At 57.7% G+C, this 563,459-nt stretch overlaps 6 protein-coding genes across 7 annotated transcripts in view; 2 read left to right on the top strand and 4 right to left on the bottom strand.

The window, feature by feature from the left end:
- Nucleotides 1–12,935, bottom strand: part of PIWIL1 (piwi like RNA-mediated gene silencing 1) — a 14,719-nt gene extending 1,784 nt beyond the window's left edge. Inside the window, exons 1-17 of the mRNA XM_040987146.1 lie at nucleotides 12,867–12,935; nucleotides 12,647–12,758; nucleotides 10,411–10,536; nucleotides 9,801–10,015; nucleotides 9,567–9,688; nucleotides 5,875–5,955; nucleotides 5,423–5,620; nucleotides 5,221–5,332; nucleotides 4,353–4,479; nucleotides 4,063–4,180; nucleotides 3,768–3,882; nucleotides 3,006–3,193; nucleotides 2,653–2,725; nucleotides 2,372–2,572; nucleotides 2,181–2,284; nucleotides 1,582–1,652; nucleotides 1,349–1,502 (exon numbers count right to left, since the gene is read on the bottom strand). Coding sequence (XP_040843080.1) covers nucleotides 1,349–1,502; nucleotides 1,582–1,652; nucleotides 2,181–2,284; nucleotides 2,372–2,572; nucleotides 2,653–2,725; nucleotides 3,006–3,193; nucleotides 3,768–3,882; nucleotides 4,063–4,180; nucleotides 4,353–4,479; nucleotides 5,221–5,332; nucleotides 5,423–5,620; nucleotides 5,875–5,955; nucleotides 9,567–9,688; nucleotides 9,801–10,015; nucleotides 10,411–10,536; nucleotides 12,647–12,758; nucleotides 12,867–12,935 — 2,186 coding nt within the window. The remainder of the gene's footprint in view (nucleotides 1–1,348; nucleotides 1,503–1,581; nucleotides 1,653–2,180; nucleotides 2,285–2,371; nucleotides 2,573–2,652; nucleotides 2,726–3,005; nucleotides 3,194–3,767; nucleotides 3,883–4,062; nucleotides 4,181–4,352; nucleotides 4,480–5,220; nucleotides 5,333–5,422; nucleotides 5,621–5,874; nucleotides 5,956–9,566; nucleotides 9,689–9,800; nucleotides 10,016–10,410; nucleotides 10,537–12,646; nucleotides 12,759–12,866) is intronic.
- Nucleotides 12,936–59,697: 46,762 nt separating this feature from the next.
- On the bottom strand, nucleotides 59,698–62,299 carry FZD10 (frizzled class receptor 10). The gene has a single exon (XM_040987148.1). The coding sequence runs from the start codon at nucleotides 62,271–62,273 to the stop codon at nucleotides 60,531–60,533; it is 1,743 nt and encodes a 580-aa protein (XP_040843082.1). The 5' UTR covers nucleotides 62,274–62,299; the 3' UTR covers nucleotides 59,698–60,530.
- A 64,768-nt stretch (nucleotides 62,300–127,067) lies between these two features.
- On the top strand, nucleotides 127,068–387,048 carry TMEM132D (transmembrane protein 132D). Its single transcript, XM_040986864.1, has 9 exons — nucleotides 127,068–127,146; nucleotides 193,157–194,045; nucleotides 249,009–249,155; nucleotides 305,683–305,866; nucleotides 354,502–354,645; nucleotides 381,840–382,045; nucleotides 383,222–383,495; nucleotides 384,914–385,105; nucleotides 385,870–387,048. Exons 1-9 carry the CDS (start codon nucleotides 127,068–127,070, stop codon nucleotides 387,046–387,048), a joined length of 3,294 nt encoding a protein of 1,097 aa, XP_040842798.1.
- Nucleotides 387,049–394,945: 7,897 nt separating this feature from the next.
- GLT1D1 (glycosyltransferase 1 domain containing 1) lies at nucleotides 394,946–416,642 on the bottom strand. Of its 2 annotated transcripts, XM_040986898.1 has the most exons (12): nucleotides 416,575–416,642; nucleotides 413,356–413,504; nucleotides 412,630–412,735; nucleotides 409,657–409,708; nucleotides 408,347–408,383; nucleotides 407,041–407,097; nucleotides 403,459–403,554; nucleotides 402,989–403,038; nucleotides 400,336–400,379; nucleotides 399,668–399,788; nucleotides 397,573–397,671; nucleotides 394,946–395,107 (listed from the first exon to the last, which is right to left on the bottom strand). In XM_040986898.1, the coding sequence occupies exons 1-12, from the start codon at nucleotides 416,640–416,642 to the stop codon at nucleotides 394,946–394,948; spliced, it is 1,041 nt and encodes a 346-aa protein (XP_040842832.1). The 2 variants fall into 2 exon arrangements, with proteins under 2 accessions (XP_040842832.1, XP_040842833.1); XM_040986899.1 differs by lacking the exons at nucleotides 402,989–403,038; nucleotides 403,459–403,554; nucleotides 407,041–407,097; nucleotides 408,347–408,383.
- Nucleotides 416,643–421,889: 5,247 nt separating this feature from the next.
- On the top strand, nucleotides 421,890–438,244 carry SLC15A4 (solute carrier family 15 member 4). The gene is made up of 8 exons (XM_040986863.1): nucleotides 421,890–422,444; nucleotides 425,243–425,538; nucleotides 427,192–427,360; nucleotides 427,639–427,716; nucleotides 428,187–428,355; nucleotides 433,316–433,471; nucleotides 434,151–434,309; nucleotides 436,610–438,244. The coding sequence occupies exons 1-8, from the start codon at nucleotides 421,890–421,892 to the stop codon at nucleotides 436,756–436,758; spliced, it is 1,731 nt and encodes a 576-aa protein (XP_040842797.1). The 3' UTR covers nucleotides 436,759–438,244.
- Nucleotides 438,245–438,533: 289 nt separating this feature from the next.
- TMEM132C (transmembrane protein 132C) lies at nucleotides 438,534–540,616 on the bottom strand. The gene is made up of 10 exons (XM_040986862.1): nucleotides 540,532–540,616; nucleotides 540,044–540,400; nucleotides 505,581–506,478; nucleotides 474,489–474,635; nucleotides 457,590–457,770; nucleotides 452,547–452,690; nucleotides 445,979–446,184; nucleotides 444,389–444,662; nucleotides 443,386–443,577; nucleotides 438,534–439,697 (listed from the first exon to the last, which is right to left on the bottom strand). Exons 1-10 carry the CDS (start codon nucleotides 540,614–540,616, stop codon nucleotides 438,534–438,536), a joined length of 3,648 nt encoding a protein of 1,215 aa, XP_040842796.1.
- Between the last annotated feature and the right edge of the window lie 22,843 nt (nucleotides 540,617–563,459).

Raw genomic sequence — 563,459 nt, 5'->3', positions numbered from 1 at the left:
CTCAACTGCGGCCACACGGTTCCAGCTCAGCCTCACTGCACCACTGGCACTGCCGTGGCCAGCACATGCACACCTGCCCACACAGGTGGCAACAGTCCCCAGGACGACACTGCACACCCACGGCTGGGGTGGTGGCAGTCAGAGGAGCAGGCCAACAGCACACTCCAGGCCTTGCCCCGTCTCGCTGTCGTGGCTTCCCTTGGGTGCAGTGCTGAGGGAGCAGGGTCAGACCTCAGGAGGTGGCACTAGGGGACTCCATCCATTCTTTCCACGAGAGATTAACTAGGGCTGACCACACACATATGAAAGCTGCACGCGATGCCACACCTCTCAATTCGGAACGCTTGTCGGGTGCTGGGCTCCCTGGAGGGAAGCAGCCACGCTTCCCGGGGTGCTGGGTCGTGTCCAGCCTTTCACTGAAGATGTGGGGTCCCACGGAGGGACAGACAGGCCTGTCAGCGCTCCGCTTGCAGCTGAGGCCTGCTTCTCCCACCCTCTCAGCAGTCTGGCTTGGCACTGGGACAAAGCACTGAACCGATGCAGAGTTGGCACCCGAGGCTCCCCAGGGGCCTCCGTCCTGCTGGGGCTGCATCCCACGGGGGCTGCATCCCACGGGGGCTGCCTCCGGCCTGGCCTGCCCACCCTGCCCTGCCTCTTGGAGTCACTCCTGAACTAGAAGGCTAGAAAGTGCTGGCATCCCCAGAGTGGCCAGCCCCAGAGCACACACGGGCAAACAGTGGCAAACGCCAGATCAAAACACGGGCTGAGCCAGGAAAGGACCGTCTTTGTCCACACATGACAGTGCATCCGACGTGGCCGGCAGCGTGAGGGGGAGGCATCCCCAACCCCGTGTGCATGGCACAGGCCCCCACACCCAGAAGCCTGCTTCCGCAGGGAACCCACTTGTACCCTGACCCGCAGGGGCGTGCCCCAAACCCTGTCACATGCTCCAAGTGCCCAGTCACAGGTCCAAGTGTGACATGCCTACATCCCAGGCCACCTCCAGCCGCTGCAACAGACAACTCAGTCCATCAGAATCTGCCTTCTGGGGACGGCTGTGTTGGCGGTCAGGGGCCCCAACTGCTGTGCCAGCTGGGCCCAAGGCAGGTCACCTGGACGGCAGCAGCACAGCCCTGGTCACTCACACCATGGAACAGAGGTCGAACCAGCTGCTCCTAGGAACTCAACCTCTGTGGCTGCAGCGTCACAGGGGAGTGGAAGCGAGGGGCACCACCTCCCCGCGTGCTCCCGTGGGTACAGCGTACAGCGAGGACAGGGACAGGCCCAGGCCCGGGAGGCGCCGTCAGCGGCGTGTCCTCTGCCACGCCTGCAGCAACAACATGCTTACTTGTAGCCTCTGCCGACAGACTTGAGGCAGTCGAGGAACTGTGGCACCTCGTAGTTCACGAGGGTCTTGAGCTGGCCGTCGCCCACGCCGTCCCGGTACACGATAATCCGGCTGGGCATGTACTCGTTACAGCTGTTCCAGGCCCTCAGGGCAGCTGCGAGCGCCAGGCCGTCAGCCAGCCGGGCCTGCCCCGAGCCCGCCCACCCCGCACCCCGGGGCCGCGCCACACCCACCTTGCAGACAGACCTTCAGCCCGTCCACAAGTTCCTGTCCCCTGTCCTGAAACACACAGCGCGAGAACCAGCTATTCAGGAAAAAACACAGAGGTGAGAAGGCGCAGGCCTGGGGCTCGCGGACCGCATCCACCACGCTGGCGCCACCCTCCTCCACCCCTCAGGCCGCCCGCTGCGCCTCACGCTGCTGCAGGAGTGGCGGGAGCCGTCAGCCGCACCATGTCCCAAGCTCACACTCCTCAGCCAGTGACTGGGGTGGGACAGCACCCATACCCCTAGGCCCACAGGGAACGGTCCCCCCCAGGCCACCCCCTCAGCACACAGGGAACGTCCCCCGGCCCAGCAGTCAATGCTCGCTCTGCACTGCCCGTTCCTGCAGGGAGCAGTTTCGCCAGGCCGTAACCTCAGAAGAGCCGGCAGGCAGCTGCAGGGCGGGGGCAGCCCTGGACGCAGCTGAGCCTCACACAGGTAGGATCGGGAGCCATTGCCCTCCTTCCTCAGACTGTTGGACAGAAGAGCCAGCACAGTCACCATCCTTCACAGGTCCTGGGGTGCCAGCCCTGGCCTGGCAGCCCCCCACCTCACCCTGCCGCACTCACCGTGTCATCCCCTCATTTATGCTGGCGACAAATCCCGCGATGGATCTCCGGCCTGCCGTGGTGTCATGGTAGCAATCGATGCCAACAATCATGGCCAGCTTCAGCTGTGACGAGAGCGCTGTCCCATCACAGCCCGCCCTCGGCTGCGCCCAGCCCAGCCAGACCTCAGCAGCCCTGCCTCACGCACTTACAGGCATGTCCACTCGCCACAGCTCGCCGCCCATCTTGCAGTTCATCTGCAGGGCGATCTTGGTGGCGATGGCCATGACCGTCTGCTGCTTGCCCAGGGTCCGGGCTACCACGCACTGGCTCGGGGTCGGGCAGTCTGTGCAGAGGTACTTCTTGATGGCGTCGTACTTGTCCTTGCGGTTACTGGACAGCAGACAGACCACCTGCACACAGACAGCACGGCCCGGTCACCGGTGGACACCTGGCGCCGAGCTCTCGGCAAACGGCCGCGGCAGCTACTCACTATCTGTGTATCTGAGGTGACCTTCTGCTGCAAGACTCTCAGGTAGGCTTCCGTCCTATCGTCCACTTCAATCCTGGGACAGGGCAACGGACGCAGCATCAGCAGAGGGCCCAGAAGGGACCCGAGAGGGGAGGCCAGGAAGGCCCTTTGGGGAGACGACGTGGCCCACGGCACGCCTGCTCTCCTCTGCTTCCCATTCCCCATCAACCACATGGCCTGCTTCCACATGTGGCAGCCACGGTGACAGCCCATGTCCAGTGAGCTCTGCGTGCCACTGCTCCCGTACTTGGGAGACCCCATGCCTTCCAGGCACGAGCAATCGTGCGCAGAGCGGAACAACTGGACGTGCTCACATGATTGCCTTTTTCATCTGTATGCCCATGGCCGGCGTGACTTTGAACAGGTTCTGGATCAGTGAATTGGCTGCTTCGTAATTCCGTCGAGTATAGATCAACAGCCAGTTATCCAGCGGCTTCACACTGATTAATGGTGCTCCCCGGGTTTCCTTGGACCAATCTGCAAACTGCGGGTTGTAATCAAACTGGAAGAAAGGTGACAGCAAGTCAGATCCACGTGGCTTTCTGTGACAAAGCCCCAGTGTCTGCAGATCTACCTGGGCAGGTACAGAGCACACACGCCCGAGGAGCCTCACGTGGTGGTCAGCAGGTGCCAGGTGCTCAGGCCGGGGCACACGCTGCTGCTCCTCCCTCTCTCAGGGCCATCCCATGTCCTCCCTCTCACAGCACCGTCCTCCCTCCGTCTCACAGCGCCGTGCTCCCTCCCTCTCACAGCACCGTCCTCCCTCCCTCTCAGCACAAGACAGGGTGAGCAGCTGCTGCTGGGAGGCACTTGGCCTCCTTCCACCAGAGGTCCTCCCGTGCAAGCAGGGGGGTCAGCAGTAGCAGCTGCAGAGGGATCCCGTGGGGACAGTCCTCTGCACGGCCCAGGCACAAGGAAAGCCCACCAGCTGGGGAGTGTCACTCGGCGACCACAGTGCGGGGCAGCCCCGTCTGGCCGCGAGCACAGGGCCAGGAGGGAGTGGGCAGAGCGGCAGTGGTCACACTGTGCGCTCCTGCCTGCCCCTGGCCCTCGCGGCCCTTCCAGCAGCACCGTACCGTCTTCCCGCCTTGGTGGATCTTCTCGGCCTGCAGGATCCGTCCCGAGAAGGACAGCAGGTTGGAGTCAAAGCTCAGGCCCCAGTCCCGCAGCTCCCGCTGCACGTTGTCGTCTCTGCAAGGCAGCACGCCGGGGCCTGAGCGCAGGCCAGCCCCACGAGGCCCAGCAGCACAGGGCTCAGGTGGCCAGCACAGGCCCTTCCTGCCCCACGGCTCGTCCTTCCCCACCCCGCCCTGCCCTGCCCGAGGCGAGCTGGGCACGCACAGGAGGTGCCACGCAGCCAGCCGCCCTCACTTGTGGATGTAGTCAATGAGCCGTCCCACTTCCCGCTGCCTCTGCTCGGGGGTCAGCCTCGTGTGCACCGCCAGGTCTTTCATCACATTGAAGTCATTCCGCATTTTGTCGGTCAGACCTTTGAGCACAGCATACAAACGGCTAAGGCCACAGGACTCACAACCATGTCTACACTGCGTGAACCACGTCTGAATGGCCTGAGGCATGTGGGTGCTGCCATGTGGAAGCAGAGGGCCTTCCCGAGGTGCCCCCTGGGAGGGCAGCGTCCAGGTGCGGGTGCACAGCCGTACCTGTGAGGTAGCAGAGCTCAGGGATGAGCATGGCGGGTCCTGGCAGCGTGCCCCCGGGGCCGCGCCTCCTCTTGGGCTGGCTGACCAGCACCGGTTGCTTCAGGTCCGTGATTTCCTGGTTGTATTGCTGCAGAGACACAAGTGTCGGGTCCCAAGTTCACAGCACGGCAGGGCTTGTGGCTGAGGCTCGCTTCTGGGGCAGCAAGGGTGGGGCGCTGCCAGCCACCTCTGCCCAGTGCAGCTGCCCTTCGCATGCTCCCAGTAGGCAGGCACTTGGGCACACAACTTTCCCAGCCCCTCCTCCCACTCACTGGGTGTAGCCCTGAACGCCAGGACCACTGGACCGTCCTCGGGTCCTACCAGCCAGGGACAGTGCACGGACCTGTCATGGGGAGGTGCCATGCTGTGACTTCCAGGGCTCTGTCCCAGAATCACGGTGGAATTCCCAGAGCAGGGGAGGCAGACATGGCCACATGGCTCAGGCAAGTTCTCCCATGTGGCCCAGTCCAGGAGCAAGGGGGCAAGTTGGGGGAAAAGGCAGCCAGCAGAGGCAGGTGCCGCAGTGCCCGAAATAGGACGGGACCAAGGGCATGCTGCCTTGGTGCTGCCTGCTCTGGGCCGAGACCCCTTCTCAGGAGGCCATCAACCTTGTCCTATCAGGCAGCCATCGCCCCTAGAGCCAATGCCCCCGGCAGAAGAGGGGCCATCCGGACTGAGTCTGCATGAAGCTGATGGCAGGAAATGCCAGGAGTGCACAGCATGGCACCCACGAGGTTGCATTCTGCTGCCCCAGGCCTGGCCTGTCTTTCCCGCATGTCCGCGAAGCCTCGGTCTTGGCCAAAAGCCCCCCGGATGGACCTGCCCTCACCTTCTGGTAGTACTCCAGGAAGCTGACCTCGGAGCCGTCAGCCTTCTTAAAGGTGCTCTTGGGGCTCTGGTCCCAGTCGATGTCGTCCACGCGGTACGTCTTGTTGTTGTACCTAAGGAAGGGTCCAGTTTGGCCCGTGCTCCGGGACACCTCCCAGACACACCGCCCCGGCCCCGGGGGCTCGCTTCAGCTGCAGGCTCACTTGGTGAGGACGATCAACCCAATCAGTTCCTTGGAAACTTGTTCTTGGAACTTGTGCTCCTCCGTCTGGTGGTACAGGTTGAACATGAAGTCCAGGACTGTCTCGCTGCGCAGCACCTTGTGGCTGACGTCAGTGCACAGCATGATGTTGTTCTCGTACTGTAGGATGGAGGTGGTGAAGCCGGGCCAGATCACCAACCTGCCGGCGAGCGGTCACGGTCAGGGCAGCGTGGACACTCACGGACACTGCGAGTGGGGCCGGGGGCTACAGCCATGCTGGGGCTGACAGCACCGCCTGGCCTGCACTCGCTGAAGCTCCACCGGAGGGCGCTGTCCCCTCAGCGTGAGCCCCCGTGCTGGGCTGAGCTGGGCTGGGCCAGGTGCGTTCTAGTCCCCCCAGCTCTGATGGGGACACAGCTCTCCCTGGACCGGGAACCTTCCACTTATACAAACCTGTGATTGGGAATATCTATTGGGTCACTTGGGTTGTAATAGTTGCGTCCAATTTGTTGCAAATTCATGATTTTCAAAAGCCTGGAAGGTGGAAGGTCAGCACAGTTAGAGGGCAGAGGAGCAATAAGCACCATGACCCTCACCCAGGGGTTGCTGTCCCACGCGGCACGGGCTGCACGCCCGGGCACCACAGCCCTCACCCAGGGGCCGCTGTCCAAAGCAGGCTGCACAGTCAATCCTTGGAGCCCAGGTTTTCATAGGTGGGAAAAACCAAGATTCAGAGACACACCGATTCCATGAATCCCAACCTCAGAGCATAGCTGCTCACTTAGTGGGCAGACGGCCATGCCGACACCCCTCAGGACCAGCGGTCACCTCTCATGGGCACACGGCCATGCCTACACCCCTCAGGACCAGCGGTCACCTCTCATGGGCACACGGCCATGCCGACACCCCTCAGGACCAGCGGTCACCTCTCATGGGCACACGGCCATGCCTACACCCCTCAGGACCAGCGGTCACCTCTCATGGGTACACAGCCACACCCCTCAGGACCAGCGGTCACCTCTCATGGGTACACAGCCACACCCCTCAGGACCAGTGGTCACTGCTCATGGGCACACGGCCACATCCACACCCATCAGGACCAGCGGTCACCCCTCATGGGCACACGGCCACATCCACACACCTCAGGACCAGTGGTCACTGCTCATGGGCACATGGCCTACACCCCTCAGGACCAGCGGTCACCTCTCATGGGCACACGGCCACACCCCTCAGGACCAGGAGTCACCCCTCATGGGCACACGGCCACACCTCTCAGAACCAGTGGTCACTGCTCATGGGCACACGGCCACTCCCCTCAGGACCAGCAGTCACCCCTCATGGGCACAAGGCCACATCCACACCCCTCAGGACCAGTGGTCACCTCCCATGGGCACAAGGCCACATCCCTCAGGACCAGTGGTCACCCCTCATGGGCACACGGCCACACCACTGAGAACCAGTGGTCACTGCTCATGGGCACATGGCCACATCCACACCCCTCAGGACCAGCGGTCACCCCTCATGGGCACACGGCCACATCCCTCAGGACCAGCGGTCACCTCTCATGGGCACACGGCCATGCCTACACCCCTCAGGACCAGTGGTCACTGCTCATGGGCACACGGCAACATCCACACCCCTCAGGACCAGCGGTCACCCCTCATGGGCACACGGCCACACCCCTCAGGACCAGTGGTCACTGCTCATGGGGACACGGCCACACCCCTCAGGACCAGCGGTCACTGCTCATGGGCACACGGCCATACCTCTCAGAACCAGTGGTCACTGTTCATGGGCACACGGCCACATCCACACCACTGAGGACCAGTGGTCACTGCTCATGGGCACACGGCCATGCCTACACCCCTCAGGACCAGTGGTCACTGCTCAGGGGCACACGGCCACACCCCTCAGGACCAGCAGTCACGGTTCATGGGCACACGGCCATGCCTACACCCCTCAGGACCAGCGGTCACTGCTCATGGGCACACATCCACACCCCTCAGGACCAGTGGTCACTGCTCATGGGTACACGGCCACATCCACATCCCTCAGGACCAGCGGTCACCCTTCATGGGCACACATCCACACCCCTCAGGACCAGTGGTCACCCCTCATGGGTACACGGCCACATCCACACCCCTCAGGACCAGCGGTCACTGCTCATGGGCACATGGCCATGCCGACACCCCTCAGGACCAGTGGTCACTGCTCATGGGCACATGGCCTACACCCCTCAGGACCAGCGGTCACCCCTCATGGGCACACGGCCACACCCCTCAGGACCAGGAGTCACCCCTCATGGGCACACGGCCACACCACTGAGAACCAGTGGTCACTGCTCATGGGCACACGGCCACATCCACACCCCTCAGGACCAGTGGTCACCCCTCATGGGCACACGGCCACATCCACACCCCTCAGGACCAGCGGTCACTGCTCATGGGCACATGGCCACATCCACACCCCTCAGGACCAGTGGTCACCCTCCATTGGCACACGGCCACACCCCTCAGGACCAGTGGTCACCCCTCATGGGCACACGGCCACATCCACACCCCTCAGGACCAGTGGTCACCTCTCATGGGCACACAGCCACACCCCTCAGGACCAGTGGTCACCCTGTATGGCCACATGGCCACACCCCTCAGGACCAGTGGTCACCCTTCATGGGCACACGGCCACATCCACACCCCTCAGGACCAGCGGTCACTGCTCATGGGCACACGGCCACATCCCTCAGGACCAGTGGTCACTGCTCATGGGCACACATCCACACCCCTCAGGACCAGCGGTCACTGCTCATGGGCACAAGGCCATGCCTACACCCCTCAGAACCAGTGGTCACTGCTCATGGGCACACGGCCACACTCCTCAGGACCAGCGGTCACCCCTCATGGGCACATGGCCATGCCTACACCCCTCAGGACCAGTGGTCACCCTCCATTGGCACACGGCCACACCCCTCAGGACCAGTGGTCACCCCTCATGGGCACACGGCCACATCCACACCCCTCAGACCAGTGGTCACCTCTCATGGGCACACAGCCACACCCCTCAGGACCAGTGGTCACCCTTCATGGGCACACAGCCACATCCACACCCCTCAGGACCAGCGGTCACTGCTCATGGGCACACGGCCATGCCTACACCCCTCAGGACCAGTGGTCACTGCTCATGGGCACACGGCCACATCCACTCCCCTCAGGACCAGTGGTCACTGCTCATGGGCACACGGCCACATCCACACCCCTCAGGACCAGCGGTCACCTCTCATGGGCACACGGCCATGCCTACACCCCTCAGGACCAGCGGTCACCCCTCATGGGCACAAGGCCATGCCTACACCCCTCAGGTCCAGTGGTCACTGCTCATGGGCACACGGCCACACCCCTCAGGACCAGTGGTCACTGCTCATGGGCACACGGCCACACCCCTCAGGACCAGTGGTCACTGCTCATGGGCACACGGCCACACCCCTCAGGACCAGTGGTCACTGCTCATGGGCACACGGCCACACCCCTCAGGACCAGCCATCAGCCCTCATGGGCACATGGCCCTCCTCCCACCATCCCATAGGGCTAGTGGTCACCCTGTATGGGCACACATGACTGCAGCACTGCTATGCCAGCTGGCCAAGGCTGGAGCAGGCACCGTCACGCCTCACACCCGCATGTGGCTCCCAGCTTCTCCACACGCCCCCCCCGGAGGCAGATGGCAGCCCAGATCCTGGGGTTTCTGCCACCCCACGGGAGACCCAACCCTGCAGTGGGGACAGACATCTGGGGAGTGAGCCAGGGGCTGGAAGGTCAGTGGAAAGCCAAGCGCTGTGCCCCTGGCTTCTCACACAGTTCTGTCCTGTCCTGCCTGCTTCTCACCCAGAGAAGAGGAAGTTGCAGCGATGGCCCGGAGGCAGGCAGCATGCCCGGTAGGACCACCACCCAGGCGAGCCCATCCGTGGGGGAACGCACGAGCTGGGTCAACTCTGGGGACATCCGTGAGTCACAGAGCACTACAGTGCGCCAACACCAAGCTCCGGCCTCAAGCAAGGCGGGGGGCTCTGTGTCAGGCAACTGCACCCCAAAACAGCCCGTCAGAGCCAGCCAGCAGTCCCACCAACGGCGCACCGCCCTGCGTGCCCCCACCTCCTGAAGATGATGTTGTAGAACTGCAGGCAGGTGGGCGACGTCGGCGGGAGCTCATTGGTCAGGGTGATGGTGATCCTTACACGCTCCCCGTTCCGGGTTTGGCTGAAGACTTCTGTGACCTGAGGACAGAGCGGCAGGAGGCAGGGCTCAGAGGGAGGCGCCTGGGGCTGGGGAGCCGCAGCTCCGGCCTTGGTGGGGTGCCTCCCTCCCCTGACCCACAGCTGCACTAACCTTGTGCTGAAGTCTTTTGGGTAAAAACAGGATTGTCCCATCGAAGGCGTGACACCTTCCAATGAGGTCTTCGTGCTGGAAGAGCAGGGCAGAGCGCAGCCTCCTGGCCTCCATCAGCGGGTTGTAGTCGATGTGGTACTGGTACAGGGCCCACTGGGGCCGGGACGTCAGCCGGAAGTGGTTAGTACTCAGCCTGACAATGATGCCAGAGGAACCTGGGAAAGGCGGCCACCAGTGTCGGCTCACCCACAGCGCCGGCTCACACGTGCTCGCCCACGGAATCCGTGCTGCGCAGGGCGGCAGCATGGCACTACCGACACAGGGCCAGCTGCAGCCACCCACATGGCAGAGTGCTCACACCTCCAACTCTGGGGACCCCAGCGGCACCCACATAACAAACAACAAAATCTGTTCTCGGCTGGGAGTTCCCAGCGATCCACGCTATTTTCAATACAGCAGCCCTGAAAAGCAGGTAGCTCCAAACCCCCTGCACCCAGGCCGAGGGGGGAAGCAAGGAGACACAAACGGCGGCAGGGCCCTGGCCACACTGCAAGTCGAAGCCAAGCCCGCGGCTCAGGGCTGGTCCCGGAGCTGTGCCCGTGGGGCCCACCTGTCTTTGATTCTTTGACATGGTCCAGGTTCTGCCTTGTATTCACACCAAGATCATGGAAGTCTCTGCGCCGACCCCCTCTCTCTGCTAATGACAAATCCTGAAATCCAGCAGATATTTGCATTTCTTAAAGAGAGAGAGAGAAATTATGTGTGGCCACCGTGGAGACAGGACATGCAGCAACTGTCACGGATTGCAACAGCCACAGCACGCTGACAAGCCGCACCAGTGCTCTTGGGCCAAGAGGGCAATTTTAGTTAAATGTCGCCCAGGTCTTTCTTGCCATGCCCCGGACCCTCTGCTGCCTCAGACATGCACCCTGCAAACATCCCTAGAGCAGGTGCCCATGTGGACTTGGCACACCTACACCACCGATTCTCTGCGCATCTGGACTCTTGTGGCCCCTCACGCGCACTCCCAGGAGCACCTGCCACAGTCTGGCAGCGCGCAGTTTAAGTCCATGCACACATCCTAGCCTGGCACCTAGTCTGTGACCCACCGCCTCGCCTCTGGATCCTTTAAGAACGAGCAGCAGACAGCAGTGACACAGCAGGCTAATCCTCTGGCTGCAGTGCCGGGAGCAGCAGGCATGAACTGACACAGGCAGCCCATGCTCAGACCCTCGGCTGTGGGCCGAGAGCCTCAACGACCGAGCCACTCCATCTTGAATACTTCCCTTGGTCAAGGGCTGTGCTGCACTCATGAACACGGGCCTTCGGCAAGGCCTGCCGTGGCCGTCACGCACAGGTCGATCTCTCTTCAAACACATTTCTTTTGGGAGCCACCTGCCCAGCAGACTCGCCAGGGACAGCCTTGAGAGCGTCTGCAGCCTAAGCTGGCTGCGGCCTGCCGCGCGGTCACACCCCTGCCCCGCCGGCCGTGCCCAGAATCTGCCTGTGAGGATGCGGTGGTTCTCAGCCGCCCTGAGCCACGTGCCACCTCTGTGAAGGAGTGGGGGACTCAGGGCACAGCTCTCTGCTGGCCAGGAATGCTGGCCCAGCACTGCGCCTACCAGAACACAACAAAGCATCCTCGAGGCACGGCTGGCCTTTTCCTTGAAAAACGCAGTTCTGGATACAAAAGCCAACCTCACAGCTGTCCACTGTGACAACTTTGACCCCCACGCTCACGGCAGCGCTTCCCTGGGTGAGCGGCCAGCTGCAGAGGCAGCAGACCTCCGCACGGGCACCAGGAGACCCTGCTCAACCTGTCCTGCAGAGTGCCAGCGTCCAGCAGGGTGACTCATGCAACCTGAGATGCCTGCCTGGTTTCTGAGCCCAGGACACCCGGTGGCGTTTACTGTGGCACGCAAACCTCACAGGAGGGAAGAATGGGCACATGGGGTCCAGGTCTGCCAACTTGCCAAGTCCCTCCTCACACAACCTGCCGTTTAGAGAACAGCCGAGTGGCCCAGAATCCAAGGCCGCTAGGAACTGTTGCTTCTCTAAACTCGTTGCCAGCGAATGTATCTTCAGGCCATAGGCCACAGCCAGCTTGAGCAGCCTTAGCAAGTCCTTCGTAACTGCCCAGTGAAATCCTGCTAGGGGTGCTGAACAGACACGCCTAGCCTTCCCCAAGCGTCAGGGTTACAGGGGAAAGGAACCCATTAAAAGCCTGACATGCCAAAGTGGTGGTGGCACCCCATCCGGGCCCTGAGCGCTTCAAGCCTCAGCCGCTCCCTGCTTCTGAGCACCCACAGAGGAACCCGGCCCTGGCTTCTGCCTGCTGTGGCCGTCGGGGCAGGGCACCAGGGGGTGGAAGACCTCTGGGCTCTGCTCCCATGCCAGCTTCCTAATGCAGACCTGGGGGGGACAGCCACAAGCAGGCACACCCAGTTATCTCCTGTTCCCTTACTCTTCTTGCCCCCGGACCACTCAGCATCGACGTCGGAGACCCTCACACCAGCGACCTAGACTTGGTATTTGCAACAATTCAGAGAACAGGTGCAGTACTGGCAGCTGGAACCGGCTGAATCCACCAGCTGCTGGCCTTGTCCTGTCAGCTGACCTGGGGACACGGCTACATGACAGTTGCTCAGGCTCTGGGTCAACTACTGCAAAACTCAAGCTGCTGGGAGAACAACCTGCTGAGCTCCTGAGAGGGAGCAGAGCCCGGGCCTGGCTCCCAGCGAGCCCAAGGACAGGGAGAGGCTGGGACTGCCTGCCGCAGGGCCCAGCAGTGACCACTCACTCCGTGGCCACGCTCCACGCGCCTGCAGGCCGCTCGCTCCCTTCACCTTGCGCCTTGGAGGCTGGTCCCGGTGCTCCTCTCTGCCGTCCGCGGCCCACCAGCTCACTCTCTGCCAGGGGCTGTTGAGGTCGTGGCGGGGCATACCCGGGAGGCTGGCTCTGCGGGCAACACAATCAGCCCTTCTTACTGGCTGCAAGAGCCAGTCCCACCGGAGCTCCGGACCCAGGCTCACGCAGCCCCCTCCCCTCGGGCCAGGGAGCACTCACCATGACAAGCTGTGCCGTCTCCTGCCCACGGGCCCGTCCACGGGCCCGAGCCCGGGCCCGACCAGTCATCGTGTTCTTTCTCCAGAGGAAACCTGTGTGAAGGAGACAGGCGACATGCACAATCCACAGACCAAGGGTTTTCATCACTGGAAGCGGCACCTTCTTTCTCACCCGGGGTTTCCTGGGCTGCTTGTGCCGGCTGTCGTGGAACAAGGTGCTTTTCAGCAGAATTCTCTAGAGCAGCAGTGGGAGGAAGACACTGGCGCCTGGCCCACACTCCCCACAGGCCTGGGGACTTTGCCCCATGCCGCCCGGTCCCACATGCCACCCACAGGGAATTCCCCTCCGTCGTGTGCCCACAGGAGGCGGCACCAAGGCGCAGTCACCCACCTCCCGTCTGCCTGAGGTCTCAGGGCTGTCACCTGCCCACCACCCTCACCAGGGAAGAGACCCCAGTGTCACCCTGTCACTAAGGGGCCAGGCACCCAACCCTGACTTCCCCATTTCAGACAAGCGACCCTGGACGCTGGCTGAGTGCAGGTGGAACCACCTTGCCACAGGCCCTGGCCAGGACTGTATGGGAGACGCACACGTGGACCCGCCAGGTCCTGCGCTGGCCCAGCACATGGACACACCTGATCCTGTGCTGGCCCAGCACATGGACACACCGGATCCTGCGCTGGCCCAAAAACACGCACAGACAACAGTCGCCGCCTCCACGCTCAGCTTCTCGCTACACCCAATCCCACCCTCACCTTCGCTCTCGGGTCCAGGCTTGTACAAGCACCAGCCTTCCCCGGCCAGGGAACGGCCTCCCCAACCGTGAATGTAAAGCACACAGGGACGTCCTCTCAGAGACAGTGGTCACCAGGCCACAGGGACGTCCTGAGACAGGGCGGTCACCAGGCCACAGGGGGCATGTCTGGCCTTTTGGAGGATAGCCAGCACACTACAGCAAGTCCTTGCTGGGTGACATCTCCCCCACACCCAGCCACAGGTAAGAAACGAGGCTGGCCAAGGAGCTGGAGGCGCTCTGTGGGCCAGGGGAGCAGCTGCTGCCGAGCCACAGCTGGCTCTCGGCATGCAAACGGGGCGGGGGTGGCGCGGGAAGGCCGGCTGCAGCTGAGCCACTCCCGGCCGGGCGCTGGCCATCGTGCGTCCGCCAGAGTGGGCCCTGGGAGGCAGCCGAGACCCTCAGGGTCGGGTCACCGCACCGGGCGCAGTCTGCTCCACGTGAGGGAGTTCGGGAGCGAAACGGTGCCGACGGGAAGGGCGGCCTCCGCCCCGCTTCTCCCGCTCAGCGAGCAAGCAGGCGGGCCAGCGGCACCCGCAAGCCGGGAAGCCCCGGGGAGCCCACCTGCTCAGCAACCTGCCCTCCACCCACGCAGGCGCCGGTGTTAACACCCGGACCAGCCGCCTGCTGGGCGGACTTCAGCCCCGCGCGCACCCCATTCCGCCCTCACCCCAGCCACAGCCAGAGGCCTCCTCCGGCCTTTGTGTCCGGGCGACAGAGCGGCCCGGGCGCGCGTGGGACAGCTACCCGCCCGGGCACCACCCGGGTGCGGGGACAGGCAGGAGCCGGCGCGGGTCTGCGCGTGTTCGAGGCCGCGGCCCGGCTGAGTGCTCGTACCTCCTCCCGAGGGGCCTGTCGGGGACCAGGGTCCCACCCGGCAGCCCGCACCTTACCGCCTGGGCGCGGAGCGAAGCACGGCGCCGCCGCGGAGGAGCGAGCCGCCGCCTGCCGCCCGCGCGCCCGGGCGCCAACAGCCGCAACGGCCGCGGATTCCTCCGCGCGCGGCCCGCGCGCGCCCGCGGCCTGGTGGGCGCCGCCCGCGGCCTCGTTTCTGGGCGGACGGACCCCGGGCCCGTGAAGAGGCCGGCCTCGAGCGCCACGAGGGCCCAACGGCGCGCCGCGCGCCCTGATTGGCCTCCGCGAGGACGGCCGTTGTGCAGGGCCCGGCCCCGCCCGGGCTGCGCCCACGGGCCGCGTGTTCCTGCGCGGGGCCGGCCTCGAGGGCCGCGGGCGCCGGGCCCACGCCCCCCGGGAAGGGGCAGGCCGGGTCGGCCGCCGGGAAGCTGGACGCCGTGGCTGCCTGCTGGGGCGCTCGGGCCCCGCGCTCGGGCCCCGCGCCGCCCTGGGTGGATGGTGCAGCTTGATGCCGCTCCGGCCTGGGTGCGCTCCGCTGTGAGGCGAAAGCAGCACGGACGGGGCAAGCGCACACACCGTGACACACAGTAGCCTGGAGGCTGGTGCTGGCTACACGGTAGCTGAACGTTGCAGCCAGCGGGGCGTCTCTTGGCTGACAGGCCTGGACCAGGAGCACAGTTCCCCGGGGACAGGATTTGGGTGTGGACAGGAGAGGGCTGCCCCAGCCACTCCCATGCCTGAGCATTGCCTGCAGACAGTGGGCTTTTCCACTTGGGGCCTGGAGCAGAGCTCAGAGGTTGGGGCTTTGGGAGCACTTTAGTTCTCGGGTTTTCAGCTGAGCGGCGTTCAGCCTGTGCAAATGTTTCCTAGGTGGCAGTTCCATGAACGCTGTCTCAGGCGCACACTCGAGCGAGCGTGGGGAGCTGCCGGCTGCTTCCACAGCACTCACACCGCCCTCTTCCTCCCTGACGAGCTGTGTGGAGAAGGTTAGCCGCCTCCGCATCTAGTCTCAGCCAGGCAACCCTGCCTGACCTGGGCGTCCGCCCCACACGAGCCCGACTCAGTGAATTAGGGCTGGGGGCAGGGACCTAGGGGAAAATGGCTGCTCAACCAGGAGAAGTCTGAGATACGTGGGCTGAGGGCAGTGAGTCCCTGGGCGGCAGGAGCTGTGGAAGGGCGCGCTCCCGCTGAGTCCCTGCCTCTCCAAGGTGGTTTGAGATGCTGGTGGGAAAGTGGGTCCCTGGATTGCCAGCAGATGGGGCAAGACAACCAGAAATACTTGGAGCCTTAGCTTGGCCATGCTTGCCCAGACTCCAGCACCTGCTGAGGGCTTGGTTCCCCTGGGAGCCATCCCTGCGGAGTCTTGCCGTGTGGAATGGCTCCTTCCAAGCACACCAGGTTCCGTGCTGCTGGAAGGAAGGACCGCGCCTCCGATTCTGGTGGTGCCGACCCGACCCCACCTCTTTTAGCCTCATGAGGAGCCTCTTAAACAGAAGAGGACACAGATGGGGGAGCTCTGTTGGAAGTTTCCCTCGGTGCCAGCACAGGGTGGGGTAGATGGCACACGGATGCAGATCCGAGTGCGAAGGTGTGGACCGGGAGGTGGTATGATGCTGACCGCCCGCTGCAGGAAGGGGCAGCCGGGAGCTGCCGGGGTCCCTGCATGGCCTAACGTGGTGGCTGTGGGTATGGGGCACAGGTGACGGGGAAGGGCCAGACCAGGCACTACAGGGCGACTTTAGCAGCAGGCATGCTGTGGGCCAGGGTTTCCCCCTGGGCCTCTGACCTCTGTGATGACCCAGGAGGGGTCAGGGCCTACTCACCCTCCTGCTGGGACCTGAGGGCAGGGGCTCTCTGAGTCTAATGTCCTTGGGGGAGCTGTTTGCGATTTAAGGTGGAGAAATGAGTGATTTCTGCATCTTTCCCCTGCACCCCTGCCTGCCCATCAGACCCCTCGCTCTCCCCTGCACCCCTGCCTGCCTCTCCGGCCTCTGCTGGCCAGTCTCCCTCTGTCCTTCTCTACTGCGGCTTCCTCCTTGCCGCGCTCACATCTAGCCTCCCTTGGAGCCTGCTGGGAATGCAGATGCGTGAAGTCCCCAGTGAGGGTGACCACGGCACTGGTTCCAGCTGGGTGACACACCCTGGAGAGCCCTGGGTTAAGAGGATAAGCACAGCCCAGGAGCTTCCCACACCTGTGGGTCTGGGAGCCCAGACCAGAGGGAGCCCACAGAGCCTGGGCCCAGCCTTGGCAACACTGTGTCCTGGAGCAGAGACACGTTGCAGTTTGGATTGGCTGAAGGAATGGCACTGTAGACATGTCTGGGAGTGTGAGCAGGTCTCAGCTCCCTAAACCCGATTCCCTATCACTGCATCAATTGGCTAATCCCCCCGTAAGCACTGGGATCCCGCGTGGATGCCAGTTGCTGTCCAGGCAGCCCGCTTCCCGTCCAGCTCCCTCCCTGTGGCCTGGGAAAGCTGAGGACAGCCCAAAGCCTTGGGACCCTGCACCTAGGTGGGAGACCCAGGAGAAGTACCTGGCTTCTGGCTTCAGATCAGCTCAGCTCTGGCTGTTGTGGCCACTTGGGGAGTGAACCAGCAGACGGAAGACCTGTGTGTCTTTCCTTCTCTCTGTAGATCTGCCTTTCCAATAAACTGAAATAGATCCTTAAAAAAAACACCTGAAAACCCCCACCTTTGTAGGGCCATCATGAAAAGCAGATGCGTGGTGTAACAGGCCTTCAGTGCCCCCGCCGAGGTGCAGGTGTAAATCGTGTTTCGCTGAGGTGGGGCTGGGAACCTGTTAGCATGGGCAGTCGTAGTTACTTTGCATTTGTTTATTTTAATGAATGCAGGCTCTTGCTCATTTGAAAATAAGTGATGAGACATGGGGAATTTTCACTATGCTAAATTTTGTTAATGAGAAAAGGGATAATGGAGCCTTAATTGGGTTGAAGTTAGTCTTTGTACTTGAAGGAGGCTCAGGTGCCGGGGAGCAGCTGAACGCCGTCACACGGCAGAGCCAGCCGGCGGAGGCGCACCTGCGCCCTGCAGGCGCAGCGCACACGCAGCACCTGCGTCTCCTGAAGCGCCACTCCGGGGACGCAGTGCGCGGCTGTACTAGTCCCTGCCTTCCAGAGGAAACACTGCAGGAATTAAGCCAGTTGCCATTCCTTTTAATCCTCACTGGGAACACTTTCTTTGTGTGTGTGTGTGTGTGTGTGTTTTAAGATGTATTTATCTGAAAGGCAAATCGTGGGGGTAGGTGTGGGGGCAGGTGAGAGCCGTAGAGGATTTCCATGTGCTAGTTCATTCTCCAAGTGGCTGCAGTGGCGACGGCTGGGGCCGGGGCACGCCAAAGACTGGAGCTTCCTGCAGGTTTCCCCCGAGGTGCGGGGGCCCAAGCTTGGGCCGTCAGCTGCTGTGTGGAGCTGGGTGAGAGCGGAGCAGTGGCCCTGCCCTGGGCATGCTGACCTCTCAGCCCGCTGCTGACCCCGAGGGCCACAGTACCAGTCTCTTGGTCACATTCTACTTGCTGACTTGCGAAAGTGGCTAACTACACAATGACACTGCAGAAAGTTTGGGAACGCTGACTCATGACTCGGGGAGCCGGCAGTGTCTGCCTGGACCTGTATTTTTATATATTTTCAGTTTATGTATTTAATTGTATATCCCACTTCACTCTTATCAGACAGTAATTGTGTCCTATTTCAGTAATGTTGCTACTAAGTGGATTTACACTAGGTTGAAAATCTGTTTTAGTTGGTTTTTCATGTGATTCTCCGTTTCCAATACTACAAATAATCCTCTCCTGCTTGTGTCATCTTGGGCAACAGCTGGAGGATGAGCTCCCTGAAGCATGGGTGTCTGTGCACGTGTGTGTTAACAGCTTTTCCGTGCCTTGTAAAATGACCTTTCAGAAAGAACCGGAGAGTTCACACTGCCGCCAGCCAGGCCCATGTGGCCCATCCCACTATTTCTGTCTAGCTCTGGGTACTGTCCTTTGGCAAAGGTACAAGGCTCGTGCCAGACCCTGGGCACTCCCGGCGGAGGGTGTGGGCGCCCTGCACAGATGGAAGCAGATGCTCTGGGCTGTAGGACAGCTGGGCTAGCGCCGCTGCTCCATCCTCCGTCCCGCCGCGCGAGGCCTCACCATGCGAGCGTCTGACGATGAACGGGTGCCACCAGCATGAGTTCGGCCTTTGCAGTGGGGCCGCAAGCCAAAGGAAGTGCTAGTCTTTGTCAGTTTTGAAAAATTGTCATTTCTTCTAAACGAATTTTGTAAGTTACCACTGTGTCAGATGAGTTTTGTATTAGGGAAATGTCAATACCCTCTTAGGACTGTTGAAGAGGCTGTCCTGTAACAGGCAGAGGCGGGAGGCCAGCAGGCAGTGTCCGTCCCACGCGCACGGACTGGGGCGTGCCTGCCTGCCCCGGCTGCCTGCTCCGGCGGTCAGGGAGGTGATGGCTGCTGCCGCTGGGCTCCTGCCGAGCAGGTGTGGGGCCTGGATTGCCTGCTGGCTCAGGCCCTGGTCCGGCGGTAGCTATTGTAGTGTTAGTGTTTTTGAGGGGCAAACGTAGGGATAGAAGCTCTTTCTTGAAGGAATCTGTAAAAATTTAAAGAAGAAATTCATGACAAGCCACTTGCCTTCTTACACAGGAACACGACGTGGAGCAGTATGTTATGAGGCTGGCATCACGACGCCGTGGGTGAAGCTGCTGTCTGAACGGGGATGCCCCGCTCAGCTGCTTCAGGCCCGGGCTGCTCCGCTTGCGATGCAGCTCCCTGCTGATGTGCCTGGGAAACCAGTAGAAGACAGGCCAGCTGCTTGGGCACCGCTACTCCCGTGGGAGGCCTGGCTGGAGCTCCTAGATGTGGCTGGGGACAGCCCCAACCAGCGCCCATTCAGGGAGTGAGCCAGCTCTTTGAGTAATATTGCCTTCCAGATAAACTTCTTCAAAAGTGAAACAAATGCTGAGTTTGTCACCAGAGCATAGATATCACAGAAATCAACACTGAATGAAAGGCAAATGGTGAAGGGACAGACTCGGGGCAAGGCTGTCATTGGCCATGCAGCTTCAGGGTGGGGTGCAAAAACGAGCCCTCAAGTATGCTTGGCCCTGGAGAAACGGAAAGTGGGTCCTCAGTAGGAGAATAGCACCAACGTTAGCAACAAGTCCGTGATCACCAACGCCACATGACTCAGCAGGAACTGTGCAGCCATCACTGAGGCCCCACGACTCGGCAGAAGCCCGTGACGGTCACCAAGGGCCCACGACTCGGACACTTCTGCACGTGACTGTAGGCACAGCTCAGGCTGTCAGCCACAGTCAGCGTCAGTGAGTTGAAAGGTGGTGGCTGAGACTGGGCAGGCCCGAAAGCACGCCCTTCTGGCTCACACTGTGTGAAATTACTCATTGTTGATGTCAGCAAAATGGATTCCGCAGAGCCACCCCACGGTCCTGGCACCCACAGCCGGAAGAGACAGAGGAAGCTGTGAAGGTGGTAGCACCTCTATGAAGAAAAATGGCTGGAATTTGAAGCTGTTGGCATTCGTGCCAATGTCTGTTTGGAACAGGGACACCGTGCTGGAGGAGCCCAGTGCTGCTCTGCCTTGTTCAAGGGAGCCAAAGGGACCCACAAAGATGGCCACATGGCTGCAAGTGCTGGGTGCTCCTTCTCCCAGCTGGTCCAAGCTCACAAGAGCTCTGCTCACTCAGTGGGAGGGGTCCTGCCAAGGCCCAGCAGAGCCTGCTATTCTCACAGCTGGCATGGTGGCCACCTTCTTCCAGTCCTGGCACCTCTGGAGTTCCTGGGGATCGAGCCTGCAGCTTTGAGTGTCTGTCAAAGATGTTCATCCTGGCAAAAACGATCCACCGCTGCAGGCAGCTGGCAACGTTGCTCAGGTGATCGGCCAGCTTAGGGGCTTCTGCCCTGCCCCGCTGACCCAGGAGAAAAGGCTGATGGTTGTGGAGGTGTGCAGCTGGAAGGGGTGGCTCCTGGCAGGCCCACGTGCGCAGGACGCTTCTCCTGTGGCCCTCCTGTGGCTTCCGTAGTCTAAGACAAACCAACAGCTGCCGTGGGAATGACTGGAGCAGTGGCCTGGAAGACTGCTGAAGCCAGCCGAGTCCCAGGATCTCCCGAGTGAGCTCAGTGGGCTGTGTCCCCCCTAACACCGGCCAGCCCCGGCTTGGCCAGTGGGCTGTGAGCGTCGCCCCTAACACCGGCCAGCCCCGGCTTAGCCAGTGGTGGACGCTGCATCTCCATGGACCGTCTCAGTTCACTGGTGATAGACTGACTAAAACATGACTTCCTGTGATCTTGAGAAGGAGAGATGAATGCTGTGTGGACCAGTCAAGCCTTCGTGGGCCAGCCTTAACTCATTGTTTTTGTTTGTTTTAAATCATTACTTTTAAATGGAAAACCACAGCATTTTTGAGACCCATTAAAACACATTTTAATGAGGAAAAAAGTCTGCTATGGTATTGATATTGGGGCAGAGAAAAGGACAGTGGAAGCAGGCAGGAGACGAGACACAGCCCCCGACGGCGACGGGGAGTTGATAAACTAAAGGCGTTTTTTTTTTTTTTTTTTCGATTCAGGGAGTTGAAGACAAACTCTTTAAGCAGCTGGTATGCCTAACACAGAATCTGTAGAGAAATTACATTCTATTTCCAATTCCCACTATAAATAAAATCCAAGAAAGTGTTTGGGTTATAGAATTTAAAAATATAAACATTTAAGGAATATCAACAACGTAGACATACGAAGCACCTGGAGGAAAGCTAAGAGACTGAATTGCAGCCTAGAAATGAAGGAAGTTTTTGTAAGTTAGACAATCTAGAAGCTCAAAGATAAATAGACTTGGGCACAGCAAAGGGTATCATAAATAAACTGTGAAAGTGAATATTTGCAAGAGATAGATCAAAGGGCTCACACCCATGGTAAGCAGAATCAACGGAGAAGCCAGCACGGACAGGACAGACATTCCAGAAGGGAGAGAGCCCACTGGGACACACCCTCTCAAGCCGTCAGCAAGCTGCGGAGGCAGGGGCACCGGGGCTGGCCAGGCAGGACAGGTCAGCTGTGTGGCTCCACGCTGAGAGCCAAAGCTGGGGGCGGGGGCGGGGGCTGGGGGCGAAGATGGGTCCACTTCTTCAGCCACGCACTTCTCCCCACCCACCGAGGGCAGGGGTGCCGACGTGGAGATGTGCAGGCAGCTTCTCACCTACCTCCCTTTCTCAGGACGCCAGCGTGGGAGCTGATCACATGCCAGGGAAGGTACAAGGGAGAGAGTGCCACGTGACGGCAGGTCAGGGACGTCCAGTGAAGTGCTGACTGTGTCGTTGGTCTCGGGCGGAAGCCCCCGGCCACAGGGCCACTGACCTTAGCGGTGCTGCCACACTTCCCACCAGAGGTGATGAACCTGAGCCTTGCGCAGGTCACTGGTCAAGGCCATGGTCTCCAAAGCTGGTCTCTCCTGTACCTGAGGGGACACTGCCATGTGCCAAGTGATTCAATCATCTACACATGTGTTTTTAGGTAAATATTTCAACGCGCAGCAGGTCCGTGCATTGCAACATGTTGGCACGATTCTCAACGTCATAGCTGACGGGAACCAAGCTCTGTTGGAGCCAGCTAACACACACACGTGCACCGTGTAACCACCAACGTCGTGAGCGCTGTGGGGGTGCGCGCTCCGGTCCCCGAGGCAAGCACCTGGACTCTGGGTCTGGCTGCCACTCGGGATGTGCCGAATGCTACAGCAAGGACACGTCGCTGGCTGACACGCCACGTTATGAACTATGCGGAAGGTGCTGCCCGTCCAGGCACGGTTCAGCTTCCCCACACCTGCTCTGTTTACGTTAGGCTGCTTGCTCCTGTACGCCAATCATCCTCACTCCTCAGAGAGATTTGGTTACGTTGACAGCAGATCAGAACTGAAGCACTTGAGAACTCACAACACCACTCCAATTTTACCTTCATTAACTCGTCCCCCGTCAGCCTCCGACGCTGTGAGAGCAGAGCCGGTCCTCGGCGGGAGTCACTGATGGTATGTGCCGGCACTCGCCCTGCGCCAGTCGGAAGGTAGGCGCAGGCGCACGTGCGCGAACACCCGGCGAGCAGCATGATTCGCTGCCACTGGCCGGCTTGCTAACAGAGTCCCTGGGCCCCTCTGCGGCCTTCTTCTCTCATGTCTCTTTTGCCCTGGGTGGGTGCGTGCTCACGTGTGTGTGTTGCACATGCGTGTCTGGACTCTGTGAAGAGTACCTGTAAATGCCTTTGGAAAATCCAGCCTGTTCCCACCTGCAGCCCCCTGGCTGTCCCACGCAGTGCCAGCCTTCACAGTGGGAGAGTGCCTGTGGTGCCAAGGGCAGGAGCCCGCCCCTGCAGTCAGCCTCAGCTGTGCTTGAGCATGTTGAGGTCGAGCTCATGGGGAGGTCACGGAACCTTCGCATCGTGACTGTTACATCAAAAGGGAGCCCAATTGGGCAAAGCTTGCTTCTGCTGAGCGCACTGGGCTTGCCCTGTTCCTCCTCCCCAGTGGGGAATTTTACTGTGTGGTAGCCTGCTGAGCCCTCCTGTGGGGCTGGGGGTTAGAGCTACAGGACAATTTGGGAATCATCTGAGCTCAGCTTTGCCGGAAAGACAAAGGATCATCAGAGCCTTTGTATGTTCCCTAACACCCTGGGACGGGAGGGGTGGGGAGAGAGGAGCAGGCAGGACGCACTCCAAGCAAAGCTGTGGGTACCAGGGGCCGAGTCAGCTGGGCCCCGCCACTCCCGCGCTCCGGCCACAGAGTGGAGCAGTCCTGGCTGTCCTCCTGGCCTGGCCCGTGTCCACGGTAAGAACTGCCCAGCACAGCTGTTCTAGGGTACCCCAGGAGGGCCTTGGGGAGACCTCTGTGAACACAAGCAGCCCTGTTACCTTAGCTTGCCATCTACCTGAGGTAATGCTGAGGGGCCCCGGCCTCCACCCCGAGCACCACGCCCTCCACCCTCCCCCAGCCATCTGTGGGCTGTCAACACGTCTCTGGAGGGAATGGTGTGGGTGCGTGTATCAGAGCCTGCCCAGGAGCAGACGCTATCACCTCCCTCGCGATAAGGAGTCATTTCCTGTTGTGTTATCTGCAAACCAAAGGAGAACAAAGAATCCAGGATAAAAGAAGCATGGAGTCTTCCAAGGGCGCATCTGGTGTGGAAGGTACAAACAGGAAGTAGGTGCCTGGGGAGACAGGAAGTGCTCTGCACAGCTGTGGCCTGAGCTGGCTGGTGCCGGGGAGAGGGCCGCCACAAACTCCTAAGGAAGACTGTGCCGGAAAGCAGAGGGCGTGAGAAAGGACGACCCTTTGTCGCCATTTCCAGCGGCATTTGTACAGGCAGAAAGCACAGGTGTCTGCATGCCTCACGCCCACGAGGGGCTCGAGGGGCCAGGTCCTGCCACCAGCAGCAGGCACGGGAGGAGACGTGTCTAGTGGTGTGGAGAAGGTTGTGCCCGAATCCAGCACTGTTAGGCACATCCCAGTCCTAGCGAGGAAACGCTGACGCATGGCCCAGGATCAGGTCGTGTCAGGCGCTGACGCATGGCCCAGGACCAGGTCGTGTCAGGGGCCCGACGCATGGCCCAGGACCAGGTCGTGTCAGGGGCCCGACGCATGGCCCAGGACCAGGTCGTGTCAGGGGCCCGAGGCTGTTACAGGCAGCCACAATTCTATTATGTAGTTGGTTTTTTTTGGGATTCTGCAGTGTCTCCAGGATGGCATCAAGGATGTTCTAGAAGATCTGGAGCAGGAGACAGATGTTTGCAGTGAGAGCAAACGGCACCAAAAGAGAAGGGAAAAGAAAGAGGGATGGGACAGTCTCATGGCAACCTTGAACTTGAACTTCCTGCAGCTGTTGTGATTGACACTGCTGCCTCCCTCCTCCCTAAAACAGGGGTGGACTTCTGTGTGTGGAACAAGGGAGTTCAGGTTGTCACTGCCAGGGTCCCGTCCCCTAAGGAATGTTCTAGGACACCTTTGCAGGGAGGCCCAGCATGAGGAGAGATGGAACAGGGCCTGTGTGTCAGACTCAGACTCAGGAGCTTGGTACCTCCCCCAGCGGCCTGCGGGGTGCAGGGCCGGGCGCGGGGCTGGGTGCTGGCTCGCAGAGGGTCACCAGCGAGTCGGTGGCTCTGGATGCTGCTCAGTGCCACACGCTGGAGCTGTCATTCGGATCCGTGTGTCTTGGTGGAGATGGTCGGGGGGGCCCGGAGACAGCAAGGCGTGCAGGGAGAAATGGCTTCCGTCCGGGGGCTGGGGAGGGGTGCCCTGTGTGGAAAGCCTGCTTGTGAGGTCAACGGCTGCCAAGGCTGGGAAATGCCACTTGTCGCCTAAGATGTTTTATCAGACAGGAAGGTGTCATTTAGCTATGTATTCTTCAAGCATCAGACTTCAAACTGCCACAGCATCACCTTAATAGCACGTTAGGACTTGGCCCCCAGTTGGCTAAGTTCTTTTTCTTTGTGTGTGTGTGTGTGTGTGTGTCCTTTTTTGTTCTCCAGCAGCTGCAGGCCTGGAGCCCGTCTCATAAAGGGCAGGAAGTCCCGAAGCCGCAGGCAGGATTAAAGCGCTGATCTAAACCTCAGATCTCGGCTTGAAAGTCCTAATGTACAGTGAATTTGGTTACATGGAGAAGGAAACAGTAATTGCTGAAGTATGTTTGCTTAAGCTGCAAAGCTGTCGGTGCAGTGCCTGTCTGGCCTGCAGACGAGCCCATGGTGCAGGGGACTGATGCTGTCCTGTCCCCAAGCCCCGTTCGCAAGCCACACTTGGTCATCTTTCATACAACAAAATGACAGGACAAGGCCGAGAAGGCTGCCTGTTCTTGCTGCAAGGTTCCTGGACTGTTGGGGCAATCCCATTCCAGATTAAAATGTGAAGTAAGGTAAGAGCAACAGGCCTGTAGCCCGGCGGGACACGGGAGACTTCTCTGTACCCGCTGTGCACTGAGGAGGGGGCCTGGCGAGAGGCCAGACATGCCCAGAGGTCCAGGAAGGCTCTGTGGAAGAGACGGTCAGACGGGGGCAGGCCGTAAATGAAAAGACCCCAGCAGGGGACGGACAGCCGGGTCCTGGGAGGGAGTGGCAGGCACAGGATGGGTCTGCAGCAGGTCAGATGTCTTTGACCCTGGGCAACATTCAAACCTCCAGGAGCTCAAACTGTCCACCGGCTCTCACACCGTCATGCTGGGCCATGCTTGCAGCACACAGCCCACAGCCCCCGCTGTGCCAAGGTGCCCATGGGGACCTGCTACAGGGACCCAGGGCTGCAGACCGAGGGGCTGAAGCCCACGCGGAAAGGCAAACACGTCTTGTTTAATAAAGTGTGTGCGTGTGTAGCTGCAGCTCTGCGTGTATGCGCGCACGTGTGTGTTATGGCTCGGTGCACGTGTGCATTGCACACGCGTGTGCAGCTTTGTGTGTGTGCGTGCACACGTGTGTGCGTGCAGGCCCGTGTGTACAGAGCTCTAGGGGCTGGAAGCATGCTCTTCTAGTCTCAGATTTGAGTAACAAAGTGTATAACAAAAAGCCAACTGTGCTCCTTCCCTTCCAGATTGAGAGCAAAGTGCCTCTGGAGAGGGTGTCTCTGACCCTGGCAGGAGAGAACCTTCTGGAAGGGAACTGCCTCACAGTCCTTGAGTAACAAGGACCCTGCGCCCGCTGGCTTTCTGCGCCTGCCGACATGAAGTGAGTCATTGCACCCTCACTCGGGCTGCTGGGGTCCAGCTGTGGCCGCAGCACATCGGGGCGGCGTGGAAATGTGTCCTCCACAGCCACAGCTGGCTCAGGGGGTCCCTGGGCCGGGCCCTGCCGCCACATGGCCAGCCTTTCCACAGCGGAAATGTGAGGCGGGCAGAGTGCAGCAGCCGCAAGGAGCTCCTGCAGCCTCCAGGCGCTCAGCCGGCCCGCACCTCAGCCTCCGACCGCCACGCAGTGAGGAGAGAGGTTTCTGTGGTTGAAGCTTTTGAGCTTGTAGCCCAGGAAGCCACACAGGAGCTCCGCGGTGGTTAGCCGCTGACCCAGAGGAAGCAGACACAGAGCGGCTGTGTGACTTGACAGTGGTCATACAGCAGGGGCTGGAGGAACTCAGGCAGGCACTGCAGAAACCAAGCAGTGTGGTGCAGGCTGCGGCTGGAGCGCAGGGCCCAGGCCACACGGCAGCCTGAACAAACCCTGCCTTGCGTGGGACCATCAGCCAGGGCTCAGCTGACAGGGCAGGCACGGCACTGATGGTGAGCTCATGGGGCTCTGGTGGCTTGACCCTGGGGTGCAGCCGTGGAGGGCCACAGAGGAGACACCGCCATGCCCGCTTGTTCCGCAAAGCCAGCTCCGTCCTCTTCCCAAATCAGCAGTTCCAGAAACACACTGTCTCCTTCACAATTCAAGCCGACGCAACAAGGGCGAGTGCAGCACTCCGCTGAGACAGTCACGCCCCGTGGCCGAGGAGGGCCTGCAATGCGTCATGTGGACCGGGAGGGAAGGGCTAGCGCCCTCCGCTTGGCCAAGTCCATGGGAGTGCGGAGACGCAGGCGGCTCTGCCCCGGCCCTGGGAGTGGGCGCCGCTCAGAAGGAAGCAGAATTGCTCCTGGAGCCACAGCCAGGCTCCCATGCCGATGTCCCTACTCGACACCCAGGAGTCACGGACAGAAGGCCCAGGAAGAAAGCCTGACCCTGTGGACCGCGATGAAGACAAGCGGACGGGAGACTTCAGGACAGGCATGCCGAGTATGCAAGAACATCTCATTGACTCCAATAGTATATATTTTAAAACCAGAGAAAACGGCCTGCACACAGGAGATTCTCCTGCACATTGAACAGGTGCGCCACGCGTCAGGCGCTTGGTCAGGACCCTCAGTGACCTTCAGCCCAGGCGGCCTTGCCTACACCTGAAGGGGCGGAAGTTGAGGAGGAGGACGGGCCCTGGGAACTTCCCCTCTTCCTCTGTCTCCTCTTCCCCTTATTTTTTTTAAAGGGCCAGATATGTGGTAGGTTATTATCTTGAGTTATTGCTACAAAGAATTTCAAAATTAAAACATAAGAGCGCTGAAGAAGCTCAGTCATTTTCATAAAAGGGGACTTAAAACAGATGTGCCCTCTTTCATCGTCGCTGGCTTGAAAAAATAGGACCGCATTTTTCACATAGCAGACAGAGACATGGCCGGGGCCTGGGCCCGCGAGTGCTGCTGTGGGACTGTGCATATGCGTGTAAGACTTGCGTGTTAGCTGGGGACACGCATGTGCTGAACCTGCGATTGCCTTTCTGGCTCTGGACCAAGTACCTGCTCTGCATGCCTTTGGTTCTTAGACCATTGCCCGGTGAGCCCTGCTGAGCGCTCGGGGGTGCCCCAGTGTCCCTGCTGAGCACTCGGAGGTGCCCCAGTGTCCAGTGAGCCTGGCTGAGTGCCCAAGGGTGTCCCAGTGTCCCGGCTGAGCTCTTGGGGGTGCCCAGTGTCCCTGCTGAGCGCTCGGGGGTGCCCCAGTGTCCAGTGAGCCCGGCTGAGCGCTCGGGGGTGCCGCAGTGTCCAGTGAGCCCGGCTGAGCGCTCGGGGGTGCCCCAGTGTCCCTGCTGAGCACTCGGAGGTGCCCCAGTGTCCAGTGAGCCTGGCTGAGTGCCCAAGGGTGTCCCAGTGTCCCGGCTGAGCTCTTGGGGGTGCCCAGTGTCCCTGCTGAGCGCTCGGGGGTGCCGCAGTGTCCAGTGAGCCCAGCTGAGCACTCGGGGGTGCCCCAGGGTCCCTGCTGAGCGCTCAGGGGTGCCACAGTGTCCAGTGAGTCCGGCTGAGCGCTCAGGGGTGCCCCCGTGTCCCTGCTGCAGCACAGGACCCGCGAACTGGCTGTGCACACCCACCTGCTTTGCTCCCCTTTGCAGCAGCTGCTTTTGTCCGTTTTTCTGTATTGGGCATAAGACACATTTGCCTTTTACTGTTCGTCGTTTGTTTCAGATTGTCAAAGCTTAGCCTCATTCATTCCCTTTTTTAAGAAAAGATTTGACTTGTTCAAAAGTCAGTCATAGAGACAGAGTGTTCGTCCACCCGCTGGGTCACTCTGCATGGCTACACAGCAGGGCTGGACCAAACGGAAGCCAGGCCCCAGAAGCTTCATCTGGGTTGCCCACATGGGTGCAGGCTTCAAGGATCTGGGCCATCTTTTGCTGTTTTTTCCCAGGTGCAGTAGCAGGGAACTGGATAGACAGCGGAGCAGCCAGGACTTGAACTGGCACTCATATGGTATGCCAGCACTGCAGACAGCAGCTTGGGAGGCTGTACCACACCCTAAACTGGCCCTGGTTTGCTGCCTATTCTGAACCAAACCAAGAACTTTCCCTCATTTTCTGCATTCCTGAGAGAAGTGGACGTAGACAGGAAGAGAATGAAGATCCTCAGACCAGGCCGCTGCTCCTGCCATCTCCAAAGTGCTCATGTTCAGAGCGTCACAGCTGACCGCGCCTGCTACAGCTCGTGGCACTCACCTAGCGCAGTAACCTGTGCTGTGGTGCTCATGCGTCCTGCAGGTTACACACAGTGAACGAGCAGCCGTCATCACCGCCACCCCAAGCAGGCCAGCTGACACGCCGAGAGCTCATCAACACAGCCAGATGTCCTGGATGGGCGCGCTTCCAACCTGGGTTACTACTGGTCAATGGACCCTGTGCGACAGCCCAGTGGCTGAATCCTCACTTTGCAAACATCAGGATCCCATATGGGTGCCGGTTTGTATCCTGGCAGCTCTCCCATCCAGCTCCCTGCCTGTGGCCTGGGAAAGCAGTCGAGGACGGTCCAAAGCCTTGGGACCCTGCACCTGGTGGGAGACCCAGAAGAGCTCCTGGCTCCTGGCTTCAGATTGGCTGAGTTCTGGTCATTGTGGCCTCTCAGGGAGTGAACCAGAGGATGGAAGATTTTTCTGTCTCCTTTTCTCTGTAGATCTTCCTTTCCAAGAAAATAAAAATAAATCTTAAAAGAAAGAAGCCAGACGGAGTTGCTCTGACTCGCCTGCTCCCCGTTTAAACCATCTGACAAACTGTCTTGCTAAACTTGAATGATTGCTGTGCTCCTGAAGGAAGATGTTAAAAAAGAGTGTGCTGGTGTTTCTGTTGTTTTCATCTGAAGTCAAAGCGATGGGGAGAAAGGTAAAGGCGGAAAGAGACGGAGATCTCCGTCCACCAAGCGACGGCAGCGGCCGAGGCCGGACCTCTCCGGCTGGACAGGGAGCGGGGCGGCCAGGACTCGCGGCCTCCGTGACATGCTGCGGTCGTGAGGACCAGGGCCAGCTTTGACGAATGCGTTAGATAATTTTTAAACTTTACGTACGAATTTTTTTTATTTGTTCTCTGGTCTATCTGAGGCCTTGAAAGCAGTGTGAGGATTTAGCTACCCCGCTGTCACTGGAATTATGAAGGTATTAGCCGTGCGTTAATTAAGATCGACACATCCTTGGTGTGAGATCTGCAGACAGCTCTGAGAGGCAGCACCGCGATAGCCGGCCCCGTCATCCTCTCCGGAAATACAGTTCTTACCGAATCTCGTAAGGATTTCAAATTATGTCCGTGAGTGATCATTAAAAACAACAGTGCTTTCTGGAGCTTACAGCCCTGGGACTTCATGGTCCATTTCATATCAAGCCACATTATTCAGAAGATTAAATGCCTTTTGATACTGCTTATCTACTGCAGATTGCCCGAGAGCTGTGAAGCAGGGCAGCTGTCTAAGGGGCGACCAGTGCTGGCTTCCGGCGCCTAGTGGGCACCTAGCGGGCACCTGGCCGCGGGCAGGGCGATTTCTATTTCAGGTACGAATGTGTAAATATTGGACTTTTTTTTTCTCCTAATTTCTGTGACTCTGAGGTTAAAACAAAATAATATCAACAAATCCCTCCATGGCTTAAGAGCGCTTTGTGCAGGTGAAGTATCGTATAATCACAACGGTTATGCTCAGAGGAACGCAGGGGAGTCAACCCAAGTCATTTGCCACCCCAGGTCCCCGCCCGGTGTCTCGTTGCCCCTTCCGGCACTGGGATGAAGACAGTGAGACAGGCACCCGTGGGCAAGGCTCGTCGGAACCTCAGGCAGTCATTCCCACTGGGTCTTCCCCTGCCACCAGCATGGCACATGCAGGGCGGTGCAGGGTCTGTTGGCAAGCAGATAGGACGCTGCCCCTGAGTGCCCGGGAACGCACCCAGCTGGCCCAGCCAGGTGGCCATGCCGCGGACAGCAGACACCTACTGTACTCAGTAAGCCGGTTGCAGTCACATGCCTGATGGTGTGTGCTGTACCATCAAGGACGCAGGCACTGCCAGCTCTGTACACAGTAACACAGTGAAACTGGCTGAACTTCCCGAGTCAAGAAGAAAGTGGGGCCTGGTGCAATAGCCTAGTTGCTAAATTTTAGCCTTGCATGTTCTGGGTATCCATACAGAAGTAGGTGTCTGTCTTGGCTGCTCCACTTCTCATCCAGCTCCCTGCTTGTGGCCTGGAAAAGAAGTAGCGGACAGCTCAAAGCCTTGGGCCTCTGCACCCATGTGGGAGACCCAGATCAGCAAGGCTCCAGCTGTTGCAGTCACTTGGGGACTAAATCAATAGGCAGAAGATTTTTCTGTCTCTCCTCTCCACGAATCTGACTTTTTAATAAAATAAATAAAATCTTTTTTTAAAAAAAATGAAGCAAGCTCTAAATAAGGGCCAGGCCTTCCTCTTTGGAGAAATGATTTTTAAAGCTGTCAAAGTTGTATTGATGTGTAAATTCCTGGTGAGTATTATACATTTATAGTCGGAGACCACGCCTGCGTTATCTGTAAACCTCTTCCCGTTTGTGGACTTGTCCAGGTGGAGTGAGCCAAGGGTGCCTTTCTGTTTTGATGATTCTGAATGTTGGGAATTTAAAGCATGGGGTAGACTCAGGCACTGTTTGTGGTCCTGAAGCTTTTACTTTAGAATCTAAAAATTCAGTGCTGAAGGATTGTGCTTAGCTGGTTAGCTGGTGGATGAATCAAATAGCCATAGGTGAGTTGGGTAGTTTGTATTTGGTGAGCGAGTCAGTGTGTTGGCGGTGCTTGGCTGGTTAGTAAATGCCTGAGTCAGGTGGTCGGTGGGCAACGTGAGTGGATGACTTGGAATATTGACGTGAGAGCTGTGCAGTTAGCAGCTAAGGCAGCAGAGTATTGGCTGGGCGAGTTGGATAGTCAGCAGGTGAGTTGGGTAGTTGGATGGGTTGCTGGGTTGTTGGAAGGGTGGTTTAAGTAGTTAGTAGGTGAGTTGGGTACTTAGCTGGGTAAGCTGAGTAGTTGGTGATTGAGTTGAGGAAGTTAGCAGGTTACTCAAGTCGGTGGGTCAGGTCGGGTTGTCGATGTGAGTCAGGTAGCTGGGTTCAGAAGGGTTTGAGCTTGTCCACCCAGCAGACCAACGCTGTTCCCAGTTCTCACAGCTAATGACAAGCTTTGGCAGACTGTGTAGCAGTGTGACCATCCAATAAAGGGTGTGTGTGGAGGGGTAGGTGTGGGTGTTTGTGTGTGTGTGGCCATGTGTGTGTTTGTACGTGTGTGCATGTGTTTGTATGTGTGTGTCAATGGAATCTACTCTGAGCTTCCATTTCAAACCAGGAGGTACAAAATGGCTCTTTCGCAATGTGGCAGATGATCTGTCTGCCCTAACAAAGGGGCTCTCGTTAGGAACCTGGCGCATGAAGGTGAGGTTGACTGTGAGAAGAAATGAAACCTCCCAATCCAATTAAGTGTTTTATTATTCGTGGGCAGCGCGTGCTGGCAGAGGGATTAGGGGTGCCACGTGCATGGGATGTTCGTGGACCTTTGCATGTCCAGTTTCCCTTCCGGTGTGACGGCAGGCATGAAAAAGCTGGACCCTTACTGAGCGGCAGCCAGGAAGGAGGACCTGTGCCAGGTTACGCCAATAATTGCCAGGCCCCAGGACTCCAGCTCAGAAATTTTTGTATGTTCTCAGGAGACAAAAATGAGTGATCATCAAAGGGGCTGGCGCTCAGCAGGACTGTCATGAGCCTGGAGTTACAGCTCAGACGTGCAGTGGAGGATACGACCACAGCCTCTCCAGCGCAGCGCCTGTAGTAATTAAAAACTTGATCCCCGCTGTTTTATCATCTCATTAGCAATGGGGGCACAGACTTTTATCCTTGTTTGTCAGGAATCAAACATACCAGAGGAACTCTGATTATAAATGGATGAAAGTCAAGTTAAACTTTTAAATAAGAGAAGTGACTGTTCACCATGTTTTTTTTTAAAGCTGATTAAAGAGATCCATTTTTTTTTTTCTATAAAAGTAATCTCTGTCCAGCACGCAGTTGCAGAGGTCATCCGCAGGCGCGCTGCCTGTGACGCGCTCGCTTTGTGAGCCCTTCCGATGGCAAATAAACATTAACCCTGAAAGCGCAGACGCAAAGCGCACCGCCCTTTGCAAGGCTTTTGATGGGCAAAGCACCTTCTACCCGTCTCCGCGGTGCGGCTGGCGACGCCTTCCACTCGGAGGGGGACGGGCCGCCCTGCTCGCTTAAATCCACACGCTGGTGTGCGCTGCTCTAAGGTCCTGCCCTGATCGGGGGGCACGGGAATGGCCTCTCGGACACAGCTCCCTTCTCCAACATTTCATTTTTAGAATGAGAATTTCCCCTTGGGGCCTGCAGTATTCTCTTTGAGTCCAATTACTCCCAAGGCTGGGCCATTTTGGGGGTGTCCTAGGCACGCAGCAGAATCAGTGGGGCGCCCGGCTGTGCTGCAGGGCTCCGGGTCTGTATGCTGCTGACACGCCCAGAAGCAGGGGTGAACTTGGCTTGCCAGCAGCCTGGAAGTGTCCCTGGAAATTTGTGGCTTCGTTGTTCACAGAGTAGGCATCCAAACAGCACACTTTTTTTTTTTTAAGAGTTATTTATTTTCTTTGGAAAGTCAGATATACAGAGAAGAGGAAGAGCTTCTGTCCCATGATTCACTCCGTAAGTGGCCACAATGGCCGGAGCCGAGCTGATCCGAAGCCAGGAGCCAGGAACTTCCTCCAGGTCTCCCACATGGGTGCAGGGTCCCAAGGCTTTGGGCCGTCCTCGACTGCTTTCCCAGGCCACAAGCAGGGAGCTGGATGCAAAGTGGGGCTGCCGGGATTAGAATTGGCGCCCATATGGGATTCTGGTGTGTGCAAGTTGAGGACTTTAGCCACTAGGCTACCATGCCAGGTCCCAAACAGCATACATTTTTAAAGCTAGCTACTGTTAGTCTCAGCATCGTTAACCTCTTGGGTCAGTAGCCCTTGGTGGGGGGTGCCAGGGATGTCCTGTGGCGGCCCTGGTCTCTGTTCACCGGTTGCCCATAGCATCCTTCAGCTGTTCAAGCTCTGAAAAAAAAAAAAGAGTATTTCATGAAATTATTAGATGTGGATTAGAACATGCTTCAGCACTCAAATTTATGTTTTAGCATGCTTGAATTCTGCATTTGTATGAGCTGTCCCTCTAACACACACCCAGGTTTAGGACTGCACGGGGCAGGGGGCCAGCGGCTCGCTCATCACAGTGGGCTTTGCACCAGGATAAACATCTTGGACTTTCCCTTTTCCCACGCACTCTGCGAAGTCCTCCCAGCTGAGTCGTTTCCGACAGTCGGCGAGAGGCCTCCGGGGTCTTGGAAGCCTTGGTGTCGTCTGTCCCCAGTTCAGAGGGCAGTGAGGGAGAGGCATGTGGGCAGGAGAGGGGGCCGGGCTGCTCCGGGCACAGCTGCAGGGGCACACAGCTGTGCAGCATCCAGCCACGCATGAGCCAGCCCGCACGGGAGCAGGAAAGCCACTCCTCCAGCTGCTGGCAGCAGGCCGTGCAGGACTGGGCCGCCTGCTTTGCCGCTGGCCCGGGGAAGGGAACGGGAAGTGGGGCTTGACCTTCTGGAGCTACACTGGAAACAAGCTCATGGAATCGGGGGACGATCCAGAGCTCCCCATTTTGCCGGAAGCAGTTCTTCTGCAAGGCTCACCTCCCACGCACACCTTCCCTCCTGCAGGCTTTCTGAGCGCTTGTTGCTGAGCCTTCGTCAGGTCTGTGGGCTCCGGGGCAGCTGTTGAGGCAGCGCAGGGGCTGCTTGGCTGCACATCCCGTATCAGGGAGCGTGGCTTTGAGTCCCAGCTCTGTTCCCGACTCCAGTTTCCCACAGATGCACACCTTGGGGGCAGTGCTGCCGGCTGAAGTTTGAGGGTCCCTCCGCTGCCGGGGAGCTCCTGGCTCCAGCCTGGCCCAGCACTGCGTGCCACAGGTATTTTCAGAGAGAAACGACAGGTGATCTGTGTGTGTGTGTGTCTCACTCGCTCTCACTCCATCTCTGTCTTTCTCTTTCATATAAATGAGGGGAAAGTCAAATATCACGAAGGAGAGAATCAGCGTCAAACATCCCGAGACTGAGAGAACTCGGCAGACATCGTCATGTTCAATTCTGCTCTAACGCGACCCGTGTGCTACCCGAAGCTGCCACGGAGCGTAGACCACGAGTCTGGCTTCACAGCTCCTGGCCAGTCCACAGGGAGAGTCCAGGACAGCACCTGTCTGATGCCCCGGGAGCCATGGCCGTGGGCTGGCACGGTCAGGTGACTGTGCTGGTGTGCCAGCCCTGGCTGCGGCTCGGCCCAGTCAGCTCGCTCTTCTGCATCTTCTTCCCTCAAATGGTCCCACGTCTCTGATTATTGCTTCCAAAATGACAGCTCCCATGGACCAGGGCTCAGCTACCTCTACACACCAATATCTACTCGCTCACTCATTCTGTCACCCAGCATGTCCTGGCCAGGACAAGGGGGCCACGGGCAGGTGGCAGACACTCACTAATGCATAGCAGGTGCCTGGAACCATGTGAGAAGAGAGTGAGGGGCCGGAGCCCCCATCGGGAACTCATGTCCTGACTCTGAAGCCATGCTCTCGTAGGGGCGCAGGGCTGGACCAACGGTAGCCGGGGAGCAAGCGAGGGCCTCGGGAGGAGGCTACCGGCCTCGTGGGGAGCATGTGGAGGCTGGAGCCAGGCTGGAGTCTGGGTGCCTGGAGGATGAGTGGCTAGGTTCTGAGCAGAAGAGGTGACCCTGAGCGTCCTAGCGGTGACTAGAAAGATGAGGTCTCCGTCATCTGAGAGCCTCAGTGGCTGGGGACAAGGACTGGGGGTTTGGCACTGAGTATGTTGAACTGTGACACCACACAGGGGTCGGTGTTCAGAGGACAGCTGCGCTGGCGTCACAGCTCCAGGCACGGGATGGGCAGTCGTCAGCCAGCCCCTGGGCGTGCTGGACACACTCTCAGTGAGTCATCCCTGCAGCCTCAGAGGTGATTATGGTCTCGGGGGAGCAGGTGGCCACTGAGACCCTTGGGCCATAAGCTGTGGGCCCAGAGCCTCCAAGGGACTGCAACGGAGCCAGGATCCCACATGGTTTATGCCAACCCCAAACTGCAAGAAAGCTTGTAATGAGTGAGTGGTTGTTGGCAGCTGGTGACCTTCAGAGTCTCTGCTGCGTGGGCACTGCTGCTGGACGTCGCCACTGGCCTCCACTGCAGGACACCCGCTGCTGGGCACTGCTGCTCAGCCTGAAAGACTCGGGCCTCCCTTGCTGTGGCCCCGGGGAGCAAGACCGAAGCAGCTCCCCAGGATCGTCAAGTCCAGCAGCCGCTGCTGTCTTCCCTCCCCTCCTGCCTTCTTGAGAGGAAACGGGAACAGAAGGACTTGGCTGCAGGGTGGTGGAGCAGGGGGCTCCCGGTCCCCCGGGAGGTCAGAGCACCTCCTATCCAGGCCCTGCTCCCGAGCCTGGGCTCCTAGGGCAGCAGCGGACAGCTGAAACACTGGGGTTCTTAGCACCCATCGTGGGGGCACCCCAGATGGGGTTCTAGGATCTGGGCTTCAGCCTGGCCCGACCGTGACCCGCAAGGTGGGGAGCATGCCTGGGTTCTCTCTGTCTTTCCAGTAAATATGTTTTGGAAGCCAAGGGCCCAGTACAGCAGGACATGAGTGATGTTACCCCAGCGTCAGAGGTGACCCCTGCCAGGCCTGGCTCTGGCCTCCCAGCCGGCTCACCCAGTGCTCCCAGCAAGCACAGCCCCCTGCAGCCAGCCTCACTGAGCCCTCCTGCCTGAACCACACAGCCCTGTGGCTCTCCCCTCCGGACACCAACAGCACCTCCCAAGCCGGTGGCAGAGGGGTGGGGGTCTCACTGCGCCGGCTCCCACCTTCCGCCCCGCATCCTCCCGCGAGGTGCAGCGGCTGGGCACAATGGCCCACTTTCCACGCTCCCTGGGGCTCGCGCCTTTTCTTCGTCTGCAGCCGCCAAGGGGGCGCGATGAGCCGGCCGCACACAAAGACACCCTGTGCCTGCGCCTCCCGGCAGTGGGTGCCCGACCCGCGTGCTTTCTTTGTTGAAAAGGGAGAAAGGCTCCCACTTCAGCAAAAGCAAACGGCGGCCTGATACTGTGCCAACAATATTAACCAAGTGCTCCGCCGGGCCTTTGAAGTTGGCAGGGGGCAACACGCTTGTGGTGCCAGGAAGAATGACACTTTAAGCGATTCCTTTTCATCCCTTTAACTTAATGAAAGATTAATGGCCTTGTTATTTTTGTTTCTGTTCCTTCTTTCCCCTTTAATTTCCACCCCCTCCCGCTGAAATTGAAAATCCTTCCCTCCGATGCTTTTCCGGATCAGCAGGTTTGTTGGATGAGGCTCCCTGACCCGAGCCTCGGCTGCAAGCCCGGCAGACGGCTCTATGGCCCAAGCGTGCCCGTGCCTTTGGGAGTTGCCCAGTGGGCAGGGGGCTCTGGTGGCAGCCAAGAGAGCCAGGCTCTGGCCCCGCCCCCCATGCTGCTTTCTCCCTGTGTACACGCGTGTGCAGGAGCTGAGCTCTGGGCTGAGAAGGTGGCTGCCTGTCGGGGGCAGAGAGGTGAACTCACTTGGGGGCTGAGGGTCTCCTCGTGCACCTGCCGCCCCCTTCCCTGAGCTTGCTCATCTCTCCATCTTCCTCTCACTGCCCGACGGCCACCGCTTCCACCAGCGTGTGGTGCCATTCTTGATGCTGGCCTACCTCACCCCCCTGTAGCCAATCAGCATGCCCTCCAAAGACACACACCAGAGTGACATCCCCCACGCTCAGATCGGTGCCTGCTGGACAACTGGCACTCGATGTCACTCGGCCCTGTGCCCTCCCTCACCCTGTACCCGGTGGCACCTTCTCATCATCTACTGTACGACTGAAAACCCACAGTGTGCCTGCGGGACGGCCAGCACCACGCCAGCATCCCTGTGGGACGGCCCGCACCACGCCACTGTCCCCGCAGACAGCACCATGCCGTTGTCCCATGGCTCTTTGCTGAAGGCTCATGCTATGCAGGTGTGGGGCAGCAGCGGCCAGCAGGATCTCTTCCCAGGAGAGGACGGTATTTATGCTCCAGTGACCCTGATGGTACAAAGTGCCAGCTGTCACATGAACTTCCTGGACGATGCCAGCCATGGGCTTAGCTGGAAGACCACGACACTGCCATGGGAGACAGAGCACGGTTATGGCTCGCGAGTGCATTACTGAGGTCATCGCACGCTGGATCTTCTGCCCCAGCTTCCCACACTTAGGTCTTGGCTGTAACTCAGCCCCCGCAAAATGATTTGGAAAGCAAAGCCACCTACAAGTTTGCTCCAGGTTGGGCTAACTGAGGGACTGGTGTGGCGCTGCCTGGTGGCTAAAGGCAACAAGCCGCCATCTTTCTTCATGATTCCTGTTTGAGATAATTCCCGGGCACGCCTGAAGGTTTTGCGCCCATGCCACGTGGTACGAGGCCCTCCTGCCTCTGGCCACTGGCCACGGCTGGCATCCCGTGAACTGCCAGCGCCCTGAGGCCGAAGCACAGAGCCTGCTGGTGTAGAGAGCTGAGGGAGGAGCCGTGCGACGGGCGCCAGGCTGGTGAGCGGACGTGTGTGACGGGCAAGTGGGAGCAGTCCCGTGCAGGGCCAAGCCCAGGTTGCACATGCTGGCGCCATCCTGGACTGTGCTGGGCCTCCCCCACTTCGACGCCCTCAGCAAGTCTCCCATTTTGGTCAATTATTTTCCATTAAAAACAAATCAACTGCAGTGCCAAAGTGTGTTCTGGAATTCTGGAGACCCCAGATTGCTCGGCTTAGTCAGAAGGCATGCTTGCAATGTCGTGGGGCTGGCAGACTTGCCAGTGACTGTCCAAAGAGTGCTGGGCCGTGGGCGGCATGGGCTGTGCTCCGTGAGGGGCTGTTGCCAGGCTTCCCACCAGCGGTGGTGCTACGTGGACAGGCTCCATCCTTGGGAGAATTAGCGAAGACAGACCTAGCACATGATGTTAAATACATTCTCTTGTTTTGATAACTCGAAATGGCTTTGCATTGGGAGTCGCAGTCATCTAATACTATGAAAATTAAACAGAAATTTTCTACCATTAAACCAAGCAGCCTGCTAAATAGATCAGTAATGAAAAAGAATAATTTATTACGGCTTGTGAATTCTGACAGCTCTAAAGAGATGTCCTTCCTCTTCCCCCAAAGGGAAGATGGAAGCGCTGGCGTTGAGCATAATTCCTCTGTCTGTAGAGCTTTGCCATTGATCAGGAGACAGGATTAGATCTTTACATCACAGCCTATTTGGAGCAATTATAATCCATGAGTAATCTCTCCCCCACTCCCCTTCCCCGGGGGAGGGGGCTGTGACAGCCTGGGCCCCGGTGGAGACCAGTGTGCACGCTCCTGCTGGCTGCGTCGGCTGCAATCCTGAGACAGAGCCCGTCGATGTGGCAGGAACGTGGTCCCGGACGGCAAGGGCAGGTTTCATCTGCCTCTGATGCAGTCAGCAGGCACAGCGGCCCCCTTTCGGAGGGGACACGGGTTTCCGTCCCGTCGCTGGCCTCCACGTGCCAGGGAGAGAGGAACTTCCCAGTTCTGCTCAAGCCCAGTGGACGTCGTTTCCAGTCTTGCTCAACCCACACAAGTTTCCTAGTGCTGCTCAGTGACACACGTCCACTGGGCAATGCCCTCCTGTGAGAGTGTCAGTGGCACGCCTCCACTGGGCAATGCCCTCCTGTGAGAGTGTCAGTGGCACGCCTCCACTGGCAGCGCCCTCCTGTGAGAGTGTCAGTGGCACGCTTCCACTGGCAGTGCCCTCCTGTGAGAGTGTCAGTGGCACGCCTCCACTGGGCAATGCCCTCCTGTGAGAATGTCAGTGGCACGCCTCCACTGGCAGCGTCCTCCTGTGAGAGTGTCAGTGGCACGCCTCCACTGGCAGCGCCCTCCTGTGAGAGTGTCAGTGGCACGCCTCCACTGGGCAATGCCCTCCTGTGAGAGTGTCAGTGGCACGCCTCCACTGGCAATGCCCTCCTGTGAGAGTGTCAGTGGCACGCCTCCACTGGGCAATGCCCTCCTGTGAGAGTGTCAGTGGCACGCCTCCACTGGGCAATGCCCTCCTGTGAGAGTGTCAGTGGCACGCCTCCACTGGGCAATGCCCTCCTGTGAGAGTGTCAGTGGCACCCCTCCACTGGGCAGCGCCCTCCTGTGAGAGTGTCAGTGGCACGCCTCCACTGGCAGCGCCCTCCTGTGAGAGTGTCAGTGGCACCCCTCCACTGGGCAATGCCCTCCTGTGAGAGTGTCAGTGGCACGCCTCCACTGGGCAGCGCCCTCCTGTGAGAGTGTCAGTGGCACGCCTCCATTGGCAGCGCCCTCCTGTGAGAGTGTCAGTGGCACGCCTCCACTGGCAGCGCCCTCCTGTGAGAGTGTCAGTGGCACGCCTCCACTGGCAGCGCCCTCCTGTGAGAGTGGGGCTTCTTGGTGTTTCTGGAACATGTTCTTGCACTAGTGCTACCATTGTCGTTTTCCACAACTCTAGCTGCATTTTCCTGGAGTGAGGGGATGGAGGTAAGCATCCCGAACATCCACGCTCTTGGCCGGTGTTGTAACTGTCGCAAGTCTCTGCTTGGTTCTCATCTGTAGCTTTAGAGTAACTCTGGTGGCTGTTGTGAAGATAAAGAAATCAGGGTGCAGACACTGTGACTAACTTGTGCCCCTTGGCGCCTCTCCCCTCGGTGAGGAGCAAAGCTGGGGCTAAAGCTCAAATCCACCCACTCAAGCTCCCGCTTCTGCTCTGACACGTGGGGCGGCTGCCCTTTCCACTGTCCCTGCTCTTCACCATCATTGCCGCTGCCACCATCCTCATCACCCTCCCATCACCGTCAGCATAGCACCACCACCGTGGCCACCGCCATCCTCCTATCACCAAAATAAGCACCACCTCCATCATCACCTCCATCGTCTCCACCACCTCCATCGTCACCTCCATCATCACCACCACCTCCATCATCATTACCACCACCATTATCACCTCCATCACCACCTCCGTCATCACCTCCATCGTCTCCACCACCTCCATCGTCACCTCCATCATCTCCACCACCTCCATCGTCATTACCACCACCATTATCACCTCCATCACCACCTCCATCGTCACCTCCATCATCACCTCCATCATCACTACCACCATTATCACCTCCATCATCATCACCTCCATCATCACCACCTCCATCATCACCTCCATCATCACCTCCATCGTCTCCACCACCTCCATCGTCACCTCCATCATCACCACCACCTCCATCATCATCACCACCACCATTATCACCTCCATCACCACCTCCATCGTCACCTCCATCGTCTCCACCACCTCCATCGTCACCTCCATCATCACCACCCCACCTCCATCATCATCACCACCACCATTATCACCTCCATCACCACCTCCATCGTCACCTCCATCGTCTCCACCACCTCCATCGTCACCTCCATCATCACCACCACCTCCATCATCATCACCACCACCATTATCACCTCCATCACCACCTCCATTGTCACCTCCATCATCACCACCACCTCCATCATCATCACCACCACCATTATCACCTCCATCACCACCTCCATCATCACCTCCATCGTCTCCACCACCTCCATCATCTCCACCACATCCATGGTCACCTCCATCATCTCCACCACATCCATGGTCACCTCCATCACCTCCATCACCATCCTTGTAAGTCCCTGGACAGCAGTGATGTGCTCTCACTTCTCACGGTGGCCTCTTCTATATCCACAGCACAGCTGGATGCCCGTCTGAGGGAGTGGCCCGCGTGTGATGCCTGCCTGCTCCCTTCGGATGGCTGGGCCTTGCTGACCGGTGCTGCCCTTCATGTCCAGCGTACATGGGGACGTGGTGCTGTGAGACCGAGGACCGGATCCTGGGGCCCAGTGCCCGGGAAATATAGCCGTGCCCGTGTTGAAGGGTTGCTGTGGGCCAAGGCTGCACAGGGACCAGAGAATGCGGGCTTCGGCTGGGATGTCAGTGGGCCCCGGGGACTGAGAGTGGCCGCTCTGTAAAGCCGGGCTGAGGGTCCCACTGGCTGAAGCTCTCCATCTTTGGCGTCTCCGTGGGCACTTAAAGGAAAGAGCTTCTTCATTCTTTGCCCAGGGTCACAGTCTCTGGGAGGTGCCCAACTTTCTAACTCCTCAGCACGAGGGGTGCCCGGTCCTGGGGCTGGCCTGGGAATGCCCCGCCCGTAGACACAGCACATGTTCCTGCTGGCTTATTTACAGCACAAGCTGTGTGATATCCCCAATGCTGTTTACATATTGGTTTAAATAAAGGATTCTTCCCTCCATATGTGGAGCTGCTTGCATTTTTACATTTGTATTTGCTATTAGCAGCTCTTTCTCCCTGCCCCAGGGAGCCAGCCTTATCGGATCCACTCATGTAAGAACACTTCTGATCAGGACAAAGCACCTCAACTGACTAAACTGCCTGGAGAGCAGGATGTGTGTCACATGGCAGTTCCTTGTTCTCTTCCTCTACGAGCCTCGGCCTGAGCAATTACTGACAGAAGATGTGTACACACACACACACGTGTACACACCTCACACTGCAGGCATGCACACCCATGCAGATTCATGTGTCCATACAGCTACAATTCCCGGTACACAGCCTAGCGCACAGCCCACAGCCGTGAGCAGGGGCGCCCGTGCACACGCCCTCTGCTTTCCGCGCACGGCGGCGGCCGCGGCTCTGCGCTCCCCTGCAGCTTCTCAGCCGTCACTGGCAAAGCTGTGTACTTTTGAATGGAATGCGTTCTGAGGGCACCAGCTAATGATGCGCAGGAGGGAATCAGGATTTTTTTTTTAAGCACAGCTCTGAAGTTTGCGGAGGAAATTTGAATGTGCTTGCTGGCTATGTGGGATTTTTTTCTTTGAAAGATATACTTTCAAACTCTTTATTGTCTGTATCACAATGCAGAGTTGAAAAGCTGCCATGGGCGGGGTGAGGGCTGGCCCAGTGGTCGCACGCTGCTTGAAGCATCTGCCTGAGATGCCTACACGTGGGCCCCCCAGGCCCAGCCTCATCCTGCCTTCCATCGAGCCCGGCTGCGCGGCCTCCTGCCGCCCCGTGCCCAGCCCGGCTGCGCGGCCTCCTGCCGCCCCGTGCCCAGCCCGGCTGCGCGGCCCCTGCCACCCCGTGCTCAGCCCGGCTGCTCGGCCCCTGCCGCCCTGTGCAGACCCGGGTCAGCCTGACCAGCCCGGCTGCTCTCTGGGTGTCTGGAGAGTGAGCCGGGGGGATGCATTCCCCTCTCTGCTTCTTCTCTCTCTGTATGTTTGTGCTCTGTCTCTTCCTTTTAAGCAAAGTGAAATAAATAAATCCTCAACTGAAAAAAAAGCTTCCCAGGGGCCTAGCACAATGGCTCGCTGACTAAATCCTCACCTTGCACACACTGGGATCCCATATGGGCACCGGTTCTAATCCCAGCAGCCCCACTTCCCATCCAGCTCCCTGCTTGTGGCTTAGGAAGGCAGTAGAGGACTCCCCAAAGCGTTGGGACCCTGCACCCAGCTGGGAGACCTGGAGGAAGCTCCTGGCTCCTGGCTTCAGATCGGCACAGCCTGGGCCTGGGACCTCTGCACAGCCCGTTTCCAGGAGGCTGCTCCTGGCCCAGCATGCTGGGCAGCTGTGGTGCCAGACGCAGTGCCAGTGTCCCGCACGTGGCCACCTGTCCTGCCTCATGAGATCTGGGACCTCCCAGGCCGGGGTGATAGGGCACCTCAGGACCTCCTGTCCCCGGCCTGCTGCTATGAGTAAGGCTGACATGCAGGCCACTGTGGCTGGGGTCTCTGTGGTGTTGCTGTGGGGGTTGGAGGCTCCTCTCTGCCCCTGCGGCAGGAATGGGACAGGTGCCTGTCGGGGCGCTGTGTGGTGTCATGCCCTGTGCCTGGCTGGGATGCCAGCCTGGAGACATGTACTGGCAGGGCGTTTTTCAGACCTTCCCGCCAGAAGAGCAAGGGGAGAATTAATAGTGTCCCCGAAGCTGGGACTTGAAAGGGCAGAGGCAGAGCAACCCAACACCCTGCTGTTGCTGTTTCTTTCTTTGTGTTAAAAAAAAAAAGTGCCTCTCCTGACTGTGAAAGTAGCTACTGCTTTTTTTAAAGGAAAAAAAAAAAAATCAAAGCTCTCCCAAGCATTTCTCTTTGACAATGGGGAGCGCATCCCTTACCCCCCGCTGCCAGCCGGTCCCCAGCTCATTCTGAATACAGGTCGGCTTTGCCAGACCAGCACGCACCGCTTCCGTGACTGCTAAGCCAGTGGGCCACGTCGGGCCGGCTGGAGACAGGGACGACTTGGCCACACGGTCCCCCCAGGCTAGAGCGTACCCTTCACGCCTCAGTGAGACCTTGACAGAACCCCCAACCCTAGCATGTGTGGCACAGCCTGCTGTTGAGGCGTTCCAAAGGAAGCAGTAACATAAGTGGGCCCTGGGGTCCCTGCCAGCCCCTGCACATTGCCCGCTTTGCTTCCTTTGGCCGGGGTCTCAGGGGGCCAGGGACCTGTGGCCTGCCTGGCACCCGCCTGCCCTTTGCTTCCTGTCCCTGATGGCCACATGCCTGTTGTCATTCATGTGTGTTGGTAACTGACCAGCTCGTTTAGTTCTCAATGAGATGGGACAGAGCAGGGCAGTGCATGGCTCTGAAGAACTGTGGACCATGGGATGGGGGGACCGCGGGAGCGGGTGCAGGCTGGGATCCTCACACAGGACATGGTCCCTTGTGGGAGCCCCTTCTCCCATCCTGGAGACGTGACCAGGACTCTCGCCAACTCATGCGCACACTCACACACACACACGCCTGCACACATCACTTGCACACATGTGGCCCGTGACGGCCCCACACAGGGCTTCCGGCTCTGATTCTGGGGTCCCATGGTGTGAGTCGGGACAGACCGGCAGGACTGCACGGCTGCGGCTGGGACAAACTCATGCATCGGAGCTGCAGTTAGAAGGCGGCCGGACGCTCCTGCCTGCCTGTTGCGCTCACATGTCTCACACATGTTTTCACGGAGCACCACAGCTGGCTGTTGTGAAGAACTGCCCAGTCCATTCCGAAGGGACTTCCGGAAGGCCCTGCTACTGCAGCGGCCTCCTCCTCAGCCAGTGTTGTCCCCGAGTCTCAGGAGAGTTTTGTGTTTCCTCTGCCCTGACCAGTCCGTGGCTTCCTGTGAGAGGTGGTCGGCATGGACTCCGGAGCTGGGGTGAGCCCTTCTGTCCGTCCAGTGCGTCAGGGCTGCCGGCCTCGCCCCGAGCTCCCCGCTGCTTCTCTCTGACTTCCCTCTGAAGGGAGAGCCAGCCCTTGGTCAGCAGTGTGCAGGCTCTCCCAGCAAAGCCCAGGGCATCACACCGCTTCTGTGACCAGTGTCAGCCTCGCCGTCCTCCGCGGGCCTGTACTCCAGCCTCAGGCCTGTGTCCTCCGCGAGTGAGTCTCCTGTTAGGAATTGAAGAGTAGGGGGACGGGGGCTGGCAGTGTCATCCAGCCCAGGGGGACACCAAGTCACCAGCCTCCCCAAATCATCCTCTCGGGTGCCTGAGGAGGTCATGGGGCTGTGGGGACTGCAAGCCACCAGGCCGGATGCAGGACCATGGAGGACACGGATCCAGCCAGCTAATGGGCCCAGACATAGACGCACTGTCAGGTGAACAGAGGCCCGAGGCCTCGGCTGGCTCCCCTGGGGGACAGAGGCCTGGCTGGCTCCCCTGGGGAACAGAGGCCTGGCTGGCTCCCCTGGTGGACAGAGGGCCCTGGCTGGCTCCCCTGGGGGACAGAGGCCTGGCTGGCTCCCCTGGGGGACAGAGGCCCGTGGCCCCGGCTGGCTCCCCTGGAGGACTGAGGCCCGTGGCCCTGGCGGGCTCCCATGTGGGCTGCAGTACCCCTTTCCGCTGGAGAATGGGATCTTAGAGTCATGTGCTGAGGAGGGACCCCCGGCTACAGCTGCTGGTGACCCAAGACGTTCCCTCTGGAATGTTTTGCTGGGCAGCTTGCTGGACTGGCCCTGCTGGGGCCTTTCAGAGTGACAGCCCAGCAGCTGCTTGGCAGATGTGGTGTCTCCCTTGGGTGTCCTTCCACTTTTGCTACTTTACCAGGGGCTACAGAAACCTCCTGGGAGTGGAACGTGAAGGTGAGCTTCCTTGGGTGTGGAAACCTTGAAACCCAGCCCCTGGAGAGGCCTGCGCAAGTCCAGGACGCTGTGTCTCAGGTTGGGCCTTCAAAGCGCCTCACTGGAACCAGCTCCCGTCCCTCCAGGGCAGGACGTGAACGTGGCTGTGACCGGGAGACCCACGTCTCAGCCCTGCCTGTCTGGAAGACACCCGCTTGGGCCCTGGACTGTCTACACTGGCGCGGGCTCGGAGTCGCGGTGAAGTGAATGGCGTGCGGGCTCTGCAGGCGTGCCCGCTGCAGTCCGTGGCCTGTGCGTGGTGCCAGGGAGACCTGCTGTTTCTTCCCTCTGATTTCTGGTACTGCCACGGGCACTGTTAGAATTGGAGCACTGATAAGGGGAAAAACTGGGCCAGGATTTAAATTAATGCTTTTAGACAAATATCCGCTCCATCTCCAATTCTAATGCTAATTACATTTGTGGATCAAAGACCAGCCGTTTGCATCTTACTTTTGAAAAACGGGGAGACTTTGCCCTCCTGTTTGATAGTCTGTCGGACTTGACGGGGGTCAGTTTGGGGCCGGGGGAGAGGAAGCAGGCCCCCTCCAGTGGGGACCTGAGGGACAGCAGAAGCTCCCCTCCGGAGGTCCAGAGCTGCAGTTCTCAGCTCCTGCACCTTGCTTGCCTCTGCCATGTGCCTGGCCCGGCAACGTGAGACACAGTGACGTGGCCAGAAGCTGGAGTGGGGAAGCCGCAGGACCCGCCCATGTGACCCCTGCCCCGGGAAGGAGGGGTGAGCGTGGGGCAGACAGGCCCCGACACAGGGAGGGTGTGGGGCTGTGGGGACAGGAACTGCAGTGCACACCCTGCATACACACGTGTGCTCCCTGCCCACTGCCTTGGCCAAGCTCTCATCTCATGGCATGGTGGCTCCCAGCCTCAGTCACAAGGTGAGGTCTCCCCACGGGGCTCTCAGAGCAGCCCCGGACCCGCAGGGGCCACCTGGCTCCTCAGCCACCCCAGCCCACCAGCAGCAGCTGGGAGACCTCACGAGCTGACCCAGCTCGGTGTGTGGCACAGTGACTGAGCTGCCCTTGGCGTGCCCCAGCCCACACCCCAGCGCCTGGATGAGTCCTGGCTCTGCCCTCCCCACCGACTTCCGGGAGGCGGCAGAGTGTGGCACAGCTGGCTGGGCTTCCGCCCTCCCCTTGGGAGACCTACAGTGAGTCCCTGGCTCCTGTCCCAGCACCCGCTACAGTGGGCACCTGGGCAGTGACACAGCAGTAAAATCCCTTGCTTGCTCTCTCGCTCAAACCAGTAAAGCCTGCTGGCCGGCCCGGGCCCGCAGCTAGCGGCTTCCAGGTCTGCATTTGGTGCAACAGCACAAACTTACCTGAGACAAAATCAGGATTACACGAAAATCAGAACCGCTCCACACTGCAGGAAGCCAGTGTGACGTGGGAACGGACACCTGCAAACCGCAGAGCTGACAGCGTCCACTGTCCAGAATGTAAACAACTCCTACAGCTAAACGACAACAAACCAGCGTGATCAGACCTGGGCAGAGAATGAGGCTGGCACTGTGGCATTGCGTGTAAATCTGCCACCTGCGGAGCTGGCAGCCCTCAGGGCTCCACGCCCAACCCAGCTCCCTGCTGCTGCTGGATTGGCCCACATGGGAGACCTGCAGGAAGCTCCTGGCTCCTGGCTTCAGCTTTTCCGGCCGTCTGGGGGAGTGAACCACCACCCAGAGCTCTGCTTCTCCCTCTCTGTGACCCTGCCTTTCAAATATGTAAGTAAAGCTGTTAAAAACTGGACAAAGGCTTGGGTAGACATCTAGGATGGACAGTGGCCAGGAAATGTGAAAAACATCCAAGGTCAAACTCTGTAAGGAAACAAACACTAAAAAATCGCAATTACAGTGAGACACCCAGCTCTACCCAGAAAACAACAGACAACGCAGAAACTGCAAGGCCTTGACAGGGCTGTGCAGAAAGTGCAGCCTCTGTGTCCACTGCGGGGACAGCACGCATCCAGCTGCGGGGAAGGGATTCCCGGGGCCGCCCTGCAGCCCAGCGTGCCCGCTTCTGGGGCAGCGCCAGGGAGAGCTCTCTGTGTGGGCCACAGGCACCATATGGAGGGCCAACAGCCCAGTGCCTGTCGGTTGGGAACATGTGGCCACGTCCAGGCCATGCCGCCAGCCCACCCCAAGTTGCCTGCTTGGCTGTGGAGACCAGGGGTTCAGGGCTCCCCTCGGTTCTGTGGGGCTCAGCCTGAGGCAGGTCTGAAGGTTGAGCCCCAGTCTCCACCTGTTCCCGGCATCCGGAGGGTGCTGACCACCAGGGTCTTCCAGCTTCTGGGGCATTCTGAGCATCTTGGGCCATGGTCATGGCTGCCTGGTCCACAGCTGACTAGGACTGGCCTCACCCTGTCACAATGCCTGGCCCTTCCCTCCTGCCCCGCCTCCTTGTGCCCACTCCAGGGCTTTGGGTCACACGGGGTCCAGCTGGGGGGGTCAGCGACTCACCACCTGTAGTCGCTGAGCCACATGGGCTCACAGGCTCACAGCCCTGGCACACACGGGGCCATCGTCTCGCAGTCCTGCTGGCCTCGCACACCCCCGGGAGCTCTAACAGAATGCACACTGCGCCATGCATGGTCCTCAAACGCCTGCCACGGCTTGCTCTTTCCCACACGGTTTATCCAACCGATGCCGCTGTTGCTTGCTGGCTTTGAGCTGGAGGACTGCGTCCACCCGGTGCCTACCTGGCCTGCTGACCACGTCTCCGACTGGCAGGCACAGAGCTGTGGCCGCAGGAGCTCATGTCATCCCCCCGCGGTTACCGGCAGGCTCACTGCTCTGGCCGGTGCTGCGGGATTGGCCGCTGCTCCCTGCCCGTTCCGGACCCCAGCTCTGGCTTGCGTGTGAAATCTCATCCTGCTTTCATGTTAGCGTTCTCTCCCAGGGCTGTACGTGTGCTGGAGGCTCTGCCTAGCACACACCAAGCCAGATCTGTGTCCAGGCACGGCTGGAGCAGGGATCAAGGACTGGTCAGGAGCCCCATGCCCCACGGGGTGGACGGAGGGACACAAGGAAGGCAGCAGAGCCGGCAGGGTCACCGAGGGGCACAGTGTCTGGCCACCCCGTTTCCAGCTCTGCTGTCTTCCTCCTGTCCTCGCCCTGATGGTCAGGGAGCAGCCCGGCAGCCCTGGGAGGCCGGCTTGCTCTTCCATCCTCACCCTGTCACAGCCTTGGGGAGCTGACGTCACGGGGCTCCCGCTGACCAGCACAGCCTGAGGACCTCTGCCCTTGGGCCTGCGCTCCCCACACTGCAGCAGGCACCCCCTTGCCACGCAGCCCTCCTCCGGCTTCCACCGGGACCCTGGTGCTTGGGGGCTTGCTGAGCAGCCCGTGTACTCCCCGACTCAGGACGTGGCAGAGGACTCGTGGCATCCCCACGCCAGGGCTCTGACATGGTGCTCGTGTGTGTTTTCTCACATGCAGAGACAAGACAGGAAATGCCCAACACTCCAGGCAAACTCCGTGGGCACATGTGTGACAAATGGCCTCGTGCCACAAACCCAGAATCACATTTGTCTTCCTTGGAAAGTGAGATAATGCGGCTGTTGGGGACACTGGGTCTTCGTGGAGGGACGTGCCCACACACTGTGCCTTCTCAGCAGCGGCCCCGGGATCATTCTGAGCGTCCATGGTGCTGGCAGGGCCCCTCAGCAGGGACACGCTCCCCGCCGCCCATGCTGCAGGCCTTCGGTCCCTCTGGGTGCTCAGGCCCAGCTCCCCGCGTCCTCTGGTGTCGTAACACCACATAATGACCGGCTCTTCCAGTTTGGGCACCGCCACGTCCCTGGTGCCCATGTCACGACTCTGTCCGCTGCTGTCACCCTTGCCAGAATGGGCTGCTTGGGACAGCAGGCTGAGGTTGCGGCTCAGGGCCGCCCCGACATAGGGCTCCTTGCTGAGGGAGTCCCCTCCTCGCGCTTCTTGCTGCCCTGTGACTCAGCCAGAGCAGCACCCACCCCGACTGCAGCCCGCCTGGGCCGGGCCTCCCCTGGGACGCTCCCACAAGGCCCTGCAGTACTTCCACCCCCAGGACCTGCTGCTGTAACTGCCTGTGCTTGCCATGGAACACGCTGAGCCACTCTGGGTGGAGCCCGCCGGGATGCTGCTTGCAGGAGGTGGCCCCCTCATGCTCTGCACCCCAAGGACCCCAGTGCTCAGCTGCTCCAGTGGAAGGAAGGAGAGAGCCGCCTGGTGCTCCCCCCGCCCTCCCCGCACAAGCTCTGGAGACGCCCGGCCCGGCTCATACGAATGGGGCTGAATCTGCTCTCCCAAAGTGTGCCTAATTCCATGGCACGGTGGCCCCCTCCCCAACACCTGAATCCATCAAAAGGCATCCATCGTCTCTGCGGCTTTGAAACTCCTCGTGGGCTGTGAATGAACACTGCAAGAGCGCATTACAAATTCAGACTTGTCCACTGGCTTTCAAGTACCGCAGCGGGAACCGCGTGCCGAGCAACCTGGGGGGAAAAGGCTGCCCGCCTTCCAAAGGGGCCCCTCCCACAACATTTTCGCAGCCCGGAGTTGAAAAGCAGAAGGAGGGGAAGGGGAAGCGCTGGGCGAGGCCCGCCCAGGCCTGATGGCTCTGTGCTTTGGCAGATCACCTGCCTGAGTCCTCAGCTGACGTGCTCGCCGCTCGCAGTTACCTTTGGGTGGACGCAGTGCGGAGTGGGCACTGCGAACGGGAGAGTGGGACGGGGGGCAGCCAGTGCTGCTGTGCTGTGTGCTCCAGCAGCTGACCCCACTTGGAAGTGAAGTTGGAAGTGAACCCCCACTTCTGTGGGCGCTTTGCCAGCAAGAAACGGGAAACCCCAACTATGCTGGAAGCTGCCTGCCTGTACCTGCAACCGTCAGAAGCCGGCAGTTCTCAGAATGAGACCCCCTGGGCTCTTGTTGACAGGTGTGTGGTGCCTGAGTGGCTGCTTGGGACACCCGCACGCCGTGCTGCCATGTCCAGTCTGAGTCCCATCTTGTTTCCTCCCTGTCTTTGAGCCTGGGAGGCAGCAGGGTCCCAAGGACTCAGACCTGCAGGAGACTGTGCTCCGGCCCCTGGCGTTGCCCTGGCCCAGTGCTGCCTTCTGCAGGAGGCTGGGGCGTGAGCCAGAGAGGGGAAACCAACTCCCCTCCCTCTGCGTCTGTCACCCTGCCTTTAAAATAAAGTCGATTCTTCCTACAGTTCAAAAACAAAGAATGGCGTGCTGGGGTCCATTGCCGATCTGCTGACCCAGATGCTGAGGGGGTGTTGCTCAGCACCCAGGGTTGGACAGGCTCCTGGGGGGCCTCTGCGGCCCACACAAGCTCAGGAACCCCCAGAAGCAGGTACCAGGCACAGGCATGTCTCAGGCCAGTGCTGTCACATGTACGGGGGTAACCCCGCTCTGCCCCACAGTAACCAGAGTTCCACTCCCACCCACGAGCTGTCAGCCATGCACCGCACGTCCGAGAGGCTGTGTGCTGCTGTGTGTCCAGGCCCAGCCTGTCCCCTGGCGTTGTGCTGCCACGGTCATGGGTCCCATGTGGCCAGGCCCTGGGGCAGCCCTGGCACGGTCATGGGCCACAGGGAGCTGCGTGGCCAGGCTGGGAGCAGCCCTGCTGAGGTCTCCGCGCATGTCCTCCCACTCTGGGCATCCGCTGGGTTGGCAAGCAGACCCCTTTGCCCGCACGAGTGCAGCCACGCTTCCCACACCCTCCTGTTCCTGTGTTTGCTCTGTGGGGCTCAGGGATTCTCTGCCAGAAGAAACTTGGCCCTGGCTGTGGCTGTTGTGTCCGGCATCTGTCCGGCTGCCTGGGCAGCCCCTGTGGACAGCAGCCTCAGCCTGCTGCTCTCAGCACAGACGGCGCAGCGAGCTTCTCACTGCACACAGCTCAGAAGCCGCTGCCGTGGCTGCAGTGGTCCTGGGGAAGACACTGGAGGGGTAAGTGAGCCAAGAGGCCCTGCTGCCACAGAGGACCTGCAGCAAGGAAGCCTCCACGTGGAGGAACTTTCCAACAAAGCCGGTGCGTGTGGCAGGCTGTCGCCATCTGCAACCCAGGCAAGCCGTCTGTCAGCGCTGGTTTGAGTCCCGGCTGCTCTGCTGTCCGTTCCAGCTGCCTTCGGATACGCCTGCGGGAAAGGCAGCAGGGGCTGGCCCAAGAGCTGCTGCGCCAGCCGCCTGCGGAGGAGGCCTTGGCCATCTGGGGAATGCGGCAGCCCGAGGAAGAGCATTCTCTCTCCGACTTGGAAATCAAGAAATAGAGCTTTAAGAAGAGGCTGCATTTAAGAAAAAGCGCTGACCTACCAGTCAGTGCTGGCTCTGCCCTGTAAGCATGTCACAGTGTGGGGGTGGGCAGGGACACTGCTGCCACCTGCCACACCTCACGGTGGCACGGCCATGGGGACACTCCCAGAGGCGAAGCGTCAGGGCCGACCCGAGGGCCTCCTGGCTCCCTGCACGCAGGGGGCTCCACCAGCAAATGGAAAATTCTTTCTCTCTCCTTCTCTCTTTGTTGTAACTCTACCTTTCAAGTAAAAATAAATCCTTTTTTTAAAAAGCGTGGCTTCTGCTGTGAGTTCCCTGCCAGTGAGCTGCCGGAGCTCTGCAGGAGAGGGCCCAGCTGCCGTGAGTGTGGAGGGCAGGACCGGCCACCGCGGGAGCACTTGTAGTGAGCTAGCTGTACCCCGGTGTGCAGTGCACCCCAGCATGGGCAGGGGGGGGATGTCGGTCCCGAGTGGGCAGGGCCCTGGCGGGGGACACCAGGAGGACCATGGCCCCTCCTCAGGGGCCTTGGGCCTGAAGGTGCAGGAAGCTCAGTTCGGGTTCAGTTTAAGAGGCGACTGCCGGGTCCACACCGGCACCTGCACCTGTGGCCCGTTCTCTCTCCACTCGCTGCGAGAACCACTGCTGCCCGTTGCTTCAACCGGACACTGCTGTCTGCCAGCACACTGACCCCTTCTGGGCTGATCTGCTTTGCTGCTAGCCGCTCACCTGGGCCTTAGAAGTATCTGTTCTCTGCCCTCAGTTTTCCTGGAGCCTCCTGGCTGCCTAATCCCGACAAAGTAAGGCACTCTGCAGGGCTGTGCAGGCTCCTGTGTGCCCAGTGCTGGGCGAACCCTGATGCCCTCCGCCATTTGTCCCTTGAACTCTTACTCCGTTTCTAGGCCTGGTGGCAGAGTCTGATGCAATTTCTGAACTAAGCCGCTTTCGCCAGGGTCCCAGCAGGAAGCAGGTGGCAGACTGGGGTCTCCCACAGCTGTGTGGCAGCCCTGAGCCCCGGTGGGTGGGATGGAACGGGAACAGCACCAGTCAGGCATCTGAAAAAGGGCCTGGGCTTAGGTGACTGGAGCAAGCTAGTGAGGACACAACCCGGGGGCGACCAGGGGCTGAACAGGAGCGGAACGGCTGCCCGCCTCCTGTGTGAGTGGGCAGGGTGCCTGTCACTGTTGGCCCACCCTCCAGACCTCCCGCAGGTGCACCTGGCCCAGAGCCGAAGGGGAGGGGCTCCTAGAGACACGGCCTCAGGGTCAGCCTCATGATGGGGAGAGGCAGATCTGAAGAATCAAGTGGAGCAGGCCCAGCACAGCGGCCCTGGGGGACCTGCCCATCCTGGCTGCTACAGCAATCACCACCCTCATGAACCGACTGTGCTGTGAGAGTGAAGGAACCCAGAAATATACAGGGGGGAAATGGAATTGAAAGATGCTGATTTGGGGGTGAAAATTAGGAATGCAGGTATAAGGGCTGGCATGTTGGCCCTGCTTGTGGCCTGGGAAAGCAGGGGAGGACGGCCCAAAGTCTCGGGACCCTGCACCCGCGCGGGAGACCTGCCTGGAAGAAGCTCCTGGCTCCTGGCTTCGGATCGGCTCAGCTCCTGCTGCTTGAGAGTGAACCAGAGATGAAAGATCTGCCTCTGCGTTTCTCCATGTCTCTGTAAATCTGCAAAAAAACAAAGGAAAAAGAAATGTCGGCCTGGTTTCTGTGAACGTGGTGGAGAGCCCTGGAGTTCAAGTACAATGCTCTGGAGCACCACGTTTTCCTGCGCAGTTTAAGTTTGTCTAAGCGAAAATCACGGAAAAGCTACTGCGCCGCTCTCATGGTTCCAGGCGGGCGAAGGCTTCCCCGGAAAGGCGTGTCCGTCAGCCAGAGTCCCACCTCTCTGCTCTTGCTCCTCAACATAAAAAGATTGCAATTTCTGCTGCTGCACCTGGGCCGTCACAGAGAGGGGATGTGTCAACCCGAAGCTGCACCCGGAGACCACCACAGGAGAGACGGGCCCAGGCCACGTGGTCAGAAGCACACGGGGGAAGGGGGCCATGGGAGCGCTGGCCTGTCCCCACCGCCCGCAGGCGTCCGGGGGTGACTCAGGGCAGGAGGGCAGGATGAGCCCTGCCTCAGCCACCGGCCCGGCCGGCCTTTCTGGCCGCGCGCCAGAGCGTGTTTCAGCACGACTCTCCCCCTTAATTTATAACCTCTGTGTATGTGCAAGGAAATGCAATCCTTATGTTGCTGAACTCATCGGACACGGCTCTCCCCGAGCCATTTGATGTCAGGGCCCTGGGAGCCCTGGTTTATGTCTAAGCCTGCTCCCCCTTAGAAGTGGGAAGCCAGGTTTTCTCCCAAGCAAGCACACCCTGCCCACGGAACGTGTCCCCCGTGGGCCCAGGGCCCACACCGGGGCTCTGAGGGACACGGCTGGCAGCCTCCAGGAGCTGCGGAGCCATGGCTGCGGGGGGGGAGTCCATCTGCTCCCAGGACCACTTCGGAGGCTTTTCACCCGAAAACAAAAGATGGAAGGCGTCAGGCAGGCAGGCAGCTGATGAGAGGAAGCCCCTGTCCCTTTTCTCCTGGGTCCTCTGCCCAGTGCAGAGGGCGGCCACGGGGGCTTCGCCGCTCCTGCAGGGGCCGGCCTCAGCCTGAGCTCCCTGCCCAAGCCTTGACGTGAAGGATCCCTCCTGGGCAGGGGTGGGGGGCTCTGGCAGCCTCAGTTCCAGCCTCTTGGGGCAGTGGCCCCTGAAAACTCACTATGGGCTAGGCAGAGCTGCTGGCTGCATACAGGTACACACGACACAGCACAGGGGCCCGGAGGGTGGCACGCCGCACGCGTGCGTGTATGACACTGCGTGTGGGGAAAGCTGCATGGGACTGTGTGTGAGCGTGTGCCGCCATATTGTGTGTATGTGGCTGGGGGGCAGGATATGCAGCCCCTAAATGTGCAGGGGGTGAAGAACCGCAGCAGAGACCCCAGGCCAGTTGCAACAGAGGCCCCAGGATGCGGCCAGGGTCAGCAGATCACATGCCCTCGTGGGTCGCAGCAGGCCACGTGTATCTGCCATCCACCTCTTCAGCTTCTCTGGCCATCTCTGCATTTTCTGCCAGTTTTCCATCTCTCTTCATCTGGCACCTGCGGCCTGCTTGCCGTCCATCCACACAGGACGCACTTATTGTCAGAAACAAACAGGTGGGGGTGACCTGGCGACTCCCTGACAGCTGATGGCCCGTGAGCGGCTTGTCCTTCCAAGGATATATGTGCATTTTCTGAGTCAGGCTGGTGTCGCACCATCTGGGCTGTGTAGCTGGTACCAGGAACAACACTGTGATGTCCCGAGTGCCCAACAGCTGCCATGCTGGCAAAGAGGGCACCTGCCTCCTGCGCGAGCCCCCCAGCCTCATGCTGCACGCTGTCCTGGTTAAAGGGAGCAATCACCTGCTTACTGGCTCCGGGGAGGCTGCCCCACTTTTCAAGACGCTTTGGGGGAGTGGACTTACTGGATGGACAATGAGTGCTAGAGGCTGCACTTGCCCCCTAGCTGGAAGACCCACCTGGCATTCCTGCTTTTGCCACCTAGGGCTGGCTCTCAGCCGCTGGGGCCCACCTAGGTGTTTCTGGGTTTTGAAGACAAAGCACCCACGTGGAAGACGGGGCTATTGTGCCCTGGCACATGCACTCTTGGGCTGTGCTGGGGGAGCCGTGTTAGGGTTAGGGTTAGGGTGGGGGAGCCGTGCAGGCCTTCCAATGTATCTCCTAATGATTGCATATTCACAGACCCAGATAAGGAACCAGCATATTCAATTTTTAATTTTGTTTATAATGAGTTTGTATTTCTTTTTAAAAATATGTTTGCTTCCCAGCACTTGACACTCTCACGTATGCAATCACGCGTTTTAAGGATGGCTTTGATGTCACCTTCAGATGACTTTTGCCCACAAATGAACAATCCTCAGTCACTGAGGCAGAGTCCCAGCACTCATTTCCCCCAGTGGCAGCACTGTTTCCCATGGACATGTTTAGTTTGGATCAAGGATGTGAGGAAGGGATCTGGCGGAACTTCCCGCACACTGCCAAGTACTCTCCATGGAGCTCATGGCCCGTATTTGTTTGAACTGAAGCCCCAAGTGCATTTGCGTTTTACATTTTGCTCCGGTCATTGGTCTGTTTTAGTTATTGCTCTTTTATACTCGAGGTTACTACCTGACAGATGACATTCCTTCCTAATCATGGTTGCAGCAATTTCATCTTATTGTGTGGGATTCCAAAAAAGCAAAACTTTTCAAAAAACAGAATTCACTACAGCAAATATTCTTGAATTTGCAATTTGAACACACACACACAGACACACAGAATTCCCATCCACTGCTTCAGGCCCCAGTTGCCTGTGTCAGGGCCGTAACTCCTTACAATGACGGCAGGAGCAACTGAGGAGTGAGCATCCTCATGGGAGGCAGGCCACTCCATCGCTGCTGGCGCGAGCGGGGTCGGACCAAAGCTTCGACCTCACCTGCGGAGTGTGACTGCGTGGGGCCCAGTGCTTCCTCACAGCCAGGGGTGCTGTTTATGTGTGGAGCTCGTGGAGCCCCGGGCCAGCCCGTGGCTGTATCAGGTGCGGCCCAGCTTGCTGACACTAAGGCAGTGCAGGCAGCCGATGGCCTCCTTGGGCAGCTGGACGTGCCCGGCATCCCCGAGTTGAGTTTTGGCCTTTGCCTCAGGATCACAAAACGATTGCAAGAGCTCCAGATGACAACTTCCACCCACCGCACCTCATCACAGGCAGAGGACAGGCTGTTTTTCATCTGCCTACAAATCCTCTCCTGGAAGCTGCCTGGGGACTTCGCAGGGGAAGAACCGAGCCTTTCTAAGGCAGACTGCGCTGCGGAGACCTTCCCCCACTAAGTCTTCCTTTTATCTGTCTGGACCGGGGTCTTCAGAACCACGATTTAGAACCTCGCGCTGAGCTCACCTTTCCTGCATGCTGAGAAAGTCCTTAAGTAAGAGCAGTCCTTAAGTAAGGCTGCCCCTGCTTCTGCATTTAGCTCTGGGGCGAGTCTCCGCTCCCAGCCTGGAGGGACACTTCTTCCAACCCACCCACGAGGGACACTGACCTGGCCGCCCACCGACTCCTTCAGAGACCCCAAAGCCCAGTGTTGCAGCAGCTGGAACAGCTGGGAGCCGCAGAGGGGGAGTGACAGTGGGGGTAAGTTGAGCTGCTGCCCCCAGGGCCGGGGGAGGCTGGCAGGCAGAAGGCAGCTGGGGACGGGAGACGGGACGGGAGAGGCGCTCCCAGGCGCTGGGCAAGCTCATCAAAGGCAGCACCTGTGCCCGGGGCGCCTCACCCTCACTCCAATTCATCATCTGACAGCCTTGATAACTTTGTAGTTCTGCCCAAAATACTTAAAACAGTGTTGGGAGCAGCTCTCAGAATTTTTTTTTAAGTGCAAATATTCGCTAAAAATGCCACAAAGGGCCCCTTGGTGCACACCTGTTGAGGGCCTCGCCGTAAGCCAGTGGGTCCTTTCCCTTTGGAGCAGGAAAGGAGGGGGTCGTGTTGCTGAGGTCACAACTGAGGTTCTTTCTAGAGAAACCAAAGGTTCCTAGAGGAGACCCTGGATCCTTTTTTTTTTTTTTTTTTTTTAATTGACAAAGTCTTAGAGTCTCCCAAAGCAGATCTTGGTGACTTCTGAGCAGTGTGGTGAGGCAGCGGCTGGTGCTGGCTCCTGCCGGGCTGTTTTCTGGGATGTTCCTTAATTAGCAGCACTCACTCTGGCAGCAACATTCCTGCCCTCCTCCCCTCAGCTTGGCCTCCACACTCCCTGTGCAACATGCAAAAGCAGCTAGCACGCTGGCCAAGCTGGCGTGTGCTGTCTGTGCTCCGGCCGGGCTGAGATGCTCAGGACGCTATCAGGATGCCCAGGACACCACTGGGATGCCCAGGACGCTGCTGGGATACTCAGGATGTCCCTGGGATACCCAGGCCGGGCTGGGATGCCCAGGACGCCGCTGAGATGCCCAGGATGCCGCTGGGATGCCCAGGACGCTATCAGGATGCCCAGGACACTGCTGGGATGCCCAGGACTCTGCTGGGATGCTCAGGATGTCCCTGGAATACCCAGGCCGGGCTGGGATGCCCAGGACGCCATCGGGATGCCCAGGACACCACTGGGATGCCCAGGACGCTATCAGGATGCCCAGGACGCTGCTGGGATGCTCAGGATGTCCCTGGAATACCCAGGTCGGCCTGGGATGCCCAGGACGCCATCGGGATGCCCAGGACACCACTGGGATGCCCAGGACGCTATCAGGATGCCCAGGACACTGCTGGGATGCCCAGGACTCTGCTGGGATGCCCAGGACGCCGCTGAGATGCCCAGGATGCCGCTGGGATGCTCAGGCCGGGCTGGGATGCCCAGGACACTGCTGGGATGCTATTGTCACTGCACACGCTGTCCCTCACAGCTCAGGAGCCAACAGCAGCTCCCCCCCGTGTCACTGCACACGCTGCCCACTCAGCTCAGGTGCCAACAGCCTGGCCCTGCAGGGCCCTAGGGGCTGGGTTGGAAAGCCTGCCCCGTGCTGTGCGAGTCCCAAGTTTTAGACCCCACAGTGCTGCCACCCCACACAGCCCCCACAGCCCCCCCATGCTGGCATTTCGGAAGCTCTCAGACTCACACACTGAGTGGCAGGGAGGGTGACACACACAGACTGTGCTGTGCGGCATGTGTGAGAGCCCGCTGGGGACGGGCAGCTGACCGAGTCTCACCTAGGGACATCTCAAACCCATGCCTTTGTCGTCTCAATGCATGAAAGTTGCATTCCTCTTTGCACTCCTAGCTAGCTTGTCTCCCGAACTTTGTGCCAAACCACCTAGCCATTCCGCTCCTGGATGCTGCGAGCCTGCACCCCCACTCTCGTGAGGGGGTCTCACGCTCCCATGCACTCTGCCATGGGCATACAGCCCTGGCTTCAGGCTCTGCCCCTCTCTGAATGGCAACAGCTGCTTGCAGTGTGGGAGCTGAGCCTGGAGAGCACGGGCTGCTGCAGGGCCCAGCTTGCTCCTGGGGGGTTCCCAGCCTCAGAGAGTCCCGACCACGCGCTGGGCCCCTTTTGGTCTGAACTGGCTGCTGAGTGGAGACTGCTCAGCGGGAGCTGCGCCTCCTCCTGTCCTCTGCCAACTGATGGCCGATACCCGGGAAGGTCGGCCCCGTGAAGCACCCATGCGGCCTCCTCCCACGACCCACTCACACCGCCCTGGGCCACATGGGCCCGTCTGCCGAGGAGGGACGGACAAGGCCACCGGCGGCCGCGGGACTTCCCTCCACACCCAGAGAAGGCTCACAGCAAAGGACTACGGGAAACTAAAGAACATCTTTTATTTTTAATAAAATAGTGGAGCCTGAAGAACACCGTCTCTTGCAGACACGAGCAGCCAGTGGCTTCTCCGTTCACGACAACAGAGTCAGCGAGCCCCTCTCCCGGCCTTTCCACATGTCAGTCCGAGGCATAGTGGGCTTGGCTTCCATTTAAAAAGCCACAAAATGTGACAGTAGAGGGCCGCCCGGGGCCAGGCCTCAGTTCTGGCGCGAGGAGGCCTCTTGCTGTCTTTATGTGCAGCAAAATACTTGCTTCTCTTCTCATTTTTGTGGAGGGGAATGTATTGCACATGGTCTCATTTCGCCAACGTTCGGCATGGGAAGGCGTGTGCTTCTAGGGCTGCAGACCGGCGAGGAGGCCGCGAACCCCCAGACGGCCGCGGTGGCCGGGACCCCCTTCCCTCCACGCACACAAGTGGCTGTCCGGCTGGCAGCCTCCCTGGGGGCTGCCAGGGAAGGGGCGGGTCACTGGCCAAGTGGGGCGGGGGTCTTCACTTTGCAGAGAAGTCATCTGACTCTTTAAGTGGGGGGCTCCTGCACTCATAGTTGAGGGGTTCTGGCCAGAAGCTCGCTTCAGAGTGGCTCCATCGCCAGAAACGAACCACACCAGGGCTCGCTGGGGGCGTGCCTTCCCCCAGCAAACACAGAGCGAAAGCTTCCACAGTTCCTTTACACACATTCAGCGCGTCACAGCAGCCGGGATCCCACGATGGACGCTTCTCATCTCTTCCTTAACGTCCACGTCAAAAGAGCAAAACACATCGCGACGGGTGCGTGGAGCGCGTGGAGCGCGTGGAGCGCCTGCCGGCCCCCAGCTCACACGCAGGTCGGAGGGGCGGGGAGCCCCTGGGGGTGGGCCTTTTTGTACATGCCCCCGGCGGCGGCGATGACGCTGGCCGGCTTCCTGCGGCTCTTCCTCCTCAGCCGGCGGCCGCACACGCTCTGCCAGGACTGCAGGGTCTTGGCGGTCCAGACCCACATGCCGCTGGTGATGCCCATGATCAGCAGCATGGACACCTTCACCAGGAAGATCTCCACGGCCGGGATGGAGGCCGCCATGACGCAGTCCAGGTGCTTCGTCTGGTTGTTGACCTTGCACTTGTGCTGCGTGGCCAGGGCCTTCCAGTAGTCCACGTTGAGGCGCTCGTAGAAGTAGCAGGCGATGACGCAGGTGGCGGGCACCGTGTAGAGCACGGAGAAGACCCCGATGCGCACCATCAGCCTCTCCAGCTTGTCCGTGTTCTCCCCGCCCGTCTTCATGACCCGGCGGATGTGGAAGAGGGCCACGAAGCCCGACAGCAGGAAGGAGGTGCCCACCACCAGGTAGCAGGCCAGCGGGACCAGCACGAAGCCCGTGAGGGCACTGACGTCCATGCTGCCCACGTAGCAGACGCCGGTGAGCTCGTCCCCGGCCACCCGGCGCGTGACCAGCACCACGATGGTCTTGACGGCGGGGATGGCCCAAGCGGCCAGGTGGAAGTAACTGCTGTTGGCCTCGATGGCCTCGTGGCCCCACTTCTTGCCGGCGGCCAGGAACCAGGTGAGCGTGAGCACCACCCACCACAGCGAGCTGGCCATGCCGAAGTAGTAGAGCACCAGAAACACGAGCGTGCAGCCCGTGCTCTCCAGGCCCTCCTGGATCACGTAGCGCTGGCCGCTGTCGCGGTCGCAGGCGATGCTCTCGGCGCCGGCGAAGAGGCGGATGATGTAGCCCACGGAGTAGACGCAGTAGCACATGGAGAGGAAGATGATGGGGCGCTCGGGGTAGCGGAAGCGCGCGGGGTCGATGAGGAAGGTGAGCACGGTGAAGGCGCTGGACAGGAAGCACAGCACGGACCACACGGCGAGCCAGACCACGGCGAAGCGCTTGTCGGCGCGGCTCCAGTACACGTCCACGTTGGGCGCGCACAGCGGCGCGCACGCCGCGCTCTTCTGCACGTGGTGGAACTTGCCCGGGTTATCGCAGCCCGCAGCATTGGCGGCAGCTGCGGCGGCGGAGCGCCCGGGGCCGCCCTCCGGGGGCGCGTGCTCGTGCGGCCGCGGCGGCCTGTAGAGCGGCGGGGAGAGGCCCGGGCCACCGCGGCTGGGCTCGTCCGAGCCGTTGCTGGGCGCCTCCATGCACAGGTAGTTGGGGTCGTTCTTGTTGGGCAGCTTGCCGCAGTCCAGGGAGTCGGGCCACCGGAAGTGGAACTGCTCCATGATCGGGGAGCACTTGAGCCGGGCCTGCTCGCACATGACGCGGCAGGCGGGGATGGGCGTGGAGACCTGCTCGGTGCACATGGGCGCGTACAGCGAGCACAGGAAGAAGCGGAGGTGGCTATGGCAGCCGTACTCCACGAGCGGCGCGAACTCGTGCAGCTGGATGGCCGCCTCGCGCTGGTTCTCGTGGCCCATCAGGTTGGGCATGCGGGTCATGTTGTAGCCGATGTCTTTGCACATGGGGATCTCGATGAGCTGGCACCTGCCGTCGCCTGGTCGTTCCCGGTCCATGGAGCTGATGGCGGCGCACGAGCCCACCACCTGCAGGACCAGCCACAGGCGGGGGCCCGGGCACCGCATGCTGGCGTCGGAGGGGCCCGGAGCCGCGAGCTCCCCGCGCGCGCCTCACAGCCGCCGTGCCCGGACGCGAGCTGCGGCCGCCGGCTGCCCGCCCCGGCCCGGGCCCCCGCCCATGCCCGCCCGGCGCGCCCGGGGCGCCCTCCACCGAGCAGGCGGCCGCGGCGCGGGGAAGGCAGGGGGAAGCGGAGAGCAGCGAAGTGTGCGCACGGTACCGGGCGGCGAGAGGGGGCGGCCCCGGGGCCCTCGGCGCGGCGGGCGCGGGCTTCCGCTGCGGGGCCGCGGCCAACTTTGGCCTCCGCTGCCGGGGGAGGGGGGCGCCGGTGCGCGGGGCGTCCGGAGCGGGCGATCGGCGCGCCGCGGCCGCTCCTCCCTCCCCCTGCGCCGGCCTCGGCCGGGCCCCGCCGCCAGCTGCTCCGCGCCTGGCGTCCCGGGAGGAGAAGACTCGCCAAAAAGAGGGCGCGGGGGAAGGAGAAGCGGGGCGCGGGCAGGCCCCGCCTCCAGCGCGCCCCGCCCCGGCCCGCCCCGCCGCTGCTTTGCATGAGAAAAGCCCGGCGGCCGGGGGAGCCCGCTCCGGGCGTCGCGGGGCCGAGCCCCCCGCCGGCAGCCCGGCCCCCTTCCCGGGGACCTGCCCTGCACCCCCCGGCCCTGCAAGCCCCTGGACGCCGAGTGGGCGGGGGCCTGGGGGCGCAGCGCCCTTACTTTTATGGAGGGTCTCGGGCGGAGGAGTGGGATTTGCGTTTTACGGCCCGGGCCATAAAGTGGGCTCTCGGCTCGTAAACCGCCGCATCTCCGCGGCCCGGGGGGCTTCGGCTCCGGGGAGGGGATTTCTTTGAAATTTCAAAGCGGCGAGGGAGGGGGAGGGGCAGGAGGCAGAGTTTAGGGCGGCCGGGAGGTTGGAGAGGCGGCGCGGGGTGGGGGTGGGGAGGGGAGCAGCTTGCTGGGGCTTGGGGAGGAGGGGGCCGGACTCCCAGCCGGAGACCCCCGCCGTGGCAGTTTATTTATTATAGGAAGTCGTTGGCTCGCTGGGTGTTTCTAGGATTTGGCGACCCGCCCGGAGCTGGGTGCTGGGCCGAGGGGCGCACGGGCCGTGGCGCGCCAGGCGGTGCGCGCTGCCGGGCTGGGGCCCCTCGGCGGCCGAGCCCCCTCAGCACAGCGCCCTGGACCCCGCTTCCCGACGCGGCGCGTGCCGGCGGCATCACCTGCCCTGGCACCGGGTGGACGCCGCGGGATCGGGCTCCGCGGCGGGGAAGCGCCAGGAGGCCCGGCGGGCAGCGGGGTCTCGGTCTCTAAGCTGGCGGGAACGCAGTGGCTTCCTGGGACGCGCACCGAGGAAGCCGCCTGGCCGCTGTCCTCCCGTGCGCTCTTGGCTGGCGCCTGGCGCCCGGGGCTCCTGGGCCTCCCTGGCGCGGGACCAGAAGGAGAGGTGGGCGGAGAGCGAGCCGCGCCCCTGCCCCGCCAAGCGCCGCTGAGGTCGCCCAAGAGTAACTTCACTTCTTTACCGCGACAGCTGCTGGCTGGCTGGCTTTTTTTTTTTTTTTTTCCCCTTGCTCTAGAGTTATTTTCAAAAACTTTACGTGAACGATTCGGCAGACTTGGCTGGGCTGTTCTAGAACCTTCCTTGCTGGGCACCCCTTCTACTTCCTGACCCTCCCCCCTCCGTGGAAGGGAGCCGGCGTGAGGCTGGAGCCGACGCGAGCTCTTGGGGAAAGTGCCCCTAATTGGTCTTTTATGTGCCATTTCAATTCCGCCATGTTCAGACCTATTATTTTAGCCATGGCCACTTCAGTTTCCTTTTTTTTTTTTTATTTTTTAAATAAAAATGTGTGCAGAAGAGCTTGGCTCTGCCCGGCTGTGTCGGAAGCCACCGGTCCTGGCTATCCTGGGGAAGGGAGCGAGCCCCTGGAAGATAGCTCTGGAACTAATAAATGAAAAGGGCCTTTTGATGGCTGCAGCTGAAAAGATATTTTATTTTATTTTCTTTGCTGTGTGGGATTGGAGCGGCGTGATTCGGAGCGGCGGCCGGTCCCCTGCTGCTCGGCCGGGCTGGCAATCGGCCCCCCTCCGGCAAATGTTATGGAGAATGGGGAGGAATTTTATGGCTGTCTTTCTCCTCAGCTCTTTTTTCTTTTGTCTTCTTTGAAGAATGACTTTAGACATTTTATTTACATATTTAACCATGGATGAAAGCGGGCAAAGAAAGCATGGGGGCCGTGGTGGGAATAGCGATATGTTTAAATTAATGGAAATCTTGTTAGGCCTCTAAAATTTTGAGCAAAGGTTCTTAATGAAACTTTATAATTAAACATGATTCCAAATAATGGAGGAATGAGGGATAAATATAAATATATACGTTAACCCCGGCCACCTTTCAAACCTAGACAGAGAGAGGTGTCCACAGTACCCCCCAACGCGGCTCGCTCTTGCAAACGTGCCAGGGAGAGCAGGGCTCTGGCGAGGTAGCCTTTCTGCAGGGGTCGCGCCGGGAAGGGGCTCCCGGCCGTCCGTCCTCTTGGACTTGGGGACGGGGAACCAGAGGCGCAGCCCTTTCCGCGTAAGCTAGCAGAGTCGGAAAGACACGGGCAGTGCTGCGAGTCAAAGTTCTATCTTCTCGTATTATGTAATACTCAATGGAAATTGTAAGCACCGTGCGCCTGGCTTTCTGAAACGGGATTAGAGAAAACCCGAATAATGTCTTTAAGATGAAAAGTGCGGAGGCTCACAGCAATAAAAGAAATTAAACCGCACGCTTAGCGTGTTACAAGCTAATGGGAAGAGTAACCGTGCGGAATAGGAGTGAAGCTTAGGGGGGAAAAATCCACGCAGGAGAGGCCTGTTGGTAAATTCTGAGCTGAAAAGCTTAAGGTTTTTCGGGAGCCCTGGGCTTGGCGGGTCCTGCTGCCGTCCTGGCCTCTCCGGCTTCGGGTGCCAGCGGGACCTGCTGGGCACCGTCGGCTTTCCAGGCTACCTTGGAGTCAGATTAGAATGTGATATTTTTACCCACAGCTGCCCACACCCCCCTCCCCGTCCTGTGCTGAACCCCAAAGAACCTCAGGATGAGAGACAAAATTCGGGGGTGGGGGAGATGGCTGCTCCCTGCCCCACCTCACCCCACACTTTCCCCCAGGGGTCTCTGGGGCGGGGGGGAGCAGCCCAGCAGTGAGGCCACCGCGCGTCTGTGGCCCATCCGACAGGCAGGGGACATTAATGACACCTGCGTGTGAGGGGCGGGTGTGTGGGGTGGGGCAAGCCCACGGTGGCTCACCCACACCTCGCAGCGGGCGGCCACTGGGCCTCTGGGGCCGTGGAGGCAGCTATGTTAAGGCCACTTCCCTTGAAAAGGGGTTTGAAATATTACCAAGGGTTCCGTGGGGGGCATCGGCGTGAATTGCAAATGAGACCATTTCTCTAATCCCCTTTCAAGGCCTGGCTTTGGATCACTGGCGTCCACCAGGCTCCCCACTGCTCCTGGCGCAGAGGGCCCATTCAACTGGGCCTCCCCTCTCCGCTATTCCCACACTCCGAAAAACAACACTGCACACAGACGCCCTCCAACTAAATTAGATTAAACTCCTTCTCCAGAACAGGCATCAGCCTTTTTACTGCCCCGCTGCCCGTGCTGCGCTGGCTCCTTAAAGACGTACTGTTGCCTTTCATCTGCACCCAAGGCAGCCACAACAAACTCGATGGGGTGGGGGCCGGGGAGGGAGGTCCTGCCTCCCGGCTAAGCTCCTCCCTGTTGCAGGACAGGGTCTGTGGTTGAAAACAAGGCCCCAGGTGCACAATGCTGTGAAATGGGGACACTTTACATGGCCCCAGGCTGCCCAGAGCTGGTCCTGTGGAAGGATCTGGACCCGGCCCTGTTCCCAGGCATCACGTGAAAGAGTGAGGAGAGAGTGGGGGGGGGGGGTGTGTGTGTGTGTGTGCAGGCACACGTGTGTTATGTGCACGTGTATACACGTGTGTGTACTGCTGTGTGCGTGTCCGTGTGTGCACTGTGTGTGCATGTGCCGTGTGTGAGCATGTGTGTGGTATGGTGTGCAGTATGAACAAGCATGTGTGTTGTGTGCCCGTGTGTCATGTGCACATATGTGTGCGTATATGTGTGCACGTTGTGCGTGTGTGCAGTGCAGAATCATGTGTCCATGTGTGTGCACTGTGAGTATGTGTGATTGGTGTGTGCGCCTGCCCCTCACAGCCCTCAAGGACCTGTTGGAGAGACAGGTGCTGGACTGGAGCCGGAGCGGCTGTTTCTGTTCTGAATCCTGCCTCCCCTTGCTGTTGGGAGCAGGTGGCTGCAGCCGACTTCCCTCCTGAGTGGCACCGGGGCCCTTACCCTGCTGCCAGTGTGTGAGGTGTTACAGAAGTCGCTGGGCCATGGGGCTGGGACCTCGAAGCTAACCTCTGTGTCTATCCTAGCTGCTTGTGAATTCTGTGCCTCTGTTTTCTCATCTGAGACATGGAACTTTTCGGATTGGCCTCTCACGAGACGCTGTGTGAAAGGCCAGCTGGAGCTAGTGCCCGCTGGCAGGCTCTGACAGGTGCCATGGAGGTGCAGGGGAGGGCACACCTCAGTGATGGACAGCAGACCTTTGGGGGTCCAGGGCAGTGGCTGAGGATACTTCCTGTACTCCCTGCCTCAGTTCCCTGGCCTGGGCAGCATGCGCGGCCCTTTCCTGGCCCTCCTCGATGCACCATCATCCATTTGACCCCCAGCTTTCTCCCTTTGAGAGGATTCTCGGGGGTGACGGAGGGTGGGGAGATAGGGAGACCCCCAGTGCTGGGGCTTCATGCACTCAGGGCAGCATGCATCTTGGCTCAGGGCAGCTGAGCGTGCGTGGGCAGAGCTGGGCTGCCTAGCAGGGTCCCAAGGGAGGGGGTAGTGCATAGGTGAAGGTGAGTTCTTGGTGCGGTGGCCGAGAGCTATCTGGAAGGGCTTCCCAGATGTGGCACTTTGCGTGGGCCGTCTGCTGGCTGAGTCAGGCAGGAAGCTGTGCACGTGGGAGGGGGTCTGCAGGTGGCAAAGGCCCCCTGGGATGCAGGTCTGTGTGGACGGCCACCAGGGGCCTCCTCTGGCAGTCCTGTGAAGGCTGGGCGAGGTAGGAGGCAGAAGGATGGGGGTGTCGGGGCCAGGGAGGGCACAGGCCGTGACATGAGAAGTGACGGGAGGCAAAGAGGATGTGTCAGGCACTGTGGTTACAGTCTCCCACGGGACAAGGACACAGGCTTTCGTGGGGGTGTGTGCTTCCAGTGCTGGGGCAGAGTGTGGGAGACGTGATGGTGGCTTCCCTGGCTGGAGCCCTGGGCCCACTGGGCTCCCGTGCTGAGCCTGGGCCACATGGGGCAGCACTGGGCTTGGCGGTCTCCTCGCGGCCGCCCCGGGATGGCCCGCTGGTGACGCCTGGGCTGTCAGTAGCTGTGTTCTTCTGATTATCTCCAAAGTCAAAGCTGCAGACTGTGAAGGTGTGTGTGCGACCGCCCCACCGAGACAGGGCCTGATCTGCACCGTGGATGCTGGCAGCACAGGCAGCAGTTGAACCGGCTACACCACATTGCCCACCCCGCGCAGTCAACTCTAATGCAGCCACATAGTTCATAGGAAGAGTGGGGCTCTCGGCTTCTCAGGGAGCAAACCTCAGGGTCTGGCCACAGGAGGGGCTGCCCTGTGGTGAGGTCTCAGTGAGCAGTTCTGTGCCCACTGAGCACTGCTGCCCCATGCCTCCCACGTGGGCACAGTGGGCAGCACCCTGGTTGGCAGAAGCCTTCCGCTTGCATGGATGGCCGACAGCACGGCTGGGGCAATGGGTGACTACAAGGCTGGGCAAGGCTGGGTCTGCTGGTCTGTTCCCCGTGCATGATGAGGTGTGCGTAATTACACGTACAGGACAGGATCAGCAAGCACAGTGCCTGGCAGCAAAGTCCTGGCAGGAGGCTGCTCTGCCAACGCACACACCTCCACCGGGCGCCTGTCTTGCTGCCTGAGCCGTGCAGCCCGTGTTGGCGGGCCAGGATGGTCATGAGGAGGGGGCTTCACGCTCCGCCTCCCACTCGCCCTGCCCCCTCCTCAGGCACTGTGGGAAGGTGAGGCTTTCTGACCTCCCTGGGGAACTGGGCCAGGCCCGGTCCCACCCTCGGCCGTCTCAGACTTGCTCCGCCGCCAGCATTTCCTCCAAATTGCACTAATTAATACCCCCACTTCAAACACCCCCTCCTCCCAGGGCCCCATTCATCTGCAGGCTGGCTACTGTCCCTCAGGGGAGCTGCTGCGTCTGAGGTGGTGTCGGCTGCCCGGGCTGGGCCTGGTGTGAGCCAAGCCCTTGCCATCTTGCAGGTCCTGTCCGACTGCTGCCCCGATGAGCCAGGCTGTGAGGCCAGCAGCGGGTGGACAGGTGGCCTCATGGGTCCCCGGTGTCCCGAGGTCAGACGCTCCTTCTTCGAGGGCTGTGGGCAGGCAGAGCTGCGGAGGAAGGACGAGGCACCCTGGGGTTGCAGCAGGTGGGGGTGGAGGCAGGACAGCACTTGTCCCCACCTCAGCCCCCACCCTAGTACTGAGCTTAAAGTCAGAAACCAAAAAGCAGGACTCACGGACCTTCGGCAGGCTTGGCAGGGCAGCTGCTGCCGGAGGCCACTGCTGGGTACAGGGTCGGTGCCCTGCCTGGAGCAGGGCTGGAGCGCCATGCCGCCAACACCAATAAAAAGGCAGCTCAGGACACCAGGCAAAACGGGGGCCCGGCCTCCCTCCCCACCAGTCCTAGTGGTGGCTGACCCAGGCCAGGGCCCTGCAGCCCTCGCCATGTGCCATCCTGGGGACCCCGCAGTTGTGTGTGACCCTTGTCTGATGGACACAAGAAGACTCTTGGCTTTTGTTCCTTCTGTGAGGGGTGTTTTCCTGTGCGGGGACTGTGGGTGGACGGGCCAGTGGACAGGGTGTGTGGGATGCCAGCCGGTTCCGCTCATAAATCATCCCCCTCAAGAGGACGCCGGCACACCTAGAGCCTCCCTTGTTCTTGGCACCACGTGACCCTGCCAACTCCACACCATCATTAGTGTCCCCATTTCCCAGGCAGGAAGCCTGAGGCCAGATAGGTTAGGCAGGGCAGACGGGCCAGGAGCAGCCTGGCTGTTGGCACAGGAGGAAGCCCTGGGCGGAATAGCTGGGGCTGGCTCTGGAGCTGTGGCTCTGCCTGGGGACCTGCCCCACCCCTGCCGCCCACACTGGCCCTGTCTTGTCCTTGGCACACCTGCCCAGTGGAGCTGAGGAGCTGCTCGTGTTGGCTGGAGTCTGGCCCTGGGGAGCCTGCGCAGGGCCTGCTGGTGGAGGGAGATGCAGTGAGACCTCAAGAAACATCCGTCCCCCGGGAGCTCCACCAGTGGCCCACGTCCGCCACTCAGGGACACCTGGCCCAACCTGTCTTCCCAGAGTCCCCTGAGATGTGAATGCCAACCCGTGAGCCATCTCCGTTCGCTCCCAACCATGATCCGTCCTCGTGGCCGTTCCTCTGGGGATCCCTGCCTGTGCAGAGCCCCGTGTCCAGGCACAGAAGGGGCCTGGGTGATGGCAGGGGAGGGTGCCTGCCCCAATTCTTGCTCCAAGTTCAGATGTCAGGCACAGCCCCAGCTGAGTCCCCCAGAGGCCGGCATGGTAGGCACCTCCCCATTTGCCCGTTGTGGACAGCAGCAGGGTCCACCTGCCTGTGGCAAGCCCGTGAGTGCGTGGTGCCGAGTCCGTGTCTCTGGGACGGCTGAGTTGAACCGGGCCTGGAGGTTCCGGCAGATGCTCAGCCTCCTGCCGGGATGTCCTGGTCTTGCTAGATGCTGGGAACCCCGAGAGGAGTGCGTAACAGTCCTTGGGGCCTGCTCCCTTTCTGTCTTGTTCACCCTCACCCCAGCCAGGTGGTGTCCCTGCAGAGCCTAGTTCCCTCTGAGCGGGACACGGGGTCCTGTTGTCACCTTCCTGGCCTGCTCTATGACATCCCACTTCCCACAGCCCCCCCAGCACGCGGGCTCCAGGCCTTTGGAGCCTCCTTACCGGCCCCTCCCACAGGAGCCCCGGGCTGATTGGACCCTCCCTTCTCCCACGTGCCCCGGACTGGCCGGTCCTGGCTGGTTTTTCAGAGTGGGTGTGCCGGAGAGACTTTTGGACATGGCTGTGTATCTGGGGCAGGCTGAGCTGAAAAAACAAGCATGCCACGTTTCTGATCAGCCTAAACACACATCTGGAGACACCAGCACTGCCCAGTCTGGTCTAATTGTCTTTGCTCAGCTGGTGTGGCCAGCAGGAGGTCAGAGGCCGTTCTCGGCGCCCGTGGGCATCTCACTGCACTGAGCCTGCACGTGGTGACACGGAGCAGCACCTGTGGGAGTGAGGGGTTCCTGGGCCACTGGCGTGGGGGCCCCCAGCTGGAGTGGTGCTGTGACACTGGGAGTCTGGCCATGTCCAGAGCCGGGCACCACCCTGTGCCCACCTCCCGCCAGTCTCCACCTCCGTCTGCCTGGCCCCCATCCTCCTCTCCTGATGAGCCCAGTCACTGTGGAGACGCGTGACCTCGTTACTAACGGCTCGCACCTGCCGTGGCCTTACTCCAGTCAAGTTGCCTGCCTAGGGCCTGCGTCTTCAGGCCATCTTTCATTTTGTGGTTTTAAAAAATCAGGTTCTGTTGGCCTGCATGTGAGCTGGGTTATAGGGAAAGCCAGACTGGGTTAACCAACTGTACCCATTGGTGCATGCGTGAGCCAGGTAAGTGCAGGCTGGTTGGGCTTTGCCGCAGCATCAGCTGGCAAGTGCTGAGATCGGGGCGGATCCTGTCAAGCCAAACTGTAGAACCACCTGGAGAGTGAAAATCCAGCACTGAGAGTGGGTCTGCAGGGAAGCTGGGCAGCCCCTGATGGTTGCAAGCACTGAGAGTGGGTCTGCAGGGAAGCTGGGCAGCCGCCTGATGGCTGCAACTCCCACTGGTGAGCATGAGAACCAGGGCTGAGGGAGGGCCTGGCTAGACAGGCGGTGGCACCCACTGGCATGAGTGTGGGCTGGATAGTGGGGTTGGTTGGGTTGAGCTAGGCTTTAACGCTCATTGCCTGGCCTCCTCAGTGGCTCAGATGGAGCAGTGGGTGGCATACCCGGCTGCACATGGAGGACGTGACAGTCCACTGGGGCCTGCAGAGGACATCTGGTATGGTAACTGAGGGTACTGAGGGTACCCAGGGTACTGAGGTGGTTGGGAGGCTGGGTGCGGTGTCTCCCCTTATCTCCCCCCGCCCCCAAATTCAGGAAAGAGAAAAAGAATGTGAAAACAATGGTGTCATCCGCTTTCCCTTAGCCCTTGGCCCTTCCCGCCTTAATCAACTGTGTAACCGTCACCAAAAACAAACCAAAAAATCAGGTTCCTCACTGCAAACGAGTTGACCAGCATGGAGCCAACATCCAGAAGGACCACAGTACAGTGTGGGACCTAGCACTGCACCACATGTGACCAAGTGGCTGCTGTCACAGCGCCCGCCTCCCACACCCCGCCCATCGTGCCAGCAGGCCCGTGACCCTAGACCAGGAGATGCTGTGGCTCCTGAGGATGAGGCTGAGCCAGGGGAGAGGCCAGTCCTGGGGTCCCCTGATGGAAAGGCCAGTGAACCGGCCGAGTCTGCAGCCCCCAGGGAGCCGGCATCCCACACGGGAGCGTGTCTTCTCAACTAGAACTGGAGGGCGAGGAAGGGGCTCAGTCCAGAGCTTCCGTTGAGCGGGACCCAGGCTAACGTGGCAGAGTCAGACACGTCCGTCCCGGCCGGCACGTGAGATGTGCCATCACTAGGGCTCTGCCTCTCCTCGTGCCAGGGTTTGTTTTTGTTTCATTTATTTTATTTTTAAAAGAGGAGGGAACTTGGACTGGAGCCTCTCTCGGCTTTGATGCTCCTGCCAAAGGAATTAGCCAGAAGTATTTTGGTCGGTGGTGCCAACTCGCTGCAACCCGTGTGGAATTAGCCTGAGTCATGCCCAGCTGCCTGCGAGGGCCTGGTGGGGCGCCCGCTCCTGCTAGGCCGTCAGCCCTGCAGCCACACCTTCGGAGCCACATCTGAGCATGGGGCACTGTCCCTGAGGGGAGGAGGGTGCCACTGTGGGGGGCGAGGAGGGGGTGAGCCCAGGGGCCACTGGGCAAGTCCTAGCCCCGGCGTTCCTAGGGCCCCTGTGCCAGCTGGGGGACGCAGTGGGCAGATGGAAAAAGAGAATTATTTCCTGGTCGAAGGCCAGGCCTCCAGTTTGCAAAGTCTGCACGAGCAAACACGTGAGTGCGCGCTCCCGGAAAGCTATGGGAGGGACTGGAGGATGGAGGTGGGCTGCCTGTGCCCTCCATGCGCAAAGGACACTGACCCTGGGAGCCCTGGCACTCCCGGTGGCCAGCCCTGCCCTCTGTGCCCACAGTTCCCTGGTCCCGGGAGCGCTGGCTGAGGCCTGGCCTGGCTCTGGCCGACCCTGTGTGCCACAGCCACAAGCTCCATGCCAGACAGGAAGGGCAGGCTCTGGTGTCATGGGCAGCCTGGGTCCTGCGGCAGAGGCGCGAGGAGGCTGCTCAGCAAACAGCAGTTTTCCCACGGGAAAATCTTCAAGTCAAACGACCCTTGTGATCACGCATGGGTGTCCCCTCTGGATCTGAGAGCCCCACGTGGCAGCCCAGCCTCCCTCAGCAATGCAGGTCTTGAGGTGTCCACTGGGCCTATGCTGAGCCACTCAGAGGCCTGTGGTGCAGCCTTGAGCAGGCCTCTGCATGGGGCACATGGACCCTCTAGAACATTCTCTGGAGTCATGGTGAGCAGGGCTGGCCTGCCTGAGTACAGAGCCTCTGCCTAATAATAATAATAATAATAATAATAAGCCTCTGCCTCTTCCTGACCCCACCCAGCTTCACGTCCAGAAAAGACCTCAGGGACAGCTCATCTCCAGCTGAGTTTGTCCCTGTCGCCCAAACGTGTTGACAGGATCACAACCAAAGCGTGCTGCCGGCGTGATCCCAAGAACTTGCGAGAGAAGCCTGCGGGCTGGCTGTGGTGTAGTGGGTCCAGCTGCTGCCCGCAGTGGCAGCATCCCCTGCAGGTGCACCCCACTTCCGATCCAGCTCCCTACTCAGCTCCCTGCCAGGTTCCTCGGAAAGCAGAGGAGTCAAGGGCAGGCCCTGGCTCCTGGCTTCAGCCCAGCGCAGCCCTGGCTGTGGCAGCCATCTGGAGAGTGTCAGCAGGTAGACAAGCTCTCTGATTCTGCCTTTTAAATAGCAACATATTAAAAGAAAAGAAAAAGTCCTGGGCAGCACCTATGTGGGAGACGCCAGGAGGGAGTCCTGGCTGCCAGCTCAGCCCGAGCCCAGCCGGGAGGGAGCCAGCGGACACAAGCTGTGGGTCTGTCCTCCCACAGTCATGCACTTCCTGAAACAATCCCACTTCCGCAAAGTGGCCAAAGCAGGTCGGCCCTACAGCTTCTGAGTTCACGGCAGCGTGAGCCCCGTGGGCCGCTTCCTTGGGGAACTTGAGAAATGCAGTTGCTAGGCCCCCTGACCCCTGCCCGAGGACGGCAGACCCCAGCTGGCCCTGCCTGGGACCCCAGAGCAGTTGCCAAGGAGCAGAGACCGGGCCCAGAGCTGGCTGGCCTGCGGGGCCTCTGCTCCAGGGTCAGCAGCTGCCTAGGGCAACAGGGGCCCGTCCTGCTGTGTGGGCCGGCTCAGCAGGCCGTGGGCTCGGCAGGCCAGCCTGCCGCTCTTTGAAGCCACAAGCTGCCGGCCGCCACCAGCCCTGCTGCTCGTGGGAAAGCTGTGGCAGGGCTAGGGAGGGGGCGGGAGCCAGGCCTCCCTCTGGGTTGGTGGGAGACCACAGCCCGCAGGCCCGCGTTGCCACCTGCGGGAGCCAAGGGGCAGCGGGGGCAGCAGGTATTTTTCCAGAAGGGGTGTTGGCTCCTGGGCTGTGGCACCAGGCTGGGGAGCAGGGGCCTGTGACCTCTCACACGTGGGTCCATGTGTGTCCTGGGCTTGCACTCAGCACAGTGTCTTAGAGCTGAACCCCCCAGAGCAATGGGCAGCACCCCTCACCCCTGGGGGAGGTGGTGGAGGTCCCTAGGGGACATCAGATATCTCCTGATGGAGTACTCTGTCGTGCAGGCGGCTCCAGCGTGGGTGCCAGCCAGTCGTGCCCGTTGGCTCTGCAGCACCTGTACCACGAGTGCGGATGAGGCTGTGTGCTCCTTGGCCTCCCCTGCTGGAGCACGTGGCCGGCTGCATACGTGTGCCCAGGGAACAGCACGATGCCAATCCCGCACACGCGACGGCCTCCTCCACGCTGACCCTCGCTCGGGTGTCCAGTTGAGCCCCCCTTGCGCTTGTGCAGGCAGGGGAACCTCAGGACACCCAGAGGTGTCAGGTCAGCTGACACAGCAGGGTGCCGTGTGCTGGGCCCGTGCCTAAGTGGACCTTCTCTGCTCCTTTCCTGCGCAGAGTCGGGCCTGTCTCTCAGCGTTTTCATGAAGAGGCCTACACCTGAGGTTGTGCACGCAGCAGAAGATCTGTCCGTCAGCGGGGTGCTCCCTGCTGAGCCCCAGTCCTGCCGCGGATGCTGGCTGCTTTCCGTGTGCCTCCGCTGACGCGCTAATGGCTCAGACGTGAGCGACGGTGCCCTGTGCTGGCGTGGGGTCCACATTGCCAGTGCCCACAGACTCCAGGCATGTCTACACCGAGTTCTCCATTCTGGGCTCTAGACTCAGCACTTCTGGGGTCTTCTGGGCATAGCTGACCCCCAACGCGTGCCAAACGACTCCTGCAGCTGCTGCCCATTCGTGTCTGTCAGCTGTGGGTTCTGACACCCGCTGGGAGGAGGAAGAGGCGGGCCACGAGGAGCGTTCTCACAGACACGTGTTTCATGTTAGAACTGCTCTCGAATGGAAGTGCTCCTTAGCTCGGAAGGGGGCTGAGTGGGCAGCATAGTTGCTAGGTTGCCTAGATGACACGTGGTTTCTGAAACACAAGCTCAGTGTGAGTCACAGGTACTTAGCGTCCCATGCCAGCAGAGAACCAAGCTGGGTCCTGCAGCTGGCAGGTGGGACATGCAGCTGGCAGGTGGCAAGCCATGCAGGCGTTGGTCACAAAATGGCAAGTCCTGATCCCGCTTCAAGGTCTACCTTCCCTTTCTCCCTCCATCCTCCTTCCCTCCCTGCCTTTCTAAGATTTATTTTTTTTTTATTGGAAAGGCAGATAATACAGACATAAGGAGATACAGGGAGAAAGATCTTCCATCTGATGGTTTACTCCCCAAGTGGCTGCAATGGCCGGAGCTGAGCTGATCCAAAGCCAGGAGCTAAGGAGCTGGCTTAGCCCATTGCACTCATTGCCCGTGGCACCCTTCCTGCTCCTTTCCGACGACAGGCAGCAGCGAGCTGGCGAGTGCACGCCTGGTGCCTGGATTACACAGACAGTGGACAAAGGTGAGCCTGGCGGGTGCTGAAGTTGGCAGCTGGTTGGCCAGGGAGGGATTTGTGACAAATGAAATCAGGAAAACCTAAGGGGCAGAAGAAGGCAGCTGATGTGTGGATGTTTGCTGTGCAAATCTGCTGTTGACACAGCTTCAAGTGCTGAAGAGAAGCTCACATCCTTAGAGAGCAATTGCCATCCGATGCTCTGGTCGACTGACCCCAGGTGGCTCGACCCATGACAGCCTTCAGCAATGCCAGGATGCGACCCCAGTCACCCGCAGGCACAGAGGGCTCTCCATGTATGAGCCCCATGCAGCATGGATGTGGCTGCAGCTCTCGAGCTAACCTACGCATTTGATATTTAAAAACAAAATGCCATGATGTCAGGAAGTGGCTTCAGACCCACCGCAGGGAGGAGCAGAGACCTCGGAACCCGCCATGGCTTGGTGACCCTCGAGCCCTGGTAGTGGCCAGACCCTCGCGGAGCGGATCTTGCCCCCTTGCGCATGCGTGGCAGATCTTCCTCATCACAGGATTCCCAGGATCCAGGTCAAGCACAGGCACTCGGGCTGTCACCTGCTCTGCCAGCCCCTGCACAGCAGTGGGAGACGCAGAGGGCGCAGGCCGCCGCTCCCCTCACGCCACGCCCTTTTCATCTCCTGAAGACAGAATTCCCCGGAAAGTCTCCTGACAGCCTCCAGCTGCCGCGAGTCGGCTGTGAGACGTCCCAAGCTCTCAGCGGCTCCGTGCCCTATGGAAGTCAGATAAACTGTGTACAAATCGTTCAGCGAGCCTGGGTGGGGGAGCGTGCAAGGCGCGTGTCACGCACAGCACCTTCAGGCGGCAGATCAAAGCGCCTGTCCTTGTTGGTGTTTCACAGAGGCCCTTCTGTTTGATCCTTAATAGTGGCACTTAGCGCTTTCTGGGGGCTGGCTGCCGATGCCCGCTGCTGCCACGTAGCAGCCAGTCATGAGAAGGCCTCTTCCAGGGTGGGCAGGGCTTGGAAGCCTTGCTTGGCCATGGTGGAGGTGACCGTGGGAGCTAAGAGATTCTGCCAAGGTCACCCAGGGGACAGAGGTCCCTGCTGGGGTCCCAGCTAACGGGCGTCTGGGTTCTTGCGGGCTCCACACCAGGAGGAGCTAGGGGTAGCAGCTTGGCCTCCTGTGCCCAGCTTAGGCCTTCCGAGGACAGTCCTGGGCCGCTGCGTCTCCCGCGCCATTCCTGGAAGTGGGCACTGCTTCCCTCCTTTTCCACGGAGCACACTCTGCTCTCTGAGAACCCACCCCTGCCCCCAGGTTTCATTCAGTGGTGTGCCTGTTCCTGGCCCCCATGGGGTCTGGGGCAGAAGGCTGCCCCATGGGCCTAGGGGCCCCGTGGGGTGTGGGACAGCAGGTACCCTGTGGGCTGATGGAGTCTGCTGACGGCTGTGTGCCAGCTCTGGTTTCCCGTGTCTGGTGCCAGGGATGGCTCAGGGCGCTCCTTTCCAAAGGGGTAGCCAAAGGGTCGCTTTCCCTAGCCCATCGCTGTGGCAGCGTGTCTGGCTGCGAGTCCAGGAGTGCCGAAGGCCAGCAGGCATGGTCAGAGCAGTCCACAGTGGCTCGCTGGGCAGGGCACTTTGAAGAATGAGCCGTTTCAGAAGGGCAAATCGGAGTGGGGAGCAGAGGTCAGTTCTGGGTCGTTCCTTCGGCATGCGTGACCTTGCCTGCGAGCAGACTGGGGACACGGCCTTCCCTGGGTGAGCAGACATCCAGGGACACCGTGGCAGCCCTGACCCGGGCCACGTCCCCCTGAAACGCTGGCTCTGCCTCCTTGCCTGTCACCCCCGCCTAGACACCAAGTCGGACCACAGCCAGTCCTGCTCAGGTGAGGAGGGTCCTCGGTGAGCCAGTCGCGGTCTGGGCTTCACTCCAATCCTATGTCTGGAACATCTCTCCAGAACACTCTCACACGCACGCCGCTCTCTTCTCACTAAAGACCACCTGGGTGACTTTCCCCTTGGACCTGGGCTCCAGGACTCAGTGTTCAGCAGTGCGGCTCCAGGAGCTGACTCCTGGCTGGTCCCTCCTGCTGCTGAAGCCAAGCAGTGTGGTGCCAGTGGGCCCTGCGGGTGCCAGCTGCTCAGGTCAGTCCTTGGCCAACTCCAAACCCCTCTTTTGGGGTGGAAAGACTTTCTGGGGCTCCAAGGAGCAGCTGAAGGGCTGCCGTGTGGACACGGTCCAGGGAAGCTCCCTTGGGTGCCCAGGCCCTCTGGGGGCAGGTAGTCCAGCTCCTGGCTACTGGAGCCTCACAGGAACAGGAAGCTGGAACCTGGAGCAGGGCAAGCCCAGAACCCCTGATCCTGCACAGGGACCACCTCCCCGCCTCCCACGGCACCAGCCCGACCTTCCTCTGCCTTTAGCGCACACACAGATGCACACACCGTTATGCTCTCATATACAGCAGTGTACACACACATTCTTACACCATACTCACACTCACATATTAGCATATGCACTTACACTTTCACACATTCACAGGCTCTTACATGTGCACGGTCACAAACTCACAATCCGCGTGTTCACACACATGCATACGCTCGAAGCTGTCAGGGATGGCGGGGCACGGTGGCTGCCCTGGGCCGCACGACCCTGGCGGCAGGAGCCAGAGGCTCCCTTCCTCCGTCGCGCAGGGCCACCTGAGCCCAGTATCCGGGGAACCAGAGCCACAGGGCACTCCTGCCATGTAGCCTGCATGGGCGTGCTTTCCCAGGGCCAAAGCTCCCTGCCCTGGTGCAGGTGCGCACCTCCGGATCCTGCTGAGTCCAAGCAAGAGGGAAGTGGCCCTGCCCCTTGGCCCCAGTGCACCTTCCGCAGCCCATGGCCAATACGCAACCCTGGCCCGGCAGTGTGCCCCTGCGGCAGGCGCCCTGATGGCTTTCCCCAGGCCTGGCAGCGTGGGGATGTTTGCTTTGCCAGAAGGAGACGCAGGAGGCCTCCCGCGGGGCCTTTGATCTCGGCTCGCAAGGCGGTTAAGTTCCGGCCCCTGTGCGCCTGCGGGCGGACATGAAAGGCAAGCAGTGGAAAGCAGGGAAATGGGGGTAGGGGCGCTCAGGAAACGCGCAGCCGGACACGAGGCCTGTGGGATCCAGTCGGGCCAGTTGGGGCTTCATGCGCCTGGACTCGTTTCCTGTGCTGGCGTGTAGCAGGAGGGAGCAGCGCCAAGCTGGGGCTCTGGCAGAGGAAACAGAGGCACCCCACCCCACGGTACACCACCGTGGCGGCCTGGGCTCCCTAGCAACCGCCAGGCTCGGGCAGGGTCAGCCCACCTGCCTCCTCCCCGCCCACCACGTGTATGGGGGCGTGCAGGGAGCCGGAAGGGTCTGGAGTAGAGGCACCTTATGGGTGAGGTGTGCTGCTCACCTATACTTCCGTTTCTCTGCAGGGGTCTCTGGTCAAGGAGGGTACCCTCCTCTGGCAGCCCTGGGCCCGAGCATCTACCCCTCTCCACCCCCAGGGTGCTGGCACTCCAGGCTTGAGTCCTGGGGTCTTCCCACCTTCCCCTGGGCTTCCAGCAGCTTCCGGAGGGGTGTCATGGGTGCAGCTCAGGGTCCTGCAGAGGCTTGCACCCACCTGGGTGCTTGGGCGGGAGGGAGGGAGAGAAGGAGGAGGAGGAGGAGGACGGAGGAGAGGAGGACGCCTCCCTTCTGGAACCTGCTTTTCCCTTGTCCTCTCCCCTCTCTGCCCCCTCTGTCTGACAGTGATTGACAGCTGTCACTACAGTGCTGTGCCCTGCTCTGTCCTACCTCGACATGCTCTGCCAGTACCCACAGGACAGAGACACCCCAGCTGTTCCACTGTTGAGATCATCAGGGTTCACACGTTGGTGTGAGGATAAAGGAGCAGGGCGGGCAGCCCGTCTCAGCCCCGGCTGCTCCGCTTCCCCTGCAGCTCCCTGCTGGGGAGAGCAGTGGAGGACGGGCCAAGTGGCTGAGCCTCTGCATCCACGTGGGAGGCTCAGAAGTAGCTCCTGTCTGGCCTGGCCCAGCCTTGGTTGTTGAGGGAGTAAACCAGCAGATAGAACAGCTCACGAACGCAGTTTGTCTTTGCTTCTTAGTGTGTGTAACTCTGCCTTCCAAATAAATGAGTGGGTCCTCAGAGGAAATGAGCCTCTCTGCCTCACTCCAGCAGGGATCTGCAGAACAGCAGCTGTCGGACCCCGGGGCTCTGACGGGCAGAGCCTTCCTCCGGGAGCAGGGATGAAGTAAGCCCCGGGCCCAGCTGTCACTGGGCTCCTAGGGCGCTGGGGCCCCGGGGTCAGACCCAGGCCTGAGGGGCAGGTGTCTGGATGGTGCTGGCCTGGGAATGGCTCCAGCACCTGGGCTGCTCCCTGAGCTGTGTGATGGCCATGCTTTCCAAGTAAAGGTGACCCCGCAGGAGTCCCTGTAGGGAGCTGTGAAGGGCACGTGTGTGTGGTGGCTATGCACCTGTCTGGCGGGGCACCTGCTTGCCTGTGGGAGGTGCTTTGGTAACACCCACCACGGTGGAGCCATCCACAGCACTGGAACAAGCCAGCCAGGCTCTAAGACACAAGGCCTGGGGTTCAGGAGCAGGCAAGGCTTCCCCTGTGTTTGAGGATCACTCAACAGTGAGAGTGATGCTAGTGCCCCTGGTCAGTGGGAACAACTCCTGTCCAGCTGGCACCCCTCCCCCACCAATGAAAAGAAACGTGGGAGAAATGAGCCAACCGCCAAGGGCTGCGCCTATGAGACCGCGTCCCTCCCTCCCTCTGCACGCTGTCTCCATCCCTCCGCTCCCCACCAGGATCCCGCTGCTGCCCCAGGAGCCCTCCTCCTCCCAAGCATTGCTTCTCTGGGTCGCTCACTTTGCAGCTTGATCAGCCAGTCAGTCCTACGGCCCAGAGGAAGGACCGCATGTGGCCAGTGCCCCTCAGGGCCACCACCCCCACACGTGTCCTCGTGGCTTCAGGTCGCACTGGGCCACCACAGTGGTCTTTTGAAGCACAAGGGTGGTGGTGCCTGTTCTCTGTGCATCCCCACAGCAGGTGCTCAGGCCTTCCCACCACTGCTCCCACATCCTCTACAGCTCAGGTCAAGAAAACTCCAGCACCGAGCTATTCGGGGCCAGTGTTAGAGTGGGTGAGAGGCCGAGGGCCCACAGCGGTTGAGTCACCCCCCACTCGCCTGTAACGCCTGCGCTGCTAGGCTGGGAGTGGGGGGGACACTGTTTCTTGCATGGATCTGCTGAAGGGGACGGCCGTGGGAGCCGTCCTGTCCCACACCCTGGCTGGGACTCACCCTGGGGATGGGCCCCTGAGTCCATCCTGGCCTTGTTTTGCTAGTGGGCTATCGGTTAGCACCCTGCCGGTCCCCAGTGGCAATGGGCACGTGGCCTTGGCCTGTGTTACTTGGTATACACGCTGGGTACCATTAGAGTCCTCTTATCCACAAGCGTAACACCTAAACATGTTTTACAAGAAAGCCAGCTCTCCAACGTCCACAAAGGTGTGGAAGTGTACAAATCAGTTATTCCACTGCAAGGGGAACCAGAGAGAAGTCGTGCTCCGTGGCTTACAGCGAGAGGAAATGGATGAGGACGACCTAAGGCGATGACCCTCAGCTGCTGCAGGATCTTTCTCCAGGACGTTCTCAGGCGTTTTCTAAAAGCAAAGGGAGTTCCCGCGGGCCAGGGCCTCTGAGCTGTCTGTGCTGCAGGCCAGGCCCAGCCAGGGGGCACTTTGGCTGGATGGCTGTGCACCCCTGGCAGAACCCAGTGGGCCTTCAGCTCAACTCCAGAGCTGCAGGAGGGCAGGTGGCTTTTCTTTTTCCTAAGCTAGGTTTTTGGAGGTGATATTATTACCACTCTGCTTGCCGCTCAGATTCTTGAAAAGGAAGGATGGAAGCGTTCACTCTGTCGTTCTGATTGACGGCATTGCCAGAGCTTCCTGCCACACCTGGTGGAGTGCCAGCATCCTGCACCTGACCCCCGGGGCTGGGCAGCCGGACAGCCGGGCCGCTGGGCGCAGCCTCTGACTGCTTCCAGCCTCTGACATGCTGGCCCCTGCTTTGTTCCATGCCCCTACCTCTGTTCCCAGGCCGGGCCTCCCTGGGGGGCAGAGGTGGCAAGGGTGCTCTGGGGAATCCTGGGCCTTGGGGGAGTGGGCTGCCTCCCCCATGGCATGCTGGGATTCTGTCTGGCAGGGAAGATTAAGTGGACTATGCCCCCGACGGAGGCTTTAATTGGCAACAGAATCCGAAGCCACTGATGTGTGCAAGATTCATTATTGCGCTGGCCTGGAATGCCTGCTCAGGCAGCCGGTTTGCTTTCTGATTTTTCCCACCCGTTTTCAAAAAGATCTTGTGTCTTTTGTCAGAGCGTCAGCTCCCCTGCGGGGAGGCATTTCCTGAGTTATGTTTTGGTGGTAACCCCGAGGGCAAGGGAAAAGGTGTGTGAATCCCCCGTAGCTCTGTAGCTCTGTTATCGCTGGCTTAGGAAGCCAGAGGCTTAGCTGCCCTAACAGCCTGTGGCCCCGGGGGAGCGGGAAGCCCCGCCCGCCTGGTGCTCTCTGAGGGTCACCAGCCGACCCTCCTCTGCTGCAGGGGCTCCTGGAGGACCTGGGAGAAGTCCTAGTTGTCCTGAGGCGTCCTGGGACCTTGCATCAAAAGAGGTGGCCGTTGTGAGGCCAGGTGTGCCCCTGCTCACTCCTAATCTGGTGCCGGCTGTATTGATCAGCACGCCTCTGTTCCAGGTGATGGCTCCATGCAGCTCTTGCCCCCACGGGAAGGGAGGAGTGGTGAACAAAGGGGTGAGGTGAAATGAGGTGGGGCAGCTGTCATGATGGGTGTGGAGAGAATGCACTTGACAGGCTGGGTGGGTGGCACAGTACAGCACTGAGCTGACCAGCTAATGAGCACATGGGGTGCAGGACTGCCACCCTCTGTGCCTCTTCCCACTCTGCTCCCAGAGGGTTTGCTGGGTGGGAAGGGGGTGAGACCAAGGTCCTCTTACCCAGTGCCAGGCTGAGCAGCCCTCCTGGTGCTGGGCAGAGGGTCGAGGTCCTCTTACCTCCTGGTGCTGGGCCACTTTTCCTGCGACCACCTACAGTTAGCTGGGGCAGCACCTGAGGGCGCTGTCCTGGTCTCTCCGTGCGAGCTTCCCTTGCTGCCCGTGCGGTCCTCTCCAGGGCAGCCTCCCGTTCCTCCCGTTCCTCCCGTTCCTTCCGCACTCATGTGCTCATTTCTGTCTTCTGCCTAACCCATCGAGCTGAGGCACCAAGCAAACCCTGGAGGCACCCCCAGATGCTCCTGACAGACTGAGGCCGTAGGCAGTGGGCACTCTGGGGTGTTTCCCAGGCTGGGCTGGGCGGGCCTCTCCTCGCTGTGGCATGTCACTTCCACGGTCAGCCGGGCAGTCATCTTGCCAGAGCAGGGCGGGAGTTGCACAGGCCAGGCCAGCTTGCTTTTACGCACATTCTCTAGGTAGGGCTCAGGAACAGAGGCATGGCAGGTGGGGGTGCAGACCAGCTGTCTGCCAGCAGAGAGGAGGGCACGGCAGTCGCGCAGTGGTTGGTCTCCACGGCCCGCTCGCCGCGTGTGACCAGGCACAGGCTCGGTCCCCCCTGACATCCAGGTTTGACTGGAATCTGTCAGGATTCCAAGAGAAATGTTTATCAGCAAGCCCACTGCTCTTGGTGGGTGCGGGGCAGGACGTGGGGGCCCACAGCTGGCCAGAACCTCATCCCAAGGGCAGAGGAACCAGGGACAGCTGGACTCATGCTGACATCGTGACTTCCCCGGGGGCCAGTTCCAGGCCACACTGTCCCGCGGCCGCTCGCTGCCCCGCGTCCTGTGCCCTCGGTAACAGCCAGCAGCCACCGCTGCCCTCTCTTGTCTGGTGTCTGGGCCTGCCTGGGCACGAGGACAAATGGCCACATCTGTCCCTCCCACTGCTTCTGCAGGCGGGGAAGCAGGGAGCTGGACACAAACCAGTGCCCTGTGGGATGCTGGCATTGCAACCGGTGGCTTAGCCACAGTGCCGCAGCACAGGGCAGACGTCCACTCTCTGGGCAGTGCCCATGCCCTCTCGTGGTGAGGGACCCTGCACTGGCCAATGTCCCTGACACCTGCACAGGCCCACAGCGGCTCCCTTGGCTGGAATCAGACTCGCCCTCACAGCCGTCACCTCCAGGCTGCATTCCCACGGAAGGCTCCCATCTTCTGACCGAGCTTCCCTAAAGCCCTCGAGGACACGAACCGGTTTTGGAATCTGACTGGTTCTTGGACGTGCTGGGACACATGTGGCCTCCCACGCAGGCTCCTGTGGGGGACACTGTCCACTGTCTAGGTAGGTGGGGAGCTGTGCTAGGGGCCAGGGAGGGCAGGGCTCCTGCAAGCATTCAAGTGGTGGAGGCCTAGGATCCAGCGCTGCTCTCTTGGCCTGTGTGGCCAGGGGTGGGGGGACGCGGGGAGGGACAGCCAGGCATCTCCCACGTGCGGCCTGTGTGGCCGGGGGAGACGCGGGGAGGGACTGTCACGTGTCTCCTCCATGTGCCACTTCCAGCACCAAGCTGGGGTTTCCCGAGTCTCGTTATCCAACTCCACTCAGCGCCCTTCCTGCCTCCGACCCACCATGGTGCAATGGGCGCCGGTGCGGCCTGCAGCACGGCGTTGGGGGCAGGCGTCTCGTGCTTGGCTGAAGCACTTGTCTCAAGGACTTGGGCCGTGAGCCTCACCTGGGAGACCCAGCATGGAGCAGTTGGCTCAGCCGTGTGGCGAGTGAGCCGCTGATGGGAGATGAGATCTCTCTCTGGACTCCATCTTTCAAGTGAAATTAACTAAATAATTAGTCTTGAGAACGGCTAGCATAGTGTTTGTCACCGTCACCTCGTCGCTGGTTCACCGCTCCTTTACCTGGGTTCTCAGGCTGCAGTCTGCGATGGCCGGGCCCCAGAGATAGCTAGAACGGACACAGTGCAGTGAGCTGCAAGCCTGGGTTGTAACTCGTGTTATTTTTTTTAGTATTTTATTTACTTCCATTTTTATTTGAAAGGCAGGAAGACTAAATAGCAGATATGCCGAGATCTGTCATCTGCTGGTTTACAACCCTCACGCCTACAGCAGAAGGGGGCCCACGTCACCGGGCCCCTGCCACCCCCCAGGTGCTGGCAGGGAGCTGAGGGGGTGTGGAACAGACCTGGGGCGCCGGGAGGTTAGTCAGTTTCTCTGAAGTGACTCACGGCTCGGCTTAGGATACGGGAGGGGTTAACACGCCTGCTGTCCTGTGGCTGTCCAAGGAAGCGCCATTAGCTGTGGGATGCAGGTGTGAACTGCACACTGGGCTTCAGGCTCCACGTGGGAGGCCTCCCTGCGGCCTCTGTAAGCCCCTCCGCGGGGACAGGAGGAGCCACCAGGCAGGACGGGCTGTGAGAGACCACAGGGAAATGGCAGGCCTGTGCGGGGAGCACCAAGGGCTGGGGTGGGGGCCACCCAGCGGGGCCTCCTTCTGGCTGCAGACCCTGTGGGCTCAAGATGGAGCTCCTGCATCGTCTGAGCATCTGTGTTGGCAGGTTTGGTGCAGGAAGTCCAGCAGTCACGGGCTGCTCGGCTGATGCAGCTACAGGAGCGGCGGGACTCCCGTCGGAGGAGGTTCTGTGCTCCGGTCCTCAGCCCTGACTGACGCCTCCCTGTGCCAGGCAACTGCCCAGCAGGCACCTGTGTGGCTTCGGGCCCGATGCCTTGAAGCCCGTGAGGAATTCCAAGGTCTCTGGGCAGTGAACCTGAGCCCAGAGTCTTCTGTACATTCTGTGATTTATTGCTCACATATTTCACTTGTCTGGCCTGCATTTACTTTGACGGAGACTTTTTTTTTTCAGCCTGCTTTTATTAAGTCTCAGCAAAGTATTCCAAGCATTCTTCCTAGAGATGCTCCTTGCACCCGCTCTGTCAGCGGTCGAGGTGCTGTTTTATTAGGTCAAGCCCCTGACAGCTCTCGGAGCAGGAGGTGCCCGCGTCAGCAGCCTGGCTCCTTCACGCTGTGCCCGGTCACTTCCCTGCCCTGGTGGCTGTGTGCCTCGTCCACGCGTCTCCCTCTCTGTCTGCTCCTGGGCTGCTGCCCGGGGCCTGGGTCTCGCCCCGCAGCCGCTGGAGTCTGATCCCTGGGCACAGGGCCGACTCTGAGTCCCGGGTGATCTCATCTTGACATCTTCATTACTTCTGCAAAGCCCCCGTTGCTTTTCTCTCTTCCTTACTTTCTTTTTTCTTTTAAATAAAGTTGTATTTCTTTATTTGAAAGGCAGAGTTCCAGAGAGAGAGAAAGGGAGAGTGACTCTTTCCTCGTTCACTCCCCAGATGGTCCCAAAAGCCAGAGTTGGGCCAGGAGCTTCTTCTGGGTCTCCCATGTGGGTGGCAGGTCCCAAACCATCAGGCTACTTTATGCTGCTTTCCTAGGCAAGTTAACAGGGAGCTGGACCAGAACTGGAGAGGCCGGGACTTGAACCTGTGCCTGTATGGGACACTGGCATCCCAGCCAGAGGCTTAATCGGGTCCACCACAACGCAGGCCCAAAGCCCTCTGTTTCTGCAGAAGTCATCTCTCTGGCTGCTGTCTGACCTCTGACCCTGTGGGGTGCATCGTGCCAGGCGTGGGAGCTGGTGAGAGAGAACGATGGACAAGACCGACAAAGGTGGGACCTGCCAGGGCGCTCAGTGGGGTGGTGGGGAAGGCTCAAGCGGAACTTCCTGGTTCTTAACACCACGTTCAGGGTGCTATGTGACCCCTTGGTGACCGCAGGACCGCCGGCCTCAGGTGCACTGGAGACCCTAGAGCTGCAGGCTTGTGGCCCCCGGCCACCAGGGGCAGCTTCTGGCGTGGTAACCTGCAGGGGCGATGAGTTCTTGAGGGGGGTGGGTTTCAATTTTTCGCTTATTTTTTTCTGGCCCCACCTGTTATCTGCTCCCTCTAGGTCCACAGAAAAGCCCGTTGTGGCTTCCACTCGGGTGGCAGGCAGAGAGCATGCTGGCCAAGGGCAGAAGCCGCTCCCCAGAGCCCGGGAGTGCGGGTGGACTCCCTTGGGTGTGCCGGGCTGCCCTGGGCACTCCCCGTCACCCCCCTGCCACGCAGCAGCCACCCCGGCGCCTCCCTCCCTTGGGCTCCACAGCCTCAGACTCAGGGATTTGTGCCAATCTGATGAGTTAAAATTTTTTTTCCTTTTTTTTGAATGGCACCGGTTGAAAAGGTTGGTAGACTTCACCTACCGGTTGGGGAGATCTCGGAGATCAGTCGCAGAGGCGGCAGTCCTGCCGTCGGCGCTGGCTGCAAAGCAGCGAAGACGCCGGGCCACCCACCCCCGTGTCCCTGGTCACGCACACCCACGGTGCCAGTGAGGCAGGAGGGGTGTCGGCGGGGCACAGAGGGGCTAGCTGGGAGGAGGTGCGGGCAAGGGGCCTATTACCCCTGTCTGCAATGGTCTAAAGCTTTTTACAAGAACGGGCTTAATTATATCATTAGAGGATTAAGTTTTAAAATGCCAGAGGGAAAAACATCTGAGAAGGCTTGTGTGAGAGTGTGTTTGTGTGTGAGACAGAAAGTGCGTGCGAGAGTGTGAGAGAATGTGTGTGAGGGTGTGAGGTGTGAGGGTGTGAGTGTGTGTGTGTGAGGGTGTGTGTGAGGGTGTGAATGTGTGTGTGAGGGTGTGAATGTGTGTGTGAGGGTGTGAGTGTGAGGGTGTGAGTGTGTGAGGGTGTGAATGTGTGAGAGTGTGTGTGAGGGTGTGAATGTGTGAGAGTGTGTGTGAGGGTGTGAGTGTGAGGGTGTGTGAGGGTGTGAGTGTGAGGGTGTGAGTGTGTGAGGGTGTGAATGTGTGAGAGTGTGTGTGAGGGTGTGAATGTGTGAGAGTATGAGTGTGTGAAAGTGTGTGTGAGGGTGTGAATGTGTGTGTGTGAGAGTGTGAGAGAATGTGTGTGAGGATGTGAGTGTGTGAGGGTGTGAATGTGTGAGAGTGTGTGTGAGGGTGTGTGAGGTGTGAATGTGTGAGTGTGTGAGGGTGTGAGAGAGTGAGAGTGTGTGAGAGTGTGTGAGGGTGTGAGTGTGTGAGGGTGTGAGAGTGTGTGAGGGTGTGAGTGTGTGTGTGTGAGGGTGTGAGTGTGTGAGTGTGTGAGGGTGTGAGGGTGTGAGAGTGTGTGAGGGTGTGAGAGTGTGAGGGTGTGAGAGTGTGTGAGGGTGTGAGTGTGTGAGGGTGTGAGTGTGTGTGAGAGTGTGTATGTGTGAGAGTGTGAGTGTGTGTGAGGGTGTGAATGTGTGAGTGTGTGAGGGTGTGAGGGTGTGAGAGTGTGTGAGTGTGTGAGGGTGTGAGTGTGTGTGAGGTGTGAATGTGTGAGTGTGTGAGGGTGTGAGAGAGTGAGAGTGTGTGAGAGTGTGTGAGGGTGTGAGTGTGTGAGGGTGTGAGAGTGTGAGGGTGTGAGAGTGTGTGAGGGTGTGAGGGTGTGAGGGTGTGAGTGTGTGAGTGTGTGTGAGAGTGTGTATGTGTGAGAGTGTGAGTGTGTGTGAGTGTGTGTGTGTGAGTGTGTGAGGGTGTGAGGGTGTGAGAGTGTGTGAGGGTGTGTATGTGAGAGTGTGTGTGAGGGTGTGAGTTGACAACACGTGTGTGACTGTGACACGAAGTGTATATGAAAGTGTGTGACAGTATGAGAGTGTGTGTATGTGAGAGGACGCGTGACAGCGTGTCGTGTGTGCCTGTGTTTGTGAGGGTGTGAGAGGCTGTGGGTGGGGTGTGTGAGAGAGGGGTGCCCCAGCTTGGGGCGCACGTGCTGGGCACACAGCAGTTCTCTGCAGTGTTCTTGCAACTTTTCTATAGATCTGAAGCTGGCAGAATAGAACCTTACAGAAATGACTTAAAGGCGCGAAGCAGGGCCGTGGCAGCTGCCGGGCTCGGGGTCAGCTCCTGCCTCGGGCCCCAGGCAGAGGGGACGGGTGGAGGCGCCGCACTGCAGCCACACGGGGCCGCGCTCGCCGCTGCCCACAGCGGACACCAGCAGTTCCTCTTCAAAGACCGTCCTGCTTAAGCCCAGATGCCTCCTGGGACCGGAGTTCAAAGCGATTCTGCAGGGCTCTGCCTGGGGTCCCTGTTTGGCCTGGGGATTTGGAAGGATTAACAAAGCCCCGAGTGGCAGGCAGGGACGGGCCTCAGGTGTGGGCCTTTCATACAAGGTTGCTCTGAGAGCCCCAGACAAACTGGGGACAAAGCAGCTGGGCTGCCCAGGAGGGGGCCCAGCTGGGGCTTCAGTCTGCCCAGGCGTAGGAAAACAAATACTTGATATTCCCAAGGCTGAGTAAACTCATGAAGAGGAGTCTACCTTTGCAGGCAGCTCTCCGAAGCTTCTGGGCCAGCCCAGCTCAGGGGACAGGAGGGGAACTGAGGCGTCCCCAGGCACGCCAGGGCCACCTGTTCCTTCCCAACAGGCCCTTGGTGCTGGTCCTTTCCTCCTGGTGCCTTGGCCAGGCAATGGGACTCTTTCTAGGGGGCTGAGCCTTGAGAACAGTGGGGCAAGGCAGGCAGCCATGCATGTAGAGAAATGCATGATTTTATTCTAAAAATGCTGTTCTTAAATGCATTGTCCACTGATTACTCCCCAGTGTCCACAGTAGCTAGGGCGGCTCAGACCAGGAGCCCAGGCCCAGCCCAGGCCCGCCGGGGGTTGGTTCAGACCAGGAGCCCAGGTCCCCGTGGGTTGGTTCAGACCGGGAGCCCAGGTCCCAGTGGGTTGGTTCAGACCGGGAGCCCAGGTCCCCGTGGGTTGGTTCAGACCAGGAGCCCAGATCCCTGTGGGCTCCAGGCGCCCAGGACTTGAGCTGTAACTGCTGCTCTGAGTGTCAGCCAGCAGGAGCTGGAATCGGAGAGCTGAGACTCGAACCCAGGCCGCTCTGGTGTGGGAGGCCCCGCCTGTGCCGTGCCCAGCACCGCTGTGCCTCTCCCCCGAGCTGCTTCTTGCTGATTTCCGAGGGCACTGGTCTGTTTGCTTTTTCTGCTGAACACTGAATTCCTTCACCTTCAGTCACACAGTTTGTGGAGCCGACACAGCCGAAGTTCACTTTCCACACTTCTGGGGCACTGAGGTGCTGGCAGGGCTGGGTCTCCCATGGCCTGTCCTGGGCTGGCAGACAGTGTCTCCCCCCATCACTCCCAGGGATGCCTCCTGCCCCCATTCCGATAAGCACAGGGACACCAGGAGGGGGTCTTTTTGGCCCCCATTTCAGCCCCGTCACCCGTTAAAGGCCTGTCCCCAAACAGTTCCCCGAGGTGCCAGGCTTGGGGCTCCTGTGACACATTTGGGGGACACAGCTCAGCCCACACCAGGTGGCCTGGACAGCAGCAGGGCCAGGCTGAGCGCAGGCCATGCCCTGAGCCCTCCCCGGACACTGTGCCATGGCCCACAGCAGCTACTCTGCTCCACCACTCTGCCTGGAGCCAGACCCTCTGCACCTGCCTCCATGTGCCTTGGGTCAGGACGCCCTTCTCAGCTCAGTGGACGCTCAGCTTGGGTCTGTGTGGTGAGGCCTCCTGCGGTCACTCAGCACGTCCAGCGGTCCTCGAGCACCTGCCATGAGCCCAGACTGAGGGGGCGGCAGGGCAGAGACATGCTGAGACCCCCAGTGTGGGTGGGAAGAAAAGCAGCCCCAGATCTGGCCCAGAGAGATGGGGGGCAGTGAGGAGAGGCTCCCTCCCGAGGGGGCGGGCGTAGGGGCTTCCTGGAAGAGGAGGCCAGACAAAGTCAGGGCTGAGGATGCACTGGCCTCCGGCTGTGAGCAGGCAGATGCCCAAGTGGACGGCTCATCTGCTGACCTGGGAGGGCGGCAGCAGCCCAGCCTCTGTCGGTCACTGCGCTGTGCCATTCCAGGGCCCAGAAAGGGATGGAGCGTGAACTCTGCTTTTAAATGTTGATAACTGGAGTTGCTGTGAATGGTCACAGAGCTGTAGGGTCACAGGTGGAATGCACGGGATTCAGTTAAGGCATTCTGCAGGAGGAGCCTCGGGGGCGGGCCCTGGGGGGACATGGAGTCCCCTCTGGTCTTCCTGCTGCCCTCTGCAGTCGATTCCTCACCAGCCACTGCTGAGGAGGCCGTGTGTGCCTGCAAGCGCCGGCTCTGTGTCCCTACCCTGAGGACTCAGCTGGCTGTGAGTGACAGGAGCCCTTTGAGGCTGGGGACACAGAGCGGGCGCTTGCAGGCTTGCAGGGCTCCTGGCCCAGGCGCCGAGACCCTGGCGGTTGCCTGGGCAGCAGCCCGGCTCCTCCTAGCGCAGGCCTCCCTCTGGTGGCGGCACGCGGCTCTGCGATGCTCCGGAGAGGAGGCTGTCTGATGGGGGAATCCGCGGCTCTGCACCTGCCGCTGCCTCGGCGCTGGGGCCTGCAGCTGGCCAGCGGCGCAGGAGGAGGAAGGCCGAGACCTGTTTTGAAGAGCCAGCAACACAGGGCATCGAGAAGCTTGGGCTAGGGCCATGCTGTTGGTGACCGGCACGGGACTGCTCTGTGGCCCACAGATCGGCAGGACGCTGGACAGGCTCCAGCTTCCCGGTCTCCCCGCACTGTCATCTTCCTCCTGTGAGGCTGAGGTCATGCTTCCGGTGCCTTGGGTCCCTCCTGAGGTCTGCCTTGTGTCCCCTGGTCACACTCCCTGGCTTGCTGGCTAGTTGTGCGTCTTAAGGGGTGGCAGAAATGCTGGCTGAGGTCAGGGTCTGGTTGCCTTTTGGGGCTGCTACAAGTGAGCCACCCTGAGTGGGGGGGCTGTCTCCCCACAAGGGCAGTGTTGACTTCCAGGTCTTGGAGCTCTTCCGGGAGGTTGGCCCAAGGCTCCCAGCAGCCTTGGCGGCTGTGCCCTCCCACTGCCCGCCTCTGCAAGCAGCTGCATGTCCAGTGCTGCCGTCTCCCTCATTGTCATTACAGTGGCTGGTTCCCAGATGCGGCCCTGATAAGGGGTCCTCCGCCTTGCGGCGACACTGCCCAGGCGGCCCCGTCTCTCGGTGCTCCCAGAGCCCAGCTGAAAGGCAGCCCGTGTGGCAGGTGGCCATGGCTGGGCTGTTACTCCGAGGCACCTGGCGTGGCTGCCACAACAAGATGCCTCTGCAGCCCCAGCTGTGGGCGAGCCTGTGCTGTGAGCGGGACCTGCGGGTCCGGGCGCTGGCCGGCTGTGAGCGGGACCTGCGGATCCGGGCGCTGGCCGGCTGTGAGCGGGACCTGCGGGTCCGGGCACTGGCCGGCTGTGAGCGGGACCTGCGGGTCCGGGCGCTGGCCGGCTGTGAGCGGGACCTGCGGGTCCGGGCGCTGGCCGGCTGTGAGCGGGACCTGCGGGTCCGGGCGCTGGCCGGCTGTGAGCGGGACCTGCGGGTCTGGGCACTGGCTGGCTGTTCCCCTCAGGGCCTCTGATTTCCTGTCATCCTACTTGGGGTTTGAATTACCGTGGAACAATTGCACTCATCTAGGGGTGTGTGGGATCACATGGGGCAGTCGGCATGTCCACCTCCTCGGCGCGTCTCTATGCTTGCAGACTTCAGTTCTCTGTCAAATGTCCGAGAGGTCACTGCAAGCACCCTCCTCCTGCCCCGGGGTCTGGGGCCTGTCAGGCCTGTCTCCACCCCTGGAATCCACCCAGATGCACGTCCGTGGGTGACCTGCACCGAAGGATACTACTCAGCTGTGGAAAACAATGTGAGGCCAGGCCTGACACGCTGGCCTGCATGTGCTGGCATCCCATATGGGCACTGGTTCGTGTCCCGGCTTCTCCACTTCCCATCCAGCTCCCTGCTTGTGGCCTGGGAAAGCAGTGGAGGATGGCCCAAAGCCTTGGGACCCTGTGCCCATGTGGAAGACCCTGCAAAGCTTCTGGTGCTTGGCTTCAAATAGGCTCAGCTCTGGCCACCGTGACCACTTGGGGAGTGAACCCCTCCCTCCTGGGCACTCACCCCTCCCTCCTGGGCACTCACCCCTCCCTCCTGGGCAATGTACCCCACCACACACCACACACACACACACACACACACACTTGTACAGACACAATGTACCCAGCACACACACTCACATATACTCTAGCACTGTGAGAAGGATCAGGGCCTGCGGGGAGTCTGGCTCTAGGAGGGCAGTGGGGCAGGGACGCAGGTCCTGCCTGGCCGGTAAGGCCACGTCTGGAGTTCACCAAGGCGGCCTGGAGATTCCCAGCAATGCATTGCTGCAGAGCCCACCCAAGGTGCATGCTTAGACCTGCAGCCCGGAGCATTGCATGGCCACGCCTCCCAGGGCAGCATCGCCCCGCCCACAGCCCCGCCCACGGGCCTCTCCCACAGGCCCCGCCCACAGGCTTCTCCCACAGGCTCCACCCGCAGCCCCACGGCCCCGCCCCCAGCCCGGCCACGCCCCTCGACCTGCTCTCGCTCCTCCCACGGTTCGGCCCCGCCCCGCCCCGCCCCGGCCCGGCCCCGGCCCCGCCCCACGCCTGTTCCCGCCCGGGCCCGCGCACAGGCCCCGCTCCACCTCCCGCCCAGCGCGCAGCCCAGCCCCGCCCAGCCCCGCCCCAGCCCGCCCCAGCCCCGCCCCCGGCCCGCCCCCGGCCCGCGCCTCTTCCCGCCCTTGGCACAGCAGCTCCCCCTAGAGGCTCCCCGCGCCCACAGGCGCTTTCTGTGTGTTCTGAGTTCTGAAAGGTTCTACTCGGCCCAGTCACCGGGACCCAGTCAGGGGCCCACTCGGTCAGCGCCCGCGGAGACTCCGGGTGAGTGCATGGGCAGGCGGCACTGGTGTGCTCGCTGGGCCGGAAGGCAAGGCCTGCAGGTGGGGGAGCAGCCAAGGCTGTGGGGTGCACAGGCCGTGGACGCTGAGTGGGCCGGGCGTGGAGTGGGGAACGGGGCCGTGGTCGCTGTGGACGCCGAGTGGGCCCAGGTGTGGAGTGGGGAACGGGGCCGTGGACGCTGAGTGGGCCCAGGTGTGGAGTGGGGAACGGGGCCGTGGACGCTGAGTGGGCCCAGGTGTGGAGTGGGGAACGGGGCCGTGGACGCCGAGTGGGCCCAGGTGTGGAGTGGGGAACGGGGCCGTGGACGCCGAGTGGGCCCAGGTGTGGAGTGGGGAACGGGGCCGTGGACGCCGAGTGGGCCCAGGTGTGGAGTGGGGAACGGGGCCGTGGACGCCGAGTGGGCCCAGGTGTGGAGTGGGGAACGGGGCCGTGGACGCCGTGGACGCCGAGTGGGCCAGGTGTGGAGTGGGGAACGGGGCCGTGGTCGCCGTGGATGCTGAGGGGCCCAGGTGTGGAGTGGGGAACGGGGCCGTGGACGCCGTGGATGCTGAGGGGGCCCAGGCGTGGAGTGGGGAACCGGGCCGTGGACGCTGAGTGGGCCAGGTGTGGAGTGGGGAACGGGGCTGTGGACGCCGAGTGGGCCAGGTGTGGAGTGGAGAACGGGGCCGTGGTCGCCGTGGACGCTGTGGATGCTGAGGGGGCCCAGGCGTGGAGTGGAGTGCACCGGCCGTGGCAGCAGAGGCCGAGGCCATCAGAGCAAGCATGTTCACCTGCGGAGTTTCCTAAGCCTTTTCTGTTTCATTTCATTTTATTTCATTTTTTAAAAAAGATTTATTTTTGTTGTAAAGTCAGATTTACAGAAAGGAGAGACAAAGATCTTCCATCCGATGATTCACTTCCTAAGTGACCGCAACGGCTGGAGCTGTGCGGATCTGAAGCCAGGAGCCAGGAGTCTCCTCTGGGTCTCCCACGCAGGTGCAGGGTCCCAAGGCTTTGGGTCGTCCTAGACTGCTCTGCCAGGCCACAAGCAGGAAGCTGGGTGGAAAGTGGAGTGATTGAAAGGCAAGGATTTAGCTACTGAGCTGTCACACTGGGCCCATTCATTGTTAGCATTTATTTGAATGTGGCCTGTGTGGCCCGAGTTGTCTCGCCTGGACCCAGGGGCTGCATGGCCCCCGTTGCCGAGTGCTGAGGGTGCTATCATGAAGCCGCATCATGGAACATTCTAGATGCTGAGTGTTTTCCTCGACGCTGGCCTCGCATGTGTTCCTCTGACCGCTTGGCATTGTACGGGAAGGTTGAGGTCATCATTTAAGGGTTGGTGGACACAGTTTGGGGAAACCAGTTGGAGTGTTAGGAAAAGCATTCCGCTGTGCTTAACAATCGATCCAGCTTTGTCCAGCGCGGCCACTGCATGCGGCATCGCCTGGGAGGAGACGCCCAGCTGTCACACACGCCCTGCTGTCCACGGGACGGACACTGGAGCAAGCACAGCAGGTGGCACCCCCGGGAGGAGACGCCCAGCTGTCACACACGCCCTGCTGTCCACGGGACGGACACTGGAGCAAGCACAGCAGGTGGCACCCCCGGGAGGAGACGCCCAGCTGTCACACACGCCCTGCTGTCCACGGGGCAGACACTGGGAGAAGCACGCAAGCCTGGGGTGTGCAGCATGCCCGGCTGTGGGTGAGGCCCGCATAGCTGTGCCCAGTCCTGAGGCGAGCACAGCACCCGTGGTGCCCAGCACGCCTTCACAGCTCGGCCCTCCTCCCAGGGTGGCATGGGGTGCTTCTCAGCGACCCACCGGAGGAAGATGGCATATTCTGGTGTGCAGGTCACCAATGCTGTAAATGTTGATAACCTGCTTTGCAGCTTTTCAATATGCTTAACTACTGTGACATTCTGGGAAAAAGAACCACTAAGCCATATGCGTGGGATTGCATTTCCTGCTGCCTGGGCCGGACTCGGCTGTGTGCCTCCCGACGCGAGGCTGGGGCTTTGAGGAGTGGCTGCACGAGGTCTTTGTGCACACCCAGCTTTCTGTTCACGCCCAGCCCCCATGTCTTTATATTGAAGGTTAGCTGACATGCTTCCAGCACCCGTGTCTGCCAGAGTGACTGGTGACCTGTGGCTGAGAGCTGGATCAGGGCGAGAGCCCAGGACTTGGGGTGTTGAGTTCTGCGGGTTCATGCAGGAAACTGCCTTCACTGCCCTGGGTCGTCCCGAGAACCGCCACTGGAGGGCAGCATCAACAAGGCTTTGCCCGACTGTGCTTGTCAGTGGCACCGATGCCCTGGGCTGGGCACAGCTATGCGGGCAGGGCCGGAGAGGCCGGGCTCGTGGGTGGAGTGGCCTGTGATGGACACCCTGATACTCTGCACCTGCTAGGCTGCAGGTGCGCTTATAATCACTGTGGCAGCACCACCCTGGGGCTTGTGGCACAGGGGTGTCTCTGTTGGGGTTGTGAGCCGACTCTAGTCCTGGCTGGCTGTGTCTGCTTGTCCCTTCTGCCTGGAGAAACATGAGAAGGAAGTGGCGCCTGCCCTGTGCTGTTAGAGTCACATGGGAGTCGTGGCCCGTCTCTGTCCTCCCTGCCTGACCTCCATTGCAGTGTGGACATGGAGCAGCTCTGGGCCCTGTGGTGGGGACCCGGCAGTGCGGTGTGGACATGCAGCAGCTCTGGGCCCTGTGGTGGGGATACGATGGTCTTGAGTCTGCCAGGGCTCGGTGGTTTTCCTTCGGACGCCCTGGGATGCGGTCTTGCTGCCCGTGTCCAGCGTGCCTTCCAGAGGAGCTTGGATCCCTCCTCTTCAGGCCCCTGCTTTGAAGGCTCAGCCCTCACCCCCAACCTGTGCCACCTTTGCTCAGGCCCCGCTCCCATCCGTGGGCACCTGCCTGGTCCCTGGCTCCTGTGTCTGGGCTCCTGATGGGCTCAGGCCTCGCTCCCATCCGTGGGCACCTGCCTGGTCCTTGGCTCCTGTGTCTGGCCTCCTGATGGGCTCAGGCCCCGCTCCCATCCATGGGCACCTGCCTGGTCCCTGGCTCCTGCGTCTGTTCCAGATGGGCCTGAAGAGTCTCCAGCTCCTTGAGCAAGTGTTAGGAGAGAGCCCTGGGAGGAAATGGGGCAGCCCTGTCACCCCTTGCACCTGCCCTACCCCGTGCCCAGAGCTTCCCACGTGCCAACAGGAAGGGCAACAGATTATCTGCAGGACTCTGGGGGGCAGCTGTGGGGAACTAGGCGGCTGCAGCCCCCACACAGTCAGCCCAGCCCCTCCCCACAGAGGCTCCGAGCTGTGCTGAGGTGCATCTGCCCCAATGCCTCCATGAGATGCCCTCAGGAGCTGAGACGCAGTGCCCACGGGTGGGAGCAGGGCCTGAGCCCATCAGGAGCTGAGACACAGGAGTCAGGGATCAGGCAGGTGTCCACGGGTGGGAGTGAGGCCTGGGCCCCTCCGGAACAGACACAGGCGCCAAGGAATTTGAATCTCCCAAGGCTGTTCACTTCTTAAGGGAATGCTGTAGAAGAGTCTGCATTATCCGACTCGCTTTTCACGGCGCTGGGGCTGGGGGCAGGTGCTCCCCTCGCCTGCCCTGGGGAGTTTGTTTTCAGCGTGTGCCCATTGCTGTGACGGGAGTTGTGCTGCTCCGCCAGGAGGTGGCTATGGACTCGCTCTGCCCCACTTTCCTTCTTTGCTTTAGAAACGAAGCCACGGCCCGCGTGCCTGGGCTGCCGAGGCCTGCTTATCTGCACAGATGCAGGAAATTGGCGTTTGCTGATGAGCTCAGCTGTGAGGGAGGGCACACGAGCTCTCCACCGCGCAGAAAGGGAGAAAATGAGGCATTATTCCACAAGAAAGGGACCTGATTGGGCTGTCTGTGGAAGTCAAGTGTGGCTGCCAAGTTCCCCAAAGCTTGGTATGCAGGCTGGGGACTGGAGGATGCACTGCCAGAGGAGCCGTGTGGTGGCTCTGCCCCATCCGCCTCCTGCCAAGGCTAGCTGGTTCACGTGTGTGGGTGCAGGGCAGAGCTGGGCCTTTGCCAGTGCAGTGGTACCGCCCGGGCCCCTGCAGCCTGGGGGCCCCAGGGCCATATCTGAATGCTTCTCAAGTTGACCGTAATGGCTTCAGTTTCATCGTGGGCAGACGGGCAGGGCATGAGGCTGGCCACCACGTAGTCACAGGGCCTCATCTGCAAGATGGCAGCGGGATGGAGCAAGTGCCCAGCGGCCACGGGTGGAGTTCTGAGCCTGCGCCGGGCCGGGGTGACTGGTCGTCCAGGCCCCCGCCTGGGTAGGATTCTCAGGCAAGCTGCTTCTGGCCGTGAGGCGGATACACAGAACCAGGGCTGGAGCTTGCAGCTGCGTGTTTCAACCATGAGTGCAGACCTGGCTGACTAAGAGGAGCCGTGCCGCTGAGTGAGTCCAAGATCAACAGCAAACAAAGGCAGCGAGTCCTGGGACGGCACTCCACGACTTCACAGAGCCTGCGCTAACCAGTGAGCTTCGGGGGAATCAGGGACATGCTGTTATCAGTGGAGAAAGAAAGGGTCCTAGCTTATACGATGGGCTGTCCACGGTGCAGGGAGAGCTGTGAGTGGACACGGGGCTGCCCACGGTGCAGGGAGAGCTGTGAGTGGACACGGGGCTGTCCACGGTGCAGGGAGAGCTGTGAGTGGACACGGGGCTGTCCACGTGCAGGGAGAGCTGTGAGTGGACACGGGGCTGCCCACAGTGCAGGGAGAGCTGTGAGTGGACACGGGGCTATCCACGTGCAGGGAGAGACGTGAGTGGACACGGGGCTGCCCACAGTGCAGGGAGAGACGTGAGTGGACACGGGGCTGCCCACAGTGCAGGGAGAGCTGTGAGTGGACACGGGGCTGCCCACAGTGCAGGGAGAGACGTGAGTGGACACGGGGCTGTCTGCGTGCAGGGAGAGCTGTGAGTGGACACGGGGCTGTCCACGGTGCAGGGAGAGCTGTGAGTGGACACGGGGCTGCCCACGTGCAGGGAGAGACGTGAGTGGACACGGGGCTGTCTGCGTGCAGGGAGAGCTGTGAGTGGACACGGGGCTGTCCACGGTGCAGGGAGAGCTGTGAGTGGACACGGGGCTGTCTGCGTGCAGGGAGAGCTGTGAGTGGACATGGGGCTGCCCACGGTGCAGGGAGAGCTGTGAGTGGACATCTGCCCGTGCACGGCATCCTTGCTGGGTTGTGAGTGGACATCTGCCCGCGCATGGCGCCCTTGCTGGGCTGTGAGTGGACATCTGGCCACGCACGGTGTCCTTACTGGGCTGTGAGTGGACATCTGCCCGCGCACGGCGTCCTTGCTGGGCTGTGGTCTCTCTGCTGGCTGAGCTGTGGGTCAGTTATTTTTGGTTCTTCCTGCAAACCCAATTTCTCTGCTTTGATATCAACAATTTCCTCAGTCCTTCCAAGACAAACGAACCAAGTTTTCTCCTGTTAAAGAAGATTCTGTTGGAGGAGATTGATGGTGTCGTTATGTCCAGCTCTCACAGGGCCAGGCAAAAACCCTGACGCCCCTGGAAGCCAGGGAGGGCCAGCCAGCTTCCAGAAGGAAGTGGTCACTGCCACATCAAACAGGAAGGACAGGCCTGCAGTGAGATGCCGAGGCACCTGACGCTCCTTGCCCTGCCGCCTGTGGTTCCCCTCTGTGCCCCTCCTGCCTGCCCCTGGCATAGCACAGCCTGCAGGCTGCGGTCAGAGCTGGCCCTGGATCACCTGAACTGGAGCCAGGGATGCCGTCAGCACTGTGTCCTCCATGTGCTGTCTGGGGGCAGCCAGGGAAGAGAGATCTTGCCTTTCTCTTCCTGTCACGCAGTGCCTCCATCTCTACATTGGCAGAGCCCGAGCGTAGGTGGCTGGCAGGGAGGCCTGGCGGTTTTCAGGTCCCCCATGGTGCTGTAGACACAGAGCAGGAAGGGAGCTGACCAGCCCATATCCTCCCTGCTTGTCCCCGTGGCACTGTCCTTGCTGACGCGTCTCGTCCTGTGGCTCTGAGCTGTGGTGTCCAGAGCCCGGGGCCTGGACAGGCCTCTGATTCAGTGGCCCTGTGTCCACCTATGCTTCCCCCTCAGCCTCCTCATCTCTCCGGTTTTGCTTTTTGGCCATTTTTAGTCATTGAAGTTTTAACAAAAGTTTTAAGAGAAGAAAGGAAGTTCTTTCAGGTCAGCTTAAAAGCTCTGTTTTCTCTGTTTTAACACAACCGGCTGGTCAGTTTTAATCTACCGATTCCAGTTACATTTAGGAACCTGGGCATAGTGCAGAAGGTCTCCATGTGTTTTATGGCGCGAGACCTTGTTGGCATTCAGTATTTCAGATGCAGAGGGCTGGGTGCTTGTTGATGGCAGTGTAGGCTGTTCACGGGCGTTTGGGGCATCACTGCAGGTGGAACAGGGGATCTGATTTTCCAGCTAGAGTGCTGGTGCTGAGGCCTGAAACAGGGCAAAACATTAAAACCAGGAAGAGGTCAAGAGAATGGTCGTTAGAGGAACGTGGTGGCCACGCTTGGCAAGGACGCAGCACCCCGTGTCCTCCCTCTGGGGGCCTCTGGGTGGGAGCCGCCTCTGAGCCTCCTGTAGGCGAAGGAGAATATCAGAATGACAGAACTGAAGGGAGGGGCAGCGTTTGGAAACCAGCGCTGGTTCTCAGCTCTAGCCGTGCCCAGGTAGGCCTGGGGCAAGACTGAAGCAGATGCAAGGGCCTCCGTGATGATTCGAGTCTCTGCTGCTGCTGCAGCCTGTCTGGCACTCGCTGCTGTTGGGTGCCACGTGGCACTGGTCAGGAAGTGAGCCCACGGTACTGCAGCTGCGGGGGGTGCGGGGCTGCTTGGTGAGCATCTCCAGGGAACAGATATATGTTTAATGGTCTCTTTGCCCAAATTGATGGCATTTATCTTCTTTTTTTATTGGAAATTCAGATATACGGACACCGTTGGCACACAGCCCACCCAAACCCATCTTGTAGCATTAGTGGGGACCCTATAGAAGAGCGTGTGAGAGGGGACTTGTGGCTGTGTGGGAAGCCATGCGTGCATGCTTAGCACATGAGACTCAAGGGTGCTTTGGGGATCTGACTATTCAGTACTCTCTGCTGTTAGTTTGTTACCTTCCCTGAAAGGACCAGTTTCTTCATTCCTGTCCCAGTCTCCTGTCCCATCTCTGTGCACTCCCGCCCCTTTCCAGAAGGCTGTGCACAGCCCGGGGGTCCCCTGCTCAGCGTCTCTGTGCTCCGCCCCTTTCCAGAAGGCTGTGCACAGCCCGGGGGTCCCCTGCACAGTGTCTCTGTGCTCCCATCTCTTTCCAGAAGGCTGTGCACAGCCCGGGGGTCCCCTGCAAAGTGTCTCTTTGCTCCCATCTCTTTCCAGAAGGCTGTGCACAGCCTGGGGGTCCCCTGCACAGTGTCTCTGTGCTCCCATCTCTTTCCAGAAGGCTGTGCACAGCCCGGGGGTCCCCTGCAAAGTGTCTCTTTGCTCCCATCTCTTTCCAGAAGGCTGTGCACAGCCCGGGGGTCCCCTGCACAGTGTCTCTGTGCTCCCATCTCTTTCCAGAAGGCTGTGCACAGCCTGGGGGTCCCCTGCTCAGCGTCTCTGTGCTCCGCCCCTTTCCAGAAGGCTGTGCACAGCCCGGGGGTCCCCTGCACAGTGTCTCTTTGCTCCCATCTCTTTCCAGAAGGCTGTGCACAGCCCGGGGGTCCCCTGCACAGTGTCTCTGTGCTCCCATCTCTTTCCAGAAGGCTGTGCACAGCCCGGGGGTCCCCTGCAAAGTGTCTCTTTGCTCCCATCTCTTTCCAGAAGGCTGTGCACAGCCCGGGGGTCCCCTGCACAGTGTCTCTGTACTCCTATCTCTTTCCAGAAGGCTGTGCACAGCCCGGGGGTCCCCTGCTCAGCGTCTCTGTGCTCCCGCCCCTTTCCAGAAGGCTGTGCACAGCCCGGGGGTCCCCTGCAAAGTGTCTCTTTGCTCCCATCTCTTTCCAGAAGGCTGTGCACAGCCCGGGGGTCCCCTGCACAGTGTCTCTGTGCTCCCATCTCTTTCCAGAAGGCTGTGCACAGCCCGGGGGTCCCCTGCAAAGTGTCTCTTTGCTCCCATCTCTTTCCAGAAGGCTGTGCACAGCCCGGGGGTCCCCTGCACAGTGTCTCTGTACTCCTATCTCTTTCCAGAAGGCTGTGCACAGCCCGGGGGTCCCCTGCTCAGCGTCTCTGTGCTCCCGCCCCTTTCCAGAAGGCTGTGCACAGCCCGGGGGTCCCCTGCAAAGTGTCTCTTTGCTCCCATCTCTTTCCAGAAGGCTGTGCACAGCCCGGGGGTCCCCTGCACAGTGTCTCTGTGCTCCCATCTCTTTCCAGAAGGCTGTGCACAGCCTGGGGGTCCCCTGCTCAGCGTCTCTGTGCTCCTATCTCTTTCCAGAAGGCTGTGCACAGCCCGGGGGTCCCCTGCTCAGCATCTCTGTTCTCCCATCTCTTTTCACAAGGTGGTGTTCTGCATGATTGGCAATCACAGGACTTAATATCACCATTAGTCAATTTGGTGTTTGCTGTTCACAAGTTTTGCTGTGGGCAGAGTTCCTAATAGTTTTCAAGACTTTGGATGTAAACACATTAACAAGCTACAAGCACTGGGTGAATGTCTCCCGTGGGTGATTAATAAAGAGCTTGTGTTCTGGCACAGACAGCACAGCCTCCAGGATCCGGGAGAGCAGGGTGCTGCCGGATGTGTGCCTCAGTTGAGCATGTGGTTCATGTGCTTGGCTGCCTTCCTGACTTAAGCCCCACAGAGCCCCTGGTCTGCAAGCTTCAGCATGAAATGTTCCACTAGGGTCCCGTACATCGTGGGGAAGCAGATGGAGCTCTTGGTCTTGTCCAAAGGAGAGGAATTTCAGTGACCCCACCAGAAGTATTCAGGAACGCTCTTGTGTGGCGAGAATCACCAGTTAAAAATCTCAGAAGGACTGTGTCTTGGTGGTGCATAAAGATCACTCCAGTGAGAGTCCTCTCAAAGGAAGGCCAGGTGGGTCTTGCAGGCAACCAGGCAGAGACTGTGGCACAAGTAGAGTATGCTGATGTAGCAAAACCGAGGTTAACCTGAAAGCAAAAGATGAGAGTAATGTGTAGGTAGGCTGTATGTTTTCCTTTAAATTGATTCAGTCTTTAATTCACTGGGGGAAGGCGGGTGAGACTTTGCAGCCTGTTGCAGTCGGCAGAAGCTAGCTGGCCATGGAGCTCGGCCACATGTCTGCTGCGGCCACTAGAAAGTCTACAGAGAGGTGCCATCCCGTTATAGCTGTGTTTGGATGACCACACCCTCCGTACAAGAAAAAAAACGTGTTCACACTCAGATTCTGGTTCTGAAATTGTCTTTGGAGCGTGACTTCTTTAAAAGCACAAAGGAAAAAGCAGCAAAACCAGCATGAGAGAAGTTCATTGCCCCAGCACACTGTCAGGTCAAAGTCATTTAGAATGTCTTCCTGCTGCCCTCCAACTCTTAAGCGGCATTCATGGGAGATCTTTGTGACTGAAGCTGTGCACTGCATATGCTGGGATTGCACCAAAGGTCCCAGGCCCCTTTTCTGAATTGTTCAGGGTCTGAGAGAATGTGCTGGGAGAATTAGCTGCTGCAGCTTAGAGTTGACATTTAGAGCCAGTTGGGTGTCTTCCCTGGGAGACCTTGGACTTTGCCCATCTCCTGCGGGGCTGTGGGCCTGCTTAGGGATTCAGGCCTCCATCTGCTCTGGCCAAGGAGCAGCTGTGGTCCAGCCCGTTCCTGGGTTTCCGGAGCTGCTGTGAAGTAGGCTCTTGCTGCCCCTGCTTCATTTCAGCATGCCTTCTGTCCCGTGCAGTGGCTTCTGGGATTCCAGCTATTATGGGCTACAGATGCTTAGATCCAGGTGTTGCTTGGATTCAAATTCCTGAAACGTCAGCCTCACCTACTTCACACATTTTTGCAATTTTCAGGATGCTTGGAGAGGGAGAGACAAAGTGTTTTGTTCTCTCTGCTCCCGTTTTAATTCCTGTCACTTGATTTCTTAAATTGGCTGAGCTGGAGCATGTGTGCAGGGCCCGGGTTTGGCGGCATTACAAAGCAGGCCCACTCCACTGAGCAGATGACCGAGGTGGTGATTTGCAGAGTTGCTAAGAGGTTGGAGCTATTGGCAGGGGCAGAACGGGGCTGGGACCTGCGGAAGTCCTCAGACCCACACAACAGGCAGCTGTCCACCCCCAGAACACCCACGCAGCTCAGTAGCCATTTTGCTCAGCAGCTGAGAGTTGCCCTAATTGGCCTGTTGTGTTCAAGCTGGCCTCAATTTCAGCTCACCTGAGAAGATGAATGGGCCCTCACACGCTCCTCTGATGAGTCAACACAACCTTTGCACACACGATGGACCATGCTGGAAGCAGAGGCCAAGCTATAGGACAAGACCGGCCAGGCATGGGAGGGCCAGAGAGGCAGCCCCCCTTTCACAACTGGCAGAGACAAAATCACTTTGGCTCTGCCTGTCTTCCCCGAGCCTAAATCCAGTGGAAAGCAGTGCCTTTTGCTAATTGAGGGATTAGCTCAACAGGGACAAAGGAGCCGTATGAGCAGTGAGGCCTGGCCAGGCCAGGAAGCTGCCAAGCTCATTTTGGATTTCCATGGGGTTGAAGCCAGTGTGCAATTGTTTTCTGAACCAAACGCCGATAGAGCTGTCAGGAGATTGCTGGGACCAAGTACAGCAGCAGGAATCTTTGTTCTGTAGGCTTGCAGGTGGGAAAGCTGTAAAAGGAGAGATTGGGATGTTAAAAAATCCGGCTGAGAAGTGCCTTCCATATTAGCAATGCTTGTGTGTCTGTGATTACTGATCAGGGTGTTCATTCAGAACATTGAAGAAACTGTTGTTTGGTTCCGGGACTGCAGCAGGGGCAGGGCATCCTCCTAGAACCCGAACTGAGAGGACTCTGTTCAGAGAAGAGCAAATGGAGGCCAGGAACGTGCACACTACTGCGTACCTGCCTCTCCCCGACGTGTCTGTCTTCAGCTGCAGCTTTGTGCTGTTCTGACTTGGGCTCCACCTTAACTCACACCATTGAGAACAGGCCTTCCGTTTGACAGGTTGGCAGAACAATCACCCAGGACCTGTAAGAATGCCACCATATTATAAACCTCCTCTGGAAATAAGACAACTCTGTGGTGTTTCTCTTCCCTGCTTGTCTTACAGCCACCAACAGTGTAAGTTGTTGACGCACACTAAGTCACTGTTTGCAACTAGCCAAGGTATTGGATTTTTCCACCTCCCACTCAGTGTTTGGGTTGCTCCAGTAAAGCCCGTACATCGGAGGATCACCAAAGTCTTATGTCAGTGCTTAATGGGTTAATAATAATTATCAATGAATTAAGGCAGAGAATTGATGCAATTGTGGTATCTGGGAGAAGTGCCAGTTGGAGGCCATTAGCTCCGTGGGGGCTTGCATTTGGAAGGCAGTTCTTGACAGGGGTTGATTTGATCAGCCCGATACCCTCTGTTTCCTGTTCTTCCTCCCCTGCCCTGCCATGGCCAACTTTCCCCATGATGCAAAGCCAGAGTGCTGGGGACACCGTCTTAGACTGAGGACGTCGGAGAGCAGCCACCAAAACAAACCTTGTTTCTTTCTACTCTGCTACTGTCAGGTGTGGGTTAGGGTGACAGCCGGCAGGTGAGGGCCGGCAGGTGACAGCCGACAGGTCCTGCAGGTGACGGCTGACAGGTGAGGGCCAACAGGTGACGGCCGGCAGGTGACAGCCAGCAGGTGACAGCCGGCAGGTGACGGCCGACAGGTCCTGCAGGTGATGGCTGACAGGTGAGGGCCAGCAGGTGACGGCCGACAGGTGAGGGCCGACAGGTGACAGCCTGCAGGTAAGGGCCGACAGGGATATCTGACTAACAATTCCCAACACAAGACCACAGAAACTAAGGAAGAGTTAACCCTCCAAAAAAGAACTAGAATGGTGCAAGAAAGAAATGACAGGGATTCCGGGTGGCAGAGCAGGCTGCCCACCAAATCCAGATGCTCGTGATTGTGACCGGTGTGTCGTGATGTGAGTGTCCCAGCAGGTCTGCCGGCTGTCTCATCAACTTTTTTTTTGCATTTTATTAGTAAAAGTTCTTTGTTGTCAAGAGGATTCTGCTATTCTTTTCCTGTACGTCAGAAAGCAAATTTCTAGCAAGTCGTGCAGACTTTGTCTCAGAATATGACCTAAGCTGCCCAGTTCCACCTGTCCTGCTCTAAGATGTTGGCTGTCTCCTGGGAGATGAACCAGGCTGCTGCGTGGGCTGTATTCCACAGGGTCCGGTCTCCACACGCGCCTGGGCAGCTTTGGGCCTTGAGAAGCGCACCCTGCCCTGGCAGCCCTTCTCAGTGCACGATGTTCCAGCTGTTGAGAGTGAGCTGTTGTTCCTGAACACATCTGGCTTCTCTCCACGCCTCACACCCAATCTCTGTTACTCTTCAGTCTGGACACCAAAGTCTTCTTATCTGAGCTGCCTCCCAGGATGGCCCTTTCTTTGTGTCCTTCCTGCCTTCCGCTCTGTCCTGGGTGCCATGGTGAACAGAATGGACATGTTTCTGTCCCGGGGGGGTTAACCTCATCAGCTTACAGTGAGAGAGGCCGTATCCACACATGCCTACCTCAACACCAGAGTGAGTAGTAGGCAGAAAGGTGCCAGTACGTGCCAGTGCCCGTGGCCAGGGCAGCGAGTCCGCTGCCCGAGGGAGGAGTGTGGCGTGATGAGACAAAGAGGAGATCTGCTTCTGCCGAGAGGAGCAAGGAGCGCACAGGCCCCACCAGGAGGGTCAGGGAAGCTGAGTCACGGCTTGACTGGTGCCAATCTGCTGGCAGCGGACGTTAGTGCTTGGGGAATAAGCAGAGAACGGACGGGATCCGAAAGTAACGGGGTGATAGACCCACACTTGAGGAGGTGAATCGCCAATGATTTGTTGGTCTAAGTGCCGGAAGACCCCGTAGCTGCCAGTTCATTTCACCGACAGCAGCGCTGTGCCAAAGCGAGGGCGCTCGGAGAGTCCTACACAAGGTGGTGTTGCAGCAACATCTTGATCACCCAGGACTGGGCAGAAGGGAAATGTAGTCGGCACAACGATGACAGTGCCCTGCTGACCCCACGCTGACATCGGGGACACATCACAGAGCGGTGTCCATCCGCTTTGTCCCCAGGAGCTCCCTGACACTTCTGGTGTTATCTCCTCCAGCTCTGATATTTCATTTAGTTCTTTGTAGCTTCTGCTTCTTTGCTGAGGTTTCAGTATTTCGTTTGTTTTGAGGGTGCTTGTCATTACGGAAGCGCTTTGAGATGGGTATCTGCAAGGCCTCCCGGAAACGCCGCCTGCATTTTGGCATTGCGATAGTATTCCTCAGTTGTTATGGTCTTGGTTCTTCGTGTGATCAAACCTGTTTCAGAAACTGAAGCCTGCTCATTCTCAGCATTTTGCTGGGAGATTTGAGTCTCATTTGTCTTGCTCCCGTGGGCTTCCTCAGAGGCCAGTGCACGCTGGGGTGGAGGGTGGCACGGCCTTGCCACCACCGTGAGCTTCCTCAGGCTGTCTGCTGTGACCCTCCCGTGGTGGGTGCCGGGAGAAGCTGGCGGGTCTCCCGGGAGCTGTTCCCTGGGTCAGCATGGGCTCAGTGGGGAGGCTGGCCTTGCTGTCTCTGAGTGGTGATGAGAACCAACCCTGACTCCTGGCTTGGCCTTCTCAGATCTCGCCCCGCAGTGCGGCTGCGAGGTGTATGTCAGCTGGGTGGAGGTTGCAGTCTAAGCACCCCACCCAGCTGTGGCTGGCACGTGTAAGAGCCAGGTCAGCTGTGGAATGTCGTCGGGGCAGGACAGTGGTCATGTGTGAGCTGGGGCTGCTCCTTGCCCTGGCCTTGGGCTCCTGGGGGAGCAAGCTTTTCTTTTTCTCTGCACCCGTTCGTGTCTCCAGCACCAGCCTAGATGTCTGAAGCAAGAATAAAGTCCAGGAATCTCAGGGTCCTGCTGCTTCATCCTGGACAGCACCTGGCCCCTGCCCTGCTCCCTCCCCCGGCACCTGGCCCCTGCCCTGCTCCCTCCCCCAGCACCTGGCCCCTGCCTTGCTCCCTCCCCTTTCAGAGCCTGCTTATAGTTCCTTTGTTCTTAATGCTAACTGTGCTTATCAGAACTAGGAAAATGCATCTCTCTCTTTCCAGTCATGTTGTTCTAGAAAACCCCAGGAGGATTTTCTTACACTGAGGAGTCCCTACACTCTGTAGTGTCCACATCTCCCTGGCTCAGCATTGCTGGTGTCACCATGCATTCTAGTGAAGAAGCAACGACCGTGTGGACTCGGCTTTAGTACATGTTAGCACGTTCGATTGTTCCCCAAACCTTTGCTGTCTGCTGTGTGAGGTCACTGGCATGCTGGCATGCTGCCGCTGGTGCCTTGGCCCCGAGTGGGACACCCCACCCGCCCCCATCCTGTCGCCAGCCTCTGTCTGAGTGTGGAGTCAGCAGACTGGAGAAACAGCTGTCGTGTTCCTGCTGCTTATAAATATGGTGGAAGGCCTCCAGCTACAAAGTGTGTTTGAAGCCTTTTTGTTTAACACGGTTTATTTTAAAAGCCAAATGTGTTCCTTTGTTGTGTGTTTTTTTGACTTCTTTGGGACACATCTGAAATCTGAGGTATGCAGCCGGGAAGGAGCTAGAAACCACATCTCCGCCACTAGACCCACTGTGGAAAGTCGCTCAGAGTCCTGGGGGAAGCAGGATGCAGCATGACTGTGGACTGTTGCTGCTGCTGCCTGGCCCGGTACGGATGGCTGCGGTGAGGCCTCCTGGCAGGCGATGGCGTTTACTAGAGGGCAGACCCGTGGTGACCAGCAGGGAAGCCAGCGGCCATGCGAGCCATGGGTGGAATTGATGGCCGTTCAGACCAGGTGCAGAGCAGGAGCGAGGCCCTTGAGGGGCAGAGGGGACCCCGACCTTTGGTCCCTAAAGCACACTCCCGACAGGGGTGGCTGCCTCACGGAAATGCCCTGGGCCCCCTGTGTTCCACCCTGTGCTGTCGCTGGCAGCATCAGCCGTGTGCCCGTGTGCTCCACCCCGTGCTGTCGCTGGCAGCATCAGCCGTGTGCCCGTGTGCTCGACCCCGTGCTGTCGCTGGCAGCATCAGCCGTGTGCCCGTGTGCTCGACCCCGTGCTGTCGCTGGCAGCATCAGGCGTGTTTCTGACCAGTGCCTTCTCAGCCTCTGCTACTTTTTGGCTGTTGGTTCTTCCTTGTTTGAATCTGCTTACAAAGGCTTAACGCTGCACTAAGCAAAGGTTTCAACAGGTCAGAGTAGAGTTCAGCAGGGACACAGGCAAGGGCAGTGAGCAGCCATGAAATAGACAGATGTCATTTGACTCAGACGCAGTAAATCATCCATGCCACAGAGCAGTGGTAGGCTTCTCAACAATCAGCCATGGGTCCCCAGGGCACTTTACAGCGTGGCCTGGTACTCTGGTGACAATGGGGGACAGCTGCTGTAGGTATTGAGTAGCTGGAAGCGGGGTACTGCTTGGTCACAGCACACCGTCTCCCTGTGGAAGTTGGGGTTACTTTTTGGAGTCCACGCCGTGTTACAGGTTTCTCGAGGTGTCTGCAGCTTTGTGCCCGAGCAAGCGGTTTTCCTCGAACGTCTCCTTCTAGACCCTCCTTGAGGCCACCCTCGTCCCAGCACTTCCTGTCTCCTCTCCGTGTGACCGTCACCGCTTTGATCACAGTGTGGCCTCTGTCCAGCATGCTTTGTGTGTGGCCCTGGGCATTTGTCACCATGCACACTGAGGCGTCCTTCTGTCAGCATCAGGAGGTAAGCTTCTGTCCACTTCTGTGCACTGCTGTCCCTGCTGTCCACTTCCGTCCACTCTCATCCGCTGCTGTCCACCTCTGCCCTGCCATCTTCCTCGAGTGTTCGGAGGCGCACTTAGCACTTGTGCACGGCGGGCATTTTCTTGGTTAGGGAAAAACCAGCTTTCCCACCACGTGGTCTGCCGCCTCCTGCCCCAGGGCTTGTTTCTAGAAGGAAATCTGTGCGTCACTTTTGTTGTCCAGAATCCCCAGACAGGTAGAGGAAGGATGGAGCAGGCGTGCCTCCTGCCACGTCCCCAGAACCAGGTGCACCTGTTCCCTTTGGTGAGCACTGGCATTCGTATCTTCACTTGTTCAGAAAACGGAAAGAAATGGCAGCGTCTGCACGGCCTTTCCCAGAGGCCAGGTTTGCCACGTTTGGCCCTTTTGGGGCCGACGTGGCTCCACGGCGTGTCCGTGAAGAGCCCAGCACGGCGCTGGCCCGTCGAGGTGGTGCTTCTCAGGCCAGGACACGGTTTTTCTCTTTCATTTGGAGTCTGATGATTCCTCGTCCTGTTCTGTCTGGCTCACCTGCACGCTGGCCATCGTCTCTGGAGAACATAGAGCAGTGTCAGTGACGCTTGTCCCACTGCTGTAGCTCTCTCTTCTTCCCATTTTTAGAAAATCACACACAAGAAAATGCTCCCAAGCTGTTGGAATTCCATTGACATCTAGCTCATCCATTATTGGCACAATCTATATTTCAAAAAGTAATTTATTATTCCTCTAAAGGAGTTCAGTATCTGAAATCAGTTATCTCATGATGAATAAATTAAAGGTAAAAGCCGGTTTAACCTTTCTGGTTCCTGCAGTGCAGCCAAGGCAATTAGGGAGCTTCTTTCAGATTAAAATTGAAGCACAGAGTAATGGAACGGGTTTGGTTCCGAGCTTGCCTCACCAGGACATGGCCTTCCTGCTTGCTCTCCCGTTGTCAGGGGTGGGCCCTAGCCTGCTCTCCTCCCGGACCAGGTGGTGCAGGCGTGAAAGCACGATGCACTGTGCTTTGAGAAGGAAATCGCGTCACAGCTCTGTGTTACTGTGTGACGGGAACCATGGAGAGAATGAGAGCCAGTTAGTGCTGCCCTTAACACCAGTGTCTACCCCAGCCTCCTGTCCACCACGGCCATCTTCCTGGTGACACACTCGGAGAGCATGTGAACAAGACTGATGAATGATCAATGTTTACTCAAAATGGCCCTTTTTGGAAGTGAAAACCACAGGTTTGATGGCAAAGACAGCTTGGCTCTAGCTCTGGCTCTGGCTCCGGCTCCAGCTCCAGCTGTGGCTCCGCTCCGGCTCCGGCTCTGGCTCTGGTACCAGCTTCAGCTCTGGCTCTGGCTCCAGCTCTGGCTCTGACTCTGGCTCCAGCTCTGGCTCCAGCTCCGGCTCCAGCTCCGGCTCCGGCTCCGGCTCCAGCTCAGGCTCCGGTTCCAGCTCTGGCTCAGGCTCTGGCTCCAGCTCTGGCTCCAGCTCCGGCTCCAGCTCTGGCTCCAGCTCTGGCTCTGACTCTGGCTCCGGCTCCAGCTCTGGCTCAGGCTCTGGCTCCGGCTCTGGCTCCAGCTCCGGCTCCAGCTCCGGCTCCGGCTCCGGCTCTGGCACTGACTCTGGCTCCAGCTCTCTTTCTGACTCTGCTTTTGGCGCTGGCTCTGACTCTGGCTCTGACACTAGCTCTGTCTCCTTCTCTGTCTCTGTCTCCAACTCTGGCTCCAGCTCCAGCTGCAAGGAACTTTAAAGAGCTGGTAAAACAGAACTTGGGAGTTCTTTGTTATTAAGATCTTTTCGTAGCGGACTGTTCAATTTTGTTTTCTCTTAAAAACAAAACATTCCTGGGCTAGTGCGGTGGTATCCCAGGCTAACCCTTTGCCTGAGGTGCCAGAATCCCATGTAGGTATTGCTTTGAGTCCCAGCTACCGCAGTTTCACATTAGTTCCCTGCTTATGTCCTGGGAAAGCAATAGAGGATGGCCCAAGTCCATGGTGCCCTGCACCCACATGGGAGACCCGGAAGAAGCCCCTGGCTCCTGGCTTCAGACCAGCTCAGCTCCAGCTGTTGTGGTCACTTGGGGAGTGAACCATTGGGTGGAAGATCCCTCTGTGTCTCTCCTTTTTCTGTAATAGTGCCTTTTCAATAAAAATAAAACAATTTTAGAGTCTCCAGACATTGGCTGTGATTAGCCCACTGGGTTAAAGGGAAATGTTCACTCCCGTGTAAGTTTGTCACAGGTCTTGACATTTAGTTGGAAGCTCTTAATTATCCCTTCATGCAAACAGATGTCTTATGCTTTTCCTATTCAGACTGCTAGGTGGGCGTGCTCTGGGGGCTGCGTCCAGAGGGGCTCTGAAGGCTGACAGGTGGGCGTGCTCTAGGGGTGTGTCCAGAGGGGTTCTGAAGGCTGACCTGGGGGCTGCGTCCAGAGGGGCTCTGAAGGCTGACCTGGGGGCTGCGTCCAGAGGGGCTCTGAAGGCTGACCTGGGGGTGTGTCCAGAGGGGCTCTGAAGGCTGACCTGGAGGCTGCGTCCAGAGGGGCTCTGAAGGCTGACCTGGGATTGGAGCTACTGTAGGACAGAGCCTCAGCCTCTCACTCACTGGGCACCAAAGGCAGTTCCAGTGGCTGGACAGTCCAGCCTTTCTCCTCGGAGACACTTCTCACTCATTAGCATGAAAAACATCTTGTTGCAGATCAAATCTTGGGTTTGGAGTCAGTCCCAGACCTCCCAGCGAGTTCTCAGCCCTGGCTTCAGAAGCTCCTGATTTAATTTTGTGCCTGTAAACTTCGTTGGGCCGTATCTTGTTTTTCTGAGCCTAAGCCTTCGTTTTCACACAAAAACGAGCGCAGCAGTTCACAGGTAATGGGTCCAAGGTGGAGAAAAGGGAGCGTGGCCGCACAGCAGGACGAGCACGGGGACCAGGGTCGGTCCTGCTCTCTGTGCTGCTCTGCTTTCATAGCCAGTTCAAGAGTGTTGAACTTACTGCCATGTGGGCATCGCTGAAAATCAGTGAAATCGGCGTTGGCATTGCGGTTTAGTGGGTTAAGCATTGCCTGTAATGCAGGTACCATGCCTGCACGCTGGTTCAAATCCCGGCTGCTCCACTTCTGGTCCAGCACCCTGCTAATGGCCTGGGAAAGCAGTGGAGGGTGGCTCAAGCACTGGGGTCTGCCACCTGCGTGTGAGAGCAACATAAAGCTCCTGGCTGGCCTTTAGCCTGGCCAGCCCTCGTCACCGTGGCCACTGGGGGAGTGAACCAGAGCATGGTAGACCTCTTTTACTCTCTGCAACATTGTTTTTCAAATAAATAAAATAACAAAAAGAAAAATATATCAATAATGTGATAAAAATTTGTGATATGACATGACATAGGCATAACATCCTTTAGTGTAGGGTGGGGAACGGTTTAGGCAGGAAATGCCATGGGTACTGCACACAGGGAGTGTGCCTAGGGATGAGCTGTCACACACGGGGAGTGTGAAAGGGGCCTGCTGTCTGCTGGAGAAGCTGCCACTGTGTGTGTACGTGTGTGTTCTGCTTAGCAGTGTCAGCTACACTTTGTGCTGTCACTGCACTCAGGAGCTGGAAGGCCTTGGCGCCAGTGAAATGCCATGAAGAAGAAAGGCATCCCAGGGCTCTTTACCCAGCTGCGACCCAGTCAAAGCTGCCTGGAGCAGAGCCCGTTGGCAGCGGCACTGCTGTGGGTGTGGACTTGTTGAGCAGACTGCATGGCCAGCAGGCTGGTATGTGCTGCATGGGCATGGCGCCTGTCTCAGCAAATGAAGGTAAATGGAGATCCTGTCCACCCAGCCTCAGAGGTGGAAGGATCAAAGAGGATGCAGTGGGCAGCGCCTGGGGTGCAGGCAGCCTGGCGGTTGATGCCAGAGGGAGTACCTGCTCAGCTCTACTCTGCAGACCCAAGTCCCTGGGGTTGGGGCCGTGAGGGAGGGTCCAGCTGCACTGGTCTGCCTATCCCCGGGTGTGGTTCTGAGGGAGGCCCCTGGAGGGTGTCTTTCTGCTCCCCTTGCCCTTTTTTCTGAGGCCGTCTGTCTTCAAGATCTTGTTCCTTTTCTTCCCTGTGAGTTACTAGGGTGGCAGCCTGGTGTTCATGGGCAGGGACCTGTCACAGACCACCCACGGGCCTGGCCGAACTGTCCAGCTGAGACGCTATTCACGTGGGTAGTACTCGAGTGGACACTGCAGAGCAAACACCACTCAGCTCCCTCACTCACTGCCTCCACTCAAGTGTAATCTAAAACCAAATCCCAAGCATAATGCAATGTTACAGCCAATATTTAATTTTTCCCTTTCATTAGATAAATAGTATTAAATTGGATCCTTGAGAAAATTGTACCGACGGTACCATACTTGAGTGTATTTTGAGCTCAAGATTCACTCAGGCAAATTTTCGTCATATGCAAATCACCATCATTATGCAAACACAAGCGTTCTCGCTGCTGTGCGAGTGTAAAGCGGTGTTTGTTTTCCTGATGATGAATTATCGCTCCAGTCACAGGCTGCCGTGTGCAGTTCAGGAATCTGTGGGGGCTCGTGTCTGTCTCCCAGACAGGCCTGTGGCTGCAGCAGAAATCGCTCACCAACCTGGGCAGGGTGAGGGCCCGTCTCTTTCTGGAAGGTCTTAGGGTTCTTGTGGTGAGTCAGTGTGTGTGCCTGCCGGGTTCTTTCCACAGATGGCCCCCTAGGCTCTTCCCTGGAAGCCACATAGCGCTGGGACTCCCCTGTGGGAGCGGTGGGGTACTTCTGGGTACTCTGGGGTGGCGAAGCCTCCAGGTGCCCTGAGTGGGCCTTGTGCTTCCAGGAGATTGCTGTTCCCAACCCCGTCCCGTGGGCGACAAGTCCAGGATTAGAGAAACTGGACGGATTGAGCGAGTTCACACGGATCGTAGATGGCAGATTCGCGTTTGCTACGAAGCATGAGCTCTCAGCCACCATGCCTGTCAGGGTGACTTGAGTACCCAGTGTCGGAGCCAGGCAGCTGGCACAGTGGGGCAGCTGAAGGGAGAAGCTGAGACTCGAGTCCAGAGGCCCTGGTCTGGGGAAGGAGGACATGTCCAGGGGCCTGGGGTCCATGCACAAAGCGCGGCACCTTCCTCCCCCTCCGAGTGAAGACGGGCCTGTGATTAGGATGCAGGATTCGGTGTGAGGGACGAGGGAGGCGGCGGCGGCCAGCCCCAGCCGTGGGGACTCTGCCCTCAGCCTGAAGCTGCAGATTGGAGTAACGCAGGCGAGTAGAAGGCGAGGCTTGCCCTGTCCACCTTGTCTCAGGGTAACGTGCCCCCTTCACGTCCTCCCCTCTCCACATCCACCCCCACCGCTGGGGGTTCCAGGTTCCCATGAACTCACTCGTGCTCGGAAGGGGTAGGACCCTGGGTGAGAAGGCCAGCCACCTGGGACCCCACGGCTCCGGAAGCTTCTCGTTCAGGTCTCATCGCAATGGGACTTCTCATTCTTGCCTGTCTGGCGTCTCCTCTTCTTGGGGGAACAGCCAGTTTGCTCCGGACGCTCAGACAACGTGCTCTAAGTGCACGGGGCGACCCGTGTGCCACCCGGCACGGAGCTCTCCCCCAGGAGGGCTGGCATTCACCAGTGTGTCCACTTGAGGCTCGTCCCCCGAGCCCCCTGGGTGCTGCTGCACGACCTGCAGGAGCAGGCAGCAGCTGGGTGAGCAGGCTTGGAGGAAGCTTCTCCTGACGTGGCTCTTGTCACACTTCCAGGCACCGTGAACATCCCCAGGGAGGTGAGCCTTTATCCCTGCACGGAGACAACCAGGAGGAGGCAAAGGAGAAGGCGGGGGTCCTCCCTGTGGCACTTTCTGCATAGACCTACGGGTAGTGAAGCTCCGCAGGTCAGCCAAGGCGTCTGTAAGAGGGAGGAGGGAGAGGCGTGGAGAGGGAGTAGGCCAAGGTGGGGACCTTGGTAAAGGGGTCTCCGGGGGCAGCCTCCTGACCGGGGTGGGGAGCAGCGCTCCAGCATGGCTGCACTCCAAGCCCTACAGAAGCCTGTGGGACCATGTGCAGGGGTGTGGGTGTCCTCCTGTCTCATGCCGAGAAGGTCCTCGTGGTCGCCAGGACAGCACACCAGAGAGGGGTGCCCACTGGCTGCCCCTGATGCCATGCTTCTCACAGGGACCCTTCCTGTCTGCCTGGCCCCACTGTGGAATGCAGGGAGGAGGCTCTGTGGCTGGGCCCTGGGGTGGACATACACATGTGTGGGGTGGACATACACATGTGTGGGCTGTACTCTCCTAGCTCATGTTCCAGATCATCGTGGGGCCGGCAGTGTGCCCGGGGGGCACTGTGAGCTCTCCCTCCTGAGGCAGGGTTGGCAGTGTGCCTGGGGGGCACTGTGAGCTCTCCCTCCTGAGGCAGGGCCGGCAGTGTGCCCGGGAGCACTGTGCGCTCTCCCTCCTGAGGCAGGGTTGGCAGTGTGCCTGGGGGGCACTGTGAGCTCCCCCTCCTGAGGCAGGGTTGGCAGTGTGCCCGGGGGCACTGTGGCAGGGTTGGCAGTGTGCCTGGGGGGGAACTGTGGCAGGGTTGGCAGTGTGCCCGGGGGGCACTGTAAGCGCATCCTGGCGCGGTGATGGGAACAGAGGTGGGGAAGGCTGAACCTGTTCTCAGTGGGCCTGGTAGATGGTCGTGAAGGTCACTGTCGGGCCAGGTCCATTCAGGGTGGGCCAAGGCAGGACATTCAGTCCCCAGAGAGAGGCAGACTTCTCACAGGCAGGGCTGGGAACCAGCACTGCCCTGGACCCCAGGGAGGAGGGAGTAAGTGCCTGTGGGAAAGAAGGGCAGTCCTGGGCTCATGTGGATCTGCCCGGACATGGGGTCCACCGTGCCCCTCCCCGAGACCCTCCTGGCTCACTCTGCCCCTCCCCCAGGGGACCCTCTTGCAGGCACTGGCCCACCTTGTCCCTTCCACCAGGGGACCCTCTTGCAGGCACTGGCTCACCCTGTCCCTCCACCAGGGACCCTCTTGCAGGCACTGGTCACAATCTTTATCAGGAGTTTAAATGACTGAGCCAGGATGCTGGGAGCCCTAGAGGAGCGGTGGCCAACGTGGTCGCAGGGCCAAGACCACGGGAGGGGGTACACCCTTGCTACCAGGGAGCCAAGGGAGGGGGTACACCTTTGCTGCCAGGAAGCCTTGCACAGCATGCTGCCTCCTGTCCTCGCTCCTGAGCCCTCTGAGGGCCGAGGGGCCGCAGTGCTGGGTCTCGCTGATCCAGGCCTGGGTGTGGAGGTGCACTGAGGATGGCGAGGGGAAGTGGCTGTCCCACAGGCTTGGCTGTACTTCCGCTCGGGAACCAGGAGCGTAGCCGGAGTGGGTGCAGGTCGTGCGGTGCTGAAGACGCTCTGCTATAGCTAAGAATCAAATGAAAAAGAAAATACAGTGTTTATGGTCATACATTATTAAAATGGAAACCGTGCCCCTCAGAATCCAAATTTCCTTCTTTTCTAAGCTGAGGGTCTCTAAGCTTTTGGGATGCAAATCCTATTGATTCAACGCATTAGGCACTGCAATTCAAATTATTTATTAATGGTGCTTATTTAATTTGATACCTTGGGAGCTTTATGTGCGTGCCTGATGTCGTTTGGGAACGAGACCTTTGTTTTCCAGTTTTTGCTTCTGTAAGTCAGCTTTGGGGGTGAATTATTCATGGGATGGTTTAATTCGGTGGGGGGGTGATTATGTTGAGGCCGTGTGTCATTTTCTCCTCGTTCATTGGAGTGCCAGGAGTCAATTAGCTGGCCTCAAATTAAATACAGCAAATATCTCATTGCTCTGTGGCTTAATTAGTTTTTCTAGATTCTTTTCATTTGTGGTAACGGTTTCTGAGACAACGAGAGGGGGTTGAGAGAGGTGCTGGCAGCGCTGGCTGGACCTCACACCTTTGGCGGCAAGGGACTGGACTTGAGCCTTCTGAGTTCCCTGTCTATGCTCAGGACCCCGTGTGCCGGGAATCACAAAAACCACCCGCTTCCACCCTCCCCACGAGATGGTGCTTCAGGTTAAGGGAGAGGGCCTAGCAAGTATCAGGAGAGAGAGCCTGAGAAACGTGCGCTTCGGTGGCGCCAGTGTCCTGTGGAGGCCCTCCGAGAGGGCGCATTGCCAGCTGGTGCTCCTGCGTCGAGGTCGAGCTGGCTCTTCAGGCGCTTGGTGGGTCGGCATGTGGACGTGCTTGCTCGCAGTGACAGGACGCGGCTCGCAGCACCGTGACCCTATGGGAACACGGGCTCCGGGCTGGTGTCGGAGCCCCTGGAGCTCCAAGGGCCTTCTTCTGGATTGTCTCCTTCCGCACACGGCGGCTGCTCTCAATGCTGAGACGCACACTGTGGCTCAGAGCTGCCGCCTCGGCTCCTGGGAGCTCCAGCAGACAGGTGCTCTGAGCGGGTCAGGTGCCCCGAGCGCGTCATGTGCTCCGAGCGCGTCACGTGCTCCGAGCGCGTCATGTGCTCCGAGCGGGTCACGTGCTCCGAGCGCGTCAGGTGCTCCGAGCGGGTCAGGTGCTCCGAGCAGGTCATGTGCTCCGAGTGGGTCACGTGCTCCGAGCGGGTCATGTGCTCCGAGCGGGTCATGTGCCCGGATCGCGCACGTGCCCGAGCAGGTCATGTGCTCCAAGCAGGTCACGTGCTCCAAGTGGGTCACGTGCTCCGAGCGGGTCATGTACTCCAAGCAGGTCACGTGCCCCGAGCGGGTCATGTGCATGTGCTCTGAGTGTGTCACGAGCTCCGAACGGGTCACGTGCTCAGCCTTCAGCCAGTCCCTTGGCAGAGGAAGTTGATGGGCTGTCCCTGCACCATGTGTCCATCCAGGGACTGGGGCAGTTGGGTGCCCAGACTGCTGGGATGCCGAGGGCCTCGGTGGGAGGATGGGTCCTGGTTCAGTGCTGGGAATGTGTCTGTTTACATGCTATGCTCTTGGCATTTGGGTCACCATTCCAGAAGGTTCTGGAGCTCTGCGCGGTCTGTGTGGGGTGCCGCTGAGCACACTGGTGTGTAGGTGGGGAGTCTTGTGTCTCCTCCCGAGGACTGGGCTGACTCAGCTGACCCCAGGTCTCTGGTGAGATGAGGTTGGCAGTGCCCACCCCCACTTCCTTTCTGTGTCTGGCATGGCTGGACCAGTGCCAAAGCTGGCCACAGCCTCACCTTATGGTTTTTCTTAATTGACCTTTTAACATTCTGTTTTAATCTATCCAGTGTTTAGACTTAATGTTTTAAAAAATATTTTATCTATTTGAAAGCAGAATGACAGAAAGAGAGAAGGAGAGAGAGGTTGATTCTGAATGTTTGATCTCCAATGGGCTGCAACAACAAAATGAGTGGGGCCGCAGCCAGAACTTAATCAGGTCACCCGTGGGGCAGAGTGGACCCTGGGCACCCGTGGGGCGGAGTGGACCCCGGTCACCCGTGGGGCGGAGTGGACCCCGGTCACCTGTGGGGCGGAGTGGACCCCGGGCACGCGTGGGGCGGAGTGGACCCCGGTCACCTGTGGGGCGGAGTGGACCCCGGGCACGCGTGGGGCGGAGTGGACCCCGGTCACCCGTGGGGCGGAGTGGACCCCAGTAACCCGTGGGGCGGAGTGGACCCCGGGCACCTGTAGGGCAGAGTGGACCCGGCCCGTGGGGCGGAGTGGACCCCGGTCACCCGTGGGGCGGAGTGGACCCGGCCCGGGGGTTGTCTGTTGTGTTCTCAGCTGAATCAGCAGGAAGCTGCACTGCAGGTGGAGCAGCACAGGTCAGGCACTGTGACGTGGCGTGAGGCTGTCATGTGACGGCGTGACCCTCCGTGGCACAGTGCCGACACTTGACCCTTTGGTTTCCTCTCTCGGCCTCCTGTGCTGTGACGTTTCCAAGGACAGTAAAATAAACAGGAACTGGCAGTGGCTCATTCTTCCTGATGATACTCCCTGCAAATCGGAAGCCAAAATGGCAATTTCACTACAACATCACTGTTTGGACGTTAAGTACGTTTATTTAAAGCTTCCAAATGAGTTATTTGTAGGCGACATATGGGTTAGTGTTGACTTCTCTGTGGTTGGCCATGCAGAGTGCGACAGGGAGGAAGGGCTGGCCTGGGCTGGCCTGCAGCCTGGGCACCTCGCGGCGTGCCGTGTTCCTCTGACACCTATGTGTCGTCTCTCTGCGGGCACCACAGGCGCTGGTCACTGGCAGGGGCTTCCTTTGTACACAGCTGTGGGGACCTTCTCTGGGCTCAGTGCAGCTGAATGCTACAGAGCCTTGTATTGCCAACATCCCTGACCTGGTCATTTCCTTCAGAGCTGCCTAGGCTGTGTGAATAGCTGTGACTCGCCCCAGGATGATGTGTAGGGCACAGTCCTGGGCGCACCAGGTCTGGCTCATGGTTTGTGGGACACATGGCCTGCCTCACAGTCTGACCCCAGTCCCCTGGGTCCAGCGGTCCCCTCAGCACCGACCCAGGAGTCTCGGGACAGTCTGTGTACGTGTGACTGCGGGACTCGGCTTGGCAGCAGCGTGGAGGATCCTTACTCAGGGTCTGTACGTGGCAGCAGTGTAGGGTCCTGCCTACCCGCACTGAGCCCTGCAGCCGGGCAGGGTCCTGACTGCCGCGCTCAGCCCTGCAGCTGGGCAGGGTCCTGACTGCCGCGCTCAGCCCTGCAGCTGGGCAGGGTCCGCCTACCCGCACTGAGCCCTGCAGCTGGGCAGGGTCCTGACTGCCATGCTCAGTCCTGCAGCTGGGCAGGGTCCTGGCTACCTGCACTGAGCCATGCAGCCGGGCAGGGTCCTGACTGCCATGCTCAGCCCTGCAGCCGGGCAGGGTGCTTTGCACCTGTGTTGCTTCCTTGTGGTGTTCTCTAGAGCTTCCTGGGAGGGACAAGCAGGATCAAGGGGATGACAGAAGAAGGGGAGCCGAAATGGGGCCAGAGGAAATGCAGCAGAGCGTGTTTGGGACTTGGTTTCAGGACAGCGTTTTGTGCTCAGCTGATGGGCAGCAGCACGGGAACCTGCTGTGTCCATTAGCAGTGGGGTGAGAGCTGTATTGCTGCCCGCATTATGCAGGGAATCCAAAATGCCCATTACTCTCCCAACCCGCCTTCTCCACAAGGCCATTTCCAAACGGATTAGGAACTCCCAGGGCGAGTGGCCACTTTCCTCTGAGGCAAACGTGGCTTCGGTCCTGTTTCCAGGGAATAAAGACTTGGAAGCACAGATGCATAATAAATAAATACAAGTGGCACTCGGACTGTGTGTACCTGTGTGTGACCTCTGCACTTGAGTGAGAGCCACTTTTCTGCACAGTCCCCAGCCCCGTGTCCCATCAGTGCAGGCCCTTGAACAGTGCAGCCCGGCCTCACTCCCCATCCCCGTGTCCCATTGGTGCAGGCCCTTGAACAGTGCAGCACGGCCTCAGTCCCCAGCCCCGTGTCCCATCATTGCAGGCCCTTGAACAGTGAAGCACGGCCTCACAGTGCTCAGGTGACATTGCCAATGGGTGAGTGGGGTTGTGCAGATCACCATTTGTTAAGTTTGGAGTAAACATGGTTATTAGCGTTCTCCAGGACAAGCTTTGCTCTGTCATTGCACATGAGATGGCTCTGATGAAACGCATTGGCACGGTTTGTTATGATGCCTCGGCAGTAAGATGAGCTTCATGTACAATGGGAATCGTGGCTTATCGCCTCAGAATGCCCATGATCTGATCAGTGCACTGTGAAGTCTTGAGAAGCTGCATTCACTGTCCACAGCCCAGCTCACAGGGAGGAAGCTGCTCGGCCTTTCGGAGAGCTGGTCACATCCTTGCCTCACACTGTACAGCAAAAGGCAAACGAGAGCTGGGCAAGTAGGAGAAAAAGATGCAAGCCCGGGCCTGTGACCTCCACACCAGGGCCAGCCGTCCTGAGCCTGCAAGCCAAGGGCATCCCCACAGGACGGACTGCTGAAATGGACTCCACGGAGAACAAGAACCCAAGCACGTCTCTGGGTCCCAAACGCAGTGGCAAAGCCTTAGCCTTCCACGTGTGATGAGATGGCCGAAGAAACAGGCAGAAATGATGCATGGTCAGTTGGCAAAGCAGGGCTAAAAGCTGCGTGAGAAGGCTTTCATACTCTGATGGCATGAACACCCAGAAAGTAAACGCAGAAGTAATTTAAAACAGTTCTGAGGTGTGACTTTTCACTCATCAGTGGTCCTGGAATCAATGCTGTGTCTCACAGGGGATGTCTGTCTCGTGACCTGCTGCTGACAAAGAAGCTCTGGAAGCGTCCTTCATTGCCACATGTCGTTGAACTTCTCAGCAGGGTCTGGGGTGTCTCCGGGTGCTTCTGAGCATCTGAACAGGATCTGGGGTGTCTCCGGGTGCCTCTGAGCATCTGAACAGGGTCTGGGGTGTCTCCGGGTGCCTCCGAACATCTGAGCAGGGTCTGGGGTGTCTCTGGGTCCCTCTGAGCAGGGTATCTGTCTCAGGATTTCCCAGGGTGTGGTCAGCATGGCTGCTGTGGCTGCTGTGGCTGCTGGCTCATCTGGCTGCCTCAGTCACTGGCAGCCCTGGGAAGGGCAGGAAGCAAAGCTGGGCCGGTGGGATGGGCTGAGTGTGCTGGAAGGTCACACGCACTCAGGTTTGAGACTGGGACTGGCAGCAGCGGAGCCAGGTGGTGTGGCCTGGCCTGCCCATGGCACCAGATGCCTGCTCCGTTTGGTACCCGTCTTGGGAGAAAGTGGCACCTCCCCATGAGCTCTGGGATGGGCCGGGGCCGTGCTCGCCGGGAAGCGGGCCGCCTCCCAGCCCCAGGGCCTCTGCGTCTTACCAGAGCGGCAGAAACGCCCGCAATATCACTTCAGGTGGGAAGTCTGACACTCAGACCTGAGCTTAGAGGTGTAGCGACTCGAGTACAGAACCCAAAATGGGACACGGCAGCGGTTGACGCCGCAGTCAGCATTTTCCCCAACAAGCAGAAACAGCCCTGCAGGCTCCTCGGCAGGAAGTGTCTGCAGGGACTGCAGGTGCTCTTCCTCCCCGTCCCGTCCCGTCCCTGGTGATGCAGAGCAGAGACATGGGTGAAGAAGAGCAGCCGTCAGCTCAGGGTTTTACTCCTGACTTGGCGCTGACTGCCCCACTGGGAGCTCAACCCCAACACGGCTCTTGCTTAGAAGCTGACTCCCGTGGAGACAATTTAACATCACGCTAAGAAAATCTGCTCCTGGTCCCAACCCTGCAGAAGCCCAGTGAACGATGCCAGTGAGCGAGTGCCCCCCACGGCTGTTGGCACTGCAGACCGGGGGTTAGCTGGCTAAGCCACAGTGCCAGCTCCTTGGGTCACTTAGCAGTATGACAGTCAAGGTGAAGACCCGTGGACAGCCACCGCTCTCACTGGGTTCACCCAACCCTTGCTGAAGTCCAAGGCCTTGCTCATTTTCTTTGTTAAAATGAAACAATGAGAGAGATTTCCAAATTTTACAGACGTGATTGGACAAATGAAAACATCACAGAACACTGTAGCACTGACTAGAAAGGAGGTGTCCTTCGCTGCCGCCGACAGGGCACTAGGGGGCGCTGCAGGCCCACTGTTGGGCGACGGCTGCCCCCTGGGCCGGGCACCTGCTCTTAGCCGTGCAGAAGGACAGGCTGGAGAGGGCTGGTCACCCAGGTACCCCTCCTGACTCTTACAACCCGTTATGATATGAAAGCAACACCGATGGCATGTCACTTGGCCTGTCTTTTTCCAGCACCCCCTGCCCCCTGCCCTCCTCGGAGCCTCCCGTTGATGAGGGGCAGGGAGTGGAGGCATTGGTAGTCATTGGTCTCAGCAAATGGGGCAAGTCGCGCCCAATGCCTTTGCTGTCCTGGCTGCCCAATCCCTCCGGTCTGTAAATGCTTGCTTTGACACGGGGAGGGGTGTTGCCTGCTTCCTCAGCGACAAGGGCCACGTGCAGCCCCGGGAAGGACCATATGAGGCGAGGCATCCCTGGGGAAGCCCTGCGAGTGCACTAGGAACATAGATTTTAAGAGAACAAAACCCAAAAGCATCTGGGTGCCGTCGGCGCTGATGGGCCACAGCCAGGCTAGCGTTCCCCTGGTGTGGGGGCTCAGGTGGGGGCTCCGCTGTCCTGGGAAGGCCGCCTCCTCAGTACCGAGCCCCCACAAGGACGGCTGGTCTGCTGCCTGGCTGTGGCTGGGATGGATGGGGCGCTGGGGCAGGGCGCGGTCCCTGGGCAGGGTCACAGGGGTTTCCCGTCCTGCCTGGTCCTCCACCTCATTTCCCCTTTCTGACGATGGGCTGGCAGCCGGTGCCTGCTGGAGGAGCACGAGGGTGCGGCTGCCCTGGCTGCCTGAGCTTTCGCTGCACTGGTCTGGGTGGCTTGCCTGCGGGATCAGACCCCAAGACCTCCACGCTGGCTGCCGTCCCCACCCGGCCAGGTCAGGGCTTGCTCCTCAGCCAGGCCTCTGCCGGAGGCCCCGTGCCTGCGACTGGGCAGGGTCATGTTGCTTGCCCCTAATCAGGGCACACTGGTGGTTGTCCTCACCTGGGGACCCCTGTTGTTTGGCGGTCTGGGTGCCTTGGGCTTCTCCCTTGGACTTTGTCTGGAGAGGTGGGGAAGTCGAATTGAAGCAAGGGCTCCTCCCCGAGCTCTGTCCATCCCTCAGCATGTGACCGAGTCTGTCTCCGACAGGGACATGACATGGTGGCCTCTGCCCCCTGAAGGTGCCGGTTGTCTTCCCGACTGACCAGTGCTCCGAGACGGATGACTCAAGCTCCGGCCGTCCTTCCGGGCTGTCCGGCTGCTGAGCCAGGAATTCGTGCTGGCCGCAGGCGATGGACTTGGCCACCTGGGGGCAGCTGGCCACTGGGTTCCTGGCTGGGCAGGTGCGCAGTGGGGAGCCACAGGTGGCCTTCAGCCTGCCGACCCTGCTGGTGACTTTCACACTCTTGCCCTCCTTCATTCCATCCATGGCAAGGGGTCGAGAAGCTGGGGAGGCGTGAAGGGCAGATCTCGGCGGCCTCCAGTCGTGGCAGGGCACTAGGGTGATGGCGAGGGCCCCAGAGGGCCTTGGTCTCCCCCGTCTGTGCCCAACAGCCTCAGGGCTCTCCAAGCCAGAAGGTGCAAGCCAGCCAGCAGGTTGTAAGGCCCTTCCCGCTGGGTGCTCATCCGGCTGAGCCGATGGGGAGACGAGCGATAGTGCCACGTGGGAGGGGCTCGAGAGGTAGCATTCTGTATTACACACACGCTGGGCTCAGTTCAAGCGGGGCCTCGTCACCGGGAACGTGCACGCGTCGTTGGCAAGCGAAGAGCGGCCGGTTAGTGCTGTGGGGCCCCGCACTGTGTCTGCTCAGCTTCCCAGGAAGGTGTAGGGACAACCAGTGCGTGGAGCCAACAATTAGTGCTATGTAATTACCAGCAAAATTAGCCTTACACATTGATTTATGGCCTGCAGAAGAAACCTATGCTCTCGGGGGACCGGGATTCCTCACAGTTGGTGGCTCGGACAGGAAGTCCTTCCTGAGGCCTGGGCCACTGCTGGGGGCCTGGTGGCCTCCGCAGCTGCTTGCCGCGTGGTTACTTGTGCTAAGGACCCAGAGGCCATCGGATGCTGCGGCTGGGACAGCATCGTCGGGAGGGGAGAGGGCAGGAGGCTGTGGTTGCGTTTGATTTGAGCTGAGGCAGTGTCCAGATTTGCGGCTCCTCCAGCAGAGAGGGCAAGATGTCTGCGCAGCCGCCTGCGTGTGCACAGGGCATCTGTCGGGCACCTTTGCTTGTGAGGGCACAGAGGGATCCTGCAGGGACCGAAGCAGGGCCATCTGATGACCTCAGGGCTGCCGGGGGACGGGAGTGCTTTTTGACAATCAGGCTGTTTGGTTTTTGTTCATCGGTTTCAGAATTTTTGAAGAGGAAGCCCGCTCTGTGGCAAAAGGGACCCAGCCCTGAAGGAGTGAGAAGGGCAGGTGTGTGCGCTGAGGCCGGGGAGGCGTGCGTGGGAAGGGCCGCTGTCCTGACCTGCGGCTGAGTGGAGGGGACAGGTGGCCCCAGTGTGGGCCTCAGACCGCAGCCTTGGCGCTGGGCCTGCACTCCAGGTTATGCCCTGGCCTCCCAGGGGTGCCACAGTCTCAGAAACTGGGAAGGAGGCCACTCGCAGCGGTCTGCAGCATCTTCAAGTTTCATGGGCAAAAGCTATCGAGGGGAAGGCTGAAAGGCGAAAGGAGAAGCGGGAGCAAACACAGAGGGATGCCTGAAGGCACCTGCAGAGCCGAGGAGATGGGAAACGGACAGCCTGGGCTCCCTCAAGCGCGCAACTTCGCTGCGTGTACAGCACGCACGCGCCTCATGGCCACGACCCATTTTCACCAGCAGAGGTAAATCTGGCTCCTTTGGCGTGGTGGTTGCGGGTTTGTCTTCAGCCGTTCAGGATGCTGTCCCTGCCGCTCGCTGGGTTCTGATCTATGAAAGCAAAGGCTGCTGTGGAGCCGAGCTGTCTTTGGGGGCTTTTCTGGGGACATATTACTTAGGGATTCAGGATGGTGTTTGCCGAGAACCGTGTCTCTTCCCAAGACGACTCTCTTGCCTGAGGGTCTCATCCCGTGTTCCGGAGGCGGGCGATCCAGCCAGGGACACCCACTCGGGGGCCCCTGGCCGAGGTTTTTTGAAGAGAACAGAACAACACACCTGTTGTGGGCGTGTGTAGCGCCCTCCTCCGGCTGCTGCAGCGGGCGGAGTGATTACCGCCCACCGGCAGCCCCCTCCCGCTCGCCCGCCAAAGGGCGGTGGCAGCTGTGCCGGGTGCCGAGCCCACTCGGGAAAGGGATAGGTGGGATTCAGTTTGCGGATTGGGGCGCACGGCTGCCACTCCGGAAGGGTGGGGCTTTTTAAAAAAAGACAAATCTTTGAGGCAAAGCCCCGAACGCGCGCTTGGCACTGTGGCCATCTCCGGCGCTCTGGATGCGGTGGCGGGGGGACCGGGCCACTGAGCCGGCTGGCGGGGCGGCAGCTGCGTCCCCGCGCCGGCCGGGCCTCCCCCGCGCACAGCTGGCCCGCCTCCCGCGGGCGCCGGGGGGAGCCCGACGTCTCGAGGCCGGCAGTGCGCTCTGCGCGCCTAGAGCCCGGCGGACCCGAGCTTGAGCCCGAGCGCGGCCGGGGCTGGGTGGGCGGCCGGGCCGAGGCGGCGGCACGCAGAGGTGCTGCGCCCCATCAAACTTTGGGCGCTCGAGCGCGCGCGTGGGCGCAGCGGCTGGCCCGGGATGGGGGCCGCGTGCCAGGACACCCCAGGCCGCCCCACGTTCCGGCCCAGCTGCCCTGGAGCCTCCGCGCCGCCTCTGCCGGAGTCCCGGGCGCCGCAGCTCCGCCGCCCGGCTGTCGCTCGCGCCCGCGCTCGCTAGCCAGCCCTGGAGCCGGCAGCCGCGGCCACGGCGGGCCCAGCGTTCTCTGGCGGCTCCCTCCCGGGACCACCTGGGACACTCTTGGGCTAACAGGACAGGAAAACCCCTTGTGGATATATATTTTTAAAATCGTGGCTGGGAGCGCGGGCTGGGGGTGGGGCTTGCCTGCAAGCATTCGGACTCAGAAGTCCGAGCCCGCTGGGCCAGGAGCTGCCCGGCGGAGGGCGCAGGGCCACGGGGCTGCTCGGGCTGCTAGCCGGGCACTCCTGCGCCACCCAGCCCGGCTCTGGCCTTCTGAGAGCTCAGCCAGGTCTCCTCGCTTGGACGGCGCCGGGGAGCCGAGAATCTACGCTTGGGTTCTCCGGGATGTGCCCGTCTGACATGGGGCCGCTGTGGCACCATTGGTCCCCCGTGCTCATCAGCCTGGCCGCCTTGTTCTCCAAAGGTGAGATGCTGCCGCCTCGGTCTGGGGCCGGGACTAACTTTGCTGGGAGTGATTGTGTGGGGGTTTGTGAGTGGCAGGGGCGGCTGGAGGGGGGAGGCTCATGGGGAGTGTGTGTGTGTGTGTGTGTGTGCGCGCGCGCAGGCACGGGTCCTGCGGCACAGGTGCTGGCTGCAGGTGCCTCCCCCAGAGGACAGGGTGTGGAGGCCCTGGTGAGGCTGCCAAGGGGTGGGAGGGAACATTGATGCTGTCACCAGGAGGCACTCTCAGGCAGGGGAGAGCAGCTGGGCCCCTCGGGAGCACAGGTCGCGGGCAGAGCTGAGTGAGCTGACTCGGGGCGTTCCGGGAACTGGGGCCTGACCTGTCCAGCTGGCACCGAGCTGTCTGGAAATGATTTCAGAGCAGCCTTGGTTGGATGGGAGTGCTGTCGATAATATCCCCACTTGCGAGAAATGCTGCCTGGGTGAGCCCGGAGGACTGCCCCTGTCTCTACTGAGGGGCTCCTGTGCAGGTTTCTGTGCGGGGTCTCACCCTGGCTGCCGCGGGGCCCAGCTGCAGACCGCTGAGAGCGGTGTTCCTGAGCTGGGCTCTGGGTTGGAGCTGTCTCTGGCCGTCGCCCTGGGAGCAGCGCTGGAGGCCAGGCAGCACTCCCTGTGGCGTAGTGGGTGGATCTGTTTGGCCATTGCAGAAAGCAGCGGCACCTCCTTCTCATGGTGGTCCGGGGCCCACCGGGTACTGCTTCACAGAGTGTGCTGGGGACGCCCACCAAGACTGGGAGGGGTCAGCGTGTGCTGGGGACGCCCACCAAGACTTTTCAGGTGAGAAAGTTGAGAGCCAGTGGCCAGGCACGGGCTGATGACAGGCAGTGTACGTTCTCTGGTTCTGCACCGCTGAGGCTCTGCCTTCGGATCCGCTCCTAGGTCTGGAACACTGGCCCGTGGGGTGTCCGTGCCGGACGGTGGGGGTGGTTCCTGCCGTGTCCCTGACTTGACGAGGCCACGTCTCCTAACTGGGTTAGAGCGACTCCGAGGAGCAGACCTCGCAGGATCTGGGATGCGCCGAGGAAACGGAAGGCAGGGCTGAGGCATGGGCTGCGTGAACTCAGCACAGCAGAGGATGCGAGCCACACAAACCCACGGCAAAGCCTGGCCGACGGGAACACAGCCGTGGGGCGGGCAGTTTATTGGCTGTCACTGTGTTTCATAGTTAGAGCAGGCCTTCTCTGTTTTTATATTGCAATAACAAGGTTTTATTAAAGGTGCGGAGAGGCTGTGTTTTCTCATTTGTGGACGTAGCTTGCTGACAGATTTCCCGATGTGACTAAGCAGTGTGCAGGAGAGCTCTGATTCTTCTGGTGCCTGAGAACTTCTTCCCGGGGCTCCGTGGTCAGGTCCTGCAGTGAGGGGCTGCGGAAGGAGGCCAGAGCCTCTCCTGTGGGCGGCTGGAGTCGGGGAACGGCAGCGTGAGGAGCATGTGACATAACAGCAGGCTGTGACAGGGCAGTGTGAGCCCACATGTGATGTTAACAGGGCAGCGTGAGCCCAGCATGCGACAGGGCAAGCATGCGACAGGGCAGTGTGAGCCCAGCATGCGACAGGGCAAGCCCAGCATGTGTCAGGGCAGTGTGAGCCCAGCATGCGACAGGGTAAGCCCAGCATGCGACAGGGTAAGCCCAGCATGCGACAGGGCAGCGTGAGCCCAGCATGCGACAAGGTAAGCCCAGCATGCGACAGGGCAGTGTGAGCCCAGCATGTGACAGGGCAAGCCCAGCATGCAACACAGGATAAGCCCAGCATGTGACAGGGTAAGCCCAGCATGCGACAGGGCAGTGTGAGCCCAACATGCGACAGGGCAAGCCCAGCATGTGACAGGATAAGTCCAGCATGTGACAGGGCAAGCCCAGCATGAGACAGGGCAGTGTATGTTTGCTAAAAATGTGGGCTTTCGCATTATTGCACGGGGCTGGTACTTCTGTGTATCCGTTCACAGGGCTTCCCTCCAAGCAGCTGCCCGGGCCGGGTGGTCCTGCTGCTGTTGGGATGTGCTGTGTCCCTGCCCTTGGACTGGCATGACTGTGTTGGGTGTAAGAAGTGGCTCTCTACTTGGCACTGTTGCACAGGTGGGAGTGTCCCATGTGTGTGGACTCCGAGTGGCTTCCCCTTTGCTGCTGACTCCCAGATCTGGGCATTCTTCTGTAACCTGCTCCTCTTTGAGGAGTTGGGGCGGCTCATGCTTTGTTCTCATGTTTCCTGTGTACTGGCAGGTGCCTTTTAGACCAGCAGCAGTAGGGTGGGGGTGGCAAGGTATAGCGCTCCTAGGGCATGCCAACAGGAGACTCAGTTTAAAAATACTTATTTATTTATTCGAAATGGAGAGAGAGTGAGCAAGCAAGTAGGAACAAGAGTTTCTATCTGCTGGTTCACTCCCCAAATAGTTGCAATAGTCAGGTCTGGGCCAAGAGCTAGGACCTCCATCTGGGTCTCCCACATGGGTGATGGGGACCCAGGCGCTGGGAAACAGCCAAGACTTCCTCAGCACTTGGATGTGGGCGGCTGACACCATACGCAGTGGCCTGACTGTGCGTGGCTGACACCATAAGCAGTGGACTGACTGTGTGGCTGACATCCTGAGCAGTGGCCTGACTGTGCGTGGCTGACACCATAAGCAGTGGACTGACTGTGTGGCTGACATCCTGAGCAGTGGACTGACTATGCCAAGTCCCATGATTAGATCTTTAAAATCACTGCCCGAGTACTCAACTTTGGTGTGTCTCCCCTTACCTTGTTATGTGGTTAGCTGTCACCTCTTCCCTTCCCTGCTCCTCATTCTGCCCCCCGCCCCCGTGACCTTCCAGTATAAGACAATTTTCACATAGCTCCCCCTGGGAGCACAATACACAACACTGTTCCACAAGGAACTCTGGCTTAACTGGGGTGTATTTACAATTAAAAGGGGCTTTTATTTTAAAAGACACTTTAAAGCATCTAATTTGTTTTTGTTGTCTTGATTCATAGTGCTCCAATTGTGGTAATGTCAACCTCAATTTTCGGCTACTCATGATTTTACAGTGAGAAGAAACTTTAAAAGTTTAAGTTTCGTGTGTAAACACACCTGGTTTATTGTAAGAATATATAATAGGGCCATGACCACATTTTCTTCAAGGTTAAAACTATATTATGATAAGGTACAGTACTGCCAGGGAACCAGAGGGAAGTGCCAGCACAGGAACAATGTAACATTTCGGATTGCTCCTGAAGAGTTTCGTGGGATCTTGTAAATGGAGGATGGTGGGTGTCAAGCCGTTCTGTTATTTATATCCCAATAGATACATTTAACAGAGCGATGCAACCATTTGAATTTGATTTTGAAATGTCAAGCTTTACAATGCAGTGGAAACATCCTCCTTAGCAACTATTGGAACTCAGAGAAAAAATATTAGCTTCCACCTTTTGCGCATGCAGGCGGCTTTGTAGCTTTTGGAGTTTTCTTCCCGCGGTCCTTGGGACAGCAATGTTGGAGGCCACTGTGGGTGGCACAGGACACTGCAGGCACACGATGGCAGCTTCTCAACACGTTCTTGGCACCGTGAGAAACTATGATGAAGGAGCTCTCCACCTGTGATGGAATGGCTGTCGCTGAATCAGCAACTGCTGTACAGCTGTCTGGAAACACGCCCAGTACCCACAAACACACACACCAGGGAAGCTGTGGGACACCCTCGTGGGCTGTAAAAGTAAATGAAGATCACTCAGAATGTCCAGTACCCAAACCAGTTGCAGTATCCCCTAAGCCAGACATCGGCATCACAGGCTTTGAAAACTCCATAGCCCGAGAGCCACAGCTGCCAGGCGAAGCTGTAAGTCTTTGTGTGGAGGACTCACACAGGGGCCCTGAACTCTGGCTGCACATTGAAGCTGCAAAAGGCTTTTTTGGGGGAGCATCAGACTCATTGCTGTGTGATTTGCATTTGAGTTCTGACAAATGCAGTCTTAAAACCATTGCCGTGTGATTTGCATTTGAGTTCTGACAAATGCAGTCTTAAAACCATTGCCACAATCCAGATCCAGACCCGTGTATCCCTTGAACTTTTGAGGGGTCCCTGGGGAACCATGGCTCTCTCTCCCCATCTCCCTCTCTCCCTCTCTCTCTCCCCATCTCCCTCGCTCCCTCTCTCCCCATCTCCCTCTCTCCCTCCCCATCTCCCCTCCCTCTTTTCCACCACATACCCTCTCCCTCTCCTTTCCCTCCTTGCGTCTCTCTTCCCTTCCCTCTTGACCCCAGGGTGCTCCGTGCACAGTGCTGTCTACCATGTGGGCTTTAGGTGGAACTTTGGCTTTCTTAGCTGAATGCCTGTGATGCAACGCACACAGTGTCACCTTTTTCTTGCTGACATGCCATGTGTGGTGAAGCTGGTTCTTCCTCTGTTCAGCCAGGCGTAAACACTGGCATGCCATGTGTGGTGAAGCTGGTTCTTCCTCTGCTCAGCCAGGCGTAAACACTGGAGTGGAGGGTGGTGTGGGTTGTTGCGGCTGAGCTGCAGGTATTTGTCAGTGGGTTGGTGTGAACACATGTTTTAATTTTGGTGAACACCTAGTGATATAGTGTTTAACACTGGAGCCTGGAGGGAACTGCCAGGCTGTCTTGCAGAGTGGTTGAGCCCCGTGCCTCCCACTGTCCCAATGCGTGTGTCATGACACTCACCATGGTTCCACACACGAGCACCTAATTATCCTTGATGTTGAGCAGCTTTCTCTAGGCTTGTTTGCCATCTGAAGGTCTTCAGAAATGAGCGACTAATTTGAGTTGTGTTACTCTTCAGATTTGAGCATTGCTTGTATGTTTTATATAAGTCTTCCATTGTCTATGCGTTTTATAGTGTTTTCTTGTGCCCATAGCATATCCTTTTAACTCCTGGCTGGGTGCTGTTGATGAGCGGATCTCTTCTGCTTTGTCTTCGGTGTCTTTGTCAAACTACCCTCACAGGAGTTCTTACAGCAGCACCTTGCACTCTCCGACCCGTTGTTGGGGGGCACTATTGTGTGTGGCGCAATGTGGATCGAAATCCATGTGTTTTTGTGTGAGGACCAATTGTTACAGCGTAATTGATTGTAAGGAATGTCACGCCTCTGCGGCTTTGTCACATTGATCTCTGTCCCCCCGGCTCCTGCCTGTCCTTTCACCAGTTCCACACTGTGCTGATTGCAGCTTTTCATAGTAAACTTTGCAATCAGAAAATGGGAACCTTCTAGCTTTGTACTTTTCCTAAATTGTTTGTGCCATTCTAGTTCCTTTGATTTGTGACTTGTGGTTGGAAACAGCTCGCCACTTTCTTTATAAAAGGTTGTATATGGATTTTGGTTGAAATTGTTGGGTTGAATGTAAGAAAATCCTTCCAAGATGCAGTGAGAATCCCATCCAAGCAGCGATGGATTCTCTAGTCCATGAACATGGTATGTCTGACAGTCGGTTTGAGATGCTTTTACTTCCATTATCAAAATTTTATTGTGCTCACCGTACAGATGTTTCATATATATCTTAGATGTTTGGGCATTCCTAAGAGTAATACTCTTTTCAAAATTTGAGTTTATAATGCCTTGATGAAACCATATAGAAATATAATTGATTTTTTATATGTTGACTTTGTAGCTTATTCTCATTTTTAGTAGTTTTTTTTTTTGCTGCAGATTTGGGAATATTTTGCATGCATCAGCAAGTCAATTTGTTACTCAGTTTTTGCTCTTTATGATTTTGCTTTGAAAATCAATTTACTGATAAAAAGGCATGTTTATAGAGAGAAGGAGAGATATTGAGCATGATCATTAATCCACTGGTTCTCACCTCCCATGGCCATCTGAAGCCAGGAGCCAGGGCTTCTTGGTCTCCCATGTGGGCACAGGGTTATCTGAAGTGCCGAGTAGATGGCCGTGGTGTTGAGCAAGTTCAGCCCTGTGTCCCTGCGTCCCTGTGGAGATGTCCTGTCTCACCCTTGTCAGCCCTGCGTCCCTGTGTCTCTGTGTCCCCGTGTCCCTGTGTCCCCGTGTCCCTGTGGAGATGTCCCGTCTCACCATTGTCAGCCCTGCGTCCCTGTGTCCCCGTGTCCCTGTGGAGATGTCCTGTCTCACCCTGGTCAGCCCTGTGTCCCTGCGACCCTGTGTCCCCGTGTCCCTGTGGAGATGTTCCGTCTCACCCTGGTCAGCACTGCGTCCCTGTGTCCCTGTGTCCCTGTGTCCCTGTGGAGATGTCCTGTCTCACCCTGGTCAGCCCTGCGTCCCTGCGACCCTGTGTCCCCGTGTCCCTGTGGAGATGTTCCGTCTCACCCTGGTCAGCACTGCGTCCCTGTGTCCCTGTGGAGGGTCCCTCTGTCTCACCCTGGTCAGCCCTGCATCCCTGCGACCCTGTGTCCCTGTGTCCCTGTGGAGATGTCCCGTCTCACCCTTGTAAGCCCTGTGTCCCTGTGTCCCTGTGTCCCCGTGTCCCTGTGTCCCTGTGTCCCTGTGTTCCTGTGTCCCCGTGTCTCTGTGTCCCTGTGTCCCTGTGTCCCTGTGTCCCCGTGTCTCTGTGTCTCTGTGTCCCCGTGTCCCTGTGTCCCTGTGTCCCTGTGTCCCCGTGTCCCTGTGTCCCCGTGTCTCTGTGTCTCTGTGTCCCCGTGTCCCTGTGTCCCTGTGTCCCCGTGTCTCTGTGTCTCTGTGTCCCTGTGTCTCTGTGTCCCTGCGTCCCTGTGTCCCCGTGTCTCTGTGTCCCCGTGTCCCTGTGTCCCTGTGTCCCCGTGTCTCTGTGTCTCTGTGTCCCCGTGTCCCTGTGTCCCCGTGTCTCTGTGTCCCCGTGTCCCTGTGTCCTGATGTCTCTGTGTCCCTGAGTCCCTGTGTCCCCGTGTCCCTGTGTCCCTGTGTCCCCGTGTCTCTGTGTCTCTGTGTCCCCGTGTCCCCGTGTCTCTGTGTCCCTGTGTCCCTGTGTCCCCGTGTCCCTGTGTCCCCGTGTCCCCGTGTCTCTGTGTCTCTGTGTCCCCGTGTCCCTGTGTCCCCGTGTCTCTGTGTCCCCGTGTCCCTGTGTCCCCGTGTCCCTGTGTCCCTGTGTCCCCGTGTCTCTGTGTCCCTGTGTCTCTGTGTCCCTGCGTCCCTGTGTCCCCGTGTCTCTGTGTCCCTGTGTCCCCGTGTCCCTGTGTCCCCGTGTCCCTGTGTCCCTGTGTCCCCGTGTCTCTGTGTCCCTGTGTCCCTGTGTCCCCGTGTCCCTGTGTCCCTGTGTCCCCGTGTCTCTGTGTCCCCGTGTCCCTGTGTCCCCGTGTCCCTGTGTCCCTGTGTCCCCGTGTCCCTGTGTCCCCGTGTCCCTGTGTCCCTGTGTCCCTGTGTCCCTGTGTCCCTGTGTCCCCGTGTCCCTGTGTCCCTGTGTCCCTGTGTCCCTGTGTCCCTGTGTCCCCGTGTCTCTGTGTCCCTGTGTCCCCGTGTCCCTGTGTCCCCATGTCTCTGTGTCCCCGTGTCCCTGTGTCCCCGTGTCCCCGTGTCTCTGTGTCCCCGTGTCCCTGTGTCCCTGTGTCCCTGCGTCCCTGCGTTCCTGCGTCCCTGCGTCCCCGTGTCCCCGTGTCCCTGTGTCCCTGTGTCCCCGTGTCCCCGTGTCCCTGTGTCTCTGTGTCCCCGTGTCCCTGTGTCCCTGTGTCCCCGTGTCCCTGTGTCCCTGTGTCCCCGTGTCCCCGTGTCCCTGTGTCCCTGCGTCCCTGTGTCCCCGTGTCCCTGTGTCCCTGTGTCCCCGTGTCCCCGTGTCTCTGTGTCCCCGTGTCCCTGCGTCCCTGCGTCCCTGTGTCCCTGCGTCCCTGTGTCCACGTGTCCCTGTGTCCCCGTGTCCCCGTGTCCCCGTGTCTCTGTGTCCCTGTGTCCCTGTGTCCCCGTGTCCCTGTGTCCCTGTGTCCCCGTGTGGAGGCTCCCTCTGTCTCACCCTGGCTGTTAGTGAGCTGTGCTTCTGTTCCCCTTCTGTTCATCTGACCCCAAGTTTATGACTCTTATCTATCTTCTTAGAGAACCATCTTTTTCTTTTCATTGATTTTTACTTAGTGCTTTTCCTTTATATATTTTTTTATTGTTTTCTCTTTCTAATATTTATTTCTGTCTGTGACCTTGGTTTAATTTTCTCCTTTTAATCTAGTTTCTGCATTTGGAAGCTTAGGTCATTTTTTTTGTGACTTCTCTTCTTCGCCCTAATGTGATCCTCAAATCCAGTAAATTTTTCTCTGGGCACTGTTATAGCTATGTTCCTCCAGCTTTTATGTTATACGTTCATTGCTTGAAATTTATATACGTGTATTTCCTAATGTTCCTGCAACTTCCTCCTTGACCTAAATGGTATTTAGGTTTCCATTTACTTTGAGATGTTTGGAGATTTCCCAGGTACTTTAATAGCAATTTGTAAGTTAATTTCACATGAACCAACAAACATATTTTGTAGAATGTTAGTGCATTTATTTTACTGTTTTGTAGGTATTTTTAATATCCTGGGACATGGTTTATTTGGCTAGCTGCTCATTGTGCCCTAGAGAAGAATAGTTATTCCTGGTGAAGCACACCCCAGTGTTGCCCATGGGAGCTGGTTGGTTGTGTTGCCCACATCTGCTGTGCCCATGTTCCTCCTCACGGAGAAGCCTGTTGAGCTTTTTAAATATAGTTAGATTGTTTGCTTCTCTTTGCTGTTTTTGAGGTTTATATTTTGTTTATTTTAAGAGAAACAGATAAAGAGACTCCATCCTTGGGCTAACTCTGCCAGTACTCTCACTCGGATTGCGGGGACCCAAGACCTTGAACCATCGCTGCTGTCCCACGGGCGTGTGTCCTCAGGGCAGTGGGCGGACAGCAGGAACCTTGAGCCATTCCTGCTGTCCCACGGGCGTGTGTCCTCAGGGCAGTGGGCAGTGGGCGGAGAGCAGGAGTGCTGGGGTGTGGGCCAGGAATGCTGCTACAAGATGTTTTCAAAAGACTAAATGTTTTAAAAATATTTTGTAAAAGATTTATTTATTTTGAAAGAGTTAGATAAAGAGAAGGAGAGGCAAAGAAAGAAGAGATAGAGAAGAGGGAGAGAAAAAGAGAAAGAGATGGAGAGAAAGGTAGAGTGAGAAGGAGAGAGGATGTATGTGACACTGGTTCCCTCCCCAGGTGGCCTGCAGCAGCCAGGGCTGGGCCACAGGCCAAGAGCCTCGTGTGTCTGCCCTGTGTGTGGCGGGGCCCAGGCCCTGGAGCCTCCTTCTCTTGCTTGCCCAGACCATTAGCAGGGAGCTGCAATTCCTGTAGGAGATGCCGGAATCGCAGGGGTGGCTTTTCCCAGGATGCCCCAAAGCCCACACCTTTGCCTCATAGGTGGAAGTTCTGTTAGTCGCTCCTGTTCTATGGAAGCTGCTGGAAGGTGTGTGCACCCGCTCGCTGGCCTCAGTGCTTCTTTGAAAGTCTGTTTCGTGTGAAGTGTTTTCTGGCTCTGCTGATGTTTTTCATGCCTGCATGGCGCAATTCCTCCTCCTCTCCTGCTGAAGCAGCTGCTGTCTTTATAGTGTGTTCCTCGTGGACAGTGGGCAGCTGTTGCTTTTGCCCTCCTACAAACCATGATGTGTGTTGGTGTCCGTGGGTAATCTGCAGGGTGTGGACTCATGTGCAGTACTGGGCTTGGATGATGGTCCCTCACGTCCATCCCATTTTGCTTGTTTTGTCTCTTCTGCATGTCCCTCTAGCAGATGCAAGCTTTGTAGTTACTGGAATACAATTTATAATCCCATTTTATCTCTGTGACCTGGCTGCTTTAATAATTCACCATGCTGGCTGCCCTAGGGCGTTCAGGGTAGGCCCCTAAGTCTGTCATGGTGCCTGCCCTAGGGCGTTCAGGGTAGGTCCATGGTCTGTCATGGTGGTTGCTCTAGGGCATTCAGGGAAGGTCCCTAGTCTGTCATGGTGGTTGCCCTAGGGCGTTCAGGGTAGGTCCCTAAGTCTGTCATGGTGGCTGCCCTAGGGCGTTCAGGGTAGGCCCCTAAGTCTGTCATGGTGGTTGCCCTAGGGCGTTCAGGGCAGGCCCTTAGGCTACCATGGTCCAGTCTCCAGCCACACTAGTTCTATCATACCACGTGTGTTGTCTGAACCTTCCCACTCTCTGTTTTCAACCCTGCCTTCCATCTCTAGTTTTATTAATGCCATGTATTTTAGTTTTGTGCATGCTACAAACCCATCATATTGTTGTTATTTTTGCTTTATACATATAGCCAATTATTTTTAGAGCAATTGAATATAAGATGAAATGGATTTTGTATCTACTTACACTCTCTGGAAGTCTTCAGTGCTGCTAGAGCTTTCTTGAACCTAGGTCTGGTAGAAATGCATTCCTAGCTTTCACTTTGCTAAAAATGATTTAACTTCATCTTAATTTTTAAAAAAGGGTTTATGTACTTGAAGATAAAATAAGAAAGAGAGAGAGGGGATCTTCCATCTTCTGGTTTAAAGCAGTGTTCTGGTCAGGGCTGGACCAGGCTGAAATTGGGGGCCACGTGGGTGCAGTTGTCAGGTCCCTGGGCTGTCTTGGGCCATCTTCCTCCTGCAGAGAGCTCCTCCCCCTGCCTGCCCCGGGGCGTGCCCCACAGCCTCCCGGCGTCCCTCAGTCTTGCCAGCTGTCCTGTTCGCTCTTTTTCTCGTGGTGTATCTGTTTCCCACTTGAGGCTACCGAGATGCCCATGAAGGCAGCGGTCTCTCAGTGCACTGTCCCTGTGACCGCATCGCTCCTGCTGTCTTGTCATGGCATCATGCACCTGTGTCGCTCCTGCCTCACTCCTGCTCAGCTTCCCGTGGTCTGCCTCTTGACCAGCTCTGTAGGAGGCTGTTTCCCAGGTCTCACAGGCGAGTTCACACTCACTGGAGTTCACACTGGCTGACGGGGCAGCCTTGGCATATGCGGGCTCTGCGTGGCTTTCCCCAGCAGCATCCCTTGCCCTCCTGAGTGCATAGAGTGAGGGTGGGCCCAGCCTGTACCCAGGGCTGCAGATGGCGAGGCAGCCGCTTCCTGACTGTGTTGACTGTCTTCCTGTCTTCCTGACTGCGCTGACTGGATCAGGGGCTTGTCTCTCACCCACTTCCCTCTGAGAGGAGTGTGTCCCTTGGAAGAGCCCCTGTGGTGGAGACTCACAGCCGTGTGGAGAGGGATGTCACCCAGGGTTGCTGGAAGCCAGCAAGAGCGTGAGAATGCTGCCAGTGCTGGCAGAGAAGGCGGCCAGGCTGGCACCGTCCGCCCAGCCTTCCCTGAAACCATGCTATTTGTTCCAGGGCCAGGAAGTCCTTTCTTTTTATATTTTAAGATTTATTTATTTTTTATTGCAAAGTCAGATATACAGAGAGGAGGAGAGACAGAGAGGAAGATCTTCAGTCTGCTGATTCTCTCCCCAAGTGGCCACAACGGCTGGTGCTGAACCAATCCGGAGTCAGGGACCAGCAACCTCCAGGTCTCCCATGTGGGTGCAGGGTCCCAGGGCTTTGGACCATCCTCGACTGCTTTCCCAGGCCACAAGCAGGGAGCTGGATGGGAAGCAGGGCAGCTGGGACATGAACCAGCGCCCGTATGGGATCCTGGCACATGCAAGGCTAGGCTACGGTGCTGGGCCCAGTAAGTTCTTTCTCGAGGAACATCATTCACTTAGGTTTGTATCATTTGCTACTGAAAGAATCCTAACGTACTCGTAAGGGGAGTTGAGTGACAGCTGGGCTGGAGTGACAGCCAGCTGCAGGATCCCCGGTCATTATTTCAAGCCCTTCTCAGAACAACCTTCCGAAGAGATGCTTGCTGCTGCAAATAATGATTGGTTTGCTGCTCCATTTGGACTGCTGGGAGCACTAAGACGTGGTGAGGGGGATGCCGAGGGCTGTGTTAGATCCCAAATCACTGGATTTGGGGCAGACTGAGCACTGCCTGGCTCAGGGTTGCTTCTTTAGTAGCAAGAATTCACACACAAGCTGAGGGCCTCTCTTCTGACTTGCATGTGTGTTTTGTGTGGCTTGCTGCTTGAGGCCAGGGATGTGTTTGGGCCTCTGGCAGCAGTCCCTGTGTCTTAATGATGTGGGGACTGTGGGCTGCGAACCCTGTGGAACGGCTGTCAGTAACGGATGGATGGGTGGATGACTGCTGCATAGAAGAGATGAGATTGGAACGCTGGCAGCTGGTGGGCCAGACCTTGCCCGCGGACACGCCGTTTGGGCTCAGTAGCTGCTGTTTTTGCTGCTTTTCTAATTGAGTTGTTAACACTCCCCACCAGGAGGAAGAGTATGCCTCTAGATGTCAGGTGTCTGTGAAACTCTGAACCCTGGTGTGACTGTGGTCCCCACAGGCCCTCACCACGGGGGCTGAGATCTGCTCACGTAGATTAGATACCTGCTACTCTGTCTACGCCGACCCCACCCACTCCCAATGCCAGATACACTCGGCTTGCCTGCCTGACCCCGACCCGCGGCACTGGGGCAGACTCTCCTCTCAGCCATGTCTGCCACATGCCCGTGGTCTTCCCGTCATGCCGTTTGACCTAGAAGGCCTTTGTCAGTCACGGTCAGGACATCACTGATGCTGTTGCGTTTTGGGTCTCATGATGTTAAAAAGAAGATGTGAGGGGAAGAGAAGCAGCAGGAGTAATGTCCAAATGAACTGGCGTGCACATCCATGCTCATGCACATGTCCTCTCTGAGCTCGCATCTCACTTGGAGACAGCACACGTGTCGTTTTCCTGTACGGCCCTTTTGGAAGAGTCATCTTCACCATAAATTCACCCGCTCAAATGCTTCCCACCCAGCCTCGTCTCAGATGCCCCGATTCTAGCTGCTGTTGTTAGATGTTACCCGGCCAGTGGCTGTGAGTCATACCAGGCAAGTTTGACCATGGCAAAACCTGAGGCATTTGGGAGGCGATCTGAGATGGAACTTTCCAGAGAAAGCACGAGGGCCTGGAGACTAGGTGAGCTTCCTGTTCTAACTGTGTACCACACGCCCCACCAACCAGGTGGGCTTCCTGCTTTAACAGTGCACAGTGTGGGCACCACTGACCACGTGGGCTTCCTGCTTTAACAGTGCACCACGGGCACCACCGACCAGGTGGGCTTCCTGCTTTAACAGTGCACCACGGGCACCCACGTGGCTGGTGCAGCCACTGCCAGGCTAAGTCCTCCAGACCGTGAGCACTGCCAGGGCCTTAGTTCCAGTAAAGCTTTATTCATAAACATTGTCACGAAGGCTTCATATACTTCTCACATGCTTAATTTCCGTCACCTCACTTCGGATCCCTTTTTGGTTGCAAGAACACTCCAACTCTATCCCCAGCAAATGTCAAGTATTGGATGTCACCCCTTTGTGCGCTGGACCCCAGAACTCATCCTCTGTAACTGCAGTCACCCCGTTGTGCGCTGGACCCCAGAACTCATGCTCTGTAACTGCAGTCACCCCGTTGTGCGCTGGACCCCAGAACTCATGCTCTGTAACTGCAGTCACCCCGTTGTGCGCTGGACCCCAGAACTCATCCTCTGTAACTGCAGTCACCCCGTTGTGCGCTGGACCCCCTGTAACTGCAGCTTGCTGCTACGGCTCCGACCCTGGGGAAAGCAGTTCACACACAGGGTTCAGGTGCTTGGGGTGGACATTTGGCCTAGCAGTTAAGCTGCCCTTTGGGATGTCCATATCCCATGTCGGTGGATCAGTCCTGGCTCTGCTGCCAAACCTAGCTTCCTGCTCATGCAAGCCCTCCCTGCCAGCCTTGGGAGACCCGGGTTGGAGTCCTTGCTCTCGTTTTTGGCTTTAGTCCAGTTCTGGTTATGGTGAGCATTTAGGGAGAGGGCCAGCAAATGGCAGATCTCTCTCTGTGCGTGAATGTTCTATACCTCAAGAATAAACAAATCTATGTACCATCTCATTAATTCTCAACTCAACCCTGGATAATTTTCCCTTGTAAATAATGGTATTTATTCTCCCAAAGAGCTGCTGTTCCTGTCCATAAAAATGCAAAGCTGTCCTCAGCTGTGTTTGCCCCTTGATCCTCTGCACCCGCAGCCCCCTTGATCCTCTGCACCCGCAGCCCCCTCGATCCCTCGATCCCTCGATCTTCTGCACCCACAGCCCCCCTGCCCGGACCTTTTGCCCTATGTCTTGGCCACTTTTGCAGAGCCAGCCCCGCCTTCTGGCACTGGCAGCCACCCAGCGATGAGCGGTGCTGTTGTGGTCTTCCACCTGGCCTCATCTTGGAAGTTTCCATTTGTCTATGTATCTGTTGATTTTCTGGATGCAGCTCCTTGCATTGGCAGGCAAGGTCAGCCTGCAGAGGCTGCCTGGTGAGTGGCACTGTGGGAGGCAGCCTCCAGCTTGGCTGCTGGAGATTGGCTGTGGCTCCCGACAGTGAGCCCAGTGCCCAAGGCCAGGGCCAGCTCAGGACACTTGGGCGGCACAGCGGCCACAGTCTCAGCACAGCTTGGGACAGACGTCTGGTCCTGAGTGATGGCTGCAGGTGAGAATACAGGCGGTGAGAGGATTCAATGGCTTCAGCAATGGAAGCTTCCAGAGGTAGCTCAATCTGGGAGCTTAAACAATGCTTCTCTTCCTGCTATCCTCATGTGCTGTGGTCGCTGTCAGCCCCAGAGCATTGTCTCTGAGTCCCGAGTGTGTACAGAATGTTTGTGTTTACTGTCATTGCTGTACCTTAGACTGACACACAGCGGGGACTGGCACTTAGGGCAGCTGGTGTTTCGAGGTTTCTGCAGGGTGAGGTCTCTGGATCCTACCGTCCAGGGCCTCTGCTGAGTCTCAGAGACTCAAATCCAGGAGTGTCTGCCAGCTCAGATAGCGGGCCAACCTGTGTGGGTCATGGGGTTATGCCAGCTCGGACAGTGACCAGCCTGTGTGGGCATGTCAGCTGGGTCACGTGACAGGCCCACTGGAGTGTCCTGCTAGGACAGTACTGGTTCCACAGAGAGTAGGATGGGGGCAGGGATGCCTGCCCCAATTCCAGCCGGAGTCATATGCCTCGGCCTCAATACCAGCATTCCTTGGGAGTGAGCAGGCAGCGTGGCTCACATTGGCAGCAATCATTATTGAAGTTATTTATCTGAAAGGCAGACAGATGAGAAACAGGGAGGCAGACAGAAAGAGCTTCAATCCACGGGTCGCTCCCCCAGATGCCCGCGACAGTTAGTGGAGCCAGACTGAGCACAGGAGCCAGAGCCTGGGACCCCTTTGCAGCTGACAGACTTGCTTGCTGCCACTCAGGCTGTGTGTCAACAGGAAGTGCAGCCAGGCGTGCTGACGTGGGCTGTGGGCATCTCAGGCAGTGTCCCAGCGGCTGTACCACACGCCTGCCCGAGGGCTCGCACTTTGAACGGTCTCAGAGACTTGTTTAATGCCCTGCCCCCAGCCCTAAGCCGATTGGTGTGGGCGGTCAGCCCCAGGTCCTTGTTGGTCCACACTGGCAGAGAAAGGGCGTGTTCCAGCTCCTCCTCTTGGCTCTGCCTCAAACTGAAACAGGTGAGAAACACCCAGATGTCCCTGCAGCAGCACTGTACATAGAAATACCTGGGGCTCTAAGACCCACTGCGAGGACCGCCATGTCACCCTTCCCAGCCATGTGTTGAGAGAGGAGAGAGAGAGAGAGAGACAGACAGACACACAGAGCGAGCGAGCTTGCCTGCTGCTTCATCCCTCCACATGGCTTCAGTGGCCAGGGCTGGGTCAGACCAGAGTCAGGAACCAGGAGCGTCCTTCAGGTGCTGGGTCACAGGTGCAGGAGCCAGGACGCCAGGGCACGGTGACCTGGGATGCCCCAGGGCATGGTGACCTGGGATGTGGCATCCCAGGAGTTGCCCTAACCTGCTAGGACACACATCAGACCCACAGATTCCTGTGTGCTGTCAGCTGTTAGAAACATTATAGCAGAGGGATTCCGGCAAGACCTGCTGACCAATTGCTTGAATGGGTATTGAACTTTGATCCCCAGCCTTCCCTGGGATTTGGTGGGCACGGACTGGCAGTGCTGAGGGATCTCGGATGCCTTGGTTCCCTGAAGGACCAGAGCCTTAGTTTTCTCAGGAGGACCGCAGTGGGAGCTGTCCTGCAGTGCTGTCACGTCCAGCCAGGTGGGACCACACCTGCCCGTCACCCATCCATCTGAGGCAGACCTGGAGTGATGGGAGCTTGTCCACTGCACCTCCCCTCTGCCGGGCTCATTTTGCTGCTTCTCCAGCATCTGGCCTTCCAGGGTGTTGTTATCTTGTTACAATGGGACAGATTTCTTCAGCACGGGCGTAAATGGCTCTGCTAAGTGGTTTTGAGTCACAGATCCATTCTCTGATTAGGCTTGTGTCGCCTCGGGATGGAATTCGGATAAACAGGCCTCTGGCCTGAAAAGCCCTCTATTAGATTGATTCCTACATTGTGTGAAGGATGGTAGCCCCTGGTGAGCGAGGCAGGCATCTCATCTACCTCTGCCTGGTCTGGCTGGGCCTCCTGGAGACCAGATGTCCAGGGGCACAGGCGGTAGGGACTGGGGCTGGAGGCTCCATGGGGGTGAGGGCAGCCACCTCCACCAGTTAGGCCATATACCCACCCCTGTTTTAATTTTTGGTGGCTAGACTCAGGATTCTGATTCAGGATCTGAGAAGTTTGGAGAGAATTCAGAATGAGGAAGCAAGATTCGTCTCTTGTGGACTATTGCAATTCTCTCTATTGCCAGATGCTTTTCAGTGTGTGCAATGTCAATCCTTGTCAGGGAGTTGCTGCCAAGCTGTCCCTGTGCGGCCACCCTGCAGCACCGTTGGAGGGACCTTGTCCTCAGTCCTTGCATGCTTCTGGTGCCCAGTGCCCTCCTGCAGTCCAGCTCTGGAGTAACCTCGGCCAGACTGCAGGAGTCATTGCCTCGCAGGCCAGCCTCATTTCATGTTCATAGAATTCGCTGTGCATGGCTGTTGAGAAAATGTTCACACCCAGGAAATAAAAGAGCATGCACACCTCTCCTCAACACCCTCCCTGTCCAATTCCGTGGGTGACGGCCACCCATGGCTGGTGCAACCAGGTGTCCTTGGGGGTGACAGCCACCCACAGCTGATGCAACCAGGTGTCCTTGGGGGTGACAGTCATCTACAGCTGGTGCAACGAGGTATCCCTGGGGCGGCGACCCCTAGCTGGTACAACCAGGTGTCCTTGGGGGCGATAGCCACCCAAAGCTGGTGCAACCAGGTGTCCTTGGGGGTGACGGCCACCCATGGCTGGGAACTATGACAGGTGTTCCTGGACAGCTGGGCTGATGGCACACAGCAGTCATGTTCGTAGCTGGTGATGTTCAGTACAGACCAGAGGCCAGCAGGCTGCAGCTGGGGCTTCAGTTCCCACTGTCCACTCTGGCCTCAGACAGATGGCCGGAGTCACCCAGCAGGACACAGCCACACCTTTCCAGGAAGGCACAGGAGGCGTTCAGGATGCCCGGATGTCTCCTGTCACTGCTGCTATCCATGCGTGTGCTCAGCACAAACCAAGGCCAGCTCCTCTGAAGACACAGAATGAACCGTGAGAGGTGAAAGCTTGCAGGGCAGGCGGTAGCCAGCAGGACCCTGACCACCCTGGCTGCACCGTGGACCACGACGGCCAGGCACGAGGCGGTGACCAGAGCCTGCACTGCAGGGACCTGAACCCAAAAGAGGTGACATCTCCCCATTTGGGCAGGTGTGAAGGTGCCTGTGTTTGGACGCTGTGTCCCCAAGAGGCAGCCACTGCTCCCCACAGGAAGGACAACACAGGAAAAGCTGCCTTGTCGCCAGGCTGCTCAGCTTTACGGTCACGTGGGAAATCAGCTGCCTGCATTTCGCACTGATCATTTCAGCCCCGCCCAGCCCGATTCAGCACACTCCTTTGAAGCAGTCGGAATGGATTTTCTCCTCCTGGTCATTTTCCACAAGCGGCGACATTGGTTAAATTGTACACACGCCAGCATTAACACTGCTCTCGGCTGGAGATCATCGCAATGCTAGGAAAGCAGACACGTTGGCTGACACAGCCAGAACGTCAGCCGTAGTGAGAGGAATTCCGTCTTCAAAGCACACATGGCCACAAGCCGCTGGGCTCCCCCACAGCCGTCTCTGTTGAGGATTCCTGAAAAGGGCCTGGAGGATGACCGTTGTGGGCTTAGCGAACCACAGGTGCTCTGGCACAGGTAGTCTCGTCTGCCGCTGCAGCCACTGCAGTCAGAGCCCAGATACATGCTCACGGTCATGTTGTGGTAAGCCGCATGTGTCTTGGGACTGAAGTCCACGTAACTTTCACATCATGAAGTACTCTTCTTTTGAGCTGCTTCTAGCCATTTGAACATGTAAACACGGATATTTCTTCCAGCTTTTTTTTTTATCTCAGAAGAATTTTAATTTTACAAAATAAAAATTTTTGAGCAGCGTGAAGTTCCCAGCATCCTCTATTGTAAACAGTTTAGTGTGGTAGAGACTGTCGCAATCCTTAACCCATCCTCAGCCCCTCCTATTAACATCTCAGCTAGAGAGAAGACAAGTTTCTAACCTACAGGCCATGCCACAGTGAGTGTTCACCTACAGCAGCCGGAATGGCCCTGGTCACATCCCCTACCACCTTGCATTCTTGCCCGGTGGGTTTTCCCATGAGCTTGACAAGAGCGAATGGTGCGGTGGTCTCTCAGTGGCACAGGTGGGCAGCTCACTGAGCTGGAAGCTCACAGGTGGCCTTGTCCTCGAGGCAGCTAGTTTCAGAGCTGCACCTGCTGCTCCTCGGCACCTCGTGTCCCATCCCTAGGGACGGACTCATGCTCCCAGGACTGGGGACTGTGTGTCTCCGTGAAGGTGCTGGTCAAGCAGGAAGGAGGTTGTGGCTGCAGCGTGGGCATTGTGGCTGCAGCGAGGGCATTGTGGCTGCAGTGTGGGCATTGCTTGCCTGCTCTTGAGTTCTCTTGCCAGTGCTCCAGAGTGGTGAACAGATCAGAGGTGCAGGGGACTCCTTGCCCTCACATTGGCACCTACAGTGCCCAGGTGTCTGCTGTTCAAGGTGACCATTCTCTGGCCAGGTGCCTGATAGATGACGGGCAGATCGGACCATGAGAGGTGGCACCAAAGCCCTCATCTCACGGGCTGAGACTCCAGGGAGGTCATGTGTGTCCTGCCCGGCATGGCCTGGTCCCCAAAGCTCAGGGCCTCCTCAGCTCTCAGTGCCCCAGCTCCTGCTGTCAGAGACGTCCCCATGGCAAAGCCACGTCCTGTCTTGCCTCCCCACTGTTATAATTCAGTTGTATCTACATATATACACACATTCATCTTGTACAGCTGTGTTCACGTAATTCCAGCGGATTCAGATCCAATTATTACATAAATAAGGAAATTGGCTCACATGGAGCCAGACTGAGTTGCATCCCCGAGGCATTTGATTTTCGTCTTGGATTGTTGCCTCAAGCCCGGGGGTGGGGAGGATTGTATTTTTACCCCAGAAAACTGTGAGTGTGGTTCTATGCTTGTGCATCTTTTGATATTTAGTTCTACATTTTAGAAGAGCTTATTCATATTCAAATGTTCTGAAAAACTGTATATTTGTAGAGAAACAGATCAAAACAGAACACAGCTTGGGCCAAGGAAATGGCAATTGGTCAAGCTTGGAGAGATGGCTGGGGAGTCAGGGAAATGTGCCCTAGTGAGCAGGAACCTGCAGACAGAGCCGCCTGCAGTTCACGCAGCCCTGCTGTCAGCTGCTGCCCACCTGTCCTCTATCGCCTCCTGTGTACCTGTCCGCTACAGTACCCTGCCCACCTGTCACTGGCTGCCGCCCACCTGCCCTGTACCAGCTCCTGTCCACCTGTCCTGTTGGCTGCTGCCCATCTGTCCCGTACCAGCTCCCGTCCACCTGTCGGGATGTCAGCTCCTGACCTGTCTGTTGCCCCAGCCGCATCCAAGACCGCACAGAATGTGTCCCTCTGTGATGTCTCCCCTCTCGGTTGCTACACCTGTGTTCAAGTCTGGTGAGTGAAAGAGCACACTGCCTTAGCAGAGTGACTGGCAGCTCTGGAGACAGGGTTGGGAGGGTGTTCACTCCCAGGAGGTTCTGAGAGAAGCCAGAGGAAGAGGAGCAGTTGAGGCCCATCGCCTCGCTGTGGCTTTCCTGCTCCGGAACATGCTGGCTCCCAGGTAGGGAAGGACGCTGGGCCGTGTGAACACCAGGCCCTCCCCTGAGCCCTGGGTACCTGGAGTTCTGCTTGCAGTGGTTTCTCAGGACCGCATCTCACTTCATGAATCGTCCAGCTGAAGTAGCTGGCCCAAGGACACAGAGCCAGTGGAGAGATCAGAGGCCACAGCTTTCCTAACAAAGAGCTGACTTTACAGACGGGCACTCTGTCCTCCTCCAGTGCCAGAGCTTCCTGGCCTGTGCCCTTCCCCGGGGAGTTTCTATTCTTCCTGTATTGGAAGCTAAGTGACGGCATCCGCTCTCTCACAGGCAGTGGTTCCTCATGGAAGCAGAGGGAATAGGTGGGCAGCTGTGTGTGCTCTGGCTCTTGTGATCAGTGACCTGCCTGGTCACTCCCTTCTCATTGGTCAAAACAAAGCACGTGTCCATGTAGGAATGGGGAACATGGATTCCTAACACGGCCAGATGTTGTAGAGAACTCAAGGTTGGTTGTGGCAGCCCTGTGGAAACTTGCTTATGGAGAGAAGTGCAGGGACATGACATCAAGTTGTGACAAACTCAGAGTGCCGGGGGAGCATGAGCAGAGGTGAGGCCCGACCAGCCACGAGGTCTCCTCCCTGTTACTCGGCCCCTGTGGCAGTTGCTGCTGGCTTTTAGGGGCTGAAGGAATGATTTGCGTTGCTGGTGGAGGTGACTTCTGCCTCTCGCCGTGATCAACTATCATAAAACAGACGGTGTGTGAGGTCAGGAGGAAGCGTGGGTGAGATGCCACGCCTGCTGGAGGAGTATGTTAGAGCAGTCGCTTGTGGCTGCCCTTCATGGCTCTTGGGGTGGGTGAGTCCAGCGATGGCATTCGTCCTTGGGGCTCCCTGATGCTGACTGTGGCTGGAGGCACCTGAAGGCTTCCACCCTCTCCTGGCTGTGTCCAGCCTGGAAGCAGTTCACAACCTCATGCGTGGGCTGCTGTGAGTCCCCCCGCCCCAGCACAGTGGGATTGGAGTAGTCTGACCTTCTGCATGTCTTGTTCCTGGGATTTTTCAGGGGGTGCTGAGTCTGAGTGTCCGGTGTGTGAGAGCAGAGCAGTCACTCTCAAGCCGCAGCCTGTGGGACGGGCCAGGGCAGGCGTAAGGAAGCCTGAGCCTGGGGATTAGACCCCAGTCAGTGGGATGCAGACAGCACCGAAGGCAGATGAACTGGCTGCTTTGTAGTTGGCGCTGTCCTTAAAGCCCAGGGCACCTGCCGGTTTTAAGCTGTGGCTAAATGGGAACAGAGCAGATCAGAGTGGTTGGCTGTCAGTCCGACTGGAGTCCAAGGTTACAAAGGCAGCCCAGGCTGCCAGAGGGGTGGAAAAAGCCTAGAGGTGAGTTGAGACTTCTGAGTTCCTGTCGGAAGTCTTTGCCGGTCAGTAGCAGTTAAGGGGGCTGGTGTTGTGGCCCCATGGCTGACTCTGTCACAGTGAGCAGCGATTAAGGCTGGCGCTCCCCTTCCGATCCAGCGCCACTAATGTGCCTGGGAAAGCAGGGAGGACGGCCTGGGTGCTCGGGCCCTGCGTCCTTGGGAGACCGGGATGGAGTTCCAGACTCTGGGCTTCCATCTGCCCTGCCCTGACCCTTTCGGGTTTCTGGGAAGTGAACTTGTGGATAGGTAATCTTTTTCTGACTTCATCTAAGTAAATCATAAAATCTCAAGTTAAAAGGCAGAGGACCTGGACCCAGCACAGCAGCTTAGTGGCTGAAGTCCTGACCTTGCACACACTGGGATCCCGAATGGATGCTGGTTCATGTCCCAGCTGCCCCACTTCCCAGCTAGCTCCCTGCTTGTGCCCTGGGAAAGCAGTCAAGGATGGCCCAAAGCCTTGGGACGCTGTGCCCACGTGGGAGACCTGGAAGAAACTCCTGGCTCCTGGCTTCCAATTGGCTCAGCTCTGGCCTTTGCGGTCACTTGGGGGATGAATCATCGGACAGAAGATCTTCCTCTCTGTCTCTCCTCCTCTCTGTATATCTGACTTTAAAAAGAAGACAGAGGAACTGAGCAGTAAGAGTTGGAAGGGACGTTGGGAAGCTGGGCACGCTCCCCAGAGCAGGAAGATGGCCAGCGGAGCCTGGGAAGGTGTGGCAGGAGGGGGCAGGAGGAGGCCCTGGCCCGGGTACCATGGATGGGTGAATGCTCCACAGCATGGAAGGGACGCTGTGGTTGTGGGGACTCACCTGCATCCCCGAGGACGCCCTCGGGACATCGCGCAGTGCAGTGATGCAGCTCTGGGGATCGTGGCTGCTCGGATGAACCTTCACCTGAAACGGATGCAGCTGTCACCAGTGGGCGGGACTGGCTTCTGATGGACTGCCACTGCTGGAGCTTAAATGTGGGAGACGAAGAGCAGGTACAGGGACCATCAGCATGGGCAGGGCAGGGGGAGGTGGCTGCAGGGACAACGGGTAGGGCAGGGACCATGGACAGGGCAGGGCAGGGCAGGGGGAGGTGGCTGCAGGGACCACGGGCAGGGCAGGGGGAGGTGGCTGCAGGGACCACGGGTAGGGCAGGGGGAGGTGGCTGCAGGGACCACGGGCAGGGCAGGGGGAGGTGGCTGCAGGGACCACGGGCAGGGCAGGGGGAGGTGGCTGCAGGGACCACGGACAGGGCACAGCGAGGTGGTTGCAGGGACCATGGGCAGGGCAGGGGGAGGTGGCTGCAGGGACCATGGGTAGGGCAGGGGGAGGTGGCTGCAGGGACCATGGGCAGGGCACAGCGAGGTGGCTGCAGGGACCACGGGCAGGGCAGGGGGAGGTGGCTGCAGGGACCACGGGTAGGGCAGGGGGAGGTGGCTGCAGGGACCACGGGTAGGGCAGGGGGAGGTGGCTGCAGGGACCACGGGCAGGGCAGGGGGAGGTGGTTGCAGGGACGACGGGCAGGGCAGGGGGAGGTGGCTGCAGGGACCACGGGTAGGGCAGGGGGAGGTGGCTGCAGGGACCACGGGTAGGGCAGGGGGAGGTGGCTGCAGGGACCACAGGCAGGGCAGGGGGAGGTGGCTGCAGGGACCACGGGCAGGGCAGGGCAGGAGGTGGTTGCAGGGACCGTGGGTGGGACTCCCTCCTCTCACGTTTCCTCGTGCCCAAGAAGCTTAGAGGCGGCTTTGCCAGGAATCAGCTGGGAGCCACGTAGGGTTGGCTGGTCTCCAAGCTCCTAAACAGGGAGTTCATATTTCACATGTGCTGTCACCTGTAAAGTGCTGTATCTGCATGTGAACACACACACACACACATGCTCATTTATAATCTGCACCTGTTTGCCTTGGAGGAAGAGAGTCCATTTGCTCTGTACTGTTCTGTGGTCTCCCCTGAGCAGACAGTGTTAACTCATGATGACTCTTCATGACAGCAAATCCAAGGAGTATTTATTTTACAAATTATTTTATTTGAGAGGCATAGACAGAGAAGAGGGAGAGAGAAAGTGGGAAAGAATGGGAGTGAGAGTGAGGGGGGGAAGAAGGGGGGAGGGGGAGCGAGGGGGGAGGGGGAGTGAGGGGGGAGGGGGAGAGAGTAGGGCAGAGGGAGAGATTCTCACGGATGCCTGCTACTGCCGAGGCTGGACCAGACTGAAGCCTGAAGCCTGTGACCCTGGAGTCCCCTGGACTGCCACCTGTATGTCAAGGCTGTATGGACTTGTTTGTCCCTGCTGGCTCCCCACCAGGGTGTGCAGCCGCAGGAAGCTGGATCAGAAGTGGCAGTGGGGCTTGAACCAGGCGCTGAATCTGGGTGTCCGAATGGCACCAACCCTCCCCCTATGCCCAGGTTTTTTAAAAAGGCATATTCATGGAGGGGGCTTCTGGAGCCAAGAGTTTTAAAGCCAAGAGCTTTTAAAAGTACGTTTAAATTTGGAAAATCACAGCTAAATTTTCCTCCAAAGAATGTACCCTGCTAGTGGCAGCAGCACTGTGGCATTGCCAAGAGTGGCTGCTTTGATGAAAGAGAGGCAGCGCTGTGTTAATTTGTGTGTCTCTGATTACCGTGAGGCTGGACGGATCTCTCACTTGTCGGCCACCTGCAGCTTTCCTTGGAAGAATCATGCTTTCCATGCATTTCCTCAGACTGGGTCTGTCTTCAAATACTTGGGTGTTCTACCTTCTTATTAATGTCTAACTTTTTGTAAAAATGTATTTTTACATATTTATACAGCACAGTTACACACAGAGAGCTCTCCGTTAACCTCAGGTCACTCCTTACATGAACACGATGGCCCAGGGCTGGACAAAGCTGAAGCTAGGAGTCTGGAACTCCTGTGGGTTTCCGGTTTGGGTGACAGGGCTCAAGTACTTGGGCCGTCTTGGGCTTCTTTCCAATGAGCGTTGGCATGGGTCCCCAAAGCGCAGTGCAGCAGCCGGGACGTGAACCAGAACTCCGATGGGCTGAGGGTGCTGCAGTCCACCGTGCTGGGCCTACAGTTGTTTCATGCGGAAGGTCACGGCTTAGCCAACAATTACAGAAGCCCACATAGTCGAGGCAGGCCTCCGTATGCCACTGGCTTTGAATTCAGTAAGAGATGGAGGGGTTGGGATGAGGGCTAGGAGGGGTGAGCCAGACAGATGGATGGGCAACACCTGTGGGCACAGTGCTGCTGCCCTCCCGGGGCCTGCTGGAGTTGTCTCGGTGGCACCTGGCTGTGGCCTGAGATCCTGGGGAAGGTTATCAAAGGAGCTTCCTCCTGCAGAGCTGCCTCGCGTTGCCAGGTTTCCGGACTCATGAGTGATTTAGGAACGACAGCATTGACGTCTGGCATTAATAGCAGCTCACGCGTGGCTTTTAATCCTGATTTGTGGCCCTGGTTTAAGGCCGGGATTCCAGGGCAGCAATTTCTGTGATGGGGTGAGCACCTGTTCCTGGGATGTGGGCTGCATGATCGGATTTTATGGGCACGTAAATGCATCTGGGGTTAATAGCTCTGGTGGGACATCTGTGGAAATCTGGGCGGTTGCTTTATTTTATTATTATTATTTTTTTTTCTGAAGAGAAAGAGGAGAACTAGCTGTTTGGGACTATGTTGTATTATTGGACACGACAGATGCGTCTCTTCAGCCTCCCAGGGCCTTGCAGTGCTGCCTGCGACGGGTAGACCTTCCTGGGCTTGTTGATGTGCAGGTGGCACTGCTTCAGGCACATGTCGCGGGCTCCGAGGAGGGTGTGAGTTGGAGGGCGCCGTGGTGTTGCAGCTTTCACCCCGCGCGAGACCGGCTCAGGCCGGCAGGGAGAGTGTCTGCTTAGACCGGCTCAGGCCGGCAGGGAGAGTGTCTGCTTATGCTTTCAGTGAAAAATATTAGCAGCAAATCGGAAACACCGGGGCTTTACGGCTGAATCACAGGGTCTTGAGTGGCGATAAACTTCTCTCTGGGGAACGTGGCTCATTGAGGAAGATAAACTAAAGGCAGCTCCCAGCGCAAGAACCTTTAAGGGGCATTCTACGTATATATACACTAAGCAGCTTCGCCAGTTCGTTTGCACGGGTACATCTTGTACTACGATTTTCCATATACGATTCTCTGCCTTGTAAAAACACCCAGAACCTGCCTTTAGCTTGGGTGTTTTCAGGTTTATTTCTCATTAAAAACTAATATCCTTGAGATTCAGTTCTTTGGGGGAGACATGGCCAGTGGTCACCAAGTGTTTGCCGCCAACAGTAGCGTCCACTAGCTGTCATGGTAGGGGTCAGGCTGGGCACCGCATGGCCGTCCACTGTGTCATCGCCTCACAGCTGTGCCGCCGGGGGCTGTGTGTTAGCGCTTAAACACCGAATCGCAGCTTCTGAGTTCCTACTGGGTATCTTTGAGCTAAGCTCCTTTCTCCTGTGGGTCAAGAATAGATTTTCTTTCTCCCCTTCATCTGCTTTTTCTTCTTTGCGCTACGAGATCTGTAATCAGTCAGTGTTTCTTTCCTCTGCTCCTCACTGCAGCTGCGTTCTCAAGTTGCCCCCGTGGTTAACTTCCTAAGCCTGTGATAATCATTTTAGCGGCAGCGTGTGAAAGCCCTGTTGATGGCTGGGAGTCGTCACTGGGGGAGGGGGAGGCACGGGGACCCATTCACAGGAAAGGTCTGGAAAGCAGCGTCCTCACATGGCTGTGCTGCCTGGGCTTTACTGGGACCTGCCAGCTCGGCTGGGTTAGCTGGTCTGCTGCTGCTTCAACACGCTGATGCCAGCCCTTGGATTTGGGTCTGTTGCTGCTTGCACATGCTCACCCAGCCCTTGGATTTGGGTCTGGTGCTGCTGCTTGCACATGCTCACCCAGCCCTTGGGTTTGGGTCTGTTGCTGCTTGCACATGCTCACCCAGCCCTTGGATTTGGGTCTGTTGCTGCTTGCACATGCTCACCCAGCCCTTGGATTTGGGTCTGTTGCTGCTTGAACATGCTCACCCAGCCCTTGGATTTGGGTCTGGTTTGAGGTGGAAGGATGTGGCAGCTTCATCGTTTCAGCCTCTGGCAAGGTCTGCTTGGCTGAGTGCAGAATGGCGGGGGGCAATGTCACAGGGTGACACCGAGCCCCAGCCTTGGCCTTCTCGGCAGCTCATCCCATGAGAACCAGCTTGCTCCGAGAGCCCATGGCACCATCCCGTGGGCGGAGACAGCCAGCTAGGGGATCTGTGGGGGCCAACCATGCCCTGACCACAGTTCACCTGTGCTCCATGCATTCTCACAGGTGCTCCCACGCCCCCTGCAGGGGTGGTCGAACTGCAGACTGGCCATTAGCCAGACATGGAGCAGCTGGGCTCTGTGGAGGACCTTGTAAGATGCAAGCATCCCTGTGCTTAGAGTGTCTGGCACAGACAGTCATGTGGCACGGGTTAGGGACCCATCATTGACCACGAGGGGCAGGTCCCCTGACTCATTGTCACAGCTGTACAGCTTGTAACTGGGCACTGGGACTCCCTTGGCACTCCAGCTCAGGGAGGTGCTGCGCTGCCTGGTGTTCAGGGACCCAAACAGATGCTAACACCATCTTGGCATCTGTGTCCTCTGGCTTGAGGTGCTTTCTGCTCCCTGACATGGGGGCCAGAAGACCTGGAGGGTCGCTGCATGCTGAAAGGCCCCCGCCTCCAGAGGCCTGGCCGTTTCTGCTTTGAGTCAGTGGATGCCCTTGACCCTGGGCAGTTCCTGGTCCCGTCTCCAGCAGAGATGACAGCCCCACTGCAAAAACTGCCTTTCCGTCCAACCTAATTCTCTCGTGTAGTCTCTTCTCTTGTCATTTGTGAAAACCTCCTTCGCAGAAAATCGAGTTAACCCACCAGTTGGAGGACTCTGCACGGCTTATTCATCGCTTCATCTCCTCTTCTCCCTGTGCTAAGCCGGGGGGTCCATGCTTGCCCTCTCTGGGCTCCCGTTTGGATGTCTCTGATACCCAGCCCCACACAGGCTGTGAACCGCCGCTTCATGGCTGTGCCGCCTGGCCTCTGGCCCTCAGCAGAACGTGTGTTCTCAGGCCTGGGGCTCCTGTCCGCTTCCTCAGGGTGCCCTCACGGGGTCTTCAGCAGCAGGAGGTTGAGGTGCTTGCTCTCTGCCTGCGGCACCCTGCATTCCTGACAAACACCACAGCGCATGTGCCGCTCTCACCCACAATGGCTGGGGCCAATCATAGCCCCCGGTAGATGGCACCTGTGTGGCCATCTCTGACCTGACAGAGAACAGGGCTTCTGTCCACCTGACAGCCCCAAGGGCACCCCGGGCTCCTCCTGCAGGCTGCTCGCAGCTGGGCTCAGCCTTCCCATGTGCAGACAACTGAGACCTCAGCCCTTGATATTTCACTGCTGGACTTCCCATGGGCTGGGCTGTGGACACTGAAGCACAAATTCACGTTATAAACCCAGTAAGGGAGAAATGTTTTCTGATGGAGAAGATGCTTGGGGTGGGGAGAGGGACTGGCTTATATGTGTATGAGTGGGAGCTGCTTGGTGTCTGTGATGGATACCACACGTAAAAGCGGAGGCAGCTTGCCCGGGGCCATAGCCACGTAGCCCAGGGTCTGTGAGTGTCAAGTTGAACACTGTGTCGTGGACCCGCCTCTGAAGCAGCGGTACAGGCTTCAGGCATGGTGGGAGCTGGAGCCGTCAACAGGCAGGGTGGTCTTCTTCTGCCGCCAGCCTGTGTGGGGGGTGCGGACAGTGACCGTCCTTGAGAGGCAGTGAAGGGTGGAGACTGACTGGAGAGAAGCTCTTGGCAGGTGCACATGGGTCTCACGACCTCCCAGGACTCAGAGGTCACAGTTGGGTCCAGAGCCTTCCTCCTAGAACCCTGCAGGACCTGGGGCCATGGTGATGGACACAGTTGACCAGGGCACTGCCACATCCCCTACCACCTCCCGAGCTGAGCCTGCCACACAGGGCCTCCCCCGCAGAGCCGGGCTGAGTCTGGAAGAGGCAGGGGAGATGCCACCTTGCAGCGGAAGCTCTTTGGGGAATACTGTGTGGATGTGCGCCCCGTTGTGTCGGTGAGCCAGCTCCCTGTGGTTCCCGCAGGGATCAGAAGCTCGGGGCAAAGGACCAGAGAGAAGCCGTAAGAGACTAACACCAAGTTTGTATTTTTTCCGAATCCCATCATCTGTTCCATATCCTCTAATCCTCCCTACTACTGCCCCCTCCCCTCTTTCTCTCTTTCCTCCTCCTGCTCCCCACCCATTAGAAGCCCAGCAGCTGCCCTTGACACGAGGTGCCCCGAGAGCCCAGAGTCAGGGCTGGAATCTGCGACCTGCAGTTGCCTGCATTAATGACCGTTGCATTATTAGCAGTCAGCAACGACCTCAAAACTGAAGTCAGATCTCTTGGCTCCAAATGCCGTGTTTTCCACCGAAGCTGTCAACAGGAAGCTAATAATTGGGAATTTTAAACTGGGTGGCCCTAACAGTGCAGAAGAGAGGCAAGAAAGCTGCTGGGCCAGGTTCTGATAGCATCCGTGTGTCCTGTCCCACTCAGCCCAGGTTCTGATAGCATTCCTGTGTCCTGTCCCACTCGGGCCAGGTTCTGATACCATCCGTGTGTCCTGTCTCACGTGGAGCCAGTTCTACAGGGCTTTCTATAGGTGTGGCGGGCGAGGGCTCCCTGTCCCATTCCACAGTCAGATAGCTGTGGGCAGATGGCAGAGCCTCCCACCCTCCCCCTCGCTGGGCTCCACCAGGCCTGGTCCTTCCCCCCGGAGCTCCCTGGGTTGTGGGTTTGCTGGTTCAGGGCCCATGGAGCATCAAGGCCAGACACAGCTGGTTGCACACAAGCTGTACCTACCTTGGGCGTCCCCTCCATGCCAGCCTCAGATGCCACTGTGGGGTGCATTTGTGGCCTTGAGTCCCAACCACAGTGACACCATCTTGCAGGGGCCATGCTGCAGCCATGGCACACACAGGTTGTGTTGCATGCAGGCATGGGGGGGTACACAAGAGACACAGTGAGACCCCCCATGCGTGTGTCCTCAGGAGGTCGGTTGGCTGGCCTGTGCAGCCCTGCTCTCCCGTCCCCAGGACCAGCCTCTGCAGTTCCTGTTCAGGAATGTACAGTTGATGCAGTTCCTCTTCAGGAGTGAAAGGGGTCCGACCTCCAGTTGAGTGGTCCTGGTTCCTGGCTGCTGGCACCTCCTGGTCTCTGCTCCTGTCCACGCCAGGTGGTGGAAGGCCAGGCGGAGTCCCCAGTCCATCCGTGTGTGAATTCTTTCTCTCCACCTCCTTCCCGCTCTCTCTTCCCTGTCCTCCGTCCTTGTTTCCACTTGACCCTGAGCATGACGGACTCTGGGAAGGGAGCCAGTCGTGTCTGCTCTGAGCAAGCCCTGGGTCTGGTCTGGACGCGTTGCGGTGGCTGTGGGATGGCCGTGAGTCCCTGGGTGTGGTCTGGTCTGGACGCGTTGCGGTGGCTGTGGGATGGCCGTGAGTCCCTGGGTGTGGTCTGGTCTGGACGCGTTGCGGTGGCTGTGGGATGGCCGTGAGTTCCCATTGACACGTGCTGTCTGCATGGAGAATGAGAATGTTTATCAGCTATAATTACATCATGTCTGCACTCACAGAAATCATTTGTTCTGATCACATGTAAACGCTCATAACACAGCATTAGGCAGCTCTGCCTCATTCCTTCCGTGTGAAGGGACCGAGACCAAGTGTCTGAGAAGAGGCCATGGGGACCTGTGTTGGAGGATTTCTGAGTTGCAGCAAAGTGGGCGGGCTCTTGTGCAGCACCCGTCCAATGGGCTTGGGTCCCCAGGTCCCCCTTGGCCTTCCCTGCTCCTGGACGCATGTAATTTGCATAGTTCCATTGTTAGGCAGTGAAAAAAAAACTGTTTATTCATGCCCTGCTGCCAAGACGGACCAACACGAGCTTTCATTTCAAGTCTCTCTTTAGGGCACACTTCACTTCACTTGGAATTAATTATCATGCGTTTATCATTAGTTGGCAAGTTATTAACATTAATATAAACAAATACGTAGCCCATTTTTTCAGGAAGATTGTGGTTTTCATCATGAGCGCGTGTCGCGGGCGGACAGCTCAGCCGTCTGCGCTCCTGACGGGTGTGCCTTCTGCGTCTCACGCTCAGGGACTTGGCACCGCCTGGCTGAGGGTGCTGTTGATGGAGGGCACGGGCCTGAGCGGAGTGTCCCTCTGCCAGACTGGGATCCTCTGGAGGCCGTCTCCGTGTCTGACAAGGATTGTTCTAGAATGTCCCAGGAGGAGCTCAGGCAAGGGTTCCAACAACCGAGGATTAGGGAGAGCAGTGCCGACTGTGGGCCCAGCTTGCTAAACCCTCAGGCATTTGGCAGACTCTGTGCTTCTGCCCGGTGCCTGCCGGCAGGGAGAAAGGCCCTGGAGGGCGCAGCTGTCCCCGTGTGCAGTGGTTAATCCGGAGTGCTCACAGCCGCAGGCCACCGGTGGATGCCACTGGTGGTTTGTGCAGTCTCTGGGCTTTGCGCTCTGGAATGCAAGTGTGCCACTGAGCGAGTCACAGGTTCTCCAAGCCCGGAGCTGCACCTGCAGCATGGCCTCCTCACTGTCCTAGTCTCATAGCCTCGCCAAGCAGGCCCAGAACTCAGAAAGAAGTGCTCAGTTCAGGATGGCTGACTAGCGTGAAAATTGCCTTCCAGCCACCAAGCAGTCAGCTTAGTAGGCACTCACATATACTCATAATGTTTTACATTCTTCATTATAGTTTCATCTTGAGAAGAAAACTAGGAGTGCAGTCTATTTTTTATCACGGTCCATGACACAACTTGTTTATTCTGAGGAAGGACGTCCCAGCTTTGCATTCTCTGCTTTCCCTGCTTGGGATCCTGAGGTCCTCCCCTCCACACTGCTGGCTCATTCCGTTCTGGGGGTGGCCCTTCTCGGGCCCCCTGCCCTTCTCTCCCCCCATGCCCACCCCAGGTTCAATGTCCCCATGTTTGAGAGGCTCAGACTGGTCCCTGCACGTTGGCAGTTCTGGGGGGTGGCCCTTCTCGGGGCCCCTGCCCTTCTCTCCCCCCATGCCCACCCCAGGTTCAATGTCCTCATGTTTGAGAGGCTCAGGCTGGTCCCTACACGTTGGCAGTTCTGGGGGTGGCCCTTCTCGGGGCCCCTGCCCTTCTCTCTCCCCATGCCTGCCCCAGGCTCCATATCTCTCCATGTTTTAGGAGCCCCAGGCTGGTCTCTGCACCTTGGCTTAAGTAACATGCCCATGTGTGCACTAGGATAATTTTCCTGGCACATTCGTTGTCCCAGGTCAGGGACTTTAGGCCTGAGGGGGTCTACCAAGCTGAGTTCCAAGAAGGATCCTCTGTGCTTGCAGTGTCCAGCAGATTCAGACTCTGGTCATTTGGCCAGTGAGGAAGGAGAGGAGGAACAGCAGGTGGGCAGCAGGGTGATGTGTGGGTCCGTGACATAGCCGGCCCTCCCTGGCTCAGCTGTGGCATAGCCGGCCCTCCCTGGCTCAGCTGTGGCATAGCCGGCCCTCACTGGCTTAGGTGGGGACATGGCTCAGCTGTGTGAGCCAAGCAGGTTCCTCGGTGCTTATGTGGGTGACCACTTTTCACCCGGGCTTGAGCCCAGGTTTGGTCAGCAGGGTGGGTCCCTTCTCTTTGTGGTCAGTTCTGGCTCTGACCCTTGGAGGCTCCATGGTGTCACCTGCTCCCATGGTCCCTGGGAACACCTGATTTCACGTGGATGAGGCTGAGTCAGGCTCCAGTAGAAATGGTAAGAGCTGTCATGTGTTCTGTGCCTTTCACACGGCCAGGCTCTGTCTGGGACTGCACAGGCAGCCTCCAGAGCAGCTGTGGCCAGGCTGGAGGTGATGGACAGCTGTGGCCAGGCTGGAGGTGATGGACAGCTGTGGCCAGGCCGGAGGTGATGGATAGCTGTGGCCAGGTTGGAGGAGAAGGACAGCTGTGGCCAGGCTGATCCCTCACTGGGAGCTGAGGACCTGGACTTGCTCTGAGATCCACCTGCAGACCTGGCCCTGCTTCCTCAGCCTGCCCACGGCCTCTGCACGCAGCGTCTATGGTTGCAGTTCACATATGCAGGAAGCGAATGAGACTGCAGGCCTGAGCTGTGCCCCCAAGAAAGGCTGCCCACAGGCCTGCATGGCCTGGAGTCTTGGGCACCATAAGTATCCACCTTGGAGAACGGACTTCCTGCACAGTGGATGGGCAGCATGAGTGCTCATGCCTTCTCCAGGACACTTAGCCGGCAGCTCTGTGATGGCTGAAGGCCTGTTTCCTCAGAAAGCCGACCTGTCTTCCAACAGGCATGGCTCTCCACACGCGTGTCCCCGACTCTGTGCGTTGCCCTGAGGTTCTGTGTGGCTCACTGCCTCGGAGAGCTGCAGGCTCCCACGGCGTCGGGCAGGGCTTTGCGAGGCTCAGCACTCTGGGGAGCCCAGCGTCCAGGCGTGGTTCTCACTGGAATTGCAGAAGGACAGAGCAGAAGCGGCTTGAGGGGACTGTGCCAGGGAGCTGTGTCTGTATCCGGCCAGGGAGGCGGAAGTCAGCTTTTCTGCTCGTCAGATTGATGAGCGCTTGGCCCGAGCCGCTCTTGGGTCGCTTTGGGCTTATTAATTAAAACGTGAAGGACACGTAGTTCTGCTTTGCTTTTCCCCTGGCTTTCACGTGTATGTTAATCATATCTTTACACCCAGAGCATCAGCCCCTTCCTGCGGATCCATTACTGGTGCTTCTCAGTGGGCGTCCCAGAGCCATCCTGGAGGCTTTGGGCGTCAAACTTGCATGGCAGGGTGTGAATTAAATGGGCTTCTTGTCTACTTCCAACTAAGTAAGAGCCCTGAACTAATGCTAAGGTGTGGGAAAGGCACAGATACGAAGAGATGGAGTGGAGGGAGAGAGAGATTCCTTTTGCTGGTTCACTCTGTTTAACAGCCAGAGCTGGATGAACCCGAAGCCAGAAGCCTGGTGCTTCCTCTGGATCTCCCCTGCGACTCCAAGCACGTGGACCTGCTCTTTTCTGGCAGGCACCTGAGTCGGAAGTGGAGCAGCTGGCACTCCAGATGGCGCTGACGTGGGTCACTGTGAATTTCAGCAGCTCCTTGTGCTGCGGGAGCCTCTGGGGCCAGCTTGCTTTGAGCACATCCTCTTCGCTCGACTAGGCTCCGTGCATGCTTCTGGCTGTTGGAGTTTAGCTTTGTGGGTGGAGGGTCCCTGGGGGTGCACAGCCAGATGGAGGCGCAGGCCCTGATCCTGCGGCAGCACGCTGGGCTCCCTGCCGCCTGCGCCCTGACCTCGTGGCCGGTTCCTGTCCCTTAGAGAGGGAGGCCCCACAGCACCCTCCGGCCTCACAGACACACGAGAACGGGAAAGATGAGCTCGTAGCGTGCAGTGCAGGTTTTACTGCTGAGCAGCTCTGACTGCGGCCGTTGCATATTTATAAGAAGTGAACTTCTGATCGCTCCAGTTTCATGTGCTGTGCCCGTTTTAACCATCCTTTTGCAGTCGCAAACAGTTTTTCATACAATCCATTTCTATTCTCATGAATGTCAGCTAATTATTAAACTGACTCCTGTCTAATTAGCCAAGTGCTATTCTTGGATAAAATTGGATGGCTGTGATAAAAGCTGACTCATTATTCGAACAGGAAAATATGGTGCCTGTTTATGTTCCTGTTTATGATGGTATTCTAGAATTCTTCTCTCCCATCAAATGATCTCAGTGCTTTAGAAATATCCCCTCACCCCCAGGAACATTGTCTGCGTGCCTCTCCACGTGGTCAGAGGCCTCGTGTCGGAGGGGAAGTGGGTAGGGCTGCAGGATGAGCGGTCTGGGCGCCAGCGCACAGTGAGCCTGCACACAGGGCCTTCCTACAACTCACGGGAACTGGAGACGGCAAAGCCGATATTCCTCCCATTTCATGTTAACTGTGAATTTGTCATCTTTATCGTGCAGTTATAGCCCCAAAGATAGCATTTGCTTCTCTTTTACTTTGGCTTGCCTCTTTACATGTGTTTTATTTCATGTCTGTCTTCCTGTTGCAAGCAGGGTGGGAAGTGAAAGCCCCTTGTGGCTATGCAGGGCCCTGGGAGAGCCCAGCAAAGCAGTGTGGAGCACTGGATGGGCTGGTGCACCCCCCACCCCTCCACAGAAATCCACAGTGCAAGCAGTGCAGAGCACTGGATGGGCTGGTGCACCCCCACACCGCTCTGCAGAAATCCACAGTGCAAATTGTCAGCTGTTGTGGTGCCTGATAAAGGAAGATCAGCTGAAATGCTGGCGTCTTTATTTGCAATTACCTGCGCTCATGCGCAAACACACGGTCTGAGGCAGCAGTTTCTACACTCCTACAAACACGGAAGCAGCTCTGGGGAATTGAAAGGAAGTGAAGGCCATGAAAAGAATCTGACCACAGCCCCCTGCATGGCAGGTCTCATGGCTGGAGCAGGTGACAGTAGGTACAAACCCTACGCAGAACTCCCATCCTGATCCTGCCAGAGCCAGCTGCTCTCACCAAGGGGTGGGGGAAGAGCAGGGAGAGCCCAGCCAAGGCCCTGGACACCTGACCACATGGTCACCTGGCCCACATGGCCACCTGGGCTCTCCCTGCATGGCCAGATGGACACCTGTCCTGCAAAGCCACATGGACACCTGGCCCATTGGCCACTTGATCTTTCCTTGCATTGAGGGCATGCAACCATCTGTTCATTGTGTTTTTCTGTATTTTGTGGGAGACAGGTATCCCGAGCTTCTAATTATAAAAAAAAGAATACAAAATCATTCCAGAAACTTTAAACCAAATCCAAAAACATATGGTTCTCAGAATCCCCAAAGAAGATAAGAGGAGTTTGAGGGAACTTTCTTTTCAGACGCCGTGCCTACCTTCCTAAGCAGGAAGTGAGGTCTAACACTCACTGGGGTGAGGCCGGCTGCTGCCCACTCCACAGTTCCCTTCCTGCACAGGGCAGCTGTGGCCTGGGTGGCACTGTGCTGCTGGTGCCCTCTGCAGTGCTCTGTGGGTGACACACAACGACCCGGAGCAGGGGCTTACTGACTCAAGTTGCCTGGGAAGATCCTCCGTGGCTTGTTTCGGTGGACCCAGTCACTGCCCTGCCGGCTGCCTGCTGGGCCAACTTGGAATGCACTTTTACCTAGGAGGTGGCCTTAGGTTAGCTGCTATGCCTCAACGGGCATCCTGGTCTGTGATTTGTGGTGTCTCCGTGACATGATGCGTTGGGCATCACTACCTTCTGAAAGGCTCTGATACTGTCGGGGGAGCTGGATGATTCACAGATTGATAAGTGAGCAGAAATCAAAGCGAATGAAGAGCATCTGATAGACCACTGCTTGCATTGGTTGGTGGGCGTTTGAGTTGAGAGGAGCAGGACGGAAGCCGCCACGCTGGTCAGGTGAGCCAGCAGACAGGGAGCAGGGAACGGGCAGCAGTGTCTGCGCCAGACCCGTCCCCGTGCCAGTGTGCTCGCGAGACCCTGTCCGTGTCTGCGCGAGACCCCGTCCCCAGTGTCTGCGCCAGACCCTGTCCCCAGTGTCTGCGCCAGACCCCGTCCCCGTGCCAGACCCCGTCCCCAGTGTCTGCGCGAGACCCCGTCCCCGTGCCAGACCCCGTCCCCAGTGTCTGCGCGAGACCCCGTCCCTGTGCCAGACCCCGTCCCCAGTGTCTGCGCGAGACCCCGTCCCCAGTGTCCGCGCGAGACCCCGTCCCCAGTGTCTGCGCGAGACCCCGTCCCAGTGTCCGCGCGAGACTCCGTCCCAGTGTCCGCGCCAGACCCCGTCCCCAGTGTCCGCGCCAGACCCCGTCCCAGTGTCCGCGCGAGACCCCGTCCCCGTGCCAGACCCCGTCCCCAGTGTCTGCGCGAGACCCCGTCCCCAGTGTCTGTGAGAGCTGTGCAGCCTCATTTAAATGGTTGCTTTTGTTGGCTTCTGCTCAGCCCACACTGTGCGGTTACATCAGTGAGAGCTAAATGGGTTGATGATGTGTGTCCATTTACTCTGCTAGTTCTAGTCCCTCTGCAGAGTTGGCTTTTCCGGATGCCTGTCAACATGTGTCCATGTGAGCATTCCAGAGTCTGCTGGTCTGCTGGCAGGGCAGGTTCCCTGCTGACCCACTGGTGAGCCTGGACTCTGCTCTCTGCTTATACACAAGTGTTAGTTACCTGTGAGCTCTGTCGGCCCCTGTGCTCACTGGCTGCCCGGGGTCTGTTGGCAAGGGTTTGAGGATGCGTCAAGCAGCATGGCTCACTGCTTCCTGGGCGAACAATCTTGTTAAAGAATCAAAGTGGACTCTAAGGCAACGGTGGCCCAGTGGAATTCAGCGAATGCCTGCTCCTGGGCCACACAAGTTTCTAAAGCAAGCTCACCTTCAAGCCAAGGAGGAGAGGGAGCCACGTGCTTTCCATCTCTCAGGCTGGGTGCAGGTTTACTGATACTTGGAAATGGAGAGTGGCTTTGTGTACCGGAAGGGGGCTTCGGGGTCGTGGATTTTGGGAGTGAAGGTTGCTGTTATAACTGTTAGGAGATGGAGGCACACTGGAACGTAAGAGCCATGGTGACGAGGCAGCAGAATCAGCCAGCTGTGCGAGATGCGGGCTGTGACGGCTGGCGTGGGCGCCGACAGTGGGCATGGAGATGGCAGTGTGAGAAGCAGCCTAGGTTACAGATTAACCAGCCACACGAATTGGGACAAGGGGACGTGCAGAAACCTGGAGCCAGTGCTCTGCCCACTGCTTGGATGGCCTGGGCTCCGAGTCTGTGTGCTAGACACTGCGTGTGGACGGGCAGGTGTGACCTGCTGCTGGGGCGCCTGGAGGCGTCTGCAGGGGTTACATCTGGCTTGTTCGAGATCCACCATAGCAGAAACAGCAATCCTGCTTTCGGGCTGTGTCACAGCTCTCTTGGCGCTGTTTTGAGGAATGCGATGTATTGTCACATCTTACTTGCTGGAGAGCCCTGGAGTTGACTGTGCCCGTGAGGCTGGCATTTGGCAGACGCTATCCTTTCTCACCATGTTCTGTTTGACATCCAGCTCGTTTGCTGTCCTCTGTTCTCCAAGTGGATATTTCCACTCACTGCCGTCAGAAACACAGAACATTGAACAAGATTTCAGTGTATTTTATGAGGTCAACACAACCCTGACCCCAAAATCTACAAAAGAAAGTAAAAGACAATTTTAAAAACTCCGTAAACTCTCAATCCTGATCAAGGCAGGGGAGTATGATAGGCACCATCTGCCACGTGCTGTTTTTCTCAGGTGTGTGAGAGAGGAGCGGGGAGGCACATGCAGAGGCCTGCAAGGCGACCAGCAGCTCTGTGCTGAGATCCGACAGAGCTTGATTGAAGGGAACAGAGTGGCCCTTGCAGCATCACCCACAGCGCGTGTCTCACCCAGCAGCCAGCCTCTTGTGCGGTGGAGAAATGCACCCTCATCAGATGAAGCAAGGGCAGTCCTGCCTTTGACTGAGTCACCTGTGACGAGCTGCCTGTGACGGAGGTTAGCACTAAGTTCTTCTGGGAGGCTGTGTGTGTCTCAGTGTCCATGGATGACACAGGCAGCTTCAGTCCTACTGGTGTGGAGATGTGGTTCCCAGAGAAGTGTGCATTGCTGTGGAGGTAAGGGCAAACCTGGGGTCCCCAGGTGAGTGTGCACTCCCCTCAGTGGGGCCATCTGGGGTTCAGGGTGAGTGTGCTCTCCCCTCAGCTGGGGCCATCTGGGTTCAGGGTGAGTGTGCTCTCCCCTCAGCTGGGGCCATCTGGGTTCAGGGTGAGTGTGTGCTCCCCTCAGCTGGGGCCATGTGGGGTTCAGGGTGAGTGTGCACTCCCCTCAGCTGGGGCCATCTGGGTTCAGGGTGAGTGTGTGCTCCCCTCAGCTGGGGCTATGTGGGGATCAGGGTGAGTGTGCACTCCCCTCAGCTGGGGCCATCTGGGTTCAGGGTGAGTGTACAGGTAACTCAGGGGGCATGGGAGAATCAAGGCTACTGGGAAGAGAGGAAAATGAAAACATCTAATTGAGATGGATTATAATGTTAAGTAGTTACTAATGCCTTTACTAAAAGGAGGGTTTATTTTAAGAAGAGCATTAGAAAGGAGCAGTTCACTGATTCTTGATAAAAATCTTGGATGGTAAATAACAAATGTAGTGTCTACACAGATGAGAATACACAAGCTTGCGTGGAGACTGTGTCAGGTGGGAAGTCAGGATTTTGGGGTGGCCTGCCCGCTCACAGGTCCTGTCTTCATGCCATGTAAATCCCATCAGAAATGCATACGCTTCTGAGGTCTTCATTGACACGGGAGGAAAATTATTATTGAGAGCTGTTCTGATTCTTTGTGGAAAATAATAAAAAATCAACCCCCTGCGATCACGCCTCAGTGATGGTTTCCCAGTAATGGTGACAATTATTTTACTAAGAATATTGGGAAAAAAGATCCCATTTCCAAATACCAGAAATCAAATGGATAGGAAATAATGTTACAGCAATGCACAAAATAGAAAGATCTTCTGGTCAAAAAGGCTAAAATCTTGGATTTCAGTGAAGGTAGCAGTGACCTGAGTGAAGGCAGAGGTGAGCTGAGTGAAGGCTGAGGTGAGCTGAGTGAAGGTGGAGGTGAGCTGAGTGAAGGTGGAGGTGAGCTGAGTGAAGGCAGAGGTGAGCTGAGTGAAGGCAGTGACCTGAGTGAAGGCGGAGGTGAGCTGAGTGAAGGCGGAGGTGAGCTGAGTGAAGGCGGAGGTGAGCTGAGTGAAGGCGGAGGTGAGCTGAGTGAAGGCAGAGGTGAGCTGAGTGAAGGTAGAGGTGAGCTGAGTGAAGGCAGAGGTGAGCTGAGTGAAGGCGGAGGTGAGCTGAGTGAAGGCAGAGGTGAGCTGAGTGAAGGCGGAGGTGAGCTGAGTGAAGGCAGAGGTGAGCTGAGTGAAGGCAGAGGTGAGCTGAGTGAAGGCGGAGGTGAGCTGAGTGAAGGTAGAGGTGAGCTGAGTGAAGGTAGCAGTGAGCTGAGTGAAGGCGGAGGTGAGCTGAGTGAAGGCGGAGGTGAGCTGAGTGAAGGCAGTGACCTGAGTGAAGGCGGAGGTGAGGTGAGTGAAGGCAGAGGTGACCTGAGTGAAGGTGGAGGTGAGCTGAGTGAAGGCAGTGACCTGAGTGAAGGCAGTGACCTGAGTGAAGGCGGAGGTGAGCTGAGTGAAGGCGGAGGTGAGCTGAGTGAAGGCGGAGCTGAGCTGAGTGACACCCAAGTGGAAGGCTCAGTGAAGATCTCAGTTCTTTTGACACTGACAGTGGCTAGCCTCATGCTTCTTTTTTTAATTTTAATTTTTATATTTTGCATTATAACAAAATTGGGATTTTGTAACTGGAGATGAAATGAATGTTTGGGAAGTTGTTAAAATGTGGTGTGGCCGTAGCTCTGAGCTGTAGCTCTGTGGCAGACACTTAGCTGTGGATGAGTTGCAGGATAAACAGAACCGTGACGAGGATGCCACAGGGCTGGGGAGGGACGGCTGTGTCCTGATTCATGGAGCTTCCTGGTACAGCACTCCATAACAGACAGACTAATTCACTTCTTAGTAGAAGGTCATAGGGTGATATCCATAAGTAAAAGATTGTGTGGTTGTCAGGTACCAAGTGTAGGAAACCCAATCGTTTTTCTCACAGTTGCCAGTCCACTGACTTCTCTCTGCTGCATTCGGCCCAGCACACACTCGGGTTGCCTAGCCTGGCTTCTGCCGCCCACCAGCCTCTCCACTCTGGCCTTCGTCCCCCCAGTCTCTCTCTGGTTGGCATTTCACAGTGTGCAAATCAAAGGATTGCTGATTTTGAATGAGACCTAGCTGTGGTTTGCAAATGTATTTAGAGTAAGACCTGCAGTCCTTATGGCAGCTTTCTAACTTCTCACCAAGGCTGTTTGCCGTTGCTATAACAACATACCTCAGGGAAGGTGGTCTGTAAATGTGTTTGGCTTGTGGTCCTGGGGCCTGGGAAGACAAGTGCAAGTCCTTGGCATCTGTGTGGCCTGGGATGAGACTCAGTGGGGGGGGGGGGGCACTGGCACTGCCACTCTCCATCACGCATGTTCAGTGGGGTGGCACTGCCACTCTCCATCACGCATGCACTGGCGTCACTGCCTTTGCGTCAAGTCCATCTGTCTTTGCTCTGGGGAAGTTCTTGCCTAGGCCCTTCTACACCTTGGCTCTTGCCACTGGCCAGAGAGGCAGCTCTGTGGGAGTGGGGAGCTGGGTGCTGTCCCTCGGTCAGTTGAGGCAGGGTCCTAGCACACGGTCTGCTGTGAGGTGTGCGTTCATTGTGTGTGTCGGAGGCTGACGGGCCAGGCGCGTTCACGCTCTTTGCTCTGAATCGTGGTCGTGTGTGGCAGACTAGACCGAACACGCAGGGCGTCTGCACTTTCTGCTACCTTCAGTTGGGTGGTATGTATCTAGTTCTTAGCTTGTCCTCCTGAAAAATGGTATCTCCTCGGAAAACAGAGCCAAATGTTAGAGGCTCGCACAGTCATTATCTTATACCTGTGCACGGTCTGGTGTTTTTAAGATACAGTTTTAATCAAAGATAAAATTCCCACTCTCACATGTGCCACCCTCACATACGGCGTTGATCCAGGGCACGTTCATTGGAACACGGGAAACGCAGGAGGTTGTCCCTTGCAGGGCTGCCACCGGGGATGCAGGGCTCCAGGTAGATGGCACATCTTTCTCTGCTGCTTTCCTGTGCGTTAGCAGGAAGCTGGATTGGAAGTAGAGCAGCTGAAATAGCGTCTCATATAGGATGCCCGTGTGGGATGCTGACACTGCTACATGGAAGTGCTGGTGAGGTCACTGGCACCACATTTAAAAAGATTTATGGATTTGAAGGGCAGAAGGAGAGAGAGAGAGAGAGAGAGAGAGAGAGAGAGAGAGAGAGAGAGAGAGAGAGAGAATGAGAATATCTTCCCGCTGCTCTTTGTGGATTCCTGGGCCTCAGGGGTCAAACACTCATAGTGCAGCCCTGACCTGGCACAGCACTGTGTGGGGTGCCTCCGCGAGGGTGTGAGTTCGTGGGGGCATGGGTGTTCCCCTCGCACAGCTCTGTGTGGGGTGCCTCAGTGAGGGTGTGAGTTCATGGGGGCATGGGTGCTCTCCTCGCACAGCTCTGTGTGGGGTGCCTCTGTGAGGGTGTGAGTTCATGGGGGCATGGGTGCTCCCCTCACACAGCACTGTGTGGGGTGCCTCAGTGAGGGTGTGAGTTTGTGGGGGCGTGGGTGCTCCCCTCGCACAGCTCTGTGTGGGGTGTCTCTGTGAGGGTGTGAGTTCGTGGGGGCATGGGTGCTCTCCATGGTTTTCAGGGTTCACTGACAGCCATGAGTGACCCCTGAGTTACAGCAGCCACCTCCTACAGGCATCGGCTGCTTTGTTGCAGGCACACAGGGACGGCTGTGGCCCGGTCGGGTGTGTGCCCAGCGTGGGGCATCATCCCTGGGGGAGTGAGATGTGGCGTGCACAGGAGGACTGCTGGCATTTAAAGACGTGATTTCTGGTAATTTTGTGGTTATCTGGGGAAGCAAAACTATGCTCTTCTTTTTTTAGAATTAAAATTCAGCCCCCCCACCTTTTTTTTTGGCTTAGTTATATGAGTGTAATGTGGTGGCTTTTAACTGTTCTTAAATTTTAAAAATTAGATCAAATTTAAATGCACTTGTGTCAGATTTGCGTTCAGTATTTGGGGTGCTGTTGGCAGTGATTGACACTCATGTTGTGGAACAGGTGATGAGCGATTGACAAGAACCCAGGGGGCCACGACAGTGGGGAAAGGCAGCAGCCGTCTGTGGCAGCTGGGGGGATGTGGGAAGATCCAGCCGTTCGAGGGGGACGCCAGGACCCCACTGGCTGGCGGTCACAGAATCTGTCTGCCCCACAAAGGAATTTTGAAGTGTTGTGTTAAATGTTTAAGTTTTTTAAAGATTTATTTGAAACATGTTTGTGATGATGGGGAAGAGCAGCAGAAGAGGCAGCCTCCTTGGCTTATTCAGTGCCAGATGTAGTCAGCAGCTGGGCTGGGTTGCGCCCGGGCGCCTAGAGCCCCTGCCAAGTCTCCCACATGGCAGGGACAGACTCCTGGACCTAAGCAGCAACTGTTGCCTCCCAGGCACGTTAGCAGGGAGCTGGGACATAAGCGGAGCTGCTTAGCCTGGAACCAGCATCAGATGGGGATGTGGGGGCCCCAGAAGGGGCTTGACCCGCTGCTTGCTGCCCTGAGTCCATTGCTGATTTTGGAAAGCTAGACCGAATCTGATGGGGAAAAGAAAGTCTGTTTACTCAGTAGGGGTTGGGCCACGTGCTGACTTCCCGAGTTCCTCACAACTCCCGCTGCTTCCCTCTTCTCATTGAGGTGTGGATGGTGGCCCTGGGCTGTGCTTGTGCCAGGGTCTGTGTGCCTGCTGCCACCAGGGCCTCCCGGGTCACCCTGGGCAGCCCCGCTGTGGATGGTGGCCCTGGGCTGTGCAGGGGCTTGGGTCTGTGTGCCCACTGCCACCAGTGCCTCCTGGGTCACCCTGGGCGGCCCTGCTGTGGATGGTGGCCCTGGGCTGTGCAGGGGCTTGGGTCTGTGTGCCCACTGCCACCAGTGCCTCCTGGGTCACCCTGGGCTTCCTGCTGCGGTCTCTGTCCTGGGGCAATACAGGCCTAGCTGAGGGCCACACCCAGCCGGTGCCCAGGGCTTTCTCCAGTGCCTTGTGGAGTGGACGCTTCACTCCTCTGTGAGTGAGGAAGCCTTGACATTGCCGGAGGGGAAGCAGAGCTGTGTCTTCCTTCTGTGGGCTGCAGTGAGGAGCGCTCCCTGGAAGGAGGCTGTTCTTCCAGCCTGCGACTTCAGGCCTGAGCAGGCATTTCCACCACTTTACTGCTAGGTAAGAAGCAACACTTAGAAAAAGTATGAAGGTATCCTTTTGCGTCTTAAGTATCCAATTTAAAGCATGGCTATCGCTGAGCATGCTGCTGTCTGGGGGAAGCCCCGGTAACTCCTATGGTCAGAGGCAGACCAGCCACTGGCCAAGCAGGATGGCTCCTCCCTTCTGGGGCCTGAGGAGAGCAGTGGACATTTCTTCGTGTGGAACAAACAGCTTTATTTTCCCAGGAAGGGTGGGGTTGACCACACTCAGGCCTGGCCATGTTGCCTCCTCACTCATAGATAGGAGCATTATATTTTCCTGCAGGAAATGGGATGTTGACTGCTCAGATTCTTGCCCGTATGCCTGTAATCCGTGTGTGTCCAATAGAGAGCGGCTGGCTGGAGAAGCCTAGCATTTGCACAAACATTCTAGAATTGTCTTCCTGGTGTGCTGGAGTTATGCTCTTCCGCCTGTCTCGACCCTGTTTGGGTCTGGAGCAGAGACGCAGAAGGAGCGGGGGCCCCTGTTGCCACGTGCTTCTCCTGTTAGACTGGGGAGCTGGCACAGCGACATCAACACTGGTGTGGCTTCCATTCGGTGCGTTTTGATAACTTCCCGGATGGAAACAGTTCCAGTGTCTCGAAATCGCCACTCGGAGGTTGGGATTGCAGCCATGATGCAGCCGATCAAGTGCTGCTGTGGCAGCGTGCACCCTCTTAAATGTCAGCTGGAGTCGTGCCTGGGCGCTCCACTGTCCTCCCAGCTCTCTTCTAATGCTGCTGGGAAGCCTGAGGGAGACGACCGAGGCACTTTGTCTCTGCACCCGCAAGGGAGACCCAGACGAAGCTTCTGGCTTCAATCTGGAACAGCCTTGACTGTTCAGGGCATTTGGGGAGTGAACCAGCGTTCCAAGATTCCTCCTCCCATTTCTCCTTTCCCCTCTCTCCTTCGCTGTCTGTAGTTCTGCCTTTCAAATAAATGCATCTTTAGAGAACTAAACACAATACTGACGATTCCAGTAGGATGTGCTTTCAAGAGATGGTTGCCGACTATGACAGCAGGTGCCCGTTAGCCCTTTGTGGGGAGCACGTGGGCGTGAGACCATGCGGAGAAGTGGGGCTTGCTACAGAAGGGCGGGCAATTATTGGCATCCAAGATTTCACACCTAAAGCTGCTCATGTTGGTATTGCAGAAGAAAATCCAGAAATTGAGATTCTTTGTCAAAGTTTGACCAGGCGTAAAAGCAGAATTCTGGTGCTGTTCAAAATGAGGAGGAGAATGTACATGGTGAGAAAACCACACATACGCTTCAACAGTTTAGCACTTTCCTTCCATTTCCTTGAGCCTGTTCAGCTGTCAGACGTGGGTCAGATGTGGCCCCGGAGTGTGTGTCAGCTCCAGACGTGGGTCAGGCGTGGCCCTGGAGTGTGTGTCAGCTCCAGACGTGGGTCAGGCGTGGCCCTGGAGTGTGTGTCAGCTCCAGACGTGGGTCAGGCGTGGCCCTGGAGTGTGTGTCAGCTCCAGACGTGGGTCAGGCGTGGCCCTGGAGTGTGTGTCAGCTCCAGACGTGGGTCAGGCGTGGCCCCGGAGTGTGTGTCAGCTCCAGACGTGGGTCAGGCGTGGCCCCGGAGTGTGTGTCAGCTCCAGACGTGGGTCAGGCGTGGCCCTGGAGTGTGTTTCAGCTCCAGACGTGGGTCAGATGTGGCCCCGTAGTGCAGTTTTTCAACAAGTGCTGGCTGTGGGAGATGCTTGTCCTTTGCACACTGCTGTTACAGATGTGCTGTGGGGTTGCGGGCAGCTCATTGCAAAGATGCCGCATTTCAGGCAGAGCATGGCAAGGACCAGCACAGTGTTCAGCAGATGTGGCCCTCCCACCCAGAGTGTTTGCTGGGGAGGCATGAGGCACCTTAGAAAGCTTCATCAACTACCTGATGCGTGGGCCCTGGGGGAGTGGCCACAACTGCCTTCCCGCCATCTCCCCAAGCAGGGATAAACAGCTGGCTTGCACAGTGAGTGCTGAGGCTCCAGGAGTTGACTGCCCAGCTCCGGTCACAGGGGCAGGCTCCAAGCTTGGAGATGCTGGGCCTCTTGGAGCCCTCGGGCACAGCTTGGGCACAGCTCGGGCACAGCTGAGGCTGTTAGTATTGTCTGTTTACTTGCTAGCTCATGCGGGCAGAATGTTAATGCTGAACTCAGAAAGAGCACAGCTGTCTGAGACTTCAGAAGGGGAAACAGGCAAAATACCTGCCTGGGCAGCCAGCACAGTCCCCACGGAGGGACGGTCCCTGTGCTGCAGCCTGGGCAGCCAGCCCAGTCCCCACGGAGGGACGGTCCCTGTGCTGCAGCCTGGGCACCCAGCCCAGTCCCCACGGAGGGACGGTCCCTGTGCTGCAGCCTGGGCAGCCAGCACAGTCCCCACGGAGGGATGGTCCCTGTGCTGCAGCCTGGGCAGCCAGTACAGTCCCCACGGAGGGATGGTCCCTGTGCTGCAGCCTGGGCAGCCAGCACAGTCCCCACGGAGGGACGGTCCCTGTGCTGCAGCCTGGGCAGCCAGTACAGTCCCCTCACATTCCTCACGGTGCTTGTTTCCCCAGCTGCCCAGCATCGTGTCTACTCCTGCGTGAGGCTCTGGGCGTGGGGAAGTCCGAGATCGGGATGTGTGCAGTGTTTGAAAACAGTTTGTGACTGGATCCCACAACCCCAGGCTGCGTGAGTAGGTAGGGTCAGCAGCCGGCCCCGGAAGCCCAGGGTGCCAGGGAGCTATTGTGTAGGCAGCAACTTTCACGGGCCTGGAGCTCCGTGGCAGAATTTTGGCTGGGAACATGGGTTTCTGAGTCATTGGCATATAGATGGTATTTAAACCACAAATACGGAGTTGGAACAAACTAAATTGGAGACCTTTAAGCAATGACCCCCAGCAACAGCACAAGCTTAAAAGAAGAAAAAATGTCTCCCAATGGCTCATCCTATGACAGCAGCATGGGCGTCCCGCGGACACTTCATCTGGGAACAGAGACAGGTGTGTGTGTGTGTGTGTGCATAAACCTGGGCTGCAGTTGAAGCTCTTCGCCGAGTCAGGCTCAGAGATGCAGCTGGGAGCCACAGACTGCTCATGGCACTGGGGAGGGCTCCGGTCCCACCCCTCGGTGCAGCCGCACCCCTTTCTGGGGAGATCCAGGCCCAGCTTGTATCTGCTCTCACATGTCTGCTGTCCCTCAGTGAAGGCCATCTGGGGCTGGGGGACAGCTGCTTCCTGAAGAAGCACAGGGGAGGGAGGCGCAGCAGGGAGAGAGACCAGAGCAAGGAGGGAAGCGGGGAGAGGACAGAGGGAGGAGAGCAGGGGTGGGGCGGAGCGAGAACAGCAGAGTCAGGATGGATGCACTCTGGTTATGCTGGAGCTGAGGAGAGCTTTGAGCAACAAGTGTCCTCATTGTCCAGAACATTCTGGTTCATTTGTGCTTATCCCATCTGCCATAAATGGCAGTCTTGGTGCTTGGGGCACCTCCTTTCCATCCCACCCTTGGCAGCCTGGGTGAGTTTCCTCTGCAAACCGGAGACCCGTGCTCTCGTTGCCCCACACTGCTTCTTGTCTGTGAATTTGCTCTGTCAGCAGAATGGCTCAGCCCTGTTCCCACATGAGTCGCTGGGATGTGACATCCTCTAGATCTTTGGTGGTGGCCTGCGGTCCGTCCACGCGCACCCCCAGAGTCTGTTTCCCTGCTTTTGATTGGAGTCAGGATACTCGACACAAGCACCCACCACTGGTGGTTCCAGGCGCCCGGTCCAGTGGCTACCTCTGTCAAGTGTGGCAGGACAGACCCACAGGGCTGCTTTATCACACAGAACTGGGATTTGTTGCCCAGTCCCACCTGCCGTCTGCTGTGCAGGCCTGGCAGAGTGGAGTCCGGTGTTGCTGTTGGCTCTTGGTAGTAAAGGTCATGGCCCCAGCAAGTGCCACCTGCTGTCTGCTGTACAAGCCTGGCAGAGTGGAGTCCGGTGTTGCTCCTTCATGTGGTATGGAGGGAGATCAGCCCTCATGGCAGAACACACAAGCCAGATGAGCTCCTGGACTGATGGGTCATCTGTAGGCTGTAGCTGGGGAGGGTGGACAGGAGGGCAGAGGGGCACTGGTCAGGCTACAGAAAGGAGTGTTGGTGAAGGAGAAGCTGGCATGCCCAGGCTGGCCTGGTTAACACAGACAAGCTGCCATTGGTGGCACTGGCTGAGTCCCGGCTGCTGTGCTTGAACCCAGCTCCCTGCTAGAACAGTGGGTGTTGGCTCAAGGATCTGGGCTCCTGCCACCACGGCAGAGACCTCACTCCTGCCACGCTCCTGACACAGCAGTTATGGATGTTCTCTCTCGTTTATCACAGGGGGGTGAGGGGCCCTGCCAAGACGTGCCTGCAGGACCCCTGGGGAATCCAAGGGCATGCCCGTTTGCTGCTCTGCAGCCTCCCGGGACAGCTGCCATGGTTGTTCTTCCCCTTGGCCCAGGCTTCCCCTGCAGGGGCTGTGAGTGGCCTGGTCATGTAGTCTTCTCAGAAGATTGCTGCGTCCGCTTCTCCTGGCAGCTCTTCCTATCTCACAGGACCCCTCGGGTCTGGGGGAACAGCAGGATCCTGGGTGCTTGAGGCCATTCTCAGGAGAGTGCTGTCTGCACAGAACCTGCACCAACGCCTCCGTGGAGCTGCCGTGGGACCGGCTGCACGGTGCACGCGTCAGGCGTGGAGGGAGCAGGTTTCAGTGGGGCAGTGGGAGTGACGCCAGCACAATGCCTGGTGTACAGCAAATCTGAGCTTTATTTTCTGGAAAATCTTTGCATATTTGGAGTATTTCCCCCAGGTGCTGTCTCTCTGGGGCCTGTTGGGTGTGCAGGTGCAGGGTCTGCTCGTCCTGCAAGTCTGCTGGATGTGGCAGGTGGACCTCCAAGGAGCCACAGGGAGGCTTGAGTCCTGGGGACACAGGTGTAGTTGAAGGAGAGGGGGCTGGAGCTGAAATGAGAAGGCAAGTGAGGGGGAGGCAGGCACTCCATGTCGGAGGGCCTGGCTTCAAGGTGGCCTTCACTTCGGGTCCAGCTTCCTGTAAATGTGTACCCTGGAGGCAGCAGGTGCTGGGTTTGGTCTCAGTCCTAGCTTCATTCGGAGTGTGAGCCAGTAAAGGAAGATCTGTCTATTGCTATGCCTTTCAAATAAAGGAGCATAAATAAACTTTAAGTATATTGAGGACAATTGAAAGATCTTAAAAATACTGTCCCAGCACAGTTAGCTCAGAGCATAGAAGTTCATGTGTCATGGGTGAGGGGACAGATCCAACTCATCTAACAGCAAATGCAGAGGAAATGTGCGGTGTTAATTTTCTCTTGTTGAAATTGATGGATTTTAAGTGTTTCCTTTCTGGTCCTTGCTGAATATCGTGTGATTGTATATGGGCGTGTATGTCTCTTTTCAATTAACTTGTCAGTCTACACTTATTTTTCATGGGATTTAAAAAACATTTTAAATTATTCCAAATTGTTTAAGTAAATGCACTTACTGATTTGTGAAAGTCCAGGATTTGGCCTGCAGTGTTTTTACTGGAATCTCTTTGTGGTCTGGAGACCATTTGGAAGCCCTGCACAAAACAATTCTTACTTTAATCAATTGGATTAAGTTCAGGGACAAAGACTCTTCATGATTTCTTTCAGATTTGAATAATGCAGGAGCTATACTTGCTTTAAACAGCCCTGCACATCAGGCTGCAGGCAACGAGTGATCCAACGCCAGCCTCTTGGGTGCTGCTGGAGGGGGCATAGACAATGCAGCCGCTTGCCCAAAGGGTTAGGGTTAGGGTTAGGGTTCAGGCCTGCAGGGTTAGGGTTAGGGCTCAGGCCAGGAGATCCTGATGTGCTAGACGCACAGCTCAGAGAAATGCGTGTGGTGTGTCATGCCGAGCAGGGCTGCACTGACACTGGCCCTGGTAGTGGTCTCCCTGAGAGCAGTGGTGAGTCCCCTGGCTTTACAGCAAGGAGAGCAGGCGCCTCACTGTGGGAGCTCGGGCGGTGTTCTCACAGGGACAAGGCATCTGTGGCTATTGCTGCCTGCTGTCCATCTTCTTCTGTTCCGGTGGCTTGAATATCACCTCCTTCGTTGTGTGTTGTCTCAGCTGAAACATGATGACAAAGCCTGCAGGCTCCTAGCCAGGAAGTGAGTAGTCCCTCAAGCCACTGCTACTTCCAGAGGACAGAAGGGGTGAGAGTTGCTTTAAAGAAGTCAGATTTTGTGATGCAAATGGCATAGTTTGACACTGCTCACAGTAACATTGTGTGAACTGGCCTTGGATAGAGAGAGGAAGGGTTGAGCAGGAGGATGCGAGTAGACAGGAGACAAGTTGGCTGCAGAAGGCTTGATTTTCAGCAGTGTGGCTGAGAGGCGTCCTTAAGCCTCTTCGGAGCACTCTTCAGGAGACAGTCAGACTGCTATTCGGAGTGAAGTGCAAGTAGTGGGCGGGAGGCAGGGACACTCTTGTTGACCAGTCTGTGTCCAACAGCGAAGACCTAAGCAGTTCTGTGCAGCTCATCATGGGCTTACCACGAAACTGTGTGACTTCAGGTCAGTGGATCCAAGAACAAATGCCTTCCCCTCTACATCCCAGCCTATGCTTTTCTCCCAGTTTTATACATTAGGAGATTGGACTCTCTTCCACGTTAGTAATAGAAAATCCTGAAGATCAGGGCGCCATCTTACTTGACGAGGCACCTATCATTAACAAGAGCTGGGAAGGTTGCAGCTGTCTGCTGGTGATCGCTGAACAGGGAACGTGTGACCGAGGGCATTGGACCTGCAGAGGTGCAGTGGCCAGGTTGGAGCTCTGGGTCAGTACTGTGAAACTTCACTTAAAGTTGGACTTCAAATCCATAAGAGAGAAAGACAGAGAGAGAGAGAGAGAGGAAGAGAGAGAGAGAGAGAGAGAATGAATATGTTTTATGCATGCAGCACATGGCCTATTAAGTTCGGTGTTACATCCTTAGGAATAAAATCAGTAATGACAACAATAATGAGAGTGACAACATCAGAACCATGGACAGCACCGTGCCCGTCCCTTTTCCAGCCTCATAGTGATGTTACAGACAGGCAGTTCCTTGGCCATTGTCTTCATTACCTGCTGTCTGTTGTTGGACAGCACAGGCAAGTGATGTCACCACCATTTAGAAATGCAGGTTCAAGAAATCATAGACTTGCCGAGGGTGACAAAATGAGCCCCGAGGGACCTGCTTTCCTAACAAAACACCCACTTTTACTTCTTAGTCTCGTGGACAGACGCCTGTTCAGATCCAAAACTTTGGACAGTGCTTAAGGAGAAAGTGCTCACCACTCGGCATTTCTCCATTATCATCTCTTGCTGTTTTCCATCAGCGAGTCTGAGTTCCAGAACTTTCCTTCTGGAATACAGAATTGGACTTTTCAATGGGAATATCGTCCAGGATTAGCTTGTCACATTTTCCCATGACCCCTGTTTCTCTTCCTCAGTCCCTGTAGCATGAGTGACATACTTAGACCCCACTAGTCAGGGTCATGGAGTTACAGATCCCATGTGTGCTGCCATCAACTTCAAGAGCCACTTCTTTGTCCCTTTGTTCTCATTCCCAGGTTAGATCAGAAGCTGGTCCCTGACTGCGTGTGAAGGATTTCCCATTGAGCTCTGCTGAGAACCACGCTTCCTGCTCTACCTCACAAACCTTTATTCCCCCTCCAGGACCCAGTGCCCTCTGTACCATCTTGGATGCCAAGAGGCAGATGGAGACACTGCTGCCCCGGGGTTCTTTTACAAGCCCGCCAGCACCAACTTTCACAATAGGTGTCCAATTATTGACAGAGTATCCATGGGCACACATACCATGTGTGAATGTGGATTCTTGCCCTCTCACGGAGGTTTTGTCCTGGTAAGATGGGGTGCAGATGAGGAGCAAGTGTGTCAGATGGTGCCAAGTGTGTCAGATGGTGCCAAGAGCAAGTGTGTCAGATGGTGCCAAGCGGAAGGGAGCCCAGCTGGGGGGCCCCTGTGTGAGGTGCTGCAGCTCTGTGGTGGAAGAAGCCGTCACATTTAGAGACCTTGTCAAATGAAGCCAGTAGGACTGGATCCCCACTGGACTAGGAGGAGGTCAGTGGTGGTCCCTGAGCAGCTGGAAGGGCAAGGTTGCTGCTACTGTGATGGTGTAGCTAGACTCAAGCATAGGTTTGCATGTTGCTCCAACACTGGCTTCCTGGCCCGATAAGACAGGAGTCCTCAGGCTCTGGGAGGCCCTTGTGAAGGTTGCAACCTGAGGAACTACCTTTCCTCCCACCACAGATGGGTCACATTTACTGAGAGAGAAAGTAGGAGTCACTTTGTCCAGTACCATGAGCCAAGCAGCCCACTGCTCACCTCCCCCTCATGCTGTGATTCTGCTCAAACCCCAAGCTCTCCTGGGTGTTTGATCTGATGGCACATTCTAACCACCCCCCTGGGACAATGCCCTCTTGTTTCCTTCTCAGAGCTCTGCTGTGGGCTCCAATTGCACCTCTGGCAAAACCTTGTCACAGCCGTAAGGGTGACCTCAGAGGCAGGCAACAGCAAACCGCTCCCTGGCCTCTAAACTGTGAGGCTGTGAAGACAGGATGCAGGTGGCTCATGGTGGCTTCCTCTCAGGCAGGCCTGGGTCTCCAGGAATGACTGAGGGATAAAGACTGACTCAGCGACCTTAAACACATTCCTGGCACCGTCTACATAATCCCCTCTCTTTGGAAGGTGGGGCCTCAAGTTCACGAGTTTGCTCCTTGGTTTTATTTATTTAGCAAATGTCATGGTGAGTGTATTCTGTGCTCGGTATCCCGAGGGACCTCCAGGCAGCAGAAAACCAGTGATGTTCTCTGGGGTGATGCTCATTGCTCGTGTTTGTAAGTCAGAGCTTGTCCTAAGCCCTGCACCCAGACGTTACCTCATGTGACCGTAAGAGCCCTGTGAGGTGCTGTCCTGTTGCGATGTCCACCCTGCAGAGCAGGACGTGAGGGTCAGAGGCAGTGATAAGAAGTGGAGGGGGGCTTGGACTGAGAATCGGGGTGCCTTGTCCTTCAGATTTGAGAAGTGGGGCTAGAGGCTGGAGAAGGGTGTCCAGGCAGCAATGGGTTTGGAAGGCCCCCCGCCCCTGGGTTTGGATCTCTCAGAGGTCTTGGCAGCAACAGCCCTTGCTGTGTTGGTGCTGATTCAGAAAGGCCACAAGGAAACATTTCAGAAATAACAAATGTGGTGAAGTAGGACTCAGCCTACATAGTGCTTCCAGCCAGCTTCTCCAGGCTGGCTGTGAAGGGGGTGTCATGGAATTTCCTGTCTCGGTGTCCTTACATCTCTGCCCCAGGAGACTGTGAATCTGTGGCTGTGTTTGCTTCACTGTGTCTGCTTAGCACCCAGCCTGAGGGGTTCCGGAGAGGCCTTACTGTCCGGAGTCCAGAGTCAGCTCTCAAGAGCCGGCTTCGTGCTCTAAGCCCGTGGTGCCTTGGGCACTGCTGGGAGCCGAGCTTTTTGCAGGACTGCTCAATATAAAAAGTGTTTGGGAAGATGGGTATTAAGGACCATAGTGCAAAAGGACTTCCGGGCACAGGGCACCATACAGACTTGTTTGCTCAGCCCATGTCTGGTGGACCCTCCCAAGCACTGTTCTGTGTCATCTCTGCCTCTTAGTACCACAGGGCTGTCATGGGCCGTGAAGATGACACCCAGCTTAGCTGGTCACTCAGCTGACTCATACGTAGCTCAGGCAGAGTCCGTTGGGCTGCCCGCAGTCACATGGTACACAGTATCTTCCTACCCAGGCCTTCCTCTGTGTTGTGCAGTATTACGCGAGGGATGCCCATGGGTGCTTTAGCACCTTCCAGGTTGTTGGTGGCTAGGTGTCAGTGGGACGAGCTTGTCCATGGGCAGGGGAGGCACGTGCTCCTGCTCCTGGAGCACCAACAGGAAGGCTGGTTGGCAGGACGTGGCAGGACAGGGCGAGAGCCTCCTGCAAGTCAGTGTGAGTGGTCACAGCACCCTGCTTGAATGCTGTCACCAAGGGCGGCTCCAGCTTGGCTTCTCGGGCACCTCTGTGGCTGGACCACAGTGTGTCCACCTTGTAGGTGTAGGAGCTGCACTTCGGTTGAGAACCTGAGGCAGGCACGTGCCACCTTCTCAAGCAGGTTGCCTCCTCGGTCCTTCTGCCCTGTGTCCATCCTGGACATATGGTGGTTCATCCAGAGCTGCCACCTTCAGTGCAAATGTGCACATGGGGGATACTGATTCTCTCTGAAAAGTCACTCAGGAACACAGCAGCGTGGGGCAGAACATAGGAGCACTCACCCCGCATCTAAGGGTGAGCTGGCACCTCTTCCCCCTCTTAGCTTTGGAACCTGTCCTTCTTGGGAGTAGGTGCCCATGGTTTGGAAAACTCGGAACTCTGGTTCTCAGCTGTAGAATTCCTGCCTTCTTCCCATGGAGATGGGAGTGTCTTGTGACACAAGAACAGGCCCAGCTCGGAGGCAGTCCCGGTCTTCTTTGGGGGCTGCACCTGCTCTGGCCCAGAGGTCCCGGGGCGGGGGAGGGCGTGGCTGAAGCACGGGGGCTGGTGGTGCTGAAGACGCCCTCCTCACAGGGCAGCCTGTCCCGCTTGGCAGCGTTGGCTCACCTTACAACACGGGGCTGGGGTTCTTCCATCCCGGGGGGCTTCAGTGGAGCACTCGGGTGAATCTGTCAGCAGGCCTCCTTCCTCTAAGCTGTCTCTTCTCCCTCCCGACTCCTGTTTCTCCTCTTCCCCCCGCCTTCCTCCCGCGAAGGAGGTCGCCCTGCCTGTGTCTGCTGGCAGCGGTGCACTGTGGAAGTACATGACGCTGGTTGTAATTCTGTTGATTACGCAGCAGGACTCACAGGGCCCCTGTGAGTTTAGCAGCAAGATTTCTAATCCCATTGATTTGTTTTCCTGGCATTTGGTGGGATAGTAGAGCTGAGACAATTTAAATAAGATTTTGAGAAATGAATGGAGGAGTCCTTTAATCTACTTGGCTTGTTCAGCCGTAGCAGATCGATACAGCACTCTCCTGGCTGCAGAAATGCGGAGGGCGTGGCCTGCTGGGCAACCTTTCTGGGTGATCAGGCCACTTTGTATCTTACATTTCGGTCTCACTGATTTCAGAGAGTCTTTGTGAGGCTGTCATGGTGGCTGCAAACCCCAAGAAGCTTCGGAGAGTGCCGGTGCTGTTTTCAGTAGAAGCCCCGGACGAAGCCCCGGGCCTCCCGGACACCAGGATGGGTGTTTTCAGTTTTGTTGGTTAGCTGATTTTCTTTACTGCGCTTGGTATTGTATTTGCCCAAACCATCCTGCCTGTTGAAGAAACGCCAAGGTCCTTAGCACTGGGAATAGCTTCTGCCGACTCACGTCTCCCAGGGCTGGGCTGTTTTATGTACACACACGTTAACACACATGCACGTGATCACACACATAGGTGCTCAGAAACAAGCCACATGCACCTCAAACACTTGGTCATGAAAAAACGGAATTCAAACATGACATTGTTGGTGGAAGAGCCTTGGGCACTTCCTTCCCGAGTTCTTGGTGGTACCCTCGTGCGTCATGCTGAGGCAGATGTCAGGGGTGTGTGAGGCAGTGGGCACCACCCATGCGTGTGACCGGAAGCTGTGGCTGGCCCCCTCAGCAGGGGCTGCTTGCTCTGATGGTGGGTAAGCATGGAGAGTCCTTGTCCTGGTGTCTGGGGAGGATGAGGGATGTGGGCTTCAGCATGTCTGGCTCCCGTGGCATTGCTTAGTTAGGGGATAACCCAGCGCCCTCAGGCTGAGCTGTACGTCCTCTGGGTCTATGTTGGCCAGTGCAGGTACTCGTTGTCACAGCTGGCTGGAGGGATGTGGCAGGGGTGACACAGGCCCCCGCAGGCAGCAATGTCCCGGCCCTCCGGCTGAGTTAGGGAGGCACAGCTCAGGAAGGCAGTGACAGTTTTCTAAACATTTAAGCCGAGCGCTTGCTCTCTTTTAAGATGCAAAAACTCATTTCTCTATGAAGCCAGTGCTTTTTGTGTCTCCTAAAACGTGCTTATCTTGAATTTTGTGTGCAAAGTGACTCCGGCCTATGGTCTGCTGACTTAGGGACTCCTAGGAAGCTGCTCCCATGGGGCAGTGGATCCTGGGGCACACAGTGCCCCCGTCCTGTGACCTTCCTGTCACCCGGGATACCACGAGTGTGTCTGTGTGAGAACTAGCCCATGCTTTATGTCATGTCTAAGCTGCTTAGGAAACTGCTTGGGTAGAGCAATATTTCAGATGCAAAATACAATTTTCTCTGTGTGAGTTGTATTTCTGTAGCCAGTAAAATAATGTTTATTTCTACTTCTGTGAAGTCAATAGCACAGGGAGACAGTTCCCACGCACTGTGGAAAGAGGCAACATCCCAGTGTTGTGAAGGAGAACTGTAGGCAGAGGCGGCTCCTGGAGGGCACACTGTCCTCAGAGCAGCAGCAGCGTTGCGTGTTGTTAGGCTGCTCTGTTACCTGGAAGGCAGTTGTACAGGAAGTCAGGAAGGCAGAGCTGTAGGGGGAATGTGGTGAGAACGGCCAGGTAGCCAGGTGCATCCCAAGATCAGGGAGCGAGTGGGAAGCAGGGTGTGTGTGTGAGGTTTATGGGATTGTGTGTATGGGGTACAGGGTTGTATGTAATGGGTTTATGGGGCTGTGATTATGGGGTATGGGCTGTGTAGGGGGTACGGGGTTGTGTACATGAGATACGGAGTTGTATGTAATGGGCTTATGGGGCTGTGTGTGTGGGGCACAGGGTTTTGTGTATGGGGTTTTGGGGGTGTATGTTTGGGATGGCCCAAGCTTCCTGGGTTGAAAACATGAGGTCGGGGGCACTGGGATGGGCACTATACCTTCCTTTTCACCTTCACCCTGTCCGTGACCTGCGTGGGGCCGTAGCAGAGAACTTTTGCCAGTTCTCCAGGGAACTGGATGAGACTCCCCTCAGGTGCTCAGCATAGACCCAGAGAGATTTCTGGCAGAGTTTGCCACCTCAGCTTCCACAGCCACCTGTTCTAAGGGCTCTGTGATGTTTCTGACACACAAACCCTTGCGTTTTCAATATTGGTCTCAGTTACTCTGCTACAAATATGTTTTTATGCAAAATATGTTAGAAAAGTAACACTTGGCCATTCCACAAATAGAAAATAGAAATGAGCAAAAATCAGAAAACTGGTATTGACTCATAAGTTCTAGAGCTGGTGGAAACCCAGCATTTGCAGATAGATGTAACTGAGGTGGTATGGCACAGGGGAAGAAGATGGGTGGGATGGGTGGTTAGAGTAACCTGTCCATGGAGAGGGGGACGCCAGTTCATCCCTCCACACCAGCACTCCCGCCACTGCCCATCGTGGCAACCCCTGACTAGCCATCAGCGAGCTTTGCCAGTGCTGAATTTGTTCCTGCCCGGCCTTCGGCAAGCACTGCCAGTGTTGAGTTCGTGCTAGTACCTTCTCCCCTGCAGTCTGCATGGGGCTCTCTCTCTCTCCCAGTTGGTGGGGCTCTCTCTCTCTCTCTCTCTGTCTCTCTGTCTCTCTGTCTCTCTCCCAGTCTGTGGGGCTCTCTCTCTTTCTCTCCCCCAAGTCTGTGGGACTCTCTGTCTCTCTGTCTCTCTGTCTCTCTCTCTCTCCCCCAAGTCTGTGGGGCTCTCTCTCTCTCTCTCTCCCAGTCTGTGGGGCTCTCTCTCTCTCCCCCCAGTCTGTGGGACTCTCTCTCTCCCAGTCTATACGGGGCTCTGCCATTCCTGTGTTCTTGGGTTTTGTCCACACTCTTCAGCTCATGCCACCTGAGCTTCTGGTGTGTTATGCGCATGCATGCTTGTTCTTAATGGCATCATCGTTTACTTGTACATTCATGTGCATTGAAAATACCCCCATGTCACTACATGGCTTTATTTAATGTATTATTTTAGTGGCTTTCTGATTTATGTAATGATTATGTCTTATTCAATGATTACATATTACGTAAGGACCTCCTAAATGCCAGGCAGGCACTGGCTATGTGGCCTAGATGGGGACTAGTATAGATAATGTCTTTGCCCTTTCCGTGCCCGAGTCCCAGCTGATTAGGTAAATAATGCAAAATGTGGTGCAGGGTGTGAGAGAGAATGTAGCCGGCCACTGTTAGTCGGCTCCTGTTTGCTGTGGAATTAGCTCATGTCCTGCCAGTTGCTATGAATTTTGTCCATTTTTTTTCCCTGAATTTTATTGTTGCTTTGAATCTTGAGGTTTACCTTTCAAATCCTTCTAGCCTTTAACTGTTAATTATTTTTGCTGTGATGTCATAAAATGGGCTGTTGATTTTTATCCTCTAATCTGATGTCTTAGGGCTGTCGGGTAACACTGGGTCTTGGTTTTGCGTATGTTGGTTGGGTGGCCTGCTGGTCCTGGCATGTAGTCGTGCTGGGAGATGGGGTCCTTGTTTCCATGCAGACATTCCAATTGGTGCCCCAGGACAAGGTGGCCTTCCTGTGCGTAACGTGGACTCTCCCCTCCCTTCTGCTGCCTTTCCTTCCCTGTGGTGAACTGGATGGATTGGGAATGAATCCTACATGCAAGTCGATGGTTTCAAGTATTTAGAGACACAGAGGAAGATCTTCCATCCAATGGTTCACTCCCCAAGTGACCACAACGGTTGGACCTGAGCCAGTCCGACACAAGGAGCCCAGAGCTGCTTCTGGGTCTCCCACGTGGGTGCAGGGTCCCAAGGCTTTGGGCCTTCCTTGACTGCTATCCCAGGTTACTAGCAGGGAGCTGGATGGGAAGCAGGGTGGTGGGATTAGAACTGACGGCCATGTGGGGTCTCAGCATGTTGAGGATGGGGGCTTGAGCTGCTAGGCTATTGTGCTGGACCTGATTTCAAGTTTTTGGTGAGTGTGTGAACGTATTTTTCTTTGTGAACAGCTTGCATGTCTAAAGTCAGATCTCACTGTGGCAAACCTGAATTTCCCTTGAGTTCCAAGGGCTGTGGGTTTGGGGCACTGGTTTGGAATATAGCTCTGTAGGAATGGCAGGATCCAAGTGGGAATCTGTGGCTGACCGCAGCACTGGGCGCCGGGAGTAAAGCTTCCCTGAGGAGTCGGGCCCTGGCTGGACCTGACAAGTGGGGAGGATGTTGTCCAGTGGTGTTTGGTGTCTGGAGCACAAGGAAGACCCTCCCTTTTATCCACAGAATTTTAGGGCTGTGGGACAGGATGAGTGAGGCAGTTACTTAAGGGTCATTGGAAACCACTTTTCTGTTTGCCCAGTGGGGCTGGTCCCCACTGCCTCTGGCCAGGACTGTGCTTTTCCTGTCTTGAGTGACCCAGATTCTTAGTTCTTAATTCTTCTCTTTTGTTAAGTCTTATTATTAGAGAGGGAAGAGAAGAGGGTGAGATGAGCTGGAGACAGAACTCCAATCTGCTGGTTTCCCGTCCCTGTGATGCCAGGGCTGGAGCCAGGTCCCTGGAATGCCCTGCGCGTTTCCCATGAGAGAGGCAGGTCCCTGGAATGCCCTGTGTGTTCCCCATGAGAGAGGCAGGTCCCTGGAATGCCCTGTGTGTTTCCATGAGAGGGGCAGGTCCCTGGAATGTCCTGTGTGTTCCCCATGAGAGAGGCAGGTCCCTGGAATGCCCTGTGTGTTCCCCATGAGAGGGGCAGGTCCCTGGAATGCCCTGTGTATTCCCCATGAGAGGGGCAGGTCCCTGGAATGCCCTGTGTGTTTCCATGAGAGAGGCAGGTCCCTGGAATGCCCTGTGTGTTCCCCATGAGAGGGGCAGGTCCCTGGAATGCCCTGTGTGTTTCCCATGAGAGAGGCAGGTCCCTGGAATGCCCTGTGTGTTTCCATGAGAGAGGCAGGTCCCTGGAATGCCCTGTGTGTTTCCCATGAGAGAGGCAGGTCCCTGGAATGCCCTGTGTGTTCCCCATGAGAGGGGCAGGTCCCTGGAATGCCCTGCGCGTTTCCCATGAGAGAGGCAGGTCCCTGGAATGCCCTGTGTGTTTCCATGAGAGGGGCAGGTCCCTGGAATGCCCTGTGTATTCCCCATGAGAGGGGCAGGTCCCTGGAATGCCCTGCGCGTTTCCCATGAGAGAGGCAGGTCCCTGGAATGCCCTGTGTGTTCCCCATGAGAGAGGCAGGTCCCTGGAATGCCCTGCGCGTTTCCCATGAGAGAGGCAGGTCCCTGGAATGCCCTGCGCGTTTCCCATGAGAGAGGCAGGTCCCTGGAATGCCCTGTGTGTTCCCCATGAGAGGGGCAGGTCCCTGGAATGCCCTGCGCGTTTCCCATGAGAGGGGCAGGTCCCTGGAATGCCCTGTGTGTTTCCATGAGAGGGGCAGGTCCCTGGAATGCCCTGTGTGTTTCCATGAGAGGGGCAGGTCCCTGGAATGCCCTGTGTGTTTCCATGAGAGGGGCAGGTCCCTGGAATGCCCTGTGTGTTTCCATGAGAGGGGCAGGTCCCCGGAATGCCCTGTGTGTTTCCATGAGAGGGGCAGGTCCCCGGAATGCCCTGTGTGTTTCCCATGAGAAGGGCAGGTCCCTGGAATGCCCTGTGTGTTTCCATGAGAGGGGCAGGTCCCTGGAATGCCCTGTGTGTTTCCATGAGAGGGGCAGGTCCCTGGAATGCCCTGTGTGTTTCCATGAGAGGGGCAGGTCCCTGGAATGTCCTGTGTATTCCCCATGAGAGAGGCAGGTCCCTGGAATGCCCTGTGTGTTTCCCATGAGAGGGGCAGGTCCCTGGAATGCCCTGTGCGTTTCCATGAGAGGGGCAGGTCCCTGGAATGCCCTGTGTGTTTCCACGAGAGAGGCAGGTCCCTGGAATGCCCTGTGTATTCCCCATGAGAGGGGCAGGTCCCTGGAATGCCCTGTGTGTTTCCATGAGAGGGGCAGGTCCCTGGAATGCCCTGTGCGTTTCCCATGAGAGAGGCAGGTCCCTGGAATACCCTGTGTGTTTCCATGAGAGGGGCAGGTCCCTGGAATGCCCTGTGTGTTTCCATGAGAGGGGCAGGTCCCTGGAATGCCCTGTGCGTTTCCCATGAGAGTCAGCATCACTCCTGCCTCCTGTGGTCTACGTTAGGATGTTGGGTCGGGGGTGCAGCTGGGAGTTGAGGCCAGGTCCTCTGGTGTGGGACCCAGGGTTCTCACCTACCAGGTGAGGAGATGCAGACCGGATTCAGCCTCATGGCAGAGCATAAACACTGTCCTTCATCTTTCCCAACACCGGCTGTGTGGGCAAGGAGGAAAGCTGGCTGCCACCTCCTCCTCAGCTTTCCCACAGGTTCTCAATTAGAACTTGGTGAGTTTCTGAGCTGGAAGGGAGCACAGACCAGGTTAGTCAGTGTGGGTGCAGCAGTGTGGGAACCACGGAGACCAGCAACCCGGGGGCTGCCCCACCTGCACACACAGCGCCAAGTTGAGGACTGCAAACAGACTGACGTCTAGCTTGCACTCACATATGCAGTTAAATGTCACTGATGGATTCAGAAAGCTGAGTGAGTGACGTGAGTTGGGTCGCTCATGCCTGGGAGGGCCTTGCTGGAGAGGCAGGCCCCGGAGTGGACTGGTGTTTCCTGATGGGTGTTCTCTTGGGAGAGACCCTCCGTGTTCCCACTTGGACTCTGTCCTGGGTGCGATCCAGACAGGACATAGCCTGGATACAGCTGCTTCTCCCCTGGACCATGCGGGGCCTGGATTCTCAGAGGTCAGCTGGCCTCCTGGGCGAGAACAGGCTAGACAAGCACTTGTCTGAGCACCAGCAATATGTGCTGGCTGACCATACCCCTCACAAGTAGGCCCTGCTGGTCCTAGGGACCTGCCAGAAATGAGCAGAGTCCTGTTCTGGGCACGACGCTAGGTTCTTGTTTTAAGTCACAGCAACAATGGCATTTCTGGGCACCATGAGAAAAGGTACCTCAGCATCCTTTTGCGTGCATTCAATTTTTGTTGGGATGCATATCTGGATTAACCCTCTGTGGTCTGTCCTCTGATGGGTGGGTGTGCCCCTGAAAGCTGGACGTGACAGGAGACTGAGGAGTACAGCTTGCTGTTTAGCTGGACCCGTGAGATCATAGGGAGGCGGCCCTTGGAGGGGCCCAGGAGGAATGGGGGGGGTCAGCGAGGAGTGGTCTTGGAGTGGCCCAGGAGGATGAGGGGGTCAGGGTCAGCGAGGAGTGGTGCTATTCCCTTCCTTTTCAGACAGGGAAATGAGGTCACAGAGCTGTGCAGCTTGTCGAGGTCACCCCATGAGTAAGGCCCTGGGAGAGACTGTGACACACCGTTCAGAGGGGCACACTGCACTGGGGGTGCAGAGCTGGGTGGCACAGACCTGAGAACTATGTGGCATAGTGCCTGCATCCAGAGGGGCACACTGCAGCTGGCTCTGCCCACAAACCCGCTGTCGCTCTTCCTACCACTATATGTGTTAACTTACTTGGAGGCCTTTAGCTCTCCACAGACTCCCAGGTAAGAACTATGCCTTCTACACAGCCTGAGCCCCTCCCGCATGGACGCTGCCTTCTGGGCCCGGCCACAGGCCCCGGCCGCTCCCACGTTGCACCTCTTCTCCCTCTGCGCAGCTCTCCGTCCTCTCCACCATGCCCCTCCAGCAGCACAACGGGAGCCTGCTCCAGAGGCTGGCGTCCTACAGCTGCTGTGCCCCACCGCAGGCCCGAGGGCGGCTCCACATGACTCTCCTTCTCTCCTTGTGAATGTAGCCAGCGATGCTTGTGTCGGATCTCAGGGAGTTTACTTCTACCATCCAGGGATCCCACATTCACAGTTTATTCAGATACTGCTCTGCACAGCCTGTCAAATTGAGTGAACTTGATCCCAACACAGCCCGCAGTGAGCCAAGGGCACACAGGTGCAGGTGAGAGAGGCCAGATTCAAGCCCAGAGGTCTCTGTCATTGACCACGAAGCAACGGGACCCTCGATGAGCCACATAAGGCCCAGCTCGCTCTTGTGATCCCATCCACGTTAAATTGTATGCTCCCGAAATTGGTGTGAAAATCGGCAAGTAATTCCCAGTGACTCGCGGGAGAATGTAACACCTTGAAGGTGTGATCAGCCAGACACCTCTCCTTGACCTTGGAAGAAATGCAATTCTCGATCAGAGCCCGAGACACTCAGATGTGCCTGTAGGCCTGAAGGTCTAGCGACAGGCAGGAGCAATCCATCGACACTGGCTGCAGGTGACTGCGGGCTCTGGGTCTGGGGGCAAGGACACGGGACCCAGCAGAGGCAAGGGCGCTGCAGACCTGTTCTAGTGTACTGTCAGAGCAATGAGCTCCCCCGGCAAACACAGGGCCACTTTTCAATGATCCTCTCCAACATCACGAGGTGTGAGCAGCTTGCCCTGCCCTGTGCTACCATGCCCTGCCCTGCCCTGTGCTACCATGCCCTGCCCATGCCCTGCCCTGCCCAGCTTTGCAGTGCCCTGCCCTGCCCTGTGCTACCGTGCCCTGCCCTGCCCTGCCCTGTGCTACTGTGCCCTGCCCCTGCCCTGTCCTGTCCTGCCCATGCCCTGCTCTGCCCTGCCCTGCCCTGCCCTGCCCCTGCCCTGCTCTGCCCCTGCCCATGCCCTGCTCTGCCCTGTCCTGCCCATGCCCTGCCCTGTGCTACTGTGCCCTGCCCTGTGCTACCGTGCCCTGCCCTGCTCTGCCCTGCCCTGTGCTACCGTGCCCTGCCCTGCCGTGCCATGCCATGCCCTGTCCTGCCCTGCCCTGCTCTGTCCTGCCCATGCCCTGACCATGCCCTGTCCTGCCCTGCCCTGTGCTACCGTGCCCTGCCCTGCCCTGTGCTACCATGCCCTGCCCTGCCCTGTCCTGCCCTGCCCTGCCCCTGCCTGGAGCTGACTCCCAGGAAAGCCACATGTTTGCTTGTCACTCTGGGATCCTCACTTAAAACATGCTCAATCTCATCGCTCATGGCCTGTACGAGCTGATCTGTGTAGCCAAATGCCAGTTCCTCTGACAGGTGCATACGAAGCAGCACGCAGACACAGCAAGCCCAAATGCTCAACCAATGGGGCAGTAAGATCCTAAACAGTAGAGTCTGTCCTCCAAGAACTCAGAGAAGGAAACTTCCTCCAGTTTGTCTGTGTGGGGTGTGGATTCCGGGGTGAGAGAGCTGGCCAGGTGACTTGGGCAAGGGGCATGTGTCTTCATGGTTTTGCTTGCAGGTACCTGGGTGGCACCGCCCGGCTACCTCCGGTTTGTTTTCTGTGACTCACACTGAGGGATGCTGGGTTTGCAGGTGGTGAGTGGGGCCAGGTTGCATCGGAGCTTCAGGGAAACCTCTCCTGTATCGACCGCTGTGCTGTGAGGCTGCCCGTGGTGTGTGTCTGCTCACTGGGCCTGGGCTGTCGGGCGCTCCGTCCTGCACCCCAGCTGAGGCCGGGTCCTTTCATTGCATGGCCTGCGATCAGCAGGATGCAGAATCCATTTTAATCTGCTTTGGTGTTCTTTCAGTCGTGCTTTTGGGTCACACAGGGTCAGAGTCCTGTGTATCCACTGCTGTCTTTCTCCTATTAAAATATTACTGAGAAAGTATTTTAGAAAACGTTAACAATCATTGAAAACCTCCCCAAGGCCAATGAGTTGCCGTGTCTTTTCAAATGAGAGCTTGCTTCCAAGGCAGCAGAGCAAATACGGTTTTCCAAGTGGCTGTGAACTGGGGAGTGCGTGCTTTCTGTGACACTCAGCTCCTCCGAGTGTGGAGTGAAGTGGGGTCCTGGGGTCGCAGCGGAGCTCGGTGGGGCCAAGGGGCGACGTTGCCTTCATTGTCTGTGGCATGGAACGTGGCTGCGTTGGTTGCAGTTTCTTCACGAGTAAAAGAAGTAGCCTTGGCTTCTGCTCAGCGTGTGGAGCATTTTGATTTCAGTGAATTTTGTGTGAGAAGCAGATATATATATAAAATAGAGAGAGAGATCCTGTGCTCTGTGTCTGCTCGCCTGATGCCCATGTGGGCGGCCTTTGACCATCCCCACTGTCTCCCAGGATGTGCCCCAGCAGCGGCAGAGAGACTTCAGCAGAAGCAGAGCAGCCAGGACTGGCCCTGGGCACTCCATCAGAGGTTAGGTAGGCCCTGGCTCTGTGCCTACACGGTGCGGGGCATTCTAGAGCAGTGGACATCTGAGCCAAATACCAAGCAGCAAGAGGGACGGCCTGTGAAGTAGGGCTAGGAAACCTCTGGGCTGCAGCTCATGGTGTGGGTGACTTTGGGATGCCCTTGCAAGGATTCCCCGAGTGAAGCCGGCACCAGGCTGTGAGCCGAGGATCTCCATTTGCTGCACAGTTAAGTGTGCGTTCTCGAGCAGGGGGACTTGAGTTCAGCAGGGACATCCGGGGCCTTGGGATGCTGCTCACATTCAACTGCCCATCATCCGGCTCTGTGGCACTGGCCACTTCTGCAATGATTGACAAGTTGGTGTCAGGGTGATAATGAGACAGGTCTTACTCCCCCGGACACAGCATAGCCAGCCTTGCTCTGAGGCCCCTCCGGGCCGACAGAGGCCATGCAGCCTTTGGTGGACAGAGGACACTGTCCTCAGGGGCGGTGGGGAGAGGGGAGCCAAGGAAATGGCTTGCAGCAGAGCCACTCTTCATTCTGCACATACCCCATCTGTGTGTTGACTCGCTCCTGCCTTTGTCAGTTTAACAGTTATTGAGTCTCTGGTCTTGGGAGTAGAAAGCTAGAGAGCAGCCAGCTCCAGGCCTGCACCCCTGGCTGCTCTGCCCAGGCCTGCACCCCTGGCTGGTCTGCCCCAGGCCTGCACCCCTGGCTGGTCTGTCCCAGGCCTGCACCCCTGGCTGCTCTGCCCCAGGCCTGCACCCCTGGCTGCTCTGCCCCAGGCCTGCACCCCTGGCTGCTCTGCCCCAGGCCTGCACCCCTGGCTGGTCTGTCCCAGGCCTGCACCCCTGGCTGCTCTGCCCCAGGCCTGCACCCCTGGCTGGTCTGTCCCAGGCCTGCACCCCTGGCTGCTCTGCCCCAGGCCTGCACCCCTGGCTGCTCTGCCCCAGGCCTGCACCCCTGGCTGCTCTGCCCCAGGCCTGCACCCCTGGCTGGTCTGGAGCCTACTGGGTTGTGTGGGCGTTGGAGTGGAGCCCAGCTTCTGTGATTAGGGGTGTGGGGACAATGGCAGGATGTGGTGGGAAACAGAACTCAGGGTGAGGCAGTGGATGTGGGTGCAGGGGTGGCGGCAGATGGTTGGGCCCACAGGGCAGGGTGTGGGTCACCCAGGGGGAGAATCCACAGCCACCTTGTCCCTCAGAGGAAGTGTCGCGTGTACAGAGAAAACAGATCCGTAGCTTCAAGGAGGTTGAACCGTGGAGACTTAGGGACAGGGCTTCTTGTTACAGCTCTGTCATCTGGGTTTGTGCAAGGAGTGCATGTCTGGTGGGCCCCGAGGGGCAGGGCCCGGTGGGCCAGGCAGCTGGTTCACTCACCAACACCACGTGTACCCCTGCTGCTCACACTGGGGCTGGGCTGTGGGCACTAACCTGAGCTCCGATTCCCTCCCGACAGTGACCCAGAGCCGGGGCCTCCTGGAGAGCATCCAGAGGTTCTCACTGCTGCCCACCTACCTGCCTGTGACCTACCGTGTGGACAGCGCCAACATCTCCTTCTTCCTGAAGGAGGCCAACCAGGACCTCATGCGCAACTCCAGCCTGCAGTCCCGCGTGGAGTCCTTCCTCATCTACAAGTCCCAGAGGCTACCAGTGCTCACGGCCAGCTACGGGCCCTTCTCCGTGCAGCGCACGGTGCCCCAGGACCTGCTGCTGCCCTCCAGCCCCTTTGGCCTCACCGACACCTTCTCCCTGAACTGGAAGCTCAATACATACGTCCTGCACGATCGCGTTTTCCCAAGTCAGCCCCGGCTCCAGGTCCTGTTCCACGTGGCGGGCCGGGCCTGGGGCGAGCCCCACGTGGGGGAATGGCTGCCTTGCCTGCGGCTCTGGGCCTTCCGAGAGACCCGCGAGGTGCGGGGCGGCTGCCGGCTATCGGGGCCGCTGGGGCTGTGCGTGGCGCGGTTGGAGCTGCCAGCAGACTGGTTTGGGCCCCCCAGCGTGGTGGCAGGCAGGAGGCGGCCCGTGGACCCTGCCGAAGGCAGTCCTGTGGAGCTCTACTACACCGTGGAACCCGCGGATGGGTCAGGCGGCTGCACCGGGCAGGAGCTGCGGAAAAACAGCGGGCTGCGGTCAGGCCCAGGCGAGGTGGAGGAGTCCGGGCCGCCCCCACACAGGATCGGGAGCGTCTTTCTCTACCAGACGCCCAGCCGGCCCTCCCTGCGGGAGCTGCGCCTGGACAGCAACGTGGCCATTCATTACGTGCCCAGGAGCGTCAGGCAGGGCGACGTGCTCACGTTCCCTGTGTCTGTCTCCAGGAACACCACCCAGGGTGTCTTCACGCTGAGGTGAGTGAGCCCGCGCACGTCTGGGGGGCCCATGGCCGATGCCGCCACACAGAAGAGCTGTCCACCCCCACAGCAGGGCTCGTCTGCAGATGGCTGCCAAGTCTGCTGCTGTGTGTTTGCTAAAGTGCAGAGAGCAGTTGGATCCTCACTGGCTGCCCATTTGCTGGGGAAATCTCCTTTTGATCAGGTTTTCAGACTTAGGGAGGGCTGAGGTGGCACCTCATGCTCCAGGAGGGCCGTGCTCGGAGCTGGGACGCGAGCTGGGCGACAGCAGCCGCTTCTGAGTTGGACCGTTGACGACTCACAGTTGAGACCGCAGTTGTTACGGAGGATAGAGGACTCGGTTTTGCCAACTCGGATTCTATTCCGAACGTGTAAGATCTAAGTATAGTGTGAGACCAACCTCGAAGTTACCATTTCGCTTCTCCCTGGAATTAGAACCTCATGTTCAGAGCACGATGTGTGAGGAGTGTACAGTAGCATTTGTTGAGTGTCTTACGTAAGGGTGCACGGAGACGAGCCATGGAGGTGAGTGCCACGTGCCTTCGGCATGGGTGGCCCTGCTGGCCCTGCTGGCGGTGGCTGACAGCCGGTACAGGCGGTTTCGGTGGTGCACAGTCCAGTGTCCGTGTCACTGCCTGGCTGCACGTGTCGGGGCAGTGCTGTGCAGTTCTACCAAGTGGTGAGCTCTGAGTCTGGCCATGGGAACAGCTACTTTCCCGCGGTAGCTGAAGAGCCAGTGACCTACTGACTGAACTTGGTTGAGTCCTCGGGCTTGCTTTCCTGAGGGAAGGGTGGGCCGGAGTTGGCTGGACCGGTCACAGCATCTCAGGGACGCAGGCAAGTCTGTGGAAGCAGGCTTCAGCCGTGCCTCCGTGGTCCCTCTTTGGGCATCAGAACTGTTTTTGGCTGGTCTGAGACCCTCGGGCTTGGTCTCCAGGCTCATTAGTTTCACACACTGTCCTCTGTGGACACGGCCACCTGTGCAGCGTTTGGCTGACGGAAATGGAAAGTTCTGAGTAAGGGAAGCTCTGCTTCCCCGTGGTCTCTGTGTCGTGGCTTGGGTTTTCCTTGTCCAGGGTTGGAGTCCAACATTGCCTGGAGAGGCCACCAGCTTCCAGTCCTGCATGGAAGCTACGCACACAGCTGTGCTGAGTCTCCCAATTGTTGGTCCTGACTGTTGCACGATAGTCCACTGGCTGACGAGGCAGCTTTGTCCTTGGGAAACATCTAGATTTGGTCAGTCAAGTTGGAAGACGCTGGGTGTGTAGCAAGGTCCATTCCTCCAATTAGACCGGTCTTCCAGGTGGGAGGGTGGTGAAGTGAGGGTTTTGTGGATGCGTGTGTAACACGGCAAGGTGCTGTGTCCTCGGCCTCATCAGGAGCTCGCCTTGGTGGTGCACCTGCAGCTTGCTTCAAGCTCTCCTTATGAATGAGTCTGTTTGCAGAAACAGCTGGGGGTGCACTTGAACCTGGTGCTGCTGTTGGCCTTTCGTTCGCATTCCCATAATTAGAAAATAATTCAACCGTCCATCTTTCTAAATGAAGTCAGTTTGACACTAATTTAGCATCGACTCCAAATATTTAGCACGGGCGCAGTCTGCTCTGACCATCTGCTATAAATAACTGGCGCCTTCAGCCGCCTGTCCCCGAGTGCCTTCCTCAAAGCTTGCAGGCTCCTGTGCTCACAGTGCTAACGCGGCACGTGGGTGGGCAGCAGGGACTCCCCCACTGCTGAGGGATGGCCGGGGTGGGGAAGGGCCCGATGAGCTGCCACTCTGCTCTCGGACTGGCCGTCCGCGGACACTTGAGTGCCCGTGGTCCCGCGAGTGGCACGGCCCGCACCTCAGACGTCAGATTCTGTTCTGAGGACCCGTTTTGTGGCACAGATGATAGCAAAGGAAGTTCTTGCAAAAAGATCTCTGTGTATATGTGTGTGCACACGTGTGTGCGTTTGTGAATATATGTATGTGTGCACGAGTGTGTGCATGTGTGTGCCCTTGTGAGCATTTGTGTGTGTGAGCACACACGTGCCCTTGTGAGCATGTGTGTGTGTGTGCACTCTTGTAAGCATATTGTCTTATCCTGTGAGAACAAGAACACCTGGATGGGGCCCTCTGTGCTGAGCGTGTGCTGTCCAGCTGCTCCGTCCTGCGCTCCCCACGCCCTCTGTGCTGAGCGTGTGCTGTCCAGCTGCTCCGTCTTGCGCTCCCCACGCCCTCTGTGCTGTGCGTGTGCTGTCCAGCTGCTCCGTCTTGCGCTCCCCACGCCCTCTGTGCTGAGCGTGTGCTGTCCAGCTGCTCCGTCATGCGCTCCCCACGCCCTCTGTGGCAGAGAAGCCGCGTGCTTTCATCCCTCAGCATCTGACGGTCCCTTTCAACTTGAGCAGGGTTTCCCTTCAGGAGAACATCAGAAGCACCTGCCACATGAGGACCCTCTCTTCTGTGTCCTTCCTCCATTGTGGCTCTGTGCAGGTTCCTCCCCACAGACAGGGGAGTTGCCCTTCTTGTCCTGGTCGGCAGGTCTGTGGGTAGGGCTGGCTTGGGCTGCCTCCTCCGCCATGGGGCCAGCTTCGAGTTCTCCTCTGCTGTGGGGCCAGACTCGGGGTTTCTGCTTGTAGTGCTGGGGCCAGGCAGGAGACAGTTGCTGCACAGCATCCTCAGGGATGTCTAAAAGCTCAGAGAGCTGGAAGGGGCAGAGCTGGAGCGTGGAACGGGGGTCAAGAGAGCGGGGCTTTCCTTACAGGGTTACCGTTCCCAGGTCGGCCGAGGGAGGACCAGGTGAGGTGCTGATGAGCATGGAGCCGTACGCTTGCCAGGTCTCTGGGGTGGTGGGTGCCCAGTGCCCTCTGCCAGGCCTCTGAGGTGGTGGGTGCCAGGCACCCTGGACCCTGCTGAGCACCTCATGTCTACCATGTCTTCCGCCAGGTCTTCAATGTGGTGGGTATCTGGGAGCTCTTGGCAGACGAGGTGCGAGTCCAGCTGAGTGAGGTCAGGGCCGCCTTCCACCATGGCTGTTGTCCTCAGAGGAGTTTAGTGTGGCCTCTGCCTGCTCTGTGATGCTGTTGTCTTAGGCACAGGTGGACCCTGGCTGGTTTGGGACCTGCCTTTCTTTGCCGTCTGCTTTGACCCGTCCTGGCTCCCGCTGTGGGCGTCCAGGCTCCGTCTCCATGTCTCACCTTCGTCACCCTGCACTGTTGGCCTCTGTGGTTGGGAGATATGGAAGATTCTGGAAGGCTGGGCATGGAGGAAGGGAGTTGGCAAAGATTGCCCCCAGGCTGCAAGGACCCCTTCGGGTTCTGGCCCCAGCATGGGCGTGTTTGGCTTCTCCGTGTGCCACGCCGGGCTGCTGCCAGGGAGGCAGCTGTGATGTGCGCCTGAGGTGGAGAGTGCAGTAACGTTGACAGCTGTCTTGGCCTGACATCCGTGCTGAGCACTGCTCTCAGTGCCGAATTGTTAAACACATTCTCATCCTCAGGTTAATTCTAGTATGTGGATAGTGTTTCAGAAGAGGAATTTGAAATATACAGAGGTCAAGCAATTGACCAGAGGCCCCGTAGCTTGTAATAGCTTGTAATTTACAATCATAGAACCCAGGGCACAATGCTAGAAAATTCGTCTCTAGACACTTGCGATGCAGGTGCAGCAGCTCCAGAGTCCCTGAAAGTGAGTTCCGTGACATGCTGCCATTGCTCTGGTGTTGGGTGCTGAGCGTGCTGAGCAGGTGTGGTCTGCCACGTGTGCTGGCCAGGCCCTCACTAGTCCCAGAGCCGCGAGACAGAGCGAGGCCTCTGCATCAGAAAGCAGAGTTAGAGAAAGGCAGAGAAATGTTCCATCTGCTCGGTCACTCTCTCTGGGGCTGGTTCAGGTGGAAGCCAGGAGCCCGGAACGCCACACAGGAACCCACAAGGAGACGGGGCTCCCAACAGCTGGCCGTCCTCTGTTGCTTCCCAAGCCATTAGCAGGGAGCTGGACCAGAAGCAGAGCAGTTGCGATGGGAAGCTACAGCCGCATGAGATGCCTGTGCAGCAAGTGGTGGCTTCACCCTCGCGCCACAACACTGGCTTCTGCAGTCTGTGTCTCTGAGAGGGGATTGCTTGAGTCAGACACACTGACCCAGGTCTTTAGCAGGTGCCTGGAGCCTTGTGGACATGCGTGTGGCAACTGTATTTTAAATGAGGTCTGCACTTTTGAGGGTGAATCAGGGGTTTCCACAATTGCCCAAATCTGCCAGCCTTGCTTCAGCTGGTCTAGCTCTGCCAAGGGCAGGGGTCTCTCCCCGACACAGGAGTGCGAGTCACGGGGAGTGCCGTTTCCAGGCGCACAGAGCACACAGGGCAGTCTACCTCTTAGGGACCACACGGTGACATAGAGCACAGCGCGTGGGGCCAGGAGCTCTGGGCACCTCTCTGGCTGTGCCAGGCTCCCGAGCCCTGCGAGCTACTGTTTCTGGCCCCTGCTGGTCTGAGTGCCTCAGGGAGGCCCTGGAGGCAGCACAGTGCAGACATCATGACAGGGAAGATGTGGCCCAGCTTCTGACCCCCGACCTGCACCACCAGCTGGAACTGGGCAGTGACGCAGGCCTGGCCCCTCGCCTCCTCCGTTGGCAGGAAACAGTCTCGAAGCAGCCCCTTTACCACCTGTCAAAGGCATTTTGTACTGAGAGAAAACCCTGAAGGCCACTGTTCTGGAAGGTAGCTACCCCTTCAAAGCGGTAATGCCTGTGGTCCTCACAACTGCTGGGTAAGCCAGCACTAACACAATTGGTCATTTGCCTCTTGTGTTGCGAAAGCCGCTGGCTACCTGTCAGGGACAGCAACACTCCGCAGGAAAACAGGTGCGGCAAAGGAAGGAAACCACAGCAACTGGACCGTGGGTGTCGTAAACAAGAGCGATGAACGCTCGGCATGTCGCACGTGGAAGAGGCAGTTTCATCTTACTCTGCCCCACATGCTCAACTGTACACTCAGAACATAACCATGAAACCAGCGCTCTGCACCAAGCACGCCTGGGCCTGAGGGGAGCAAATCAGTTCCCCTGGTGGAGGTGGCCTTCCAGCAATGTGAAAGTCCCCTTCGGAACGCAGCACCACACCTGAGTAACACTTCAGATGGTGACCAGCACTGGTGAGGAAAAGTGACTTTAGGAGGCAACACCCAGAAGGAGAGCTGTTCCTGAAGCAGGCAGAGACAATGGGAAGGCAGAGATGACCAACACAATGGGCAGAGGTTTTCCAGGAAAAGGAAACAGCATTCATAATCCAGGAACCACTGTGGTTCGGATAGCTTGGACAAAAACAGTTGCAGATAACGTAAAGTGGTCAGAAATGTGCTTGAATTTCTTATTTGCTTTCTCCAACTCCTTTGGTCAAATGGAAGACTCATCACTTGTCACTGCAGAACAACTGTGGCTCACCTCTGCCTGGCTTGCCCTGAACACATCCCTCGGTTCCTAGCCTTTGCATCTGGAACCAGTGTTCCCAGACGGCAGGAGGTTGCATCAGCAAACACCACATGTTAGATTGTTTGACTCTCCCATCGTCGCAGCAACACATGGAGTTGACCCTGAGGTCTGGGCTGACCTGAGCACACAGCCTGACACGCAGAACACAGTGGAAGTGGCTGACATTTTTGGATGTACAAGACCAGATCCTAGGGAACCCTAAAGCTTGGCCCGATTCTCTGGAATAATCATGTCTGGAAGCCATCCGTGGTGTGAGACGACTCCAAGCCCACTGGGTCAGACTCTGCTGTTGCGTTGGTCCATCCAGCTCTACCCTCCGTGTGGCATAGCCAGAGCCTGCAAGCGCCTTCTTGACTTACTCCTCTTCTCCCATACTCTCTGCTCTTAAGTCCGCCCCTCTTAGGTAACCATGCCAGGTAAATCTCATCGTATTATCATGTCTATTTGGGAAATCTGGGTTACTGGTCTTGAGATGTGCGAGGTGGTCAGGGCAGTGGTGGGATTATGGATGGAGAACCTGTTGCTTGAGATAAAATGAGTTTGATGAGGACGACTTCGATTACTGCAGTCTCTTGAGAGAAGCTGAAGGGGAAGTTTGGTCCCTAAGATTGTGTCTCCATGGCGACCACTTCTTCTGCACCCAGGGAGGTTGAGGATGCAATTCTCCTCCCCTCGTGTCTGCATCCCGTCCATCACACTGCCAGTCAGAGCCGCTCTATCTGCCTCTTCCCAGGCAATGCCATTTTCTGGCCCCTGGTGGCAGCTTGTTTGCAGCTCGTTGGCAGACCATGGAGCAGATGAGGGGCTGCTGCAATGGCTGGGAGCAAGAAAGCACCCCCAAGGACCACGCCTGCTGCTGGCTCAGTCTGTTACCAAAGTCTCCAAACAAAGAGGATTGGAAGAATCTGGACAAGAGGAAATAGGGGGAAGACGCTTTTGGATGAAAGGGGTTTTAAAATGATCTTAGCTTCTAAAAGGCAGAGAGACAAGACAGAGGTGTATCCACTGGTTCATGCTCCAGGTGTCCATGGTAGCTGGCTGATCTGCGACCACGGAGCTGCATCTTGGTGACCCTGTGGGTGACAGGTGTCCATGGTAGCTGGTCCATGAGGTTGGAGCTGCATCTTGGTGACCCTGTGGGTGACAGGTGTCCATAGTATCTGGGCTGGTCCATGAGCGTGGTGCTTCATCTTGGTGACCCTGTGGGTGACAGGTGTCCATGGTAGCTGGTCCATGAGGTTGGAGCTGCATCTTGTTGACCCTGTGGGTGACAGGTGTCCATGGTATCTGGGCTGGTCCATGAGCGTGGTGCTTCATCTTGGTGACCCTGTGGGTGACAGGTGTCCATGGTATCTGGGCTGGTCCATGAGTGTGGTGCTTCATCTTGGTGGCCCTGTGAGTGGCAGGTGACCATAGTAGCTGATCTGGTCCGTGAGGTTGGAGCTCCATCTTGGTGCCACTGTGGGTGGCTGTCATCTGCTCTCCCAGGTTCTGTCCTACATGAAGCTGGCATCAGGTAGAACCAGGGCCTTCAGGAGGTGCTCCTCTGTGGGATGTACAGAACTGCAGTGCCCAATGCGGTGCTTGGACAGAAGAGGTTGTGACTGGATCTGATCATTACACATGATGTGCACATTATCAGCCTGTATCCTATAAATGTGCAATAATGGCCAATCTAAAATGTCATAAATAAACATCTTACAAGTGTCATAACTTCTACAACTGACCAGTGTGCTCAGAGGGTGTCATCTGCTAGTTAAGTGGGCCAAACATGTTGGAGGTATTTGTTTTTTCCTAACTTATTCCTTTGGTATCGCATCTGAAATAAAAGTCTGACAACCTGAAAAGGAAAAACCAGTGTAATTAAAGACCTTGTGGGAATCACTAGGGGAGTTAGCAAAAGACACAGGTCTTACCTGGGAAGAGGAAGTACCCAGGCTGAGAGCAGGGTATGCAGTTGATGTCTCCAGGAACTGGGGACCAGCATGCAGCCCCACGCTCATCTGTTGTCTTGGTGGACGGGGAGGCTGGGTGTGTGTGAGACTTGGTCTCGTGCTTTCTGCTCCCGGGGTCTGTGTGACAGCATCCGGGGAAGCAGGAGACATACTCCCAAATGGCCTAGCTGCCTGTGGAGTGCGTACGCCAGGACTCTCACCTGGGCACACTGTCATGGGGGAGATGGCAAGACCGCCCCACACACACAAGATGGCAAGGTCTTGTGTGTGTGAGTGGAGCAGCACCTGGGAGCATAGACCCCGAGAGCTACGTGCACACAGCTGGGCAGGACAGCACAGGGTGGGACACACGTGGGAGCACTCTGAAAGCTTGTCTGCTTTGCAGCGTGTTGAACATCTGTTCTTCATGTGATATATGTCCGCAAGGAAATGTATATGCTGATGGATATTTACAATACACAGCTCAGACCCACAGTTTGTACATGCATACACAGGAGACATACATGTTATTTGTGTATATAGATATAAACATGCATCTGTGTGAGAGGGATGTGCATATGTGTGCATGTATGTATTATACACATCCACATATGAGGATCCCTCAGCAGGTCCGTGCAAACTGGAGCTGGAAGATAGATTTAGGTTGCTGTAAGAGCTTCCTAAAGTCTGTGCCTACCAGAAAACTTGTGCATAGGTTTCTATTTTTTCTGCGCCAGAATAAACTTCTCTCTTTACCTCCTTCTTCCAAATTTTAAAGAGAGTGGCTTGGTGCCTGATGAGGCTGACAAATGCAGAGTCAGCACTGCAGTTACAGGGGGACTGGGAGGGCCTGCAAGAGTTCATGTCCTAGGCTGGTGCCTGCCAAGCCCTGTGCACTTCTGGACTGTAGCGGGCCCCTGTGCACCTCTGGACTGTCCCCTGAGCCCTGTGCACTTCTGGACTGTCCCCCAGCCCCTGTGCACCTCTGGACTGTCCCCTGAGCCCCTGTGACTTCTGGACTGTCCCCCAGTCCCTGTGCACCTCTGGACTGTCCCCTGAGCCCCTGTGACTTCTGGACTGTCCCCCAGCCCCTGTGTACTTCTGGACTGACCCCAGCCTCTGTGCACTTCTGGACTGTGCCCTAGCCCCTGTGCACTTCTGGACTGTCCCCCAGCCTCTGTGCACTTCTGGACTGTGCCCCAGCCCCTGTGCACTTCTGGACTGTCCCCTGAGCCCCTGTGCACTTCTGGACTGTCCCCCAGCCCCTGTGCACCTCTGGACTGTCCCCTGAGCCCCTGTGACTTCTGGACTGTCCCCCAGCCTCTGTGCACTTCTGGACTGTGCCCCAGCCCCTGTGCACTTCTGTACTGCCCCCTGAGCCCCTGTGCACTCTGGACTGTCCCCCTCGCCCCTCGCCCCTCGCCCCTGTGCACTTCTGGACTGTCCCCTGACCCAGCCACTGCCTGTACTGACTCTGACCCCCTGTTTTGAGAGCATGCAGAAGGCCTGTGCCTGCAGACACAGTCACTGGGAACAAGTGGGCGTCCAGGCACCGCCTGTGCCTACCAGTTTCCCCAGGTGGAATCGTGTCCATTGAGACTTACAGCGTGTCCCTGTGCAAACTCACAGGTGCTGGTACAGATGAATACAGAAACATCATGAGCGCCACATGTATGATCCTGTGCAGCTCACAGCACACCAAGATGCCACGTGCCCCCTTGGCACAGCTGTCTAAATTATCTCAGCACAGGTTCCTGTTCATGACACGAGGTTCTGTGAGCCCCACAAGTGGCTGGTACTCTCAGGACCTGTCCTTGAATAGCCATCCTTCCACGCCGAGGCCACAGGTGGCCCATGTCACTGCGTTAGAGAGCATGCCATGGAGAGCCACGACAATCACTCATCATTCGAAGGGCTCTAATCATGGAATGGAAGGGGAAATCAGCGGGACTGAAATACATTGCTTAATTGATGATTTATTCCCAGGATGTGTCTTGAGTGTGACAGAGTGCATCTGGCGGCCTGTGCAGGCTCTCTCAGTGTCCATCTGCAGGCCTGTGCAGGCTCTCCCAGTGTTCATCTGGCGGCCTGTGCAGGCTCTCTCAGTGTCCATCTGCAGGCCTGTGCAGGCTCTCTCAGTGTCCATTTGCAGGCCTGTGCAGGCTCTCTCAGTGTCCCTCTGGCGGCCTGTGCAGGCTCTCCCAGTGTCCATCTGCAGGCCTGTGCAGGCTCTCCCAGTGTTCATCTGGCGGCCTGTGCAGGCTCTCAGTGTCCATCTGCAGGCCTGTGCAGGCTCTCTCAGTGTCCATTTGCAGGCCTGTGCAGGCTCTCTCAGTGTCCCTCTGGCGGCCTGTGCAGGCTCTCCCAGTGTCCATCTGGTGGCCTGTGCAGGCTCTCCCAGTGTCCATCTGGCGGCCTGTGCAGGCTCTCAGTGTCCATCTGGCGGCCTGTGCAGGCTCTCCCAGTGTCCATCTGGCGGCCTATGCAGGCTCTCCCAGTGTCCATCTGGCGGCCTGTGCAGGCTTTCTGAGTGTCCATCTGGCGGCCTGTGCAGGCTCTCAGTGTCCATCTGGTGGCCTGTGCAGGCTCTCTCTGTGTCCATCTGCAGGCCTGTGCAGGCTCCCAGTGTCCATCTGGCGGCCTGTGCAGGCTCTACCAGTGTCCATCTGGCGGCCTGTGCAGGCTCTCTCAGTGTCCATCTGGCGGCCTGTGCAGGCTTTCTGAGTGTCCATCTGGCGGCCTGTGCAGGCTCTCAGTGTCCATCTGGCGGCCTGTGCAGGCTCTCTCAGTGTCCATCTGCAGGCCTGTGCAGGCTCCCAGTGTGCATCTGGCGGCCTGTGCAGGCTCTCAGTGTCCATCTGGCGGCCTGTGCAGGCTCTACCAGTGTCCATCTGCAGGCCTGTGCAGGCTCCCAGTGTCCATCTGGCAGCCTGTGCAGGCTCTCCCAGTGTCCATCTGGCGGCCTGTGCAGGCTTTCTGAGTGTCCATCTGGTGGCCTGTGCAGGTTCTCTCAGTGTCCATCTGCAGGCCTGTGCAGGCTCTCCCAGTGTCCATCTGGCGGCCTGTGTAGGCTCTCTCAGTGTCCATCTGGCGGCCTGTGCAGGCTCTCAGTGTCCATCTGGCGGCCTGTGCAGGCTCTCCCAGTGTCCATCTGGCGGCCTGTGCAGGCTCTCTCAGTGTCATGGGATGCTGCAGGGGGTGCCACCACTCCTCTTCACTGGGCTGGCAGACGTTCCTCTCTAGGGTGGGCACAGCAGCCCTGTTCAGGGGTTCATGGTGCCGTGGTGGGTGCAGGGGCAGAGGTGTGAGGGGTGCCGGCAAACAGCACTGTATCTGCAGAGGCCAATCCACGCTGTTACTGTGAAGACACCCCCCGAGGGGCAGGGCACAGTGTTTGGGGCAGCGCTGGACATTGGCACCTCGCTCCTGTGACCACAGGGTTCAGTGACGAGGAGCACTGATGCTTTGGCTTGATCCAGTCACTCCCACAGATTCTGCCGCAAACATGAGACTTGGCGTAAGTTCACTCCCTCTTCCTGCCTCACGGGAAGGATTTCATTTCCACCCAGGCACCCCCTGGGGCCCCCAGATCACCTCCTGAGTGCAGTGGGATGGTTGGGAATGGTTTGGACTCTGGGGGTCATGCAGTCTCCATGTTGCTGTGTAGAAAATGAAGGGTGAAGTTCCATGAGCCAGCCAGACGGCTATGTCCCGGCAGTGCCTGATGGGGGAAGCAAGGCGTGGGCTTTGTTCTGCAGAGCCTTGTGTGATGTGTCCAGCAACTTTGGTGGCAAGTGATCCTGTGGCCCATGCTGGGAAAGCATGTCCAGTAAATGGTCCTGGAGCCCACACTGGGAAAGCTTGTCCAGTAAGCGATCCTGGAGCCCACACTGGGAAAGCATGTCCAGTAAGCGATCCTAGGGTCCACGCTGGGAAAGCGTGTCCAGTAAATGGTCCTGGAGCCCACACTGAGAACGCGTGTCCACTAAGTGATCCTGGGGCCCACACTGGGAAAGCGTGTCCAGTAAATGGTCCTGGAGCCCACACTGGGAAAGCATGTCCAGTAAGTGATCCTGGGGCCCACGCTGGGAAAGCATATCCAGTAAGCAATCCTGGAGCCCACGCTGGGAACGCGTGTCCACTAAGTGATCCTGGGGCCCACACTGGGAAAGCGTGTCCAGTAAATGGTCCTGGAGCCCACACTGGGAAAGCGTGTCCAGTAAGTGATCCTGGGGCCCACGCTGGGAAAGCGTGTCCAGTAAGCAATCCTGGGGCCCATGTTGGGAAAGCATGTCCAGTAAGCGATCCTAGAGCCCACAATGGGAAAGCGTGTCCAGTAAATGGTCCTGGAGCCCACACTGGGAAAGCATGTCCAGTAAGTGATCCTGGGGCCCATGCTGGGAAAGCATATCCAGTAAGCAATCCTGGAGCCCACGCTGGGAACGCGTGTCCAGTTTTATTTTAAGTTCTTTTGGTTGCTCCTCAGAGATGTTCTTCGTTATTGTCAGAATGTGTACACTGAGTGGTTTTGTTGGTGATAATTTGCTCAGAAGGCAAACAGAAAAAGAGGGAAGAGAACATGAAAGCTCTTCTGTGTGTTGGCTTATTCCCTAAATAGCCACATCCACCAGGGCTGGGTCAGGCTGAAGCCAGGACATCCATCAGGTTGTCCAGTTGGGTTGCAGTTGCCCACGCACTGGGGTGCTCACCTGCTTTTCTAGGTTCACTAGCAGGAAAAGCAAGTGGGACTTGACCCAGGACCCAAGAGGGAATGCAGGCACCAATGCCGCTCAGCCCGCAGTGCCACCAGGCAGTGTGATCACTTCTGATTTCGGCAGAGGTTGTCATTCAGGGCACGCTGAGTGCCCAGGAAGACGTTTCTCGGTGGCTATTGGGTTCCAGTGCCTAGAAACAGGTGAGGCTTCTCAAACAGACCCAGAAAGTGTGAAGCGACACTTCCCTTGGGCTGTGAGGGCTGGACAACACACTGTGACCGTTTCCCATGCTGAAGGTCGTTGAGGAGTGAGTAGCTGGGGACAGTCTGCCAGACACAGCTGGGCTCCAGGCTGGGCTGCAGGCTTGGCCTGAGGTTGAGCCAGGGGAGGAATGGATGCAGAGAGCTGCGGGGCAGGGCAGTGGTGAGAGTGGGTGTGGCCGAGCCCTGTGGCTTTGCCCTCTGTGGGGCTGAGCTCCACCAGTGCCCCTCCCCTGTCTTCTCTCTCTCTGTCTCTAGCTTGTATGGGGCTGATGCCTATTACAGCTGCCCATGTCGGCCGGGCCCTTTGCCCTCTATTTGATGAGGTCATTTCCAGCATCCTCAGAAAATGGGACTTTGGATCATTTGTCTGGTTTGAGAAATTCATGTATCTGCTCGTGTCGCTGTTGACAGCCTGTAATGAAATCTGTCCTCTGTGCCCCCAGAGCAGGTGCATTCACCAGGCATGTGGGATTAGTGGTCCTTCTGTGGTGTGGCCCCGCAAACCCAATGTCCGCACCATTCACTTCTGGTTCTGCCCACCCAGTGTTCCAACCTCTACCTGTTGTAGTCCCACCTCTCTCTGCTGTGGCCCTGCCCACCCAGCATTCCAACCCTCACCTGCTGTGGTCCTGTCCACCCAGCATCTCCACCCCTACCTGCTGTGGCCCTAGCCACCCACCATCCTCACCCCCACATGCTGTGGCCCTGCCCACCCAGCATCCTCACCCCCACCTGCATTGGCCCCACCCACCTAGCGTCTCCACCCCAATCTGGGCCTGCCCTCAGGACCACTGAACTCTTGCTCCAGAGCCTCTGGCTGTCCTGTGGTTAAGGGCAGTTTGAGACAGCTGCAGCTGTCCTGAGTCACATTCAGGAGTTCCTGGGAGCAGCATGCAAGTTCCACTAGCACCCATGGCCTCTCTGGTGCAATGCCTGTGAGGCCACCATTAGTCACTGTGAGGTCACTGAGTCATTGTGTGGTCACCGTTAGTCACTGTGAGGTCACTGCGATGTCACTGTCAGTGTGAGGTCCAGCATCTGTCGCTGTCAGATCCACATTTGCCCTACATCCTGATGTGTCCTTCACTTGTCAAGAAATGGAAGAAAACATCTTTGTGTGACATGGGGGCCACATCAGACTCCCCACGTGGAGAGGTGTCCAGTTGTGACCAGCTCACAGGAGTTAGAGCCGACTCCAGCACCCCATGTTGCCCTGCCTTAGTAGAGACTTGCTTGGCATCTCAGCCTTGGGAGAGCATTCCCGCTTGGCGAGAACATCCCAGCCTGGGGTGGTGCCTCCTGGCTGTGCCCAGTGGCTTCCTCCTTGGCTCCGCTGGTGAAGCCACAGTGCAGGGAGCTGGTCTCTGCTGGTGTTCAGAGCACACCCATTCCCCTCTTGGGAACACTGCATCCTCTGTGTGTTTCTGCAGGTTGAGGGATTAACATTATGGAGCTATGAAAAGAGAAAGGGGGAGAGGATGAGTTTGCAGCCTGCTTGCTGAAGGCGTAGGCAGGAGAGCAGCCTTTTCGGAGGCCCCGCTCACAGCGTGCAGAGCGGCTAGGGCAGCGAGGGAGGGCAGGGCTTGGGCCAGTGGCCAAGGTCACCATCAGTGACCTGCGCAGTGCTGTCCTGTGATCTGTGTGCCTGTGAGCGATCAGCAGGGATGCTCTGGGCAGTTTGATTGGAGTCGCTGAGTTTGGGGAGCAGCTCAAACACTCCCTCAGAGTGGCAGGGCGCGCCCGAAGCTGAGATTCCCGCATAAATGTGCCTCGAGTCCCCAGTGCAGCAGCACATTTCTAAATAAGAGAATTGCAAAGCAGAGATGAGTGGGTTCAATTATTTATTTTTGTAATCTCATAGGTGCTAATGAAACTATAAAGCACGTTTTAGCAGAGGCAAAACCCTTTTGAAAACGCTAATGTAGAGCCCCGAGAATACTAAAAAGGCAAAAATGATCTCGCTTTTACCTAAAAGAAAAGGCTTTACCATAAATTTAAATAAAGTACGGAAGCTCTGAAGTGCCCAGATTTGATTTTTCCTGTCTCTGAAATTTTAATTTAGACACAAAATGATTGACGACGTGAATATCTCAGTAGAGCCTAAAAAGGCAATAAACATCGCATTTACTCACAGGATGGAAGGCTCCACAGGTGATTCTGTAAATCACATCTCTGAAAAAATGCGACTCCGTTCTGGCCAATTTTCTAAGTGCCTACTATGAACCTGTGTGGACGAGTGTGGGGAGGGCTAGGCTGGCGTTCCGTGGCAGAGATGCAGGGGTCTCACAGCCGTCCCTGGCTTCCTCGGATCTCAGATGCTGGGGAGGGTGGTTAGTTTTGATATTGCTCAGGAGTGCAGGCCTGGGCTCAGCTGCTCTGGGCTGAGTGGCTCTCAGTGTCAGCACAAAGCTCGCGTGCTTTGCTGATGCTGGAGCCTGTGGAGGGAGGAGCAGTGGTCCTCCAGCACAGACACAGTGGAGCCGCAGGGGGGCAGGGGGACGGGTGGGGGTGGCCATGCTGGTGTAGAGGCTGGCGCAGTGGAGGTTCCCCACCCGTCCATCGGGCTCTCCCCAGGAATGCACTCAGATGCACTCCACCTCCCAAAGAGACGATTCAGTGAATCCAACTTGGGGAGATGTGCGTTGTGAATCGGGGTCCTTTTGGCGCCGGAGGGTGTCACTGCAGGTGCGGAGTTAAAGCCCAGTGGAGTTGGTCATTGCCAAGTTCCGAGTAGACTGCTTCCTTTGAACGTCAGCTCCGACTGCATGTCCGTCTGTCCCCAGGTCTGGGCATTCTGCCTGCCAGGGCTGGCAGATCCCTCCAGCCTGCACATCTCCAGTGTGGTTGTGATCTGGACAGACTGCATTGGCCTCTGAGTGTGAGCACAGGGCAGTTCTCTAGGAAGCAGAGACCTCAGAGCCAGGAACTTTGTGCTTGAGGGCATTCACCATGTGCGTGCCAGGCTAGCCACTCACCTACACCAGTTAGGAAGCATTGGACATGCCTGTGTGGCTCGTCCCTCACACACACACACACACACACGGTAGGACAGGACATCTGCAGCCATCCCGCCCCCCACACACACACCAGTTAGGAAGCATTGGACATGCCTGCATGACTCGTCCCTCACACACACACACACACACACACACACACACACACGAGTTAGGAAGCATTGGGCATGCCTGCGTGGCTCGTCCCACACACACACACACACACACACACACACACACACACACCCCAGTTAGGAAGCATTGGACATGCCTGCATGGCTCGTCCCTCACACACACACACACACACACTCACACACACACACAAGTTAGGAAGCATTGGGCATGCCTGCGTGGCTCGTCCCTCACACACACCGCTTAGGAACGTGAGGGGAATCCTGGAGGACCCGCGCAGTTCCTGGTCCACAGTCATCATGAGCAACAGGGAAGCAGCTCCTGACACTGAGGGGAAGCGCCCTTGCATGTGGCTCCAGGGTGCACATGGCACTCATGGTAAACACTCCCCATTGCACTTCCTAAGCACTGTCTCATTCCCCAGCTGCTTCCACTGAGCCCCACAGACTCAGGTCAGTGCCCACAAGTCACACTTCTCTCCTGAGATTTCCTCCTTTCATCCGAAACGCTTTGATGTCAATCACTTGTATTTCTATGGAAGAATGAGTTTCCTTGTTTCTGCTCTTGGTGCGGAGCCCAGGACAGGGGCAGTGTGCGTGTCCTGTGGGTTGAGTGAACTCTCTCACTGAGTTCTGCCTGTGCCTGGAGGAGGCAGGGGCCTTCATTCTGCTTGTGGAGATCGCAGCTCGCTCGCCAGTCACCCAGACAGATGCCTCCCGTCCGAATCCCATGTGGCCATCTTTCTGGGCTTGTGGATGGAAGACTAGCAGACTAGAGCAGCAGCTGGGATCTCCGTCACACGCCTGGCCCCACATCAAGCCTGTCTTCCACGTCTAGAATAGTAGTATTCCTAACAAAAGCTATTAAAACGTGACATGACGTTAGCCGATTCTGTTGTTCTGCAACACAGACAAGGCATGTGTAAGTTGTGTGTGAATACTCACAATGTGCTAAATGCTGCTTTTCTTCCACAATGGCCTGAAGTGCAGCTAGCACGAAATGGCTAAAATCTGGGATGATCGGGCGTCATTTCCTTAATCGTGCCACCGCAGAAGTCAAGAGGTTATGAAGAGCAGGGCAGAGCGTGGAGCTGCTGAGAGCTGCAGCTTCCTGTTGGGTGTGCCTAGGCTGAAGGCCCAGGGAGGCCCGGGCCCTGCGCGAAGCCAGGAGCCTCGCTCTCTTTAGCCGGTTTGTTTTGAACACCAATCGGCCATGAAGCTTTTTAATGTTTGGCTTCACCCTGATTACAATTCCATTAGGAACTAGTGTTCCAGGAGACGTGATTAGAAAACAACCGCTAACTGGATGAGTTGCTAACAGCCAGATTCTGTGTCCACCACCATGAGTTCTAGACTTTCCAAGCTCGGTTTAATGGGAGTTCTGCCACTCAGGTGGTTTACAGTTGGAATCATGCTCGCCGTTCCCAGCAGCGGCACCACCCAGCCTCAATGTCCCGCTCTGAGTGGGCCGCTTCCTGGGCAGCGAGGCTGTGACCCCACGCATGGTGCTGGGCAGTGAGTCCTGCCTGGGCGTGGTACAGCACTGTCGCTGTGGATCTCACCCACGCTGACGGTGGCAAGCGCCATGGGTTCTTTGCTGGTGCGTGCCCTGTGGCAGCTGTGCAGATGACCCCTGGAATGGAGCTGTGTCTGGTGGGACCCAAGGCCCATGAACCTGCCACCTGGAGATGGAACTCTGGTTGGCAAATTGTGTTTTGGCTTTACCATCTCCCCGGGCGTCAGGATCATAAGCTCTTTGGAGTAGAGGTGCCGAGAGTAGGGGAACTGGAATGGTTTGTAAAGAAGGAAAGAAGGCTAAAAAAGCATAATGCCATTTGATGTGGGGAACATGCCTTTGCGCTTTTCTCAAAACTTAGAGAAATGTTAGGTGCCAGTGTGACAAGTTGGTGACCTTGAAAAGAATGCCCATGTCGTGTCGGGAAGTTTTAAAGGGAAGTGAGTCCCTTGCTGGTCAGCCACCTAGTTGACTTTCTGACCGTGAGCCAGGTGCACTCCTCACTGAAGCAGTGGCCGAACGCACTGTGGCTGGAGCCAGGCGCGGGCAGTGACACCGGGGCGGGCAGTGACGCCAGGCATGGGCAGTGACGCCGGGGCGGGCAGTGACGCCAGGGCGGGCAGTGACGCCAGGCATGGGCAGTGACGCCAGGCATGGGCAGTGACACCGGGGTGGGCAGTGACGCCGGGGCGGGCAGTGACGCCAGGCATGGTCAGTGACGCCGGGGCGGGCAGTGACGCCAGGCATTTACTGCCTCCTTGATGTGCTTGAGCCAGTCACGCCAGCATTGCTGTCCACATGCCAGCCTGCCCTTACACTCCAGCTGGCTGTGGGGTTTCCCTTGGAGTCCTGCGACTGTGTTCTCTGATTAGGAATGGGGAGGGATGCCTTGTCATGCCCTGGGTCTTGGGCATGTGGGATTCGTGTGCCTCCTGCCATGCCATCTTCCCCAGCACTGGGGCAGGCGTGGTGAGGGGCAGTGCCTGCTGCCTATTTGCATGTGGAGGGGCAGTGCCTTGAGACAGAGAGAGACACTAGCTGCTCCACCAACTCATCAGGCATTCTTATTTGCTAAGATTCTGAAATTGGGGGTTTTGTTGCTTACAGCACTGAGGTGAAATTGCCTGGACTAATCAGAAATTGGTAATCAAAATTGTTTGCTGTCAGAGGGAAACCTTACACCATGGGGTGTGAGTCCAGCAGCAGGTGGACATGAAACTGTTTAAGAAGTTGGAGATGGTCTGTTAGGCAGTGGGGAAATGGAGGGTTTGCCGAGGTTGGGATGTGGATTTAAACATCCTCTGGCTCTGAGTGGGAGAATCATCAGAAGTGATTAGTGAGCCCAGGAAAGAACTGTTTGCAAAATAAATGGGGCAATTCCTGAAGTTTAGTTCCTTGCAAAGCTGAAAAAGCTGATCTCTCGCTGACGTATTCAGCTGTTGGACACAGATGGCCTTTTGCCAACAGAGGCCATGGTGATTGGGGCACAGCCAGGGTTGTGGGGAGGGTCCCTGGCTGAAAGGCCCGCAGCAGGGGCCATGCCAAGGTCCTACTTGGAGAGAGCTGTGGGGCCAGGAAGGACTGCACTGGCTCAGGCTGACGTGGACAGTGGGCTGGGCTGGAAGAAAGTACTGTGTTAGCTCGCTGAGATGTAAGCCCGCAGAGTTGATAAGAATGTCCCTGCATAAAACAGCTGCAGGTGTAAGAAAGGCTTTAGTCCGTTTGGGGTGTGCCCTAGACCCCAAGGGTCGGGGTCCTCACTCTCCATTCTAGAAGTGGGGAACAGGAAAAGGGGGAGGCTGGGAGCAGGGTGGTGAAGCAGCACAGACATGGCCTGTGCTGCCGAGGGAGTCAGGAAACAGAACGCCAGCTGCACTCAGTGTTGGGGAATGTCATTGCACCTGCTCTGAAATGCATCACCCACCTGGCTCGGCATCACCCGCCTGGCTTGGCGTCGCCCACCTGGCTTGGTGTCGCCCACCTGGCTCGGCATCACCCGCCTGGCTCGGTGTCGCCCACCTGGCTTGGTGTCACCCATCTAGCTCGGTGTCACCCGCCTGGCTCGGTGTCACCCGCCTGGCTTGGCGTCGCCCACCTGGCTCGGTGTCACCCACCTGGCTCGGCGTCACCCACCTGGCTTGACATCACCCACCTGGCTTGACATCACCCACCTGGCTCAGTGTCACCCACCTGGCTCGGCGTCACTCACTGGGCTCAGCTGTAAATCCCTGGCTTCGTCTGCTGTCCCCAGGGCACTGCTGCCTGCTGGGTCCATCCAGTGGGCAAGAGAGCTGTATGCGTTAGTTGTGGGCCATTGGTTCATGTTTGGATTTGATCACCACAGAGCTGCCCTCACCCGGATCTCTATGTTGGGGCAGTGGGTGAGATTGGGGGCACATCTCAGGTGGGAATGGATGGCGTCATAAAGTCCACTTGATGCCCACTGTTGGGTTAAGTGTCACAGGGAAGATCTTTGCTGTCTGTTAGTGGAAGCGCTGTGCATTGCTGTGTGTCTCTCACATGCCCTCGCACTGGGTTGGTAACACAGCACCGAGCTCCATCGCATGTGATGACACCTGTGGCTGATGGCCTCTAGTCAGGGAACTTCAGTTCTCTTCCCTCCTCTTCCCAGTGTGGACGGTGGTGTCACTAACAAGAGGGAGGCTGGATGGAGCAGTGTGCCATGTGGTGAATGCAAGACTTTTCTCAGGGAGTTGGGCTGTGCTGAGCCACTCAAAATAAGACCATCCTCCGGACTCCCGGGAGTCAAGCCCCGTGCACATGAGAAGGGTGGTAGTGAAGGGAGAGCCTGGGCCCGAGAGCAGGCAGCTGGCACCAAGTCCCTGAGCACGTGCGGCAGTGTGTGGGCACGTAAGGCCATCACTCCGTCTGTGTCTGGGAGACCTGACTAGAGGCAGTCATGGCGTCTGTTTCACAGGGTGGAGTTAGGGTTCAGTCAAGTGCGCGCAAAAGGCAATGGGAGCTGTGCAGTGTGCTCCAGGGGAGGGGACCACAGAGCCCCTGGTGTGCAGCCCCAGCATGGGTGTGGCTTGTGGGGCGCAACTGAAATCAGGAACCTGGTGCAACTGGAGGTACAGTTCCTGTGAGGCAGGAATGTGCAGCCCTCCCCGGGGAGTAGTTTGGCCCAGTGCCTGATCTGTCTGTCATCCGAATACTGGTGCCGTGTCAGGCTGATGCACTCTGGTCAGTACTTAACCTAATTGCCCTGTAAAACCCTCCGATTATATGCTGTTTACTTGCTCATATGTCCTCGAAACAAGTCTGTAATTCACTTACGCGAGGACCGAGCAGTCCTCGGCATTCTCTTTGCTGCTGACAGCTCGCCTGGCTGTGTTCTCAGCCCTGCAGCCCACAAGCCCGTGGGTCTGGAAGTGCAGGTGTGGCCAGCCTGGCCTCGGGGGCACTGTGTAGGAACACTGCACACCCTCTCCAATGGCCTCCCAGGATACTGGGCACCTCGAGAGAGGTGGGTCATTTTAATGTTATTTTGGGTCATTTTGATGTTTTGGAATCAGGTGATAAAACAAAAGCAGCTACACTGTGCTGTGGTTGGAATGGGAAATGGAAGCATGAGTGTACCGGGTGTCATTCTGAAAGATGCTCAGGGTTACTGTGGGGCAGAAGGAGCTGGTGAAGAGTGCCTGGGCCCTGTACCTTCCTGGGCACCTGGACGACGCTCCTGGAAGAGTGCCTGGGCCCTGTACCTTCCTGGGCACCCGGGCGATGCTCCTTTGAACCTTGCAACATTGTGCTTCCCACCCCAGGGGGTCTGGACTTGTTGTTTCTCACACAGGCACCCGCTTGGTGGCAGGGCATGCCCAGGGCCTTTCATTTGTCTGCTCACCCTGGTGTTTTCTTTCACAAACAAACAAAATGGAAAGGAGAAACTTGAAGAAAACCAATTGATTTCCCATTTGTCGAGCAAGCGATCTCTTGTTAGCAGACTTGTTAATTTGTCCCACGGGAGCTCGTGGGCGAAGATCTGTCTTCTGTCCCAGCCTCCTTCCCATTCCCTCCACCTCCACATTGCATCTGAGCCTGGGCTTGGGGGGTGGGCCACTTGGTCTGGGCTGTGGCTGCGCTCCCAGGAGGGTGGGCCACTTGGTCTGGGCTGTGGCTGCGCTCCCAGGAGGGTGGGCCACTTGGTCTGGGCTGTGGCTGCGCTCCCAGGAGAGAAACTGGAGTGTCCCTCACTGAGAAAGGTGTCCATTTGAAGCAGAGTTGACAGCTGAGCTCGTCCGGCTCATGCAGTGACGTTCATTTCAAAGCCAGGTTTTGTGCAGCGTCACTCCTTACAGTGCACTATCTCCTTTTCTCCCTATGGCGATCCATGTTTTACAGACTCCACTGGGACATGGCTGTCTCCTGGCTCCTCCCACGTGGTGCCACGTTCACGGGGCTGGGAGTCCTTGTACTTGAGCAGTGACTCTGGGCTTGAAAAGCATGCCCCGAGTTGAGGGCTAGACTCCTGTGTGTGACCTCCACGTCTTGGAGGCCACTGGGGAAGGCATGTGTGAAGTGCGCAGATGCTGATGCCCCTGGAAGAGGACGTTGCAGTGCCTGCCTCGGTGGGAGCTGGTTCCATTCACTCCCTCAGCCTCCTGTACATTCAGAAAGCAAGGGTTGGCCCTGCTGGAAGAACACCAAAGTTCGCCTTTACCCCTGACTCCGGGGGCTGCTGAGCCAGTGGTCTGTGCTGACGCCTCAGTTCACACAGTACCTACTAAGTGGCTGGTGGCATGCAGGTGGTCGCCGTGTTAGTCTCATCAAGTGCTGCGGAACCAAGCTTTGGAGAGCACCCAGCCGAGAGTGCTCTGGCTGTAGGGGTGGTGAGTGAAGTCAGTCGGGCCCACTGGGAGAGGCGCCAAGGGAGTCTGGCTTTCTGCACTTTTTCCCACTGCCTTCTAATTCTTTCTCTGCTGGGCATGTCGGCTTTGTTGAACTTGGGTTTCTTCCCACACATGGGGCATCTCGGTTCTCTTTAGCTGCCAGGTGCTCAGAATGGACCTTCAAGCGGGAGACAGACAAAGGCACTTGCGCTGTGGACATGTCTCATGGATGTGCACAGGAAAGCAAAGGGCCTGCGAGGGTCCTTGGGCCACCTCTCTGGAGACCAGTGTGTCCTCTGGCATGAGGGTGTATTCTGAGAGTCCTACGTAGGCAGAGCATTGCAGCAGAGTGCTCGAATCAGCTAATACACCCAGTGTGTGAGAAAGGTGTCTTATTCCCCTATCTGAATGAGATTTCTGCCTCACCTCCCTCTTTGTACACACATGGCAGAATATTCCAGTCACAGGAAAGTCAGTTGATCTTGTTGGCCAATGTGCATTTCCCTCGCCCTTTCCCAATGTTGCTGCTCAGTTAGGGGCATTGGTTGGTGCCTGCTTGGGACCAGGGCAGCAGAGGACTCTGCAACGGTGGCTCTGACTTGCTCAGCCTCATCCTCAGCTGTCCATCCATTCACATCTACGTTTTGGGTTATCATCTGTTGCAGGGAGGTGGGGGAATTGGAGCTGCTTTCCCCTGTGGCTCTGGACCTGGGGCCTCTGTCCCCTGGTGTGAGAGATGTATGAATACACCCTGAACCATGTCCCGGCCTTCTCCAAGCCCAGCTCAGTAGAGTCCACAGATGTGTCTAGATCAACTCGGTTGACACCCATCCAAACCCCTTCTAATCTGCTTGCCTTTTTAAACATTATTGATCGACTTCCATTTTATTTGAGAGGCAGGGAGACAGAGATCCTTCATCCTCTGGCTCACTTCCCAAGCGTTCGTCAGAGCAGGGTTCGGGCCAGGATGAAGCAAGTGCCCAGGCTTAGTTTGGTTCTCTGATATGGTTGCAGGAAACCAGGTTGAGCCATCACCAGGTTGTTCCCTTGGTCTACATTTGTAGCAGGAAGTTGGATCAGAAGAGGAGGAGCTGGGACTGAAACCCAGGTCTTCAGTGGGGACCTTGTGGCTCTGAGGTGTGTCTTAACTATGGTGTTGGAACTCAGCCCTTCCAGTGGGAAATGTGGGCCTGCCAGGAGTGCCTTAACCACAGTGCTGGAACTCAGCACTTTCATTGGGAATGTGGGCCTCCCAGGAGTGCCTTAACCATGGTGCTAGATGCATGCTCCCCCCACCCCCAAGAGTGCGTTGTAATACAGAAGGTCAGAACTACAAGGGCCTGGTCCACCCAACAATGCTGTTGCCAGGTCATTGTCTGTGCTCTGCCTGCAGACACCTCCCAGACCAGGGATGACTGAGCACCATCCCAGTGTTTGGACACACTGGGTCACGTCCTGGGCCCTGGCCACCCCACCCCTGGAGGCTTGGTCTCCTGCTCCTTTGCAGCCAACAGCAGCCGTGTCTGCTGCCCAGTGCATCTCGTCTGCCCGCACAGGAGGCCAGCTGCAGCTGTCTCTGATTCCAATGCCGAGCCCAGCTCCAGGCTGTGCTTTCTGGCTTGAGGGCAGCTGGGCTTGTTTATTCTCCTCCCAGGTTCGGTGTGGCTTCCGCTGGCTCCGACAAGAGCTTTGCCCCGTCAACACTGGTCCGTTCACAGCCCCATTGCCAACGCGCTCATTCGCAGTGGGAAGTGTGCCGATGAAGGCTTTGGGGTGTTTGCCAGTCTGCACATTTTCTCCTATTTCCAGATGTCAGTGAAATCCTAGGTCCTCGTCTGCTTTGGATGCCTGCCCGAGAGGCACAAGGTTATTACAAGGGCAGCTATCAGTTGTGGACCTGTCGCTGAGTGGCAGGGCCTGACAGTCCTGTCTTTTCCTTGGATGTAAGAGAGATGATGGTACCTCCAAATAATGTTGGACATGTAAGGTCAAGCGTGGGGTGGCCTCCAGGGAGTAAGCAACTCTTCAGAGATGGGTGAGGTTAACCAGCTCCAGTGCTATGATGGAAGGCACTGGAGGGCATTGTTTACCATGCTAACCCTCAAGCCCTTTGTGCTCCAAGGTGGGGAGCCCCATGTTGCACAAGGCCCAGGGAGTCATCTGGTCTGTCTGCCAACCCGCCGCAGGCTAGATTAGAACTCTGAATCTGTAGCAGGCTGTTTTTAAGTTGACAATTTTGTAAGGCCACGAGTGATGTCATAGTATCCACGTTGCCCTTGAGCGAGTGAGGGGTCCCGCCCTTCTGTAGTTTGAGCAACAGATGTGTCCATGCTTGGGAGCCACATGCAGAGCTCGCAGAGCCGGAACGGGATCTGGAGTGAAGGATGCTGAGAGCCACATCCAGGCCGCCTCAGACTCCAGCATGAAAATATATTTTAAGGGTAAATGATTCATTTTTATAAATACCTACATCATGAAGAGAAAAACACTGAAGTTAACAGGCTGCTAGGTTACTAAAGTGGGAGAAATGTTTGTTCTAAATTAACGTCTCACGTCTCTTGTTTACCACCCAAGGCCAAGGCTGTTTTAATTAGGACTGCTTTCTGAGGAAGGTTAGCGTTAGTATTGGCTAATATTAAATTTGCTAAGAGCATCTTAATTCTGTGTGTTGGTTGGGTACCTGGCACTTGGAATTCATTTGCTGCTCGTCAAGCTTAGATAACGATAATGATAATTAAATCTCATGCTTCGGCATCTCGTTATGATAACGCCACAGGCCTGGGGGAGGCTGTCTTCCTCCGTCACTGCTATTTTCCAATTGGTTAGATGCATTATGGTGATTTGAATGCATCTTTTCTTTCGTAATTCAACTAAAAATAACTACCAGACACCAGACAGCTGGGTTAGTTCTGCAGTTAATGGCATCCATGGGTTGCAGTGGGAAGCGAGTGGTCCAGCAGTCCTGCTCCTCAGGGTAGACATGAGGCAGTAGTCATGGCTGAAAACAAAGCAGCCATGTAGCTGGGAAAGATCTCGAGGGCCCATTGGTGCCTGTCCTCATGTGGAATGCCAGCCTGGGCAGGCTCTGTGAGGTGTCCCAAGGTCTTCTGGGACAAGCAGAGCATGGCCCCCTGGGCTGGTTGGTGCTGCCCCATGGCCTTCTGGGATGAGCAGAGGTGGGGCTGCCATGAGGTGATTGGCAGTCGGGAGCTGGCATGGGATTTCACGGGGCTGCTGCATTGAAGGACACACTTCCTGTCTCCCTGTGCACCCACAGAATGCCCAGCACTTAGACCGGACCTGCTGTCCCCTGTGGGCATTGGGTGGCATCACGCGTCATTGTGCGTCAGTTAGTTGCAGCGCTTGAACCCTCTGATGGGAAGTGCTGTGGTGGGCACAAAGAACCTGGGCTAGCTCTGCCCACCTTCTACTTAGTTCGACTGTGACCCCATGCAACCATGTGATCAAAGCAATAGCAAGCTGGAGTAATCGTAGTCATTAGGCCGACAGTTATTCACAAGTGGAGATTTGAGCTCAAGTCTGTTGTTTTGCTCCCTTCCCTCCCCCCTCTGGTCTCCTCTGCTCTTTGCTCTCCCTTCCTGTAACTGCAGAAATCAATGAAATCCCAGGCGTGTATTCTGTCTGCTCCTGGGAGCAAGTTGAGCAAGCTGATTGATCGGCACATTGCCGTTCCTCCCTCATCATGTCAGCACTCAGTTTTCTGGAAAGTACTTTGGAGAGGGGCACTGCAGACTTATGGTGCATGGTCACACGCTCCTTACCCTTGACCCAGGGTCCCCTGTGTGGTCAGGCCCTCGGCCGGTAGCCATCCAGTGGGCCGAGCGCCTCTTTGCAGGCCACTGGTCTGTGGCCAGAGGGGAGGAGCGAGTGGCCTCAATGGGGAACATGCCAGTCCAATCCCATTCACTCAGCTGACAAAGCTGCACAAGGCAGAGGCGTCCCGCCTAACACATAGGAATCAGAAAATGCGTGAATCCTGACAATGAATGATTTAATAGTTCTAAGGTTATGTCTAATATGCACCAACTTCATAGCAGTTACAATTCTAACTGATGAAACAAACTGTGTGATGTCAGTGGTGATATTTGAGCTTAAATTCATTTTCACTAGAGTGGAATGGCATTTCCTTGCCGGCAGAGTATGTATTCACTGACAGGAAGGCTGGTGAATCCCAAGTCACATATTTGTTTCTTCTTCTGCCTTAGATTATAAACAACAAATTTCCAAAATGCATTCAGTGTGAACTTGCTAATTGGGTGTGACAGAAGCCCTACTCCAGCTTGATTAAACAAAATGGAGAGTTTATCGGTTCATAAACTGGGGACTCTGAGGGGGCTCTGCTCTCAGGCATGGCTGCCTGTGGCTTGGAATCTGTGTCATGGCTGTAAGTCCTGTTCTGCCTCTAGGCTCTGCTTGTTTCTGTCTACCCTAAGTGTGGTCTCATTTGTGGGGGAAAAATGGCTGCCAGACACTGACACGGTTCTAGGGCGGAGCCCCGTCCCGCCCTCCCTCAGAAGTTCAGGGGTCTTCTATGATTGGATCGGTTGCACCGAGTGCCCATCTCTGAGCCAGTGCTCTTGCAGAGCCATGGAGTGATTTTGTTGACCAGGGCTCAGTCAGGTCTCTCCCCTCAAGCTTGGGCCGGGCTCTTCCTGCTAATCCACATGGACCGTGGGAAGGAAGGGGTGGAATTGAAGGCTGTGGCTCCGAGAAGCAAGCGGAGTTGCTGGTGCCACCGCTGCCCTAGGCCAGTGCCGCTCTGCTGCGAGGCCTGCTCTTCCAGACCTGTTCTGGCTTGGATTCCTGTTGCTGGCAGCGTCTGGCCCATCATGCTCTTGATGATAGCAGTTTTTGCTTATTTTCTGCTGTTATTGTCAATAACAGCTTCCCGTGGTGGCCACAATAGGAAAGAGGAGCTCACAGCATCTCTAGTCCCGCACTTGAGACTAGAGGCGAGGAGCGACGCCTCTCTTTGGGGAAGCACCTGACAGCCAGGTCCTGGAGTGCCTGCCTGGCTGCCGCCCTCGTCGGTCAGCTTGGTGACGGCTGAGCTTGGTGTGGACGTGGCTGGGCGCCCTCCTGCAGCCCTCTCACAGGCGTCCCCCCAGGGCGTCCCACAGCACGCCCTGTTGTCCTCGCAGATGAAATGTGTGTACGTGCTGCTCGGAGTCTGCTTGGCTTGGGATGTGCTGCTGTGTTCGAGTCTCGCTTGTGTTCCACTTCCTTTATCAGTAGATTCCGTTTCCTTGCGCACGGCTCCTATGTTTTAAGTTTATCCTCGTGCTCCATTCTCTCTACGCTGCATGTTGTTCCAGCACCATTTCAAGCTCATTTTGGACCTACCCCAGGTGCTCGCAAAGCTCCCATAATCATAGGACTCCCGTTTGTGCCCCGTGGTCTCCCCAGAAGGGCCGCACAGCCAGGAGAGGACGCGATCCACCACAATCTGCTATTTTAAGAACAAATAGAAAACTGCAGCTCCCTGGTAGCAGAAAGCAGCGGTGTCAAGGAAAGGGCGACACAGGGCTTGGATTTGATCGGTGCATGTGTCCAAATGCTGCCCTGTCACCATGAATAAGTACAATAGTTGCTCATGCAATTTTCTAGAAAACGGAGCTCGTGGCCATTGATGATGGCCTTTGCAACACCGGTGACCCATAGGGGCTGGCTCAGCCGTGTGCCCGCACTCTGAGGGCTGTCACAGGTAGAGGCAGGCAGGTGTTAGGTGGAGGGGGGCTTTGGAACAGCTTCTTGTTTTTGAAGAGTTCTGTGTTGCGCTTAGGGAGATGGCATCTCTGAGCAGAGGGGTGTGAGGGTTGCAGGTCAAGCTCCCTTTCGGCGCTCCCGGGCTTGTACTCCGGGCGTGGCATTTGCTGCTAGGGAATCCTGACATAATGTTTCTCTTGGTAACCGTTTGCTTGCCACGCCATCAGAACTGAGTCAGCGCCGTCCTTGCCCCCTCCAGGAATGAGGGTGTATTGTGTGGGCTGAATTCACAGTCGAGGGAGACCCAGCTTGTGGGTGCTGGGTGGGCGGGGCAAGGAACATTCTCCCACACTGCCTCCTTCTGATCGCTCATCTGAGACTCCTGGTCCTGATGCAGCATCCCAGCAAGCTCACGCTGCGTCACTGTTTTATTCCTCAGGTTACCTTGCTTTCGTCTGTCTCCCTGGAATATGCGACCCACCGGTCTCCCCCAGGCTCTGAGAGCGCGTGGGCAGACAGGCACTCTGCGCAGTGCTGGCGCTGGGCTCAGAGGTGGGCCTCTGTCCCCGCGTGTTCTTGCGTATTATCTGATTTTACCGAGAATCAATTAGGAGATGAGGCAGGATCTGCTTGGAGCATTTTCTGTGTCTTGGAGCGAGTGAGTTGATTTAACCCTCATTTCTTCCTCTATAAAAGCGCATTAGGTGACACGGATGGCTGCCCTGCTCTCAGCCCGGCCTGCTTGTGACGGCAAAGAGGAGTCGATTGAGCAGGTCAATGTGTGCTGCCTTCATGACGGAGCACCACGCGTATACCCTGAGCAGCAAGCCTGTTCAGCAGGCGACCGGCAGGGGTCTTCTGTGTGCTCAGAGCAGGGCAAAGATGGGGGCTCTGGGGCCTGCTGTAAGAACAGGGACCAGACGCCAAGTACGTAGCACTGGGAATGAACTTTTCCCAGGATTTGGGGGTTCCCCAAACGTGTCAGCATGGTGCTAGATGAGCTCGCTGCACTGCTTTCTGAGTCCATCTGTGTCACCTCTCAGCCCGTTTGCACATGCAGGCTCCAGTCCTGACGGAAACTCGTGCTGGCTGTGCTGCGGCTGGAGTCCGTGCCCGAAGCCCCTGTGTGCTGGCTGTGCCGCGGCTGGAGTCCGTGCCCGAAGCCCCCTGTGTGCTGGCTGTGCCGCGGCTGGAGTCCGTGCCCGAAGCCCCCTGTGTGCTCTGGCTTCATGCGGCCTCTGTCTTGGGAGTCCTGGAGCTAACTGCTGCGATGGCCAGGGATGCCCAAGGACTCTCCCTCCTGGCAGCCATGACGGTCACTCATTCACTTCCCTGCATGCCAGCATCATGCCCTGCTTACCCAGTGTGTCATCTGAGAGAAATGTCAAGAAAATCTCTTGAGAAACTATACAAGTACAATCCTATAGAAGCAAGATATTCTCTTAGTGAGGGCATGTTGATTTTAAAAGCTTTGCAACCTTTTCTGAACATTGAAAGTATAAGGATTGTGCTGTGTGTCACATTGAGCCAATCCTGTTTCGTCTTCGTGGGCTAGCAGTGTGAGCCCCAGGGGCGCCTGTGCCCCTGGCTCACCCATGAGTCGTGAGGACAAAGGGGAACCCGTGGCTTCCATTAGGGTCCCTGGGACTCTGCGCTCAGGGCCTCTAAGGACTTGGCTTGGCATGCTGGACTTTAGGGTCAGGAAGGCAGGTGCAGGGGGTGAGGGCAGGATCGGAGTGGAAAGCAGACACATCCTGTTAACTGTGACAGTGCTGAAGGACTTAGCGTTTTAGAACGTGTGTCATCGGGTCCCTGGGTCGTTCAAGCTTCATGTGTGGCAGGCTCGGCTCCAGGACCCGAGGAACTAGCTCCTTTTGTGAGCGGTGCGGTACTCGCACAGAAGTCAGGGATCCTCAGCAGGTTCACTCAGTGCAGCATGACTGCTGGGAGCAAGCTTGCTGTGCTGGGTGCGGCCTAGGGACACACCTGCGCAGTGCTGGCGAGTAGCTGTGATCCACAGGTGGCCAACTACACAGACCCAAAGCCCATAACTACCGAGGGGACCAGCTTCACCCACCCCCCGCCCCGTGCTTATGGGCTGCCTTCCACTTCCGTGCTGTGATCCATGGGTGGCCACTGCACCGACCCAGAGCCCATGACTACCGAGGGGACCAGCTTCACCCCCGTGCTTGTGGGTACTGTCATGTTTATGCTGATATTTACTGTCTTAATTTTTATGTGATTTTTAAAAACTTTTCTTTTGGCAGTAGAAACTGACAGATGGGCAGGAAGGGAGAGCTCGCAGTTGCTGGTTCATTCCCTAAATGTGCATATTGGTGGAGACTGTACAGAGCGGAGACCAGGAACTCAATCCTGTCTCCCACGTTGGTGGCAGCAGCTCACCGCTTCCTCTTAGGCCTGCATTGGCCAGAGGGCATTGGAACAGGGCATCAAGCCTGGGCACTTCCATGTGGGATGCAACTGGACCGAATGCTGGCCCGCTTGGCCCATGTTACTGCTGTCTGTTGAGGTTGATGTGTGCCTTGGGAACCCTACCACCACCACTGTCTCAGAGGGGGCACATGCGTGGATGTGTGAGGGTCAGCTGGCAACTTTAGAAAGCTGCAGTGAGGGTGCCACACTTGCTGCCCTGTTGCTTTCCAGGGCCTCCACCCCTCCTCTTTCTGTGGTTTGGCCTTGACCTCTCCCTGCCCTCTTCCCTCTGCTCTCTGGGAGTTTTTGAGACACAAAGATGCCCTTCTTGCCCTTTCCCTTCTCTGTCGCCATGATACATCCGTCTGGTCCCTTACTTGCTGTGACTTTTTCCAGTTCCTTTTTGCCTGGGTGATGTCAGCTGGGTAGAGTTCTGTTGTGTGCGGGTTGACTGACCCAGTAAGGGCAGTTCAGGTTGCACGGCGGTCAACAGGGCTGCTAGACATGGTGCTGCTCTCAGCTGCATGGATGGTGGGGTGGGAATAAGCCACCCGGGACAACGCAGCTGGGATAGGCGACCAGGGACATATGCCTGAATGCTCACGGAGCCGCCCCGTGAGCTCTGGGCTGCTGGCCCCACGCAGCCTCAGGAGCGAGAAGCTGAAGTCTTAGGAAAGCCGCAGTGTCTTTGGTACCCGATCCCAAGAGTCGTTTACACAACCAGGGAGGAGCCAGAGGAACAAGACCCTGCATCCCATATTTGGCCTGTGGCCAAACTCTTCCTAAGATTTAGGAGGAAGCAAAGCTAAGGCTGCCCCAGCGTTTGCAGGGATAGGAAGCCGCCAGCGCACTTGTGGAAACAGTGATAGCACAAATGGATAATTGGTGGGAAGAGGGATCGTCCTGGTGATTGAACTGAAAGAGGCAGAGGGGTGGCAGTGTGCTGAACAGACCTGCATCAATCGTGGTGTTGGAGTGCAGCCGCGGCCGAGAGGTGCGGATAATGGTTGGCTCCTCTGAGCTCACAAATGAGACGATCCCCGCAGAAATACATTTCATCCCAGACACCTCATTACCAGAAAGACACGGACAGATTGGAATGGGCTTGGATAGAAAAAAAAATGCCAAAATTAAAAACAGCAACACATTAAGCAAGGTATTGAAGAGATTGATTTATGGGGAGAGATTAAAGGAACTAAACATGGATCCCTTGGCTAAGTGGTAACTAAAAGGGAACAAAATATAGCGTATTTGAAAGGGGTGAAGCAAGACAGATGGAAAGGAGCATGTAATCTCGAAGGAATGACAGAACAACGGAATGCCGGCAAGAGGAGTGTGTGCTGGGTACCTGCCCAGGCAGCCTGCAGGAACTGGAGTCTGTGTGCACGCTGCTGTTGCCATTGCAGGGCCACGGCTTGGGGTCCCCAGACCTGCAGGCCAAGGCAAGGCTTTCAGGCAGCACCTTCTACCCGCTGCCAGGTGATGGCCACAGGTTTACCGATGTAGCTATGGGGAACAGTGTTGGCTCAGGGACCAAAGAGGCCAGGCTGTCAGTCAGGGCAGCCAGGGTTCTTCCTCCGCAGGGTTACTGACTGCTGAAACTGTGCGTTGGGGCGAGGTGGGCCAGGATTACAGAAGAGCATCAGGTGAGGAGAGTGCAAAAGGAGAGCTGGAAGACAATGTTTACATGTGCACACGGGACAGCTGGTAGACCCCAACTATGGGGAGAGAGTGTTCCTCCAAGTGTGTGCTTGAGATGAGTGAGCACAGGCTGAGGGAGGTCATGGGCTTGGTCTTCGTCTTGTCATTATTCTGCCAGGAACAGACGGCCTTCAAGGTGTCCACGTCAGAGCAGTGAAGGCTGCAGGACAAAAAGAGGGCATGGCTTTAAAGGCCAGGTTGCATGACATTCAGTAGGCAGCTTTTAGCCTGGAGTCCCTGGTCCAGGTGTAAGAAGTGCTGGGAGTGCTGGCTGTCATGTGTACCTGGAGGATGAGGAGCTGTAATGAGCAGAGAACAGCCTCGCTGCCCTGGTACACCAACCTGCCAGTTCATTCTTGAAGCATTATTTGTTCTTGGTCCAGCACAATTCTCTTTTAATTACTATGATTATAATTTTACATTTTGACATATAGTAGGGCACATCTTGCTCTGTTATGTCTTTGCTCCTAAATATTCTTGACTTTCCTCATGTAAAACACATTTATTCACTTTTAATGACTAAACTACACCCTTTGCAAGCACAGAGAGTGTCTGTACCCCATTGGCACTTCGGTTATAAATGCACTAAAACAACATGTGTAATATTCTTCATTTCTACGACACTGCTCTGCTTTTACAACGAAGAGAATATTCACAATGTTCATTTGAAGTCCTTTTGAACTAACGCCAGGGACATTACCACGTGATAACCATTACTCAGTGACTTGAACGCGAGTCAGCCTCGGAGAACCGTGCCGTCCCTGCAGAACTCACCACTGACCTCTGACCATGAGGCAGCATCTGAGAGAGCTGCTGTGATGCCAGGGGTCACTGCATGCCCAGTCACAGTGGGCAGTGCCCGGAGACACACGGGTCAGCTTGTGGCCAGTAACAAAGTGCAGCTTGCTGACCTCCACGTGGATGTTCTAGAAAAATCACCAATGTTTTTGCAGGTTCCTGATTTGTCCCCAAACAGGCTGGTTGTTGGAGCACAATGGTAAAACCTACTCCCTGCTTTGTGTGCCACGGACGTGGCGGTGTTTATGGAGCACGCCTGGACCTGTCTGGAGTAGACCTTTGTTCAACTGTGCCACACACAGTAGGTGAGAACAGACCTTGTCCTGCGTTTTTTTCCAATGCTGCATTTAAAATTTGGCACCATAGGGCCCAACACGGTAGCCAAGGAGCTAAAGTCCTCCCCTGGTATGTGCTGCGATCCCATATAGGGGCTGATTTGTATCCTGGCTGCTCCATTTCCCATTCAGCTCTCTGCTTGTGGCGTGGGAAAGCAGTAGAGGATGACACATAGCCTTGGAACCCTGCACCCGCGTGGGAGACCTGGAAGAGGCTCCTGGCTCCTGGCTTTGGATTAGCTCAGCTCCAGCCATTGAGACCACTTAGAGAGTGAACCCATGAATGGAAGGTCTTTCTCTCCATCTCTCCTTCTCTGTGTATCTGACTTTCCAATAAAAATAAATAAATCTTTAAAAGAAAATTGACATCACATGGACCAGTGCAGTGGCCTAACTCACTTGTCCTGATCGTCTGAAATGATGCAGTGTCCCCATGGAACCCAGACTGCAACTGGCTCATCCACTCCCTGGGACCAGGGTACTGGTCCAGATGTGTTCTCCACTGTGGTGGGGGAAATCCAATGGTGCTCATCTGCTTTAGGATGGCTCGCTTCACACATGCTAACCTCCTGTGGGCCACAGCAAACCGCATGTCTGAGCAGCAGGGAACTAACGCCTCATGAGGTGAGGGCATCTTAGGGCCGTGCTCAGAGGCCACCAAGCTGCAGAGCAAACCTGCTTGGAGCACGGATGCGAGGACATGCTGTTGGACAGTAGGCCGTACGAGTCAGTTGATCTGGGCCCATGTCTCAGATACAAGTCTCAGATTGAGAAAGTTATCATTTATGTTCAGCACAAATGAGCGACAGAAGCTGTAACTGGGAATGAGAAACCAATGTTGCATGGACAGAAAGAGATTTCTCTTTCTTCTTTGAAACTTTTGACAAGTTATATTTTCATCTTGTGCTTCTTTATTAGAAACTACAGCAGTCAGAAGTTTTCAACAGGTGCAGTGTTAAAGTTAGACAGCAGCAACAAGTTCTGGTTTCTATTGCACAGGGGGATGACGGGAGTTAATAAAAATGTCTTGGAACTTTCCAGATGGTTTGAGGAGAGGCGTTTGAATGCTCTTACCACAGAGAAACGATGGATGCTACAGGTGATGGATATGCTAATTACCCTGCTTTGCTCATTACACAATACGTGGTTGCATTGAAACGTCACAGCTCATTCCAAACACACAAGAAATTATTATGTGTCAATCAAACATAAACTAAAAGTTCCAGAGTTAGGATGAGTTGCTGCCAGCTCTTTGTTCAGCCCACTATAACGTGGTTTCAGATTTCTCAGCTCTGAGCTGCATTTAACTCAAGCTATAATCAGAAAATTGAGTGCTTCACAGCAAGCTAGCCAGTTTCCCAAAGAGAAGCTCTTGCTTATGAGACAACATGTGCGAGATCGAAGAGGAAGACCCGAAACGCAGGCTTACAACCTGTGGCCTGTTGAATGGGGTGGCAAAATGCAAATCCCCCACTGTGTGGGGAAGTGAGAGAAGCTGCCAGCTTTCTTCCCTGTGCGGCACAGGGCTGTCTCTTTGTAGCTGCTCTGCAGCGACCCTTGGCTGCCCACTCTGAGGCCACCTCTCACTGCACTTGGCGCATCTGTGCTGCCCTCCTTTCTTTCCCCTCATGGCCTGTGTTTGTCTGAAGTCTGCCCCCACTGGAGTGCAGCTCTGTGTGAATGTGGCTTGGCCTTTATTTTCAAATACCTGGTGACCACTGCCCACGGCAACAGCCATGGCCACTCTTGAGCTTAGATTTCAGTGTACAAGCAGGCAACATCAATCTTCCTGAAAACAAGTTTGGCTGATGCCTGAGGGTCTTTAGCGTGTGGGTGTTTTGTGGTTGATGCCATGGTGTGTACAGTGAGGCATGGTGTGTGGCGTGGGACTGTTTTGTGGTTGATGGGTGGTATGCAGGCTGTGGGAAGTGCGTATTGTCTCCTCTTGGCCCTGTAGCATTAAAGAAGCTGCTGGTAGAATTTCATGTGAGACTCTGGTCAGTGAGCAGCCTGGTCGGTGAGCAGATCTGACTGGGCAGAGAGCTCTTGGGGATCCTGAGTAGAAAGGGGGTGTCCGACACGCGTCATTCTTTAGGGTGCCTGTTGTTCCCGTCTGCCACCCCAAGATCCGCACCCCTCCAGCCTTTGCAGATCTGACTTAGCGGAGCTTTGGTAACTTGCAACCAACTAGGCCATCTGGCCCTGTGGACCCTGGAGCATTGCATGTGCAGGTGGGCACGTCCTTCAGGGTCAGTGCTCATGCTGCCTGTCCTGACACCAGATCTGAGGCCATGGCCTTGGAGTGGGCATCATGTGCCCTGTTACTCTGCCATCCTGGCTGCACGCCCCGTGGAGCAGGAACAGTGCAAAGCTGGGTGAAATGTGCACCCATTGAACTAAGCAAACAATATAACTAGAGCTTTTGTAGATTCTAGAGCCGTCTATGATGAACTGGGGATTCAATGAGGTAAAAGAAAATGGCAAAAAGTGAGAGCTGATATTGTTCATATGTTCCCAGAGATTTGGGTGTTGAAGCTAACTTTTTAGGAAATGATTTGTCATTCCATTGATTAGTCCAGAAGTGCTTCTTAGGAAAGAAATTTCATTTACGTTTAAAAAAAAAAAGGTGCAGTAATAGACTTGTTTGTATAATGATCCGATAGTTCAAGGCAGACACTACGGAGTCGAAGCAGCGATGTCCGGACAAGGGCGATGAGTGTCTCAGAAACAATCAGAGGGAACTCCACCCTAAAACGTGGCTCCTGGGTCCTGCAGAAGTAACAGCCTCTGGATGGCGGAGTGACAGGACATGAGCCACGGCTGCTGTAAGGGCTGCTGTGTCTGGTGTAAACGGCAAACATTCCCAGACCGCCGAGGAACCGGAGGCCTCACACAGCCTTGTCTCGCTGTGCTGGGTGGCGCAGGGACTTGGGTCTTCGTCTCAAGTCGTGTCCTTAGAATTCTGCCGTTCTACCCCACCGGGGCCTGGTTGCACCCTTGGGGTTCCGATGTTAGAAGCGTTGTCAAGGCTCTAATAGAGAAGAAATCGTGCATTTCTGTGAGACAGCCCAGAGCAGTCTTCCTGCCTGTCGAGCTAGTCTGTGTGCAGACCTGTCCCTCAGCCGCTTGCTGTGGCCAGAGGTGGACACACACTGACGGTGGGAAGCCGGTGCTTCCTGCACTCCTCCATCTCTTCACGAACCACCGTGGACTCAGCAGCACAAAACCCGCCGGTGGTTAGGTAGCTTCCACCTGCCGACTGTAGCCATGTTACAAATAGAAACTGATCATTTAAAATATATCTATGGGGCCCGGCGCGGTGGCGCAAGTGGTTAAAGGTCCTCGCCTTGCACGCCCGGGATCCCATATGGGCGCCGGTTCTAATCCCGGCAGCCCCGCTTCCCTTCCAGCTCCCTGCCTGTGGCCTGGGAAAGCAGTCGAGGACGGCCCAAAGCTTTGGGACCCTGCACCCGCGTGGGAGACCCAGAAGAGGCTCCTGGCTTCGGATCGGCATAGTATTGGCCCGTTGCGGCTCACTTGGGGAGTGAATCATCGGATGGAAGATCTTCCTCTCTGTCTCTCCTCTCTGTATACCCGCCTTTCCAATAAAAAAATAATAAAAATAAATCTTAAAAAAATATATATCTATGAATGTGTGATAAAATGCAATTGTAAACCATTGCTCACCAACGCAAATGAGTCCATCTTAACCAAAAACGAGAATTAATGATAAATAGGGAGCAGTGTACAGTTTTGCAAATATCTGCCGTGTCTGACTCGGCTCGCTCCTGCTGAGTTCTCTCCTGAGTATGTGTCTGTGGAGTTGCCATTGTTCCCCTGACATATAGAGACAGCATTTGGCTGTTCCCGGAGTAGGCACACATGGATATACATGTGTACACGTGTATATCAGAGTACAAGCATGTACATGTGTGCGCATCAGCGTACATGTGTGTAGATGCATGTGTGCATGTGTCAGAGTGCATGTGTATGTGTGTGTCCAGGCCCAGGGGCTCTGGTGTGGGGGACAGGAGCACCTACGGCTGACTTCATGCTGCCTCGTTCAGACTCGGCCACTCAGAGTCCTCTCTGAACCACGGTCACTGTTGTCTGGCCCTGGGGTCTCTGGTGTGGGTGAGAGGATGTTCTTGGGAGAAATGAGTGTGAATGGCTCTGATAGGGACAAGAGTGGCAGTCTTATCACAGCCGCTGTGCACAGCAGTGTGGGCTGCTGGGTCTGTGGGAGCGTGATGAGGGTGTGAATGTAGGTTTTGTCGTTGGACTGGGAGGCCTGGGATGCAGCTGCTGTGCCCTGTGCTGGGCCAGGTCTCACAGATCTCTGGCCACACTGTGATACTCTCCTGGGAGTTCACAGGAACAGAGCCCCTCGACGCAGCCGCACAAGGAGTGTGTTTATGTTAACGAATTCAAGGAGACCAAGTATCCCAGGGCCAGAGCTGCTGCTAATGAGTGCTTAGCTTTGGGCCTGTCATCGGAATCCATCTATAAAGGGAGATGGCTTATTAGAGAATCACTAACGTTGAGAGAAGTGAGTGAAAAATGCATGAGGTGCTCGGGCTGTACCTGAGATGTGGCCAGTGTGTGAGAGGAGCTGCTGCAGTGTGCTTTGGCTTCATTTGCTTTCCTGGTCACTGCCCACCGTCTCTGGACTGTGCCACCCGGTCTGTTCCCGTAGCTGACCCGATAGATTCCTGTGACAGACACAGGAAAGTCTCTGCTGGGCATGAGAGCCTGTCTCAGGGTTCCCCCGAGGCAGGGCGGGGGGACTTAGTCTCCTGTCTGGATCCGTATCTGGATTGCCAAAGCAACTGTCCCGAAGGAATAGTCCCAACACAGTGACTGCACGCTGAGTGTCAGAGGAAGCAGGGGATCATCCAGGTGGGAAAGGGCTTGATGAGCGTTTTATGCAGGGACGTGGCAGGAGCACAGCCACCTTGCTGAGCGTGTGGGAGCAGCAGAGAAAGGAAAATGTTCGTGAACACATGGCGTTGGTGGGTCCATGTGGGGACCCTGGGGATTGGAGGATCGTGTTTTCCCACCTCTTGTGTCTGCAAACGCTGGGTCAGAGACGCTGTGGTCTGCCATGGAGGACCAGGGAACACTGGGTCAGAGACGCTGTGGTCTGCCATGGAGGATCAGGGAACACTGGGTCAGAGACGCTGTGGTCTGCCATGGAGGATCAGGGAACACTGGGTCAGAGACGCTGTGGTCTGCCATGGAGGACCAGGGAACACTGGGTCAGAGACGCTGTGGTCTGCCATGGGGGACCAGGGGACACTGGGTCAGAGACGCTGTGGTCTGGGATGGAGGACCAGGGAACACTGGGTCAGAGACGCTGTGGTCTGGGATGGAGGACCAGGGGACACTGGGTCAGAGACGCTGTGGTCTGGGATGGAGGACCAGGGGACACTGGGTCAGAGACGCTGTGGTCTGCCATGGGGGACCAGGGAACACTGGGTCAGAGACGCTGTGGTCTGCCATGGAGGACCATGGAACACTGGGTCAGAGACGCTGTGGTCTGCCATGGAGGACCATGGGACACTGGGTCAGAGACGCTGTGGTCTGGGGCCATGGCAGAGACGCATGGGAAGGACACTGGGTCAGAGACGCTGTGGTCTGCCATGGAGGACCATGGGACACTGAGTCAGAGACGCTGTGGTCTGGGATGGAGGACCAGGGGACACTGGGTCAGAGACGCTGTGGTCTGCCATGGAGGACCAGACAGCTCCAGGGCTTGTTCCGCACCCCAGGTGGAGACAGGTCTGCTCCCCTGTGAGCTGCCCTCTTGTTGAGAAATTGCAACCTCACAGCTTGCTCACAGCCTCCTGCTCTAATCGCTTCTCTGTTGTTGTCACCTCCCTTATGTGATTTGCTTAATAATTTGCTGCAAAGAGAGGCCCTTTGCTGGCAGGGAAGCTCCTTGAACTCTGGTTAATTGGCCCCCAGATGCCTTCTCCTCCTCTCAGGAGTCGAGTGCCCCAATTTCCCTCACTCTCCGGTAGAACAGTTGGTAGACCCAGTGTCCCCTGGTCCCGCATGGCAGACCACAGCGTCTCTGACCCAGTGTTCCCTGGTCCTCCATCCCAGACCACAGCGTCTCTGACCCAGTGTTCCTTGGTCCTCCATCCCAGACCACAGCGTCTTGAACACCTCTTTCCACTCACATGGTGGTGGAACTCAAGTATGCCTGGGCCTGCAGGTCCTATTGGTGACCGACGTGTGCCTTGGGTGCAGGTACGTGAGATGCTGGGCAATGCTTGGGTAGGTGACGCCTGGGCCCTACTTGCATGGTGTGATTTTGTTAAAATGCAATGTATTCAATATTTTAAGGACTTTCCCAAGAAGATTTAAAAAATACATATGTATATAAAAGAACTCTAAAGATAACATGGCATTTCTGTATCTGGAGAGAGATCCACTGGTGCTCGGAATTAATTCACATGGAAGCTTTGCTCCTTCTTCCGGTTCAGGAGGACAGTGTTTGAAAGCCTGGCCCCTGCTCATGGCACGGCAGCACGTAAGCTGAGTCCCAACTGGTCTGCTGCCCTGTGGTAATTAAATTTATGGCACACGCCTCCTGAGATTTATGTATTTAATATTTCTGTTTGAATGAGGGTCATCCTTATACCTGGACAGCTGGCTTGTCTTTCTGAAATGTTAATTGGGCAGTGAACCTGGAGATAAACAAATTGATTTAATTTTAATCTGCTTTCATGGTGATGCATAATGATAACTGTCTCATAGCCGTGAGGCCCACAGCCCTTAATAGGAGTTTGTGGGTATATTATGCAGCTCTAAATAGCTTATGTTGTGTTAGGTGGCTCTCCATCAATTACCCACCTCCGCCAGCATCTCCAGGACTCCAGTACTTGTCTGCTGCGGACTGTCCATCAGTGAAACCATTACTGTGACATGAAATGCTCGGCACCGAGTCCCTGCCTAGTGTTCCGTCAGTGAAAGCACTTCCGGAGAAATGAGCCGCTCCCGTCTCTAGTTTCCCCTGAGCCTGAGTGAGAGGGACATGTGCTTTCCAGCTGGACCTGAGCAGAGCTGGCGTAGGACTGTGTCTCTTCCTGCCCGAAGGGGATGCGTGACCACACTGCAGGTGCCTCCCCCGGGGCTGCGGCCACTGCCCTTTCCTGGGCATGTACCTGAGGGGAGCTGTGGCTGGGAAATTTGCAGGTGACGTTTGTCATTCAGCATGGGTGATGCTGCCTGGACTGATCACGCCGCCCGGGAACATGAGTTCCACGAGAGTGTGAACTAGGTCCTCGTGCTCTTTGCCGTATCGCTGGCAGTTGGCAAGTACCAGCCCATGGAAGTCACACACCGGCCGTGCTTCTGCTGGCTGAGTAATACTTTTGGACTTCCTGCAAGGTGGTCAGAGTCGAGCCATCTTCGCGTGTCTCCATGTTGGATGTAGCTTTACCTGCCGGACAGAGACCTCCGTCTACCTTATGTTGCTCTGGTCTCTGACTCGCCTGTACCGTCCACTCTTCCTTGAAGCCAGCACTGCTGTTCCACCCAGAGGCCATACTGTATTACCTCACTGGGTCTAAATCAGGTTCATGTCTCACAGAGTATGCCTGTTTTGTCATCACAGACACTGTGAGGAGATTGTGGTTGAAGGACTGTAGTTGAGCTCCATGTCAAAGAGTGCATGCTTGGCCTGTTGGAGGGTCACTGCGGGCGCCTGGTCCATGGGATTGTGTGTTGCGTCATGACATCCAGGTCAGAGGAAGAGGAGGGATGTGAGGATGTGCCTTCTGTGTTCTGGGGGCTGACGTATGCAACTCCCCAAGCACAAGTAGTTCCCTACGCAGGGCATGTGTGATCTGTGTGTCTGCTGGGCCAGTGGAGCTGTGTCCCCAGGGCTGTACAGCGACGGCCCCCCTGCTCAGCCCCCCCGCTCAGCCCCCCCTGCTCAGCCCCCCTGCTCAGCCTCTTGTCGCCTTTTCGACCCCCTAGGAGTTGTCAGATGTACAGGTCTCCACACTGGAGCGTATGCAAGCCTGGCTACGCACAGCCAGCAGGGCCGTACAGACATCTAAGAGGTTATGCTTTCTGGGTTCACTGCCTCTGTATCTTCTTGTCCTGAAGCGGATGGCCTGCAAGGACACTTCCCAGGGCTCAGCTTCCTGCTTGCCTTGCTTTTTACCTCATGGATGACCTGGTAGCCTCCTGGAGCTTCCCCATCAGGGGTCTTTCTGTGAATTGGCTTGGACTGCAAACCTGCACGGGCTGAGACCGTAACCAGCTGTTCCATGACGCTGATGCCTTCGAGAAGGCAGAAGAGCCTTTGCAAAGTGCCGTTCTAATTCTTGCTTTCAGTGCAGGTAGGAGGACGGCACAGTCAGGTGGTCAGGTCATTAAACAGCCTCGGGGATGATGGATTCCAGTGTGATTTTTGTCATGTAAGGAGGTCCCAGAATTGAGGCATTGCTCCAGAAACGAGCACTCTGTTCAGTACTCCTTGGCACTCTATCTACGAACTGAAATGCAGGGGCTGGATTGCTGCTGGCCTGTCTCATTCTTGCAGTAAATGATGTGCGACTGACCCACTGATAGAGTCCTCATCAGGAGAAAGGTCCCAAGCGAGGATACTGGCTGTGGACCCGCTGTGAGTGGCACCTGCCTGTACGTGTCTCCTGTGACTCAGAGCCTGCCCGCCCCTTTCCCATGGGGTCCAGGATTGGGATCTGCCAAGGAAAGGCAGGAAAATGCCAGTGCCCTGGGATCTGCAGAGGCAGCAGGGTGGGTGCTGTGATGGGACCCTCAAGGAGGCCTCCGGAGCCCATGTCCAGCTTGTCCATGGCCCTCATGCTGTCTGTGCTTTGCTTGAGTCGTCCTGGAGCTGCTCATGCCTGCTTCTCCGCAGGTGGATGACCCCAGGCGGCGAGCGCGCTGTGGCCCCGTGAGGAGAGCCGCTTCTGTGCAGAGGCAGCTCAGGGCCACGGGTGCATCTCCTGGCTCTCCACTTGGCTGGCGCATGGTGGAACTGCTGTGAGGGGAGCCGTCGGCTGGTGCCTCCCTGTCCCCATGGCTCAAGTGCAGGCAAGAGAAGAGCTCAGACCACCATAAGGCATCCTGTCTGATACCGGCTTTAATTCATACATTCTTACAATAGTCGAGTATTTTATATTGAGAAGTTAAGCTCTAAAACATAATGTAATTCTTTTTGCCTAAGTGTGGACTGGACAGAATTAGAATGAACTGATAAAGAATTTTACCTTTTAAAAATGCATGTTTGGAAGGCAGAGTTGCAGGGAGAGAGGGTGAGACAGAGAGATCTTCCAGTCTCTGGTTTTCCGTCAGATGACCACAATGGCAGGGGCTGGGGCTAGCTGCACCAGGGGCTCCATCAGGGTTCCGACGTGGGTGCAGCGGCCTGGGAACTTGGTGCCTCTTCAGGAACTTTCCTAGACACATTAGCAGAACTGGGACAGTTGGGACTTGAATATACAATTACACGGGATGTCGACATGACCGACAGCAGCTGAATCCGCAATACCACAATGGCAACCCCAGAATTTTAATTTTTATGCTTAAAATATTCAATGACAGAGCTGTATAATCAACGTAGGCAGTGAGAGTATCTGCTGTGTGTGCGTTTTGTGGTGGTTATCAGTAGCAAGTTAGCTAACGGACCCATCAGCACCTGTGCGGTGGGTCCCAGCTGTTCGTCTGACACCTGAGCTTGTGCACGCGGGCCACATTTTTCCATGTGTCTCACCGTGTCACCTTGGACGCCCCTTCCTCTCCACGGCTGTCAGCATGCAGGACCTGTGGGCACACAGAAAAGTATATTCAAATCCGTCAACGTATTTTTCTTGCACCAAAACATGGAACATGCTAGAGTAAGATTCTGTGGGGGACAGACGGGAGATGGAGGCTCAAGGAGGGAGTAACCGATGCTTTCTTCAGGCCACAGACAGTTAGCTGTGCTGTTTGTTACAGTGAACAAATGATGGCTGCCAGGTCGGCCTTGTAGTTCTATTCAATAAGCAGTTTTAAAGGTAGGCTGTAACAGTTTAGTTTTTAAATGTCAGTAGTTACAACATACTGAACAGCTCAGCCTTTATAGCTTAAGAGGAAAAGTGTTAAATGTCAACCTTAATGTGTTCCTGGGATGTCTAGTTTGGGCCAGGATATTCTAGGGTGCCATTCACCTGTAGAATTTTCCATAATGATGGAAATGGCCTTTAAAGGGACTGTCCACCATGCTGGCCCCTGCCCACACATGGTCATGCATTCTTGATTCAAGGATCGACATTTGTTTTAAGTTTAGGAATTTACACGTCAGAAGATCCCACAGCGAGGGCCTGCTGTGTTACAGGCTACTCCGCAGGGCACACAGGTGAAGGAACTGGTAGGAAAGAGGTCAGAGGAAGATTGCAAATTTGTTTCTACTTATTACTTACAAGAAGAGCCAACCGCTAGGGCAGTCTGTTTATCTCTGCAGCCTTCAGCCACAGCCCAGACTGCCCAATTGTTCTCCTCTAGAGGACCTTTGGGGAACCAAGCTGGACCTCACATCAGGAGGATGGTGAGAGAGGCTCTCTTGCCAACATGAAGGTCGTGTCTGCATCTGGGTCAAGCTTGACCTGACAGAGCAGAGTCTTGAAGACCTAGCTGACCTAGGGGCCAGGGTTGGCAGGAGAAGTGGCTGAGGTCCAAAGGGCACATTAGCTATGTCCTGGGAGGCATGAAAGTCCACAGCGCGGGCGGGTAAAAGGGTGGACCCCAGAGAGAGAGTGACCTTCTTGCTGTGCCATGCACACCCCGCCAGTACCCTAGGTGGGCACCTGGATACCTGGGCACGAAGGACAGGGAGGAAGTGAGGCCACATGGCACACATGCAGCACAGGAGTGGTGCTCCAGAAAGAGGGGTCTCTGGGACCTACTCACCAAGACTCAGCTGGCGCATTGGAGGGGTGTGTGTGTGTGTGTGTGTGTGTGTGCAAGGCTCAGCTGGTCCATTGGAGGTGTGTGTGTGTGTGTGTGTGTGTGTGTGTGTCTGACAAGGCTCAGCTGGTCCATTGGCGACATCTGTGTGTGTGTGTGTGTGTGTGTGTGTGTGTGTGTGTGTGTGCAAGGCTCAGCTGGTCCATTGGAGGCGTGTGTGTGTGTGTGTGTGTGTGTGTGTGTGTCTGACAAGGCTCAGCTGGTCCATTGGAGGCATCTGTGTGTGTGTGTGTGTGTGTGCAAGACTCAGCTGGTCCATTGGAGGCATCTGTGTGTGTGTGTGTGTGTCTGACAAGGCTCAGCTGGTCCATTGGCGGCATCTGTGTGTGTGTGTGTGTGTCCTAGGCTCAGCTGGTCCATTGGAGGCATCTGTGTGTGTGTGTGTGTGTCTGACAAGGCTCAGCTGGTCCATTGGCGGCATCTGTGTGTGTGTGTGTGTCCTAGGCTCAGCTGGTCCATTGGAGGCATCTGTGTGTGTGTGTGTGTCTGACAAGGCTCAGCTGGTCCATTGGCGGCATCTGTGTGTGTGTGTGTGTGTGTGTGTGTCCTAGGCTCAGCTGGTCCATTGGAGGTGTGTGTGTGTGTGTGTCTGTCAAGACTCAGCTGGTCCATTGGAGGTGTGTGTGTGTGTGTGTCTGTCAAGACTCAGCTGGTCCATTGGAGGCATCTGTGTGTGTGTGTGTGTGTGTGTGTGTGTGTGTGTGTGTGCAAGACTCAGCTGGTCCATTGGAGGCATCTGTGTGTGTGTGTGTGTCTGACAAGGCTCAGCTGGTCCATTGGCGGCATCTGTGTGTGTGTGTGTGTCCTAGGCTCAGCTGGTCCATTGGAGGCATCTGTGTGTGTGTGTGTGTGTGTGTGTGTGTGTCCTAGGCTCAGCTGGTCCATTGGAGGCATCTGTGTGTGTGTGTGTGTGTGTCCTAGGCTCAGCTGGTCCATTGGAGGCGTGTGTGTGTGTGTGTGTGTGTCTGACAAGGCTCAGCTGGTCCATTGGCGGCATCTGTGTGTGTGTGTGTGTGTGTGTGTGTGTCCTAGGCTCAGCTGGTCCATTGGAGGCGTGTGTGTGTGTGTGTTTCCTGTCATCTACAGAGAAGCACCAACATTAAGCCTAGAACGTCATTTACATAGATCGTGTCATAAAGGAGTCTCCTTTACACTGACTCTGTTTCTTGGTTCATGCGGTTCCTGGGGATGGGGCCCTGGGGAGACTAGTGGAGCTGCTTGGAGAATTTGAAAAGGCCTGGTTGCTCATGCACTCCCAGCACCCCCAATTCTCTTCGAATGAGTCTAAAGCAGGAGCATTGAGTTTTGAGATCCCATAAGCCTCATGCATTTCATTTCAATTGATGGAAGCTTTGATGTTCCGTGCCGCTGCCGTGGCTGTTTCACTGTCACAGGTGTCCGGCAGATGAGCACTACGGCCACCTCGTTACCAAGAGGCCTCGTCCCCCTGCAGGTCTGCTCTCTGCTAGGCCGGCCTGGAGGCAACCTGCCTTTTCGTGAGGAGTGCAGGCAGTAAGCGGCTGGCAGTTCCCAGCTCCAGCCTGGCCCAGGCCAGATCGGGTGGGCATTTGTGGAGGGAACTGAATCTGGGAGCTCTCTCTGTCTCTGATGATGAAAATATAAAAGGTTTAAAAATGTGAAATGTGTCCATATAGAATAGCAGTTGTATCTAACAGATGTAGGGTGGGCTCCCCATCAGAGAGGGACCTCTCAGACAGCATGGTCTCGGCTCTGCCGTGGTGGCCAGCGGTCAGGGCCTCCACATCCTGAGGCCCACTTCACAGTCCGTCTCGTTGCTGCACGCGTCCCAGGGACAGCACATGCCTGGTGTCTTGGGGAGAACCGTGCATGAGCCGACACCGCTAGGACAGACTGGCGGGCACCACGTTTGGATTTGGGGAGGGGCTACGACCCCACAGCTGCAGGGCCTCTGTGTGGGTTCCGTGTGCTGCCTGAGTTTCCTTTCTTGTTCTTTTAGAACCGAGGGCCCGTCTTTGAAGCTCTGTTTTCAGAAATGGGTCTTGCTAAAATAGCAGGCTCTGAGATATTCTTAAAACAACAAAAACAAGAAAACAAGCCACCAGAAGACAGACGCCCTGCCAGGCATCAAAGTAGGCCAGCGGTTGCTGCGTCCCCAGCATTCAGGTGCTGGTGAAAACAACCAGATTAAAAAGAGAATGAAGGGAGGCACGAAAGCCAAGCAAGTTCCCCCATCAGCGAGGGCACTTTGAATCAGAAAGCTCTGAGTGAATCATCTGATAAATGGCTGGATAAAAATCACATGAGGGAAATCGCTGCTGCATCCCCATTTTACTTCTTAAACGGAAGCAAATTCCAGAAGGATCAATGGATTAACTTCTTTACAAATCATTTTCCCAATAACAATGAAAACAATATCAACAGAACAGCGTAGAAATGGACAAAACATGTGAGCAGGCGTTTAGTGCCAAAAGGATATCTAATCCCGTGAGAGGTGCTCAGCACCACTCATCCTTAATGAAATTCTGCTTTCAGTGGAGGTGCAGGGGCCATGAGGGTGCAGCACTGTCGGGATGTGGGGTGTGGGTCCCTGCCAGGATACCCAGGTCATTCCAGAGAGGCTCCTCATGAGAGATTACATTAATGCCAGGTTTGTTCTCTTTTTCTTGGCATCGTAATGACTTTTAGTTCTCTCTTTCCAAGAACTTTCAGCAACCCCTTGCGTGTTTACCAAGTTCCAGACCAAGTGAATGCACTTTTGACTCGGGGGTCTCCTTTGCTCTGGTGGGGGCCTCCTTTGCTCTGGTGGGGGCCTCCTTTGCTCTGGTAGGGGTCTCCTTTGCTCTGGTGGGGGTCTCCTTTACTCTGGTAGGGGCCTCCTTTGCTCTGGTGGGGGCCTCCTTTGCTCTGGTGGGGGCCTCCTTTGCTCTGGTAGGGGTCTCCTTTGCTCTGGTGGGGGTCTCCTTTGCTCTGGTAGGGGTCTCCTTTGCTCTGGTAGGGGTCTCCTTTGCTCTGGTAGGGGCCTCCTTTGCTCTGGTAGGGGTCTCCTTTGCTCTGGTAGGGGTCTCCTTTGCTCTGGTGGGGGTCTCCTTTGCTCTGGTGGGGGCCTCCTTTGCTCTGGTAGGGGTCTCCTTTGCTCTGGTGGGGGCCTCCTTTGCTCTGGTAGGGGCCTCCTTTGCTCTGGTGGGGGCCTCCTTTGCTCTCCGGGAGGTGCTTGTTGGGGTGTTGCATGTCACGTGTGGATGGAGAGACCCAAGGACTTTTTGCAGCACGTGCTATTGGAGCCACACACAGGTCAGGCCGCATCTGTGGCCACTTCCCAACAGCCCCAAGTGCATCCTTGATGCCTGCACCCACATGGCTGTGGAGAGGGGTTGCCCTTGTGTGTGTACGCATGTGTATACATGTATGTCTCTGTGTATGGACGCTGGTGTGCATGTGCGTTATGTAACAGTACTTGTGTGTATGCACGTGTGTGTACGCGCTCGCTGGTGTTTTAACTAAACTGGCAGGAGGTTGGGCGTAGAAGTCTAGAGAGAGAAGCATTTCCTGTGTTCCTTTCTGGAATGTTTACCACATCCTCTTTGATGAAGAGCTGTTGAAAACAATGAGCAGCTCTCTAGGAGACGTCCTTGAGGGTGGGGGTTTGAGTCAGTCCTTGCCTGCGAAGGAGTGTGTGCTGGCGGTTCCTGCATGGCTCCGGCACCGCAGGGCGGGGAGCAGTGCTGCAGCTCCATCCTGTGCTGCAGCTCAGCAGAAAAGTGTGGGTCTAATCCAAGGTCCTGAACCCAGACATGCCTAGCAGTTAGTCATAGCTGTCTGGAGGCAGAGCTGTACTGCTCTGTCTGCGGTGGCCAGATTGGCACTGTGAGGCAGTGGTGCCACTGAGGCCTTGTCTGGCATCTCAGACTGCAGCGATTGTGGTTTCAATGCAGTCAGGAGCCAGGAGCATCTTCAGTGTCTCCTACATGAGTGTAAGGCCCAAGGACATGGGCCAGCTCAGCTGCGCTCACAGGCCACAAGCAGGGAGCTGGATTGGAAGTGGAACAGCCAGGGTACAAATTGCCACCTACATGGCATGGTGGCACCATAGTCGGGGCATTAGCCTGTAGTACTCCATGCCAGCCCCTGTCTGCTCTGTTTTCTTCTAGAAGGACCAGGGCTTCAGCGGGCAACCATTGTGCACTGAGATGCAGAAGGGGTGAATCGTTGACTCTGCAAACAAAAATGAGGTGTCTAGGAGTCGCCTGCTATGTCTGCGGCTAATCTCTGCAAACCCTCAATTTCTAGATGGTATAGGATAAAGAATATGATTAAAGATGGTGGGTTTTGACCATTCCATGATGGATCTGGTCTCCCCCCAGTGGCGGCTCCTGCTATGAGTCCTGGGATGCAACAACAAGAGCAGTGCACCTGTATTTCTGTGGCTAGCGGAGGGATACGCGATGCTTTATGAACACGAGTAGCAAGCCTGTGCGTCCAGGATTCTAGAAGGCAAGGAGAGAGAGAGACTTCTAGATCGCATATGAAGGCTTGGGCCTGTCACGCAGCAATGAATAGAACTCTTTCCAACACGCTTTGTTTGCACGTCAGGTGGAGCTAAGGTGGCCCCACTTAACTGAGGGGTGCTGCAGGCAGTTCAGAGTCTGCTGGCTTGGTGTCAGTGAGGTGAGTCATCTGACATGGCTCTGTAGAGAGGGCGGTCAGCTCGTGTGTCTTCCGCTGCCCTCTCGCCCTCCCTCTGTCCAACCATCTGTTTTTGGATGACTGTGTTGACAGGTGCAATCGTGTCCCTGTGGTTTCCACTGATGACTAAGCTGCCACGAGTTTCTTGATTGCCTCATACCCTGTGAAACGTGTAGTCGCCACCCTGGGCTGTTACCGGTGGCCTGTACTCAGGGGCAGCAGGAGAGTTGCCTCGTCATTGACATATAGACACAGAGTACAGCAGCCTGAGCTGGGCAGGGACGCATGTCTGCTCGATGGCGCCCGCTCACTGGGAGGTGAGGAGGGTAAGTGGGCGAGAGGGTGGATCTTTCTACCACGGCACTTCCCACACTGGCCCACTCTCCTCTTGCTGAGAGCAGGGAGGAAATCCAGGTGCTTGGAAAGATGGCAGGTTTCATGCTGAAGCTCGAGGAGGCTTTGCAAAGTCTGCGCTGGCAGAGGGGCCACAGACAAAACGATGAGATGGTGAGGACACAGTCATCTGTATCCAGGGTGGCACAAGGATCCCCACGCCAGCGGCTGCACGGCCGGGGTGTGACCCTGCACAGAAGATGCCCCACGCCAGCGGCTGCACGGCCGGGGTGTGACCCTGCACAGAAGATGCCCCCCACCAGCGGCTGCATGGCCATCGGCCAGGGTGCACTCAGAGCTGAGCGCAGGCGCAGTACTGGGCCGTCATTCAGGGTGCACTCTGAGCTGGGCACAGGGGCAGTACTGGGCTGTCTTGGTCTCCATGGAAGAGACGCGGAGCTGACTCCCCTCAGGACTTGGGGATGCTCAGGCTCTGGCGACATTGTCCTCGCGTTCCCTGCACGAGCCACACCTGAATGCATGGTTAGCTCCTGCCGGGGTTAGCCTGCCGCGCTGCGAACACGTTGCCAGCCAGGACTGGGCAGCATCCTTTGCAGACTCACCTGCACTGAGGCGTCACTTCCGAGTTCCTCGGCCCTGCAGCCAAAGCGAGCTGCTCTTCCTCTCATCTCCGGCAGAAGACACACGGAGATGGATATTGTGCACAAATGAATGGATTTCAATATTTTTGTACCAACATAAATGTGTCATTTAATTCTACTTTCCACAAATGTTTTGAATCGTGATAAGTTACACATGAAGTAAATCCTGCAAGGAGGAAAAACACTGAATATCCTCATTTTTTATTGGAAATTCAGATATACAGAGAGAAAGAGAAACAGAGAGGAAGATCTTCCGTCTGATGGTTCACTCCCCAAGTGACCACAACAGCTGGAGCTGAGCTGATCCGAAGCCAGGAGCCAGGAGCCTCTTCCAGGTCTCCCACACGGGTGCAGGGTCCCAAGGCTTTGGACCGTCCTCACTGCTTTCCCAGGCCACAAGCAGGGAGCTGGATGGAAAGTGGGGCTGCTGGGTTTAGAACTGGTGCCCATATGGGATCCAGGCACATTCAAGGTGAGGACTTTAGCCACTAGGTTACTGCGCCGGGCCCTATCTCCTCACTTTTAATTTCTGTTTTTATCCAAGTTATACACCAAGTGTGTATCAGCTCAGTATCCCAAGTATAAAATTAATGTGCTCGTAGTAAGGTGGTGTGCTAACAATATTCACTGCATGGAGAAGCCAGAGGGAGGTTGTTGGTAGCCTAAGTGCATGGTGTATAAGTGCATGGTGATGGAGCGTGAGCTCAGCTGTGGACTCTGGGAAGTTTCTGCTCTGTCCTCTGGAGTCCTGTGCTAGTGCAGGGGGATGCACATCGCCCACTGGAGCCCCCCATCCTGCCTTGCTGAAGGAATGGGTATCAGGGATACAGCTGCAGCTGTGGGACTGTCCGTGGAACTGCAGTGGATATGCGCGTGATCTGCTCTCCAGTTTGCTTAGCAAGAGGCCCCTGGTCTTGGCCGGCTCAATGAGCAGAGACGCTGAAGGCTGCAGACTGGGAGTGACAGAGTCACTGCTAGCCCTGGCCCTGCATCACCAAGTGGGGCTGGGCCTTGGCACCCGGGGCGCTAGCTGGCAGTGTGTGCATTGAGAAGAGGACCCTGGCACCAGGGATGCCGGCAGTGTGTGCACAGAGGAGAGACACACGTCTGTTGTTAAGAGGGCATTGCCCTGGCCACTTAGCCTGCCCTTGTTACAAGCTTGCTCTGTAACCCGGGCAAATTAAATGGGAACTGGGTGGCAACACAGGTGTGTCTGGTGGGAGCAGTGGTATGTTTCATTGGCTCTCCAGGCCTGCCCCCTGCTCTCCAGGCCCTGCCCGCTGCTCTCAGGCCTGCCCCCTGCTCTCCAGGCCCTGCCCGCTGCTCTCCAGGCCTGCCCCCTGCTCTCCAGGCCCTGCCCACTGCTCTCAGGCCTGCCCCCTGCTCTCCAGGCCTGCCCCCTGCTCTCCAGGCCCTGACCCCTGCTCTCCAGGTCTGCCCCCTGCTCTCCAGGCCTGCTGCTCTCAGGCCTGCTGCTCCAGCTGCCCTGCTCCAGCCTGCCCTGCTCCAGGCCTGCCCCTGCTCTCCAGGCCCTGCCCCCTGCTCTCCAGGCCTGCCCGCTGCTCTCCAGGCCTGCCCCCTGCTCTCCAGGCCTGCCCCCTGCTCTCCAGGCCCTGACCCCTGCTCTCCAGGTCTGCCCCCTGCTCTCCAGGCCTGCTCGCTGCTCTCAGGCCTGCCTGCTGCTCTCCAGGCCTGCCCGCTGCTCTCCAGGCCTGCGCCCTGCTCTCCAGGCCTGCCCCCTGCTCTCCAGGCCTGCCCGCTGCTCTCAGGCCCTGCCCACCTGCTGCTCTCAGGCCTGCTGCTCAGCCTGCCCTGCTCTCCAGGCCTGCGCCCTGCTCTCCAGGCCTGCCCCCTGCTCTCCAGGCCTGCCCCCTGCTCTCCAGGCCTGCCCCCTGCTCTCCAGGCCTGCCCGCTGCTCTCCAGGCCTGCGCCCTGCTCTCCAGGCCTGCCCGCTGCTCTCCAGGCCTGCGCCCTGCTCTCCAGGTCTGCCCCCTGCTCTCCAGGCCTGCCCCCTGCTCTCCAGGCCCTGCCCCCTGCTCTCCAGGCCTGCCTGCTGCTCTCCAGGCCTGCCCGCTGCTCTCAGGCCTGCCCGCTGCTCACGTACACCTGAGCAGGACAAGGTGTTGGACGGAGCGTGTGGTTTCTCACCACGCACACAGGAGGCCCACGTGGGATTTTCTGCCTGGTGTTGGCTTGCCCCAGCCCTGCCTGTCGTGTGGATTTGGGTGACATACACATACAAAGAATGTAAATAAAATTTGAGAAAATATGTATTTTAGAAGTATTTAAAATGTGTATTATAGAAAAATTTCTGTGGGTTTTCAAATAGTCTATACCAATATAAACTTTGAATCCCGTTTTCGTGACTGTGAAAGCGCCTTCGCTGCATGTGCGTGTGCAATGCGAACGTGTTACACACACATCACATGGCGCCCAGTACATCCTTTTGTATCCGTGCGTAGTGAGTGCACATGCTTCAGGGGGGGTTGTGGCTTCTCCCCCATCACCATGTCACGTATAAATCCATAGCCAAGTGTCTTTGGAAGTCCAGGGCTGTGTTTATGTCTGTGTAATGAGGCTGTCAGTGGAACCTCAACTCGGTTATAAAACTTCCACTAAGGAATGTAAGTAACTGGCTTGCTATAAACAGAGGAAAGCATTACCGTTCAGTTCAGGCCCCGTGGAACCAATCAACATGCGTTTTAAGGACTACCTTAATTTTTCCTAAATGCTGCAGCTTGCAGCTCTGTGATAATGATGTTTTGGTGTTTGGTGAACACTGCGGCTGCCTCTCTGAGCAGCAGTTCCGTTTCCTGGAGGCATTCGTGTTGGGCCAAGGCTCGCCACACGGGCTTGCTGCCGACTGGGGCCCCTTTCTCCACTTCAGCCATCTGAACACACGTAGGACTGTGGAAAGAAAACCCCCCGCATCCTGTGCCAAATCTCACAAGTTTTTCTAAGAAATAAGGTTGTGAATTACAGCTTCATATAGCTAACAGAATTATTAGCAAGAAATGATGGGTATTTCATGGGTTAAATTAGCCGGTATGTCCTTTCTTAAGAATTTGAAAACAATTCATTGCAGAAACATTATCTGAATTCCAAATGACCTACTTATGAATACAATTTAAGGAAAACATAAGCCCATTATATGTCACAAAAGGCCTGGGTACTGACGCCTCCTGTGTAATAGAAAGATTGCCAAAGTCAAGTTGGCGACCTATTTATTTAAAGCCAATTTGATTCAATGAAATTCCAGTGCGTGGTAATTGGAGCAGCCTCTGGGATTCATCTTAATATAACAGTGTCTGCCTTCAGTGAATCAGACTTCGGTGTCATCTGCGGATGAGTATCTGCTAGGCTGGGGCCACAGCAAGCGGACGTTGGGGCCAGGTGGCCTCGCGGCCTAAGCATACACTTCTTGGTTGACACGTGATCTGTGCAAGTGTTGGGTGATCCTGTCATTACTTAAACACAAGGTGTGTTTCCCATGGAGAGGTGGTGTGTGGGACGGCCACCTCCTGAAAATGGACACGCAGGAAGAGAGCCAGCTGTCCCGGACCACCCAGACCTTAAGGACACCACAAGCAAGGCCCAGGACACAGCACGTGCTCAGAATCACTGCTGAGATGTGTCATGGCCAGGACCATGTGAGAGTGAGAGTGTGGGGGTGCAAGGCCCGGACACCTGTGCCCTCTCCTGGTGCCAAAACAGCCCGTTGACATGAGCAGTGGACACGAACAGGCAGTTTCCAAAGGCCGAGATGCAAACGACCGGCACACGAAGAGAAGGCTCGGAATCGTGTGAGAGAGAGTGGCCGTCATTCAATGTGAGAAATACCAGATGTCGCTGCGGGGCTAGGGAAGTACCATGCAGTGCTGGTGGGAGCAAAGACTGGCACATCGTTATGGAAAACGGAGACTCCTCAGAGAAGTACAGAGATGTACCGTATGACCTGGCCGTTTCACTCCTGGGAATCTACCCAAAGCAGAGTTACCTGCACTTCCAAGTAGACGCTCCATTTATGGAGGAGAAGATATGGAATCAACCCACAAGTCCATCAAGGGATGACTGGAGAAAGACGATGTTCACTCGTGTGTGGTTCGTGCTTTGAATGCCCCATCTCAATAAAATGTTTAAAAATTGTTGGCAAAGACAGCTTGGCCAGCAAGGAAGCGTGGCAGGGCTCAGCAGGGGTGTTGGCTCAGCATGCTCACCCGAGCCAGGAAGTCCTGGGTGCTCCTGGGGGCTGCTCGGGAATGGGAGCCCTGCCAAGGTCACGCTCCACGACCTTGGCCCAGAACCACCTGCGGCTGCCTTTGTCGGGAACAGCCCCCTCACTGCTGTGCGCTCTCCTGGCGATGCTGAGGCCTCCTGCTGTGAACCACAGCTCCCTCTGCCTGGAGTGCTGTTACCTTCCCTGTGGCTGAAGGAAGACGTGAGTGGGGGTCCCAACAGTGAACAGTCTGGGGTGCAGAGCCCACTTACTGGGAATGCTGTGCCTTTCCCTTCAAAGAGTTGGCATGAATTAAACAGACTTGATCATAAACTCCCACACATATCTGAAATGCCTGCCAAAATATAATGACCCAACTGCAGCTTCAGAGAGCAAACGTCACTGACATCTGACCAACCGCATTCACTTGAAAGTCCATGATGAGGTGCAGATGGAAGCTGGTGGGTTGCACCTGTGTGGTGGCGAGGAGCTGTTCATGTCCAGGCGTCCCATCTGCTCTGGGAAAACTGGAGCGGGTGGACCCCAGGGGGCCTTGTGAGGATGACAGGAGGTCAAACGACAGTGGACGAGTGGTCAGAGTCCTGCTGATGTGGAGGGAGAATGTGCATGGCTGGATGGAAGGTGGAGCAGCCGGGAGGCAGCCCTTAGGGGGTCCTGGTACTTGGAGGTGAAAGAATAGCTAGTTGAGCCACCACATGGGCCCATGTGAATAGATTTTAACCATTTTAACATCAGGGACAGCAACTAGCCTGAGAATACTGTTTCTTTGTGGAGCTCATGCCTGCTTGTTGCTGGTGGACTGCCACCAGCTCCTGCATGAATTCGGAGGCTTATAGAAGGCTTACGATTCTGTTCGGCTTTAGACTCTCTTGCTAAGCTCTAACTCGCATCTTCTTGGGTGTGGAGGAAGCAGTGTTGACCTTCTCAAGGACAGCTCCTCCTAACTTTGTAGGAGCAACTGAGAAAAAACTAGGACAGGTGGACCAGAGGGTGGTGGCAGTTCTGCCTGAATCCTGTTGTGAGCCGTGCAGCCCAGTCCACTGTGACCCAAGAGCTAACACGGTCCTGGGGAGTCCCCAGAGCTGCAGCCCAGTCCACTGTGACCCCAGAGCACAGTCCTGGGGAGTCCCCAGAGCCATGCAACCCAGTCCACTGTGACCCCAGAGCACAGTCCTGGGGAGTCCCCAGAGCTGACTTGGCCCTGTGCTTACTGTCCCAACAGGGCAAAGGTGAAGAAAGGGGTTCGCATCATTGGGGTGAGAGCCAGCAGCCCTTCTGTGTGGGACGTCCAGCGGAGTGTGGAGTCCACTGCCAAGTACGCACCAGCTGTCATCGTTTGTCGGAAGAAGCTGGCTGGCTCAGACAACAGGTGAGTCTCACCTGGCCCCGCTGTGCCCAGCTCGGTGGCCGCAGCTTCCTATGTTTGCTGACTGTCTTCTCCCTGTGGTTGGCATTGGCTGCGGTCCTGGGGGTTGTGGTGCTGCGGGTGAGGTGGGCAGAGGCTTGGCTGGGGAGGCACATCTGTTCTCTGCGTGTGCCTCGTTATCTGGAAGTCCTGGGAACGACCTTGGGGATGTTGTCGCTTGGCTGACCATTGGTTCTTCAGAATGGAGGTTCTCAGTGGCTCCGCGTCCCTGGGCAGACGGAGCCACACCTGCTCTCCCACCTCCACATGGCATCTTTTAACCCATCACATCAGGTGCACCCTTTGTTTCAGATGCCCACTTGGCAAATGTCAGAAAGAAAGCAAGAGCGTGGTACAGCTCCAAGACCGAGAGTGCATCCCACGCTTGCTCTGAATTTCCGTGTCGTGTGTGTGACTGCATCTGTGTGCAGGCTGTGTGACAGTGCGCGTTCCGTGTCGTGTGTGTGACTGAGTCTGTGTACAGGCTGTCTGACGGTGCGCGTTCCGTGTCGTGTGTGACTGCATCTGTGTGCAGGCTGTGTGCCAGTGCGTGTTCCGTGTCATGCGTGTGACTGTGTGCAGGCTGTCTGACAGTGCGTGAATTCTGCTGTGGAATTAGCCAGAATGACCGGTCTCTTCAGGGAGAGCTGAAACCCAAGTCTCTCTGTGTCTGCCAAATTAGAAACGTTAGCTGGCCGCTGGACAGAGAGGGCCAGGGACTCAGCTGCTCCTGGTCTGTCCCCCTCTTCTGTGTGAACGCCCGGCAGCGTTCTGAGTGTGACCACACACCTGCATTGCATTGTGGTTGCGTTTTGTTCTTCCTAGTACAGAAAACGTGATCAGTGATGTAAGGGCAAATCTGGTAGGGAGCTTAGACTTTCCGAGCGCGTCAGTACGCATCATGGCGCTGTGTCCACAGGGCAAGCATGGAGTGGTGTGTTGCAGAGGGCAGCCATCTGCTGCCCTGGGAGAGTGCGTTGTCACCGCGGAGCAGTGCAAGGCGTGAGGAGGCTTTGTGAGGCTCCCCGGGGGCTCCTTGGTGCTGTGTGGGCTTCTCCTGTGTGACCAAGGTTTGAAGATGAATTTTATTTCTCAGTGATTTTAAGAGGAAAAAGGTGAACTTTTGCCTGGGGCCAGCCAGTGTTCTTTCTCACCGCACTGGCAGCTTAACACACGCTCAGGCAGCCGGGCGGGACGCGAGCTGGGAAGTGAAGAGCTGATGTCCCCCGGCCACATGCTGGAGGAGTGGAAGGAAGAGGCTAAAAGTAAATGGTTCTTCAGGGTAAACTGTTGGACTGTTAGGTTATGGATACACAGAATAATGGCAACTTAATATACATGTGGAAATAAGTATTGTAAATTCAGAGTATTCATTAGCATGTTCAACAGTTGTGCTCGATTCACTCTGTTTCACTTTACTCCTATCTTTAGAGACTTAAATAAGGGGACTCAGGCTCAGTATGTCAGGGCATGTCTGCAGAGCTAAATAAGGGGACTCGGGCTCAGTATGTCAGGGCATGTCTGCAGAGCTAAATAAGGGGACTCGGGCTCAGTATGTCAGGGCATGTCTGCAGAGTTAAATAAGGGGACTCGGGCTCAGTATGTCAGGTCATGTCTGCAGAGTTAAATAAGGGGACTCGGGCTCAGTATGTCAGGTCAAGTCTGCAGAGTTAAATAAGGGGACTCGGGCTCAGTATGTCAGGTCATGTCTGCAGAGTTAAGGGGATTCAGGCTCAGTATTTTGGGTAATGGTGAGTTCGGATGAGATCTGTTTCTTCAAAGGATAATTGAATAACACCTTATAGAGAGGATGTTTTAATAACATTAGGTCTTGCTTGGAAACGATTTTGCTTCATGTCTTCTTCCCATTCTCCTCGCACGTTTTTCAGTAATGCTTGCAAGTCGAGACTGATCATTGGCATGCAGGAGAGGCAGTGTTCGTTAGTTCGAGAGGCATGGCTGCGGCCTGCCGGTGATGTGCCACGGATCAGGAAGTTGTGCTAATGAAGCTCAGTCACTGTGACAGGTGTGACTTTGTGGATGAAGGAGCCCTGTGCCAGTGACGAGTTCAACAGGAGTGAGACAAGATCTCTTATCTGAGGTGGAACGTGCTGCTCTTGTCTGAGGATCCGGCGACAATGTGAGCGTCTGCACGTGACCAGGGCCGCGAGCTCTGCTGACTGAATGTCGAGGCATACATCACAGGATGGAATTAGCATAACTAATCATGCTGTGTCAGAGCTGTCTGCTTTGCTAACCTCGCTCACCCTAGCGCTGTGTCGGCTTGGTCTGCTCGCTCCACAGCTCTGGGCGCCAGTACACAGGTGTTCAGTTTTCAGGGGCTCAGGGGCTCAGATCCGCAGGGTGGAATCCATCGCCAGGACGGGCATCTGTCTTCCCTTCACTCTCCAGCGTGGCTCCGGCTCAAGGGAAGCCCCCTGCCTGGAGGGTCTTCTGTCCGAGGCCCACGACCCCTGCTCGTCGGCGCTGGCAGCACACAGCTGGAATTTGCCCTCTTCCCAGGTTGGCCTCTCCTCAGTCTGCTATGCTCAGGTGCTGTTGTTCAAGACACTGTGTTTTCACTTGAAGACACATTTTTAAAGAAGCAGCAGGGACTCCCGTACATGAAGGATGATTAAAACCCCAGATGTAGACGGTGGAGCACAGAGCATGTGCAAGCGCTGAGGCGTTCAGACCACAGCATGAGCATTAGCGTAAGGTTAAGTTTCAAAGCAAGTTAGAATGGCTTAAACCACCTGGAGGAAACTGTGAAGCAGGCAGCCCCCAGAACTGTGAGGATCCGTGGACCTGTCAGCCTTCGGCACTGGCAGTGCCTGACTCCCACCTGGTCAGTGACTGCAAGGGTACCAGCCATCGCATCAGCATTCCAGGCCAAGGAACATGACAGCAAGGCACCACGCCAATAGAGATTCCCAACATCCACTTTTCCCTCTTTGATCTCATTGGCTGCAATTTAATCACAAGATCACACCAGACTTCAAACAGGCAAATAGAGCGGTAAACATGCTTTATTACAGGCCATGTTCCCAATACAATCATGTTCTGCTCCAAAGAAGGAAGAGGGGACTGGACGGAGCTCCACACAGTGGCAAAGCAGGCTAACTCTGTGCCCTGCAATGCCAACATCCCTGCTAACTTGCCTGGGATTACAGCAAAGGACGCCCTAGTGCCCGGGCCCTGCGCCCTGGGGGAGCAGCAGAGGATGCCCTAGTGCCTGGGCCCTGCGCCCTGGGGGAGCAGCAGAGGACGCCCTAGTGCCCGGGCCCTGTGCCCTGGGGGAGCAGCAGAGGACGGCCCTGCACCCATGAGAGACAGCGGAAGAAGCTCCTGGCTCCAGCTTTAGCCCAGCTCCGCTGCAACCCTTGTGGCCATTTGGGGAGTGAGACTTCTTCCTATCTTTCACATAAAAATAAAAAGCTCCTTGGAAAACAACTTACAAAAGGTCCGACTGCACAGGATGGAACCCCAAGCACACTCGGTTTGAGTGACTTGCCGGAAACGCCAGAGGATTTCTCCCAGGATGGAGAAAAGCAGTGTGCCTGCTGCCCTCTGTCACGCTCCCAGGTTCCCACGGAAACCCGCAGAGCCCCACACTGCAGGAGGTGTCCTGAACTGCCAGACGCCAGCTGCAGCCAAGTCCGGAACTCGAGAAGGGTGTATGGAGTAGGCGTAAAGAGAAAACGGATGGACCACTGCAATTCCAGGATCATAATGGACCGTGCACGAAAGCTGTGCCTTTATTTATGCAGAAGGCGTCACAAGCTCTGGCACAGGCTTCTTACGTCATGGTGAGTGGGTGTTTCCAAGGAGAATTCTGCTGTTGGTTTCACCTTAAAGCCCTCAATGGACGACACACAAGAATCAGTAACACATTCCTACTACAATCCTCATTCTACAGCTTCGTCTTGAATCAGTTAAGGGAGGAAATGCACCGCACACGAAGGAGGAACCTAAAGATCAGGGAAGAATGGAAGAGGCTCCTGGCTCCTGGCTTCACATCGGCGCAGCTCCAGCCGGCGCGCCCGCTTGGGGAGTGAACCATCAGGCGGAAGATCTTCCTCTCTGTCTCTCCTCCTTTCTGTAAATCTGACTTTCCAATAAAAATAAATAAATCTTTACAAAAAAATAACCCTCACAGAGGACCTGGGTGTGCACAGAGAACTTGGATGAAAGATCCAGGCCTGCACCTCAGTGCACACGTGCAAGAAGCTCGCAGAGCCTGCGCGGACTCCCTTCTGGCCAGGGAGCTGCAGTGACAGTGAGTCATGGGCGAAGAGGGACTCGGGGAAGGCAGAGAAATATACAGGCTTTTAGAAAGTAAGGATGGGGGATGGGAAGCCTTGGAAATGAGAGTTCCTGCATGACACTTAAGTGATATTGAAATCTGGAGAACATTCTTGAGTGAACAAAGTAAGCGTCATGAAGAGAGAGCAAGCGCTGTGGGAAGAGGCCACTGCGGAAGTGGGAAGGAGTTGACAAGCACAACGGCCACGAGGCTGGCCTGGCCAAGGCAGGAAGAATGGACACGTTCAATGGCCTTGGGGCTGGACACGGGGAAAGGAAACGCAGGAAAGGAGGCAACCAGTGAGAACAAAGAGAAACTTCAAGAGGCTGAACTAGAAAGTGAAACTGAGAGTGAAATCCCTGAAGATGCGTCTGAGCGGATCATGAGAAGGAGAAGTGACAGAGGTGCAGGTGGCCATGGCGGTTCTGTACTGGGCATGCACACAAGAGGACTGGAGCAGAGGGTGCACACAGCCCACTGTGGGGTTCGTGAATGTAACCAGAAGGTGGCAAGGACCCCAAAGTCAAACCCTGGCAGGTCCAGCAGAGGTAGCTTATCCAGTTGGGAAAGCTATCAGCAGTTCAGGCGGAGCAGCATGGGTGAGTCTTGAGGCTTCGTGCCGCGTAAAGTCCATCGGAAGACGGGCTGTGTGTGTACAACGCAACTTGTGTGAAATGTCCACAGTCGGCAAATGCAGAGCAAGAAAGATGAGCTGCCAGTCTCAGGATGGGGGACGGAAAGTGACTGCCAGTGGGTTGGGGCTTCTCACGGGCTAGCATTTGAAAATCAGATGGTACAAGCCAAGACCGCTGACTTGTCGTGAGAACAGAGTTCTGTAGGATGTGAAATGTTTGCTAACAAGGCTGTTGCAAGAGTCATCGTGTTCTGTGACAGTGTGACTCAACGGCAGCTTTGCGCACGAGCCAGCAGCTCAGTCGGGGTGCCGACCGTCCCTGCCCGGAGGCAGGCTTCGGGGTGCTGACTGCCCGGGTGCAGGCGTCGGGGTGCCGACCGTCCCTGCCCGGGTGCAGGCTTCGGGGTGCTGACTGCCTGGGTGCAGGCGTTGGGGTGCCGACCGTCCCTGCCCAGAGGCAGGCTTCGTCGCTCCCACTTGCACTGTCCCAGATCCCTGCAGGAAGCTCTGGTCACGGAATCGTGATGAGACACAGGAAATGAACAGAAGCCTCAGTGCCTGTGACTAGCAGGCGTCAGCAGCGGCATGCTGGGTACCATCCTGGCTGTGCCATTTGGAGGATCAGCTCTGCTCTGGACATTTGTTCTGTCTGATGTCTGTTTGCCTGAATTAGAAGTTAAACAAATGAGACCTTTTACTACTTTGGAAAAATGACTTGTCCTAGAGAGCCTTATATTGTTTAAAAATGTTCCCTTTGCTGGAAAAAGTGTGAAGTCTTAACTGCGACACTCCTTTTCTGCTTGACTGTGCACATGACAGAGCAAGAACTCGATATTTTTCCCCTTTTGCTTTATTTGCTGAGAGATCCAGAAACCTCTTGTCAGCCTGAAAATTCACTTCTTTTAACATCTGGAACCGGGGCATCACTGAGCCAGACATAAACCTGAAATTAGGCTGTGCAATCACCACAGCACGAGGGCCTCCCTGCGTGGGCAGGGGTGAGGAGGGCAGGGGTGAGGAGGGCCTCCCCGTGCGGGCAGGGGTGAGGAGGGCAGGGGTGAGGAGGGCAGGGGTGAGGAGGGCCTCTCCCTGCGGGCAGGGCTGACGAGGGCAGGGGTGAGGAGGGCAGGGGTGATGAGGGCCTCCCTGTGCGGGCAGGGCTGAGGAGGGCAGGGGTGACGAGGGCAGGCAGGGGTGAGGAGGGCCTCCCCGCGCGGGCAGGGGTGACCCTGTTTAGTTTGTGTTGTTTTGTTTTGGTGGCTCAGGAGTTTCACTTTCCGCAGATGGTCACAGACGTTGAGTGACGTTGGTCGTATACGAACCGCATGTTGTGTATGGAGAGAGCGTTCCCATTGTGTTACAACGTAGTCTGTCAAAAGTGGTTCCATTGAAGCTGGCTTTAATAACGTCTGCATCAGAGATGCAATGAGCCAGGGTTTGCCTCCTGTGTCCCTGATGTAATTTCTCCTAATTCTACCGGCAAAAATTGAGATGAAAGTAAAACGTTTTCTTGTGCGGATGAGGTGGAGCCAGGCTTCCCGAGTGCTGGAGCGGCTGTAAAACGGGTCATCCAATTTGGAGATTCATTTGTCAGCGTCTAGCTCACGACAGATAAACATGGCTCTCTGGCCCTGAAGTTACGCTTCTGGATAAATCTACAGATCAAAGCTTGGCCTCGGGCGCCAGGAGACTGTGCAAAGCTGTTCGCTGCAACACTTCTTAAAGTGTTTACTTATCTTCATCTGCGTGGAAAGCAGAGCAACGGAGTGAGAAGTAAAGGTTGGAGAGCTTCCATTCGCTGGTTTGCTCAAGTCCCTGCAACGCTGGGCCGAGCCACGAGGCCGGACTCAGCCTGGGGCTTCCGGTGAGTGGCAGGTGTCCCTGCAGCACTGGGACAAGCCACGAGGCCGGACTCAGTCTGGGGCTTCCGGTGAGTGGCAGGTGTCTGTGGCGCTGGGCCAAGCCACGAGGCCGGACTCAGCCTGGGGCTTCTGGTGAGTGGCAGGTGTCCGTGACGCTGGGCCAAGCCACGAGGCCGGACTCAGCCTGGGGCTTCTGGTGAGTGGCAGGTGTCTGTGGCACTGGGCCGAGCCACGAGGCCCGACTCAGCCTGGGGCTTCCGGTGAGTGGCAGGTGTCCGTGGCACTGGGCCGAGCCACGAGGCCGGACTCAGCCTGGGGCTTCCGGTGAGTGGCAGGTGTCCCTGCAGCACTGGGCCGAGCCACGAGGCCGGACTCAGCCTGGGGCTTCTGGTGAGTGGCAGGTGTCTGTGGCGGAGCTTCTGCGTGTGCTGCCCCTCGAGCATGTTAGCAGGCAGCTCAGTCCAGAGCGCCCAGGACTCAAGGTGACATGCCAATGTAGGATGCGGGCGTTCACCCAGGACTCGTGGGTGATTGGAAAAGATCTAAATATCTGGTCAAAGATGACTTTTTTGAAACAAATGCTGCCTTGATGAAGCAGTCTACCGCAGCAGCCTCCACCATCCCCTGTGTGTGATTGTTAGATGGACGTGCAAGTAAGATTGTGTGTGTGCATTGATGTGTGTGGGGTGTGAATGTGTGCGTATGTGGGCATGGGTCTGTATGGGCATGAGTGTAAGTGAGTGTGTGGGTATGGGGTGTGAGTGTGCATGTGGGTGTGAGTGAGTGTGGGTGTGAGTGTGCATGTGGGTGAGTGTGCATGTGGGAGTGAGTGAGTGTGGGAGTGAGTGAGTGTGGGTGTGAGTGTGCATGTCGGTGAGTGTGCATGTCGGTGAGTGTGCATGTGGGTGAGTGTGCATGTGGGTGTGAGTGAGTGTGGGTGTGAGTGAGTGTGGGTGTGAGTGTGCATGTCGGTGAGTGTGCATGTGGGTGAGTGTGCGTGTGGGTGTGAGTGAGTGTGGGTGTGAGTGAGTGTGGGTGTGAGTGTGCATGTGGGTGAGTGTGCATGTGGGAGTGAGTGAGTGAGTGAGTGTGGGTGTGAGTGTGCATGTCGGTGAGTGTGCATGTGGGAGTGAGTGAGTGTGGGTGTGAGTGTGCATGTCGGTGAGTGTGCATGTGGGAGTGAGTGAGTGTGGGTGTGAGTGTGCATGTCGGTGAGTGTGCATGTGGGTGTTGTGGAGGTTGAATGACAGGATCTGCCATGTTACCACTCGCGTGTCACAGGAATCTGTGTTGAAGAGCAATTCCGAGGTACTGTGACTTTAAGGAGCAAGGGCACAGCTGTGTGGGGAAGAGTCTCAGACAGAGACACTGTGGGGCAGCCGGGGCAGACAGCAATGCTGAGCTTTGCCCCAGGATGCACTGTCCTGTCTTCTCACCTCTGTTGGGAACGGTGATGCCGAGCACGAAAGCCATTGTTCAGTCAAGCTTCCAGCATGAACAGGCTGCAGGAATTACGGGCCCAGTTCTCTGTGGAATGAGACCTCAGGCACCTCACCGACGTCTCCTGGAATCAGATTATGCAACAGCACGAGGGAGTGTGTGGTCTGCCTGAATTCACCCTCATGCGGTGGGACTTTTATTACATCCATTTATTTGGTGTTTAATCTCTCCCACTTCCAAGTGAAGCAAAAAATGCAGAATTATGAAATACCCATTTCGGGGGGCACCAGCCGCAACTGCTAACTGTCTCTCTCACATCTCGGGCACCTACATTGCTTTTGATGGTGTCTCCTGGATGCTTAATCCTAAAATAACAATTTATTTATTTATTTATTTTGCTAGAACTCTACAAGTGTCAAATGCAGCACAGATCAGGTCCTCAAAGCAAGGGTCATTGTCTTGGGCCGCATGCTGTGTCCATGAGAAGGCTCTGGCGGACGATGTGGAGGTTGGGCTGTGGAGGGTTCCTGCTTTCGCAGAGCACCACCCACCTGCTGTGTGAGCAGCGAGTCTAGGGAGGATAGCACCCTGGGTTGGAACTGCTGACAGCGTCTGTGGTTGCAGCAGCTCCCACTGCGACAGCCCAGCCACGTGCCCCTGGTCGTCCCACACATTGCCCAGCTTGCAGCTGCAAGGAATGCATGTGTGTGACGTAGCTGGCATTGGTCCTGGGCATATGCATCTCAGTGCCGCATAAAGGAAGGTGAATGACGATGCCTGGATTCAGATGTTCTCGCCCAAACAAGCTCATGTTTTAAATCCTTTGTCCGTGAGTGTTCTGAAGGCCCTCATGTGGCTAGGCTTGCATCTTCGTTAACAGCTGTGCATTTATTTTCGTAGCTTAGATCCATTCATGTATCCAGACATGTAGGTCAGGGCCCAAGGGCCTTCACTTCCTGGAGTGACCGTACAGGTTCTGTTCATCAATTCCAAGGCACACCAACACCTGCCTTTATCCTAAGTAGCTCCATTGCACGTTCATTCAGTTACACGGAGAAGGGGGGACAGAAGAGAGAGGAATCTTTCCTCTCTTCACTCACTCTGCACGTGGGTGCCACAGCTAGCGTGGGGCCAGCCCGGGGCCAGGACCATGGAGCTTCTTCCCCTCTGTCGTGTGGACCATCTTCTGCTGCTTTCCCATCGGCTGCGCAGGGGGTTGGACTGAAACGAGAGCCCTTGTGGGTGGCTTATGTACTCGGCCACAGTGCCCGCCCTGCCCTCGTGCTCCTGGGGACGAGAGGTCAGTGCCCGCCCTGCCCTTGTGCTCCTGGGGACGAGAGGTCAGTGCCCACCCTGCCCTCATGCTCTTGGGGACGAGAGGTCAGTGCCCGCCCTGCCCTCGTGCTCCTGGGGACGAGAGGTCAGTGCCCACCCTGCCCTCATGCTCTTGGGGACGGGAGGTCAGTGCCCACCCTGCCCTTGTGCTCCTGGGGACGAGAGGTCAGTGCCCACCCTGCTCTCGTGCTCCTGGGGACAGGGGAGGCGTTCTTTCCACTCTCCTGGACAAGCCAGCATGGCCTGGAGCTCTGTGCCCTGATTCCCCGTGACGAGCCTGGGTGGGAGCGTCCTGGTTTCACACAGCACGACATCTCCGGATGCCCCTGGGGTGGTGAGCCTGATGCACACAGGCTGAGCGTGGACAGTCTGGGAGCAGAGAGGCCGGGGAGCTTCTTGGAGGGCAGTTCACAGAACACGAAACAGAGAAACAAAAGCCGAAGCAGCAGATCCTTCTGAGGAAGCCTTGCTTGCCGTCTGGCTGCGGCGTGCTGGGAATTCAGTCTGATACCCTAGTTTGTTTAAACAGCAGGCCAGAGTGGCATTTCCCCTCACTTCTGAAAGCAGCTTCTTTCTGACATTTTTCAGCTTCGGCAGTGTGTGCTAATTAGCTCAAGAAATTTCACTGGTGACTTCTTTGTCTTTTAACCCTGCTGACTGATTGTGACTTTAGTTAGCAAAATTAGCAGTAAGGGCACTGCAGCCTATTTTTCAGCCCTTGATTATAAAGTGCACACGTCAGGTTAACCCATTGGAAGCAGACAGCGAATGGCGCTTGATGATGCATTTGGTCTACAGGCCATCAGCACGTCATCCACTCCAGCGGAGCTGCAGAGCCTTTGGTCCCCTTGCCCGTGTGTGGGACTCCCTCCCTCAGCCCAGCATCAGGCTCCCTGTGCACAGGGCTCCCTCCTGCGGCCCAGCACCAGGCTCCTCGTGCGTGGGGCTCCCTCCCTCAAACACGAGCGGCCCGCGTCAGGTGCTGTGTGCAAGGACCGTATGACATTGCCCTTGAGTGACTCCTGTGGCCCCTACCAGCCGCTGCTGGGGAGGTGCTCCGTGGACGGGGAGCGTGCGAGTGGGCAGTGGGCGCTGACGGTGGTAGATCCGAGCCCAGAAAGCACGTGTGGCTCTTGAAGAGCAGCGGCTCCCTGTGGCTCTCCAAGGGCCTGTGTGGAGAGAAGGCCCGGACTTGGTGCTGGACGTCGGGGATGGTGACAGCTGCAGCAGACCCAGCTGGATGGCTAGCGGGGTCTCGTGTGGACAGGTTGTGTTTCCCCTGACTGTTCTGTCGCCGACTCGGAACCCAGGGCTCTGGCCTGTCTGTGCTGCTTGGGCTACCTGTGAAGAATCTCCCACAACGTTTTCAATTCCACAAGATCCTCAGGGAGATTGAGCAGATGCAATTACTGTGAAATGCGGTTTTCAAAATGGCGATGCAATGCTCCGTGTGCTTCCTTCTAAAACCCTGTAACAAAACTGTCACACATCTCACAGCCTCTGTGGTCTCACACGGACATTCTGGCAGGTGCATCTGACATCCCTCTGGCAAATGCAGCACAACAAAGCCATGGCTGCAGCTTGTCTGCTCACGCTGTGGGTGCCACTTCTGCCAGCAAAGGAGACGCTCCATGGGTGCCACGCCCCCCACCAAAGGAGACGCTCCATGGGTGCCACGTCCCCCACCAAAGGAGACGGCTCTGTGGGTGCCACGCCCCCCACCAAAGGAGACGCTCCATGGGTGCCACGTCCCCCACCAAAGGAGATGCTCCATGGGTGCCACGCCCCCCACCAAAGGAGACGGCTCTGTGGGTGCCACGCCCCCCACCAAAGGAGACGCTCCATGGGTGCCACGTCCCCCAGCAAAGGAGACGCTCCATGGGTGCCACGCCCCCCACCAAAGGAGACGTTCCTTGTCTGCTGGAGACTGGAAATGAGGACGCACCCCTCCCACCCCAGGGCCCGACCTCAGAACTCCAGCTGCATACACACCAGATGTCTTCTTAGATGTCTTTAGAGGAATGGTGGAGGAACACAGAATATCCTGTGTGCAGGTTCCCTCCCCAGATGGCTCCATGACCAGAGCCAAAGCCAGGATCCAGAAATTCCACCCAGGGCTCCCATGTGCAGGGACCCAAGCACTTGGCCCACTTTCTGCTGCCTTTCCAGGCTGCTAGCAGGGAGACGGATGGGAAGTGGCGCATTTACTTGGAAGCACAACTCATCCGGGATGCCAACACTACGGCCGGAGGTGTAACCCTGTGAGCCACCAGGCAGGCTCCTTGTCCCTCCGGGCCTCAGGTTTCTCAGAGTGGGATGAGGCTTAGTCAGAGGACAGACTGGGAATGTTTTGTTGCGTAAGCACGAGCTCGCCTGTGACCGAGGCAGGACACTTTGCAGAGTCAGTCCTTGGTCCTGTGCTCCAGGAACTGACCCCGAGTCATCAGATACGGTCTTCACAGTGTCACAGGTAGAACTTTGGATTCCCTTTAAACTGGTTGATTTATTAAAGGGAACGGCTGTGGCCATGACAGCATCACGCTCCGCCCCTCCCTGCATCTCCCTCCCCCAGGCTCCCTCTTCTTCCTTTCTCAGTTTTCTTTTAATTTTTGCAGTGACATACCTTGAATTTACTTCCTTAATGTAAGTTTAATCCTCCACTAAATAAGGAATTCAGCAAGAAATGAAGTGGAGAAGGCACTTGTCCTCCGCAGTTTGGACAAGGGCTGGGAACAATATCAGGTCTCGAGATGTCGGCTTCATGCATATGCATGACTTTTTTGGTATTTTATATTTTAGTGGCCACAAATCAGACAAAGCAGGCTATTTGTCTTTGGGTGTTTGGGGAAAGAGCCAATGGCTGTGGCGGATCCCCTGTGCTGCTTTAAAGGGCTTATTGGCATCAGAAAATGCTGCCAGCCTGCCAGTGTGGTAAAAGGGTGTGAAGCAAGGGGGCTGCAGAAGCCACGTGGCTTTGTTGATGTTGACAGTTTCTTTATATACAGGTGGCTGTGCTGTGTCGATGGTGAAGAAGTGAAAGTAAATGATGAGCTTTAGGGTGGTAAAAAAAAAACCCAACTTTGAAATCATGTGCACACACAATCAGAAGGCTAAATATGACGTTTAACAGCATTTTAATAATCATGAGATTATGGGTGACATTTATTTTCTCCTGAATTCAACCCAAAAACTATTTTGAGATCTTCCCACCTGTGCTGGAGGGGCTTTGTGTGAAATAAAACAGATCACGGTATTGGTATTTCATTTGTTGACTTCTGGTAATCCTTTGAGAGGCGTGCCTTGGTGTCACTAGTACAAGCACTTGGACACAGGGCTAATTCTTGCACAGCCAGGACAGGTGCTCCTCAGAGAGATGTATGCCAGCTGCGAGTGTGGGATTGGGGCTGCACGAGACTGGCGAGGCGGGAGATGCTCAAGACCGCGTCCTGGCGAGCTTGTGTTCTTTATGTTAGGGCCCCTTCGTGTTGGCTTTTAAGGACGCTGTGCTGTATTCTCTTTGGACTGGAGCAATAGAAACCTCCAGACTGCTTGTGGTGTGATGCAGAGTGACTGATTTTTGCAGATGAATTAGAATGGCTGTACAGTTATCCAAGGTTATATATTTCAAAGTCATACCAAAAAAAAAAAGAAAGAAATCATGGCCTTCTGAAGCAGGTGAAGGTGTTGGGAGGGATTGCTTACTTGGGAACCATAAATATCACCCAGGAGCATTCAAACGTCAGTTCACCCATTCCCGTACTCATGCCTGTAGGGAGTGAACTTCAGCCCGATTTCCACGTGGCCTTGGATGGGGTTCCGAGCCCAGGCGGCCCTGTTGGAAGATGTGACTTGCATTCTGCATGGGGAGGAACGAGTTCATTTGTTGCCGAGTGCTGCTTGGACCTAGGAGCAGTGTGGTGCCTTGGCATGTCAAGATGCCCCTCAGGCACTGCCCAGCCCCGGTCACTGCTCGCTCTCCCAGGGAACAAATCCTCAACTGCTTCTCCCTGTGCTGCCCTTAGGCACTGCAGCAACTTCTGGCCAGCCCTGGCCAGCTCTCCTCTGACCCGTCAGCACTCTGAACTCAGTCGCTCTGATCTTCTGTCATGAAACGCCTGTGCAGATCATGAAACAGGCCCAGAAGCATCGAGGCACCTTCTGGTCCGAACAGGCTCACTAGTGCCGCCCCTGCTACTGCAGCCCCCAACCCCCACCCTCACTCCTGCAGCCCGAGAGTCTGCTTCTAGGCATGATCAGAGACACGCTGGGCTCAGGGATCTCGGGACACAGATGACGACACGCTGAGCTCAAGGATCTCAGGACACAGGTGATGACACACCGGGCTCAAGGACCTTGGGATGCAGATGACGACACACCGGGTTCAAGGGTCTTGGGACGCGGATGACAACACACCGGGCTCAAGGGTCTTGGGACGCGGATGACAACACACTGGGCTCAAGGACCTCGGGAAGTGGATGACGACATACCAGGCTCAAGGATCTCAGGACGCGGATGATGACACACCAGGCTCAAGGATCTCAGGACACGGATGATGACATGCTGGGCTCAAGGACCTTGGGACGCAGATGACCACACGCCGGGCTCAAGGATCTCAGGACGCAGATGACTCTGGGGGCCTGCTCTTGTGACTGTGGTTCTTACTGGAAGAGTGTCCAGAGAGACATGACCGCAGAAGTGATGAGCCAGTGGACTCAGAGGTCTGATGGATTCAGGGCAGGCACGGAGAGCTGAGGCAAGTGGCCAGCGTGTCATGGCTGTTCCTGTGACATCTCCACTGGGACCCAGTCCTGCCGCTGTCTGGATGTCAGACTCCTACAGCCTCATCCGTGAGGGATGCAGCAGCCACTGCGCACGAGATGACTTCTCCAGTCTGCCCTGAGAACTCTGAGAATGACAGCTAAGAAAGGAGGAGGGGATAGCGGAGTGATTCCTTTTTTGTTGTGCATTACCTTAGCTCTCCTCACTACAGACCACATCTAAGCTGTGCAGCTGTGAAGGCAGGAGGCTTGTTTGAGCTCACAAGTCTGGTGTCTGATGAGAGCAGTGGACAGTGGAGCCTGTGTGGCCGCAGACACTCTGGTGAGCCTAACACAGAGAGGGACATGGAGCACTCTCACCCCGTGCCTGTGTGGTCCCTCCTCATCGGCTGTCACAAATCCATCATGGGACACCACCCTGACAACCTGGCCCAAGCCAGTCCTTCCCCGGGGCTCCACCTTCAGGCCCCATCACTGGCCAGAGCCACAGCCCTCTGCAGTAGTCCCAGGAGGAATGCGGGGCCATTGTTCCATCAGTCTTCAGGAAGGTTCTGGTCTTCATCTCTCTGTTCTGACTTGGACCATGGGCTCCCTCCTGAGCCCTGGAGTATGGACAGCTCCACTTGCTCTCATTCGTCCACAAGTAAATCTGTATGATATGAGGGTCCAGCCATCTCATGTGAACGTGAAAAGTGGGGGGAAAGTAGCCTAAATGTTTAGAGGGGCCTGGCAACACCAACAGAAAAGGAACGTTCTGTTGCCAGATGAAGTAGCAGATATCAAAAGGCCATCATTTCCTGTCCCTCCCCTAGACACTTTCTCAAGAGCAAAATAGCGAAGCTGGAATTGTTATTGGGCAGTGCGCTCGGTGGCGTGTGTAGCACGTGGGCTGCTCAGTGGCGTGTGCAGCGCGTGGCTGTGTGCCGTGGTCTGTGCCCAGTTGTCATTCCCTCACTGGGTAGCTAATGATAGTAGGCATACTTGGATGTTTCCTGTCATATATTTAAGTGTGCTTACGTTCCATCACTTTATAGGCAAATTTATTTCTTGATTTCCTTGCTTTGTGCTGAAAAGCTCTCTAATGTTTCCCCAAAATAAAAATTAATTGCTTTCCAGTGAACTCTGTGAGCAAGGCGATGTGTCTCCCAGGAAGCATTTCATGATCAGTCTGTTCCCTGGGACTGCCTTTATAATCAGAGACATTCGTAATTGGCTTGAAACCGACATTTGCTAATTTCCCTTACTGATTTTAATAGATAAAAAAGCAAAAGACTCAAATCAAATACTGGAATTTCTCAACTTGGCACTCTTTGAGACATTACAAATTCGTGGCTTATTTGGAAGTACTGCCTGCATCCTAAGTGATAATGGTGCTTTCTAAGTCATGTTAAACCAAAATCGATATTGCCTGTCAGTTGCTTTCCACCAAAATTGAGAAATCAGGATTTTTGTCAAAACTTGACTCCATCGTATCTGAGTTCCCAAAGTTCCCAAAGCTGTCTGCATCAAACATGGGACCGTGAGGAGGGCAGCGAGAAGCATGCGCTTGTTAGTACAAGCAGAGTGGTGAAACACAGCATTGGTCCTGTTTACATCCCATTGGCTGAGCTGTGTCATGTGGGCACCTCTGCTGCAAGGCAGTCTGGGAAATGTAGCCATGTGCTGTGAAGATATAGAAATTATTTTGGCGAGAAGAGGATCGTTGACATTTTAGGGTTGTCAGCATTGTTCTTTCATGAGAAAGAAGAAATGCAGATGGCTCTGGTGGAACCCTGAAGTGCTTAAAATTTCAGGGCCAATCAAAATATATCTATGGGACTGCAGTCTATAGTTTATATAAACTCTGTGTGTGTGTGTGTAAATGATAGTCTATCATTTGAAGGGTGGATTTTTACAGCGTTAGACATCCAGGTGGCAGCATGGAGATCAATACCAAGTGGCCAGGCAAATGATTAGTGCACTGACACAGGCATTGAAGGTTGTTTTGATTTTTACAATGTATTTAGAACTTAGTTTTATGTGAAGGAGAGAGAAAGAAATCTTGCATCTGTTGGTTCACTCTCCACATGCTTGCAATAGCTAGGGATGGTCCAGGTTGATGCCAAGAGCCGAGAACTCAGTCCTGATCTGTGGGTGGCATCACTGCCACCCAAGGTGCCCATGGCGGGAAGCTGGACCTTGAGGCAGAGCTGAGCTTTGAACCTGGCCCTCTGGTATGGGATGTGGGCATCCCAGGCACTGCCACCCAAGGTGCCCATGGCGGGAAGCTGGACCTTGCAGCAGAGCTGAGCTTTGAACCTGGCCCTCTGGTAAGGGATGTGGGCATCCCAGGCACTGCCACCCAAGGTGCCCATGGCGGGAAGCTGGACCTTGAGGCAGAGCTGAGCTTTGAACCTGGCACTCTGGTACGGGATGTGGGCATCCCAGAGGTCCCAGTGCCGGCCCAGTATTAGGTGTGGTAGCTCATACTGAAAAGCCTCACAGATAGTAGTCAGGCATGGGTAGAATAAACCAGAGGAGCCACGTCTGACAGCCGAGCATGTGGCCTGAGTGCTGGATTTACATGGCTGACCGTGAGGCACTTTAAAGGAGCTGCACGTTGCAGTCCCACGAGAGGCGTGCATTTAGTCTCTGAACATGAGGTGGTGGGTCAGCCAGTTGTCTGGGAAACTATTGTGTTATACCTCGCAAGGACTTGAGAGGCTCTGCCCCCGAATGCTGCTGGGATTGTGTAACGGTGATCTGTGCAGTCCACTTGCTCTGTGTAATTATGAGCTCATCTATTGTTTAGGAGCACTATTCATCTATTTTAGAAAAATAATAAAAGCTTTAAGAGAGACGATTATATTCTACAGCGAAGATTTCCACTTCCCTCGGTGGTCTCCCAGGAATCAAATACATAAAATTGGCCATTATTTTAAAGGCCAAGGTCAGTTAACACAGCTGCAATTGCGATACCCTAGGGTCCAGTGAATGTGGGTCCTTCAGCATATGCTACTATTCTTGAGCACTTTCTTTTAAACAGACATCATATCTCCAAGCTAGCATTTACATGAAGTATATAATGTCAGGGACTGTCGTTCTGTCCCAGTGTCCAGCCCGAATCCCGGCACTGCTCCATTAAGGACGGTGACATGTACTTCCCAGTCTTGTAGATGCCTCGGAACTGGGAATGCCAACGTCTGAGCGTCCCTGGTTCCAATGTGCCGTGTCCTTGCCTTGATTTAGAACAATGGCCCTTTCTCTGTAGCCTTGACTTTGATAGAGAATTAAGAATGTGAGAGCCCAGCAGTCGGTCCCTGGTCCCCTGGTGTTGCATTTAGCTTTTCCTTTTATCTTTCTGTGTCCGTATCTCTGGTGATGCCCACTGACTCGCCCACTTCCTTATCTTCAGTCCTGGGCTCCAATGTCCTCTCTGACATTGGTTGGTAACAAAGGGGTTTTATTGTGCATGTGTGTGTGTGTGCGCATGTATGCCTCACTTGCCGGGGCATGTAGTCTGTCAATGCAAGGGCTGTGTGTCTGGGTCCCTGCTGCAACCCTGTCCCCTGTGTGGGTCCCACTGAGAGTCGGGCGGCTGCACTCGGGTGAGGCCAAGGAATTGGAGAGCGTCTGTCCAACTGTTCAGAAGTCATGTAAGCTGCATCCCTGCAGCTCAGGGACCTTTGGGACGTCCTTGGTGCCCGGTAGAAGCTGCCACCGCAGGTCCTGCCTGATGCTGATCCACCTCTTCCCCCTCGGCTGCTCACGGGCTGCATGGGGTGCGCATCTGTGTCTGCAGGGGTCTTCCCTGGACCCCACATACAAGGGCACTCCTGCAGACAGCGGCCCTTGGCCTAGCCTGGGGCCAGTATGAGCAGCTGAACTTTAATGGCTTATGCTCAGCAGACTGGACCCGGCAGAGAGGCAAGTGTAGCCCTACAGATGGCCTGCGCCCACTCGGGCAACGCTTGCACAGCCCACGTAGCCCGGCCTGAGGGCTCTGATGTAGATGTCCCTTGTGGTGGCCCTCTCTGGTCACTGCTTCTAGCAGCCACCCTCACCCTGACGCTGAGTCCGTGGGTTAAGACTCCAGCCCTACCCTCTTCCTGACTCTGGCACTCAGAGGTGATCACTTCTTGACACAATGTCTCTCCTCTCTTGGCACTTCCACACCCTCTGGTGTCGTGGAGGCCATGATGGGCTTCAGGCTGAGGGCACGACACAGGGTGGGCTCTTGGGAACTGTGGGACCTGGCCCAGGATGGCGTACCTGCCTCTTAGAACAATCGCAGTTAGCGGAGCTTGGCTGGTCGTCTACACTAAAGAGAAGAGCTTTTGTGTTCTCTTCCGTTGTTCTTTCTGATCTGTGCGGACTGTTCCCAACACAGAGAAGACAGCTGTGTTTAGTTGTGGCTGGCGGACGGACTTCCCAGGAGTTTCTATGGAGGGCAGTCATTAATGAAGCTGAGAAGAGGTACTCACTTTCCCACGAAGTAAGACAGAGAGAATGGAACGGAAGAGAAGGGTTTCCGTTCTCTGTCCGTGCTGGAGGTTGGACAGCTGGGAAACTGGGAACTTCCCTCGACTTCCTGAGGCCTCCGGTGGTCCATGCAAACGTTCTCCCAAGGGAGCGGGCACTGGATCATCCTGTCGTGTGCCCAGCCCGTGGGAAGGCCACAGTCCAGGTCGGGGTTGGGGAACAGCTGCTGCTTAAACATGGGGGACGAGGTCAGGGAGTGAGTAATGGTCGACTCGGAGCAAGGTCGTGTTTGATATGGTTTCACACACATGGGCGTGCAGACGTGTTCATTCCGGCCCACCGACAGAGGGAACTGTCTGAAGGTCACACTGCAGGGCTGCCGGCGTACCCACTGAGGGCACCCACTGAGGGCACCCGGTTCTGGGCTGTACCTATGTAAACAGCAGGGGCATGGCGGCCTGGGCAGCTGGGCAGGAACCGTGCATGGCAGCCTTACCTTCTGGGTGGGTGCTCAATCAGGATGAGGTTCCTGACTGACTCAGTATGGAGATCAAATGATACCAGTTTGTTTTTAATCAATTTTCAAATGACTCAACTTGAGTATAGTGCAGTTAATATTAAAGTATGTGAAATACAATCCAATTTGTGATTGTTTCAAGAGAATGAGATTAGAATGGCTTCAGCGTTCAAAGAGGACATTTGTCACTCATTCTCTTAGACCCCTGGCTGTCAACCTTGGGGGTCTGTTAGATCCTAGTTTCCAGGCTCCGTCACGGTTAAGGGGGGGCTGGTGTGGTATAACTGATGAAGGTGCCGCCTGCAGTTGCAACCCCGGCATCCCACGTCAGTGCCAGTTTGAGTCCTAGCTGCTAAGCTTCTGATTTAGCTTCCTGCTTGTGTACCTGGGGCAATCAGCGGAAATGGCCCAAGTCCTTGGGCCCCTGCACCCACATGGGAGACTGGGTGAAGCTCCTGGTGTCTGTCTGGCCATGCCCCTGTTGTTGTGGACATTTGGGAGTTGAACCTGCAGGTCAAAGATCTCTTTCTCTAGTTCTCTAACTCTGCCTTTCCAAATAATAAAATAAATCTAAAATAATGATAAATTTCTAGGGCATTACCTTGGCAACATGTTTAAAAGTCTTCTGGAAGCGTCTAGGGGGAAGGCCCAGTTGAGAACCGCAGAAAAATAGAAAAATGTAAGTGTGCTAGCCTGACTTTGGGCTGTGCTGTCCACACAGACGGTTGCTTCAGGAAAGACGCACCGTGACAGATATCTGACGGCGTACTTTGTCATTTGTGTAATGAGAACGATAATTAGAAAGCAAAAGCCTCTTTATCTTACGCTTTCGGGTCGTTTGAATTCCTGAATAATGAGAGTTTTTGCAGGTTTGTCATGTGGCGTCCCCCTGCGCATGTACACATCACAGGAATGTACACACGATCCACGGCAAACGAGTCCTTAGGCATAAAACCAGACCTTCTCCCTTTTCAGTTGGAATGTACTGGGCAAAGAGCCAATTAACCATAGTAAGGGAGCTTGGAAATCCAGGTGGAAAAACGCTGTTGGAATTTTCACAGAATTAATATACATCTTAGGTTGGAAAAAAAAAAGATATTGCTATTGAAAATTAGTAAGGGGCTTTGCAGATCCAATCTGATTTATTTTCAATGCTGGCCTGAAATTGGTAGGTGCATTAATCGAAGCTTAGCTGGTGCAGGCCGTGGGAGGCGCTGAGCACTGAGTGTACCAGATAGGACACCTGTGTCCCACACTGGAGAGCCCGGTGTCCTCCCTGGCCAGCTCCCTGCTCCAGCTCCCTGCTCATGCTTACCCCGGGCAGCAGCAGGGGTTGGCACATGTACTTGAGTCCTCCTGCGAGACCTGGATCGAGTGCCTGGATCCTAGAAGCAGCCTGACCCAGTCCAGGTGGGAATGAAGCAGTAGATGCTTGTGTTCTCTCTCTGCCGTTCACTGCTGTCAACATCCTGATGTGGCCTCCCACTTTTCCCACAATCCTATAAGCATCTATTCTGTACAGATTTGCATATTTAAGTGTGTTTAAACCTGAAGCTTCCAGGACCCTGCAGGAGGCTTGTTCACCTGACATCCCAGGGTGTGCCTTCACATTGCTAAAGAGAAGCCTTCTTGCAGGGGCTAATGTTGCACCATTAATTCAGCTGCCTCCAGTGGGCCGGCGTTGTGACCATGTCCAGCTGCTGCCACAGCACTCATGAGAACGGTCCCTGCAGACACAGAGGAGGTGGCTCGAGAGCTCTACTGCCCAGTGGTGTTTGGGCCAGTAACGAGCAGGCTCATGAGTCACGGCGTTGCGTGAATGTGATCTGCACGCTGCTTTCCTCGGCACCTGTGGAAGTTCATGTCATCACTGTGACGTGTGAGAGTGTGGGGGACACGTCATCGCTGTGACCCGTGAGAGTGTGGGGGACACGTCATCGCTGTGACCCGTGAGAGTGTGTGGGACACGTCATTGCTGTGATGTGTGAGTTGTCAGTATCTCCCCACGTAGAGATCTGGGCCTGAGTCACACACTGCCCATCGCTCTTCCAACTGTGCCGTCCGTAGCCTTGCTGCTCAGCACCTCCTGCCAGGGCTCTGGGGGGCCGGCATCTCGGGGTACACGCTGGAGGAGCAGCAGATGCCTGGAAGTTCCCAGTGCATCCCGTAGAAACCTCACAAGGGTCCCAGGCGTCTGAGCGCAGCCTGCGGTGCTGCCACTGAGGCAGCAAGTGACAAAATCAAAAGGATACAAAGGCACAAGCAGCAATGCGTTTGTATTGCCTTCTAAAACCCTGCTTGCCTCTCCACATTGCTTGCCCCAGCAGGAAGCCCCATGAACTCCTGGTAAGCAAAGGTTTTGGATGAGATTTCAGAAGCACCTGGGGCTGTGGTGCCTCCCAGGACACGACCCCTCCCTCCCTGTGCCCCGGGAGGGAGGGGTGTCCCTGCTGTGTGTCCTAGACCCAGCAGGTGCTCACACATTCTGTTTTCTTATTGGGTAATTCTCACCATTGCACTTTCAGTTAGCCTATAGGATTCATTCTCAAAATTTCACATTTGCAAAGTCACCAAAAGGTCTTTGTTAGGGCAGACTGTGGCCCAGCCCAGGATGTTTGATTCAGCAGCTATGGAGAGGGGCTGCCGCTGTGAGATGCCGGGGTCCCGTCATGGTGCTGCCTTGAGTGCCAGCTGCTCCACTTCTGATCCAGCTCCCTCTTCTTGTAACCTAGGAAGTCAACAAAGATGGCCCAAGTGCTTGAGTTGATGAAGTTTTAGGCTTCTGGCTCCAGGTTTCTGCGTGGCCCAGGCCTTGTGGCCATCTGGGCAGTGGCCTAGTGGACAGAATTGCTCTGAGAATCAGAATCTTGGGTTTGGGGTGAAGAGTAAGCGGTCTCCCAGGCCTGCTGCCAGCCATGCGGCCCCGACTGGCCTGAGGCCCAGACCCCGCTGTCTGCCCCCAGTCCAGGGCCCCGTGTGTGGGGGCCAGCTGTCCTCACTAATGGCAGCAGAGGAGGCTTGGTCGGGCTCCTGGGGTGGATAGGGTGACAGGTGGGCTGGGGGCTGAGGGCAGGGCACAGTGTGTTTGGGGCACCTGTCCCCAGTGCTCGGGCTGCCACTGGAAACAAGCCCCGAGAAGGCACCGCATCTGTCTCCATCTGGAGGAATCCAGATCTTCAAGGCGTGACATTAAAATTGATTTATTTAAACATAATGATGAAGCAAAATAAAATGCAGCAAGCAGCCTCAGCTTGGAGTAATTAGAAATATATGGTTGTCAGGGGGAGAATGGTTTGCCAAGCGTTTTGTGTAAAGTGCTTGTTTTATGGAGTGTGGAGGCCCAGGAGGCAGCTGGGTGGGGTTACAGAGAAGGGTGGCCACCAAGACAGAGCTGGGTGGCCATGGTCCACACTGAGCTATGAATTAGCGTCCTGTGAGATTTCCCCTGAAAACAGAAAGGGGTGAATAAGGAACAGAAAACCCTGCTGGGGGGCATTCTCCGGGGCCATCTGTTGCGGGGGCACAGAGCTGACGTGTGGGTGGGGTGTACTAGGTCTGCCAGGCGTGTGTAGCTCTAAACACTGAGGGTGCACCCGGAGGTGGGCAGCACCTGGTCTGACCCAGAGCTCTGGTTCCAGGCTGAGAACACAGCTTTGTGTAATGGCGGGACGGTGGCCTGTGAGCGTGGCCAGGGACGGTGGCCTGTGAGCGTGGCCAGGGATGGTGGCCTGTGAGCGTGGCCGGCTTTCCTCCTCCATGACAGGCCAGGTGTGAAGTGTTGACAACAAGGAGGCTGGTGCGGAAAGATCTGACAAGGGTGAGCTGTGCCCCACCCTCCAGCCGGCAGGGGTGTCCCCTCAGCATTTTCAGGCCTGTATAAGCTTGCTCTGTGCTCATTCAGGACCTTCAACATGCAGCTGTCCAAACACAATTTCCAAAGCATGGCTCAGCCCCAGCTCCTTCCAAGCCAAATCCAGATGTACAGCTCAGAAGCCAGTGTCCACAGGGAGCTGACCAAAGCCTGTTATCCTGCTGCTTAGCCCGTGGTGACTGCGAGGCAAGACTGGCCTCACCGCCTTGACCTGTCCTCACCTCCATAGGCTGTCCTCACCCTGGACTGGCCTCATCTCCATGGACTGTCCTTACTTTGCCCTGGCCTCACCTTGGACTGGCCTCACCTCCTTGGCCTGTCCTCACCTCCATGGACTGTCCTCACCTTGCCCTGGCCTCACCCTGGACTGTCCTCACCTCCATGGACTGTCCTCACCTCCTCGTCAGGGGAGGGGAGCAAAGCCAAGCCCATGGCACGTCCTGACGATGGGGTAACCCAGCTCCATCAGTAACAGTCATGCAGAGCTAACCACTGAGTGTGTATTACTGCATACAGGGGATTATGCTGTCACTTCTGTGTTCCACTCATCACTGCTGACACGGCCTGTGGCTTTCCCGGTGTTTGAATGGGGGAGGAAGTGGGAACAAGGCTACGTGTCCTGTAACCTTGCCACATTTATGCATCTGGAAGCTCACACATCCGTGTAGTTGAATCTAGATTTGGGCGCCATGCAGGACTGTGTGTCTCCCGTAGCTTCATCTTAGGAACAAGCTGGCAGCACCCAGCTTTGTGGTCCTCGAATTAGGCTCTTTTAGGAGTCAAGTGCCCAGATGTTGGGAGATGCAGTGGGTGCTGAGAGCTCCCGTGCTCCTGTCAGCTGTGAGGCCTCTCACTGCCTCCTCGCACCATGGGGGAGACCCAAGGCTGCATACCACGGCCTGCTTCTCTGTTGCTTGAACTTCTCTCAGTCATGTTTGCAATCAATTTGAAATCACTAATTGGACAAAATAATTCTTTATTACCATATCCCATGGGTAGCCACAGTTTAATTGCCAGAGCCTTAAAGTTTCTGTTTAACAGAGAGGAGTGTGTAATTGGGTGTGTTGTAAAATTAATTGGGTGTGTTGCGCGCCAGCCCATGTGGTCGGCAGAGGGCCATGAGCTTGGCCATGCACGTGGTGGGTATTCACCCAGGGAATTTAATACTCATTGCTTTGGAGAGGGCACCATTGAGTCCTGGTTCCTGTGTGGCTTCCCGCTTGAGAATGGAAAGCTGCAGGTGCCCCATCACCCTGTTCGCCCTCTGTGGGGAGGGGACGGGTAGAAAGGGCACAAAGGGCTGGTCCAATCTCACCGGATGCTACTGCCACCTATTCTGCAGGCAAGGGTTGCCATCGGAAAGCACTAGGCCACCATTACCTTGCCAGGAACTGGATTTCTGTATAATCCTGACAGGCAATAGACACAGAGCTCAAACAAATGAAGAGATACATTAAAGCCTGTCAGTCAAGCCTGTACCTTAAAAACAACGAACAGCGTTTAGTCTAATTAAGATAGATGATTGACGATTCATGTAATCAGCACAGATCATTGATCAAAATATCAGACCCAAAAAACTTGAGGTTAGCAAAGCTAAAAGCAGTGGACAGATTTACAGCCTAAAAGCAGGTGCAGTGTAGTTTGTTGAGCAACAAAGTTTCAAAGTTACAGGTCAGATTGTCACACTGTGTTTCAAAGTATAATCCAAAAACAACCTTTATTCTTTCTTAACTCTTCCCCACTATAAAACACATTAATTTTGCAAAATACTCCCTCCTCTCTCCTATCCCAGGACATTTTTGAAAAGGAAAAAGAAAAAAAGAAATCAGGATGAGGGAAGCCCCCTGCGTCTCCAAACTCCTCATTCCAGTGGGGCCTCCAGAACGTTGCTGAGTGGGAGAGATCACACGAGACCCAAGTGTAGACATTAGGAGGAGTCTTTATTTTCCAAGCTTGGTGACAGCAGCTCCTGCCACGCTCCAGGAGTCACTGTGCCATGGGGCAGAAGTCAGGGGGTGTTGAGCTCTCATCCTCTAATCAGATTGAGAGCCTTATAGAATAGAGTTTCCATATGTTCAATGACTAGTTGCAGCGGGCAGGGAGAGAGCTGCTGGAGCCCAAATTTTTCCTGTAGTTAACTGACCTAAGCTGGCAGAGCAGGAAGCAGGAAGGGCCAGGCTTGTGGAGCTGGAACAGCCATTTCTGTACCGTCAATGAACATGAATGGCATGCGAAGCAGGAGGGATCGGGCGCACGTGAGGAAGCTGTGGAGCCGGCTTTGCACATTCCGTTAACTTGAATGGCACCAAGGAGTGTGGAAACTCCGTTTCCATGCTGTCTGATGTCAGTTAACCTGCTGGGCGAGTCTAGCCATCAGCTGGCTGCACCCCATCACACACGGGATCTCTTCCCACAGAGGCTCCAGCCCCGTCACCCCAGCCATCACCAGCATGTCACTAGAAGCTGATGTTTGTGCAAAGCCTCACTTGGTGTGTTGGCGTCCTCTCTTCCCTCAGAGGGTGGCAGAACGGGCCTGGTCTTCATGTCTTTCAGAAGTAGATCCTGCTCTGGCTGACACCAGGGCCTCAGCCCCCACGGTGAGGCAGCAGCACCCTCTGCTCCTTCAGTCTTCTCCGGAGGCCATGCAGGCTTCCCCTGAGACTCTTGGGGCATTCCTGGGATTCTCCTTTCCTTAGTTTCCCCAAACGTACCTGTATTTGTTAAGGAAGTGCATGAGTGCGTGTGTGCCCGTGGCTGGGTTGGCATCTGTCTCTCGGCCAGTTACCTGTCTGGCAGTGATCTGTCTAGGCGTGTGTCTGTCTCCTTCGCCCACCCACTCAGCCAGCTCCTCCCTGCTGCCTCCAGTCAGCTGTCACCTCTGCTCCCTTTCATCCTTTTCCCGTGGCCTCTGGCTCACCAGGCTCTCCAAGGAGGGTCCAGAGGAAGGTGAAGAATGGTCCAGGAGGAGGGTTATGTTTCATGTCAGTGTCTTCACGCGCCATAAGGGAAGTCATTGATCCATTGCCTTGGGCTCGCTCTGCTGTCTTCACCAGTCCGTCTAAAGCTGCCTACGAGTTGCAGACTCCTGACAAATGCAGAGGGCCCGGGTTGCTCCACTCACATGGCCATTCCTGCCGTGTGGTCTCAGATCTTGATTCCGGCTTCTGCCAACACAGATACTGGGATGAGGCAGGTGGGGGCTCATGTGACTGGATTCTTGCCTTCCATCTGGGACACCTGGATTGAGGGCTAGGTCTAAGCTGCCCCATCCTAGCTGTTGTAGGCATTTGGGGAGTGAACCCATGGATGCCAGCTGTTTCATTCCTTCTCTGTTTCTCAAATACATTTCTTAAATTTAAATTGTTGCCAGAGCCATGGTGTTATAGACCAATCGTCTGCTTTTGGTGCCAGCATCCCCTATGGGAACTAATTTGAATCCTGGCTGCTCCACTTCTGATCCAGATGGCCCAAGTGCCTGGGCACACATACAAACGGCCTTTGTACATGATAGACCCCAAGGGCGCTCCTGGGTCCAAGCTTCGGACTGACTCAGCTCCAGCCTTTGTGACCATTTAAACAGTGAACCAGTGGATGGACGATCTCTCTCTCTCTCTCTCTCTCTCTCTCACCCTGGTTTTCAAGTGAAATGAAATAAGTATTTTAATAAGTTTAATTTAAAATATACTGCAATCTTACAGCTCCTTCCCTGCTCATTTGTATGTGGAATTCAGCCTTTCTGAACACAATCTCTTTAACAGCTACTGTCTGCATGCCGAATGCTGCTAAGTGTGACTTCCCTGTTAGCAGATTTAATTTCATTCAGTCCCATGCCCAGAGTGCCAGTGTGATGGAGCAGACTCACACAGAGGTCAGGCAACTCAAGACCGTGAAGCTAGTCCCTGCCAGCAAGCAGTAACTTACCCAAGATCCCAGAAGCAATACATGACAGCAAATGACAGCTTACCCGGGATAGCACAGCTGGCACACTTCAGGATGGGCATGGGTGCCCTTCAGCACCAACAGCGTGAGTGGGTGACCCCAGACGCCAAATCTTTCCCAGCACACCAGTGAACTTCCCAAACCTTTGCAAGTTATCCAGCCCTGAGAACATCTTGAGAGCGATTGGAGGGAATATTGCTGTTCCCGTGTGAGAACTGAAGTGTCAGTCCAGAGAGGGATGCTCTTGGTCCTGAAAAACCAAAAAATCCAAGTACCAAGAAACCACAGCTGTAGGAACAGGAGCTTGTAGAGCCCTCTGGCCTGCAGCACTGGCTGTGCTGGGCTGCGTCGGCCCGCCCCTCTGCTGCCGACCCAGGGTTAGCTCACCTGTGGGTTCAGCATCTCTTACCGGCCTGGGGGTGGTGTGTTAGAGAGCGCAGGATTGGGAAGCCCAGAAGGCAATGCACTGCCCTCCTTAGCACCCTTGGCCGTGGCTGCTAGTCTCGCTGTAAAATCCTAAAGCAGCATGGTGCAGCACAGCCCGGTCCATGCGTGGTGGGGTCTATTGGGATCTGAATGTCTGCCCTAAGCCACAGTTATTTGGAACTGCACATCAGTGTGGGAGCCTGATGGACAGTAATCAGCGACACAGATGACCTGTCCCTGGGGCACCCCAGGGACCCGATCTGAGCACGTCCTTCTCTCTTGCCTAAAGCGGTTCCAAACAACCCTGGCAGCCAAGAAAACCAAGGTGCCCTCCGAACCCCGAGCCTTTTTCTCATCCACTTCTCCCACATGCGGCTTGATGCATTTTTCTCACTGTTTAAGACTGTGTCCAGATCCGACATGGAAGTCCTGTCCTGCTCACTGCAATGAAGAGGAAAATGTTCTTGCTTTTTGTCACCCAGCTGATCGACGCCCAGGACGGCTCCTGGCAGATCGGCCGCAGCTCCACACCTGTGTGAGCTCGTAGGACTGGCTGTTCAGAGTTGGTCAAAGAAAGCCTTGAGGGAGAGAAGGCAGCGCTGACACTGGCAGCGGTAGTGCCACCTCGATGTGGACGACAGCAAGCTGAGCGGTGGGCTGAGGATGGGCAGACCCGCGGGGCCTCGTTGCCAAGCGTGCTGAGCGGCCCGAGCTGTTCACCGGGCTGGGTGTCCCCCTGAGCCAAGGTGAAGGAAAAGTCACGGAGACCTTTAGGGAGCACAGGAGAAGCGTTGCCAAGGCCACTGCAGCCCGCTGAGCACGGAGCCCTGTTGTGTTAATTCCGAAGCATGTCATGTTCTCAGCCCCGGACAGCGAGTGCTTGCCGCAGGACTTGCCTTGTAATTGAGGAAAATGTCTTTTCCTCTTCTGCGCTCTGTGGCGTCTGAGATGCCTCCTGGCCCCCATGTTCCTGATTCTCTAGGTCTTTGATGCCATCCCCTGGGCAGAAGCTCAGCTCTGCCGGTTGCTGTGGGGTGAGAGCTGGTATGTGTGTCTCCCCCGTCTTCGCACAGCCGGACAGAGCAGAGCCTGCGCAGGGGACTAATTTAGCACCTGCAAGGGCTTTCTCGGCACCATTGCTCGGCCCCCACCTGTTCCTGGAACATCTAACTGTGGTTGGGAGGTTGTGAGTTCAAATTCCCTCTGGAGCAAGTTCCATTAGCAGTTCCTGTAGATCTGTTTTTCTCTCTGTGTGATGCCTAAAGTCTCACTGTGTAATTATCCTTATCAGACAGAGCTGATTGAGCTGCTTCAGAGGTCTTTCAGTGGAAAAGCAGCAACATGTAATGAATTTAGCCTGGGTCTCATTGTATCATGACAGAGGAGTCAAGCCTCATCTGAGAAACCAAAGCGGCTGCCCACTCTGAATCAGGCGGCTGCTGGCTTGGGAAGCGGCTGCCCACTCTGAAGCCGGCGGCTGCTGGCCTGGGAAGCGGCTGCCCACTCTGAATCAGGTGGCTGCTGGCTTGGGAAGCGGCTGCCCACTCTGAATCAGGTGGCTGCTGGCCTGGGAAGCGGCTGCCCACTCTGAATCAGGTGGCTGCTGGCCTGGGAAGCAGCTGCCCACTCTGAATCAGGGGACTGCTGGCCTGGGAAGAAGCGGTGGCCCACTCTGAAGCCGGCGGCTGCTGGCCTGGGAAGTGTCGACCCCATTGTTTCATCACTTTTCTTGGTTTCTACCTTCGGAAAGGAGCTGGGATTTCTACCAACAGATCAGCCAGCCTAGCCAAGGTTTTGTCCCACGTACTGTGGCGGCACTGGGGGACTCGGCATAGATGGCGACACTGTTGGCTGAGGTGTGGGCACAGACGTTGAGGCTGCTGGAGCTTCTGCCAGGCTCTGGGCAGTTGGAGGAGAGAGACCAGGGGAGAGAACAGTGGGACAGAGCCCCGCTGGAGCTGGGTGCTTGGAGGAGGGCAGGGACACAGGCACTGCCACAGACCAGGCAAGCTGGCAGGGAGGAGGGGATGCGTGCACGCCCTTACCCTCTCGTCTCTACCCTGGAGTGTCCTGCTGGGTCTTTCCTCTGCCCCGAATCATCCCAAGCCAGCAAACAGGACGCCCTCGGGGATGCAGTTGCTGGAGTGGAGAAGGGAAGTGGTGTGCTTGGGTGGGTGGACGGTGAGCAGAGAAGCAGCCCATCGGCTGTGTGTTGGCGAGGTCACGGTTGTGAAGCGATCGAGTGCCTGTGGTGGTTCAGCCACTTGGTGGTCGGGACAGCCTCACTCCCAGTCCCCTGGACAGCTCCTACTTGCACAGTGGGAGAAGCCGGACGGGAAGCCTGGGCAGTGCCATCCACACCACGGAGCATCTGGCAGGCTCTTGGAGCTGGTGATGGGGAGTTGGGGCGGACGGGGAGGGCTGCTTTGGGCAGCCATGCGACAGACCAGCCGTCACAGGCACGAGTGGCTCCCGCCTGCTTCCCTCTGGTCATTGACACCATCTCAGTTGCAGTAAAATGAGCAGGTAACGTTTCCTGAACGGTTCTCCAGTGTCTAGCACCTGTCCCTGAGTTTCTAATAGATTATTTAATTCTCATGATGATCCTAAGAAAGAGCCTCCAATTTAGAGATAATGAGAAAATGGTATTTGGGCTTGATGATGTGTTATGGAGTTATCAAGTGACACAGTCGAGGTGGAAAGCAGGTTATTTTTACTGCAAAGGTTTTAACTTTCCTGGTATCCTTTCTTCCTGCCTACCACTGCAACACTCTTCAATCATTCCTGCCTGTGTTGTTCACACGTAGTTATCCTTGAAGAGAAAGCTTGCAATCTGCTACTCAGAATATCTGGCTTGACAGGCACTGGGCACAGTGGTTAAGACACCTTTTAGGTGGGAGTGCCGGAGAGGCCCCTAAGCTTCTACTGGGGCCCGACTATCTGCTCCAGGCTCCGTCTGACAGGTGATGGTACACACAGGGCCGGGCTGCCTGCTCTGTGCTCCGTCCAGCTGCTCCGCACTCCGTTCAGCAGGTGATGGCTCAAATGCTGAAGTCTTCCTGCATATTCCTTCAGATGACTGTGCATGGGTAGAATTCCATCTTTATAAACACATACAAGGTCCTGTAAAAGTTGTATCAGGCCCTGTGTGGCTGTCGCCTGCCGACAGCCTGCTGCTTCCATCGGCATGGTGTCATACACGGTGACTTCATTTCTGCAGATAAATTCCCAAGTGCCATCAATGGTTCCAAGAATAAGTAAGATTTTGATGTTGACAGACAAGTTTCCAGAGAGAGCTGCCTATGTGCCCGGGAGGTTCACATACACTGACCTAGACCATAAAAAATACACCTCAGCACGCCTGTTACCACAGCACAGAGCAGACACACGACACGCCTGTAACCACACAGAGAGCAGACACACAACACGCCTGTAACCACAGCACAGAGCAGACACGCGACACGCCTGTAACCACAGCACAGAGCAGACACGCGACACGCCTGTAACCACAGCACAGAGCAGACATATGACACGCCTGTAACCACACCGAGGACAACACGCACAGCACACCTGTGACCACAGCACAGAGCAGACACGCGACACGCCTGTAACCACACCGAGGACAACACGCACAGCACACCTGTGACCACAGCACAGAGCAGACACGCAACACGCCAGTAACCACACCGAGGACAACACGCACAGCACACCTGTGACCACAGCACAGAGCAGACACGTGACACGCCTGTAACCACACCGAGGACAACACGCACAGCACACCTGTAACCACAGCAGATACAAGTTATACAATCCCTCTGTAGGCACAGCAGGCCCGTGGTGCTGGCATGAGCAGCAATGGACATCATTGACAGTGACAATTCACCCCCAGAGAGACTGAAACTTTTGAGATTCATTGTATGACAAAGGCAGCATCCTCTGCTGTGGAGAAGAGATGGGCTCCTGAGGGCATGCTGGCACTCCTGCTGGAGACGGGGAATGGTTCCTGCTCCCAGATCCAGGCTTGCCCCACCCTGGCACTCCTGTTGGAGACGGGGAATGGTTCCTGCTCCCAGATTCAGGCTTGCCCCACGCTGGCACTCCTGTTGGAAACAGGGAATGGTTCCTGCTCCTGGCTTCAGGCTTGCCCCATCCTGGTTGTCACAGCATTGAAAGAGCAGACCAGTGCCTAGAAGGTCTCTGCTCTCTATCTCTCTGGTTCTCAAATTTAAATTAATATAAAAATCTGTGCTCTAGCAAAGAATCAGGGATTTAAATTACACAGAAATGCATGGACACCAGACAGGAGTGCTGGCCGACGGCGAGGGCTCCCCCTCTGCCTCAGGGTCCGCAGAGGAAGACAGGCCAGCAACAGAGAGACAGCAGGCAGTAGGCAGCGCCACGCTGCAGAACGCGCCCACCTGTCCTCAAGTCGGACCCCGGGCTCCCCACTAGGGGCTCTGCACAAGCCAGAAGGGGAGACGGATCCACAGCCTGGGGACGTCTGACACTTTTGCAGCAAGTGGACTTTGTTCCACCTATGCAGACAACGGCAGGAAACAGCTTAAGGAAGTAAGCATGACTTCTGCTGGACAACAAGATTAGGTCTGGGGAAAGGTGGTGTCTTTCCACTGTTTGACTTTTAAATATTTCTTATGGTCTTACCCGGGCGCCTGCAATACCTTGATATAAATGCAAATTAAATAGCTTAAAAATTTCCAATACAATTTCTTTTGATAATTGAGAAATACATTAAATTCTCACTATGCCTTCAGCTCATCACGTACAAAATTATTTCTAACATATACTGCTAAAAAATGATGAAACGGGCTAGTTAGTAAAATCTACAAGACATTCATATAGAAATAGATATGCAATATGAAATAATACATGGTGAAGCTTTACATTTTGTGAGAATATGTCCTTGTGCTTCCAAAATCTGGAAGTTCATTCCATTTCACTAGTTTATATCTATTTCTGGAGGTGTATTTATGTACACACACACATACACACTTACAATGGACTTTCACTTAATTATTAGCACCTAACATTCAGTTTAAAAAATTATATAAAGGAATATTTTCACAATAATTGCATATTACTGTGTAAGTAGGAATCAGCAGTGTGGAACCCCTGTTGTTTACTGCGCAATGAACTGGCCTCTCTTACAATTCAGTTGGATTGTCCCATCGCAGCGTTTGCTAGCCAAGCCTGAGTGCAATGAGCTCATGAAAGCACAGATGTCAACACGGGACTAGCCAGATGTCACCAGGGACTCCGTCTCAGCCTGGCCTTGCCTGCAGGCGCAGAGTCAGAGCAACTGCCCTGGGCGGTGTTGGGCCGTGCCACCCTGACTGCAGTTCCACGCAGGAAACACACTTGAGGAGGCTGGTGCGAAGGCATGGCTGTCCTGCAGTGTTCACGTGTGCGTACACAGGTCCCGCATGCATGGGGTGACAGGCTGTCCTGCAGTGTTCACGTGTGCGTACACAGGTCCCGCATGCATGGGGTGACAGGCTGTCCTGCAGTGTTCACGTGTGCGTACACAGGTCCCACATGCATGGGGTGACAGGCTGTCCTGCAGTGTTCACGTGTGTGTACACAGGTCCCACATGCATGGGGTGACAGGCTGTCCTGCAGTGTTCACGTGTGTGTACACAGGTCCCACATGCATGGGGTGACAGGCTGCATGTAGTATTCATGAGTGTGTACACAGGTCCCGCATGCATGGGGTAACAGGCTGCGTGCAGTCTTCTGCCTGTGCTTTTATAAACATGTCCTAGTTTCTGGATGGTCCAGCAACAGCCGTGTCTACACGGACATCTCCTAACTGCGTGAGGGCTGCCGGCTGGTTTCTACGTGTTGTTAAACAGCTTGATGTGAGCTGCGTCACGCGCGAGCACAGAGACGCCACGGGTTCCGTCGTGGGTTTCACGGAGGAGCACGTTCCCCCAGGCCATGTCAGAGCCGCCTTGCTTCCTTCCTGGGGTTAGAGCAGCGTGGGAGTGCTTCCCCTGTCGGTGGCAGATCAGCGTCCCACGTCGCTAAGTAGGAATCCCTCCTCCTGCTCCTGGTTCCCTGACGGCCCGAGCAGGCACAGCATGCACGCTTCTTCTCAGCATGCATCTTGGTGCTGGAAACAAATTACTAATAACCGCAGAAGCTTTGACGTGTTTTTCCAGGTTTTTTTCTGAGGATCCCCAGGATGTGGCTCTGTCACCTGCTCCTGTGTGTGTGTGTGTGTGTGTGTGTGTGTGTGTGTGTGTACGCGCGCAGTGCCCTGTCACCTGCTCCTGTGTGTGTGTGTGCGTGTGCGCAGTGCCCTGTCACCTGCTCCTCTGTGTGTGTGCAGTGCTCTGTCACCTGCTCCCATGGCCCATCCTCATTTATGTGTGAGTGCAGTGATGGGGCAGGCAGCCATCTTTTTCTAAGATTAACATGAGGAGGAATACAGGCAGGTTGTATAAGGGCCACTTAAAATAGAAGAGCATTTATCTGGGAATTTGTCCCCGCCTGTGTGCTTCAACAGAATTGTAGCATGGTTAGGCCTTTAGCCTTGGGTTGAGCTGCCAGCTGAGCCTTCTCCTCCCATCTCAGAGAGCCTGTGTTCAGTGTCCGACTCCAGGTCCCTGCTAGTGCCAGTCCCAGAAGGTGGCAGTGATGACACGTGTGGTTGCCGGCCCTAGGAGGTGGCAGTTTTGTCCTATGCTGTGTCTGTGTGGGAAGCTTGCATTAAGCACCTGGCCCACGCAGTCACTGTGGGCACTGAGGGCGTGATCCGGCAGGTGGGAGCCCTTTGTCTCTGTCTCTCTAATAGGTACAAACTTTATTTTAGCCAGTGTTGCAGCAGGCGTGCCTCGCGTGTGGCCCGTGAGTAGGGATGCAAGCGCCGTGCACGCGTGTAAGAACAAACACACCATGGGCACACACAGGCAGACGATGTGAGAGAGTCTATAAGTGTCCTAAGTCGTCACGTTCCCAAGGAAGCTCAGGTTCTTGGAAGACGGAGGCCCCTGACTTGGCTCACACTGGGGTTCTGTGGCACACGTGTGCTGCCTGTTCAGTGGGCAGCACCTGTTAAACTCGAAACCATGAAGCCAACGTGCCAACATAGCCAAGGGGTAAGCAGAGGGCTGCTTCCAGTGGGGTGTGCTGCCAGAGCTGAGGGCAGCCATGGCTGTCTCAGCAAGACGAGGTCACTCCACCAGGGTGGACAATATCCTGTAAGTCTGTCACACGAGGGATCCCCTGGGTTCTGGAAGCTTCCTGGGTGGGACCAACCCAGAGTGTATCTTAACATAATCTTACGGTGATCACACCTGGAGACACTGTTCTGGCTACTAGGGATTAAATGGAAACACCTGTGGAAAAAAACTACATGGCTGATTCAATGTGTGAATTATATTATAAGCATTATATTAAGTCAAGCCCTAACAGAAAATGTTCTTACTATGGTTATTAAAAAGTCTAGTGGTATTCAGAAAAAGGGAATGCTACTAAAATGTATTGTAAAATATATCTAGCAGAAGAAATACTTAAGGTGGCCAAAACAGTGGATGGAGCAGGCAGAAGTCACGCAGAGACACATCTCATACCAGCGAGTCATGGAGTTCTCTGCCCAACACAGCACGCTGCTGACGGGAGGGCGGACGTGGCCACTCAGTCAGCGTGTCCCTGAAAGCCCAGTCTCTCACAGGCTGCCCTGCTCCCTGCCTCTGAGGAAGCAAGGCAACACCCCTAATGTGCTAACTTGGGGAGACACAGGGATACAAGCATGTGGGAGAGATGCTGCCCCCCAAGGGCCGCAGGCGTGTGACTCAGTGACAGGGTCCTGGCTTTGGGGGAACCCTGTCCTGGCCCTGCAGGCCTTTGCAGAGTGAACTGGCTGTCTGCCCCTGGCTGGCTGCCTCCTGAACTGCAGCTATGACAACAAACACATGTTCAAGTGCTACATGTTTGTCAAATATTTTAAACACAATAAATCTAGGAACAGCTGCATGCATTTTAATGAATGGTGAGCAACAGCGATGGTGGTATTCCAGAGCATCCCAACGAGGTTTCTTAGACATTTTTATTTTGGTTTCAGGTAAAATGTAAGAAGCCAAGCTTGGTCTTATGCCTTCTGCTCTGAGCTTCTCAGATAAGAATGAGGCAGCTTCCCATTTGTAAGAACCCCAGGATTCTTCCAGAGACCTCCCAGCACCCACCAGAGATGGGCTGTGTTCTGAGGGCTTGCACTTCACAAATTAGCTTGTGAAGCTGGGTATTAATTGCATCAATTAGACATGGAGCTGGGCTTCATTCTTGCATGTTTTCTAAGAATCAGTTTATAATTGAAATTACAACCTGGGCACTGCTGAAGTGCCATGAAGAAATCTAATTTACTTATTTTAGCATCACAGTCCAAGTCAAACCTTCATAGATTCCATCCCACGTGGACTTGGAAATGATAATTCCTTCATTGTCCTGTCGCAGTTTTTCTTTGATCAAGTACCTTCTGCTTCATCTACCAGGACCACTGTGAGATGAAAATGGATCTGCAGTCCATGCACAGGGTGGGTTGGGACAGACACCTGAAAGACAAGGAAGGAAGCTAAGAAGATGGAGACAGACCTGTAGCTGGTGTGTTCCCGGGAGTGCCAGGTGCACACACTGCTTATGCACCTGCCTGGCTCAGGGCGGGCGGGGCTCAGAGCTGCCACCCATGCTGCGCCGAGATAGGCAGTGCACCACACCATCTTCTTGGTGGAAGCCGGCATGTGTGCCCGGGGTGTGGTGTGTGCTCCCCGATACACAGACACACACACACACATTTCTTCTTGCAAAGGCAGGTTTGTGCACATTTTTAGGAAATGATGTTGTGAAGCCTGCTTGGCGTTCACTCATTTTCTGTTGAGGTGTATAAAGCAGACGCTGCTTCTGGAGATGAGATTGAATTATTCTAAAGTACGGATGCCTGACCGTGTGCGAGTGAAATGTCATTTTATAGAAGCATTGTGGAGATTGGTGTTTATTCATGAAGGAAGGACACTTCCGTTGTTATAATATTTCTTGGTGAAAGAAGAAATGGAGCTACACAGAAGCTGGAGGCTTTCATTTGCGTAATACACGCTCACCTAAAAGGTCAGTGAGGATCTGCGATGCTTTCCCCTGCAGATAATTACTCACAAAAGCACCTGCTGTCTTTCTGCCTCTCATTTTGGGGTTCCAAGGGGCGGCTTGTCAGCACCAGGGCACAACTACCCTAGTCAGCTTTGCATGTCAGTGAGGGGGCCCTCAGAGGGGCTGCCCAGGGCAGGCCCCATGGCAACGCCCTCTGCAGTGGAGCCCCTGTCGGTGCCAGCCTGACCTGCGCCCTGGTCCTTGCCCCGTTCCCAGCCCTGCATCCTGACCAACACCCAGCAGCCAGGAGAGAGGTGCAGCTCATGTGCCTTTGTGCGCCCCGGGATGGCTGTGGACTGACAGGCTCTGTGCCGACCATGCGTGCGTTGCCACCCAGATCCTGGTGCTGATGGCGTTTGGAGACAGGAGGTCCTCTAACAGGAAGAGTGCCTCGGCAGAAGCACCCCAAGGCCTCATCTGTGCTCCCCCACTTCCAACCCAGCTTCCTGCTAACGCTCCTGAGAAAGCTGGAGAAGGGCTCAAGTGCTGTCCCTGTGGGAGCCCCAGTGTTCTGCCGTCCGCCTGGCCCAACCCAAGCCATTGTGGCCATTTGGAGGGAACCCATAGTTGGAAGATCCTTGTGTCTGTCTCTCCCTTTCTCTCTGTCTCTCTGCTTTGCAGATAAGTGAAAAATAATCTTTAAGTATTTTTTAATTACTTCTCATTGGAAACACGGAGAAAGATTCCGTCTTCTGGTTCACTCCCAAATAGGGAAAACAACCTGCTTGGGCCAGGAGGTCAAGCACCTGGGGTTCCATCCAGTTCTCCCATGTGGGTGGCAGGACTCATGTCCTTGGCCATTATCCTTGGTCCCCCAGGTGCATAGCAGGGAGCTGGGTCAGAAGCGGGGATGCTATAACTAGAATGGACACTCAGGTGTGGCCTGTGGCGTCTCACGTGGCCTCTGAGCCACTAAGCCCCAGCCCGGCCCTGGGCTTCTCCCCGATGCCCATGGCTGGCCCTTTGGCTCACTCAGGCCTTGCTCAGACATCAGCTCTCAGGGACTCTTTCCCATCCAGCCTTCTGCTCCTTTTCCCTCCACATGAACTAGGGTTTCCTTTCAGTGATGTGCCAGTTTTTTAATGTCACATCTCTTAGTAGAACACATGCAGCAGGGCTGTCCCTTCACTTTGGGCCCGTATCCTTACCTGGCACGCAGTGAACGCCCAGTGAGTGCCAGCTGTTCACACCGTGCACACCGCCACCCTGCAGCAGGTGGCCCGTATCCTTACCTGGCACGCAGTGAACGCCCAGTGAGTGCCAGCTGTTCACACCGTGCACACCGCCACCCTGCAGCAGGTGGCCCGTATCCTTACCTGGCACGCAGTGAGTGGCAGCTGTTCACACCATGCACACCGCCACCCTGCACCAGGCGGCTGCCTGACTCACTCCGTCCTCCCCACAGCAGCTGCGTTCCTCACGGTCGCCTGGGAGCTCATGGTTCCTGCAGAAGATTGGTTTTAGGCGTGCAGTGTGTCCATCTGGCACTCCGTCCTCTGAGACTGACAGCCTGTGAACACGGCCAGCAAAGAGTGTGGGTGGACCTGCGCACACTGTCCTGGGTGGGCCCATTCATGTGTGTACACTTGATCAAATCCAGAGCTGGATCCTGACCCCAGGGTGGACCCGTTCGTGTCTGTACCCAGAAAGCCTCCCCTCCTGACTTGTTACCTGGTGATCTTAGAAGAATGGTGTAACCTCACTGTACCCGCACGTCCTTGTTTGTAGAGAAGGTAGTGGCCAGCAGGACCCCATGTGAGGCATGTGAGGGCTGCCTGAGTTCACTTCCTGAAACCATTCTGTCCTGCTGCTGGCAGAGGGGATGGCCCTGTGGCCACCACCTTAGAGTCTGCATCCTGTGATCTCAGCACAGCCTCCAGCCCCGTCACCATTTTTCCTAGTAGATTGTGGAGTGGTGACAAGATGCAAACAACTCGGCATTGCATGAAGCGCCAGCATGGCCAGATGTGGTGCCAACCAAGGCAGCTGGCCGCGGGCTCACTGTGGGTCATGGGGCCTCTGGGATACAGCATGAATTCTTCTCAGACTCCCCACATGAGGAGGAGCGTGAGCCTTGCTCACCTGCAGGGCGGCTGCCTGCACCTTTGTTGGGGTCACACTCAGAGTAGAGGTGCCCTTGATTCGTTCTCCAGTTTGCACTTACTGTCATGCTCCTGGCTCATTCTCTTCTTCGTCTCAGAGCTCACCTGCGCTCTGGGAGTACACACCCCAGCCCAGGGCTCTTCACTCCTCTTGACCTGCGTGTTCTGAGACAGTTGAGTGGAGCATCTGTTTCCCTGTCAGGAGCTGATTTTGTGTAAAGTGTGTTTTCTCATCGCAAGGCTAGTTACCGAGGAAACCACCCTCCCCCCACCGGCTCTAGTGCGGCCCTCTGTGCTGAGGTCTGCATCCACACGCATACAACTGCTTCACCCTGGTCACCAGTCTCCAGCCATTGCACAGGCCACACGGGGTTACTGTCACAACTTTGCCATTACATTCATTCTTCCCTCTTCGTTCTTCCCTTTAAAAATAATAGTTTGGAAACTTTTCTTTTACATACACTTTTTATAACCATTTTTTTCAATTAAAAAAAAAAAGACATTTATTTCCAAGGCAGAGAGAGACCCACCCAATGGTTAGAGCTGGGCCAGGCTAAAGCCGGGAGTCCATCTACCTCGCCCACCTGGGTGGAGGGGCCCAAGGACCTGGGTCACCCTGTCTCTTTTTAAGGCACATTGGCAGGGAACTCGATCAATATTAGAATAGCTAAGGCCGGAAGCAGTGTTCTGAAATGGGATGCTGGTGTCACAGGCAGTGACGCAACCCACTGTACCATGGTGCCAGCCCCGGGGTGCCTTTCTAATCACGGAGCTCAAGGTGTCAGTGGACATGTGGTGGTTCTCCTAAGTGGTCACTTCAGTGACAACGGAGGCCATAGGGATGGCCTAGCAACATGTCATGGCAGAGAGCGCCCAAGGCTCCCGAGGCCAAGGGGATCTTGTCCAAGGCCAAGGGGATCCTCATAAAAACTCTATGAACAGCCGAGTCACAGAGCACCCAGGAACCATGTCAGCCCAGGAGGTGCGACCAGAAGTCCGGGGAAGCTTCTCCAAGCTAATGCCAGTACCATGCTTGCCTTTGCTGCCATCCTTGAAGAACAGTAGTTCTGCCTGCTTACATTAGGGGAGCACAATGGGGTGCTGGGTGGGTGAGTTCTTGTGGATGGCTCACCGCCATGCAGGGCTTTTCACCTGTGGTGTGTGTCTGGGAGCTGGCAGGAGCAGGAGTGTGGGACATGGAGGCTATTTGACCTAGAGTTTATTTAAAAAATAATAAGAAGAAATGTATTTGTTTGAAAGTCAGATTTACAGAGAGAAGGAGAGAAAGATCTTCTGCTTGCTGGTCCACTTCCCTAGTGGCCGCAACCGCTGGAGCTGAGCCAATCCAAAGCCAGGAGCCTCTTCCAGGTCTCTCACGCGGGTGCAGGGTCCCAAGGCTTTGGACCATCCTTTACTGCTTTCCCAGATCACAAACAGGGAGCTGGATGGGAAGTGGTGCAGCCAGGACACAAACCAGTGCCTACCTGGGATCTCAGCTCTTGCAAGGTGAGGACTTTAGCTGCCACGCTGAGCCTGAGACAGTAGCTTCATGCACCAGCGGGGTCAAGAGCCTGGACTTCAGGGTAGCGCTGCAGTCCTGGCAGGGGCTGGGACCTGGCTGCATTCCTGCCCCGAGCTTGCTCCAACAGGAGTTATGGGAAAGCAGCGGAGGCTGGGATGAGCTCTCCCTGTGACTCCAGGCGGAAGCTGTCATTGACAGCAGCAGCCGCAGCCCCAGCTCAGTGGCCGTCTTTTATACACATCACTCTGAGAACTACTGTTTGATCAGCAGTTGAGCGTTCTCAGCTTGGTGCAGAAAAACGTGCCACGCTCCAAAGACACGGGGAGAAGCAGGTCGTTTAATTCAATTTGTAGTTTTGCCTTGTGAAACGACAAGTAGTGATTGTGAAATATAGTGTTGCCTTTTTTTAAATACTAATTTTAAATGAGAATCCTGTCAGGAGAAAGCATTTCTGCCTGGAATGGGCCCGTTGCTGCTTCGATAATTGAGAGCAGAGAAGGGGAGCCGGGGGCCACGGGACCTGGGGGAGGTCCGGCCAGGAGCCTGCTCTGGGCATGTCTGCGCCGGGCCAGCACAAACAGAGCAGAGTCAGCAGACCCAGCGCACTTGGCTGGCTGCAGCAGGGGAGCCTAGCTTCAGAACAAGCCTGTGCAAGCTGTTCAGGGTGAGTGAAAGAGACTGGTGCCCAATTGAGCTGCCCAAGGCGGTGGACAGGGCTGTCCTTGCCAAGAGAGCCATCCTGACGCTGGGCCGGACCGAGCGTGTCCAGGTCACTAGTTCTGCCCAGCAAAGGCCTCCAGACACCGTGCTGTCCTGGACACACCCTGGGGAAGGCCGCCGAGAACACACTGCGCTGCTCCCATCAGTGGAGCAAGCCGCCTGTCGGGGGTGATTGACATTTGACAGGCAGCCCGGAGCATGCGGCACTCCAGGAGCACAAGTGGAGCGGTGTGGAGGAGCAGTGCTTGGCGCTGGCCTTCCAGGAGGTCAAACACTGGCAGCCAGGGTTTGGGTCTGAGGGGCAGGTAGCCCTTTGATGTAAAGTGTGGTTTGAAATTTGGTTAAAATAGCATCAATTATACAAAGGTGAAAAATTAACGAGCTTTCACCCAAAGCTCTGAGCTTCTGGCATCTTAAGCAATCTGAGTAGGATGACCTCTCCTCCCACTGTGGGGCAGCCTGGTCCAAGTCCCAGCTGCACACCCCAGATGCCTGCCGTGGCGAGCCCTGTGAGGCTGCCTGCGGCCGACCCCATGAGGCTGCCTGCCGCGGACCCCATGAGGCTGCCTGCCGCGGATCCCATGAGGCTGCCTGCGGCCGACCCCCTGAACCAGCAGTGGTGGCTCAGGCACTTGAGCCCTGCCACCCACACGGGGAGGCAGAGCGAGTTCCAGGCTCCTGGCTGCGGCCTGGCCCAGCTCTAGCTTCCTCTGTTTCTCTGCCTTTTGGGTGAACAAACCAGTGTCCTCATTTGTCAGTGGCGGATGTGATAGCCTCTACTTCAAAGACTTGCTGGAGAAACTCAATCAATACTTGAAGCTCTCAGAACATGCGCTCGGTGCTGGTCTTACGTGAGCCTCTTTTTGTGCCATAGCGTGATGTGCTGCTAACAGACTCAGTGTTAGTGCTGTGTCAGGGCTGAGGAGGGGTCAGGGCTGAGGAGGGGTCTGCATCAGGGCTGAGGAGGGGTCTGCGTCAGGGCTGAGGAGCGGTCTGCATCAGGGCTGAGGAGGGGTCTGCGTCAGGGCTGAGGATGGGTCTGTGTCAGGGCTGAGGAAGGGTCTGTCTCAGGGCTGAGGATGGGTCAGGGCTGAGGAGGGGTCTGCATCAGGGCTGAGGAGGGGTCTGCGTCAGGGCTGAGGAGGGGTCAGGGCTGAGGAAGGGTCTGTGTCAGGGCTGAGGAGCGGTCTGCATCAGGGCTGAGGAGGGGTCTGTGTCAGGGCTGAGGAGGGGTCTGCGTCAGGGCTGAGGAGGGGTCTGTGTCAGGGCTGAGGAGGGGTCAGGGCTGAGGAAGGGTCTGTGTCAGGGCTGAAGAGCAGTCTGCATCAGGGCTGAGGAGGGGTCTGCGTCAGGGCTGTAGGAGGGGCTTGAGCTCGGTGTCCATGCTGAGTCAGGACTGAGGAGGGGTCCTCAGGAATTCCCAAGTCCATGGAAAATGCCCAGTGTGAACTGCAGTGCTCTGTCCTCCCACCAGAGCCTCCTGGTCTGTTTGCGTCCCCCATGTCCACTTACTAGTGCTTTAACACTGACCCAGCAATTGCAACCACCAGCATGTGCAAAAGCTGATTGGGGCAACAGACTGTGCTGAACCGTGTATAGGCGTGCACACACAAGAGTCAGGTATGGGATCACCTCAGACGATGTTTCTTTGGGGATCCCCCCAACTGAACTGCTGACCCCAGAACCCCAGCCATGGAGAGAAGTACAGGTTCCATGGTCTGACCATGGAGTGCATGTGTCAGAGCCGAGCCTCCTCAGTGGCTCAGACGGAGCAGTGGACTGCACATCCAGGTGCACATGGAGGATGTGGCAGGCCATTGGAACCTGCAGAGGACAGAACAAATCTATCAACTACCCCAGCCATGTGTGGGCAAACGGACACTCTAAGGTGGCCTGTCAGCCAGTGGAGTCTGGAGAGATTTCATCGTGCTTGGAATGGCGAGAACGGCAGCAATTGAGAACTGTTGAACTATCAAAGCCACTTGAGCAGGACCCTTGGAGCATGTCCCACGTCGGGGACCCTGGGATGAGTAGGAGACTGGGTGGGGCTTCTCCCTGTATCTCACCCATTCCGCCAGATACAGAGAGAGAGAGAGAGAGAATGTGGGAACAATGATCTCACCCACTTTCCTGTAGCCCTTGACCCTTTGTGCCCTAATCAACTATGTAAAGATTATCAAAATAAAATAAGACTTTTTGGAAAAAGAAGTGCTTTAACACTGGGAGTGTTGGCGCGCTCCCAGGCCTGGGATGCTGATGGTCATCGTATTGTCACAGCGTGGCCCTGTGGCAGTAAGAGCAGCGTCCAGTGTCCTGGGTCCTCATTGGCCAGGACTGTGTGTGTTGCACTGGCCGGAAGTCCCTTAGGACGGTGCTGTGTCTGTCGTTTGGCCAGTCTGTGCAGAGAAGCTTGAGGACAGGAAGTGGCGGGAATTTCCTGGGAGACGTGAGTGACAGGTGAATCCCCAGTGTAAACTCCTACCCGTGGATCCAGAAGTCCCACACGTCAGAGTGCATCCCCGCCTCTTGCCCACGTGGAGCTCTCGGGAGAGTTGGCTGCTGGGAGCACGCAGTCACAGAGGATGCAGAGGAAGATAGAGCTTGCCTCCTGAGCAAACAAGGCGAGCGCTAGGTTACTAACCCTGAAGAAGAAATGGAGAAAGATGCTTTGGGCAGTTAATCTTGTGTCCTTACTTCGTTGTCAGAACCCACAGGATTTCATTTGTGTTTCCAGCTCATTCCTGCCACATTGCAGGCTTGTTCTCATAGAAGTCAGCCAGGAAGCACAGCTCAGACGAGGTGTGCAGGTGGTGGAAGATCAGAGAGCAGGCTGTTGACTTGCAGGTCTCTGGGAACAGGGGAGGCACAAAACGCCTTCTCCTTAAGTGGCCCTGTGAATGTGTCATTCTCTTGCTTAAAGACCATCCCAACCCTTTATAGAAGTGCCTATTGCATGCTGGAACAATGCAGACGCGGCTTCCGAAGAGGTTCCTGAGTGACAGGCAGTTTGAGATGGACGCAGCTATTTCAGTTTGCACAGGCGAGATGGACTTGGCTGCGTCTGTCCTCAGGAGGGGAGGCGTCGTGCGCCTTGCTCTAGGGGGACATGGAATGGAGCGTGCTTGTGTGTGGCTTCTTGTAAGTGCACTGGAGACTGCGGGAAGCTGCAGCCCTTGGTCAGGAGGGTGGGGAAGCAGCACCTGCCTGCCCAGCCCACCCTTGGCCACGCTGGTCCCAGGGCCACACATTCAGTCACCGCACGGTACGCGCTTGAGAAAGACAGAAATAGTGGGAGCTCAGTGGTAACACCGCAGCTCCGCTGCCCCGCACATAGAGCCCCAGGCTACCCGCTGCACCTGTTCGCTTTCGCACGGGCCACAGAGCACCGAGTTGGGAGGCTGTTTGTTTTTTGTTTTTGTTTTTGTTTTCTGGAGAGAAGACAAAAATGTGGTCTGAGTCCCAGGAGTCCTCTGTTGTGCTGGTCCCCTGGCGGCGGAGCGCCAGCTGCGCGACAGAGCCGTCCTGTAGTGCCGCGGTTTGCTGCTGGCTGCCTTTTATTTCCACTCGTTTTGTTCCATTCACTCTCCAAGTCTCAGTAAGCTCTTTTACACGTTGCGCCGTCGACTTGGCAGCTGAACGCTGTGTTCTCGTTTCCTACGCGCAAGGTCTTGGTAATTAAAGCGCCTTTCAAGCGTGCTCCGTGCAGCCCTTTGCTGCGGCTCCTCCCTGCGCGTGGGTGTGGGCTGCAGGCGCCGGGCAGTGTCGTCCTGAGCTCACTGAGTCTCCAGCACAGTGTGTGGGATCCGTGAAGCTGTGGATCCCAGGGGACTGCTGCAGGGTCTGACCCAGGGCCACCGTGCCTGAAAGCTGCCCACTCCTTGCACTACGTAGCTGGTGACTACATTTCCCAGGGTCCCATGCAGCACAGGCTTCTGGGTGTGATTCAGGTTTCTCCAATCGGATCCACACATGCAAATTTAGGCCTGAAACTGGGTCACATGGGCAGGGAGGCTGTTGTGGGTGCAGACTGGGGCTGGCAGCTCACATCTGCAGGGCAGGGTGGGTGGCCTGCTGCACTCCCAGCTCCGACACTGCGGGGACACTGGCCTCCAGCTGGTCATTTCTCTGGCGATTATTTCTGGGAACAGGAAACTCAGTTCCGCATCTGCGTCTTAGCTCTTGGGATGCTGCCACAGGACATCAGTGCCCAAGGACAGGGAGGAGGCTCTGCCCTCTGCAGCCAGCGGGAACAGGGAAGACACAGGTTAAGGACAACCCTGCCTGAGACAGAGGGAAAGCGGGAAACCAGGGCTTCTGTGTTTCAGAAGGGTCTGGGGTCCGTGCACATCTTCTCCCCAGCTTGTCACTTACAAACAAAACCCAGAGCTTTGTGCTGTGTCTGCTCTAATGACCAGACTAGCACCAAAGTGGGATCCCACTTCACAGAGAGCCCCTCCCAGGACACCTGCTGAGGGAGAGAGACAGGCCTCTCCCATCTCGGTCTAGCCCCTCCTCCTGGTGTGATGGGCAGCTCACCATGGCTGTCTTTGTGGAGCCAGTGTCTTGGCATGACTGTCGCCTGGGAATGCAGTCTCTGTGTGCGATGGTCGCAGTTGGAAATGGGCCGCCTCTTATCAACCTAATGGACTGCTCAGAAAGCTATGATGAGATGTTCTGATCTTGATGAAACCAACTACAATCTAGAAGATGGTGTGTTCCTGAGAGCCTTGAAAGCCAGCTTGTCCCTTTGTCTAATGGCCAGACAGGAGTGGAAGGGTTTGCTGTTTGAATCAGCCACTGAATTCAAGTTCTTCATGTGTCCCTGATGGGCTTCCACAAAGCCTGCACCAGCAACAGAAACCTGTGGGTGCACTCCTGTTCACACTGCGCTCCTGTTCACATTCCTGTTCACGCTCACTCCTGCTCACACTCACTCCTGTTCACACTGCGCTCCAGTTCACACTCCTGTTCACACTCACTCCTGCTCACACTCACTCCTGTTCACACTGCGCTCCTGTTCACACTCCTGTTCACACTCACTCCTGCTCACACTCACTCCTGTTTACACTGCGCTCCTGTTCACACTCCTGTTCACACTCACTCCTGCTCACACTCACTCCTGTTTACACTGCGCTCCTGTTCTCACTCCTGTTCACACTGCACTACTGTTCACACTCACTCCTGTTCACACTGCACTACTGTTCACACTCACTCCTGTTCACACTCCTGTTCACACTGCGCACCTCTTCACACTCACTCCTGTTCACACTGCACTCCTGTTCATACAGAGGCCGGAGATGCACGTTTGTCACCGAGCCGCACTGACCTCACAGTACTCTTTTCCTTACACACCTCTTCTCCCCAAGCACTCACAATAGATGCTGTGGAGGTGTTGGTCCATGGCAACAGGAAGGAGGTCCCAAGCCAGAGTGCCGTGGGTGGCACAGCTGCAGTTGGCTCAGGTGTGTGAGCAGAGGCAGGACCCACAGAGCTGCACATGTCCGCTGCTCATTTGCTTGGTTGTCACTGGCAGGTGCAGCGTGGCTAACCCGTATCCGTGCAGTCTGCGTTCCCACAAGGGTTGAGAAAGCTACTACCACCTGCCAAAATGTGTCACCCCATATTTCCTCTCTGTTTGTATCAGAGAGGGTGGTTAGGCCTTGACTGTTAGTTTATTCATTTTCATTGATTTACTTGAAAGGTAGAAAAAGACATGGCTTCCCCATTGCTGCTTCACTCCCCAAAGGCAATGTAGTGACCAGGACGGGACCAGGCCAAACCTAGGAATGAAAACTCAGCCCAGGCCCCCGTGCGGACAGCAAGGATCCAGCTGCTTGAGCCACCCCTGCTGCCCACCAGGGTGCCCTTCGGCAGGAGCTGGGTCCCCCGTGGAGCACGGGACTCAGGCAGCACTGTGGTGTGGGAAGTGGGCATCCCACCACAGCCTCGTTGCAGCACCGAGCAGCTGCCTCGTCTGCTGTAGCTTTTAACTGCAGAGGAAACCACAGGGCTCTCCGTGTATGTCATACTGAGAAACGTTTAGTTGTCAAAAGAAAGTGGAGACCTTGCTAATAATTTTAAAATCACTTCCTGTAGGAAATAAGAATGAATTTTTTGGATTCTGTGTTTATCTGCTGAGTGATTCCTAGAGATAGTTAGACACTAACCACATGTTTATGTCCTCTTTCCAGGATAGTTTATTCATTGTAGCCTCATTAGCATATTCCATTAGCTCTAAATGCCATAGCTGTGAGAACACCCTGCTAGCTGGCTACCAGTTGGAAAATAAATGATGTGATTTGTACTCGACGAGAGATCTGTCCCAGATACACTTACCTGAGGTTTTTGCCGCAGGCCCCATCAGAACCAACGCAAGCCAGACTGGCTCCTTAACTTCCTCAGTGTGACAGTTGCTCTCTGAGTGGTTCGGATCCTTTTTCCCAAATGTTCTTTCTCTGTTCGGGAGACCAGAGTTTCAGAAATGGCTTGCCCTCCGAGTCATCACCAGCCCCACGGGGAGCAAGGTCCAGGCAGGTGATGTCGGTGGGCGGTTTCCGGAAGAGTACCTGATGACAAGCACGTGGGAGGTCGCGTCCACCCGGCTCCACTGCCAGGGGACAGGCAAGCTCACACACTCACAGGGACAGGATGGGCAGCCAGTGTCCCGAGTGCAAGGGTTAGGGTCTCTTTCCAAGGAGCCATACGATTCTTAAGGAAGACAGAAGAGCCCTAATGGGCAGTATGTGTTTGCTGCCTGCAGGTGGGCAGGTGGGCAGTGTGCCTAGGCAGGGACTGTGGACACCCAGAATTCCTGACAACTAACTGCCAAGTAAGTGGCATTAGGAGGCGGGGACTTTGGGGTCTTGTGGGCCCCAGGGAGCTGCCTGCGGTCTCTGCCCTGTGAGCCGGCAGCTGTGTCCTCACTAGACATGCAGTCACTGGGCCTCAGGAAGGGATTTGGCCTTCACGTCCGACAAGTGAGTTTGTGATGTCCAGGACTTGGGCTGTGTGTAACTCGCCACACCCTCCTAACCAACCTGAGATGGGATTGTGGCTGCGGGCGCAGGGCCTCGCCTGACCCCTGAACTCACCCATAGGCCCCATGTCCTGCCAGCTCCCCTAAAGCTTCCTTTTCCAACTTGTGTCTTCTGTGGACTCAGCTGTGCTGGGGTGGGTTGCTGCAGGGCGGGGCACTGCAAGGTGGGCACAGCAGAGTGGGGGCACTGCAAGGTGGGCACAGCAGAGTGGGGGCCCTGCAAGGTGGGGCAGGGCAGGGCGGGCACTGCAAGGTGGGACCCGGTAGGGTGGGGGCGCTGCAGCCAGGCAGGCACACGGGGCCACGCCAGCCTCACAGAGGCATCTCAGCACTCGGAAGGGCCATTTCCTGCTCTTCAACAGGAGACATCTGTCCCACCAACTCATTCATGCATTCATCTCTCATTCATTCCTAATGCTTCCAGGGTTGCTGCAAGCTGGAAGCAGTAGCATTTGACCACTCCCAGCTTTGTATTTGTGCCCAGTACAAACTGCCAAGCTTGTAATTTATGTGTGCGCGCGCGTCTGTGTAGCTGACAGCAGAGTTCCAGCTCGATTCAGATCTGGAATAAACAGGAGTAGAAGGGCTGACTCATGTGGCCAGATCCCCGGGAAAAGCACACGCCTGTCGCTCACTGCCGTAATTGGGCGCATTAGATGCAGCGACCTGAGGGTCAGATTCCCAGCTGACTGTCATGGCGATTGCCTGGAGCAGTGGTCAGAAGACCTCGGGGAGGAGGATGGCACGCAGGCGGGAGCCTGTGAGCCACGGCACGTTTCCTTCTGCACCCACTGCATCCCCTGGCCGTTCGTCCTCCACACCCTTACGTGGTTTTAGCCTCTGCATCTGCGGGCTTGGCCAGTGAGGACTAAGGCTGTGTTGGTCCTAATCCTTCCCAGGCACTTCCTGAGGCTGCTTGCTCCCCAGGTGGGGCTCAGCTCTTCACATCCACTGGGGGTGCAGAGTTGAGGAAGGGGTGTGTGTAGGTGATGTGCCTGCACCCTGTCATGGGGGCCTGGAGTACCTGTAGGGTTTGGAAGGAGGCTTGTTCCATGGACCCTCACACCACCTGTTCCCGGCAACTCTGCCCCCCACCTCTCACCCCTGAGCTCACTTCTGCCCAAGGCATCTGCTGTGCCCTGGATTGTTCCTACCAAGTTGTGGGCCAAAGTCCTGCTCCTTGTGTGGCTGGACTTGCGGTCAGGGTCTTTGCGAGGTGGCTGAGAGTAAATGAAAGCAGAGAGGGCTCCCATCTCACAGGACTGGAGTCAGTACGACAGAAGGCATCACTCTTTGCTGCGTGAGCACGCAGTGCTGGGTGCCATTTGCATGCTGGGAAGATGCCCACGTCAGCCCCCCCGCCCCCAGTCTCAGATCTCAGTGGATGGAAGATCTCTACCTGTCTCATCTCTGTGTAACTATTTCAAAATAAGTCAGAGAGAAAGAGAGAGAGAGTGCGAGAGAGGACCCGGCTGGTCCCTGGTGGTCAGAGAGAGAGAGAGAGACAGAGGACCCAGCTGCATCCTGGTCCCTGCTGGCCAGCCCCAGCTTCCTGCGAGCATCGTGAACAGACGGCAGCCTATGGGGTCCCAGGCAGCTTACTCCTTGGGCCTTGAGGAGAATGAGTTGCTCTTGCTCCTGCAGCAGCCAGGGTGGAGCAGTGTACCCCAGCGGGGTCTGGAGCCTGTCCTGCCTCCACCAGTCTTTTGGCTGGCCTGGGTGTCTCACAAGTGGAAAGGTCACTGTGGGATTGGCCGCATGCTCAAGTCACCTGGATTGGAGTGCAGGGAAGGACGCTCCCGAGAGAGAAGGCTCCATGAACACAAATGCAGGACAGCAGGAGGGCTTCGGGTCTCATGCCAGCTCCGAAGCTTGCAGTTTGCTCCCAGCCACCAGCACGGAGCAGTGCTGACCTAGGCTAAACTTCAGATGCACGGTTGCTGAATAGTGGACAGTGGCATGTGGACAACATGGTGTGTAGTGGATGAGAACTAAGTGACTGCCCGGGCAGTGCGCACTGTGCACACCTCACAGGGAACGCTCCAGCCTACCCTGGTGCGTGCTGATCCCGGCTGTGGGTCCTCTGTAAGCCACAGCATGCTGCGGGCCTGAGCCCCCAGAGCTCAGAGGCATTGCTGCTGGAAGTGAGAATACTGACTCGCTTGGCAGTCACCATTGCTGTCTTCTTGGCCCCACGGGTTCAGCTGCAGATCACACTGCTCGCCCTTGCCCTCCGCAAGCTTCCTGAATCTGGTCAGGGAGGACCTCATGGTGTCGTCCCTACACGCACACAGGCCATGAGCTGTACAATTTAAAGACAGGCCTTGGGGCCCGAGGGAGCAGCCCCAGGGTGCAGAGTGTCCAAGCACCTCTCTCAGAGGCCTGGCTGTCACCCGGAGAGACGGCTGCAGCATACAGCCCAAGAGCCGGAGGCTTAAGCGCTTACATAACCAATGCCACAATCGGGATTCTATTCTGGGTGCAATTGAGAGCAAGTCCGCTCTCAGAAGCGTTGTCTCAGCCCTTGTGCTGCATCTCACCCAGTGTTCACGAGGAGCGGACGACCTTCCGCTCTGTAGCAATTCCCGATGAGTGACAGGAACCGACAAGGTTAACAGAGGCGTGTCTGACGCCGAGGTACAGCAACAGCAAATGACAACAGACAGTCCTTGCTGCTCGTGTGATAAAAGCAACTGTTCCGGCAAATTCCCTTTCCTTGTAGCTTTGTGAGATTTTTGTAAATCACCATCCACACCCAGAACCAAAGAGGCAACACTGACTTAAAGTTTACCCTTAATTATATTTAAATCACAAGGCTTAACTGAATGTATTGACATTTACACCAAGAAATTAATTGACATTCTATTAACCTCAAGCAGCAAATTAATTCTTCAACCTCAGGCCGTTAGCTGCAGCACAATCATGCATCGATTGGGATGTCCCCTGTCTCTTGCACTACAAAGCCTCGCAGCTAAGCCCAAGCAGGCAGACTCACTCCCCTGCCATGCAAAAGCCAGCAGGTACAGAGGTGAACTATTTATATCACCAAAGAAGAAAACCTCCGAGGCTCTCTGTACTTCAACTTATCCCAGCAGGTAGGAGTTGAGAAGATCATTAGCACACTTAGCTACGTTTATCACCGTCAGCTGACAGTGCTGGCTGCATCCCCGAGCCACTGTGTATGGTCCTCCCTGCTGGATCAGTTCCGCTGTGTGCTAAGGAGATCGCAGCCGACCAGCGGTCCCCCTCCCGCTGCCCGGATCTCAGCCTGCAGCGGATGGCCAGCCGCCGGGCCTGTTATCTGCGGCTGCAGCTGTGGCTTCCTGCTCGTAATCGCCGGGCTACCGTAGTGGGCGAGCTCGGATGATGCTGCGCTGCTCTCATGGGAGCAAACAGCAGACCCTTCGCTCCGCAGGTCGCCTTCTGACTGGGCTGATGTGCAGTGTAGAAAATGCCCTCTGTGTGTTTTTTTGCCCAAAGGAAATTGGAGTGGAGGAGGGGGTGGTGTAAGAAGTGCTGAGCTGCCTGGTACAACTGAGGAAATGTTTTTAATGGAAAGTAGTTGCAAGCCCAGCCCAGGGGCAAATGTGGCCATGTTCACCTGTCAGTTCCAGGCAGAAGGCAGAGGGAGTCAGGGTGCGGAGGGGTCTCTGGCCTGCACCTCTTCTTCTGAGCCTTGAGAAAGGGGGTTACAGACTCAGACTCCCGGTCCTCAACCAGGTCCTCAGCTGCAGCTATACAGGAAAAAAAAAAAATCTCCCAGCAAGAAGAAATGGAAGTAAGTAGTTTCTCCATGCCCCAGTGTATGTGCCTAAGCAAATGCTGTCAAGTGCAGGGGGCTCAGCTGTGTCTCGCTGTTTGTCGCTAGCCGCAATCCCAGCTAATGTCAGAGCCCATTTCCAGTGAAAGATGGCTGGAGGATCTCCGACTTTAATGAAGCCTTCCTTTCTGAGCCCCTGCTCTTCCATCGCTGGCCTCGGCAGCCCCGGAGCTCCTTCCCCGTGAAACGCGGGAAGCTGCTGCTGAGCACAGCGTGGACTTCCAGGTGATTTGGTCAGCGTCGGCAGCAGACGGGGTGAACCGGGCCAGTGACAGGAAGGGCAGGGCTCAGCGGGCACTCTTACAAATGAAGCTGGCAGCCCAGCAGGTGTGGCTCTTCCGTGTGATGTGTGCAGAGGTGGTGAACGTCGTGGCCTGTCGTCCCGCACGGGCTGGGAGAGGACCCTCCCCTTGGAGCGGGGTTCCATCTCCGTCAGCTTCTCCCCGAGTCTTCTCCCGAGCTCGCGTCCTTCACAGCGCCTGCTTGGAGGGGCCTGACTTGTTACCGTACTTGTTGATGTTCTTCTTTCTAGACAGTAACAGACAGTGTCTTGACTGTCACATTCTTGTTTGTCAGTCAGCTCAGGTGTGACTCAAGTAGCACCAGCGGCTTTCCTTGAGATTTCGCTGCACTGATGTTATTAACTGCGACATCTTCTAGGCGTCCCATGTCCCTGTGTGATTGCGAGTGCGGTTTCTGCATGTTGCTGCATTGGACAGACATCACAGTCGCCAGCACCATTGGCAGCAGGGGCCGAGAGGCGAGAGGGCATTGGAGGAGGCTGGCTTAGTGTTGGTGGCCTGAGATGTAGCTCTTAGCCGGCTGCAAGGGCTCTCCCTGTCCCCAGCAGCAGCCCACCTGCCCTCCCTTGCGGGAGGTTGGACAGTCGGGCACAGCAGTGACCCTGCCTGGCCTGCGCAACCCTGGGCGTCTCAGTAGGTGACTGGTGGACGGCAGCCAGTAGGAGAGAAGCACTGGGTGAGAAGAGGTGGCAAGCCTGTCAGAAGGAGCTGAAGTCAAGGGAGTCTGCACTGATGCGCCTGTGCGTGTGTTACAGCAGCATCTTCCCATGGGGCGGCGCAGGCCAGCAGGTGCATCCCTGTAGCCTCCCTGCCATTGGGGCTGGCTCAGCTGGGCTCCTTCCATGCACCTGTTTCTGCTGAGCCTCCAGCCTGGTCCGCCCATGTTCCTGTGTCTTCCCTTGGGTCTTTCTTGGTGTTGCAGCCCACAGGGACACCGCAGAACCATCATCCCTTGTGGAGAGCCACTGGAATGTGGAGAGAGCGGGCCAGCTCCCTCCTGTGCTCAGATCCGTCCTAACCTGATCACTCAATCTGTGCCCATCACCCAGATCCGCCACCACCAAGTAATGCGAATTCCAGAAAATATCTAAGAGATTCTCCGTGGACTAACCGATCGGGCAGGGAAGGGAGCAGTGCCAGTGGACGCAGCGCGAGCTGCCCCTCGCTGTGGGTACAGGGTGAGGCTGGAGTCGGATGGTGAAAGAGCCTCTGGGGGCACAAGGAGGCTCACGTGAGAAGATTCTAGAGAAATGAGAGAAACTATCTGGATCGAGGAGCTATCGTTTCTGTCTCTAGAAAGGACCAGCCGGGGAAGAGAGGGCTCCAGTCCCACAAGAGGGCGTCAGCAGGTCCCTGAGGTGCCTGTGAAAGCAAGTCCCCCGCGTGGGCGGCCACTGGGGACACTGAGCAGGACAGCGTTCCAGGGTCAAACCACAGTGTGTGTTGGGAGAGTCCCAGCAGACCGTGCACTTGGAAATCTGCCAGACGGGGCTCGGTGGCTGCTGCTCTGTGAGGTTCCAAAGGCAGTGCCAAGGCAGGGCCATGTTGGCAACCCCTGCTCCAGCCGGACTTGATGCATAAACTGCTGCACCTACAGTGCTTGTGCCCTGCTGGAGGATGCCAGGAACAGTGCTCCACGGAGAGTACCCTCTGACCAGGACAGGCCTGACCAAGCAGAGTGGTCAGCGTTGCCAAGCGTGCACGTGGTCTGGAGGCTCTTGGGAGCCAGCTACAAAAGGCACTGAAATCCAAGTTGCCACCAGTTTGCCACAAGGCCACATGTGAGCAGCTGCTCCAAGGAACGAAGGACATGGCCACAGATTTAGTTCACAGCAAGATTACCAAGAGCCCCAGGCCGAAAAAGGACGCTTTCAAGACAGAGCAGAGCCATGCCTGCTTGGACACAGCTTTGAGGTTTGCAGCTTGAAAGTGCGCACCACCACACCAAGGGTGCAGTCGTCAGAAGAGATCTGGCTGCCTTACAGCTCGACCAGGAAAGAGATCGGGGAGGAAAGGAATGAAAGTTTAGCTTTGAAGAAGAAAACACATCAGAATATAGAAAGAGTGAGGTGAGGGGAGCAGATAGCGCTGGGGAGAACCTGGGGAGGTTGAGCAGATAGCGCTGGGGAGAACCTGGGGGGTTGAGCAGATAGCGCTGGGGAGAACCTGGGGAGGTTGAGCAGATAGCCAGCTGTGACCGAGTTCTGACCCGTGACTCCTCCTTGGGATGGAGAATACAATACAGCCATGAGAGCCTGCCCCATTTTGCCAATGGGTGAACCATGCCAGCCTTCTTGTGAAGCCATGTGTGTGTGACAGCATCTGGGTATTGCTTCCCCGGCTTGGGAAGAAGGTGCCAGCTTGAGGCTTCAGGCAGACAGCTGCACGTGGCTTCTGTGCAAAGACAAGCAGGGCAGCCTGTGGAAGCTTACTCACTGCCACAGAGCAGGGTTAACAGTCACACCAGGCACAGCAGGAGAGGCCCGAGGGTGGCTCCCAGGAGTGGTGAGGGAAGCAGGCCAGGGTGCAGAGCAGCCCATTTGCAACAGAGAAGAGCTGAGTGAGTGGGCAGAGTGGCAGGCGTGCAGGCCTCCTCACGGAACGCAGTAGTGGCATTTCACTCAAGTCACAGTTACTGCTAAGCGAGTAGGCTGTAGCTACTCCTGCCAGAAAAACAGAGCAATGGGCAGCAGCGAGTGATGGGTGCGTGCGTCGGCTTCATGGCAAGCACCACTTGGCTGTGCGTAGGTATCCCGCAACACCTGGTTGCACCTGTGGAGGCCAGCACCGTGGCCTAGCAGGTGCGCCGTTGCCCACAACCTCCACATTGCGTATGAGCGCAGCTTTGACCAGCTAGGAAAGCAGGTAAAAAGCAGAGAAAAAATGGTGCTGGTGTGTGAACCCTTGCATCCATGTGGGAGACCTGGAAGAAAATCCTGGCTTCTGGCTTCAGACTAGCCTAGCCACAGCCTAACAGTCATGTGGTGGAATGAACCGGAAGATGAAAGATTTCTCTCTTCCTTTCTCTCTGTAATTCTAACAGGTAAATAAGTATTTTTTTGTTTTTTAAAGGATAAACTGTGGTTGAATCTACACGCACCCTTGAAGAGGAGGGAGGCAGAGGAGGGCACTGCCTGGTGGCCCAGAGGCTGATTTGCAATTCTCATGGCTGATGTTGCTCAGAGTTCAACATCTGTCATGTGCCAAGCGCATCGTGCGGATTGAACAAGCAGGTGTCCTCATTGCTCCGTCCGTTGTTCCCGGTCTGCCATTCCCTGGAGTCTGTTGTGGCTGCACATGGGAGGTGTTGCCTGGGCTGGAGATCATGTCTGCAGGCAGGGCTTTCTCTGGGCAGGCGTGTCACCTTCCTCCTCCCTTCCTCTCATCCTCTTCTGAATTCCACACATGTTCCCCTGGCTCCCCCCGCCTGCCCCTGTAGACCCCCACCGAAGCTCAACCCACATCCACGGCAGTAGCCTTTAAGTACATGTCAGCCAGAGTGCAGCGTGGAGTGTGAATGTGAGTGCAGTGTGGAGTGTGAGTGCAGTGTGGAGTGTGAGTGCAGTGTGAGTGCAGAGTGCAGTGTGAGTGTGAGTGCAGTGTGAGTGCAATGTGGAGTGCAGTGTGAGTGCAGTGTGAGTGTGAGTGCAGAGTGAGTGTGAGTGCAGTGTGAGTGTGAGTGCAGTGTGAGTGTGAGTGCAGTGTGAGTGTGAGTGCAGTGTGAGTGTGAGTGCAGTGTGGAGCTCTGCTGGACCCCACAACCACAGCACCTGCTGAGATAGTTCCACATGATCAGACTGCTTACTTCCAGATGCACGCCGTAAGGCTCGTCCCAGTGAGCCCACGCGAGCTCCAGGTAGCATATGGCGATTCTGATTGTGGGCGCGGTTTGCTCAGTGTTACACCTGCTTAGTTCCTGCAGCACATTGGACAGTGATGCCCCATCTGCCTAAAAGTCAGGTCCCCTTCTTGGACTGAATGCAGCTTTGGAATGGCCCAGGAACGGCTTGCACAGCACTGCAAGGAAGCAAGGAGCCCTCCCAGGGCGCAGTGGCAGAGGAGAGTGTTTGAAAACCACTTTCTCCCCAAACATCTGCCCCTGGGACCAGAGCCGCCCTTTGAAGGAGGGGGCTGGGCCTCGAGCGACAGCCTCTGAGCCCAGCAGTTGTGTCTGAAACACAGGGGTGTCAGAGCACGCGGACACGCGTGCAGGTGTGGGGCTGCGTGCAGGCCTCACTGCTGTTCTCTGCTTCCTCCCCAGTGCGGACGGCCCCACCTACGAGGTCATGCAGATCGACATTGAGATCGAGGTGCCCAGCGACCCCCCGACCACGCAGTTCGTCACGTGGCAGGTGGAGTACCCCGGGGAGGTCACTTCAGATCTGGGGGTGTCCAAGATCTACGTGAGCCCACGGGAGCTGAGCGGGGTCGTCCCCCTGGCCATGGTAAGGGAGCCCCCCGCCGCTGGCTGCCAGCTTGGGGTGGGGAAGCAGCTGAGAGATGAGAGCTTGAAGTTAGCTGTCGGTCACCAGGTCCAAAAGGTGTGTTTTCCTGAATGTGGTGGAGGTACTGTTGGTGGTTTAGCAGTGCCATATAGAAGACAAGTCAAATTCCAGGCGTTCGATGTGCATCTGCTGGTGTGTGAATCCGCGTGTGGTATGGGAAATATTCATGCCACGGACACCGGTCAGGGATGTCAGCACGCAGAGCAGCCCCACATGCAGGGCTCCGGGGCCCAGCAGACCCTGCCCGTCCCAGCAGCACAGGTGTGACTGCCACGCTAACACGCCCAGCAGGGGCACCTGATGTTTCTGCGGTGACTGGCTTCTCAAGAGAAGCCAGAAGAAATGGAATGAGAGGTGGAGCTCGTGTTGACTGCTGCTGCTTTGTTTCAAGCTGAGGAGGAGAGCGCCAAGTGCGGGCCCTCCTGTCTCAGGTTCTTCCAACCCCTAACCTTGGGCCGGGGCCTCTGTCCATGTGTTCTGGGACATGCGGGAATGGACCCGACCCCGGTTTGCCCCAAGCCTGCTGTGGACGGGAGCCCTACTCCCCAGGCCAGCACACTGCAGTCCCAGTGATTTCATTAAATGTGGCTTTGCCACCTGAAACCCCTGGGAATGTTCTGCCCAGAACAAGATCGCAAGCTGCATGTCATGTTGACTGGAGCCCGTCTTAGCGGAGGTGAGCTGGAGTGTAAGCTCGTCTTGGCGGAGGTGAACTGGAGTGTGAGCGTGTCTTGGCAGAGGTGAGCTGGACTGTGAGAGCGTCTTGGCGGAGGTGAGCTGGAGTGTGAGCGTGTCTTGGCGGAAGTGAGCTGGACTGTGAGAGCGTCTTGGCAGAGGTGAGCTGGACTGTGAGCGCGTCTTGGCGGAGATGATGAAGCTAACTGCAAGCGTGTCTTGGGGGAGGGTGTGCGACCTTTTGATGTGAAAGACAAGTGTCGAGACTGACTCTTGGTTTTAGGCCCTGCTGGAAACTTCTCTGTACACCCCTGTGATTCCATCAAAGAAACCCTCGATGTTTGACACTTTCTCCCCTAAAATGTCCTCCGGCTTACACCGTAGTGGAGATCTCTGCCCGCACGCATGATTGGCTCCTTGATGTAAACTTCTGAAGTACATTTGCGGCCCTGGGTTGAGGGACGCGGGCTGAACTGTGTCCTCCCATTTGCAAAGTTTACTCAGCTTGCAATCCCACCTGCTGTGTGCAGTGACACCCCTCCCTGAGTTCACTAATACCGAATATTAACATTCAAAAGTGACACAATTTATGAAGCAAAAAATATTGAGTTTTAGAGTTACCTTAATTTGCCTTTCTTACATTGTTTTTATTTCTTACACATTTCTTCTTCACCCTGTTGCTTTTCCCACTGGGGAAGCAGCTTATTGCTCAGTTATACATATTTGACGGGGCTGAAAAGCACTCAGCCTCGTGCGCGCACCTGAGTGGTGTTGCCTTCACCTGGGTCGCAGTGGCTCTCTAGAAGGTCTTCTCCTTGTGACACCAAAGCTTTCCACTCGTCACAGACTCTGCCTCGTGCACGCGTTCACAGAGCATGCGCTCCAATCAGCAGAGCCGTGGCCTCGAAAAATGGGACTGAAGGCAAATGCAATTTGGCATTCTGAGACAGTGGGCATGTGGGATGGGTGCGGGGCAAAGCTCGGGGCCTCACTGCTCCGTGTGCCAAGAAGGCTCCTGCCCCTCGTGCAGCTCGGCAGGCCCTTGCAAAGCTCCTTCACCAGCGGCTGCTCGTAGCCCCGGGTTCTGGCCTTGAAAGCATCCCTACTGTCTTAACCTAGTCATGCATTTCTGTGAGTTCCAGTCCATTATTTTTCTTCTGTTTAGGAAAGCATACCTCACTGAATCATGGGTAAACACGCTTTTATCCCTAGGGAGAAAATTCTGAGAAGTGTCATCAAATGTGCATTAGTGCTTGGCTAGTCAGCGAATGCCCGTGGCTGCACGCGCCCTGGCTGCAGGAGCTGGGACTGCGTTTCTACCCTGACGGGACCCTCTTTATGATGGTGCAGGCTTCTGAGGAGGTTCCCAGCTTTTCAGGTCCACTCAGCACCTTCCTGGGCCTGGCTCTGAATTTAGACTCAAGCAAGTGCTTGGGCTCAGGCAGCGCTCATGGTAGCAGATGCCGTGTGATGGCAGCTGCGGTCCCAGGCGGTGCTGACGTGTGCTGTGCAGTCAGGCAGAGAGTACAGGTTGTCACTCCTGTTCGGTACCAGCTATTTGGTGGCAGGGGCAGCTGATTGGTGGTGCTTGTTGAGCCTGTGGGCGATGTAAGCGTATCATATGCCTTCCCTGCGAGGTTTTGAGCTCAGCAGCTTCCCAAGTTGGACACGTGAGCCTCGGCTATGACTGACATTGCTGTGGGGAGAGCTGCTGTGGGCCCCAGGGGCAGGTGACATCACAGGCACCCCCCGTAAGGTGCGTTACACATTTGTTGTCACTACTGTGAACGGCCTGTGGCCATCTGAAAGGCAAGAGGTGGATTCGAGCTGGTGGTCTGGACCGGTGATGGCAGCTTGCCAGCCGCTGAGGGAGGGCAGACCCCAAGTGATGGGGCGTGTGCAGCTCGGTGTCTATGTGTGGCCACCATCTCTTCCTACAGCTGCAAGATGCACCCACAGGGCCCACCCTGGGGAGGTAAACCAGAGCTGTCACCTCCACACGGGGTCCTGCCCAGAGCTGTCACCTCCACACGGGGTCCTGCCCAGAGCTGTCTCCTCCACACAGGGTCCTGCCCAGTACAGTCACCTCCACACGGGGTCCTGCCCAATACAGTCACCTCCACACGGGGTCCTGCCCAATACAGTCACCTCCACACGGGGTCCTGCCCAGTACAGTCACCTCCCACCGGGTCCTGCCCAGTACTGTCACCTCCACATGGGGTCCTGCCCAGTGCTGTCTTCTCCACACGGGGTCCTGCCCAGTGCTGTTGCCTCCACACATGAGCACATTTACACGCTTTGGTGTTTTGGTGTTAGCCTTGGGATGGGACTGCAGGGAGGGTTTCGACGCTCAGATTGGCCGCACTCAATCCTGAAGGTCCCTGGTACAGCACAGGGCCTAGCCACACAACCTGAGACATGAGGTGGTGTCTTTCTTGCAGAATGACACCAGATGAGTTTGCGGTTTCTCTGCACCCCTGGCATGATGCCCGTGCTTGTATGCCCACCCTCAGCACCCCTGACCCGCATCCTTGCTTGACGCTCATGGCCAGGTAGGTGCCTCACCGACCAGCCCCTACGTGTCCGGTGACACCCCGGCCTCTCTGAGCTCAGGGGGCCTCTGCTGGATGAGCTGCAGCATCTGGGACCCGGCCCCGGCAGCAGCCTGCCACAGTGCCCGAGGGTACACTGCTTCACGTGGCTATTCAGCTCATTCCTGAACTCCCCGAAACTGGCCCCCCAATAGCTGAGCCCTCTTCAGAGTGGAGGCAGCCGACCGCCAGCAGATGCCTGCGTGCCACGTCCCGCGTTCAGTGCTTCCTCTGTCAGCACAGCTCAGTTGTGGCCCTAGTGGTCACCGCCTTCAACAGCAGCTCAGCTTGGGGGGCTCTTCCCTTGCCTGGCTCAACACTGAGGCCTGAAGCTCTGTGACTCTTGGGGTAAGAAAGTAATCCATTTTCGAAAGGTTTCTTTATGCATTTAGCTAGATAGCTGGCACAAAAGAATAGAAATCTTCCACCTGGTGAATCACTCCCCAAATGGCCACAGTGCCAGGGCCGGGCCGAGCTGCAGCCGGAAGCCAGGAGTTCCCATCCTGCCTCCCACTGGATGGCAGGAGTCCTTGTGTTTCGCCATCCTCTGCTGCCTTCCTGGGGACACTGCCAGGGAACCGGGCCTGAAGGAGAGCACCTGGGACTTGAACCTGCACTCCAACATGGGGTACCATGTCACAGGGATAAGCTGAAACACTGAGCCAGGATGCCGTCCCCAAGAGGGCAGTCATTTAGCAGACTAAATCTTCAGTCTTCCGGGTCTGTGCTTTGATGCCAAGATCCCACTTCTGGAAGGCCGGCAGACCACACTGGTATCTTTAGAAGCACGCGGCTTGACTGTGCTGGGCCTTACGATGCAGTGCCTGCGCCATGTACGCGTTCGACCGTGGCACGCTTCTCCCCTTGGTGGCAAGAGCCTCCTTCTTGGGCACAGCCTGTGCCCCGTCAGCACCTGGAGGACTCGGGGCCTGCGCATGTCGGCCTTGTCTGTGAGATCACCCTGGAGCCACGCTTCCTTCCTGTGAGCACTGGGCGAACAGCCAGGGCTGACCCCCAGGGGTGCGCAGTGAGCAGCTGTGAAGGAACAGTGTTGGTGCCTTGGGAATCGACTGGGTTGGGGCAAGAGGGTGCCATGGGGTCAGCCAGCTCCCCACAGGTATGAGTTTGCTCGGTTGGAATAAATGCACCAGGACAGGTGGCGGCGAAGACCCAAGTCACAGGATGAGGCTTGCTGTCCTGCAAGTCTCCTTTGCTTTTGGCATAAAAGGAGCCTCCTGGCTCCGGCTGCCTGACTTGCGTGTCAGCGTGTTCATTAATATGCAGATGCCTCTGTTGTTTTCTTAAGACATTTTGAGAATTCAGTCACACTGTGGAGCACATCACCACTTTCGTTTTTATACTTTCTCAACCAAGTGCAAATTAAGGCACTGCGACAGCCCGAGAAAAATCTTGGTCCACCTAGAGTCCCAGCCCTGTGCGTTTCCTGCGACGCCATCGCAGCCCCAGCCGGCACCAGGGTTGCCCCTTCCTGGCAGGTGTGTCCTCCCCATCACCCTGTGGCCAGCTCAAGGCCCTGGTCTGCACTCAAGGTGAGCGTTGCAGGCGAGAGACGGCAAGGTGTGGTAACCAAGCTGAAGAAAAAGAACATGCTGGAAAGACCAGGCGGGCATCTCAGGGAAGACCCGAGCACCCCGTCTGTGATCAGGCTGGGGCTTTTCGCGGGTGTGGACATGGCCCACTGCTTCTCCTCCCCTCCCTCGTCTTCTGGGACATTTCCCCCAGGACGTCCTGGGCACAGCCTGCTGCACCTGAAAGCCCTGGGTGCAGGAAGGGAGGACCAGGTGGTCCTCGGGAGAAGCTAAGCCTCAGAGAAGGCCGGCCCAGCCCCCAGGGGGCGGAGAGAGGTGAGGCTTGATGCCCAGATGCAGGTACACTGCAAGGCTTGCTTTTAGAGTCCCATTCTCTTTGCAAACCTCCGCCCTGGCCCTTTGCACACATTGGCCAATGCCTGCCTCGCCACCCATCAAGCCACTCTTCAGCACAATGAGCAGTGAAATGGACCTATTCTTGCCCCCATTGCACAGAAAGATGAGGGCAGACGACCTTGCCACGTGACCTCAGGCTGCCACTAAGAGGCCATACTCTGCCCACCTCTGTGGAGACGGGAGTGTCGTCTGGGATTGGCTCAGTATGCCAAAGGGTCTTTGGAGAACATGAATCCGAGGGAACAAGGAGCATAAAAAAAAGTGAGTCTTATTGAAACAGGAAAGTCATCGGAGAATGAATTATTTATCACGCACAAAGCCACTGCCGCTCCTTTCCAGCAACGCTGGGGCCTTTGATGCTCCCTAATGAGCCACCCTCTTGGAGGTGACTGGTAATGAGGCGGGGGTGGCGGCGGTCGGGCTTGCCGCTTGGAAAGGTGCACAGCAGAAACCACACGTGGGATGGCTATGGCAGGCGGCTCCCCCAGCCCCGGGCGTGTGTGAGCAGACCCTCAGGAAGTCACCCATTGTAGGCACCTCAGAGACACAAGACACACTCGGCAGCCTCCAAGCCCTACTGTGTGCCTGGCCAGGCCTCCTGTTCACTCAGGAGGTGGCAGGTCAACCAGTCAGAAATGACCGACAGGGGCCAGCATTGCAGCATACCAAGTAAAGCCATGGCCTTGTGACAGTTGGCATCCCATCACAGCACCAGTTCGAGTCCCTTCTGCTCCACTGGATCCTTCCAGTCCAGCTCCCTGTTAAAGACCTGGGAGAGGGAGCAGAAAATGGCCCGAGTGCTTATAGCCCTGCCGCCCATATGGAAGATCCTGATGGGGAGTGAATCAGTGGATAGATGATCTCTCTCTCTCTCTCTCTCTAACTCTGACTTTCAAAGTAAGTGAATGAACTGGGGGAAATAGAAGAGAAACCCAGGATTCCACAGCACAGGCAGCTGCCCACTGTGAGGGGCGTTGCAGAGAGCCCTGGTGCCAGCTGCCAGGGAGTGCCTCCTCAGAGGGGAGCCTGAGGAGAGCTGGCTTCCCGTGGAAGGAGGCATGAGCACCATGGCCCCAGGTAGGGGCTGTCTTGCTTCTTGTCTTGTCTTGTATGACCTCCTGGGAAAGGGAGGACCTAAAACAGGGAAGTCAGGGAGGAAAGAGTGGAACTGGATCTCCCGCCATGTTCCCCACCAAGGACATCCCCCCAGGAAGTCAGGTAGACCAAGGCAGGGTCTCCCTTGTCCCTCGGTCGGGTCTGGAAACCTTAGGTTGGAGAACCCAGCCGGAACAAGCTCTCCCTCTTGACCCTGAAGGTCAGACAAGCGCTTCTGTCTGTCCAGAGTCCCAGAGTGTCCCCAGCTCAGGATGTCTGTGCAGCTGTCCATCCCACGCCTGCCCTCGTGACCCTCACATCCCTGGGTCACCTTCATCATCTTCTGCTGGTTCTATGCCTGGAGCTCCAACCACCCACAGAGGCCACAATGCAGACATGTAAGACAGTGTTCTTGACATTGACCAGTGGCCAGGCCCTGAGCCATGCTGGAGCCTGCAGCCAGGAGCATCTTCCAGGTCTCCTATATGGGTGCTGAGGCCCAACACAAGGGCCACACTCCAGCTTTTACCAGGTGTGTTCGTTAGGAGCTGAATGGGAAGTGGAACAGCTGGGACATGTCAGGTACCCCAACACTGGCTTCCAGCTTGGCAGGCAGTGGCTTCCCCGGTGGTACCAGGACACGGGTCCTGAGAACTCTTGACTTGCAGAGACACGTGTGGTAGTGGAGCAGCCCAGCCCGTGGGAGTCCATGCGAGCTTTTTCTCCTTTCCTTTGCCATTGGTGACTGCACGCTCAGTGAGTTGCAGCCGTCCTGGGTCGTAGCAGGACGTGAAGCGCCTCACACACTGTGAGTCACAGCTGCTCCCTGAAGAGAAGTCAGTGACTTCAAACTATTTGGAAATGAGTGTATTAGAAGATCTTTTTTCACAAGGTGGTGGCTTTCACATTGGGGACCTAAATTGTTGTTTCCAATCTAGAAGTTGACACACCACAGTGCTGTTTCCTTGGCAGACGAGGAGAGTACTAGAAATGTCAACATAGAGATTTGTGCAGAGTTCAGGAGAGCCCCTGACAGCAAGCACTTCTACAGACTGCTCTTCCTTGCTTGGGGATGATGCTTGGTCATCTTCTAAGACGGACAAATCAGAGAAAGCAGAAGCTGTGTTCGGCTCAGCTTGTGCCGGCCATCTTTTCAGTGTGAGCCTAAGTGACCATTAAACTCCTCCTTAACTTCCGTTTCTGCTTGCTTTGGTGAGCTCTCACATGTAAATCCAGAAACTGTCTCTCCTGGAGCCACCCTTGCTGGTCGAGCCTGGCCTTCCTGGCAGCCTCCTGCTGGTGCCCTCGGCCCTGCCCTCTTACCTGCATCCTCTCTTGCTGCTGTCTCCGGCAGCACCAATCCTGGGGGTCCTGGGCTTGACCAGGTGCCAGTGGGTCACCACATGGACACCCAGCACCCTGTTTCCATGGTGCTTACCCGTGAGCCAGCCTCCCAGCTCCCACAGGAGCGTGCCCATGGGGCACAGCCTCAGGGGTATCCAGTCTTGTTGTCACTGCTCTTGGCTGCTCTGCTCCTCCACATGGTCCTCCATGGTCACCAGCAACAACTGAAGAATTATGGCATCTGTTTCATGCTGGCCTCCAACCATCAAGCCATCCCTTGGCCCTGAACAGGTGACAGTCACAGGCACTTGGGTTGTGTCCCACAGGCTTCCCAGTCCCATCACTGTCAGGTAGTGGCATCACTATGACTGCTGAGGACAAGAAAGGCGTCGGCAGTCTCAGATTCCCTGGGCTGCGGGGAGGGCAGGTGCCCAAGGATAAGCAGGAGCTGGCAGGAGGGACTGGAGGCTGCTCGGAGATGTTACCGTCAGGAAATCAAGGGGCCAGCGTGGTCACCCAGGCTGCTGGCTGCAGAAAATAGGACTTCTTTATTTTATTTAGAAAGCAAATATTAAAACTTTCTAATAAAGAAAAGTGCAGTTCCCACACAAAAGGGGTCTACTCACTGCTACCCACTGGGTCAACATGTGTAGCAGACGACAAATGACTGCTACCACCAGGGGCTGCGCCTGATGCTGCAGCGCGCAGTGGAGGCCAGCGTCATGGACAGGGGGTGGCCAGTTGTTGGGCCCTGGTAGGAGTTCTGGTTGGTGACCAGTTGAAGATTAAAGCCTGACACTGGTATAGCAGGTGGAACCACCATTTGTGATGTCAGTGTCCCATATGAGTTCAAGTCCAGGCTGGTCCATTTCCCATCCAGCTCCCTGCTGATGATCTGTGAAAAGCAGCAGAGGATGGCTCAAGTGCTTGGGCCCCTGCACCCACGTGCAAGACCCAGCAGAAACTCCTGGCTCGTGGCTTTGGGCCGCCCCAGCCCTGTCTGCTGGTAACATTTGAGGTATGAACCAGTAAGAAAGATCGCTTTCTCTGTCTCTGCTTCTGTCTGTCTAACTCCACCTTTCAAGCAAATAAGCTTTGTTAAAAACAAAAATAAAATAAAATATAAGATAATATAAAATAAGATTGGGCTCCAACCGGCATTCAAAGCATCAAAATGTATTTATTTATAACCTGTGACCTTCCCATCACAGAGAATTTAGCAAACATGGGCTAGGATAATTTGGCTATTGTGGGCTCAAGTCCAAAGTACGTCTCTAATCATATTTTGCTAAAGAATGGGCAATCTTCCGCAGAATCAGTCTCATTTTCTGTGGCTTGCTGGCCGTGATCGTCTGCGTTGCTATTCTGGGTCTTGTCTACCTCTCGGCTCGAAATGTGTTATCAGAGCTCAGTGCTAATCCCCAGGCCACGGCGAGCCTTGCGTGTCGGAACAAAGTGCGTGAGCCGGCAGTGCAGGCAGACGGGAAGCCCGAGACAGCTGCCACTAAGCTTCCTTAATCGCGGCATTGCGAGCAGCAGAGCTAGCAACAGGAGGAAGGCTCCTGCTCATGCCAAGAGGGCAACCGTGTCATAAAACGCCATGACGATGGCCCTCGGGTGGGAATTCTCAAAATGCCACCTACAGAATGTGGTCACGACAGAGCGGAGCGACTTGGCGCAGGACATGCTGTCCTCAAGCTGTCAGACTCGAATCAGCTAGGGTGTGTTTTTCTGGACACTCTTAGATGGAAATGGGGGCCGTCATTCCTTCGGGACTGGAAAAAGTGGCAGGATGACTTTAAAAAAGAAGGGATTTTGCAAAGCATGCTCGCAAAGACCTCAGAGTTCTCCCAATAAATATCTCCTTCACATTGGGAATTTTGTGTGAGTCTCTGGCTCGCTGTCCTATTTTGTGGAAAGGTGTTAGGAATCCCACAGCACTGTGGCAGGTAGCAGGGTCCCCTCCGGGGCGTGGCAGAGCCTGATGTCTAGGTAGCTGGGGAGAGTGAAGGGCTGAGCCCTGTGATTCCCTGGAGGCAGCCAACCTTGACTCACGGAAGTCTTTTGTGGCTACCACATTGCAGAGCAATGCCAAGAAAGGTTTACAATAGAGGGGAAGCGCCCTTCATGGTGCCCCAGTGCCCACAGTGTCGCCCAGCTCACTGCACATGCTCGTTACTATGCAAGCAGCGCGACGAGACTATTAGAGGTTCACGGCCATTTTACAGATGGGAAGACTCGGGTTCATGCGGGCAGGAATGTGCAGAGAGCGAATTGCGGTGAGGGTTCAGTTCCTGCTGCTGCCCTAGGAACAAGCTCTTCCAGAAGGAAGGCTGAGGGGCCGGGCTGCCAGGGGAGCAGGAGGCAGATGTGGGAGCTACTGCAGCGAGGCCAGCCGGCTTCTGTCACTGCTCCTGGGAACCATGGCAACTTCCTATGGGGCGCCCCACCGCCCCTTCCGGGAGTGCAGGCATTGCCACTTCCGTGGCAAGATCAGTGGGACTTGTGTCCTGAAGCAATCTTGACTCCTGTGTATCACACAGTTCCCTCTCCAACGCTCCCGCTAGGGAACTGTCCAGCCTCTTGGCGACGTCTTCTCTGCTGGAGAACACTCTCCTGTGTGCGCTCGGACATGATGAGAAATACGCAGACAGGAGGCACATCCTGCTGCAGGTGATGGGCGGGCAAGCCAGCTTGCTGGATGCAGGGACACAGCTCCTAATGCGTTCCTTGGTGCTGCTGCACAGAAGAGTCAGCAGGTCAAAGCTGTGCTGGGTGGTGTGGCCTGGCCACCTGTGGAGGCTTGCCAGCCCCTCACTAACTACTCCTTACATCTGCCACCCTGCTTGGTGCCTGTTTCAGATTCACTCGTCTGCAGTTCTTGTAGCCTCTCTCTTTCTTGTCCATTTCCGTTCGTGAGGATTGTTCTAGAACCTTCCCTTCCTCCTGTGGTCCCTCACAGGGTTAGAAGAAAAGATGAAATTGGTTTGTGTCCCAAGGAATGGCCTTTGAACTGGGAAGTTGATCTGTTAGAAATGCCAGGCCGTGGCTTGCCAGCTGCTTGGCAAAGCTGGATCCGTCTGTCCTCCACCCTGGCTTTGTGACAAGGGACCACCTCCCACAGGTGTGGAGAAGGGCAGCTGTCAGTGACTTCCTTACCGAGTCTAGTTTTAACTCCTCCCTAAGATTCCTTGATGACCTGTTAGCATTCAGAGAGTTTAAAATGCACTGAACTGCCTTTTCCAATGTAAGCTTAATTCAACACGTTTTCGCTGTCCAGTCTGGGAGCACTGTGCGCTCCTAATGTTTGCAGGAAAATTAGAGAGCCCGGTGACAAGGGAAGGGTCACACTTCACTGGCTTACACGGTCAGGATGGGGCAGCCTGGCAGCTGGATGCTCCTGCACGGAATCGGGCAATGACGAGTCCCTCAGTCAGCACCTACGCCATCGTCCTTGCTAAGGGGTCCTCCGTTCTCGGCGTGTTAACACGAGAAGAGGCACTGTGAAGAGGTGACTCGACAGGACTGAGTCCTGTGCTTGCTTGGCACCTGAGCTAGTAATGAGCTAGTAATGGACAGTCTCACCTTCCTGTGTTTAAAGACAACTGCTAGGGCTGGTGCTGTGGTGCAGCAGGCAAAGCTGACGTGTGCAGTCTGGCATCCCAGGCAGGCAAAGCTGACGTGCGCAGTCTGGCATCCCAGGCAGGCACCAGCGTGTTTTCCACCTGCTGCCCCACAATCCAGCTCCTTCCCAATGGCCTGGCAAAGAAGCAGAAAAGGACCTGAATATGTGTGCCCCTGTACCCATGTGGGAGACCTGCAGAAACTCCCCACTCCTGGCTTCACTCTGGCCCAGGACTGGCCATTGCACTCATTGTGGGTGTAAGCTAGTAGATGGGAGATATCTCTCTCTCTCTCTCTCTCTCTCTCTCTCTCTCTCTCTCTCTCTCCCTTCCAAATAAGCAAGCCTTTAAAATATTAAACAATTTCTCTGACATCTAAGTGGTGCCTGATTTTGTTGTCCTCATCTTCCTGGGCCACCACATTCAGCTGCTGATTTCCAAGCACACAAGGTCATGGAGCATTTTAAAGGCCAGTGCAAGGAAGCGAGCGTGGTTGGTATTTTGATCTGTCGGCCAAAGTGTCTTTGTGGGAAAGAAATGGGAAGGAATTAATGAATAAATTGTCCTTTCACGGATGCTATGCACTTGATTTATGTAGTGTCCCATAAATTCAAATTATATTGCCTTCTTACAAAAAATGCTCGGTGGAGTTTGCTTCATCCATTCATGCACATATTCTACAAATACATTTAGCATGTCCGTAAGTGATAAAGGGTAAAGTTCTAAATAAAGCAGGCAGAGTTGACTGGGGGCGGGGTAGTGCCAGGGCACAGGAGGCACAGGAGGGACCGAGGAAGCAGCTAAGTCAACAGTGAACAGGCTAGAGAGGCACCACGCCAAGTGTGATGGAGGACCGAGGCTTGGGGAAGGCACGAACCCTATGTTGGGAAGGTGAGGGGAGGCTGCTGGACTTAGGAGCTGAAGAGGGACCTCGGCATGGCTGGAGGAAGGCTCCTTTGCTGTCAGCTCCCAGTGCAGCATGAGCTCAGCACTGGCCAGGTGTCCAGGGCGGGGCCTGGGGAGGTGTCTGCAGGAGGACGCCGGCTCTGCCTCTGCTGCTCCAGCAGGACACCTGAGCCCAGGCAGCCAACGCAGAGCAGAGGCTGGTGAGGGTGGCTGCCAATGGTGCCTCCTTGCTGGTTGTCAGGTGGCACAGAGTGTCACACGATGAGACAGGTGGCTCACATCTCACTTCTCCCCACCCTATGACTTCATCCAGCACTGACTGCCTCCCGACACTGTGAGCTTGGGACCCGGCCCCGTCAGTCTCCCGGGAAGCCCCGGAAGCACACAAGCTCGAGGACAGTTGTGTATATTATTCCAAATGTCATGGACAGAATGAGGGGAGCATCAAGTACAGGACAAGACAGGATGTGTGCGCACGTGTGTGAGGCAGTTTGTACAAGACCAAAAATGGAGCTTGTACTGGAGAGCAGAACAGGTGCAGTGAGGGTCGGGAGGGCAGGGCAGCCTGAGAATCAAGGAGGGGACAGGGGCTGCATGGGCGCTCAGAGGGGCTGTGTGGGCACAGGGAGCACGAACACAGGGGAGTGTGTGGGTGGGCAGAGGGCTGGCGCAGGGCCTGCGTGGGCACACGAAGAGCAGTCATAGGGGCTAACATAGTGGGTGTGTGGGTGCACAGAGGGCAGAGGGTAGTCACGGGGGGTGCATGGGCATGCAGAGGGCTGACACGGGGGCTGTGTGAGTGCGCAGAGGGCAGATCCCGGTGCTGTGCTGTGTGGCATGGCGAGCAGCCCTGAGCCTGGCTCCTGGGATTGGGAGGGGAGGAGTGGGGGTGAGTGGGGGTGGGGAGCAGTGCTGGTGCCTCCCCCGTCTGATCCTAAGCATGCAGAGGAGCAGTGGCCTTGAGGAGGACACAAGTGCTTAGGCTTTAGTACCACGTCTGGAGAGACCTGGGAACTAGAGAAGGCAGGATGAGAGCTGGCAGTGTCATTGCTTGTCCCCAGGTCTGTGCAGGCAGGGCACCAGTGTCCCCTGTTTCCAAGCCTCCTGAAGCCAACACCCCGCTGGCTGCTCCTGTGTGTGGGAGTCTAAGCTCCACCTACAAATGAGAGCTCGGAGTGTCTGACTTTCCGACCCCAGTAATCCATGCTGCAGGGTGTCTTCCAGTTCCATCTGTGATGTTGCAAAAGACCCAATTTTCTCTTGGACACCATTTATGTCACAAGGCCACAGCCGCGGGCCACCCTGTGGGGTTGACGCAGCCTCCGAGCTGGGCCCTGTACACCAACCTTGCTGTTGCCAAGGCGGTGGCCAGAGCAGAGAGACACCATGGCGACAGGCGGCCAGCGACCACTCTTGGTCAGCAGTCTTGCAGCCACTGCTGCTGACACAGACTCCCCGCTTTACGGTGTGCACCAGATTCCCACTGACTCTGCTGAAAACTTCCAGAAATTCTTCTGCATTAACATGCACAACCATTTTGAAAATAGTAGTACTAATTTTAAGGCAACCTTAAATAGTACCTCTAAGATTGTCACCAATTAAATTTGGAGTCGCTAACTTTGCTCAGGCAAGAGGAGTGGTCTTTTGCTCATTGTCCCGTGTTGCTTGAGAGCTGCTTCCACCTGCTGTGCCGGTGGCTGACGAGCAGGCCCTGCCACCACATTACCCTTGCCTCGTCCTCTCCCAGGAGACACCCCACACACACCTGTGTGCGGGGCTTGGCTTTCATCTCCACTATTGTCCTCACGGTTCTGCACTGTTGTTGCTTCAAGTCAGAGGTCTCCGAATGGATGAGCATAGGGACCGTGAAAATGGGCAACATTGGATCCAGAAGTGCTCAGCCCTGGAGTTGAGTCCTGGCTACTGACCCAGGACCACAGGTCCTGGAACTGAGTCCTGGCTGCTGACCCAGGACCACAGGCCCAGGAGCTGAGTCCTGGCTACTGACGCGGGACCACAGGCCCAGGAGCTGAGTCCTGGCTGCTGACCCGGGACCACAGACCCTGGAGCTGGCTGCTGACCCAGGACCACAGGCCTTGGAGCTGGCTGCTGACCCAGGACCACAGGCCCAGGAGCTGAGTCCTGGCTGCTGACCCGGGACCACAGGCCCTGGAGCTGGCTGCTGACCCAGGACCACAGGCCCAGGAGCTGAGTCCTGGCTGCTGACCCGGGACCACAGGCCCTGGAGCTGGCTGCTGACCCGGGATCACAGGCCCTGGAGCTGGCTGCTGACCCAGGATCACAGGCCCTGGAGCTGAGTCCCAATTCCTGCTTCCTGTTATGTGTGCCCTGGGAAGCAACAGGTGATGGCTCGAGGACCTGAGTCCTGCCACCCGTTGGGGTGCCCTAGGTTAAGATCCTAGAATCCGGCTCTGCCTTGGCCCAGCCCTGGCTGTTGGCAGGCACTTGGGGAAGAATGCTCTGCATGTCTCTCTGCCTTCTAAATTGATCACAATGGCAATAATAGTAACAGCAGTATTTCAAACATTGCACATGTCTGCTTTCTAGAAGATGGGCACGAGTCGGCAATGCTGGCCAAGTTAGTGAGCATGGCTGGCATCCCCTGCCTTTCTGCATTGCTGAGCCCAGGGGTGTCCACTAACGTCCTTTCAGGCTCGTCCTCTGCACGTGGAGATGCCAGGCCAGGCTCTCTGGCTGTGCAAGGGCTGTGCAAAGAGACGCAACCACAGCACTAGAATGAGCTTTCCTGATCTCAAACCCCAGCACTTGGTGAGGCTGAGGCTGGGAGAAGCAGTGGCTGGCCCTGGGACATCCTGGAATTCAGTGATCCATGTGCAGCCCATCCCAGCAGCTGGCTGGGTGTATGGCTGAGTTCTGAGAACCAGGGCCTGGAGGAAGGAGGTGATGGCTCCACCCATGTGGAAGAGGCAGTGGTGCTGAGCAGCTGGATTCATGAGGTGGGCAGAGTGCTGACACGTGTGTGATCGCAGTGGCCGTTGGCCATTATCCTCATGGCCGTCACTGGTTGAGGGTGGGGGAGTGTGACTGTCACCCAGCTGTGCCATCACTGGTTGAGGGTGGGGGAGTGTGACTGTCACCCAGCTGTGCCGTCACTGGTTGAGGGTGGGGGAGTCTGACTGTCATCCAGCTGTGCCGTCACTGGTTGAGGGTGGGGGAGTGTGACTGTCATCCAGCTGTGCCGTCACTGGTTGAGGGTGGGGGAGTCTGTCACCCAGCTGTGCCGTCACTGGTTGAGGGTGGGGGAGTCTGACTGTCACCCAGCTGTGCTGTCACTGGTTGAAGGTGGGGGAGTCTGTCACCCAGCTGTGCCGTCACTGGTTGAGGGTGGGGGAGTCTGTCACCCAGCTGTGCCGTCACTGGTTGAGGGTGGGGGAGTCTGACTGTCACCCAGCTGTGCCGTCACTGGTTGAGGGTGGGGGAGTCTGTCACCCAGCTGTGCCGTCACTGGTTGAGGGTGGGGGAGTGTGACTGTCACCCAGCTGTGCCGTCACTGGTTGAGGGTGGGGGAGTCTGACTGTCACCCAGCTGTGCTGTCACTGGTTGAGGGTGGGGGAGTCTGACTGTCACCCAGCTGTGCTGTCACTGGTTGAGGGTGGGGGAGTCTGTCACCCAGCTGTGCTGTCACTGGTTGAGGGTGGGGGAGTCTGTCACCCAGCTGTGCTGTCACTGGTTGAGGGTGGGGGAGTCTGACTGTCACCCAGCTGTGCTGTCACTGGTTGAGGGTGGGGGAGTCTGTCACCCAGCTGTGCTGTCACCCCATCTGGATGAACATGAAATGATTTCTGTGTTGTTGAAGGAGTCTGATGAGGAAGTAATTAGCATGGGCACTGCACATTTCTATTTGGGTCTGTTCTCTGTAAATATTGCCACCAGGGTCTCTGCTCAACATTTACTAAGCAAAGGTTAGGCAAGGCAGGCAGGAAGGAGGCAGGAGAGGGCAGTACTGCAGGAGCGTACTGAGCACAGACACCTGCAGGAGCTCCCGGATGGAGGCAGGTGAGGGCTGGGAGAGACCCAGTTCTGGGAGGAGCCAGCAGGTGAGGATGCTCTGCTTCTGGAAAGGACGTCCCCAGTGCAAGAAACCTTGCTGTCTTGCCTTCAGGCCTTAATCTGAGTTACAAAGAGAGAGAGCGCCACCCACTTGTCCACTCCCTTGGTGGCCTCAGTGGCCAGAGCTGGGACACGCACAAACCAGGACCTTCTTGGCCTCCCACATGAACAACAGGGGTCCAAACACGCGTTCCATCATCCACTGCTTTCCCAGGTGCGTTAGCAGGGAGCTAGATGGGAAGTCCTCCCCCTTCCCCTTCTCCCTCCCCCTTCCCCCTCCCCCTTCCCCCTTCCCCTTCTCCCTCCCCCTTCCCCTCCCCTTCCCCCTTCCCCTTCTCCCTCCCCCTTCTCCCTCCCCCTTCTCCCTCCTCCGCCCCCTTCTCCCTCCCCCTTCTCCTGCTCACCTTCCTGGCTTAGCTCTCTTACAAAGACCAGGCAGTACTTGTCTTCCTGTGTCTTTTTTGTTGCAATCAACATGATGTCCCCTAGGTCCACCTGCTTTCCTGAAAACAGTAGAATTTCATTCACCTTAACAGTTGAGTAATATTCCGGTGTGTGTGCGCATAACACCACATTTTCTTGACTCATTCATGTCTTGATGGACACCTTGGTTTACATGAAGTTTCATTTCATTCCATTGTCCATGAACTTTCTGCGCCCCCTTTAACAGGTGGGCTGTGCAGCCCCGTGGTTGTCCAGCCCTGACTGCTCAGCAGACAGCGATGCGCTCTTAGCCTCGTGGCCGTGACCGTCTCCTTGCTCTGGAGCTAGGCAGCTTCCATGCTGTGGCCAGCCCTGGGAGTGGTGGCTTCTGTCCACACCTTGCGGCCTCCATGCCGAGCAGCCGAGTCACTGAGAAGACGCTTGCTGTCTCATCCAGGGCGGAGAGCTTCCCCAGGGCGTGTGCAAAGGCCTGCCAGCTCACCCATCAGCCCGTGCATCTTCCACGTCCAAAACCCCTGACGTGCAGAGGCTTCTGGAAGAAGAGGTGTGAGCTTTTATTTCTTTTTCACTTTGCACCTTTTCTTTTTTTTCTGATCATCCTCTCAAGACCTCGAGGTAGCTCTGTGTAGTTGACTAATTTCAGGTTTTAAAAGCACAGGGAAGTGCTCATGTTTGAAGTTGGCCTATGAGAATTATGCAGCGCAGGGGAAGGCAGTCCGTCTGAGACTTTCATTGATGAAGCCCTTTTCACTTCGCATAAAGGCCGCATGGAAACCCTCGCTTTTTCTTCTTCGCCCGCCCGGGGATGCTGAAGGACAGCTGGAATGCTGCAGAGCCTGGTTCCCTTTTGTCAAGGCCTTGATTTAAAGCCGATACCGATCAAGAAGTGAAAATGAGATTTTATCAGGAAAAGTGTCAGTGCATCCCCGGAGCGGAGAGAGCTGACTGCTGAGCACATCTGGGTGGGTGAGGGGTAGTGACTCGTCAGGCCCTGTCCCTTCCTCCTTGCCAGCTCTCTGACCTGCGGCTGGGAAAGCTCGACCGTCTTGTTTTCCTGAGGAAGTACAGAAAGGGCATCAGACACGTGGCGATTACATCCGCGTGCCCTGCGTTACACCTCCACCTTGCATGCTTTGGAACAATCCCACAGTATAATTCCAGTTGCCAGCAGAGTCAGGCTTGTCCCCAGCAGAGCAAACAGCAGCTGGGCCGTGTGGAGCTGCAGAGCGCTGCATGGGACAGTAGGGACAGTTGCTGAATGGCGTTAGTGTCTTCCACCAGACACCAGTGCCCACAGGCCTTTGGGTTCCACTCTTCCAGGTTTGCCGCTGGCTATTTTCCCATATAATGATCTACAGTGGATTGTGGCAAGCTGCTGTGTCTGAAACTCAAATTCCAGATGTTTTATTTTTAGGCCAACTTCCTTCCTAATGAACCTAACACTAGAAATACTTTCTGTCTAGAATTGGACCCTAAGGAGGCAGGTTTGCACAGACATCTATAAACTGTTCGTATAAAATAAAGCTTCCTTGTTAGCCAGAGGAGAAGCTGGGCTTTAAATGCGTGCTTTTCTTTTACAAAAGCCTCTCGTCGGAGGCGACAGAAACACGAGGCTGTAAGAAGCAGTGTGCTCAGACCATTGCTACCGACTGCGGTTACGTGCAAGTCGGGATTGGAGGTCTCCCGTCTGAGAGGTTCCGATGGACTCACCGTGGAGGCAAGGGGACTTCTGCTGGATCAGAGGGCAGGAGTGATACGTGCTGAAATTACATTTTTATAGTGATGGAGAAAGTTACTTCCATTTTTACAACTTGAACAGCTTGATTGAAATGTAAATGGTTGCACCATATCAACACAGAAGCTCATTGAGAAAATAACGATAAAGACGCCTTGCAGGCCCCTTTGCCCGGTATTTTTCTCCAGTGGAGCGTGCACCTGCACTGGCTAGTGGGAGTGGGCCTCCTGTTTCTGAAGGCAGGGGCGACTCTCTCAGCATAGCGGTGTTGAGGTTCAGCCGTGCTGTGGTGTGTGTTCACGCCTCTCTCTGTGGAAGCAATTCCTCATCAAGCATGTATCTAGAGTCTGTTGAGCCGTGTGTCTGGGCTGTTTTCATCTCTGCTTTGCCAGCAGTGCTGCAATGGAGACAAGTACTACAGTGCACACGCATGAATGAATATCCGTGTGAATACCCGTTTTCCGTTGTTTGGAGTAGAACTATGGGCCAGATGATAATTTTATGTCCTGCTCATCCTAAACCAAAGCGGAGGAGTGGCACCACGGCTGCCTGTTCAGAAATGGACTTTGAAATTACAGTTATTTAGCGGTCTATGGCTGCGTGGCTGAGCCCCTCAACCCTCTGTTCTCTCATCATTTGTAGGGTCAGCGGAGACGAAGTGGACATGTATGTGTCTCAGATACACTGCAAGAGGTGGTTGAGCTCGAGTGGGTTCAACCGTGGCCTTGAGGCCTCATGCACATGTCGGACACGCACTGCCCGCTTTGCGCTCAGCCACAGCTGCGTGGTTCTCCTCCCTGGCAAGGCCTGAGATGCCTTTTGCAGAGGAAGAGTGAGAGAGCTGCCAGTGTGTGCAGGGCCTCCGGCGTCACTCCCAGGGCTTCCCACGCTGTAGGTCAGACTGTCAGAGAGCAAGCTCAAGGAGTGGGTGCACAGAGCGGTGCTGGGCTGTGTCTGCAGCTCCTAAGGGCCAGGGGCATGGTGGTGATGCGACGGAGCCGTGCTGGGCAGGGTGGTGATGCCACGGAGCTGTGCTGGGCGTGGGGGTGATGCCACGGAGCCGTGTTGGGCATGGGGGTGATGCCACAGAGCCGTGTTGGGCATGGGGGTGATGCCACGGAGCCGTGCTGGGTGTGGGGGTGATGCCACGGAGCCGTGCTGGGCTGTGTCTGCAGCTCCTGGCGGCCAGGGGCGCAGGGTGATGCATGGGAGAGCACAGCCTGCCTGCACACATCCGTCTTCGTTGTGTGGCGACTGGCACTTCCCTTGTAGAGCAGCCTGCGTCTGTGGAGTGTGGCAGTGAGCATTAATCCTCTGTGCTCATTTGCCTGGTTTGTCTCATCAACTGAAAAAGGAGGCAGAGTCCTTCTGGAAATCATGCAGGACGACAGGGGAAGACTTCTTTTGCCTACGATACTGTGTAGTATTTAGGGGAGCATGAGCCATGATTAAGAAGCGTAGCAAACAGATGCTGTGCTTTGGAAGTGTTGCTGCCGCACATCAGGAAAATCCAGAGTAAACGAGCTGCATGCTTCTTGGAGTCAAATCAGAGAGCTGTGTGATCCCAAGTCACATTCTAGAAGCCAAGGGAAGAGTTGCTGCCATCTGTGGGAGGCCTGGCTTCGTCTCTGAGACTCCCACAAACAGCTTGGAAATGCTGGTACCTGGAAGACAGGCCGCCCTGAAAGCTCTCTTCATCCTTTCACTCGGATGGATCCCAATGCAGTCCCACTTCAGGACTTGTGCCTGCTCTCCTGGCCCCTTGCTCTCCCTGGCTTCCTTCCTTGTCTTACCCAGGTGGAAGACCACCTCCTGAGAGGGACTTCCCTCAAACATCCTAAGAATCCCCCCTGGGGGACACCAACATTTAGCCACTTGTCATTTGGTGTTGGTAGCCTTACAGCGCAGCAGGTGCAGCCTGGCCACACGTGAGGGCAGCCCGCAGCCGTGTGCTGTGGTCGCACGTGATGGCAGCCTGCAGCCATGTGCCATGGCCGCACGTGATGGCAGCCCGCAGCCGTGTGCCATGTGCCGGGCTGCACGTGATGGCAGCCGTGTGCCGTGGTCACACGTGATAGCAGCCCGCAGCCGTGTGCCGGGCCACACGTGATGGCAGCCGTGTGCCGTGGTCACACGTGATAGCAGCCCGCAGCCGTGTGCCGTGGTCACATGGGCCCTGAACTTGAGCTCTGGGGCCCTGGGCATGCCTGTCAGCTCTGTCCTTCAGTCGACCTCCTCTGTAACAGGAATAGTGTGCACACGCCTCCTCCTTGGAGTTGCCATGATGACTCAGGGAGTGTGAGTTCGTACTGAGGAGAGAGTGTGGCGTTTAGCAGATGCTGTTTGCCGTTTTCAGAGCACTCATCACTCTCTGAAATCATTGGAATCGTGTATTTCATGATCTCTGCTCCACTGTGAGCTCACTCACACTGACGCTTCCCCTTCTGTCATCACTGCCAGCCCAGCATCAGGGGGAGTAAGCAAGCGCCTGGGCACAGGGAGAGCAGGTGCCTGGGATGCAGGGAGAGCGGGCACCTGGGGCACAGGGAGAGCAGGTGCCTGGGGCACAGGGAGAGCAGGTGCCCGGGATGCAGGGAGAGCGGGCACCTGGGGCACAGGGAGAGCAGGTGCCTGGGGCACAGGGAGAGCAGGTGCCTGGGATGCAGGGAGAGCGGGCACCTGGGACGCAGGGAGAGCGGGCACCTGGGGCACGGGGTGAGCGGGCACCTGGGACGCAGGGAGAGCGGGCACCTGGGGCATGGGGTGAGCGGGCACCTGGGACGCGGGGAGAGCGGGCACCTGGGACGCAGAAACAGCTCACTAAAGGGTCCTTGGATCCTGGATTCCTGAATGAATCAGTGGGTGAATGAACCGACAGATGAGTGACAGATGTGTGACTGTCAGCTCCTACCTGGAAATTCACCTCTGGTGCTTCTAGACGGAGTCCCCAAACAGGCATGGGGATCAGGAAAGTTGCCCACCTGGCACACGTGATTAGAAATGCAGACACGATGCCCACGTGACTGACCGAGGCAGGGCCACCTGATGTCACGTGTGCAGCCACCTGCGGATTAGCGACTGCCTTCCACGCCCTGTGCGCCTGATCTTGGGGTCCCTTGTATCATCACCACCACTGGTCGCCACCACCTCCAGTGCAGCTCCTGGCAGCGCCCTGCAGCACTGTGTGTGGGCACCTCCTTCCCTCCGGTGCAGCTCCTGGCAGCGCCCTGCAGCACTGTGTGTGGGCACCTCCTTCCCTCTGGCGCAGCTCCTGGCAGCGCCCTGCAGCACTGTGTGTGGGCACCTCCTTCCCTCCGGTGCAGCTCCTGGCAGCGCCCTGCAGCACTGTGTGTGGGCACCTCCTTCCCTCTGGTGCAGCTCCTGGCAGCGCCCTGCAGCACTGTGTGTGGGCACCTCCTTCCCTCCGGTGCAGCTCCTGGCAGCGCCCTGCAGCACTGTGTGTGGGCACCTCCTTCCCTCCGGTGCAGCTCCTGGCAGCGCCCTGCAGCACTGTGTGTGGGCACCTCCTTCCCTCCGGTGCAGCTCGGAGCAGTGCCCTGCGGCACTGTGTGTGGGCACCTCCTTCCCTCTGGCGCAGCCTCCCTGCTGGCCCTTGCAGAAGGCATGGAGTGCTGCAGTCTCCCTGTATCGCCAGCTGTGAAATGAATGCTCCAATCACCCCTACTAATGGCTGAAGTGGAATTAGCGTTGTCTCAAGGCTCATTTTCATTCAGACCGCTGTTCCTCGTAAGTTAGACATTGTTCTCTGGAAAAGTCACTTTTATTAGCCCGGTTTGTGTTTTAACACCAACAAAATTAATTCAGACTACGGGAACACGCCTAACTTCAGATACGGTGGAACCTTCCGCCTCTGCCACTCAGAGGTGAGCTGTTCCTCAGTCACAAGGCAGTGCTGGGGAGACCCAACGTCCCACATGTGGGGTGCAGGTCTCCCCCAGGCTTGAGACAGTGCCCATCACCCCTCAGGAGGAACCCATTTCCTAACTGTCCTCACGGGACAGGAATGTGGCCGGGCTCACTGCCCCCACACACTGGGAAGTGCAGACCGGGTCCCTGAGCCAGAAATCTTGGATTTGGACTTCACCAATCTGGGTGTTGTTCTCCAGCGTTTTCCTTAAGCTGCATTGCTTAGTGTAGCATCAAAAACTTTAAGCTTCTGGGCTGCTGGGTTATCCTGTGAAGCTGGATACAGGGCGCAGGTCGGAGTCCTGCTTGTCCACAGACAACGAGGCCCCACCCAGTTCATCTCGCGTCCACCCAGTCCACTCTGGCCCCACACAGGTGTCAACCTCTGCTCCAGACCTCACCAGCCAACACGTGATGGCTCTGTCAGCATGTCAGACTGAGCTCCTGGAGACCCCACACCGCGTTGCCTGTCTCTTTCCCTTTTCCTCTGCCCTCTGGCACCTGAGAGCCTGGGCTGCTGACCCCTCTCCTCTGGCACCTGAGAGCCTGGGCTGCTGGCCCCTCTCCTCTGGCACCTGAGAGCCTGGGCTGCTGGCCCCTCTCCTCTGGTACCTGAGAGCCTGGGCTGCTGGCCCCTCTCCTCTGGTACCTGAGAGCCTGGGCTGCTGGCCCCTCTCCTCTGGCACCTGAGAGCCTGGGCTGCTTGCCCCTCTCCTTTGCCCTCTGGTACCTGAGAGCCTGGGCTGCTGGCCCCTCTCCTCTGGTACCTGAGAGCCTGGGCTGCTGACCCCTCTCCTCTGGTACCTGAGAGCCTGGGCTGCTGGCCCCTCTCCTTTGCCCTCTGGCACCTGAGAGCCTGGGCTGCTGGCCCCTCTCCTCTGGCACCTGAGAGCCTGGGCTGCTGGCCCCTCTCCTCTGGCACCTGAGAGCCTGGGCTGCTGGCCCCTCTCCTCTGGCACCTGAGAGCCTGGGCTGCTGACCCCTCTCCTCTGGCACCTGAGAGCCTGGGCTGCTTGCCCCTCTCCTTTGCCCTCTGGTACCTGAGAGCCTGGGCTGCTGGCCCCTCTCCTCTGGCACCTGAGAGCCTGGGCTGCTGACCCCTCTCCTCTGGCACCTGAGAGCCTGGGCTGCTGGCCCCTCTCCTCTGGCACCTGAGAGCCTGGGCGGACGGTCCCTCCTCGGCTGCTTGGAAGGAAAGCCTCGTCCTCTCACAGTCCCCTTGTCCTTCTTCCTCCTGGTGCCGAGGCCCACAGAAAGGCGTAGAGCCGGAGGGACTTGGCTCAAGCAGCTGTGGTGAGATTGGCTCTGGGTCAGGTCACCGCTGTTGCTCCCTAACCAGGCCGCGCCCCTCTATGCTGAGTCTCTCCCCAGAGCTGCCCAGCAGTTACAGGGCATCAGGATCTAGGCAGCTCAAGGCTGTCACTGGGTCATCCTCAGCCACCCTTGCCCGATGTGGCTGTGTTGCTGCATTCCCAGAGGCCCACACGGGTATCAGCAAAGGGTACTTGGCAGGTGTCCTTGCGAGTAGAGGTCAGAAGGGGCAGGATGGGAACGTAGAGACTCGGCCTGGGCTGGCTGAGGGCAGGCTTGTCTTCAGGAGGAACCATCCTTTACCTGCCCTGGCTTGCCATTCCGTCTACCCCCACCTCCCTCAACTCTGTTCCAGCTTGGATGATCTCCCTGCAAAGAAAAGGTGGATGACCAGAGAAGCCAATTATTCGGGCCAGAGCGCGGCCTGCATACATTGAGGCTGGACTTTCCAGAGCCTCTGCGCGATAACGCAGGGCGATCCGGACCCTCAGCGCTCCTTCTCTGAGCCAGGCCTTCCCCACATGTCAAGTAGGAGCCTCCCAGCATGGGGAGCCTGTGTCGAGAGACCCACCAGCTCAGGGGCAAAGGGCTGGGGATTGAGCTTATGATTTCCAAGCACAATCTCTTTTTAAAAGTTATTAAGAGAAATTCTAGCTTGCATGCATGAACTTTTTTCAATATCTGTTTTTATTCTGAAAACAATTTCTTCAGATCTTTTTAAAACGATCCTTTCAAATTCGTGATAGCATCGATGAGTAAGTGATAAAGGATTTTAAAGTCAGCTTTGCAAGTTCTCAAAAAAGTACAACAGTTGGAACTGTATGCTTTTCTTTGCCTGACAGATTTACTGCTGAAATCCTCGTGATCATAGGAGCTGATCTCTAACTGAATAGAACTTTTCCATAGCAAACATTTCAAAAAACGACGAAGCCATAATTCAACACAAATAGCTCAGAGCCTGGGTCTTGGGTTGGAGGAGGATAAATCTCTCTAAACAGACTCAGAGACATGCAAGAACAAATCTCTCTAGCAAGGGAAAAACGAATTAAACTAAGAGGAAGAAAGCCCAGCTTGCTTGCAAAGTTTTTGTTCTGCTCCAGCCTGCTGTTCTGGCTCCCGCCTCTGTTCTAAGACCTGGACTTCACCTTTTTATTGTGAAATCTCCCCGTGCAGATCCACTCTGGGCAGCTTTTGGTCCAAATTAGCCTCCCTTGCCTCAACTGGTGCCGTTTCTGGTGTTGGAGTCCTTGACAGCGGAGCACCCAGGGCACAGGGGCCAACAGTGTGGGCTCAGCCAGGTGAACGCAGTGGCTTTTATTTTGCATAACAAGGCGTGATCTACCCAGAGTATTTTGCATAATGTAAGAGCAATAAATCACTGGCCTTTCCCCAACTCCCAGGAGTGTGCATTAGGTAAACGAACTGCATGTCATTGCACTGTGAACGTTCTCAGGGCAGCGGGAATTCTGTTACAGCATTTTGAAACAATAAGCACTTAGTGCTTTGAAGGCCATGCTGGTGGGCTGTGTTCTGTTCGTGTTCTCTGCCTGGTGCTGAGCTGTGCCACCTTCCACAGCGTGGCGTCGTGCCCGACGCTGGGACTATCAGGACTGTATCTGGAAGCAGATTTCGATAGCTGCTGTGACTTAGGTCAGTGGATAGTTCCACCCAAACAGCAAAGCTTAACACCATTGACAAGAGAACTGGAAGATTCCGTAAATCCCGGGTTGAGAGTGCCTGTCTTTTCAGACTTACCGCTGGTGTCCTTGAACGCCGTCGGGGTGGGGGAGGAGGCATCTGCATGCGCTCCACAGTGGACAACAAGCTTGCACAGCGGTGCTACCTGGGGCAGCCAGTCTATGTCTGGGCAACGAAAAGAAGTTTCACAAGAAGGCTCCGTGGGGCACCTAGAGAGTGGAAATTGCTCTGGGCTGCCATGCACTGACCATGGGTGAGCTGTCTTGGCTCTGCTGTGTCCTCTAAGGGAGCACCCCCAGGAGCACCAGTCTCCCAAGGGCAGCCTGGGTCCTTAACTCCTCCCTGACAGCATCCCTCGACTCCAGCCAAATCACGGTCAGGCACTCTCTGTGCCTCACACCCTCAGCCTCCACCCCACACCATCCGAGTGTGTCTGTGTGTTGTCTGTGAAGACCCGTCTCTTCACGTGCTCTGTGTGTGATATATCTCTACGCTAGTGTGTCTGTATGTGACTACATCTGTGTGTAGCTCTGCGTCTATATCCATGTGTACCGTGTGTGTGTCAGTGTGTGTCAGTGTGCGTGTCTGTGACTCACCCTCGTCCTGTCCTCACAGCAAGGCCCCGGAGTGTGTCGGTGTGTTATCTGTGTGCGTGTCTGTGACTCACCCTCGTCTTCACAGCAAGGCCCCGGAGTGTGTCGGTGTGTTACCAGTGTGCGTGTCTGTGACTCACCCTCGTCCTCACAGCAAGGCCCCGGAGGCAGCATCTCAAAGCCACCAGTGAGGGCAGCGCACAGTGCCCACCAGGGAGCAGAACCCGCTGCATCCATCGTGCACTCCCCAGCAATGAAACATCCTTCACCGTGATTGTGTGTGATGAGTTCCCGAAGGGTAACACGTCTCACATGTGACCAAATTTGAGCACGAATTTGAATTTGAAAGTCCCCGGCCTCTTGTCGTTGCATGTTTTCCCACCGTTATCCAAACTGCAATAGCCATGCATGGACACCCACGCATGGACACCCACGCATGGACACCTGTGATGGCAAGCCTGTGGGAGGGCTTGGCGCGTGCCCAGAGGCCAATGAGGCCCTCTGGACGAGCTTGGAGGCACAGTGGACATCTGGACTTGATCCTAATGGCATTCAAGCCTGTGGAAATGTGTGATGAAATGACAGAACATGCTGATGCCAACCTGCCTAATGAGGCCATCAGTGCCCCACTTAGCTGTCCAAGGACCCTGATTTCCCACACACTGTCTGCAACTCCAACACAGTGGAACCCTGTGTGAAGGGTTTCCATGGCAACCAGGCCCGGCCCCTGGTTTCTGGGCCCAGCACAGTTACTTGGTCCTGCCAAGAGGACAATGCTTACCCTTTCAGGTGAGCGCAAAGTGGTGGTGATGGCAGGGTGGAAGTGACCGCAGCAGCCAGCTCTGCCTGCAGACACCGGCAGTATCCAGTATCCAGACACCCTGCCTGCTGCTCTCCTGGCTCCTTCTCCCCACCTTCTTCCGGTCACATGCGGGTGCCACTGACTGGCTTGGTGTCCCCTGCACACAGCGCCCTCAAAGTGCCCTCCACTGCTCGCTCCCCCTGCCCTTGGCCTCCTTCCCTCCCTCCATCCAACCCTCCTCCCTCCCTCCCTCCTTGTAGGTGCATTTCAGATCTTCTCTCCTTCTTGAAAGCTCTCTGGGTCGTGGTGGCCCTACATTCCCTGGGGCTGGGTGACAGGAGTGTGGAACCTGGAGCCAGATTCAAATCCCAACTCGAGCCTTTCCATGTGTGACCTTGGGCAAGCCCCCTGACTTCTCGGTACTTCAGCCAAGTGCGTTAATCAGTTAGAATGTTGTCAGCCGCAGCGCAGCACCTTCTGACTCCCTGGGAAACAATGCCTGGCTTTGGGCCATTTGGACAGAGAACGATAAAGCTGTTTAGGGAAGCAGCGAGGTGCAGTGGGACACAGGATCTGTAGCAGGGACCTGCTCCCAATGAGACAGCTGTGTGGAGTGACAAAGGGCACAACCAGCCCCTGGTACCCCAGACAAGGGTAGGGACCCAGAGGGACAGAAAACCAAGTCCTGAAACATTACTCTCCAGTGATCAACCCCAGCTGGGCAGAGAAGCCAAGGGAAACACTGTTAGTCCAGGCTGGCCGCTGGCCATGGGGCACGGCGGGGGCTGGGGTGGCCTGGAGGGCGAGCTGCCCAGCACACGTGCCAGCAGGTGTTCTCCGCCGACACTGCGCTGAGCTTGTCGGCAGCATCCATGCAGGACCTTGGCAACCACACTTCCTTCCCAAGGAAGAGGCGGCCCACGACAGGCGGCAGGGCTAACCAGGTGCTCATGTCTGCCCCTGCCAGGTTGCCTTTTTATTCTTGCTTCTGTGTTTTTAAAGGTTTTTGAAAGGCTCTTCCTTCTGCTGGTTCCCTCCCCGGGTGCCCGTGTTGGCTGGCATTGGGCCAGCCAGAAGCGACATGGGGGCAGAGTCCCCAGCACTGGGGCCGCGTTCTCCTGCCTTCCCGCATGTTTTGGCAGGGAGCTGGATTAGAAGTGAGGTGGCCAGGACTCAAACCAGCACTCACAGGAGGCTGGTACTGCAGTTGGTGGCTTAACTTCCTTCACCTCGCAGTGAGCTGAGACCCTGCAGTGTTTGAAAGCTTGAGTTGTCCATATTCGACATTTGGGGATCACATTGAGAAGTGTGGATGCATGGTGTTTTCTGAGACTGACAGCCCCAGCCAGCCGCCTCCTCACAGTGGCTGCACTGAGCTCTCAAAACGCCAGCACATCACCTTCCCAGCTCAGGCAATCGAGCATTGGTGACACCTGCCTTGACCTCTGAGACGCCTGGGACTCGGTAGGCACCCAGGAAGCTAATGAGGTGCCCAAGAGGGATAGAGTGTTGTTACTGAGGAACAAACAGCTGATGATTCTGGCAGGGAAGAACAATTAGTAATTTATTTGTTACGCTTTCATGTGCATTAGTATTTCCAAAGTTAATTGCTTATTCAATTAGTATCCTTGGCCTTGCTCGAAGATGCTACCACAGGAATTGAGCTAATACTCTGCTTTATTGCTGCATTTGTTCAGCAGGTGTTACGTGGGTGCCATGACAGGCAGGGCTTCGGAAGGACGGGATCCTGACACAGCAAGAGCCTCACACACCCATTCGCTGTGAAGCCCGTGGCTGAAGCCCAGAGAGCAGGGCCTGGATGGGCCTGGATGCGAGTGTGTGCACACGTGTGGGCATACGATGTCAGTGTGACCTTGCCGGTCTGTCAGGGTGAAGCTGCTGCCTGGGAGCTTTGCTAGCGCTGGGCGGCTCTCATTGAATTCTGGTTTAATATTGAAGTTTTACACGGAGTGCACTGCTCATGAATGGTGGCTCAACTCCTCGCCCCCTGACGCCCTAGGGAAAGCCATAGCACAGCGTTCCTGGGGTCAGGCTTCCCTGAGAACAAAGGGTCATCCTGTCCTCAGATGGCAGTGCCCGCACCAGGCAGATCTTGAGTGTTTACCATGTGTGGGCATTCAAGCGCTGGAAAGCATCCTTCAATCACTGCACTCAGAGCAAGTCCTGCTGTTTGCCAAGGTAGAGAGAACGGCGCACGCTGCCGGCTCCAGACGGCTAGGAGGCCAGAGCTGGGCACTGGGCGCAGCCGACTGCTACACACGTCAGCACTGAGAAATAGATCCTGGCACGTGCCAGCTGGAAGCCTGCAGCCAGTCGCTCCCACTCACACTCCCAGAAACAGAAGCCCCCGATGACTAACCCCAGACCTGAAGAGTTAGCAAGATATAAATTGATAGCAATTTGTTCACTACCCGGAGAAGCTATGTACATTAAGTTCCAGATTTTCAGCCTCAGCAATTTCCTGATACATATTTTTAGAAAAAAAAATAATAAAATGAGCTACTTAGGATGCTTTAGAAACACCTTTTCGATTAAGGGAAAGGGAGACATAACAAGAAAATCTTTATTACACCTTGTATGGTTTTCATACCCTTGATACCAGCTTAATGAGCAGGAAAAAAGTGGTTGGATGAGGCTGTAATTTATTCTGTACCTTAAAAGGCCCTTCCATTCCAGTGAGTGTCCATGACAAGCCTGCTACTAAATGAAGATATTACCTGGACGTAGGATGTTGGGCACAGTGTTCAAGATGCCCTAGGAAGCATCTGAATCGGACTGCCCACGCCCCATGTCAGACTGCCCAGGCCCAGTGTCGGACTGCCCACGCCCCGTGTCAGACTGCCCAGGCCCAGTGTCGCACTGTCCATGTCCCATGTCAGACCACACCCCGTGTCGGACCGCACCCCGTGTCGGACTGCACCCCGTGTCGGACTGACCACAACCCATGTCGGACCACACCTGTGTCAGACCGCACCCCGTGTCAGACCGCACCCCGTGTCGCACTGTCCATGTCCCATGTCAGACCACACCTGTGTCAGACCGCACCCCGTGTCGGACTGTCCATGTCCCATGTCAGACCACACCCCGTGTCGGACTGCCCACGCCCCGTGTCAGACTGCCCAGGCCCAGTGTCGGACCACACCTGTGTCAGACCGCACCCCGTGTCGGACTGCACCCCGTGTCGCACTGTCCATGTCCCATGTCAGACCACACCCCGTGTCAGACCGCACCCCGTGTCGGACTGACCACAACCCATGTCGGACCACACCTGTGTCAGACCGCACCCCGTGTCGGACTGCACCCCGTGTCGGACTGACCACAACCCATGTCGGACCACACCTGTGTCAGACCGCACCCCGTGTCGGACTGCACCCCGTGTCGGACTGACCACAACCCATGTCGGACCACACCTGTGTCAGACCGCACCCCGTGTCAGACCGCACCCCGTGTCAGACCGCACCCCGTGTCGGACTGACCACAACCCATGTCGGACCACACCTGTGTCACACCGCACCCCGTGTCAGACCGCACCCCGTGTCAGACCGCACCCCGTGTCGGACCGCACCCCGTGTCGGACTGACCACAACCCATGTCGGACCACACCTGTGTCAGACCGCACCCCGTGTCAGACCGCACCCCGTGTCGGACTGCACCCCGTGTCGGACTGACCACAACCCATGTCGGACCACACCTGTGTCAGACCGCACCCCGTGTCGCACTGTCCATGTCCCATGTCAGACCACACCCCGTGTCAGACCGCACCCCGTGTCGGACTGACCACAACCCATGTCGGACCACACCTGTGTCAGACTACCCACACTCCTATGTCGGACTGCCCATGCCTACTGTCTGACCACACCCCGTGTTGGACTGCCTGGGTTGCTGGTGCATTTTCACGGAGGGTGGAGAGCCCAGAGGCTGGATCCTGTCCTCCTGGCTGCTGTCTGGCTTTGGCCCAGGCTCGCTTTGGTGGGGATTTGGGTAGTGGACGAAGAGATGGAACCTGTTTGTGTGTGTGTGTCCTTCCTAGTCTGCTGTTCAAGTAAAATTTGAACATGAATTTGGGAAGCATTAGCAGCTCTGGCAACCTTGCACTGGCCCGACGGCCTAGCAGCCAAAGGTCAGCTTCACCGTGGTCGCGTTGGCCCCATCCTCTTTGTCTGTACAGCTTCAGCTTCTCTTTGCCAGCAGGCCAGGCTTCTTAAAGGAGCAGCAGCCACTGGCTCAGGGTGCCACTGGCCATGGCGCACCAGTCAGACACGCAGTCCTGCGCCCCAGTGCCTCTCCTCGGGAAGGCTCATGTTGTTTCTGCTTCTTGGTTTCTTCTCCTAGTCTCCTATAAAAACATTCTCAGTAATTCAGGTGTACCTTTCAAGCCCACTACTTCTTTGTCCAAATAATTTAGACAATTTGTACATTCCAGTCTCTGGAAGCCTGAACTGCACGGTGAATGGCCCCGCCCGCTCGTCATTCTAGGCACACACAGGCAGGTGCACGGAGGCCAGAGCTGCGTACCACATGGTCGGGCGGAAGCCCCACACCAGCCCTTCAGGAGCGGGTCCCCTTCCCCAGCGCACCTCAGGAAAGATGATAACTCAGCGTTCCCTTGCTGTGTTTACGTTTTCATTAACAAGCGATTCTCGTGCGTGTTGGTGGGGTACGCTGTGCTGTTTCATCGCGGGTAAAGGCCGCGCACTGATCAGATCCGGGAGTTGGCACTTTTGTCTCCTCTGTTTTTCAAGCCTCTTTGTGTTTGTCTTCCAGTCCAGGCCCAGGGCTTAATGAGACATTACTGGGAATCGTGGCCACTCCACCGTGCCATGGGACACTAGACCCGTCCCGTCTCCTTCACTGCACACACACACACACATATGCACACGCGTGCCACGTTGGGTCTTGGACAGACAGCTCTGCCCGACACCTCCCCCTGACCGCAGTGCTGACTGAGCTATCTGAAGTCAGGGGAGTAGGCCGTGCCTCCCTGTCGGGGCTAGCTCAGCTCCCCATGGGCAGGCTGCATGACTCTGAGATGAGAGGGGCTCGTGGGGTTCATGGACCCAGGTCAGAGAGGGAGAGTGGCCAGCAGGCAGATCCAGCCTCCAGCCCGCAGGCAGCTGTTGCTCAGCCTGGACAGGTGCTGCCTGCCACGCCAGCACTGCTCCCGAGCCAGCAGGTGCCCCGTGCTGTGGTGGAAGCCATACTGTGTTTTCCTGTGAAATGTCTTGATTCTGAGAGGCTGGCAGATAAATCTATTTTTAAAAAACACACCAGGCAGGCTAAACAAAAGGCAAGTGCTGGGCAGAGCTGGCTCCCGGGCTGCCAGCTCCCCGCTCTGTTCTGTGTTGTGCCTGCCAGCTTCAACCCCCATGTCTCACCACCCCGTTAGTTTGTGGCCATGGCAGCGTTGTCCTCGCCTTCCACCCTCGCTGCCCTCCCCCGAGAATTGGGGTAGCATGTGCTGCCATCACGAGTCCTCCGGGGGAGAGACCTGCTTCCCCTGGCACTTCCCAAGCATATTGGACAGTACACAGATATTAAAGACGCATTAATCGTCGTTGCCAAAACTTGGCGGCAACCAAGATGGCCCTTGGTGACCAAGGGACAATTAAAAAAGATTGTGTCCACAGAGTGGCAAAGAAATGAGCCGTTGGGTCACAGTGCAGGGAAGAGGCACCCCCATAGGGAGAGTGGAGAGGCCCATGGCTGCAGGGGCCATGAGCCTCAGGGAGTCCGTGGCTGTGGGGTGTGGGCTCAGGGGGTCCGTGGCTGTGGGGTGTGGGCTCAGGGGGTCCGTGGCCGTGGGGTGTGAGCTCAGGGGGTCCGTGGCTGTGGGGTGTGGGCTCAGGGGGTCCGTGGCCGTGGGGTATGGGCTCAGGGGGTCCGTGGCTGTGGGGTGTGGGCTCAGGGGGTCCGTGGCTGGGTTGTGGGCCTTAGGGAGTCCGTGGCTGTGGGGTGTGGGCTCAGGGGGTCAGTGGCTGTGGGTTGTGAGTTCAGGGGGTCCGTGGCTGTGGGTTGTAAGCTCAGGGGATCCGTGGCTGTGGGTTGTGGGTTCAGGGGGTCCGTGGCTGTGGGTTGTGAGTTCAGGGGGTCCGTGGCTGTGGGTTGTGAGCTCAGGGGGTCCGTGGCTGTGGGTTGTGAGTTCAGGGGTCCGTGGCTGTGGGGTGTGGGCTCAGGGGGTCCGTGGCTGTGGGTTGTGGGTTCAGGGGGTCCGTGGCTGCAGGGGCATGGGCCTCAGGAGGCTGAGGGAGATCAGAGCAGTGTTTCCAGAGAAAAGTATTCTCGAAGTCGCCATGCGGGTAGGGACAGCATAGCATGCATTTGTCTCATGGTGTGCACCTGGGCAGTCTTGGCGTGCAGTGTAAACTTCCACTGGTAGTTATGGGTCGCATACAGTTTCTCTAAACCCCAAATGGCTCTAAAATAAAGTACCAAGTCAGGGCACAGGGGCATTGTGCCCTAGTAGATAAAGCTATGGGTGTCAGTTTGTGTTCTCGGCTGCTCCACTTCCAACCCAGCTGCCTGCTCCTGGCCTGGGAAGGCAGCAGAAGACAACCCAGGGCTCGGGTCCCTGCATGCACGTGGGAGACCCAGAGGGATCTCCTGGCTTTGGGTCAGCCCGGCCCTGGCTCCTGGCTCCTGGCTCCTGGCTCCTGGCTCCTAGCTTTGGGTCAGCTCAGCCCTGGCTCCTGGCTCCTGGCTTTGGGTCAGCTCAGCCCTGGCTCCTGGCTCCTGGCTTTGGGTCAGCTCATCTCTGGCTCCTGGCTCCTAGCTTTGGGTCAGCCCAGCCCTGGCTCCTGGCTCCTGGCTTCTGTTGTGGCTTTTTGGGGAAGTGAACCAGCAGATAGAAGATCTCTCTCTGTCTCTCTATGGATTCTGTCTTTCAAATAGTTAAACAGTATTGATCTTAAGAAAGGGAATCTAGGCTGAGCACTTGAACATTGTGTGTGCTACCCGGGGGTTCTGAGTACTAAATACATGAGGCTCTACAAAAGTTTACTTTGTCTGAAAAGCTGAATGACAGAAGGACAGAGAAAGGTCTTGGTCTACTACTTCTCTCTAGCCCTCTCAGCCAGAGGTCAACAGGCCAGAGCCCAGAGCTCTAGCTGGGTCCCCCAGGGAGTGGCCAGAGCCCAGAGCTCTAGCTGGGTCCCCCAGGGAATGGCCAGGGCCTGAGCTGCTGCCCCCCAGGCACACTGACGGGCAGCTCAACAGCAAGCAGAAGCCAGGGCTTATGCTTGCTAAGGAATGGAAGCAGAAGGCTAGCCCGCCGTGCCACAGCCTTCGGACGATGCTGAGCCGTCTGCTGTGACCTGTCACCAAGGCACCACACACAGGCTCAGGAGCAGTTGGCTGGATGAGCCTGGCGTAGGTATGTGCGACCCTGCTCTCCTACCAGGCACCTCGTGTTGGGGTTTTGTAGCATAACACGCCTACCCGCCTCAGGTTCACCCCTTCTGTTCTTTAGCAGTTCATCTGCTGGTGTCTTCCCCTGTGACTCTGAGCCTGAGAAGGCCAGGACGTGCACTGGGAATAGCTGACAGCCCACCATCCCCTGGAGGCTGCTAACATACGGAGCACCCCTAAGTACCTGTACCCAGAGGGCAGACCTATGCCAGGGCAGACCTACGCCAGGTAGCCACTTCCTTCTCTCAGAAGGAGAACATTTAACAGTTCATTAAAATTCCAAGATGTGGCATTGGCGGAAGTAATTATCTAAGATGTATTCAATCAGTTGTTAGCTAAACCCATAAAATTAATCAAGAATAATTTGTATTTGATATTGACATTTTATATTTCTCATTCATGATCAAGAAAATCCCATTAAAGAATTTAATTTATGTTGCCTTAACCTCACCTTTGCAAGAATTGAAATCAATTCTTGGCAGGTGATAGTAGTGCCTTGTTGGGAAGCGGGGACAGCCAAGGCCCAGCTCCTTCCGGCTGCGAGCTCTGGCCGGCAGACCTGGACTTGCTTCACTCTGTGCCCGTGCCACGTGGTGGGCAAGGCTCATGTCCCCCGCCACCCGGCAGTCCTGCTGCCAGGCCCTCGGCACGCAGAGGACACCTCGGTCTGCTGCTCTGCTCGCAAAGTTTGCCAGCGCGGCTGCCCTCTCGCTGTGCTGTGGCAGGCACACCGCCTCTTGAGCGGGGATCCCAGGCCCAGTTCCAGCAGCGCAGTCCTGAACGTGCTCTGGAGAAGCGGAACTGGGAGCCGCTGCTGCAAACGGAGGGTGCCAGGGTGGGAGGGCCACAGCTGACAGCACTGGCTGAGTGAGAACGTTGCGTCACAATGGAAGGCTCCATTGCTGACATTTCAATGGCTCCGCACTTACCTTGGCCAATGTGTGTGTGTGTGTGTGTGTGTGTGTGTGTGTGTGTGTGCGCGCGCGCTCACTGTGCCTGCTGTGACGGAGGGCTGACTCCAGCCGTCGTGTGTGTGTGTGTGTGTGTGTGTGTGTGTGTGCGCGCGCTCACTGTGCCTGCTGTGACGGAGGGCTGACTCCAGCCGTCGTGTGAACACATTGTGGAATCTAAGCCTTGTTTTGCACCGCAGCCAGCATGCCTTGTGCCGGCAGAGCTGAGGGCGGGCAGGTGCAGGCAGGTGCAGGCTGCTCACGGACGGGCCCAGGAGCACCAGCCCTCTGCTCGGCACGCGGCCGGGCTCATTTGCGTATCTTAGTCACTAGCTCTCCTGACAGCTCAGTGACAGTCGCCAGGTCAGCTCTGTGGGCTTCACTGGAAATGAAAGCTGGGATAATCACTCAGGATGGGGTGGGAGGGGTGGCGCACAACCTCCAAAAACAAAGAGGAAGCAAAATTGAAAGGAGAAAATCTAATTTAAGAAATGCAAGGAAGAGAATAAATAAAATCAACTTTCAAGGCCTGGGAAAACAGAAAGCCAAAAATACAATAAAGCACAAAAGGAATGTATTGAAATATACAAGTGATGACAGCGGGTGGAAATGAATTAGATTCTGCAGTTAAGACCGGTGTGGCCAGAAAAAAGGAGAAAAGTCTAAAACCAAACAGAGACATAAAAAACCTGAAGCTGAGAGATTAGAAAATTATATGGTATTCAAATCCTAAGCAAAGGAGGCGGTCTGGATCCGTGAGTGCTGCGAGTGTGGCCACTTGCTGGCTGTTGCGTTGTGTGTGTGTGTGCACGCACTGCACGCCGCTGTGTGCACTCCACGCCGCTGTGTGTGCAGGAAAGGTGAGCTGAACCTGCTGCCACTTGAAGCTTTCCTCCTCGCTGCATGAGATAGCAGGAGGCCTTCGCATGGTGGTGACTGCGTGTGGAGCTGACCGGTAGCTGACACCAGAAGTCCCCATGTCCGACATCTGGAACATCTGGAGTGGATGCAGCTAAGACCCCTCAGCCCAGTGCTCATCGCCAGGGGCGTTTTCGAGGGAGGTCTTTCTCGTGAGGGTCTTAAGAAGAGTGACGTAGAAGGAGAGATCGGATATTCTGAAACTTGATTGTGATAAAAATTGAACAGCTACATAAAACTGAATAAAATTCACTGAACTGTTTGTTTAAATGGGTAAATTGGGATGGGTGTTAGAACAGCGGGTAAGCTGCCTCCTGAGACCCCACGTCTCACACCTGATTCCTGGGCCCAGCTCCCAGCTCTGCCGACGTGCACCCAAGGCGAGAACACAGAATGGCACAGGTGGCCGGTCCTTGCACCCTTATGGGAGACTGGTAATGAACTCTTGGCTCCTGGCTTCAGTCTGCCCGGTGCGTAGGAGGCCTCTCTGAGTCCTTCTCTGGGTCTCCAGCTCTCTGTCTTTCAATTACAACAAACAAATAAGCATTTATGGGGGTGGGGTTTATTTCACGTAAATAACATGGAAGTTATCAAATACAGAAGTTATCAAATTCATGACAAGACATGGATCTCTTAGAAAAAATTTTAGGGCCCAGTACGATGTCGCAGTGGCTAAATCCTCAACTTGCATGTGCCAGGATCCCATCTGGCATGTGCCAGTTCATGTCCCAGCTGCTCCACTCCCCTTCCAGCTCCCTGCTTGTGGTCTGGAAACACAGTCAAGGACGGCCCAAAGCCTTGGGACCCCATACGCATGTGGCAGGCCCGGAAGAAGCTGCTGGCTCCTGGCTTCAGATCAGCTCAGCTCCAGCCATTGTGGCCACTTGTGGAGTGAACCAGAAGATGGAAGATCTTCCTCTCTGTTTCTCTTCCTCTCTCTATATATCTAACTTTCCAATGAAAATTTAAAGAAAAATTAATATTGTAGTGGTCTGTTTTCAAAGATAAGATTAAAGGGACATAAGTTATGCAGTAAAGCTTACCATGTCACTCCTAATGAAGTGTCTCAAATATGGTTTAAATGCACATTTAATGTACTCCTAATGAGATTCTTTGGCCAGCTAATTATTAAGCACGTTTAATGAGGTTTAACAATTGGCTGTGATCTGCATAGCCCTCTCTCTGTAGCTTCATCCTTATCAAAGTCCTATTAAGATCCGGGATTTCACCACACAAAATGCCGTGTGCGTCAAAGTCATTATCTTCCCCCAGTGAGTTCTGGTGTTTCTATCAGTTATCAAAAACCGATCCAATTAGCACACCTAGTCCTTGCTATCGGCGTTCTTCAGGGCTTGTGAATCCACCTGCCTGTAATATTCTAAAGAAATGTAGACAAAGTGGGAACTTTCTTGAAACGGACTTCATTTTTGAAAAGAAGGAAGGAGAAGCTGCTGGGTCGTGAGGGGTCGGGTGAGAACAGGGCTGATGTCAACGTGAATCAGACCTGGGAGAGACGGAGCTTTTCCCCGGGCCAAGCTTCGGAAACCCGTCAAGCTCCTGAGCGCTCAGAGGGGGTGTCAGCATAAATTCTCCTGGCCCATCCAGAAAGCCGTGCTGCCTACCGCGGCTGCAGCGCCCTCCACGGCAAAGGGTGGCGGTCCCTGACTCGCCTGCCGCTCCCAAGGACGCCATCATAGCAGCTCCCCACATTCCACCCGGCCTGACTCCCTGCACCTGGGGTCCTCCCCACCTGACTCCCTGCACCTGGGGTCGCCCGCAGCCGCAGCCTCGTAGTGGCTCCCCAGGTTCCACACGGCCTGACTCCCTGCACTGCATCTGCACAGCATTCCCGCACCCCAGCCTGCACAGCTGGCTGTAAAGAAGCTACAAAGTGTGTGTCCTGTTAATGCCGTCACTTGTTTGAGGGTTTTTTTTTTTTCTGTATAACCAAACTCCTAGTCACATTTTGCCTGAAGTCAAGGAGAATTTACACTTCAAAACCTTTGTTTGTGCACTTTTCAATCTCTGGGAGACAGTAAACAAAATATCCCCACAGCTCATTAAGACGTTTGACTTGAAAGTCACGAAGCTCCTTTACATTTTGCATAATTTTCCTTTGGTTTTGCTCAGAACACCCTTTGCAAGAATTGATCAGGTTGTAATTTCTCAGATGTAAACTTTTTAAAATTGGAATCCACTGATCCTTGCGAATGTGAAGCCCCGTAGTGGAGAACTTAATTAATACCAGACTCTGACTTCAGACTCCGTTCCCTTGGGACACGCATTTATCATCTCGCTCCTTTTAGTTTCTCCAACAAACCAGGAAGCATATTTTACACTTAATCCTGTCCTCCCCAAAAATACACCCTGCTTGGCAGTGGCCCCTGGCAGCTCCCCAGCCTCCATAGGAGAACATTAAAAGCCAACGGGGACTAGAATATAGGGAAGAGGGTTAAGTCAGGAAATAAAGTGGTTGTTTTTAGTTAAAGATTATATCTTATTTATTTGAAAAGCTGTATTACAGAGAGAGGGGAGGGAGCAAGGGAGCTTCTATCTATCTGCTCATCAAATGACTGCAATGGCCAGGGCTGTGCTAGGCTGAATCTAAGAGCCGGGAGCTTCCCCCAGGTCTCCCTCGGGGGTGCAGGGCCCAAGCTCTCATGCCATCTTTCCCGGGCACATTAGCAGGCAGTCGAGCCTGCAGCAGAGCAGCACCTGTTCGGGGTACCCGTGTTGCAGACAGCAGCCCGAACTTTTCTGCTACAACGTGTGTCTTTAGAACTTTTTTGCTGATACCTGTGGCAACGCTGACTGTTGAGAGCCTCTTGGGGGCCAAGTGTGCTTCTGGTGCGATGGACTTAGCGGTGTTCAGACACGCAGGGCTGCCTCCCTCGGCCCTCTTGTGGGCATTTGAACAGATAACCAAATGAACAGAGAAATAAGGAGAGCTAGGAGGCATTGTAACAGGGAGTGGATGGAGCGGTGGGGAGCTGCAGGTGCTGAGACCGTTCGTAGCTGCTGAGGTCTCGGGAGACTGGGAGACGACAATAGCTGTGGGCGCGTGGGGGACGATGCACTGCAATGATGAGCTCAAGGCTCCTCTGAGCATCCAGTCTGCCGGAGCGCATGACGGGACTCGGGACCAGGCGCTCTGGGACCACAGATCGGAGCCTTGTGTGTTCCCTGTGTTTAGCTCTGGCAGCATTCCCTTTTCTGTGTGTGTGCCACCAGCCCCACTCCTGGTGTTCCTTCAACGTGGAGCAGGGAACCTTCTCTCTCTCCCATCTGCAGGCCACCCTCCCCATGCGGTCATCTGCCTGGGTCGTGGGTGGGTGCGAGCGTGCCTGTGGTGGCTGCGACCCCATCGGGACGGCCACCCTGGCATTGCTGATGAGAGGGACTGTCACTTGAAGACAGATCACGCTCCGCAGTCCTCACACTGCCAGGAGCTGCACCCAGGAGGAGACTCAGTCCCCGGTGAGCGAGTTCCAGTCCTGGACAGTTCATCCAGAATCTGAGCGGGGGACACAGCTCCAACACTGTGAGTTCCTGGGCAGTGCCCACGCTCGGCCAAGTCCCTTGGGCAGACACAAAGAGAAATCCTGATGAATGGGTCCTGTTCCCTGGACGTCTGAACTCCCGGGATAGTGGGTGCCAGCCACTGCTGCATTGTCAGAGCAGGTGGCCTTGACTGGGCATCACGGCTTTGCGTCCGGCCTCACAGGCCCCTCAACCCCAGCAAGTCAAGACAGCTGGGCCATAGTAGGTGTATCTATTCTCATTTTCTCTGTTAGGAAGTTGCTGGCTGACCTCAGGGTCATCAGCTCAGTCTTTAATTTTGCACAGACCTGCAGCCTGATGGGAATTGAACCCTTGACCTTGGACTCACTAACACCACACTCCAGCCGGCTGAGCTGATCAGCAGCAGATGCTTGCTTGGCCGCACACGGCTGTGTGGCTCCTGCCAAAGCCCAGATTAATTAAATCAGGACACGGTGATGAGTGCCCAGGCGATGATGCCGGGGACCGCCCGGGGGGAGAACAGCGGCCTCAGTGGGTCTGCTGAACTAAAGTCTGGGGAGTTTGGGCTGCCATGAATCTGCCATGAGCTTTGTGTGTGGCCAAGCTTCCCAGTTCCAGCTGGGAAATGTGGAGACCTGCAGGCCTTTGCAAGGATCCATCCATGGTGTTTCGAGTCCTACGTGGAGCGGAGTGTGGGAGGGAGCACAGCTATATGCAAACCTGCTGGAGATGGGGCTGGAGGAGGAGTCTTCAGCGCTGCTTGGACGAATGCCCAGTGAGCTGCATGTTAAGTACAAGCTCATGCTTGAGTGGAGCCAACGAGCCAGTGTGCCCAGTGGCCCCTGGACCATGCTGCAGTCAGCAGGGGGCACCATGAGCCGCTCTGTTCACCCGTGCAGTAAATTCAAAGATGGTTTCTGGGAGCTACAGTAACAAAGGCTGGGTGCCCACAAGGGCCTGAGTCGGGCAGAGGACCAGTCAGGGACAGCAGCAAAGGACCACAAGTATGTTCCCCCAGAGGGGGCAGGAATGCAGTCACTGGCCAGTGCTCCGCAGTGCCAGGCCAGCGCGTGACTAACCGTGACTAGACCCCCAGACTGATTCCTCTGCCCCTTAGAACCTTCTCCAGAGCAGCCACCCTGGTCCTAATTAATGTGGGCTGTAGGCATGCAAATTAGTGTTTATTTTAGACTAAGAAAAATGTAATAAGGGAGTTTGTCTGGTGCAGGAAAGAAAGGCACATAATATATTCTGGGCCAATTGCAAATGCTTTCGGGGTTCTCGAGGGTGGGGCCAGCCACACCCCCGCCTGCTCATTAGCAGACATCAGGAGGCTTGGCTGACCACCTGGACAACAGGCCTCGCTGTAATCCCTGGGGTGGCAGGTTGGAAGGGACGTGTGACCTCACAGGGCCCTGTGGAGCCGCGAGACCCACCACGTGGCTCCCTAAAGTCTCGGAGCAGGCTTTGATGTCTGTTAATTGTTTGTCCTCTCCATATGAATCGAATTTGTTCCCTAGTTTCATGGATGTAAAGCTGGTAGGCTCCTCACAGCCTGCAGGGAGTTCTGTGGCCTTTGAAAATTGGACATGCATCTCCCTGCTGCCCTGGAGGAGAGGATCAGAGCCCATTTAGCTACGGACAAAAGGCACACCCCCATCCCACCCCACCGTTTGAAAAAGCAAACACGCCATGCTGTCGCCAGGCAGAAGCTGACCTCTGCCAGGCAGCTGTAAATGAAGTATCCGCTTGTTAGCCTCTGGTGCCGATCCCAGAGCACTTGAACTTGGCGTGCTCAGCGGCGCTTTGGCCGTGGCCGGACTTGGGCTGTCACTGGACGTAGTGTTTCTGACACCGAGAGTCATTTGGTTAAGGAGGTGTCCCGAGCGACCTCCAGTCCGACCCTCCCCCTCTGTGCAGACTGGGGGCTGAGCTGCTGCAGGGGACTGGGTGTGCACCGATGCGTCGCACGCCTGCCGGTCTAGAACTGTCGAAGCAAACGGCGCAGAGCTCAGCTGTCCTGGGCAATGAACGCTCCCTCTCCTTGCTCCAGGACACGGAGTTCGCTGCAGTGCGAAGGCCACTGTCTCACCCCACCTGATTGCGCCCCCAGAGCTGTCTCACCTCACTCAGCAAGACAAAACAGAAATCTACACTTTCATATATTTTACAGTCTTAATTTATTATAATTCATTGAAAAATTATTAAACCTCGAAAGTGCAATCAAAATGTATCCATGGCTCAGCTCATGGAAGCCTGATAAAATGTAATTAATCTAAATAAAAGTTATTTTGATGAATTTGCAAGGCAGAGTTACAGAGAGGGGGGGAGGAAAGAGAAAGATGTCCCAACCACTGATGTACTCCCAAAGTGGTCACAGGTTCCTGGCCTGCTTGAAGCCCACATGGGTGGCAGGGGCCCCAAGCACTTGAGCCATCTTCTGTTGATTTTCCAAGACCATCAGCAGGGAGCTGGATCAGAATGCGAGAGTAGGAACAGGGACTGGTGCCCCTGCTATGCCGCCACACCAGGCCACACGCCATGATCTCAACAGCGTCTGAAGCACAGCATCTCCCGTGGCACTTAAAGGCATGAATAAAGGCCGTTGTGGAGTGGGAGGTGTTAAAGCTAGCTGCCTTGGCACCTGTGATTGGCAGGAGAGGACTGGCACCCTGGTAGGCACCGCGGCGTGGCCATCCCTATCCTTACTCGAATGTTCTAGGAGACACACGCGAGCTGTCTTTGAGATGGCTTCATTTCACCAGCATGGCTTCTGGCTGCATCCATCTTGCTTCAGGACCCCCTGCTTTTATGGCTGAGTAGTGTCGTGTCGTGACAGTCGTCTGCCGATTCCGTATCCCAGCTGGTGTGAACCGAGCTGCCCGAAGCGTGGTGGTACCAGTAGCTCTCTCATGCTGATATCCATCGTTGTAAAAGGCAGCGCTCAGCCGGCCTGAGAATCACCCACTTTGTATCAGGCACAGGAGTCCAGCTGCCACGTCGCCCTCACCTCCACACCCAGCGCCAACCCGGGACACATGTCTGAGCCCAGGTGGGAGCCAGCGCAGTATGAGGCTGGGCTGAGCTCTGCACACGCCCGCCTGGGGTCCTGCAGCCCGTGCTCCCTCCAGAGGTGAGCCTGATGCAGAAGGTGTGTGAGGTGAAGGTGGCCAAGAACTCGTGGCTGATTTCCTCTCCCCATTTTTATTGGGCGTTTCCAGTAACACCATACATGACCACGGAGACCAACTGCCTGAGAGTCTAGCTTCTAGAATAAACAAATAGTACACAGTGAACATCACCCTTGAAAACCCTTCAAACGACCCATGACAAAGCTCCGTCAGACCCTGACCTCCACCTTTCCCTCAGCATCGGAGCGCTGTTGCCCCTCGGTGGAACAACCCGAGTGTTGTGCCCAAGGGTTCTGTGGGTGAACCTCCGGCCAACACAACAGCTCCTACGGGCAGTGTGGGCTCAGTGGCGTGGGCCCTGAGAGCCACTGGGACAGCAGGTCCCTGCCTCCCATCCCAGGCCCCCACCAGGACTGAACCTGAGGGAGCTGCCTCGTGAAGCAGCCGCCTCCTTCACCCCTGCCTCCCCCGCCTCCATCCCTCCTCCAAGTCCTTTTCTCTCAAGTGCCTTTTCCATTTGCCAAGAACATATTGAATCGATATAAGTCATTGAAAGTATTATGATACTACTAATAATAACCTTATTGAGAAATTAATTATGCAAGCCCTGTGTTAATGTGTCCGCGCATTAGCTCGCAAGGACTTCCTGAGATCAGTGCTGCTTGGGATTCTGCTTCCCAGATGAGAAGTGCCGAGCACTTCCGGGACTCACAAAGTCAAGCTGCTCGGAAGTGGCAGTGTCTGGATTTGAACACGAGGACCTGAGTGTACCTAACACCTGTGTGTCTCCTTGCCCCCTCCTGCACTGTGCACTCCAGGGGACTCGGCACCGGCTGAGGATGATTCCCAGTGATGATAACTAAAGCAGCCATGCACCTGCACTTCTGAGAGACATCAGAGCACTAAGCAGCTTCCCGGACACATTCCCTACAGCACCACCGTGGCGTGCGACCCTGGTGATCCCCGTTGAACTGACCTGCCGAGTTGCAGAGCAAGCAGGTTCTGGTTGCCTGGCCCCAGAGTCAGACCCTTTGCTCTCTCCATGCCGCCCTGTCCCATGGCTATTTTATATAACGTCTCAGAAACTACAAGCAATGTGCATGCTGTCTCCCCCGAAGGAGACGTGGAGGGTCAAAGTGTTTGAGCTGGGGCTTGAATTATTTCAGGATAGTTGTTTAACAGCAAGCTCCTCTGGCACAGTAAAATATGGTTTTAATATGTACATTTTTATTTCCAAGGCCCATTCTGGTTGTACAAGGCTATGTACACAGTGGCTCCATACTTTTAGTCTGAAGAAAAACCAAGACTTTCCATCTCCTCTTGCAACAACAGTCAGGAAAACTCCCCCAATCACATCCAGACAGTTGGCCTGCAGAATCGATCAGTTGAAAACAACGGAACATGGAAGTTTCTGATGAGTCAGTCGCCTGAAAACCTCAAGGTCAGCAAAAACTTGACAAAGGTTGTGCTAGAGGTGAACTGTGGTGGGAGCAAGAGAAAGGCGACTAATAACTCCAGGATATACAAACAATCGTAAAGGAACCAAATCCTACTCCTGAGTCCCACCACCATGTCCCTCCCGCCCCAGGGACACGCGGCATGATGTGCAGGTGGTGAGAGGGTGTGCTGCTGGCCTCGACTGGCCAGGGATATTGTAACGCAGCTGCTGCCGTCACAGAACCTTGTGCTGACAGAGCGGCCAGCCTCAAATACTGAGCATGTTGAGGCTGGAAATCCCTGCCGCACAGCAAAGAGCATTTGAAAATAACAGGGACAGCGTTTATAGTCAACCTTTGCACAAAGCATGGGTGAGTTTGTTGCATCTCGGCCTCAGGCCTCTCTGAGTCCACCCTCTGTAAATCACACGGACACACGAGATGCCGGGGTCTGCCCTTCTGAGGGACATCATCCTTTGATCAGGGACACATTTCCTTGAAAGTATAAATATAGTGAATAGAAAACCCACACTGGGAAACTGCACTGACAGAGGCACGAGAGGAAAGAGGATGTAGAGGGAACCTCATCTACCACCAATCAGCAGGTAAAGTCTGAAGCTGCTATTCAAAAAAGTGCCATCTAGTGTGTTCACTAAATAAACGGGGACAAACGTCTTCAAAACACAGGCGGGTTGCAAATGATGGCAGGAAGGAGGCAAGATGGGAGTGGAGAGAGGGAGTCACTTCCTGCGGCGTCTTATGTCTGCAACGAGCACGGATAAACTGGAGAAGAATTTTTTTTTAATTAATGTAGAAAGGGGGAGGGGAAAGCAGGGTGCGTGCCCTGAGTTTCCGTGGCTTCCAGAAGGCAGCCTAAGCCGGAAAAGGTGAGACGGAGCGCCAGCCCCACACGGGCTCTGCAGCACGAAGCCCGGCGCTGCCCCATGTGACGGCTAAAACACCATTATTCTCCGTGCTGCGCTGCAGCCCACGTTCTTGGGGGACCGGTGGACTGTGCTTGCTGTGTGCAGTGCGGGTACCAGCACGATGGATGATGCTGCCCGCTTGTTAAAAGCAGCACATGGGTTATTTATAAAGACAGGGCATCATTGCTAATTAGCTACAGGCTTGCCATGGCCATCCAACAGCTCTCCCATTTAACGCAGCATGGATGAAAAACGCATTCCCATCTTTGGCAGGGCGTGCTGGAGGACGGGGGATGCGTGGCTGAAGAAACCATCTAGGTGGACACGCAGAAGACCAGAGCGGGCCAAGAGTCATCGCTCTTCTTGTTACACCGCCAGCCTTTGCTGGGAAATGACAGGATTTCAGAAGTCAGTCTCCGTCAAGGCTACCTAAACTCGCGACAGGCAGTCGTGAGGGTAGCAGATGGGGCCAGCGAGGCAGGGAGGACGGTGTGGTGCAGCCTGGGGGTAGCCACAGCCTTGCAAAAGTTGGAAAGCACTGTGTGTGATTTAGAATGGCTGGTGTTACAGTGACATTCCAAGTAGCTCCAAAGTTGCCTTAAGAAACTGGTTCATATTCCGCACTGCTGCTGCCCGGCCCTCACAGGTCAGGAGCACAGAAACACAGATCACAGGGCTAATGGACACTGTGTTGCCATCAGGAGCACCTAAGGTCCCTGGTGCCGTGCAGGTGTAAGAGGACGCATAGCTGAACATAGATGCTCCTTCACACCGGCCCTGCAGTCACAAACAACCTGGACCTCACATCCGGTGGCTGGGAGCATTGACGGGACCTGCGAGGGGAGCACCCCGGGGCCTGCTTTGTTCCCCGGGAACTGGAAGTCGCCTGCCTGTTGTTCCCTCAGCAGCCAGCCACGTGGACCAGGCATCTCTACTGGTTGGTCAGGATGCATGCCTTACCAGGTGTAGTTTTTGCATTTCTTCACTTTGAAAAGAATCTTTATTTGAAAGGCAGAGTGACAAAGAAAGGGAGGGGAGAGGGGGCTAGGGAGGAGAAGGGAGGGTGAGGAGCTTTCACCTGGGATTCACTGCCCGGAGACCCACGATAACCAGGCCTGGCCCAGGCCAAAGTTGGAGCCTCGAACTCCACCTGGGTGTCCGGCCTGAATGGCAAGGACCCAAGCCTCGGCTTCATGTGTTGCCTCCCAGGCACATTAATAGAGAACTGGGCTTGCAACAGAATAGCTAGGACTCAAACCAGCAATATTGTAATTTGTTGTACCACAAGGCTCCCGGCCTCCCAGTCCCATCCTTCCATTCTTAAGTATCGCCTTTGAATGGACTCTCAAGACAAGAGAAAAATAATGTCACGGCTGATGTGGGCATGCTTCTTGGACCAGTGCTTTGTTTTGCCGTGAAATATGAATTCTCACAGTTGTATCCCTTCAGCATCTGAGGGCCTGGGATTCGGTCTGCTGTGGACACTTCTATAAGATGCAGTCAGGGGTGACTCGTGTGAGAGAGCAGACCTGGAAGAGCAGCCTGCAGCACGACACACAGGTGGAAGCTGTTGGCAGCATCCCCAAAGCCGTCCGCTGTGCATGGTGCTAGCTCCTTGTCGGGTGCAGCTCATCTTTCCTAGTGAATTCCCCAAACCTCCTTGCTCAGCCTTCCTTGTAAGGGACAGCACGTACATGAGGGTGCAGGCTGTGGCCTAGTCTCTGCCAGATGGATACACCATGAGCTAGTTTGTGTCTGATGTGGGGACAAGGAAGAGTTTAGGCACCCTTGTGGGCCAGTCTGTGGGACAGGCATGGAGGTTCTGGAACATTCTTCCTGACCAGTGGGCTTTTAATCATGAGAGTCAGTGGAGCATGTCAGGTGCTCTGGGGTCAAGGCTGCTGGTGGGATGTTGGCCAGAAACTTTCCTTTAATCCTTTTCTGCTGTGGGGCTACAGTGGATTTTATGTCTGTAAGGTCCCTCAGCTTAGTTCTTAAAACTGAACAATATTCCCAAGAAAATTTCAAATATAGAGTGATGCTGTGAGAAAGAGCGAATGTCTTGGTGTAAATAAATGCATTAGCAATGCAGAAAGTTGCTCAGTCGTCGGAGTAGAATCCTAGATCTAAACCGTGCCCCCAGCAGGGGCAGAGCCAGCTCCCCGCTGCCTCAGGCCTGTTGGTGGGAGACTGGCCCGCAAAGGAGCATTCAACATGGCCCTCTAGGCTGGACAAAAAGGCGAGCAAGTGTCTCCGCTGACACCCGGACGCTGGACACTCACTCCACGCAAACGAGAGTGCTCAGGTGCTCGTCAGCCCTTAACGCTGCCCTGAGAGTGCAGAAGCACGCGTGGCGGGGTGTGTGTGGCCACAGGAGGCTCTGCCCTGCCCACGCGTGTGCAGGCTCCGGAGGCCTGTGGTCAGGATGAAGAGGCGGCCCCCACCCGTGTCTTTCCTTTGCCACCAGCCAATGGGGCTGGAGAGCTGGAGCGCTCCTGTCCACTCGTTTCCAGAGTCGTCTGCCCTCTCGCAGGGCGGGCTCGGAGCAGCTGGCCGTGTGCGATGGCCCACAGCGGACGCAGCTCTGACTTGGCCGCCTTCCTTTCCCACAATGTTGGCTGTCTGGGCTGAGACCGCGCCTGGAGCCCTATACGTATTCAGACAGTTTAAAGTAGAGTCCTAAATTCAAGAGCATTCCAAACTGGAGTCTTGTCTTTTAGAATCCAAATAATGAAAAAAATATCTAGACATTACCATATGCAAAGACTAAACCGAATGAGCTGTCACACTAATTTCGCTCTGTAACGGAAAAACCAGAGCTTACGTAAGAAGCACTGGGGAGTTAGCGTAAGGAAGAGGGAGAGGTCATTGGCGGGTGACAAACGCGTGTACCTGCTGCCGGCTTCGGAAGACCCTAAAACTCCATGTGAAAACCGACGCCCAGGCGGCCTTCAGTGCTGGCCACGAGGGGAGCACCGGGCACTGTGCAGCAGCAGCGTCCTGGGAGCTCTCCCACAGGCGTCCTGACTCCGCTATGGTTTTGTCAGGGAAAGGGCCAGATGCGATCAGATTTCACTGGAGAGGTGGGGCATGACGGGACAGAACTCATTGTAGCAGTGCAGAGGCCTGGGGCGAGCTGGAGCTGAGCAGATGTGTGGGCTGCTGGGGCCTTGACCTTCACTGGACAGGGACAACAGCAATGCAGGGAGGAATCATGGTTCCTGGAGCTGAATCTTCTCCAGGGGAAACATGGGCTCATGTGACTTCACCAGAAAGCACGCACTGGAGCTGGTGTGTGCTGCAGGCCCAACCCACAGGGGAGGGCTGAGGGCAGGCATGGCGCGCTGCGCAGAGATGCGCCCGGCCGCTCCCAGGCAGGGCGCGCTGCCCAGAGATGCGCCGGCCCGCTCCCAGGCAGGGCGCGCTGCCCAGAGATGCGGCCATGCGCCCAGGTGTGTGACTGACAGGCGTGTCTGGTCTTGCAGGAGGCGGAGATCCTGAACACGGCCATCCTCACGGGGAAGACGGTGGCGGTGCCGGTGAAGCTGGTGTCAGTGGCAGAGGACGGCGCGGTGGCCGAGCTGCGGGAGTCGGTGGAGTGCAGCTCCTCGCACGAGGATGTGCTGAAGGCAAGTGGACAGCGGGCGCCCCTGCCTGCGCCCCGCCGCATCTCCGGGGCCTCGCGGCAGCGGCGGGCTGCACTGGGCTTCCTGCGGCCTCCTGACGCGCACGTGCCGGCCAGCGGGGCAGGCGTGCTGGGCATGGGGCCGGCTCAGGGCTGGTGTCAGGCTCCAGGCGTGCATGGCCATGGGGCCCTGGTGTCAGCCTCCGTCCCTCCCTCACACTGCGTGAGCCCCGCCTCGCTCCGGCAGCAGTCTCAGGGCAGACAGGGGACGCCAGAGGAGCAGAGTCTTGCCTTGCCAGGGAGTGGAGCTAACTAAATCCAGCCTGGAGTCGCCAGGCGCCACAGCCTAACCCCAGGACCAGCGCTGTGGGGACGCGGCCTCCCTCCCGCCCCCGGGCCGCACGGGCGGTGGGGACAGCCTTTTCTCTGTTGCTGCCAGGAAGGGGGGAGGAGCCTCCCCAGCTCTTCTTGTCCTCAGTCGCCTCCTCCCCAGGACCTCTCCCAGCCTGACCCCATCCGGGTGTCATTTTGATCCACTCACCTATGCGGGAACTTCAAGAGCTGCGGGCAGAAGGTCCTTCTGTCTCTCATTCTCTCTGTAAACTTGACTATCCAAAAAAAAAAAAAAAAAAAAGCTTCAAATCTCACATTTAGATCCTTAATGCATTTTAAGTTCATTTCTGAGGATGGTAAGAGCTAGAAGGGTCTGGCCTCATCCCTCAGGTGGTCTCCAATTTTGCCAGTGCTGTTTAAGAAGACCCTTTGTCTCCCACTGATTGTAACATGTGGATTCACTCCCAGTGCCTCCATTCTGCCCTGCTGTGCTCCCAGGGCCTCCGCTCTGCCCTGCTGTGCTCCCAGGGCCTCCATTCTGCCCTATTGTGCTCCCAGGGCCTCCGTTGTGTTCCCAGGGCCTCCGCTCTGCCCTGCTGTGCTCCCAGGGCCTCCGCTCTGCCCTGCTGTGCTCCCAGGGCCTCCGCTCTGCCCTGCTGTGCTCCCAGGGCCTCCGCTCTGCCCTGCTGTGCTCCCAGGGCCTCCGTTCTGCCCTATTGTGCTCCCAGGGCCTCCGCTCTGCCCTGCTGTGCTCCCAGGGCCTCCATTCTGCCCTGCTGTGCTCCCAGGGCCTCCGCTCTGCCCTGCTGTGCTCCCAGGGCCTCCGCTCTGCCCTGCTGTGCTCCCAGGGCCTCCGCTCTGCCCTGCTGTGCTCCCAGGGCCTCCGCTCTGCCCTGCTGTGCTCCCAGGGCCTCCATTCTGCCCTGCTGTGCTCCCAGGGCCTCCATTCTGCCCTATTGTGCTCCCAGGGCCTCCGTTCTGCCCTATTGTGCTCCCAGGGCCTCCGTTCTGCCCCGTTGTGCTCCCAGGGCCTCTGTTCTGCCCTGCTGTGCTCCCAGGGCCTCTGTTCTGCCCTATTGTGCTCCCAGGGCCTCCGTTCTGCCCCGTTGTGCTCCCAGGGCCTCTGTTCTGCCCTATTGTGCTCCCAGGGCCTCCGCTCTGCCCTGCTGTGCTCCCAGGGCCTCCATTCTGCCCTATTGTGCTCCCAGGGCCTCCGTTCTGCCTGCTGCACTATGCTAGTTCTTGCAGAAACACTTCTCCTTAGTTGCTCCAGTTGCAACCTGGCTGTGATTCTACAACAAATGTTTATAATGTGTCGTGTTGGCAAGCTAACCTGAGTCACTCCGTCACTTGCACATTAACTTCTAAGAAGAAGCACGCCTTTAGCTATGTTCTCCAGCTCAGGAATGGCTGCTCAAACCCTCCCCAGGTGTAATCATTTCCAACTGGGTAAGCGAGCCAAGGTTGGAAGGCAACATGAATTTTCCATGAGTGTCTCCCTAGCACTGTTGGCTTTGGACCTTTTTCCTCACTGCAGAATCTATTCTCCACCCAGGAGTCAGCGTGAGCCTTTTCAAATGTGGGTCACATCACATCGCTGCTCTCCTCCGCATCCCCTGTGGCTTTCCTCTTCCCTCCAAGTGAAAGCTAAATTCTCTAAATTGTCCCTCAGGCCCATCCCATCTCCCCACCCTCCTCCTTAGCTTCTCACCCACCTGACCTCATTCCTATTGCTCTGCTTGTGGCCACCCAGCAGCCCTTCCCGGCACTTCCCTGGCACTCCGGTCCGTTCTGTCTCCTGCAGACTGCACAGGCAGACCCGGGTCTCCAGTTTCACAGCGACAGCACCTCGGACAGTCCCCTCCGGGCTTGGTCATGAAGCTCGCTGGTGGACCCATCCTGTGTTCCTGGCCATCTGTGGGCCACCCACCTCATGGGGCAACTGCGTGATCAACTTTGCTTGGTGAGGGAAGGGGTCTTGGGGCAGGCATTTGGCACAGCAGTTAGCTCACGGCTTAGGATGTCCATGTTCACGTCCCAGTGCCAGGTTCGAGTCCTGGCTGTTGTGCTTCTGGTCCAACCTCATGCCAGCATACATCCTGGGTGACAGCAGGTGGCAGCTCAACGCTCGGGTCCCTGCCAGCCTTGTTAGGGGCGCAGACACAGTTCCTGGCTTCAGCCCAGCCCAGACGTCTCCTGCTTTCCAGTAAAATGAAAACAAATGTGTTAAAGGGAGCTTGCTAAGTAGTCACAGTGAGCGGGAATGAAGAGCGCTGTTTGTCTTGACTGTCTCTGCAGTGACCACCGCGTGTCGCCACTCAGAGCGACAGCTTCCTCGCTCAGGGAGCAGGCCCTGGGCCGCAGCGTAGGGAGGGGACCGACCCTTCAGGCGAAGAAAAAACCCTTCCCTGCACAGGGAGAGGCACTCCCTCTGGAATGGAGAGTGCGGGTGGGCACTTCTGGAGCCGAGTGCACGGTGGGGGCACAGGGGATATGTGGGCAAGGGTCCCTGGTTGTGAAAGGGTCGCAGTAGGTTAATCTGCCACCTGAGATGCTGCCATGCCCAACTGGTACCACTTCCTGTTGTAGCTGCTCCACTTCAGACCCAGCTCCCTGCCAATGTGCCTGACAATGCGGTGGAAGATGGCCCAAGTGCTTGGGCAGCCGTCACCCGTGTGTGAGGCCTGGACGGAGTTCCTATCTCCCAGGCTTCAGCCCAGCTCAGCCTCTCTCTCTCCAATAAATAAATAAATGAATAAACAAATCCTGTTTGAAAAGGAGAGAAGAGTCAGCAGCTGTGAAAAGGGTCACAAAAGCAAGGGAGCAGGGAACGGGATGAGGTGAGCAATCAGCTCCGCCCCAACTGTGAGCAGGGTGTGGAAAGGCAGCCTTCTCGGGTGTTGAAACAACAGCAAGGAGCTGCAGGTGGACTGCCCACCCACGGGTGCCTGGAGCAGGAGGAGGGAAGCTGCAGGTGGACTGTTCTCCCACGGGTGCCTGGAGCAGGAGGAGGGAAGCTGCAGGTGGACTGTTCTCCCACAGGTGCCTGGAGCAGGAGGGAGGGAAGCCGTGGCCTCTTCTCACCCACTTTCTGCGATTCAGAACAACCAGGGCAAGCTTTAGGACCCACCGACAGACTGTGAGTGCCTTCTCTGTAGATCTGGCTCTTGGGTTTTCTGCCATTAGCTGTTACTGTGGCGGGCTGCTCGGAGCATGGCAGGCTGTCGTTACTCACACGCGGCGGCCTCTGGTACGTCTGGAGGCGTTGTAGACTGGAGATGTGCTTTACTTTCTGCTGTATCCCTGTACCTAACAGATAGTGCAAAGCAGTTGCTGACGTGCCCCATTTGTAGGCTGTGCCAATGACGAGACCAGCTTTCTGTTTTTGTTTGTTTGTTTGTTTGTTTTTAAGGCAGACGTCTGTCTAATGAGGTATCAAGTGTCAGATCTTTCATTTCATTCCTGAAGTGTCCCGGGTTAAGCTGACTTTGTGTGTTTGGTGGGCTGCTGTAGAGAAAGATTCGCATGGATGAATTGCTCAGGGCTGCGATGCCCCCTGTGGCAGCAGTGCAAATTGCAGGCACAGAGCCCTTGCGTCTCTAATAAGCCTGCTGTGTCTGGCTCATTTTCTCCTCCGTTTAAGGGATAGAAATTATGCATTTGACATAGAGCTCTGTGACTACGAAACGGAACGAAACAAAAACCACTGCTACGCAGGGAGGGGAAACACTGCCAGCAGGTGCATTAGGGCCCGAATTATGTGCTGCAAGCCTCTGAAAGCTCCCACCTAGACACCCAGCAGCTAACAACGTGGATCATGTACAGAAGGCACGCTGCTGGTCCGAGGCTGCTGTGCCTTTAAGTGCAGCGTTAGAATGGCGGAGTTTGGGATGAAGATTTAGGAGTCAGATCTCCGCTGGTTCTAAAATGAGGATTGCAGCCTCCCCTTTTGCACATCACACACAAAACGTATGTGTATAAACCTGCTGTGATCCAAACCCCACTCACATCAGAAAATCTCATTAATGAAGACAGGGAACGTAATTAGCACCCAGCCAACACCACGTCCCTGGCCTCCATCAAGAAAGTGTTGAAATGAACAGGCAGAGAACGTGTGTGTCGGCTTCCACGGGAAGCTGTGGACGTGCAGCGCTGCGCGAGCCATCAGACCATCCCGAGGGAGTGGCTTTCTTCATTGGTCTCAAGGCCTGGAGATCTCTGTCCGAGGGCACCTGGCCCTTGAGTCGCCCTGACTTGAGTTCTAGAAGTGCCTAGCGTCTATTCTTTAGGGAAGGTCCTTGGTCAGAGGAGAAAGAAGCTGTCCCGGGAGCTGTGAATGTGTTGTGACCAAGACAATAACCAGAGTTAGTCCCTTCCAGGTAAGCTGGGGGAGCCACAGTCCTCCCCGCCTCATGCTCCCAGAGCAGGTCTCCCTCCAGGGTACTGTGTCAAACCCACACCTTTCCCGTGAACTCACTGTGCAGAGGACCCAGGAAGAAGTGCTGTGACAACCCAGGCCAGCACTTGGAGCCACGGCCACCACGCAGGGCAGCACCCCTCTCCCCCCGGGTGGTGGTCGGGAGTACACAGGGTACACAGGTCATTGCTCAAGTATCCGTGAGTGTCCCAGTTCAGAGGGAGGTCCAGGTCCCGGGGCAGAGGAGGGGCAGGTCCCGGGGCAGAGGGAAGTCCAGGTCCCAGGGCAGAGGAGGGGCAGGAGACAGGAGGGATGCCCAGGTGGAGAAGGTCTATGGGGAGGGTGGAAGCAAGGAAGGAAGAAAGGAAAGACTGATACAGAGAGATACAGGTAACTAGAAAGAGAGAAATTGATCAATAATATATAGAAGCTGAGTAGATGTGAGAAGTCATTTTGGAATATTCCATGTTTCAGATATCCACTGTTGATAGCTTAAGAAAGAACTGGATAGATTCATCAAGCATTTGATATCCGTTAACTTGTCCTTACTGGTTTGTGTTTGTTTTGGCGTCTTTGAGTTGGAAATGTGACTCTTCATGAATAGTCTCACCTTTACTCTTGGGGACGTGGGGAGGGCGCAGACAGGCGGGTGTCTTGGCGAGCCTGGAAGTGGTTCACAGAGGCCTTCCGCTGTCCTGTGCCTGTGCTCCCGCGGGGCGGAGCTGCAGTTCTACCCTCCACGTTCGGCTTCCACTTCAACTCAGAGAACCATGTGCAATTTTAGAACATCAACAGGCTCAGCCCAGCTCATGTGAATTGCTTTAACTTAGTGAAATAATTTCCACTTGGGTTTAGTTTGCTAGGCAGGTTGGGTTCATCTGTGTTCATGTGGGCTCAGCTCTGGTTAGCTCCCATCGCTGCGTGATTCTCAAGAAACACGCATTCCTTCAGCCAGTGCTACCCAGATGGTTCAGTCCAGGGCAGGCTCCATGCGCATCGCATCCCTCCCAGGCTGGCCCGTGTGACTATGGCAGTGGCTGTGGTCTCAACCACAACACCACAGCAGCCTGTGATCCGGCAGCTGGGAAGAGGCTCCGTGTGGGCTAGCTGACTTTATGCTCTCTGTCCCCCAGAGAGGAGGAGGCCGTGGGTCAGATGTTAGCTGGGTGTCCCTGTGAGGGCTCATATGAGTTAGATGAGCTGAACATGAAATCAGGAGACTTTGGGTAAACCGGATTATCCTCCGAAATGAGGGTTTGCTTCGTCCAGTGGCTCAAAAGCCTGAAGAATATAAGACTGACTTCCCAAAGGAAGGTGGGATTTGGCAAATGTGGGTGGGTTTGGACCTGCCCACACTGTGGTGGAAGGAGGAACCATTCTGCTGGAAGATTCGTCGTGCTGGGCTCCACGACTTGCTTGTGCTGCTTGCAGGTGAGTCCTTCGAGCCTTGGCTGCCGCCTGCAGCCACCGTGGCTCTCCTGTCGGATGCCTTGCTCAGAGAGGGGCAGCAGGTGAATGCGGCACACTGGAGACAGAGAAATTCATCTTCTCCGAAGGGACCAGTGCCTCGAGCGTCACACGGAAGGTGGGATGGGACTGTCACGTCTCTGTTCTGTTGGGGAAGAGAATGATCAAGACATCAAAGAAAAGATGACCCTGGAAGTGGATTTGCAGACTCAACAGTTTGAGATCTGACATCAGCCCAGGGAGAGTACCCAGGTTTTGAAAAACAGACGGGAAAACGGAGAACTCCAAACCTGGCCCGATCTCCTAGCGCGGGGTGGGAGGAGGCTCCCTGCACAGACCACGGTGCACGGCAGCGTTTGAGCTAAGTCCCGTGAAGACTGGGTGGCCACTGAGTGACTTGAGGCAGTAGCATCACAGCCTTGGCCTTCACATCTCAGCTCTCTGATCTTCGGATACAGATCAACGTAGGAGAGATGTGAGGCCGGAGACAGGCTGGCACGTGCTTGTAGCCGTCTGCTCGCGGGAGCTGGCGCGGCAGAGGTGCTGAGAGAGCTCAGGATGGAGCCTCTTGTGGCTGCCAGAATTCCATTCTCAGCTCTTTGAAGGCTCTTGTGTGTTAGGTCCTTAGGCAGGCAGGCACCGCAATCCACCTGTCAGCTTTGATGATGAGTTAGATGCTAGGGTTGAAAAGGAGAAGGGATTTCAGATGCCTTCCTGAATTCAGGCGTAGGAGGTGGTAGAAGAGCCCAATCTGAAAAGGAAAATGGAACTCCATTTAGTTCAGGGTGAGGTGTCCACAGCATCGCCTGCACCTGTCCCCCGGCCCCATCTCTGTTGAACTTTGGTCCACGCACCATCATCTTCACTGGTCGTCACTGGTCTTCACATTTCTCTCAACTCCATAGTCGCCATCAAATTGTGCCCTCCTTATGTGGAGACCTCTGAAATCTTCTCATTCCATCACGAAAAAGCAACCAAGGCCCAGGGTCACTGGCAGCTACCTGTGGAAGGAACGTCTGGCCCCTGAGAAGTGTCACCGAGCTGCAGGTGCAGCGACAGCGAAGCAGGAAGCCCTCGCACCGTCAGGCTCCACTCGTGTCGTACTTGCTAATGGCCAGCCTGACCCTCTCCAGGACCGAGGGTGGAGATGGGTACCCCACTTTCTTGTGGGAGATTGCACCCCCATCCAGAGCATGTTTGTATGCACTGGACGGGAGAACGTGTGGTTTTCCCAAACACTCCATGCATGCTGGAAGTTTTATAAAAGCCATCTAAGGGATTTTCAACTGGAATTACAATTGCACTCATCTTTTGTCGTCTTCAAGTCTTTGTTTGAACATTGCATCAAGGAGACGTGAAAATCAACCAATTTCCTAACAGCCACTGGGCGCCCTGACCTGCTCTGTTCCTCATGACTTCTGGGACCAAGCTAGCTAGGGGTGAGCAACTGACTTGTCCCTTGTGTCCTGGGAGAAACCACGCCTCAGTGAAAGTGGACTGGTTTGTCCTGTTGGCTGGATTGCCCAAACTGGGATAAAGCATGCTAGGCACTCAGTAGGCCCTTTATGGATAAAAGGAGTGTGTGCATGGACTTTAGAAACTGAGGCAGCAGTGACATGCCCTTGCTTGTGTGTCTCACTGTCGTTTTCTTTCTGTCCCCCAACCCCACGTTCCCTGACTCTCACCAGCTGTGGCTTTGCCAGTCTGAACTTGTCAGGACTCTGCAGGGAAGGAGTCCACCCCCTAGGCACAACATGATGGGAAGACTCCAGACACCAAGGGCAGCCCAAGCGTGGGCATTCCTGGCTCATTGAGGGGGCAGCCCAAACAGCGGGGGCCATGCCCAGCTCACTGAGGGAGCAGCCCAAGTGGGGGCCATGCCTGGCTCACCGAGGGGCAGCCCGGCGTGTTCAAGGCGAGGACCTTCACCATTAGGCTACTGCGTCACCCCAGAATTCAGGCAGTCTGGAGACAGTTTTGCTTTTTCTTTCTTCTTTCTTCTTTCTTTCTTTCTTTCTTTCTCTCTCTCTCTTTCTTTCTTCCTTCCTTCCTTCCTTCCTTCCTTCCTTCTTTTGCTCTTTTGCTCTTTCTTTTTCTTTCATCTGAAAATCCCCAAAAAGGAATTCTGAGTGTCCATTGCTTCTTCAGCACATGTGACTTGTTAGGGAGGAAGGGAGGGAGGGAGGGAGGGAGGGGGAGGGCAAGCGCTGAGCCCTGGGGCAGGCAGTCCATTAGGCAGAAGGCGAAGTTTCTTTCTCCAGCTCCAATCGTGCATTAGTCATCACGGACATTCATAAAATAAAGTAATCATGTGCATTTATGTCTCAGCTCCTGAACGGGAAGTGACAGCCTACGAGTTAGCTACAAAAATGGTATCATCAGGACGAGCAGAATGGGAGGGGAAATTGAGAATGGGAAGGAGCTGATAGGATTGAACTTGAGCATAAATATAAATCACAAAAGAAGATTGCCCTAATGCAGTAGCAGAGGTGTTAAAAAGATCAGTGGCTCATCAGAAGAAGAGTCCCCAGGCTGGAGGCTCCAGGCGGGTGTTGGGACAGGCGGGCTGTGAGCAATAGGAGCCAGCGAGGAAAGAGCTGCGGGTGCACCTGGGAGGAGCAAGCCTTCCTCAGGGCCCCCACGGCTCGGTGTAGGCGCAATGCAGGGATTGTGGGAGCACAGCAGAACCCAGCCATCAGTGCAGCCCAAGCCTGGGGACAGCCTGGGCTTCTGATTCCAGCACCTGGAGACCAGGTGTGCACCCAGCCCGCCCTGCGGCCCACCCTGAGTCTGGGTGTTCGCTCACCCCAAACCGAGTCTGCTCCTGAACCAGGGGTGCTTGCTCACCCCCACCCTGCGGCCACCCCCACCCTGCGGCCCACTCTGAGTCTGCTACAGAGCTCCTTTCTGCTACAGCCAGCCTTGCTGGCCGCCTAGGGTCTCGCCATCCTGGGCTGATTCGCAGTTTGCGTAGGGTAAGCACAGCTGGGAAGCAGGCTCCCCTCTCTGCCTCGCCCTTGACTTGGGGGTGGCTGTTGTAGATGAGAGAGGCAGAGAGGCCTCCTGATTATTCATGAAAACATCAGCCGTGCTGGGCCCAATTACAGGCTGGCTGTAGTCCAGTGCCAGGTCCCAGTCTGCAGACGTGCCAACCCACAGCGAGCCCGAGGGCCGCAGGAGACAGGTCATTGAAAAGTCTAATGTCTGTATTTTATCAAGTGTTAGAACTGAGATTACAAATAGTTTACCTAAAGGAAGGTTAAAGGCAATTATGGCCTTGTAAAAGGAAATAAAATGATAGAACAGTGGAATTTATAAATGCAAATGACTAACTTGAGAAGGCCTGAGACAGTCAATCATTCATTCCAGAAGTAAATGCTTTGGGAACCCTTCTCTGTGTAGTGCTACCTCTAAAAGGAGCAAAGCCACTTCTCATGGCGGCTCATTCTCAGAGCAGAAAGGTGCAACTCTGCCGATGAAGGAGCTTCTTTTCAGAAGGAAGCGGAGCTGGGACTCGAACCCTTGCATTCTGCTCTGGGGGCAGGTGTCCCAAGCAGCTTCCTGATCACTAGGCCAGACACCTGCCACTTCTTGCACAGCCAGTCTCCTTGTGCATTCTGGATAAACGCAGAACGCAGGGGTTGGCTGCCTCCTGGTTCACCCTCTGCCGTGTGGGTTCTGGACCTCAGAAACCACAGCACTGCTGAAGACAGTGGCAAGCAGAGCCCAGGAAAGGCCTACATGGACAGTAGGCTTCTGGGGAACCATGTCTTCACCCCAGCGAGAGGGTCTGCAACCTCCCTCTGCCCCAAGTTGCAAGCTTCCCAGACAACTGCCTGGCAGCTCTTGGTCCCCATGGAGGAGGCTCTGCACCTGCCCACACAAAACACTCCCTGTCTCAGGGCTCAGGCCTCTGCAGCCTCAGGTCCCAGCCCAGCCCTTTATACAACAAGTAAGGAAACTTAGTCTTGCTGCATTCTCACTCGTCACTTCCCTGCAAAAGCCCTTTACCCTGTCCCATGATACTGTACAATAGCAGGCATGACTCAGGACACAGGATGTCTCTCTAAGGTCAGATTCATCTAATTCTGAAATCAAGTCCCAGTTCTGCTTCTTCCATGCACTGGTTCACTCCCCAAATGGCTGCAACGGACGCAGCTGAGCCAATCCAAAGGCAAGAGCCAGGAACTCCTTCTATGTCTCCCACACAGGTGCAGGGTCCCAAAGCAAGCCCGGAGCTTTACCCAGGCTGCCCACATGTCAGGGCCACCATGTCCCATGCAGGATCCATGTCATGTGGGCCATCTTCTGCTGCTTTTCCAGGTGCATCAGCAGGGAGCTGCGTCAGAAGTGGAACAGCCAGCACTTGACCCAGCTTTCATTCAGAATTCCAGCATTGCAGGAGGCTGCTTAATCCCGTGTGCCACCATGCCAGCCTCGGCGTTAGGCATCTGACCTCCAGTACAGGTCTCATGTAAGCTCCCAGTCACCTGGTATTCTGCAGGGAGAGCTTGACGTGACTGTAGCACCCACCGGTGATGGGAATATAAAGTCTCACCTGTGGGTACATGGAGCTGTCTCATTCTGTTAGAATCCTCGGCCACCATTGAAACGGCAGCCACCACTGCTGCTGCTTCAGTGTGTTGGAAGCTGGGTTTGGGAGTGGAGGGCAGCTGCCAATTCCACGGCAATCCCAAGGGGAGCTGCTTGCTTAGGGCTTGCAGTGAGGGGCCTGCACAGCTCCTGCAGGCCCAACCTGAAGGGTGGGTTTGTCACCTGAGGGCCACATGTGTTCGAGCAGAACACAGACCCTCCGTTGGGGAGCTCCACAGACTGCCAGGCCATCCCAGGACTGGGCTGATGGCCCGGGGAGAGGTTTGCAGCTGCCAATTACAGACACACGGTACTGCGGGGACACAAACCAGCATTGACATATGGGTGCTGGTTCATGTCCTGGCTGCTCCATTTCCCATCCAGCTTCCTGCCTGTAGCCTGGGAAAGCAATCAGGGACAGCCCAAAGCCTTGGGACCCTGCACCCGCGTGGGAGACTCAGAAGAAGCTCCTGGCTTTGAATTTGCTCAGCTCCAACTATTGCAGCAATTTGAGGAGTGAATCAGTGGATAGAAGATCTTTTTCCCTGTATATCCTTCTCTCTATCAATCTGCCTTTCCAATAAAAATAAATAAATCTTTTTAAAAATTAAATAAGTAGTTTGTGATGCAGTTTAGGATGCAATGATTGTGTTTAAGGGGAATGACCAGGCAGGGTGTCCCATATCCCCATGTGTTATTGGAACTTGTGGTCTCTTCTCCCTGGATTGTCTGGAGGTTGTGGGCCATGGTGGTGCCGTCATGTGCGCGGCTGGCATGGGAACCCATTCCCACCCAGCTGTCACCTGTGTCTGTCCTGCGGCTGCTGATGTAGTCTTTGGGCACCACGTGGCCCGCTGCACACCACTTTCTATGCAGTGGGCTTTGCCTTGCACGCACACCTCACCCACTGCCCTCCAGGTCCATGCTCTGTCTTTGCTTCTGACCAGTCCTACCTAAATCTACTCCCCTGCCCAGTTCCACTTCCCCTGCCAAGCTGAGCCATGCTGGCCCCCCTAGCGTGGGCATGCCTTGATACCCTCCACCCCACCCCAGCACTGTCAAGCAACCTAGCAAATAATTTAACAGCTGTGTAGAAAAAAAGCAATGAAACTAGATATGTCATAACTTATAAGATTAATTACGATTATCAAAGAAACCACATTATGTTCCTAATAATCATTACGAGTTTAAAATGGTACAGTCGTTACATACACCAGATGGTCCGGGGTTTTAGTTTCTGCTAACATTCAGCTATCAGCATAGAATTAATACCATTTAATGTATTTTTATAAAACTTGCATATTTAATTTGCATGTGTTAAGTTTGCCGTGTGTTGATATCGTATTCCCAATTCATAAAAGTACGTCAGCAGCTCAACACAGGTGAGCTAGAGTGTAAAACCTCATGGCTAAGATGGTGACATCAGGCCCACAGCTAGACAGGTGGTGTCAGCATGAGGAGTGAGCACCCCCCCAGGCCTGGCAGCATCATGGGGCCAGGGAGCCAGCACATCCCAGGCCCAACGGCATGAGCCAGCACACCACGGGGCCCAGTGGCATCGCGGGGGCCAGGGAGCCAGCACATCCCAGGCCCAGCGGCATCAGCCAGCACATCACGGGACCCAGTGGCATCGTGGGGACCAGGGAGCCAGCACATCCCAGGCCCAGTGGCATCAGCCAGCACACCCCTAGGCCCGGTGGCATCAGCCAGTACACCCCCAGGCCTGGCAGCATCATGGGGCCAGGGAGCCAGCACATCCCAGGCCCAACGTCATGAGCCAGCACATCATAGGGCCCAGTGGCATCACGGGGCCAGGGGACCAGCCAATGTGTCCGTCCTATGTGAAAAAGGAGAAGGGCAGTTGATCCCTGAGACCCGGACTGCATTAACCTGACCGAAAGTGAAATCATCTGAGACATTTCAGAGAATAAACCATGGGGAGCCGAGTCATGACTGTTCGAGCAAGGGCTGTGGTTAAAGGTGAAGAAGGCAGAACTACGTAGTCACCCTCCATGGTAAGTGTGCCCCTTCCTGTAGCAGGGACAAGTGTGGACTGTGCCCACAGGAACAAGCTTGCCAGGGGCACAGCAGCGCATGGCATGCCAGAGCGCGGGTGCGGCCGCGGCCCTGGATCATGGCGTTCTGTATGCAGGGCAGTTGCGTGCACCATGCATCCTTGCACACTCCTGGTTCTGCAGCGGTAAGGCGTTGGAGGTGTGTGTACGCTCTCATCAGGACTGTCACACAGGCATGAGGGAGTGATGCCTGGTGGCTTTGGACTCGGCTCCCTCTTTGTGGCCGCAGCCTCGCCTCCCGTGGTGACTCTGATGCCAGACGGGTGTCTAAAGGATCAAAGGCAGACAGAGCCTGTGTCTTTCTGGCAGGTGTGCGGAGTGGGCACAGGCACAGTTCTCGGAGAGGAGCTGGCATCCCGACGCGCAGGATCTGAAAACAGCTCAGAACTCCAGAGCTGCTGGGCCGGCCAATGCCAACTCCATCTCCAACAAGGCAGGAAGTTCCGGTTTCAAAGGAAAGGAAGTGCAGGAAGGATGAGACGGCTCAGGGTGCTGGCCATCTGTTTTTGAGACAGATATAGACGTAGCAGGCCGCTCTCACACACAGCAGGTCCTTGGTAGTAATAGCATCAGCATTGCTGTATTTTCAGCTGCGCTAGGAACGCATGCTTGGGCACACTCCAGAGACACCCACTAAGAACCCTGGGGTGCCAGATGAGTGGGATCGGTCCACTGCACAGCCCGGGTGTCTTGCTCACATCGCGGTGGGAGACGATGAGACAGTATTGATTAAATTAATGAGGGAATCAGTGTCACCTCACCCTCCTTCCCAGATATGAATCGTGCTGCTTCGAAAACTTAAGTGCATTTTTGCTGGTTTCTGAAACTGTGGACGGTGGCAGCTGACTTCACAGCAAGCAGCACCCAAGTGGCCTTGGCTTCCGGTTCCCTGGTGGCCCCCGCATCCATCGTGCCCCATCTTCCTGTCAAGCTCATCCCCACCGAGCACCTCCCCTCCCCCTCATCAGACTGCACTTCACAACGCAGCCTGTGCGCCATCACTGACCCTTCCTGCTCATATCCGTGAAGACCTTGACAATGAGAGTGGCCAGGAACCGAATGCATGTTCTGAATGCCCTAGCCTGGCCCGGACTGGTCAGAGGCCTGGGCTCTGCTGCCTCCTGAAGGCTCCGCCTCCCTCCGTTGACTGCATTTCCAAGGTCACCGATACACAACCGGGGCGTGAATTCTGGTTGATGTGAAAGCTGCGGTCAGCAGGACCCAGAAACGGGTGGAGGCCACACCCAGAGCCGTGCTGGCAAAGGCCACCTGAGACCCCTGCCTCTGGCCTGGCCTCTCCCTCCACCACCTCCGACTTGGGCCCCTGCAAAGTGCTTGCGTGCTTCTTGGGGCAATGTTGTCTGTGACCCAGGAGCACAGCGCACCCCTGGTAACCAGCGGTGAGACCTTCAGGAGGGCTCGGAGCGCCGCAGGCAGAAATAATGAGTGGGTGCAGCTCGGCCTCCACTTTGAAAGCACGGCCCTGGCTGCTCTGACGCTTCACGCCGACCCAACCTCACGATGCACGTGGCCGAACCCAGGGAGCACTCACTTCCTAGGCAGCATCTCTGATGGAATTCACAAGATCGCGTTTAAGCTCTGGGCTTGGTGAGCAGCGGCTGCACCTGCACCGTGCCTCCCCCTTCTGACCTACACCTGCTGCACCTGTGGGCTCCTTCCCTCCCAGCACAGGGCCGCATCCCAAGCAGGTGCCCTAGGCCAGGGCCAAGTCAGCAAGGCGCTCAGCAGGAGGGTTTTCCTGTGGGGCACCCACTTGGAAGAGCGGACAGGGCAGAAGGAGCTGCTGGCGGCCACCCTGAGTGTGGGCATGCCTGCAAGTAGCTGCAAACACAAATGGAAGAGGACGTAGTATTGCCAGGGCCCAGGGAAGTGCCAGCCAGATGGAAGAGGGCAGGCAGCACGGAAAGGACCCAGTCCCATTGAGACACTGCCAGAAACACTGAAAAGAGGAGAAAAGCTGGCAGCTCCTGCTCTCACCCAAGCTGCCATGCTTGGACCTGCCTGGAGGCCAGCACAAGGAGGTGGCAGGGTAGTCTGCCCAGTCCCGATGCAGAGTATGGTGGAGAAAGAGAAGACGGAGGGGAGGCAAGCGCCAGCCTGCCGGGCATTAGCAGAGAGAGGAGGGAGCCACATCCGGGAACATAGTTCATTCCCCAGGGTGCTCCCGGGTCCCTGACCAGCAACCCTAGACCCTATCCTCCTGGGATGGTCACTGTGCTGTCCACACTCCCCCATGCTCTGCCCTCTGCTCCCCCACTGTTCTGCCCTCCGTTCGGCCCCTGCTCTGCCATCCACAGACCACAGCGCTCTGCCACCCACAGGCCCCTACGCTCCACTGTCCACACGCCCCCACGCTCTGCCAGCCCGCTCTGCTGCCCCCACGCTCTGCCCTCCACACTCTCTGCCAGCCCGCTCTGCTGCCCTCACACTCTGCCCTCCACACACTCTGCCAGCCCGCTCTGCTGTCCCCACACTCTGCCCTCCACAGAGCCCCCCCGCTCTGCCCTCCACAGAGCCCCCCCGCTCTGCCCTCCACATGTCCCTGTGTTTTACCGCCCACAAACCCCACGCTCTGCCAGCCTGCTCTGCTGCCCCCACGCTCTGCCCTCCACATGCTCTGCCAGCCCGCTCTGCTGCCCCCACGCTCTGCCCTCCCACTCTCTGCCAGCCCGCTCTGCTGCCCCCACGCTCTGCCCTCCCACACTCTGCCAGCCCGCTCTGCTGCCCCCACGCTCTGCCCTCCCCATGTCACCTGCAGCCCTAAAGCATCAAGTGGGAAGTTCTGGGCAGAATGTGCTGTGGCGGTTCCCTTTGATTGTCTCGGCTGTTACAGTCTCAACGTGCTTACCCGTGGGCCGGACCCGTCTCACAGTGTTAGTGCGAGCCAGTCCCATGCTAAGTGTGCTCCAGACCAAGCCATTTGCTCCCACTCTCGTTCCACACAGCACGAGTCAAGAGCTTCCGGGTCATCAGGTAGTATATAGCACCAGAACCAAGCCTGAATGCCAAGCCTGTGACACGGATTCCTCATGTGGACAACAGCCTGGTGCGTCCAGGGTCTGGAACCCCACCTACCCAGGGACACCGCTGCTGCCTAGAGCCCACCCCACACAGCCTCACATCCATACCAGGGGGTGTGATCCAGGGACACCGCTGCCGCCTAGAGCCCACCCCACACAGCCTCACATCCATACCAGGGGGTGTGACCCAGGGACACCGCTGCTGCCTAGAGCCCACCCCACACAGCCTCACACCCATACCAGGGGTGTGACCCAGGGACACTGCTGCCGCCTAGAGCCCACCCCACACAGCCTCACATCCATACCAGGGGTGTGTGGCAGCAGTTCCTAGCCTCACTCAGTTACCACATGTACAGGCACCTGCATTTGCTGTGGCTGGATCCCACCATCCGTGAGTGATATCCTGATAAACAGACAAGAAGGCCAGCACACCTTGAAAATGCACATTTATCTCCGACACTAAACGCTGCTAAGAGAGCTGTGTCAGCTAGAGTGAATATCAAGAATGGATATTTTTTAATTTCTGCAGGAGTGAATTTTAAATGCTCCCAACAGACAGAGAAAGGGAGAGAGACAGGTGAGATAATGAATGTTAATTATCTGGTTTAATCATTCCTAAATGCACACATTTATCAAAACATTGCATTGTATCTGTAAATATATACAATTACCTTATATTTCAAAATTGCCAAAAGACAAGGTTTTAAATTTTGTCAACACAAAGAAATGATAATTATGTGAGGTGATGGATTTGTTAATTTGCTTGATTCAATCATTGCATGATGTGAATACAGACCACAACATCATATTTTACTGAGTGCTCAGCATAGTGCATGCAATTATTTATTAATTGAAATTCTAGAGAAGAAAAAATTACAAATAATATGATACAGGTGTGTGGAGAAGGCCGCAAGCCACCGGGAACTCGCTCAGCCAGGCAGGGACTGCGGGGGGTGACCTGACCGCTGGAGAACGCAGTGGGTCAGGGACAGAAGCCTGCCTCCCCGGCGGGCAGCACGGCACTCGGCAGCCCTGTCCCCTGGAGCCTGGCCCAGCTGTGCGTGGCCACTGTCCACACAGTAAAGTCACCACGCACGGCAGTGACTGAGGCCACTGACACCTCCCATTGTACACACACGTATGCCTGCACACAGCCTCGCACAGTGCACACACACACACACAGCCTCGCACAGTGCACACACACACACCTGCACACAGCCTCGCACAGTGCCCACACACACGCCTGCACACAGCCCCACGCAGTGCACACACACACACACCTGCACACAGCCCCACGCAGTGCACACACACACGCCTGCACACAGCCTCGCACAGTGCACACACACACGTCTGCACACAGCCTCGCACAGTGCACACACACACGCCTGCACACAGCCTCGCACAGTGCACACACACACGCCTGCACACAGCCTCGCACAGTGCCCACACACACATACACACGCCTGCACACAGCCTCGCACAGTGCACACACACACGTCTGCACACAGCCTCGCACAGTGCCCACACACACATACACACGCCTGCACACAGCCTCGCACAGTGCACACACACACGCCTGCACACAGCCTCGCACAGTGCACACACACACGCCTGCACACAGCCTCGCACAGTGCACACACACACACCTGCACACAGCCCCACGCAGTGCACACACACACGCCTGCACACAGCCCCACGCAGTGCACACACACACACGCCTGCACACAGCCTCGCACAGTGCCCACACACACATACACACGCCTGCACACAGCCCCATGCAGTGCACACACACGCCTGCACACAGCCCCACGCAGTGCACACACACACACACACCTGCACACAGCCCCACGCAGTGCACACACACGCCTGCACACAGCCCCACGCAGTGCACACACACACACCTGCACACAGCCTCGCACAGTGCACACACACACGCCTGCACACAGCCCCACGCAGTGCACACACACACACACACACACACGCCTGCACACAGCCCCACGCAGTGCACACACACACACACCTGCACACAGCCCCACGCAGTGCACACACACACACACACGCCTGCACACAGCCCCACGCAGTGCACACACACACACACACACACCTGCACACAGCCCCACGCAGTGCACACACACGCCTGCACACAGCCCCACGCAGTGCACACACACACACCTGCACACAGCCCCATGCAGTGGCCACACACACGCCTGCACACAGCCCCACGCAGTGCACACACACACACACACACACACGCCTGCACACAGCCCCACGCAGTGCACACACACACACACACACCTGCACACAGCCCCACGCAGTGCACACACACACACACACACACACCTGCACACAGCCTCGTGCAGGGCACACTCATGCTCACATACTCATACACACATCCCTTCTCAGCAGTCTGCAGTTCTGCACGGACCCAGGGCACCAGGCAGAGCCTCGCTCTCCCCCACCCCCAGCCTCGCTCTCCCACCCCCAGCCTCGCTCTCCCACCCCCAGCCTCGCTCTCCCCCAACCCCCAGCCTGCTGCTCTCAGCCTCCTCTGTCCATTGAGGTGCAGTGTCCCCACTCCCGCAAGCCTCCTGCAACCTTTTCCCGGCTGGGGACTCAAAGGGGTGACCGGGGGCTTGCACAGAGGAAGTTGGGCAGCGTGGAGGTAGAACAGGGAGTCGGGGTGACAGCCAAGTCTGCGAGTAGCCGCTTGTTCTAGAAAGAAGGGAGGACTGGATGCATGGCAGAGGTCCACCAGCCTCCAGGTGAGGGATGGCGGCTGTGTGAGGAGAGCCCATTTGTCAGGTTATTTTGCTGGTGCTTTTATTACCAGGTCAACAGCCAGGAAGCTGCAGTTTTCTTGCTGTGCCCCTTTCCCTCTAACTGTAAAACAAGTAAATATGCTGGAGTCTGCTTTGTATGCCGAGTCAGGGGCGACAGTCGGAGGTCCTTGGGGCATCATTAGCCAAAGTACATGTTGCTTTTGGCCTGTAAAGATTTTGGGTCGTGGCCAGCACTTACGATCTGATGCTGCGACACTCACATTTGCATTAAAATGGGATTTGTAACTTCTTGGGGCAAATAGGATGTCTGGCAGCACGAGGCGATGATTCAACAGTCCCTTCTGTGCTGAGCGTCAGAGGGCACCTCCTCAAGCTCGGCTGCTTCATGTCCTTGGGCCGTGTGTGACCCCCAAAACAGAAGTAAACTTATAAGGGAAATTTAGGAGCTGTCATACCGTTAGCCAAAGGGTGTTTCGTCTGTGCTTAGGGCTCAGTTTCATCCTCTGTGACTCAGTGACCAAATGCTTGCAGTAAAATCTAGCTATGGCAACAGACGCCAAAACAAGGTCACTGCTGGTGACAGATGTTGGTGATGGCGGGGAAAGGGAAGCTAATGATGTCATGACAGTAACAATGATGGTGGTGGCGGTAGTGATGTCATAAAAGGTGATGATGTCATAAAGGTGATGGTGTCATAAGGGTGGTGATGTCATCGAGGTGATGAGGGGGGAGTGGTGACATCATAAGGGTGATGATGTCATGAAGGAGTTGGTGTCATACAGGTGGTGATGATGGTGATGCTGATGGTGTTTGTGACTGTGGTATCGGTGCTGGGGCTGGTGATCACAGTGACGGCCTTTGAGACTTGCAAAGCAAATACAGCGTGTGCTGTCTGTTGGAATCTGTGCCCTTCACCGGGACTGAAGGATTACGGTGAGTCCCTGGGGCCTGACACTTCTGCTCGCGGTGTGGGACTGAGCACACGGGGGTGCTCACCTGGAGTCTTCTGCTCGCGGTGTGGGACTGAGCACACGGGGTGCTCACCTGGAGTCTTTTGCTCGCGGTGTGGGACTGAGCACACGGGGTGCTCACCTGGAGTCTTGCTCATGCGCTGCTGGCCCCTCTGCTTGGGCTGGGCAAGCCTGCAGCCCGTGGTCCCTGTTGAGCCCTGGCTCGTTGCCCTCACGGGTGCCCCTCCTGCACCTTGTCTGAAGGGAAGACCCCTCACTGCTCTCCTGTCCGGCAGGGCCTGCCCAACCCCCTGAATTATAGGGCACTGACTGAGCATTGGTGAAAGTGGGGCAGGTGCCTCCTGAGACACCTACACCCCCGATCAAAACTGCGTTCAAATCCCAGCCCCACTTGTGCTCCAACTTCCTGCTGGCGTGCGTTCTGGGAGGTGGGAGGTGCTGCTGCAGGCCCTGCCACTCACCGCTAACACTTGGATTCGGTTCTCAGACCCTGTTTGGCTTCAGCTAGACTGAGCCCTGGGTGAGGCAGGCTTTCGAGAGTAAACCAGCAGACAGGAGATTTTTCATCCTGGCCCAAAATGTCTTTGTTCCCTTGAAATAAAGCTAGTTAAAAATTAGGGTAGGTTTTGTGGTGCAAAAAGTTAATCCGCTGCTTAAACAATATCTGCATCTTTATTGAGTAACAATTCGAGTCCTGACTGCCATGCCTCAAAGCCAGCTTCTTGCAAATATCCCTTGGGAGGCAGCAGAGGCTGATCCAGGCGCCTGGATGCCCGCTCACACGTGGGAGCCCCGGCTGCGACAGGCAGTGGGAGGTGAGCAATGGAGGAAGATCAGTTAGTCGATCTGAAGCTATCTATCTATTATCTATCTCGCCATCCTCCCACTTCTCCGGTATATGAAAGCTAGAATAAATGCTTAAAAAGATGTTTAAAGTTGATACAAAGGTGAAATTAAAAGACAAGTTCATTTTGTACAAAAATGCTGAAGCCACATGTGTAAAGTTCATGGCGCATTTCCCACGGGCACTTGCAAGGTCTGGCTGTTTCAATGGCTCCTGCTGGAGGGTCCCAGAAGCCACAGGAGGAGCAGGTGGAGGTCTGGCTTCTGTGAGCTTGACGCTGCTGCTGCTGGCTGGGGCCCTGGTCTGGGAAAAACAACCTGGATATCTGTAAAGATGAATGCCCAGCGAAGACAGATGACAGATGGGCAGGCGCCCAGGTGCCTGGGAGCCTGCACCAAGCCCTGACCAGAGGGCCAAGGTTTATACCGCAGCGCTGCTGCCTCAGGGCCCTTCACGCTGGGAGGTGGCAGATGATAGCCCAGGGCCCTGGGTCCCTGCCACCCGCACAGGAAGCACAGATTCATTTCCTGACTCTTGGTTTGGCCTGGCCTGTTGTGAGCTCCTGAGCTGTCAAAGCCTTGAGGGAGTGGGCCAGCAAACAGGAGCCATCTCTCTCCCTCATAAAATAGACATGTAACACGAAAGGAAATCAACTAAAGCAGCAGGCTGTAAAGATCTGGAAAACACTGCCCACATCACATGCACCCCATCTCCCTCAGCAGGGGCCTGACCCACGTCACATGCACCCCGTCTCCCTCAGCAGGGGCCTGACCCACGTCACACACCCCATCTCCCTCAGCAGGGGCCTGACCCACGTCACATGCACCCCGTCTCCCTCAGCAGGGGCCTGACCCACGTCACATGCACCCCGTCTCCCTCAGCAGGGGCCTGACCCACGTCACATGCACCCCGTCTCCCTCAGCAGGGGCCTGACCCACGTCACATGCACCCCGTCTCCCTCAGCAGGGGCCTGACCCACCTTCTTGCGCCCTGAAAGGCCATGCCTTCTTTGATAATCATGACAGAGATCTCATTCGGCGTTATTGCTGTGAGCGTCGAGTCACTGCAGCCTTTATTTGAGCGTAGAGAATCCCCATTTATTTTCCATTACTGGGCGTTGAGGGAAGTTGGGGCCTCATTATCCCTGGAGCCATGTGTCGTGGTTCTGAAATCCAGGAGAAAACCCACAGTATTCCTCACACCATCCAGGCGCCTCCAGCGTCTTGAACAGCTCCTAATGTTTTTTTAAAGATTGATTTTTTTATTTACAAGTAATAATTACAGAGAGAAGAGAGAGAGAGAACTCTCCCATCCACTGGTTCATTCCTCAAATGGCCATAGCAGCGGGAGCTGGGCTGTGTGTGTCAGAGAGAGAGGGAGAGAGAGGCGTTGGATTTGTCTTTGCTACTCTCAGTACTTCACAGCAAATGAGCAAGATATTAAAATAGAGAAACTGGTAGAATTCACGTGGCATGACTCCCACTGGAAAGCAAAGGCTGTGTGCCGTATGCTTCGTTATCAGGTGAGCTGGGCCAAGGGGGTGATGAGCCATGTGAGGCCTTCCTCCCCGCTTTGACGTCACAGGATTGGATGGCTGAGCTGCTGAGCTCTGTCTCCAGCACCCTGTGAGTGCCTGGCCTGGAAACACCACCCCGTTTCCGCCTGGTGGGCAGCCTGACCACCTCCCGGCCCTGCCCCGTTAGCACCTGCACCTGCAGGCAGGGCAGCCTGACCACCTATCGGTGTCCCCTAATGAGTGCAGGCCTTGGTGGGCATGGGGGCATGAGGGCATGGGGGACTTTGGGGGTGTGTCTCACCCGTAGCATGTACAGAGGATGGGGGCTTTGTGAAGGTGTCACTTGATTATGTAACAGACACCTGTGTGAGCACCTGTTATAAACAGCCTGTAGCCAGCACAGCAACAAGCAAGGCCACCATCCCCCCCCCCCCCCCCCCGCCCTCCCCCTGCCCCCACCCCAGGAACCTGCAGTTACGCAGCCTGCTAGGACACAGGTCCTGATGGTGGTGAGGTCCCCTCGGACGTTCCCAGCAAGCTCTGAATGCACTTTAAACCTTTTGCTTCTCCTTCTGTGGCACCCACTTCACTCCTCGCTCCCCCACAGCATCTGCCCTGTCTGGTGTGTGTGAGCACACACAGTATGCTCAGACATGAGGGCTGCATTGAGCACAGGAGTGACGCAGCGATTGCTGGAGGACAGTCAGCATGTGCTGCCATCCCACGGAGGACACAGCGCACCAGAACCGCTAGACGTAGGGGCTGCCACACGCAGTCACGGCTGCTGGGCCGTGCAGGACCACGGTCGGGTAGGCCAGGCCAGACCCTGTGGCTTCCAGGAGCCTGGACGCCTGCCCCTTCCCTGCAAGCCCCGTCCCTGCCCCCCAGTTCCTAAAACCCACGTTGAAGGCTCCACCTGGACTTCCTGTCCTTGACGTAGTCCTGGGGCAGCAGTGACAGCACTGTGCTAACGGAACCTGTGGGTGGCTCACGGCAGCTGCTCGGCAGCCCCCAAGGCCGAGCGACCACAGGGAGCCCCCACAGCTGAGCAACACACAGGGAGCCCCAAGGCCGAGCGACCACAGGGAGCCCCCACAGCTGAGCAATACACAGGGAGCCCCAAGGCCGAGTGACCACAGGGAGCCCCCACAGCTAGCAACGCACAGGGAGCCTCAAGGCCGAGTGACCACAGGGAGCCCCCACAGCTGAGCAACACACAGCAACCCCCACGGCCCAGGGACGCAGAGCAGCCCTCACACTAATGCAACTCACAGGGAGTCCCCCACCGCCGAGTGATGCAGACACCCCCACACCCAAGCCACCTGCAGGGAGTCCCCACAGCAGAGTGAGCCTCGTTGTGAGGCCATCTTCTCTGGGCTGCTCTGCCCACTGCCCCTCCAAGCACGAGCTAGAATACGCCTACCTGCTTCCCAAGTAGCTTGTGCTACGTGCAAAGTGCTAACTAGTTCACTCCCTGCGCCAAGGTTGCCTGTCTGCCTGCCAACCTTCAGCTGCAGTCTTGATTCTCCTGCCCCGCGAGCGAAGGTGCATGGCAGCCCAGGGCTCGGCCCAGTCTCCGGGGACCGTGCCCAGTCTCGCCCGCCCGGGGCTCGGCCCAGTCTCTGGGGACCGTGCACTGCCTCCCACGGCTGCTCAACACTTATGATCACATTCCTAATTTTATTGCTTAGTTTTTTGTCTTGGAATAATTTTAACTCAAAAGTTGAAAAAAAATAATAAATAAATGCTACAGCAATGACTGTGCTGTATGAGGAGAAATAAGTTTTTAAAATAAAACAGAAAATGCATGCATGTCCTTCTCCTGGCCGCAGCAGACTCCAGCAGCTCAGAACCCGGCCTGAACGGCCAGGACCTCGCTTGGTCCCCGGGGCCTGAATCAGGCAAGCTCATCGCACCTGCTTCCTTCGGCTCTCAGCAGCAGCACCCAGACGGACAGGCTCGATAAGACAGCTTGACTGAACTGAGCAGGTGGCTGCCAGGCAGAGGCCTCCCGAGCATGAAGTCACCCCCCATGGCCTCCCCACTGTGTTGTCCAGTTGCCCTGGGGGTGGAGAGGTGGATGGTGCATGGCCACTGAGCTCTGGCAGAGCCAAAGGGACGTCCCTGCGGAGCGCGCTGGGGGTCTCAGCGGAACTCGAGGAATGTGGGGGGTTTACAACTCTACGGGAGGTTTCTCCCAGTTGGCAGATGCCACTGAGCTCTCCACAAGGCAGGTGTGGACACTGGCCCTGGCGGCTCAGGCTGCCCCCGGGAGCTGCTGCCTGGCGGGGGCCTACTGAAGCCACGTGTGTCCTCCCGTTGCAATCCCCTCACAGCATTGCATTAATCCTAATAAAGCTGTGAGGAGGTAGCTCTCATTAACTCCAAATCCCATTTTAGTGTTGTCAACAGAGAATTCTTTTAAAGATTTATTTATTTAGTTGAAGGAGTTACAGAGAGGGAAGCAGATACAGCAAAGCTCTTGCCCACTGGCTCACTCACTCGATGGTCTCAACGGCCAGGACTGGGCCTGCTGAACTCCTTCCTGCTCTCCCACGCGAGTTCAGGGACCCCAGCACTGGGGCCATCTTCTGCTGCTTTCCCAGACCATTAGCAGGGAGCAGCCTGGAACAGACACCCACGTGGGATGCCAGTGCCACAGGTGGGAGCTGCAGCTGCTGTATCACAATGCTGCCCCACCGACGGAGAGTTCCGCCCGGCAGGACTGGCCGACGATGGCTTAGGGCTTGTGTTCTGCTTCCTTGCCACTCAGAGTTGTGGCTCAGTGATTCCTGCTTTGATCCAGTCGCATCAACAATCCTTTGTTGTACGCCAGGCGCTTCTAGCCCCCGTGGAGATGGTGCACGCACACAGCAGATGCTGACGCTTTGGTGCCGAGAGAGGACTCTCCCTCACCACGAACAGACTCCGGCAGGCAGCTGGTAGGCGTCAGCACAGGTTCTAGAAGGCCTCCTGTCATCGCGTGGGAGAGCCTGCCGAGCCCCAGGCTCCTGGCTTCGGCCTGGCCCAGCCCTGGAAGCGGCAGATATTTGCAGAGTGAATTGGTGGGTGGGAGTGTCCTCTCTCCCTCTCTGTCAGTCTGAATAAAGAAGTAATTTAGGGAAAGTTACAGTCAAGGAAGAACAAAATTCAGCAGCTGATATCAGACAAAAAATGTGCGTGCCCGTGCATGTGTGTGCACACGCGTGTGGAGCAGGGAGAGGAGCGGGCCGCTCTGCAGAGACAAGACTCGCTCCCAGCTCACTCTGGAGGCTCACTCACGAGGCTCACTCTGCTGATGTGGAAGTGCAGTCTGCCACAGGCGTCCCTCCCCTGCGCCTGCTCATTCTGACCTGAGGAGAATGAGCTGTGAGGACACCCAGCCCCGGCGCCGGGGAGGAGCCAAGGAAGCCGGCGGCAGGGGAGGTGGTGCCCCCAACCCCGCCCGGACCACCATGCGGGCGCACTGCTGGCCACAGGCCACTTCTGCAGCACGCCTGGAAGGAGCAGTGTGGGAAGTTGCCACGAAGCCAGGCGTTGGGCGTGTGTCTCCTGATGGCTGTGGAGCTCAAGTGTGCGCGTAGTAGTGGTTCTTAGTCAGGGCTCACTGGCCGCTGCCCCAGGTGGCCTGGGCAGCGTCTGCACAGCTTCTGTGCACCTGTCACAGGCGGTGTGGGGAGGACGCGATGGATGTCTCCTGGTCAAGGTGGGAGCCCGGGAAGACGCAGGCTGAGGCCGGGGCCCCGGTCAGCGGCAGCAGGGCTGGCTCCAAGAGGAGCTGCCTGGAGTGGCTGCTTCCTCAGGGTTCTGGCGAGACGGTGGCACAGAGTGAGGTGACCCATGGCCCAGCCACGTGGGGCATGACCCTGAGGACAGCTGGGTTCGCCCCAGTCAGCAGGCCCCTAGTGGCTGCGGAGAATGGAGCCTCAGTTTTCTTATCTGAAAACAGGGCTGACGGTACCTACAGAGGTAACTCCCTTCAGCACAGGACCTGTTGTCGGTGCACTGTTGCTGGTGGCCCAGCCGTACCATGGCCTCCGGTCAAGCTGTCAGCATCCCCGCCAGTCCAGCAGGGAGCCCGCTGGCACACGGGCACACTGGCTCCGCCTTGGGTGAGACCATGGGGCAGGCGTTCCGATAGGATGCCTGCTTCTGCCAAGTTTGCAGGAAGAAAAATAAACCAAATTTTTAATAGCCTTAGCTTTAGCTCTTAAGAAAAAAAAAAAGGAAAGTGAAAAACATCTGAACATAAACTTTACCACAAATGTTGGTGAAATTTAAATAAGATTTAAATTCTTACAGCATTTAAACAGAAGAGAAGAAATGGTATTAAATCCACATACTCCCCCAGTGGCTGGAAGGACAAGCCCACCAGCGCTGAAAAGGAGCCAAGGACCTTCAGACGAGGGTCTTAGCAGCTGCCTGGCCGCTCAGTCTGCAGACCAGGCCACAGCCACAGTGGACAGAGGGCCCTGCGTGCGTGCTGCAGCCGCTCAGCTGCAGGCCAGGCCACAGCCACAGTGGACAGAGGGCCCTGTGTGCTGCAGCCACAGGCACTGCTGGCTTCACTTAGCCTAAGCAGCAGCGTGCCCGTGCACACACACACACACACACACGTGTGCTCACACATGCACATACATGGACAGTGCCATCTCCTCCCAGGGTTGCAGGCTCAGGCCTTGGGCTGCATCTCAGTGTAACCTCCCTGCCTTTGCACAAGTGTCGGCTTCCCGGTCTCTGCAGGAAGGGCCCTGAGCGACAGGCTGCCTCAAGAGGTGGTTTCGCAGGCCAAGCTGCTTCCCTCCGTGGACGAGGTGTGGCCAGTCGGCCGACCCAGTGTCACCTCCACGCTCCTTCTAGTGGTACATGTGCTTTAGTAAAAAGGCCCAGGAAGTGAGATGCATGCAAGAGGGCCCAGCGCTGGGCGCAGCAGGCTGCCTGCCATGCCCGGGTCCCCTACCAGAGCCTCTGCTTCTGGTCCTAGCTGCCCTCCTTTGATCCCGCCCCTGTGGGAGGCAGCAGGCTGTGCTCCAGGGCTTGGGTCCCTGCACCCCACATGGGAGACCTGGAGGGCATTCTAGGGTCCTGGCCCTGGCCTGGCGTGGCAAGCATTTGGGGAACGGGCTGATGAACGGTCTCCCTCTATTGTGCCTGCCCCCAGGTCTCTGACAGATGTGACCACGTCTTCGTCAACGGCAAGGAGACAAAAGGCAAGGTGGACGTGGCGGTGAACTTCACCTACCAGCACCTGAGTGCCCCGCTGCATGTGACCGTGTGGGCGCCCCGGCTGCCCCTGCACATCGAGGTCTCAGACACAGAGCTGAGTCAGATCAAGGGCTGGAGGGTGCCCATCGTCTCCAACAAAAGGTGGGTGGGCCTGTCCTTGTGCTCCCGGGGGCTCGGCAGGGCAGGGCAGGGCAGGGCAGGGCAGGGCTCGGCAGGGCAGGGCAGGGCAGGGCAGGGCAGGGCTCGGCAGGGCAGGGCAGGGCAGGGCCTGGCAGGACAGGGCAGGGCAGGGCTCAGCAGGGCAGGGCAGGGCAGGGCAGGGCTCGGCAAGGCTGCTCCAGGCAGCCTGCTTCATGCGGCTGGCTCTCGCAGCTGCTTTTCTCTGGGACAGCTTCCCTGTGAGGCTCACACCCTGCTTTCGACCCACTCTGCAGCTCAGGGACCAAGTGCCTCACCTGGTCGCAAGTGTCCACCCCAACCCACTTGCTGCAGCCACGTGGGCAGAGCACAGGAGGGACTGACCAGGCCTCCGCCATGACCTCAGCTGCAGCTGGAGTCGCTGGCATGAGCGGCCAGCCCTGCTTCAGCCACGGTGGGCTGCTTCAGGGGCTGACATGGAAAGACATGGGAGCAGATCTGCCCGAGTTGGGCGGCCTCTCTGGCTTGTCCACCTGTGGCCGGCTCATCCTCCCGCAGTGCCTGACCAGGCTGTGGTCTCACCTGAGGGAGGAGGGGCTCCACATCGCTACAGTCGACAAGGCTGTTGGCAAATGGCAGCTCCTTGCTGGCTGATGGGCTGAAGGTCCTGCCCTCTCTGACAAACAGACCAAGGGCCTGGCTCCTTGTTGGCTCCCCACTGGCCACTGGCCATCAGCTCAAGGGCCCTGGCTCCCCAGCGACTGTCACACCAAGAGCCCCAGCTCCCCCTTGCCTGTTGGTCAGAGACAACACCCAGTCTTTGGCGTGTGCTGTCCATAGAGGCAGCTCCCTTCATTGAGCAGGACCCGGAGAACCAAGGATGGAGCAGAAGTCTTGGGTCACCTGATGGTGGGAGCAATAGTCCAGTCACCCCTACCGCCATCTTTTCCAGTCACTGAGTGAGAGAGGCACAGATGAGTTCTGGGAAGCAGGGCTGCTGGGAGCAGGTGGCCCTCTGCCGACCACACACACACTGAACCGTTCCGTTCGGCTGGCACCCAGGCCCCACGTGCAGACTCCGTGCTGCCTAATGTCTGTGTATGCCGGCCACTTCGCGGGGCTGGGTGCATGGGCTGCAGCCCCAGGGGCTGGTGGCTAACTGCATTGCCTTTTTGCCAGGCCAGCTGGGGACAGCGAGGAAGAGGAAGATGAGGAGAGAAGGGGCCGGGGCTGCACCCTCCAGTACCAGCACGCCATGGTGCGGGTCTTGACGCAGTTCGTGGCCGAGGCGGCGGGTCCTGGCGGGCAGGTGGCTCACCTGCTGGGCTCAGACTGGCAAGTGGACATCACGGAGCTCACCGGCAGCTTCATGCAGGTGGAGGAGCCCAGGGTGGCCATGCTGCGGGGAGGACAGATCCTGGTCGGGCAGGAGCTGGGCATGACTACCCTCCAGGTGAGAAGGCTCCCGTGGTCTGCAGGCTGGGCAGGCAGCAGGCTGCCCTTGCCTGGAGGAAATGTGCCAAGGTTGCTAAGTAGCTGCAAAAGCAGTGTGGTGATGAGGTGGGCACTGTTGTCCCCGCGTGGCACCCCCATTGGGAGCCCTGGGCTTCAGCTGGGAACACCTTCTCGTCCAAGCTGCTGCCATCATGGGACACACGCTCGGGAAGGAAGCCAGCTGCCCCTCAGCCGCCCATCTTACACACATGTTGTCACTGCAGAACCTTCTCCCCCGCCTCCCTGGAAGCTCATGCTACTTGCTCAGGTCCCAGCCTCCCTTCTGAGGGAAGATGGCCCCAGGACACACGGGGTGGAAGTGCTGTCAACATTGAGCTCATTCTGATCCAGGACCACCCTAAGTGTGGTCTGGGGACAGACAGAGACCACCGCTTGGAACCTGCCCATGCAGGCCTTCCCCGAGCCTCCTGTCGCAGCCGGAGGAGGAAAATCTGGCCAGAGTAGAAGAGGGGCCACTGCATTTCAGGGAGAAACTCCACGGGCTTGGGCTGTGTCTGAGCGCTCCTACGCACAGGGACCCCAAGGCCCAAGAAGGCAGAGTCAGGAGGAGCACAGGTGGCCTGGGCTGGAAGAGGCAGGTCACGGGGCTAAGGGGGAGACTCCGCTGGGCTGTGTGCCCAGGGCAGCCAGACGTCTCTGTTCCTATGGGAAGCCTTTAGATGTAAGGGTCATTCGTCCTCCTGTGAAGTGTTACTCTGGCCCAGGAAGCCGCGTGCGTGGGCAGACAGGAGCCTGTGGCTGCCACACAGGGTAAGGTGGTGGGAGAGCTGCAGCTGCCTGCGGGCCAGTGTCTGGAGAGGAAGCCCTGAGGGGGCCTGGATGCAGAGCCTGGCTCCTGGCTTGGCCCGGGCTTTACGGCCATCGGGAGAGCAGGTCTGAGCACGCACGGGGGCCTTTCCCCCTCCTTCCTTGCTCCCTCTCTCCTTCCCTCTCTCTGGAATTCTGCCTTTCAAATAGATAAATAAACCTTGCAAACAACGGAAAAACAAGTCATTTAAGTAAAATAATTTCAAGGGAAGCACACAGTAGGAGTGGCTGGTGCTGTGCAGGAAATGCGTAGCTTGTTCTGAAATGCATGAGACTCTGCAGCCCTCCTAACGGGGGTTCTCCAAGCCACACCCACCCGCCCCATCTGGCTGCCATGTCAGTCCCACTGTGCATTGCATTGGGCCAAGGCTGGCACTGGTGCTGGCACTGGGGGGCTCCCCACTCCACCCCAGCACCCTGCCCTGCCCTGCCCTGCCCTGCCCCTGTGCTGGCACTGGGGGCTCCCCGCTCCCCCTGCACCCCTGCGCTGACAGGGACCTGCTAGCACTTCCTAAAGTCTCTCCCTGTCCCTCTGCTTCTGCCCCCCAGATCCTGTCGCCTTTGTCAGATGCCATCCTGGCTGAGAAGACGGTCACTGTGCTGGACGACAGGGTGACCGTCACAGACCTTGGAGTGCAGCTGGTCACGGGGCTGTCACTGTCCTTGCAGCTCAGCCCGGGGAGCAACAGAGCCATCTTCGCCACCACGGTGGCCCAGGAGCTACTGCAGAGGCCCAAGCAGGTGACGAGGTGGGGCGTGGGAGGGGGCAGTGGCTGCGTGGCCAGCCTGGGCCCGCTGCTAAACCTTGTGGGGTTTACATCGAAGGATTGGCTCCAGACACAAACCAGGACCCCCCAGCGTATCAACTGTGTCACCCTTTCCTGAAGCCCTCGTGTGTGTGACCGTGTGCCGTGAGCAGGCATGGTTCTGTCCGTGCTCATGACAGGACAACATGGATGGACATTCCCACAGAATTCAGGGCACACTTGCGTGAGGTGTTGGAAGCACCTTGTATGTGCCTACAAGCCTGTGTGCTGTCGTGTGTGTGTTTATGCAAACCAAGAGGGGCTGCACATGCGCATTTGTGAAGGTGGGAGATGTCCCCCCACCCAGGAGCAAGCCTTAACCACAGAGGACGGTGGTCAGCGGCCACCAGTACCCCGTGTGCCCCTTGGGAAGGGTCCCACCGCTCACCTGGGGGATGCCAGGAGGCCACAGCCCTGGCTGAGCTTCTTTGCAGAAGAGAGGACTCCGAATTCAAACCGACCATGAGCAAGGGGTCAGGGTTTATGTTGACCGGTCCCTGCCGCCTGGGCTCTGCTGGCTCTGCCGGGTGGGCGCTGCCCAGCCCCACCCCCAGTCACCTCCAGGGGAGAGAGCAGATCTGTCAGGGCACTCGGCCCTGGCACTGCATGGCGTGGCCCGCTGTGTCGCCCCCACACTGGGGGACGCTCACCCTTGTTCCCACGCCACCCGCTGGCTGACTGATGGATTTTACTCCACAGGAAGCTGCCATCAGCTGCTGGGTTCAGTTCAGCGACGGTTCCGTCACCCCCTTGGACATTTACGATGGGAAGGACTTCTCCCTGATGGCCATGTCCCTGGACGAGAAAGTGGTTTCCATCCACCAAGACCCCAAGCTCAAGTGGCCGGTCATCGCGGCCGAGGCGGAAGGCCAGGGTGCCCTGGTGAGGGTGGAGCTCGCCATCAGCGAGCCATGCCAGAAGTCCAAACGGAAGAGCGTGCTCGCCACAGGGGCCGCACACATCACGGTGAAATTCGGCCAAAATGACGCCACCCCCAACAGTAGCAACAGCGGGCCCCCAGGGACAGGGGCCCACATGGAGAGCAGTGTCAGCGACAGGAACCCCGGAAGACACCAGCAGGAAGCGGGGAGGCCAGGAGGGCCGTCCCCTGGCAGCTCGTCCAGGGGGCTCAAGGAAGGCAGGGCTGCCACCACCGAGAGGGCCGCCTTCTGGAAGGAGCGCGGACCGGGGAGCCCCCTGGATGACAACGGCCCCGGCTGGGCCCTCCCCACTGTTCTCCCAGGCTTCCCAGACCAGGGGGACCTCCCAGGGGACAGCACAGCCATGGACGAGAGCGATGCTGCGCACGCCTCCAAGGGCCTGAGCGACCTGGAGATCGGCATGTACGCACTGCTGGGCGTCTTCTGCCTCGCCATCCTCGTCTTCCTCATCAACTGTGCCACCTTCACCCTCAAGTACCGGCACAAGCAGGTGCCCTTTGAGGAGCAGGAAGGGCTGAGCCACTCGCACGACTGGGTGGGCCTGAGCCAGCGGACCGAGCTGCTGGACAGTCAGGGCCCCCTGGCCTCCTCCCCGGAGGAGCAGGTGACATGCGTCGACCAGGGCGTGGACCTGGAGGAGAGCAAGTACCTGCTGAGCACAGACCCCCAGAAGGGGGGCCTCAATGGGCAGCTGCTCCAGCCCGCAGCCCCCAGCCTCAGCCTTGGCCCCGGCAAGGAGCAAGGCGAGCCCCCCACATCGCCCACCTCCAAGAGGAAACGGGTGACGTTCACCACGTTCACGGCCATCCCTGTCACAGGTGGCAGCAGCCCTCTGGGGACGCACAGCGAGGACGTCAAGTGGGGCTGCCAGGACCTGGGCCCCGGGCAAGGGCTGCAGTTGCACGGCCACACAGCAGAGTCACGGGAAGGCGTGTGAGCTGGGCACGCTCTGACTTCTGTTCTCATTCACCTTTCGGCCTTTAATCCTGAGATGTGTGTGGCGGGGGTTGCACGTGGGAGAGACGGGAAGGGGCAGGATGCAGGGGAGGCCCCAGGAAATGAGCCTGTCCAGAGCCCAGGAGGCTCAGTGCTGTTCCCACATCGGGCTTGTCCTGAGCGGAGAGAGTGCTCAGACCTGCAGCGAAGCCGGCTCTGAAGTGGCAGGCTCCCGGGGAAGATTGGCTCCGGCTCCCATCAGAGCAGTCCGGACGCTGCTACCTGCTGGGGCCGCAGCTTCCAGGACCTGGGCGCAGGTGTGTCCTGGGGCACACACAGCAGTGGCCTTGGTCCCAGCAAGCGTGCTCCTATCAGAGTCCAGAGCTGCAGGGGCAAGCCAAGCAGGCGCCCTTGTCCATGGCCACTCCTCGGCGCAGGGCCAAGGCCATCCAGTTTCCTGGGACTGCAACCAGAACCGGAAGGCTCAAGAACATGCCGCTGGCCAGAGCCGAGGGCAGAGCCTTCCAAGCAGGGTCAGGGAGACAGGCTTTGTACAGCAGCCCTGCTGGTGTGAGTGTGCCAACCTCCCCACCCCCGCCTCTCCCAAGTCACTGGCAGGGGCCTGGCACAGGGTACCACCTCCCCCAAGCCACTGGCAGGGGCCTGGCACAGGGTACCACCTCCCCCAAGCCACTGGCAGGGGCCTGGCACAGGGTACCATCTCCCCCAAGCCACTGGCAGGGGCCCAGTGTGCGGCTCCTCGTTGCTCGAGTGTCTCTCTTCCCCTCGGCTGGATCTATGCCCACAGCTCTGCCCATTAAAGCTCGCCCTGGTGAGCTGCACTTTGCCAGGTTGGTGCAAGTTAGGGCAATGTTGGCCCCACGGGCTGTGCGTCCTGAGCGAGGAGGGGACTCCTTGGCCAGTGCTCAGGTGAAGCGCCTGAGCAAGCCGGGGTGCCCTGTGGTGTGTGAGAGGCCGCAGGGGTTGGGGCGAGCCTGTCCCCACACCTGGACAGCAGCAAGGAGACAAGGAGGAAGGCGTCCTACTGCTGGGAGATGCACGGGACGTTCGCCCGGCCCGGCCAGCGCGGCTCCTAGTGGGCAGAGGGCCTGGAGGACTCCGCCCCATGCTGCACACACCTGCTGACTGCCGCCTGCAGGGACCCTGGGCAGGGTGGGATGGGGCAGGGGCTGTCTGCCACTTCTGTCTGCCTCTGCGTCACCTCCCTCCTCTCTAGGTCGCTTTTCCTGTCCCTCTCTCTCCGAATCCGTGGTGGCCTCTTCCTCCCTCTCGCCACCACCCCTCCCTCCCTGCCCCTTCCCCTCTCCCCGCTTCTCCCCCCAGTCCTTCCTCCCCTCTCCCACTCTGCCTTCCCCTCTCTTCTCCCCCTCCCTGTCCCCTGCCCCGTCCTCCTCTCTCCCCCTCTCCCTCCACCCCTCCCCGTTTCTCCTCCCCTCCTCCTTCTCTCCTCTTTCCCCCACCTCCCGAGTTTTAGTTTGTAACCCCCGCCCGCTCACCCCTCCAACTGCAGCCTCTCCCACCTCGGCCGAGCCTGGGACTCTCCTGGTGGCTCCGTCACCTGCTCCATCTCCCAGCCAGCCCACTGGGGTCAGCTGTGTCACCGAGCCGTCACCCCTGCTGAGTGACAATCCTCAGCTCCCAGAAGTCTCCCAGCTTCCCACTGGCACCCCTGAACTCGGTTTCCCTGGTGGCGGCCACCACCTGTTCATGTGCAGGATGCTCCAGAGCTGTCCGACTGTAACACAGATTTATAAACTCTGCTCAAAGTATCAAGTTTACATTCATGGGCTGCTAGCTGTCCTTCCTCCTTCTTTACGGGGACCCTGTCCTCAGGCTGCTGTCTGTCGGTGGCCAAGGGCCTTGTGAATGCAGGCACAGCCTTCAGAGGAGCCCAGAGGAGCCCAGGCAGGTCCTGGCTTGGTGCAGTCTGTGGTGGGGAACAGGGAGGGGGACCAGATGGGTGGGAACGTGTAGGGGCTGGGGGTGTGCGGAGTTAACGCACTATGTACCAGCGTCTCCCCTCCAAGATGGAAAGCATTTGTGGGTTCCCTCCTGAAATGTGCCAACTGGCAGTAGGCCAACGGGCACCCCAGGCTCCCTGCTGATGGCCCTCCCCCGGGGCCTGCACCCAGACTCTGGGCTGGCTTCCCCAAGGTACAGCTTCAGCTGCCAGCACTGCCACTAGGGGGCAGCTCAGGGGTTCTTGCGTGCTCCTGCACCCGTCAGGGCTTGGAGCCACGTGAGTGCGCAAGGCGGCACGGCGAGGTCAGAGGCCACCTGGCACAGAGGCCTCACAGCCGGGTGGGGGGCATGACACATGACCTGCAGACAGCCCAAGAGGGATGAAGCCGGCAGGAAAAACTCAAAGATGTGATGTGCTCTTACTGAACCCTGACCCATGCTGCAGCTAGAAGAGGGTTGCCCATGGGGCTGGGACCTAGTGGAGAGAGACGGGTTCAGGGAAGGGACCTCGTCCATGCAGGGTGGGGTCTCCTCCCCCCAGGGCTAATCCTCCTGGTCTACTGGAACATTTCTGCCTGCAGTGTGTCCACCCACAAGTGGGGTGTAAGGGGCGGGAGGGGCGGAGTCGGCACGCCTCCTGGCCCATCCACGCTCTGCGGGGCAGGGCTCTGATCCTGCGTGGAGCCAGGGCAGGGGTCCTGCTGGGCCACACATGCTGGGCATGCTGCTGCTGTGGACTCTGGGAGAGCAAGGGGAGAATGCCTCCCCTAAGCCATGGGCAAGGCGGGGACTCAGAGTGGACCTCCAAGGCAAAGTCAGGGTCAAGTCTGAGCAAACACATGTGGGTCTCCCGCCTCTCTCCTTTCGACTTTGCTGCCTCCTGACCCCAACTCTGTTCACACAAGTTTTGCCTTCTAGAATTCCAGGATGACTCTGAAGCCTGGAGAGCAAGGCTGTGCTGAGGGACAGGGAGGGTCAGCATTTTCTGCGACACCACCACCTCCTTGAGTGGCAGACCTGAGCGATTCATACCGGCGTTTCCTGGCATGAAGTGGATCCTGACCCAAAACTATGCCAAAAGACTGGAAGTGCCATGGCCACGTTGGTCATTTGGCAGCTTCCAGAGGCTGGACTGAGCCTGGTGCTCCTTGAGCTGAGTCTGGTGCTCCCTGGGCTGGGCCTGGTGCTCCCGGGGCTGAGCCTGGTGCTCCCGGGGCTGAGCCTGGTGCTCCCTGGGCTGGGCCTGGTGCTCCCTGGGCTGGGCCTGGTGCTCCCGGAGCTGAGCCTGGTGCTCCCGGGGCTGGGCCTGGTGCTCCCTGGGCTGGGTCTGGTGCTCCTGGAGCTGAGCCTGGTGCTCCCAGGGCTGAGCCTGGTGCTCCCGGGGCTGGGCCTGGTGCTCCCGGGGCTGGGCCTGGTGCTCCTGGAGCTGAGCCTGGTGCTCCCGGGGCTGGGCCTGGTGCTCCCAGGGCTGAGCCTGGTGCTCCCGGGGCTGGGCCTGGTGCTCCCGGGGCTGGGCCTGGTGCTCCCTGGGTCTTCTGGTCTTGGCTTCCCTGCTGGTTAGATTCCATTTTGGCAGAATCAAGGGCACAGGAGAGTAAAGAACAAGACCGATCTATTCTCTTCTTCATGCTCAGATCCCCTCAAATAGAGTCAGCAATCAATGAACTTTCTAGAATGATGACTGGGTGTTTGGATGTCAGGGTAATTGGATGGATTCAGTGCATCTATGAGTGGAGGAATGGATGGGTGGGTGAGTGGAGAAGTGAGTGGGTGCATGGATGGGTGAATATAGGGTTAAGGTGGGTGGATGGGTGAGTGAGTGGATGCATCACGGGTGCCAGAATAGCTCACAATGCCAAGAGATAGGTCCAAGTGCCCTTCCTTACCAGGACACGGGGGCCTGGGCAGGAGATCTGGAAGACGGGTCTGAACAGCCCGCTGAAGGAGGCAGGACCCAGTGGCTTTCCAGGATCCATGCGAATGAGGGCTGGGAGCGCCTGCGTGTGCCCAGAGGGGCCCAACTGCACGCTCACACACTGCCGGTCACGGGGCCCACCGAGGAGTGACTGCACCCTGGCTGATTTCCCCGGGGCCCACTGCAGCCGCGTCATCTCTGAAAACGGCTCAGACACTGCCATGTATCTGCGGCGACTTGATTGGATTAGGCTTACACGAGAAAGGAGCTTTGTCCAGAGAAGTGGTTACTCAAGTGCAAGCTGTCTGCGTGAGGAGCAGCGAGCAGCGAGCAGCGCGCCGCCTTCCCTGGCCACTAGGATTCAGAAACCTGGAGAACACAGCCCTGCATGGCACCCACACCCTCCGGGAGCCTCTGCTGAGGCCGCTCACGGCACACCGTGGCTCACCCTCAGCCCTGCAGCCGAGTTGTGTTGTATAGACACGGCCCATGGAGCAGTTAAGGGACAGCGTGGACACGGCCCACGGAGCAGTTAAGGGACAGCGTGGACACGGCCCACAGTGCAGTTAAGGGACAGCATGGACACGGCCCACAGTGCAGTTAAGGGACAGCGTGGACACGGCCCACAGTGTAATTAAGGGACAGCATGGACACGGCCCACAGTGCAGTTAAGGGACAGCGTGGACACGGCCCACAGTGCAGTTAAGGGACAGCGTGGACACGGCCCACAGTGCAGTTAAGGGACAGCGTGGACCAGCCCCGTGCGCGTCTGTGTGTCTGCGTCTCCCTCAGCCCCCCGAGTCAGCAGCTGGATCGCACTTAGGGGGTACATCCAAAGAGTCACCAGTTTTGGATTACTGAATGCATTCTTTTTAAAAAAAAGAAAATAGCATGTTGTGTTGAAGACCCAAGGATTGCAATCCCCTCTTGGTGCTGCTTCCTGGCCATCAGCAGCCCGTATGTGCCGCACGTGACCAGGCAGGTCCCACATGGCAGGGTGTGGGGGCTCCGATCTTGGCTGAGCTCCAGTCTGATCCCTGTGAAAACTCAGATACTTAGGGGACAGCTGACACGGGGGATAAGGTGCCACCAGCCGACAGAGACCGGGTTCCAGATCTGGGCAGGCTTCTTCAGGAAAAGGACATCCCGTGATGCTGTGGGGAGCAGGGTTCTGCGGGGACGGCTGAGGGGAGCTGGGTGACACAGGGGGCCCCAGGGTGGGCTCAGGCTGGGCCTGGGGTGGGGGAGCTGCAGAGTCCACCTCCACAAGCGCTGTACCCCGGGTGGGGTGGGACAGACTGGAAATACGGAGTGGTCATGCTGGGCTTGTCACAGGCAAACACGGGTGCCGGCGTTCCATCTGGGGGCCGCCTGCAGAGCTAATCTTTGCATTCTGAGCTGACCAGAATCAGGGGCAGGAGCAGTGCCGGCTGCGGCCTGGGCTGTGACTCCGAGAGCTGCCGGCTGCCGCAGTAACGTGGGGGGAGTCGCGCATGCTCCCACAATGCTGGCCGGAGCCTCCAGGGGCCACGGCCACTGTCCGGTTTGGGTTTTTCGCTCCCGAGAAGTCTTTCATACCTAAGCCAATGTGGAAAAGCGTTGCTCCGTGTCTGGATGTCGGACGACGCAGGGGTCTGAACGCAGAAGTAGACCTATCTCTTTCCAACACAAGCGGCGATGAAATTCCTCCCGGATGGATGCTGCCCCCAGCCGTGCGTCTCACCCTGGAAGCCCTGCAGGTGGCGCTCTCCCCCTCCTGTGGTCCTACTTGGTGATGAAGGTGACTCGTTGCAACACTGGACACACGTCTGTGACAGCAGCCCCTGCAAGTCCCCCTCTGACAGGAGTATCTGCTGTGCCCAGCCACTGCGCCTGCTCCAGCTGCCCGTGACACACGCTCGGCTCGGGGCTCACGCATCCCACCCTGGGATGTCGGCTTGCCCTCCTGCTCCCTGGGGCACAGGACGCAGGAAGCACCTGACCAGTGTTCCAACTGCTGTAGCCAGCCTGCCTCACCCCTGCGGCTGTGGTGCGTGGAGTAAGGCGGAGGTGGGAAACCAGAGGACGGGAGGTCTCTCGATTACGTGGGCTTTCCAACAAATAAATGCAACTTTAAGCCATTATCAAGCCTGCACGTCAGCTACCTGATGAGCGATACACAGACACCATTCAGACAGTGAGAGAGCAGTACAGCTCAGCCCCCGGGAGCCGAGGACAATCCCGCTACAGACCCAGGGCACGGCTCGGGGCAGAGCAGCCTGGGAAACGGGCCGGCCCAGGGCAACCGTGCTTACCCAAGCGCTGTTCTCAGACTCAGCCTGGGGAGCTTCCCAAAGCTCCCACGGGCCAATGTGCCCTCCACGGCACCCTAGGAGCCCAGATGGCAGACCCAGTGCTGGCCAGCGCCCCGCAGCTGTCCCTAAGGTCCTTCTTTTCTTTCTTTTTTAAGATTTACTTTTTTTGAAAGGCAGTTACAGAAACATCTTCAATCTGCTGGTTTACTCCCCGATGGCCGCACTGGCCGAAGCTGGACTGGTCAGGGGCCACCTTCGGCTTTCCCATTAGGGTGCAGGGGCCTGAGCCGTTCTCCACTGCTTTCCCAGGTCACAGGCAGGAAACGAGATGGAAGTGGAGCAGCTGGGACTATGACCATGGCCCATGTGGGATGCTGGTGCTGCCGGAGGCACCTTAACCCGCTCTGCCACCACACCAGACCCTTACCGCACGCTCCGATGACTGGAGTCAAACCCTGACTCCTGGGTCAAATGTGTGCGCCCCAAGGGGGAGCTCACTCCCTCTCTCTCACACACACACACACACACACACACGCACACACACGCCACTCGCCTTGGGACAGGAGGTGGGCCAGAGGGGGGGCAGATGATACCACTTTTCTGCTGGAAGGCGGGGCTCTGCGGCGTTTGCGAGTTCCCAGGTTCAGGAGCAGTGAACTGCACCCCCAGGCCGTGCAGCCAGGTGGGGGTCCCAGGATGCTGCCCAGGGCCGACTCCTGCTGCTGCTGTGAGAAGGGGGCAGGTCAGGAGGAAGGGGCCTCCCAGGGGCACTCGGTCCCACCTGTCCACCCCCTTCTCCCTGCCCCTCCAGCACAGACAGTGCAGCACAGAGAGCTGACTGGGACTTGGTTTATTAACCAACAGACCCACCCTTCCCATCTTCACCTCAGGATGCAGCTTAATGGTGAGGAGGCGGGGTGTCTGCAGACTTACCACGTGGCCAGCCCCAGTGGCCCCGACCACACAGGGCCTGGGCTGCCCGGCTTAGGGTCTGGTCAACTCCAGGCTCAGCATCTCCCCGCCCAGTCGTGCAGCCAGAGCGAGGATGGCCCCCCTTGCCCGGGGAGCTGCACGTGTGCTTGAAGGAGGCACCTGCCACCTGCACTCTGCCACTGCTTTCCGACCGGCAGGGGGCATCAGGGCACGTCCCTGCCCACACGCTGTGACCCACGCTTGTTGGAGAGCCAGGACCAGTCATTCCTGGAGATTCCCCTAGGCAGACTTGGCCATCAGAGGGATGACTTCCGTGCTGAGGGGCCCAGCTGCTGTTGCCAGAACCACCAGGCCAACCTGGGGGCAGCTTTGGCACCCAGAGATGAGTCCCCCTCAAAGCCACTGGGTGATCACCTGCAGGGAAGGACCCACGTGGGACCCAGAGTCGCCATCCTGGGGATCCGGGCCTCAAAGTCAGTGACAAACGCAAACAGCTCCACTCAGCTGCCGTGCCCAAGGTCAGTTTTGCTTTTTGATCTGGCAGTGATGGGCGTCTCCCGCCTCAGAATGCGAGCTAGGGGTCTGCATGGGATTGCTTGAGGAGCCCAGTGCCCACGCCACAGTCCCAAGGCGGTCCCCTGTTCCTCCCCGAGCCCCTGGGGCTAACCACTGTGCTCCTCCCACATGAGCTGGTGTGAACCTGCACCCCAAGGACCGCGAGGCGAGGACGGCCCGGGGCCGGGCGGCCGGTGGCGGGGGGCAAGGCTGTCCCCTCACTCCTCGCTGTTCCCCTCCAGCTTGCCGACGAGGTGTCGGTACACGTCCCTTTCCGCCTTCCACGAGTGGCACAGCCTCACGTACTCCTTGCCGTTGGCCACGAGCTCCTTCTCCAGGGCGGGGTCACTGAGCAGTCTCTGGGCCAGCTGAACGAACTCCTGCACCGGGGATGGGGGCTGCGTGAGCTCCTGGGCTGGTCCCCTGACCGCGCCCAGAGCCTGGAGACACATTTTTTGGAGGGTTGGGAGTTGATGCAAGCAATGGGAGCAAGATGTCACACTTGTACATACGTGAGCTCACACACAGGCACAGGGACCTACACGCATTCGTGTGCACATAACAAGACGTGCACACACAATGGGTCACTCACACACAAGTTAGTGCCCAGTACATCTCACACACACACACACACTGGCGTGACCGTTCCTGCAGAGCCTCATGGCTGCTTCCCGACCCGCCAAGCTGCTGCCTCATTCCTTCGTGATGATGAGGAATTCACGCTTTCCCCCTGGTCGCCACCTGCTCCCCGAGACAGACTGGCTTCCACACGCTGCACCATGCCATCTGCCCCCACTGCTCGCTGCCACGTTGGTGGTGTCGCCCCCGTTGGGCACAGACAATGCCTTCTCTTTGCTGGTGGCATTGGATGCCGTGGGAAGCTCTAGGCCCCAGTTCTGGGCCTGAGTCCCCTGCGTGTCTTCGTTTTGCCCTCTGGCACCCCTCCGTCCACCTAGCCTGGACGCTCCCTGGCTGCAGATGATGGGTGCTCCTGCTGGCAGTCCCTCCAGCATCTGTGGCTTCGCATCAGGCCCTGCTTCTGCGTGGGCTCCTTGCTCAAGTCCTCGGACAAGCCAGACCTACAGAGCCTGGGCCCGCGTGCCAGGAGCTCCGGAGGCATTCCTCCACATGGCAGCGCCCGGAGCCCCACCTGGTGGCTCAGGCCTGCTGCAGCCTCACCAAGCCGAGGCTCTTGGGGTAACCACAGGCTTGCCTTCTGCCTCCCTGGGCCCCGCCATGCCCGGCCAGGACCCAGGACAGGATGTCCCTGGAAGTCCTTCTGCCCGGAAGACGGGCACAGCTAGTGGGGAGAAAGATCATCGGAGCTGAATATGGTGCCCACACAAGCGCAGCCTCTGCTCCCCAAACCGGAGAGGGGGAGCCGAGAAGCCTAGGGCCCACGGCACAAGAGCGCCACCTGCTGAGGGCAGGGGGCCACTGCAAAAGGCCCCTGTGCCAGGCCTGGCCGGGGAGGACCTGCCCTGTTGTGCCAGGCCTGGCTGGGGGAGGACCTGCCCTGTTGTGCCAGGCCTGGCCGGGGGAGGACCTGCCCTGTTGTGCCAGGCCTGGCCGGGGGAGGACCTGCCCTGTTGTGCCAGGCCTGGCCGGGGGAGGACCTGCCCTGTTGTGCCAGGCCTGGCCGTGGGGAGGACCTGCCCTGTGCCAGGCCTGGCCGGGGGAGGACCTGGGACCTGCTCTCTGGAACGGCGGACAGAGCTTGACTGCCCTCCCCGGCAGCCGTCCCGGACCACACTTCAGTCATTGGTGTTTGAGAGAATCAAATTCAAACCAAACCTCGTCAGAACCACAGGGATGAATGGACGTCATGAGCCGTGAAGGCGGACCTGCACACGAGACTCCGCAGGTCAAGTCCGCTCGCTGAAGTCGAGGAGCCAGGGGCCTCCTCGCGTGTCACAGCCCGAGTGAGCGCCCCAGGCTTGGCCAGCTGGGCTGTCGTGCAAACCATCACACGCAGGGTCACTGGACGTGACTAGCACAGGTGAACGTTGGCAATGTCCCATTGTCCGTCCCCACGGATGCAGGATGGGACGGTCCTGATGGCCAGCTGTGCCCAGAAAAACTCGGTCTCCATGAAAGATGAATCACCGTGGGCTCTTGGGTGTTGTGTGAGCAGTTCGGCGTTCGTCCAGTGTCCTGTGTATTTACAGCTAGAGATGACACAGACTTGCACGGGTTGGGTTCCACGAGGTGGATCACCAGAACGCATTCGGCCTGTCGCCTTTTCATCTGTCAAGTGGGCTGGGGCAGTGGCTAAGCCGGCACGCCACACTCTATCCGCAGGCCAGCCCAAGCCCGGCCGCTCCACTTCCCAACCTGCTCCCTGCTAACATGTCTGGGAGGGCAGCACGGGGCTCCATCTCACGTGCTATGAGAAGTCAAGAGCTTGACTGGCCGCAGCCGAGGTGAGACCACAAGGTGGCACATACGCCTTTGTGGGCACACACATGCCACCTCTACCTGAATAAGGGGCACCCAGCGCCCAGTAGTAACACACGTGTGAGATTCCTGTGTCAACTAAAGATGCACACACACACGCAGCAGGGCCTTCCTGTCAGCTGCACACACACACACACACACACACACACACACACACACACACGCAGCAGGGCCTTCCTGTCAGCTGCACGCACACACACACACACACACACACACACACACACACACACGCAGCAGGGCCTTCCTGTCAGCTACACACACACACACACACACACACACACACACACACACACACACACACAGCAGGGCCTGCTTCCTGCCCATGTAATTTCACTCACAGAGCCCGCCCCTCAGAGCAGAGGAACAGGGGGGCATGGTGCAGCCTTACCTCAGGATCTGAAAACAGCAGGCCTGTCACCCCGTGCTTCACCAGGGCCGCGTTCCCAGGGATGTTCCTGGCCAACACCGGGACTTCCAAATCCATGGCCTGAGGGGACAGCAGGGGGATCACCGAGTGAGGCCTGGTCAGAGGCAGTGCCGGCTCCCCCTGCTGCGGGCACAGAGCACTCCTGAGACTCAGAGCTGCGGGAAGACAGCCGGGAGCACTTCCTGCGGGAACCATCTCCCCTGCCTGGCAGGGTGGCCTTTCCCTGACTCCCCCTGGGGGAGCCCAACCCCTAGAGGCCTAGGCTGCAGCCAGCTCCTCCAAGGGGTTGCTTTGGCCCGCCTGGGGAGTGTCCCACCTGGGCCAATCCTGCTTCTGCGTGAGATGGACACAGCCCGGGATGCTCCTTCAGCTCAGGATGCTCCCACAGCCCGGGACGCTCCCACAGCCCGGGATGCTCCTTCAGCTCAGGATGCTCCCACAGCCCAGGACACCCCCACAGCTCAGGACACCCCTACAGCTCCCACAGATGGGACACCCCCACAGCTCAGGACACCCCCACAGCCCAGGACACCCCCATAGCCCAGGACACCCCTACAGCTCCCACAGATGGGACACCCCCACAACCCAGGTGCAGAATACCAGCAAACTGCTAATGTGATTTGTACTACAGACATATTTTTCATGATGCTTTTAATGTTTATTCAATTTTATGCATTTGAGAAGCAGAGCGACAAAGAGGACAGACGTATCTTTCATTTGTCTGTTCACTCTCCAGAGTCCCCAGAGCTGGGGCTGGGCCAGGACACAGCCAGGAACCTGGGACTCCATCTGGGTCACCCAGGTGGGTGGAGGGGACCTGAACGTGACAGCCATCAGCACTGGGGGGAGGGGGGACAACAACGGGAGCTGCATCAGAAGTGGAGGCATCCTATGCCTGGCACTCTGGTATATGATGTTGGCACGCTGGGTGGTGGCTTAGCCCCTGCATGTCTCAGGTCCTCCTCCTGAGTCCTTCTACCTGTGGGGGGCCAACCCCAACTGGACTCACACACAGGCTCAGGCAGGGCACGGCTGCGCCTCTCAGAGCAGGTGCACGGAGGCAGAGTGAGCCACAGCTGGACACACAGACAGGCTCAGGCAGGGCATGGGTGTGCCTCTCGGAGCAGGTGCACGGAGGCAGAGTAAGCCACAGCTGGACACACAGACAGGCTCAGGCAGGGCACGGCCGCGCCTCTCAGAGCAGGTGCATGGAGTGTGGTCATCCTGCTGACAGGCGTCCTGACAGCGTGATGGGCGTATCAGGCCTGGCAGTCTCCGTGTGTCACCTGGAGATGTGCTTCCTCTGGACGTGGCCCTGAGATGGCACACACATTTGTATCGTGTGCCACCTGGGAGTCCACCAGGGACAAGCAGAGGACAGTGTGGCACATTGCAAGGTCATTCACACTCCCAGGGATAGTGCTGTGTGTTAGCAGGTAGGACCACCCGTATGGACGCTGGTTTGAATCCCGGACACCCCACTTCCGGTCCAGCTTCCTGCCCACACCTGGGAGAGCATCACCTCACGGCCCAAGGCTTGCATCCCTGCACATACAGGAGAGACTCGGAAGAAGCTCCCGGCTCCTGGCTTCCCTGTGACCCAGCACTAGCCATTGGAGCCATCTGGGGAGTGACCCTGCAGGTTCTCCTTCTCAGTAACTGACTTCCAAAGCAAAGGAATAGGTTTGAAAGGATTATGTGTTTCTCTGCAGCCCCCACACCATGTGCATGAAGTTCAAGTCAGTGCCAGCAACACGTTCCTAATGGAGATGGCTCACACATGACAAGGCCACGCCCACCGGCCATGCATGCCCCTCGCCAAAGGCCGATTTTGTTACTATATCAGCAGAAAATGCATTTTAGCAAGCAGGACTTTTGCACATATCCACGGGCAAGGCGGCCCATCCCAAGGTGACCCGGGGACACCCCAGTATTCAACGCCTTGGGTCCCCGAATCGCTGTTGACGAATGCACTCCCGCCTGCCTCTAGAATCAATCCCGTTGGCGCTGCGGCACCCTCCCCCGACCCCCACTTCAGAGCCTGAGGCGGGGTTACCTCCAGGATGGCGGCCGACATGCCCTCCGACACGGAGCTGTTCACCACTGCGCGGCAGTTCTTGACCACGGCGTGCAGGTCTTCCTGGGGCAGCTCTGGCATGAGCCGCACACCGGGGGCCCTGCAGGACATGGGGCAAGGAACAGAGGGGGCTGGGGTGGTGGCCTAGCAGGGCGGTGACCAAGCAGTGACTGACTGACTGATAAGAACTAGGGTCGGTCCAGCCGCACCACCGTCTGGTCAAGCGGAAGGGTGCCAGGAACCCCTCTGGTCTCCTCCTGCACCCACACAGCACAGAGGGCAGCTTTGAAATACCACCAGACCCAGTGCCCCAAGAACCCAACCTGGTTCCAGGGACTTTTAAAGACTGCAGTGGCAACAGGCTGTGTGTGAATGATAGATGATGGCGGGCGAGCCCTGCGTTCCCAGCAGGCAGGACTGACAGGTCACAGCTGGGGGGTCTGTGCCCACCTGCACCTACCCAGGCTTGCACTGGCCTCTTACAGGCAATGAGAAGGGCCACCACCCCTGGCTTAGTGTGCCTGTTTCCTGTGCTGTGGGTGGGTGACACAGCCCAGCTGGAGGGCGTCCCAGGAGGCAGAGGGCAGTGACAGATGTCGCCCACCACGTGCCCACTTCTGCAAAGGCCTGTTCTTCTAGCACCCTACCTGTCCACAATGGCTTTCACTTCCTGGGTGAAGACAGGGTCCACCTGGAAAGAGACAAAGACAAGCTGAGCAAAGGCACAGATAAGATCCTGTCTCCGGGGACAGTGGACACAGAGCCAGGCTCCGTGGGATGAGGGCGCGTCTCCGGGGACAGCACACACAGAGCCAGGCTCCGTGGGATGAGGGCGCGTCTCCGGGGACAGCACACACAGAGCCAGGCTCAGTGGGATGAGGGCGCGTCTCCGGGGACAGCACACACAGAGCCAGGCTCCATGGGATGAGGGCGCGTCTCCGGGGACAGCTCCCTCTGGAAGGCACACGTTGCAGGTGTGGGTGTGCGGCCCCGAGTGGGCGCCCTGACCTTCAAGGCATTGGCAAGGCCAACATTATCCATCTTGGTTTCTGCCGTCATCAAAGCTGGATATGTAAGGATGTTTGAGGTTGTTTCTAGAAAGTTCATTGGTTGCCAATGTTCCACCAGGTCCTTCTCAAGCTCTTAACTCACTTCCAACACGGGTCCTCCTGGCGTCAACCTCCTGGCGTCGCCCCCTCCTGGCGTCGCCCCCTCCTGGCGTCGCCCCCTCCTGGCGTCACCCCCTCCTGGCGTCATCCCCTGTGCACACGTGGGGACCCGGAAAGTGGCGGACGTTGTGTGAGTTCACAGCGGTGGACCTTCCTAGGCAGCACCCCCACCCTGGGGTCTGAGTCTGAATCCTTCACCCTAGGGTCTGAGTCTGAGGCTTCATCACGACTCGTTAAGGAAAGACACTTCACCAAGGAAGACACAGCAGGCTTTGTAAGACGGGTGGGGTCCCTGACCCCTCCCTAAGGTGTGCTGCGGCCGACGGGCTGCAGCTTTCGGAGCTGACTTCCACGCCAATTCATTTCCACATCTCTTAGAGCTGCAGGTGGAACAAGACGCAGCAGAGCCAGTAAGCAGGCAGCTCTGCGTAACGAAAGCGTGGGTTCCACCGCTGTGGCACGCAGACGCATGGGAGCACAAAGCTCTCATTTCCTGCTTCCAAGCTGATTTATTGTCCAGTAAAAACAAATTGTTTCAACTTGCAGGCATCAGGGAAATCATCGCAGATCCAGGGACTACTGCCTACTGCCCCACAGGCGTACAGTTCTCAGCACGCCCACGGGGCACCCTTCACACAGCACCCCGCACACCCACGGGCACCCCTCACACAGCGCCCCGCACGCTGACGGGGCACCCCTCACACAGCGCCCCACACGCTCACGGGGTGCCCCTCACACAACGCCCCACACACTTACAAGGCACCCCAGCACAGCACCGCCCCCCCCCCACACACGTGCTCACACAGCGCTCCGGCACACACACGGGGCACCCTTCACACAGCGCCCTGCACACCCACGGGGCACCCTTCACACAGCACCCCGCATGCTCACGAGGTGCCCCAGCACAGTTCTCAGCACCCTCACGGGGCACCCCTCACACAACGCCCCGCACACTCACAAGGCACCCCAGCACAGCGCCCCGCACACACACACGTGCTCACACAGCGCCCCTGCACATGCAGGTGCACAGGAGGCCTGACTGCAGGAGACGGACGCTCAGAGATGGACATTGCATGGAAGCCAGAGCCACTTCCGACCCTCCTGCGGAGGAGGGCAAAGCTGGCTCAAGCCAGAGAGGTGACATCAACACTTAGCACTCACTCGACGCCCCTCTGGACGCCCCTCTGGAGCCCACCTCGTGCCAGCAGCCCATGAGGCAGGTTGCATTACCGGAGCTCTTACACGGGGGCACACGGAGGCGTGGAGGTCAGTGTAATGTGTGTCCAGGAGGCTGCTCCCAGAGCCCATGCTGTGCATGAAGCCAAGCAGCCTGGGATCCCGCTGGGGGCTACGGGCACCATGGTTACCCACCAGCATCTGGCAGCTGGCAGCCGTGACGGAAGCTGCGTGTGGGGCTGGGATGGACCTGGCTTCTTTAACTGCCTTGCTGAGGTCTGCCATGAGCCTAAGCAGGCAGAGAATGCCCACCTGCCAGTGATTGGTACAAGTGTCTGCTACCGCCGGCCTTCAAAAGAAGGTGATGATGGCCATGGGGACGGCTCTGGGCTGGTGGCGTGCGCCGGCCTGCCCTTGCTGCTTCAGGGCCATCCTCCCAGCCAGCAGCCAGGCCTCATGAAGGCAAAACCACCAACATGTGCGTCTGCGGGCCCAGAGCCTTCCCCGCACAGGTCGGTGCCGCCGCTCCCTGGGAGCAGGCTCCAGGGACGCTCGTGAAGCAAGCCGAGAGCGTTCCGGGGAGGTGTGCCTCGTGCACAGCCCAGCAGCGCCCTCCCTGCCAGCCGTGCCCTCCCTGCCAGCCGCGCCCTCCCTGCCAGCAGCGCCCTCCCTGCCAGCCGCGCCCTCCCTGCCAGCCACGCAGTGGCTTCCTCTGACTGTCCTGCAGCTCCACAGGCGCTTAGTCCTTCTTAGCAAACAACCCCGATGGCAGGACCGTAAAGCGAGGGTCGTCAAAAGGACCTTTGTCCTTGGTCCATTCTCCGCTGTGTTCCAGCTTTGCCCAGGGCACAGCCAAAGGCTTGGAGCAGACAGGGTTGGGGCACGCGCAGGCACACGCGGAGGAGATGGACGTGAGACCCATGCTTGTCCACACTCGTCTATGACACACACTTACTTCCGGGCCCACAATTATCAGGTACGCGTCCCCCTCGTCTCGGTGCCAATCTGGGAAGAAACCAACGAGAGCCACGTGTTAAATTCACAGCAATTAGATCGGAGTTATTCCACGACAAAACCAGTGCTCGGCATTCCTTCAGGGCCCGTGCCAACTTCGGGGGCATGGCACAGGCGGGCCTGAGAGCTCATGTGTGGGGCGGGCACGGGGCACGGGCTTCCTACACAGCTGCCCGGGCCTAGATTCCTCACTTTCTCCACAACCAAGACCAACCTGCCCCTGGAACTCCAAACGGACTCCAGAACATTCTAGAGTGCGGAGGTTAATTCAAACACAGGAACAAAGTGTCAACACACCACCTGGCACGTGCAAGCACCCTCACACAAAACTCTTGGAGCCCTGCAGAACGGGCTGCACCCACCCCGCCAGCCTTGGGGGTGCCAGGAACAGGGCAGGGGATGCGGGCCCACCTGAAAAGGCGTCCACCAGGAACAACGGGTCTTTGACACGCCGCAAGCCACAGATGAGCAGGAATACATGCACGCAGTCGGCGCTCTGGTCAATGGCTGCAACACAGGGTCCCGGGTCGTGAGTGGGGGTTCCAACCTGCTGGGCAGGGGCTGTGGCCTCGTGGGTGCCCTCTGAGGCGGCTGGCCCAGCTCCTGACCTGCCATGGAGGCGTGCAGGCGTCCCCAGAGGCGGCTGTCCCAGCTCCTGACCTGCCATGGAGGCGTGCAGGTGCAACAGACTCCCACTTGCGGCTTTTAATGAATTTGTTTCCCAGTTTTAACTCAAACTTATAATTTTTTTCTTGAAGATTTAGTTTTTTATTGCCAAAGCATATTTACAGAGTGAAGGAGAGAAGATCTCCCATCTATTGGTTCACTCCCCACATGGCCACACTGGTCGGAGCGAGCCTGTCCAAAGCTAGGAGCCAAGGGCTTCCCCAGGTCCTCCACACGGGTGCAGGGTCCCAAGGCCTTCGGCCATCCTCCACTGCTTTTCCAGGCCGTAAGCAGGGAGCTGAGGGGAAGTGGAGCAGACGGGTCTCGAACGGGCGCCCGTGTGGGATGCTGCATCCAGGTTGTGACTTCGCCCACTATGCCACATCGCCACCCCTAACTCAGACCAACACTGCTGTCCGAGTCTGCGACGGAGCCCACCGCTCTCTAAGGCCATGGCCCCTTCCCCAGCGCCCTGGCCAGACAGTGTGAGTGGGTGTCCCATCGAGCACCCCATAGCACCTGCAGGCTCGGCACCCTGTGGGAGGCTCCACTGCTCAGACGCGCTGCCCCACCCACACCCAGGCACCCCTGCTCCCGCGCTGTACCCCAGCAGCTCCCTTCATGCTGCTCATGACAACTCCAGAGCTTGGGCAAGGCAAGGGCAGCTCGGGGAATCCTGGCTGAGCTGGCTGCACAGGAAGACAGCCGTCCTTGGCCCTGACTGCCCACGCGCACAGTAGGCGAGCTGCCCCGGGGAGAGCAGACCGGTCTCCATCTAGAAGCACGGCGTGGGTTTGGACAGAATCAAATACCTGTGCAAGAGAAACGGGAGAACAAGAGAAGAGGCCCGTTTCAGCTTCAACGATCCGGGGTTCAAGACTGGGAAGGACCATGAGTAACCGCTGGTGTCTCAAACCGCTGGAGTGGAACCGGCAGTGCACAGGCCTCAGCGGCCAGCAGCTAAGTGGGGTTGTGCTGGCACCGCCCAACACCATGGGGCAGTGCCAGAATGCCACCTCCCCGTGTGATCCCTTCACTCATCCCTGTTCTCGCTGATCTGCTCAAGTCAGACTAAGCAGCGTCCAGCGCTGCTGCATGGGATCAGAGACCTGGGGCCCACGGCAAGGCGGGCCATGATCGACCATGATCGACCTCTGCCCTCTAGGATGCATCCCGTGGGGGCTGCAGGCTAATCCACTACCCGCCAGCTGGCTGTGTCCCACCCTAGCACCCTCAATTCCCAGGCCTTCAGTGGGGCACCTGCTCCCCAAGGTCCTTGCCCAGTCCCTGGCTCTCCGGCCTTCACACTTAGGGTTACAGAGGAAGTGACAGAGGGAACCAGCAGCCAAGGGAAGACAGGGCAGTCCTTCCCCAGGGCCCAGCACCCCCACACCTGCTCCGAGGCTATGATTCAGCACCGTGTGCAGCGGGGTCTGCCCACGTCCACACGCCTGCTCTCACACCTCCCAGTGCTCACACACACACGCCCCGCCCACGTCCACACGCCTGCTCTCACACCTCCCAGTGCTCACACACGCAGGGCCGCCCACGTCCACACGCCTGCTCTCACACCTCCCAGTGCTCACACACACACACACACGGGGACCCGCCCACGTCCACACGCCTGCTCTCACACCTCCCAGTGCTCACACACACGGGCCCTGCCCACATCCACACGCCTGCTCTCACACCTCCCAGTGCTCACACACACACGAGGGTCCTGCCCACGTCCACACGCCTGCTCTCACACCTCCCAGTGCTCACACACACACGCAGGGCCGCCCACGTCCACACGCCTGCTCTCACACCTCCCAGAGCTCACACACACGCCCTGCCCGCGTCCACACGCCTGCTCTCACACCTCCCAGTGCTCGCACACACACGCGGGCCCTGCCCACGTCCACACGCCTGCTCTCACACCTCCCAGTGCTCACACACACACGCGGGCCCTGCCCACGTCCACACGCCTGCTCTCACACCTCCCAGTGCTCACACACACACACACGCCCTGCCCACGTCCACACGCCTGCTCTCACACCTCCCAGTGCTCACACACACGGGGACCCGCCCACGTCCACACGCCTGCTCTCACACCTCCCAGTGCTCACACACACACACACGCCCTGCCCACGTCCACACGCCTGCTCTCACACCTCCCAGTGCTCACACACACGCGGAGGCAGGCAGGCAGGGGAGCCGGAGGGAAGCGTTTTCCAAGGAGTGCTTCCGATCTCTTGGCTGCCCTGGCACCCCGTGACCTAGCGGAGAGAACAACCCTCTCCATGGACAAGCCGCATAACGGACACCTGCTTGGGCGTGCGGGCTGTGTCCTCGTGTAGCACACCTCTGCGCGTAGCCACGCCCCAGGATTTACACACATGGCACAACACAGCTTCTCTTAAATTGCACAGCCAACAGACTTTGCTCCCACAGGCAGGAGAGGGGAGAGGGGCGGGGTGCGGTGTGAGCAAGCATGTAACCCCACACACAGCCAGGCCCGCCTCCAGGGAAGCCCACACAGCTGGGCCAACAGCTGCACACAGATGCGCTGGTACGCTCGCCGTGGCTGGTCCGTCAGAGGAAGCGGAGCTGTCCCACACACAGGCTGGGCAGGTCAATTTCTGCTCGCTTGTTTTCGATAAATGGTATACCACACACTCACAAAGAAAAACTGACACCCCAAGATCAGTGTAAGGCCAATGGGGATGACTTTAAATGAAAGAGCTAACATGCTAACGCTTCCAAAGAATAAAAAGGAAAATGCCTCTTCCACTCCAGGCAACCTGGAGGCTGCACTCCCAAAGTGTTGTTTGTATGAAGGAAACCATTGGGAGAGACTTCCTGCCAGCTGTGAGGCTGCCATCCCGTGCCACAGGGCCTTGCCCAGCTCCCGCTCCAGCTGCCTGCCCGTGAGGCAGCGGTGGGGCCTCAGTAGCTGGGTCCCTGCCACTATGTGGGAGACCCGGGGGAGCTCCCAGCCCTGGTTTTCAGCCTGCGTCAGCCTTCGGGGAGTGAGCCAGCCGATGGGTTTTCTCTTTTTACCTTTCTGTCCACCCTCTCTCTTTGTCCCTCCAGTTAAAGGACACGCAGGAATGACGCTGAGACTGGACAGGAGGTACAGAACGCGGCGTCTGACGGGGCCTGTGGCTGCAGCCTGGCTGTTGTCAGAGCCCAAGGAAGCTGCGGCCGCAGAGGTGCGCTGCCTCAACCCCGCCTGGCAGCCTTCGAGTCCTGCCTCCTCCTGCTTTTGCCATAAGCAGCGAGTCCCTCTGACCCCTGGCCCCTGGCCACGAGTGCCTGCAGGCCTGGCACGTGCCCACGGCTCACCTGCACGTTGAAGAAAGCTGCTCCAGCTAAAGGTGATGTTGGGTGTTGTTGTGATGCCTGGACCGGAGGGGGGAGATGGAGAGAAACTCGGCTCAGGCTCAGAAATGTCCCCCCGCCATCGTGAAATGGTGATGGCCACCAGGGTGCCCCAGGCCTCACCAAGTCCCACGCGTGACCCCCACCCCCAGCAGCACGGGGCTCAGAGACCGGTCTGTCCCCTCCCTGGTCCACTGCTGGCCCGAGTCTCTTGCCCACGCAGACACCCAAGTTCCTGAAAGATGCATCCAGAAGCCACGGTCCCTGCAGCACCCCACCCCCGCCGTGCCAGCTCTCAGGACACCGAGGCCGTGCTGACCCCCTCTCCTGGGCCAGGCGGGGCTGCCTGCCATCTGGGCGCCTTTCCTTCCCCATACTGCTTCAGCGAAGCTTAAATGTTCCAAGAAAAGGGAACAGCAGGACTCAGCCTCGGAAATTCTTGGTAAGAGGAAACCTTGCAAGCTTCAAAGAGGAACAGCTGGTCATGAACCACCTCTAAAATGCACCTGTGTGACTGAGGCCCCCACGGAGCAGCACGCACAGCAGCTGCTGGCCCAGCACCTTGCCAGCACTCGCCCCGGGCACAGACTCCAGAACGATGCTCTCCCATCCACCCCAGGACCTGTCAGGTGGTCCTGCCACTGACCAAACTGGAAACCGAGGCTCAGAGAGCCCCAAGGCCGTGCAAGCTGGCACAGCGCGAGGGTGGTCCATGTACTGTGGCCGAGTGTGGTGGCAGAGCTGGCCCCAGCCGAGCTGAGGGAACTCCAGGCCCTGCGCGTCTCAACACTCCCGGACCATGCCCCAGCCTCTTTGTAAATTGTTTCTGTTCAAAAAAGATCACGGCCGAGTGTACCACACCACTCAGCCACAGGGCCTAGGTGGACCACAGACCCCTTGCTGGTCACTTCCAGGGAAGCACTGGTCCTAAGCCGCGCCTGGAGCATGGAACACGCGCCTGCCTGCTGTACGTCAGCTCGGAGGCCCTCGGCAGGGGCGCCCAAGGCCAGCCCGGGGTAGCACAGTGACGGGCAGAGCGGGGAGCCCAGGCCTCACGCCCCCAGTGGGCTCCAGTCAGCTCACCACGCTCAGCGGCCCACATCCTCTGGGCCTCCTACCCACGTCTGCTGGGCAGTCATGAGACGCATCCGTCCCACCGTCACGCACACCTCAGAGGCCACATTATCTCATCTGTAAATATTTGATTGCAATCTCTAGACAGGGCTTCTCCTCTTAAAACACCTCTGCAGTTACGCTTCAGGATTCTTACCTTGGCTCTGGACGAAGATCTTACCCTTGGCATGCGGCTTTTGAAAGAAGAGAGGAGAAAAGAAAGTCAACACGCCAGTCCATTACGACAGCTTTTTAGAAATGACAAGTTCGCTGCGCCCCCCGGAGAGCGGCCCTCGACCCCATGCACACAGCCGCTCACAGACTCGATCTGCAAGAGCCAAGAGCTGCCTCAGCGCTGACGCAAGAACAGCCCGGCCACGGCAAGAAGCAGAGACCGGAGCCCCGGTCGCCGCGTGAGACACGATGCAGGGCGCTGCCTGCCCCCACACGCGAGCCAGGAGGTTCTGCACAGTGTGCACACGCATCCAGAGTGAGAATTCTCTCTACTCCTGGGAAATGGAGGAGGTAACAGGGGGACCCAGCATGCCGGGAAACCAGGAAGAAAGAGGCGGCCCTGGGGGGGATTCGTTCCCGGGGAACAGCAGGAGGGGCTCACGTCCCGCGAGGGGAAGGGACAGTGGCCCTGGCTACTGGCAGCAAGGCACACCAGGGCACCCTTGCTGGTGATTCCTGGAGAGAAATGGAAGCTGCTTCTCCAGCTTATGCCGGAACCGAGGCACAAACACGTTTCAGTTCCAGCCCAGACACTGGAAGCCAGCGTGCCCGGTGTGTGCCGCCTGATGCTGAGGCAACAATTCCCCGAGTCACATTGAGAAATGAAGGGACCTCCAGCGGACAGGAGGGTTAAGGAGACACACAGCCGCCCCAGCAGAGCTCGGCACGTATGTGGGTCTCGTGGTCTGAGCCCCACACGTGACCGCCCTGCACCTCCCTCGGGCAGCAGTCTGCCGAATTTGGCAAAGGAAAATTAGATAAAGCACGGGCACAGCCTGCAAGATGTGCTGGCGAGATCTGTACTGCTCAATGAGGAGGCAGTGCTGGACAAGCAGCAGTGGGACAGGTTAGGCTCAGGGCAGGCCTGTCCAGCCGAGCCCCTCCCACCTGCCCCGGCTCCTAAGCAGGCCCCCTCAGCCATCCTTGACTCCTCAGCAGCCTCCAGGAACGGCCACTGTCCTCGGGAGGCTGGCACTGCAGGGGCTGGAGCAGCAGCCGTGGCCACGGCGGAGCCCGGCAGCATCACTCCGTGTGACATGAGCACGGAGCACACGAGCACGCCTTGACTCCTGGGCGACACCTTCCCTGACGTCACACGTTTCCAAGTTCCTGCAGACACAGAGCAATCACAGCTCTCTCGGCTGCAGCAGCACCGCCCCTGTGCCCGTCGTGAGCTGCCCGACCACACCACGACACTGGCACCGCGCAGACAGCCACGCGGGAAGCACGTACCCACCGCCTCTGTGCCATCTCCTTCATGGACTCGGAGAACGCCACAGCGAATCTAGCAAATGAACAAGGAAAACGGTGAGGCCGGCAGAGCCGGGCAGGACGCGGACTGACGCAGCAACGAGGCTGCTGCTCGGGCTCGTGGGCCTTTGTGTTTAACTCTACTCACACCCAGACAGGCTGTGTGTGCAAGAACCCAAGCAAACGGACTCCAGCCCCCGGGCCTGCACCCTGCTGGGCCTGCACCTGGCCTGCACCCTGCTGGGCCTGCACCCTGCTGGGCCTGCACCGGGCCTGCACCGGGCCTGCAAACAGGCCTAACCCCCAGGAACTCAGTCACTGTGTGGCAACTTGTCCCCTTGCGGAATTACAGCTACTAGATGCAGCAGGCATAGCAGAGACACCAAAGGAGGCCCGGCCAAGCCTGCGGCCACAGGAAGCCCAAGCAAGGGGCTCTAGGCTGGAACCCCAGGACCGATGGCCAGGCTGGGCTCTCCCTCGTCCCTCCTGCCTCCGCACCACGCGTCTGTGATCTCACTGAGCAGAGAGTAGGGACTCCACGCAGGGGCCATAAGGATGGTGAGGGAGGCGCGGTGGCACCTGACCAGGCACTGGACCATGTACCTGCAGGGACCTCATGCCCGGCTCAAGTGATGGAGACTGTTTGCTGGGTGTGCGTGACAGGGGCTCTGCACCTGCCCCCCGAAGGGCTAGAACACAAGCACCAAGTCCTGGGGAGTCGAGACGTCAGGACAGACACAGTCACTGCAGGAAGACGGCCAGGCCTGGACATCCAGTTGGCCTCCTCTGCTGGGCCCCAGTTGGCCTGGAGATTGCCTGCCCAGGGCCCGCCCCCACCCAATGGCCAGAGGTGTTCCCTGCAGCTGCAGCCTACCGATGCTCCACAGCAGGCCCACCTCACGAGGCTGCTTCCCTCTGGGAAAAAATGAGACTAAAACCGGAGTTAATTTTAGTATAAAATCTGAGGCCCAAACCCAAGGAGAGGCCCCGGCAGACGGCGCCAGCGGATTTCCCAGCGTTCGCAGCAGAGTCAATTGACTAATTTTTGAAGAGCACTGCTCTCAGCTGGCTGAGCCCACTCAGGGACAAAGGGCAGAGGAAGGAGTTGCTAGAGTCCCGGGGACAGGCCGGCGGATCCACGCAGGATGGCAGACCCACGCAGGACGGCCGGCGGATCCACGCAGGACGGCCAGCAGATCCACGCAGCGGGGACGTCCCACGGTAGAGGGCCCCCAGTGCAGTCATGCCTTCTCTGGGACCCAGTTTCCTGCTGAGGTAGACCCCCGAGGACAGCAGACGGTGAAGACTCCGACACTTGGCTTCCTGCGCCCACGGAGACCCAGCTGGGAGACTTGGCTCTCTGCTAGCTGGGAGACTCGGCTCTCTGCTAGCTGGGGAATGACTTTTCTCTGTTTCTCTCTCTCTGCCTCTCAAATTAAAATAATAATAATAATAATAATGGATACAGCAAGATAGCCTAGCAGCTAAAGTCCTCGCTTTGAATGCGCCAGGATCCCATATGGGCGCTAGTTCATGTCCCAGGGATCTCACTTCCCATCCAGCTCCCTGCCTGTGGCCCGGGAAAGCAGTGGAGGACAGCCCAAAGCCTTGGGACCCTGCACCCGTGTGGGAGACCTGGAAGAGGCTCCTGGCCCCTGGCTTTGGGTCAGCTCAACTTCAGCCGTTGCGGCCACTTGGAGAGCGAACCAGCAGATGGAAGATCTTTCTCTCTGTATCTCCTTCTCTCTATAAATCTGCCCTTCAAATAAAAACAAATCAATCTTTCAAAAAATAGTAATCTTTAATTTTAATATTGATAATTGTAATATTGAATGTTTAATTATCAATATTAAATACTGACAATTGTAAAGTATCTATAATACTTAGAAGGCCTTTACTGTCCGGTGCGTAACGAGCTGTGGGACTCTAAAGCTCATGCATCTTGCAGCAAACAGCAGCAAGAAAGCCTGTCAGGGCAACTCCGGAATGTTCTTAGACGGCCGCTGACGGCAAAGCCCCTGTGCACTCACAGGCTGCCGTCCGCCGACTGCATGCGTGCACAGGCAGCCAGGTCTCCGCAAGAGCCAGGCGGAGGCTCGAGGACCGCCCGCTGGCCCCCTGGCCCTCTGGGGCCTGGCAAGGGTTGAGAGCAGCACAGCCGGGGCTGGGGCTCTGCGCCTCCAGGTGACAGCTGGGCACGAGCCCCCAGCGCTGGTGACAGAGCCCGCTTCCAGGGGCGCCTGCGAGCATGGCCGTGGGCCCAGACAGCACAGGAGCGCGGCTGGGGAGGGGCTCGCGGCAAGGATGCCTGGGACCTTCCTGTGGATCCACCAGGAAGCCCCGCTGAGTTCCCCCTGAGCCGTCATCGGAAAAGTCCCCTGCTCGGGATTTACACAAACGCTGAATTCTTTCAGGCTAATTTCCTCCTTTTCCATGACGTGCCACTGTCATTTCTTTTTTCAGAGAAATATTTTTTTTATTTTTACTTGAAACACAGAGTTACAGAGATAGAGAGGAACCATGCCATCTGCTAGCTCACTCCCTAAATGGCCACGACAGACAGGGTTGGGCTGGTCCAAAGCCAGGAGCCTCCTATGGGTCTCTCAAGTGGGTGCAGGGGCCCAAGGCCTTGGCCCGTCCTCCGCACTTTCCCCGGCGGTCAGCAGGGAGCTGCTGGGACTCGAACAGGCCCGCAGGTTGCCTGCACTGCAGCAGAGGTTTGGCTCGCTCCTCTACAGCTCCAGGCGTCCTTACGTTACAGAGAGCAGGTGGAGAGCTGCCCTCCTCTCCATGCCCCTCCAGCTCACCGCTGAAGGCCACACCCAGAGGGAACTTGGCTATCTGCCATGCCAGGCCGGCGCAGCCAGCGAGGCTGGGCCGTGGGCAGTGGGCAGTGCGCAGGGGGCAGTGCCCTCCACCTACAGCCCGCTGCCCAGCCTCGCTGGCTCCACCGACCTGGCCTCCTGGAGGACGCGTCCCATGACTCTGCTTTTCTCTTCCTCTTGGGCGTCTTCGTTCAGATCAGTTCCACCGAAGATGATGCCAAACGGGACTCGGTGACCTGCAACAGGAGCAGTGTCAGCAGCAATGCCCACAACCCAAGCCTGCACAAGAGAGAGGATGGGGTGGGAGGCTGGCTGGGGTGCCCTGGCTTTCCAAGTGGCAGCACGGTGTCCCTGCAGGCCATGGCACTGCGGTTTGCCTGGAGGTGCCACGTGTGGTGGTCAGCAGAGCCTGTGAGCCGGCCACCTGTCACAGCCACGCTGACCATCCCTAGGAACCTGCTGGGCTGGATCCTGGAGGTGGGGGCAGAGCGGCACCCCACATCTAACTCAGGGCTCAGCCATGGCAAGCAATCCACATTTAGCCCAGATCTCAGCCATGGTGGGCACCCCACAATTAGCCCAGAGCTCAGCCATGGTGGGCACCTGACATTTAGCCCAGAGCTAAGCCATGGTGGGCACCCCACAATTAGCCCGAGGCTCAGCCATTGCAGGCATTCCACGTTTAAACCAGGACTCAGCCACCGAAGGTACCCCACATTTAGCCCAGGGCTCAGCCACGGAGGGAACCCCACATTTAGCTCAGGGCTCAGCCACGGCGGCAGCTCTGGGCAAGGGGAGCCAAGGACAGTGGCTTCCAGGGGCTGCATGGTGGGGGCGGCAGCAGGGAGAGCATCACCTTGCAGCAGGCGGCCACCCCGGTACAGGTGCAGAGCCAGAGCTGCCTGCAGGTTCTCGGCCGTGATGAGGCTCGCAACGTCAGATGGGCTGTCGAAGTCGAAGGCGTCCTTCAGGAGGCAGATGTGGCCTGCGGCCTCCAGGTGGTCCCTGCGTCAGACGGCAGAGACACGGAGATCAGGGGCATGGGTAGACCACAGGAGTCTGAAGCACAAGTGTGTCCAGCTCCACAGAACAACCAACACCCACCCATCCAAGCCCCGCATCCTGTGCCAGGGCTGGCCAGGGCCGGCAGACTGAGGGCTGAGCCCGGCAGCCAGCAGCTCCGGACACAGGTAGGCAACACCACCCTCTCAGAGTCTCGGATCCACTTCCATCCCAGCTGGGCCTCACCTGCAGGCGGTACCCAGGGGCTGTTGTTAGTCCTCAGTTCTTGTTATTTTAATCTCTTTGAAAGACAGAGGCCAAGAAGAGAGATCTGCCATCCATGAGTTTGCTCCCCAAATGGTCATGAAGGCCAACCCTTGGGCAGGCCACCACCAGGAGCCCAGGACTTACACCAGGTGGCAGGGACAGAAATACCTGAGCCATCCCCTGGTCCTCTGGGTGAGGGGCTGGGTCCTGAGCCATCCCCTGGTCCTCTGGGTGAGGGGCTGGGTCCTGAGCCATCCGCTGGTCCTCTGGGTGAGGGGCCGGGACCTGAGCCACCACCTGGTCCTCTGGGTGAGGGGCCGGGTCCTGAGCCATCCCCTGGTCCTCTGGGTGAGGGGCCGGGTCCTGAGCCATCCCCTGGTCCTCTGGGTGAGGGGCCGGGACCTGAGCCACCACCTGGTCCTCTGGGTGAGGGGCCGGGTCCTGAGCCACCACCTGGTCCTCTGGGTGAGGGGCCGGGACCTGAGCCACCACCTGGTCCTCTGGGTGAGGGCCGGGACCTGAGCCACCCCCTGCTCCTCTGGGTGAGGGGCTGGGTCCTGAGCCATCCCCTGGTCCTCTGGGTGAGGGGCCGGGTCCTGAGCCATCCCCTGGTCCTCTGGGTGAGGGGCCGGGTCCTGAGCCATCCCCTGGTCCTCTGGGTGAGCAGGGGCCTGGATGGGAATTGGACCTGGCCCTCGAGTCTGGTGCTATGAAACAGCATCCCAAGTGGCCCCTTAACGCTGCAAACACTTGGCCCACCGCAAGTGGGGGAATTCTTTGGAAAGATTTCCAAAGGTACTTATTATCATCACTGCAAAGAATGCCTCATGGCCTTCCCATTCCTCTCGCCCAACCCACCACACGAGTCTGCCCTCTGCCCCACTTTAGTTTAATGCTGGTAACCTGAGTCTACAACCCAAACCTACTTCACACACAGGGGCCACCCTGCCTGCCCACAGCAGCCTGAGAAAACCTCCAGCACGTGCAAACAGGACAGCCTGGAGCTGGGTCACGTGACACCAGATCCCATGCTAGCCCCCCGAGGGCACACCTGCACCCCTGAGAGGTGCCAGATGTGCGGCCTGAGGGATCCTGTACAGGCGGGCCCGGGAAGGGGAGCACGGACATGAGCACAGTATTACTGAAGGGCGCCGAGGTCACAAGACACAAGACACGCACAGGACACACACAGGTGTACACCCTCACCCTTGCCACTGCACACCAACCAGACGGCCAGCTGCCCTCTAGGTCACAGTCAACCAGACGCTCCCACCAATCAGACCACAGCCAACCAGAGGGCCAGCTGCCCTCCAGACCATGGCCAACCAGATGCTGCCCTCCAGATCTGGCCAACCAGAGGGCCAGCTGCCCTCCAGACCACAGCCAACCACACAGCCAGCTGCCCTCCAGGCCATGGCCAACCAGAGGGCCAGCTGCCCTCCAGAACATAGCCAACCAGATGGCCAGCTGCCCTCCAGACCATGGCCAACCAGACGCTCCCGCCAACCAGATTACAGCCAACCAGACAGCCAGCTGCCATCCAGACCATGGCCAACCAGACGGCCAGCTGCCCTTCAGACCACAGCCAACCAGATGCTGCCCTCCAGACCATGGCCAACCAGAGGCTACCCTCCAGACCACAGCCAACCAGAGGGCCAGCTGCTGCCCAGACCATGGCCAACCAGACGGCCAGCTGCCCTCCAGATCACAACCAACCAGAGGGCCTGCTGCCCTCCAACCCCCCAGAACTGCATCTGCGTTAACCTCCTTCTTATGTCAGTCACCCAACCTCAGCCATCCCAGCACAAAGATCAGGTGACTGAAGGCTGCTGGCATAAACACGTGCATTGGAAAGCAGCGGAGGGCGGTCCAAACACTCGGGCCCTGCACCTGCATGGGAGACCCAGATGCAGCCCTAGGTTCCTAGTTCCAGAAGTGGTCGGCTCCTGCTGTTCAGGCCATTCGAGCAGTGAACCGGCAAATGGAAGAGCAGTCACTCTCCTCTCACTGCCTTTCAAATAAATAAAATAAATCCTTAACAAGTTAATAAAAGCAGAACCAGGACAGCCCTCCCTGTAAATCCTCCAGCAAACTTCAGAGCAGGCTGCTCCTCCCCTGGGGGAGGCTCCGGTCTGCTGCCTTGAACAGGGTCCCCAGCAGTGCAGCGCTCTGCGCACCCACCTCTGTGGACAGGGAGGGGAGGGCGTGCTGCGGGCAGAAAGGGCTTCTGGGCAGCCAGATGCTGGACACAGGACCCGGGCCGTCCTGGCGCAGGTGCAGCATTCCGCCTCCAGGAGATGGTGGCCGGCAGCAGGGACCTCCCAGTGTCCGCAGACAAACGCCTAAACCAGACCCGGTGATTGCAGGTGCCAGAGATGGGAGCAGGCTGTGGTGGCAAGTCTCCGACAAAGCTAGACCTGGAGGTGACGGCTGAGGGGGTTGGGTCCCCCCGAGCTGCGGGGCCTCACCGCGCAGGAAGCCTCCCTGGGCCATGGTGTGCACAGCCCTGGCGCTGCGGCATCTCTTTGCTTGGTCCCCTTTGCGTGTATCTCGCCTACACGCTCACCGCACCAGGAGAGCGCGGGCGCAGCCAGGGCCCGACCGGCGGAGGCACCGCGCCAGCCGCGCGCGGCCTCCACCTGCGCCCAGCTGGGCAGTGAGGCCCGGGGCCCAGCGTGCCTGGGTGCCCCCCGCGCCCCCGCCCGCATCCATCCTCCATCCGTTTGCGCACGCGGTGACCGGCGGCCCCGACGCGCCCCGCACCCAGGCTGGGCAGTGTGCTCTGCCGCGCGCGCCCCGCACCTACCGGACGCGCTCGGCCGTGACGGCGTTGCCTGTGTGCCGCCGCAGCACAGCCAGGAACAGGAGCCGCATGCCGCCACCGGGGCCATCGACCGGGCCACCGCCACCAGGGCCGGGGGCGGCGCTGGGCTGGTCGTGCTGGCTGCTCCCGGAGGCCGTGCCCGTGCCCGCTGCGGCGCAGAGGGGGCGCTGGGATTGGGGGAGGGGAGAGGAGGGGACGGAGGAGGGACAGGGGAGGGGGATGGAGGTGCGGCAGAGGACTGTGGAGGGGATGTGGGGAGAGGAGGGGACGGAGGAGGGACAGGGGAGGGGGATGGAGGTGTGGCAGAGGACTGTGGAGGGGATGTGGGGAGAGGAGGGGACGGAGGAGGGACAGGGGAGGGGGATGTAGGGGGCCGGAGTGGGAGGGGACTGAGGGAGTGGGAGGGGCCGTGGGGAGGGGCGCGCGCAGGGCCACGGGGCCTCTGTCCCCATAGAGGCAGGGCTGTTCCACGCTGTCCCTCTGGGCGGGGCCCCAAGGCTGCACCTGGGGGACCCTAAGGGCCAGGCAAGGACCAGCTGGACTAACAGGAGACCTGGTGGCAGTTGCAGGAGAGAAACCAGGGGCCTGCACCTGCTGAGTCTTCCAGAACCTAAGAGGGGCTGCAGCCTGCAGTCACATCCCAGGGACAGACAGGGATGAGAGGAGGGAGGTGGGAAGTGGAGGACGAGGGGCCCTCAGCAGGGCCACACCTGCAGCAGGGGCTCCACAGTCACCTGGGACCCAGCCCCTCACCAACACCACGGCAGTGGCCCTCCCGTCTGCTCAGAGTCCAGGCACTGAGAAGGCAAACAGGCCCCAAACTGGTCGAGTTACACACACTCGCACATCTTTCATCTACCAGATGGCCACACTAGCCAGAGATGGGCCTTGCTGAGGCGTCGGAGCCCCAAGCACGGGGACCACTCTGCTGGCCTCCAGGCTCAGGAACAAGGAGCCGGATCAGAGTGAAGCAGCCAGGACTCGAACTGGCATCCAAACAGGAGCCACTGTTGTAGGGACTGCCCAACTGGGTGCACTGTGACACTGGCTCATTTATTTTTATAAATAGGAATAAATTTATTCTTTCTGAAAATTTTTGCTGGTAATTTATTTGAAAGAAAGATAGTCAAAACCGGAGAGATGGAGTCCTTTTGTCCTTTGGTTCACTCTCCAGCCCCAGCAGCCAAGAGGGCCAGGCTGGAGCCGGGGGCCAGGGACCTAGGGCACAGTGTGCTGTGTGCCTATGGCCTCCCACATAAGCCAGGCAGAGATCCGGGAGCTCCGTCACGCTGCTCCCACACCGGCTGGCCAGGAGATCCAGGCGTGACCTCCCACACCGGCTGGCCAGGAGATCCAGGCGTGAGCTCCCACACGCTGGTGTAGACATGGAGCTGGGACTTGAGCCCTGGGTGCCCAGGTGGACAGCAGGTGCCCAGGCGACGTCTCGCCCGCTCAATGCCCACCCTTGGAAACTCACACAGCCCTTAGCGAGGTTGTTACAGATCATGTGACCACATCTTGCCTCCAAGGGCGCTGGAAAGTGGGCACACTGGGAGAAGTTTGGAGTCTCTCACCTCGACGCAGGGACCCAAGTGAGTGAGCCAAAGGCGCCCCCGCTCACACAGCAACAATGACCACATCCCCGAGGACAGACAGGGTAGGGAGAACAGAGAACGGGCGGGAGGAAGTGACTTGGGGCACGCTGCACACGCCGGGGTTCTTTCTTCCGGTCTCAGTTCCAGCAAAGACCCATGCCCAGTCGGTGCCGGGGCTATGATGTAAGCACGCGGTCCCCATCTGGACCCCAAGCCTGCTGGCCAGCAGCACTGACGCCCGACTCCAGGACTGCGTTAGAGCAGCACCAGTGGTCCACCATCACTGTCACGGCTCCCAGGGATCCAGGCCACCAAGCCCCCAGCCATGACGCCGGACAGTGCCCAGGGCAAGGCCTGGTCCAGTGCCCATGGCCCTTGGCTGCAGCAGGGCAAGGCTTGGCCCGGCCCCCGGGGCCCTTGGCTGCAGCAGGGCAAGACCTAGTCCAGTGCCCCTGGCCCTGGCTACAGTAGGTCAAGGCCTGGTCCAGTGCCCATGGCCCTTGGCTGCAGCAGGGCAAGGCCTGGTCCAGTGCCCATGGCCCTTGGCTGCAGCAGGGCAAGGCCTGGTCCAGTGCCCATGGCCCTTGGCTGCAGCAGGGCAAGGCCTGGTCCAGTGCCCATGGCCCTTGGCTGCAGCAGGGCAAGGCCTGGCCCGGCCCCCAGGGCCCTTGGCTGCAGCAGGGCAAGGCCTGGTCCAGTGCCCATGGCCCTCGGCTGCAGCAGGGCAAGGCCTGGCCCAGTGCCCATGGCCCTTGGCTGCAGCAGGGCAAGGCCTGGTCCAGTGCCCATGGCCCTTGGCTGCAGCAGGGCAAGGCCTGGCCCGGCCCCCAGGATGCACTGGCAGGTAGAGTGACCCACTTCCTTAGCTCTGCTATGGGACTAGTGGGAGTTTGACAGCCACTGACTTTGGTTTCTGCACCCTGTTTTGTGCATTTATGTTTTTTGAAAGGCAGAGTTACAGAGAGAGGGAGAGACAGAGAGATCTTCTATCTGCTGATTCACTCCCCCAAATGACTGCAATGACCAGGCCTGGGCCAGAGCAAAGCCAGGAGCCAGCAGCCTCATCTGGTCTCCCAGGTGGGTATAGGGGCCCAAGCACTTGGGCCCTCCTCCACTGCTTTCCGGGCACATCAGCAGGAGCTGGACGGAACATAGAGCAGCAGGGACACGTCCATGGGACGTCCCGCAGACAGGGCCTCCTCTCATCCCCACCAGTCCCGGGCAGCTTAGTCCCTGGACTCCTTCTGCCAGAGGCCCTGGACGTGGCTCTGTCCAGTATGGCTCACAAGTCCATCTCCAGACCCCTGACTGTGGCCCCCACAGCTGGTGGCTCTCACAGGTGGGGCAGGCCTGGCTGTGTGCTGACCCTGGGACCAGAGGACCCAGCCAGCCCTGCGTCCAGCCCTGGGAGTCCCCGTGGATTCAATAGTCTAGCAGGGCAGCAGGTGTGGCCACTGGCCATGGTGTGGTGCCGGCCCTTCCCTGCAGCCATTGCGTCACCGGACACGGGGCAGGGCACGGGGACACCGCACCTGCTGAAGCTTCCCTCTGCTTTTGCTGGTTGTTGAAATCACTATGTCCACACACAGAGGGCTGTAAGGTCCTTTGGCGCACCCACTCACGGCCTTCCTCACCCTTGCCCCAGAGCGGCTTAGGTCCCAGGCTTGGCGGCCGTCGCTGCTGCCCTTCCGGGAAGGCGTCTCCAGGAGCCAGCCACGCCTCGCACCCTCTCCCCTGGCTGTGGTTACAGACCAGGGAGCTTCCCCTGGGAGTTTACGAGCAGCAGTCTGACTGTGGCAGCCAGGCAACAGCAAGCTCACCCTTCCGCCCAGCTCCCTCCGCTGGCCTCGCCCCTGCCAGCCCATTTCTGCCAGGGAGCTCGGCTTCCTGCAGATGTCTTGAGGGTTCTTAGAACCCCAAGAAGGAAAGTGAGTAAGGAGGAAAAGGATCGAAATAACCGAGCCTGTGGAAAGAAATACAGACCCATGCAAATCTGTCTTCCTCTGCTCAGGCTCTCACATCCTCTGGCAAATCCGCCCATGTCATTCTGCAAGCTGAGTCCAGCCGGTGTGAGTGCAGGGTGGGTGGGGGTGTGCAGGGTGTGTCTGTGTGTGTGTGTATGGTGTGAGTGCAGTGTGTGTGTGTGTGTGTATGGTGTGAGTGCAGTGTGTGTGTGTGTGTGTGTGTGTGTGTGCAGGGTGTGTGTGCAGTGTGTGTGTGTACATGCATGCGTGTGTGTGTAGGGTGTGTGCGTGTGTAGGGTATGTGTGTGTAGGGTGTGTGTGTGTAGGGTGTGTGAGTGTGTAGGGTATGTGTGTGTGCGCATGCATGCGTGTGTGTGCGCATGTGTGTGTAGGGTATGTGTGTGTGTGCATGCGTGTGTGGGTGTGTGTGTGTGCGTGGCTTTGTTTCGGGCACAGAGACGGAGCGCCCGATTCCTCACCATTACTCGGCCCCACGTTCCCTTATTTCGCTTGTTTCCTGCTCTGAGTTCCTTGCGGGCAGACTTGGTGCCAGCTCCCCATGCCCGAGGCAAAGTCACAAATCTGTTGACTCCCGCCTAGGCTGGAGGCACACACTCCCTCCCTGGGGAACTGAGAGAACCAGAAAAACAGAAGTGTTGGCAGCCCTGACGCAGGGTACTCCAGGAGCTAGGCGGCCGCAGAAACCAGAAGCGTCATGGAGTTACGCAAGCCTGGGCCCGGCGGAGTCTGAACCCCTGGCCTCCAGCAGCCTGTCCCTGCTCCGCACGGGGTGAGGCTCTCACAGGGACGCCCCGGGCTCAGGCCATGCACGACCTGGGCACATGGCAGGCTTCCTTGAACCAGGAGGCACAGGGGCGAAGGTGGCTGCTGTGCGAGTCAGGCCGCCGCTCACTGCACCTGCAGAGTGCTACAGACTCCCCCTGTGCAGCAGGCCAGCCAGCGCAGCAGCCACTCTGCACTCACTGAGGCCTGGCTCGGGCTGCAGACTCCCCCTGTGCAGCAGGCCAGCCAGCGCAGCAGCCACTCTGCAGAGGCCCGGCTGCAGACTCAAGGACCACAGACAACAGGCAGAAAGCCGCCCCCATGAGCCAGGCCACATGCACCCAGGGCTGCCTCTAGCGTGCTTTTATTCATTTTCCACAGGCTTTGTCCACACCCTGGAAAGCCCAGCACCGTGATTCTCCCCGTATCTGACCCTCCCTCAGCGGCTTCACCTCCGCTGAGGGAGGGCTGAGAAACAAGAGGAATGCAGCCAAAAGGACACCACTGCCCCTGCGGCCCGGGTCCCCAAGCCACGCGTCGCCGGCCAGGCCCGGGTCCCCAAGCCACGCGTGAGCCGGCCAGGCCCCGGGTCCCCAAGCCACGCGTCGCCGGCCAGGCCCGGGTCCCCAAGCCACGCGTCCCTGGCCAGGCCCGGGTCCCCAAGCCACGCGTGAGCCGGCCAGGCCCCGGGTCCCCAAGCCACGCGTGAGCCGGCCAGGCCCCGGGTCCCCAAGCCACGCGTGAGCCGGCCAGGCCCGGGTCCCCAAGCCACGCGTCGCCGGCCAGGGGTGCAGGCGACACCGCCGGGGCCCGGCTCGGTGGACCGGTCAGCCCGCCACGCGCGGGCGCACGGCTGGCCACGGGGCGGGGCCGGAAGAGCCGGCGAGGCCCGGCGGTCTCGCGAGAAGGGCGGCGGCGGGGCAGCAGCCTGGGCGTCTTCCGGGGAGCCGGCGGCATGGAGGACGAGCCGGAGCGGACGCCGCTGCTGGGCGCGCGGCGGGCGGCGGCGGCCGGGGCGTTCGCGGGGCGGCGCGCGGCGTGCGGGGCCGTGCTGCTGGCCGAGCTGCTGGAGCGCGCCGCCTTCTACGGGGTCACCGCCAACCTGGTGCTGTTCCTCAACGGGACGCCGTTCGACTGGGAGGGCGCGCAGGCCAGCCAGGCGCTGCTGCTCTTCATGGGCCTCACCTACCTGGGCTCGCCCTTCGGCGGCTGGCTGGCGGACGCGCGGCTCGGCCGGGCGCGCGCCATCCTGCTCAGCCTGGCGCTCTACCTGCTGGGCATGCTGGTCTTCCCGCTGCTGGCCGCGCCGGCCACGCGCGGCGCGCTCTGCGGGGCCCCGCGCCCCGCGCTCCTGCGCAACTGCTCGGCGCCCGGGACCCACGGCCGCGGGGCCGCCTGCGCCGACGCCGCCACGCGCCGCTGCGCGCCCGCCACCTTCGCGGGGCTGGCGCTCGTGGGCCTGGGCGTGGCCACGGTCAAAGCCAACATCACGCCGTTCGGCGCCGACCAGGTGAGCTGCGCGCCCTGCCCCCTGGCACCTGCGCTGCCGGGGCCCTGCACGGGGGTCGGAGGGAGCAGGAGGCCACTCCCGCCCAGCTCCACGCCCCGCGCACCCACCCTGCACCTGTCCGAGCTCCCCCGGACTGGACCTGAGGGAGGGGAGAGAGAGGGGGAGGCCCGCCCGGGGAGAGCTGGAAGACCCAGCCCTTCGGGGCAGGCTTGATGGGAGCTGGGAAATGTTCCTTCCAGGGGAGGGCTGGGTGGGGTCCGCATGTGGAGTGATGGCCTTCTGGCTTCCAGAAGGGACCGGCTGTCCTCCGTCTGCCTGGGGACGCAGGGGGTGACAGCTGGCAGTGGGGGAGGGCCCCACCCTTGCTGTGGGTCCTTCCCAGCGCTGCAGCGACCACACTCAGGGGTGAGGTTGACGGGGAAAGCCAGAGGAGAGGCCTGAGGGGCAGGGTCAGCCCGTGGGATCCCTTCCGTGACCGTGGGCAGTGAGAGGGCAGCAAGGTGGAGCCCGGGCGGTGTCCGGCTGGAGCAGGGCTGGGCTGCCCTGGCCTCGGGCGGGCCAGTCGCGTTTCTGGTTTCTAAGTGGCTGTGAGCAAGGAGAGTGCCCTGGGCTATACCAGGGTGCCTCTCGGAGTAAATAGAGCCTGTGTGGAATGCAGCCCCGCCCGGCCCTGCCACATAGGAACTGAGAAGCTGGGGGAGGCGGTGCCAGCCCCTGCCCCGCACAGGGCACCAGGCGTTCTGGAGCACTGGCGTGGGCTGTGTGGGAGCTGCAGCTTTCTGCCGTGGATGGCCATGGAGCCCAGGGCGTGGAGGGATGTGTGAGCCTGGAGAAGGTGGTTTCTGGGGTGCTGCCCTCCATGACGTCCCCCCGGGATCCCTGTCCTGGTCGCCTGAAGTCCCTGCAGCTCCCCCGTCCGCCGCCTCCTGGTGGATGGGGCCAGAGGCTGGCAGCCCACATCGGAGAAAGATTGCTGGCAGAGAGACCTTGATCTTCCATCTGCTGGTTCAATTCCCAGGTGGCCTCAGTGGCCAGGACTCGCTCTGCAGGGTGCTGTGCTGGCTGGGGCTCCTGGGGCCGGTTCTGGGGGCTTTTGCTGCCGAGTCAGGCCAAGCCTCCCTGGCAGGACAGGTGTCCATGCAGTGGGGCTGCAGGGCTGCCCAGGCCCTGCCAGCTCACAGGCTCGTGGCTGCCAGCTTCCCGTGTGACTGGGCCGGGGGGGGGCAGGGCTCTGCCAGGCTGGTCAGGTGTCTATGTTTTGTGTGTCGTGGAGAGTTCTGGCGATTTTTTAAAAAGACTTATTTATTTTTAATTGGAAAAGCAGATCAGATTTATAGAGAGGGAGATACAGAAAAATCTTACGGCTGCTGATTCGTTCCCTGCGGCAGCAACAGCCTGAGCCGATCCAAAGCCAGGAGCCTCTTCCGGGTCTCCCACGTGGGTGCAGGGTCCTAAGGCCCTGGGCCATCCTCAGCTGCTTTCTCAGGCCACAGGCAGGGAGCTGGATGGGAAGTGGAGCAGCAGGGACACGAACCGGCTTCCAGATGGGAACCCGGCTCTTGTAAGGTGGGGATTTAGCCACTGAGCCATCACACTGGGTCCCGGGTTCTGTACGAGAGCATGGGCGCTGGGCCGCTGTGGCTGGTGAGGGCTGTGCACGTGGCGGCCCTGGGCCCAGCTTGTGCTCAGTCCTGCTCTGTGCCCAGGGCTTTTCCCCATCGCTTGTCAGCACAGAGCCTGCTGTCTGCCCTCGGGGCCCTGTTTCCTCTGCGGCCGCTGCCTCCTGACCTCCGGCTGGCAGAATGGAGGAAGGGCCCAGGTCCAGCTTCTAGGTTTAGGACGTTGTTCACACGGGCGCGGGCGCTGGGACGCGGCCAGTGCTGACCGGCAGGAGAGCGAGTGGCTTATTTAAAGCTCCGAGCTGCCATCCGAGATGGCTGTGGCCGCTCTGCCGGTTTGTATGTGCTCCCTGCCAACACAGTGGCTGTGCTTCGATGTTAAACACACACAACACAACCTCGATTCTCACTTTTACACCTTGGAATACCGTGTGAAGTGACAGTGGAGGCCTGTCACATGGCACGGCTGGGGGTTGGCCCACGTGCCACCGGTCACACAGTGGGTCAGGGGCCTGGCCTGTCCCTGGAGCGGATGACCGTAGTCTCCATGACGCGCACATGGCAGTGAAGTGGGAGCCGTCGCATAGGCAGGGCCAGACCAGGCACCAGCCTGTGGCGAGCCCATCAGCTCCAGGAAGCGGAGCCCGCCCGAGGCCCACCAGGCCCTCCGTTGGCCCTGGGTCTGTTCAGATGCACCAGCCCAGAGGGGCCTGCATGCCAGGGACCCGAGTGTGCCCGGCTGTGGACAGGTCTGAGCCGGGATATTGCTGTGTGCCCTCTGTGTGCCGAGGCTGGTGACCTGAGCCTTCCAGGAATCCTTGTCCAAATCAGAACTGCTCTGATCCCACAGTGATGGCCAACAGCCCACGGCAGTGGCCCTGTCCTCACTGACCAGTGGCAGTCGCGTGGAAGTGGCTTAAGATGCGGGCTTTTGGCTCGGGCCCACAGACGAGAGCTCGTGGGCTACAGAGCGGGTGCTGAGTGTCCCGGGCATTGGGAGCATTCCCGGGCAGCTGGGCCACGCCGGGTGTCTTGCTCAGGCCTGTTGGGACCAGCGTGGCTCCTGTCCAGGAAGCTGTCTGCCAGGGGGCTCCAGAAATGCGTCCTGTGTCTGCAGGCTGTGTGGGCACAGTGCCCTGCCCACCTCCCTCACGAGTGCTCGTGTCTCCGTCGTTGCAGGTCAAGGACCGAGGCCCAGAAGCCACGAGGAGGTTTTTTAACTGGTTCTACTGGAGCATCAACCTGGGTGCCATCATCTCTCTGGGCGGCATTGCCTACATCCAGCAGAACGTCAGCTTCGTGGCGGGCTACGTGATCCCCACAGTCTGCGTGGGCGTGGCCCTCGTGGTCTTCCTGTGCGGCCAGAGCGTCTTCATCACCAAGCCGCCCGATGGCAGCGCCTTCACGGACATGGTCAAGGTCCTCACGTACTCCTGCTGCTCCCGGACGTGGCGGCCAGAACGCCCGGGCGGCCGGTGAGTACCCGGCTCCCAGCACGGGCACACAGCGTGCTGGGCCGCCGCCCCCAGCTCCGGCTCCCACCTCCACAGGGCGCTTGCTCTCCCAGGCTGCTTGGCGGTGGGTGGGGGATGCTGGCAGGGGCGGGAGAGGCAGGCTGGGTGACTGTGTGCCTGAAGACATCCTCGCTGCCCCCTTGAGAGCAGGCCGCTGCCCAGAGGGTGGCACGGCTGCCTCCCATGGCAACAGGAGCTGGACTGCTGGGTGTTCTGGGGCGACCTGTATGGGCTTGGGGGCCCGGCACTTAATGCCCGTGGACCAGGGCTTGGAGACAGGGCTGTATCTGGGAGCCCTGTGGGACCCCGGCAGGTGCGTGCCAATGTTGGGGTACCTCCTGGGCTGTGCCCAGACCCTCCTGTGGCACGTGCGATTCTGTGAATTCCAGCAGCCCAGCCATAGGACGTTTGTGGCCAGCCCCTGAGCAGGGCCTGGTTCACTTCAGACTCACGCCAGCTGCGTGGCCTCTGAGATCTGGGAGCTCCACGTCTGGACGGCGCTGGTTGCCGGAACATCCTGTGGGCTTTTGTTCTGCCCGGGGAGCCATTTTGAGCGTGTCTGATGTCCACATGGGCATCCTCACAGTGGCTCAGAGCTCAGCCTCTTCTTGCTGTGTCCCGCTTCCTGCTGGCTCGCTGGGGACACACTAAGGATCTGGGTGCTGATGCTGCATTGCCCGGCAGATGCCAGCCCTTGTCCTAACCGTTCTTGTTAGCCTGGAAGGAGAGGGAAGCACGGAGCCCTCACCTTCTGGATTCCTCCACGAGCGCCCACAAAGACCAGGGCCGGCCGGCTCACAGGCCACGGGAGTGGCCAGGCTTGAGCTAGCCCCTGCCTTCTCCCGGGGCTGCGTGATCGGGGGTTGGGGTGAGCAGGGCCCCCAGGACAGGTAGGCCGAGCATCGTAGCACTGTGGCCAGCAGCCGCCCCCATCGCTTTAGGTTAGGGAACCTGTGTCCAGGTGACTGGGGTCCCTCTGGCCTTGGCCCTCCTTACTGACGGTGACTGGGTGCTCACATTGAACAGGAGGAAGGCCTCCCCACCCCGTCTCACCTGGCAGCAGAAGCGGCTCTGTTTTCTTAAGGCTTGTCCCTCAGGCATGAGACCCTGAGAGCTGCGGGGCTCGTCCCCAAAAAGGCACCTGCGTGTGTATACCAGGCTGGCCAGCTGCAGGGCCCTCACGGGCCCCTCACTCAGCGTGGACAGAGCCACTGCTCTGCCCTGGGGCTGCAGGGCATGCCAGCTGCTGGGGCGGCAGTGGCTCCGGGCTAGGGCCCAGGTTGGCGCTCTGTCTGATGGCTTTGCCACTGCTCTGCCCTGGGGCCGCAGGGCGTGCCAGCTGCTGGGGTGGCAGTGGCTCCGGGCTAGGGCCCAGGCTGGTGCTCCGTCTGATGGCTTTGCCCTGGGGCCGCAGGGCGTGCCAGCTGCTGGGGCGGCAGTGGCTCCGGGCTAGGGCCCAGGTTGGCGCTCCGTCTGTTGGCTTTGCCACCAGGGTTAGCATGTGTCAGACAGCTGGCTGAATGCAGGGAGCTGGGTCCCACCTCCAAACTGCGTTTGTTACCAAGGATTGCTGGCCGTGGAAGAAAACTAATTCCTTCGTTCTGTTTCCCAAAGTGAAGGCAGTGGAGTCTTTCAACAATCTTCTAAACAAAGTCTGTTTGATTCATGTAAGATGTCCCACGGAGGGCCGTTCACGGAAGACACCGTGGAAGACGTGAAGGCTCTGGTCAAGACCGTGCCTGTCTTCTTGGCTCTGATTCCTTACTGGACAGTGTACTTCCAAGTGAGTGCCTCCCCGCGGCCCGCAGGGCTGCCCGCGGCCGCGAACCTGGGACGCAGTGGCTCCTTCCGGTGGCTGGCAGCCCTTTCCCAGAAAGAAGCCAAGAACTCCTGGTTTCCCAGGCCCTCGGCACGTTCCCGTCTCGTCTGGATCACTGGACGGAACGGACTGCAGGGGACGCTCCTGGAGGTCCAGCAGGCGGCTGACCGTCGTCCTGTGTCCCCGGGCCGGGGTTGGCCGGGCGCTGGGCGTCCCGCACTGAGCCCGCTTCTTGTCCCCAGATGCAGACCACCTACGTCCTGCAGAGCCTTCACTTGAGGATCCCAGAGATCCCCAGCATCACCACTGCCCACCACACGGTAGGCGCCTGCCCGTGGTGTGAAGGCTGACACGCCGTCTGCTGGCCGTTTCCCAGGGGCTCGTGGGGCGAGCGGGAACCAAGATGCGCATGGGTACTTTCCTGGGAGGGCATTGCTTGGTGCCGGTGTTCAGCGGGCCAGGCTGGCCGACATCAGTCCCATTGTGTCGGAGTGCCGGCCGGCAGACAGGGTCCTCAGGGTGGCCCCCAGCTGGGAGTGACAGGTGTGTGGTGGGCACACCACGGAGGAGGTGTGAGGGGTGTGCCGTGGGCATGGCAGGCGGGGAGCAGTAGTGACGTGTGTGTGCCCCCAGCTGGGAGCGATGGGTGGGTATGATGTGCATGGGGCATTAATGATGTGTGCGTGTACCACCTGGGAGTGACAGGTGTGTGCCCCCAGCTGGGAGTGAGGGCCGTGCGGCGGTGTGACACGCATGGAGCTCGGGTGACGCCTGCCCCTCTGTCCCGCAGTTCCCGGCAGCCTGGCTCACCATGTTTGATGCCCTGCTCATCTTGCTGCTCATCCCACTTAAGGACCGGCTGGTGGACCCGATGCTGCGCAGGCGCGGCCTGCTGCCCTCCTCCCTCAAGAGGATCGCCGTGGGCATGTTCTTTGTCATGTGCTCCGCCTTCGCCGCCGGTGAGGCCCGCTGCCGCCGGGGGTGGGCTCGGGGCTGTGGGTCCTGCCGGGGGTGGTCATGCGCTCCGCCTTCGCCGCCGGGGGTGGGCTCGGGGCTGTGGGTCCTGCGGGGGGTGGTCATGCGCTCCGCCTTCGCCGCCGGGGGTGGGCTCGGGGGTGGGCTCGGGGTTGTGGGTCCTGCCCGGGGTTGGTCATGCGCTCGCTGTGCAGTGGTCAGGAACGGCAGCCACAGGGTGCTCTGGGAGGCTCGCGGGGTTCCTGGGAGGGGAACTGCATCCTGGACCCGGCCTGGGCCCCGTCGAGGCTGCTGGAGGCCTTTCACAGTTTTTATGTCAAAGCTTGTGTACGTGGGGCACAGTGGCCCCACACCTGGAGTGAGACGGGTCTAGGTGGGTGTCAAGTGCAGACTGCCTGGAGCATGGCGTCCCATGTTGCAGTGCCCGGCTGAGTCCCAGTGGCATCGCTTCTGACCAGCTTCCTGCCGGAGGGCACCCTGAGAGGCAGCGGGTGGAGGCCAAGGACTTGTGTCCTGCCGCGCACACGGGACAGCTGGATCGGGCCTTGCCGGCCCTGGCTGTTCCAGGCGTTTGGGGGTGAACGGGCGGATGCACCACCTTCTCTGTTTCTCTCTTTTTCTAACGGGAAAAACAGAACAGAAGCCCTGACCGGCACGGGGCACATGACTCCCCCAGCGGGGGGCACTCACGTGTCTTGCCCTGCGTCCTGGTTCTCCCTGCGGAGTGTTGTCTGTCCTGGCTGGTGGAGCTGGGCTAGGCTGGCCCTCCTGGCCTGCTCTGCAACATTCCCTGGGTTGATGTTTGCAGTCGAGTCACGTCATTAGCGCGTAGTCCCTGCACGCACCCCGGCTGGCTCTTAGCAAGCGTGCGAGAAGGAAGCTGCTGCCCAGGGACCACGCTCCGTCCGCTGCGGTCCCGGCCACCCTGGCACGCGTCGGACCTTGGGCATGGCTGGACTGGCCCTCCAGGCTGGGTCGTTGGAAGGTGACAATGATCGCGTTGATGAATCGTGAAGTCAGGTCATATCCGATGACGCTGCTTGTGTCAATCAGCTTTCCTGGCGGAGCTGTGATGGGGAGGCGGGCAGGAGAAACCCGCAGCTGGTTGAGTCAGGGCTGTCAGGAGGGGCGGCTTGTCCGATGCCCCAGCCCTGCCTGGCCGGAAGTGTGACCCCACAAAGGGCTGCGGTCAAGGAACTTGGGACTTAACCTCTGTCCCAGAGGGGGGAGATGTCCGTTTCATCCATGCGTTCTCTCGTAGATGCTTTCTGTTCGCTTTCTCTGTGGCTGAGTCACTTTTGTGGCTGTCCCTGGGGCCACCTGGGATATTCCAGGGTTTCTGTACGTGTTTGGGCAGGGACGGGGGCACTGGTGGCTGGGGTGCTCTCTGGAGTGGGGTCCTGTTCTAGGAGCAGTCAAGGTTTTGTTAGGAATGGGAAGAACTCACCGCTCAGTGAGTTTGTGGGAGCTACCAGGGAGCCGGGCTGTTACCCCGACGGGCCGTGATGGCTGCCAGGGAGCTGGCTGTTACCCCGACGGGCCGTGATGGCTGCCAAGGAGCTGGCTGTTACCCCGACGGGCCGTGATGGCTGCCAGGGAGCCGGGCTGTTACCCCGACGGGCCGTGATGGCTGCCAGGGAGCTGGGCTGTTACCCCGACGGGCCGTGATGGCTGCCAGGGAGCCGGGGTGTTACCCCGACGGGCCGTGATGGCTGCCAGGGAGCCAGGCTGTTACTCCGACGGGCCGTGATGGCTGCCAGGGAGCTGGGCTGTTACCCCGACGGGCCGTGATGGCTGCCAGGGAGCCGGGCTGTTACCCCGACGGGCAGTGATGGCGTGGTTGGTGGCTTCAGATCCTGAAGGGGCCAGCTGTGCAGGACAGGCCTGTGCCATCGGCCACTGCACGTCAGTGCAGCACCAGCCTCCACCTCCGTGTGTTCTGCCATGAGCTAGAAGCAGCGGTGCCGATGGTCGGAGGGTCTGTCCCGGTCCAGCCCAGGCCGGCCAAGCTCCTCTCCCCACCAGCAGGGAGCACTGAGCAGTCAGCCCTCCCATGGGTCACCTTCAGGAACCACATGACTGACGGGATGTGCCAGGGCTGCTGACATGCCTCGCCCAGCACGCCTTGCCTGAAGGGCCCGACGCGGGTGCCTGACTGTGGGAGATGCGAGGCCGGGGCCTGAGCGGCAGTTTCTCTTCCTTCTTCGCTGTGTTTCTTTGCTTTGGTCCCACCGCCCCTCGCGGGGGGTTTCTGCTGCTCCGTGCAGGACTTTCCAAGCGTGCCACTCCCATCATGTGGTTCCTACTCCCCTTGAGTGCGTAGGGGCTAGCTGTGTGCCGCTGTGGGTCCTGGAGCACGGGCGGCCGCACTCGAGGCCAGCTGTGTGTGAGGCTCAGAGGCCGCTGGCCCGGGCACACTCACTCACACACACACTCACACACTGCCTGTGGCTGCTCACGGGTCTTACATGTATAGGGTTCCTGACCAACACGTGCCATTTCTAACGTAAGCCCTGTTTGCTCAGTGCCAGCCGTGGGGACCAGGCCGTGCTCACAGGTCAGGTGCCGCTGCTGTGGCTGTCGCGATCGGGTCCTTGGGCTGCAGAGCTTTGCGTGGGGACCTTGGCCTCCACGTGCTGCCGGGGTCTGAGGACGCGTCTCGGAGGCCGCTGAGCCTCCCTCGGTGAGGAGTGCGCGGCCACCCCTCTAGGAGCATTCTGTTCCCTTCACTTGATTCTCTTTGATTCCTTGTGAAGCTTTCGTTTTTTTGAGTTTTGAGATTTGCTGAGTGGAGATAAAAATAGTGTGTAAGTAAATCTGGCTGCTTCCCCATTTCCAGTTTCGTGTGTTCACGTGTGCGGCCAGTCCGCCAGAACCGTCTGTTCCAGGTCTCACTAAGGCTCAGGTCAGCCCGGCTGTGTGACTTTGTCTGTAATTCGGGGTTGCTGTTTTCTGATTGAAGAGTTAACACTGGTCCCTGCTACCTCCCTGTCTGCTTTCCTGGTGTTCTTTCTCGCTCACTGAGTTAAGCTGTTTTCGTCTGCGCCTTTGCAGGTGAGCAGGACGCTCCGGCTGTGAGTTTGCCTGTGACGCCAGCTTTGGCTGGTCTTGTGGACATTCCTTGCGCTGTGTCCCGGGGTGGGGACTTTCTTGGTGATGCACAAGTGATGCTGTCTTATTTTGTGACATTTTTGCTTCTAGCCACATGTGGTTGGCGGTGTCTGGCTTGCTGGGAGGTGGGAGAGGTCAGGGTCTTGCTGATTCTGGCATGAGGCATTCGAGCTTCTTGGGACGTCATCCTGTTTTCTGAGTGTGTGTGTGACAGACAGCCGTGGTGTCCCAGGGCCAGGCACAGGGTAGGGGGCCAGCCGGACGGGCCCAGCGCATCCTGGGGTGTGGGCAGGCCTGTGGGAAGGAAGCTGGGGGCCGGAGCGTGGGGGCGGGCTCGGCTGCGGGGTCTCGAGGATTGCTGTGTGTTTGTCAGTGAGCAGCTTTTGACTGCAGTCTCCCCAGCCTGGTCTGCCGGGCCCCCGTCTGCCTGCACGTCTCAGCTGAGGGCGGCTAGACACACGTTCCCTGCTGTGTCCCCGCCGGGTCGGCCCTGCCCCTTCATGCTCGGCTGTGTCCCCGCCGGGTCGGCCCTGCCCTTCATGCTCAGGCCACGGGTACTCAGCTGGAAGTGAGTGTGTCTGCATGATGGCGTCCGTGGGTCCTTTTGTCCTCTTCAGTACACGTTCTAGACGTGGGCCATCTGGTCACAGTGGCCGAGCTGCTGCTTGGGCCACCTGCTGTGGTCACAGAGCCTGGGTTCATCCTCGGCTCTGCTCAACGCCGACTTCCTGCCTGGTGTGCACCCCAGGAGGCAGCAGGCATGGCTCAGTTAGAGGGTCTCTGCTGTCACGTGGGGGACCAGCACACATGGTGGGAGACCAGCACACATGGTGGGAGACCAGTACGCATAGTGGGACAGACCAGTGCACATAGTGGGAGAGACCACCACATGGCGGGGGAGACCAGTGCACATGGTGGGAGACCACCACATGGCGGGGGAGACCACCACATGGCGGGGGAGACCAGTACACATGGTGGTCCCCAACTCCCTGCTCTGGCCTGGCCCACCCCTGCCTGGCTGTCATGCGTTTGGGGAGGTCTCTGCGTTTCTCTGCCTCGCTGCCTCTCAGACAAGCAGATGTAAACGGATGAGCTGGAGGGCCTCCGTGTGTGGGGGTCAGCTGGTGCTCTGGCAGAGGATACCCCACCCCGCTGTGTGGTTGTCATGACACTAAGGCTAAGAAATGCCCCCTCATGGTGATGCGGTGAACGTCAGATGAAACAGCGCCTCACCCTCCTTCCCCGTGCTGCTGGGCTGTGAGACCCCGTGGGAGCCGCGGTGCCACAGACTGCCCTCCGTTCACTGGGGTGCCGGGGGCAGTCGGGGGGCACCCCCCTTTGCCACGAGACTGCCCTCCGTTCACTGGGGTGCCGCGGGCAGTCGTGGGGGCACCCCCCTTTGCCACGGTGCCACAGACTGCCCTCTGTTCACTGGGGTGCCGGGGGCAGTCGTGGGGGCACCCCATGGGAGCCGCGGTGCCACAGACTGCCCTCTGTTCACTGGGGTGCCGGGGGCAGTCGTGGGGGCACCCCCCTTTGCCGCGGTGCCACAGACTGCCCTCCGTTCACTGGGGTGCCGCGGGCAGTCGTGGGGGCACCCCCTTTGCCGCGGTGCCACAGACTGCCCTCCGTTCACTGGGGTGCCGAGGGCAGTCGTGGGGGCACCCCCCTTTGCCACGAGACTGCCCTCCATTCACTGGGGTGCCGAGGGCAGTCGTGGCACCCCCCTTTGCTGTGGTTCTCAGTGCACCAGAAGCATCTTGGGGCAGGTATTGTCTTAGCTGAACGGCAGGGGGAACGTACGTGCTGCGCTGACCGACTTCTGGATTCCAGGGATTCTGGAGAGTAAAAGACTGGAGCTGGTCAAGGAGAGGACCATCAACCAGACCATCGGCAACGTGGTGTACCACGCGGCGGACCTGCCCATCTGGTGGCAAGTGCCCCAGTACGTGCTGATTGGGGTCAGCGAAATCTTCGCCAGCATAGCAGGTGAGGCTGTGGAGCAGCGGGCCGTGGTGGCTGGGGATCCGCTGGGGCCGCAGGGGCAGGGCCCTTTGGTGGCGTTCACCTTCCGTGGCTGAGAGCACGGATGGGACATGGGTTGAGATTCATTCTTGACACACAAAAAATTCCCGCAAATGTTTGTAGCTCGGTAACTGCCCCACTCGTGCCGTGGGTGAGGGCGCAGAGCGTGGCCCTGCAGGTGGCTCGCCAGCAGCCAGGCTCAGGCTGTTGGGACGTCTTCTCGTGGCCGCACCGCAGGGTGGGCAGTGAGCACAGTGCCCTGAGCACCCTGCAGAACCAGCTGCTGTGAGCGACTGCAGGGTCCTGTGTCCGCCCCCTCACGGCCTGCACGGCTGTCCCGTGCCTGGAGACTGAAGGGCGTGGGCGACCATTGCATTGGCTGACTCCAGAGGAACCGGGCCAAGCTCTGCCGTCCGGTGTTGGCTTCCCGCCGCCCGTGGGCTGTGCCGGCAGGAGAGCAGTGTGTCCTGGGGCCAGGGCTGCTGTCCTGGGGCCAGGGCTGCCATCCCCCAGGCAGGCAGGGGCCAGCGCTCTTCACGGCTCTTTGCTGGTGTGTGGGGGGTGGCAGCAGGCACGTCCGTGGTGCCCACGTGCCGCTGGTGCCCTGAGGTGCACTTGCACATCACACCTCCTCTCTCCACAGGGCTCGAGTTCGCCTACTCGGCCGCCCCCAAGTCCATGCAGAGCGCCATCATGGGCCTCTTCTTCTTCTTCTCTGGCGTGGGCTCCTTCGTGGGCTCAGGGCTGCTGGCGCTCGTGTCCATCAAGGCCATTGGGTGGATGAGCAGCCACACGGACTTTGGTAAGAGCCGCAGCCCGGGCGAGCCTGGGCTGGAGGAGGCCGGGGTGCAGGGAGGGTGTTGCGGGCCAGCCTCAGGTGCACCGCCCTACGCTGGCCTCCTACACGGATTATGTCACCTGCTGTGTCTCACCCCCGCGCTGGCCCTCCTGCCCGCCTGGTGAGCTCACCCCTGCTCTGGACCCTGCTCCTCTGTGAGGTGGATGAGCTCTGCGTCAGAGCCCGCTTCATGCAGCTCCTTGCTCCTCACAGGGCCGAGCACACAGCGCCAGGGTGCTACCTGGGGGCTCAGGGCTTTCCCTGCAGACTGGGGTGTTACCCAGGCCGGGGGCAGAGGCCGCAGGCTGGCAGGGGGTGTGCTGCAGTGCCATGTTTGCTCTGGTTCGGTTTTCACTGGCTGCTTTTGGTGCTGGATACCGTGAGGTTGTGGTGAGGGGTCTGTGCCTTCTGTACCATCTGCAGAATTCCACAGTCAGAGCCCCTGTCCTGGTCCTCAGCACACCCCACCACGCACCACTGCCAGTCCTCAGCCCTGGTCCTCAACCCCGTCCCTGGTCCTCAGCACACCCCGCCACGCACCACTGCCAGTCCTCAGCCCTGGTCCTCAGCCCTGGTTCTCAGCCCCCGTCCCTGGTCCTCAGCCCTGGTCCTCAGCCCCCGTCCCTGGCCCTCAGTCCTGCCCTGGTTCTAAGCCCCCTGCCCTGGTCCTCAGCCTGCCCTGGCCCTCAGCCTCCCACCCTGGTCCTCAGCCCTGCCCTGGTCCTTAACCCTGCCCTGGTCCTCAGCCCCGTCCCTGGTCCTCAGCCCTGGTTCTCACCCCCGTCCCTGGCCCTCAGTCCTGCCCTGGTTCTAAGCCCCCTGCCCTGGTTCTCAGCCCCCGTCCCTGGTCTTCAGCCTGCCCTGGCCCTCAGCCTCCCACCCTGGTCCTCAGCCCTGCCCTGGTTCTCAGCCCCCGTCTCTGGTCCTCAGCCTCCCACCCCAGTCCTCAGCCTGTCCTGGCCCTCAGCCCTGCCCTGGTCCTTGGCCCTCTCCCCCTAACCCGCAGCCCAGCCCTAGTCCTGAGGATCTGTAGGCTCTGTCCCAGTGCCTGCGGCCTTGACAGACTGCATACTCCCTGAAGAGAGGCTGAGCAGCTCTGGGGCAGCCACTGCCCTGCAAGGAGGAGCAGAGGCCAGAATGTAGGCAGAGTTCCCAGCTGGCTGGATCTGGGAGACTTCAGAATAGAGGGCAGCACCTAGCCCTCACCCGGAAGTGACCTGGAGCCCTTCCCACCCGCATGGCCACACCTGTCCTGTGTCAGCTGGGGTGCTGGGATGGCGTTCCGGGGCAGCAGCTTGCTGCTCACGCACATTGCTGCCCACAGCTGCCTGGCGGCCCCTTCCTGTCATCACTGTTTGCTTCTAGATGGGATCCGCGCATCAGCGTCCAGCGTGGGGTGGGGCTCATGGCTGTGAGACCTCCCCATGCTTCCAGAGCCTTCCTCCCGTCTCCTAGTTAATCTTACCCGCACTAGGCGGGCACTCTGGGGTGCCCACCCACCTGTTGCTTTGCTGTGACCACGGCCTGGCCCTCAGCACTCCTGTGAGCGTGCCGCAGCGTGCATGTCTGCCACACCCAGAGGTGCTGCCGCGAGCGGTGCCGGTGTGGTGCGCGTGGGCGTGGCTTTCTGGCTTCTGCGAAAGCACGGGGCGCAGGCTGCATCTCTGGGTACTGCACTCGGGGCAGCATGCCTCGCTCTGCCAGGCGCTCACGGTGGAACCTCCCAGAGGTGTCTGCAGGGACCTGGCTGGGCCTGCGGCTTTGAGCTTCAGCTGTTGGAAGGGACTCTCGTGGGAGTGACACCGCCAGCACCCTGGCTCGGCCTCGGCCTGAAAGCTGGAGTGTAGTCCAAACTCAGCACTGACCCCTTCGCGAGTCCCGTGTGGAGGGAGCAGCTCGGGGCCGAGTCAGGGTCGCCTGCTGCTGTCGCTTGCTGTGTCGGCCGCTCCGTGCCTGCTGCTGTTCACGCCATTCCCCTGCCTCTTGCCACTTCCCTCTGGTGCCACCTGCTGGGTGGTGGGTGTCTCCTGTCCCCACCCCCCGGGCTGGCCACAGGCTCTCCCCGAGCCCCAGTGCCCGTGGCGGAGGCTGGCCGCAGGCTCTCCCCGAGCCCCAGTGCCTGTGGCGGAGGCTGGCCGCAGGCTCTCCCCGAGAGCCCCAGTGCCCGTGGCGGAGGCTGGCCGCAGGCTCTCCCTGAGCCCCAGTGCCCGTGGCCTGGCGTGTGTGGGCAGCGGTGTCGAGCTGCCTGCTCTCCCTCCCCACAGGCAACATCAACGGCTGCCACTTGAACTACTACTTCTTCCTGCTGGCCGCCGTCCAGGGCGCCACGCTCCTGCTCTTCCTCGTCGTGTCTGTGAGGTATGACCGCCAGCGAGCCAGGGCCAACGGCACGGCTGCCAGCGCCAGGGCCTGACGCCACCTCTGGACCCGTGGCTGTGCAGGGACGGACTGGGGATGTCCTGAGACAAGCCAGCAGGCCTCTGCCTGCACTGTGGGGTACGCGCCTCAGCCCCAGGCTCCCGGGGGGCTGTGTGTGGCCGAGCCCGCGGCCGTGACTGTGCTGCCCAAGCTCGCGATGGAGGCCGCACGGCCTGAGAGCATCCCGTGTCCTCCAGTCTCTGCTTACGTTGGGCATTTGTGGTCATGGAGCTGGAGCACTGTGGGGTCAGCACTGCCAGGAACTCCCACAGGCGTGCCCACAGTTCCCATGCCAGCCACACACCTGGCGTCGCAGGTGTGGGCTGTGGTGGGTCTGCTGTGGCCGGGTCTGCCGTGGCCGGGTACCTGCCCATGGTGCACATGTTGGTTTTCAAGGAGGAGTGCGTGACGTGCACTGCTGAAAGCTGCACGGGCTGCGACTGGGACGCCTCCCAGGTGTCCCACGCCATGCGGAGACCAGAGGCTGGCCTCCGTGGAGGGTGGGGTCGGTGTCCCCAGTGACTGCAGCAGCTGTGGACTCAAGCCGGTGTTTGTGGATTTGCTCGTATCTGGGTTCTGAGTTTAACTACTGTCTTTGTTGCTGTATTTTGGAATAACTTTATAAAAGCATCTCACTCCTAAATCACGTGGGCTCGTTGTTTGGGTTGCCCACGGTCACGGCCGTGAATGTTCACAGCTGGAGACAGTGGGCATCCATTCCCATTAGTGAGCGACTTGGTCAGGTTTTCTGGTGAACTGTCGTGTGCTTCCTCAGGACTCGCGTTAGCAGGGGGCTGCAAGGAGCTGGGACCCCCAGCTGGCGCCTCAGTAGGGACTGAAGCAATTGCTCCAGGCAATCGAAGCTGCAGCATCGGGTACCTGCCCCCAGCACCTAGAAAGCCAGTGCGTGCCACAGGCACCCGGCCCTGTCCTCTGCGTTTGCCATCTCTGTCCCCCTGGCACGCTGATCTCTTTGGCCACTTTCAGCCCTTGCCACACCCTGTCTCTGGTCAGCTTGGTCCCTGTGCCTCACGCTGCCCTGGGAGTGTCTTACTGCAGTCCTTCTCCACACGGCCCTGCCCCTGGCCTGCTCTGATCGCTGGGAGGGTCAGGGCCAGCTTGTCCACATGAGGTCTGAGGGTCCCTTAGTTGTAAAATACAAGTTCAACCAAGCCGGAGATCCGGGAAGGCGTCCAGGCTACAGCTCCCAGAGTGGACCCTCCGCATTGCCTCTGAACGGGCACCTGAGGGGGGCGCTCCTCCGGCCTCAGGTGAGACACATGGCCCTGGCCCTTGGACGCTGGAGCGCCGTGCAGCAGGACACGCGGAGAGCAGACCCTGGGCTCTGTGCCTAGAGGCGTCCTGTCTGTACTGTCCTCCCTGCCCACTCTGAACTTGGGGCACACGGTGTCAGCAAGCCCCAAGGTCACCGGTGGCTCCTTTATTAGAAATATTAACAGGTTGTCACTCATCTCTTTTTATTTGTCTTTTTGTGTTTTGTAACAAATAATTTTTGGTCACTTGTCTGCATGTGAGCCATACAACCACCTTGTGGCTTCGCATCCCACAGGTGAGCAGCTGTGCCCGGCCAGAGCCCAGGCCTCCGACGAGGGCACGCTGCCCATGGTGCACACATGCCCCAGCCCGGCCCTAGCCCTCCCAGTCCCTTAGCACCAGGCCTGGCCCGTGCTGCTCAAAGTCCCCGGAGAAGCCCCTCAGCCCAACGGCAGCCCTAGCTAGGACGGCGCACTGGGCACTCGAGGCCGGGCCCTATGCGGGCTCCTCACGGCTCTCCAGGTAGCAGCTCAGGTCCACGGGGGCACCTGCCTCCACGTCGGGGCATACCCAAGAGATGTCCTCGGGGCCACCCACGATGGAGTTGACGGTGGGACAGCTGTCGTCTGGCTGGATGGTGGTAAAGGTGGCAAACTGCACCTTCTTCCGTCTGCACGTGGGCGAGTGTGGGGCCTCCTGCCTGCCCCCCGCCTCGGGAGGCCTGTGCACCTGGCCCTGCACCTGCTTCTGGGCACCCCCGTCGAGCAGAAGGCGGCTGCTCTCCTGGGGGACCCTCAGCCTGTGGTCCAGGACGGTGGTGGTGGTGTGCTGGTCCTGGGGCGGCGCCGCCTCAGTCCCATTGTCCAGGAGCTCCGCCTCGGTGCCCAGCCATACCCAGTCGTGCGAGTGGCTCACGGAGGCCTGCCCTTCCAGGGGCACCTGCTTGTGCCGGTACTTGAGGGCGAAGGTGGCACAGTTGATGAGGAAGACGAGGATGGCGAGGCAGAAGACGCCCAGCAGCGCGTACATGCCGATCTCCAGGTCGCTCAGGCCTCGGGGCGCCTGCAGCAGGTCACTGCCCGCCAGCCCGGCCCCCGCGGGGAGCTCCGCCTGCGCCGGGAAGTGGGTGAAGTCAACGGGGATGTGCGCCTCCCCAGCCAGCCGGCTGTTCTTCCCCACCCCGCTGTCCAGGGGCGACGCAGCCGTGCCAGGAACTCTCCGGAGCGCCCCTTCCTCCCGCTCCACGGCCGCGCTGCCCAGGAAGTGCCCGTCCTGGCCCTGGCGCTCGTGGTCCTGAGTCTTGTGCCTGCGGCCGCTGGCGTGGTTCTTGGTCCCTTCCTCGTCGTCGTCCTCTGTTGGACCAGCGTCCTGGCGGCTCTGTCCGAACTTGACCTGGATGCCGCCGATGCCCACAGCCAGGACACTCTTGCGTTTGGATTTCTGGCAGGACTCGGCAATGGTCATGTCCACTCGGACCAGTGGCCCCTGGCCCTCCCCTTCGGCCACCACGACAGGCCACCTGGGGGAGTGCGCCTGGGGGACGGACAGCACGGCCTCATCCAGGGAGGTGGCGGTCAGGGAGAAGTCCTTGGTGTCATAGATGTCCACAGGTGTCACTGAGCCGTCGCTGAACTGCAGCCAGGTGCTGAGCACCGCCTCCTGCAGGAGAGAGGTGGTTAGAACCCGGCTGGGCCTCTGGCCTGGAGCACAGGGCAGCCAGTGCACAGCTGGACGTGTGAGGGCCCTGCCAGCAGCGTCATCACCTGAGCCCATCCGACAAGCTGGCTGCCGCAGCTCGGCACCCTCTCACTGTGCCAGGCGGCCAGTCGCCGTCTGTGGAGCCAGCTGGTCGGGTGGGGCAGTAGAGAACCAAGCAGATGCTCTGGAGTACACTGCCCACTGGTCGACTTACAGCAGGGCTGGCACTGCCTAGGGGCCTGGTTTAGTCATGTTAGAGCAAGTTTACTCATGGGAAACAACACAGAGACAGACAGCTGCCTGCCTTTTACTGGTTTACTCCCTGAGTTGGTCCGGGCCAAGGCCAGGAGCCAGGCGCTCCACTCAGGTCTTCCATGCGAGAGGCCAACCCAAGTGCAGCAGTGAGCATCTGCTGTCTCCCAGGAGCATCAGTAGAATCTTGGAGTAAAAATGGAGGTGTGACTTGGCAGCGGGGACTCCAGCGTGGGGAGTGGGCATCCCGGGCAGGGGCTTAACTTGCTATACCAGCAGCCGGTCCCTTTCTCCGTCTCTCAGTGAGACACACCTCCCTGTACTGTCCAGCCATGCGCAGGCGCCGCTCTCGGGCGGTGTCATGAGAGGAGGCCGGGGAAGGCAGGCGTTTGTTCACGGGGCTCGCTGGTTGTTGCCGTCAGTGCCAAATGGCGCTACAAAGTGGCTCTCGTGGACCACAAAGTCTTGACTCTGCTGGCCCCCGCCCCATGTCAGGATTAGCCTTCCCTGTGGGCACAGACTCCGGGTGCGGACAGAGCCTCGGCAAGCTCACAGTGCCTGGGCGGGGTGGGGGTGGCACTCGTCTCCCTTCCTTGCCCAGCAGAGGGTGACATCTGACAGGGACAGCCACTGTGCCGTCCACTGACTATAGGCCAGGTGCTGTCTGTGTCCATGCACACGACACACTGCCTTCTCCTTCACAAAGTAGGCATATCCAGATCACCTACTGAGGTTAGGAACCGTGTCCCATCATGCGGTCAGCAAGGGCAGAGTGGGAGCATGTCCCAGGCATTGGGGCTCCAGGGCCCCCTCTGAGGCCAGGGCGTAGCTATGGCCAGAAGGCAGCTGCCATGAAGGGCCCTGGTGGTCCAGCAGCAGCAGCCACCTGCCTGGGCGACCGTCTGGCCACGCCTCAGACCTCAGCTTTGCAGTTAGTGGTACCCAGGGCTCATTCCACATGCAGGGACAAGCCATTCTCATGTAGGCAGGCAAAGGTCTCCAGTGCAAGTGCCCTGAGCCCTGGAGGGAGGAGGCCTTCGGGAGGGGATGGGGGATAAAGTGACCCCATCCCTGTGGGTTAAGAGCTGAGTCTATGGGAGGGAGTGTGATGATGGTGCCCAGGAGGAGCGTGGCATCGGGAGGGTTAGCATGCTGCTCGGGCACACACGGCCCACCCTGTGGCATCGGGGGGGTTAGCACGTTGCTCAGGCACACACGGCCCACCCAGGAGTGCTCGACTTAGAGTCCCGACTCTACTCAGCTTCCTGTCATACACATCCTGGGGGGTCTCTGTCCCCCCTGTGGCAGACTGGACTAAGTCCCTCCCTCCTGGTTTTGGTGTGCCCCGGTTCCAGCTGTCTTGGCCTTTCAAACAAAAATACTATAGAATAAGCAAACAAAACACAGTGGCCTATGGAATAGACTAAGGTGAGTGGAGACCAAATGGAAAGACCACAGTGCATGGAAGAGGAGCAGGGGACGGGCAGCACCCACCCACGGGGACAGCCAGGGGGCTGGGGACCCACCCATGGGGACAGCCAGGGGGCTGGGGACCCACCCACGGGGACAGCCAGGGGGCTGGGGACCCACCCACGGGGACAGCCAGGTTCAGGCCAGCACACCTGAGTGGGGGTCTCTGCGTGTCCAGACCACCCATCTCAGCTTGACTCCGCTGTGCAGCCTGCTCTCCCAAGGCTCCCCCACCACGGTCCTCTTGGGTCACACCTGTGGCCACAGGCACCAAAGAAGCGAGCCCACGGCTGCTGTTCCTCCACAGCCACTGGGCTGCTGGGAGCTATCCTGTTGACCCCACTCCCTCCCACCCCAGAAAGCCACTCTTCCCCTCCCCAGCGTAGAGGGCTCCCCAGCCCAGGGGCCTCCCCAGTCTAGAGGGCTCCCGGCTTTCCTGCTGCCCAGGCAGCAGCAGCTGATGCGGCAACTCACTCCCCATTCCTGCACAGCTGCTAAATGAAGGACTTGCATGCAAACCAAAGCTGAGGTTCCACGCCCCCACCCGTTCCTCCACACAGCAGCTCTCCTGGCACAGCAGGCCCTGCCCGATGCCCACCAGGCGAGGCCTCTCGCCTGACCCGCCCCAGGTCCCGTGACTGCGGACGAAGCCCTGGGAAGGCAGGTGCAAGCCACTGCCCTCGTGTTTACAAGCGTCAAGTCTTTCAGATTTGGCGTTTCAGTGCTGGAAACAGCATGAACAAAGCCCCAGCCTATGCTGCCTGCAGGGCCGACAGTGAAATGGCACGCGGTTGGCAGCGAGCGAGTTCACTGTGGCTGACTTTTCCTCTTGAATTAATTTTTCTCCACAAATTCCAAATGGAGAAAGAAGTTAACACAAAACAAGCCTCGCTCAGCCGACAAGTGGAGTTGAATCCTCAGGACCCTCCGGCAGGCCAAGCCCCCTGCCCAGGGGCCCCGCTGCAGAGCCAAACCCCCTGTCCGGGGGCCCCCCGCTGCGGAGCCGAGACCGAGCCCTCCATCTGCTCATTACGCTCAGGTGACGGTCTGAGACTAGCGTTTCATCAGAGGCGCCTACACATTCCCCCAAGACGAGGTGTTCTGAATGACTTGAAATAACACCTGCCTGGGCAGGATTCAGAGCTGCAAATGAATGAGCGACATGCCCAGCTCCAGCGCGTGGGGGCTGGGCACCCCCATCACTGCCGGCTGATGAAGACAGATGGGCCACGTCTAAGGGGACAGGCAGCCGTGCCCCGGCCCAGGGAAGCGCTGTGCCAGTCGTCCATCCTAATTAACGACCTGTTTTCAGCAAACAGCTTTGTGTGCCTGGCTGCCTTGCTCCCAACTTGCTCTGCTCCTCTTAGCAAATATTGGGCCAGGTGACACATGCCCAAGAGCCGACGCCGTGGGTTGCGGGGGACCCCGCGTGCAGCCTGCTGTCCCCTGCCAATGCTCTCCTGGAGTGGGCCTGACCTTGTAAAGCTGTCCCCACCTCCCGCCCCCAGCGCCAGGACACAGCACAGCTGTGGGAAGGCCAGAGAAGCAGGGCATGGTCCCGGTGGACAGGGAGGACCCCCACCCCAGCGCTGCTGCTGGAGACCACGGAGGCCCTGTGGGGCGGGGGAGAGCTGGGCTCTCCTGGGACCTCAGGGATGCACCTGGCCAGCGGGCAGCAATTAAAGGGGGGCTCTTCACACAGACTTGGGGGCCTGTGTCCCGCTGGTGACATGGGTGAGGACCCAGCCCCGAGGCAGAGAACTCCCGCCCGAGGTGGGATGGGCGAAATGGTCCACTCAGCTGGTCAGTGCCACCCCAGAGCTACGAGCAGGGAAGGTGCTGAACTGCACCAACTCGTCCCGCTGTGCGAAGGACATGGTGCTGCCTGCCAGTCCGCCTCCCTCCTGACCCCCGCTCTGCCTGCTACCTGTTTGGGGGTCCGCAGCAGCTCCTCAGCCGTGGCCACGGCCGTGATGGCCTGGCTGTTCTCTGGGTCAGCGTGCAGGGTGGCCGACAGCCCAGCCACAAGCTGGATGGCCAGATCTGTCACCGACACTTTGTCATCCAGCACGGTCACTGTCTTCTCAGCCAGGATGGAGTCCAACAACGGGGACAACACCTGTGGGATCGGCAGGACACAGGAGAAGCCACTGCACCTGCTTCTAGAAGCTGGGCCCTCCTGAGCAATACAGTCCCGCAGTGGGCCCCAGCTGCACTGTGCCAAGATTCGGGACACCCAGGGAGGCAGCCCCTTCAAGACGCCGGAAACCCAAGTGGACCTTAGAGTCCTTCTGCCTGGCAGGGCAGTGGCCTGGTCCGTGGCCCGTCACCGCAGCGCCCTTGCACAGCACACAGATGACCGTGTGCGGTGTGAAGTGCTGCACACAGCCTGACCCGGAGCCGTGGAGCCAACTTCCCGACCCCCACAGCTCTGCCGTCTGGACATCTCATGAGTCCAGGTCAGTCCCTGCCATTCATGGCGTGAGGAGCCAGGATGGCATCCTGGAGGGCAGTCACGGGGCCGGGCTACGGGCCAGAGGGAGAACTGTGCCTCCCACCTGTCCTGGCATGTCCTCATGCCGCGCACAAGACCAGGAGCGGGGGGCCGAGGGAGTGACCGGAGGGGTGATGGAGAAGGGAGAGGCAGTCACAGCCACACCTACCCACTCAGCACCCTGCTTGTGGGTGAAAAAGGGTGGGCACTGGTGGGGGAGTGGGGAGTTGGGGTCCCCAGAAGGTGGGGTGTGGGGAGGGTCCTTGGCACTGGGAATCATGGAGCCGGCTGCCCACCGGTCTGCATCGCATGCTGCTGTTTGCAGGTTCGTGGTGGCCAGTGGCTGGCTACAGCGACCCACTGCCTCAGGGTCCCGCCTTGTCCCTCAGGCACACTTGGTCCTGGGGACGCAGGAGCGCAGGGCCCCACTGCCTACCTGGATGGTCGTCATGCCGACCTCCCGGCCCACGAGGATCCTGCCGTCCTGCAGTGTGGCCACGTGTGGCTCCTCCAGCTTCATGAAGTCTGCCACCAGGTGGGTGACGTCGAACTGCCAATCGGGACCGAGCAGGTGGCTCAGCTGGCCCCAGGGCCCGGCCCCCTGGGACACAAACTGCGTGAGGACCCGCACGGTGGCACGCTGGAACTGCAGGGTGCAGCCCCGGCCCCGCCGCTCCTCTTCCTCCTCCTCCTCGCTCTCCCGCGTGGGCCTGTGGGGAAGCAGGCCATCAGGGCCAGGTGTCCCTGATGGACAGGGGCTGGCCTCCGTCTCCAGCTGCAGAGCCAGCATGTGACATGGGAGCCCCAGGACCATGGGGGCAATGAGAGGATGGGGCATTGCTTGCCACTCATTGCCAAAAAGACAGACAAGAGCTGCTGTTGGCCATAGCCATGCTGACCAGTCAGTAGCCATGGGCTGTGGGTGGCCACCTGAACTTGTTTACATGAATAAAAACTCAGCACCATTTAAAAACTTGATTTCCTGGGGCCTGGTGCAGTAGCCTAGTGGCTAAAGTCCTCACCTTGCATGCGCCGGGATCCCATATGGGCTCCGGTTCTAATTCCGGCAGTCCCATCCAGCTCCCTGCCTATGGCCTGGGAAAGCAGTCAAGGACGGCCCAAAGCCTTGGGATGCTGCAGTCGAGTGGGAGACCCGGAAGAGGCTCCTGGCTTTGGATTGGCTCAGCTCCAGCCATTGTGGCCGCCTGGGGAGTGAACCAGCGGATGGAAGATCTTCCTCTCTGTCTCTCCTCTGTATATATCTGACTTACCAATAAAAATAAATAAAATCTTTTTTAAAACCCCCTGATCCGCGGATCACACTGGACAAAGCTCCACAGGCTCCAGCACGCTGTCACCATCATTGCCGTGGTCACTGTTTCTGAAATGCCCTTAGGCAGCCTGAGGCAACTGCCGCCTTACCGGGAGTCGGCAAGCTCCCTCAGGCGCCTCTGCTCCCTCCCAAGGCCACTGGCGGGCCAGCAGCTGCTCAACAGCAGGATGGGCCCAGTGGTTGGGAGTGCTGTCCCCCTGGGTCACCTTGATGTCCGTGAGGTAGGGGAGGTCGGGCGGATGGCCAAGCCCACAGAGCTGCCAGTGGATAGGAACCTGGCGTCTTAGCCTCGCGCCCAGGCCCATGGACAAGCGCGGTGTCGTCGCTGCTCACAGCACAATGCGCTCTCGGGTCCGCCGTCCAGATCCGGCCAGCCGGGGGCAGTGGGTCAGTGTCCCAGCATGGCCGCCTGCGCTGGGTGACGTGCATGGCAGCAGGGAGAGTCCCTTGCCTGCAGTCCTCCAGGGGCCGGGATTCCAGCCACCCCTGCGGCTGTGCCTGCGAGCCTTGCCTGCTCTCCTCCAGCACGGCGAGGACCCTTGTGACTTACAAGGTGGGGCCAGAAAAACACGGGGTGCTACTGTCTTACTGCACACGCGCCTGTGCAGCCCCTCTGGCTGCAGGGCCCAGAGAGGGCCACAGAGTGACACATCGGCCTGGGCGGGCTCCTCCAAGCTGTGCCCCCCAGCTCACCTCTTGCTGGTCCCGACGGGGACCCTCCAGCCTTTGATCTGACTCAGCTCTGTGTCTGAGACCTCGATGTGCAGGGGCAGCCGGGGTGCCCACACGGTCACATGCAGCGGGGCACTCAGGTGCTGGTAGGTGAAGTTCACCGCCACGTCCACTCTGCCCTTGATCTCTTTGCCGTTGACGAAGACGTGGTCACAGCGGTCCGACACCTGTGAAGGCAGAGAGAAGATGGCCGAGCTGGCCCTGGCCCGGCGGCGGTGGCTGGGGCAGCATCGTCTACGGGGCTGTTTTCCTGGGACCTCCGGAGTAACACTGGAAAGGGATTCACGGCAAGAGGGCTGGCTGCCACTGCTACCCCCACGTGAGCTACAGGACAGAGCAGCCTGAGATGAGGCTCTACAGCTGAACCTGAACTTGCAGAGTCACAGCAGGGGCTGCGGGCCTGTGAGCTGGGCAGCAGAGGCGCCTGTATGGGTCCCAGCCACGCAGTCCGGGGCACAGGGCCTGTAGGCCCTTCCTCTGCACGCCCCACAGTCCTGAAGCTCCTCCCTGGCGCCCTGGCTTGCCTGGTCCCCCAGGGTGGCTCGTGTGTCTGTGTCACAGGTGTCCATCCTGCGGGCTGCTGTGCAGCACTGGCAGCTGCTCCCTGTTCCCTCCACCGTGTCCCTTCCCGCACTCCACAGGAACGCCATGAGCATGGAGAGGCAAAGGGACAAGTATGGCCGGCTCCTGGCTGCCGTGTTCCGAAGCTGTTCATCTGAGGCTAAGCCCTCTGCGCGCCCAACTGCGGTGAGGCCGCTGCAGGAAGGCGCGGGGTTCTCCTGGCTGGCAGGAAGGGCTGCATGGAAAACACACCAGCAACAGCGGCCTGGAAGGCTTCTCTCCCACACCTTGCCAGTCAGGCTGGGATTCCAAGGAGCAGAAACCGAGCTGAGTATGGTCATGGTCATAGCCAAGTTCATGGTCCACATTATCTCCTAGGCTGAAATCCTTGAAGGCGGAAGAGTGCATGTTCCACATACTTGTTCTTTTGTTGGCTTCCTGCTGCCGGACGGACAGACGGACAGATAAGTGGGTGATGGACCCATGGACGGATGGACAGATGGACGGCTGGATACAGAGGCGGACGGAAAAGTCCCGCCCTTCCCAGGGACGTGTGCTTCAGGTCACCCATCCAGACCCTGGGAGGACACGCACACAAGTCAAACGTCATGAACACACAAGCCGTTGACGTGAAAGCTTCTGGAAGGTTCTCGGGCAGTGCTGGCTGAGCTCTGTGGTCACAGACACCTGTGCCACGCTCATGCAGAGTTCAGGGCTCAGCGTCACCCCAGCCTTCCAGCACAGCACGCCTCTGCCGAGCGGGCCCTGCCTGCCGCTCACGTGTGTGCCTGGTCCTCAGGGCAGAGCCAGTGCCGATCTGTGCTCCACCCCGCAGCTGCCCTGCAGCCTCCGGAAGGACAGGTGGCTGCTCTGGGCACACTTCTCCACCTTCCCTTGCAGTCCAGGCTTGAAGTTCAGCTGTGAGGGACGGCACGAGAGGACGCCCACCATCTGCGGGGCAGCAGCCAGGAGTGAGAGGGAGGGGAGTGCCAGCGGGTCTTCTCACAGTCAAGAGCACTTTAAAAACGTGTCCGTTCTGATTAGGGATGGAAGCCAATTCCAGCCGCCGTGCCCGGCTCGTCGCTCGAGTGTGAACGAGGGCCCGGGCCTGGGCGTGCGTGAGCGTGACTGCCAAGCAGAAGCGCCATCAGCAATCACTTCTCTAATCAATGTTGTAATTTACAGACCATTGGCCTTTCTCATTTATTACCTCCCGGGCTGGGCTGGGCGGGAACCGGCCGCTCCAGGATCTATGAATAATTAGCAAGAGCTCCGTGCCTGGTGGAGCCATGGCCTCCGCTGTTCCTGAAGGTAAACGCCCTGCAAGCCGCAGGACACAGCCATTATTGCCCACGCAGCCAGGACCCGGGCACACCAGGAGCCCACTCCCTGGGCCAGCTGCTCTGCGTCTCCTCGGAGCCTTTGTCACCTTACGTCGTGCTGGACTTCCCACTGGGCTTGGCTTGCTCGGTCACTTGGACCAAGCAGGCTCAACTCGGGCTGGACGTGCAGCCAGGCCTGGTGCCTGCCAGTGAGGACGTGTGGGGCCAGGGTGGGTGGCATGGCTCTGGTTGAGTGGCACATGGTCAGTGGTCGTACTACCCCGATGCCTTTCAGGCCTGCCTTCCTGATGGTGCCATGTTATCCTGGACAACCACGGATGCCCGAGAGACCCTTGCTGTATCCTCTTCCCGGAAAGCCCAGGCCATCACCGGGGAGGGCAGCTGGCCTGCTGGGCCCTTTGCCCCCAGGTTCAGGGGCTGTGTGGCGGGTCCAGCATGCACTGCCATCTGTCTGTCACGTGGTGATGGGTCGTCTGCGTAGGGACCACTTGGAGAGGCAGTCCTTGGCGTTCTGCAGTTTCCGATCTGTTCCCGTGGTGTCCTGGGCAGCCTCAGTGCGGCAGTCACTGACTGGCGATGCCACCGGCTGCAGAGATCCCAGCTGCAGACAGCGCCTGCGGACTCGGCGTCTCCACGCGGAGCCTCAGTTAGTGCCTTGAACTTAGCACGTTCGGCAGACTCCCATCACAGGTGTATTGCTTTCTAGTTAGGGGTCAGGAGTTGTATCCGAATTGAGCTCAGATGCAGAAAAATCAGGTTTGCATTTTCCACGTGCAGTCGGTGCACCTGCTCGGTTACCATAACCTGTCACGTGCTCCCGATATTGCACTCCGTGGTCCCTCTGTGCAGCGTGCTCTCAGCACTCCCAGCTCGGCCCTCGCAGCAGCTACGGCCAGCAATTACACTCTTACTCTGTAGGCGAGACAGCCGTGTGGCCTAGGGGCCAGGGTGGCCCTGGGCGGGGGTGTGGAGCACAGCAAAGCCCAGCTCAGCCCGAGGCAGCCGGATCAGGCTCTGACAGCCCTGCTGTGCTGATGGGCGTCCTGGGATGAGGCTTGGGCGGAAGCCGTCCTTCCTGCTATGCGCTTCTCTGGCTGTTTCTGTCCTGTGGGCAGGTGGGCAGAGGAAGGCAGGCGGTGCGTGGAGCTGCTGGCCAGCGGCTCTGACAGGGACCAAAGAGGCCACGGTATCCAGAAAACTCCTGCAGCCACCCTGGCCCTTGCCGGCCTGGCCCATCCCCAGCGAGCCCATCTGGTGAGGCTGTGGCTTTCCAAGGGCAGGCGGGGAGCAATGCCTGCAGACGCGGGGGTCCACTCGGCTAGGGGGCGCTGGAGCCAAGGAAGCCAGGGGACTGGCAGCAGCAAGAGGGGCCGAGCCAAGCAGAGGTCCCGCCAGACCCTGCCACCCACACGGAGACCCAGCCACTGCAGCCACCTGGGGCAGTGAGTCCATGAATAAGTCCTTGACAAGAGGCAGTGACAGCCCGGCCGGACATGCCTGGTCCCCGGGGAGGCTGGCCTCATCTCCTGTGCCTCCCGGTGCCTCCTCAGCTCAGGGCCAGCGCTAGTGGACGCTCCACTACAGCTGGGTGCTTTCCTTTCACACACGTTCCCACCGGGAAGCACAGGAGCCGGCTGGTGCTGGCACGGGTGGGCCCGGCTGGGCCAGGACACAGGGAGCCCAGGAGGCTGCTGGACAGACAACCTGTGCCTGAAAACAGTTGATAAACAACCCGCCACTTTCCCAGGGGGGCATCAAATGGCGACAAGTGGCCTCGGCATCCGGGGGATAGAGTGTTGCCAAGGCAACCGTGGTCATGGCCTTGTCGGGGAAGCTGCTCAGGCATTTGGGTCACCGGACACTCCCTGGGCTTAGGGGACACTGAGCATGACAGGCATACATGTACACACACACACGGTGCTCACACGGCACTCAGCACACACACACACACACGGTGCTCACACGGCACTCAGCACACACACACACACAGACACACACACGGTGCTCACACGGCACTCAGCACACACACACACAGACACGGTGCTCACACGGCACTCAGCACACACACACACAGACACGGTGCTCACACGGCACTCAGCACACACACACAGACACACACACACGGTGCTCACACGGCACTCAGCACACACACACACGGTGCTCACACGGCACTCAGCACACACACACAGACACACACGGTGCTCACACGGCACTCAGCACACACACACAGACACACACGGTGCTCACACGGCACTCAGCACACACACACAGACACACACGGTGCTCACACGGCACTCAGCACACACACACAGACACACACACGGTGCTCACACGGCACTCAGCACACACACACACACACGGTGCTCACACGGCACTCAGCACACACACACAGACACACACGGTGCTCACACGGCACTCAGCACACACACACAGACACACACACGGTGCTCACACGGCACTCAGCACACACACACACACACACACACACAGACACACACGGTGCTCACACGGCACTCAGCACACACACACAGACACGGTGCTCACACGGCACTCAGCACACACACACACACACGGTGCTCACACGGCACTCAGCACACACACACACAGACACACACGGTGCTCACACGGCACTCAGCACACACACACACAGACACACAGACATGGTGCTCACACGGCACTCAGCACACACACACACACACACACACACACACACACACACACACACACACACACACACACGCAGAGGAAGGCAGAGGACAGCGAGCTAGGCCACACTTCCAGGCCTCCCTTTGCCCTTTGGTCCTGCAGGCACAAACGGGCCCTGACCTCGCTTGTGGACATGGCCAGGCCTGAGGAGGGCTACGCGTCCTCAGTGCAACGCTGGGGTCCCTGCAGGGACCAAGGCCCACCCCATGAAGCTGCCGAGAGACAGGACTGCAGAAGGCTCCTGCAAACAGGATGGGCCTGGATCCCGGCGTCCAGGCTCAGCCCTGGGGCTGGCATGTGCCCATGTGGTCCACAGGCACTGGTGCTAGCAGCGCAGTAAATTCCGGCACACACGAGTCCCTCGATTGCAAAGATGGTGCCATGGGAGGAGTTTTTACAAAGTCTGTGGAAGATGCCAACTCATGCGTTTCTTTACCTCTGTACCAGAATAAAGCTCCCTTCGGCTCTGCAGCCCGCTGTGTCGGCACGCCGCCCGCACACACCTCTCAGGCCGAAGCTGTCTGGAGAGTCCCTCGACTCCGACCCCCTGCTGGAAGGAGCGGGTGCCATGTTCATGCAGTCACCAAGCGCTCAGGGAGCTCTGGCCACCATGGAGTACTGCCCAGGACGCTCCCTGCCACTGGGGAGCTGTGCCCAGCCCACTCTTGGAAGGCGGCAGGTACACACGCTTGCCTGCCACAGCCGGGCCGAGCCCCTGCAGTGCTCCGCACTCACAGAGGACCCGTGGAGGCTGTTTGCTGGGGAGCCAGGCGTTACACAAGCCCAGGCCCTGCCTTGGTCTGCTTAGCGGGGAGCACAGAGCCCTGCAGCTGCACATTGCATGGTGCTCATTGCGAGGTCTGGATCAGGACCTGGGCATCGTGTTCCAGACCTACAGACATGCGTGACCTCTGCCTCCGGACCTGGGCACCGTGCAGGTCCACAGGCGTGGGTGGCCTCTGCCTCCGGACCTGGGCACCGTGCAGGTCCACGGGTATGGGTGGGATCTGCCCCCAGACCTGGGCACCGTGCAGGTCCACGGGCGTGGGTGGGATCTGCCTCAGGACCTGGGCATCATGCAGGTCCACGGGCGTGGGTGGGATCTGCCTCAGGACCTGGGCATCGTGCCCCTTGGCTCTGCCGGCCCTGTGCTCCCACAGACCTCCAGCTGGCCAGGCGGTGCAGGGAGACCTGAGGCAGTGGATTGGAGTGAGGTGCTGGGGCCTTGCCTCCTCCCCTGCAGCCCCAGCTTGCAGCTTGTTACGTGAGAACTCACACGGGGTCACATCAGTAATGACCAGAACAAGGTCCTTGCCACAAACGCCAGGGAGGGACGCTAGACGTCTGTCCAGGCCCGGGACAGGGCGCCCTCGGTTTACCTGCCCTCCGTTAACTCTGGCTCGACCATTGTGGCTATGACAATGGAGATCCTGCCACTTGCAACGAGGAGGAGGAGCCTGGGGTGGGTGCCGAGCCCAGGAAGAGGAAGGCTGCCTGACTCACTGCCATGGGAGCCGCGAGGGGCACGGCGGCAGGGCTGGGGGCCCAACGAGGCACCGGCCACTGCCCAACATGGGCACAGCGAACACGGCCATATCACTGCCCACAAAACCAGGCTTGAGGGCAGAGCTCTGGGCCTCACCACCGAGAGTGGGCATGCAAGGAAACGCCTCCATTCGCTTACTGGCAGGGCTAGCCGCTCCAGTGCAGGCAAGCTTCAAAACCACAAGGGCGTGACAAGTCTGCAGTATTTTATTCTCAACTCACTAAAGATGGAGAAAAGGAAAGAAGACCCCAAAACTCCAAGGAACGCCAGCACGGAGCCAGAACAGAGAGGGACGGATGACGTGGGCGCCGGCTGTGTGCGTGGCTGAGAGGCAGGCCCGTGTGCCCCTGGCCTGGCCTGCGGGACCACTGACCTTGAGGACGTCCTCGTCCGTGGACTTGCACTCCACCAACTCAGAGATGTCCAGCACGGCACCGCTCTCCTCCACCGACACCACCTTGACAGGCAAGGCGACCGTCTTCCCCGTGAGTATGGCTGTGTTCAGGAGCTCTGTGTCCTGCCGAGGAAGCAGACACGCCTGGTCAGGGGTGAGGCTCTGTGGCCACAGAAGACACGGGGGAGCCGGGTCCTGCTGCCACGCTCCGATGTGACACCCTGGGCACGGATCTGAGGAACTCGGCAAGAGGGCCGTGATTCGGCACCGTTTGGGTAGTGTGTAGCTCACGAGCCCGTTACCTCCTGACTACAGTGACAGCTCATTGCTGCAGAGACTGCGTGGAAGTCTCACCCAGCGCCTGCTCCTGCTGACTTCACACAGAATTATCCACACCCCCCCCCAAACAAATGACCACAGGAAAGACCTGGACACCTCCTGAGGTCGCACATCCACCTGCAGGCTCTTCTGTATTCCTCCCCTTCATGGCCATGGGATGTCGGGGGCTCGGCACTGGGGCTATCAAGGGGCACCTGACACTCCGGGCTGGCCTCTCCCCAGACAGCTCCAGGCTGACCAGGGAGCTGCCACTAGAGGATGTCTCTCTTCTCCCTGCAAGGGCTGCTGGACACAGGTGGAAGGCCGGGCAGCAAGACAAGGGCCAGCCTCTCCTGAGGCTCCTGCCCACCTCGGCCGTGACACTGCCCTCTGCTGGCCTCTCACGGGAACCGCCACAGGAGCTCTGGAGCAGCGGCTACCTTCAGGCTGCTTGAACTGCAGCTGCTACTAAGACCCCAGCACAACGGCAAAGTCTTCACCGGCTAATCAGAGCCACATGTTCCCTCATGGGTGGTCTGCGATTAGCTTCCTGCTGGCTGTGGGTAGTTCACAAACGCAGACGCGCATGCACACACACACACTCGCAGATACACATGCAGACACACACGCACACACACCTGCACTGCCCTGCCTCACTCTCCTTACCCCTTATCTGATCATATTGACACAGCCCGGCTGCACATCAGCGTCACAGACTGAGCAGCCAGAGAAAGGGCAGGCGGGGAGGGCCCAGGCTTCCAGTGTGCGAGGACCCCAGAAGGGGCTGGGGACCCCTCCTGCCTGCTGACTGGGCAGGTGCAGCGGGGCCTAGGACCTGCATTTGTTCTGTCCTAACCTCCCCGCTCACGGCTTGCCTCCTGGGATCTTCGCTTCTCTCTGCATCAGTCAGTGGTCAGCCTAGGTTGCGTGTAACGGCCTTTGTGGCTGTCCAATCCCAGACACCTGCCTTATTCCAGGCGGCTGTCACACACCTGCCATCCCTTGGGCACTGCTCACAGACAGGGCATTCAAGACCAAGTTGCGGTGCCCGGGGAGGGCAGAGAAGTGAAAATGTGCAGGTGTCTGGTGTGGTGGTACATGGTGCAGTAGCCAAATTCTCTTGAATGTGCTGGGATTCCTGTGGGCGCTGGTTCATGTCCTGGCTGCCCCACTTCCCATCCAGCTCCCTGCTTGTGGCCGGGTAAAGCAGTCGAGGACAGCCCAAAGCCTTGGGACCCTGCACCCGCGTGGGAGACCTGGAAGAGGCTCCTGGCTCCTCATCAGCTCAGCTCTGGCCATTGAGGCCACTTGGGGAGTGACCCAGTGGATGGAAGATCTTTCTCTATAAATCTGATCTGCCTTTCCAATCAATACATAGAATATATCTGTAAACAATGTCCATGTGTGTCTGTACGGCTGCATGCGTCCCTGTGTTAGAGCACATGTGTCTGTGTGTGCCTGTTTGGCTGCATGGGCACCTGTACGTTTATGTGTGTGCCTGAATGAGCTGGTGTGCTTGAATGTGTGTGTGTGTGTGTGTGTGCCCACATGGGTGCATGTATGGGCCTGTGGTTGTGCACCTGGGTGCCTGCCATGGGTCCCCCTGGGTGCTCCACTGACATGGGCCATACAGGGCTCTCTGATTGCATCCTCAAATGCCTTTATGGTGAAGCCAGTGCCCAGTGTAAAGCCCAGCGCTGTTATAGTGGTGGCCAGGCCAGTGCCCACAGCGAAGGCTAGCGCTGTTACAGTGGGGGCCAGGCCAGTGCCCACAGTGAAGGCTAGCGCTGTTACAGTGGGGGCCAGGCCAGTGCCCACAGTGAAGGCTAGCGCTGTTACAGTGGGGGCCAGGTCAGGGCCCAGAGTGGAGTCCCATCCTGTAACAATGCAGATAATCACACTGCTCTTGAACACCCACCCATGCCCTGGCCGGACTGGGCACAGCTTGGTCAGCATGCCAGGCACAGAAGCCATTCTTTCCTCCTGTGGCACATGCGTTCTGCTGGGGGCTGGCATAGCTGTGGTCTTTTCCAGACCCCTAGGCTCGAGGCTCGCTGGCGCCCTCTGCTGGGGCTTCTCCAGACCCTCGGGAGGCTCACAGTGTCCGGGCAGAGGAACCCCACCTGCCGCCAGCGCTGGCACACAGGGTGTCTCATGGCCATCTCAGAGCCACACAAGCAGGACGACCCGGGAGCTGCTTCTCTCCTGCTACTGTGAGCTCCCCCCCCACGCCCTTGTCCCAGACATCAATCTCTGTGCCGCTGTTTTACAAAGCAGAATCAATAACACGGGGCACTTTACATCACCGTCATTTAAGAGTCGAGAAAAGCCCGAGGCCTCTTGGAAAACATGCCTTGGTGTTCGATTTGGCCTCATAAATGTAAATTGGTTTGGCCACTTTCTGGAGAAATCGTATTTTAAATTTTTAAACAAATAAAGAGCACAGAATTACTGTGAGCATGTTAAAGAGACCAGGGTGTGAGCCTCCTGGGACATTAGGGAAGCAGCTGGCCACGGAGCAGCATGGGCCACGGAGCAGCATGGGCCACGGAGCAGCATGGGTCACGGAGCAGCATGGGCCACGGAGCAACACAGGCCATGGAGCAGCACAGGCCACGGAGCAGCATGGGCCACGGAGCAGCATGGGCCACGGAGCAGCACGGGCCACGGAGCAGCATGGGCCACGGAGCAGCATGGGCCACGGAGAGGCATGGGCCACGGGGTGGGATAGGACATGGAGTAGCAGGGGGCCTTTGGGTGGTATGGGCCAGGGGGCGGCTTTGAGGGCTGCTGTGCAAGGGAGTCCAGCCGGACACATGTTCCTGGGTACCACCTGGGTATGACCTGGCTTGGCACACAGTCTCCCAGGCTGCACACAGGCTCCTGGGGACAGCCTGGCTTGGCACACAGGTGCCAGGGCTGGACACAGGCTCCTGGGCATGACCACATGGTAGTTTGTAGCAGTGTCAGATCCTGGGTCGGTGGGAGGGCTGGGGCTGCACTGTCCCTCCTTCTGTCCTTGTGTCTGCTCCAGGATCCCCTGGCTGAGGAGACCTGCGCCTCCCCCAGCCCCATGGCAAGTCCTATCTCAGGGTGTCTGTCCCCACCAAGTGGAGCTCCCCCTGAGCCCCGCGTGTTCTCCAGCTGCCGTCTTCCCCTTTGTCCTCCAGCCTGCCCAGGCCTTCCCGACGGGGCGAACAGAGCTCCGAGAGCCATGCTGAGAACTGCAAGTGCGCCCACACTGTGAGCACAGGCCGCGTGCGGGTGGCAGGTTGATTAACTTTTCAATAATTAATGCTCCTGAGTAATTAACCCATCGCCCTGCAAACATTCCCCCTGTGTCAGAGCACCTTCGCCGGAGCCGCAGACCAGCCGGCAGGGCGAGGGCAGGGCGAGGTTACCCACAGAGCAGAGTGAGGACACAGGCAGGGCGATGGTGGAAAACTTAAGGACGTGATGTCCCATGTATCTTCAAACACAAAGTTCTCCTATCCCTGCCGAAGCAGGTCCCCCTGCTTTTGCCCTGCTGAGTGCGGGGGAAGCTGCCCACGGCCCCAAGCAGAGCCGTGCCATCCATCACCGACGGACTGACAGAGGCTCCGAAGGATCGTGCAACACAGCCATGCGCACTCAGCTTCCCCATCTGAGCTTGCATTTAGCAGTCACAAGCCCAGCGAGTAAGCACAGGATGTTGCTGGTGCAAGAGCCAGCAGTGGGGTCCAGACACCCCAACAGCTTCTCCCTTCAAGTTCCCTGACCTTAGAGGATGAGAAAGATGATCTTCCTTCTGGCTATGTGTGCTTGTGAGGTTGTCTGTGGTGCCGTCTGGGGCCCCTGGGGATCCTGGCTGCAACGGAACGGCCCCCTCGGGGGTGTGGGCAATGTGTGGGTGAGGGAGGACATGCACAGAGCTGTGGACAAGAAGCAGGGAAGCCACGTCCAGAAGCTGGTCCACGCCAGGGGCGTTACCACCCCAGGGAGTCCAGGGAGAGGAGGGACACAGCTTCAGAGAGCCCAGGGGAGCCTGGCACGTGGGCACAGCAGGCTCACCTTGCACCCACTGAGAGCCCGGGGCAGCCTGGCACACGGGCACAGCAGGCTCACCTTGCACCCACTGAGAGCCCAGGGGAGCCTGGCACGCGGGCACAGCAGGCTCACCGTGCAGCCCACTGACAGCCCTGGGCAGCCTGGCACGTGGGCACAGCAGGCTCACCATGCAGCCCACCGAGAGCCCGGGGGAGCCTGGCACGTGGGCACAGCAGGCTCACCGTGCAGCCACCGTAGAGCCCAGGGGAGCCTCATGCTGGTAAGCTCGCTCCGATGACGACAGAGCTGCAGAAGACATGTGCCCCTGTGTCAGGTGCGGCAGCATGGCGCTCAGTGTGTCCCCAGGGGGCTGCACAGAGCCGCGCTGTTGGAGCTGAGGTCGCACAGCAGCAACACGAGTGATGCTTTCGGCCCAAGGTCATGGTCAGCCTCATCCTAACACGCCTCGTGGCCCAGTTCTCCCTCATAACCAGGAAAAGAGAGCTGGGACAGAGACACACTTGGTGTGGGGACCAGGAGAGCCCCTGGAGCTGAGCCGGCCCAGTGAGATGGCATGGGGCAGGGCAGCACTGGAAGGCCACACCCTGACACGATGGCGGCCACTGTACTGCAAAGAGGCCATCTGGCGCCTGGGGCCGCCTGGGGCAGCCGTCTTACCATGGCCAAGGGGACGATGCCGGCCAGGTCCTTCTGGCTGACGAAGACCTCCGAGATGGTGGTGTCCGAGGGAGCACCGTGTGGGTACTCCACCTGCCACGTGATGGGCTGGCTGCCGGACAGGCTGCTGAAGCTGGCGACCTCAAAGTTCATTTGCACAACCTCCTCGAAGGGACTGCTTCTGGAAGCAAAGGAACAGGTCTTCAGACGGCTCTGGCCCAAGGCCTCATCCTGCACTCCCCACAGAGCAAGCCCAGGACATGCAAACAGAGAAGACGTCTCCTGGGGGCCGCCTGGGGCTTGGCAGCTGTGACAGAGCGGCCCCACATACAAGCTCCTGGCAGAGCACTCCTGCTAGGTCGTCCATGACCACGCCTGGGAAGGAGCCCAAGGAACAGGCCTGGTGGAGAGCACCCCGGTGAGCAGGGGCACCGTGGACAGCCCGTTGTCCATGACCACGCCTGGGAAGGGGCCAGGGAAATGGGCCTGGTGGGGAGAGCACCCCGGTGAGCAGGGGCACTGTGGACAGCCCAGAACACCCTTTGTCAGTAATGATGGAATTCAAATTCAGAATGGGAAGCAAGTTGATGACTGGTCTACCAGCGCTCGGGTGGCAGCTGCCACACATGCGGTACCACACTTCCCCCGCGACAGCTCTGGGCAGAGATGGTGTCACAAGGTCCCAACAGTTTCCAGGCCAGCCTGTACGTGCTGTGGGCCTGCAGAAACCATCTCGCTGCAGCATGCCTGCTGTGTGCGTGGCCTGCAGGCTGAGGGCAGCCGGGGCCAGCGTTGTAATGAAAGCACTGCTTACATTCTGTCTCCTCTGCTTCAGATCCAGCTCCCTGCCAAAGCCCCTAGGAAACAGCAGATACGACCCAAGCATGAAGGGCCCTGCCACCGTGTGGGACACAAGATGGTAGCCCTGGCTCCCAGCCTTGGGCCAGCCCCGCTGGATGTGGTCATCTGGGGAGTGAGCCATCAGACAGACGCGCTCTCTCTCTGCCAGTCTGCCTGGAAGCAGCCGACTGGAACCACAACCAGTGCCATCCGTGGTTTCTGAGAAGACTGGAACTGTTACTGAGCATTTGCCTAGAAGAGACCAGGAGCTCCCACGGGCTGTGCTGCAGGGACCAGGCTCTCCCTCGGGGCTGCAGGGACCAGGAGCTCCCACGGGCTTCAGGGACCAGGCTCTCCCTCGGGGCTGCAGGGACCAGGCTCTCCCTCGGGGCTGCAGGGACCAGGAGCTCCCATGGAGCTGCAGGGACCAGGAGCTCCCACGGGGCTGCAGGGACCAGGAGCTCCCACGGGGCTGCAGGGACCAGAAGCTCCCACGGGGCTGCAGGGACCAGGAGCTCCCATGGGCTGCAGGGACCAGGCTCTCCCTCGGGGCTGCAGGGACCAGGCTCTCCCTTGGAGCTGCAGGGACCAGGAGCTCCCACGGGGCTGTGCTGCAGGGACCAGGCTCTCCCTCGGGGCTGCAGGGACCAGGAGCTCCCACGGGCTGTGCGGCAGGCTCTCTCATGGGCACTACTGCAGGTAACATGGAGGAATCTGACCACTCACAGAGTGCTCCATAACTCACACAATACATCAAGGGTGTAGATTTATTACAGAAACTCTTCAAGAGGATTTTCAAAATTGGCTGGGAGAAGCTCTTAGTTGAAAGCAAATAAATTCCGCCAATAGTCTCAGAACGATCTGGACTACTAGCAACTCAATTTACCAAATTTCTTAGCTATGGGACTCTATCTGCGAAGAAAATTGATTGTGGGGTGTGCTGAAAAGCCAGGGGGCTTCCTCTTTCCCACCACGGGGCCTAAGGGACGCGGGCTCCAAATCATGATTATGAGTGACAGCCTCACGTCTGCACAGAGCCCACTAACAAAATGAAGAGGTCAGCTGTGTGGCAGCCAGGCCGCCCCGTGGCGCAGAGCTGCTGGCCCGGCGCTGCTGCATTCACCCCGCCTCATGTGTGTTTCATGAGGCCAGTTACACCGGAAAAAGCCCCCGCCGACCCTGTCCCCAAAGCTGCCCAGCTCCCTGGGGGCTCTCCGTGCAGATGACCAAGTGTTGGTTTGGGCTCCAACTGCAAGCTACAGAAACATGTGGACTGGGCTGACTGGCCAAGGAAATGGAATCGACCCAACGCTTCAGAATTACTGAGAAAGGTGGAAAAGACGCGGAGACAGGGAGCAGAGCGCAACTACAACGCTTGAACCTCAGACGAAACCGGCTCTGGGGACGACGCTGCCCCGGCACCGAGCCCTGGGTTCCCTCCGCCCGAGACCCACAGTGCTGAGCGAGGACGTCTGACCCCAAGCTCAGCTGGCACAGACGGAGGATGTCCCCTCGGCCACCGCTGCTCTCGGCAGGCCACAGGCCCACAGGCTGGCAGGGGTCGGGGAGGCAAGCAGCCACGTGGTAAGGATTACCCCAATGTCAGGTGTGCTCGGATTCTGCTGTGAGTTTGGGTCCAGCAATCACCCCGCACACTCTCTAGTCCTGTCTCCAGAGTCTAAAACCTCGGAGCAGCAGGTGGACGTGTGGAAGGATGGAGACAGTCATCCACTGCACCTCGGATGCTCAGGACACAGACCAGGAGGGCTGTACGCAGCTGGAGCAAGCCCGGCTCCCCATCCTCCACGCAGCGGCTGTCATCCCAGCTCTGTTTGACACTCACCTGGGAGACTTGAGAGAAACAACGCCCCCGGCCTGCCCTCCATGCACAGACTCCGACCTCCAGAGGCCACATTCGGGTGTCAATATTTATAAAGCTAAAGTGATTCTCTTTCAAAAATATTTCTCTGCTTATTGGAAAATTAAAGTTACTGCGAGGGGGAGACACACACCCACATGTGGCCTCTTCCGGGTCAAGTCAGCGTCCTTGTGCTTGCTCTCCTCAGCTCATTGCTGCGATCACCTGCACCCACGGCCCGGCCGTGCACAAGGCCAGCCTGTCAAGCGGGGCATGATCGGCCACCCTCACCCGACCACGTGACACGCGTCTTGTTTGTGTGCATCCAGGAGTCCACCAAACGTGGGCTCCGTGACAGCAGGGACATGTTCCTTCCCGGCTCCTGACTCAGCAGCCTCTCTGCTTTGACCCGAAGGGGGTGATCAGGAAGTGTTTGCTGACTGAATAACGCAGGTGTGATGGCTGCAGGAGCCACTGCCCTGACCGGCACATGCCTCTCTCCCCCCTGAATCAGGTTAGCATTGCTCAGGAGGAAGGAGGAGTGTCCGCCTGGCTGCACAGGCAGGCGGGGCAGCCTTTGGAACTATCAAGCCTTCCAGAGACACTGAGCCGGTTGCAAGGGAACGGCGGCTTGCCGGGCTGCTGGAGGCCTTCCAGGAGAGACACGCTCCGAGGTCCACTACCGAAGCTCAGCGCTTCCAAGGCGCCACAGGGACCACGTTGGATGCGCTCCAAGCTGGAATTTTATGCCTGCTAAGCTCTGCTAAATGCATAATGAAGAGGCTGAATTAACTATGCAAAAGTGTAATTTACAGTTAACGTTGGTAATTGGTATGCCGGGGGTCTCTGCGGTGCCACCAGCTGCCAAGGCGAGGTGGCCCTGGAGATGGTGCAGGGAAGGTCTCGCTCTGGGACTCTGTCTACGCACCCTCCAGCCAGCTCACACACACACACACACCCACCAGGCACGGCAAGGTTCCAGGCCCATGTGGGGGACACAGGAGCGACAGCGCGGTCCTCGTTTGCCCCGTCTGCTTGGCTTCAGACATGGCTGGCGGTGGTCGAGTGCAGAGACATGGCCGGTCTGCAGGCTCCACTGGGACTGACAGTCTCTTGGCGTCTTGTCTTGTTTGGTTTAGATTTACTCATTTATCTGAAGGGCAGAGTTACGGAGAGACAGGAAGAGAGGGAAAGAGAACTTCTACTTGTTAGTCCTCTCCCCCAAGGCCACACCACACAGGGCAGGGCCACGTCGAAGCAACAGGCAGGAGCTCGTTTCGGGTCTTCACGAGGGTGGGGTCATCTGCCGCTGCCTTCCCAGGCACGTTAGCACAAAGTGGAGCCACGGGGACACAGTGGATGCTGGCATTGCAAACTCACTCCAGAAGAATTTATTCCAAGAACTCCCATTTGGGCTCCTGCCCAGATGTGCAATCAAACGACTTGGTGACAATGGATCTGCCAGCCCACAGCCCCCTCCCTCCCGCTGGCCACTGGTGGCCCGTGGCCCACCATGGCCCATTGTGGTTCATCGTGGCCCACTGTGGTTCACCGTGGCCCATTGTGGTTCATTGTGGTTCACCGTGGCCCATCGTGGTTCATCGTGGCCCACTGTGGCTCACTGTGGCCCATCGTGGTGCATCGTGGCTCATTTCATTTGTTTTGGTGAAGCTTCTGACACTATTGCTTTGGGCCATCCGCATTAGGGAGAATTTCTGTATTTTTTAATGAGAGGAACAGTTTCCATGAAGAGGTCGCATCCCTGTACCAGAGGCAGCAGGAGCAAGTCAGCTCTCTCCTGCAGAGGTCTCCTGTTTTCGCCCAGGACTCCGAGGCTGTGAGCAGCCTCACCCGCTGGCACCTTGGCGCGGTCCTGTTTTCTGGAAGCTGCCCACACTGCCCAATGGTCAGGGAATAGCCCAGGGCTGGCAGGTCTGCAAAGGGGAGTGAATTCCAGAAAGGGCAGGAGCTCGGAGTCCATCAACAAGAAGATGCTGAGCCTGGGGCCAAGGGACCGAGTGTGGGGGCGATGACCCTGGAGCGAGGTGACTGGGCCGAGCTGGCTCCAGTCAGGCCCGAGTGGGAGCAGAGCCACAGCACGATGGACATGTCCTGAGGCATCCCTGGGGGAGACAGTGAGAAAGATCCGACTTCTTCCTTCCAGTCCTCACGGCTGCCCCCAGGCTGCCCTCCAGCCAAACATGGCCAGCTTATGCTGAAGGCTGCACTGTTTCCCTGTGAGCCCAGGGCCTCCCGTACCTCACACTGGACATGCCCGAGTGCGGATCCACCTGACCTGGCCACTGCCTGGGCACCTCTGCAGCCTTGGGGAGGCTTGGACAGAGCAAGCAGGAACGCTCAGCTCTGAGCTGTGCCCTCTGGACTTCCACTCCCATTCCAGCCCTGTGCTAAGAAGCCACCTCAGGAGGTCCCTGCACCCCGCCACGCCCTGCAGGTCACTCAGGCCTCTTGTTTGTGAGCGAGGCAGACACTATGCTGTCCCCCGTCCGGCATGGCCAGTCCGGGGAGAGCTCTGGGGAGAAGGGCCGTGCACAGACAACGCATGTAGCTAATACCATCGTACTCCAGGCTGCAGGGGATCCTGTGTGCCCCACTTTCCTTCTCCCACAGCGGGGCCCTGCAGCCAAGACAGGGAGCCTGGGCATTTTTCAGATGCTGAGCCCTGAAGTCCTAACTATTTAGCAGATGCTGTCCAGGGGGACCCCCAATTTAGACAAAGCCATTTGTGGGTGTCTTGGCACCTGCTGGCACGGAATGAAGACGCTGAGATGAGCCATATCCTCTGAGAAATCAGTTATGGCTGCAATTCCATCCAGAGTAAACTCCATTTAGGAGGAGACCTGGGCTGAAGGCCGTGGGGAGCAGAACAATGCTGTAGTCACACTGCAAATGGAAAAACATCATCCTGTTGAAAAATCGTCGCAATCCCCGAGCCACCGGTGTTCCAGGGCTGCCGCAACGGCTCTCCTGCCACTTCCTGCCACACAGGCACGGCCTCCACGCTGCCAGGCTGGGGTCTGGCACCTAAGGTGACTGACAGGGACACGTTCACAAGAACGAGCGAGGTGAGGAGCTGAAGGGCCACTCCGAGGTGGCTGTGTGCCAGGGGACGACGGTGACCGGAAGCATGCAAGGGCCAGCGAGAACCTCTCGGCCCTCTAGCCTGTCAGAGTGGACACAGGCTGCAGCTTCTTGGGACACTGCCAGTGAGCTCGCTGGGGTCAATGAGGCAGGCAGGAAGACGGCCAGCAACCCCAGAGGTCAGAACTGCGGCAATGTGACTGGAGACCATGCTCCTGGGTGCACCAGCCTTGGACACACGCTCCGTGCTCAGATGGCCACACTGCAGAAGCCCTGCCGAGGAGCAGAGAAACGCAGTGTGCCTGCCCACAACCGGGCTGTCCTGACCGGACACGACACTGAACCCCGCCCTGCGTCCCACGTCGTGTGGGAGAGCACCAATGGCAACCAGGCAGGCACGCATCTCAGGACACGGCCAGGACTGTCCTGTGTCCAGCCCAGCCATGCCACTCCACGGGACATCTTCACAGACGCAGGGAAGCAGCTTCCTACTGAGTGCGACTCGATCCGGACAACAGCCTGCTCTGGGGGTCTCTCCTCCCAGGAAGGCACGTCAGTGGTCCTCTTGCTTGCAATGCCATGGCACAGGCAGCAGAGACAGCAGTAACGGCTAGAACCACCCAGAAGCACTCGCCATCCTGAACATCAAATGCTCCTTGTAGGCCTGGACGGCGTTGCAGGTGCTGCTGCAGGTCAGTGATTCCATCGTAGTGGTCGCTCAGCTCGGACGCACTCGCAAGCAGGAAGACACGCCATCTGCTGGCACTTTGTCACACACCCCTACGTGACTGGCGTCTGACTTGCCAGGGATCCACCTGCCCTGGGGTCAGCCAGGAGCCTCTCACGAGGGCTGGGAGAAGAACCCAGCCTCCACAGCTTCTCCACACAGCTCACTGCAGGACGCTGCCCTCAGCTGGAACTCACCTCTTTCCCTGAGCTGTGACGGTTGACACTGTTGAGTCTGCCCTCAGATTCAGTCATCTGTCACTCACAGGAAAGTCCATCCCCAACGACGGGGTCCCAAAGAGCCAACCCCCCAAGGACCAGGTAGGTCTGGAGCCACTGCCATGGACCATCCCCTCCCACCCCCCACTCAGGCTTGTGAAACTTAGTCAGAGTAGCCCAGGTACAGACACTTGGGGACGCGCCTTCCTGTAGGCCACCACTGACCGCCGTGGCCGAGGCCCACACCCATGCCTGCCCCAGGGACGCGCCTTCCTATAGGCCACCACTGACCGCCGTGGCCAAGGCCCACACCCATGTCTGCCACAGGGACACGCCTTCCTATAGGCCACCACTGACCGCCGTGGCCAAGGCCCACACCCATGTCTGCCACAGGGACACGCCTTCCTATAGGCCACCACTGACCGCCGTGGCCAAGGCCCACACCCATGTCTGCCACAGGGACACGCCTTCCTGTAGGCCACCACTGACCGCCATGGTCGAGGCCCACACCCATGTCTGCCACAGGGACACGCCTTCCTATAGGCCACCACTGACTGCCGTGGCCGAGACCCACACCCATGTCTGCCACAGGGACATGCCTTCCTGTAAGCCACTGCTGACCGCCGTGGCCGAGGCCCACGCCCATGCCTGCCACAGGGACGCACCTCTGTGGATGCTGGTGGCTGGTGGCCACAGGAGGAATCCCCCCAGGCCCCATCCTCCTCTGTGGAGACAGCTGAAGAGCCAGAACTCACACTTGGGGTGTCAGCTCCATTTTTTCCACTTCCTACACCTCTATACCCCAAATGGGGAGCAGGAGACTCTGCAAGAGGCTTCTGGGGCCAGCAACACCCAGGGCAGGTTGGGGACGGCCCTGGACATGAGGACAGCGCAGGCAAGCAGAGACATGCGTGCTGTGCCCGCTCTGTGGGCGGGAACGAGGCATCTCCTTCTGCAGCTGGGCCTCTTGTGGCCTCTTGCCACACACAGAAGGGAAGAGAACCACGAGACACAGAAGCAAAGCCCACATCATCAGGGAAGCCTCACGTGGAAGCGGCTCAGTTTGCTTATGTAATAGTGGAAAAATACAAGCCCAAAGCCTGCCCCCGCAGCTGCTAATCGCTTTACCCAAAACAGAGCCGGCTCCGAGCAAAGTAGGTCACAGGTTGCTAAATACATCTGTGAAATATACCTGATGCATTTCTAGAAGCACAATGTATTAGTATAAATAGATACACTATACTACACAGAAGCATGCACTGGACATTTATTAAGGACATTGCAAGAGCACACTTGGCTGCGAGATTATTCAACATGTCCGACATGAAGAAGGATATTTTAAAATGTAGCACTGGCTCACAGTCACAGGAAGGTGAAATACTGCAGGAAACCGAGGGGAGACGAGGGGGGCGGGGATTGCGTTTCCCCCCTGCCACAGGTGCATGCTCTCCCACGACGGACTGTGCATCCACAAACACATCCCATCATTCCCTTCTCTCGGACGGTGGCAAAGCATGCCCCATGAACATACCCAGCAGAGCTGGTTGAGTCACCTTTCACAGTGTCTTCTATCCACTGCCCCACACAACATCTCCAGAGCCATGCCTACCTCTTGAAACTGAAATTCTGTCCCCCTGTGCCCATGGCTCCCCAGTGCCTCCCCTGGCCTGGCAACCCGCTGTTTCCTGTCCTGGGCTGTGTCCCCCTGTGCCCATGGCTCCCCTGTGCCTCCCCTGGCCTGGCAACCCGCTGTTTCCTGTCCTGGGCTGTGTCCCCCTGTGCCCATGGCTCCCCAGTGCCTCCCCTGGACTGGCAGCCCTGCTCTGTTTCCCGTCCTGGGATGTGTCCCCCTGTGCCCACGGCTCCCCTGTGCCTCCCCTGGCCTGGCAGCCCAACTCTGTTTCCTGTCCTGGGATGTGTTTCCTCTATACACCTGCTGTGAGTGGATCCTCTGCCTCCCTGATGTGGCATCAGGCCTCAACGTTCACTCATGTTGCTCAAAACCTTCCTTTTTTAAGCCCCAAATAATAGCAGCCCAGATCTGTCTAAGCTCCACTTTGCAATATTAAAGAACTTTCCAGATCGGCCAACACAGCTCCAGTTAGTTTCAAATATCACGGTAATGTTCTAGTGAATGGAGCAGGCAGGATTTATCTGACCAGTGGCCTCCAGCCTGCCGCCACAGCAGCATGACGGACGTCTGTGTGTGTTGGTGCACCCGCCCTGCAAGATGCCTTCCTTCAAGGAGTCACTGGGCCACAGATATCAGGCATTTTAAGAATCGACTTCATCAAATGGTTGTCAGAGAGAAGGTGCTATATTAGCCTCGGTGGCAACATCCACTGCCCACGTCGGGTCATCTGGCACAGTGACCACACCAGTCGGCTCAGAGGCATCTTACAGGATAGGCACAGACATAGCCCGTTTGTTCCCCTGCGTGTGAGTCCCCAGGGCCCCAAGGGCAAGCCTTGTCCCCGGCACTGGGCTGGCCCCGGGGGATGGCTGTTCCCACAAGGCTGTGGCACAGGCAATGCTGGGGCAGACCCCAGGCAGAGGGTCATGCTGTCCCCAGCCCGGAGCCACGCACTGGAGAAGCATGGTCACTGGTCCTTGCCCTGCTGAGCTCACAGTAGGTTAGCCACGTGTATGAGGCCCACGGTGGATACCACGTAGCACAGCATGCCCCATCCCCCTGCCCCTTACAGAATGTCAGCTGAAGGCACAGGCTGGGGCTGCATGCCCCCCTACAATACCCGAACCCCCAGATCCCTCAGCACATGTGGACGCAACCGACTCCCCGCTGCAAACAGCTATGCAGGAGTGCGTCGAGGGCGGGAGAGCCAGCAGCCAGCCGCAGCACACGTGGGACTTCGCGAGGCCGTCATGGAGGAGTGACGCTGGTCCTGGCCTCAGATGACATCACACCTGACAAGGATGACTCTCCGGAATGTTCCGCACTGAGCCAGGATGTGCTCAGGCTTCCGAGGGACTTTCTCATTCACTGTGTTAGGGGATTACTGCAGCTGTGAGCACGGGGGCGGGGAGAAACGGGTCGGGACAGCATCCAGATTCTCCTAGGCACAGCTCAGCTGCACGCCTGAGCTGGAAATGAAAAACCACATGTAGAGCTGGCTTCATGGCACAACAGGTAAGGCCACTGTCCGTGGTGCCAGCATCCCGCGCAGCTGCCAGTCCTCATCCTGGCGGCTCTCTGTTAATAGCCTGCAAAAGCAGCAGAGCGGCAAAGGTGCTGGGGCCTTGTATCTCTTTGGGCACCCTGGCAGAATCTTGCAGTTCCTGCTTCGGCCAGGTGCAGTCATTGGTGTGTGATCCAGTGGATGAAAGATCTATCTCCCTTTCTTGTCTCTCCCTCTCTCTGTAACCCTGGCATTTAAATAAATAAATACATAATCAGTTCCTCTCCCTTGAGGTGCCTTTCCTGCTCCTTGGTTATTCCGTGGTGGCAAACGCCCTCAGCCTCCCTCCGATTACATGGGTGTGTCCCCAGCAAGGCCATGTGTGGCTGTGGTCTGAGACCCGTGGTTGCCTCACGTCTGCCCTGCTGGCCAGAGTTTGCACTGGCTTGGCCTGCTCCACCCACAGCTCTGCGCAGCGCCACAGAGCCCTCAGCTGCCCACGGGTTCGGGTCCCTGGGTTTGTGAAGAGGTGCCCGTGCCATTGCCTCCTAACTTGGCCCCTTGTGTGAGTTGGCATCACTCGGTCAGTCTGCGTCGGGGAGTCCCGTGTGAATGTGGCATCAAACAAAGAAGGTGGAAAAAGCGGTAGAGTTGCCAGCTCTGAAGCCACCTGCAGCTGAGTGAGGAGCGGGCAGAGGGCCGTACCTTCTGGTGGCACAAACTCCTGACAGCAAACTCTGCAAGCTACAAACTGGGGCAGAAGGTCATGATCAAGGAGCCTGGGCCCTCTGGTGGCTGTGACGAGAACTCGTCACTTCAGAGACAGGGAAGAGGGCTGCGGGCTTCACTGGGCACCTGTCCTGTGGCTGACTGTGCTGGGGGCCAGGGCTCCGGCAACGTGGGAGGAGGCGTGGGTGGCCAGGGCTCCGGCGACGTGGGAGGAGGCGTGGGTGGCCTGGGCTCCGGCGACGTGGGAGGAGGCGTGGGTGGCCTGGGCGGGGACGTGGCCGTGACCTCTCGTGGCCATGCCCTTGTGACCCAGGCCGTGAGCGGCTGGTGGCGAGATGCCATCTGACAGTCATACCCCACACCTGGGCATGCAGACGGCAGGGCTCCCAGGCGACTGCACGTGGGCCCGTTCAGGTTTGGAGGCAGGGAGGCGGGCCCGCTATTTTCCTGGCTTCAAGGCGTGACCTATATTTTAACTTCCAGTGCGTCCTCTGCACACAAAAGAGGATTCCGATGAAAGCTCTCGCGGGCACTCAGCAGAGGGGGAGCTTTCAGGATCGCTCTGCTCTGTGGGCACGAAGCGAGCGGGCCCCGGGCCAAGAACTTAATTGCCTTTACTTCTATGGCTGCTATCTATTTATGGAGAACGAGGCTGGGTTTTCATATTTAGTCGTGACATAACATTTCCTGTTGAGACATTTATTTAAGCTGGAGGAAAGGGCAGTTGACCTTAATATACAATCCAAGCTAAGTAACAACAGCGCCCCTGGGCCATGTCACGGAGGCTCCGGGCAGGGTCTCCACCCAGGGCCGTGAGGCTGGGAGGCCGGCACCTGGCTCGCTGCAAGTGAGGAGGGCATTCCAGGCAACGAAAGGGGCAGGCTGGAGCCCCAGGGGGTAACGTGCCCAGGGTGTGGGGACACCCTGGCCTCCTTGGGGGTCCACAGCAGTGGCTGGCTCCAAGCAGGCATTGCCAAGGAAGAGCCACCCACACGGGAGAGGTGTCTCCTGCTCTCGGCCATTGCCAGCTGAGTTGTGGCCACAGCCTCAGGACCTCAGAAGGGCGTACCTGCTTTTCCTGGATCCACGGGAAAGGAGGCAGTAAGATGGTGTTGAGAGCTCAGGGAGTGAGGCTCTGGGCACCGGGAGAGGGGCCTGTGACACCGAGGGACAGAGGCCGGCCAAACAGCCGCACCGACAGAAACACTGAGGGCATGCACTGGCTCTCCTACAGCAGGGAAAGCCAGCCACACGCGGGCACGCACACATACACACACACACACACACGCTCACAGGTCCCCTGGGGGGAAGCCAGTCACACACACACACACACACACACACACACACACACACACACGTGCCCTGGGGAGAGCCAGCACTCCCATACCCTCACAAGTGGACTTCAGGGCCTGTCTGTGCCTCTGTCTGAACACAGCCTGTAGGAGAGCTGGGACAGTGGAGGCCCGTGGGACCCTGCTGAGAAGCGGCTCCAGGAAGGTGGGGGAAGGCCTGCCCCCACAGTGTGCCCTGTCCCAGTGAGTCCTGCCCTCCTTGCAGACAGCAGACACCTGTCCAGTCAACCAGGGACGGACAGCACTCCATCTTCCCTGCTTCAACAGCTCTAAGTTGTCTTGTTAGCTTCTTTGTCCTCTCTGTTCTTAGGCACGACCTAATTCTGAGTTATGTTTGAACTACTGTTTCATGAAATGTATAAAACCCTGGAAATAAACTGTCAGTGGCCAAACGAGCTCTGTCCCCCCATTTCTTCAGGTCGCATTACCTCCCCAGGAAGCCGGGGTAAACTTGCAGCTCTCCCGTGATCGGACATGACATTTCACAGGAGTTTGATTATCACTATTGATTACCGTTTCTCACATGTGAGTTTTGACTGCGCTGCTGTTTGAATAGACCCCGTCCCAGCACCAGGGTTCTGGTCCCACAGCCCTCATGCCGAGCCAGAATGCACAGGGAGGCCCAGGCTCCACAGGGAAGCGTCGTGGCGGGAGTGGGCACCGGGTGGGAGGTGTGTCGTTTGTTGCACGAGAGAATGAAGCGTGTATGCACGGCCCATGTCAGCGCCTGAGCTGGGAACACGTGAAGCTGAGTGGAAGACTCCACGGCCACAGGTGCTGCAGCTGGCTCTGCCACAGGCTATCCGCCAGCTGCCCGCCTCCTGGGCCCCCAGGAAGGATGGATGACCCTGGAGCAACAGGGACAGCAGGCTGGGGGCCTGGCCCTGCCACGCGGAGGCAGCAGGCTGTGGGGAGAAAGGCCTGCTGTCCATCTGTGTGGGCCTCACTTCCTCAGTGTCAGTTAGAGCTAAGAAGAGCCCAGGGGGTCTGCGGGCAGTGGGGTGCAGGGCTTCCTCACGCTGCTCACGTACAACTGACCTCCCCTCCTGCGGCACAGACGGCAGGGGCTGCAGCATCGAGTTCAGGCTTGACCAACAGTTCCAAGTTACTGAGCCTGTGGATGGACACGCCCAGCCACGCCCAGGTGTCCCTCTGACAGCTGTGCTCACACCCAGGTGCCCTCACAGGGCTTCCTCACGCCCAGCCACACCAGGTGTCCCTCTGACAGCTGTGCTCACGCCCAGCCACACCAGGTGTCCCTCTGACAGCTGTGCTCACGCCCAGCCATGCCCAGGTGCCCTCACAGGGCTTCCTCACGCCCATCCACGACCCTGTGGCTGAGGTGGACACAGCAAGACCCCAGCCTTGAATGAGACAGAAGAGCCTTACAGAGGAAGAGCCCGCCCGTATCTCCCACGTGGAGTTCATGGCCCAGAAGCGAGCAGGGGATGCTGCTGCGGGAGCTGCCAGTCACCAGGACCTCCCGCTTTGTCAGGAGTCAGCATTTACTCCACCACAAGCTCGCTCTTCCACATTTGAAATCACTTATCATCCCTACAAAATCTGACAATACCCTCATTTTACAGGTGAGAATTCTAAGTTTTTCCAGGATTGGGCATGTCAGAAGGATACGCCCTGGCCAGCAGACAGCAAACCTGGGGACGGTATCCCCAACCTCAGGAGCAAACAGAAATGGTGGCTTGAGGCGAGAGTCGCGTTAAGTATTCAAGTGCGTCTGGGTGCCCTGCTGACTGCAGTACCCACGTACAGAGACTGACCATCCGGCCTCTGCCGAGCCCTCACCTTCCCAGCAGTGACATTCAGACGGAACACGTCCACATTTCCACTGGCAGAGGCTTCTAGCTGGCCCTGTCTTCCATCAGGCTCCTCCGCCAGGGGTGACCAAGGAGGCCGGAAGATGACACGCCCAGTGCCTTGCAGCTGGGTTGTGGCCGTGTGTGTTCCGCTCAGCAGATGGTGACATGCCTGACTTTGAGTCCTGGGTTGCAAAGGACGAGGCGGGTTCCTTGGGTCCAGCCATACTTGTGCAAGTCCAGGGTGCTGGTGAGCCACCAGGCGGTGTATTGACCATAGCAACTTTTGGGGTGCCAGAGCAACGAGCTGGAAGGAGGTGGTCCCAGGTGCCTCTGCAGAAGGGTGTGGCCACAGGGACTCAAACAGAGGCGCGAAAGGGCAAGTGAGGCCCACCCCTAATGCCGGGCTTGCCATCTCTGACCTGGCCCTCCCGATCCTGTGTTTCTGGGCAGTGGCGTGCTGAGTGAGGAATGGGGTGTCCGCGGCACAGAGAGTCAGTGAGGAATGGAAGTGACTTGCTTTTATCCTTAGCTCAAGCTTCGCTGCTTCTTCCCAAGGTGGAAAATTAAAGGCGTGATGGATGAGGTGTCTTTGCCGTTTAGCTGGCCTAGTTTACACGGCGCTGGTGAGAAAAACACTGCATTTGAGAGGGAACAAGCCCAGAATAATAAGGGCCACTTATGAAGAATTAATGTGACGCAGGACTTGGGAAGAGTTCTCAGGTTAGCCAGGGGAGGGAGGCTTGCGGGGCACCTGCCAGCCTGGAGCTGAGCCGAGCGGGAGACCTTGGGCAGCAGTCGAAGGCTGTTACGGTAATCCCTGCAGGTGAAGGGCTGCCCCTTGCCACGGCTTTGGCTTCCACGCAGGCGTTGCAATGCTTTCTTCTGAACAACAACAAACCCTCAACCACGCGGCCCACATGGAGGGTTTAGGTGCCACTTCAGAACTTTTGGTGCCAAGCAACACGGGAATGGAGGTGACAGAGGAAAAGGGAGATGAGGCCCAGGGCTTGAGGAAGGCAGCATGGCAGGTAGGATGTAGCTCCATGGGGGTGTTCATTTGACACAGTGGCCCAGGCAGTCCTGGGTTCAAGTCCCGCCTCTGCTCCCAAATCCAGCTTCCTCACCCACCTGTGCCAGGGGGACAGCAGGGACTGGCTCAAGTGCCCAGGCGCTGCCACGCACACGGGAGTTGGTGCCCGGCCCCTGCCACCCCCTCGGGAGATGTGCAGTGAGCTCCCGGCTCCCGCTTCGGTCTCGCCCAGCTCCACTACTGCAGACTCCCGGGGATGGAAGATCCCTCTGCTTTTCAAACAAACAATTCAGAAAATCCAACAAAGTGACAGCCCCCGACCGTGCGTGGGCCCACCCCAGCAGCCCACCCACTGCCTGTGGCCCCCACGGCTCCTCCCAGACAGCCCCAGTCTGCCTCCTGCGCCCCTGCCAGTGAGATCGCGCCAGCACCCCAGCTAACACCCTTCAGTGGCTTCTCACCAGTTCTAGGGAAAGGAGAACTTCCCGGCTCTCCCCTCCCAGCCCTGGGCGTTCCTTTGCAGGGGCATGATGATCACGCCAGCGAGGGCTGCCCTGGTGGGTCCTGAGAACAACAGCAAGAGTCTGGCCTTCCCTGGCTCTGCAGCCACAGGCATCGAGGCCTGCGGTCCCCCTGTACCCCTCAACACAGCAGGAAAAGGCTCCTCCGCCCGGTGGCTGAGCCCTAGCCTGTACCGCCCTGTGTTGTGGAGCCCCATAGCCCCCACAGCACTTACAGAACGCAGACGAACATTCCTCGACGCACGCATTTCCTTACTGACACCTTCTCTAAGGGGCTAGGAGCCCACAAGCTTGGGCCCACCCCGCCTGCTAACTGGAGCCCCCAGGGCTCGCCGTGCACTCACGCAGCAGATCAGCAAACACCATCACAGCGCTCGGACGCTCCCGCTGACGCTGCTCAGGCCACGACGGCAGCAGGGGTCTTCCACGCAGGCCATGGAGATGCTCAGGTTTCCCAGCTGGGGAAGCTGGGCCTTCTGCTCCCTACAAGCTCCCACCGTGTGGCGACTGAGTACGGCAAACAGTGATGAAGGCTCCTTGTGCCTCGCCCTACGACAGGCAGACTTCAGGCCTGGGCAAAGCTGTGCGGCTCTTGCCCACTGGAATGCCATCTGAAGCAAATACCTGCCTGTCCACAATGCCTGGTGCTGCACGGCCTAGAAACTGCTTCCCAAATCTCTTACTAGCCAGGTGACATTCTGGTTCTACAGGAAAGCAGGGCCCGAGGACGGCGAGTTTCTGCCAGGAAAGCGTCAGGGTTCCTTTGCCGCAAGTTTGGAACATGCCCAGCACACATGTCCACACCTCCCCCCCCGGAGGGGCCCTCAGGAAACACGCTGCCAGCGTGCGTCAAGAGCCCCGACTTGGAGAAGTCGCCTAGGCAGGAGCTGCTGGGGAGGCAGTTCATCTCCCTGTGCCGGGCAAGGCACGCAAACATCACACGAGTGCACGGCTGTCTACTCCGCACAAAGTCATGTGGTGGAGCATCAGGACGCCGCAGAGATGCCCCCAGCAGCCGTGACGGCACTGCCACGCAATGGCTGCCACCGGAGCTCATCGGTGCCAGGGAAACGTGCCCCCACACTGGCAGGAGGTGAGTGGGTAGGCTGGCACAAAGCTTCCTTGGGTGCTATGGGATTCAGGGTATTTTTCTCAATAACTGTTTTTCCAAATAGCCCAAGTTGAGTGTGCACTGCTGTCCTAACCAGAATCTCAGCACAGCACATCTAGGACAGTGCTGCCCCCACCTGCTCAGGCCTTCCAGCTCCTGTGCTGAGTCTGCACCTGCTCTCCCAGACCCCTGCTCACAAGCAAGCCTTCGCAAGCAGGCAGCTTCAGCTCGTCTATGGAGGGCAGAGCCCCCAGCCCAGGCAGCACACAGGCTCTCAGTGGGCCACACAGATGGCCCTGAGCAGCCCCGAAGCCCAGCCCCGGGTCCCTGCCCTGCTGTGGCTCAGTGGCGAGCCCCCGACCTCCGGGATGGGGTGCAGGGTGGTGTCTTGGCTCTGAGAGCCGTCGCAGCGAGGCCGACGGGGAAGAGATGGGCAGGTGCAGGCAGTGTCGCTTACCTGTTGCGTGCAGCCTGAGCCAGGCGCTGGCACGTCACAGTGGTGGAGGTGTGCTTGCCGCCGTTGCCCACCTCCTGCTTGACATCCCAGTGCTGGGGCTCGCTGCTCTGGGCACTCAGGATGTTCACTCCCTTCTTCACCTTGGCTCTGTGGGATGAGAAGAGCCACGGGTCAGACTAGGCCTTCGGAGGGTGCGCCAGCCCCGGCGGGGTCGCTCAGGGGTGCGCCAGCCCCGGCGGGGTCGCTCAGGGGTGCGCCAGCCCCCGTGGGGTCGCTCAGGGGTGCGCTAACCCCGTGGGGTCGCTCAGGGGTGCGCTAACCCCGTGGGGCTCCCCAAGGGGGTGTCAGCCCAGCTGAATATTCTCCCATGTTTTTTGTGTCAGTGACACAGGTTTCTAAGTGTGCCAGCTGGTGCCGAGCAGACCCCAAGGAGACCTCCCGCAGACGAGGGACCCACAGAACTCAATGTCCAGTTCTGAGGGGGATTGAAATGCGTGCTTGACATCACAGCCTGCCTCCCCACCAAGAGCTGGGCAGCAAGTGGAGAAGGGTGCCAGGCCTGAGCGTGCTGTGTGGACGGCATGAGGCTGTGAGCGTGCTGCGTGGACGGCATGAGGCTGTGAGCGTGCTGCGTGGACGGCACTCCGGCCACTAACAGCGTGAGCAGGGGTGTCCCCGTACATGAGTCATGTGCCCAACGGTCCTTCCACCGAGTGAGGCTCTCTGGCATATGTCCTGCCACACTCCTCCCACTGCTGAAGGCTCGCGGAGTGACAGCAGGGGGCCCCCCAAGAATGCAGCCCCGCCCCGGGACCAGGTGCTATGCCCATGGAGGCAGTACAGCTGCCGTCCTTGCTACCACAGTTTCCCCAGGTCACCGTGGTCATAACGGCCCTCCAGGCTGACCGGGTGCTCTTGGGGACCAGACTTGGGGTAAGGGTCCCCCCTGGATTCCCCAGGTGCAGCCAGGCTATCGGGTTCCCTACACACACCCAGTAATATCACTCCTTTAACAGTATTTAAGTAAAATACCACCCCCTTTGTTACTTTCAAGAAGCTATTTTACAAACAGCTTTTGGCAACAATTGCACACTGAGATGGGCTCGCTGGCGGAACAGACACGGATGTGTTCAGGGGTCTTCAGCAGGAGCAAGGCCCATCTCACATAAGGTCAAACCCACAGACCTGTCCTCAACGCAGCTTTGTGTAGGATTTCTCCAGTCGTAGGAGGGAAGAGCCAGTGACAAGGCCTGCAGGGGACAGTGCTGGAAGTGCCCGTTCCTGGGGTCACACTGCCTGGTCCCCAGCTGGGTTCCACTCCCGTCTCCGGCCAGCAGCCCTGTGACCTGCCAGCCCACCCCAGCAGTGGCTTCTTGACCTCTGCTCTCAGGGCTGACCTGTGCCCTTGGGGCTGACCTCTGCAAACCACAACGCTCGCTCTAGAGCCACTTCTCCTCCGGGTCCAGTGGAGTCTGGCCAAGTGTCCGAGTGAGGCAAGCGGGAGAACTTCTAACGCGCAACCATTTCATAGCGCCCACACCCAACAAACAACGATTTCCTATGAGAACAATGTCTCGTTACCTCAAAGAAAGTCCTGTATGTAGTGGGGAACAGCAGGGTCCGGCCAAGCTGTGTACACACCAAAGGCTCTCTCCTGTCTGTGTTATTCTGTTCACAAGACCCTCCCAGTCACGACAACTGATGCCCGTCTGAGATGCACAGCCATTTGTCCTACGGAAGAGCCACAGGCTGGGTCTGACTTTGTCTTTCTCCCTTTGAGTCCACTCTGCACTTGCCCTGTGTTCACTGTTAGATCTGAGGACATGGTCGGGGCGGGGAGCAGCCAGGCCAGAGCGTGTTCAGTGTTTGCCGTTGCACCGTGGCGTGCTGCATCCAGATGGCATCAACATGTGCTCCAATATCTCGGTCTAAACTATTCATGAGATGAATGCCCAGTGGGCAGCACGTGCCTGCCTGGACGCTCCTTTGCAATGGCTGAGAGCAGAGGCACGACTCTGGAAATAATCAAAAGCACGGTGAACTTTCAGCCCTGAAATGAAGTCCCACAGAGTAGCAGCCGCTTCATGGAGCTTCTCCCGAGCCAGGACATCTGTCCGTCAGATCTGCACACAAAGGGCTCCGATGGAGGGCACCTGCAGGGGTCCCCGTTCTGTTGTCTGGGCAGGTGCTCCCAGGCCTGGGGTGTCTGGCCATGTCTAGACACAGTTTTTGGTAGTCTGGGCCAGAAGTCATTTTGGCATTTGGTGGGAAGAGGCTGGGGTGCTGCTGAGCATCCCACAAGCAACAAGACAGCGTCCACCTTCCAGGGCTCTGGCCCCAAGTGTTTGCGAAAGCCTGCACCAATGCCAAGGGCACAGAGCAGCACAGGTCTACAAGGCAGACCCACTTGACTCATGGGCAGCACTTCAACATACCCCTGGCATGCTCTGGCACTGGCTACCCTGAGGCCAATGCTGCCATCCCACCCAGGCCAAGCACTTCTGTGATCTCAGTATGTTGGAGTGTGCCCTGGCACAATGTTCATTTGCCTGTGGGAGAATGAGCAAACAGGAGGCCAGCTCCTGGTCCTTGCCACAGAGACGGGGAAGACAGCGTTCCTTCGTGTCAGGAAGACTGACAGCCTGCTTTGGGGGGCAGAGTGGAATGTTCCAAAAGATGTACCCCACCAGGCAAGGAAGGAGCCTAGACTCAGGGTTGTGCCATGCTGTGTGAATGTCCAGGAAAGGCAATAGCAGACAACAGCTCCTGTCCGCACAGCCGATGCCAGTCAGGCTCCCTGCCAAGGGCTTCCCGTGTGTCATTCTCTCCAGACCTCCTGACACCTGCAGTGAGTAGGTTCCATCATCATCCTACTGTGTGAACAAGTGAAACAGAATGGTGGAGAGAGGGGTTCATGAAGAGCGGGGGCAGTCGCCGCGGCTGACATTTGGCATCTGGCTCCAAGTAAGAGCAACTTGTTTACACTGTCCAACAGGGAAAGGACTGCAGCCAAGCAGCAAGGCTGGCTTGAGTATATGGAGACACGGGCGGTACTTTCCTGTGTTGGGAGGGAAATCAAGAGGGGTGGCTAGTGCCAATGAACACACACACACACACACACACACACACACACAGAGCCAACCTGACAGGCTGACTGCTCTGGTCATGAGCCACTAGCGCAAAGGAAGCTATTAATAATAAAACCAAACTGGCCACCAGAGCCCACCCGTCCATGTGCAACAGCTCTATAAGCACCTTCACGAGTTTGCGGCCTCCCCGAGTGCTGCTGCACATCCAGGCCCCATGGGGCTGCAGCAGGAAGAAGAGGGCTTCCGGGCAGCTGGTCCATCAATATTTGATGAGGCTGACCTACTAACGTGCCCCGCAGGGCCTGTGTCTTCCATAGCACTTGCTTGCCCACAGGGAAGTGAAAGTACGAGGTAATGACCAGTAAGCAGCAGGACACCCCCACCGGGCTCTGGGTTGGGGAGGCCCCACGCTTCATCCCTTCTCTCATTCCTGCCACGTTAGGTGTGGTTCAGGAGCACTGCCCTGTCCTGGCACAATCTCCCAGCTCCTTCCTGAGTTATGACACCACACAGACCGGAAGGGAGCCCAGAGGAGGCGTGGCCCCTGCCACATGCTGGGCACATCCTGCTCTGTCCATTTTTCCGCCTCCTGTCCTGGTCCTTCCTCTCTGACTCCCTTCTGCCACCCACACCCTCTGTCCTCCCACCTCCGGGCTCTGTTCTTACCATTCCCCTGGACTGCCCTTCCCTCCGTGGCCCCCATAGCTGGCATCACCCTTCAACCATCACATAACCTTACCTGAACCCTTGGTCTCAATGCTTGCAATGTAGGGTCACTCTGCTCCTGGGAGTGGTCAGGTTGCTGCCCAGTGGACAGCCCGTGGAGGCTGAGGAAGCAAGCCCGCCTTCTAGATTGCTAACTCTTCCAGGACACGAGCTTCTAGGGGTCCCTGGTATGAGGCTGCCCTTGGTGACATGCCTCCCACACCCTTTGCACCTTGGGCCACCCAGGAGCTGCTGGGATTTCCTCAGAGGATCTGTGGATCCCAAGGCTGACAGCTCAGCCACAGGGGGAATCTCCCCTTATCCCAGGGAGGTTATGTCACTACAGTTAGTAAATGAGGCAGAGGGCTTGGTGTTCTTGGAGTAAGACACTACACGTCCCTGAGAAGATATGCTCAACAGTTAGGCCACCTACTGGGTTTCATCTGTAGAGCACATCTGAGCACTGATGCTATTGTTCAGTGCTGCTATGGGCTTTGAAAAGTCAGTTCAAGAGCAGCTTAGGAAACGGACATCCATGTCAAAGAACATGATGTAATGAGGTGGGGGAGGTTGGGCCCATGTCTTCATGGGTTCCTGTATGTTTACCCAAAGTCTCAGAAGAGTTGACAGAACTCCAACGATCTCATCCTTCTGAAATTTCAAAGCAAGACGAAAATATGTGACACAGAGAGATGGATGGATGGACAGACAGGCTGTTGGATGGATGGGTGGGTGGATGGATGGACAGATGATGGATGGATGGATGGATGATGGATGAAAGGATGGATGGAAGGAAGGTTGTATGGATGGATGAAAGGATGGATGGATGGAAGGTTGGATGGATGGATGGATGGAAGGTTGGATGGATGGATGGAAGGATGGATGGAAGGATGGATGGAAGGATGGATGGATGATGGATGGAAGGATGGATGGAAGGAAGGTTGGATGGATGGATGGATGGAAGGATGGATGGAAGGATGGATGATGGATGGATGGATGGATGGACAGACAGGCTGCTGGATGGATGGATGGAAGGATGGATGGAAGGATGGATGATGGATGGAAGGATGGATGGAAGGAAGGTTGTATGGATGGATGGATGGACAGATGATGGATGGAAGGTTGGATGGATGGAAGGATGGGTAGATGGATGCATGGATGTTTGGGGTAATGGAAGGTGGTTAAGGACTTCTTCAAGCACATGGCTCCTGAAACCCACTACAAGACTCCCAATTTACATTTCCTGGCCCCCAAGACCACCCTCACCAGGAGGGGAACGGGAAGGCAGCATTGGCAAGAGGGACTGAAGTGAGGCCACTCATGGTTCATCCTTCGATGTTCTAGCAAAGAGCACCTGCAGCTGCCCCTCCTGGTCAGTGACCCACGTCATCAGCTGTCTTGAGGGCTCCTTGCAAGTCAGTCACAGTGCTGTAGAGCACAAACACTGGAGAGGGGACCCGGTCACCAGCTGTCCTGAGGGCTCCTTGCAAGTCAGACACCGTGCTGTAGAGCACAAACACTGGAGAGGGGACCCGGGGAGGGGTGGGCCAGGGCAAGACCTCAGCTCTGGGTGAGCAGTGGCATCTCCAGCCCAAGATTCTGTGTTCACAGAGAGCCCTCACGGTACCAAAGGCGATTCTGTTGTTTCTTTAGGAGAACATACTGACAACATAGAACTACTCATGCCAAAGCTGGCTCTGAAGGACGCTGCTGCCAAAGGCCTCACCAGGGGTTTCTGACTGTGAGACGAGACTGAGTAGATTGGTTCTCTCCAACTCGCAAATGACTGTGGCTTCTGCGTGATGGATTCTACCCTGGAGTTTGCTTTCTAGGGTGGAATTATATTCTTGGTAAAAATTAAAGAGATCGCCTCCGAGGCCACAAACCACAGCCTGCATGCTCCCATGATGCAGGGCTAGGACCAGCAGGCTGCGTGGGCAGAGGGGCCGACTCCTGTGGCTGACACTGAGCAGGCAGCGAGGCTATGGCACAGCCAGTGTGACTAACTCCCCCCAGTGCCATCCGTACCCTCTCCAATGTCACAGCTCACCCACCTGGCAGGAGTCTTCTGAAAGTTCTTGGGAAATGTGAACTGAGAATAAACTGCATAGACTGAAGAATTGTTTTTAGCAAAATGAATTTATGCTTGCATTGCCCTTCCTGTGATGCCTCTGAAATGCCTGTGTGGTAACCCTCTTCCCCATTCATTACTGTTCTCTTGGAGCTCTGAGCTGTGACGGCCCACGTGTGTGGTCCCTGCAGTGCACATGGAGCTCTGAGCTGTGACGGCCCATGTGTGCGGTCCCTGCAGTGCACATGGAGACCTGAGCTGAATTTTCAGCTCCTGCCTTCATCCTGTGGCTATAGTGGCCATCTGAGGAGTGGACCGGAGGATGGGAGCCCACTATTTATCCATCTGTCTCTCTGCCTTTCAAATAAAATGAAAAAACAAACAAACAAAAACAAACTCTAAAACTTCAGGAGTTGTGTTGCCTTCTCTGCTCCTGAGATGAGAATCAAGCAACCCCCACATTTTCCCAACCCTGGAGACGGCGGCCTGAGCACCACAACCCAAATCCTGCAAACCCAAAGGCAAAGAGAAAACAAAACTGCAAACCAGTCCTAGGGGAAGCGGGCGTATGGGAGGCTCGAGGGGCGCAAAGGCGGAGCACCGTGTCTGCTGGGCAGGGGCCTGGTAGCGAGGAAAGGCTCCTCGGAGGAGGCTGGGACCAGTCTGGCTCAGCCATGAGCAGCTCCAGACACCACTTGTGCTTATTAAAGTAGAAGTGCACGGCTTGCTGAGTCCCTGTGGGCCTCCGCAGGCAAAGCTGGAGTGAGGTGCAGCTGCCCCTGTGTGCTGTGTGCATTGCTAATTGTTATGACAAGATGCTACACGGGGCTGAAAACAGCCACGGGGATCACGCAGCCCACGTGCTGAGCTGGTGTGCAGTGTAGAGTGGCTCCCCAAGGTGCGGCCATGTGTCACACCAAGGTGTCCCCCTTTTGGTGCAGAAAGCTGTCACCATGGCGCAGGCAGCTCAGCTCTGACCAGGCCCAGCCCATTCAGCTGCGGGGTGGGACAATGAGACAGAGGCCTGGGCCACAGTTTCTGCAGGGATCTGCACCTGCGAAATTATGCAAATGATCCTGGAAGAGAAGCCGTTCATACAGATATTTGCTCCAAATGTCACGATTCTGAAATTCCACGTGGAAGTGGCAATCTAAAGAAAACAGCAGAGTGCTGGCTCCACAAGGCCGCAGGCACTGTGTGTTGTGTCTCATGAACAGGGCAGCCTCTCAGTGAACAAGGCCAGCCGGCCATCTGCCACGCCTGACCCAGACAGCCCTGAACCCACACCAAGCGCAGAGCTGCCTCTGCTGCAGTGTGTAATCCACAGAACACGGCTAGAGGCTCAGGATGTTAGTGTGGGTGTGGTGATCCATGCTACAAGAACACAGACTCACAGTGCTTGCTTCAGCAATGCCCCAGAAAGAGACCCAACAGTCAAGGGGGCCCATGGTCTGCAGGGCCTTTTGACCCCTGGACGGAGGAGATCTGCTCCCCGAGGCCCAGCTCTCATGACGATGGGATGCACAGGGATACAGCAGCCACACTGGGTCCTTCAGGGGAAGGTAAGCAGGCCAGGATGGAGGAGGGGAAGGTAGAACATTGAAGCCCTTCCCAGTATTGGTGAGCCTGGCACCGGTCATGCCAGGGAGTACAGCACTCTCACACCTCCTCGTCCACTCAGTGGTGGAGCACTCCTTGGCTCCTCCATCATCCTGGACCGGAGCAGACTGCACTAATCTATGCCCGCATCCTAGTGCAGGTCTCCCGAGCCCGTCCTCTGAAGCCATGTCCAGCTGGCCAGTGCTTGAGAAAAAGGCCAGAGTATGCCCCAGACGGAGATGCCGTACAGGAACCCAAAGCTAACGTATTCAGCTTCGTCTCCCAGCTTGATACAGTGTCATGTTCACCGAGACAGCACCAGCAACGCAGGGGGAATGGATGGAATGAAGATGGGAGAGGGTCTCTTCACTTCAGCACTCGGAGTTTGGCTTCCCCCATTACACAGCAGGCAAAGTACGTAAGGTGGGTGACCGAGGACTTAGGACATGCAAAGGCTGAATGAAGAGACCTGCAGTGTGCCACAGTCACAGGTAGACAGCAGGTGCACAGGTGAGAGATGAGGTCCACTGTATCACACACACACCCATACTCATAAACACATGCATACACACATGTACACACCCCACACACATGCACAAACACCCACACAAGTACACACATCAATCAAGGGGGTGACGTAGTCACTTAGATTGAAGCTTTGAGAACTAAAGCAACACGACTTCGGCAGGTACTATTTCCCAAAACTGGCAGAAGCTAACTCCAGGTAAAGCTTGCGCATTTAAAATCTCATACTGGCTTTTCTGTAAATCCTTGAATCGCGGGACTGTGGGCTGAGGATGACAACCACAGAATCAGGCCCAGTCTGAGCTCCAAGGGATCCATCTAAACTCAGGCAGCTGTTGTTCATAAGAGTGGAGACCCCAAGCCTCCACACGGTGGGGTGGCAGGTGCTGCATGGCACCTCCACCCAGTATAAGCCTCTGCTGGCGAGATTCGTACCTTAATCGTAAAACAAGCCCGCACCAACACGCGACGCTCCTGGAGTACATGCCAGCCACTTTCCATTTCGATCTCATTAATTGTCAGCACATTATTTCATTTTCTGCAAAAATAAATCAGTGGCCCAGAAAATAGAAGCTTGATCCTCCAAGCGCCCAGAAAGAGCAGGGCTGGCCTCGCTCCTTCAGTGCACATTTGTTTGTGCCACATTAAACGTCGATTCCAATAACAGAGAAAAGCCTCGAGCCTGTCTAAGCTTTCCCCGGAGCAGCAGGAGTTGCGGCACCTGAATTTCAATGTTCCTTGCTGGAACTTCCCATGCGATGTACTGTGGAAGTCCCTGGCTCATGACTCTAGTCCCAGCTTGGGGACGGGCTCCTCGGCAGCCGCCTGCTCTCCTGCTGTCTGTCAGGGCCATTCCTCCTGGCCTTGCATGAGGCTTTGCTGAGCAAGTTCCACCAGGAATACAACTCTGTCCTGGCTCCAACTGTCTGCATGAAGTTGTCTTCGCTCAAGGCAGACGTGGCCGCTGTGGGAAAGCTCGGCAAACCCAGTGGCCTCTGCAACATCAGAGCCAAAGCCCGCAGCCTTTAAACTTATGGCACCAATGTCTGATACAAACAGAAAACTATCCAGTGAGCACCCACAGGTTTGCCACGGGCATTCTGTGACACCTGCTGTCACCCACCCACCTGGCCACTCACACGTTTGTGTCTCGATTTCTGACTTTTCAGAACAGGAGGCACACATCATTCCGAGCCTCAGCAAAGCCCACCAGGCCTTCAGGGAGAGACCCTCTCAGACTCTGTGCAGGGAAACCCTGCAAGGCCCACCCACCCCGACACGGTGTCTGCTCTCGCATGCGGCACTGGTGCACCCGTGCAGGTGACCGCAGGCTGCACCCTGCGCAGCTGCATGATGTGCAGGCCGGCGCTCCGCTGCTCCGTGCCGCGCGGCGTGCTCTCCCAGCCTGCTTTCACCAGCTTGCATTGAGGAAACACCCAAGAGACCAAGCACAGGCTGGCCACATCCCGGGAGCACCACCTGGTGGAGTGCTGCGTGGCCCTGGGGAGACCCAGCCAACAGGATGCATGGACCTGGAAGACAGTGCAGGCCTTGTCCATGGGAAAGGAACCAGACAGGGCGTCAGGGTGAGGCAAGGAAGGAGGAAAGAGAAAATACTGCCAGAAAGAAAAATCAAGGAGACGCAGGGCACTAATGCAGGGGCTCGCAGCTGGCAGGTGCTGCAGGAGGCCATGAGACGAACGGGCACGGGCAGGGAGCTGGGTGGAGAAGACTTCTCTTTGTCTCCTTGGCATAGTCGGATTTCTTGGAGCTGTTCTTTCTGATTTAAAAGACAATGGCCTGTATTAAAAAGAATCCAGTGGTCTGGAGGTTGTGGGGGCTCTAGCGGCTTTGGGGCAGACCCCAAATTCTACCCAGCAACCCCGTATAAGAGTGTGAGAAAGAGGAGCCCTGCACCAGGTGGCCTGGGGAGAAACAAAAGCACGCAGCCAGTGTGTCCAGGGTCAGATGCCCTGACCCACAGGCTCCTGGGAGACAGTCTCCAAGCCTGCGGAATGCCGCGCCTTTGTCTGCCCAGAGCCAGGGCCAGCCAGCCAGCCGCAGGGTCGTGTGGAGCAGGACCCTGTGCCCCACCAATGCCGTGACTTATGATGGGGACCCTAGGTCAGTCAGGGTCAGCTCGACCTTCTGAGGGGCTGTGGGCTGAGGCTAGCCCTGTGGGTGGCCACCCACACCCCAGCATCTACCCGCGAAGAATGCAGACCCCCAGGCCTGATCGGGTGCCACTAAGCTACAAAAGGCCCATGGGTACATGGGGAGTGGCCGGAGAGCTGGCTGTGGCCCCTCTCTGCCCCACACTCTCCTTCCCTCGGATGGCTGACTCTGTGTCCAGCTTTGTCACAGCTATCCCGTGATGGCTCTCAGCGAGTCTGCTGCCAAGGGAATGGTGGGTGGGGAAGCCCCCTGAGTGCAGGGGGCATCCGCGTGCGAGCGCTCTGCCCCAGCTCTGCGGCAGTTAACGTCTCATTCCCCACCGTGAGCTCAGCAGGCTAGGGCCACGAGAGCGTGCCTTTGGGAAGGCACTCGCCCAGGTCCTCACAGCAGCTGCTGGGGGGGCTTCCTGCAGGCAGGGCTCCGGCCTGGCCAGATCCCAGCACTCTCCTTGCCCTCATCCAACTGCAAACCACAAAAAGCCCTGAGTCCAAACTCAGGGGCCAGGGCCAGCCCTGCACACCCACTCTGCCAGTGCGTGCAGCCACCCACGACCTTCTCGGGCAGAGGGAGTCTTCCAGTGGGGCACAGTGGACACATGATGGCCCAGGGACACAGCTCAGGGTCACGGGCAGTCTCCCAGGTGCGAAGGAGTCACAAAAGGGCTCAGGGCAAGGCCTCCTGCGCCAGCTGCTGGGCCAGAGAGGGACGCCCGGCCACGGCTCTCCCCATCTCAGCACATGTGAGCTGGCCACTCCCCTTCGATGCCGATCAGGGTGGACTGCAGACAGTGAGATCATTCTGGCCCATTCTCCACTGCTGGCAACCTAACCGAAGCTGAGGCTCATCAGGCTGCTGTCCACAGACAGAAGTCACAGAAACCGGATCAACTGCCATGAGCTGCCAACGCAGGCTGGCAATGCCAGAAATGGGCAAAGAGCCTTCTAGACAATGAGCCAGCGTGCTGACAGCAGGCAGGGAGAACGGACGTCAGGACGGCCCCCGCAGGAGACACCAAGACGCTGGCCAGTGTGGCAGTGAAGCAGGCCTTGCAGCCGTTTCCTCACAAAACAACAGCAAATCCTCCCTCCTGCAAAGCCAGCCTGCAACCTGCAGAGTCTGGGGTCATTTGCAACGCCATCAGTGCCTGGACCCTTCCTGCTGGCCACGCAGGTGCAGCTGCACACCACAGGGGCAGGAAGAACACAGGTGCTCGTTCAGTCCCTGAGGACACTGCAGGCTGTGTCCCTGCCTGGGGCTGAGCACCACTGAGGGCCCCTAGGTGTCAGGCATGCACCAGGCCACGTAGGCTGGCTCTCGACACAGCTGGGAGACGAGGCAGCAGGCACCGGTCAGACAGGCTCTGATTCCTGCACAACCTGCTGCTCAGCGATACCTGGACCCGCATCCTCCGGGGACATATGAGAAAAATGAAGCCACCTGTGAAGGCACTCTCCTTAGCCAAAGGCAGGCTGGGCACGGGGATGCCCCACGACGCGGATCTAAGCAGGAGGCTGGGAGGTGGTACGGGGGAGCGTGGGAGCCCCCAACTCCTGTGGCTGGTTGTGCTGAGTGTGAGTCTCCCAGGTCTGTGAGGCACCACTCTCCATGTGAGCAAGCCCTGTGTGTGCTTTCCAAGTGCCAGGAGGCTTCTGCTCTTGTGCACCGTTTTCCCTGGCTGGCATCCCCCGAGCCTTCTCTAAGGTCAGGGAGGACACAAGGGCCCTAACGCAACTGGGGGCTGCCCCTTCCTTACCCAGGCGGCAGGTGGTGAAGGAGGCACCCACACCCACGGCCTCCTCTCTTTCTTTCTGCCACGTGGGCTGCTGGCCCACAGGGATGTCTGATTCCGCACGGAATGTGGTTTGTAGGGAGCAGGTGGCAACGCAATGAGCAGAGGGGTAGGGACGGCGTCCTCAGGAGGGAAGACACTCCAGGGACTACACTCTCAGCACACACAGTAGGAGCAAGGGCCCCACAAAGACGCAGCAGGAACGCAGTCATCATAGCCCCTGGGGGAGGCCACCCCAGACACGGGCCCTGCCTCTGCCCCATCTCAGGCTCCAGCCCCAGACACGGGTGTGACCCATCTCAGGCTCCAGCCCCAGACACCAGCCCTGCCTCTGCCCCATCTCAGGCTCTAGCCCTCAGGCAGGGAGGACGTGAGACCATCATCTGGGCCAGCCCGCAGCATGGGTTATGGCAGCCCCAGCCAATGGACAAGGGACTTGTGCCAACCGAGTGACTCCCGCTGCACCTCTTCTAGGGATGTGGCTTTGCATCCCTGTGCTTGTGGTTAGAACAGACATCCATTTCTCGGAGCCAGGACTCTCGGCCAACAAGCATGGTGTGTGCTGTGCAGGGCAAGGCCAAGAGAGGCACTCAACATCTCGTTTGCTCCTTTCAGGCCCTAGCTCTGGGGCTAGGAGCTTCCCACAGGAACTCCAGCCAGCTTCACACCAGCTCCAGCCAGCTCCAGCCAACTCCAGCCAGCTCCAGCCAGCTCCAGCCAACTCCAGCCAGCTCCAGTCAGCTCCAGTCAGCTCCAGCCAGCTCCAGCCAGCTCCAGCCAGCTCCAGCCAGCTCCAGCCAACTCCAGCCAGCTCCAGTCAGCTCCAGCCAACTCCAGCCAGCTCCAGTCAGCTCCAGCCAGCTCCAGCCAGCTCCAGTCAGCTCCAGCAGCAGCCCCTGTGCATCAGTATGAGTGACTGGAGCTGGAACCCTGCCTCTACCAACACAAGCAACAAGGTGCCAACTGCATGGCTGTTGTGTTGGGGGTGATACGCTGCACGGCAGGAGACAGCCCCAGCATGCCAGGCCTTGTGGCTAGCACTGGCCTTCACTCGCTGTGTCTGCTTGACTGAGACGCTTCAGGCTCGCTCCTCTTGATACTGAAGAGGGACTGAAATGGCCGGATACGGTAGCACGTGGTAAACACGCAGAAACATTGGCTGCTGCTGTTCCGGGAAACCAAATCAAGACGATCCTGACCTGCAGCCCAGACGAGGACCAGAGGGGAGGGGAGCGTGGCCTGGCCTCCAGTTTGTGGCCAGACAAGGACGTAAGTCAGGAGGCAACCTGCTGCAAAATGACGACTACTGAAGTTGGCAGGGAGAGCCAAGGAAATCTCACAACTCCTGCCCAGCGCCCACCTGCGCTCCCCATTTGTCACAGCTTCGATTCCAAGGAAGACGTTCTTGATTCTGCAAACTGCCTCAAGCTCTGGAGAGAGGAGCTCCAAGCCTCCTGCGTAGCTGAAGCACCTGCAGAGGCGAGGCCCTCTGTCTCACATAGGCCAAAGAAAGCCTTCAACCTTTCTTCACTGGCTCCGAAAGAAATGATTATTTAAAGCAGAGGAATCTAAAGTGAGGCCTCACGAGTTAATGGGACCATTCTGGCGAGGGGCCATCATTTCTGAGAACCATTTTACCCTTCATGTTTCAACAATGCTCGAGGTAATGGCAGAGCTATTATCCACGGCCTCCTGAGATGCTCCGTGACTGGTTAAGTGGGACTGAGCGAGGAAGATGGCAGAGCAGGGCAGCTGAAAAGCTCCATCAAAGAGTGTTTCCTATTCATCCCTGCCCGGGCGCCAAGGGGCGTCGTCCTTGGGGCTGTTCTGATCCCTGTGGAGGGCAAGCTTACTGCTGCTCACCTGTTCCCGTGGCAGGCCAAGTGCTAACTTCCTTCTGAGCATCTTCTGAGGCAGCAGCAGGTGGATGGCGAGTTGGCCCTGCAATTCCCAGGGTGGACAGTCCACCATCTGACTGCAGGACACATCTGGGTGACGGAGGGTGCCAGCTTTGCTGTGGTACTCTGGCCACCAGGCCGAATGAGCGAGGTCCACAGAACCCTCTGGAGTGCTTGTCGCCCACCCAGCCCGAGTGCCACTGCAGTTCTCACAGGCTTGTTGTCCTGGCGCTCTGCGGAGCCCTGCCCTCCCCCATGCCCATGCCAGCTGACATCACTTCAACAAAGTTTTCCAGCTCTCACACCACACTGGCTAAACACCCACTTCATCTTGGCCTATTTTAAAATTGATTTGTCTTTCCATATTCTTGATGCACGTTAGATGACTTTCACAAATACTCCCTCCTGTTCTGACGGCTGGATAGCCACGTTCTTGGCAGAGCTCTTCAAAACCCCAGCTTGTCATGTTCCTGCCGTGTGCCTCACCGATGCCTGCTCTTCAAGCTGTGTTTCCAGAGTTGTGTGTGAGGCCGTGCAGGCGGGCAAGCACACCTCCTAAGGGCTCTGCCTCGAGCTCGAGTCTGACCCATGCCGAAGGAGCTGCTCACGGCGGGTATGCAGCTCAGGTCTTCTTCAACCCGGCTTTGGTTGTGCTGGGCCTCTGCCATTTCTATAGGAATCTCTGGGTCAGCCTGGCATTTCCGCAGAAGTGGCAGTAGGGGCTGTGACAGGAATTGCGAGAGCCTTTAGGACAGTGTGGGAGGACGGTCCATGAACAGGGTCTGGTCCTCCCATTCGCTCAAGGCGTGTGTCATGCCTCCTGACACTGTTCTGTGGTTTTCAAAGTACAAGCCTTGCACTGCTTCGATAAATTCATCTCTAGGTACTCACATTATTTTGATACTTTAATGAAATTTAAAAGCTTTTACTCTCCATGTCAAGTCTTCCTCCCTGCTTTCCAACACGGGTGCCCTTCCATTTCTTCTTAATTGCCTTGATTGAAAACTCCAGTTCCCTGTTGACTAGACATCTTGGGAGTGGACATACTTATCTTGTTCCTTTTCTAAAGAGTAGTGAGCTATCTGCGTAAGAAGCTTGCTTCTCTTGGAGAGGGTAGCCAAGCAAGTCTCCAAAATTAAAACATAAAAAAACTTGGATTCATTTCATATAGAACGTTGGATCTCACTGGGAAATGCTGAAGACTGTAAGCATAATTGTAAGACAGTGGCCATGAGACTCTGACACATCCCAGAGGGAACTGGCAAGTGGCCAGCAAGGGGGCCGAGGGTAAGGCCGCCTCTGGAGGAGACGACAGCTGAGAGCTGATCAAAGTGGCACAATGCGGACCCCTTGGGGACCCGCCAGGCAGTGCCCGTCAAGGGGACACGATGTGGGCATGTGCTCTAAGCTCCTCAGTGACCAAGGAGACTGGCATCGAGCACATGGGCAGCTGGGGTGATGCCAGGCAGGTACAGGCCACAGGGCAAAGTCCCTGGGATGGCAGCTTCTGCCAGGCTGCTCAGGCACCTGCAGGTGCATGCCTGTGTCTCAGGCGGGAGTACTTGGTGTCAGCTGAGAAGGACTCACCTCCGTCAGATGCTTGCTGTGCTGCAGCAGCCAGGCAGCTGACCCTGCTGGGACTGAGGCCAGCTGACTGAAGCAAAACCCACAGGCAGAATCCATTCCTAATTCTGAGCTTACCAAGTTGCCCGAACTGGGCAACCTCCAAGCTTGTGCTATAATTGACCACAGACAGCAAGCTGGCTGAGTCCAGCTGAAGTCCTTTGGCTGGGACAACAGTTGTCCTTGCAGTGGCCCATGCTGGTCCCATCCTGCCAACCTTCCTCTGGCACAAGCAGGAGGGTGCAGGCTCAAGAGTTCAGTCTTTGGGCAGGAATCTCACCTCTGCGCTAAGCCTTGTTCACCTGAGTGCATCTCCAGTGTGTTAACTGGAAGGCTCCCTGCGGCTGGGATGGAATGAGCACAGGCAGTGAGGCGCCCAGCACAGGTCCTGAGAAGGAGCAGTCACAGACCTGAGGGGCGTTGCTGACAGGAGGCCTGGCGGGTGGGCACAGGATTCGGTGGTGGAGACCCGGCTCCCCAACCAGTGCGTGGCTGGAGTTCCAACTCTGGCTCCTGACTGGTGCTGGCGGATGCAGGTGCCGGGGCAGCGGAGATGGCCCGAGTGGCTGTGTCCCTGCTACCACGTGGGAGACCCAGATGCGATCCCTGGGTCTCTTTAGCTGTCACGGCCATTTGTGGAGTGGGGCAAATCTCTCCCTCTTTCTCTGCCTTACCAAAACACATCAATGCTTGGGACCAGCATCGTGGCACAGCGCTAAGCCACAATTGTGCTGGTGTGAAGGTGTGTTTGCATGTGTACACACATGTTCACATGTATGAATCACCTAAAAACACATTCTGGGGAACTGGCAGGTATCACCCATTTCTGTGCAGACAAGCGGCATGTGAACTTTACGCTGAGATGAGGACAGACGGACTGTCGCCTGGATCGCCAGAGAGGCCGATCCTGTCCAAATCTCCCGTCAGGTCGGCTCTGCTCCTCCTTCCTAGCAGATACATGTTGTGCCAATTCCACTCCATTTATCTTCACTCTTGATTTCTGGCTCCGGGTGCTCCCTTAATTACTCTTACACTTGAGAAACTAGATTTCTTCAGGCCTTGTCTTACCACGCAGTCTTGAAAAGTCAGAAACAGGACTATCTGAATCGTGTGTCACTCCTCAGAGTCAGACAAGGCCACTGAGGGCGGGAGATAAAGGCGACGAGGACTTGAAAATAGAGATGGTTTGTTCTAAGAGCGCAGGGAGCGAGACAGCCTCCCGGGCTCACGGAGGCCGCGGTGTCACAGCCGCCTGACGGGCGTCTAGGTGGGGATGAGAGGGGACGCAGCACTGCAGCACCCATGCCTGCGAATGACGATGTTGCTCCATTACAAAAGGAAGCCACCCAACCTACTGCATCCCTGTTTTCCGAATGCAATCAGGGGAGAGCGCGTATTTTTCCCGACTTGATGTCTCCGAGGCTGACCCTGACGTGCTGCAGGCTATGAACATGATATAGAACCGCCGTTATGACGACCAGGAGACGAGGCTCTAAATGAGCAGGAGAGCCAGGGAAGAAATCTCCACACCCCTGCATCAGTGTGAGGGGTCACCCCTGCGTGACGGCTGTGAGGGGAGTAATGGCTCCCACACTCCGACACCTGCCAGGGGTCTTCTGGAGGCCCGAGACGGAGCGGCTGCTGCACCCCCGCAGTTCCTCCCGCAGAACCCCCACGGTTCCATCCGTGTCCTTGGCTCCAGGGGCTGTCCTGCACCTCTTCCAGGGGTTCCAACGGCACCCCTACCCCCCACAGTGGCCTCCAACCACCATCTCCAAGCACCGGTGAGTTCACCGGGGGCTGAGTCCATGTGGAGTTGGAGGCAGCCTTGGGGCCAGACAATATCAGCACGTTAAAAGTCAGCCTGCCACAGATTCCATGAACTTTCCGAGCCCTGCCTGCGTGCCCCCGGCCGTGTGAGAGCACATGGCTACCCAGGGCTCACCGAGCGTGCCATCGGGGCATCCCTCCCATGGGACAGCTCAGCTGGCTGCCCATTTCCATCAGGGTTAGGATGCCAGCTCGCCAATGAGCAGGTATGTAACCCAGGCAAGGGCAGGCCCTACTGCCCCGCCTCAACACACACACACACACACACACACACACACACACACACACACACACACACACACACACAATGCATCTGTACATGTGCACACATTTATACATAAACAGGCACACACATTACACACAAACACACATGCACACGTGGGCTCGTTCTGCTCCGGGCTGGGCCAAGGGCACTTACTGCTGGCAGCAAGCTGGCAGAGGGCTCTAATGGGAATCCCTTGACCCCATCTGACTCACAGGGTCATGACTATCCTTGTGCAGCAAGCAAGGTTCCAACGCTCCAACGCAGCGCTCACAGAGGTCTCACGTGCCCACCGGCCTGGACACTCCCACCGAGGCCTCCTGCCCACGGGCCAGGCAGCGGCCTCACTCGTGGCAGCAGACTGCTCACCTCTGTGTGAGGCCGTGTCCTGCTGCTCACCAGCCCCACATGATCCCACAATATCCCCCAGACACATTCACCGTCTTTCCTGAACGCAGGGCAGAGACGGGGGCCCAGTGGAGGCCAGGCCTGTCTGCTGTGGGGGCCGGGCAGCAGTTCCTGCCTCCGAGGCCCTGTGGTCTTCACCGTGACTGCTCTCCCACAGGGGTGACATCAGCCATAACCCACACAGACATAAACACGGCTTCATTTACAGTCGGGAACATTTGGATTTTTGTGTAGCGTGCACGTGTCCCAAAATATTTTCTTTCTCAATCATCAAAAACATTTTATAAACATTCATATCTTGCAGACGGTACAGGGAAGCAGGTGGCCTGGCACACTTGGCTCCCGGGCCCTGCTTGCCAGGCCCTGTGCCCAGCCCATGCACACTGCCACCGGAACTCAGACACACAATGCTTTGGTTTTGATCGTGTAATGCTGCCACACTGCCTTGACTCAGTCTCTTCTCAACTTACTAAGATGAAAATCCAGAAACAGAAGTGGGAACTGGTCAGTTGGTACTAGGCACTCCCCAGTCAAGCGCCCTGAACACAGTGCCCACTGTGGTGCCACCTCCTTGCCCACGGGGAGCTGACCCCACTGAATGAGCAGGTCAGGCCTGCTCTGGTCAGGCCCCACAGGCAACTCCTGTGTCCCTGTCAGAACTGCAGGCATGAGGGTGGCACCGGGCCAACCCAAAGGGCGGGCCTTCTCTGCCCACCTAGCCAGGAAGTGGCACAGGTGCCAGCCTGAAAGGACAGATGGACAAAGCAGAGGCCGTGTGGGATGACCCGGGGGTGAGGCGCCTCCCTCAAGGGAGGTCAGTTCTGGTCTCCTACTGTGCAGCCAGACACTGCTCCCTCCCACAACGGCTGATTCTCTAACAGAACGGTGTGATTAGAGAGAGAGAAAAAAGTTAAAAATGAAGAACAGCAATCAGCGTTTTCCCATCCACAGCTGGTGGCTGCAGTGAGGCTGGAGACGCAGCCCAGTCACGCTGAATGGGGACTCATCAGCATCCGCGTGGGCGCGGCTCTGGGCACAGGTGTTACAGGACATGGCGCACCTGCTGGGTGCAGAGAGCATGTGCCACGGCAAAGCCTGCAACAGGCCGCTGTCAGAGAGCTTTGCTTATAGAGGCTGCTGCTCAGACGGAGCTCTGCCATGATTTGGGGGCTCAGAACCAAAACACCAGGGGAGGCGTGGAGTGGCCAGCCAGGTGATACTGCAATAACCCCTGTAGGTGGCGGGACTTGCTGACACGGCGTTGCCCCAGAAGGGCTGCTCCCTGCAGCCCCGTGTCAGCACAGCGTTGCCCCAGAAGGGCTGCTTTCTGCAGCCCCGTGTCAGCACGGCGCCGCCCCAGAAGGGCTGCTCCCTGCGGCCCCGTGTCAGCACTGGCTGAGCTGCTCCCTTCTCTGACCGTTCACATGGAAGAAGCACTGTAATGCAAATTTGCTGAAAAATGAATCGTTCCCTCCCATAATGGGAGGTGGGAGACTCCATGTCCCTAAGGTTCCCACAGGTGGGCCTAAAAATAGACCAGAGAATCTGGGGAGATCCAGAAACAGGCAGCAGCTGTCAGGGGGCCCAGAGTGCCTGGGGTCCCTCCTGCAGAAAGACCACTTCTGCCGGGCCATGGTCTCCGAGCGAGCCCTGTATGAGAACAGCAGCTGCCCCTCTCATTTCCTAGCAATGCAGATTCCCAGGTCCCGCCTGGCTTGTGGAACCAGGCCCCGGGGGTGGGGGGTGGGGGTGTGTCTTAGTGCTGGGCAGACAAAGTCTTCAGCAGGCGCAGTCTCCCATCACTGGGGACTCCATGTGACCTGGGCTGTCCGTCAGCAGGTTATCAGGAGTGGCTCCCGAAGGACACACCCACATCCTGGACCAGTGATCTAAGTCACTTAGGATCCCAGGATGAGTCTCCTGCCTTATCTGCAGGTTCTTAATCCAGTAACAAGTGTCCCCATGGCTACGGAGCACAGACCACATGAGGAAGGGCTCAGTGTGGGCACAGGATTGGCCGCAGCCAGCAGAAACTGGAGGAGGCTGGTTTTCTGCAGTTCCTAGGAGAGACCCAGCCACTGCCTCACCCCAGCCAGCCCCATGGAGGAGGGCTCCAGGCCACGCTCAGTAAAGAGATCTTCCAGCCAGGTTCACTCCTCCAAATGGCTACAATGATTATGGTGGGGGAGAGACCAAAGCGGAGGGGACATTCACACGTTCCCTGCCCTTCACATGCCTGCTGGCGACACCCACGGAGTACAGGGCGGGGAAAACCTGGCACATGCTCTAAGGTCACCCCCGGCTGCGGACCCCACATCCTTCACAGTCATCACGTCAGCCCCACGCAGGAAGCTGACTCTCGCCGCTTGCCCGCCACAGAGGCCACTAGGGATCAGCTCTGCTCCCGTCCGTGCAAAAGTGGCACCAAGGAGAAGACAACACAACAAAACTTGGCCCCTCTGGCATCCACCCTCCTGTGACGAGCCACCTTGCAAAGTACGTCAGCCATGCAAGTGACGGCCCGAGCCAACACTTGGTCATCCTTCACTCTGTCGGATAGGACGACTTGGCACTTTCGCTAGGAATATGAATTTCTTGGCAACTGCTGTTCTACCATTGTTCTTGCAAGCCACCAGTATCTTGTTTAACTTATCAAACAAGGCAATTAGAGGAGAGTGCCCAACACGGCCGAGCATAGGGGACAGTGCTGTCAAATGCCCCTGAGCCCCTTGGTTCACTGGCTGCCTTGTATGCCCATGCACCAGGCCAGCCTGCCCCCTGAAACTCTGCAGTCCACGCTGCCCACAATGCTCTGTGTCCTCGCTGGAGGAGCAGCTTCAATGCCTGCTGTCCCTGGCAGCTTTGGGCAAACCCCACAAAACCAACACAACTGCACAAGAACTGCCAGGCAATAATCGGCGCCCAGCAGGGAGGTGACGTCCTCTGACCAATGTCCCTCCCCTGGGGCTCAGGGCTTAATGCTGGCTGTTCTAGGCCTCGGATGTGCTGACACCGCCACCTCCACCTGCTCCAAGCCCTTTTTAATGTTCTGTGAAACAGTTAATCCAGATGCTACCACGGGCTGCCTGGTCTCAGGATTGAATGGAGAATTCTCAGTGGCCCTGATGGATGGGAGTGCCATTTGAGAGGCTTAACCCCACCATCGGCTCGTGACCACCTACTGTGTGCTGGGCACCAAGGAAGAGCAAGACGGCCAGTTGCCTCAACTGAGAACATGCGGCCCCACCTCGTCAGGGCTGCACTGCTGCTGAGACGAGGCGGGCTCTCCCTCGTTCTGAGCCAGCAGACGGAAGACCTCGCTGTCTCTCTGCTGCTCCTTCCCTCCCTTCCTCTCTGCCTTTCAAAGAAACGAATGAATCTTTCTAAAATGTTTTCAAAGCTCTAGTCTCCCCTCTAGCCCACCATGCTGTATCCTCTTCCAATCCTGAGACCCAACCCCGGGTGGGCCTGCAGGTCCCAGCCCTCAGCGTTTCCTGGGGGTCCCGGGCACACGGAGTTCTGGTTCCCTGCCAGTTCCAGAGGGGGGCTGCTGTAGCTTCTTCCTACAACCACTCCCCCATCTCTGCTGTGTGGCTGATGTGGCTCTGCCCCTCCTCCCACCTAGACTCACATCCCTTTCCTGGGCACGGATTCGCCTCCGTGGCCTACTCACCGAGCTGCCCTGTGGCCCACTTACCAAGACGCAGCAGGGAAAGCCCCCACCTAGAAGGAAGGGAGTACTGAGCCTGCAGCAGGTACCCAGTGCCACCTGGCCAGTCCAGGGAGTTGTGAGCAGGCAACACGGCTGCTCACTGAAACCGCCACATCTTGGGGTGTTCTGCAGTGGAGCAGTAGAAAAACAAGATGGGTAAAGGCCTCGGGCAGGACGCAGGCCACAGGGCAGGGACCACAGAAGCCAGTGAGGTTTTGTCTTCTGCTTCCCTCTCCAGCTGTCTGTCAACGGAAGGCATGGCTTAGCAGCCCGCACAGCAGCTGTCCGTGTGCCCCTCACGGACTGTCTCACACCCACTAGCCTTTTTCATTCACAAGGAAAGCAGAACATGAAGCTTCATAGTGTGTCACTATGCGTGACACTCAGTACAACCCGAAGGTCGCCACGCTGGCACCTGCCCACTTCCTGTCATTCGGAGGCGATGACGAGGAACTCCGGCAAGGTGCACTTGGCACTAGGGAACTGCTGCTTCCAGCAGGGACACACGTGGCACGGGCACTTGCTTTCCTCATCCCTGTCTTCCAGAAAGCTTCCTGTGTGCCCTGAACACTTGCCACCCTACGTCAGATGCCCTTACTGTGTGATGCTGGCTCACTCTTCCTCACGGGTCAGTGCCGCACGCTGACCACCTCTGCTGCCCAGTGCACACACTGTGGCACTCGTGGGAGCTCAGCAAATACTAACAGAATGAATGCATATACTAACGACTTGTGGCTCAGCTAGAGAGAGCCTACTGAATAGGAGTTTAATAAATATTTATTGTCTAGGAGAATGAATGCGCACATTAATGACCCGTAGCTCAAAGCTCTGAGCTCACGCACCAATCAGGAGGAAACATGTTTGATTACCAGGACTCTCATGGGCAGTTCTTTCTCATCAATCAGTATTGTTTGTGCAGACCCAAAGTGAGACGCTCACGCCCCTTCGTATTTCAGCCGGTGTCGCAGGACATTCTGGATGGTGCATTTACATTCTGCCGAGTTAACAACAGGGCTCACGAAGAATGGGCAGCCCTGGACGCCCGGGAGGCGCAGGGAGCGGAACGTGGGTTACCCAGCCTCGCGCAGGGCGGACACCGACAGGCCCCGGCCAGGACTCAGCCCAGGGACACCGAGCAACCGTGGGTAAGTATTGACCTGAGGTGCTAATCTGGCTTTTCTTTATCTCGCAGCCTCCCCCTGTCACCTGTCATTCCCTCTTCCCACTGCCAGAGGCTTGTGGATGGGAACATCACACACTGCCATTTGCATTTTTTCCGAAAAAGATGACACCTTAGCCACCAAACAGTGACATTTTTAACAAAAAGCAACAGCAAACCGTTCAAATCTCTGGTCCTGACTCTTCAAAGGGGCTTTCACTTGGCCTGGAGAGCCACACAGGAAAAACTCTGAATCCAGTGTTGCTTTCAATAAAAATCCTGATTAACAGCATCATGAATATTCATGCTTTCGGCTTACTTCCAAATAAAAACAAGAGACACCAAATGAAACAAGAAAAGGGAGTTCACGCAGCCACACAGAGGTTTGAAGGACAAGATTCCATGTTTGCAGGTGTGTCCAGGAAAAGCAGCAGAGGAAGACGGAGGCTGGTCTCAGCCTTCCGTGCCCCGCGCCCTGCGCCCTGCGCCCTGCGCCCGCCGCAGCCTCGCACCCCGCGCCCCGTCCTCCGCGCCCGCCGCAGCCTCGCACCCCGCGCCCCGCGCCCGCCGCAGCCTCGCACCCCGCGCCCCGCGCCCGCCGCAGCCTCGCACCCCGCGCCCCGCGCCCTGCGCCCCGCACCCGCCGCAGCCTCGCACCCCGCGCCCGCCCCCGCCCCAGCCCGGTGCGACTCGGCTCGGCACTGCCCTGCCCACTTGGCCACTTCTGATCTGCCCAAGCACCAAGCGGCTCATCGTTCATGTAATGTTCTTCTGTAACTCAAATTCGTCCCCACTTGCTTGTTAAAGAAACGTGGCCTCTGCTCTTCCACTGGCATCAGCAGTTTGATAAGCTAACCACATTTTCCCTTTTACACAGCAACATCTCACCTGGGCAGCAGGCAAGATCCAGCCTGTGTCCAGGGCACGTGTCTCATGCTTGTGCCAGGGACCCGGCCAGCACAGGGCGCCTCCCTGGTCTGCCATCTTCATGAGGCATCACAGGTGGTGACTCTCAGCTGGTGAGAGGGCACGGCACCCCTCCTCTGGAAGGGGCATTCTCTGGGCAGCGCCAAGTACACAGGGGCTGCTCTCCTGCTAAGAGCTCGCAGTCAAGGGCTCAGGCCAGGGCTCTGACACAGCCAGAGCCACACAGGCATCCTAACATCTCCTGGCCCCTTCTAGGGACTCAGGGACCACCCACGGCAGGTGGCCTTTGCCGTGGTCAGCATGGCCACTCTCCATAGCAGCTTTGCTCCAGCACTTGTAGCAAACCCCTTCCATGCCTCTCAGTGACTCAGGACTGTGACCTCAGAGTCCCCTACCACATGGGACTTGTGTCCTCAGAGTCCCCCCAACCCAGCACCTGTGACCTCAGAGTTCCCCATCACACAGGACTTGTGACCTGAGTCCCCCCCGACTCAGCATCTGTGACGTCAGAGTCCCCTCCACACCCAGGACCTGTGACCTCAGAGTTCCTGCCCCCAGGACCTATGACCTCACAGTCCCCCCAGCACCTCTGGGAACACTGGGACCCAGGCCCTGTACAGACACTGTGGACATGGTCCCTGACATCCTCCGACCTTCCAATGTCCAGGAAGTCCTCCTTTCCGCTCCTGTGCCCTGGATACACCTGTGGCCGCGCAGAGCGCCTGCACACTGCACCAGGAAGCAGCAGCCCTCGCTTCCAGCACAGCTCGGCAGAGGAGGCACCTGTCAGGAGTCGCTGCTGTGCTGGAGCACCGGGACCACCTGCAGTGTAGTTACGCTGTAATACACAGCAGAGCGCTGATAAGATACGTCACAACTGGAAACGGTCAAGCTTCCCCATAAGGGAACGGGGACCCCGCCGTCCACTGCCGCCCACAGGCATCCAGAGGAGCCCAGCTCGCTGCCCTAGTCACTGGGGTCCTGGGGGCGGGGCGTTTCCGTTTATACCTCGGCACGTACGCCTTCCATTTCATTAAGTTAATCTTGCTCATTGTTAGAGCCTAGTAGACCAGAGAGCTTCTGATGAGTCCCTGCTCTGGGTCCCCTTACAGCCAGTTAGGGCGCTGCTCCACTTGGGTGGAGGCCAAGAGGAAAGCACATGGAACAGGCATCTGTATGGGACGCTAGCACTGCAGCCAGCAGCTTTACCCACTGTACCACAGTGCTGGTCCCATTCATGTGGCTTGTTTGTATAGCAGACCGCTTTGAAAACCAGGGTCTTAGAGCAGCGACTCCTGCGCTGGCCGAGGGGGTGCCTAGCTTTGGTTGGTCCTGGAAGGGCTGCATCCTGAGGCCCAGCTCTGCCTGCACAGGCTGGCCAATCCACATCCCTCACGTCTGAGTCCAAGTGCTGGGCTCTGCAAACAAGGCTGACCTCGGAAGGATGGGGTAAGCCCCGCCCACACACAGTGATCCTGAGTCTGATTTCTCCAGCACAGCCTGTCCTGGGCAGACTCCTGTGTTCCCCCACAGGCAACAGGCCCGCCTGAGCACAGCTCAGAGGACGCACAGTTCTGACCGCTCACTGAGCATCTCCCCGTTCTGCTTTGGCACGAGGGATGAGCACACCCAGCAGAAGGCGGCCCTGCCAGAGAGCGACCATCGCGTGTTCACTGTGACTTCATTGTGTTTCTTCGGAGTTTCATGATCCTCTCATGTTCTATAAACACGGGGCTTGACTGTATTGGAAGACAGAACATTCTAGAAGAAAGTCACATCCTCAGATGGGGACATTTTATCACCACTGACTCCATTACGGGCAGAGCTTTTGGGCCAGTTCCAGAGGCGGTGACGTGCTCGCTGGAGGCCGTCTAGCCCCAGGCACTCAGGGCCAGGGACAGCCCTGGCCGCACCAGCCCAGGAGGCCTCCCCGGCCACAGACACCAGTGAGGGTGGGGTCAGTCCTGGAGGCTGAAGTTCTTGTGAGCGCCCCACACCGCGGCGAGGTGCTGCTCTGGCTAATTCTGCTGCAGCTGACCGTGCTGTTAGCACCTGAGAGGCCCAGCGGAGACAGCAGCTAATCTGTCACACTTGGAGTCGCAGACAGCATAGAAAGCAGGACGGTGAGGCCAGCTGGGCCGGAAGGCCGGGGTTATGACTCCAAGCCCAGGAAGCAGGGGCGGAGGGGCAGGCAGTTTCTGTGGAAATGGAGATTCTCTCACTCACGGGGACCCAGAGAACAGATGCCAGCAGACAGCCCCCCACCTCTTGCAGAAAGCGGAGGGATTGGGCACACATGTCCCCTGCAAGCTGTGGCTGCTGTGGCAGGAGGCTGGGACAGGAGGTGGCCCCCAGGCGACGTGCCCCCGAGAACCGCCTAAGCCCCTCATGCTGCTGCATAATCTGCTCTGTGCATCTAGGCGGCTGCTGACCCATCTGCACGTTTGCTGTCACATTCAATCTTGCCCCGGTCCCATCTCCCTAGCCGTCAGCTACCCAGAGTAAAGACAAGAGACACCTCTGCATCCCCAGATGGCCTGAAGCAGGGCGTGCTGGGCCCGGCAGCCGACGCTCTCCTGTGCTCTGCTAAGAAAGGGCCTTCTTCCCTCTGCTCTGCAAGTGCCTACGATGCCAAGTTGCTGAATGAAGTGATGACAGAGCACTTCTCCTGCCTCAGCTGCCCTACCGGCAGGTAGCCACACCGGCCCACCTCTTTTCCTGGGATAACATGTCCACAGGAATGGATGCCACTGTGATCGCAATACCGCAGAACTAAGCTCTTTCATACCCTCATGTCACAGAGCTGACCGTATCCCTCGGCCAGGTAGGTACTGCAATGCCCTAGGCCACAGGCGTTCCCTGTCTCTGCCTATGTTGTGTGGGCAGCACACAGGCAGTATCAATGGATGCACAAGATGACCCAGACGCCAGGGAGGCAAGCGGCGGCTGTGGGATGCAGATGCCACGCCTGCGCGGGCCACTGGTTGCCATGCGCTCACGGCGGTGGACCGTGAACACGAACTCTGCATCGTTCCACAGGAGCGTGGGTCAGCAAAGGTGCCTCAGGCACTGGGGGAAGCATGGAGGGAGGACGTGGGGTGTGAACCCAAGGCCATTCCTGTGCATCAGGGTATCCTGGTCTTGTCCACCTGCTACTGACCTCGTTCACTCTGATCACAGACCAAGGAAAAGTGGAGAGCGGCAGGGGAGATCCACTCGATCCTGAGCTGCATGTGCTCGCCCCGGGGACTTTAGGAGACTCTGTGGTCCAGGGGGTCCCTGCAAAGGTGGGCAGCCTGCCCTCCAGCACCTGCAGCCGCCCTACCGCCTTTCTCCTCGCCCCATGGTGCAGCTCAGCCTGGCGTCACCGGCTGTCAGCTGGACTCCATCTGAGGCACTTGGTCTGAGAAGCTCTGACACCGATCCATCAATTCTGAGGGCCGGCTCAGCTAACAGCCTATTCCCAGAAGCGATGAGCACAGCCAACACCGTGGGCAGTGGCTCATGCACGCCCCTGTTCCTGCTGCTGCAGCGACAGGCCGGGCTCTGTTTCTTTGGACCCTGATGGACTCACTGCAAAGTTCAGACTAGCCCGTGGTAAACTAAAAATCACCCTCGATCCCAATAGTCCAGTGCAGCCTTCACGGCCGAGATGTGGGAGAAGCGTTTGAAAGCAATGTCAAGGGCAGCTGCTCTGGTCCCCACAAGGCTCTCGTCACACGCCCCAGGAACACAATGCTTGCTGGAGAATCTCCGGAGACTTCCCAGCCTGACAGACCATGCATCCTCACCTGTGCTTGCGATGTGACCCCCGGTGACGTGCCATGGCTCACCTGCACAGCTGATGGCATCGGACCCAGCACTCTGTGCCAGGCTGAGCAGGCAGGAGGCATGTCTGTGTGTGGCAGGTCATGCAGTGCCAGCCTTGGCCTCCACACCCAAGCACCAGGAGCCTCTTCCTCCCCACGCATGGTAACCCGGGACGGGCCCTGACATCACCCAGCGCCCCAGGGAAGTAGGGATGAACTCATTGCCTAGTCGAGCTCCACAGCTTGCCGGGACTCAGGGATGCACCCCGAGCAATATCATCCTTCATCCCCGAGAACGCAGATGCTGCTCCAGAAACGGGGTTCATTGTAAGAAGAGCTCACAGTCAAGGCAGCTTGTCAACAACTCGGTTAAGTTCCAGAAAAATCCATGTGATAATACATAGTAACGCAATCATAAAATCACCACATGCATTAAAATCCTACTGCAATTGTCACCACTGCTGTTGCCACACAGTTCTGGGGCTCAGAGATGCGGACGTCAGGTGCAGGCCCCAGACGCAACCACCTCCACCACGACACTCCAGCTGGGGGACAGTAAAAGCTGTCCCTTCTTCCTCGATTTTCTTTTTATCAAGCCACTTGTCTACACTGCAGTCACTTGCAGCTACAAGGGTAGCCTGCTCAATAATCTTGTTTGAATTTGCTGGTCTCTATAAAGAGATTAGCGTTGGGCATGTGGCCCAAACCAAGTCAGAGCAACTCAATTACAGCACATTTATGGTTCTGGAAATGAAGGGCCAGCCTACTTCTTCCGCCCAGCATGGTCAGCACTGGGGGCTACCACACAGGAGGCTGGCAGGAGTGACCTGACAGGGAGGCAGTGATGGACAGGGGCAGACGCAGGCCCAGGAGCCTCCGAGAGCCCTGGGCTGCTCAGCCACAGGGAGCAGCACTGCTTGTCTAGTTCAAGTCTGAGCTGGCATCGGAAGGGCCTGCGTGATGCAGGCCTGGCTCCCAGGGCCTGTCTCCCGCACAGGATGGGCTGCTTACCCGACACCATGTGGATGTGCGGGTGCAGGCACCCCGCAGGGACCGCAATCCGGAAGCAGCCAGGATCGTGAATTCGGAATAACAGGTCCCGTCCCTCCGGCACAGGGCCAGATGAAACGGTTCTCCCTCCGGTGGGCAGGGCTGGTGCTTTCCACGAACATGGAAAGCAAGGAAGACGGCCTGGAAGGCTTTGAGGATGCCAGGGGGGCCTGGCTTCTCCACAGGGCACTGGGCAGGGACCCCTCTACCCAGATTCACGCATGGGCATGCAGACCACAGAATGGGACCTGCTTGGAAATTGGATCCCTCATCAGTGACCTTGAGGTCATCCTTTTGGACTAGGGGGCAGGACTCTAAGTGCAATGGCTGATGCAGGAGGACGTGCCCCGCTGCACGCTTATCACCATGCAGGGACAGGTGGTCGCAGCTGTGGCCGAGGGGGTACCAGGGCCAGCACACGTCGGGGCCAGCATTCTCTGCCTACTGAGCTGTCTGCGAGGGGAGCAGAGACAGCAGCCCTCGAGCAGCTGGGAGGATCTGCACCTTGGGCTCAGGGAGGCAGGGCTCAGTCCTGCAGAGCCTGTACACTGCGAGGAAGAAAGGCGGCTGAGCTCAGAGGAAGACAGAGAGGACCCTGATGGCGCCCTGGAGATGCCACCAGGTGTCCGAGGCAGGACAGGATGACCTGAGAATACCGAGGGAGCACGGACACGTGCCGCAAAGGAACCCCGACCTCCCAGGCCGGCGCCCTCTCCTGCCCAGCGTGGCAGCCTGCCCACAGTGGCAGGAACAAAGACAAGATGAGGCCTTGTGTGTGAACACTGATGACTCAGTAATCACAGGTGCAGGGCAGCGACGGTCCTTCCACACGCCGAGCACCTTCCCGCCGCCCTGCCGGTCAGGGAGATCCCACGGGGGCCTCGGCACACAGTGAAACTCTTAATCGGCCAGAAGCAGAATTCCCCAAGGACCCGCAAGGCGAGCAGCAGTCCCACCCACCACACCCAATGCCACGGGCAAGAGGGCACCCTGCTAAACGAACACACTTCCTCTACATGAGGACCACCAGGAGGACAAGACGTAAACCCTGGAGACCAGCATACGACCCAAGAGGCCCAGACCACACCGAAACCTTAAAGACAGAAAAAGAAGAGGGGAACAGGTGAACTAGAAGTTTCCTGTGAGAATCTTACCAACGAGAAACACACAATGGCACAAATCACTTTTTTCAAGGTATTTATCCAAGTGACTCACACAACACAGGAGTCTTGTTCTAAAACAACCCTGGGCACAGCCAGCACTCTAACCTCACCCCTACTGGAACAGCCCCAGGCTCAGCCAACACTCTAACCTCACCCCTAGTGGAACAGCCCCAGGCTCAGCCAACACTCTAACCCCTACTGGAACAGCCCCAGGCTCAGCCAGCACTCTAACCCCTACTGGGACAGCCCCAGGCTCAGCCAGCACTCTAACCCCTACTGGGACAGCCCCAGGCTCAGCCAACACTCTAACCTCGCCCCTAGTGGAACAGCCCCAGGCTCAGCCAACACTCTAACCCCTACTGGAACAGCCCCAGGCTCAGCCAGCACTCTAACCCCTACTGGGACAGCCCCAGGCTCAGCCAGCACTCTAACCTCACCCCTACTGGAACAGCCCCAGGCTCAGCCAGCACTCTAACCCCTACTGGAACAGCCCCAGGCTCAGCCAGCACTCTAACCCCTACTGGAACAGCCCCAGGCTCAGCCAGCACTCTAACCTCACCCCTACTGGAACAGCCCCAGGCTCAGCCAGCACTCTAACCCCTACTGGGACAGCCCCAGGCTCAGCCAGCACTCTAACCCCTACTGGGACAGCCCCAGGCTCAGGCACAGCCAGCACTCTAACCTCACCCCTACTGGAGCAGGAACACAACCAGTTCCTCCTTGAGTAACTGACAGCTTCAAAACCCACGATGTTTCAAGCAGATTCTTCCCAGGCCAGTCCCCCAGAGAAAGGTGCATTGGCACCCACACGCAGCACCCTGACCCAGTCATCACACCCCAGGCTCTCCCCTCGCCTGCTCTCTGCTGCTTTCCTTAACCTTCTGGTTTAGGGGAGACCTCTGAGCTTCAGGCTCAGCTCTAGTGGAGGTCAGAGTCCTTCCCACACTCTACGAATGACATCTCTCACCCCACAGGCAGGGACAAACAAGCCCAGCCTTGGCTCTTGGTCCCCAGACACCTGCAGGGAGGTGTGCCAACCCTGCACCTTCCGGGCTTGCCCAGCACCTGCTGTGTGCCACCAACTGCTCCTGGCCAGGGCCTTGCTCAGCTCTGTCCAGGTCTGCCTGCCCGATGGTGGCTCAGTGTCAATGAGAAACAGCACAGGGCAGGGTACACAAGGCATGCGGCCAGTGGTGCCCGCTCCGGCCTTCACTGGCTGTGCCCAGTCCCCTTTCTACCCACCCACCCTGGCATCTAGCCGGTCCAAGAGATGACCAGGGCCCAGAGCGGGCACCTACCTTAAGATGAAGGAATCCACCGCAGCATCGCTGGAGACGGTGATGCGCGCCGTGACCACCTCCCCTAGCTTGGCCGGCCTGGAGGGCAGCCAGACGACCACGTTATGGTCCAGGCGCAGCGGACTGAGCTGGGCCCCGTCCTGGGCAGGGGAGAGGTCCACGGCGCCAATCCTGTGCAGGTGCATCGGCCTCTCTCCCGGGACGTCCTTGCCAGGCCGGATGGCGTTGTCTTGGCGTGGGTCCCCAGCGGCGCAGTCCCCTCGCTCGTCCTCGGGCAGTACTGCGTAGTAGAGCTCCACGGAGCCGCCCTCGGCCTGGGTTGGCGGTCGCCTCCTGCTCGCAGTCGCTGCCACCGCTGCCGCGGGCCCGAACCAGCCGGCCGGCAGCTCCAGCTGCGCCACGCACAGCCCCAGCGGCCCCGCAGGCCGGCAGCCGCCCCGCACCTGGCGGGCGTCGCGGAAGGCCCAGAGCCGCAGGCAGGGCAGCCGTTCCCCGGCGCGGGGCTCGCCCCAGGCTCGGCCCGCCACGTGGAACAGGACCTGGAGCCGGGGCCGGCTGGCGGAGACGCGGGCGCGCAGCACGGAGGCCCGCAGCCTCCAGGCGGGGCCCGGCTCGCCGGCGTGGGAGCGCGCCAGCAGGTCCGGCGGCACGGCCTTCTCCACGGCGAAGGGCCCGTAGCTGGCGCTGACCCGCGGCGGCCGTGGCGCGCGGAAGGCGAAGAAGGCCTGGGCGCGCGAGCGCAGGCTGCAGTTGTGGGACGGCGCGGCCCCCGCGGGCTCGGGGCTCCTCAGCAGGAAGGCGGCCTCTGCGCCCAGCACACGGAAGCTCACGGGCAGGTAGGGCGGTGGCGAGGCGGCTAGGCGCTGGACGTCCTCGGGCACGCCACGGCCCTCGATCACTGCGGCGGGAGGGAGAGAAGGGAGCGAGGGTTAGGGGGACGCGCACACTTGGGGCCCGTCGCCTGCGTCTCCACTCCGGCTCCCTCTAGGGCGCCTAGGCAGGTGGTCGAAGAAGGCCGGAGTGCTGGGACTGTGCACCCACGGGGGAGACCAGATGCAGCTCCAGGCCCCTGCCTTCCCCACCGGCAGCCCGAAGGAAGCTGCTTTCTGTTTCCCATCAGCTGGTTCCTTCTCCAATGCTTGGGCCTGGGCCTGCTGGCAGCCAGAACTCAGTCCAGGTGTCCCACTTGGGTGACAAGGACCCCCCAGGTCCTCCTGCCAGCTGGCCTCTGACCTGGGCAACAGAAACCCGGGTCCCGTGCCCGCCGGTGTCTGATGCGGAGCAAGCTGCGACTCTCGCTGACACACCCATGGGTGAACAAGCAGGTGTGGACACTGGGGATTACCGGGGCTGTGTTAAGGGGTCCTGAATCCTCCCGGTCCACACTTCTCTGCAGTTTTTCCTTCAAAGGTGAGGCTGCACCTCTGCCCCCCCCCCCCCCAGGAGCTGTAAGCATGGACACCCACCCCGACCACCACCGGGACCTGGGACCTGTCCCTTCTAGAGTTACTGTAACTTCAAGTGTTGATTAGTTGTAACAAGAAGTTGTCAAGGCTGCAGCAACATGGGAACATGGGTGAGGTTCTGGGACCTGCAGGACACCTGCCACACACTGCCTCCAGTGTGGCCCCTGTGCTCGGGCACTGCGAGGCACAGCATGGCTTTGCTTGGCAGCAGGGACAGCCTGGGTGGCTCATCCTGCGACAGGACTTCTGCCTCTGTGAATGCAGCCAGCCAAACTGTCCATTCCTCTCCTGCCGCTGAGCTGCCAACACGCCAGACGCAGCTGTCTGCCGCCCGCAGCTCATTGTTTCCCCTTATGAAACAAAGGCGGCCTTTATAAGTGGCTTCTTTGATTTCAGCACCACTTCTGAGCAAATCCCTAACATGCTTGGCCTGAAATTATACCGTGTGCTTTGCAATTTCCCAACAGGCCAAGAGCAGGTGCTCAGCTCCCAGCAGGGTTCCCGGGGGCGGGATAACCTTCATTGGGAGAATGCCTTCATGGCTCTCACTGAGGCCACTCGATCAGGAGAAGGGGCGCAGAGACAAGCACTGCTAAACTCAGCAATTGCAGGCTTGAAGAATGCGAGAATGGAGCCATGGGAGCACAGGGGAAAGACAGGGAGAATTGGGGGGGGGCAGGGAGGATGAGCGGATGGGGGGACAGAGAGGACAGGGAGGATGGGGGGGACAGGGAGGATGGGGGGACAGGGAGGATAAGGGGACAGGGAGGATGGGGGGACAGGGAGGACTGGCCCTCTGGCCCTCCTGCGCCCTCCTCACACAGCCTACCTCCTGTTGCCCTGGAGCCCACCAGAATGCCTCATCCGGAGCCCTTGTTCCCACCCTGAGCCCATGGCTCCCACCCCGAGCCCCTGGCTCCCACCCCGAGCCCCTGGCTCCCACCCCGAGCTGCTGGCTCCCACCCCGAGCCCCTGGCTCCCACCTCGAGCCCCTGGCTTTTATCCTGTCTGAGGGTCCTTTGCAGTAGCAAGTTGCATGGCTGCAGGCTTTGGCTGTGAGTGTGGGCATTAGCCAGGCTGCTCAGTGGCTTCAGGGGAGGGGCCTCACCTGCCCAGTGCTGCTAGGTTTTCTGTAAGGTGTAACAGTCCTAGACAGCCAACCAGTGTCTTGGTTCTGCAGGATTTTGTCCACCATCCAGGAGGAAAACATGGGCAGGCTACGATTCCTTGTGTGTTGCCTTTTCCAGCTGGCAACAGCCAATGCTGAGCCTGCACCTGCTTGGAACTGAGCTAGGAAGTCACGTGTGCTTTCGGTGACAGGAAGTTCATGCACAAACATCGACACTGTTTGCATTTAAAGGACACATGACATCCACAACCTGTGCAACTGGTGTGAAGTACAAGGTGCCCAAACCCGGATGAAGCCAGGGGCTGACTCACGGAGGGCCAGCCAGACACAGGCGCAGAACCATGGCTCTCCTGGATGCCTCTGTGGGCTGAGGTCGCTAGTCCACCTTGCGGCTTAGGACGGTGAGCTATGAGCACCACAGCAGCTCCCAGCACAGTCTCCCAGACCACAGCTCAGCACACAAGGATTGCAAGTTCGGCCCTGGGCCACCCACGAGGAGAGGCTTGCTGGGATGGCTCAGAGGAAGTGGCCACATGCTCAGGGGACAGGCCAGGGACACAGGTCTCATTCCCCAGAGGTGGAGGACGGCTAGGCGGCTCCCTAACGCCCCTCCTCCATCCTGAAGCCATTGCTCAAGTCCAGGGATGGGGCTCCCCCAGGACACCCACACACCACAGGCAGCCTTCTGCACACAGATTCTCCAACTCTGCAGGGATGGGCAGGCTGACTTTGTTTTCTGGACACAAGGGGACAGGCAGCGGCCGGGGCTGGCCCCTCGGCTGTACCTGCTGCCCCTGAGTTCAGAAGAAGCCCCTGCCAGAGACACATTCCTTGCCCACCAGGTGACCAGCTGCTCCCTTCAGGGCTCCTCACAGCCCGAACGGTTCACCAGGGCCACTTTACTGGTCCCTTCTAGGATGCCTCAAACAGTTTGGAAAGGGGAGCAGGAGGAATAAACAAATGCATGCATAATCAGGCAGGATTCATAATCAGGCTGCATATTGCAAGCCTCTCCAGCAGAACGTCAAGAGGCATGAGCTGCTCAGCGGTGTCGGCTCAGCAGCATTGGGCTGTGGGAGGAGGCGGCATCAGGCCACGTCCAGTCGGGGACATCAGGCCGCGTCCAGCCAGGGACATCGGGCTGTGTCTGTGCGGGGAGGGCGCCTCCCTCTACCTCAGATGGCGGCATTGCTGAGGACGGCTGCTCCCATTAATCCTGAGCACCCAATTTATCTCAATTCATGAAAACAAAGAGCAGTAGCACTCCCTTGCCTCGCGCTGGGCTTTTCCCTCCACATCAAGAGCTGATTTTTCATGTGATTTTTCATGATTGTCTTTCCCGTAATTACAGACACTACACAGTCTGGAGCCCATGGAGCGGCCGTTTCCCGTCCACTCATAAGTGGTGCTGGCTTGCACAGGAGCCTCTGTAGCTCCACTGGGTCAGGCCTGTCCTTGGGCGTCCACACCAAGGCTGGCAGGCACAGGTGAGAGGTACCATGCCAAGGTGTGTGGGGGGTACAGGTGCACCTGGAAGGGGATGGAATGCTCCTTTCTGCATAAGCCCCCAAGCTCTCAGAAATACACATGAAAACCACGAAAGGCCCGGGAAGGGCCCACCGGCCCAAGGAAACCCCGGAGATAAGGTTCAGTGACTCTGGGCCAGGGTCCTCGGGGCAAGCCAGCCCAGGAGGACCCCAGTTACTGGTCTGTCTTGCTTTGAGCCATGGCCTGTTCCCCTCCTCTCCTCTCCTCTCCAGTCCCAAGTCCTAAACTGCTGTCAACCCTGCTTGGATGGAGGCGACCCCACGCGCAGGGCTCACCTGCCAATGGCACCCCGGCTCTCCCTGCTACCCCCCGCACTGCAGGCCTGCATGGGGAGTCCTGCTTTGTCCCCAAGGCTAGACCCTGCAGCTGGCGGGAGGCAGGGCTGCTCAGCTGACTTGACCCCAGTTCCCTCTTCTTGCACGCGCCCATCCCTCTTGCTTCCAGCACCAGAAACAGAACCAAAAAGTGCTACTGGAGACACGGTTCTCATCACACTCGACCAAGCCTCACCATGCTAACCACAGACACTGCTGCACCCAGGGCCTTGGCGTAAGAGTGGCTGCAATATCCAGATTTCTCCAAGGCCAGGAGAACTCTGCAGATGTCAGAAAAGCAAAATGGCTAAGCTTTGTCCATCCCGGGCTTCAAGTTCTTTCCTGCAATAATGGGTCTTTATGAGAAAGTATCTGCCTGGGAAAACTCCCTGAGGCCGGCTCTGGAAACACGCCTGGCCTCCTACCCACCTGGGACTGCAGAGCAGGAATGGAAGCCCCCGGCACGCAAAGCCAGGCCCCGTCTGAGTGGACATTTGTGAGAACAGGATTGGCAGGGGGCAGGCTTGGTGTCACTAATCTGACCTGCCTTTATCTTGCCCTGCATCCAGGCACAGCCAGAGACCCGGGCACCCTGGGGAATGGCCCGGGTCTGCACGGCGAGGCGGGTGGAGCTGGCGGGAGCCATGAGCTCCTCCGCTGCCCACACTGCTGTGACACAGGGTGGCCGTCACAGCTCTTGGGAACAACTGGGCCAGCAGGAAGCAGACAGCTGTGGAGGCTGAAAACACACCAGCCCTCACAGCACACACACACACACACAGGTCTACACACAGGCACACACACACAGGTATATACACTGATGATCTTGTGCACACAGGCTTACAAAGGCCCACAGAGATGCATCTGTTATCACAGACCTGCACAGAGGTGTGTTCATAAGTGCACATGCACACACAAACTACACAGTGCAGCAACACGTGCAAGATTCAACCTTTCTGTGCTTGGTGGAAATCAGCAATAACCGAGTGTCGTCCACCAGCATGGGAACGAGCACAGCGAGGGACTGCACAGGAGTTCAAAGGAAAGTGCTACAAGGGAGCCAGGGACCACCCCGCCCTCACACTGTGCACTCAGGGTCCTCCTAGGTGTGGTCAGCGCCAGGGACCACCCCGCCCTCACACTGTGTACCAGGTGTGATCAGCGCCAGGGACCACCCCGCTGTCACACTGAGCACCAGGTGTGGTCAGTGCCAGCTTCCTGGCCTCTCTGCGTTTGGGTCTAGAATGAGCCCTGCCTGGTTCTGAGGCACAGGTGCTGTGCCCATGCATACAGAGACTCAGCCCAGGGTGGTGTGCAGGAGACAGTTCTCAGTGGCTTTACAGAAACAGCTCCCAGAATGCCAAGTTCCCTCTCCTTCCCACAGCCTGCTCTCTGGACCTGTCTTCTACCCTTAGCAACTGTGGCTTCGCCCAGCATGGTCCCTGCACAGGAACTCGCTCATACCAAGGATGCTCTGTGTGTGGTGGCACCTCGTTACCCGCGGCCTGACCACAGAGCCCCAAGCCCTGTCCTGCCTGTCACATCCTCGGGCCGTCCCCAGCCTGCCCGTTTTCTCTTACACTCCATTCAGGTCCACATAATTTCCTTCCACTGCAGCTCCGTGGCTGACATGCCCCCCGACACACACACAAACCCCTCACTTTTGCAATGGGCCATTGCCTCACCTGAGAGGCACCAGCAGGTGTATAATGCAATTACAGCTCACTTGCTGGGCAGATCCTTCAGCACAAACACAGATATGCCCACGGAAAGCTCTCGCAAGCGTCGTGGGGAACAACCTAAAACCCTGCGAGCCGCAAGTCCAGTAGACCTTTGCCAGGTTCAGGACCGAAGGCTGGGAGCAGTGGGCACATGTTGAGGAGCCGTCTGGAGCAGCTCTGGGCGTCCCTGAGCTGCAGACTCGGGGGCAAGATCGGCAGAACAGAGCTGGGTCCCCAGAAGTGCATGCCCACATCCAGAACTGGCTGGGCTGCCGATCTCTGATGTAAACATGAAATCAGACTCACACACCATGCACGCTATGCTCTTTGGTGTGTCAAATACACACCATTCCCCCAACGTGTTGAACGCCCTCTGTGGGCAAAGCCCTGATTCTGCTTGCAACATGCTAGGTGGCTCTGAGTACTGACGGCCCAACCCAGCATTCCTGAGCCAGCTCCCCCGTCACCCAAGCCTGCAGACTTCTCCAGCGAGTGTGGGCCACCAGAGCTTCCAGTCCAGGAACTGCCCGGCCTGCTAGTTCTCCAGGTCTGCAATTGTAATTATCACACAATTCTCTCGCATGGAGGTCGAGGCTTTTCAAAGAGATCCTAGCTGGAAATTTTTGAGGAGTTTTATCGTGAGGCAAACTGAAAATTTTGGGATTCCAGCGGCAACACACCAGGCTGCATCGGCGGTTTCCAGAGTTGGCCTCTGAGGCCTTCAGGAATCCGGAGAAGAAAGCTAATCTCTTCCAGCACCTGCATTCTTCAAAGTGATCATGGCGGCTCTGTTGCCGCTCCCTGGCCGGCTTCCTGCCCAGCCTCAATGACGGGCTCTCACAGCCGTGACCATCATGGTCCTGCCAGTTAACCTTTTGCCTGCAAATGATGGCATGTCAAGTGGGTCCTGATCCATGTCCCGGCTGCCCCACTTCCGACCCAGCTCCCTGCTTGTGGCCTGGGAAAGCAGCAGACGATGACCTGAGTGCTGGGCCCCTGCACCCATGTGGGAGACACGGAAGCGGCTCCTGGGTTCGGACCGGCTTAGCTCCGGCTGTACAGCCATTTACAGGTGAATCAGCAGATGGAAGATCTTTTTCTTTTTTCTTTCTCCTCCTCTCTGTAAATCTGCCTTTCCCCAAAAAATAAATACATCCTTAAAAACAAAAGCGAACGGTGGCAGCTGGCCGTACGTGCACAGACCCCAGCGTGCTTGCCGCTGCCCTGCACAGCCCCGTGGCCACAGCCCGACCACTGGCCCCGCTCAGCAGCTGCTCCGGGGCCTCGCGCTGAGCACTCTGTTTAAGCTTTCTGAGCCCTGCAGCTTCCTCCTCAGCCAGCGTTTTCCCTCGGTCTCATTTTTCTTATTTTAACTCACTTAATCTTTGGGGCTTGTCAGCATCTTTGTAAGTCTTCTCTTTTGGAGCAAGTTAGAATATGGGAAATTAATGAGCAGGGATTCAGATGTTGTTGCACAAGGAATGGCAAAGGTGCCGCCAAGTGAGCCGCCAGTGGTGACCTGTATACGTGCCTCTCCCAGTCCTGTGTCACTGGCAAGCCCTGCCCCTCTCCTCCGCGATGGCTCCCCCTTCTCGTTCACTCCGCCTCTTCATCCATCCATCCGCCTGCCCGACCTTCTCCAAGTCAGCTGTAATTAAACATCTACGAATCTGGAGAGATCACACACACACACACACACACACACACACACACACACACACACACGCTCCCAGCTGCATGAGATAAAATGTAAACAGCCCTAAGCCAGCCCCGCACGTGCTCATCTGTCCACAGAAAGACTCGCAGAGCCTTGTCCCTGGGCTGCCTTGCACCCCATTAAGCCACGCAGCACCCGCACCTGAGTGCATGCTCAAGGACTGGATGGGGTTCCAGGGGGTCTCTGAAGGCCCCCAACACTTTCTAGCACAATCCATGCCAACAGCAAGGGTTCCTTCCCCTTCCCTGTTGCTGGGAGCATGGACGAATGCCAGTGTCTCGGGCTGAACCTGCGTGGATTCGTCCAAGTTCTGTCCACAGAGGGTTGGCAGGGCTGGGAGTGCACAGGGTTCTGTGACCTGGGGTCCTTGAGAAGCCGTGTCCCACAGAGTCCAGAACATCGCTGAAGATGGCTGTGTGCTTGCTCAGGCCACACACAGGAGCTGCCCCACAGCACTGCTGAGGAAGCAGGCAGCTATTCAAGGTGCAGCTGTGGGGGCTGGGGGAGATGGGGATGGCCATGCAGGGGTCAAGCGGGCACCCAGGAGAACAGCAGAGCCAGGGTCTACTAGGAGGAAGCCGTGCCTTCCGATTCCCCATGCCAGGATGGTGGCTGCAGAGCCGGTGCCCATCGCAGCCTCAGCCGTGTGAACCATAGGGGAGGTGCGTTCACGCCACCTCCTCCGGCAGTGCCATGACGGCACAAAGCCGCGATGTTTCATCTGAGCCCGGGGACCCAGCTGGACGTCCGGCAGTGGGTGGCTCTCAGCCCCATCCCAGCGAAAAGTGCTCCTTCCTTTCAAGCCTGCGCAAATAAATCACAGCCTTGCAGGGGAGGGCTCAGGCGCACAATGGGCCGGGCGGGCCTTCCCCACCTCCAGCCCCATCTGGACTAGGGGGCTGGGAGCTCTTAAAGGCCCCTTGTGGCAATGAAACGCAGCCGGGCTGTGGGGGCAGGGAGGGAAGCCGGCTCTGAGAGCTCAGCAGAGATTCCAGCAGCATGGGGTTCCCAACACAGCCGCGGGTGGGCCTCCCGGGCTCCAGACAGGGCAGCCCTGGGAAAGAAGGAGGAGGCTGGCATTTAGATCGGTTAAGCCGCTTGTTAATGAACAGTGAGCTCAGACTGGCAGACTAGGAATGGGTATGGGAGTCTGCAAGGACAGTGGCAGCCACCAAGCAGCAGGGTCCTCACCAGACATTCACACACACATGCATTGCCCCTCCTCCAACCTGCTCAGGAACCACTGCTCGGCCACCCTGGTGGGACCATCTCAGAGAGAGCCGGGCTAAGACGTTACTCAGGATGGCGCCTCCTCCTGGGGGCTCACCCAGCCCCGGGAAAGGCCACAGGGAAATCGCCAAGCCTTCCGCTCCATGCACTGACCACAGAGCCCCCGACGACCAAGGTGACCCAGCTAGTGCACGGGAGCCCTGCACCTTGCAGATTCTGAGCCGGCTCCCAGGTGGCTCTACGTGCCACAGCTCGCTGACCTTGGTTGTCTACTCCAGGTGCAGAAAGGGAATGACCAGCAGGGTTGGATCAGACAGAACAAGACAAGCCGGCAGGCGCGGAGCGGCCCTGCTTCCCTTACAGGCTTCCGGTGAGGAAGGGGCTCCCCTCAAGGGGGAGTGAGCCAGCAGATGGAAGCATTCTCTCTGCCCTAAAAGTAATTCTCTTTCTTTAAAAAGCCACATGAATGTTGGGAACAAGGTGGGCATGACCCTTGCTCTGTGTCATGCCTGCCACAAGCCTTGCTCGAGCTGGCCAGGCCACACGCTCGCCAGGAGGTCGGCAGAGACGGGCTCCCGAGGCTGTCCATGCAGGCTGGGCGTGGAGGCTGTTTGTGGAGGCTGGGCATGGAGGCTGTTTGTGGAGGCTGGGCATGGAGGCTGTCCGTGAGGGCTGTCCGTGGAGTCTGCCCTTGGAGGATGTCCGTGAGGGCTGTCCTTGGAGGCTGGGCGTGGAGACTGGGCGTGGAGGCTGGGCCTGGAGGCTGTCCGTGAGGGCTGTCCATGGAGGCTGGGCGTGGAGACTGGGCATAGAGGCTGGCCATGGAGGCTGTTTGTGGAGGCTGGCCATGGAGGATGTCCGTGAGGGCTGTCTGTGGAGCCTAGCTATGGAGGCTGTCCGTGGAGGATGTCCATGAGGGCTGTCCGTGGAGGCTGGCCATGGAGGCTGTTTGTGGAGGCTGTTTGTAGAGGCTGGCAGTGGAGGCTGGCCGTGAGGGCTGTCTGTGGAGGCTGGGCGTGGAGGCTGGCAATGGAGGCTGGCCGTGGAAGCTGGCTTGAGGGACTGTGCACATCCAGGAAAGCCACTGCAGCTTCGAGGTATGCAGGTGGCCACGCACAACAGCTTCTCATCCCTGCAGGGGGCCCGCATCCTTGAGCCCTGACTTGGCCGACCTCTGGGATAACTCACAGAGATACAGCGATGACTAATTCACCCTCACCATGTCTTAACCGCAAGCACTCCGAGAGGAGCTGGTGCCCAGCCCTGGCAGAGCACGGACAACGCTCTAGTCTTTGCCAAGACGCCACGATGACCTCGCCTGTAAACAGATCAGCATCCACGCACAGCCACGTCTCAACGCGGGATGGAAGGCACACGCAGATCCAGCCTCTTTCGTGTCACCAACTCCCAAACAGCTCTGCTCCGTCCAGGGCAATACCGCGACTAGCAATTAAACCCAAGGCATGGGACACTTATCATCCAATACACGACAAATGTTTTCACAATGAAGCCGCCTCCATTTATTCAAAGCACAAAAGTATAATGGAAAATTACCCTGATCACTGAAACCCCAACACTATGGAGGCCAAGTAATACTTTCCCCCATTGATCTGACTTAATAAGCTGGGATGAAGCACCGTGCTAAATTAAGGGTTAGATTCTGTGTTTTCAAGCAGAGAGCACCGGGGGACGTCAAGCCTGTGTCCTCAGCATGCGTGTCCAGTGAGAGGTCCTCAGCCTGCACCTGGGCAGTGTGGCCTTCTGCCGCCGTGGGCCGGTGTGCCTGGGCAGGCACCATGTCCTCTGTGTCCACACCTGTTCCTCGGGGCTGGGTAAGTTGCAGGTGCCAACGTTACCTGACACCTCATCCCACCTGCTTGGCTTCCAGGGTTCCATCATTGAAAAGGAGCCAGACTAGCGACCTGTCCACCCGGGACCAAGGCCACGGACATGCGCCCAGGCCTGGCCTTCCTTGCTGCCACCTGCCGTGAGGCTGGGAGACCAGGCCACAGCGGGAGGTGGGGCATCTCTCTTTTCTTTTTAAGATTTATTAGGTGTTTGAAAGGTAGAATTAAAGAGTGAGGCGGGACCTTCCATCTGCTGGCTCACTCCTTGGATGCCGCTACAGTCAGAGCTGCACCTGACCACAGCAAGAGCGAGGAGCTTCCAGCAGCTGTCCCACGGGGCTGATATGGACCTACGCACTTGGGCTTCCAGTAACTTCCCAGGCAAGTAGCAGGGAGCTGGATGGTAACTGGAACAAGTAGGCAGTACCAGCACCCCCACAGGATGCTGGCACCACAGACAGCACTGTAACACTGGTTCTCTGATCTTTCATTTTAAAAGGCAAATGCCAACTTATAACTTGTGTGTTAAGGCATTATTCACTTACTGCATATATTTTAATGCACAAAAATAATTATTACACAGTTGATCAGTCAGAAAGATGAGGATGTTGTAATGGATAGCTGTAGAATTAAAATCCCTTTGTCAAAGTTAGAAATCAGAAGTTACCTTCAAGTTCATAAAACTCTCCCACTACCACACAATGATAACAATCACACACATTTGTATGAAGCAGTGTCTCAGGCTGGAACACTTCCCTGGAAGCAGAGAAGCGAAGTGGCTTCACGCCGGGGCTCCACTCGCTGCACAGTCAGACACGTGGGCAAACGGTGCAGGCCAACGCTTTCTGACATGCTCAGCGTATCTGAATAACGTCAACCCAATGTTGAAAAAGTCTGGAACGGAAACGTGCAAGTGCTCCAGACGGAAGGAGCGGCCAGCAGAGTGGTACAGCAGGTGACGTGGCATCCCCGTGGGCACTGGGTCAAGTCCTGGCTGCTGCCCCTGATCCCACTGCCTACCAACGGCCTGCGAAAACCAGCAGAGAACGGCCCACGTCCCAGGCCTCGGCCACATAGGAGGCCAGGAAGAGGCTCCTGGCTCTGGCCGGGGCCAGCCCTGGGAAGCAGGCGAGAGGAAGAGAGGCAGATCCCTTCCCGGACCACACACACAAGGTCACATAGATACTGGCAGCACCATGACCCAGGCAGACACACACACACACACGGTCACATAGACACTGGCAGCACCATGACCCAGGCAGACACACACACACACGGTCACACGTGTGTGCCCACAAGCACAAAGCTCACTGTGCACAAGCACAACTAATCACACACGAGCTCTCTCATGCACAGCTCACAGCACAAACACAACTCAATGACACATGTGTTCACACACACACACACACACACACACACACCCTTCACAAACCACAGAGCACTCCTGATGCCCACACCAGGCAACAGGCAGTGCACACTCTCCCCTGCACACCCGTGTACCCACGCACACTGACACGTACACACACAGTAGCAGCTAAAGCAGAATGTTTAAAACACAGGTCCACGGTCCCATCTGGCTCTGTGGCCGCCTTCTCCACTGAGCCTTGTAGACTGTCTGCAACACTGAGCCTCGGCCATCAGCCCTGGGCAGGTCTCCAAGATCCCAGGCTGCTGGGCACAGCAGGCTACTCCGCAGCCTGCAGAGGACCCCAGCAGCGACTGGGCAGACATGGCCCACCTCTGGAGGCTGGCCCACTCACTTCTACAGGTGCACAGCCATGGATGCAAGGGCGTGGGGCGAGCGCCCAGCCCCTCCCTGGCACCACACAGGAGCCTGACAGGTGCACCAAGGTGATGAAGACACGGGCTGCTGCAGAGAGGGCCACAGCCTTGTATTTCTAACCCTTCAGGAAATTGGAGGTATTGCCAAGAGGCTCTGGCTTGGAACTCTGACACGTGAGAATTACACGGTCTGTCGCTTCCAAGAACACCACCGTGGCTCACGGCAGAGAAGGAACAAGAGCACGCGTTCAGCAGGACCTGTGGACGAGTCTGAACCAGGAGACGGGAAGCTGCTGTGGCCCCCCTGTCTGCAGAGGAAGGGCCTGGGGCTGGGCGGCACAGGAGGGCAGTGCAGAGCAGATGCACTGGCTGCAAGCCAGCCGCCCTGACGCGGGGACCCTCCCGCGCTCGGGAGGCCCAAGATGGCAAACAAGGCCATCTCCTGGGGAAGCCCAGCGACATGCGTACACACCACCGGGAGCGGTGATGAGAAACAGAATCCCTCACATGCCTGTTACCCAGGAGGTGTGTGCAGGTGTGGCATCATCAGAGAATGGCCTCAGCCCAGGCACCGAGAGTCCTAAGGGGCACCTCCAGGCATCACCTCGCCCAGGCACCGAGAGTCCTAAGGGACACCTCCAGGCATCACCTCGCCCGGGCACCGAGAGTCCTAAGGGGCACCTCCAGGCATTACCTCGCCCAGAGTGCCAAGGCTTCCTGGTGGCTGAGAAAGTCAGTGGGAGAGACATACTGTGACCCTGCACTGACATTTTAGCTGTGACATTCTTCATTGCTGAGATGTTACCTGTATCATTTGGAGTACTAGGCTGGGTTTCGGGAGTGAACATACATGCCACACAACGAATGCCCCAGTGTACACACACTAACTGGGCAGCAAGTCATGTTTATGACGTGTGTGTGAATGTTGGCAACACTGCATGGACACACCCATGTGTGCATGCCATGAGCGTCCAGATCAGATAAACCAGTTACCAGTACCTTACGGTGAGAGCATTCAAATCGATTCCCCTGGAGCAACACACAGAACTTGAGCATTCCCCCTCATCCCGGCCCTGTGATGGACCACGCACCAGGGCCCCTCTCTCCGAACCCTCATTCATCCACGTTCCCCATCTCTCCCTCCTTCCCCTCTGACTCCTTGTCTGGCACATTTTTTCACCTTCATGCTAAAAAGTCATACCTACTCAAAATTGATGCTTTCAACATCTTCCCTGCAAAGCCTACCTTCTCCATATAAAGCCAGGAGACGCTGTGTTTTGTTACCAAGAATTGCCGGGCTATGCATTCGGAGTGGGGGCATGAGACTGCCAAGGCACAAGAGAGTGAAGGGCCTATGAGACCGCGGGAGCGGAGTGACAAGGAAGCGGCCAGCGCAGGGCCTCCTTTGTGGCCATCTGTTAGAGACCAAGGTCTTGCAAACCCCATGTGTGTGGGACTGGCTCGCCATGAAGAGGGACATGCAGTGGAGGGTCGGTGTCACCCCAGCTGGCTGTGCTGCTCCCCGAGGCAAGGGCCGCACACAGAGCATGGATGCATGCGTGACTGCCGATGCCCAGCTGGAAAGAGGCCACTCTGCTGAGCCACTTGCTTCCCATTGGGTCACTCATGAGACACGATCTCTCCTCCCTGGCTCCCTGAACTCCGGATTCCTTCTCGTGCTACCAGACCAAGAGGCCCTTGGCAGGGAAGCACCCCCAGCCCCACAAGGACACAGGCACCCAGCCTATGGCTGCCACCAGGTTCCTCGTGGCCACATTTCTCCCAACATGACTGATCAAACCTTAGCACTGTTGGCGAAGACAATCTTGATTTTACCTTAAGATACAGGGAAGCATCTTATTACCTCACCAGACATGGAGGGACCAGCTTAGTGGCCCCGCCCAGCTCCGTGGGCCTGCCCAGCCCCCAACAGCGGCCTGGCAGACACGGGAACGGCCACGCCATCACCACAGACTGGACTCGCCAGCCTTCATCCCCTGCTTTTGCGGGACAGAATCCTGCCTGGTTCAGCATCATGGTCAGAAAAACCACTTGGCCCTTGTGTGTGGCTCAGAGCGGTCACAGCAACCTGCCTCAGGGCTGAGCCCATCACACAGCCTTCAGCCTCACCCCAACCCCCCAGGACACTGCCAATGCAGACCCCAAGGCTTTGTCTTAGGGCTCATAAGCCACCAACTTTCTTCACAAGTGTCAGCTGTGAAAGGAAGTACACAGTCACTTGAGAAGCTGGAGCTGGGAGGAACAGAGCTGTCTCCATCCTTTACCTGTTGAGTCACTGTGCGACCTGAAGCCAGGACCCTGAGCAGGTGCTGCAACCCCGCCTGCTCCCTGCTCTCCCCACACACCACCTCCCATCTCACACACCACCCCCAGTGTCGCAGACTTGGACTGAAGACAGCTGTCCTGTGGTCCTCTAACAAATGGCCACGGAAGCAGGGACACCAGCAGCACTTCCCGGAGCGCACCCCCGGCCTGATGCAGCTCCCTGCCGACACTCAGCCGGACAGGGGCAGCTCAGGACTCCAGGGCTTGGGTCCCTCCACCCACCCCTGAGACCCCAACTGAGTGCCAAGTTCTGGCTTCCCCTAGCTCAGCCCTGGGTGTTGGGGAGCTTTGGGAGGGAGCCAGCAGATAGACGGTCTCTGCCTCTGTCTGAATTACGAACAGATTAAAATACCCCAAAAAAATCTACTCTAAAAATAAAAGGGAGCCTCCACACAGCACTGGGCGTGATTTGTCCTAATTTGCTACCTGTCAGGCCAAGCCGCTGGCTGCCTCCAGTCCTGGCCTCCCGCTCGCTCCTCCCTGCAGCCCTTCCGCTTCTCCCCACTGCTCCCTAATCCTCCAGGGGCCTGGGCGAAGGATGGCCGCAGGCGGCACCTGAGCAGGATCCAGCCAGGCGGCTGCCCTGGCTGCCATTGGCCTAGCTCGGGTTTGTGCCCCAGCTCTGTCCCTGTGCTCAGCCCCAAAGCCGGCAGTCTATCTGGAGCCCGGGGAGGCAGCACAGGTGCATCTATCAGTAATCTAATTCCACACGCCTGGTGAAAGGAGCCCATATTATCACAGTAAAGACTCGCCTCTTGCTATATTGATTTTTATATTAACAATAAAAGACAGCCAGTCCCCCGGCGAGCATGGCTGTGAAGACAGGATGAACAGCCAGCTTCCTCCCCGGTCTGCGACATGCGACTCTTTTGTAGCCGTAAGCCCTGCACGTTCTGTGCGCAGCGACTTGAGGCCGATCCTCGGCTGGGGCTGGCACTCTGCCACGTGACCCGCCAGTCCCGGCCTGGAAACCCAGCCGCTTTTAACAGATAGCCAGCCGGGCTCCTATTCCATTTCGCTTGTGCTGAGCTAGGACCTCACTGAAATATTTCTCCTGGAATTGGCACAGAAATCCTGCATTTTTCGGGAAGTCTTGCTCTGTGATGCCCTCGCTGCTTCACTTTGACCGATGGACCCGAGCTGCTGCTTGCTGGAACAAACCAGCCCCTTCCATGGGAGGAGGCACAGGGCCCTTGCCTGGTTTAGGGCTCCCGCCCGCCTGGTTCAGGGCCCCACCTGCCTGGTTCAGGGCCCCACCTGCCTGGTTCAGGGCCCTTGCCCGCCTGGTTCAGGGCCCCCACCCGCCTGGTTCAGGGCCCCACCTGCCTGGTTCAGGGCCCCACCTGCCTGGTTCAGGGCCCCCGCCCGCCTGGTTCAGGGCCCCCACCTGCCTGGTTCAGGGCCCCCACCCGCCTGGTTCAGGGCCCCACCTGCCTGGTTCAGGGCCCCATCCGCCTGGTTCAGGGCCCCCGCCCGCCTGGTTCAGGGCCCCACCTGCCTGGTTCAGGGCCCCATCTGCCTGGTTCAGGGCCCTTGCCCGCCTGGTTCAGGGCCCTTGCCCACCTGGTTCAGGGTCCCATCTGCAGTCCTAAGATAACGCAGGAACTTGAAAATGTATGCGGGAGGACCGGCTGGGTTCTGCTTTGCTTTACATAATAAGTCACTGTGTTTCACCTCCCTGAACCTGCGCCTCCAGTTATCATTTTAATGGATATCTCTCCTTCAATGTGGAAGGAGCAGCCTGCGTGAAAATCAGCCAACTTAAAGAAGACAGGTGCGTCTGGGCTGGTTCACGGCTCACACACCACTGGTGCCCACATTCTGACACAGCCGCCCCTGGAGGCATCAGGAGGCCCTTCCAGGCCAGGATGCCAGCTCTGATGTCTCCTCGTTACCGATGCCTGCAGCGTGACACTCCTCCCTGAGCCGGACCGCGCTCCCAGGAGCTGTGCACGGGTCTGTGACCAGGCGGCCGCGCCTCCTGAGCCCTGGAGCGGCCGTATGTTGTCCCCAGCTGTCCAGCGTTATCCTGCCAGGGCATTTCCCACGCTCCCGCTGAGCACATGATGGTCCCGTTACTTACTGCTGTGTATTACAAGCCATTCATTCCAAAAATTTCTGGCTGAAAATAACATTAGATATCTTATGCTCGCCAATCTGTCACTTGAGCAGAGCTGAACCATGACATCCACGGATGTGGATTCAAGCTCTGGGAGGTTTGCAGACCTGCCCGGGGTGCACCTGCCCGAGGAGCACCTGCCCGGGGCGCCTCCAGGAGTCACCAAAGCCAGGCTCGGACAGTGGCTTCACCATGACTGCGCCTTCTCAGGGAGAAGGTGCCTTCCTGGGGTAGAGATGGGAGAGGGTCTGGGGGAAGCGGGGCGCCTGCAGGAGGCGTCAGAGTCGAGCTGCACCTCACATGTGAGAGATGCAGTCAGGCAGAACTGGGACCCGGAGCACAGGGGATCAGAGGATGGGCTCGTGTCACACCCTGGCCGTGCTGTCACCAGTGGGAACTGGGCTGTCATACACTGCACACGCATTTAGGAATGGCTCAGGAGAACCCTGCCACTGCTGAGGGACGTCCACCCAGCCTGGTGCCCAGCTCCCACAGGCCCAGGAGATCCGGCACTGCCTGGATCATTAACTGCTTAGTGGTATCCTGTGGTACAAATGCATCGTCTCCAACAACACCAAGAAAGCATCTCTGTACATTTTTAGCGCTAAACAAAAACCCAAGGGGAGAAAAAGGGAGGCTTGGGCCACTCTTTCAGAGTGGTACCCAGGTCAGTGTGCCCTGCAGGAAGCTATGGCTGACTGCCTGCCCAGCCACAGGGTCTGCTGGCCTGGTGGGCCCAATAGGATGCTGCCGCATCCACTGGCCCAAACCAGCTTCTACTGCAGTCACCCAAACAAACCTCACGATGCCCTCCCAGAGTCTGAAACGTTCATGAAAATCCCTTCGCGGAAACCACGACTGGCATCTAACTTCCAGATGTGTGCCTGTCCACAAATCAAGAATTAGCAAAACCATGGACAGGACAGGAGCCCGCTTCCTCGGCACGCTGATTGAAGACTCACAAGAAAGCTGAGCTCCCACTGCACACGTCAGCCACAGCCACTGCCGTTCCAAACGCCGCAAAATGAAGATGTGCTCAGAACGTGAAAACTGAAAGATGGAAAAAGCGCAGGCAGAGTCTCCCGGGATCTCTCATCTCACTGCCCCTCGGATAGAGAAGGAAAACACATCGATTTTCCGACAAGGGTGATTGTTGGAGGGCGACACACCTGATCAAGCAGCTGTGAGGACAAACCAGAGCCACTCCGGAACTCCTCGGTTGCATCTTGTCAGACTTGGGGCAGGCTCGTCAGGAAAAGCTCTTCCCTCCCCTCCCTTCTAAGCTCCTCGAGACCCCCAGGCTTTGGCTGAACGCTGCTGCCAACGGCCTCGTCACTTGGACGTGCCCAAGGGGTCACGCAGAGAAGGGTTTCAGTAGCCAAATTCAGACCTTCCCTGACTGACCAAGGAGGCCCAGAATCGGCAAGGACGGGGCTGTCTCTAGCGCAAAGTGAATTAGGCCACCCCTGTGATTGTGGCACCACCTATGGGTGCCAGTTCAGGTCCCAGCTGTGCCACTGCGGATCCAGCTCCCTGTTCATGTGCTAGGGAAAGCAGTGGAAGATGGCCCGAGTGCTGGGGCCTCTACAACCACAGGGAAGAGCAGGCTGGACTTGCAGGTGCCCGGCTTCAGCCTGGCCCAGTCCCAGCTCCTGTGGCATTTAGGGAGTGAACCAGCAGATGCAGGCCTTTGCGCTCTGTGTTTCTCTCCCTCTTTCTGTAAGAAGACAAAGGACAGGCAAGGACAGTGAGATGCGTGGTCTGTGTTCAACGACCTGTGTACCTTCTGGCACAGCAGCCGAAGGCTTTGGGCAGGAGCAGACCCTGCTTTACAAGCACAAGCCCCAACCAACCCTTCACCCACGGCAGGAGAAGGAGGCCGAGCCCAGCCCCAGGAGTCCTGGGAGGCAGGGGCAGCAGGGCAGGGCCAGCTCTTGGCATGCGCAGGCCCCTGCGGACCCCTCTCCTGCATGCGCAGGCCCCTGCGGACCCCTCTCCTGCATGCGCAGGCCCCTGCGGACCCCTCTCCTGCATGCGCAGGCCCCTGCGGACCCCTCTCCTGCATGCGCAGGCCCCTGCGGACCCCTCTCCTGCAACTCCTTCTCCGGCAGCTGAAGTGGCTTCTGTGGTTGACCACGAGGGAACCCACCCCTACAGAGAACAGCTGTGACTCCAGTCTCTAAAAAGAGCATCTTACAGATCTTACAGCAAACCTCACTTGACTTGTTAAGGGTGATACAGAGAAAACGAGAGAACGAGTGAGAAATCTCCCGCCTACTGGTCTATTCCCCAAACGCCTGTAACAGCCTGGACTGGGCCAGGCTGAGTCAGGATCCAGGAGCTCCACCCAGGTCACTTGCACGCGTGATAAGGACCCACGTGCTGCAGCTGGCCCCTGCTGCCTCCCAGGGTGGGCATTAGCTAGAAGCTGGACACAGGAGTAAAGCACCCTAACCTGGGACAAGGGCGGAGGACACCTGGCAGAGCCTTCCCCGAGCACCAAGCCCCACTCACCAGCCACTCTCAGGGACAGAGGTGGGGCAACTTCCAGCACGCACCCACCTGTCGCTTCTTGAGATGGAGACCCTGGCAGCTTCCCGTGGGTTACTGTGGGAGAGGGTCTACCAGACCGAGGTCCCATGAGCACTGCCCGGGTTTCCGCTTGGAGCCTGCTGTGCCACTGCGCAAACTACTGACAAAGCCCCAATTAAGCTCCTCCCGCCAATTAGTTAAAGCACGGACAAATGCAGTACTGGTTTTTATTTAAAGTTCAGTCTAAAAAAACAAAAACAAAAACAAAACAAAACAAGGCCTGGAATTAGCTGGCAGCAGCCGCAAGCTCGGCGGGGTTTCAATTATGTTATGGGCGATAGCTCCCCGATTCAATGCAAAGCTGTAATTAAGAACGTAATTAACTCTGGGAGCTGAGCTGATGTCATGCGCCACAGGAACTCGGAATCAGCCTTGCTGTTCTTCCACAGCCAGTCCCTTCAGGAAGGCCGTGGCCTTCTTCCACGTCGGAGCACAGAAACGACGCCCCAGCCAGAGGCCACCTACGCGCACCAGGCCAGGAAGCGGGCGGCAGTGTCGCTTTTGAAGGACCTGCTCCCTGGGGACTTGCGACAAAAAGTCATCCACACCCAACTACGTGAAAACAGAAACTTACAATAGGTCCTCTTCAAGTCCGCTACCTTGAGGGAACTTGAGCTGGTAAGACCAGGGCTGTGCCTGCCTCGGCCTCACCTGCACGCTGATAGAAAGTGGGGCAGCAGAGGCTCGAACCAGCGTGCAGGCACCTGTCTCCCCCTCTCATGGGTCCTTAAAAGGACATGGTCATTGCACTCAGGGCTCCTATTGGTCTAATTCAGGGACAACTGCCAGGTCTTTGTTTGCAGCAATGGTTGTATTCTGGAGTCTCAGACACGCTTTTGGCTAGCCTTTCTCAGTCCTGCACCCAGCCCTGATTTACAAGGAGCATGAGCCCCTCCTTGCCTAGTGGAGGGGTGCCAGGCTGAACATGCACTACTTGCTGTCTTCAAGAAAGGACTGCATTTGCTGGTGGGCAAGGGAAAATTCATCCTGGGTGGGAGCTGCAGCAGGTGTAAAAAGACTCATCTGGGGCTTCACCTGCTCTCTGCACAGTGCACATGCCTGGCCCTCACACAGCGTCTCTCAAGCACACCCCAGAACATGTCTTGTGATGTCTAGGATACGGCTCCCTGTACCTGCTGGCTCGCTCTTGCTTTCTGAAGCACTACAGCCACCATGGCTTTTTGCTATGTCCTGCAATGCCCACCCCCCAGTCTCAGGTGCCCAGGCTGTCCCTCACTGCCAGGGGCCCAGTCCCTGGGACCCCTGGGAGAGGGCCCTCCCCTGTCCTAGGCTAGCTCTTGCTAACAATTACCAGGGCTCACGTTCTGCAGTAACACTGATAGAGGTAACGTGTGCTTGCGTGTTTTTCCTGGTTTCTTTGTTTCCAGCACAACCTGGACAGCTAGAGCAACTCACCACCATCCGTACTGGCTGCCCATGCTACGGACACAAGGTTCCAGAAACCAGAAGACTTGAAAGGCCCCAAATGTGTTCATGCATTGGTCAGGGGCTGGCTCCTGAGGGAGAGACCCTGCCCGCATCCCTGTCTGGCTTCTGCCATGGCCAGCGATCCCTGGAGCCAGCCTCTGCCTTGGTCCTCACCCAGGCCAGCCCCGAATTAGCACACTGGCCATAGTATATGTGGGGTTCACCCTTGGCCAGCACGGGCCCCTGCCCTCCACCAACTACATCCACAAAGACTGATTTTACAAATTCATCTCCCGCCTGAGGCTCTAGGTGGGCATACACTCCAGGGAGAAGGAGGCACACCATTCATCCATCACATTGTGGATTCCCACAGCCCCGGGTGGCACCAACGCTGAGGAAGAACCACAGCAAAGAACTTTCTGCCCATGTAGAGACCACTACCGGACAGCTTCAAGTAGAAGGCTTGGTCACCAGCCATGAGTTCATGGCTCCGCCAATTAAAAAACAAAGGGGGGCTCGTTCTTCATAAAGCAAACCCTCAGACTTGCAATAAAGACAGAGTCGGACCCCATCTTCCCCCGTCCTTGCTCACTCCGGGATACTGCTGGCTCCAGCCGTATGTGATTGAAGTGGCAGATTTCCCCGCGGAGCAGGGGAGAAGTTCTTTGATCTCGCAGACACTCTTGTTTGCTTTGCGTGCCAAGAGCTATTAGAGACCCCAGGTTCAAGTGTCTCCCAGGGACCCTCGGCGTTCCCAGGCTTTCCCAGCCTTTCTTCTGCTCTGAGTGATGGATTTAATCAACTTCCCAGACGGCGCGCAGCAGAATGGGACTTGCTGGCCGCCAGCGAGCTGCTGGGAGGGTTTTTTTTCTTTGTGGGAAATCAAAGATTCTCTTAGGGGGGAAATATAATAAAATAAATTAATCCCTGCACACTGGGCCATCGCTTCGCCCTCCGAGTTATAACTCATGGCCGCTCACACCGAGCTTTCAAGTTGTAGGCACGTTCACCCGGATGCCATCAGCAGCCCCATGCCCTTTCCGCCCTGGAGCCCGGTCTGAGCTACCTGCCCACCTCCGCTGGCCTCGGCGAAGCAGCACGAAGAGTCACGCCTGCTGACCACAGACCCCCATTGGGGAGGGCAGATGGCAGAGGCTCGGCTGGAAAGGCTCAGAGCGCTGCCCACAGCGCCTCTGGGCCTCACCTGCCTTAGCAGGGTGGGGAACTCCTGGTGTGGGGACAGAGTCCCTGGCACAGAGGTGGGTTCTGCCATTTAATGTTGCAGGGGGCCTTCACCCTCATCACTCAGCTGCCCATCCTGGCAGCACTGGTGATGACATCATATGTACAGGATGTACTCAGAGGAGATGGGACATGGGTTCTGGGGTCAACCTGCCACATCCACACCCCGTGGGAGCACCACTTCAAACCCCGGCTGCTCTGTTTTCGATGCAGCTGCTTGCTGACGCAGCCGGGAGGCACCTGGGCACCGCAGCCCACGTGCTCAGGTCCTGCCACCTGCCGGGGAGACCCGGAGGAAGCTCTGAGCTCTTGGTCCCTGGCTTCAACCTGGCGACACTTTGGCACTGCAGCCCCTCGGGTCGTGGACCAGAGCAGGAGGACTCTGCCTCACCTGTGTCGCCTTGCCTTTCAAACCAGCAAACAAATCCTGACTGACAGCGCATCCCTGAAGTGAGCCCTGCCTGGGGCGGTCAGCCTGCTTCCCTCCGTGCTGCGCCCACGCTCAGGACACGAGTGGACACAGCTCTGCAGCGTGGAAGCCTCCCAGTAAATCTGTGGCCGCAGCCTGTCGGCCCAGCTGCTTCCTCCCTGGGATGGGGTCGGCAGCAGGCAGCTGGCTGGCCTCAGCAAGCGCCTTGTTCTCCAGGGCACAGGGTTCAGCCCTGCGTGAGACCCAGGGGTACCGCCCTGGGTACCGCCCTCCTGGGACAAGCCAGCTCACCCTACCATCTCTGGTGTCTGGGGGCACAAGGGGACATCTCCCCAAGAGGAACTGTGGTGTGGCCCCAGGGGGAGGGCACAGGCCTCCAGGGCTGGGGGGAGGGCCACTGGAACGCTTGCCCAGGAAAACACGTGCTAGGAACACCTAACCCCCAAAGAAACTCAGAAGCCAAATGCCATTAGCAGATAATACCACTTTTGCTTTCCTCAATTATTAATAGACTTTGAGGAATAATTTAGAGTTATATTAAAGCTGGATGAAGAAATTCATAAGACGTTTAGGGCACAAGAGATTATGAAAATATCTGGCCTCATTTTCATGTCACCTGATAGACATTTATCCAGCAAAACAATTGTGAAATGTAATAATGTACATTAACATATGGGTCCTGGAGAGCATGGCTTTTTTTTCTTCTTTCATCCTTTTTTTTTTTTTTTTTTCCAAATCCAGAGAGCTGGAGCTTAGAGCGTGATGGGCAGACAATCAGGGCAGCCTCGCCCAAACACCCCTGTGCTCCAGAGCAGAGCTTTGGACAGGCTCTTTGTAGTGTGTGACAGGTGACTTTCCCCCTCCTCGAGAATGCCCTGATGAGGGGACAAGCAGGATGTGGCTCTCTGCCCAGCTCAAGGACAGTGCCACCAATGTGGTCAGAAGTCACTTCCCCTTAGGGATATGGGACAGGTGGTGGTGGTAGCTGCCCCAACCCTCACCAGCACTGCTCATCAAAGACTTGGGGTCCCCCACCCTGCCCGATTTCAGCAGCCTGGCACCCAACAGCCTCCAGGAAGGAGGGTGGCAAAGGGGTCCCCCACCCTGCCTGATGGCAGCCTGGCACACGACAGCCTCCAGGAAGGAGGGTGACAAACTGCCTTTCCCTTAGCCACCCTTCTGGAGCCATCACACCCAGGACCGCACAAATGCCCGAAGAGATCCCTGCCACACACAGCTGCCCATGCCTCGTCATCACAGCTCCGTGGGCCCCCAAATCCAACTGACTGCATGTGACCAGATGTCCTGAACCCTAAACTCTAGACCCCAGATATCCAGAAATGGACCACGGACTCCTCAAGGTCATCTCTAAATACACACTACGTCACCATGAGCATCTGGGCTGCTGGTGGCCGCAGCACTGTCCACGAGGTGGGCACCAGCTGCAAGATCAGATGAGGCCACTGCTGTGTCCTCTCAGAAGAGCCCAGGCAATAGGCCGGGTCTACTTAACACAGGCGCTACGACAATGGCAGGTGCGTGCCTGCTGCTGCTAGGGAAGGTTGCGGGAGGGGAGGAGTGGGGAGCTGGTTTCAACCCTGCAGCCCATTCCTCCATCAGTGTGTGAGATAATGATGCTGAAATGTCACCGACTGCCCACTGCTTAGCAGCTGCACGCCCAATGCCAGATAACTTAATTTTGAATGAAAAAAAAAAAAAAACCACAAAACCACAGCTCGAAGCTGCAGTCATCCCGAGTTTGGGCTGCTTGTGGCTCAGACCACAGCACATTCTGGCTCAGCAGTTCCTCTGGGATTCAGGGCTTCCAGGGGTGGGCAAGCTGAGGCCAGCCTGAGATAATTAACATGCCAAGTCTCTCTCCTCACAGAAGAACCTGCCCTCCTCTGCCCATCACACATGGGACAGGGGAAGCCCTACTTCCTTTCCCCCACGACTAGGTAGCAGGGGCACAGAGAGCTCAGCTCTGCTCTGAGACCCCAGTAAGAAGCCTGGGCCCGCACGGCTTCCTTGGCCCCAGGACACCAAGGCTGTGCAAGGCACGCTCTGTGCACGCGTGTCACAGCCACACTGCCGACCCCTCACACCGACCCTGGGGGCTGGAGCATGGGGCGTCACGCATCGCCCCAGCCTTCTAGAGTACTGCTGAGGCCTCTGCTTCAGGCACTGTCTGCAGGAGGACCTCACACTGATTCCGGAGAAAGCCCGAGCCGTCTGTGGCCAAGGCTGCACTACCCAGCAGTCCATGCTGCCTCACTCAGCCATGGCCTTCTAGGATCACGCCCACTCACCCACACCAAGGTGCGGGCCAGCAGCTCGGTCCTGGGCAGGCACCCACATTCCGCTCTTCTTCACAAACCATTCCAAACTGTCCCCCAAGCCAGCTTACCCTCCACAGGATCTCAGAGGCCTGCCCCTCTTGGTGACACACAGTCACACAGCACCAGTGCACTCTGCCACAGTGCGGCCAAAGGTGGGCATACAGCCTGCTCCAGACAGACTCCGCATGCCTGGCCAGGCACTGACCGAGGCCACAGGGTGCCAACCTTGAACGCTATGAGAAGACCCACCCCCATCCAAGGCTTGGAGTCGTAGAGGACAGCCCCAGGCAGGCCCCCGGCTCCAGACCACTCAGGACAACCCTGGGCAACACGACTTCCTGGGCTTCACGTTACTTCTGCCCCAGACACCTGCCTCACTCTCCCCAGCCTTCCTCTGTTGGCCAAATTCCACCTCCCCTCACTGCTCCAGGCACGGCTGGGCTCAGGTGCTCTGCCACCCTCTTGGCACCTCTTCCAGCTCAAGTTTCCAGTTCTTTACAAGCAAGCAAGCGCCCTCCGGCACAGCCCCTCTTTCCCGGCAAGCACTGGGCACAGCCTGGCCACCTCTCCATACAAGCACCCTCCGGCACAGCCACTATTTCCCAGCAAGCACTGGGCACAGCCTGGCCACCTCTCCATGCAAGCATCCTCAGGCACAGCCCCTCTTTCCCGGCAAGCACTGGGCCCTCTCCCGCACCTGTCTTCATTTGCCTGTCATATCAAAATCAGGACAGGCTGACAGGTAGGTGATAAATGGCGCTGGCATTCATTCAGCTCAGGCGAGGTAGGACAGTCTGCCTTGGAGCAGCCTCTCTTCCGTGTCACTCCCTGGCTGGGCTTCAGCGCAGAGGGACACAGCTGGCCCATCTACTGCCTCCAGCCTCCAGAGCCGCTCTTGGAGATAAAGGAGCCCGAGTCTGCTCTCCAGACCCAAGCGCTGCCTCTGTCGCCGATGAGCAGCCGGCTCTTTCCTGCAGTCACTACAAGCACGGACACACAGAACACTGAGTGACCCGGGGAGCACGGCCCAAGCATGGACATGAGATACTCACAGAGCCAGGAAACGCAGCGCTACCCCCTGCTGGGCTATGGGGACCCCTCTAGGGAGTGGACATGGAACCCTGAATCGGCCCCGAGTCACCCAAAAGCACCCCAGGCAAAGTGGTGGCTAAAAGGGGAAGGACAGAGAGGTGACCTTCACGTGGCCACCATGGGGGCCAACATCTGCACACTGTCCATGCTGGGGGCGGGGGAAGGGCCCATGGACCAGGCTGTGGGCAACGAGGAGGAAAGCAGCCGGGCCCTGGCACTGTGGCCTAGCGGCTGAAGTCCTCGCTTTACATGCACTGGGATCCCATATGGGCGTTGGTTTGAATCCCCGTGGCCCTACTTCCCATCTAGCTCCATGCTTGGGGCCTGGGAAAGCAGTCGAGGACAGCCCAAGGCCCTGGGACCCTGTACCCGCGTGGGAGACCCAAAAGAGGCTCCGTGCTCCTGGCTTTGGATCGGCACGGCTGCGGCCATCGTGGTCACTTGGGGAGTGAATCATCAGACAGAAGATCTTCCTCTCTGTCTCTCCTCCTCTGTATATCTGACTTTGCAATAAAAATAAACAAATCTTTTTTAAAATGGAGAAAGGATCATATTTTTAATAGGACATGAGCATAACACATGAACATGTTGACTTTGAAGGAATTGGAAAAAAATCTGCTCCCTGAGTCAATTCATTAAGAAAATGGTAACCTGAGGCTGTGTGCTGACCCAAAAAGATGTGCATAAATCCAAGAAAAAAGCAAATCGCCTCTTAAGAAGCAGAAAAGCCAAGGCACAGCCAGAGCCCCTCCCAGAGTGGGTCCTGTCAGTAAGCACCACGCTGGGAGCAGGGCTGGGACCCCAGAACCCACGAAGCAGGGCTGGGAGCAGGGCTGGGAACCCAGAATCCACGGAGCAGGGCTGAGATCCCAGGACCCACGGAGCAGGGCTGGGACCCCAGAACCCACGGAGCAGGGCTGGGAGCAGGGCTGGGAGCAGGGCTGGGACCCCAGAATCCACGGAGCAGGGCTGAGATCCCAGGACCCACGGAGCAGGGCTGGGACCCCTGAACCCACGGAGCAGGGCTGGGAGCAGGGCTGGGAACCCAGAATCCACGGAGCAGGGCTGAGATCCCAGAACCCACAGAGCAGGGCTGGGACCCCTGAACCCACGGAGCAGGGCTGGGAGCAGGGCTGGGAACCCAGAATCCACGGAGCAGGGCTGAGATCCCAGGACCCACGGAGCAGGGCTGGGACCCCTGAACCCACGGAGCAGGGCTGAGATCCCAGAACCCACAGAGCAGGGCTGGGACCCCAGAACCCACGGAGCAGGGCTGAGATCCCAGAGACCACGGAGCAGGGCTTGGACCCCAGAACCCACGGAGCAGGGCTGGGACCCCAGAACCCACGGAGCAGGGCTGGGTGGTCAGGAACCAACCATGATCCTCCAGGAGAAGGAAGGTTCTGGTCCACTGGAAGCTGTCAGTGACAGACACCGGCCCCCATCATGGTGGCCCATCTGTGTGGCCTGTGGCCCGCAGGGCTGCACACACACAGATGCACAAATGAATGAGTGAACCCTAACGCCAGTGGAAGCCAGGCTCTCCCTTTGCCTTTTGCTCCATTTCAGCAGAGCTTGCTTGAGCTGCCAGCGCTCGGCACCTGCCAGGCAAAGGCCCTGACAAAGGAAGTGATGAATGTGGCTCATGGTCGCATTATTATGATTTATTTCTGACAGAAAGGAAGGGTGTAACAGAGGACCCCCCAGGAGCGGGGCGGCCCCAGCACAGTTCCTACACTTCAGCAAATGCTCACTGGTGTCTGTTCTATCCAGCACACCCCGGGCGGAAGGACACGCGCTGGGCAAGGGCTACCAGGAGAGGAAGATGAGCAATCCGCCTGCTGGATCTCCTACGGCGATGAAGAAGATGACACGTGAGCATAAGCTTGGATGAGGACACTTTGTATACCTTGAGGCAAGGGTGAAAACTTTAAAAGGGAGCATAAACACTGAGCCAATAGTGGAGATAAAGTGGAATCTTAAAAACACTTCATCTGAAATTAGAAGAAAGGAAGAGAAGAGACATAGGACACGGGGAGCAAGAGGCAACATTAAGTATGAAGGGCCCAAGTACAGTCAGTAGAAGGCAAGAGAGGGTCAGGTTGGACGAGCCTGTGTAACATGGCAGCCAAGTACATGCAAAGGCCCACATGAAATTACAAAGAAGGACCTGGCGCCGTGGCATAGAGGTTCAAGTGCTCACCTTGAACACACCGGGATCCCAAATGGGCGCCGGTTCTAATCCCGGTAGCTCCACTTCCCATCCTTCTCCCTGCTTGTGGCCTGGGAAAGCAGTCAAAGATGGCCCAATGCCTTGGGACCCTGCACCCATGTGGGGGACCTGGAAGAGGCTCCTGGCTCCTGGCTTCAGATTGGCTCAGCACCGGCTGTTGCAGTCACTTGGGGAGTGAATCATCAGACAGGAGATCTTCCTCTCTGTCTCTCCCCCTCTCTGTATATCTGACTTAAAAAAAAAAAAAAAAAAGAAAGAAAAAGAAAACACGAAGCCAGCAGGGAGAGGGGTGGCCATGGCACGCCCGAAGGAGCAGGCATAACAGGCGATTTCCGAGGAGAGGAAGTGCAGTGACAAAGGGAGTGAACTTCCAGGAAGCCAGGCAACCCTGATCGGGATGCATCTGCAATGTCCGACAGGACGGATGCCGAAAGTGGACACTGCGCTGTCAGGGTGCGGCTCCGGCGACAGGACTGTGGGAACCCCGGGGCCGCTGCAGCCTCCAGGAGCACCCGAGACCTCAGGCCGGTTGAGTGCTTCTGACAAGCAGCACCAAAAACACTTGCACTGAAAGCAAATGGAATTAAGCCTCATTAAAGTTCCTACTCTCCCACAGACACACACGGAAGATGCGAGAACACATGTCTGATAAAGGACTTGCACCCAGAAGAAAGTAGTTCAAATAAAAGTATACAATCTTTAAAGACGGGGAAACACCAGCAAAGGACATCCCTTCCCAGGATGATGATTAGACACAAGGACAAATGCTGGACACTCCTGGACATGAGGGGAGCGAGACCTTCCTCACCGGGAACCTTCCAGCACCGCTCGACAAAGCCGAACCAGGAAGCAGGGCTCACGTCGGGAGGGCTGAAGACAGCACAATGGGAGCGGCTGGTCCCCACTCAGCAGACACCAAAGGCCAAAACGCAGCTTCAACAGAGCCTTGTGCTGCTCAGCTCCCCGGGCAGCCACCGCACCCCCTCGTGGGGCAGGAAAGCAGAGGGTGAGGGGCAAGGCGCTGCAGGCTCCAGTGGTCCCACAGCTACAGCGGGCACCGCTCAGCCTCTGGCTCCTGCCCCGCCCCCTCCCGTGATGCACCTGTGCCTGTCACCTCCTCCTCCTGCACGAAGCCGTGATGCACACCTGTACTCGGAGCTCCACACGCATCCAGCCTTCCCAGAGCACACCAGGTGCAGGGGACCCCACCCCACGTGACAGAGGTGGTGAGCTAAGCTGGGCGGCTTTCTCCAGTGGCTGCTGAGTGTCACCACCTCCTTACACAGCCCTGGCCCATCTGTGCACTCTGTCTTTGCCTGTAATTCCTCTTGGACACTGAGACCCTCAGAAGTGACGCAGGTGGGAGGTCCTGCAGAGACCCCGTGGCAGTGGCCATCTCATCCCCAAGATTTACTGGGGTCACAGGAGGCCCTCTGGGTGGGGATCCCCACGAGTTCTGTTCTGCTACGGGGAGAGCAGCAGAGGGAGGGGCACCTGAGCAGTGGAATACCATGTGACGTAAACAAGACAGAGACATGAAGATGGGGTGGACGCAAGACGCCCTGCGTGCAACGGAGGACAGGAGGCAAGTCCTGTGCCTCCCACAAGCCCATTTCCAACGCATTGTGGGGAGGCAAACGCAATGGGCAGGCGGCATGCCAGAGGCCGCGGGGCTGGGGTCGGGGACACCAGAAAGGGGCAGGGGGGAAAGCTCTATGCTTCCACTGGGTGCAGTTCACGTGACTAAGCACACGCTCAAGACCCAGAACTCCACACCCCAGTGTGTGTTACTGCACCCCAACTTCTGAACAAAGAAGACCGCAAGAGAGACTGCCTATCAGTCAGACACCCCGTCTGTTCCATTAATTCAGTAGTAATCCCCGTTCGCTCTGATTAACATACACAAGACTCATTAACTCCAGTGCGCCTGGGGCTTCGCTTTATCTCATGCCCAAGCAGAGCAGGTGCTACCCAGGGCTGTATCCCTGAGCCCTGAGTGCCCCTCAGCCCCAACGCAGTCCCCCACACTCAGGCTTACAGGGCATCCAACGGCACGGCGCAGCATCAGGGGAGCGCCAGGCAGGGCAGGCTGTCGGGAGCAGCACTGTGGGGTGGCACCAGGTGAGTACCACCCTGAACGCTTGCAGAACACACGAGCTTGCTATCTAACCACCTCAGAGAGCGCAAGATGTGAGAGCACCTGGTACAGCCGACGTGCAGCCCCTGGCAAGGCGGGAAGAGGGGCTGTCCTTAACTAACTGTGTGTGGGCTAGAGGACAGCCCAGCACACAGCAGGATGTGCTGACAGGCGGATGCAGTGCAGGAACGGGGACTCCTGTGTGAGTCGGGAGCCCCGGTTACAGCATTCCGCAGGCCAGGACAGGTCCTGTACACTGTGCGGGCCATGCAGGCCCCAAGCACCAGGCCAGACTGGCGGCAAAGAGAGAATGCGGACACGGCCAGAGCCGGGGCCTCGATTCCAGTGGCCTCCCAGAGGCAGCTTCGAAGAAGTGGAAACGCAGCAAGGGAGCGTCTGCTGACAGACGGGCAGGCACGCGGGGCACCTCGCAGGGTGTGGGGCGGTGCCTTCCTCGTCTGTGTCAGCACAGCCCTCCCCACGTGCTGCCCTTCGCAACGTGCCACACCTGCACGGGCCCCAAGTCCCTCCGCAGAAAGCCACCAGCCCAGCACGCCCACAAGCCCAGGTGGTGGCGCTGAATGGAGCCAGGGCTGCTGCTGTGCGTGTCCTCGGCCTTCTGTACAGGTGCACTCACACAGTGTCACCAAGACAGCGCACAGCACTCACATGGCAACGCCCCGCAGACAGGCACGCCCCTCAGCACTGGCCCGCGCTGCCGGCCTCCACCCTGCCATCAAGATCATCGCGCAGTCCTCCAGTGGACAAACAACCTCAAAAACTCGGGAGTAACTACCACCAACACCCCACTCCCTGAATTAAAGGGGACACCGCACCACACTAACCACACCACAGGGTCACCCCCACACTAACCACACCACAGGGTCACCCTCATATTAACCACACCACAGGGTCACCCCCACACTAACCACACCACAGGGTCACCCACACTAACCACACCTCAGGGTCACCCCACCTCACTAACCACACCACAGGATCACCCCCACACTAACCACACCACAGGGTCACCCTCATATTAACCACACCACAGGGTCACCCACACTAACCACACCTCAGGGTCACCCCACCTCACTAACCACACCACAAGATCACCCCCACACTAACCACACCACAGGGTCACCCACACTAACCACACCACAGGGTCACCCCACCTCACTAACCACACCACAGGGTCACCCACACTAACCACACCACAGGGTCACCCCACCTCACTAACCACACCACAGGGTCACCCACACTAACCACACCTCAGGGTCACCCCACCTCACTAACCACACCACAGGGTCACCCACACTAACCACACCTCAGGGTCACCCCACCTCACTAACCACACCACAGGGTCACCCACACTAACCACACCTCAGGGTCACCCCACACTAACCACACCTCAGGGTCACCCCACACTAACCACACCACAGGGTCACCCACACTAACCACACCTCAGGGTCACCCCACCTCACTAACCACACCACAGGGTCACCCACACTAACCACACCACAGGGTCACCCACACTAACCACACCACAGGGTCACCCCACACTAACCACACCACAGGGTCACCCCACCTCACTAACCACACCTCAGGGTCACCCCACACTAACCACACCACAGGGTCACCCACACTAACCACACCACAGGGTCACCCCACACTAACCACACCACAGGGTCACCCCACCTCACTAACCACACCTCAGGGTCACCCCACACTAACCACACCACAGGGTCACCCACACTAACCACACCACAGGGTCACCCCACCTCACTAACCACACCACAGGGTCACCCCCACACTAACCACACCACAGGGTCACCCCACCTCACTAACCACACCACAGGGTCACCCCACCTCACTAACCACACCACAGGGTCACCCCACCTCACTAACCACACCACAGGGTCACCCACACTAACCACACCACAGGGTCACCCCACCTCACTAACCACACCACAGGGTCACCCACACTAACCACACCACAGGGTCACCCCACCTCACTAACCACACCACAGGGTCACCCCACCTCACTAACCACACCTCAGGGTCACCCCACCTCACTAACCACACCTCAGGGTCACCCCACCTCACTAACCACACCACAGGGTCACCCCACACTAACCATACCACAGGGTCACCCCACCTCACTAACCACACCACAGGGTCACCCACACTAACCACACCTCAGGGTCACCCCACCTCACTAACCACACCACAGGATCACCCCCACACTAACCACACCACAGGGTCACCCTCATATTAACCACACCACAGGGTCACCCCACACTAACCACACCACAAGATCACCCCCACACTAACCACACCTCAGGGTCACCCCACACTAACCACACCTCAGGGTCACCCCACACTAACCATACCACAGGGTCACCCCACCACACTAACCACACCACAGGGTCACCCCACACTAACCACACCACAGGGTCACCCACACTAACCACACCACAGGGTCACCCCACCACACTAACTACACCACAGGGTCACCCCACCTGTACTCTCCCCTTCACCCCCTCCCCACATCCTGCCTTAGATGCCTGGTATGAAATTTCTGGAATCCCCTCCCATAGCCCAGAACTATGGCATGGCCTGCCTCTCCAGCCCCTAGCGCAGGGCTCCAGACCGGCAGTCCGAGAGGGAAGCCAGGATGGCTGTAAGCACGGAGCAGTGGCACTGACATCCTGGTTGAGTCATAGGTCCTCCGGAGAAGGGCACTGCGGGTGCCTGGCGGGCTGCGCTGTGGCAGCCGGGCGCCCAACACCAGGCTCAGGCGAGGTAAGGCTCCAGGGCCGGCCAGCAGAGGCGCGCAGGGACAGGGTGCTGGGCGCAGGGTGCTGGGCGAGATGCTCAGGGCGGCTCAACCCTCAGCCCGGCGTCCCAGCCTTGGCCCCCAGAAGGCTGCGGGCACAGAAACACGGCTCACAGCGTCTGCGGCGCAGCTGGAGCAGAATGAAACCCAGGACGCGCGCACGGAGGAATGCACGCTGTGATGAGGCACAGTCCACAACTTGTAGCAAGATCTTTCTGAGTCTGAGTATGTCCCAGAACGGCGCAAACCGCGAAGCGAGCAGAGACCTGGTCCTGGCTCCTGGCAGCCAGTGGGGGCCGCCGTTCTCCACAGAGCCTCCTCTCCAGGCCACCGACGCATCCGTCAAACCCCTGCGAGGGTTCCTGCCTCCTAAAAGGGCTCTTTGCATTTAGGGAAACTGAGTCCTGCGGATGCCAAACGTGGGGCCAACAGCTGGACACCAGCGTTCACCCCTCCAAACAAACCCGGCGGCATTCGTGTCCTGTGCCTCCCACGCCCGCCCCGTGGCTGCACCACGCGCGGGGAAAGGCGGGTTTACTTCCGCCACCCCAGACACTGCCCGCCGCCTTCCGAGAAACACACGCTACTTTTTAGCCTCTGCTGGCAACAGGCCCCTGTTGGAGCATTTCCAAGCAGCCGCGGGGTGGTCCTGGCTCTGGTGACCGCGAGGCTTCTCTCCCCGGCTTGGGGCAGAAGACACCTGTGGCGCGCACCCAGCCTCGGCGCAAAGCACCGGAAACCAGCAGCACAGCTGCCCTGACTCCCTCGCGCTGGACCGCGCCGGGACTCGAGGCCGCTGCTGTGCCTAGCTGGGCCCTGTGCGGACGCCTGCCCGGCGGCGGGGAAGGGCACCCTCTGCCAGCCTCTCCCGGGCTCCGGAGCCGAGCGCGCGGGTGCCGGGCCTCCCGTGCCCACCCCGGCTGCCTCGCCTCAGCTCCGAGGGCGCCCCGCGTTCTCGCTCAAGCCTGGGAAGCCGAGCGCGGGGTCGTGGTCCCGACGACAACGCTGAGGCCACAGCCTGCGGGAGGCGCGGGGGCCGCCACGTCCCGGGAGCCCGCAGAGTGCGCGCGGGGCGGCGTGGCGAGCGCGCATCCGTCCCGAGGCCCGGGCAGCCTCCGGCCCCCGTGGCCACGCAGAGCGGCCGCCGAACGGCGCTCTCCGCTCGGGGAAGCGCGGCCCCAGGCCCGGCCGGGCCGAGAGCGGGGCGCGGGGGCTCGGGCTCCCTCTGGCGGACCCCCGTGCGACCCCGCGAGGGCCGCGCGGCTTCCCGCGCTGCTCCGGGGAGCCGGGGACGGACAGGGCCCCCCCAGGCACGCCCCCTCCGCACCCCCGGCCGCACGGCGCGGGCGGCGCCTCCCAAGTCCCAAGGCCGGCCCCGGGGAAGTGCCCCGCGCGCGCCTTACCTTTGCCGAGCAGCGCCCCCAGCACCAGGCTCAGCGCCCCGCACAGCGGCGCCGCCGGCCCGGGGGCCGCGCCCTCGGAGCGCATCCTGCGTCCCGGCCGCTCACGCCGCCGCCCGCCGCCAGCCCGGGCCGCAGCGCCCGCCCGCGGCTCGCGCCCGCAGCCCCATGCCCGGGACCGCCCCGCCGCCGCTGCCGGGCCCTGGCCGCTCCGGCTCCCGCGGCTGCTCGCGCTCGGCCCGGGCAACTTTTCCCGAGCCGCCGCCGCGCCGCCCCGCCCCCGGCCGCCCTCGGCCCGCCCACTGCGCCCCGCCCGGCCCCAGCCGCAGGGCGGGCGGGCCTGGAGAGCCGAGCGCCCGCTGGCGTGGAGCCCGCGACAGGAGCGCGCGCGGGGGTCGCGGCGGCTCGGGGTCCGCAGCTTCCGGCCCTGTGACCCGGGCGCGGGGCGGGGAGCGGAGTCCTGCCGTCGCCCCCAGACTCGCACCAAGGGACACGGGGCTGGCCCCTCCAGGGCTGGGACGTCCCAGGCGGTGTGGGGTCCGTGGAGAGGAAGGAGGCGCCCGGGTGGGCCGGATCACACAGGCGTGGGTGCAGCTGTGCGGGCGCGAGCGGGCTTCTCAGGAGAGAGCCGACCGTAGGTGCGTTCCTTTACACTGCAAGTCCTTCCATCCTGTCGGAGGGACACACACATGCAGACCCACACAGGATGCACATACGTGCAGGCCATGCTCATGCAGGCGCACATCACACACGAAAGCGCACTGCACACGCATACACACATGTGCACGTATGTAGCTCTCTGAGGGGAGAAGCCCACCCTGGCCTGCCCTCCCTCGGTTTTCCTGCTCTCAGGGCTGTGCCCGGCTGTGCAGGGCCGTCAGGGGATCCCAGGGAGGTTCTATCCTAGGGAAAACATTCCAAAGCAGAGAGCAAGAACTCAGGACCATCAGAGACCTCAGCACATGGCCACCTGCTGCCCAGCTCAGGCCCCAGGACCCAGGCGGGGACCCAGAACGGGAGGCAGGGCCCTGTCGGAGGTGACTGGGCGACTGGGACAGGCCAAGACTTGTGCACCAGCCAGTGCGGACAGCCCCGAGACAGCGTGGTGCCGACAATGCCCACATTCGGGCAGCAGGGCACATTGTCTCGCACGGCTGGCTCCAAGGTGCCTGGGAGTCTGCACGTCATGTGGCTGTCTGGAGCCTTCCTCCGCACCCCACGTGGATTCCCCCATCATCTCCCCTCCCACCTGAGCCGAAGGGCTGAACTGGAAGGCCCCAGATGCACCCTCCAGGTCCGGCTGTGCCCTGCTGCCTCCTCCTGGCACGCAGCTCCGCTCCTGCAGAGCCACGTGCTCCCAGCCAATGATCAAGACGGGGATTCAGAACAAACCACAGCATGCCGCTCAGGGCAGTGACGGGGACTGCGTGGCCAGGAAACTCCCCTGTTGGCCCAGCCCTGATGCCCTTCCCTAGCCCTTCAGAGAGCAGCGCCTGGAGCTTGAGCAGGCAGAGGGAGGGATGGAGCCAGCCCCAGGACACGGGCCTCCTCCTGCAGAGCTCAGGAATGCCTGGGTCTACCTGAGAGTCTGGAAAACCTGTGGAGAAACCCCTGTGAGTGTGGGAGAGAGGACATGGCCGACCATCTGTGTAAGATCCGCCAGGGCAGAGAGGTGAGCCCCAACTTGGGGGAATAAGGAGGTTTCCTGTATGTAGTATTTTTAAACTTGTGCATTATTTAGCTCCCAAAGCATTAAGCCCTTAACTGAGATGGCTTCCAGATGCTTCTCTGAATTCCATTGTGAGCATCAGAGAGCAGCAACACCTCATCCGAAGCCGGCACGAAACTCGCCGGGGACTGTGGGCACAAGAGGTGATTAACATTCCCAGGGGACCTGCTGCGCCCAGCGAGCCCAGGGCCCCCAAAGCAAGGTGACCTCAGATTTCCCTTTGTGCAATCTTGAATGGCAGATTCCTGCTGTCTTGGGCAAGAGGGGCTTCTGGTACTTTGTGTCCCACCCATAGGTACAGGTCACGGGGACTGGAAGACGGGGCTGTCTGGGACTTCACAAAGCAAATGCACACCCTGACACGGGTGCCAGTTACGCCACATGCTGGGTCAGCACGAGGCTCAGTGCCCATCCGAGGAGTGCCCGCAGCTTCACTGGGTTCATCTGTGCTTGGTCCGAGCAAGGTCACAGAGGTGTCAGAGGTCACACCGACGTCCTTGGCTGAGCCAGCCACTGTTCCCTGCCCTTGGGCAGGTGCAAGCCCAGCCACCCTCATAGTAGTCTCATGACATCACCATTACAGGCAAGGGTGCCCGGGGATCCCTGCCAACCATCGGTGGGAAGGGAAGAGACACTTCTTGGGCTCTCTCGAGCAGTTGGCCACAGCATGCTGCCTGAGCCAGCCTTGCAGGAGCACCCAGGAGTCTGTCTGGGCCCCTTGCACCGATTCCCCGAGCGGTGCCTGTTCCTGGAAGACGGAACGCTTTGGCTTGTGGGCACGGCACGTGCTCTGAATCTGCTCTTCCTCTATTCCACCGAGGACGGGTTGAGAGATGGCTGTGAGGTCTGCCCTCCGTGAGCCTGGCAATGGACGTGAGACACACAGGCCCAGCCATAAGGATGCTCTCAGTGGCTCCGGAAGGACGAGAGCAAGTCGGCAGCCTTCCTGCTGCAACAGCACGGCTGCTCTCTGTGGTCCTCCCGTCACCAGGGCCCTGCTCCCGTGACCACTTCCCTGGGAGCCTGGGACACATGGAGAACTCAACGGCCACTTCCACGCAGGTTCCCAGCAATGTCTGTGAGATCGAGATGTTAGGTCTGCAGAGTCGGAGGTGTGACGACAACCACAACAAGAGAGACACCCTGTCTCCAGCCCATCCCCTCAGCGCCGGCCGGAAGCCAGCTCAGCTCGGCCTCCTCTGCTTCTGGCGCAGATGGCTGGACAGCCCACCACCATCTTGCTCGCTTGGCTGTTGCTCAGAAGGATCTGCGTTTGGCCAGATTGGAGATGGTTGAAGCTGTCTCCGTGAGATGCAGCAGAGGTGCAGGCATTCGTCTGCTTGCCCTTCCCGCCAGCCATGGGGCCATCCGTGCCCCACGCCAGGGCGCTGCCCGGGGTTCGTGACCGCGTGGTCGCCCGGCAAGCAGAGATGTGGACGACGCGTGCATGGGGCCACCCTCAGCTGCGGACAACCAGCCTCACCTTCTATTGTCTTGCAGAGCGGGCTATTTGGAGCATCTCCCCAGATCCCGGTGTTGGGGGGAGCAGAACCCCCAGCGCCAGTTCCCTCCATGGGCTTGCTCCCCCACCCACTCCCCGCCTGCCAGTGGTTCCAGGGACAACACCGCTCCCTGGTGGAGCCGACTGGAATTTGCTGCCAGAGATGGAAAGGGAAAAACAAGAAGGACAGCTCAGGTTCCAGGCTCTGAGCAAAGTGAGGAGTGGCGGAGGGACTTACAGAGAGGCACTCGGTCTCACACTGGGAGCCAGCGATCTCTCTAAGGGGCGGAGTCCATCAGTCCCTTCCTCCGTCCCCTTGGCCCCAGTGCCCCACAGTTGCCATGCCCCTGGGCCGGCGGTCAGCTGTAGGAGGCCTTAGTGGCGCCCAGGAGGCTGACATCTGACCTCTGTGGAGAGTCCAGGAGGTGAGCACGCTGACTGGACTGGAGCTGGAGGGAAGGGCAGGTGGCAGGCGTGACCCCGTCCAGGCTGCTGCTCCGCTTACCAAGGGCTCTGGTGTCGCTGCATCCTGTGCTGCTCTCAGGAGCCGCGAAGAGCCCGGGCTTGCTTGCTTCAGGAGGGAGCCCGCGTGCCGCCCATGCCAGCTGCCGGAATCCACCAGGACCAGAAGGGGGAGTTGGAGAACAAGCAAAATGCGCTGCAATTCTACACTGGCAGAGCTTGGGGCGTGTCTCAGGAGGGGTGGCGGAGCTTGCCCGAGGGGCTGGGTTGCTGGAGCGCTGCTGCGAGCTGAGTGCTGGGAAGACGTGCCCGTTAGGGCCAGCCAAGCGCACCAGGGGGAGGCAGCGGCCACAGCCTGCGGCTCACAGGCTGGCAGCCTCCTGGGAAGCGCTGGCTGGCAGAGTGGGAAGGAGAGGCTGCCGGAGGGAGCTGGCATCTGGAAGAAGGAGCTGGCATGGAGGGAGGCGCCATTGGCATCCCAGACAGCGGTCGAGATGTCGAACTACAATAGCAGCGGCGTCCCAGGATCTCAGCTGTTTACAGGCCACCAGTAGAGACAGCTCCCTGCTCAGCAAGGATGCTGCGTCACAGAGCCGAGGAGACACACCCAGGGCACGCCAGGGCAGAGAACCGCAGCACACAGCCCAGCAGAAACTCCGGGGCGGAGTCAATACGGTCTCTAATGTAAAAAAAAAAAAAGCCCATGGGTGATTAGCAGGTTGGGAACTGCAGAGAAAATGTTATTAAACTTGGAAACAAACCCACACGCACAAATCTCTCAAAAGTGGGGAGAGAGAAGGACACAGGTGCAGTGGCTGGTGAGAGAGTGACAGAAAAGCAGGCAGTGGGTGAAATTCTGTGCTGTTCATTGGAAAACTTGACTTCAGAGCCGAGACATTCAGTGAACCCTGGTGCTGTGGATAAGATGCACCGTGGGGCTGGGGCTAGTGAGTCAGCATTACAGGCTCAGGTTTTCTGGATTTCTTACTTGTTTATTTGAGTGGCAGAGAGACAGAGAGAGCACACTTCCTCCATGCTTGCCACAGCCAGGGTTGGGCAGGCCCAAGTCAGGAGCCAGGAGCTGTACGCAGCTCTTCCTGGGCAGCACGGGCAGTGCAGGGCTGTCCCCTTGGTCACAAGGATCTGTGGTCATGACTGTGGGGGCTGGTGGGGGGCATGGAGCACCAAAGGAGGACGGAGCTGTCGGAGCAGGTCAGACCACCTCCTCCCACACAGGAGCCTGGCCAGGGTGACAAAAGACCAGAATTTGAAAGTTAAAGCTAGACAGAGTGAACGAGAGAGATATCTTCCATCCACTGCTTCACTCTGCAGATGGCCCCAACAGCTGGTGCTGGGCCAGGCTGAAGCCGGGAGCCAGGAGTTTCATCTGAGTCTCCCACATGGGTGCAGGGGCCCAAGCACTTGGGCCATGTTCTGCTGCTTTCTGGGGTCACTAGCAGGAAGCTGGATCAAAAGTGAAATAACCCGATGCCCACATGGGCAGTGTTGGCCCTGATTTCTCTACATTTGCAACACAGCTGGACTCCACCATAAATCCAAAGTGCTTGGGAAGGTCCTGGGCAGCTGTCTGACTCACAGCGCCGTCGATCCGGTCTGGCGACACTTCATCCACACCTTTGGAGAGCTCTGTTGCTTTAAAGGGACTCTAGATGGAAACGTTCAGGTAACCGGTGTGTGGGCCGAGCAGCCAATCCTGCACAGTGACAGTGACCAAATCAGCTCGCCGTCACCCTCCCTCCCGTGTGTGCTTGGGAGAGAGCGACTGGGGCCCGACCTGGTGCAACAGGGAGGGTAACGGGGTGCACTGTCCCTGCACCCCAGCAAATGAGCGAGTCTTAATACCAGTGCGTGTCGCATGGACGGAGCAGGGGCACTGGTTCCCGGCTGCAGCGAGGCTGCACTCAGCCCTGACAATGGCCCCAGCGGTCCCTTCCAGGAAACATCAGAGCCGGCCTGACCTGCAGGGTTGATGATTCAGGATGCCGTAATGGACTCCGTGCAAAACGCTGTCCAAGTGGCCTGTGGGTGAGCACACAGGGCTGATTTGCTAACACAGGAGACGCGAGTCAAGAGCGCAAACACTTTTTATTGCAAATGCAGTACAAATGGTTTTCAAGTGCCACTGTAAGGAAAAGCAGAGGTATCTCTTTCTCCAAATAAACATAGCCACATTGGAAAGTGACAGAACGCACGGCTGAGAGCGAAACAATCGCCTTTCTGCCCCGAATGTAGATTATACAATCACATGTCTCATCTGGGTGCCTGGCAAGGGTCTCCCTTGCCTGGCCAGGCAAGGGTCTCCAGCCTCCTGCAGCTGGGTGTGGAGGCAACTGTCGCTTTGGCATCGCAGAGAGAACTGGCGACTACACAGCAGGAAATAAATGAAATTAGAATGAATTCTTCCACTCCGCTTGCAGGCAAACCAATCAAGCAATAACAACAACAACAACAAAATCCCCATAAATTTGACTGAATTCCCACCTATGTTGTAGTGTTGTAGGCAAAGCAGTATTTCAGTAAAAGCCCATTAAAACTTGCAGCAGCCACTGGCTCAGGGTCAGACTAGGTTCATGTTCAGGGTCAAGTTCAAGGTCAGGGTTACATCGCAGCATTTCAGCAGAGACCAGGGTGAGCTTGCGGGGCCTCGTCTGCCCACTGAGGAAGAGGCACAGCAGCTGGTTTCAGACACCTGATGACTATCTGGTTCCCTTGGTCCCAAGGAGGGCCACACATCCCGGCCGCAGCACCCTGGCCAGCTCCTCAGGGAAGTGGCGTCCCCAGCTGCTGCCAGCAGTGGCTCTCAGAAACCTGGAGGTGGAAATGGGAGTCATTCGTGACCCGAGAGTGACCAGATGGCAAGGCCCCTGGACCGCCACTGCCCAAGCCAGGATAAGGAGCGCAGATGCCTCCTCCGGGTGTCCCAAGCCTGCTCTTTATTTCACAGCTGCAGTGGAGAAAAGAGAAGTGAGGGACAAAGGCAGACGGGGTTGGAAGAGGAAAGAACTTACACAAAGACGATGTCGGTAGGGAACTTTGCATGGAACACGTGTGCAAAGAGAAAAGGAGAAAATGAGACTTTAGTCTCCCCACGTGCTGTGTGATGGACATTGCCTGCCCTGTGGCATCTAGACGAGAGTGCAGGAGCAGCCCCGGGACTTTGGAGTCGTGAAGACACCCGCAGGTGCCGGCCTCACCGTCTGGACCTGCAGGTCCCACCCCGAGGGCCCGAGTGTCAGCAGAGTGCTGGTTGGCGCTTGCCCCAGAAGCTCTTCAACAGAGAGTGAGTGTGTTGGCCTGGCACCAGGTAACCCCGTCTGCCGGGCCCTCCATACAACAGCCACAGCAGGTCAGTGTTGGGGTGGAGACAGAGAGGGAGAGAGAATCTGAAAAATGACATGGCCCAGACTGCTTGCACCTTCACTGAGTGCGTCAACACTCCCCTCATCTCTGTCTTGCTCAGGGGTGCATGGCTGCCCTGTTGGGGTGTCACCAGTCACCGTCACATGCAGCCTTCAGCAGCTTTAGTCTATGTGACCTTATTCTAGAACATTCTCCTCATCATCCAAGGAAACTACCACCGATAGGCACGCTCCCTCCCCCAGTCCCTTACGCCCCTGACAACGATTATTCTGCTAATTCTAACAATTATAAATCTGCTTAATAATAACATAATATAGTCTATATTATTAACTGTAGTAATTATATAATAATTACACAATGGTATAATTTGATTAGCAGTAGTGCCTTCGAGACGCGCCCACGTAGCAGCGGTGTCAGCACCTGCTTCCTTTGGACAGCGAGCAGGACGTTTGGTCCGTTTGTCCTTTCCTCCAGCAATGGACGTGTGGAAGCATTCTCCTGAAGGGGGCTGCTTTGAGCAGCTGTCCTCCCTGTCCTCCCTGCTGGGCTTCAGAGCAGGCCTGTCACCTGAGCATCTCTTTTGTTTCGAAGCTTCTGGAGTGGCTTGTGTGTGAATGTGGAGGCTGCCTTGGCACTGCACCGTCTCCCTCAAGATGATCCTGTTGTGTGGCCAGCGGAGGTGCCGCTTTCAGGGTACAATTGGTAATGGGGAAAAGCAGCCACATCAGAGGCTCAAAGTAAATGGAAAAATCAATGCCTGACGTGCAGGTGCGATTAATAAAAGCTTCCCGGGGAAGCAGCAGAAGTCAGAGCAGACAGAAACCCTGTCTGCCTGATGGATTGTGGTCGGCTCCTAGGGCCCGGAGCGGCCTGATCCTCCCGAGACTTGGCAGGCGCCACATGCAGGCTGACCTCCCTGTGTGCCACCAAGGGGTCCTGCATGGGTGTGGGGGTCACGGCTGCTCGCCTGCACAGCCTGGCCATGACAGCGGCTGGCACCCGCCTCCATCACATGCACTTGACTGGCTTTGGCATGGCTGGCTCCAGAGGCTCAGACGCAGGTGGAGGGCACTCTCCCTTTCCCCCTCAGCCCTGTTTGCCTCTGCTGCTCTGTCTTCTAGTTCTCTCCACCCGGGGACCGCAGACAAGGCCAGGACAGCTGAGTTTGGGACCCATTGACTCTGCAAGCCCAGCAGGAACACAATCCGACCTCTGCAGCATGGCAAGTGCTGGGGACTGAGCTTCGTGGGCAGCCTGGGCACCTTGCCCACCCATGAACTCAGCTGTGCTGGGACAGCTGCAGTCGCTAGCCTCTCCCAGCCCCAGGGTCAGAGGAGCAGGGGGTGGCAGGGCTGTGGCAGGGAGACACGTGAGGGACAGTCCCCAAGGACACTCCCCAGGATTCACTCCAGGGCCCGTTCTTCCTGGGCTCTCCATCTTTCCTCCAGCAGCGGGTGCAGGATGTAAACCTCACCCTGGCTTTCTCTGCAGCACTTGGCCTCGGGCCTGGAAGAAAGCAAGGACTCCGCTAGTGTTGGCGGGGGCTGGGAGCATCCTCCTGGGTTCTCGTTTGTGGGTCTCCATCCTGTCCACACTGGTGACAAGATCTTGTCTCACCAGCGGTGCCGGTGGACTCTAGGACCACACATTTATCCTCCATGCTGATGGAAGGACAGACGTTCTGAGGTCAGCCTCTGGCTGCCTGGGGTGTGGCTCCTTGGCAAGACAGTCCACACAGAGTGGCCCCGGCAGGTGTGTTTCTGCTGGTTTTTTTCTGTTCTCCTGGGGCTCCCTTGGTGGCCCCCCTACACATGGGCCAGTGCCCCAGGGAGCTGGGCCTGGAGGATACAAAGTTGCTACACTTGTATCTGTGTGCCGGAGGTAAAGAAGCAGTAAATCCTGCTGAAAAATCAACCCTGCAGTGTGGAGTGGCCACTGGGATGACAGAAAGGGTCCCGCGTGTTTTCCACGTCTGTGATTTCCATTGGAAGCACGGGTTTTCGTTTTTTTTTTTTTTTTTTTTTTTTTTTTAACCCAGGGAAGAGCCAAGTTTCGTAATCCGTTCCCTGCACACTTGGCACAATGTAGGCTAGATGAGAAACCAGCACATGGAGCTCATCCAGATGTGCCCCCAGAGGAGAGCGACCGGAGCTGATCCAGATGTGCCCCCAGAGGAGAGCGACCAATTTCAAACCCTTGCATCGTTTAAAAAACATCAGCTAATAATATGATTGAAATTTATAGAAAAACACATGCAGCTAATTTCTGCAAAAAAAAAAAGTCTCCCAGGATTATTTGCATGGTTTTTAAAATTTAAGTAAGCCTTTCGTTTTAGAATAGTTTAATACTTACAGCAGGGTTGGGAAGACAGAGGGAGTTGATGGACTCACCGTTTGGGGGCGCTGTGGCCAGCACCTTCAGCTGGGCAGCTCGGGTCACGCGTGCTGTTGACAGTTCCTCTTCGATGTCACTCATCTTTCCAGCCGCCCTTTTCTGGGGCCCCCTCCACCGTGTGGCCTGTTCTTTGGTGCCTGGCCCTCCCACCTGTGCCCCGTGCGGTCTTCATTACACGTGTTGTCTGCACGGCTCGTGGGGGCCCAGCTCACCCATCAGCTCCGTGAATATGCGTAGTTGCCCTCTGCTTATCTCTTAACAATGCTTTCTATCCTTTCTGTAGATACTTTTTAAACGACATTTTCTCCCTAAGAATCACATACTTTTGGATTATGTAGTATGCATTTCTTAAAAATTTTAAATTTATTTTTAAGAAGAAGAAAGAGAGAGAGGTCTCGCATCCCTGGCCATTCCCCAGCTGACTGCAGCAAGTGCGCTGGGAAAGGCCAAGGGCAGGCCAGGCCACCCACAGAGCTGTCAGAGACCCCTGTCCTTGGGCTCCCCACTGCAGCTGGACTCGGAAGCAGAGCCAGGACTGCATCCCGGCCCTTCAGATGCAGACAGCTCCAGGAACACCCTAGCCTCTGCACCAACCACCTGCCCCGACATAACAGTTCCTTCAAAGTGTCCTTGCTGGTGGGTTGGAAACACTGAGTTCTTACAAAATGGCTTTCGTCCCAGGACTTAAAATTTTGTACTGATATTGTGCGAGGCAGGGCGAGATGGAGAGCCAGGAATTGCATCTGCTGGTTCATGCTCCAGTTGGGGGAGCCAGGACTTCATTCCTGACCCTCCCACTTGAGGCACGGACACCTGAGTACTTGAGTCAACACTGCTGTCTGCTAGAATGGGAGGCAGGTGTGGGGGCGGGACCCCGAGGTGGGACGTAGGCAACCCCGCTGGCAGCTCCACAGCTGTGCAGACTGCTGCACAGCCCAGCCTCTGGAGTCCTGTTGCCATGGGTGTGCGTGCACTGACGTCTCTGCACGGTCTTAGCTTTCGTCCCCCAGTGACTCGCAACTTGACCATCTTCCCGCTGCCTCCTGCTGCCTGTCCCCTCCCTTCTGACGTGTCTGCTGGATCCTGGCATTATTTTATTTTGCTTTTCCCATCTGATTGACGCCTGGTCAGACTAGATGATGGCATCGTGATTAATTTCACTCTCATTTTTAATGGTAGGTGGGGGTTGATCTTTTTCATCATGTGTACTGGCCACTTGCGTCTTCTCATGAACACTCAGGTTTCCTGTTGCTGTGCACACAGAAATGTGTGCAGGGTGATCAGCTGGTAACTGTGACTTGATTTGGAATCATATTTGTGTACAGAAATCCAATATTTAAATAAGACATGCAGAATGTTTATCTGTGGGAATATTTGCCTTTTGAAAAGCTGGTTTCTAAGCTCTCTGTTTTTGCAGAGTGCGTTCCTGGGGACACAGGGCTGATTGTGCTGCTGGGCTCAGTCCACATTCACACCTCGTGGTGAAGAGCCTGGAGCCCAGCGCAGACAGGGAACGCTGATGAGCTCTGCGCCCTCATTGGTGGGCTTCTGTACAGCTATGCGATAATTCCATCCCACAGGCACAAATGGAAGCATCAATGAACCCAGCCTCCCCCAGCAATTTATGTTGTGAAGAATAAAAAAAGGAGCAGGTGAAGGAAGCTCGTTGGGTCTATGCTGCTATTCCTGTGCATTTTTAATATGGGAAAAGCACATGTGAAGACATGAGTGGAAATGGGTCTTGCAATATCCTGGATGTTGAGCCAATATGAAGTGGGGATGAAGATGGGTGGTGGCGAGCTAAGACTTCCGTTCCTCTCTGGTCCAGGGTGTGCTGGCTGCCTGCCTCCCATGTGCAGGAGAGAGGCTGTGGTGCATCCAGAAGGATGCAGAAGTCAGTGCGAGGGGCTAGCCTGGACACCTTGCTGCTCACTGGTTGTTGGGACACAGCCTGCACTTGCCTGGATTTCATGTTTAGCCTCTGGCTTTCCTTTGGGCTGTGCTGGCCACTCACACTCAAGGTGGATGGTCAGTGAGCTTATAGACAAAACCTTCCATTGCCCCTCTGCCACAATGGGCTCCGATTCCAGCACCCTTGCTTCTTCTGCTCCACTGGCTCACTGCTAGTCTCCTCTGGCTTGAGGGCAAGCTGCTCACACTGCAGGGAGAAGGTGTAGGCCCTCAGGGATGCCGCCGTTTCCTTCCTTATTCATTCTTGGATTCTCCAAGCACATGAAGCCTTTGACCCTGGGCACCTGTGGGATCTCCAAGTGCTGTGAGCTGGCTGCATTTCTGCCCTATATTCTGTTATACCAGTTCAATCGTCCATCCATCCATCCATCCATCCATCCATCCATCCATCCATCCCCATCTCAACTCCCTAGTCCCACTGCTCTCTCTCCATTTGCTCCGCCCCCATGAGCACAGCTCCTCCATTGTTCTCTGAAAGGAGTTAGAGTGAGCATGTGTGCAGGCCCTGCGTGCTGGACCCTAGTGGAGTGTGTGTGCAGGCCCTGCGTGCTGGACTCCAGTGGAGTGTGTGTGCAGGCCCTGCGTGCTGGACTCCAGTGGGGTGTGTGTGCAGGCCCTGCGTGCTGGACCCCAGTGGAGTGTGTGTGCAGGCCCTGCGTGCTGGACTCCAGTGGAGTGTGTGTGCACAGATCCCGCATGCTGGATCCCGGGGGTGTATATGTGCGGGCTCGGTGTGCTGGACCCCAGCGGTGTGTGTGTGTGTGTGTGCAGGCCCCGTGTGCCAGATCCTAGCAAGGCAGGATCTTGTGGAGGAGTTGGGTATGTTTGGAATAGACAGGTGCCCTTCCCAGTGGTTTCTGCCACAGGGGGAGGGTGCAATGAAGGCAGTGCGGAGCTGGGGCTGTGGGCATGGACTCTGGAATAGATGAGCAGCCCTGAGCCTGACCCCACCGTCTCCTGGGTTTCCTAAGGTGGGGTCTGGCATTTGCATCTGTTCTGGGGTCTTTGGATGGGGGGTTTTGATCTTAGTGCTAAGTCTGTGAGGTGGGAGGCGCGATGCTTCCCCAAGTTCCCGGGGCTCATTTGGTGCCACCAAGCAACAGAGGAGCTTCTCCATCGTGCACCTTCCTGCACGGGCATGCAGCGACTGATTAAGTCACCGTGGATGGTTATCAGAGACGTCACCATCCCCTCTTTTCAAACTCGCACTTGTGCTTTGAAGCACTGCTTTCCAACCCTGGAGTGTTTGATCACCGTGCTTCCCCGTCCCGGTTGTTAGAATGTGCTTAGGATGCTCTTTATTTACCAACTTCATGAAACATTTATTTAGTCTTCTAGGCCAGATGAGACTTTCCCATCCCCATGTCTATTTCTCCCCGTCTCTCCCGCCCAGCTCCACAAAAGACAGGGCCAGGATTACCTGGGCGGTGCTTCTGCTGGTCCCTTTGTCATTTAAATAAGATGTTAGACTTCTATTCTAGACCTCCTCCTCTTCTACTGAGCAGCTGAATGAGGTGAGGGTGCCACAGCCCCTGCCTACCCTTCCTTCCACCCTCATCTGATCTAGCCCTCACCCCTGTCGTTTCAGGTTATTAATATTTACATCCCCATCTACAAATATAACAACAGCTTTGGTGCTTTGTTCACAGGCTGATTCCTAGAGCAGTAAAATATGAAAGAGCTGGGAAGAATGGGACATCTGCTTAACATTTAGGAGGATTAGGTGTGACAATGGGTGCCAGGCTGAGCTCTCCATCTCCTCAGGACGCCCCGCACACTTGATCAGTGGAAGCTTTAGCAAATGTTATCAAGGCACACGCAATGGCTGGATGATTTGATGTCAACGTGAACACAACATCAGCAGGAGCAGGCGGTGACTACCCTGGTTCTGGAGCTTTGTCGCCTGTCACACCTGCTTTGCCACTGTGAGTCTGGCACTAGCACAAGTGTGTGTAATGAGATGGAGAGAATGGCTTGTCCTTAACAGCTGGTCCAGAACTTCTCATGAAACTCAGCCCATGAACCCAACCATGAGGAAAATGTCACCTTTATTTTCTTATAATTCAACATCTATTTTAACCTCCTGTTATCCATAATGGCAGGAAAATGCGATTTCAACCCTCTTGGCCTTTACCATTCCTTCTTCCCTGTGGGCGTGTACCAAGTGGCAAGATGTGCGCCCCTTTCGTTGGCTGCTACCCTGTGGAGCTTCCTCCAAGACTGCAGAGACCCCAAACAAGCAAAGAACTCAGCTCCAGATGCTGAGTGGACTCTGAGTCCCAGAAATGGGGGGACAGGGGTGGGAAGAGGAGCCTGCTGCCCGTGCATCGCCCAGCCACCTCACCCCTGACGAGCAGCCCTACCCCTGCACTGCTGCTCTCGCTGCAGAGCCCCACTTCTGGCAAAGCGTTCTGGGCATGTTCCTGAGCCTCAGCAGTCTTGGTTTCCTTCCCAGAAGTGAGGGCCTGTGGTTGGACACCGGGTTTCCTTCGGCAGGACCGGTGCCTGTTCACTGTGCTGCCCCCAGTGTCCCCAGTCCTGGATGCGCCCGAGCCGTAGCCTCAGCTTGTGGAGCCTGTCCAGGAGCAGGCTGTTTGGGCGCAGTGCTGTGGGGCTCATGTTCCCAAGCTTGTCCCTGACAATGGGCTTGACATCGAATGTCCCTGTGACTAAGGGGACATCTCCGGTAGGTGATGTGCTTTGCAAGATCCTGTCTTCCTTGCAATGACATTTGTGTTTGGGGTTGTCTGCTCCGCAGCTGCTCGGAGGCCTTCTCAGAGATCCCCCAGCTGACAATGGCTTCAAGTCCCAAGGGTGCTCCATGACTCTCCACTGCCCTGGGCATGGCTGCTGGCACCTGTGGCTCTCTGGCTGTTTGTGGAGCCACCGTGGGCACCATCTCTGACCACAGCTTAGGGCGGGGGGCTGGATCAGTCAGAAAAGGGACTCTTCTCATAGCACCCTCTGAAGCTCAAAAAATGCCAATTCCCCGCTCTGAGGGAAGGATGGAGGGGTACCCAGGACTGACAGAGAGCAAAGATCCACCTTTGCAGTGTGAGGATCGCCCTCCTCTGTAGGTACGCAACTGCCTCTGTGAATAAAGTGGGCATCCTGCTAACATGGAGGAGACAATGGACACGACCTGCTTCCCAGACACAGGCTGCTCTAGATGCTTTCCTCTGTGGGAAATCTTGGTGTGAGTCACAGACCGGCTTTCACTCTAAGAGCTGGAAACGCCAGCTACTCACTTCCCAACTCCTCTGCAGCTGGCAGACAGACATGAGAGCCAGAAGCCAGTAAGCAGGGCTCCCGAGCTGGTGTTCGGCCCTCGTGCCAAGCCGCTTTTGAAATGGCAATGCTTTCTGCAGGAGGCAGCGCCCACAGTGGGGGCATCCTGGTGGCAGCATGCGAAGCTCAGGCTCAGAAGTTGCTGGGTGCTCTGCCAGACCCCTGTTTGAGCAGCGCCCAGAGTGGGGGCATCTGGGGGCAGCATGTGAACCCGGGCTCAGCGGTTTCTGGGTGCTCTGCCGGAGCCTTGGCTAGACCCCTGCTTGAGCAGCGTTGGTGGTTTTGCTCTTGGTTCCAGCTTGGATTGTGCCGGCCTCATCAGGCGGGGCTCAAGCAGAACACAGATGGGAGAAGGAGGCTTCATGTATCGCAAGAGAATCCCAGGAGGTCTTTGGCTCAGTGGTTAGGGTGCTATCTGCCATGCTGGCATCCTCTGTCAGGCGGCTGTCCGTGGAGCTGCCTCCCTCAGTTCTCAGGCATCTGAATCCATCCAGGCCACCTGAGACGTCAGTGGGTATCCTTCTCGGGCTACGGATGACAAAGATAGCAATAGAAGAGCTCTGCAACAGAGCCAGGATGCGTAGCAAGGAGAGAGCCAGACAGGTACCACCACTTCCTGTGGCTTGCAGCGCCGGGTCCGGACAGCACCCAGGCCCCACACCTACCGTGGGCTTCTCCTTTGCCTGGCGGAGCTGCACAGAGCGGACGGCACCAAGGGCAGGCTGCTGGCCTGGCTGGGCCATGTGTGGTTGGTGCTCCAGGGAAGTGCAAGCAGTGAGAGTGAGAGAGTGAGAATGAGAGAGAGAGAGAGGAGGCAGCAGGAACCCTCGGAGAATGGAGCAGAGGAATGGGCTCTGGGAAGCAAAGGGAAAATGATGAAAAACGTGCATGAATTTCAAAATGGTTGGGCCAAGATAACCTCATCATTAATGTCCGTTTTTCCACAAGCCTTTTGAAGCACTCTTGTTCAGCCTTCAGGTTCTGGTGTTCATGCGGCGAGGCCAGCTTCTCCGGCCCCAGGTGCCGTGTCTACAGCCCTCGGAGGACAAGCCCTGCTCCGTGCTGCGCTGTAACCAGCCCCCCGAATGTACAATCAGCCCTCTGCCTGGGACACCACTGTCCCCTCTCTTCATGGGGCTCATTCATATTTGACCTTTCAAAAGAGACAGAAAGATTTTGTTCCTTTCCTTTTTGTTTTGAGCCTGGTGGCCTCCTCACAGCTGTGGCTCCTGCTCTTCCTCCCAATGGCTACCATAGACCACAGGTCCTTGGGTGTGCTCATGGCAGAGAGCTGAGGGCAAGCAATGAGCTTGGCTCCATGGCTACCATAGACCACAGGTCCCTGGGCGTGCTCATGGCAGAGGGCTGAGGGCCAGCAATGAGCCTGGCTCCGTGGTAAGCCGCCCAGAGGCCATGGCAGGTCGGAGCTGTGCCCAGTCATGGAAGGCCCTTGACGGAGTCTCCAAGGAGCCAGGCTCCTCCACAGCAGCAACTGCAAACAGCTCAGACCGAGCTCGTAGGCTCTGCTTGCAAAAGGCTGGCATGTGTTTTTAAAAATCTAACATGTAATTGCTTCTCTTTAAAGAAAGGATAAACATGTTCTTTGACAAATGTGTACAAACCCAGAATCTGTTATAGCTACAAATGAAAATGTTCGTTGTGGCTTGATGGCGCGTGAAGACACCCCGTTACGTTGTCACCCCCAGGACTGCGTCTGCCAACACCGCCTTCCAAAAGGCCTCACCATCACTCAGAACTTCATTAATCTATGGTTTATGAAACAGGTAATATCTCGACATTGTAAAACATAAAGGAGGCTCCGACATCGGACATTTGCATATAAATAGAACCCAGAGCCATACTACCAGGGAAAAATGATTTTCTACATTTTTCATACAATTTTTACTAAATTAGCCTTTAAAAATGTCCTTGTCACATAGATTGATTTTTTAACTTCCTATTTAAACAATGAAAATGATTTTTTTTTTCCCCAAAGAAATAGGTGGATGAGGCAGTGGGAGTCAGTGAGAACCTGTGACCGGGTGCAGACAAAGCGGAGAAACCTGCTGCTGGTGTTTCCCGGTTGGACCCGCACCCTGGGACTGCCTGCGCCTCTGCTGGATCCCAGCCACCCACGGTGCCTCCCAGGTCCAGCTGTCTGCCTGTTTCCTTCAGAAAATCCTCACAGGTGCTTTCTGGAAGTCCAGGGCTGCCTTGCCACAGCAAGCTGCAGGCAGCGGACACGTTCCCTTGTATGAGCGTCCTGGGACTCTCTCGCCTGCTGGTTACAGCCTCCCTTGCCCCTCGGAGGCAACACACTGCTTGGGCACACCCACCCACTGGCTTTGAGCACCCCGACTGTGATTTGCAGAAGGCAGGGCATGAATAGCTGTTCAGGCCTATTCTCTAAACGAAAGTCACAGAAGAATGCAGGAGATGGGCAGCTGCCCCCCACTCAGATATGGCTTAGCTAGGCAAAGTCCTGGCTGGGAAACGAGGCAGCCCCCACCATCCCTTGACAAGAGCCCCCCGCTGCCTGGGCTGGGCCAAGCCGAAGCCCAGAGCCTTGAGGCTTCCACACGGGTGGGAGGGCCTCCAGCCAGCAGCGGTGCCTTCTCAGCTGTGTTAGCCGCGAGCTTGCTGGGAAGTGAACCAGGCCCCATGTTACTGGCTGCGGCCACACTGCCACCGTCCCATGCCTCGAGGAGAGCCCCCGCTGCCCCCGCTGCCGGGGTGGGCCTGTGCTCTCAGGTGCTAACTGCTCCCTCTGTGAGGGCATCCTTGGCTCTGGAGAGCTCAGCCTTTTGTCTTCACTGTCATGGCTACAAAGCAGCATGACTTGGCTTTTTAACAAGCAGGGCTCCTTGGCTGGGGTCGTGCCGGACGCAGTCTTCAACCCACAGCATTTACGAGCCAGGGTCAGGGTCCCTTTGTTGTGGAAATCGCATCTTCCATCACGGCACATAAAGTGCTTGTCACCCCGTGCCACCATCTGGTGAGGCGCCGCCAGGGCCTCTTCAGGCAGTAACAATGCCACCTTGATTTAGTGGCCTGGAGAACAGGTGCCTTACCCAGCCTTGATTCCAGTCACTTAGAGGTGTTTCCATGGCTGTCGCTGCACCGTGAGTTCCCAAGCGGCAGAGGCAGGTGTCTGAGCCCCATTAGTGCCTGAGACCCACAGTACGAGACGCGTGGGTGGCATTTTTCCTCAGGACACGCTCCAGGCACTCTGGGCTGGAGTGGCCATCCACGGCCGTTCTGGGTTGTGGGGTGGGAGTGCATGGGGGTGAATTTGGGGCCTCTGGGGTGAGCTGTGCAGGGAACCGTGAGGTCTGTGTCCTGGCTGTGGGCCAGCCGCCTTGCCCGCCTTCACAGGCACTCTGGGTTCCATGGGGCGCATGGACAGCAGCTGCCCAGGGAGGGTACAACCTGGGGATCAGGCATCAAGTCAGCCAGAGCATGCTCTGTGGTGCCTGTGTGGTCATCAAAACTTCCCAGTGACTTACGGCCTTGTAAGATGTGCGCCAGCTGAGGCAATGCAGCACGCTGCGGAGTCATTAGAGGACCCTTCTGAACCTGGGATTGCTGTTTTAAGAGCTGCTGCACACAGGGCTGGCATGCTGGCATAGTGGGCTGGCATCCAGTTGTATGGGCACCAGTTGGTGTCCCAATTGCTCAACTTCCGATCCAGCTTCCTGTAACGGTTGGAAGGAGCAGTGGAGGGTGGCTCAGTTCCTGGGCCCCTGCGCTCACGTGGCTGCCCTGGGAGAAACACCTGATTCCTTGGGTTAGCCCAACTGACCGTTGTGGCCATTTGGAGAGTGAACCAGCAAATAAAGACCTCTCTTTTTCTCCTGCCCCCAACTCCTTTTCTCTCCCTCTCTCTAAATTTGTCTTTCAAATAAAGTAGAATAAATTTAAAAGCAAATAAAATGCCTGGGCATCCCAGGTCTTGGCCCCAGAGCCGGCCCCGGCCCCGGCCCCCACCCCAGATCAGGTTTCCTGTAAAGTGGGGATGAGCCCGAGTCCCCACCTTTCCGATTTGGGAGAGCTGGCAGGTGAGCACTTGGCTGATGCCTTGAGAGCATGTTTACTGGCCCCAGGAAATGCTGTCAGCCTGGCTAAGTACGTCGGCGGGCAAGCCTGGTCATCGCCCACCCACGGCAAGGGACTGGCTTCTGCGGGCAAGCCTGGTCATCGCCCACCCACGGCAAGGGACTGCTCCCACGGGCAAGCCTTGTCATTGCCCACCCATGGCAAGGGACTGGCTCCCTGGTATCTTTTCACGTCTAGGATTGCTACCAAGCAGGGACCATGTAACTTGCAGTCTGTGGATTTCCATATTTATGAAGTAAAAGCAAAAGTCAAAGTTCTCTCCGAACATATAAAAATAACACCCAATTTTTTCTTTCTGCATAAATGCTACATGCTTTTTTTTTCCATTTTGATAAAGATAGGTGGTTGTTTTGTAGGTTCTTGTCCACGTCCACTTTGCGTCACGGTGTCTTGTACAATTGTGGATGAAAAGCTTGTTCCTGCTAGTTCAGACCACGTTCCTTTTGGGAGAAACCGGGCAGTGGGTATTTGTGTCCTTGCCTCTTCTGGTCTGCAGCCCTCCTTCGGCCAGGCTGGAAGACACCGGCTCAGGCCCTGGATGACCAGCAGCAATGGTGGGCTCCTTCCTTGCCGTCCTGGGTCGGATCCCAGCTCATCCTGCCTGCGGCTCAGCGTGGCTTTGGGACTGACTCCCAGCCAGGGAGTCCAGCCTGGATCACCCAGTGTCTTCTGTCCTCGCCTGCCAGCTCCTGCAGCAGCTGTGTGTGGAGTACTGAGGTGTGCAGGGTGGCAGGAGCCTGGGCTGCCTCCTTCTGCAACGAGGAGAGCTGCTCAGGCCTTCATGGTGCGGGCTCTGAAGTTTGCATCCCCAAGAACCAGGCTTCCAGGCAGCTTGAATCGCTATAGACTTGAGGGTGTTTGTCACTGCCTCCAGGCGTCCCTCTGTCATAATGGCAATCAAAAGTGGAGAGAACAAGGTGAGGCTTTGCTCCCAGTGGGGGTGAGGTGGGCTTTGAGTTCAGTTACTGACCTGGGCCTTCCGGCCAGCACCCCGCACCACTGCTCTCCTCTCTGCGTCTGCGCAAGCGGCGGCTCTACACCGTGAGGGGATGATATGTCCGGCGGTTGCCCTGGTAACCGGAGGAGGATGGAGCTTGCTTCCAGGCTGCCACCCAGAACTGGGTGACATTCTGGTGGGTCCCCGAGGCCATGAAGTCACCAGTGTGCCAACGAAGGGCCAAAGGCGCCCGGCTCCAGCTTCCGTGTTAGGGTGTTTACAGCCCCCTGTGCGGCCCTGCTGGCTTTACCTTCCACGTGCAGCCCCTTCCTCCACATCTGCCTTTCCACTGCACGTGGAAGGGAAGCCCGTGACTGAGGTTTCCCGGAATAAAAGCTGCCTGAATTCTTCTTTTTTTAATACATATTCGGCCGAGGTATTCTTTCCCTGGTGGTCAGTGAGCCTCACCTCTGGTTCCTTGACCAGGAAGGGACGAGGGTTCCCTCACTTGCTGAGCTGTACTTCCTCTTCAACATCGGAGTGGCGAATCTCGCAGTGTCCCCTGCAAGCACTTGACCCCAGCCCTCCTGGACAAAACACACACGAAGAAGGGGGCCTGGCTGAGTTCCATTTGAGATCTGGCCATTGGCTCCTGGCACCGAGATGGGGCGAGAGGGCCCTCACGTCCCGCTTACACCCGCGCTGTCCCAGGATTTCCAGTAAATGAGTTGCAACCATTTTCTGGCTTCTTGTCATCAAACAAGGAGAAGCTCTCCCCTTGGGTTTTCAGGAGTCTGCAGCCCGCTCAACGGAGCGCCTCCTGAGTCAGGAAGGACTTGACCATCCTGAGGAAGGTACACAGTCGCGGAATGCAGGCTTGGCCCATCACCACGCTCAGGAGGGGCGCCCGCACTGGCCCCATCTCACAGCGAGAGCCTCAGACACTGGGCCCCACCTCTGCGTCCCCACTGAGCCCCAAGCCGGGCCTGAGAGATGTAGACCACCTCACTGCACCCTTGTTCCCCATTTGCTTGTCTGTTTCCATGTCTGCTCTGCACCGAGAGGAGCAGCACAGTTTATCATGTCTTGGGCCAAAACATCCATTTGGGGAAATCTATTTTTGACCCAGCAGAGCAGAATCCTGAGCTGAGTCGGTTCCAGAGCAAAATCAAATCACCACGGCCAGTCTTCCTGCTTCCTCCCTGCTCTCCTCGGCGCCTGCTTCCCGCGCTGCAGAGCCCAGGGGCAGCTCGCCCACCGGGCCAGTCTGCAGGCGCTAAGGCATGCACACTGGGGAGAAATGGCTCTGTGTGACAAAAATAATCCAGCGGGATGTTAGTTTTTTCCTATTGCCTTATTTTCTGTTTTCTTCTGCTTCCTCTGGGTAGAAACCGACCTCTCCGTGAGTTGGCGGCAGAGAGGAAAGCTCCTGATGGCTGAAGCCAAAGGGAGTAGCTGAGAGAGGCCGGCATTCTGGGTTAGCAATGCATGCAGAGCTCTGGGCCAGCCATGCGCCTTTTCTGCTTATGTCCTTATGCACTCCTAGCTGCGTTACAAGAAGCAAGCGGCTTCCCAGAGGGACCCACACACACTTCACCCAACCAGGGAGGCTGCTTGCCCGCTGGGCGCTGGGCGGGATCCCAGGCAGGAGTGGCAGGGTGAGATTTACTGTACGAGAGGGGGCTGACGGGTGTGGCAGCACAGAAGCCTGTGTTATCCAGAATAAGCACAACCTCTGGGATGGGTGGAGGGAGCATGCTCGCCCGTCTCTGGTTGGTTCTAGGTAAGAATCAGAAACAAACCAAGAAACAGAGACCCTGCTGTTCAAAGGAAGATGGAGTGACACCAGTGAGTTCAACGTGAGCAGGGAGTTCTACAACCAGTAAGATGGCTTCTCCTATCCTGCTCACCGCGCGTGCAGCCCAAGGCATGGAAGTGACCAGAAGCAACCTGAGTGGCTGCAGGTGGTGTCTGCTGTCCCAGGTCAGGCATATTCTGCTGATCAGAAACAGCCTGCACCCATCTGCCCCAGGGTTACCTAGGACGGGCTGGGCCCAGTTGCTTGGTTCCCAGGACCTGCCGGGAGAGTAGCTTACGGTCTGTGTCTGCGTCAGGCTGCAGCATAGTTCCCAACCTAGGGAGGTGCGCTCAGGTCAACCATCCAGGCCGTGGGCAGCAGGGATTGGTCGCCCTGGCTGGTCACTGCAGAGGAGATGCTAAGGGTTCCAGTGTCACTGCCCATCTTACAGCCAGCCGCTCACCGGTCACCCTCATGCCATGGAGGATGAAGTTAACATGCAGCCAAGTCATACCTGTGTGCCTCACAGACGCCAGGCTAGGCAGCAAGCAAAGGCAAGCTTGAGCTCTGGGTGTTGGCTCTGTCCTGTCACTGGTGCACCCGACGATACCCGTCTGAACTCACAGTCTGACATCACCACCTTGGTCTGTGCTTGCAGGTCAGTACTGAGCAGGTGCACAAACAACCGAGCTGAGAAGCCTGGACCTGTGTTGAATAAATGAGGAGTTCGCTGCCGGTCGCACAGGGTGGCTTTGCTGGCTGCTGGCCCACTCTAGGCTGGAGACAAGGAAATTTCACGTTGGTTGTGGATGTATCACTACACCTGTCTCCCTACTCTGAGTGCGTTAGAGCCCGGGCTGGGTCTGGCTACCACAGAGCTGGTGTCCTGCCCAAGCCGGCTCTGCCCGCTGCACAGGCAGTGTGCCCGTACAGGCACATGGGTGGCGTGCGGGCAGCAGCAGTCCCAGGGAAGCACCCTTCAGGCATGTGGCAAGTGCAGCCATCGTTTGACCACGGGGGAGGAGCCTGTATCTTTTTTTGGCAGTGCTTGCTTCAGTCTGCTGACGTCAAGTTGCCGTAAAGGGACTTCTTCATTACTCGCCTGCCTTCATTTGCTTGCTTTTCCAGTTGAATCTCTGCACGGTGTCGGTAAGCATCGCACCTGCCCAAGGTCCCTGGGCATCAGCTGTGCCAACTGGCCAGGGCGCCTTTCAGCCCAGAGTCGGAGCACACACAGGAAGCAGGGGCAAGGGCCTTTGGCTTTGGCTTTCCTGGGACCCTGAGCTCTCTCCCCCGAGTCTCCTGGGAGACTGAGGGGTTGATGCCCTGAGATCTGGGGTCATCCCGGGCATCC

This window comes from Ochotona curzoniae, unplaced genomic scaffold (assembly GCF_017591425.1).
Source record: "Ochotona curzoniae isolate NIBS_2020 unplaced genomic scaffold, NIBS_Ocur_1.0 contig_46, whole genome shotgun sequence".
NCBI lineage: Eukaryota > Metazoa > Chordata > Mammalia > Lagomorpha > Ochotonidae > Ochotona > Ochotona curzoniae.
Note: the sequence above shows the minus strand (reverse complement) of the source record. Positions and strands in the feature narration are given on the sequence as shown.

Coding starts and splice junctions, on each gene's coding strand:
- FZD10 (XM_040987148.1), bottom strand. CDS start 62,273: ATGCGGTGCCCGGGCCCCCGCCTGTGGCTGGTCCTGCAGGTGGTGGGC.
- TMEM132D (XM_040986864.1), top strand. CDS start 127,068: ATGTGCCCGTCTGACATGGGGCCGCTGTGGCACCATTGGTCCCCCGTG. Junction 194,046..249,008: donor CAGGGTGTCTTCACGCTGAG/GTGAGTGAGCCC, acceptor CTGTCCCAACAG/GGCAAAGGTGAAGAAAGGGG. Junction 249,156..305,682: donor CTGGCTGGCTCAGACAACAG/GTGAGTCTCACC, acceptor CTTCCTCCCCAG/TGCGGACGGCCCCACCTACG.
- GLT1D1 (XM_040986898.1), bottom strand. CDS start 416,642: ATGCGGCTCCTGTTCCTGGCTGTGCTGCGGCGGCACACAGGCAACGCC. Junction 407,098..408,346: donor GATCTTCGTCCAGAGCCAAG/GTAAGAATCCTG, acceptor CCTCCGGTCCAG/GCATCACAACAACACCCAAC. Junction 399,789..400,335: donor GTGAAAGCCATTGTGGACAG/GTAGGGTGCTAG, acceptor CATGTCCTGCAG/GGCCCCCGGTGTGCGGCTCA.
- SLC15A4 (XM_040986863.1), top strand. CDS start 421,890: ATGGAGGACGAGCCGGAGCGGACGCCGCTGCTGGGCGCGCGGCGGGCG. Junction 427,361..427,638: donor ACTGGACAGTGTACTTCCAA/GTGAGTGCCTCC, acceptor TCTTGTCCCCAG/ATGCAGACCACCTACGTCCT. Junction 433,472..434,150: donor AATCTTCGCCAGCATAGCAG/GTGAGGCTGTGG, acceptor CTCTCTCCACAG/GGCTCGAGTTCGCCTACTCG.
- TMEM132C (XM_040986862.1), bottom strand. CDS start 540,616: ATGCGCTCCGAGGGCGCGGCCCCCGGGCCGGCGGCGCCGCTGTGCGGG. Junction 506,479..540,043: donor GCTGAGGCGAGGCAGCCGGG/GTGGGCACGGGA, acceptor CTCCCGCCGCAG/TGATCGAGGGCCGTGGCGTG. Junction 446,185..452,546: donor CGGACGAGGACGTCCTCAAG/GTCAGTGGTCCC, acceptor CTGCCTTCACAG/GTGTCGGACCGCTGTGACCA.